Source organism: Nomascus leucogenys, chromosome 17 (assembly GCF_006542625.1).
Source record: "Nomascus leucogenys isolate Asia chromosome 17, Asia_NLE_v1, whole genome shotgun sequence".
Lineage (NCBI taxonomy): Eukaryota > Metazoa > Chordata > Mammalia > Primates > Hylobatidae > Nomascus > Nomascus leucogenys.
The window spans coordinates 2,313,960-2,848,937 of record NC_044397.1 but is presented as its reverse complement, the minus strand read 5'-3'; the positions used below and the strand labels follow the sequence as shown (position 1 = coordinate 2,848,937).

The window sequence follows — 534,978 nt, the reverse complement described above, 5'->3', positions numbered from 1 at the left end:
TCTGTCCTCATAAAACAAGGGAAATTTGGACACAGAGAGAGACACACACAGTGAGAGTGCCATATGATCATGAAGGCAGAGATCAAGGTGATGGGTCTGTGTCTTAGTCGGCTTTCTGTTGCTTATAACAGAATACTTGAAACTGGGGAATTTATAAAGAAAAGGAATGTATTTCTTACAGTTATGGGGGCTGAAAAGTCTAAGGTTGAGGGGCTGCACTGGTGATATCCTTCTTGCTAGAGGGGACTCATTGCGGGATCCTGAAGTAGTGCAGGTCATCGCATGGCAAGAGAGCTGAGCATGCTGACCTTCTGGCTCAGGTCTGAGAGCTAAAAATAAAGTCCTAAGCCTCCCAACCAACTGAGCGGACACCCTTGGCCAAGAGGACCCCAGAGAAACCTTAAAAACTGAGTTCCCAGTCATGATAGAACAGGAGGTCAGATATGCCCTGTTATACCCCCTCTCTTTTGTGGTTTAGACACAACTGACCAGCATTAATGTCAAAATAGAGATCGTAAGCCTGACAGAATGGACTCTATAGCAATGAGATACCAGAGTATGAACAGGACCTAAGGCCATGCCTGGCAGGAATTAAGTCACAACCCCTATACTTAAAGAATAAACTAGTTCTAGCTGCCACAAGGTTTTCCTTTTTTCTAGCAGCTAAACAAGCCCTGGCCTGGAGATAAACAATACTGAAACAATTGCCGACCATCTACTGCCAGACACCAACTAACTGGCTTCTTGCAGACCATCTACTGCCAGACACTGACTGGTCTCCCATTCCACCAGCCATAGCTACACTTTTGATCAGACAAGAGACTGATTTCAGTAACTCTCCAGGTAGGACTACCGACCATGGACTGGTTCTGGCTGGTTTACAGAGGCTGCACACTTGAATTGTCTTTGTGCTCCTGCTTCACCTTTTGACATACAGGGCCTAATTGTAATATATTTAAATGTTAAGCCTCCACCCAAAAGCGAACATGAGATACATGTAATATGCATGTTCGTTTATGTGTGCATCCACCTTTCATGAATATTTATAGCTCCTCCTACAACCTGTTGAATATGTATACTTGGCCAACCCATCCAGTAGAAATCCCTGTCCCACCCTCCCCAACCTCCAAGTGCCTTCTAATGTACTCTGCCAGAGGCTGCTCTTCTCAGCCTGTCAGAATGGCCACCTTGCAAACCATAACCCTTTATAAGATTGACAGCTCTTCTAGCCAGGCTTATGCCTGTAATCCCAGCACTTTGGAAGGCCAAGGTGGGTGGTTCACTTGAGGTCAGGAGTTCGAGACCAGCCTGGCCAACATGGCAAAACTCGTCTCTACTAGAGATACAAAAAGTAGCTGGGTGTCGTGGCGCATGCCCAGCTACTCGGGAGGCTGAGGCAAGAGAATTGCTTGAACCTGGGAGGTGGAGGTTGCAGTGAGCCAAGATCACGCCACTGCACTCCAGCCTGGATGACAGAGTGAGATTCTGTCTCAGGTAAAAAAAAAAAAAAAAAAAGATTGAGAGCTCTTCTTTCTACATTTATAGATTTGTCATTTTTAAGTTGACAGGTCTCTCTTCCTCTTCTTATAAAGCCACAAGTCTCCCTCCCATAATAACCCATTAGCCTCTTAATCCATTAATCCACAAATTATGAGGGCAGAGCCTTCATGACCCAATCACCTCTTAAAGGCCTCACCGCTCAACACTGCCACATTGGGAATTAAGTTTCAATATGAGTTTTGGAGGGAACATTCAATCCAAAGCAGTCTATAAGCCAAAGATTGCCAGCAAATTACCAGAAGCAGGGACAGAGGCATCAAACAGATTTTTCCTCATAATCATCAGAAGAAATCAACCCTTCGGACAACTTGATCTCGGATGTCTAGCCTCCAGAACTGTGAGACAATAATTTTTTTTTTTTTTGAGACAAAGTCGCTTTGTTGCCCAGGCTGGAGTGCAGTGGTGCAATCTCGGCTCACTGCAACCTCCTCCTCCCAGGTTCAAACAATTCTCCGGCCTCAGCCTCCCAAGTAGCTGGGATTACAGGCGCCCGCCACCACACTTGGCTAATTCTTGCATTTTTAATAGAGACGGGGTTTCGCCATGTTGGCCAGGCTGATCTCAAACTCCTGACCTCAGGTAATCTGCCTGCCTTGGCCTCCCAAAGTGATGGGATTACAGGCGTGAGCCACCACGCCTGGCTGAGACAATAAATTTCTGTTGTTTAAGCTATCCAGTTTGTGGAACTTTGTTAGGGCAGTTCTAGGAAAGTGACATAATCTCTATTACCATCATCAGCATCAGCATTTTCACCACCACAGTCATCATTGTCCTCTAACTAGAGGAGACAGAGCTAACTGCATGCCATCACTGCTCTGAGCGCATTACTTATATGAACTCATTTAATCCTCACAACCATCCTATGAGGTAGGCACTTTTATTATGCCCATTTTCCATAGAAAATGAAACTCAGAAATTATCCTCCCAAGGCCACATGGCCAGAGTGTCTGCATTGGCTTCAACATTCCCCCAGAATCACTCCTTCCTCTCATCTCAACAGCCATCTTTCTCCCCAGCCCTTAGCTGGTGGATATGTTTAGTGCTCATCTCTTCTTGCCAGAAGCCTGCTTTGACTGAGCAAATGTTTCAGCATCATTCTCATGCTTCTTGGGCCCTCAAAGACACACAACAGCACGTGGGGATTGTGTTCTGGGGCAGTGCCAGGCATGGAGTCCTGCCCCCAGTCCTGGTCCATTCTTTGCCCTAGAGTACCTCTGTCCTCACAGAGAAGACTCTCCCAGCCCTGATGCCAGCAACCTTCAGCGGAGTTGTCAATCATCTTTATTTGCAGTATTCAGGTAGATTATGATAGGTTTTTATTGCTCCCATTGATAACTAGCGGCATGAACTAGGTACATAGTAATCATGACGCAGAAAGAAATAAATCTGAGCTGCATGCAGGTATTCCCAATCCTATCAGCTGGGGCCCGGGGACTGTTCGAATTGCCATGAGCAATGAGAACATGGTTCTCCACATTTCCATTGTGCCTGGCACCATTTTTAACTCATAAAATGGTTCCATCAATGATTGTTGAATTAACTCAACACTTTCCAACCCAACCAGAGCCCCTAACCTCTTGTATGTATCAAATATACTGGGGTTTCTCCATCCCTTCCCATGTTTATCCTAAGATATTATTTCTTGTGGAAAGGGTAGATGGCAATCAGTTTTGAAGAGCTCTAATCGTGTTCTAAGGTTTGGGTTTGTAGTTACAGTATTTTATTTAATTGTCCATCTTTTTGCCAAGCCTATGGCTATTTGTGAAATCTGCAGTTGCTTGCAGACTGGAGGGGATTACAGATTTATTTATTTATTTATTTATTTATTTATTTATTTATTTATTTTAAGATGGAGTCTCACTCTGTCACCCAGGCTGGAGTGCAGTGGTGCGATCTTGGCTCACTGCAACCTCCACCTCCTGAGCTCAAGCAATCACCCCATTTCAGCCTCCCAAGTAGCCGGTACTACAGGCATGCACCAACATGCCTGGCTAATTTTTGTATATTAGTAGAGATGGGGTTTCACCATGTTGGCCAGGCTGGTCTCGAACTCCTGGCCTCAAATGATCCGCCGGTCTCAGCCTCCCAAAGTGCTGGGATAACAGGTGTGAGCCACTGTGCCCGGCCAGATCTTGTCACTTTTTGCAAAGCCTTCAGCTGTTCACAGATCCTGCAGCTATTTGCAGAGCATATCCCGATTTTCACAGCCTCTAGTTTGTAATTTAAAAAAAAAAAATTTAAGGCCGGGCGGGGTGGCTCACGCCTGTAATCCCAGCACTTTGGGAGGTCGAGACGGGCGGATCACAAGGTCAAGAGATCGAGACCATCCTGGCCAACATGGTGAAGCCCCGTCTCTACTAAAAATACAAAAATTAGCTGGGCATGGTGGTGTGCAACTGTAGTCCCAGCCACTCGGGAGGCTGAGGCAGGAGAATTGCTTGAACCCCGGAGGCAGAGGTTTCAGTGAGCCAAGATCGCACCACTGCACTCCAGCCTGGCTACGAAGCTAGACTCCATCTCAAAAAAAAAAAAAAGTAAATAAAAATTGTTAAATTACACTTTAAAATTGTAATTGTTATAAAATACGCATCTGTTTGCAGAACTGGCAGGTGTTTGCAGAGTCTCAAGTCATTTGTAGAGACTGTAGCTGTTTTGTGGAGCTCTTTGTTTGCAGATGCTGTGGTTGTTACCAAAGACTGTTGAAGTTGACTGGTATGCCTGCTGGATGCTTAACTTCTAGCCGGGCTTTTCTCCCTCAGCCACCAATCGGCGTGTCTTATTTAAGCACAGAGTATGTGTCCAGTGTGTTGCCAATCTGAAGGATACAGAAGTATAAAGAAAGGCCCTGGCTGGGCATGGTGGCTCACACCTATAATCCTCCCAGCACTTTGGGAGGCCCAAATGGGCAGATCACTTGAGGTCAGGAGTTCGAGACCAGCCTAGCCAATATGGTGAAACCCTGTCTCTACTAAAAATACAAAAATTAGCTGGGCGTGGTGGCGCACGCCTGTAATCCCAGCTACTCGGGAGGCTGAGGCAGGAGAATTGCTTGAATCCAGGAGGTGGAGGTTGGAGGGAGCTGAGATCGTGCCACTGCACTCCAGCCTGGGCAACAGAGTGAGACTCCATCTCAAAAAAAAAAAAGGAAAAAGAAAAAGAAAGAAAAAAAGAAAGGCCCTGCCTAGAAGAAATCTTCTATACAGTTGGGGAAAAACCATGGAATGTCTATCGACCCTGAGAGCAATTGCTGGAGGCACACAGGATGTGAGGGGATGTGCGCTTCTCTTTTTTTTTCTTTTTATTTATTTATTTGTTTTATTTATTTATTTTTTTGAGGTGAAGCCTTGCCCTGTCGCTCAGGCTGGTGCATTAGTATGACCTGGGCTCACTGCAACCTCCACCTCCGGGTTCAAGCGATCCTCCTGCCTCAGCCTCCCGAGTAGCTGGGATTACAGGTGTGCATCACCATGCCTAGCTAATTTTTGTATTTTTAGTAGAGACAGGGTTTCACCATGTTGGCCAGGCTGGTCTTGAACTTCTGACCTCAGGTGATCCGCCCACCTCGGCCTCCCAAAGTGCTGGGATTACAGACGTGAGCCATCACGTCCAGCCAGATGTGAGTTTCTCAAAGAATTAGCCCCACCTGGACTCCTTTTGATGTCTGTTCTCCACACAGCTGGGACAGGACAGCTCACTTTATGTAGACCCCTTCCATGCTGTACCTCTCCCCACTCCACCCTATACCTACAGCATCAAGATGTACTCCACGCCCTGTATCAGACCAAATTACACAACTCCATTTGTCCTTCCCTTCCCTTATTAAAACCCCTTTCTCTCGGGGTCCTGATTCTAGTTAACCCACAAGAAAAAAAGGGAATAAAGAACAAATTTGCAGCCAGGTGTGGTGGCACATGCCTGTGGTCCGAGCTATGCTGGAGGCTGTTTTGGAAATAGTGGTGATGGTTGTACAATATCATAAATGTAATATTAAATATTGAATATAATATTAAATACTGAAGCAAGGCAAGGTGGCTCACATTTGTATTCCCAGCTACTAGGGAAGCTGAGGCAAGGAATCGCTAGAGCCCAGGAATTTGAGGCTGCAGTCAGCTATGATCGTGTTACTGTACTCCAGCCTGGGCAGCAGACTGGGACATTCAAATAAATTAAAATAAATTTTAAAAGAAAGAAAAACAAAATTGCAACAAGTTCTTAGCCACTGGAATGTGCTGCTATGAAGGGGACATTTGTATTTGGAAATGAGAACCTTGGAGGCTGCCATGCCTCCACCCAAAGTCATGCCCCCGACGGCGAGCTTGGGGACACAGTGGCAGGCAGCAGGAATGAACCGGGTGCACGGCCACCCAGCTGCCTAAGGGGAAGGTCCTGGCAGGCGCACCTTGCCTTTTGGCCACAGCTGTAGTCTGACTGAATCTTTGTTAATCGAATCCTTCTTCCCAGTGACTCACAGGCCTATTTCAGAGCAAGGACGCACCCGGAATGAGAAGAGGTTCCAGTCTAGGCATGGGCTGAAGGTGGATGCAGTAGGTCCAAACCAGTGCTTCTAACTAAACAGAACAGTCTGATTCTGGCTCAGTCTGCCTCTGTATGGGTTCTTGTGTGCTTGTTTTCTTAAACTTCAGCTTGGACTGTGACTCAGTATATGTAACTGATGGCTCTTTCAGTTCCAATCCCCGGTTTAGAGGGTTAGTCCGGTTCTCTCCAGTTTCTGTCTCACCTCTGGGATCAGGTCACATCCTTGTCTCAGTGAAGTTTCCTGTTTCTCTCCAAAAGCTCTGAAGAGAGCCATAGCTGCTGTCATCTTGGTTTTCCAGCCTGGGAGCAGAAGCAGGGCAATTTGATCCACTTGGGAGAAGACAACCACCATCCGGGTGCTGTGACACCCAAATCCGCCCTTTTAGATTCCTGAATTCCTGACCCTCGTCCACACTGCCCTCTGGGCTTCTTCACCCAGGTGTGCTAAGAACGCCATACACTTAAAAAGCCCTAGGTGAGCTCATTATCTTTGCTGCCTGCTCTCCTCTCCTTGCCTTATTCCCTACTTTGCAATTTGCCCGGTTGTCCAGATAAGAGGAATTCTTTCTCTCTGAGGCCCGGTAGTCCTACCCCTAAAAGGACCCTAACTCCTCACCTCATGCTGACTATGAAGTGCCTTCCTCTGTCTGTCACCGGGGCAAGGCAGTAATCTCCTTCCAGCTCTCCCTGCTGTTCCCCAGCCTCCATCTCCAGGCCCCCAGGATCACCATTCAGTCAGTCAACATTGTGTCAATGATGTTGACGGGACACTACGGAGAGCAAGCTAGACACAGACCATGCTTCAAAGAACTTATAGTCAGTACGGTCTTTCTTTTAGTACCTGTCTAGAAAGAATGCTTCTCTGCAGTGTTTGGTTTTTACTTATTTTTCATTTTTTGAAATGGAGTCGTGCTCTGTCACCCAGGCTGGAGTGCAGTGGCGCAATCTCGGCTCACTGTAACCTCCACCTCCCGGGTTCAAGCAATTCTCCTGCCTTGGCCTCCCAAGTAGCTGGGATTACAGGTGCCTGCCACCGTGCCTGGCTAATTTTTGTATTTTTAGTAGAGACGGGGTTTCACCATGTTGGGCAGGCTGGTCTTGAACTCCTGACCTCAGGTGATCCACCTGCCTTGGCCTCCCAAAGTGCTGGGATTACAGGTGTGAGTGACCGCACCTGGCTTGCATTTTTTATTTTTAACCGAGAAATATAATTGTACATATTTATGGCATACAACATGATGCTTTGAAAAATCTATACATAGTGGAATGGCTAAGTCAAGCTAATTAACAGGCATTACTTCATATGCTTATCATTTATTTGTGGTGAGAACACTTCAATCTACTCTCTTCGCAATTTTCTAGCATGCAACACCTTGTTGCTAACTACAGTCAGCAAATTATGCCAAGCCTGGGCTAAATGCTGGGGGTGCAGAGATGGACAACTCAGTGGAGAAGACAGATGTCAAGCAAATAATCACCCACATTAATATGTGATTCTTACCTGTGATATTTCTCATGAAGCACAAGGGAGGAGGGGTCAGGAGGGCATATGCTGGGGTCAGGGCACTTGGGGAAGTCAGGGAAGGCTTCTGCATGGGGGAGTGGAACTTACTAAGCTGAAGGAGGTAGATGGGAGAGTGCCTGGGGAGACAGCAGATATATGTCCTGGCCTACCATATCAAAAGGAGCCCATGAAAATCTTTGAATTTCACAAGGAAAAGAATGAACTTTTAAATAAAAGAAAATGCTTTAATATATAATAATGATGTACTCGTCTTTATAGTAGAACACTTATAAACTATAATTATAGTTTATACGTTATAAACTATAATTTATAGAGAAAGGGATCTGTGAAGGCAAAAGTGGCTGAGGTCCAAGAAGGTCATAATGTGGCCCTGGCATGAAGAGCTGTGGGGCGGGAGCAGAGGCGGTGGGGGTACTAAGGGGAGGGCTGGAGATGTGACCACAAACATGGCAGGAGTTGGATTTGGAAGCCATAGTACAAATTTAGGACTTTATCCTAAACAGAGACTTGACAAGCATTTTATTGAATCTCTAAAAACAAGTTTTAAAAAACTCCACAATACGGGGCAACATAGTGAGACCCTGTCTCTACAAAAAAAAATTAAAAATTAGGCCAGGCGAGGTGGCTCGTACCTGTAATCCCAGCACTTTGGGAGGCAGAGGCGTGTGGGTCACAAGGTCAGGAGTTCAAGACCAGTCTGACCAACATGGTGAAACCCCATCTCTACTAAAAATACAAAAATCAGCCAGGAGTGGTGGCACGAGCCTGTAATCCCAGCTACTCAGGAGGCTGAGGCAGGAGAATCGCTTGAACCTAGGAGGCGAAGGTTGCTGTGAGCCGAGATCACTTTTCACCATGTTGGCCAGACTGGTCTTGAACTCTTGACTTCGTGATCCACCCGCCTCGGCTTCCCAAAGTGCTGGGATTACAGGTGTGAGCCACTGTGCCCGGCCATCATCTATAGTTTTCTGCACAATCTTTCTCCCTTCCCTCCTCTTTTTTCTTTTTTTTCCTGTTATATATTTGTTAAAGTGAAACCTCGTCTCTACTAAAAATACAAAAATTAGCTGGGTGTTGTGGTGCGTGCCTGTAGTCCCAGCTACTCAGGAGGCTGAGGCAGGAGAAACACTAGAACCTGGGAGCTGGAGGTTGCAGTGAGCCGAGATCGTGCCACTGCACTCCAGCCTGTAGACAGAGCGAGATTCCATCTCAAAAACAAAAACAAAAACAAACAAAAAAAAACCCAAACCAAAAACAAAAACAAGAAACCAGATTGTTTGACCTCCATTTTGTTGATTACATTCCCGCAGTGTTGTTTAACATACTCCTCTGGCCCCTGAATTTTCTAGGAATGGGCTGTTGGATCTAGAGGCTTGGTGGGGTTCAAGTTCAACTGCTGGCAACGGTGGCACTGAATACTTCCTTTTGGGAGTGCATAAAGTCTGCCTTGTCCCTCCTCTGGGGATTTTGCCAGCCACTGACAGCCACTGCCTGGGACGTGAGTCTGTCAGGGGCTCATACACTCTGGCACCAACTGGAGATGGGAGAGCTGGTTGAAGGCTCAGGTGGGTACAGCATCTTCATGTTCCTCCAGGGAAGACTTCCTCCCCTGGTGGAGAAAGAGGCAGCCGTGGTCCATGGGCCCTTTCTCTCTACCACCTCTGAGCATTGACAGTCCTCCACCCTGTATAGGCAGTCACTCTTGGCAAATGAAGAGGACCTCATCCGGGCTTTCCTGTGCCTTGGGTTTTTAGTTTTAGAATCAGCAGCAGGGCCAGCTCTGTCATGCCCCAGCAGGTAAAAGCCTGGCTCTGGAGGGGTATGGGTTGGGTGCTTGAGGAGTAAAGTTCCCTGGGGCCTCACCCTGTCTAAGTGCCATCAAACCAGCCTGGGTCTCAGTTCTGGCTTCCATGCACACTAGGTAGGGCAAGCTACTTACCCTCCCTGAACCTCAGTTTCCTCGCATGTAAAATGTGGATGATTACAAGGCCTGCATAGAGGCTAGTCATGAGGCTGAATGCAGTGACATTATAAAGTGCTGAGCTCAGCGCCTGGCATCGAAGAAGCATGCAGTAACAGTGACTCAGATCATGGTATCCCTTTATAACTGGTCCCTTCCTTGCCCAAACTAGTAAAAAACAGTGGGAGGGAAGAGGGAGACCATCCACCGCAATATCTTCACCTTCAGTAATGTCCTTCAGCTGGACACGAATCAATGGTTTTTTTCCAGGCAGGGCCAGCTTGGGTCCCTGACAGAAGGATAACATTAAGGCGGCTGCTTTGAGGAGGATGGCGCTCATAACATTAGATGAATAGTAACTTAAGTGTCATGGGCCCCATAATAACACAGGGGGCTCCAAGCCGGTGGATCCCCAGTGCCTTGTGAGCTGTCACTCCAGAACACATGTCTTAGGACTGCACAGCCAAAGTCCTGTGTGTGTTCAAGTTCTGTTTATTGCCCAGCTCCTTCTTGGACACTGGCTCAGGAGGCAGAAATCCCAGGAATCCTGGTTGCTCCTTCCCCTTGGCATTCTCCTCATCCTCCTCCTTTCCCCACCCGCCTCCCAACCAATCCTCAGGCCCCTCTCCCGTTCGGTGGACAAGTGGCCAATTGTCTCTGGGATCTTGATGTCCCTCAGGAGCAGCCAGATCCGGGCCAGATGAGGATGCCATAGGCATTAAACAGCGGGTCTGTATGAGGCCTGCTGGGGCTGCTTAGTGCAGCCAGCGGGCAAGGGAGGTCGGGGGAGGCAGGCTGGGGGAGGGGCTCCGTGTGGCAGCAAAGTGTTCGGGCATTGGGGTAGGAAAGGCAGATTAGTACTGGTGTCAGCTCCAGAATGCAGCAGGTTCTGCAGACAGCAGCATAAAGTAGCAGGGCTGTGAAGACAGGGGCAGGGCCCTAGATCACAAAGCTGCTAACTCCCCTAACATCTCCTGAATCATCCCTGCTTCCCACTGCTACTGCTCCTACCTTTCTTCTGGTCCCCGTCATCTCGCCCCTGGGCTATTGCTACCACCTCCTGAAGGACGAGCTGCCTTTGTGAATTCTTGGAAGTGCTACAACAATCAGATTACTTGCCTACTTAAAACCTGGGCAGAACGCATAAGCTTATTTTTGTTGCATGCACCCCCCTGGTAGTCTGGTGAAGCCTGTGGACTTCTTCCTAGGATGGTGTTTTGTTTTATTTTATTTTATTTTTGAGATGGAGCCTGACTGTCACCCAGGCTGGAGTGCAGTGGCACGATCTCGGCTCCCTGCAACCTCCACTTCCCGGGTTCAAGCAGTTCTCGTGCCTCAGCCTCCCAAATAGCTGGGATTACAGGCATGTGCCACCACACTGAGTAATTTTTGTATTTTTAGTAGAGAAGGGCTTTCTCCATGTTGACCAGGCTGGTCTCCAACTCCTGACCTCAAGTGGTTTGCCTGCCTCAGCCTCCCAAACTGCTGGGATTACAGGCATGGACACCATGCCTGGCCCCTAGGGTGATGTTTTAAATGTATAAAATAAAATATACTGAGCTGGGTGCAGTGGCTCACGCCTGTAATCCCAGTGCTTTGGGAGGCCGAGGTGGGCAGATCAGTTGAGGCCAAAAGTTCGAGACCAGTCTGGCCAAGATGGCGAAACCCCATCTCTACTAAAATTACAAAAAAATTAGCCAGGCAGGGTAGTGGGTGCCTGTAGTCCCGGCTACTCGGGAGGCTGAGGCACAAGAATTACTTGTACCTGGGAGGGGGAGGTTGCAGTCAGCTAATACCATACTACTGCACTCCAGCCTGGGTGACAAAGTGAGATGCTATCTCAAAAATATATATATATATATGTACACACACATATATAAGTATATATATACATATTATATATACATATATATGTACACACACATATATATAATGTATTATAAAGGCAACCAAGTATGTTAAAACACAATGATCAATATATTTCTTAAAAATTAAATTTGTGACCGGGTGCGGTGGCTCACGCCTGTAATCCCGACACTTTGGGAGGCCAAGGTGGGCCAATCACTTGAGGTCAGGAATTTGAGACCAGCCTGGCCAATGTGGTGAAACCCCATCTCTACTAAAAATACAAAAATTAGCTGGGCGAGTGGCGGGTACCTGCCATCCCAGCTACTCAGGAGGCTGAGGCAGGAAGAATCGCTTGAACCCAGGAGGTGGAGGTTGCAGTGAGCCAAGATAGCACCATTGCACTCCAGCCTGGGCAACAAGAGCAAAACTGCATCTCAAAATAAATAAAAGTAAAATAAAATAAAATAAAATTTGCGAATAGTAATATATGAGCTATTTTTTTTTTTGAGACAGAGTATCTCTCTGTCACCCAGGCTGGAGTGCAGTGGCACTATCTTGGCTCACTGCAAACTCTGCCTCCTGGATTCAAGTGATTCTAGTGCCTCAGCCTCCAAAGATATATGCACTTTTTAATAAACACCTCATATGATAATTTACAGCGGTGGGTCTCCTAACTGACATAATTTTGAGACAGTATTTTGAACTATATGCCAGCATGTTCATGTGATAGGAAAAGAACTGTGATATCTGTTGGCGAGAGAGTCTCGGGTACTGCTTATAGTACTTTGGTTTGTTGTCTACATTTGTTTTAAAAGGCAATGCTGGCCAGGCGCAGTGGCTCACGCCTGTAATCCCAGCACTTTGGGAGGCCAAAGCGGGCAGATCACTTGAGCTCAGGAGTTCGAGACCAGCCTGGCCAACATGGTAAAACCCTGTCTCTACTAAAAATACAAAAATTAGCCAGGCATGGAGGCTCACACCTGTAATCCCAGCTGCTCAGGAGGCTGAAGGAAGAGAATCACTTGAACCTGGGAGGCAGAGGTTGCAGTGAGCTGAGATCGCACCACTGCACTCCAGCCTGGGCAACACAGCAAGACTCTACCTCAAAAAAAAAAAAAAAACAAAAGTATGAATATGAGGCATTGTAAATGGTTGCCCAAAGACATTGGCAGGGTCAGCATGGCATTGTCATCCCTACATGAAAAGTGCAATTGTCCCACTGACCATTTCTTCTTATCCCAAAGATCCTATCTTTATTAAGGGTGACCAGCAAAGGAACTGAGCTGGAAGAGACCAGCAGGGAGAGGTTGCAATCTCCAAAAGAGCTACCCCAAGCAACCCAGGAGCTGCTCACCAAAGGACAGAGAGACAAGGGAGGTATCCCCAAAGGGCTGCTGGGCATGCCCAGTCACCCCACAATGGGTGGGAGAGGGTGGGCCAGCAGGTGGAGGATTCTCAGCACAGAAGGACACCAGAAGACTTCAGGGAAGCTGGAGGAGGCCATGGGAGAGGGGAGTAGTGACAGCATGCTCAGGTAGTGAGGACAGCCATGGACTCTGGGTGCAGGTCACCCTGGCTACCTTGAGCAAGTTACTTCACCTCTCTGAAACTCAGTTTCCTCATCTGTAAAATGGGCTAATCATCCCCCATGGTGTCATTGCAACCATTAAATGAGATAATGAAAATGATGAAATGCTTTATTTATCTGCACTGTCTTATGTAGTGTGTATTAAATATCTAGCACATAGTGAACATGGCAAAAGCACCTTATTATTATTGCAACAGGCAAAATTTTTAAAGTTGCTTTAATTTGCTCACCCTTTCCACTTGGCTTTTCCTCTTTTATCCCCCTCATCAATCAGCGCTGTGCTGTAACCACAAACCTCCCTGCCCAAGGTGCCTGTAGAGTCTTCCAGCCCGGAACAACCTTGGGGAGGATGAGGTGGAGGTGTGGAGTGTGTATGTGTGGTGTGTGTGTTGGGGGTCCTGTGAGCCATCAGAACTTGTATAAAAGTCTGGGTGGGTACGTGCGTGATGCATTTGCTCTGAGGAAACAGTCATAGATTCTCAAAGTAGTGACCAAAACAAACAAAGGCTAGGATCCACAGAAGTAAAATGTTAGATCTTAATGCAATAGTCCTTCCTCGGTCTGAAAAGAGGTCTTAGGGAGAGGGCAATGTTTAACAGCGAGAAATGGCCCTCACATGATGGAATTTCAGGAATCAATGACAGTTGGGGAGAAAGGTTTAGGGGTGGGTACCATAAATCACACCCTGCCGTGTCACTCTAAAAATGACCCAGTTTAAGGAATAGCTTTGGATGGCCTCTAAATTGGTTCAGAATGAGGGCCTCTTTTGTTACTAAATTATTTTTCCTGGCCATAGAAATTTTAGACGTTGGCAAATCACAATAAAATTCTGATATTACCATTTCCCTTTTTAAGAAAGAGGCTTTGAAATGGCAACAGAGACTTATCTGAAATCTTCAAACGTAAATAATTCAGAATTAGTGCTTGAGCTCTGCTCTTAAGCTACAAGGACACGTTTCTCGATAATGGGCTTTCAGAGCAAAGGACATGTAGCTTTGCTCTTAAGAGTGACTGAAACCCTGCCAAGACAACATTTACCTAACTTAATTATCGTCACTCAGCCACATCTCTCTCCTCAATGCCCGGCTAATTCTTGCAACCTCAAATATCGTACACTGAATTTACACATTCTACTTTTCACTATTCTTTTAATTGTGGTAAAAAGTATATAACAAAATGTACCCCCTTAACTATTTTGAGTGTACAGTACAGTAATGTCATCGGTATGCACACTGTTGTGCGGTAACTCTTTAGAACATTTTCAATTTGCAAAACGGAAATTTCATGCCCATTGAACAACTCCCCTTTCCCCTCTTCCTCCCACCATGGCCACCACCATTCATTCTACTTTCTGTTTCTAACAGTTTGACTTCTTCAGATACCACAGATAAGTGGAATCATGTAGTATTTATCTTTTTGTGACCAGCTTATTTCATTTAGTATAATGTCCTCAAGGTTCATCTATGTTGCACCATGCAACGGGATCACTTTTTTTTTCTTAAGACTGAGTAGGCCGGGTGTGGTGGCTTACACCTATAATCCCAGCATTTTGGGAGGCCGAGGCAGGCGGATCATTTGAGGTCAGGAGTTGGAGACCAGGCTGGCCAACACGGTGAAACCCATCTCTACTAAAAACACAAAAATTAGCCAGGCGTGGTGGCGTGTGCCTGTAATACCGGCTACTCGGGAGTCTGAGGCAGAAGAATCACTCGAACCCAAGAGGTGGAGGTTGCGTTGAGCTGAGATCGTGCCACCTCACAAGACTCCATCTCAAAAAAAAAAAAAAAAAAAAAGACTGAATAATACTTCGTTGTATGCATATACCATTTTCACTATTTTTTAAAAACATGTTTGTTGCTCTGCTCTGTGATTTATTTTGTTCGGTGATGTTTCTCCTAGTATAAAATGTGAAGCTTGCTTTATCATGTACATTAAATTTACCATTCAGAAACCTTTAAATATATCTGTTAAATTTTCATGTCTACAAATTCTCCATTTATTCAATTAGAAAGGTTTCTGGAGAATTTGTAGACATTAAAATTTAACAGATATATTTCTTTAAGAGGTTCTGAAAACAAGTCGATGGGCACAGTGGCTCACGTCTGTAATCCCAGCACTTTGGGAGGCTTAGGTGGGTGAATCACCTGAGGTCAGGAATTGAGACCAGCCTGGTCAACATGGTGAAACCCTGTCTCCACTGAAAATACAAAAATTAGCCAGGCGTGGTGGCGCATGCCTGTATTCCTAGCTACTGGGGAGGCTGAGGCATGAGAATCGCTTGAACCCAGGAGGCAGAGGTTGCAGTGAGCCGATCTCACTAGTGCACTCCAGCCCGAGTGACAGAGGGAGACTGTGTCTCAAACAAAACAAAACAAACAAAACAACAACAGAAAGAAAACAAAAAGAAAAAAAAAGAAAACTTAACAGATATTTCCCCAAGTTTCCAAATGATCCATTGGAAATAGGGCAAGTTTATAAAATAATTGATAATCTTTCATAATGTAAGTGATTTTATAAAGCATTTCATATCATCTGTCTTTTAAGCAATATGACAAGAATAAAAATAAAAATAGAACCTGTTGAACTTTTCAGTTGACAGCTACAGAGCTTTTTATTTATGGAAATAAGGTTTTCAAGTAATGATGATATTGAATCACTTTATGCTCTTAATGGCTTTTTATATAACTCCTTTGATCAGATGCGATTTGCAGAGGGGGACTATTCTCCTCCTCTGAAATTCTTTTTTTTTTTTTTTTTTTTTTTTTTTTTGAGACGGAGTCTTGCTCTTTCGCCCAGGCCGGACTGCAGTGGCGCTATCTCGGCTCACTGCAAGCTCCGCCTCCCGGGTTCATGCCATTCTCCTGCCTCAGTCGACCGAGTAGCTGGGACTACAAGCTCCCGCCACCGCGCCCGGCTAGTTTTTTGTATTTTTAGTAGAGACGGGGTTTCACCGTGTCAGCCAGGATGGTCTCGGTCTCCTGACCTCATGATCCACCCGCCTCGGCCTCCCAAAGTGCTGGGATTACAGGCGTGAGCCACCGCGCCCGGCCTGAAATTCTTAAACAGAATATAAAACAATGTAAACAAAAATGTTACAAAACAGAAATAAAAACAACATTTGTGTTGGATTACCAAGTGTTCATTTTACCAAGAGGATAATCCCTTTACCTAATTGAAATAAGGAAGAAACAAAGGTGGGTGTGAACCTTTTATGGAGAGATCCTGGAAGCGTGACCTTGGCCAAAACAACTGATGGCTCAGCCAATCTCTGGAGATGAGACCTGCAGAAGTTTCATTATTTGTTGCTGTCAAGGTGAAGCTCAACTCCATCCTGTGGATGAAGAGTCAAACTCTGTAGAATATTTGAAGAGATTTATTCTGAGCCAAATATGAGTGACCATGGCCCGTGACACAGCCCCAGGAGATCTTGAGAACGTGTGTCCAGTGTTATCAGAGTACAGCTTGTTTTTATACATTTTAGGTTATAGGTGAATTCGAAGATTTTCTGATTGGCAGCTGGTTGAGTTTATCTAAAGACCTGAAATCCGTAGGAGGGAGTGTCTGGGTTAAGATAAGGGGTTGTAAAGACCAAGGTTCTTATTATGCAGGTGAAGCCTTCAGGTAGCAGGCTTCAGAGAGAATAGATTATAAATGTTTGTTATCCAACTTACAAAGGTGCCAGACGACCCCGGGAGCGTGGGGAGCGCTCCTGCAGGAGCATTTCAAAATAGGCCAAATGAGTATATTTTGGGGTAAAATACTTTGATTTCTCTCAGGGCCTGCTGTCATGATTCTTATTGCTACAAAGAGTCTGTTCTGTCAGTCTTAAGGTCTCTGTTTTTTGGGTTTTTTTTTTTTTGAGATGGAATCTCGCTCTATCACCCAGGCTGGGAGTGCAATGGTGCCATCTCGGCTCACTGCAACCTCTGCCTCCCGGGTTCAGGCAATTCTCATGAGTAGCTGCGATTACAGGCGTAAGCCACTACACCCAGCTAATTTTTGTAGTTTTAGTAGAGACAGGGTTTCACCATGTTGGCCAGGTTGGGCCTTAAGGTCTCTGTTTTAGTATTAACGCTGGTCAGCTGTGCCTGAATTCCAAAGGGAGGAAGTTATAAGGACGCAAGCCAGCTGGGCGCTTTGGATCACACCTGTAATCCCAGTGCTATGGCAGGCCAAGGTGGGCAGATCAGTTGATGTCAGGAGTTTGAGACCAGCCTGGCCAACATGGTGAAACCCCATCTCTATTAAAAATACAAAAAATTAGCCGGGCGTGGTGGCTCATGCCTGTAGTCCCAGCTACTCGGGAGGCCGAGACATGAGAATCACTTGAACCCAGGAGGCAGAGGTTGCGGAGTTGAGATTTTGCCACTGCACTCCAGCCTGGGTGACAGAGTGCGACGCCCTCTCAAAAAAAAAAAAAAAAGGAGCCATGTCCAACCACCCATTCCATCATGGCCTGAACTAGTGTTTTGTGTTTATTTGAGAATGCCCTTGGACAAGAGGAAGGGTCCATTTGCTTGCTTGGGAGGGGCTTAGAATTTTTTTGTTGGTTTACATTCCTCAGAGCTGATTGCCTTCCAAAAGGTTGCACTCTGAAATTGTTATCAACTCTAATCAATAATTATAATACTAAGAACTACACGTATGCTATTGGAATGGATTTATTTATCAGCCCTGTAGGAAAATATATATCTCACATCACCTCATTCCCATTTACCCACTTTTCCCTTTTCCAATCTTAAGGCTTGTGTTGTCTAAATATTCTATAGTTTCAGCACAGTTTACGTTTTATAAAAGCCCCTACTGGCTGCTGTACAGAGAGCAAGTGTGTGCCCCTGATCTGCAGAAGGTGTTGATCCAACTATCCGGCTGGGGCAGGGGAGCTGGAGAGGGGAGTGGGGAGATGGGGAGGGGAAGGGATGGAGACAAAGGAGAGAGGCAGGAGGAGGGAGAATGAAGAGCTGGGGAAGGAGCTTTGGAAAAATACGGGAAAGTAAATGATGGGGCGACAGAAAGAGAGGATGAGGCGTCAGTCAGCACCACAAGGAGAGCAAGAAGGAAGAAGGGGACAGGAAATGCAGTAACAGAGTGGAAGAACAAAGAAACTAGAACATACAGAGGCTTCGAATAAAAATCAATTCATCTCAAAGTGTTCAGCGTTTCCATGAGGCTGTGAGATCAAAATAGGAAGAGGCCCTTTATTTTCTTAGGAAGAGAACACAGACCGGAGGTGGGAGAGGAATGGTAGGGAATTTTCCAAACAAAGAGAGGGCCTGTGGCCTCTCAAACTGCCCCCACCCCATGCTCACTGAAGCGTTCACACTGCAGCCCTGAACTCTCACAAAGAGGGTGAACTCCATCCAGACAGGGGGGATCCGGAACCCACGCTTGGTTTCCATCCCAGCTGAGGGCTGGAGAGTGAGACTGCTGAGCTGGGGTTCAGGCCACAGCCTGGGGGACAGGGTAGGCAGGAGGTCAGCAAGGCTTAGAGAAGATGGATATGTTGGGTTGGGTGAGAGGCCTGGTGCTGGGAGTGGGTTGTCTACAGAGATGCGCCCCCAGGGCCTTGTCCAGGACGATCCTTGGCCAGGGGGGTCCTGAGGGGACTGGCGCTGCACACCTCAGGGATGCAGTGTCAGGAAATCTGGGGCTCCCCAGCTTCCTACTCTGGTCTTCTTCTCTGGACACACTCGTGTTGCCATAAGGAGAGACAGAAACATCAGCAAAATCAAATCAATGCTTCCAACTGTATCCCTAACCCCTCCACTCCAGCCAGATTTGGAGATAGTACAGATACCCCCCTCCCCAAGTAAAGTGTCTCTTGACACCTTGCGGTTCAGGCCACAGCCTGGGTACAGGGTGGGTAGGAGGTGAGAAATGACTCCCCTTCTTCTCGATGGAAAGAAAAGGCCTTGGCCAGGAGACAGTGCTCAGGGACTCTGGCCATTCCAGTACCTGCCCCTATAGAGACCAGAGAAGGGCAGGGCCAGCCCCTGGTACAGAGCACTGAAAGGAGGTTTCCCCTCCAACTTCTGACTGGTGCTGGTTGAACGACTGAACAAACTAACCCACTGAGCTTTTTTCCTCACTGCAAAGTGAGTCCAATGACAGGGTCTGCTTATGATGCATGGAAGGGATGCAGTACTTCCTGGGGTTTACAAGAGCTCAGAGAACGGCAGCAAGGCGAGTTGGAAATATCTTGGGCACCTGTTTTTAACAAATTCATTCACTCCTTCATTGCACACATGGTTATTGACTGTCTGCTATGTATGTAACAGGCACCGTGGATACATCGTTACACAAGACAGATTCTCCATCTCCCCAGCAGACATTTCCGTGTGTGGGGGGGGGGGGGCAGGGAGGGATCACAGTACAGAGTAAACAATAAATAAAGTTATATAATATAGCAGAGGGAATTTAGTACTAAGAAGGACATAAAGCCAACGAGGGAGATAAGGTGGGGGGTGGAATTTTACATCAGCTGGAGCATATGTATGAAAGTGGGCCGGGCACGGTGGCTCACGCCTGTAATCCCAGCACTTTGAGAGGCTAAGGCGGGCGGATCACCTGAGATCAGGAATTGAGACCAGCCTGGCCAACATGGTGAAACCCCGTCTCTACTAAAAATACAAAAATTAGCTGGGCCTGACGGCGTGCCCCTGTAGTCCCAGCTTCTTGAGAGGCTGAGGCAGAATTGCTTGAACCCGGGAGGCGGGGGTTGCAGTGAGCCCAGATCGCGCCACTGCACTCCAGCCTGGCGACAGAGTGAGACTCCGTCTGAAAGAAAAGAAAAGAGGAAAGGAGAGGAAAGGAGAAGAGAAAAAGAAAAGAAAAGAAAAGAAAAGAGAAAAGAAAAGAAAAGGAGGCCAAGTGTTTCCCGTAGAGTTACTGTGTATTGGGTGGGGGGCGCACAGGGGTGCCACGAATTGAGCTGCCTGCTCCTTCCAGATGCAGGGTTCTCACCTGAATAGGTGAGAACGGGGTGAGGGGGAGGAATCACGCGTGGGTGGCTGGATTAGTTCCTGATGTCCTCTGATTCCCTACAGCTTCTTCAGCCCCGTTCTAACCCCCTTCCTCAGGCTTACAGGAAAGTGTGTGGAAGAGAGATACGGAGAGACTGAGCATCAGACTTTTTTGGAAGAAACATCAGTAAATGAAAATGGAATTACAATAAAAATAACAAAAGCAATAAACTCCTGACCTCAGTCACAATCATTTCAGTTAACACGCCAGCCCTAATAACAAACACGAGTCCCTGAGACCGCAACCCCTCGGGCACCGCGGGGCGTGCAGGTCTGGGCGGGCGGCGCAGCCTCCCCTGGCGGCTGACCCTGGGAGCGCGGGGAGCGCGGGGAGCGCGGGGAGCGCGGGGAGCGCGGGGAGCGCGGGGAGCGCCGTGCCTGTTCCAGCGCTCACCTCACGCTCACTCCTGCGCTCGCCGGGCGGCTGGCGCGGGGAAGGGGCGGGGCCCGCCTGGGCTCCTCCCCTGTCGGAGCCCGGAGCAGGGGGCAGAGCGCGCCGGGCGCTGGTTAAAGAGGCGCGCGGAGGCGGGCGCGGCGCATACTGCTAGTGGCGCGCGGAGGAGCGACGCGTGGAGAGGCGGCCCACGTGTCTGCCCAGAGTCCAGTCCTGTGTTCTTCCCGCTCCTTACGCATCCGCGGTCCAGGGCGCCCTTTCAGCCCCCCTGGTGTTCGCCCACCCCGGGCCGCGTGAGTGGGGCCCCACGCAGCTCCCCGCACTCCGTGGGCCAACTTGGCCAGGCAACTTTGTCCGGGGAGCGGTGCTTTCGGGGGGGAGTACCGAGCACTGCGCATGCGGAGCTCCAAATTCAAACAGCTGTTTTCAGAGGCTGGAGGGCGGGAGGACTGGGCGCAGCTGGGGCTAGGAGAGGCTTTCTCTAGGAGGCGGCCGCTTGGGAGCCATGGTGGACCGGGGCCCTCTGCTCACCTCGGCCATCATCTTCTACCTGGCCATCGGGGCGGCGATCTTCGAAGTGCTGGAGGAGCCGCACTGGAAGGAGGCCAAGAAAAACTACTACACACAGAAGCTGCATCTGCTCAAGGAGTTCCCGTGCCTGGGTCAGGAGGGCCTGGACAAGATCCTAGAGGTCAGTCGCCGCCTGTACCCCCATATACGTCTGAAGCTGGCTTGAGCTTTAGGGGACGCTGAAAGGAAGACCCCTTCACAGCTTTGGGTGACCCTCAGTCCCTGTGGAAGGTCCAGGGGGTGATGAGAGAGCATGTCTCATCATGGGTCAGGCTTCGAGGATCTGTCGCTCACCCGAGGGACACAGGGGTCCCCCAGGCGCGGAGACTCTTTGGAACTTAGTTTGGCCGGAGATAAATTGGAGTTGATTTCCGGGTGAACTGGGCTCCACGGTGTTTCAGTGTGGGTGTGACGGTACCTCCCTCCCTGGAAAGAGGCTGTGGGACGGATAAAGGCGTTTATCTTTCCCTGGAGACGCTCCCGGAGTCTGGAAGCCCAGCCTGGTGCCATCCCCTCGTGTCTCCACCTCCCCGCTCCAGGGCCAGTGCCACGCCTGCCAGGCTTTTCTTAAGGAACGTGAACCCGGCAGAGCGGCGGGAGGGTCCCCAGCCCGAGCCTGGACAAAATCTTCCGCCCCCAGCAGGGTTCCGGAGAGGAGCTGGGGGCTCTGTGGGGCCCGAACCCACGGGATGAGGGCTGGTGCCTGGAATGCTGGGGACGCGCTCAGGCTTCCGGGAAGGCTTATCTCGCGGTGACATCCTTCAAGGGCTTGGAGTAAAACTTTGTGAAAGTAGCAGGTTGCACAAACGAATAATACCCGCGTAGTCCCTTTACGAGGGGGGAGGAGAGTGTGTGCGGAATTGGGGTGGGTGGGGGACTTCCCTCCGTGTTGGCATTGGGAACCGCTTATCTTCTGGTGCACAGCCCGAAGGGTGGCATTGACCTCACTTAGGATAAACGGGCTGCCTATCCTGACTGAGACCTTGGGGCCAATTTGGGGACCGAGGCCCTCTACCCCAGTTTCTGGAGGGCTCAGCTTCATCCATCAACTCTTCTTGGCCTGCTCCCCCAGTGGAATGACCAGGACCTGGGTGAAAGTTCTAGATTGCAGCAGGTAGGGAGTAGGGGTAGATTGTCCATGGTGTTACCTTGCTCTCAGGGTGAAAGATGCCAGAAAGGAGGTCTGATGAGGAGCAACGTTTAGTCTGCAGCAGCACCTCAGTACTTTATGCCTATCTAGTTGTCGCTCATTTTCCAGCCTCCGTTTCCCCATGTGAGAAATGGGAATGAGCCCATCCTCATTCCTTATTTCTGCCGTGGACTGTTAGGTTGGAAGCATTTGGAAAACATCAAAATCTTGTCCCCAGAATGATGGACATCACACAGATGAGCATATACGTATTTGCTGGCAGCCGTGTGTAGGGAGACTTGTCCTCCAAGGGGTCCTGTGGAAGGGGAGGTTTAGTCCAGCAGGCTTAGTGTTGGATTTTAGTGGAGAATCTCTTGCCCTGTAGCAGTTTCCCGGGTAGAGGCAGATGGGAGGTGATGGTGGGGAGGATAAGCTTCAGCAGGTTATTGGTTGGTTTACCTCCTAACAGCAGGAGTCCTGGCATGAAGAGTCTACACGGCTTCCTTCTGATGGGTGTCCACCCTGGGGGGGGGGGGGGTGTTGTGGGGAGGGGGTCGCTTTATGATTTCCCTTGAGGAAACAATTCCTGTAGAGAACAAGTTTTTGTTTAGTTTGTTCCAGGGCTTTGTTTAGAGGGGGAAGAGGGCAGGCAAGGATGATAAAGCCTTGAGCTGCCCTCGAAGTGTTTCCCTCTAAGCTGTTGCTCCAACACTGCAGGGGAAGGAAGGAAAGAATTCAAGGCTAAATGTGGGAAAATAAACTTCAAAACACAAGGAGAAGGGAAAGGCAGGAGGAGGGGTGGGGGGGGTCCAGGGGTTAGGCAGCCGGGTGCAGCTGGTGGTCATAGCTTTGGAGGCTAGACGGCTTCTTAAGGTATTTGAACAAACAAAATGCCTCTTACTTAGCGATCCTGTTAAATCGGTCAACATTTAACCCCCTACCAAAAAAAAAGTAATGGGCAGGTAATTTTTAGAAAAAGGATTTGGGCATCAAGCCAGTCTGCTTTGGAGACGATTATAGATAAGTTCTTGAACAAGGACAGCCCTGTCCTCATCCCCAGCCAAAAAAACTCCCAAACCAACCCTAACTGGGCGAGTCCCCTCCCGTCATAGGAAAAACCCAAGAAATGAAAATGGACAAGTAGAAGCATTTGCTGGCATCAGTTTTAATCTGCAGAAATCTGCCTTGCTCTGCTTTCTTGTGACTTGGGGTACTGCCTCAGGCCTCAGGATATTGGTTTAAGGAAAAATGAAAACTCAAAAATCTTCCTTCCCATCTGGCTGCTTGGCATTTTCCACCTGACGCTCTGTGTTTTAGCTGGTTCTGAATCACCTTGGAATCATGAAGGAGCCCCTAGCTAGGAACTCCTGGGGTAGGACCAGGGGTGGGACAAAGATTGTTGGAAGAGATGGGGTACAGTCTGAGTTGGGGCTTCTCTTACCCTGGAAGTTGTGTGTGCTCTTTCAAATGTGTGAGAAAGGGAATTAAGTCACCTTTCTTTAGAAATACCCCCGAATTGTCAGGTACTTCCTTCCCTCCGCTGTGGTTGAAGTGAGGTGCAGGCTGACTTTCAAGTGCTCAGTGACCCGCCAGCCTGGGACCACGTGATCGTCCTCTTTCCTGTCTTCAGAACCATCTTGAACCCTTGCTCTTAAGCAAGATCTTTGGTGACTCATTCTCCCAACCTCTTCCTAAATTGCAGACTCCCACAAGGGAAGTTAACATTTACAGCACACCTAGTCTGTGTTGGGCATGGTGGGTGCTATTATCCTCATTTTATGAGAGGGCACAGGCTGGTTTTGCCATCTGGCTCGGCCATTTACCCATCAAGGCATGTAACTTAACTTTGCCTTCCTTTCCTCATCTGCAAAATGAGTGTTTGGGGAGGCTCCAATAGAGCAGAAACATTAGGCAAGATGTCTATAAAAAGTGAACAGGTCTCCTGACCTTAGCATTTATTGAGGATGGCAGCTTTACCTACCTGCCTTATTTCAGGTACTCAGTACAGTATGTATTCAAGTAAGCAAGCTGAAGCCCAGAGAAGATCAAACGGCCACAGGGACACCACAGGAGGCACAGGCTGTGAGGCGGGACGGGGAGGGGCAATGACCAGGCAGTCTGCCCCAGGAGCTTGCACCTCCCTCTTGGGCCTGTGAAGATTGTTGCTCTGTAACTGAACTTAGGCAATTGGTTCAGCTGGACCCTGATCTGCTGGAAAATTCTATTTTCTATTTCCCCTAGCACAGGTAATGGCATACAGGCGTCTCCTGTGCTGTTGCCTGGCTGACCCAGCACCTCTGTTACTGAAGTAATACATCAGTCCACCCCTCTGCACTTCTCATTTTGGAAGTCCCCAACCCCTGTCCCACTGAAAACAGTGGGGGTGTGATTGAAGGGGAGGAATGACAGCCCTTCTCAACATTCTGCCTCTGGTGGGCAGTGATCAGAAACAGGAGGGATTTGAGAGCCCACCATGTGCCAGATCACTTTGAATAAGCACTCTATATACATTCTTATTTTAATTTAATCTTGCAGACTACCCCATAAATGAGGAAAATTAGGGGAAAAGGCGATGTTACTTGTCTGGGATCACACAGAGCAGTCAGTTTTCACATCTAAGTTTCATGTTTCAGAGTACATGGAAATGAGCAAGCATTTATTAAGTATCCACCATGTGCCAGACACTGGGCAAGACTCTCAGGATACAAAGAATTAGGCTGGGCTCCGAGCTGCTGGAGAAAAGGATACATAAACCTACTGGGAACAAGACAGTGGGTATGGGCTACAGAAGAGGTTTTCAGGAGGTCGCTTAACGAGGGTCTGGTCCAGCCTGAGGGGTCAGGAAGGGCTCTCAAGAGATGACCTCAAGCCAGAGTGGGGTCTTGGATTAGAAACAACAGCTGGGAACCTGGGAGGTCAAAGCTGCAGTTAGCCTGGATTGCGCCACTACACTCCAGCCTGGGCGACAGAGCAAGAGCTTGTCTCGAAAAAGAAAAAAAGAGAAAAAAAAACCTAACTGGGAAAGGAAGGGAGAAGAGACTCCTAACAGAAGACGGAGAGGGGCCCTTTCTCCTAGCCTGGGGAAGGCAGCCTGCAGGCTTCTTGCTGCGGCTCTCGAGAGTCCCTTGTCTCCTGAGGGTGGAGCAGGGTTGCCCCAGGTCCTGCCCTCTGTCTAGCATCCCAGACCAAAGTCCAGATTTTGCTTGACTGCTCATATAGCTGACCTGTTCCCGGAAGCCTCTTGGATCCCACTGGCCTCCTTCCTTCCTAAGCTCCAAAGTGCTTTCTTGTGTTCTAAGGTTTTCCATGTGTACCTGGAACTTGGACTGGTCTATACACACTCCAGTCCAAAGTAGTAAGGTTAGTTCCAATTTTGAGGTTCTGGCACTCTTTTAACACCAATTCTGCTCCCCAGATTTGAAAAATAAAACCATGAAATATATGACAAAATTACATGTGGCCAAAATGCTTAGAATGGGGTACGTTGAATTTTTTGGAAAGCTGAGGGTTAATATAAACACCCTCTTTGTCTCAGGCCTTGTTAGAAATTGTAAAATGCACTGGTCCACTTAACTGCCTTTGTAAGTAAAGGAACACAATAGCTCTTTTGGTTATGGAGGATCTTGGAGGCCTCCACAGCCATGGGTCCGAGCTTGAGTTCTTACTGGCTAGGACTGCAGAAGTGGAAAGTGGATAAGCTGGTTTTCTGAGAGGAAATTGAAGAGGTCCCTTCCTAATGGCTTGTTTCTTATTTATGTTCCACTCAAAAGTTGAGGACAGCCAAAAAAAAAAAAAAAAAAAAAAAAAAAGCCTTAGTCTGCCTTAGTCAACTGCTCTGGTTAGAGTTTTTTAACAGTGAAAGTGAATGTTTATTAAATTGCTTTGAGAGTTTTACTAGAACCCTTAGGATGATTACAGATGGCACAGTAATAGAGAATTATTGAGGGTAGAAATTAGCAAGTGTTGAAAGTTTCCAGTGGGGGTGGGGGATGCAAAAGAGGTGATGATTGTTGCTTTTAAATATTTTCCTGGGGTTTTGCCCTATTTATAGTCTGGCGTTTAAAAGAAACAAAATCCTCCGGTTTTGGATGCTGTGCTTGGCTGGCCCTGACCTCGGGCCAAAGGCTTTCATCTTGAACTTGGCTGTTTGCTGGCAGATTAGGCTCAGCCTCTGAACTGTGTGTGTGGTTGGTGGTGGTGGGAGGAGGCAGAGAAGTGCAAGGTTTTGGGGAGCAGAGGAGCCAGACCCCTGAGTGGAGCCTCCAAGACAGTCTTTGTCCAAATTGGGATGCTGTATTTCCCTGGTGCTGCAAGAACCAGTTGGCCAGAACTGGGGTGGTACAGAGAAGTGAGGTAGGAGACCATAGGAAAGCACATGAAATAGGTTTGCCTCCTTCCAATATTCCTTGTAGGGAGTGGAGAAGATGGAAGCGAATCTCTTTGAGAGTTCACTGAGTCCCCAGGGACCTCTGGAATAATGCAGAGGACCCCTTGCCTGTTCAGTTCTTCCCAAGTATGGCTGTACATAGAGGATGTGCTGCCCTCAGTAGGGATCTTTCTCCAGCTGCCACTGCAAGGCCTTGGTGGTGTTGCTGAAGGAATCACCATCCAAGCAGTGTGTCTGATGGTTGTGGGAGTGGCCTCTGAAGCCACGCCATAGTTTGCTTAGAATAGTGTATGGCACATCGTAAATGCTCACTAAGTGTTAGCTGCCATTTCTGCTACGCCCAGATATTCCTATGCTGCAATGGAGTGGTCCCTGCACAGTTGTGGTGGGCATCTAATCGGTATTACAAAGAATCAGGAAGATCTTCCTAGAACAGAGAGAACGTCAACTGAATTTTTTAAATGCAAAAAACACAGAAACATATAATTTACCATTTTAGCCACGTTTAAAAGCCCAGCTCAGTAGTGTTAAGTATGTTTACCGTTATGAAACAGATCTCCAGAACTTTTTCATTTTGCAAAACTGAAATTATACCCCCTTCAACAACAATTCTTCTTCTCCCTCTCTACCCAGCCCCTGGTCACCACCATTTTCCTTTCTGTTTCTGTGAACTTAACTACTTTAGATGTCCCCTAAGTGGAGTCATATAGTATTTCTTTTGCTTTGTACAGTGGTACAACCACTGCGAAAAATAGTATGGAGTTTCCTCAATTAAAAATAGAACTACTGAGTGATGGAGTGCTCCTACTTCTGGGTGTATATCAACCAAACTTCTAAAGAACTAGAAAAGGGATGGGGATGGTGGCTGTCTCTTGCCCACAGCCCTTGGGGAGGTGTTCTGCAGGATGGACTCACCAGGCTGTAGCCACAGGCCAGGGAGGTGAGAGTCACAAGACTAAGCTCTTCTGGGTTGCCAAGGAATTTGAACTCCATCAAATTTTTGCAATTTTCAAGTAGGGGAGGGAACAACATTTCAGAAAGTTTCCTCCACAGCCATTTACAGCGTAAAAGAAGTGGAACATTCTACTCAAAATTAACGACATTTCTGTGGGCTGATCCCTTCACTCTGTGGGTGTTCTGATAAGGACACCCCCTCCTTCCTTTCTCCTGCTGATGTGATGTAGTGTGGGTTTTCCCAGAAAGTCCATAGAGCCTACAGCCCCCAGAAACACCCACTGACCTTCACACTCTAGTTCTTTTCCTACTATGAGCCCCTTAGGTCCAGGTCTGGGTCCCTGGCCCAGCCAAAGACATTCCGTCTCGCGTTTGGTGACCTTCCCAGATTGCATCTTCACTATCCCTTTATGTAGAAGTGGGGGTGGTGTGCTCCAGCTGTAGCTCTGTTCAGCTGCCTAAGGCCTCTAGGCTTCTGGTGAGCGGTTATCCCAATCTCTGGACCTCAGAGACCTGGACACAGTGGAGTTGGAAACACAGAAGGGGCCCTCCCTACTGGCTATCCTTTCTGTGCTTGATGAAGCCTCAGATATTGGAGAGTCTTTAGCCCTCTGGAGATCAGTGTAGCTGAGGAAAGATAATTGGGCCGCAGTGGTGAAATGAGAGGAAATACAGTCCAAAGTGCTCAGTGGTAAGCTGTAGATGGAAGAGGCTGGAGAGATGGGCAAATGTTGAAGGGGCTGGGGGGATTCATTTTCTGTTTTCTGAGGCCTGTAGCCAAACTCTTTGGCCTATGGGAGACCTGGCTCCAAACAAAACACAGCCGCTGCCCTCGGGGGGCCCCTAACCTGGAGGAAGAATAGTAAGGAGCTGCTACCAGATTGATGTTGGTAAGTGCACCTGGGGACTCCGGGTGTGCACCAGGGCGAGCGATGAATTTTTACTCCTGCACTTAGAAGAAGGCAGGCTTGGAGGGTGAGTGGCATGGGCAGTAGCCCTGTGAGCATTCTGTGGAGTGCTTACCAGGAGCCAGGCATTGGGCTGGGATGTTACCTGTGTCTCCTTGAACCAGTTCTGTGGGCTAGGTATTGCTATTCCCATTGGACAGGAAACCAGAGGCCAGGTGACTTGCCTAGGTCTACACTGTTGGATAGAGAACTGAGATTCAATCCCCCTTGTTGACTCGGAACCTTCGGTCTTGTCCATAAGTGGAGGTGGGGTCAGGGGCTGGGAGTGACAGGCTTGGGCAACCAATAGTTACGAGCACTTACATGGCCACAGGCTGTGGGAGCCACCGATGTGCATCATCTCATTGAATCACGGCAGCCACCCTCTGCAGTAAGTTCCATGATCAGCTCGACTTCACAGTAGAAGCAACAGAATGGACCATCGAGACTGAATAACTTGTCTGAGGCTATGTAGCTAGGAAGTGGAAGATGAGGTTTTGAACCCAGAGCTCACACTATGAACTATTCTCTTCTGTGTGAGGCTACCTTGAAGGTGGGGAAAAGCAGGGAGCAAAGCATAGAGGTGAGAAAGTGCAGGGCATATGTGGTGTCCTCGGAGTCTTAGGGTGCATGGGGCTAAGAGTTCAGGATACTCAGCTGTGTGACTTCATTGAGCAAGTCATCTCATCTGCGAAATGAGATAATAGTACAGTATGTCCGTCATGCCCATAGAGTCTATGTTAACATGTTAGTGTGTTTGGCACATGTAACAGGTGACTGGCTACGTATTAACTGCTGTTCCTGTACCCAGTTCCTCTGTGTACTCTGTCCCTGACACCACCCTGCAGGACCCACCATGCAGTGAGCTCCTAATCTGGGGATGGGGACAAGGGAAGATGATAAAACCCATCAAGTTTCTCCTGGTGGAGTCAGTCACCCACTGTTTTCTATTTCCTGCAAATTAACCACCTAAAACAGTTGATGGTCAACACCTAAAAATATGGACGATTTCCTTCTTTCTCTCTTCTAGCAGGGCTCTGCTCAGTCCTGGCTTGTCCCAGGCCTTGGTTAAAACTTTTCTGGAGAATTCCTGGGTCCAGATGGTCTCATGGGTATTCTCCCGGGATGATGGTTACCCAGGCTCTGGGATCAGAGCTGGACCCTCACTCGGGGCAGACACCACCCGCCTCCCCTCTCATCTTTGATTGGCTTTGAAATGTGTATTCTTTTTCCTCTCCTCCATCTAAATATTTGGATTTCCTGCTGAAATATTTAGGCAGGGCTGTGTACTTCTGGCTGTTGTCACCTCCCGTGCCCCACTGTAATCTGGTGCAGCTGCTTAGCTGGGCCCCTCCTATGAGCGGGGATGCTTGCCCCCTGAGTGTGGGAGAGAAGCTGTGCAGGGCAGCTGGTAGCAGGACCCGCTTTGCTCAATGGTGTAGGCTCCAGTCCTGCAGGGCTGCCAGGGGCCTTGTTGGCCACATTGGGTGGGGAGGACACAGCAAAGCCCCCTTCCATTTGTCTGAGTGCGTCCGTGCTTGGGCTAGGGATGAGGAACCCTCATCTGAACTACTGTGTAGGAGAAAACTGATTCTAACCTGCGTTCTACTTTTACCTGTAAACTGGTTTATGCTGTGTGCGCCTGGCCAGATTTTCCCTCTCTGGACTCGTCCATTCATTCAGAAAGGCTTGGAGTGCTAGTTAGGTCCAGCTAGACCATTTGCAACCTTCATGGGCAGTGGCCGTGTCTTCCCAGCCCTGGGCCTGTGTTGCCAGGCCTTGCTCTCAGGATGCTCAGTGAGTGTGTGGATTGCAGTCTTGCTCAGTTTGTTGTGTCCGTCTGTCCAGCACTGTGCTCAGCTCAGGGGGATGCCAAAAGCTGTGTGGCCCTTTTGGTTGGAAGTCCAGTCAGTGCAGCCAAGCCTCTTGCAAGGGCACAGCAGAGTGAATGAAGCCAGGTGCCCCGGGCCCAGATTCTGGTCCTTGGTCTCACAGGCTCTAAGTCATGGAAGGGGTAGGGGTGCCATTATTTTATTTTTATTATTATTATCTTTTGAAACAGAGTCTCACTCTGTTGCCCAGGCTGGAGTGGAACCTGGTTAAGGACAGGCATTCAAGTCACACCTGGGATTTAATACCACTTCTCTGCCTTTACAAATTGTGAGGCCTTGAGCACACTGCATCGTCTGAAAATGGAACTCATTATACCCACCTCGCAAGAGGAAATGCCTGTAAAGCTCACTCAGTGCAGCTTCCAGCTCGAGGCAGCCTTCGAGACCAGCTTATTGTTACCCTCTCCCCTTTGATGGAGGGACTTTACAGAATAAACTGCTCTCCCTGCCTAAGTCTGTTTATCTCCAGGAGACCCCTCTTCTTCTTCCCCTACCCCCATCCCTTGTTCCATCAACTTTTCCCAAATTCCTTTCCCCTGTGAAATAAGGCCCAGGCAGGAGGGGTCAGCAAGAGCACATTGAGCAGGTCTGCCCTTGGTGCTGGAGGGCAGCCGTGGTTTTTGCTTTCAAGGAACTTGAGACAGAGCAAACCATCCAGTTCCTCATTCAGCAGATATTTTACTAAGCACATACTGTGTGCCCAGACCTGTTCAAGGACTGCTGCAGGAGAATGAGCCCTGGTCCCTGCCTGTCTGTGGAAACCAAGAGGGCAAGTTGGACGAGCTGGGGCAGGAGAAAAACATCCCCCTGCCCCTTCCTTGTGAAGATTTCTTTAGTTTTCAGAGGCTTCTGAGAAGTGGAGTTGGTGGGGAGGCCCACACTGTTTGCAGTGGAGAAGGGCAGCTCCCTAGCTGGGGGCACCTTTGGCATGACTGGGTACCTTTGGCATGACTGGAGCCTGCACCACTCCAGGGGAAAGGAGCGGAAGTATTTGCAGGGTGTTGCCAGCAGCACCAGGTACACCACCCAGTCCTCTAAGATGCTTGCAGCTACACAGACTGTGCTCGTGTGCATCCCAACCTGCCCTTACCATGGGTCTCTGCGGACCCATTCTTCTGAGACCTTCCTTCTATGACTTCTGTGGGCCTGACTCTGGGAGGTCTGGCAGCCAAATGGATGCCATCCCATTTGCTAGATGGGGACACCAATGCCTGGTGAGGATTAGCTGGGGACAGAACAGTCTCTAGAACCAAGTTCAGATTACTCTAACAGCATGGCCTACCCAGATCCAGGCCTTTCTTCTCTGGGTCATTCTCACTTTATTTCTAATCCCTTTCAAAATGGCCTTTAGGCTGGGCGTGGTGGCTCACGCTTATAATCCCACCACTTTGGGAGGCCTAGGCGGGTGGATCACAAGGTCGGGAGTTCAAGACCAGCCTGGCCAGCACAGTGAAACCCTGTCTCTGCTAAAAATACAAAAATTAGCTGGACGTGGTGGTGGGCATCTGTACTCCCAGCTACTCAGGAGGCTGAGGCAGGAGAATCGGTTGAACCTGGGAGGTAGAGGTAGCAGTGAGCCGAAATTGCACCACTACACTCCAGCTTGGGTGACAAAGCTAGACTCCATCTCAAAAAAAAAAAAAAAAAAGGGCCTTTAAGTCAAAAAAGCTCTCGATGGTATTTTGGGGTGCAGACTCCTTCTACTTACACTAAACTGGCCTACCTGATTTCCTAACCTGCCCCAACACACCCCTTGCTGTGATCTTGAGCACCGGCTTCCCCTCCCACTAGTTTTCCAGATAAGAGGCAAAAGTTGAAATTGCATCGAACCCTAGGCTAGGAAAGGAGGATGTTTTTCTGGGCCAGCCAGGGCCTCAGGCAGAAAGGATCTGATGCCTCCCTGCTCCCCAGGGAGTCTCTCCAGCCCTGGACTTTGCTCCTCCTGCGTCTGTGCCCAAGGAGTTGTTGGCTGGTTTCTCCAGCCTGTCTTGGAGGTTGGCAGGGGGTGGCTCATGCTCTGGGCATTTCTCGTGGCAGCAAATCATAAAATGTGAGGCTGAAGGGAGCTTAGTGGTTATTTAACTGGCCTCCAGCCTCCTGAGTCAAGGCCCAGACCTTTGGAGGTTATGTAACTTGCCCAAGGTTACTCTGCTCACCAGGGGTGGGGGAAGTGCAATAAAAGAGCAATTAGAGCTAAGTGGGGGCAATTAGGGATGGCTTCTTGGAAGCAGTGCCCCAAAGAAGAGGTGAGCTGAAAGGTGATTGCCACATCTCCTAGTAGAGCTCCCATCAGATCACTGCTCCCGCAGTCAGGGATCCCGACAGTGAGATCGTGATCTCAAAACCCAGAAGACCCGCCAGCATCTCCGCCTTAGTCCTTAGACGAAGCCAAAGCCCTGGCTGTGGCCCTGAGTGATTTGGACTTTGCTGCTTGTGTGATCTCGCCTTTCTGGACCCCTGCCGTTGATCCCAGTCAGCCACACTGCAGACAGGAAACTCCAGGGGCCAGTTCCTAACAGAGGAGAGGCATTCCACACCCCTGCACACTAATAGCGAGTTTCTTTTTCTTTCCTTTCTTTTTTTTTTTTTTTTTTTGAGACGGAGTTTTGCTTTTGTTGCCCAGGCTGGAGAGCAATGGCATGATCTCGGCTCACTGCATCCTCCACCTCCTGGATTCAAGCGATTCTCCCACCTCAGCCTCCGATTAGCTGGGATTACAGGCATGTGCCACCACACCCAGCTAATTTTGTATTTTTAGTAGAGACAGGGTTTCTCCATGTTGGTCAGGCGGGTCTCAAACTCTCGACCTCAGGTGATCTGCCCGCCTCAGCCTCCCAAAGTGCTGGGATTAGGGGTGTGAGCCACTACCACGCCCGGCAGTGAGTTTCAACTTTTACAAAGAAATCAACGTTCGTATCCACTGATGACAGAAAGGACTTTGGGAGGTGGTAGCAAGGATAGTCACGCCAGCCCCGCATGTCAGCCATAACGGGAGCTGCCGTGGCCTCCATCGTGTCGACTTCCCAACAATGATAAGTGACAGGCACTGTGGGTAACCTAATTTTGCAAGGCAACTGAGGCAGAGGGTAAGTAACTTAGTCGAGGTCACATAGCTAGTTAGTGGCCTGAACCTAGGCCCTCTGAGTCCAGAGCCAGAGCTCTGCAGTTGCAGTAGAGGCTGCTGTGTCCTAAATTGCTGCCAGTCTTTCGAATCTTGCTAGGCTACAAGCTACTCCTTGAGACTGAGTTTTCCACCCACACCCCATCACTCCCAGCACCCAGGAAGTGCCTCGTGTGTGTGTTAGCTGGCCCCTTTGCTGCCCAGCTCTGCACTGTTCAGTCTTCCGGGTGCTGACACCAAAGTACTGCTGTTTTCTGACCACATTGACCGTATATAGTTTTTTTGGTTTTTTTGTTTTGTTTTGTTTTGAGATGGAGTCTCACTCTGTCGCCCAGGCTGGGGTACAGTGGTACGATCTCAGCTCACTGCAACCTCCACCTCCCAGGTTCAAGCAATTCTCCAGTCTCAGCCTCCTGAGTAGCTGGGATTACAGGCGTGCACTACCACACCCAGCAAATTTTTTTGTATTTTTAGTAGAGACAGGGTTTCGCCATGTTAGCCAGGCCGGTCTCCAACTCCTGACCTCAGGTGATCTGCCCGCCTCAGCCTCCCAAGCAAGGTACTGGGATTACAGGCATGAGCCACCACGCCCAGCCCCATATATAGTTTTGTTTGACATTTTGGCTATATAAGTGGGTGCCACAGCTCAGAGGTGGGGCTGTTAACTCAATCCCCAGCCCCTCCCCCCACAACTATCCTGACAGCCCTAATAGGCCCCTGACTTTTGTTTACTGCTTCTAACCCCTGCTGCTTGACAGGTTTGTGGTCAGGGGACCCTGAGACTAAAACCCCCAAGGAAGCATCAGGTAGGGGAGCTAGAATTGCCTCTTAGCTGTGTTTCTGTCTGACCTGCCAGTCGGCTAAACCCATGCTGTGTCACATCCACTCACTTGGTTTCCCTAGGGTTAACCTCTAGCTGGACTCTAGTCTGCACCTTGGGAGGGTATCGCTTTAGTCTTGCCCACATGGCTTGGAACAGGTTATTCTGTAGCATGCCAAGGACCTCAGGGTGGGGCCCTTTATGGATGTTTATTTTGGCTTGGGTACCCTTTGTGTCTAATGCAAGGTTCCTGCTCCTCTCATGCCCCCAGTGCAGGATGGAAGTAGGCACCTATTCACAGACTCTCTGGAGGAGAAAGACGTCCATCCCCTACCTTCCCTATCACTCCTGTTCAAATAAAATTCTCACCTCCCGGGCAGTGGAATGCATCCTGACAGTGTTAGCTTTGGAAGGGTGCCCTTCTCTTCTCAGCATCCCTGCCCCCTTCAGAGCAGTGAGTGGAAGGGCTGCCTCTCGCCAAGGGGATAAGTGCTGAGTGAGCGAAGTGGGGTGAGCCGAGGCAGTAGTGTCTTGTCAGCACCCCCTGGGCTAGCAGGAAAAGGGAGGTTGTCCTGATTAACAGCTTTTCAACACCCCACCTCCCCCATCTTCCAGACTCTAGCCTCAGCCCTGCAATCCACCCAAATGCATAGCCCAGAGAGTTGGACTCACCCACAGTTGGGGGACTAGAAGACAGCTGAGTCCTGGGCCAGCTCTGCTGACTTGCTGTGTGTTTAGGCCAGGTCACTACACCTCTCTGAGCTAAGCACTTGTTCAATAAGGCCAATTAAACACTTAGTGAGTGCCCACTGTATGCCCAGTGCTGGATTAAGGGTTGTGGGAATGAACTACTGGACATCATTTCTGCCTTTGGGTTGGTGGGAGGGTATCACCACGCAATGCATATTATGAATTGAGTGGGGTTGGGGCATATTGTGAGGGCCTGTGCGCTTCAAGGTAGAAAAGTTCCCATAGGCTTGGGCTGTTTAGGTGGCTCCCCTGACCCTGGCCTGGGGGTTGCCTCCTTTCTAGCTGCATTGCTCTCTAGGCTCCCCTGCCCTGTGTCAGAGGACATTGCATGGGGGCTATTGCCTGGTCTGCACCTTCTCTGCCCTCCCTCCCTACAAGCCCTCGGTTTTTACCTGGTTGGATCCAAAACCTAGCACCAAGCATGAGGGTAATTATTAATGAATGTCCTGAACCATGAAGCCGTGTTTCTCTCTCTCTTTTGGCCTGTCTCCCAACAGCCCCCAAGCCCAGAGGCAGCACCAACAGAGCCCTCCTCTGCCCCTCAGCTGGGCCCACCTCCTGGGAGACAATCTGGAAAACTGTCACTAGCCCCTGCAGTGGGCATCCTGCCAGGCCAGATTCTCCCCCAAGCCAGCAGATTTGCTGGTGCTGACCATACTCCTCTGCCCGTCATCCATGCAGTGCCCTCCTAGCTGGGGACACTCTGCTCCGTTTGGACAGGTCAGTAGGTTGCCTGGTGAAAGCGTGTGTCAGCATCGCTGTGGGAGTATGTCTGTCTAAACCCAGGGCAGGCTCCCACGGCCGAGGCAGGTACTTTTGGGTCCTGTTCTAGAAGGTTCCTGTCGCCACCAACCACACTGGAAATTCAGAGTTCACAGAACTCAGTTTTGGCACAGCCTCTCTTTTTGGAATGCTCTGAGACTGACAGCTGCTGCATATGGTCAAACCCTCCATCTCCACCTACCCACTGTTGGGGTTATTGTGTACACATCTTTTTTTTTTTTTTTTTGAGACAGAGTCTCGCACCATCACCTGGGCTGGAGTGCAATGGTGCGATCTCGGCTCACTGCAACCTCCACCTCCTGGGTTCACACAATTCTCCTGCCTCAGCCTCCCGAGTAGCTGGGATTACAGGCGCACACCACCCCACCTGGCTAATTTTTTGTGTTTTTAGTAGAAACGGGGTTTCACTATGTTGGCCAGACTGGTCTGGAACTTCTAACCTCATGATCCACCCACCTCAGCCTCCCAAAATGCTGGGATTATAGGCGTGAGCCACCACACCCAGCCTGTGTACACATCTTAAAATTTTCCCTAGACTCTAAGCTGCCTGAGGCCGGCTTCCCACCTGTGTATACACATTCTTACACCCCTCTTCCCCACTGCTCTGCATACGATTTAATCTGTGCTTATTGAATTGGTGGGCTCTGGCCTGTGGCATGGGAGACCCTTAGACAGGCTGGAATAGGGACCTGGTGCTTCCATTTGGTGTTTCCCAAAGTGGGCCTGAGGCATGAACCAGACTTCAAGTTATACAAAATCAAGATGAGGAGGGTGAGGAAAGCAGGGAGATGCAAGTTAAAATGTGTGCTTCTCTCCGTTAGTATTGAGTCATAGAAACTCAATTTAAAAACAGAAGCCAGGCAGGGCCGAGTTGGGGAGACAGGGTTATTGATGACTTTTTCTTTCTCTGCCTCTCACATTTTCTGTAATGTGGTTGTATTGCTTTTATAACAAATAACTCAATTTTTTAAGGGATAAAATGTATGCATGTACCATTAGCCACTTCCACACTGGGTATTTTTAATGTGTGAGGTATACAAACATCTGGTTTTAGCAGAACATACTCTGAAAACCAGTATCACTTCTGTAATCACTAACAGTGTGTAGTTGACCCTTCGTATCTGTGGGCTCCAAAGGACTGACTGTGGGACTTGAGCACTGCAGATCTGGGTATCCACAGGGGGTCTTGAAACCAATCCCCCTCCAAGGATACCAACCTGGATTGGTTCCCGGAGACTGTATTGAACACCTGACTGAGAGATGCACTGGTCCTAGTTCATTCATGTCTTTCGAGTCTTTGAATTTAGCTAGCACACTGCTGGCTTCCTGGGCAGCAGCGCTGTGGAATGCTTTGAGGAGAAGGACAAGAGAAATTAGGTGAGCCTTTGGTCTGCAGACCAAGTTGGAGGTAGTATACCAGGACAGAGAGTCACCAAGAAGAGAGTGTGGCAGGGCCAGGGACACCCATCGGGCTGTTCCCAGTGTTGATCCGTTTCCCACACAAAGGTGGTGGGGCTGTGGTCTGGGAGGGGAGTCCTGCAGGGGCCCATGGACAAGTGCAGCCTTGGACCCACTGTGCTCTCAGCTCCACCCAGTCCCGTGGGGGCCCAAGACTTGCCCTGTCCTTCAGATGAACGGAAAACACAAGCACAGGCAAGACTTGAAACAGCACAGGACTGTGTGTAATTCAAAGTCAGGACTGTGCTATGGACAGTGGCCCATGGCATGGGTCATCCTGAGGGTCCGTGGGAGGCAGGTTCTGCCAAAGGAGGCTGCAGGTAGGATGTGCTTGATACAGTCTTGGTACCAGTATGGTGGTCACTACCCACATGCCGCTATGCAATTTTACCTTTTTCACTTGATATCACTAATCATTACGCCTGCTTACTTATTTATTTTTTGAGACAGAATCTCTCTGTGTCACCCAGGCTGGAGTGCAGTCGTGCCATCTTGGCTCACTGCTACCTCTGCTTCCTGGGTTCAAGCCATTATCCTGCCTCAAGCCTGCTGAGTAGCTGGGATTACAGGCATGCCCGACCACACCCGGCTAATTTTTGTATGTTTTGTAGAGACGGGGTTTCACCATGTTGGCTGGGCTGGTCTTAAACTCCTGACTTCCAAGTGATCTGCCTACCTCAGCCTCCCAAAGTGCTGGGATTACAGGCCTGAGCCACCGTGCCCGGCCTGCCTGCTTAATTTAATGTTTTCTTTTCTTTTTTTCTTTTTGAGACAGAGTTTTGCTCTTGTCATCCAGGCTGGAATGCAATGGTACGATCTCAGCTCACTGCAACCTCCATCTCTTGGGTTCAAGAGATTCTTCTGCCTCCATCTCCAGAGTACCTGGGACTATGGGCATTCACCACCATGCCCAGCTAATTTTTGTATTTTTAGTAGAGACGGGGTTTCACCATGTTGGTCAGGCTGGTTTCAAGCTCCTGACATCATGTGATCTACCCACATCGGCCTCCCAAAGTGCTGGGCTTACAGACCTGAGCCACCGTGCCCAGCCTGTCTGCTTAATTTAAAATTAAAACTAATGAAATTCAGTTTTAGTTCTCCAGTCACTGGCTACATTTCCAGTGCTTCATAGCCATGGAGGACTGCGCAGATACAGAGCATTTACATCATCGGAGAGTTCTCTTGGGCAGTACTAGAGTATTGGGCCAGAGCCCGAGGTTTCTAGTGCCACATCTGGCCTCCCTCTGCGCCTCGTCAGCTTTCATTTCTGCTCTGGTCCTATCCACTGGAAAACTTGTGAGCACAGCCGAGGCGAGCGCAGCCCCTGGACCAGCTGACAGAAAGCATGTCTTTGTGCAAGCCGTGTGATTGCCTTGCCAGGTCAGTCCTCGTGGACTCAGATTGTTCAGCAGTGGCTGCCTTGGAGGTGGACCAGTCTGTACAAAGAGAATCCTTTTTCATTGATCTCTGACTTGTTGCTCATAGTCTCCAGATTGTTCTAATGGCCTGCTCCAGCCCAGCCTCCCCACTCTGCGGGGAAGCACCAACTATCCCTCAGCCCTTATGGTTCATAATGTACACTGATCAGGGGATTTTACCAGCTAAGCAGGTATTTCTCTTCTTAGGGTGAAAACTATGCGTGTATCTTCCCACCAGAAATCTAGAAAGAATGGAAGAAGGGGACAGCTAAAATTTTCAGGAGTTTTCCAGGGTTTTTTAGGGCCCATGGTGGGGGTCTGGGGCCAGGAAAGGTGAAGTAGGGGAAGGGGAGGAGGGGCGGGCACTGTTTTTAGAGTGGGTGGAACACCTGACTGGGAAATTGCTCTGGTCGTTGTTCATTCACGTCTTTTGAGCCTCAGTTCCCCATCTGTGTTTGGGCTTCTTGCCCTGCTTCATGCTCCGTTGCTTGGGCTTGAAAGGGGCATGGAGTGAGCCCCTGGGACTGTCCTGGCCTCGCTGTTGGTTTGCTGGCTGCTTTCTCTGCCATCTTCTGCTGTCATGTCCCTCTTTCCTGACTCCTGCCTGTCTCTTGTTAAACTGTGAGATCCTCCTGAGCAGGGTCTTTGTCTTGTGCTTCCTTTATTTTGCCCAGTGCCTGGGCACATGGTTGGTGTTCAGCAAACACTTAATGAATCAGTCGACCCTGGTTTGAGCTGCATTGAGCAACAGAAGTTTGTCCATGACTCTGGCCCCATCTTTGTTGGGTTAATAGGTTGGGTGGGTTGCCCTGTGCATGGATCGGGGAGCTGGTGCCTGGCTAGATCTGGCATTTATAGCAGGTGTGCCCAGCTACATTTTTGTGCCTCCAAAGAGGGGCATGGCCCAGGGGTCCCTAGGGGGAGTGAAGGTGAAGAGAACCCCCTGTTCTACCACCTTGCCCTCCTGTTCCCCTACCCTTCCTGGGAAGTAGCCAGGAGCCTAATTTTACACGTGGGGAGAGGTCCAAGGGGCTGTGTCCTGGCAGTCCACAGCTTGGTCAGTTGTTTAGCTCGCAGCAGCCCGGGATGAAGGGCTCTGCTTCAGCAGGCTTGAGGGGAGACGGACCTCCCTGGGCAAGTCTGAGAAGTGGCTGCCCCGTTACCACTCACTGAAAACATTTCACAGGGGGACAGGATGCAGCTGTGTGAGGCATAGGGCCTGCTCCCTTGCCTGACTTAGAAACCTGGCACATTACTTTCCCTTCTTTCATTATATCCTCCCGGCCACATACAAAGCACTCTTACCCCACAACCCTGGACATTTGTAAACAAGAAGTTCTTGCATCAGGAGCATCTCTAACTTGCCTGCGCACCAGCCTTCCTGCTATCGAGCCTTTTGATCCATAACCTTGAGAATTGATGAGGAGGTGGCATCATTCCCATTTTACAGGTGAAGAAAGCGCAGTCATGACTCCAGGCTAGGGAGTAGCCAATGCCATACAGGCTCATCTGTCAAATGTTCTTTCACTCCACCAGGAAGGCCGAGGCCTTGCCAGAGCCTGGTTGGGTGTTAGGGGTTAAACAGGCTTGGAAACGTCTGTGCTTAAAATCCCAGCCCTTGTGGAGGAGAGAAAGGATGTGTGTGTGTCTGAGGCATGGCCCTCATTCCTTCTGCCTCTCGCATTTCACAATGGGGCTGTGTCTCAGAGTGAAGAATTGCCATTTCCTGTTGCCCGGCCTCTCATCCTGGGCCCCAGGTTAGGGGAGTTGGAGGTTTTTCCAACCCCCACCCCATCCCTCACCTCAGCCTAGCCTCTCTGTACTAGGAGGGCCTGGCAGTATTTTTCCATACCTTCAGCACAAAATGGCTCTCTGTTTCTTTTTTTTTTTTTTTTTTTTTTTTTGAGACGGAGTCTCGCTCTGTCGCCCAGGCTGGAGTGCAGTGGCGCAATCTCGGCTCACTGCAAGCTCCGCCTCCCAGGTTCACGCCATTGTCCTGCCTCAGCCTCTCCGAGTAGCTGGGACTACAGGTGCCCGCCACCACGCCTGGCTAATTTTTTGTATTTTTTAGTAGAGACGGGGTTTCACCGTGGTCTCGATCTCCTGACTTCGTGAGCCACCAAGCCCGGCCGGCTCTCTGTTTCTTAATCCCAGTCACGTCCCATGCCCCAGGTGGCTGGGGAGGGATGGTGGGCGGGGGCAATGCATACAGGACAGAAGAGGCAGGACAGCTGTGCCTGGCTGGCCTCTCTGCTTCCTGGCATACCTGGATAGTGAGGGCAGGGGTAGTGCATAGTCAGGGGATACCAGCCACATGGACAGGCTCCCTCTTCTTTCCTACACTATTTGGGGAACGTCTTTGAATTGCAACCCTGTGGCTTCCAAATGGGGGCCTTGGTGACCAGAGCCCCTGGGGTAACTGATGTGTGGCCTGAGATCTGAGTCAGGGAGCCTGAACTTTAGGGTAATACTCCTAAATACTCCTTTTTTTTTTTTTTTTTTTTTTTTTTTTGAGACTGCATCTCTCCCTCTCACCCAGGCTGGAGTACAGTGGTGTGATCTCGGCTCACAGCAACCTCCACTTCCCGGGTTCAAGCACTTCTCCCTGCTTCAGCCCCCTGAGTAGCTGGGACCACAGGCATGCACCACCATGCCTGGCTAATTTTTGCATTTTTAGTAGAGATGGGGTTTCACTATGTTGGTCAGGCTGGTCTCAAACCCCTGACCTCAGGTGATCTGCCAGCTTCAGCCTCCCAAAGTGCCGGGATTATAGGCATGAGCCACTGTGCCCAGCCTCCTTTTGCATCTTGCCCGGTGATTTTGAGGTTGTTGGGCATTGAGATCTTGCTCTTGTCTCTAATTGTGACTCAGTCTTCTGGTGGGGTTTGCGTTCAGGATCTGGGGGTCATCATGGCAGAAAGCCCCCTGCCCCCCTGCACAGAATACCACAAGATGGTCTGTGCTGGTTTCCTGGTAGTTTCTTGTACAATTTATTCCAGAGAGGATGGAGGCCAGCTGTTGTCTGTCTCCAGACGCAGACTGAACCAAAGGAAATGGGCTTGGACTGCAGCCGGAGGGATTTAGGTTAGAGTCAGACAATAAGGAAGGATTTTGGGACAGGTGGTTGGCTCTCAGGAGGATCCTGCAGGGGGCTTTGAGAAGAAAGATGGGGGCAAGATCGTGCTCAGAGGCCGCGGGTGGATGAGAAAACCAACTCCTTGAAAGAGCTCCTTGGGGGCCCGGTTTGGGTGGGAAGGGGAATGTTGTGTATTAAGCAGGCAGGGAGCTTACTTCCTAGGGATAGAGAAACCCAGCGGCCCCATCCCTGGTACAGGATTAATCCCATCCTGCTTCCTCATGGGCTTTTCTTTTTTAATTAATGAAGAGGTTTACAGTTTAACCACTTGATAATCTTAAACAAATTATAATAAATGGGTAGGCTTAATAATCTCTTATCAGAACCTCAGCCCTCAAGGATGACAGTTACTTATTACCCCAAGCTGCCAGCCACAGGCACGGGGGGAGGGGAGGAGGGAAGAGCAGGTGAGGAGGCCCCTGGGTTGGAGAATTTGCTAGGTTGTCAGGGGCATTCTGAGAGGCAAGAGGTAAGGTAGTGTCAGCCCCAACTGTGCTCAAGGATACAGGTGTAACCTACAGAGACAAATGTGGCACAGGGGTCAGAAGCCAGCTTCCTCCCAGGGAGATAGGAGTCTGGCGGTATTGGCGGTGGTGAGACTTGTCCTTAGAGCCCCTGGCAAGGGGGCCCAGGGCAAGCAGATGTGTCCAGGGGAACAGGACTGGCAGCCACCAGGACTAAGGAGCCTCATGGATCAGATCGTCCTTCCTTACCACTGCTGGGAGGGCAGGAAATCAGCAGCATGCATGGGGAGAGCTGGGGCCATCAGGCCTTTGAACACCCTGGTATTCCTCAGCTCCTCTCCCCTCCCCCTCACTCACCTTCCTCCTTCCTCTGGAATCCTGATGGTTCCAGAGTCCGCAGGGGAACTGACTCACCAGGGCTAGAACCTCTGGGGGCTTTGGGCTTGCAGACACGTAGGGTAGGGAGGAGGCCCCGGGGCCTGGAAACAGTCATCAGCACGCACTGTGCCTGCACCTCTCTGGGCTCCCTGCCTTCTCCAGTGGAGCCAGAGCCCACCATCCAGCCTTGGAAGGTACACGTCTTGGAGACTCAGTCGTTTATTGGGAAATACTTGAGCACATACTAGAGCTAGGTTCTGTTCTGTGATTAAGGGATGCATGAGTCTCTCCTTGTAGGGCTCATGATCTATTTAGGGTAGATAACTAGGAAGCCAGAGAAACAGATGCCTAGTAGAATGTCAGGTAGTGATGAGTGCAGTGAGGTGAGGAGCGGGAGCTGGACGGAGGCTTAATGTTCCAGGTGGCATGGCCTCTTTCAGGAGGGGACATTGAGGTGAAACCTGATTGAAGTGAGAGTGAGCTGTAGGAAGGCACCTGCAAAGGCACAGGGGGGTGGAGAACTGCTGAGTCGGAGGGACTGGCCCATGCCCAGGAGGTGGTAAATGGAAGGAGGGCATTGCTGTCAACACCTAGCCCAGCTCCCCAGCTCTGGAGGCCACGTGCAGCAGACACAGACCCTCAGAATGGAGGCGTCCTCCCCAAGCCCCTTGTTCTATTCACAGAGCAATAATAGTCACATTTACTTTCCTTCCCAGTGCTCGTTTCTGGAACACGCCCCATGTGCCCAGCACTGAGCTGTTCATCATTTTTTGTAATCAGCGCCAACACAGCGCCAACACAGTGAAGCCATGACTCTTGTTTTCCAGATACGGAGTGTTAAGCTCAGAGAGGTGATAAGACATGCCCCAGGTAACCCACTAGTGGATGCTGGAGTCAGGATTTTGAACCCAGATGTGGCCTTTCCCCTCTGCCCTCTCCCCTGTGCTGCTCACAGAGGGCCCCACACTTGATATTTGTGTTGGAGGGACTGGCCGGCCCAGCTTGTGTGCCAGTGCAGACCTGGGTTGGGGAGGACAGGAAGCAGGCCAGCACGAGAGGGGCAACTGGGTGGCCCGTGAACTGCACCTCCCTCAGGTCATTGGCCCCGGGATGGGGAGGTGGTGAGTCAGCAGTTCCCACAGCCTCCTTTCTGGCCTGCTCCAAGGACTGTTTTTAGAAACCTTGAGTGGCTGGTGGCTTCCTGTGGCTGATCCTTGACCCCATCCCAAGGTCAAGGTAAATCTGAGGCATCTGCAGGGGAATGGGCCAGGGAGTGTAGGCACGGGCTTACCCTAACTCCTACAGTCAGGTCAGATCTGTGGGTGTGACCACACAGCACAGCCCTTTATCTGCCATGTCACCAGTGTCCACCTGCACCTTCCCTGCTGTGCTTTGGTTGGTGTTTCTCAGCCCAGTTCTGGGTGGCAAGTGGAGGGCTGGTTGTTCTGTGAACAGGGCCTCACCTGCTCTGTGCTCGGTCACCAGCTTGCTGTGTGGCTTCACCATCTCTGTAGATTCCTCATCTACAGAATGGGAATAGTGTATCCTTTTTGTCTGGTTTCCCTTCAGGGTCTTAGGTCTCAGATGAGATGGTGGTAGAGGAGTTCTGGGTGTGAGAGGTGCTTGATGAATGTGGGGTTTTGGTGGGGAAATGCTGACTCAGGCCCTTATTAACCAAGTCAGGGAGGAGTGAGCCAGGCCTGAGAGCACTGCTGGCTTCCCTGGAAAGGACAATGTGCCAGGGGCCCAATCCAAGTGCAGGGGCTTGGGTTAGAGCTCTCTAACCCCACCTTAGAAGTAAGGCCTCTTCCTAGTGACCCACAGCCTTATGGAGGAATGGGGGAGGCTGCTCTGCCCAGCTGGACAGGCTCAAGGGATCCCAGCTAAAACTGTTTTCCTGTCCCTGCTGACACTGTTGTCCCACTAATTGGGAGACACACCTCTTGGCATCAGTCAGGGCAGAGAGGTGTCAGACATCCCTAGGATCTGAACTCTGGGGGCAGAGAAGGAGACAAAGTCACAAGTCCAGGCCTCAGTGTCCCAGATAGGGCAGAGACACCAGCACAGGACCACAGACCTGGGCCACAGCCACCCTGGGCAGGGCAGTGGTTGTGAATTGGGGTAGAGAAGCTACAGGTAAATGAAGGATGTCCCTGTCGTCATTTAAGCCTCCCTGGACACATCCTACCTTCCCTGAGAAGATGTGGCAGAGGTAGATTTTGAGAGCATGGCCTCAGAGGGTCAGCTGGTATGTGTGTCTGGGAGGGAGGGGGCTCTTTCCTGCTCCCCAGGGCCACTTCTCAGGCACACAGCAGTGCTGTGGGACCAGGAAGGGGCCCTCGAGGTCCCCTGTGTTTGCCCGCACAGGGATTTCCAGTGTCAGTCACTGATCAGCTCAGCCCTCCAGGTGCCTGAGAGCACATGCTGACATTCCATCCTGAGCTTGGGCCCCACGAGCCCGTCACTGCTTGCCTTAGCCAAACCTGCAACCTCAGGTCAGCTCTGCCCTGGGCTTGTTCTCACAGGAGGGATGCCCAGCTGCCCCCTGCCCCGGGGGATTACCGTCCCAGCCTGAGAACAATGCGGGCAGGGTCACCTGCCTTGTTTTCTTTGTTCCTCCCAGTGAGGACAGGGCTCCCAGGCCTGTGAAAGGCGGAAGCCCAGAGGTTTCTGCTGAAAACCTGCTCCCATCTGGCAGGGGCTTGCCCTCCTGAGCGTGAGACCTAGCAGTGCCTCTGGGCTCTGCAGAGACTGCTGAGAGATGGCCTAGGAGGGCGGGCTGGGGGAAGCCCAAAGGTGGACAAGAGGACAGTTCCGCCTGTGTGCCTGCACAGCCTGCCCCGTGCTGACGTCAGGGGTGGGGCTGCGCTCAAATCCCTAACGAGGGAGAATGGATTGGATCTAGGGCAGTGCTTTTGAAACTTGGCTGAACATAAGATTAGAATCACCTGGGGGAGCTTTGAAGCATCCTGGTTCGCAGTTCAAGCCCCAGACTATTTCTGTTGGCATCTGTAGGGGCAGGACCCGGGCAGGAGTATTTTTCCAAGCTCTTTCAGATGATCTCAGTTTGCAGTCCAGGTTAAGAAGAAGTAGTATGGTGACCGATGAGCTAAGTCCTGAGGATAGAAATGCATTTTCTTGAATGTGCTGTGGAGAGAGGAGGTAGGGGAGGTATCACCTGCCCAGGCAGGGGGACTCCAGTGGTCATAGTCCAACCTCCTCATTGTACAGAGAAGCAGGCAGGCAAAGCAATCAAAGATTCTTGGAGGATCTCAAGACAGTACTGGCAGAGCTGAGCCAAGCCTGGGTCTTTAGGCCCTGCGCCAACGTCCCAGCACACCAAAGCCTCCAGCCGTTGATTTGGCCTGCCTGCCTTCTCAAATGTGATCCATACTCCAGATAGATATCAGAGCAAATCTGAGAAAAGACATAAGCAACCACAAGCTAACAAAGTCCGCTTTGCAACAGCCCAGCTCTGGTCTTCGAGGAGACGGGTGTGGCCCTGCTGCCTTTGGTCCAGTATCTGCTCCTTCCCTGGGAGAGATAAAGCTCAGGCGAGCTGGGCTGGCCGCTGGTGCAGGTATCAGGGTGGCACCACTGGGCCCTTGCCAATACCTTGCTCGTAAACTATAGCTGCCCTCCGAGCCACACCCTGGTCACCTGACCCGGGGGGAGAGGCAGTGAGGAAAATACCAAGAATTCCTTCTCTCTGCCCTGCATACTCCTTTTTAGACAGGAAGATGGAGAAGACCTGATCCTCCCTCCCCCTGTCAGCTTCCACTAGGGCAGCCCCTGCGTATTAGAATCACTTCTGGAGCTTTTTAAAAGCTGTGCCAGGTCAACAGAATATCTGCAGCTGGGGACCAGGCATAGCATTTGTTTAACCTCCAAGGGGATCCACTGGGCAGCCTGTACTGAGAGCCACTGCCCATTGTCTTGCTTCGTGTTCACGCTGGGTGGGGGCTGGGAGGGAGTGGGACTAGAGTTCAGAGAAGCTGCCATCTAACACCTCCTGGCCTCAGCCTCACCTGGGGAGGTACCGGCGGCTGCCAGGGGTGATGGGGGGGAAGCGGTGAAGACAGGATGGGACTAGTGGTGGCATTTCTTACCCTCAGCAGCCCTGCCCAACTTGCTTGGTTGGATGGGAAACTGGCCAGGGTGGCTGTGAGCTTCTGAGGGGCAGAGGCCAGGAGAGATGGGGCTTCTGAGGGATGGGGTGAGGCATCTTGGGCTTGCCCATTTCCCTCTGTCCCTGACTCCCAGCCATCAGGTGGCCAGGGAACATCTCTGGAGCCACAGTCCCTTCCTCCATGTGGCCTGAGGGAGTTGATGGATCAGACTGAAAATTGACAGTTTTCTCTGTTAAAATGGGGAAATGGGAAGAGGTGGCAGTTGTGAAGAAGGTTAGGGACAGTGTTCTCACCCTTTCCTGCCTTCCAGGCACAGGGCTTTGAAATCCCTAGTCCTTCTCTACTGCTTGTCCAGGACATGCTAGCCCCTCTGCTTCAGCCTTGGGGGTGAGCAGCTTTGCTCCTGGGTCTCAGATCTCTGCAGGGTCTTGTTCCTGACGGACACACGTGTGAATCACACCCTATTGATTGCCGATACATTTATCCAGTGCTTACTGTGTCCTAGGTGCTTTTCATATGTGCAGAGTAGGTGTTATTTTGCAGACAGAGAAAGTAAGCCTGAAAGGCTAAGTTATTTACCCAGAGGCTTGCTGCCAGCCATTGAGAGACCCCTCTGATTCAAATCCAGGTTGGTTCCACCTTTTCCATGAGCACAGGTCTGCATTTGGAAGATGGCCCTGTGGCTTCCTAGATAGAGCTCAACCTGAGCTGCAGAGGCCCTGCTAATGATTGAGTGCCCTCAGAGAGGAGGGGCTTTGGGATTCAGTAAGGAAAGTGGTCAGCTGGAAGTAGATGTGCAATTTCTATTGACTCTTCTGTTCCTTTGCCTGCTGTCGGTACATCCACTGCCCTCGTGGAGTTTCCCGAGGGGACAGGCCTCCTTGCAGGAAGGACAGTCCCAGTCACCTGAGGGACCTCTCCCACTCCACTGCTGATTACTCTCCCATCTTGAACCCTCTCCTCTGGGCTCTTGTCTGCCTCCCTCACCTTGCCCCTTCCCCAGCTCCTGCCCCCTGTCCTCTCCTCTCAGCCTGGTGATCCCCACCTCTGCAACCCAAGACCAGTTGGATGCTGGTGGTTTCAGCAGCCCCTGTGAGCCCCGCCACCACTGGGGTCTGTGCCTCTCCTTCCTGCCCTCTTGCTCTTCAGGCCTCCACCTTGTTTAACTGATGAATTTAGTTAAAAGCCAACTGCAGAACGATGCTGGAAGTGGTTGGGGATGGAGGGGCACTAGAGGACAAGTTAATTGAGGCCAGGGAATATACTCTTATTTATTTAAATGTATTTATTCACTCATTCAATAAATATTTGTTGAATAGCTACTGTGTGCTAGGCAGTGTTATAAGCTTGGGGAATACATCAGTGGAAAACAAAACAAACAAAAGGCCCTGTCCCCATGAAGCTGACACTCTAGGGGAGTCTCTGCATGTCTGTGGATATTGCCTGGTAGGCCGTTTCACTTGTACCTAGAAGCTCACCTGCATGCCTTTCACCCCTGTCTCTACATAGTGCAGAGGTTAGGAGCCACCTGGGCCCTCATCCCAGCTCCACAACTAACTAGCTCTGTGACCTTGGGCAAATGCTTCTCTTTCCTCATCTGTAAGATGGGGGTAGTAATAGTATCTACTTTAGAGGGTATTGGCATTTTCTGAGATAAGTGGAGTGCTTGGATTTAGGTGCTTGTCTTCATAAGTGCTTAAATATCAATGTATTATTTATGAAATAAGGATGAACAAGCCATGCCCACACCCCTTACAAGGTTGCTGGGAGGGGAGGTGAGAGGAATGATAAGTTTCTTTCTGTACTACCAAGCACCACACACATAAGAGGATCAGCTCTATTTTCCCTTCCAGGGCCCGATTTTACTGTCCCTCCACAGGGCCAAGTGAGCTTTGACACATGAATTAAGAATTGATTGCCGGGCGTGGTGGCTCATGCCTGTAATCCCAGCACTTTGGGAGCCTGAGGCAGGTGGATCACCTGAGGTCAGGAGTTCGAGACCAGCCTGACCAACATGGAGAAACCCTGTCTCTACTAAAAATACAAAATTAGCTGGGAGTGATGGCACCTGCCTGTAATCCCAGCTACTCAGGATGCTGAGGCAGGAGAATTGCCTAAACCTGGGAGGCTGAGGTTGCAGTAAGCTGAGATCACGCCACTGGACTCCAGCCTGGGCGACAGAGTGAGACTCCCATTGCAAAAAAAAAAAAAAAAGAAAAAAAAGAAAAGAAAAAAGAATTGATGCAGCTGGGAATGGTAAAGGAGGGTTGGCCCATGAACCCATGAACCCATGAACCACTGACAATCCAGGAGTCCAGCAGAGGCTGGAATGGAGGAAGATTATTAAGGCTGCATCCTGCAGAGCAAGAAAGAATCCTGTGATCCTAAAGTGATGGCGGCTGCGTTGCTGGAGGCAGGGCCAGGAGTAGCTCTATGGGCGCCAGATAGCTGTGACCCCAACAGGCTAACATCTTGACTTTGGTTTCCCTTACCCTACCCCGTAAAGGGGAAGCCCCCACCTTGCCGTGCCTGCCCATGTCTGAAGGTGGGCGGCATGTCCTGAAGCCCCAGTCCAGATCCCTCTCTCCAGGAAGGGGATGCCCCACCACTGCCAAGGGAAGCCTCAGATCCTTGGGGGATGAGGGGATGTCTGGGAGTCAAGATTATTCAGTCAGCACAGTGAGCACCTGGGAAGGTGGGATCGGGGCAGCTGGACATCTGAAGTTCTGGGCAAGGGCACACGTGGCTGTTTCCTCACTGGAGCAACAGAATGAGAGCTGGTCAGAGTGGCTGGACTGGTTTTAGGGCACTGTTTTTTCAGCTGGTGGGAAGCGGGTGGGAGTATGCACAGGCCTCTTTCCTGTGGCCTTTATGGGGACAGGAGATACGAGAACAGCAATTAGGACCCAGATGGGCCTGGGTTCTAGTCTTGGCTTCACTGTTTTTAGCACTTTCTTAACCTCTCTAAGCCTCAAATCCTCAGTTGCAAAATGGAAAAAATTATAGTATCTTCCCAGCAAGAATCTGTCCTCCCTAAATGAGCTAAAGGCACATAAAATGCTTCGCCCAACTCTTGGCACATAGGAAACCCTCCGTAAATCACAGCTGCTTTATGGTGACGGTGATGGAGGCAGGGAACTCTACTCCGTTCCCAAACAAGAGCTGGGCCTGGGCTTTGTGCAGGCTCCCCTTTTCCCGTTACTCTCCAGGCTTGTATGGAAAATGAAAATATTGTCTCGTGTGAATTTGGGAGCCAAGTTAAAGATTCCAGCCAGTGAACAGGGGCCGCCTCCTCCCGCGAAAGCTGTTTCCCTAACCCCGAGGACGGGACGCCTTGTCTGACAGGGTGTTTAGCTGGCTCTCCCATGTCCCTCCCCCTAACCCAGTGATGGCCTCAGTCCTGGGTCAGCTTTTCAGTTCTGGGAGACCGATTAAAGCCCCCTCCTCTTCCTGCGTAATCCCAACCATGATCAGTGAGGTATCCACAGATACACATGGTGGGAATAGGGAGCTGGCACCCCAAATTCACATCCAGACCTCAGCTCCCTGAGCCCGGCTTTCCTCTGCCAAGTGATGCCTGGCAGAATGACAGCAAGAGCCAGTTAGGTAAGGTGTGTAAAAGCCCCAGCGAGGGGTGTCTGACATACAGCAGCACTAGTACTGCTTCTCTCCACCAGCACTTGGGTAGAGCTGAGCTGATTCCCAGGCCAGCTGCTTGGGAACCACAGCAGAGAAGGCAACAGCAAGGGACAGTGGGGCAGCCCAGGGGCAGGCAGACCCGGGCAGAGGGAGGTGGGAAGTCTGGAAGTTGCAGACTTGAAACCAGACAGTCTACAACCTCGCCCTGTTCTGCCAGGTAACTAACCTCTCTCCGCCCAGTGGGTGTAATTGCCACCACAGGGTCTTTCCAAGGAATGAGTAGTGCTTGCAGCCCCGGGGAGTTAGGGGCTCTCTCCAGCGCCTCCTTTGCCTGCCCCTTGCTGGGCAACCACAGAGTGATACTGGAAGTCATGGGGAAAGCACATAATGCTGTGGCTGCCTGATGAGCCAGGGCCCGAGGCTGTGAGCTGGTACCCAAAGGGCACACCGTCAGTGGGGTGAAGGGTAGAAAGCCCAGCTCTTCCACCTCTTCCCACTCCCAAACTTAATGCCTTCCTCGGTTACCCTTTTTTGCCAATTCTTTTGTTTGATGTCTCCTTAGCACTTACTAAATGATTCCCAAATCACAGGTTACCTTTGGCAGCTCCCAGGGGGAGCATTTTTGGCCTTGTGGGTGTGGTTGTCCTGTGAATTGCAGGGCATTTAGCATCTCTAGCCCCCTGCCTACTCAATGCCAGAGCATCTCCCATCACCCATTAGAATAAACATATGAGGAGGGCAGGGATTCTGTCCGTTCACTGCAGTATCCTCACTGCCTAGAACAGTGCCTGGCACATGAAACATTCCTCCATAGAAAACATTTCCGGACACTTCCAAAAGGCACTGCCACCCCAGTGGAGAACCCCTGTTCCAGACATACCTTCCACAACACCCTTGATGGATGCTGGCTACCCTGGTCTAAATACTTGGTGTTATCAGAAATTGATTACTACAAGGAGTAGCCCTTTGTAGACTCATTATCCAAAACAGCCACCCCATCTCCCCTTGGACTTTGGCCTGTTGGTTAGCATATCATATGAAGTCTGACACCCAGAATGAAACAAGGTGCCCCATATGTGACCTGACCTTGCAAGGAACAGTGGGCTTGTTACCTCCCAGCCCTGGATAGACCTGGAGTTGACATAGCCTGAAGTTGCATTTACTTTTCTTGTGACAGCCATCCTACTGTTTGTTGATTCATGGTCAGCTAATATCCAGGGACTTTTCCCTTCAATCCTCTACCAGTCTTTTCCAATCCAAAGTATAAGACTTAAATATTTAAGTGGATACTTGGCATGTTGTTGATTTTGGCCCCTATATCCAGCCAGATGATTTTGAATCTTGATACTGCCATTGCTGTGTGTTAGCTATCTTCCCATCCCATCCCATCCTTATCCCCAATTTTGCATCCACTGCACATTGGATTGGTAAGCTATCTCTGTCCTCACTGTGCTGTGGTTTAAAATATTGAAGAAAGCCAGGCCTTAAGCATGATGGTGGAGACTCAGTCTGGGTTGATAATGATCAATACCTCCTGGGGTTGTTTGTCTGCCTTTGAATGGACCCAATTAATCCTGGCTCCACTGACATTTTTGTGTCTTGTCCACATGAATTTCTTTTAAGTCCATCTGTTAGCTGCCTTGCTGATATCTGGATGGATTACATTCCACAGAACTTCAAGGCTTTGCAACCCTTTGAAAAGGAGATGCACTTAGCTGAGCATGACTTGTTCTGGGTGAATCTGTGCTAGTTTCTAGTGCCCACCACTTCCTCTTCTCATGTTCCAAACATTCTCCTCTCCCCATTTTGAAGTTTGCAAGAGTTCAGGTTTGTTTTCTGAATTTCTAGAATCCACTCTTTTCCTTTTTGTGAAAAATGGGAACAGCTTGTCTTCTGACATCTTTCCTGTTCCCCGTGATTCCATGGGGTTGACCAGAGGTGGTGCTGCAGCCTCACCTTTGGTCAATGATTCAATTATCATTTCAAGATGTTCTTGTATGTTCTTATATATTCTTTTCTTGTAGGCCGGTCCCATTCAAGATCGACATCTGAGGTAACAAAGGCAGATGCCAAAGGAGAGCTGGGTGGTTCCGCTTTCTCTGCCATCTGTTTAACATTAACATGGCCCTGGTACTTCCTCATTCTCTTGCTCCAAACAGATTTGATGTTTTCAGAAACCCATTGGATGGTCCTTAGTATTTGTCTTAGCTCTCCTGTTGGCCTGTTAGTATCTAAATGTCCTTTAGCCATTTCACACTGAAATGGTCTGGCCAGCTAGACAGAGAGCTCTCTGAGGGCAGGGGCTGCCTTGGCCAGAGTTTGATGCGATGGTCCCCACTTTCCACTTTGATGCTGCACAGTCTTCACAGCCTCGGAGACGCTATAAAATGCCGGAGGCGGCAGGGCAGTGAGCAGTGTGGTTTGATGGTCTGACAGACAGGCATGCCGTCATGGAAAATTCTTTGCAGAGTGTGCAGATCCATTTACACAGGCCAGCTGCTGCTTCTGCAAATTACACTTTCCTTCAGAGCAACCCACCCATGCCCTTTTTTTCCCACCAAACCTCAGTCATGCCCTGGGTAGGTTAGAAACAAGGTTTTTCTGTCTCCCTCTGTTTCCATCCCTCACTCTTCTGTCTCTCTCAGTCCTTGTCTTGGTTTTTATAGGCAATTTGGCTGAATGCCTAGCTTCTGGTCTTGATGGCCTACCCATCTGCAGGCCCTCCGTGGGGACAGGACTTGAGCCCCAGATTTAGAGCCCCTTCTTATGCGGCTTCTGGAGTCCAGGCCCTGCCAGCTGATAAAGCCCCACAGATAGGTTGGAGCCAGTGGCGATGGCAGTGTTAGGGCCTAGTCAGATGGGAACAGGCTTGCAGCTGTCAGTATTGTAGGAGTAGATAAGTTCCCCACACCTCTGCCCCACCGCTTCTCGCAATCTCCAGGGGGACATCCCATCCCCAGGTGGCCTCTCACCTGCTATCCACAGTTATTGGTAGCTCTTTGGGGATTGATAGCACAGTTATGAGTCACCCTGAAATGTACTCACCCTCTGATCTGTCCCTTCCCAGACAGTTGCTCAGCCCAAGGCAGAGAGAGAAAGGGCTACAGGGAAAGGAGGGAAGTGAGAGCCTGTAGGGGAGAGGTACATTAGAGTCTTAGGCTGGGGGAAAGGAGGACCTGCTGATTTGCATGCCCTCTGAGGACAAGTCAACAGGGCACTGAGCTGACCTGAGCAGGTATCCTACAGTGGGCTGAAGGGTATATGGGGGGGCCCCTCCCCAGCCAACCCTGAACAAGGACCTGGTCTCTGCAGGTAGAACACCCTCCATGGAGGGCTGGGTGGGGCACAGGGGACCTCCTTGTGTGTGTCTGCCTCACATGTGCTTTTTTTGAGAGGCAGAATTAATCTAGTGTACTGGTTCTCAAAGTGTGGTCCCTGTCCATAGCATCACCTGGGAATGTATTTAGAAATGTTCCTTCTAGACCTCCTAAATCAGAAACTCGGGGTAGTAGGGGCCAGCAGTCTGTTGAACAAGATTTCCAGGTGATCCTGGTGCATGCTAGTAAGTTGGAGAAGCATTGACTCAGTGAAAGAATGAACTTTGGAGCCAGATTGCCTGGGTTCATATCTTTACCTTGGGCAAATCAGGTAACCTCTCTGATCCTCTATACAATGTTTCATCTGTAACATGGAGACACTGCCACCTTCTTATTGTGATGACTAAATGAGAATGCTTGCAAGCAGTTTAGTGCAGTTCTGTCAATCAGCATCTGTTAAGTGTGGCCTCAGCTCTGACCTTTACTGTTTCTCATTTTAGGTGGTATCTGATGCTGCAGGACAGGGTGTGGCCATCACAGGAAACCAGACCTTCAACAACTGGAACTGGCCCAATGCAATGATTTTTGCAGCAACCGTCATTACCACCATTGGTAAGTCTTCTGGGACCTGTGGGACACCCACATCCATGCCCTAGCTCCTCAGAACCTTTCTAGAAACCCAGCTCTGGTCACTCAGCCCTGTTGGGGGGTACAATCAGATCAGTTGCAGGCTATTCTTTTGATACTTTCTTAGGGATTTAGTAAGTCCTTGGTAGCTGATCATGCCTGGGAAGGTTTCCATGAGTCTCAACCTGGGCTCTTTGAACAGAAACAATGACACAGCCTCATGGCCAGAGCCCTGCAAGAGATTAACCAGACTGCTCATTGCAGAAACCCAGATCATGACTACTTACCAAGCTGGGTGTCTGTTTCAGTTCTCAGGCTACATAGCCAACCAGTCCAGAAGTTTGGCTCAAAACACAGCTTCTTCTCTTTCACCATTCTGTGAGCTTGACTGGGCTCAGCTGGCCGGTTCTTGCTTGGGCTCCCAATGCAGTGGCAGTCAAACAATGGCTGGGCTGGAGTCTTCTGAGAGCCAAACTCATTTGATGGCCCAGATGGCTCCTCCCATCACAGGTTTGACAGTTGATGCTGGCTGTTGGCTGGGAGCTCAGCTGGGGATGAAAACACAAGGCCTCCGCATGTGTTTGGGAACCAAGGCGAAAAGCAGCAGGCTTCTTAGACCTCACCTGTCCAGCATCTCTTCCGCTGCCTAGACTGCTTCTATTGTCAAGCCACTAAAGCCCAGATTCCAAGGGAAGAGGATTAGACGACACCTTGATGTGAGCAGTTGCATAAGAAGGGAGGGAGTCGAGGATGGCTATCTTTGGAGACCATCTACCACAGTGCTTCTGGGGAATCTACACAGAGAGCGTGTCTTATAACTTGCACAGTGGTACCATATAGACTAGTGGAAGACCTGTTGACCAGGCTTAGTCCCTGCCTTCAGGGAGCTCCTTGTATGATGGAGGAGATACAGCTCATGTCATCATAATTGCTTTATCAATGATCATGATCAGAGTATGATCAAGGGAAAGGTCATTACTTAAGTACTGATAATAGATCAGTATGAGTTTATCTTAGAGAATGGGCTGTGTGTGTGTTGGAAGCAAGGCCCACTGGTTCGACCACCCCTCCTGTTCTTGGCCTCACTCTCTCCTTCCTCAGGATATGGCAATGTGGCTCCCAAGACCCCCGCCGGTCGCCTCTTCTGCGTCTTCTATGGTCTCTTCGGGGTGCCGCTCTGCCTGACGTGGATCAGTGCCCTGGGCAAGTTCTTCGGGGGACGCGCCAAGAGACTAGGGCAGTTCCTTACCAAGAGAGGCGTGAGTCTGGTATGTCCCCTACCCTGGGTGCTGGGCAGAGATGGGGGAACCATGACAGGTGAGGGGAGGACAGGAAGGCTCTAGGAATTGGACCAAGGATGTAAGGACAGATGGCAAGAGGATAGTTTCAGAGCTCCTTGCCTTCCCGGGTCAGGCTGGGTACCCAGCTAGCCTCTCCTCTAGCTGCCTCCCTAGCCCTCTGGGTGCCTTTGCTGGGTTTCCAAGTCTCCACTATTGTCTGACTTGGCCTCCTGCTCCCCATCAGCGGAAGGCGCAGATCACGTGCACAGTCATCTTCATCGTGTGGGGCGTCCTAGTCCACCTGGTGATCCCACCCTTCGTATTCATGGTGACCGAGGGGTGGAACTACATCGAGGGCCTCTACTACTCCTTCATCACCATCTCCACCATTGGCTTCGGTGACTTTGTGGCCGGTGAGTCCCTGCCTCTGCCTCCCACCTCTTTTTCTGCTTCTTTGGTTTCAGTGCAACAGACCCATGTTGGGGGTGCCCTAGGTAGGGTTCCATGTTCTGGGCACTTCTCTTACCCAGTGGGATTCTCAACCCACTCTGCCAGTTGCAAGAGGAAACCAAGACCTAGAGTAATGGCAAAAGACTCTTTTCTCTCTGGTTCCCTTTCTCAGACATGGCTTTTTTCCTCCTCCTTTCCTCTCTGCTCAGTCTCTGATCTCCTCTCCCTCTGTTCTCCCATGACTCCTGAGCTTGGCTTCATGGGGGGCTTGCAAGTAGGGCCTTCTGCCTGCATGGTTGGTACCTGTTACCCAGGGAGCCCCTGAGCCCACCAGCCCCCTCTCCATGCCCTCAGCAGCCTTTCATCTTTCACAAGAGCGGAGGGAGCTGTCCTGGAGGCATGGCTCAGAGGCCTGGGGCTTTGTTCCTGCTACAGCAGCTTAAAGACAAGGGAGGCCTTCTCCCCAGCTGCCCTGCCCCCAGCCCTGACACTCCCTCCTACTCCTCCCCTGCTTAATCCAGGGAAGTGATGAGGTTCTTTGGCCCCTTTGTCTGAAGGCCTGTTACCAGCTGGCCCCAGCCACACACGTACTTGTGTTTGTGGCCTGCACAGCATCTTGGTTCTTAATCTTCTTGACAACCTGTTTGACCCTGTTGACCCAGCACCCCAGTGACCTCAACTTCTGCTCCAGAGGCCTCTGTTCTGTACCCCCTCCCTTTTGCCCAGAGGACAGTGGGAGGCCACTAGCCTTGTGCTTGATGTATGTGGCATCTGGGAGCAGTTGGCTGAGTTGGGGGAGGAACAGGAAAGAGAGGCACAAACACTCCTCTGACCCTGCCAAGTCCAGGCCTGCTGTCCTGGGCAGGACATTTGGACAAGGCACAACCCTGCCATTGTCCAGCCCTTGAGGCCCAGAGCAGGCTAAGGAGATGCCTCTGGTATTAGGGAAATACAGATGTACATTTAGCCATACTTTCTCAGCACCAGCAAGACACCAAACCCTGCCTCAGCTTTCTCATCTGTAGAATTAGTAAAAATAATAATTACTATTCATGAGTGTTGAGGGTAGGGCCTGGCTATATCAGTGTATGCCCTCATTACTGTCATCATGAAACTCTGCTCGTGACTGAGAGCCTTGAGCAGGATTAACAGGACCACTCAGGGCACCTGCTATCTGAGCCCAGTCGGGGGAGGAGAACCGACCTGGCTACAGCACCTAGAGGAACCTCTAGTCTGATGAGAGAGGTAGCCCCCTTCCTCCAGGTCCCTTCTGTAAGTTGCTCTTGTATCTAGTCAAGGGGGCAAATGGAATACAGGTCAACATGCCTGTACATGTAGTCGTAAAAGACATTTCAAATAATCCTGGAGTGTAGGGGAAGCTTCAGAGCTGTAGGGGGTAAGCCAGGAAGGCTCCCTGCAGCAAGAGGGAGATGTGGAGCAGACAGAGCCCTCCTCCAGGTCAAGGGAGAGCTGATCTGAGGAAGTCAGGGAGGCAGACCAGACCTTCAAGGAAGATAAAAATGGTTCCAGTATTTCTCGCCACGGTGGGTGCTTCCTGTGTCATCTCAACCTAACCACCAGCCTTGTTCGTAATCAGTGTGAGTCTAGCCCCAGCTTGGAGGGTGCTGGCGGCTCCCTTGTGTAATATCCATCCATTCAGTTTTTAAGTGAATTGTACCATATACGCAGAACAGCTGGGGATGGTAGAAGACTCAACAGAAAGGCAAATACTCGTGAACTGTTTCTTGACCTGTGTGTCGGTTACATTGCCAGTCCCCCAAAGCCCCTTTAGCTTCCTTCAAAGAGTCACTGTCTTGACTTTTTTTTTTTTTGAGCCGGAGTCTCTGTCTGCTGCCCAGGCTAGAGTGGCAGTGGTGTGATCTTGGCTCACTGCGACCTCCACCTCCCGGGTTCAAGCAATTCTCCTGCTTCAGCCTCCTGAGTAGCTGGCCCGCCATCATACCTGGCTAATTTTTGTATTGTTAGTGGAGACGGGGTTTTATCATGTTGGTCAGACTGGTTTCGAACTCCTGACCTCAAGTGATCCACCTGCCTTGACCTCCCAAAGTGCTGGGATTGCAGGCGTGAGCCACCGTGCCTGGCCTGTCTTGACGTTTTGTAGCTGAGGAAACCGAGACTCAGAGACAGGCTGGAGACTGGGATGGGGTCATGAGTGACGGTAGGCCCAAGCCCTTGAGGAAGATGGGATAGTCCAGGATCTAGAACAGGCCCCTTTCTATCCCACTGCACCCCCGTCCTGTGCTCTGGCCTGACCCCTGCTCAGATCACACAGCATTGGCCATTGCACATTTCCCGGGCCCTGCTAACTCTTCCTGACCTCTGGACTGCCTATCCGCTCAGGTGTGAACCCCAGCGCCAACTACCACGCCCTGTACCGCTACTTCGTGGAGCTCTGGATCTACTTGGGGCTGGCCTGGCTGTCCCTTTTTGTCAACTGGAAGGTGAGCATGTTTGTGGAAGTCCACAAAGCCATTAAGAAGCGGCGGCGGCGACGGAAGGAGTCCTTCGAGAGCTCCCCACACTCCCGGAAGGCCCTGCAGGTGAAGGGGAGCACAGCCTCCAAGGACGTCAACATCTTCAGCTTTCTTTCCAAGAAGGAAGAGACCTACAACGACCTCATCAAGCAGATTGGGAAGAAGGCCATGAAGACAAGTGGGGGCGGGGAGATGGGCCCAGGCCCAGGGCTGGGGCCTCAAGGCGGTGGGCTCCCAGCACTGCCCCCTTCCCTGGCGCCCCTGGTAATCTACTCCAAGAACCGGGTGCCCACCTTGGAAGAGGTGTCCCAGACACTGAGGAGCAAAGGCCACGTATCAAGGCCCCCAGATGAGGAGGCTGTGGCACGGGCCCCTGAAGACAGCTCTCCTGCCCCCGAGGTGTTCATGAACCAGCTGGACCGCATCAGCGAGGAATGCGGGCCATGGGACGCCCAGGACTACCACCCACTCATCTTCCAGGACGCCAGCATCACCTTCGTGAACACAGAGGCTGGCCTGTCAGACGAGGAGACCTCCAAGTCCTCGCTAGAGGACAACTTGGCAGGGGAGGAGAGCCCCCAGCAGGGGGCCGAAGCCAAGGCGCCCCTGAACATGGGCGAGTTCCCCTCCTCCGACGAGTCCACCTTCACCAGCACTGAGTCTGAGCTCTCCGTGCCTTACGAACAGCTGATGAATGAGTACAACAAGGCTAACAGCCCCAAGGGTACATGAGGCGGGGCCGGCTCCCCACCCCACCTTTGACGGCCTCTTCCCCCCTCACCCTGGGGTGTCCCGAGATGGCTGGGACCCCTGGCCTCTGGTGGGGGGGCAGCCTTGGAACTGGGAGTGGGGGGCCAGGGGCCTTCCTAACCTTCCATCATCCCCAGCTAGATGCATGCCCGGGACAGGGCCTCTGTTCTCCAGCTGAACCATACCCTGGCTGTGGGGGCGTCTGTCCTGAGCTTGGCTGGTGTATCTCACAATGCAAAGACATGCAGGCTGGCGGGACAGGTGGGCAGGACTGACTCTGAAGAGGGCTTGCCTGCAGGGTCTTTGCCCCACCATTTGGTGGAGTGTCACACGGTTCTCTGAGGCCCAGAGTCTCAGCTGTTTAAGTTTACCGGTATTACTGAGCTTGGCATTTGGAGAGGGAGCTCTGAAGTGTCTGGGGAGGTACCGCTGTGCATGGGGTCAGGTGTTTCCGTACCTCAGCAGGAGCAGGGCCCGCCCCCATCCCAGCTGTGGGCCTGCCGGTCGGGTCAGGCACCTACTACAAACCGTAGTGGGGTGGAGGCTGCTGGAGTTGGGAGTGAGGAGATGAGGGCAGGGGCTCAAACAGTCCTGACTCACGGGGCCTGGAAACAAGTCCCATGTGGGCCTGGGGCCTGGGGTCCTCATCCTCCCTGTTGGTCTACTCAGGACCAGCCCAGAGCCGTGTTCCCTGTCTCAGGTCAAGCAGTAGCAGACACAAGGCTTTCTGTGGGCCCCCGAGTGGTAGGAGGGAGAGTGGCAGAGCATGGGTTACTGGAAGCCGGGAATGCTAGGGCTGGTGGTCAGGGAGCTGCAAGAGTGAGGCTCAGCTCTGGCTGGTTCTGCCCTTACCCCTCCTGCCCGCCGGAGAACTGCACACCCCGCCCCCTGGCCCTAGGACCTGCACTCCCAATCCTGCTGTCTTCTCCTTCCCTGTGCCCTGAACAAGGACCTCACTGCCCGCCTTCCCCTTCCACCAGCCCCCTTGGGCCAGGCAGGGTGAGGCCAAATTGCTCTTGGCCCACAAATGGGCGATGGTCAAATATGTGAATCAAGCTCCTCTCTCTAGCTAGTGTTTGGTGTGCATGTGTGTGTGTGCAGGCACACCTGTGCACTCGTGTGTGTTTAAGAAAGGAAAGGATTTGGGCTGGGGAGCAAAAGATAATGTGAAACTGTTGTTGGACTCTCTGGTGAGGGGTGGGCAGAACTTGCTGCTACTGGAGTTCTTGGGTTCTCCATGATGTTCACTCTGGGGCTGGCCCACTGTGTCCTGAATGCTTTTGTTATTTTTTGTTTTATTTTTTAAACAAACTGCTGTTTTTATATACCTGGAATCTGTTGTTGGCTTCAGAGCCAGTGGTTAAAGAGCAGGGTCCCAAGGATTGGGAGGTCCTGTGTCTGCCCTCCTGCCCTGCAACTCAACTGGGCCTTTTTTGGTGACCTCATCCAAGGCCATGATGTCAAGGGTCATGTCCCCAAGCAGAGGTGGAGAAGGGGACACTGAGGTGAGCAAAGGCAGGAAGGGGCATCCACTGCAGGTGACTGGAGGCCGGGCAGGAGGCAAGTCATCAGAGCCACCCAGCTCCCAGACTCTCTGCCCTCTGCCCCACTACTGTGGGGCGGTGGGGCCAGAGCCCACCTCCCCAACATGTGAAGACAGTGATGGGCATGTGCCCACACCCCCACTTCTCTAGCCGTTTGCAGAGGCTGCCACCCAGCAGGGCCCTGAAAAGGAACAGCCTCGTATTTTTCTGTGAAATGTTTTAATAACTCATGTTGTTGCTGGTTGTCCTGGCATTGCACACACTGTATGTACATACTGGCAATGATGTCAAATGTAATTTATTTTAACATTTTTACAATAAAACATGAGGTGGACAGGCCAGCTTGGTGTGTGCTGTGTGTGGGGCAGGTTAGAGAGGGGTTGGCTTCTGGCCTCTGAGCGGCAGGGGAGCCTGGACGCATCCACAGAGGATAGGGAGGACTCAGGACAGACTGATAAGAGGATTAGATGGTCTGGAGGGGAGAAAAGAATGAAAAGGGATGAAGAGAGCAGGGAGAGTCAGGCCTCTGTGGGGAGGTAAAGACGCGGGAGGAACATTGCAGTAGAGGTTTGAGAATCAGGAAGGAGTGGGAGGAGCAAGGGGAGAGGCGGGGTGATCATGGCAAACTCATGTCACTCACCACTTGGTCAGGCACTAAATGCTTGCACTGAATAATATGTGAGTGGACTCATTTGACCTGGCAAGAGCCCTATGAGGGCGTCAGTATGAGGAAACAGGCACAGAGAAGTTGCCTTGTGCAAAATCTCAGTAAAAATGGTGAGCCTAGATTCAAACCCAGGCAGCCCAGCTCCTGTGCCCTCCACCACCAGGATAAGATGAAAAAGACTACCTGTGGTTTTGTGGCACACCCAACATTTCTGGAAAGGGCTCCTGTCTCCAGGTAGGTGGACCAGAGAACTTGAGCGAAGCTCAGGCCTTCTCAACTCAAGGGGTGGGCAGGAGATGTAGAGCCTGAGCGTGGGCACTGTGGACTGGAAAGAATGTGAAGGAAGAAGAGCCAGGCTCAGCTGGGCATCTGTCTCCGTCTGTCTAAAGGGAGGCTTTGTCAGGCTTCAACTGTTTGGGGACTGGCCCCTTCTATGACCATTTCAGGGCTCAGCACCACAAAGGATGATTTCTGAGTTCACTGGGAAAAAAAAAAAAAGTATGATTTCAGGAGTGAAGCACATTTTTCATGAGGGCATGGATGTGTTTACAAAGGATTATATGCATTTACCAGCCAATTCTGTAACGACACCATCCCTCCCTCTCTGCCAACATAACTCCCTCTTGCCCTCTTTCTGCTCCCCCCCACCCCTCTCCTGCCCCCATCACACACAGGTCCAAGGTTCTCCAGTTTTGCTTTAATCACATTCAGCCTCAAGGCAATAACAGTTCCATAACACTGTAAGCCCCACCTTTATTCAGCACTTGGCCTGTTCACAAACCCCATTGACAAACATAGCCCAGGTTATTTGGCCCATCTACAGTTGAGACAAGAGCTTGGGGAGCATGACTTCCTAAGGGCACCCAGCTGGACTGAGGCACAGCTTTGCAGAACTGTGCTCACATGATAAAGCACAGACCCAAGATTAGGTGGAGGTGTGGCCTTGGGTCACTGTGGCCAGGGTTAGTCTGGAGCTTTCTGAGTAAGAGGTGGGAGGTGGGGCAGCAGCTAGAGCAAAGGGTGGGGCCCAGGAGGCCTCAAGTTCCGCAGGGGTCGTGAGCAGGGGAGGGGTACCACGTGGAGGCATGGGGAACAGTCCATCACAGTCTGGGGAACTGTAGGGTGGATGGGAGTGGGGGCGGTGGAGGAGGCTGGCGAGTGGCGGAGGAGTGGCAGATGCGTGGGAAGTCACTGGAGATGACACTAGCAGGGAAATCCTTCTGTTGAAGTCATTGATGTTTTGTTGTTGTTGTTGTTTGAGACCGAGTTTCACTCTTCCCCAGGCTGGAGTGCAGTGGCACGATCTCAGCTCACTGCAACCTCCGCCTCCCGGTTCAAGTGATTCTCCTGCTAACTTAGCTCCCAAGTAGCTGGGACTACAAGTGTGAGCCACCACACCCAGCTAAATTTTGTATTTTTTAATAGAGACAGGGTTTCACTATGTTAGCCAGGCTAGTCTTGAACACCTGACCTCAGGTGATCCGCCTGCCTCGGCCCCCCAAAGTGCTGGGATTGCAGGCGTGAGCCACCGTGCCCGGCCATCATTGCTGTATTTCTAATGCAGGGCAGAGAGAATTGGATTGGTGAGATCTGACGACTTGCTGGGGTCCTCCTGGAGGCAGCACTCCTCCTTCCACGGGCTCCATTCCCAGCAGGCTTCTCCGCTGTCCTAGTAAACCAGCATCTGCTCTCCACCAGCACCACCTGGACTCTCCATTATTTGTTCCACTAATGTTTACTGAGCACCTATGTACCATTATCCTCATTTTACAATGAGGACATCGAGGCAAATATAGGATTTTTTCCAGGCTGAAACAACTATTAACTGGCAGCAAAGCAGTTTCCTTGACTTGCATTCTCATTCCTCATTCTACCCTCTAAGTTTCTGATCTGACAGGGGAGACATCTTCAGAGAACCCAGAGTCTGATGGAGGTGAGAGACAGCGTCTCCCTTTAAGGAGTCCGATCTGATGGGGAGGAGAGCACAGAAAGACCCTCAGGGTCCCAGCTGGGCTTATCTCCTGCATGATCCTGGAGGAGGCATTTAACTCCCTGCCAGAGGTGAGGAAGAGAAACCAGGATGTTTGGGTTTCACCTCCTGACTGGAAAGAGCCAGGCAAGATAATCATCAGCCACCATTACATCTGAAGCTCTCATAAGCCTGGGGTAGAGTGGTGGGGAAGCACAGGCAGGCTGGGCTGCACAGCTCTGGGTGGGGCCTCCAGAAATGAGGCCCCTGAGGTTTGGTCTCAGCTCTGCCGTTCATCTCTCCATTCTTCACATAACAGGTTCCCAGTTTCCAAATTCATGCACAACTGGTCCAGGAACCGATGACAACTCGTGAATTGCCAGGATGTGTTTAACAGTGAAAACCCCTCCCTAAGATCTCTGTCCCATCTATCCATCGTGGCCCCATCACCAGGGTCCAGGCCACCTGGCCCCTCACTTGGATCCCCCACAACAGCACAGGGCCTGGCACCTGGTAGGGGGTCCACAGATATTTGTTGAATGAATGAATGAGCCCCATTAGCTGGTCTCCCTGCCTCTAATACTAATTCCCTTTCCACCTGGCCATTACTGTAGCCAGCCACCTAAACTCAAACCTCACCCATTTCTCTTCTGTTTTAAACTCCTCAGGGGCTCCCCATTGCTCTTCCACCCCACCCCCCCACCCCCCCCACCTCTCTCTTCAGCCTCCTCTCCTTTCCCACCTCTCTGGGCTTCAGCCACTTTGCCGTTGCTGTTTCCTCGCCCTGATGCCCTTCCTCTCTCCTGGGCAAGTCCTGAGACCTGGTGGGATTAGATATGGACATCACCTTCTCTGGGAAGACTTCCACAATTACCTGGAGCCCTCCTGGATTCTGGGCCAGGTGCTCCTCCTCTGTGTTCCAGAGCCCCTTCCTCAGCAAGTTGCCTCTATCCCACCGAGCTGCTCTGATGTTGTTCCAGCTCCCTGCCTCCTGGTCTTATGCCTCCTCCCCTGACTGGGAGCTGCTAAAGGGCACAGGGAGTAGCTTGTCCACCTTCAGATTCCTGGGAGCCCAGTGTGGAGAGGGGCCCAGCTTTTCCATGTTTACTAAATGGAGGGTACATGAACTAGAGGCCTGGCCCCTCCCACTGGTAATTCAGTCCCTCTCTTCCTGGGGCAGAGGCCAAATCAGGGGACAAGGCTTGTTCCAGAAGGGCGAGTCCCCACAAGGCCAGGTGGATGATCTTGAGGGCCTTTGTCGCAGGCTGAGTTGGCCTGGTGAGTCACCTTATCTTGTGCCAAGTCACCTGAATCTGCAGGGCAGTACTGGAATACAGCACACCTTTTTTCTCCCCACCCCAGGGAACACTGTCATTGGCACCCCCTTTTCCACTTGCCCCATCTCCCCATCTTCACCTCCTACCAAGTGATTCCGGGATCTTCCCAAGTGATTCCGGGAGCTGGGCCTCCCAACCCAGCAGCTCCCCAGTCCCCATGGTTCCCTCAGGATTCCCTCTGCTCCCAGCAACCCTGCACACCGGGCCCAGCCTCTCAGTTCATGAAGCCCTTTCACACCCATTCCTGGGTGGGATTACTCAACAGCAGGGAGCCAGGTGCAATATTTTACAGGCCTCAATTTAAGAGCCTTTTCCAAATGAGGTAATAAATGTTTTGGTTTGATTTTCCAGGAAAACAAGGCCTAAGGCTAGAACTGGGAGATGGTCGGAAGAAGTAGCAGAAAGGGATGTAGAGGTAAACATGGGGAAAGAGGAAAAGGCCATACATGTTCATTTTAGAGCTGTTTCAACTGTGGGCAACTGGGGCTTAATCCCACTAGACCTCCCCTGAAAAACCTATAGAATACACCTCAGATTTGTCCATTTGAAGGACAGGGACCTTCTGCATTTATCCACCAATTCCACCCTTGTTGGTTAAGGATGGCCCCAGGAAAATTCATCCCCACCCTCCTTTCATACATGTGGATGCAACAGGCGGTATTACCAAAAGATGACTGCGACAATATCTCCCCACTCACATTCTCCTCTGCAAAATGAACTGGCCACTCCCCAACAGGAAGTAGTCTATTCCCTTTGAATGTGGGCTGCCCCCAGGACTGTTTTAGTCAATGGAATATGGCAGTGATTCCTGTGATTTCTGAACCCACGTGTGTGTGTATGTGCTTTTTGTTTTGTTTTGTTTTGTTTTGTTTTTTGAGACAGAGTCTCGCTCTGTTGCCCAGGCTGGAGTGCAATGGCACGATCTCAGCTCACTGCAAGCTCCGCCTCCCGGGTTCACACCATTCTCCTGCCTCAGCCTCCTGAGTAGCTGGGACTACAGGCACCCACCACCACGCCCAGCTAATTTTTGTATTTTTAGTAGAGACAGGGTTTCACTGTGTTAGCCAGGATGGTCTTGATCTCCTGACCTCATGACCTCGTGATCCACCCACCTCGGCCTCCCAAAGTGTTGGGATTACAGGTGTGAGCCACTGCACCTGGCCGAACCCACGCGTTAAGAAGGCCTGGCAGCTTCCACTTTGGTGCTCTGTAATGTAAGAAATCCAAGTACCTTGAGACTCACACTGTGAAGAAGCCCAAACTCTTGCCCATGGAGATGCCACATGGAGAGAAAATTGGCCCCACTGAGATTCCATATTGAACACTGCAGGCCCAGCTGATGCCGTACAGAGTGGAGCCCAGCCAGCCCGCAGATTGCAGAATCATGAGCAAAATAAATGATTGTTTTCATAATCCTGAAAGCTTGGGAGTGGTTTGTTACACAGCAGTAGATAATTGGAACACTGGCTGGGCTTGCCCTGAGCTACGTGACCTTTGCTGGGCTCGGGAGAAAGCTTGGAGGTAGAAAGGTAGAGAGACACCTGGGCACCTTGAGGTGGCACTACAGCAGCGGTGAAATGCCAAGTGGGCTGAGGGATTGGGCCACCTGGCACAAATAGTATCTACTACCTGGAGACTAAAACTCTTTGCCCTCGAACACAATAATTGGCAGAGCTAAGACCAAATGTCACTAGGTCTTCTAACTCTTCACCCGGGGCTCTTCTCCTTATGCAACATCAAAGTTCATACCTCCCAGATATCAAAGCCCCTTCTACTTTAGGGTCTCTAGTTCTCCCTGCTATGTTTAAAGAGCCTGGGGTCTGCTACTATCCAGCTGCACGACCTTAATGGCCATATCTATCATTGGCAGGATGCTTACAGGAGCCGCCCAGGATACTTTATGCACATGATCTCATGTAATCCCACAACAGTGTTATTACCCCATTTGGAAGCTGAGGCTCACAGTGGTTATACAACAGCTAGAGGTGGAGTCTGGGTTCTAACCTAAGGGTCCAGGGCCTGTGCTATTAACTACCATGTAAGCCGGCCAGGGCAAAGCTCTCCTGCTCAAGGACAAGAGTGTACACAGAGGGTGTCCTGGCTGCAGCTCCAGCCACTCCCCAGTCTGCCCTCCTCATCTCCAAGACCAGTGAGGTGGACCAACCAGCCCTGCAGGGACTACCCAAGAATCACCAGGGGATTCCTGGGCTCCACCTTGGGAAGATCCTGATTCAGAAGCTCTGGGGTAAAGCCCAGAAATACCCGGGTTCTGGGAACACCTGGCTGGAGATCTCAAACAAAGGTCAGGTCTCTCCGAGCTTCCTGCATCCCTGCAATCCATCCTCACTTGTTTTCATTCTGCATTGAAATCTGTGTTGACATCAACAATGTAAAATTTCTTCCTCCTTCTTTGATTCCTTCACCCGCAGCTCTGGCTGGCTGAGCTGCTCCACTTTAGGTGTTGACATCACACATTATTTAACTCAGATGACCTATATTTGTTGAGTCTCTCGAAGGTTGCCTAGAACACCTGATGCTGGTGACTGAGGGCAAATGAACAGCTACCTGGCAGTCAGGCCTGGAGCAGCCAGACTCCTGTGTCTTTCTATCAGCTCAGATTCCCACCCTCAACAGTTCACTCCAGGGAAAATTTTCTGACCCGTGGCCTGGAGCCCATTTATACCGGCTCACGGGAGCTGGTGGTTAACTTTTTGGAAATTTTGCAAGCTGGTTGTTAAACCACAGCCACTACTAAAAAATAATTTAAAAATCAAATTCTGTAAATATGCAATTAGATGGTATTAAGAACAAAGGTCATAAGTACATAAAATTCATCACTTCCTAGCTATTTTGCATCTTACTATTATTCACGCTTTTGAGGTGATTTTTCATCTTCTACAGGTATGTGCAAATACTATATAATGATATGCTATTGTGTTTCTCTTTCCAACTTGACGTTTTGTGACACCATATTGGTAGCTAAAAATTGCCCATAGGACAAGTATTTACACCATGGAAATGGGCAAACACTACCAATTAGGGATCTCTGCTCTCCAGAGAACCAGATGTTAAACATTCGTCAGCACATCCCTGCACTGACCTCCTCTGGAATGATTTGCAGGCTGGGGAGGGTAGGGGAGAGTGAGGTTTTGTCCGTCTTGGAAAGGAAGAAGCAGTCTCTGGATTTCAGGGAGAATGTAATTCATGAAGTTGTCACTTGCACTCCCTTGAGCCCCTCAGACCATCGCTGATTAGGAATGAAGATTCCAGCCCCGCAGGAGCTAACTGCATGGGTGATGAGTGGGCAAAGTCTATGTGTACTTGCCCCCTGAATGTACATAGAAGCTCTTGGGTCATGGTCCAAACTGGAGGCTTAAAGGGACTTCTGCCTTCAGCTGGAGTTCTGACACTGCCGAGAGCCTAGTCCAGGAGCCGCCTTGCACTCTGCTGAACTGCACTGCGGCTTCAGACAAGTCTCTATGTCCTGGGGCTCTTTATAGTTAAAGGGGAGACCCTCTCAGCAAAGACCAGGTCCTGGCGACTGGATGAAAGCTATTGAGTGCGTCAGATTCAGACTAAGGCTTTGCAAAGATCATATCACTGAGCAGAAACACACAGCCTGACACATAGGATACTGTGACTGAGGCAAGGAGGGAACACAGGAGGGAATCTAAGGTCTTCTAGAAATTCCCTGCCCTCGAGTGAAGAGGAAGGGATGACTCCACACAGGATGTCCATGGCCCCAGTCAGAAGTGGCTACTACAGAGGTCCAGGGCCCCTCAGTCTCACCTCACAAGCCAGTCGTAGTACAGCCCCGTCCCATCAGGGCAGGCGTCATCCTGCAGACCATGAGGCCTGCCCCGGGTATTTGAGCCACGTGCGGTGCTCTCCCTCTAACAATTATGGCTCTTAATTGAGCACTTACTTTGTGACAGGCTCTGTGCCTGGCACTGTACAAGGGGACCCCGGGAAAAGGTTCCTCTTTCTTTTGTTCTCTTCCACTCTCATACTCGTGTGTGTGTGTGTGTGTGTGTGTCTGTGTTTGTGGTAGGAGGTGGAGGAAGGCATTGTGTAGGGTTGGAATCAGGGATCCTTAATGACCCACACAGAACTACAGTGCGTTAGTTCAGGTTCTCCAAGAAGCAGATGCCATGGCTGGATTAAACCAGAGAGGACTGCACTGAGGGAAACACCTATGAGAGGCTGGGACCGCTGCCTGACCACCACGCACGTTCTATCCCAGTGCCTATGAAGGTAGGAGCTTAGGTGGAAGCAGTCTAGACTGCCACGCAGGCTAAGGAAAGTTAGGCAAGGCTGCTGGGGAGTCCTAGAGCCAAAGGCGGCTCAGACAAGTCTCCTGGGAATTGACCTGCCTTGTTATTCCTGCTGCACTCTGTTCCTGGCAGGGAGCAGCCCAGGGTCTGGGCACAAACTTGGCGATGGATTGGAGGCCACAGGGGAGACAACTTTCAGTGCCAGGAATTTCAAGGGGATGCTGGGCCCTCTCCTAGGTTTCCTTGAGATTTCCTGCTGTATCCTGATCACACACTCTCTTCTTTCCTTGAGCTTGTGAAAGTTGTCACTGTGGAAAGTGTCCTCACTGTATCATCCCCAACTCTCAGTCCCGAGACCCTGACCTACTGTCCAGGAGAGGCACCCCAAGACGTGCATGAGAAGTCTTTTCTTCAAGTCCCTCCTCCACTGGGTGGCCTGGTTCTACACTAACCATCTGGAAAGATTCACTTGGTAGTCCTCGCCCTCCCAGGTTTTCTTGTCTGCTCTTCTCTGCCTGGCAGGTAACTTCACATTTGCGGCTGCTAACTTGTTCCCTAGATGTTTTATGGGTGTCTGTCCCATCTTCCCAGTGAGAGGGGAGGGGAGGGGTTGTTCTTGGACTGCCTCAAATTCCAGGCTTGGCCCTTTCCTAGCTGCATGACTCGGGCAAGTCACTTCACCTACCCGAGCCTCTATTTCTTCATTGGAAAAACGGGGATTCTAACGTACCTCAAGGGTGAGAGCGTATGGCACCTCATTTCAAGTACCTTCCCAGGCCCTCTCATTGGTCTATCTGGGTTCAGGTTTCCTCTCCTAGTCAGCTTTGCCAAGGTGGGTCACATGGTTCAAAGACAGCCACCCAGGCTGGCCCATCTTCAGCAGGAATTGGGGGTAGGGAAAGCATCTCAAATATATCTACAACACTCACCATCTTCTCTCCCTCCCACTCCACATTCATTCATAGATGCCTTCAGCAAATCTTTACCAAGTATCTTCAGAAAGAGCACTGAGAGTTTGAAGGCAGAGGAACTAGGCCTAGACTTGTGACTTTGGGGAAGGCATTGCCCATCTATGGGCCTCAGTATCCTCTGTAACATGATGGAGGCCACATTTCAACTAGATCAAAGGTTCTCAACCCTGAGAGAACATCAGAATCATCTAGAGAGTTTTAAAATAAAATGCTGAAAGCCAACCTCACCCCCACCCCTACTTCTGCAAAGATTGTGGTTTCATTGGCTGGAGTGGGGTCTAAATGACTCACTTAAAAAACACCCAGTTGATTCGAATATGCAACCAGGGTTGAGGACCATTGGATTAAAGGTGAATCATTAGATTTTTGCTAATAATTCAATGGCTAAAGTGGTGCTTAGCCTGCAAGAGGTGCTCAATAGATGCTCCCTGAAGGAATGAATTCCCTTCAGCTGTAACATTCTGTTCTTAGTTGAGGGGGTACTGGGGAGCTCCAGTTGGACCAAAATGAAGAGTTTTCTCAAAACCAAAAAGACACTGGAGGAAGCAGGAACACTACCACCAGTTAAGGAGGAATCTCAGAGTGGTTCTTCCTTAGAAATAGACCAAGCTGGATTATCTAACTCTTTTGATTACTTACCGCCAGTGTGGGAGCCTGGAAGCTGGAGGACTGCCCTGCAGCAGGGATGTGGCTTGAGGGTCTGAAATCCGACATGAGATCCCCCTACTCAATAGCCCTGTGACCTCAGCAAGTCAATGAGCATATTTGTAGGTTTCACCTACAAACCAGGAATACATATTTCTCCTTCACTAGATTTTGGGAAGATTGAGAGAGACAAAGGATTGGAAAGCACTACGGGAATGTAAGAGGTTATTCCTATTAAGCCGAATCCCTGGTAAATCCCAGATATAGTGGGAGCAGGAGAGAGAGGGAACTAAATTGTCCAGATCTGACTTGGAAAGTGACAGCTGTCCAGTCATAGTGCTCCCTGGAACTTCAAGGAGTCAGCCATTCCCAGGAGAGAAGGAATTACGATAATGTACACACTGCCCCACTTAATCACCTCCCAAAGTCCATACCTCTTAATAGTGTTGCATTGAGGATTAAGATTAGACATGAATTTTGGAGTGGATACGGTCAATCAAACCTTAGCACATGGCAAGAGAGGAAGAGACAGGAGCCAGGCCGGCCTTGGTTCTCCTGAGATTTGTATCTTAACATTGACCTTCACCTTTTATAACTAGTAGGTTCCTTGGCACTCAAAGAGCCTTGACCCGTCTAGGCACAGAGAACATGAAAAAGCCTGTAGGTGCAAAAGACCCTGCTGTGCTCCTCACTTTGCCCCCAATATCCAACAGCATCCCACTGAGGTATTGAATTCCCAGTCATTGAAAGTGCTCAGGCAAAGCGTAGGTGTCTACCTATGGAAATGGTGACAAGTTGATCTCAAAGGCGCGGCCCAACCATGTGATTCCGAATTTCCACAATGAGTGGTGAGAGCAGTATTTTAAGATTGTTTTTTCTCCTTCTTGGCACCCGGTGCCCCATGCCTGACACATGGTCCCTGGCAAGGAAGCCCGTATTCCTGGGGATGGGAGTGGAGCAGTGCAGCAAACAAAGAGTACGAGAAAGTTCCTTCTGCCCCCTCTCCACCTCAGCGCACACACATCCCTGTGGTGGGAGAGCGGTGGGGGTATGGAAACAATGGGAACCTATGAGTCATGGGGATAATGCAAGGCAGGATAATGTTTCTCCAAAAAGGCTCCCTCCAGCCATGTCCGGAGGAGCTGACGTAGGCAGCTGACAGGCTGTGACATCTGAAATGACCCCTAATTCTGGTCAGTCACTTGCCTTGCTGTGAATGACCTAGGTTTTCTTTTTATCTTTTAATTCAACTTTTATTTTTAGCAAAATGATATATAAAAATACCTTCAGAAAGTCGAATAATACTACCTGGATTACAATGGAAAACAGCAGTTGCCTGCCTCACCCTTCCCCAACCCCAGTCCCCAGAGGCGACCTCTTTTGGACTTTCAAGTTATTTCTTTTTATTTTTCTAAATATCATCCGACTGTTTTTTCATATCCCATGATTATTTTTCTTATCCCATTTAGTTAGTATGGATTCTCTTCCTACAACAAAAGATGAGGATTAGCCCCTCTCCACTCCAACACACATCCTTTGCCTATCCTCCCAATATAGCAAGATCTCAATTTATGCTTAAATCTCAATTTGGTGTTTACATTATTATGAATGCATAAATATTACATAAGGTGCTTAAGTTGCACTTTCTTTCTTGCATGACATTTTATTGTCCATGTTTTTTCTTTCTTTGCTTGGTTTTGTATGTTCCTAGCATGAATAGCTCCCAAACTCTCTGCTATCGCTATAAAGCTCCTTGCAAACAGGTTACCTATTAGTCCCATTTGTTTGTTCTTGCCAACATCTCTTCCAGGGTTGACCATCTTTCTGTTCCTGGCTGGATGGTTGCTCTCTAGGCGTGCTGCATACCTACTACCCTGAAGCATTTCTTCCCCATTAATTGGGAATTCCCTTTGCCTTCATTCTACACTGGAGCCCGCATTTTTTGAATCCAATGCCATCTGCCTTTTCTTGTTTACTTCCTTATTTGGTGAAATGCTTCCTTCAATCATTTCCTGAGAAATGGTAAAAGGAAGGTAAAATTTTTGAGACCTTGTATGTCTAAAAAGATCTTTATTCTACCCTCAAGCTTGACTGATAGTTTGGCTGGTTATCTAAATCTAGGCTTGAAATTTTTTTCTTCCAAATTTGGAGTTTTTTCCTTTGTCTTCCGGCTTCCTTTATGGCTGTGGAGAAGTTCAGTGACATGCTAATCCCTGGGCCTTCAGATATGGCTGGGGTTTTGTTTGTTTGTTTTTTGTTTTTTTGTCTCTCTCTCTCTCTCTCCATAAATTCTTTAGAATCTCTTTATTTCCAGTGCATTGGTTGGTATATTTTTCCATTCACCATGCGGGTCTTCAGAGCTCCCCTTCAATCTAGAAGCTCATGCCCTTTGCTCCTTTCTGGCCCTATTAAGTTCTATTTTTTTTGGTAGGACCACTTGGATTGGTCTCCTGGTTTTCTAATCTTTACTTTTTGTCTTCTTATCCTACTTTCGAGAAGATTTTCTAATCTTTATTTCTCAACTCTCGAACTGATTTTTAAAAATTTTTCTACTTTATTTTCATTTTGTTTCTTTTTTTCCTGCTTAACTTTTTATTAAGAGAATTGCAAATATACAGAAAAGTTGAAAAAATGGTATACTTAAATGATACTTAATATAAGCAATACTTCAATAAAATAATATACTTTTCCCCTCTACCTAGGTTAGTGCTGTTCAACAGAAATACAATGTGAGCCATGTATATAATTTTCAACTCTCTAGTAGCCACATTAACAAAGTAAAAAGAAACAGGTGAAATTAACTTAAAAATATATATTGTTTATTTCAAAATATTATTTCTACATGAAATGAATATAAAATTATTAATGAGATATTTTACATTCCTTTTCTGTACTAAGCCTTTAAACCTAGTGTGTATTTTGTAATCACCATATATCTCAGTTCAGATGATGTAAAGAGTTAGTAGCCACAAGTGACTAGTGACTAGTAGCTACTGTATTAGTGTGAAACAAGAAGGAACAATTAATTATATATCTATATACTGCAAGTACACTTTGGCAGAACTATTTCAAAAAAATTTGTAGAATACATTTTTTTTAATTAGTTTTTTAAAATTTCAATAGCTTTTAGAGTTCAAAGGATTTTTGGTTACATGGATGAACTATACAGTGGTGAATTCTGAGATTTTAGTGCACCCTAGAACACATTCTTCTTGATTGTTAAATACTTTGGTCTGCAGATCCTAAGATTAAGGACATTCTGCTACATCATCGTACCACTATTATCACACCTAAGAAAATTAACAATGATTTTCTAATATCTTTGAAATCCATATTTAAATTTCCTAAATTGTGCCCAAATTATCTTTTGTAACTGGTCTGTGTGAACTGGGATCTTATCTCGTTCCAGTCTTTCTCAAATCTATTGTAGTCTTCCTATCTTTTTGTTGCCCATAGCATTGCCTTTTTTTTTTTTTTTTGAGACAGAGTTTCACTCTTGTTGCCCAGGCTGCAGTGCAATGGCGCAATCTTGGCTCACTGCAACCTCCGCCTCCTGGGTTCAAGCAATTCTCCAGCCTCAGTCCCCGGAGTAACTGGGATTACAGGCGCACACCACCATGCCTGGCTAATTTTTTGTATTTTTAGTAGAGATGGGGTTTCACCATGTTGGCCAGGCTGGTCTCCAACTTCTGACCTCAGGTGATCCACCCACCTAGGCCTCCCAAAGTGTTGGGATTACAGACGTGAGCCACCATGCCCGGCCCAGCATTGACTTTTTAAAGATCTAGGCAAGTTTTTTTGTTTTGTTTTGTTTTTTTTTGAGACAGAGTCTTACTCTGTCACCCAGGCTGGAGTGCAGTGGCACAATCTCGGCTCACTACAACCTCCACCTCTTGGGTTCAAGTGATTCTCCTGCCACAGCCTCCTGAATAGCTGGGATTACAGGCGTGCACCACCACACCCGGCTAATTTTTGTATTTTTAGTAGAGACGAGGTTTCACCATGTTGGTCAGGCTGGTCTTGAACTCCTGACCTCAGGTGATCTGCCCACCTCGGCCTCCCAAAGTGCTGGGATTACAGGCGTGAGCCACCGCGCCCGGCCCAGAATTTTAATTTTCAAGAGTGTTTCTTGTTTTGTGAACATTACTTTCTCTCATAGCATTTTATTCTTTATTCAAAGGTTGTGGTATTTTTCTGAGAACATTATATCAAAGAGACAAAAGATATATTTGTATATATGTATTCTGTTTTCTTTTTCTTTTTTCTTTGAGACGATGTCTCGCTGTGTCACCCAGGCTGGAGTGCAGTGGTGCGATCTCGGCTCACTGCAACCTCCGCCTCCCGGGTTCACGTGATTCTCCTGCCTCAGCCTCCCGAGTAGCTGGGACTGCCGGCGCCCGCCACCACGCTCAGCTAATTTTTTGTATTTTTAGTAGAGACAGGGTTTCACCATGTTAGCCAGGATGGTCTCGATCTCCTGACCTCGTGATCTGCCCGCCTTGGCCTCCCAAATATTCCATTTTATGTACCATCTCTTGAGTATTTAAAACAATTTTTTCGTGTTTATTTTGGTTTCTCTTTTTCACAGTGAAGGCTCTCTTGCAATACCTACTGATACTTGGTTGTCCATTCATATTTAATGCTGAAGCTGTGATTACAGTTCACCCTTGAACAACATGGGGGCTAGGGTTGAATGCGCGTGTTAGCCAGTGTGGTAAGAGGGTGCGATCCCCTTTCTACAAGTTTACCCTACAGTCACATTCACACCAGTGCAGGATAAGGAGTGTACAAGAACACTCATGTTAGTTGAAAATTCATGTTCAACTTTTGTCTTCCCCAAAACTTAGATACTAATAGGCTACTGTTGACAGGAAACCTTACCGATAATATAAACAATCAATTAACGTATTTTTTGTGTTATATGTGATATATGCTGTATTCTAATAATAAAGTAAGCCAGAGAAAAGAGAATGCTGCTAAGAAAATCATGAGGAAGGGAAAATATGTTTACTATTTATTTATTTTGTTTTATTTTTTGAGACGGAGTCTCACTCTGAGTGCAGTGGCGCAATCTCAGCTCACTGTAACCTCCACCTCCCAGGTTCAAGCAATTCCTTGCCTCAGCCTCCCGCGTAGCTGGGATTACAGGCACAAGCCACCACACCTGGCTAATTTTTGTATTTTTAGTAGAGACGGGGTTTCACCATCTTGGCCAAGCTGGTCTGGAACTCCTAACTTCATGATCCACCTGCCTCAGCCTCCCTAAGTGCTAGGATTACAGACGTGAGCCACCATGCCCGGACTGTTTACTATTTATTAAGTGGAAGCGGATCACCATAAATGTGTTCATCCTGGTCATCTTCGCAATGGGTAGGATGAGGAGGAGGAAGACATGGGGCTGCTCTTGCTGTCTCAGAGGTGGAGGAAGATCCGTGTATAAGTGGACCTGCACAGTTCAACCCGTGTTATTCAAGGGTTGACTGTATGTGAACAGGTCTGGTGCCCAGTAAACTTGGTAGCCAGCCGACTTTTTCATTGAGAAACCCCTAAATGTCAGCATCTGTAGGTCCTTTCTCTTGGGTCAATCTCCCAGTAATTTGCTGAGTCCCCCAGATTTGCTCAGAGATATAAACCAGTTCCAACGTTCGGATGCTGAGTGGGGAACGGCTTGGGGAAACTAATTAAGTGCAGACTTGCACTTAATTTCTAGCCTCACCTGTGTTAACCTTTCTATAAGCCAGCCCATCTTCTGCTATAGTGGAGAAGGCTTTGCAAGAAGTAGGAGGGGATCTGGGGCTCTCACTGCTTCTTCACTCACTTCCAGCCAGTCCCTCTCAGCCCTCCACCCTGGTACCCCCTTCTGAGGTATCCAGTGTTTCCAAGCGCTGAGGCATTGGAGGCTCCTTAACCTCGAAGCTCAAAGCAGACTGCTTCTCATTGCCATCCTGACCATCCTCCCATCTCCAGGCCAGGCAGCTAGTGTGCAGCTGCTTCCGGGGGGTGAGTAACTGTCCTTCCTCTTTTCAGTTTCCAGAATTTTGCTGACTACCCCACAACTTCACTTTTCTTGTCCTTGTGGGTTATGCCTTCTCAGTATCATCTGAGTGGGGTTTTAGGAGATAGCAGAGACCAAAAGCGGTCAGCCTCTATGCAATGGCCCAGTCACTGGTGGTGAAAATTCTCTGTAGGTGAAAAAGAAACATTGAAGAGATCCCACATCCAGATTCTAACCCCAAGATCAAGAGACCTGGGAGAAGCTTGAGGAGTCTGGCCTGCCTGCTGATCCCTGCTAAGGAATGACCCTTAAAAGCTCTGCTATGTGGCCTGGCTGCTAGGGGATGGGAATCCAGATTCTCAATTTTGACCACAACTCTAGAGTTCTGAGATGGCCCCTTTGCCCCAGGACAGCTCCTACATTGCGCCGTCACATCTCCAGACCCCAGAACAATCCTTGGGGTCTGATGACTTGCTTGACATCCCCCAACCCCTACCTCCAGCCCCTGCCTTCTAGGGCCTGGCCTCTCTAAACTTGCCTCTTTTATGTTCTCCTTTTCTTTTCCTTTTTAATGTTATTTTTTCACTTTCAGTACCTATCCTTCCCCCTTTTTTCTCCACCCACCTGTTTCTCCCCTTTCCTTTCCCCCATTCTCTCTCTTTCTTGCTCTCTCTCCCTCTCCCTCCATCCATCCCTGCCTGACTTCTTCCTTTGGTACATCAGGACCTTTTCCACCAACACCAGTGGTTTTCAGTCAGGATTGATTCACCCACACTCCCAGGAGATGTTTGGCAACCTGTGGGAGGGAGTAGGGGTGCGACTGGCATCTCGTGGGTCGAGCCCAGGGATGCTGCTAAACATCCTACAATGCCCAGGTCGGCCCCCTGCAAACAAAGGATTTTCCAGCCCCAAATGTCAATAGTGCTGAAGTTGGGAAACGCTGCTCTACCATAGCCCCTACTTCACCCCATCCCTAACCCTTCTCAGATAAAACAAGCATGGAGAGCAGGGGCCCCAAAAGGCAGCCATTGCCAGCAAAGGCTGGGATGAGCTGCCCAGACAGCCCGCAGGGCACAAGCCCCCAGAATCTGCTGGTGTTGGTTGTTTTGGCCTTCTCAGAGTCAGACAATCTGGTGGGAAAGAGCTCCTGAGCCATCCCAACTGCTGCTGCCAGCTGGTTACCTGACTATGGGGACCAGCCCTGGTGCTGGCTCAGGAACAGGTCATGAAAACACAGCCAGCCCACCGCCCACTCCAGACTGGCCTCTCCCATGATGGCAAGGGTGGCAGCGGTAGCCTCTGACAAGTGTGAGGCATGGAAACCTGCCTCACCTCGAGCCTGACCTACCAGCCTGCTGGGAACCTTCCCAGAACTCAGCGTGTGGTATGATGGGGCCTGCCTACCTTCCATGACTGCAACCCTACACTACCAAAGCCTCTGCAGGCTGAGTCAACTTCCTGAAGTTGGCAGGAATAGGGGTGGATTATGGAGCAAGATGGAGCCTGGCCCTGTTGAATTCAGTGAAGCAGGCTAGGGCAGCTCAAGGCAGAGAAGAAGCTTGGAGAGCTCTGGCTCCCAACTTCACCTTCAAACCCCAAGTCATCCCCTGTGGCAGAGACTACATGTTGCCTCCTAATATTCATTCTCCTATTCTTACACAGTAATTGAATTTGTAGCTGGCTCCCTAGCTAAAGACTACATTTCTCAGACTCCTTTGCAGCTACATGTGGTCACATGACTGAGTTATGTCCCAACGAGATATGAGCAGACATGGCGTGTGCAACCTCTGGCTCGTGCCTTTAAAAGGAAGAGGAGTGCAAATGTGATGGCAGGAGCTGGAACAATCACTTTGGACCATATGAAACAGAAGCCATATGCTGAAGGTGGCCATGCAATAAGGCAGAAGGCACATGGCTTCCCCCACCATTGAGCTGCCATATTGTGGACCATCTACTCAGACGTTTACATGAGAGAGAAATCAAAGTGTTTCTTGTTTAAGTCTCTGTATTTTGAGGTCTCTTTTTATAGCAGCCTATTACGTGTCCTAATAAAAATAGCTCCTTGGTGAAGCCTTATGTGACACCCTCCTAGTCTAGACGAAGTAGGTGTCACTTCTTGCACCCCCGACTGGATATTTTTCAGATGAGAAAACAATGACCCAAGGTCACATTTACAGTTAATTTATAAAGGAGCTGAGGCTTGAAGCCAGGTTCAAAGCATTGGCCTGAATGAAGGCCAAGGTTCCTTCACTTTCTAATATTCTAGGGTTCTCTGTAACCTATTAATCAAAGGGTGTGGCAGGCACAGAGACCTTACTGGAGGCACTCATCTCATCAAATGCAATGGTCTGCCCCACTCTCTGCTCTCTGGCCACACTGACCTTTCAGTTCTAAAAACCAGCCATGCACTGTTTCGCCTCAGGGCCTTTGCATGAGCTGTTCCACTGCCTAAAATATGCTTCTCTCCTCTTTTCACCAAGGTGACCTTTTCAAAATGCAACTCAAGCGACACTTCTTCAGGAAAATCTTACCTGTCAGTCCCACTAGCCTGAAAGCTCCAAAAGGGCAGAGACCAGGTCTGGCTTTTACTTACTGTTTGATCCCTAATGCCTGGAATGGTGCCACAATAAACATTTGTGAAATGAATGAATGAATCCACCTGAAAGGCCAGGGCTGTAACCCCACCTGGAGCTTGGGAAACAGCTGGGCTGACCTCCTAAGGTGCCTTCCAAACCCAAGAGTACAGTCTACCAGGAGTGATGTTGTAATCCATGCCTTACCCAGGGGAAAACCCTCATCCAGGGTCCAGGAAGCTCCTAGAGAGGTGCCTCAGAAACTTTCATATGTATATGAATAACCAGTCTCTGATTCAGTAGGTCTGGGTTGACCCACGATTCTGCATTTCTAAGATGCTGCTGGTGCATGAACCACACTTGTGGGTAGCATAGCCCTAGAGGGCCCCAGATTCCCTCTAGGAGTCCATCTGTCCACTTCCCTGCTCTGCTCTGCTCTGCCTCTCATCTGTAAAATCTGTCTTTCCAGAAGGAGCTCCCAGTCTCAGCCAGGAAGGCTCTGGGTCTCCCTGTAAAATGGAACGCATGGCTCAGCACGCCACCTTCTTCTTTGCCCCAGAGCCTGGCTCTTTAGTCTGGGGAGGTAGGTCTTTCATCCTATTAGCCTCCCAGGACAGCATCCAAGATCAAGGCCCAATCTGTCCACCCCAGAGGCGCCACACCACAAACCTGGCAACTGTACCCTGGATGCCCTGCCCTTGCTGCCAGCCACCACCTCCTACCCTCTCAAGGCCAATTCTCCGTCTTGGCACTGGTGGCTGCTGTGACACTCTTGGACCGGTGCCACCCCTTTAACTTTGTGTTTTTCCAGGGTTAATTGACTTTAAAACACAAAGGTTGTGTGTGTAGGAAGGTTATACCAGAAAAGAGAACATAGGCTTGTCCACAGAGGTTCCCTTGTTGCACGGTGTGTGTATGTGTGTGCCATGTGTCTGTCTGCCCATAAGGTCCTCGGTGTTGACATCTGGGTGTGCCTGTGTGTCTTCCTGGGGCTCTGACTCTAGTGCTCTGAGCTCTGGATTGGGGTGTGTGTGGCATTGGCAGGGGAAAGCAGGAAGGAAGGGCTGGGGCACCAGCAGCTTCATCCCTGGGCTTCTCCTTTTGCCTTCACTGAATAAACATCTTGTTTGTCCACCAGACAGGCAGCATAGCCCTAGGGCATACACACCTTCCGCTGCCCCCCAGGGCTCGGGACTGGCCAGACCTGCACAGGAAGTCTGGCTGAACCATAATCCAGGCGTGGGAAATGCCAAGGCAAGAGGCACCATTCCAGGCCCGGACACCCGCCTCCCACCCCCACCCTGCTGATGGGACCAGGCAGCGCCCTTGGCGAATGTACCTTCATCACAGCACAGCCCAGAGCCAAGCCTCCTCACCGCGCTACCCCCACCCACCTCCCTTGTGCCGTCTGGGAGCACAATGGGGCCACTTCAGAGCAAAAGCTCATCTGTGAAATCTGTCTTTCAAGAAGGAGCTCCCAGTCTCAGCCAGGAAGGCTCTGGGGCTCCCTGTAAAATGGAACACACAGCTCAGCACGCCACCTTCTTCTTTGCTAGAGTCACCTGTGACCAGGTGGAGGGCAGGGGCCCCAGCAGCCTCACATTCCAAATCCCACCAGGCAGGGCCATCTAGCAAAGCCAGGGGAGCTTCACGAGAGAGTGAGCTCCACGTCACTGGCAGCGTGACTGTCCCTGAGGGATAGGTGATCTTGCCACTTTGAGCCTTAGGAGTTAAGAGATATCAGTGTTTCATCCCTCTGCCTCTGGACCAGACTGCAAGGAAAGGAATCAGTCTTGAGTTTCAAGAGTGCTAGAAAAGTTGATTTCGGAGCTTCTCTGCGTCCCTAGATCACCTATGAATTCTTCCTTTCTTCCACCTCTCATTTGAACGGTGTTAATTCTTCTGCTTTCTGTGATGTTTATGAATGAATTGGGGTGTCCCTTTTCTTGCAACAGAAAGTGACTAGGGTCATGCAAGTGACAAAAAGGGTAGTTTCCAAATATTATTGGACCAGAACCCATTTAGGGTCCCTCCTCCCCAGGCCCTTGACCCTCCCCAGCACAGAGGCCCAAGCAAGAACCACGGGACAGAACCTTGGAGGGTGCTAACTCCTGTTGGCGCCCAGGGCTCTGGGAGTTAAGACAAGCGTGTGTGTGAAGGGGGTATGAGGGCGGGGCTATTCTTTACTTCTTGGCCTGGCCTCCCGTGGGGAGCCTGGACAGCTGGGTGGTCAGCCCCACTATCCCGCATCACCCCACCCTCGATGTTCTCAGTCGCTTTAAGTGCTCCTAGTCCTCAGGATCCGCTTCCTCTGCAGTCTGACCCAGCATCAGAGCTAGAAAGTTATCATGCAGGCGAGGATAGGTCAGCAGGCGAGGGCTCTCACTCCCAAACCCTCAGAGGGTGCAACAGGATTCAAAGCCTGTGAGTTCCGGTGAGGCTTGGAGCTCACTCTTGACAGCTCAACCTTAAGGTCTTTCCTGACTCACGACACAGTCAGAGAGGTGGGTTTGGACTTGTGCTTGGAGCTTGAGCTGTGCTCTTCGCAGTTACTGAGACTTAGTCTTGAGTGCTTAGAAGACTTCTTTCTGAATGTCTGCCTGTGGGTGTGTGCGTGTAGATGTGTTTGTGTGAATGCACTTGCATGAGAGAGAAAAAGGAATAGAGAGGCAGAAAGACAGTGGCAGGGAGGCACAGGAATAGCCCATCCAAGACGCTAGAGGTGGGGTCTCTCTCCACTCCAGACTGCGGCTGCTTCTCCCCGCAGACTGGGGCTCCCTGAGGATAGAGCTGTGTCTCCCTCAGACTGGGGCTCCCTGAGGATGGAGCTGTGTCTCTGTCAGACTGGGGCTGCCTGAGAAGCTGGTCCCCTGAGGACTGTTTTGTACTCTGCATATGTGTCTCCCACACGTATGGGATGAGTTCACTTTCCCTGAGTTTCGGCGGCTTCTGTAGAAACACTCAGGGAACAGCAGTCTGTTTCTGGGCTGGAGTTACGGAGGTCTGGCTTGGATCTGCTTAACAGACATGACTCTGGGACTCGCCGAGGGCTGCCCAGACTCTGCCCACTGAGTCCTGCCCCTCCATCCCATTCCCTCACTCTTCCCCTCCCGCTGCTGTGGGGCAGAGAGGGTTGGAGTGTGAGGTCTGTGGACTAAGGCCGTCTCTGCCAAGCAGTCCTTCTTCTTGACTCCTCAGGCTCTAGCACACCAGATTCATGGGCTGAGTGATGGGCCGAGGGGCTTCACCGCGGGGCCTCTGGCATCCTCTCTTCCTGCCCCGCCCCCATGTGACAAGCTCTCTCCCCACTCATCCCTTGCCCTGTGTGGGTCCCTTCTTGCCTGTCATGAGCTCTTGCCTTGAAGGAGGTGTCCAGGAGCCAGGAAAGATGGAAGAGAAGGACCAGGAATAAGAAGAAAAGAAAGATCACAAGGAGGGTGCTGCCTGGGCCCAGCAGCCATACAGTTAGGTGATGTGTGGTGGGTTTGTAAATTATCTCTCTTATCATTTTTGCTTTGATGCAGAACAAACAGAACTTCCCATGGCATTTAGGTCTCTCGAAGGCTGGGATCTTTGTTTTGCTCTCTCTTGTCTCCCGAGTGTCTAGATGCCCAGCGCATAGCAGGTGCTTGATTAATGACTGTGGGACGGGTGACAGAGTCTCAGCCAGTTGTGTTGGCATGGACTTTTGGACTCTTCTTCCAACAGTTCCAAGTCCCTGTCCAGCCCACCTTGCTCCCCACACGTTCCTAGGGGGTTCCCTTAGGGATCTCACAGGCTCTGTGGAACCCACTTTGAGAACACCTGGAGGAGCTGCCCTCTTCAAATTCTAAGCTCCCGAGGAAGGGGAGAGAAGGAGGAGGAAGCATGGAGTGAAGGGGACTCCAGGAATTTCGAGTCGGGGCTGAATGTGGGAGTTTGTGGTGGGAGATGGAGGCTCCTCCAGCGGCAAGCCCCGCCCCAGCTAAGGGAAACCCAGAAGAGACCATCGAGAGTCAAAGTTACGTACTCTGAAGGCTGATGAGCGCTCATTGGAGGAGAGGTGTCTGGGCAGGATGCTGGCAGCTGGGAGCTCTGAGGGTGTGCGGGGAGGCAGAGCCACCTGCCCGTCTCTAGAGACCTCGAGTCCCTCCCGCCCCTAGATCGTCACATGCAGCGCCACTGCCCCCTTGTGGTCATGCCGCCAGCAAAGCCGAAGCGTCCTCTCCCTGCTGTGGGGATGCTCTAAGTGCCTGGAGGACGAAGACCTCCCCCAAAGCCAGATGCTCTCTGGCAAGGATCAGAACCAGATAACTCAGGGAATCTGCCTCTGGCTTCCCTTTCTCCTTCAGGCCAAGGCTCCCAAAGCAAGAACCATCAGAAACCAAAGCCACGTGGTGCGGTGTGTCCAGCTCCGGCCTGGGCGTGTAGAGACCAGGGCGTGAACACTGCTGTCCTCAACATGCTGTATGACTTGGATAAGTCTGATAACCTTTCTGAGCCTCCATGTTCTTGTTTATCAAATGAGACTCACAGTTCCCATCCCACAGGCCTCAGGAGCTGTTGCGAGGGCTCGTGAAACACCTTTTGCAAAAAGGCCTGGGCAGAGAGGGGTGAGGCTGGAGAAAGCAGCCCTGGGGAGTTTGTGGGAGACAAAGGTGAAGAGGAGAGTGGAAAGGAGGAATTTGCAGTCGAGGAACCCCAGAGACAGGCTCTCAGGATTCATCACCCTTTGCCTTTAAGAAATTCATCTTGTCTGCAAAGCTCCCCAGACCCCAGCAATTCCCCACCAGGAGCTGGGACCGTGTCCCTCCTGTCCTCCTTCTGTTGAGCCTCATGCTGGCCCCATGGTGGGACACTATAGCCAGACATTAGAGCCCTCAGGTCTGCTGGACGATTGATGCACAAAGACCATCAGGTTTATTCTCCCCCAGCTCTGAGGTAACAAGGATCGCCTTTCCTTCAGTTTCCAACGTGCTCCTCATTTCCGTCTGAGACCTCACTGGAAGCACCTTTAACATTCATGTTTCTGCCAGACACCATGGCTCACATCTGTAATCTCAGCACTTTGGGAGGCCAAGATGGGCCAATCACTTGAGGCCAGGAGTTCGAGACCAGCCTGTCCAACATGGCGAAACCTCATCTCTACTAAAAAAAAAAAAAAAAAAAAAGAAAGAAAAAGAAAAATTAGCCAGGCACCATGGTGGGCGCCTGTAATCCAGCTACTTGGGAGGCTGAGGCACCAGAATCACTTGAACCCAGGAAGTAGAGATGGTAGTGAGCCGAGATCGCACCACTGCACTCCAGCCTGGGCGAGAGTGAGACTGTCTCCACAAAGGTTAAAAAAAAAAAAGAGAGAGAGATTCAGGTTTCTAGCAACAATCTCTTTGAGGGTAATCTAGGCTTTTTCTGTCATGCACCTTCCAATGCTTTCAGCCTCCACCCATTATCCAATTCCAAATCCACCTCTGCATTTTTAAGTATTTGTTATAACAGCACCCCAGAACCACCTAGAAGCTACTGGGAGAGGCACAGGACAGATTTCTCCCTCAGAGCCCTCGGAAGGAACCAACTCCACTGACCTTGATCTCAGACTTCTGGCCTCCAGAACTGTGAGATAGGTTTCTGTTGTTTTCAGCTACCCAGTTTGTGGTACTGTGTTATGGCGGCAAACACATTAGTTTGCCCTAGCAAACGAACACACACCATTGCGTCCTCTTTCAGCTACCTGGCTCTGCTCCTGCCTCCAGAGCAGCCCCTCATCTCCAGCTCCGCCTCCACCCTCTATTCTTCAGTCTCTTCTGCAGGCCCTCACCATTCCTGTGGCGTCCATCTTGAATCTCTGCAATGATCCCAAATCCGATTCTAAGTCACTTCGAGGTCGATCACTGTCCTGACAATAATTGTCCCAGCTGGTATTTCCTGCTCTATCATGTGGCATGCACAAGGTTAGGTGTTTACTGCCGTTCCCTCATAGAATCCTCACTTGAGGATTGTCCCATTTTAAAGAAGATGAAACTGAGGTTCAGAGAGGCTAAGTAACTTGCCAAAGCCAACTAGCTCATGTACATTGCGTTATGTGAAAATCTATGCTCATAATCAGTGCACTCGCGTGTCTCCTACACACTGTTCTGCCTCTCTCAGAGACGTGGTTTCCAACCCGCCTTCCACATCACCACCTGGAAAGCCTTAGGTCTCCTCAAGTTCACTGTGTCTAGGACAAGCCTGATGATTCCTCCTCTCCACACGTACCACACACCACACACCACACACCAATCCCTTTCTCCACTTCCTGTAATGGCCCTGGAGTCACACGGGCTGGAGACCTGGCTTCCCCTCAGCATTCTTCCAGGGCCTCTCAGAGCTTGGAGGAGGCTGGGGCCACTTCTTCTGTTGAGGACCCAGTATATAGATTTTTTAATTTTAAGTTTTTATTGATTGATTGATTTTTTTTTTCTTGAGACGGAGTCACACTCTATCACCCAGGCTGGAGTGCAGTGGTACGATCTTGGCTCACGGCAACCTCTGCCTCCTGGGTTCAAGCAATTCTCCTGCCTCAGCCTCTTGAGTAGCTGGGACTACAGGTGCCCGCCACTACACCTAGATAATTTTTGTATTTTTAGTAAAGACGGGTTTCACTGTGTTGGTCAGGCTGGTCTCAAACTTCTCACCCAAGTGATCTGCCCACTTTGGCCTCCCAAAGTGCTGGGATTACAGGCACGAGCCACCACACCTGGCCTGATTGATTGATTGATTTTTAAAAATTTTAAATACAGTAGTGTTCAGTTTTTTTTTGGTGTTTAGTTTTTATGAATTTTGACATATGCCTAGATTCTTGTAACCACCACTACAAATAGGCTACAGAACCATGGCAGCACCCTGGGGAGTGCCAAGCCCTGGAAACCACTGATCTGTTTTCTGTCCTGTATTCATTTCCTGCGGCTGCAGTAACAAATTACCACAAACTTAGTGGCTTCAAAAACTGAGATTTATCATCTCAAAGTTCTGGAGTCCCAAAGTACAACTTCAACATCACACGGCCACAGTCAAGGTGTCAGCAGGGCCACATTTCCAACACTGAAATTTCTAGGGGAGAATCCATTCCTTGCCCCTTCCAGCTTCCAGTGGCTGCCAGCATTCCTTGACTTGTGGGCACATTAGCCTAATCTTCATGGCCAGCATCTCCGAGTCTCTCTCTCAGTTCCTTCTTCCCGTCACCAATTCCTCTGTGTCAAATCTCCTTCTGCCTCCGTCTTATAAGGACACTTGTGATTGCATTAAAGACCCACTTGGATAATCCAGAATTATAGCCCCATCTCAAGATCCTTAATTTAATCACACCTGCAAAATTCTTTTTTGCCAGATGCGTTAACATTCACAGAATCCAGTAATACCTTTCAGGGCATTACTTAGCCTAGTGCATGTCCCTGTCACCTTTTTCAGAAGGCCATATGAATGGAATCATACAGTATGTAATCTTTTGAGACTCAGCAAAATGCCTTTGCGATCCATCCAAGTTGTTACATGCATCTGTAGTTTGTCCTTTTTTATTGCTACTTTTATTATTTATTATTTATTTTATTTATTTTATTTTTTGAGATGGAATCTTGCTCTATCACCCAGGCTGCAGCACAGTGGCGTGATCTCAGCTCACTGCAACCTCAGCCTCCTGGATTCAAGCAATTCTCCTGCCTCGGCCTCTCGAACAGCTGGGGCTATAGGCGCATGCCACCACATCTGGCTAATTTTTGTATTTTTAGTAGAGATGGGGTTTCACCATGTTGGCCAGGTTGGTCTTGAACTCCTGACCTCAAGTGATCTGCCTGCCTCAGCCTCCCAAAGTGCTGGGATTACAGGCATGAGCCACCGTGCCTAGCCGATTTTTTTTTTTTTTATTGTACAGTTTGTTTATCCATTGTATGGATGTATCACAGTTTATTTGTTCACCAATTGAAGAATATTTGGGTTATTCCCAATTTGGGTGATTATGAATTGTGCTGCTATAAATATTTGTGGATGGATTTTTGTATGAACAAATTTCATTTCTCTAGAATAAATACCCAGGAGTGGGAATGTCAGGTTGTGTGGTCAGTGTATACATAACTATAAGAAACTGAGAAACCATTTCCAGAATTGTTGTACTATTTATCATTCCCACCAGCAACATAGGAAAGTTGCTCCTATATCCTTGACAGCACTTGGTATTGTCAGGTATTCAGAAAGTTGCTCCTGTATCCTTGACAGCACTTGGTATTGTCAGGTATTCAGAAAATGTTCAGCCATTCTACTAGGTCTATAAGGATGCATCATGGTGATTTTAATTTTGTATTTCCCTAGTGACTAAATGATGAGCATGTTTTCATGTGTGTGTTGTCATCTGAGTATCTTCTTTGGTGAAATGTTGATTCAAACTTTTTTTTTTTTTTTTTGAGATGGAGTCTCACTGTGTCGCCCAGGCTGGAGTATGGTGGCGCAATCTTGGCTCACTGCAAGCTCCGCCTCCCGGGTTCACGCCATTCTCCTGCCTCAGCCTCCTGAGTAGCTGGGACTACAGGCGCCCACCACCATGCCAGGCTAATTTTTTGTATTTTTAGTAGAGACAGGGTTTCACCATGTTAGCTAAGATGGTCTCGATCTCCTGACCTCATGATCTGCCCGCCTCAGCCTCCCAAAGTGTTGGGATTACAGGTGTGAGCCACCACGCCTGGCCCTTTTTGTCTATTTTTTAAAATCAGGTTGTGTGTTTCTTATTGAGTTTTGACAGTTCTTTGTATATTCTGGTTATGAGTTCTTTGTCAGACAAATGATTGGCAAATACTTTCTCTCCCATTCTGTGGCTTGAATTTTCACTGTCTTAATAGTGCCCTTAGCAGAGTAAAGTTGTTAATTTTGATGAAGTTAAGTTTATCTTGTTTTCTTTTGTGGATCATATTGGTGTTATATCTGAGAACTCTTTGGCAAACTCAAGGTCACAGAGATTTTTCCTGATGTTTTCTTATGACAGTTTTATGATTTTACATTTTATATTTAAGACTATGATCCATCTTAGGTTAATTTTTATATAAGATGGGAGTTATAAGTTCATTTTTAAAGTATATGTCTATCTACTTGTCCCAGCACCTTTGTTTGTTTGTTATTTGTTTGTTTGTTTGTTTGTTTTTTAAGACAGGGTCTTGCTATGTTGCTCAGGCTGGTTTCAAACTCCTGGGCTCAATCGATCCTCCCACCTTGGCCTCCCAAAGTACTAGGATTACAGGCATGAGCCACCACGCCCAGCCTACCATTTGTTGAAAACATACCACTGAATTGTCTTTGCACTTTTGGAAAAAAAAACGATCATATTTATGTGAGTCTGTTTCTGGACTCTGCTCCATTGAGCTATATGTCTGCCCTTTCCCAATACCACATTGTCTGATTACCATAGTTAATAGCATGTCTTAAAATCAGGTCGTGCATTTTTATTGCCATTTTTATTTCCTTTTTAAAAAAATGTTGGCTATTCATCAAGTTGGGTTTTTTTGTGTGTTCTTTTCATATAACTCTTGGAATCAGCTTGTCTATATTTACAGAGAATCTTGTTTGTGTGTGTCTTTGTAATTGTATGTTCAAATTGGAGACAAAAGTTTGCATGTGATACTCTTTTGAATGTTAGTCTTGGCCGCAAAGCCTTTTCATCTCATTCCATACAGGCCCCAGGTCACTCTCTTTGGCCACCCCATATGCAGCTACCCGGTCCTGTTAATTCATTCTTCCATTCGCTGTCTCATTTAAGTCCACTTCTTGTCATTGTCAAGGGCACTGCACAGTTGCACCCCCTATGATCTCACCCCTGAATCGGTGTAGTGGGTTCCCACTGCTCCTTGCTTACTCACACTGCCTTTTCTGCATCTTGCTGAGATCTTCTTTACCTGGAACCTTCGCTGGCTCCCCTTTGCCTGCTGAGCCAAATCCAGATGCTTCAAGTTGGCACTCAAGGTCCCTTCAGTCTGTCTTCTCCCCACCCTTCCAGCCTTCTGTCTTCCTCCATCTTTGTGACATCTCCCCGGTCACAATGGGAGGAACCATCCGCTCCTGTGAGGGCCTGGAGTTTTCTGCCTAGGTGTTTCTGTGCCTGTGATTCCTTCTGCCCAGTGTGCCCGCCCCCCACTCTTCTCTGACTGCTCACGTCCTGCTGATTGGTGCATTTGACCACTGCTGCTTATTGAGCATTTTACTAAAGATGCCCCAACAAAAGGAAACACACCCCTGTCCTGGGGACTGAATGTGGACACAAGTAGCTGAAATACTAGGTAATGTACGCTAAATGCCTGACCATAAGGGCTTGGCAATTCAGAGAAGGGAAGGCAAGTACTTTGAGAGAGAATCAGAGACATTTCCTTCAAGGCCTCAGCCAAATTGCCTCGTGGAAGCAGACCTACCTCTCAATAGCCTAAAGAGTGGCTGTGTATATATGTGTGGGGGTGGCATAACAGAGAGATGGCACATCTAGGAACTCTACCATTAGCTTATAAAGAGAGCTTAGTCAACTCCTTGGTGACTAGTAATATTTCTTCATCTGTATCATAGTGAGCTAGTTTAATAAATAATTCTTTGTTTTGATTAATCAGAGAAAAGAGACTACATCATCTCAGAGTTCAAGAGATCCAGGAGGAAAAATGCCAGGTATATCTCACACAGATTTTACAAAAGTGAAAGGAAAGGTATATAGGTACTCATTACCTGACTCTGAGAGAGAAAATCGTTGAAAGAGTTTGAGGGATGAAAATCGAGCCTCGTGATGGCAAATTATTACTTGAGGAAGAAAAAGGAATGGAATGTGTCTTCTTTGTCTTTCTATCCCCAATGCCCACATCAGCAATGTGCACTTGATAGGTGAGTATTTGGCTCTCTCTATTTGTTCTTGAGTTATCAAAAAGGTGGAGTGGAAAATTATTGGTTTAGTTTTGGAACCCAGAAGTCTGCACACAGAAGCTTGCCTAGAAGAGCCGTATGACTGCAGCACTCCCACCTTGTGGTAGTGTTCATGAATTACAGGCTAAACTTTCAGGGAAACCTAACTTTTTTTTTTTTTTTTTTTTTTTTTTTTTAATGGAGTTTTGATCTTGTTGCCCAGGCTGGAATGCAGTGGCGTGATCTTGGCTCACCGCAACCTCCGCCTTCCGGTTTCAAGCGATTCTCCTGCCTCAGTCTCCCAAGTAGCTGGGATTACAGGCATGCACCACCACGCCCAGCTAATTTTGTATTTTTAGTAGAGATGGGGTTTCTCCATGTTGGTCAGGCTGGTCTCGACCCGATTTTTTTTTTTTTTTTTTTTCAGCTGGTCTCGAACTCCCGACCTCAGGTGATCCACCCGCCTTGGCTTCCCAAAGTGCTGGGATGACAGGCGTGAGCCACCACGCCCAGCCTAAGATGTAACTTCTTGAGTATTAAAGTATCTGTCCCTTACAAAGATTTTGCTAGCACTTCCCTGCCAGTTCCTCCTCCTCCTCTCTGAGATCTCAGCTAGCAGGGCCCCCACTAATGCTTCTAAGTTATGTCATTTTTGAGCATCTCTTCTTAACACATTGAGGTCTTCACACCCATTTAAAATGCAAAATGATCATTTGGTGTTATCACTGAAGCCTCTAGGACCCTCTCCAAAATAGGTTTCATTCTGGGATCCAGAACAGATGTTTTTAACGTGGGATCCACAGATGGGCTTCAGGGGGCGCATGAACCCTTTGAAACTGTGAAAGTGTATGAACATACGCATATGTCTTTTTTTTTTTTATTTGAAGAGGGTCTCTACATCATTTGCCCAGATTCTCGAAGGGATCTGTGACTACAAAAAGATGACAAAATCCCTGTTCCAGGGTGACACATGCCAAAGCTGACTCTAAAAGGACAGGGACTTGTTGTTTAAATAAACAAGACAGAAAAATGTTGAAGATATTTTTGAACTTCTAAATATGATACGAGAATTTTTTTTTTTTCTCGGAGTCTCTCACTGTTGCCCAGGCTGGAGTGCAGCGGCATGATCTCGGCTCACTGCAAACTCCGCCTCCAGGGTTCATGTTATTCTCCTGCCTCAGCCTCCCGAGTAGCTGGGACTACAGGCGCCTGCCACCATGCCCGGCTAATTTTTTGTATTTTTAGTAGAGGCGGGATTTCACCGTGTTAGCCAGGATGGTCTCGATCTCCTGACCTCGTGATCCACCCGCCTTGGCTTCCCAAAGTGCTGGGATTACAGCCGTAAGCCACCGCGCCCGGCACATGATACGAGATTTTATCTCTCTTCCTTTCCTCTGCTTCCCTGCTCTTGACACCCTCATCTCCCCAAGATTCCTCCCTACCCCTGTCATGGGGGAGGGAATTCAAACTTCATTTGCAGATAAGTGACCATCTGTCCTTCCAAAGGTTTATGGAGAAAAGGAAGAATTTTATAGCCTCCTGGGAAGATAGATTAATCCAGATTAGCTCGAGGCAAAGGAATCAGCCTATTCAAGATAACGCCATTAAAAAAAAAAAAAAAAAAAAAAAACACTCCTTATTTGTCTCCAGATCAGGTGCCTGAGCTCTGCATGGGAAGCTGATGAATGATTTAGTTATGTTTTCCGTTTGGGGAAAGTGCCTGCTTTTATCTCTGTGATTGCTTCTTTATTTGGCAACCCACAAACTTATCTGTTTTCCCTAATATAATTGCCTGGCCCCTCTCCACAGCTCTCAGTAATGTCAGGAGGGCTATCTTTCCGCTTTCCTCTGGAGTTTAATATTGTTTAAGCAAACTAATTGGACTGTATTTCATTTTGCTTTATTTTCTTGCACCAGACCTAGCAATTGGCTGTTTGGGTTTTGCTTGTTTTGCTCCTTCACAAAGTTTCATTGATGAAGTTCCCAAGGAAATTGGATATTGTTCTTTCTCCCCCCTCTTTTCTTTCCTTATGTAAACATTTATCTTCCACCTGCAGTGGGCCAGGCATAGCTCTAGATGAGATGGAATTTACAGAGGTAAATAAGGCTCAGGCTCTGTCTTCAGGGACAAACTTTGTTTTTCCCTAGCCAGAGCCTCCAGTGACAACTGTGCAGGTTGTTACCATACAAGGGACAGCAGGGGGCTGAGATCCAGCTGCCACTCTGCTTGCCACTCATGCACCCTGATGCAGGCCCACATCCATGGGGAGGAAGTGGTGACTTTTCCTGCTTGCAAAAAGACACCTTATGGGCTAGAAGCAGTTCTACCCCTAGTATATAGTCGTTATCTACTAGAATGAAGGAATATTGATATCCTGGATATCCAATTAGGAGTCTAGCATTTTTAAGTGACGTCCTGAATTTGTAGGAGCTTCTCTGAACCTCAGTTTCCTCATCTGTGTTGGACTCAAAGATCTGTAGGGGCCCATTCACTTCAGATGCTCAAACACTGTTACTCATCAAAGTTAACTGACGTGATTCCACTCATGTCTCCATCCATCTCTCTGTTTCGAGAAGATGAGGCATCAGGGTGAGTGGCAGGGTGAAGGTATTGTGGGAAAGAGATGCCACCTGGTGAGACCATTTCCAGCAAAACTATACTCATGACACATTTCTGCCTTCAACAAAGACCTTTTCCCTCCCACCTGAGAGTCAAGGTATTTACATGTCCCACTTCAGAGAGCAGCCATCATATTATTATAGATGCAATCAATAGTCAGCGCCTGCAGCCAGCCGTGCATCTCAGGGAGGCATGGGCAGATCTCCCCACTGCCTCGACATGAAATATTATTATGGCCATAAAGACTAATGAACTTCTCCCTCCCAGCCCCTGACCCAGTGAGGGGTGGTGGATGTTTATGTAATCAAAGCACCAGCAGCTCAAATAGGAGGCAGCAAACAATTATAAATATTGACCTTGACCACATGGAGAGGAAATAAAGCCACAGTCAAGATATTAAAACAGTACAGTGTGGGTGGAGTACTGATGCTGGAAGAGGGTGATAGCTCTGCTGGGGAGTCATTCTTCTGGGGACCCTGTGCTGGGTGCTTGAATAGTTAGCCTAGGGGTTTTTAGCTCCATGGGAACACCTTGCTTTTTTCAGCTTCATTTATTTTATCTTTTAAACCCAGCCCTCTGCCAAAGAGGACATACAATGGCTAGCAATTAAGACATGTCAAAGTGAACTTAAAATGAACCAGAGGCTGGGCACAGTGGCTCATACCTGTAATCCTAGCACTTTGGGAGGCCAAGGGGGGAGGATCATTTGAGCCCAGAAGTTCAAGACCAGCCTGGGCAACATAGCGAGACCCCACCTCTACAAAAATAAAAATAAAAAATTAGCCAGGCATGGTGGCACGTGCCTGTAGTCCTAGCTACTCAGGAGGTTGAGGCAGGAGAATTGCTTGAACCTGGAAGGTTGAGGCTGCAGTGAGCCGTGATCTCACCACTGCACTCCAGCTTGAGCAACAAAGTGAGATCCTGCGTAAAAAAAATAAAACAAACAAACAAAAAATGAACTGTAAAGTTGTAAAGCCTCATTGTAGGCATCATCATTCATTAATTTTTTTTTATTCGTTAATCTACTTGCTGAAATAACAATTTGTGACTTCACACCCAATGCTGTGCCTGGTACTCAGTTTAATTCATATGGTCCTTGTTGCTTAGGAGTTTACAAGGTGGCCAAGGATAAAGATGTAGATTAAGAAACTGCGGAGAAACTAGAGATGCTGGTTTAGGGACTCAGGATGGGCTAATAGTGAAAAGACCCAGGCTTTAGTCCCCACTGCTCTGCTTCTGACTTGTGTGACCTCAGAGCCTCAATTTCCTCCAGTGTAAAATGGGTAATGGGACCAGGTCAGTGGTTTTTCATCTTTAGTGGGCATTAGCGTTCTCTAGGGAACTTGTTAAAGCTGCAGATGGCTGGGAGTCCCAGAGAGTCTGCTTTAAAATATCTGTAGAGGAGGCTGGCGTCTGCACTTTAAAACTCTCCCCACCCCAACTCTGGTGGGGTTCTGATGCCAGAGTCTCTGGACATACTTTGAAAAATTCAGGGGCCAAATACTCTAAATAAAGGTTATTCTCTGGAAAAAAAAATCAACAGTTCACGGTAGGCAGAGGGTAACAGAATGGGAAATGAAAGGGCCAAGGGAGTACAGAGAAGGATGGTTTCAGTGTGTGGGGTGGGCCAGGATCTGGGGCTCCTTAGAGGAGCTGGGGCCGCAGCTACCCCTGGCAAGATGTACAAGGCTTGGTTGTTGCCGTGGTTTGGTTTTCTTCAATTCTCTGAGGAGGGTAGCTGTGCTTTCTAGCTGTTGGTACCATTCTGGGAATAAGTACACAGGGGGCTGTTGACAAACGTTTTGGGATTGCTATTTGTATTCACCAATGAAGTCATTTTCTACTGTGAGAATGGGAACAATTTGTGTGTGTGTGTGTGTGTGTGTGTGTGTGTGTGTGTGTTTGAATTTAGGAAAGAAAAATTATTCAAACATATTATATTTTTCCTAACACGTAAAAACATGTATCAAGACCAGGAATGGTGGCTCACACCTGTAATCCCAGCACTTTGGAAGGCCAAGGTGGGCGGATCACTTGAGGTCAGGAGTTTGAGACCAGCCTGGTCAAAGTGGTAAAACCCTGTCTCTACAAAAAATACAAAAATTAGCCAGGTGTGGTGGCGTCCACCTGTAGTCCCAGCTACTTGGGGGGTGCTGAGGCAGGAGGATCACTTGAGCCCAGGAGGTCCAGGCTGCAGTGAGCCATGTTTGCACCACTTCACTCCAGTCTGGGCAAAAAATGAGACCCTGTCTCAAAAAATAAAAATAAAATAAAAAAATAAAGATGTATCAATGACCCAAACTACAGGAACTGAAACTAGAACAGGTACGTAGCAGGATAAAGCTTCAGAGGTAATCTTAATGTTAATAAATACAATTGTTTCCCCTTCTACAAAATTCAGAGTCAACTTGCTTGGTCAGCAAAAGAAAAAAAAAAGGACATTTAAAAACAGTAAGCACAAGTCTAGTATTCCAGGTAAAGGCATATTTCATTTTGAAGAATATGAAAAGTTTTAAAAATTCTATTCAGGGACTCAGGGTAAAAGTCCAAGAGAAGGCCGGGCGCGGTGGCTCACGCTTGTAATCTCAGCACTTTGGGAGGCCGAGGCGGGCGGATCACGAGGTCAGGAGATCGAGACCACGGTGAAACCCCGTCTCTACTAAAAATACAAAAAATTAGCCGGGCGTGGTGGCGGGCACCTGTAGTCCCAGCTACTCGGAGAGGCTGAGGCAGGAGAATGGCGTGAACCCGGGAGGCGGAGCTTGCAGTGAGCCGAGATTGCGCCACTGCACTCCAGCCTGGGTGACAGAGCGAGACTCCGTCTCAAAACAAACAAACAAAAAAAGTCCGAGAGAAGTACCTGAAATGTCTTGTATACGACATTGAGAACAAATGCATGTAGGAGGCAGTGCAGACACCGAAATGTGAAGGCCGCTTCTTGGATGGCCACAGGGTTGGGAGGAGTCAGTGGGAACCAGAAGGAATGCATCATTTTAGGCCAAGAAACCATGAGTCTAGAAAGTGGATGTCCATGAAATACTTGAAGGACCCTTATTCCTGATGAAAGTCTGGGGAACCTTCTCTTGGTCAGGAAGAGCAGGCCCAGGAGGAGTCTGGGAGGAAAAACTACGGAGGCACCTAAGGTTAGGTTAGAAGGTGGTACATTCACCCAGGACAATGGCACCCTCTCTTTGGTGAGATCATGCTGGTACTCCTTGGACAATATCAATTATGTCATCCATTGTGGAACGTGAGAGGCTTCCAGAGCCAGGTAGAGGCTGCCTGATGGTTGCAAATTCCCTTCTAGATACCACTCTTAGAAAAGGATTCGCCCAGATAGCCCATGATGACTTGTGGGATGGAGCCAGGGCTGGCCTTCTGGGTATGCGGTGTGTGCAGTGGCACATGGCCCTGTGCTCAGGCCTCATGCTTGGTGTAATGCTCTGCTGTTGCCTTCTTGAAACTCTTCATACTTTTCTCTTTGAATTTGTGTTTTGGTTTTCTGAGCACAGAATTCTGGTGGGCCTTCTGTACGTGGGAGTTAAGTGAGACAAGGCACAAAGCAAGAGCAACGTTTAAGTGTGTTATGTGTATGAGTGAGTAAACTGAGGCCACACTTTCCCTTTGAACCAGAACTTGCTTTAAATGCAGAAAGAAGGCAACGGTGTTCTAAGAAACATGAAGGACCAAGGAACTCTGTCACATCCTCATTCACATCCTGTTCACTCATGCCACCTCCTGTATTTGCCAGCCACAGACACTGACAATTATGACACAGAAGGAGAGGAAAAGACAGGACAGTACATGGTTCCTTTTACCCTCAGTCCTTCCTCACTCCTCAGTCATCCGAAGAGAGAGCATGCTGGTGGAATGTTTGTATACTGGAAGTGAAATAAAAAGAATTTAGTTAGTTCTGTGCAACATTTCCATTTTTCTGATAAAAACAAAATAATATATACATATATAAGCTGAAGAAAATGAGAATTGTGTCATTTCAGTGATTCTGCATATGAGAGAAATGCTGTTATATTTGCATTTAAAATTGCCATTGCTGGGCTGGGTATGGTGGTTCAGGTCTGTAATCCCCTTGGGAGGCCAAGGCAGGATGATCACTTGAGGTCAGGAGTTCAAAATTAGCCTGGGAAACATAGCGAGACCACGTCTCTACAAAAAAAAAAAAAAGTCAGGCATGGTGGCGTGCACCTATAGTCCCAGCTACTCAGGGAACTAAAGCAGGAGGATTGCTTGAGCCCAGGAATTTGAGGCTGCAGTGAGCTATGATTGCGCCTCTGCACTCCAGCCTGGGGGACAGCAAGACTCTGTCTCTAAATACATAAATAAAACTGCCATTAGATAATGTAAAGATGAATGGTATAATTACAATTTTTAATTTTTCTTTACTGAGATTTACCTTAAGTGGCAAGTAAAAAATACCGTGCCAAGGTGACAGAAAGCACCAAACCTCAGAAGAAAGGAAAGAGCTATATATTTTAGTACCTGCAGGGGCATTTTTTCCTGCTCTTTTTTCTTTTTCTTTTTTTTTTTTTTTTTTTTTTTTTGAGACAGGGTCTCACTTTGTCCCCCAGGCTGGACTGCAGTGGAACAATCTTGGCTCACTGCAGCCTTGACCTCCCAGGTTCAAGTGATCCTCCTGCCTCAGCCCCCCAAGTAGCTGGGACTACAAGTGTGTGCCACCATGCCCAGCTAATTTTTTTTTTTTTTTGGTATTTTAGGTAGAGGCTGGGTTTTGCCATGTTGCCCAGGCTTTGCTTTTTGATCAAGAGACACACATTTTTATTTTGTACTGGACCCAGCAACTCATGTAGCAGGCCCTGGGGAGAGGACACCTCCAGTTCTGGCAGGTGAGCCAAAAGATCAGCTTTGGCACAGGAGAGCTCTCTATAATAGGACTTGGTAATCGTGTCTTCCTGGAGTTATAGTCACTGGCGTTTGAAGCATCGGTGTCTTGGTTTTGCTTGTACTAATTTCTGTCCGGGTCTGGCAGTTTGCCTCCTTTCCAACTAAAGTTCTTTCTGCAGCACCAGCGGTATGCCTGCTGTCACGGACTTTCCGACCATTAAGAGCAATCTAGGTCTTGTTAGATCTCATCCCCCACCCACCCTGTAATTCATCCTCCAGTTCTTAAATTACTTGCTGATGAGCTTTCACTTCTGCTGCTGCTGAGAGCTCTTGCTCTCCCTCTTCCTATCCATTCTCCTGCAGAGCCATGCCTCTCTGTCTGTCCAGGGCATTTAGACTTGTGCTTCAGCTACAAGGCTGTGCATCCATTTTTCAGGTGAGCTTTGATGAGATGCTGTGTCCCAGGTCCGTGTCCAACTTCTCTGTGCTTCCAGCTTATGCCTAGCTGACACGTCATCACTCAGTCAGAATTGGAAACGGACTCCACTGTTTCCAACTGATCTTAATTTTGTTGAAGCGGTAGCTACTGTCTGTCTTTTCTGACTTTTTATCTTCTCACCTTGATCATCAGGTGTTTCAGCAGCTCAGTGTAATTATTCAAAATGAGTTTCATCCTCTTTGTGCAATAGAGCTTCTTCTAGGACTTTCTGAGATTTCAAATACAATGCAATTCATTTCCTGAGCTCAGTATTTCATTCATTCCAACCCTGTCCTTCCCAAATAATAATTGTTCCATGCCAACTTAAGTCTGGAATTTTTTCTTCTTGAACTTAGTAGTGTCAAGACATTGTCTCTTCACTTTGCTTAGATAATCTTCATTAGGGAGCTCCCCTGTCTGGAAATTTTAAAATAAAATTACCTGTAAAAATGTGTAACCTGGCCGGACACGGTGGCTCACACCTGTTATCTCAACACTTTGGGAGTCTGAGGTGGGCGGATCATGAGGTCAGGAGTTTGAGACCAGCCTGACCAACATGGTGAAACCCCATCTCTACTAAAAATACAAAAATCAGCCGGGCGTGGTGGCAGTTGCCCATAATCCCAGCTACTCAAGAGGCTGAGGCAGGAGAATCGCTTGAACCCGGGAGGCGGAGGGCAGTGAGCCCAGATCATGCCATTGCACTCCAGCCTGGGTGACAGAGCGAAACTCCGTCTCAAAAGAAAAATAAAAAAAGTATGTGTAACCTTTCCATAGAGTTTCAGCTTTCCAGTCTTCTTGACATTCTGTTCCCCAAACTGTAAGCACATCTTTCTGTGCATTTGAATTGTTTCTTCAAGTCACCTGATTGTATCTTTAAGCCCAGATACTTCCTCAGGAAGATGTTTATTTTAGGTCTTGATTTCTCTAAAAGATATCTTTGCTGCTTTGATGTTCTGTTCTGAATTAAATAACTTTTTATTTTGGAAACCCACACCTAAAGAAAAAGTTGAAAGATTAGTATAATGAATACCCCATATACTCCTCACCAATATTCACTCATTATTTCCATTTCGCTATATTTTATTTTTCCTTAGGTATGACATACACTTTTTTGCTGAGAAATTTGGAAGCAAAGAGTACATTTTGTGGAACTCCACCCCTATATATTTCAACATAAATCTTCTATAAATATAAGGATGCTTTCCTACACAACCATAATACCATGCTCATACCTCAGAAAATTAACAATAATTCCAAAATCTAAAATACAAGCCCTATTAAAATGTTCTTATTTGTTCCCAAAATGAATCTGATAACTTTTAAATGATTTATTTTAATTCTGCCAAGATCATTTTAAATTTCTGTGCAATCGATTGTTCAATCACTTGACATTTCCACTCATTATAGAAAAAGTCTTCCCCTGAAGAAAATGGCAAGTGTCCCACTCCCAAGAAGGGTAAACATTCCATATTCCCAAGGCATCTTATAAAAATCCAGTCCGACCTTACTTTCTCAGGCAGATTGGACAGCAGCATTGTGGTATATCAATTTAGAGATTCTTAATCTCCACTGCTGTCAGACGTGGTTGCTTTTCTGCATTTATTTCTTGGCTGTATTCTGAAACACTGGTGTTTCCTAGCTCCTGTACCATTAAGTTACCAGACTCTTTCAAAACATTTAAATCCTCTTCAGGCATTTCCATTCTGACAATGGACAGTCAATTTCTCTACTGGGCAATGTTCCTTGTGTTCATTATTATCTTCTGTTTTGAGCATCATTAGTGTTGAAGTTGGTCCTCCAATAGTTTCTCCAGGAAGGGTTTATAAGAACAATCTTTCCTAATTTCTTGCATACACAAAAATGCTTGATTTTACATTTTTAAAAAATAAAAAGCCAGGTGTAAAAATTTTAGATCACACTTTCTTTCTTTGAGGAGCTTTTAGGATTAGTTCCACTGTCTTCTGGGGTTGCATGCTAATTTGGAGAAGCCTAAAGTTAACAAATCATTTCTCTTAGCCTTTTTGCCTGGCTGCCCCAAAGACTCTTTATCTCTGAAGTACAGTAATTTTGCTAGGATATGTCTCAGTGATGAGGACTTTTGTTCATTTCTTCTGGAATCTGTTGTTCCTTTTCAATAGCTAGATTAATGTTCTCCTTGGTTTCTGAAACATTTTGATAAATTGTATCCTTAAATATTTGTTCTGTTACATGATTTCTGTTTTTTTCTTCAGAGCCACCACTTATTGGTTTATTGTGTTTCATTGGCTTTTCTTGTCCTGCTCTTCATTATTTCTTGTGTATTTTTCATTGAGGTGTAATTACATACAAAAACTGCACATATTTACGTGTAGTTTGATAGATCAGTTTCAACATATGCATGTACCCATGAAACCATTGCCCCAATCAAATTGCGAGCATATTCATCACCCCAAAAAGTTTCCATGTACCCTTTATAATCTCTCCCTATATTCCTTCCTACCCTTTTTCCCATTCCCATACATCACTGGTTTGTTTTCTTTCACTTTAGTTGGCATTTTTCTAAAATTTTCTACAAATGGCACCATACAATACATACTCTCTGTTTGGTCTGGTTTCTTTACCCAGTATAATTTTTTATGAGATTCATCCATGTTGTTGCATGTATCAGTGGAAGTGGTGAGAGCAGACCTCCTTGCCTTGTGCCTGAGCTCAGGTGAGAACTTTTCCTCTGATCCTTCAGATAGTTCTTGTTCCCCCTGGCCTCCGGTAATTTCCTCACATGCGTGCACTTATCAGTACACAGCAGAAGACTCAAGCCAGCCCTCTAAGATTTCTGTCTCTCTCTGTCTCTCTCTCTCTCTCTCTCTCTGTGTGTGTGTGTGTGTGAGAGAGAGAGAGAGAGAGAAACAGAGAGACAGAGACAAAGAGAGACAGAGACAGAGAAGCTCTCTTCTCTCTGTTATTATTTTCTGAAAACTCTAACCCTCTTAGACTTCAGATCTTCCAGCTGAACTGAGAGACCACCATGCTCTATCTGGGTGTTCTCCTCTCTGGGCCATGACTTGAAAACTCTCTCTGAGCAGTAACCTGGAGCAATTGTAGGGCTCATGTTGTTTATTTCCCATCTCTCGGAGATCACTGAATGTCACTGTATGATATCCAATATTTTAAACATCATTGCTTCTAATTATTTTATTTGCTTTTTTAGTTAATTTTGTTTTGTCAGGCAGAGGGTAAATGCAGTCCCTGTTAGTCCATCTTGTTTAGAAGCAGAAATCACCTTTATAGACTTTTGATGAATAAACTTTAAATGAGGAGTGTTTTTCCTTGATTAGATACTTGCAGGCATTCATGTGGGAAGTCAGGTTCCAAGCCAGCAGGAACTTTCCTTATAACCCAGGGATGTCAGTAGGAGTCTTTACTTCTCTTCATATCATTCATACAGACAGCCAATGGCCTGGTACCAAAGAAAGCTTCTTTGCTCCCCCTCCTACACAGATCATTTCCTGCAGACCTGGCTTGCCTGCGTCATTCTTCATGCCACCCCTTCTTTCTTCCCCAGGACAAAACTGGATGCAGGGAACCTCCAATTCCTGGTCTGAGCACCCAATTCTCACTCTTATAAGCAAAAGATTTGTGTTTTAAAACTTCAGGTGTAGCCAGTCGTGGTGGCTCACACCTGTAATCCCAGCACTTTGGGAGGCTGAGGCAGGCAGATCACCTGAGGTCAGGAGTTTGAGATGAGCTTGGCCAACATGGCAAAACCTCGTCTCTACTAAAAATACAAAAATTAGCTGGGAGTGATGGCACATGCCTGTGACTCCAGCTAGTCAGAGGCTGAAGCAGGAGAATTGCTTGAACCTGGGAGGCAGAGGTTGCAGTGAGCCGAGATCATGCCACTGCACTCCAGCCTGGGCAACAGAGTGAGACTCCATCTCAAAAAACAAACAAACAACAACAAAAGAACTTCAGGTGTGCCCTAACACCTGGGATAGGTGTGCTTTGCCAGCTCCCTGAGATGTGCAACCTCTGCACTCTCTCTTCTCTTCCCTCCCTGGCTCTCCCTCTGTTTCTACATCTTTTGACATTCTTCCACCTATTTAGGGCTTCAGCTTTCTTACAGTTTTATAAAGATAGAATTTGAATTTCTGTTTCTTGTTCTCCTTGTTGCTTTTAGGTTTCCTGAGTTTCCAGGAAACAGCTTTGTTGCTTTTAGGTGATTTCCAAGAAAATATCAACTTGAGGCCATCATCGGCAAACTGGAAGTCAGGGGCAATACAATTGCTATTGTTGCTCTGAATATATATTTTTTCATCTCTACTAAGCCTGACACAGTCTCTGACCCCTCAGAGGTGCTCAATTAATGTTTGAAGAATGACTATTGAACAAATTCAGCAATCCCCTCATAACCTGGGTTTACACAGTTAGGTGGACCATTGCTTTCTCTTCACCTGGAATGTCTCTGAATACATGGTCCGCCTTTCCTGCATTGAGTGTGGAGCTCCCCCAAGCACTGAAAGGGCTGTTGAAAGTCTAGGAAGATGAGGCTGTCTGAAGTCTATCTTCTAGGAGTATGGGCTTTTGAGTTGGACAAACCCGAATTTGAAATTCACCTATACCATTTACTACTTCTTGTTGGACTTCATGTTAGGACTCTCCAGAGAAACAGAACCAACAGGATATATATATATATATGAGATAGAGAGAGAGAGAGAGAGAGAGTGTGTGCTCTTTTAAGGAATTGGCCCACATAATTTTGAGGGCTGGTAAGTTCAAAATCTGCTGGGCAAGGCCAGTGGTTCACACTCGTAATTCCAGCACTTTGAGAGGCTGAGGCAGGAGAATTGCCTGAGCCCAAGAGTTCGAGACCAGCCTGGGCAACACGGCAAGACCCCATCTCTAAACAAAAACAAAAACAAAAACCTGCTGGATAGGCCAACAGGTCCCAGCAGTTTATGCTGCAATCTTGAGTTCAAAGGTGGTCTGGAGATTGAATTCCTTTTTACTCGGGGGATGTATTCAAAGGTCTTCATCTGATTGGATGAGGCCCACTCACTATGGAGAGTAATCAGCTTTACTCAAAATCTATTGATTTAAATGTTAATCATATCTAAAAAATACCTTCATAGCAACATCTAGACTGGTGTCTGACCAAATGACTGGCCACTATCACCTAGTTCACACACAAAATTCACCATCACAAGCTTTGAGTCATTTATTCAGTCTCACTGAGCCTCAGTTTTCTCATCTGTAAGAGTGGGTTATCGTTATACCTTCCTCAGAGGGCTGTGGTGAAAATCAAATTGGATAAATATGTAAACCATCTAACATAGCATCTGGCAAATTGAAGGCAATAAATTCAAGCTACTCTCGTTTTGTCTAGAAGAGGTGCCTGAGACAGTCTTCTGGAATCCAGCCCATGCCTTTTCAGGTACCCCCATCCCCTGTCTGTCTTACAAGGGCTGGAAGGTTCCAAATTACTGTTTTAGACTCCCTTGGAGCTAGAGAGATTCAGGCTGAGATACATTCCGGCAATTTTAGAAGGAAGAAGTTAACAAGAAGGGGCAGATGCGGTTGCAGTAGCCAGACACCAAGTACCAGTCGTTGGTCACCAGCTTTATGGGCTCAAAACAACCATGGTGACAACAGCAGGGGCAGCAACAGCAGTTCCTGACCTCTGGCCTGCAGCTGTGGAAATGTGATCTTGAACCGTTAGCTTCGGGTTGGCCCCTGACATCTATTCCCCCTGTAGGGGGAATTGCTTGGATTAAGTCTGACTGTCTGGGGCTTGGCAGAGGGGTTTCTGCTTTGTGCCCTGACTCCTACTTCTACAAAAGACCTCGCTGAAAGTGGCTTCATGATGCTCTCCTCTCGCCATTTACCCACTAGGTTCAGGAAGGTTCCCTGGATCCTCCTTATCAGGCCCATCAGACAGAGACAAGGCCCTGCGATTAGAGCTGTCGTGATGACCTCAGAAGCAGAGAAAGAATCAGCAATAGCCAGCCTGGCACAGAACATTGCATTAGCTGCATTGGTGCTCTTGCATTGATTTAAAATCTTAGCATAGAACAGAGAGTCCCACTAACCAGAATCTTCCATGAATATGATGTCCTGCCTCTGGATGTTGTTCAGCTTGGGGCTGGGTGTCTGTCTCTCAGCAGCCAGAGGGCCCAGCCAGATTTTATTGCATTGCGATATTTACAGCTGTAAACACTTGGGTGCATTTAAAGGAACGTCTCATTTTTAAAACCCCACGTTTCTCAAATTAGGACACGAACCATAAACTTTTCATCATAGGCTAGCAAAAAGTAGCTTCTTGACCTCCTCTGATCCACTCCCCACTGTAGTCCAGTTTCAGGATGGGGATAAGAAAAAGTGATTTATAAAACCGCCCCCAGTACTGGTAGATGAGAACCACAGACACAAGGTTATTGGGCTGGTGGGTGCTGACTTCATAATGAACCCAAAGTTGAGCCCAAAGTTGCAGGTTAAGAAAACAGAGACAGATGGACCAGGAAACATGAAGACAGACAGGATATGACTGCTGCAGGCAGGGAGGGAAACACATCCTTAGCATTTTAATAACAACCTTCATCAAGTGCTGCTACAGATGTTTCACATGTGATCTTATTTAATCCTCACAACAACCCTATAAACTAGGATTATTAATACCATTTTACTAATGACAAAACTGAGGCTTGGAGAGATTAAGAGACTTCCTCCGGGATCCTGGCACAAGCATGGATCCTCCGGGATCCATGAGGTGAATCTAGAGAGCGCGAGTGCTGAGCCTGGCTTGGAACACGCTGTTGAATCTGGGCATGTTCAAAGGTGTTACACCAAAGAAGCAGATAAAAACCAGTTTGGAAAATAACAAGTTTTGCAAATTCTGGGTTAATCAAAGTGAAACAGGTTGGATGTTTTGTGTGCTTGTTTTCTGCTGCAGAACTTCTCAGAGCCTTTAATGATGCTACCATGCTTTGTGAGTCTTCAAAAAGAGGAGTAATTATGCAGTTCTTCTTGAATACATTTGAGCGCTGAACACATTTCTCATAGGGTATCTTCAGGGCTTAGTATCCCTCAAAGCACATTTTGGGAAATCCCACTTAGCTGAACTCAGGCCAAACTGTGGTTCATCAGTGTTGCTTGACCTAAGTGGGGGTGAGTATGTGGCTATGTTTGCTTCTGTCTACTGTCCTGCACTATCATTGTAGAGGACAGCATGGTTGCCTGTCCAAATTCTGGGCCACTAGTGACTCCAGTCCAGCCTCTCCAGGAATTGTGAAGTGGGTGAGAAAACTGGCAGTGGTGGAAGAGAAGGAGCCAGGAGGCAGAGAGACTGATGGAGAGACAAGGCCTTTGAGAGGTGTCCAGGGACAAAGAAGTCTTCTGTTTTCACACAGCATTTATGAAATTATAATTTCCTAAAACAGTATTCTACATTCAATCTCAGACAAAATATCAAACAACTGAAATGGAGAGAAACGTGTGTCCAGCAGTGGGTATTTTTCAGTGCAGTTAAGAATAAACGTGGACAGTGAGCAGCCCACACGCTGAGAAGGGAGGTCTCGATGAGAGGGGTTATCATTAGGTGAGTTATGCCAGAGTGCTCATAATTTGTGTTTATTTTTATTTCCTATCCTTCTGATAGAGACAGCTGTTATTTCTATAGTGCTTCAGACAGGGCTGGCTACATAATTTGTGGGGCCCAGTGCAAAATGAAAATGCAGAGCTCCTCATTCAAAAAGCAGAACAAAAGTGCTGTTACATATACAAAAACAGAGAGCTTTCTCCTTTCTTCTGCAATCCCTCAACTTGTCGTGGTGCTTTTTATTTGCTATTTAAAGTACAAAGAGGGAGCCAGGCATGGTGGTGCACACCTGTAGTCCCAGATACTTGGGAGGCTGAGGGAGAAGAATTGCTTGAGCCCAGGCATTCAAGAGCAGTCTGGGCAACTTAGTGAGACCCCATTTTAAGTAAAGACTAAGTGATATGATTTGACTGTCTCCCCACCCAAATCTCATCTTGAATTGTAGCCCCCATAATTCCCATATGTTGTTGGCAAGGTGGGTGGGAGGTAATTGAATCATGGAGGAGGTTCCCCCATACTGTTCTCGTGGTAATGAATACGTCTCACGAGATCTGATGGTTTCATAAAAGGTTTCCCCTTTCACTTGGCTCTCTCATTCTCCTCTCTTGCCTGCTGCCGTGTAAGACATGCCTTTTGCCTTCCACCATGATTGTGAGGCCTCCCTAGCCACGTGGAATTGGGAGTCCATTCATCCTCTTTTTCTTTATAAACTACCCAGTCTTGGATATGTCTTTATCAGCAGTGGGAAAACAGACTAATACATTAAGTTACTATGTAAAGAAAAACAAAGAAGCTTAAATTATTAGCCTAAAGTTTCTGATTCATTTTTATATGGTACAGTGCCAGTTTTAGATGCAGATTGTTAAACCAAGAACAGAGGCTTCTGAGTGAAGGTCTCTGTGCGACCGCACAGGTCACATGCGCGTGAAGCCAGGCTTGGCTGCCGAACAAGAAGAAACATGACTTTTGTTTTCCAGCGTTCAAGCAGCTGGTTTTATGCACTCCAGACAGACAGTGTGATCAGGTGTCTGACATTTACAGTGTTTCTCCTGTGGGAAGTTAGGGTACATTTTTGAGCACCAGAATCCACCTCTGAAAGATTATAACGACCACTTCATTAGAGAGAGAAAGAGGAGTCTGCAAGAAAAATGTTTTCCTTGCACTTCTTGAAGCTGTAAATGTCACTGCTCATTGTACAGAAATGCTACCAGGGCCAGGGCTGATAAGCCAATCAGGTAGCCTCCGGCGAAGGCATTTCATAAACATGACTGAAACTGGCTGGTAGCTTCAGGGCCCAATGGACCACACCAGGTGAGAGGCTGAGAAATGGTTTCCTTGGGAGAGAAGAAAAACACCACCCTTCCACCTAGGAAGGGCAGGGGAGCTGGACATTACGGGAGAGAGCTGTTTTCTTTCTAGATGCTGTGCTGGGACAGAGTTAATATCTGCCTTTTCCTCTGACTCTATCTTTTCCTGCTACACGAGATATCATGCAAGCATGTTGATGCTTTATGCCTTAATTAGAATTAACATTCCCACCCACTGGTGCCTCTTCTTTGCTTGTTTATGAAGTTGGCCCTTAACGATCCTCATAACTTTATGAGACTTATGTTATTGTCCTCATTTTCCTGATGAATAAACTGAGACTTCAAACGGTGATGTGACTGATGGAGGTCACCTAGCCAAAGTGGGTTTCCCTGAGCCTGGGGGCCAGGTCTGGCTGGCTCCAAAGTGAATCCTGGCCCTCAATCTTTCCCTGCCCCATCCATCATCCTGAATCTTGGCTCAGCATCACAGCACCGGCTGTGGATCTGTCTGTGGGACTCAGAGGGGCTAAGGATTTTACTAAATACCAACTGTACACAAACACACACACACATATAAATGGTGTAAATAGATATCTTTAGAGTCTGGGCACATCCCTTTGAATATCCTTCATGGTGGCAAATCTTTTCCTCTGAAAATATATTTGATTTTTCAAAACGAATGAAAATTATTCGGAGCCTGATAGTTTAGTTGGCTGTGAATTTATTGTGCAGATAAAGTGGTAAAATAGGTAATTGGGATGTGGAAGGAATGAAAGGATAAAGGTCTGTCTGTCTGTCTGTGTATACGCACATATGCTTTTTTTTTTTTTTTTTTTTTTTGAGACGGAGTCTCATTCTGTCACCAGGCTGGAGTGCAGTGGCATGATCTCAGCTCACTGTAACCTCTGCCTCCCGGGTTCATGCAATTCTCCTGCCTCAGCCTCCCGAGTAGCTGGGACTACAGGTGCGCCACCATGCCCAGTTAATTTTTGTATTTTTAGTAGAGACGGGGTTTCACCATTTTGGCCAGGATGGTCTCCATCTCTTGACCTCGTGATCTGCCCGCCTTGGCCTCCCATAGTGCTGGGATTACAGGTGTGAGCAACCACGCCCGGCCCATATGCATGTGTTTTACCACCTCCCCTGAGCCCAGCATCTTGCTTGGTACTGCTGTCCGCGTCCTTGTCTTGTCTGTGTCCACGCTCTGAGGTGGATATTATTATTCCCAATTTCTAGAGGTAGAAATTAAGGATAAAAGAGATGAAGTTACAATCCTCCAATAGTTCACAAAACTGAAACTGGAATCTAACTTGCCTTAAGGGAATGAGAGCCTTTTGTTGGGTAAAAATAAAAAATAAAAATAAACAAAAAGAAAGAAGACATTTGTTTCCTCTAAAACAATGAGATGATTTTCTTATTTGGTCCCAGAACTGACTCTGCTGATAATTCTAAACCATTCTGAATATGTTTTGAGAAACGGTAGCACCACTATCATAAGAGTAAAGTTTCCAAAGAGACCTCTCTAATGGGCACAAACCTCACTTGGCTGTCTCTGCATTATTTTTGTTTTAAATCAGAGGATTTCCTACTCATGCTTTGGTTATAGTTCTTTAGAACCCAGGCTTTAGGCACTAGAATGAACCCTGAAGATCCGCTTGTTCAGCACCGTCATTCCCGGGAGGCACCCTCAGCTCCGGAGATGAGCTGAGATGAGATGAGTACCTGCTCGGGTGCCCACAATGGCTAGGGGCAGAGCCTTCACTCAACCCAGGAGCTTGACAACACAGTGCTGCCTCCCCACAGCACACCGCTTCCTCCCTCACTGATACAACATCTTTCTAACAACAAGAATAAACTTTTTTGGGAGGAAATTTCCATGTGTCAGACACCTAAAGTATATTGTCTTATTAAGTCTTCAAGGAAACCTATGGGTGAGAAAGGACCATTCCCATTTCACAGATAATAAAACCGAGGCCTGGTGAAATCAAACAATAGGTCCAAGTTACAGAGCTAGGAAAGCGAGGGCCCGGGATTTGAACCCAGCTCTGCCCACCTCTCGGTCCTGCATGTTTAACAGTACTCAATGCTGCCTCCTTTTGTCCCAGTGCCTTCTCCCTCTTCCTCCCATGTCCCCTAGGAGCCAAGTATACAGATTCCCAGAATCAGGCACATTCCATTCAAACGCACCCTCCCTCCAGCTAGTCACTTCCCTTCTTTTTGTGTTTATCAACACAAATAGCCTGTCCTTCTGGCACATTTGTTTTGCTGGAACCCTACCTTATTCCCTAGGAGCCCTGAGAAACAAAGAGCTGTTACCCGAGCCCTCCAGGACTCCGCCCCCATCCTGGACAGCTTCCTCAACTTCCCCTCCTCACACTCACCCCCCTCCCTCAGAGCCTGTGTACAAAGTGCGTCAATCACTGGTTTACTTGCTTTTCCTGCCTGGGCCTAAGGTTCTGTTGGCTATTTTTCCCTCTGGAGGTTCTCCTGAGGTGAGCTTTGATCTTCAGAAGGAAAGGGCAACAGGAAGATGATGAGAGATGCTAAGAGTGGGTCAGTATCTGACTCATTCCATGATAGGAAACCAAAAAGGTCATCTCTTAAAGAAACCAGCAAGGATATTGGTGAGAACTGTGCATCCCTGCCAGTGCCTCAGTGGAGACAGGGACAGAATTCAAATTCCACAAGCCAGAGGCAAATCCTCCCAGACCTTTCCATCCTTAGCTAACAGTATAATTCATCGAGTATTGAACCAATGTGTACCCTTTCCAGAAAAAGCTAGAGCTGCAGACACCCATTGGAGGGAGATGCTTTTAGATGAATATCTTCCCTTGGACAAGGCTGCTTGTGGAGACAACACAACTGCACAGTCCGATTTGACAGCAGACATGGGAACATCTCTGGAATACTGCCTGCAATGCCACCCCAGTAGAGCTACTTATTCGGACTTCTAAAGACTAGTTTGGACCTCAAAATCCACATTAACATAAAAAAGGATCACTGGGCAGGGACACATAGCTACTAAAATAATGTAGCAGCCAGGGTCCTGGCAAGATATGAAAGACATAATGAAAAAGGTTTAACTGAAAAGAATTTAATAAGGGACTATTTTTGGGGGGCTGTCTGGGGTTAACAGAACCAGCAAGGGATGGTGAGGCAGAGGGGAGGAAATACCCTTCACTTCTTTTTCCTCCTCCCCTCTAATTTCCTGCCAGTGCCTCCCATTGGCAAAACCCAGACAGTCAAAGAACAGAGGACCGTGGGTGATGTGCGTAGAAGTCAGCCCCTGGGGCAGAGAGCAAGGTGGAAAGGGCGGAGAATGGATCAGAGTGGGCAAAGAAAGGATACACAGCCACCTACCCTCTCACTAACAGCTTAGGGGATGGTTTTTAACTGCTGGTCTCAGCAGAGCTGTTGTTCACGGACTCCAGGCTATTACAATAGGATTCTAACCACTGTAAAACGTATCTATTAAACTGGTCTGAAAATCAGCATTGTGCTGCTGGTCGGGTATTTTATTGTGATTCCTGCCACCCCTGATTAGGCCACTAGAAGAGGAAGAGCCCTTGCTCCCCCTTTCCTATTTCCCTCGGTTCAAAGACTACACTGTACATGGGAACATACAATCTTATTACTTCAAAAGGTAGCTTTGCTTTGGTGTCTTCTGGGTATGGAAGTTTTTATTGTGAAGTGTATCGTATGTATAAAAGAGTATTTGAGATATATGTAGAGTTTAAAATATAGTACATTTAATACCTATGTATTTACCACAAAAGTTAAGAAAGTGAACACTAACCTTAGAACACTAACCTTAGAAGTCTTCCAAATGCCCCTTTCTAAAAAAAACCTCCAGCTTCCTCCCCAGAGGTAAACACTGTCTTGATTTCTGTGCTCATCTTTATCTTGATTATTTTTTCTTGTTGTTGACACAAGGTCTCACTCCGTTGCCCAGCCCAGGGGGCAGTGGCATGACCGCAGCTCACTGTAGCCTCAACCTCCCAGGCTCAATCGATCCTCTCACCTCAGCCTCCCAAGTAGCTGGGACTACAGTTGCACACCACTATACACAGATAATTTTTTACAAATTTTTATAGAGATCAGGTCTCTATAAAGTATATTGCCCAGGCTGGTCTCAAACTCCTGGGCTGCTCAAGTAATCCTCCCACCTCAGCTTCCCAAAGTATTGGGATTACAGGCATTAACCACCACACTTGGCCCCATCTTGATTTTCGTTATAGTTTTACCACCTAGGTATATATCCCATAACAATGTATATTAAGTAGAAGCACAAATCTAGCTGAGAATTAAAGGGTAGTGTTGCCTATTTGATAAAGGTGCCCAGAAGAGAGATAAGCCGAACAGAGTGTCTGGGTAATCTGGTTTCGTCTTCCCCAAGAGTTTACAAGAGCCTCTCCTGGAGAAATAGTAGACAAGGTCATGAGTGGGTCTTCCCTTCCCCATTTTCTCTGTTCTCTCTTTTTAGAATTTCTATTATTGCAGTATTGAACCTTTGTGACTGGTCTTCTATTCAGTTTCATCTATTTCCTTTTAGTTTCTTTCTATATATTTTTGCTCTTTATGGGGAGGGAGATGGAAATGAGGTGATATTTCTTCAATATTTCTTCCTTCTCAGGGTTCTTCATTTTCCTTATCTTTTTTTAATTTTTAAGAGCTTTGTAATCTCCTTAAATATTCCTTTTTTATAGCATCCTGTTCTTGTTTCATAGAATTTCTTTTACTTCTCAATGAATATTGATTATAAAATTTATTTGGGAAATAAAATTTTCCTGCATAGTTTTTGTTTCTGCCAAATTGTTTTTTCTTCCATGTTAGAGCTTTTCCTTATATGTAAAACTTGACCGTATGCTCATGATAACGAATAGAGAGCTAAAAAAAAAAAAAAAAAACTAATAGGAAATTCTCAGCAAGTGGGTGAGGCCTGTCAACTTAGCTTCAAAGTGGGGTTATCTGGCTGGGCTGTTTGTTGGGAGAACACCCAATATCTTTAGGCATTTATTCTCCAGATGGTCAGTTACCCAAGGAATGGTCTTACAGTATCTTGCCATGAGGGTAAGGGTCTAGATGCTAATTTACTGGAAGCCAAGTGTGGAAATGGCATGGGCATTATAATTCAGAGTCAGTTCTATTCCAGAGCACTATTTCTAATAAAGGGCCCAAGAATGGGAGGTGGGAAAGGCACTGTCAGTCTGTGCCTAAAAGGCTTGTTTCCACCTCATTATACATCAGAATTGCCTTTGCTGTAGTAGAAATTTGGACATCCAAATGATGAGGTAAGTAATAACAAACAAGAATTTGCTGAGTGTCCCCCTTACTTAGCAACATAGAAGTAGATGCATGTACTTGAGCTGGTCAGTATCCACTGCGGACTGCATGGTAGGCATTGGGGAATTATTGAAGGTCTGTCTCTTTTGTAGTCATTTTGCAGTTGAGTAAACAATGGCCAGATAGATTAAATTAACTGACCCAAGGTCAGACAACTATTAAGTGGCAGAATTAGAATTCTCATCCCAGTCTATTTGACTCCAAAGCTCTTTATTATTATTTTAAATAGTAGTTTTTTCTAAGAAATGTATACTTAGTATGGGTATCACAGGAAATATATAGTTTCAAATAAACTTTAAAAAAACAACTATAAGGCCACCAAAACATTGTGTAATATTCTTTCATAGGAATCCACCAAAATTTATAATTTATAAAAATAATTGATCATTTATTTGATTCTCCCCTAGTTAGGGTCATTTAGATTGGTAAACCTGTGCTCTTTCTACTATAAGACAGCAACCAAGTGCAGCAAGCATAAATAGGAAGAGCAGGGTCCTAGGCAGGTGCCCAGGTGGAAAGCTATTGAGTAAAGGGGATTCAGATGGACACAGTTCAGTACCCTGGAGAGCTCCATGACAGTATGGCTCCATTATGGACTCAGCAGTAACACTGGCTGGGAACTCTTTACGGTTCTGAACTGCTTTCCCAGAATGGGATGTTAAAAGAGATCATACACATCTAAGTTTTGGGGGGTGGAGGTGGTCTCTTTGTCCCTGAGGGGATTCATCCTTACCAGTCCCCGGTTCAAAGAGCTTTGTGGCTGTGGGTAGTTATTCTCACTACTCTGCTTTTTCTCATGCTAGCCCCTCAGCTGGGAATCCCTGGCTAATTTCTGCTGATCTTTCAGTGTTCCATTTCATCACTAGTTTCTCCAAAAAGATTTCTGAGCTCCCTCTATCTTCACTCTCAATGATTTTCTCCCTTTTTGCCTCTGCATCTCTCTTACTCATTATATGTGCCACATTAGATTATGATTATGTTTGTCTGTGCTCCTCCTTAAAATATGAATTCCTTGAAGCAGGGACTGAGTCTTAGCTATATTTTGTCCCAGTAAGTACTCAATAAATAATATTTAAAAATCAGCAAATGAGTGCATTTTTGTAGGCAATGAGAAGCTATTGAAGGTGGCTCTCAACCAGGGGCAGTTTTGCTCCCTGAGGAAAACTTCTTGATATCTGAAAAATAGTCTTTGCTGTTACAAGTCAGCGGGTAAATGCTCCTGGAATATAATCGGTAGAGACCATGGGCCCTTGTAAATATCCGACAATATACTTTACAGTCCCCAAACAAGGAACTGTCTGGCCCAAAATGTTATTCATGCTGAGGATGGGAAACACTGGTTTAGAACAATAAAATGGATTTAATAAAACTCCTCTTCAGTCAGCTTAAGTGTTTAGAAAGCAGTAAGTCTAATTGGTTCATTTTACAGATGAGTAAAACTGATTTAGGTGGTTGTGGAGCCAGAGCAAGTACTTATACATGGCACTCTTTCCACATAGTTACACTTGTCAGGCCTCTGAGCCCAAGCTAAGCCATCGTATCCCCTGTGACCTGCACCTATACGTTCAGATGGCCTGAAGCAAGTGAAGAATCACAAAAGAAGTGAAAATGGCTGGTTCCTTGCCTTAAGTGATGACATTCCACCATTGTGATTTGTTCCTGCCCCACCTTAACTGAGCAATTAACCTTGTGAAATTCCTTCTCCTGGCTCAAAACCTCCCCCACTGAGCACCTTGTGACCCCCACCCCTGCCCGTAAGAGAAAAACCCCCATTGACTGTAATTTTCCACTACCCACCCAAATCCTATAAAATGGCCCCACCCCTATCTCCCTTCTCCGACTCTCTTTTTGGACTCAGCCCACCTGCACCCAAGTGAAATAAACAGCCTTGTTGCTCACACAAAGCCTGTTTGGTGGTCTCTTTACATGGACGCGTGTGACATTTGGTGCCGAAGACCCGGGACAGGAGGACTCCTTCAGGAGACCAGTCCCCTGTCCTTGCCCTCACTCCATGAAGAGATCCACCTACGATCTTGGGTTCTCAGACCAACCAGCCCAAGGAACATCTCACCAATTTCAAATCGGGTAAGTGGTCTTTTCACTCTCTTCTCTAGCCTCTCGCTACCCTTCAATCTGTCTCTCTCGCTATCCTTCAATCTCCCTGTCCTTCCAATTCCAGTTCTTTTCCTCTCTAGTAGAGACAAAGGAGACTCATTTTATCCGTGGACCCAAAACTCTGGTGCCAACTTGGACAGCATTCTTTCATGCACTCCTTTTTAGTTATCTCCACCTGCCCAGTACCCTTATTGGGCCGAGACATTTTAACTAAGTTATCTGCTTCCCTGACTATTCCTAGGCTACAGCCACACCTCATTGCCGCCTTCTCCCCCAGTTCAAAGCCTCCTTCACATTCCTTGTATCTCCCCACCTTAATCCACAAGTATAGGACACCTCTACTCCCTCCTTGGCGACAGATGATGCACCCCTTACCATCCCATTAAAACCTAATCACCCTTACTCCGCTCAACGCCAATATCCCATCCTACAGCATGCTTTAAAAGGATTAAAGCCTGTTATCACCCGCCTGTTACAGCATGGCCTTTTAAAGCCTATAAACTCTCCTTACAATTCCCCCATTTTACCTGTCCAAAAACCAGACAAGTCTTACAGGTTAGTTCAGGATCTGCGCTTTATCAACCAAATTGTCTTGCCTATCCACCCCATGGTGTGAAACCTGTATTCTCTCCTATCCTCAATACCTCCCTCCACAACCCGTTATTCTACTCTAGATAAACCTAGCTGACCCCATAGATCCTAAATCCTTTCCCCACTCCTCTTTCCGTTTCTTAAAAACAGCCCTGAAGGCTGCTCCCACACTAGCTCTCCCTAACTCATCCCAACCTTTTTCATTACACACAGCCGAAGTGAAGGGCTGCGTGGTTAGAATTCTTACCCAAGAGCCAGGTCCGCGCCCTGTAGCCTTTCTGTCCAAACAACTTGATCTTACTCTTTTAGCCTAGCCCTCATGTCTGCATGTGGCAGCAGCCACTGCTTTAATACTTTTAGAGCCATTCAAAAATCACAAACTATGCTCAACTCACTCTCTACAGTTCCCACAACTTCCAAAATCTATTTTCTTCCTCACACCTGACGCATATACTTTCTGCCCTCCAGTTCCTTTGGCTATACTCACTCTTTGTTGAGTCTCCTACAATTACCATTGTTCCCGGCCCGGACTTCAATCCGGCCTTCCACATTATTCCTGATACCACACATGATTCCCATGACTGTATCTCTCTGATACACCTGGCATGCACTCCATTCCCCATATTTCCTTCTTTCCTGTTCCTCACCCTGACTTGGTTTACTGATGGCAGTTCCACCAGGCCTAATCGCCACTCACCAGCTAAGGCAGGCTATGCTATAGTATCTTCCACATCTATCATTGAGGCTTCCTCTCTGCCCCCTCCACTGCCTCTCAGCAAGCTGAACTCATTGCCTTAACTCAGGCCCTCACTCTTGCAAAGGGACTACACGTCAATATTTATACTGATCTAAATATGCCTTCCATATCCTACACCACCATGCTGTTATATGGGCTGAAAGAGGTTTCCTCACTAAACAAGGGTCTTCCATCATCAATGCCTCTTTAATAAAAACTCTTCTCAAGGCCGCTTTGCTTCCAAAGGAAGGTGGAGTCATTCACTGCAAGGGCCATCAAAAGGCATCAGATCCCATCACTCAGGGCAACGATTATGCTAATAAGGTAGCTAAAGAAGCAGTTTAGCGTTCCAACTTCTGTCCCTCGCAGCCAGTTTTTCTCCTCATCAGTCACTCCCACCTACCCTCCCACTGAAACTTCCACCTAACAATCTCTCCCCACACAAGGCAAATGGTTCTTAGACCAAGGAAAATATCTCGTTCCAGCCTCACAGGCCCATTCTATTCTGTCTTCATTTCATAACCTCTTCCATGTAGGTTACAAGCCGCTAGCCTGAGTCTTAGAACCTCTCATTTCCTTTCCATCATGGAAATCTATTCTCAAGGAAATCACTTCTCAGTGTTCCATCTGCTATCCTACTACTCCTCAGGGATTGTTCAGGCCCCCTCCCTTCCCTACACATCCAGCTCGGGGATTTGCCCCTGCCCAGGACTGGCAAATTGACTTTACTCACATGCCCTGAGTCAGGAAACTAAAATGCCTCTTGGTCTAGATAGACACTTTCACTGGATGGGTCTCACAGGGTCTGAGAAGGCCACCACCGTCATTTCCTCCTTTCTGTCAGACATAATTCCTCGGTTTGGCCTTCCCACCTCTATACAGTCCGATAACGGACCGGCCTTTATTAGTCAAATCACCCAAGCAGTTTCTCAGGCTCTTGGTATTCAGTGGAACCTTTATGCCCCTTACCATCCTCAATCTTCAGGAAAGGTAAAATGGACTAATGGTCTTTTAGAAACACACCTCACCAAGCTCAGCCTCCAACTTAAAAAAAAAAAGGACTCTGTCAAGAATAGAGCCCCAAAACTTGCCAACCAAGCAAGTAATTATGCTGAACCCCCTTGGGTACTCTCTAATTAGATGTCCTGGGTCCTCCCAATTCTTAGTCCTTTAATACCTATTTTTCTCCTTCTCTTATTCAGACCTCATGTCTTCCATTTAGTTTTTCAATTCATACAAAACCGCATCCAGGCCATCACGAATCATTCTATATGACAAATGCTCCTTCTAACAACCTTACCACAAAATCTTCCTTCAGCTTAATCTCTCCCACTCTAGGTTCCCATGCCACCCCTAATCCCACTTGAAGCAGCCCTGAGAAACATCACTCATTATCTCTCAATACCGCCCCCCAAAATTTTCGCTGCCCCAACACTTCAATACTATTTTATGTTATTTTTCTTATTAATATAAGAAGGTAGGAATGTCAGGCCTCTGAGCCCAAGCTAAGCCACCGTATCCCCTGTGACCTGCACATCTACATCCAGATGGCCTGAAGCAAGTGAAGAATCACAAAAGAAGTGAAAATGGCCGGTTCCTTGCCTTAAATGATGACATTCCACCATTGTGATTTGTTCCTGCGCCACCTTAACTGAGCAATTAACTTTGTGAAATTCCTTCTTCTGGCTCAGAACCTCCCCCACTGAGCATCTTGTGGCCCCCGCCCCTGCCCGTAAGAGAAAAACCCCCTTTGACTGTAATTTTCCACTACCCACCCAAATCCTATCAGCCCCACCCCTATCTCCCTTCACTGACTCCTTTTTCAGACTCATCCCGCCTGCACCCAGGTGAAATAAACAGGCTTATTGCTCACACAAAGCCTGTTTGGTGGTCTCTTCACACAAACGCGCATGACAACACTTGGCTGACATTATTTTTTAGCCATTCAGTACTCTGAGTGGTGCAGGAATATAATGATTTTCTTAATGCACATAATTCTGCATTCATCAATCAGTTTTGAAAGACAAGGATGATACTGTCCAGACTAGAGAAAACATTTTGGAGTCACAGAACAGGCAACAGCCAGTCTCTCCCTGACCTCATTCCCACATTAGCCTCTCTTTTCTAGAAAGATGCTACAAACCAAGGGCTGAGTGAGAAGAACGGTTCATTTCCGAACAATTCAATCTGCTCCGGGAAACAAGGGATTAGCCTGTGGAAGAGTGAGTTATTTTAAACCACTCCGCATTAAAACCAATTAATGCTCTGGAGGGTCCAGCCTGCCAGAGGAGAATTCACGCTAATTGCTACAGACCAGTCATAGTCAGTATAACGCTCTTCCTATCAGCAAATAATAGCATCGGGTAGGGTGGGGTGTGGAGGATGAACTCAATCTCCACAGGAAGACATAGACCAAATGTGATGGCTATTTTCTCTTCAAGTGCCTCAGATTTAGAATCCTTCTGATCCCAAAGTGTGCTCACCATACCTCTCATGAGTCAAACTGCCATTTTCCCAGCAGTAATCATGTGCCCGGGCCTCTCCCATTCATCTCTGTTGAGTTACAAAAGCCAAAGGAATGGAACAACAACAACAACAACAGAAAAGCTAAATGATTCAGCCACAATACAGAGTGAATCAGCAAAGGAACAAAAAAATGTAGGGAAAGGGAATCTGTGTGGTGTCTTGAATAAAAGTGCCTTCCAATAAATTTGGTGAATTGTCTTCAAGGGAATCAGCTGAATGTGTTAATCATTTGTTGTATATCATAACTGTCTGGCGCATACGTGATTAGCTGAAAATATTTGTGGGTCCATGGAGGCTCTGAAATGATGCAAAGGAGAAGCTAGTTTTTGCAGAAGGAGCTCAACTTTCTTTGCTAAAGTTTTCCCTGGAGCATCAAAGGCTGTTTCTGTATTGGCTGCTATTGGCATGAGAATGTGAAAGGTGTGTGGGAACTTTGTCTGGAAAGGACCTTTCACAGAGAATCAGGAAAATAGGAAGCAGGCCTCAACAAGGAAATGCTCTCTGTCTTTCTGTCTTTTTGTGTTTGTTTTTTGAGACGGAGTCTTTCTTGCCCTGTCACCCAGGCTGTAGTGCAGTGGCACGATCTCGGTTCAGTGCAACCTCCACCTCCCAGGTTCAAGAGATTCTCCTGCCTCAGCTTTCCAAGTAGCTGGGACTACAGGTGCCCACACCACGTGTGGCTAATTTTTGTATTTTTAGTAGAGACTGGGTTTCTCCATGTCCATGCTGGTCTCGAACTCCTGACCTCAGGTGAGCCGCCCCCTCGGCCTCCCAAAATGCTAGGATTACAGGCGTGAGCCACTGTGCCCAGCCTCCACCTCGATTTCTTGTCCTTTTCCTCTCTTCCATGTGTGTGCATGTGTGCAGATATAGGTTTGAAACCCAGTTCTACTCCTCTGAGCTTCAGATTCTTCATCTATAATTGGGACTCATAATGCTAATATCCCCAACTTGTCAAGGGGGTTCTCATGGAATGATGTATATAAAGCACATGACTCATGAAGGCACTAGATAAATCTACTATTACCAGGGCTCAGTTCCTGTCTGGGTGATTTCCTAATGACAGAAATCTTGGCCCAGGGACTTAGTGGTTTGGGAATCATGGAAGATGGATGGTCAAAGCTAAGAAGAAGTCTCTATCAGGGGTGCATTTGAAGTTTTGATGTCTAATGATTTTTCCGAACCTCTTTACAAGATGTATAGAGGTTGGAGTTTGTGTTTAGCCAAAGTTTAGAATTGCTCAGCTCTGTATTTAATATTCTAGAGAACAGATTTGTCACTGAGGAGGCTTGGAGGAGGCCCAAAACTTTTTGGACTTTGCAATAAACTTAGAATTCAGAGAGAATGTCTAACAAGAATCATCCTGCCATGGGTCCAAAGAGAGAAAAATGCTTCCACCATGAAAGAAAAAAGGAGTTCAGTGGTGGATCTTCAGTTACAGTAAACAACAGGGTGGTGATGCCTCTCCTAGGTGCAAAGGTGCCCACACCCAGCTCCTCATCAGAGTCACTGGAAGAATTTTACAAAAATATACAGGTTCCTGAGCCCAACTCTGGTTATTAAAGGGGACACAGATAGGCTCAGGATCTCAGTTCTTTGTTATTAAAGTGCTAAGATGATTCTGATGATCAGTCAAGTTTAGAAACAGCTCAGAAAGTAGATGGCCCAGGCCCATGGACTCCAGCTATAGAAGTGATTTGTTGAGAATCAGCTTCTTTACTCCACTTCCCTTTGCAAAGATCTGACCCACATCTCTCCAATATGATGTAAGAAAGATTTAGGAAAGTCTTCAGAGGCACTTGGAGCTGATTCTCACTTCAGAGGCAGTGATTTTGGAGTGCATGCCTGAGAGATGACACTGTCTGACCATCAAGGCCTGCTATTGTTTGGACATTAGACCCCTCCAAATCTCATGTTGAAATTTCATCCCCAGTGTTACAGTGTTGGGAAATGAGGCCTAGTGGGAGGTGTTGGGTCATGGGGCTGGCTCCCTCACAAATATATTAATTCCCTCCCTGAAGTGGGGGCAGTGAGTGAGCTCTCACTATATTAGTTCCCATAAGATTGGTTGTTAAAAAGAGCCTGGCACCTCCCTTCCTGTCTCTTGCTTCCTCTTTCACTGTGTGATCTCTGCACATGTTAAATCCCCTTCACCTTCCACCATAAGTGGAAGTAGCCGAGGCTTTCACCAGGTACATAGTCTTCCAGCCAGCGGAATCATGTGCCAAATAAACCTCTTTTCTTTATAAACAGCCTCAAGTGTTCCTTTAAAACAACACAAATGGATTAAGACAAGGGCACTGTCATTATCAAATGTATTTATAACATTTGAGTCCCACACAGTGAACCAACCTTTATGATTGCATCTCCTACCAACCCCCGCTGGGCACTCAAGTGTCTCCCAATATCCCTTGAACTTTTCTAATTTTCTTCGCATCTTCCTCCCTAATCTGCAATGAGCTACACTTCACTAACACAGGCAGCATAGCTTGTGGATGGCTGGCTTTGGAATTAGGGCAGGTTGGAATTCTGGTGTAGCTTGGAGCCAAATTGCACCATGTTGTCAACCCCCTAGAGAGGCAGAGCAACAAGAGTGAATGGGCCTGAGTCATGGCCCCATAACACTCTCATGTGACGCCTGCTGGGAAGACACACATTTCTATTTTGTTCATTATTATTTTTGGTATCTATTCAGAAACATGAAACAATATCCTATCAACTAGTAAACCGACCATTGTAATACAGCTGATAAGGGTTGCAATAGAGGATGCACTTCGTGTTGGGAGATTACATCTGAAAGAACCAAAGCCAGGCCCAGGAGCAAGGCCTGAGGAGCTTCCTGAAGAAGGAAATGTAGAAGCCAAGTATGTGAGATGAGTGGCACTTGGCACGTGAGGAAGCAAGGAAAAGATGCCTTGGATAAAGGAAAACGTGTTGGGAAAGACACAATAGAGGTGGGAAACAAGTTGGGATGTTTGAGAAACTGTAGTTTAGCATTGCTAAAGGGTGGGGTATTAGTGGTCAGTGGGAAGTAATGAGGCTGGGGCTTGAGAGTGGGGTTTGTGTGGGAGAAGGAAAGGTGTGGCATGACGAAGTTTCCAATCGGAGACTCCCCCCAACCACATGGAACCCCTCACTACAGAACACTCCACCATGGAAATGTCTACCATAGAACCCCCAACCGTAGAATCCTCCACCATGGGGCCCTCCACCATGGAATCCCTCACCACAGAGCCTTCCATGTCTTTAGCAGCTCTGGGTGAGGAAGGAGCCTGAAGCCAAAGATAAGTGCTATCTAGTTCCCCCTACTATTTGCTTCCTAATGGAGAACTCAGATTCACAGAGGGGCTTAGTCCATTGTCCTGACCAGCTGGATTTCTTCTGAGGTAGGCAGAAATCCCTGTGTCTCCTACAGACTGTGGGAGGCTGGCTGACAGGCTTCTCAATACCACTTCAAAGTTATATCAATGACTGCATATATTTAACCCAAGCCCTATTAAGATAATTGGAAAAAGAGGTTTATTTTGGTTCAAATAATCCCCAAAGAGTGATGGGAGACAGGGGAGAAAGCAGGAGAGGAAACCATCCCATCAGTTTTTTTTTTTTTTTTTTTTTTTTTTTAACATGGAAACAATTTCAACTAGCTCAGATGAATAGTGTCTTCCCTAATTTAAAAACCTATTAAGGCACCAATTATCCACATGCATTTCAATTCCTTTGGGATAGGAGGATCTTCTTTTCCTCCCCCTGTGTCTTCCCAGGACTTTGGTCACCTACTGAGCTTGGACCATGCCTGTTTCACACATTTTTAGCTGCCTGTGTACTGCTAGGTACTCCCCATCAGGTCACCTCATTCTATTATAGTCTTCTTGTGAGGTATCACCCCCATTTATAAATAAACAGACAAATAAAAATTAGAAGCTACTTAAGTACTTACTTTTACTGTTTGATGGGTTATCACTTATGGATATAGGTTTTTGGTTGTTGTTGTTGTTGTCATTGTTTCGTTTTTGTTTTGAGATGGACTCTTGCTCTTGTTGCCCAGGCTGGAGTGCAGTGGTATGATCTTGGCTCACTGCAACCTCCGCCTCCCAGGTTCAAGCAATTCTCCTGCCTCAGCCTCCTGAGTAGCTGAGATTACAGGCATGCACCACCACACCTGGCTAATTTCTGTATTTTTAGTAGAGACGGAGTTTCGCCATGTTGGCCAGGCTGGTCTTGAACTCCTGACCTCAGGTGATCTGCCCACCTTGGCCTCCCAAAGTGCTGAGATTACAGGCATCAGCCACCGCACCCAGCCTGGATATTGGTTTTTACTCATGGAACCACTATTTAGGTCAAGAACTAGAACTTTGTAAACCCTCCTCCCCAAATTATTAACTCCTCCCTCCCCACCTCTCTGAAGCCAGGTTCCAAATTTGTACTTTCTCTCTTACTGCATATCACTTCCCTGAGATTCTCTCTTTACAAAAAGGAACTAGAACAATAAGGAGAATGAGTGACTTTCCTATGATTGTGTAGATAACGTCAGAGCTGGGACTTGAACCCCTGTGTGCAAAGTCCTCTTATCTTGGTTGACTTCTTCCTCTCAGCTTACCTAAGTCCTTTCAATCTTTCAAGACCAAATACCATGCTTCTCCATGGAGTCATTTAGACCTCCCCTGCCTCACTGATCTCTTCCTCTACCTGGTAAGTTCCTCCTCTGTCTGTCCCACTGATAAGACACTTAGCAGTAGTTTCTGATATTTATCATTTTGCATTCTTGTTTCATCTTCCCCATGATTTCATAAATTTTTCTGGAACTCAAGGACCACAACTTATACCTGTTTGTCTTCCCAGAACCTTGAAACTGATCTGCACATAGAATAGACAGGATAGTGGGTTCCTGGGCTCTGCTCTGGAGTCAGACTCCCTGGGTTCAAATCCTGGTCCTGCTAGTTGCTTGCTGTGTGACATCAAACTATGGAATCTGCTCACATGCCTTCCTGAAGAGTTGTTGAGAAAATTAAAGAACATAATAATTTTCAAGTGGTCAGCACAGTGCCTGGCACATATTAATCACTCCACAAAGGCCAGATATTATTAGGAGCCCAATTTGTTGTTAATAGTGAATGACTCAACTGGTTCTCAAGGTTAAAATATATATATATGTACACATACACACACATATATACACACATACATATATAGGATGAACTCAGAGATAGAAAATCTTTCTATAGGAAACAGATCTAGGAAAAGTAACGCACAAGTTGGAAGGAAGCCAAATATTCGGTAGGCCCATCTCACTTCCCCTCCATCATGTCCGCCTTGCCATAGACTGCAATAATGGCTCCCCAGTGTGCAGAGCATTGAAATGACTAACAGCCGAGCAGGCAAGGACAGAGCAGAGTCAGGCGCCAAGACTGTCAGGCAGTGTTACTGCTGCTGAGTCACACAGAAGGGGCCAGCTTTGCCTCTGAGCCTCAACAGAGCTAATGCTGTTAGGATGAAAGATGGGTCCATTTGGGCCCTAAACCCTGGTGTTTTGTCAAAAACTTAGAAGGTCAATGGTTGAAGAGAAATGTAAGACTGAAGCAGGAGTTTCCAAGGAGGTGGCTAAGCAGGTGGAGTCAGGAAATATACTTCTCTGGATGTATGTACATGTATTTTAGTGAAATGGCCCATTTCTTCCAAGGACTTTATATGACAAAAGCTTGCCTTCCTTCTGACTTTATTCCCATACAAAATCATGAAGAAGCAGGCTCTTATGAAACACACAACGCCTATGGTTTTCTTCAGGTGCATTGTCAACCTGCAAAGAGATTCTTCTCCAACTAATTTCAGATAGTTTGGGGGAGAGTTTTGGGATGGGATTTACATATAGATCATTTTTGTTGCAAGCCTGTGAGTTTTAAGTCATCTGTTCTGCAGACCACAGGAGGCATTTCTCTGAGTATCAGAGCTAAGCACAATGGAACTTGGACATGAGGCAAGTCAGGTGGGTAGGAAATTGTCACAACCTAAGATCTTGGAATTTATAGGGAGTTGAGACGTACAGGAGGAAAATGGAGAAGCTTTGGGTAATAGGATTGGGTGGATTGATGGGGACAAATAGTAGAGACTGTTGAGCTCTTTCAGAACACAAGATCCCAGTCACTGGGGGGTTACAAAAAGGCAAAGTTCAAGCCAGCAATTAAGTGTCAGGAAAAGCAGTTGTAACCACAAAGCCAAGAGTAAGTGGGGGCAGAAGGGTCATGAACCATTACCTTTCATGCAAAAGATAATTATAAAGCATCAAACTATCACCAGAAATATTTAATGTCTATAGCAATGCCCATGAATTACATCATCTCATCAGCTTTCCCTCTCTGGGCCTCAGTTTCCCCATATTTAAATCTGAAGAACTCCCAGCTTGCGTTAGTGCCCCTCTCTGCTCCCCCAGACCTCTGTGTTTTAACTGTCTATCAGTGAGTCTGTCTCTCTAACTATACCTTGAATTCCTAACAGTAGGACTGTATTTTATTCATCTCTGCATCCTCAAAGCCTGGTCCAGGTCCTGGCATATAACAGGTGTTCCATCAATATTTGCTGACTAAATGGTCTCTAAAGTCCTTGGAGGACAGAATCATAGAATGACTGGATCGGTTATTCTAGGACTCTGACCTCTGCAGAGTTCAACATAAAGTGAGAGCTAAACAACCTTGCCAGCAGCAGTCCAGAGCAGGCTGCTTCAGTTGAAGCACTATAGCCCTCTGCTTCCCGTCCTCTCTCTTAACTTCTTTATTACCATTTCCAAATATCCTCTTTGGTGACAGTCTAAAGTTCTGTTTTGCTTGCTTCAAACATCAAGGTAGGGGTTTTGTAAATGTGAAATACCAACTATCCCTCATACCAACCATCCCTCTAGTTTACTTCCCTTTTCTCAGGCAAGTCCATAGTCTTAGGTCTTGCATAGCCCTTACATTCTCTTGGTAGAAAATCCTGAGCTAAAGATTCAAATGTAACAAGTTTACTGGGAAAGTGATTCTAGGAAGCACTGATAGGGCAGCAGGGAAGTGAGACAGGAAAGGGAAGAAAGGTGATATAGGGTGTGTTAATGAGCTGTGGGCAACTGAGGCTCATTCCTACCGAAGACTCTTGGGAGACTCTGGGGAACACACATCAGAATCATCCCCCATAAGCAGTGAGGGAGCTAGGGTATTTATCCACCAACTCCCATCTAAAATTGGTTGAAGGCTCTTTCAAGGTTGGAGAGGAATAGTCTCCTACCACTACTAATTTGCCTCATGCACTAGTTGAACACACTCCTGCAGCCAGAGAAAGCCCCCAGGTGCTTGTAGAAGCCATCAGGGCTGGGTGCAATGGCTTACATAGTGGCTGTAATCCCAGCACTTTGGGAGCCAAAGTGGGAGGATAGCTTGAGGCTAACAGTTCCAGACCAGCCCGGACAACATAGTAAAAACCAGTCTCTACAAGAAAAAAAAAAAAAAAAGCAGGCATGGTGATGTACACCTGTAGTCCCAGCTACTTGAGAGGTTGAGACAGAGGATTACTTGAGCCCAGGAGTTCATGACTGCAGTGAATTATAATCACCAGTGCACTCTGGTCTGGGCAATAGAGCAAGAGTCTGTCCCTAAAAAGAAAAAAAAAAGTGGGGGGAAAAAAGCCATCATCATGTACAGCAACAGCGAGATTGAGGGGATATGGGTAGCCATACCGGTACCTTATGCTACTCATCAGAGCTACAGTTAAGACTTCTGGACTCAAATGCCCCAAAGTCTTCCATTCTTTCCTCCTAGTTTAGTCTACTTGGATTGAAATATGAAGCTCTCCAATTACCCTCTACAATACCCTGACAAGTGGACAGTCAGTCCCTGCTTGAATACTGCTAGTGTCAGGGAACTTATTGCCTCTGCAGGGCAGCACATTCTATTGCTGAAATAATTGAGATGCCAAATTTTTTTTTTTTTTAAGATTCCACAATTGTCATCTTGTAATTTCCAACTAAGTCCTACCCTCTTGGAGTCCCACAGAATGATTCTTCTCCACCACAACAGCACTTTTGTGTGTGTGTGTGTGTGTGTGTGTGTGTGTGTGTGTGTGCGTGCGCGCGTGCGCGCACAACAAGGCTGTTTATTTCACCTGGATGCAGGCGGGCTGAGTCCGAAAAAGGAGTCAGCAAAGGGTGGTGGGATTATCATTTAGTTCTTGCAGGTTTGGGATAGGTGTACAAAGTACCTTCTTAAGGGTGGGGGGAGGCGAGGGGAGAATATTACAAAGTACCTTCTTAAGGGCGGGGGAGAATACATCTATCAGAGTGGGGCAGGAACAAATCACAAAGGTGGAATGTTATCAGTTAAGGCTATTTTCACTTCTTTTGTGGATCTTCAGTTGCTTCAGGCCATCTGGATGTATACGTGCAGGTCATAGTGGATATGGTGGCTTAGCTTGGGCTCAGAGGCCTGACATTCCTGTCTTCTTACATTAATAAGAAAAACAAAACAAAATGGTGGTGAAGTGCTGAGGCAGCGAAAATTTTGGGGGGTGGTATGGAGAGATAATGGGCGATGTTTCTCAGGGCTGCTTCAAGTGGGATTAGGGGCGGCGTGGGAACCTAGAGTGGGAGAGATTAAACTGAAGCAAGATTTTGGGGTAAGGGGTGATATTGTGGGGTTGTTAGAAGGAGCATTTGTTTATAGAATTATTGGTGATGGCCTGTATGCGGTTTTGTATGAATTGAGAAACTAAGCAGAAGACACAAGGTCCGAATAAGAGAAGGAGAAAAACAGGTATTAAAGGACTAAGAATTGGGAGGACCCAGGACATCCAATTAGAGAGTGCCCAAGGGGGTTCAGTGTAATTATTTTCTTGGTTGGTGAGTTTTTGGGCTCTATCCTTGAGTTTTTTATGTTGTCATATACCAGGCCAGATTGATTTAGGTAAAAACAACACTTTTCATTTAAAATTATACAGAGTCCCCTTTTTTAGCAGTGAGTAAGTCGAGGCCTTGGCGATTCTGGAGGAAAGAGAAATGCAAAGCCAGCAATTGTTTGTTAAAGAAGGACTAGAAATGGCTAGGAGAGAGTGACTGAGATTGCTAGTGTGGTGGAGATAGCTGGGGAGAGGTAGAGGGTAGCATAAGAATGGGAACAAGAATAAGAGTATAAAACTAAGGAATAGGACTTTATCAGGGTGAAAGTATTGGAGGGTGCCCTGCCAGCAAAGATCATCTAACCACTCTAAGAGGGAGTTAAGAGTGGCAGTTTGAGGATAGCACCAGGAGATATCAGCTGTGGTGGCTTGGAGAAACAGTGTAAACTGGCAGTGTAAACAAGAGCAGGGCATTTATAAGTAGTTGAGAATGGTGAATAGGAGTATGACTAGACAGAAGATAGTAGGGATGACAAGTTTTTGGGGCGCAGTCCAAGTAGTGGGGGTGACTGCATAAAGCCCTGTTGCAAAAAGTAGGGTAAGGATGAATAGACTTAATATAATGGATGTATTAGGCTCATGAGGGTTATTACTGTTCTTCAGAAATGCGAGTGAGTTTAAGGGAAGTAGGGGAGATACTTGCGACTTCCAGGAGGAAGAGGAGAAATCAGGTTGGCTGTCCGATGGACGCAGTTTTATTCTGGAACGGTGAACCCAATGGGGAGGGCCCTGCAGGCGGACAGCAATTGGGGTACTATGGATGACTAAGGAGGGTCTGGTCCACCAAGGTTGTAGAGTTTGAGGTGTCAGATTCTTAACAAGAACTTATCGTCCAGCTAGGGCATCTTCATATGGCTGGGAATCTGGAGTAGGCAAGAGAAGATTAACAGCTTGGCGAATTTCCTGTCTAGCCTGTTGGAAGACTGGAAGATAGTCACCCAGAGGGCCACAACAGCACTTCTAATAGAGTTTCTAAAACAAACTGGTATGTTTTCACCGTGAATCTCCTTCTCTGGCCCAAATCACTCACTGCCTTTACCATTCTTACTACAATGTGGTCTTTAGACCAATAGTTCTCAACCGGGGGACAAACTTGCCTGTTAGGAGGCATTTGGCACTATCTAGAGACGTTTTTGGTTGTTACATCTAAGGGAGAGTGCTACCGGCAACTAGTGGGTGGTGGCCAGGGTTGCTGCTAAGAATCCTACAAGACACAGGACAACCCCCACAACAATTTTCTGGCCCAAAACATCAAAAGTGCCAAGGCTGAGAAATCCTGCTCTAGACACATCATTATCCAGGCTACCCCCCTCTGCTTTATATGGTTTGTCATATAAAGCACAGTGCTCAGAACTTGGTATGTGGTACCTGCAAGGATAGGACCAGAGCATGAATACATGGGGGTATCAAGAATATATCCTTGGGCTGGGTGCAGTGGCTCATGCCGGTAATCCCAGCACTTTGGGAGGCTGAGGAGGGCAGATCACCTGAGGTGAGGAGTTCAAGACCAGCCTGGCCAACATGGCGAAACCCCATCTCTACAAAAAAAATACAAAAAATTAGCCAGGCGTGGTGGCTTGTGCCTGTAGTCCCAGCTACTTGGGAGGCTGAGACACGAGAATCACTTGAACCCGGGAAGCGGAGGTTGCAGTGAGCTGAGATCGTGCCACTGTACTCCAGCCTGGGTGACAGAGTGACACTCTGTCTCAAAAAAACAAAAACAAACAAACAAAAAAACGATATCCTCTCTCACTTCGAAAATGGGATTCATAGTAGCGGCTAAAACATTCACCATATATCCCTCCTCCTACCCAGTCTGTGGTCAGGGAAAGACTCCAAGTCCAATTGAAACAAATTGCTCTCAAGCCAATGATTAAGAAACAAAAACAAAGATATAAAAATTTAAATGCAAATCTAGAAGGAAGCAGAGTTCCCTCTGAGCATCACCACAATGCTTTAATCATAATAAATTGAATCAAATTCATTTTGGTTTATTTTTTACCCTAAAGGCATAACTGCAGATCTTCTCTACCAAATTTTTGTCACCTGAATAAATGATAACTTGTCTCTCATATTTTCACCCAAGACACTCCTAAAAATATCAAACAGGACAGAGCAATGTTGATCCATTTCTTGACCCTTTTTGGGTAAGGGTGAATTGACCAGCTATGAATCCACTTAATTGTAGATTACATTTATTTACCTGATACAAGAAAACACCAGGTCCAGATGGTTTTACTACTAAGTCCGACCAAAACATTAAAGAAACAGTTAATTCCTATTTACTCAAACTCTTCTAGAAAATTTCGGGGCGGGGTGGAAGATGGAGGCACACTTCAGCTTATTTCATAAGGCTAGCAAAATCTATCTAAAATTGAGGACAGCACACAAAATTATAGGAAAATCTCACTAATGAACAAAAGATGTAAAATTTCTAGAAAATTCTCAAACTGAATCTAGCTTTGAGTTTTATGTTTTATAAAGTGACTTGAGTTTTATTTATTCCATGAATGGAGGATGATTTAACAACAGAAAATCGATCACTACACCTCACCACATTAACAGATTGAAGGAGTGGGGAATCAAGAATGAGCATACAGGGACACAGGGAACTTAAAATGTTCTTCCTGGGTATTGGGTATGTATGTATTGGTTAGCATTTGCTGTGTAACATGCAACTGCAAAATTTCAGTTATGTAAAATAAGCATTTGTTTTCATACATTTTAGGGTAAGCTGGGGGTTAGCTATTTTAGGCTGGGCTCAGTTGGGCAGCTCAGCTTTAAACTGCAAGTCTCTGGGTCAGCCAGGTGACCACAGCCTAGATGTCTTTCATTATTCTTGGATTTGCTGGCTAGCTGTTGCAAGCTCATCTCACGGAAATGTGGAATATTAAGAGAATTTACTTAACAGGACAAACACACTTCAAGTTCCTGCTCGCGTAGTTTCTGCTATCATCCCATTTGGCCAAAGCAATCTGCGTGGCTGAGTTTACAGTCAAGGAATGGGGACATCTACTCTGCCTTTTATGGCATGGATACAGACAGGAATATAGAATCGGGCCAATGACTCAATTATATAACAGGGCCTGTATTAGTGCATTCTTGCATTGCTATGAAGAAACACCTAAGACTGGGTAATTTATAAAGAGGTTTAATTGGTTCACAGTTCTGCAGGCTGTATAGGAAGCATAGCTGGGGAGGCCTCATGAAACTTACAATCATGGCAGAAGGTGAAGGGGAAGCAGGCAGGTCTTACATGGCTGGAGCAGGAGGAAGAGAGAAGGGGCGGGAAAGTGCCACACTTATTTTTTTTTTTTCCAAGACAGGGTCTCGCTCTGTTGCACGGGCTGGAGTGCAATGGCATGATCTCACCTCACTGCAACCTCTGCCTCCTGGGTTCATGCAATTCTCATGCCTCAGCCTCCCGAGTAGCTAGGATTACAGGCGTGTGCCACCATGCCCAGCTAATTTTTGTGTTTTTAGTAGAGACAAGGTTTCACCATGTTGGCCAGGCTGGTCTCGAACCCCTTGCCTCAAGTGATCCACCTGCCTTGGCCTCCCAAAGTTCTGGGATCACAGGCGTGAGACACTGTCTCCAGCCATGCCCACACTTTTAAACAACCAGATCTAGTGAGAACTCTATCACAAGACAGCACCAGGGGGATGGTGCTAAACCATTAGAAAAAAACCCATGATCCAATCTCACCAGGCCCCACCTCCACACTGGGGATTACAATTTGACATGAAATTTGGGCAGGGACACAGATCCAAACCATATCATGTGGGTATTTTATTTATAACTTATATGTATGACACATACACATTATATATGTTATGTATATGGCATACACATTATATATATGTAAAATGTGGCATTTACAAAATATTTCATAATAAAAATTAATGAAATTCACACATTAAGCACATTTTGGGGACCCTTCTTATTTACTAGTCTCATAATCCTATCCAAAGAGGAAATAAAGTTGGCTTGGCAGGAGTTGTTCTTCATTATGGTCTCTTTCATCTTTTCTTTTTTCTATTCTTTTAACCTCTTCCAAAAACGATTTAAAGAGGCTTACAAAGCACCAAGAAAAAGGAAATTCATAATAAATAAAACAAAGCAAAAAGAAAATAAGGTTTCCAAAGCAAGACAGAGCAGGAACCACATTAGCTCTGGCTTGGATGTTGTTTGCCTCTTCTGATCCTCTTTCCACCCTTCTCTACCTGTTCTATGCTCCCTGAAGGGCTCCTGTGTCTCCTGGCTTCTCCTATAGCTACAGGGCTCACTGGGTTCTGATAACTGCTCTGTCCCGCTAACGCTTTGGGCCTAGAGACAGGTAGCACTTCCTGTGAACCACCCCTTGCTGGCTTCCTCCATCCTGCCACACCTTTGTAACTTACTCCTTCACTAAGCCCTTCTTACTTCACCCTTTGGAAGGTGCCACATTTCCCGTCAGGGACCCTGACTGCAATTGCCCACAAATTGTATGCCTTAATTCTATATGCCTGCAAGATGTGGGCCTAAGGTCTTAGAGACAAAATCAGTGAAAGAATCCCATTTATCAAGAGAAGCAGACATACTCCTGACACCAAAACGGGCAAGAAATTTTCTCTGTGGTTTCTCAAAAAGAGGACATTGTGGTGTAATAATCCCACTCTTTTCTCTTACAAACCATCTCTAATACACTCAGGGCTCAGCCCTCAAATCTCTTCTTATCCACACTCACTGTTTGATCTTATCTAGTCTCACAGCTTTAAATATACACATGCTGATGACTCCCAGTGTGTGCCTCCGGTCCTGACTTTCCCCTCAATTCATTTTCACTATCTAACTGCCTATTTTTTGGATATCCAATAGGCATCTCAAGTTCTTTGTATGTCCAAAACAAAACTTCCAATGTTTATTCTGTAATTCTCTCCTCCCAGTGTGCCCTCATTTCAGTAGAGGGCCCCAGCATCATTTGCCTGGTTGCTCAGGGCATGTGTGTGTGTGTATGGGCGGGCAGGAGGAGTGGGGTAGTAATGAAAGAAACCTGTCATCCTTTTTTTTTCTTTTTTTTTTTTTTAAATAGCGATGAGGTCTTGCTATATTCCCCAGGCTGGTCTTGAACTCCTAGGTTCAAGTGATCCCCCTGCCTTGGCCGCCCAAAGTGCTGGGATTATAGGTTTGAGCCACCATGACTGGCCCTGTCATCCTTGATACCTTTTTTTCTCACATTCCACATCCAACCCATCTCACACCATGCTGGCTCAGGTCTTCAAAATACATTCAGAATCTGACCAATTCTCGTGACCTCCATCACTACCACTCTAGCTCACACTACTACAGTTTCTCATTCTACCATATTTATTTCTAACTGGTTTCCCTTCTTCTATTCTTGCAACGTTCCAGGGTCCCACCTCCATCAGTCAGTGTAATCCTTTAAAAATATGTCATATCATATCATCTCCTGCTCAAAATCCACTAACTGCTTCCCACCACACTTAGTCTTCACCATGGCCTACAGGGCCTTACATGCACGATCTTGCCCCTGGCATCTTTATTTTCTATCACTCTTTCCTCCCTCCCTCTCTCCCTCCTTCCCTCCCTCCCTGCCTCCCTCACCCTCCTTCCAATCCAGTCATAACAGCTTCCCTGATGTTCTGTGAACAAGTCAAGCATGTTATTTGAGGCCTCGGGACCTTTGCACTTGTTCCTCTGACTGAAACACTCCTGTTCAGATATCTACATACCTTACTCACTCATTTAAATCTATGTCCAAATGATAAACCCTCAGGGAGGTCTTCTCTAATACCTCCACCATTGCCTACTTTGCTTCACTTTTCTTCACAGCACTTATCAGTACCTGATATGACATGAAATATGTAGATACACATTTATTTATTGTCTGTATTTCCATTTGGAGTGTAAGCTCTAAGAAAACAGGTTTTTGTTTTTTTTTTCCTTTCATCCCAGCATCCCCAGTGCCTGTGACTTTGGACAGAGCAGGCCCTAGGTAAACGTTTATTAAATAAATGGATGACTGTTCTAATTTGTCTAATTTCTCAAGTCACCCTCAGCCAGATCCAACAAATATTTGAGTCTTAATTATGTAAGTGACACTTAGCTAGATGCTTACAGCTTTAAGAACATATAAAACAGCCCCTAACCTGAACTGTGTCCTTTTGGGAGGGTACTGATTGGGAGAGGGCACAAGGAAACTCCCAGAGTACAGAAATGTTCTTTATCTCCAACTGGGTGGTGCATACATAAGAGCAAATCTACTGAGCCATATTCTTAAGATATGTGTATTTAATGTTGCACCCCAATAAAAGTTTTTGTTGTTGGTTTTTTTAAGGTTCTGACGTATCTAGACACAAAACGAGATAATTTCCCAACGTGGCAAGAGCAATGATGGAGATGCACAGCCTGCTTTGTGAGCAGTGAGAAAGTCACCCTCCAGGTACTAAGATTGGCATACCCTTGATAAGAGAAAAAGGGTAGGATGTAGCCCGTTATTCTCCTGAAGCTGGAACGTCCTAGAGATCACGGGCCTCTCCTATCCCCTGGAACCATCTTCTCACTGTGGCGCTCTTCATTGGAGCCCAACAACAGAGATCCCGAATACAGGACGCTGGATCAGTGGGGGCTCCAGCCCTTAAGTGAGATGGAGCAAGGCAGAGCGACCTTTGGGAGAGGGGCAATGGGGCAGCCCTGTGCTTTAGACTCGGCTTGGGGAGGTGATATTGTGTCCACGTGCCTGTGAAGAGAGGACGGCTGAGGATACACGCCACCCGCTAGACTCCACAAACGGAGGGGAGGCGGGTCACACCAGTGCGCATGCGCAGCAAGGGCTTCTGCCACGCAGGCGCACGGCGGCCCGGCGCGGGCCGAGCGGAGGCAACGGCTGTGCGGCCTGCGAGCGCGCGCTCCCTCACCGGCCAACGGACGCGAGGCGCGCGCTCCCTCACCGGCCAACGGACGCGAGGCGCGCGCCATGGAACAGCGGTTAGCTGAGTTTCGGGCGGCGCGGAAACGGGCGGGTCTGGCGGCCCAACCCCCCGCTGCCAGTCAGGGCGCACAAACCCCAGGAGAGAAGGCGGAAGCAGCAGCGACTCTAAAGGCAGCCCCAGGCTGGCTAAAGCGGTTCCTGGTATGGAAACCTAGGCCCGCGAGTGCCCGGGCCCAGCCTGGCCTAGTTCAGGTGAGAGGACGGAAACTTCGGCCCTAGTACCTGGCCTCGGAGCCACAGTCGAGGGCGCGGCCCTAGCTGCCGGGGGTGTGGCCCTAGCTGCCGGGGGTGTGGCCCTAGCTGCCGGGGGTGTGGCCCTAGCTGCCGGGGGTGTGGCCCTAGCTGCCGGAGGCGGGGCTGCTGGCCCCTCCCTCCTGATCCAGGGCTGGACCGCTCATCTCCGGCCACACGTGTCAGCACTGTTATCGGTTTTGACATTTTCTTTCCAGCCCGCAACCCACGCAGCTCCTGATTCCAGACAGGAAGCGCGAGTCGAGGGTCCTGGAAGAAAGCACCTCTGCCCTTAAATTATTCACTCCGAATTGAGTTTCCGTGACGCCCTGTGGCTTTGGGAAAGCTCTCCACAACCAAGTTGAGCCACAGCCCTCTGCTAATGGAGGTTAAAAGGTCTAATTGGATACTGATCAAAAGTAGCAGTAATTAAAACTTCATTTGATTCAAACCTGGGGCACATGCAGCTAGTAGCCCAGATAGCCCGTGACTTAGAAATGCATTTGAATACAGAATTTACCAAAGTGTGGTAGCTGTAACTGCCGGTAGTGGCAGAAGCTTATTCAAGTTCCATGGTGAATGTTTAAGACACAAACAAAGAAAAAGTGGTTTAGTATGATAAACTTTTCACATTTAATTGTTTTGGCAATCTCTTATTTTGCAGATGAATTTAATTTGCATCCTTTTGTGTTTTCAGTTAGTTTTAACTCATCAGTAAAATGGTAAGGTGGCTTGCAGTGAGGTTGAAATGTCTATGTGCAAATACAGGACAAAACATATCAAGGGATAAGTGCTTTGTAACAATTTGTGCCCAGTGCTTTGTTCCTCATAAGTGTAATGAGAACTAAAAAATTCCTTTTAAAATGAAAATGTGCTGGAAGAAAAGTGTATCTTGCTCACCTTAAAATTATTTCCTGTAAGTTCATCTATTATTGCACAACATTTGATTTGAGGGAATTTTTAAAAATTACTGAATCTATTACTCAATTTTGATTTGATATTCTCAGTAATATACAGGATTCCAACTGACTTGCAGAAAGGTGAAAAGAGCGCAGCAGGGTTCAGACAATCCATTTCCCTGTGTGCAGTTTGTGTTAATTGTCTTTGGATAATTTTATTGTTGACTAGAACTTTCTAAGTACAACACTTAAGATTTTAGAAACCATTTCCCTTATTCTTTTTCTCTCTGCAGTTAAAAAACGATGTCTAACCCACGAAATGAGCTTTTGACTGTATGTCTCATTTCCAAAGGAATGAGATCATTGAGTTGGACCCAGAGAAACTGAACTCAGAGAAAAACTTCCATTATTGAGAACCCAAAAGCTGATGGCCAGACAAAAGGATAAGAGGAAATGCTGGACCTCCAGTTGCTTGTTAATTGCTCTGTTTTTCATAAGGGACTCTGCCTTAAGCTCATTTTCATTGACTTATCATTTCTGGGTTTGCTCTGGTGTGAAAATTCTCATTTAATTTTTTTTCTTCAGATTCTGCCTCCAGTTTAGAAAAGAAAAAGTCTAATTTACAATTCATGTCAGACAATTTTGATGGCACACTGTGGCCTGTCAGATATTTCTTTAGCATTCTATTTTTTAAAAATTATTTTTTTGTTTTTTTATTGAAACAGCTTTATTGAAATAAGATTTACATACTACAGAATTTATCTCTTTTAACATACAGTTCAAAGATTTTTAGTAAATTTATTGAGTCATGCAACCATCACTACAACTTTAGAACGCCTCTATCACTCCAAGAAGACCCCTCATGCACATTAGCAGTTACTACCCATTTCCAACCCCAGCCCTGCACAAACGTCGGTCTACTTCTATCTCTATACATTTGTCTTTTCCGGATGTTTCATGTAAATGGAATTATACAGTATGGTAAACACATTTTTTGTCTATTAATTTTTATATTCAACTAGGTTCAACATGTAGCCGTAGCCAAATATTTTAAATTTTCCTTCTGGAAGTTTGAAAATATTTGTCTTTTTTGATACTTACTTCTCCTTCTGCTTTCTCTTTTTCATACTGAAACAGTCTTTTAAATGATTGCATTCATTGATTAACTCCTTATTTTTCCCTTCTAGCAGAAGACCTTCCTTTTCTCTCTCAAGGCAGCATCCTTTAAGTAGCAGTAATTAAAACTTCATTTGATTCAAACCTGGGGCACATGGATATTAATGACCTTTTGTTCATTATCCCGTTTCTTATGAGCACCATCTAGTTGTTGAAGCAACAGATTTTCATGCTGTAGTTGAGATATTCTCTCCTCTACGTAATCCCACTTTCCAAAGGATTTACTTGGCTTAGGTCCTTTTGTATACTTTATAAAACCAAAACCTTTTCTCTGAGAGAATTTCTTGTGTCATGGAGTTTACCTTTTAGGGTATTGAATTTAATTCGAGCTTCGGAAAGTTGCTCAGTTAAAAACTCATTATTATCTTTTAGTTCAGAAATATCAGAACTCGTTTTCTTTCTTGTAAAGAAACATCTTGTGCTGTCTGTAAAGCAAGTTCTAGGTCTCTTTTTGTTTTCACACTTTGATCACACTCACTTATAGCAGCAGCCAGTCTAGCATGGAATGGCTCAACTTCAGCTTCCAGTCTTTCCTTGTTTTGATTTTCCTTCTGCAGTTTAGACTTGAGCATTGCGTTCTCAGTTTTGAGGTCCTTAAGCTGTTGACCATACTGGGATACTGTTTTTGTTAATGTTTTTCCATTCAGTTTTATAGTCTCTTGAAGGTCATCATTCATTTCTTTAACAATTTCAATGTCCTTTTTCCCTCTCGAGGTTCCTATTTTTTATTGTGTATACTTACATACACAATAAAGGCAATATCTCTCTTCAACAAGCAATTTTGGAAAAAAAAGCATCAGATCTTTTTTTTTCTTAAAGTATTTCTTCAAGCCTTCAATTCCATTTCTAGTGATCGATAGTCAGTTCAAGCTGTTCTTTTACTTCAACTTCTTTCCTATGTTGCTGCACTTTCCTTTCTAACTCTTCCCTAATTTTTTCATACAACATATTAGCATTTCTTCTCATCTTCTTCTATTAAGGTGCATTCAAACTGTAGAGTTCTTGTTTCCATTCTACTTTTTGATATTGAACTGTGACTTCATTTCTTGTGTTTTGGATAGCTCCTTCTTCAGTACACTAAACTCAGTTTTCGTATTTCTTATTGTCTAGTGTAAGTTGTTCACAGATAATTTTTTTTAAGGTCCAGTGACTTTTCACATGAAAGAAATGCATTCTGGATTTCCATTAGGATACGAGAATCATTACAATCCATTCCATATTGCTTAATGAGCATCATAAACTTCTTACAATGAGGGTAAGGTTCCTCATGATCCTCTGAAGCTGTTTCAGATGGCCGAGTTAAGTCATCAGGTTCATCTCTAAATGAGTTTGCTTTTTGACCTTTTTCTTTTCATTTGACATTTTCTTTGCAGGCCTAGCATACTCTTCATTCTCCTTCCTAGGAAATCTCTGATGGTAAACTCTTTCTTTGTTGAATTAATTTATCATCATCAGCAGCAGATGTACTATCATATAGGCTTTTTTGATACTTTTTAACTTTTGTGCTTCTTTCTAGCTTCTTCAACCTGTGGCTATTTATTTTCACTTTCAAGCTTGTTCTTCCTCTGATGTCACTTTTAGTTATTGTTCTGCTTTGGATGTTTGTTCGTTCTTCCTTTCTGTGGCTTTCTTCACAACAGAATCTTTCATTTCCATGGTAGGCTTTAGGGAGGAAGTTTTTCAGGAGGCCCTTCTCCCTTTCCATTTACCATATATTTTTTCCTTTTTTATATGAAGGTCCAAGTAAAGACTTTGAAACACTCTCGGGGATACACTGCTTGGTAGTAAAAGTCAAGTCTTCATCATCTGGTTTAGGCCATGAATCAACACACAGTTTTTTTAAAAATACTGAATGCAGATGCTTCAGAACTCCCAGAATCTTTTTGCACTTTCTCTTCCTTTTTTCAAACTTGCATTCTTCTTGGATGCTTCTTCTGGGTTGTCATTTTGAAGACCATTTTCAAGTTATCTTTTTTTTTAATGTTGCAAAATTTGTCGTGAGTGCTTGTCAGACCACCAGAAATAGCATAATCTGCAGTCTGTTCATACATACTCTTGAGTAAAGACAATATTTTGCTGAAGAAGAATGCTAACTATACCTGACAAGCCATAATGTACAACAGGCATGAGAGCTGTTCTTTTCAACCTATCAACAGCATGTACATTTGCTTGTTTCTTCACTAAAATTCCACCTTTTGCTGCGTTTTGCAAACTATAGCAAGTAAAAGTGGTGTGTTTCCATCCTTGTTCAGCACTTCAGTATTCACATGGTGTGAAGGCAGTTTTTCTGCCAGTAGTGTATTCTCATTGTAGATAGCATAGTGTAGTGTGTTGTTGCTGTAGGCATCCATAAGATCTGGATTGGTGCCACGTTCTAGCAGAATGATGACACAAATCTCTTCTTAGCAATGTACAGCCTTCATCAAAGGTATCCTGTTTCATTTGTCACCAATGTCAGTCTGACATTTTCGGTTTACCTGGAGAGTGACCACTTCCACATGGCCATTGGCACAGGCCAAATGTAAAGCAGTCCTGTTCATCCACAGATGAAGGAATACAGAAACTCCAGGATATTTGCACAATGGAATACTCTTCAGCCATCAAACTTTAGGACATCACCCCACTTCCAGCAACGTGGAGAGAGATCTGTTCATCCACAGATGAAGGGATACAGAAACTGTAGTATTCATTCACAATGGAATACCCTTCAGCTGTGCACATATACTGAAATCATATGACCTGGAGCCACACAGTTGAACCTGTTCATACCTTGATGAAGTGATGACAAAACTGGAATATATATCCAGAATGGAATACTCTTCCACCACAGAAATGGATGAAATCCTGTCATTTGCAGTCATGTGGAGAAACCTGTTCATCCACAGATGAAGGGATAAAGAAACTGTAGTATATATACACAAATGGAATACTCTTCATCCAGAAAAATGTAACGAAATTACATCATTTGCAGCCACACTGTTGAACCTAGAGGACATCATGGTAAATGACCTGTCCTGTCCACCCACAGCTGAAGGGATAAAGAAACCACCATACAGATATGCTATGGAATATGCTTCAGCCATAAAACTTTGGGAAATCCTGTCATCCACAGCCACGTGGAGAAACTCAGAGGACATTAGGTCCAAGGAAATGAGCCTGGTAGAGGAAGTCCCACACCTTTCAATCTCAGGCATGGAGATTCCAAAAACTTTATCTCCTGTCCATCCACAGATGGAGGGATCAAGAAATTGTAATGTATATGCACAAAGAATACTCTTTGGCCATCAAAATAACTAAACCATGTCATTTGGAGCTGCTGAGGCTGCAGCTGCCTCATCCTACACCATGGTTGGAAGCCACTGTGGCCTCCATCTGGGCCAAGCTCTGACCACGATGATGCCTCTGTCCCCACCCGGGCCTCGCGCTGACTGACAATGCCACTGCATCTTTTCAGTAGTCGTTGATGAGGAAGTATCTACATCCTCCTTCCCACCACCAGATTTTGCTTGGAGAAAAGCAGTTTCCCGAAATAATTCTGTGACGAGCTTCTTCCACATTAGGACAAAAATGCTGGTAACTTTTATTAAAAATTCCTACAGAAGCCTCCTGCTTCCCTCTCCAGCCATATACCAGGCAAGCCCCCAGCACACCACCCTGCCCCAGAACCCATTCCCCATACCCATCCACCACTCCTGACCTCCAGGCCTTGGTTCAGGCTGGCCTTCGGCTCAAAGGCTCTCCTTTGGAGTCGCCTGGCTAAGCACAGCTTTGCCTCACCCCCCCAAAATCTAGTAGTCATCTTGAATTTCTCCCTTTCCTTCACTATCATTCATTAATTCAACAAAAATCTTGTCATGTGCCCACTGTGTTCCAGCTTTTGTTCTAAATCCTGGGAGACAGTGTGATTAAGACACACAAGTGCTACTCTTGTACAACTTGCATTTGAGCTTGGGGCATCAGGGAAAGGAGGACAATAAACAAAACCAGATAAATGCTATGAAAGAAAAAAGATAAAACCAGTGGATTGTGATAGTGAATTAGGGGTGAGGGGAGCAGAGTACTATTTTAAATCAGCTGAGCAGGGAGAACTCACGAAGGAGGAGACATTTAACAAGAAGGAACCACCCTGGCAAAAACGGGGACTAAGCCAAGGGCACATATGTTGACATGTTTGCTGTTTGTAGTAGGAGAGGTCGACCAAGTGATATGAGGGGAAGGGAGCATTCCTCTCAGAGGGAACCACAAGTGCAGAGGCCCTAAGGTAGGAAGCAGCTTGATATTTGAGGAATGGCAGTGCCTTCCTTGGACCATTCCTGTGTGTGATGTAACAGTCACAAACACTTTTTCACCCAGGTTTTACAGCAGAAGGGAACTGGTACTCAAGACAAATTCCAAATGAGGCAGAAGAATGTCCGTATCTCTCCTCTTCCTTGTTTGTTCCCTTCGTCAGTTTGTTTACCCCCTCACCCCCACACCCATCTACCTCTAGCTCCCTAACCTTTCTCCTGCCACCCCCCATAAAGGCCCCTAAATAAATAAAATGGATTTTGGAGGAGACCATCCTAGGATCCCAGACTGACCTCATCTCTGCCTATCACTCGTTGTATGAATTTAGGGAAATTGCTTAACCTCTCAGTGTTTTCTTATCAGTAAATTGGGAATAATAATGCCTGCTTCCTGGATTACAAGAATTCATACATTTGAAGACTCTCAGTAAATGGTGACATAGGACCATTCTTCTTTTTATACCCCCTAAATGATAAATTTAGTTTATTGTGAATCTCAACATGTATATTCAAAATGTATTTTGTGTCCATCAGTCCACTATTTCCATCTGACTGCTGTCACCACCCTGGTCAATGTCTGGCTCTCTCTTGCTAGGCCTCCTCCCCAGTCCTTTTAGCACCAGGGATTTTGTGGAAGACAATTTTTCTACCTGGGGGCGGGGAGAGATGGCTTCAGGATGAAGCTGTTCCACCTCAGATCATCGGGCATGGGTTAAATTCTCATAAGGAGTGGGCGCCCTAGATCCTGTGCATGCGCAGTTCACAATAGGGTTCATGGTCCTGTGAGAATCTAATGCCACTGTTGATCGGACAGGAAATGGGGCTCAGGCAGTAATGCATGCTCACCGGCTGCTCACCACCTGCTGTCTGGCCTGGTTCCTAACAGGCCATGAAACCATACGGGTCTGGGGATTGGGAACCCTTGCTCCAGATGACAGCCAGAGTAGTCTTAAATGAAAGGTGGATAGTTTATTGTGAATCTCAACATGTATATTCAAAATGTATTTTGTGTGCATCAGTCCACTATTTCCATCTGACTGCTGTCACCACCCTGGTCAATGTCTGACTCTTGCTAGGCCTCCTCCCCAACCTTTTTTAGCACCAGGGATTTCGTGCTTTTGGTTAGTTCCCTGCTTAGACCTTCAGCTGTTTCCCGTTCCCAGAATCTTCACTGCAGCCTGCCTGGCCCTACTTTATCTGACTCCCACCCTCATGCCCTCCTTCCTTAGCCCTGTCATCTCATGCTACTCTTCCCCCTTGCCCAGAACACTGCCCAGATGCATTCTTCTTGGGCCAGAAGTACTGTGCATGTGTGTCAAACCTGAAACAGACATTTCTTTCTTTAATGAGTATCAGGGGTCAGGGATGTGGCTGATAATATAAGGGCCTCTCCAATCAGACTTTCTAATCTAACTGAAAAGATAATTACAACGTTGATGGTAAAAAAGAAGGTTCTGACAAAATAGAACTTCTGAAACATCATAAATCAGATGACCAGTATTTGTGATCCCCTTTTAAATATTCGTGTGAAGAAGAATAGGGGATGTAACTGAAGAGATGAACTAAAAGTTCTGCTATGTATTGGGAACCTAAGTATGGGATGCCGTGTTTGGATCTGGAGACACGTGGCCTCCTGGTACTTAAACAATCTGGCATCATACATGACATGACCTATAGTAAAAGAGAGACACTGTAGTGCTGAATAGTTTGGTGCTCAATGAATGGGAGAGCTAGTTGGTGCTGGGGGAGGCGGAGGGGGCACCCTTCCTGATGCCCAGGGAGGTCAGGGCTGACAGTTCATGAACTGTGATTGCCTGGAAGGAAGGCAAAGAGTTGAGGAAGAAAGAGGAAGTGGATGGAATTCTAGGCTTGAGATGAGGACTGAGAATATCTTTGGGTAATAAGACCAGTTAAGCTGGAGAAGAAGGGTCATTTATGGAACAAAAGATTGTGGATCATGTTGTCATGGAATTTCCTAGACCACTGTGACCCGTTAGTGGATGGTGAAATTAACATAGAAGATCTTGTCCCCTATTAAAAATGTTTTTAAAGTAGAGTAGGAAATACAAGAGAATGTCTCAGGGAGGGTAAGTGTTGACTTGTGAAACGTTGTTGCATATATGTATTCTGGGTTACAGTCTAAAATGTATTCCTTATTGTAGGTCATGTTCAAAACAGTTCCGAAAACAGTGGACTGGACACAGAGCTGTCTAAATACCTGTGTCTGCCATTAGCATCTGGCACAGGGGCCTGTGTACTGGCATTTCAATCTGTTGAACAAATTGAGGGTCTTGGGTTTCAGCCCAAGGAGTTTGGATTTTATCCTGTAGGCAGTGAAAGTTTTTGAAGGTTTGTGAACAGGAGGGTAATGGGTCTTTAAGAAAATTCATTTAGCAGTTGTACATAGGATGGCTTGGGGAGGGAAGAGATAGGAGGCAGGGAGTCTAGTTAGGAGACATTGGCTGGGCCTTGGGTGAGTGACAATGACCTGTGTAGGTTAATCACAGGGAATGGGAAGGTAAGGGGGCCCAGGAATGGCTCTAACAGTGGTTTATGTTTGTTTTTGAGGCAGTGTCTTGCTCTGTTGCCCAAGCTAGAGGGTGGTGGTGCAGTCTCAGCTCACTGCAGCCTCCGCCTCCCAGGTTTGAGCGATTCTCATGCCTCGGCCTCCTGAGTAGCTGGCATTGCAGTCGTGTGCCACCATGCTGGCTAATTTTTGTATTTTTAGTAGAGATGAGGTTTCACCATGTTGGCCAGGCTGGTCTCAAACTCCTGAGCTCAAGTGATCTGCCTGCCTCAGCCTCCCAAAGTGCTGGGATTACAGGTGTGCACCTGGCTGATTTTTTTTTTTAAACGTGAAAAGGATTTTTGTTTCCTGTCTCTATTTTAGAATCATGTCACTCATAATATTTTAGGTCATCTAATCCAATCAACAAAGGTATATTGACTCTGACTGTATTTGAAGCATTTGTCATGACCGTTGCATTACCAGTTATTCAGGAGTTTCTGTATGGGGCACAAATTAGCTCTTCTTAGCAGCAGACTAATCTGAAGAAATGACTCCCACGAATAAGAATTTGTCTGAATGCTGCAGGGCTTTTATTAGGTCACATCTCACTAAGTGCTGATCAGTTTTGATTCAGTTGGAGTAGAGCACATAGGTTCTTTGGAGATGATTGTTTTAGAGAGTGGCGTGAAAGAATAGAAATCAATGAGCCAGCAGCCTTCTCAGAGCAATGAAAACTGCCTTTTCAGATTAGTTTTGATCATCTCAGCTCCATTACCCTTTATTCTTTCTTCTGTTTGTTTGTGTATCCTAGGAAGCGGCTCAGCCCCAGGGCAGCACATCACAGCCACCATGGAACACAGCCATTCCTCTACCATCGTGCTGGGACCAGTCTTTCCTGACCAATATCACCTTCTTGAAGGTTCTTCTCTGGTTGGTCCTGCTGGGACTGTTTGTGGAACTGGAATTTGGCCTGGCATATTTTGTCCTGTCCTTGTTCTATTGGATGTACGTCGGGACACGAGGCCCTGAAGAGAAGAAAGAGGGAGAGAAGAGCGCCTACTCTGTGTTCAATCCAGGCTGCGAAGCCATCCAGGGCACCCTAACTGCAGAGCAGTTGGAGCGCGAGTTACAGTTGAGACCCCTGGCAGGGAGATAGGACCCAGCTGTGCTGTCATGCAGCTAACCTCTGATGTGGTCTTCCTCACCATTGGCTATGGATTTGATTTCAGGTGTATAGGACTAAGGGCAGCTTGCGGGTTAGCTCTGTGACTGCATAGTTTTTCTACATTCTTTCCCTGATCTTTTGCTGCCATTTGATCTTTGATAGTTTTGGTGAAACTCTAAAATACATTCACTGTGGGTCTGATGCAATTTATAAAAATTATGTACTCAAGAAGGGAGACTTGTTTGTTTCATTTCTCATCTGTTTAGGAGATGATTTGAGAGCACTAGAAAGGCACGGGGGAGATTCTCAGCTTAAAACATCCAGCAGTTTGAAGTATGATTAGGTACATCAGGGCTGCATTGTCAATGTTCTCTTTAAGTCTTTTAACATTTATAGCAATTTTTTTTTTTCCCGGAGAGTTTAGGTTGCAAGTTTTGGGTTTCTTGTTTGTTTTTGTTTTGCTTCCTGCTTTAATTCTTTCATTTTCAGTCATTACTGGTATTGAAAAATAAAATATCTTTAAAACATCTCGTCTTCAGAAATAGGTCCCTCTTCATTGCCCATCACCATCTTCCACTCTCCTATTATTTTGCCACCACTCAGTAAAGGAAGGTAGGAAGAGACAAAGGCCTAAGTGCAGGTGTGGGGAGGGATTTCACAAGTGGTTATTAACGGCCAGTTCAGCAAGAAGTATTGAGTGTGTACAAAGGGGAGGGCTGGAAGTGTAACTCCAGACCCGTTGGCTGCTTGAGTTGTTTCTTATATTCTAAGGCAGTAGTCCCTAACCTTTTTGGCACCAGGGACCAGTTTTGTGGAAGACAGTTTTTCCATGGACGGGGTGGTGGTGGAGGTGGTTTCGGGATGAAACTTCCACCTCAGATCATCAGGCATTAGTCTCATAAGGAGCACCCAACCTAGATCCCTGGCATGCGCAGGTTCTAAGGGCTTTAGAGTAAGCAGCCTTTTCACCTGGGGGCCTCTGGTGAGAAATTCTGTAAATTGTGATAATCAGGCTGGATTTTAATGCTCCTTTTCCAGTACAATGTTAGAGTTTGGGTTCATTAAAATTAGGCAAACTCCCATTGGGTTAGGGCTTCTCTCATTAATTCCTTTTTGTGGCTAACCTTATTGTGTTTCAGCCCTTGTTGAAAATTCTTCTGGTATGTGTTGCTCTTCCTCACAGCCCTTTGCCCGTTGGGAGTTTGGCTGTCCCTCAGAGCCATCCGGTCAAGCAGACGGTCTGTTCTGTCTCACAGAAAAGCCTTTTCTTCCATGAGTTCTGTCTGAACTGAACATGTACAAAGTATGGGAAACAGATGAATCCCTATTAAACATGAAGTTTTTATTGTATTTAAGATACAATTTTGTTGACTGATTTATTTTCTTAAGGCGTTCTTAATTTTCTTGATACTTTCCTTGGGCTTTTCTGTTTCATAAAGGCCACATACAAGGGAGTAATTCCCTAATCTTAAGTTTTACTGCAGTGCTCAGGGCAGTAAGCATTGCTGTAGGAAAGAACTAATTTGTATTTTAAAAACATATAATTCAGACTTTCCCCTAAAACAAAATGCCTGTAACTCTGAATTAGGTTTGATCTAATTAGTAATCCCAGTGGGGTAAAGACTTAAGCACGCAGGAGACTTGACCTGTGGGTGGACCTCAGTAGTGATTTTTGAAATGCAGCTGTTTTTGAGGTGGAGTCTAGATTGCCTCAAACCCATCTTGCATGAGATTTTCTGTGAACAATTTGTCACTTCTCCTCACCTCTTCCCAAAGGTGCATGTAATGATGGCATTAACTTCTAGGAAAAATAGGGTGTGAATCAATTAAAGGCCTGGCAGGGAGAAGAAGAAAGAACAATAAGTATTTGGTGATCTCATCAGACCATTAGGCTTTAGGTGCAGCCTTGATTTCCCGAATTTAGTCCTATTGATCTCAGAATTTCTGCTCACAGCCTGACCATTAACCCAGCATGCAGCTTCCATTAAAGGATTCTTCTGTCATCAGGGAACTTGAAATCCCAGAGGTAGATGCAGTCACTGTGATAGCTTTATACATGAGTGAAGTCGTTTCTGTCCAAGTCTAACAAGTAACTTGGTTTTTGCTTTTATTCACATTATCCCATCTTGCCTATTGATAGGGACTGTTAAAAAAGACTACATCTAAAGTTGGAAGGGACCCCAAAATACCATCAAGTGTGTTCCCCACCCCCAACCTTGGGCAGGGCCATCATTTATTCCCAACTAAAAATGATTTGTTTCTAGGGAACCCCTAAAGAAGATTCCAGGTACTTCCTAGGAAGTTCTTTATGTTTACTGAAAGAACTTTTGCCACCCCCATCCCCGCCATCTGGGATTATTTTGTCTCCTAATGTCAGTGGATGTGGAGTCCCTGGAGGCCTAAGTGAACATCCTTCACACTGGTAAACCTTTACTCAGTTCTCTTTTCTCTCTGCTCTTTAGGCCAAGTCATTGAGCTATACCTCTGGGACTCAATCACTTTCATGCTAGCCCTGACCTAAGTTTTTCAGGTTTGGGTGGGGGTGAGTGGCCCTGTGGATGGGTGTAATGATCTTTCTCAAAAGCTTTGGAGCTTTGCCAGTGATGACTTAGGCATGTGTATTTTGTGCTATTAGAGTTATGCTTTGAGTATAGGCCGTCTCACATTTGCCTTTTGACTGATCTGTGCGCGTCAGTCAAAAAGCTCTGTGCTGCAAAATCTTAGAAAGTTACACAAAAGAACCAGTGACCCTCAGTTGGGCAGAAGACATCAAAATTCAAGCTATTTGTTTTTAGTTCCTGCCACTCATACCAGCAAATATTTGTAGATGCCCTGGATTTGGCGCTGCTGGGGACACACATGAGCCCCTGCATAGGATGAGCGTCCCTAAGAGCCCGGGGATGCAGGGGTGGGGTTGGGATGTCATGGAGCATGTTGCCGCCAGGCGGTGGCATAGAGCTGCCACTATACATCATGGGTCCTTTCACATCACACTTGAACATTTACGTAATGTAGCAAACCCTCTGGGATGTTTATCTCAACCACTTGTGCTGCCTTTTCCAATGTTTCTTTCAGTTTAAAATTCACAGAGGAGGCCGGGCGCGGTGGCTCACGCTTGTAATCCCAGCACTTTGGGGGGCCGAGGCGGGCGGATCACGAGGTCAGGAGATCGAGACCACGGTGAAACCCCGTCTCTACTAAAAATACAAAAAAAATTAGCCGGGCGTGGTGGCGGGCGCCTGTAGTCCCAGCTACTCGGAGAGGCTGAGGCAGGAGAATGGCGTGAGCCCGGGAGGCGGAGCTTGCAGTGAGCGGAGATTGCGCCACTGCACTCCAGCCTGGGCGACAGAGCGAGACTCCATCTCAAAAAAAAAAAAAAAAAAAAAAAAAAAAAAAAAAAAAATTCACAGAGGAAAGGGCTCATCAGAGGTCCTGGGAAAGGCGTAGAAAGCTACCAGAAGTGATTTATATATGTATTTTAAAATAAAGCAGCAGCCCCTCTCTAGATTTAGCAGGCAGTGTTACAGTTGCTTGCACATAGCTAAGCTTTGCCGGAAGGGGAGGTGGAATGATTAAGAATTTACATAGTTGGCAGAGAAAACCAACTCCCTAAGCCAAAGAAAGTAACTTTTGAACCGACTGCTTTGGTTTCTATCACACATACTTTTATTTCACAACTTTGGAGCACTAAGCTACATAAAGACTTGGATCCCATTCTCAAAAAGCTGAGAGAGAAGACAAGATGAGTGCACACAAACTGTATTATAAAGTACAGGACATAATGTGAATGTTTATAAAGGTGTAAGGTGTGTGTGTGTGTGTGTTTGTGTGTGTGCGAGAGATCACTTGCAGTCCTAAATTCTATATACTATATAGGATTTTCACTTCTATGTGAAAAATATTCCTTCCTCAACAAGTCATGGGTGAACGTTTGGAAAAGTATGGTCTATAGACCACCCACCTGCATAGGAATCTCCTGTAGTAATGTTAAAATGCAGATTCCAGGGCCCCCACTGACGCAGAATGTCTGGGGGTAGAGTCCTGAGAATCTGCATTTTAACAGCCTCCCGGGTGTGATCTCTGGCACAAGAAAGATTAAGAGCCGCTGACATAAACCATAAATGTTAAAATAGGAAGAAAATTTAGTGATTATTAGATCCAAGCAAAGAAAATGGGTGTGCATTTTTAAAGGGAGCAATGAGGCTTGCTATTTTTCAAACTGTTCATGTGGAACACCAAAGCAAGAGAAGAAGAAGCGTAGCTTTAAAACAATGAGGAACTAACTCCGAAGACTACGTGGACATTAAAAGTCCTTTATTTTTGAGGTTTTCTCTAAATGATTACGAGAAGTACATGCTCATTTTAGAACATTTTGGAAATACAGGAAGGAATCAAATATTGTTGTACTTCTTTGCATATATTTTAGAAGCCAAGAGGCACATGGGCTGTATTGTGAAGACATCACCCTCCACCCTGCCATGTTTGTTCTTTCTCAAGCCTGCAAATGACACCATCCTAAACACGCTATTCTTTCCCTTGCTTTCTTTTTCTTTTTTAGGAGTTTGAGTTTTATTTATGTGCATTTGAAGTTTTTGTGTAAGGGAGTGACATGATCCAATTTACTTTTTTTTTTTTTTTGAGAGACAGAGTCTCGCTCTGTCACCCAGGCTGAGTGCAGTAGCACAATCTGCCTCCCAGATTCAAGCAATTCTCCTGCCTCAGCTTCCCACGTAGCTGGGACTACAGGCATGTGCCACAACACCCAGCTAATTTTTGTATTTTTAGTAGAGATGGGGTTTCACTATATGCTGGCCTGCCTGGTCTCAAACTCCTGGCCTCAGGTGATCTGCCCACCTCGGCTTCTCAAAGTGTTGGGATTACAGGCATGAGCCACTGCAGCAGGCCCCCAATTTTCATTTCTAAAAGATCATCCACGCTATGGTGGGGAGTAGATTATCTATGTCATTCATTCATCCATCCATCTATCCATTTACAGAGCATCTAAACTTTGCCAGTCCTGGTGCTGGGCTTAGCTCATACAGACATAAGGCAGACAAGGTTCCTTTTCTCAAGGAGCTCACAGTCAAATGGGGGAGGTAGCCAGTAACCAGACAGTTACAGTGCAGTGTGGTAAGCCACACTGAGAGTATGTCGTCTGAATGAGGACCACAGCATCAAAAGAGGATCTTAAATCACAGGTCAGGAAAGGCTTCCTGGAGGCAGTGACACTGTGCTGAGTTTAAAGGAGGACTAGGTACTCCCCCAAAAAAGAAGGTGGGGGTAAAAAGTAGCATTTTGGTCAGAGAAAACCACTTGGGAGAAAGGTGATAATCATGAAGGAGAATAACAAGCTTGGATGCATTCTGAAGACTTGGATGTTAAGGAACAAATAAACGGAATTGATGAGAAGCAATTCCAGAAAGGAATATTGGGTGTCTTGTTTTTTGAGCAAACAATATTTCTTAATAATTACATCAGCACAAATAGAGCTGCTTCCTCCTTTTTCACAGCTACAGAGTGTACCATTGTATGGATACATTATCCATACAATGGATAGATTATAACTCAACAAGTCTCCATGAATGTATATTTAGGTAGTTTCTAATCTTTTGTTGTTGCAAACAATGTACAACAAATATCCTTGCACATATGTCATTTCAATGTATGGGAATACTTCTCTGGGATAATTTCTTAGAATTAGATTTGCTGGCAAAAGGATATTTGACTGAAAATGTTGATAGATGTTGCCCTGCGTAGAAGTGATTCTCATTTACATTCCTACCAGCAATGTATGAAAATGCCAATTTCCTCATATCCTCACCAACACAGTTTGTTTTCCAACTTTCTGTACTTTGCCAATATCTGAGAAGTGAAATGACACCTCATAGTTTTAATTTAAATTTCTTATTATGGATGAACATCTTTCTATAAATTTATGAGCCATTTGTATTTATCTGTGAATTGTTTTAGCTTTTGCATGATTTCTGTTGAGTTCTTGGGAATTTTAAAATTTCATTTAGGAACTCTTCGTAAATGAAGAAAATTGGCTCTTTGAATTATGCGTTTCAAATATTTTTGCTCAATTTGTTCAAACTTGCCGTTTTTGTTTCTGTGTGGACATTTTTTGTTGTCAAATTTATGTATTTTATGACCTGGGTTTTTGTCATATGGCAAAAAAATTTCCATGTTTACCCACTGCTTTCATTTTCTATATTTAAGTTTTTTATCTATAGTATTTATTTTGGAGTGGGGTTACAGATAGGGATCCAGCTTTATTTATTCAGGCATCTATTTGTTCAGGTATCTAACTAGTTCCCTCAGGTTCATTTATTAAATAACCCATCTCTTTCCTGCTAATTTAAAACCCATCTGTATCATATACCACATTTCTTGTGTATTTGTATCTATTTTGGGCTTTCTGGTCTGTTCTTTTCATCTGACAGCTTTTTCACTTTTTATTATTGTAGCTCTTTGGTGTGTTTTAAAATCTGAATGGGCTAGACACCTCTTTATTACTCTTATTTTTGCTTTCTTTTTTAAAACTTACACTTAACATGTTTATTTTCTCCCTGTGTTCTTTAGAATTAACTTGACCAGGTCCCCAAAATTTCTCTTGATATTTTTATTGGTCTCACATTAAATTTACAGATAACTTAAGGAGAAGAAGCACCTATAAGTTATTGTTTTACTATTCAAGAATATGGTATGCTACCATTTGTTTAAGCCTCTTTTACTGCCCCTCAGTTGCATTTTCAAGTTTCCTTTATATTGATCTTACTATTCCCTGTTTATTCTTGGTTATTTTATCTTTTGCTATTAAGTTCAGTAGATCTTTTCTTCTATTATTTCCTCCAACTTGTTGTTGTGTATGTGTGTATGAAAACTATTGATTTTGGTATATTAATTTTGTACCAGTCCTTTACCAAATTCTTTTACTAATTATAATGATTTTTCAGTTGATTTGCCTGGATTTGCCACATAGCTAATTATTTCCTTTTCAAATAATGTAAAATTTAGTTCCTATTTTACCTGTGGAGTTTGTTTTGTTTTGTTTTGTTTTGTTTGTTTTGTTTTTTGAGACAGGGTCTTACTCTTGTCACCCAGGCTGGAGTGCGGTGGAGCAATCTTGGCTCACTGCAACCTCTGCCTCCTGGGTTCAAGCAACTCTCTCACCTCAGCCTCCCGAGTAGCTGGGACTACAAGTGTGCGCCGCCATGCCTGGCTAATTTTTTGTATTTTTAGTAAAGACGGGGCTTTGCCTTGTTGGCCAGGCTAGTCTTGAACTCGTGGCCTCAAGTGATCCTCCCCTCTTGGCCTCCCAAAGTGCTGGGATTACAGGCATGAGCCACTGTGCCCGGCCTCTTTTCCCAATTTTTGTGCCTCTTATTTTTTTCTCTTTGTCCATTACATTAGCTAAAGCACCCGGAAAAATGTTAAATCAGAATAGTAATCAATGATATCTTTGTTTTGCTCTTGACTTTAATAAGCATGTGCCAGTATTTCCCACTAAGCATGATCCTGGCTTTGGGGTAGGTGAATAGATAGATAGATATACAGATATCTTAAGAAATTACTCATCTGGGCCAGATGCAGTGGCTCACGCCTGTAATCTCAGCACTTTGGGAGGCCAAGGCAGGCAGATCACTGAAGGCCAGTAGTTTGAGACCAGCCTGGCAAACATGGAGAAACCCCGTCTCTACTAAAAATACAAAAATTAGCCAGGTGTGGTGGTGGGTGCCTGTAATCCCAGCTATTGGGAGGCTGAGGCATGGGAATCACTTGAACCTGGGAGGTGGAGCTTGCAGTGAGCCGAGATCACGTCACTGCACTCCAGCCTGAGCGACAGAACGAGACTCTGTCTCAAACAAACAAACAAACAAACAAAAAAGAAATTACTCATCTGTACTTATGTTATTAAAAAGTTTTTCTTAAATTAAGAATGGATGTAGAATTTCACAAAATCTCCTTTCAATATAGTGGACATTAATCTTATGGTTTTTCTTTTTGATCAACTAATATAATCAATTAATATTACAGATTTATTTATTGAACCATCCTTTTATTCCTGGAATAAACCACCCTTGATTGTGATGTACTATTTTTTGATGTGCCCATAGATTCTGTTTGTTAATAGTTGTATTTATGGTTTTTATCAGAGATTTTCATGAGATTATAGTATTTTTTAGCACTTCAGATTTTGAAATGTATAAAAAGCATATTTTTAAGGTCTTCATTATAGATTGCTCCCTTTATCATTATGCAAAGCCCTCTTTGTTTTCTTTATTGCATTTTGCCCTGAATTTATTCTTATCTGATATTAAGGCTAGAAGCCTTGCTTACTTTTTGTTTGCATTTGCCTCATGTGCCTCTGCCCATAGTTTTGTTTTCAGCTTGAATTATTTTTATTAGGTATGCTGCTTGTATATAAAGACTAGCTGGGTTTTCTTTTATAATCTATTATGAGAATATTTTCTTTTAATAGGTGAGTTTAACTTATTTGTGTTTATGGAAGTCTTGCTTATCTCATCACATTTTGTATGATTCTGTTTAAGTAGCTTCTTTTACCATACAGTCTCTGGGTTTTTTGTGTTTGCTTGTTTTGTTTGTGTGTATGTGTGTTTCTTTCAATAATCTAGAAAGTTTACATTTCTGTTTCAAGTTCATATTTTTAACTTTATATTGATTACTTAAAAATTGATATTTTTAGGTAATGTTTATTAACATCCTGTAAAAAATAAGTGTAATTTATATTTCCACCTTCTTCCTACTTTTCTCCATCTTCCAACCCCCAGTTCTACTGATTTATTGACTAATTGATTGACTTTGTATCTTTAAATATAATTACAACCTACTACTTGAGTTATCAGCCTTAAATGATATATTTTGACCTGATAGATAATGAAATCAACATACCACCACTGCGTTTTATGCCTCCTCTCTTCCTTCCCTCATTGTATTAGTTATACCATATTCAGGTTTATAACATTCATATTCTGTTCTTTAGTCCTATCTCTACATTTGCTTTAGTCTTGGTCCTATCCACAATTGATTTTTTTCACTTAGTGATTAACTCTGAATACATCCTCATGTTATTCTCCTACAGTATTGATTTTGACAGCTGCATAATATTTCTGTATGGATAAATGTACCAGCCTTTATTTAGCCAATCCCCTATTATTAAGCATTTCAGTTGTATTCAGTTGTCACTAGCATGAATAATACAAACCAGGCTAACCTCTTTGAAATTTAAAATTCTATATTTCCATCTCTTAGAAAAGAGTGATTAGAAGCCAATCCCTATTAAAGCCGGATCTCACACTTTAATCACCAGATCCCCTGGGGATCTCGTGAACATGTGGATTCTGATTAAATAGGTCTGGGTCAAGGCCTGAGATTCTGCATTTCTAACCACCTCATAGGTGATGCTGATGCCACTGGTCTTTGGACCACACTTCGCATAGCAAGGTCTTTGAATACATTTCATTTCTGGGGAATTCTACTTGAATAAAAAAAATACTAGAAAACAGTGTATAGCAGTAGTTTCATTGTGTCTTATGATATAGTTTAAAATACCACATTTGTATCAAAATAACTTGTAGCATATAATTATTATTTGTGAACGTTCATTTTACAATTTTCTTAAATCTCATTTGTTTGGGCTTATTGTGGCTATGTTCCTGGAAACCTCTCAGATGTGGACATCCCTGTCACATGGAAAAAAAGGCTGAGAACCCTGGGGACCAGAAATAAAGCAGAGGTCAGACAGGTACCCTAGAATGAGGCAGTGAAAAGAAACCGTTGGGCCTCAATTTGTAAATAATATCTGCACTCTTAATCTCTTGGGGATGTGTTTGTTTTTCAGTAGGTAGGTGGTTGTTTAGGTGGTTTTATCCTACCAGGCCCAAAGTGATCTGGCCCCTGCCTCTCTTTCCAGGTTACATTCACCTCCTTGGTTTGGCAGACTTTCTGTAAAGGGCCAGTTGGTAAACAGGCTTTGTTGACCAAACTGTCTCTGTTGCAATTACTCAACTTCGCCATTGTAGAGCAAAAGCATCCATAGACAATATATAAGTAAATGAATGTGCCAATAAAACTTTATTTATAAAATCAGGTGGTGAACCATAGTTCACTGATCTAACAAACTAAATATGCTGCTTTCTGCTTTAGAGTTTTGGCTGTTGCCTTTTCCGGGAACTCACTCCCGTAGATGATCCTAGGTCTTGCTCCCTTACTCCACTGGGGTCTCTCAGATGTCACTTCATCAGAGGCCTTCCCTGACCATCCAGCCTAAAATAGCACCCTACCCCCATAGCTCCATGTCCTCTACTGCCTTTCTCTCTTGGTAAATGTTTCATTTATTGCTTCACTAATAATATTGATCTTATTTTAATAACTCTTAGAGAAAAGCGTATGTGTTGACAGGCAGAGTATTTTTTATATACATGTCAGTTCATTTACAGTGGACCATCTCTAGGGACAGAAATAGCTTTGTTTTGCAGAGCTCGTTTTAATCATTTTTCTTCTAATGACTTTTCCTCTGAGATTTAGACTGAGTTTGGCGGTGCCAAACATATTGTGAAATGGCACCGGGTTGGTATGAAACAATTGCCTTGTTCTAGATCCTCATCAATAAAAAAAAAATGTCTTTGGTTATTCTGGCTGTTCTCATAGATTATATCAGGTTCTGTCCCATATATAATTTTCAAAAAACTATTTCTGCAAAGAGGAGCATTTCCTAGACAATTTGCATTTTTCCCAGAATCCTCATGGCCTAATAAAAGGCTGGGCAATGCAAGGCGAGTAGGGGCTCTAGAAGAGACATTTCTTGAAGAAACATGATCATTTTGGAAATTCATGTTAGAATCTGATCGCTTTGGAGGATCTAGCCCCAAGGAAGAGAGAGAAGTCAGATTCTGAAGTTCATGTAAGGTTTCTGTGATCTTGCTGCTATAGCCTTTGGAAATCTATATCTATGCATCATTTTTAGTGCAGCTGAAGAAAGCTGTTCTTCATGTGGGTGGCCAATGCAGAGGGTGCATGAGCCCCACACTTCGTTATGGAGATGACTCTAACTTGGGGGTATTACTAGGGCTTGGGTGGCTTGGCATGCTCCCAGGAGATATGCACCATGGATACAGAATGTCTCAAGAGCTATTGCATTTCTCATGTACGAAGTGACAGCAAGACTAACTCAGTCATGGAGCCTGAGAGGTAAGGGCCCCTTCCTGCCAGAAGGAAGGTCTGTATTTGAGAAGCAGGTGTTGTTCAAGGCTAGGAGAGTGAGTGAGAGCACTGCCATTACAGCTGATTCTGAGACCCCATGGGTGGCATTCTTTCTGGACTTGTGGCACCACCATGCCTTGTTTGGCAGGCCTCACAATCTTTACCAATTTCTAGAAGGTGTTTTTGTAAATACTTTATGTAGCTGGGATGTTACAGACGTTTTTATTGACAGCTGAGAATATTTCAACACAGTATAATTCTTGATGTAACATGGTTCTTTCATATAATGAGTGTACATGAGAAATCTTTTCATCTGTTTTTTTTTTTTTTTTTTTTTTTGAGACGGAGTCTCACTGTGTCTCTAGGCTGGAGTGCAGTGGCACAATCTCAGCTCACTGCAACCTCTGCCTCCGGGTTCAAGTGATTCTCCTGCCTCAGCCTCCCAAGTAGCTGGGACTACAGGTGCACGCCACCACACCCAGCTAATTTTTGTATTTTTAGCAGAGATCAGTTTTCACTATGTTCGCCAGGATGGTCTCGATCTCTTGACCTCATGATCCACCTGCCTCGGCCTCCCAAAGTGCTGGGATTACAGGAGTGAGCCACTGCACCCAGATTTCATCTGTATTTTTAACTGTACCTTTCCAAAGGATGCCATTGGAAGGCCATTGATTTAACTTAACTAGGGGGAAATGTCTTTGCTTTGGTGTGTGTCTCTGGTTTGGGTTCTCTAGTCTCTACTTTTAACACCAGGATTTGAAAGATGAAAGAGCTTGAGGGTGGTTTTATTGTCAAGTAGCATCTAATTGATGGGTACCAGAGGGGTTTATTAAAGCTGTAAATTCAATTTCCTAGGAATTTTGAAGGTACAGAAGGGTTCTGGAGGGCAAAAATATGGTAAAACACTGTTTTTTTTTTCAGCCAGAAATGTACATAATGGTTACAGATTGTCAAAGACTGGAGCTAAAGGGTAAAGTAACCATGGCCTTTTTGTTGTCACTATTTAGTTTGTGTAGTTGCCAAGTGTGTTTCTAATGCAACCTTAGGTCATCGGCATTAAAAAGTTTTGTGTAAATATCATTTACTGCCTCAAGTCCTTGCTCTTTCACCCTAAAGATTTGGAAAGTCAAAAAAAAAAAAAAAAAAAAGCCTGCTAATCGCCTCCGGGTGTTACCAGCCTGCCTTAGCTCTAAGGCAATCCATCTCTCAGCATGGGACTCCCCAGTGTTTGTAATTCTCAGCTGTTGATTTTGTTTGTAGTTGGAGGTTGTACCACAAATAAATTCTAAGGTCTATTGGTCCTACATGAGGGGGAGCCATAGTAATTCATTCTCACATTGGTGCCCAGTGTCAGTGTGAAAAAAATAAAAGTCTTGTTGGATTCACTCTGGGCCGCAGGTCTTTTTCTCTTTCCAAAATCATTGTGTTAGTTAAAATGAGCTTTTGTACAAAAGTAAATATTCTATCACTGCTTAGGATTAGAGAATGCTACAGGGAAAGAGCTCAGATTTATGGAAGTTGGAGTTAATAACGCTGACTGGAGATAGGGTTCCTAACCTAGTTCCTTGTCATTGCCACTTGTAATTCTCATTCTTTTTTCCTCCTCTGCAATTTCCTCCCCTCTTTCACTGCAGCCCTTTTTCACATTTAAACAGTCTGCTATTTTCCTTTTTTCTTTATCTACTTATGTTCTGGCCTCTTCATCTTCTCTTCCTCACTTACCCTTCCCACCTTGGGGACACTCAGTTCGACTCCTTCCTTGTAGTCACACAATATTGGATCTCTGTTCCCATCTTCTCCAACCATCTGGCTGCATTTGTCATCTAGTCCAGCTTGTGCTGCTAGTTTCCAGCCCTCCCTCTCTGCCCCACCAACTATTTCTCTACATCTGATGGGGGAAAACCTCACTGTTTCCAGTCTTTCTCTTTGTGTGTATGTGTTGGGAGGGTGGGTAGGGAAGGAGGGAAAAAGGAAGAAAGGAAGGACAGAGGCACAGGGTTTTGAGAGGATAATGAGGGAAGGGGACAGGAGTTCTCAAACCTTGAAAATGCTGATATGCATGGCATGTGAGTGAGATCCTTCGCAAACTCCATGTGGAACTCAGTCCTCCCCATCTGGGGGCAGCAGTCACTAGAATATGGCCTTATATTGCATGTGAGGATGAATGAGTCTGGAAGCCAAGAATTCTCATTTGTCTCCCCAGTGGCTAGGCCTCAGAACAGCAGGGCAGCTCCCCAACCCCCTTTCTTTAGGCTGAGATCAAGCCCTTATTAAGCCACAGTGCAACCTCAGAGAAAGAAGGTGCACTTCTACCTGATTTCTGTTATTTGTAATAGCTACCTAGAAATGTGGTGGTCATTAATTGGTTTGGGTGGATGTTTTCCTGGAAGGTGGGGAGGGGATAAAAACCTCTATTTTGGTCCTGTTAAGTGGAAGGGGAAGGGCACAGAAAGGTAAGAATATCCATAGGGGAGGGAATTAAGTCAAAAGAACGATTGGAGCAGAGAAACAAATGCAGATGTTCCACCTGCCACTATCAGTAGTTGGCTGTAGGTATAACTTGCTCTCAGGGTAAGAATTACTCTTATGTTTGAAAGGGACAATTACCACAGCTTGTCTAAAAAGCGGATATTTAAAGATACTTTCAGCTAAGTACACTGACCTTCAAATAGGTGTAACTGAAATGATGGGGGAATTAGGAGAATCTACAATTCCTCTGCCCTTCTATAAGAGTGAGTTGCAAATCTGGAGAGTGAGTGATTATTTAAATTGGAGAAAAGTTCATTTTTTCTGAAGATGAATCTCTAAACAGCAGTTCCATTCAAATTCTGTGGCTGCTTTGCAAACAAAGCTTATGCTTTTATGACTTTTTTTTAAATGGATTTAATGGACTGAGTTCATTTAGACAGGAGAGATCGAATGAATGAGCAGAATTAAAATACACATCCATTTGGCCGTCAGTCATTGTTTAAGCCACTCGACCACCCAACTTTTCTAATTAAATGACATTGCAGTCCCTGCATAAAGGCGGCGATGGATAAATTAGTACTTGGTGAGTGCTTTGAAGATGAAAATCACGGTGTGAGTAATGAACAGGGTTTTTTTTCCTTGGCTGGAAACGGCATCTTTTGTGTTTTCCCACTGCACCGTGAGTCACCTGGACTGACATTGCAGAAAGCCTCCTTTCGCAAGGGAAGAGCAAGAGAGACAGTAGAGACAGACTTTTATTTGGCTTACAAGGCAACTTAGGAAAGAGTCTGCATCCATTCACATCTGTACAAGGAATTATATGACCTACACATTCGCTACCTATAGAAGCTGGTCCTATTTTGCAGGAATTTATACATTAAGAAATCACATGGAAATGATCTTGTTTACACATTCACGAAGAGCAAACATCCCCCAAGAGCACTGAAGATAGAAATCCAGCTTTGTCCCTCCTAAGAGCTTGGCTTACCTCTCTGTTGGTGCATTTAAAGGTCTGCATCAAATCCCTCCAGAACCGATGGGATGCTGGAGTTTGTCTGCTTTGAGGATGGGATGATTATTTTAGTGGGAGGAGCTTAGAACTGCAGGTTTGGAGGTAAAGTGTGAACTGTTTGGGGAGATCAAGCAGTAGCTGTCTGGGGTGAATTTTGCCCTTCCCTCAATGCCCCCGTTGGCTCCCCTGCAAAGAACTCAACTTTTTATATGTTTCAAACTGTGGTGAGAGCTCTTTTCTCACCACATCTAAACATTCTCAGATATGTTTTTCTTGTCCTGAATTGCTTTGAAACAGCAATAATTAGTCACGCTACATTGTCTAGGCTGGCTAATTACTGACAGCTTGGCAGGCCCCGTCAGCAAGGTTGCACCACTCAATGTAAGTTAGGATCTAAGCTGGTGGCTGCCCCGCTCCTCACTGCATCCAAATGTAGAATGAGGTGCATCCTTTTCAGCCCTGACAGCACCTCACTCTCAGCTGCACCCCCAAATTGGTCACAGCTGAAAGAACAGCATTCACAGTATGGCCAGCAGGGTCACCTATTCCTGAGGCAGCAGTCGGAGAGGAGGAGTGCAGGGAGGGAAGTTGGATGCATCAGGGGAAAAACGGAGCCACTGCTAGGCAAGGTCCTGGAAAACAGGCTAAAATGGCCAAAGAAGAGAGAAAACTCTCTCCTCTGAGAGATTCAGATACATATATATATATATATATATATATATATATATATATATATTCCAAGAGGCTTGGGGAGTTATTGGAAAACAATTACGCTTATCTGCTTCCTGCCAGTCTGTATTCCTTGACAGAGCAGAAGTAGTTATAGATACTGCAGACACACTGTGGCACTAAGTAAAGTGTTTGAAATTATACTGCTTAATAATGCTTCCTGTCTCAGCCCTCTGCAGACCCAGAGAACTGATTTGGGCCAGCAGGTAACAGTGTAGGGGCATGGTAATGTAGTTGGCATAAGTTTCTCACTTGGGCTATTTTCTTTCCCAGGGGAACTCATTCCAGCCACAAAAGAGGGAAAAATGTTAGAGTCGATCCTAATTTGGTTTCCGCTGAATGTTTAGCACGTCATTCACACAGGTGTATTTGCAGAGTAAGCCTCTGTCTTTTATTTGAGAATTTTTATAGTTTGCCTCATAGGAGCCAAAAGCAGGGTCAGCACTGTAGATTAGAATCAATTCAACAGAGGGAAAATAAACCTTTGGAATAGATTTTGCCTTCCCTGAGCACGTCGCAGGCATTAGCAAATAATGGGAGCCCTGTCTGCGCATGGAGAGGAAGCATCTACCACTTAGACTCCCAGCCTCGGGTGTGCGGTCCTATGACCTGCACAGCGGGTGTGATGATTCTGGAGTCATCATCTCCTAACTTTATGCTGCTATGCACAGAATAAACATGCACACACACATGCACACACATACACACACACGCCCACCCACAATGTTCTTTCCTTGCGGAAGAAAGAAATGGGAGGGACTGAGGAGGGGAGGTCTCCTGACTGTGAGCTGCTGGATAGAACACAGCCAACCCTGATGAGAGTGGCCAAGACCTTCAGAGCATGGATGGAAGTTGACTCCATTTGCCCTTTGTGGTGCTGTGCCATCTTTGCTAGGCTACAGTTGCCATTTGCTAGCTATCTCCAAATTCAGAGAGTTCTAAAGAGGTAAAGGTGAGGTTCAAGACCTTTTAGATTATTTTAGTACACTCTGTGTGACTGTCAATACAACTTTTCAAACACAGAGGCATCAGAGAAAAAATTAGCCAATCCGTTAAAAGAGTGCTGGAATTGCCATCCAAAATGGCTCACGTGCTGTTTCTATGCATATGTGTCCCTTGATGCATTTCATTTCTTAAGTTTAAGACAAGGATGAATGAAGTGTAAAAATAGGAAAGCACATCCTTCCCCTCCTCTCACCAGTATAAATTTCAAAGGGGATGACACTTTCACCATCTGATGAGTCTACCTTTGCTGCTGTATTTCTTCTTCAGTAGAAATTCCAGATAACACCACTGACTTTTACTTAGAGTATCTGAAACAGCTATTTATAGTTTTCACCTATCCTTCCCAGAGGCCTCACTAGACTGAGAGACAAGCGCTTGTCTGGGTCCTGGCCCAGCTCAACCACCCTCTAGTGCTGTGACCTTGGGCAAGCCACCTCTGCAAGCCTCATTCCTGAATCCTGTAGATCGGGCCAGGGTGGATCACCAAGGTCTTTCTCTGCTCGGAGTCTCCCAGAGCTCCAACGATGTGGTCTGCAGCATGAGGCACACTAAGACAATCAAAAATCATCCCTGCAATCCAGAAACTCATTTTAAAGCGAAGGAACTTTGCAATGTAGGTGGTTTGTTGCCGTTCTGTGATTCGGCTGCTTGAAAGACTGAAATGGCAAAGAAAAGTTGACAAAATGCAAGCCCCTAACAAGTTTGAGGAAGCTGGCCAGAGTGCTGAAGTCAGCTGCTGTTCACAACAGCCATCAGACCTTGCGGCTACAAAGCTCAAACAAAAGCAGCGCCTACACCCTGCTGGTCAGCAATAGTACCCCAGGACAGAGGCAGCCGAGAGAGTTCTCAGCAAGCTCCAGGCATATGGCATTAGGCATCAGGCATGTAAACAGCTGGTGGAATTTCAGAGTACATTGCATTCGATAGTTCCCAGACCTGTTGGGGCCATATTTAGCTTAGGAAAGCTTGGAAAGAGTGCCGTGCCATTTGAATGACTATTAATAGCTTCAGGGGGCGGGGGGAGCAGGGGTTGGAGCAAAGAAAAGATTTCTTCAGTTGGGTATCTTGTATGTATTCGTGAAGGAAAAAGTTCCTCTGCGTTAAAAGTCTTGGGTGTGGGGGTCTGACGAGCCTTCTGAAATCAGGAATCACCAGTTCCAGTTGGGAAGGCAACTCTACTTACAGTTTAAACTAAATGATTTGAGCTTCCCAGGTGCCTAACTAAGCAATTTCTTCCCTACAATCCCTCTCCTCAGCAATTTATTTCACACAGATTATATCAATCTGTTTCTTTGTTGCTATGTAACGTAATAATGATTCTCAAAATCCTCAGTTTATCTAAAACTTAAAACACTTGCACCAGAACTGTTTCCCACATCAACCCACTAGTGCCCACCCTCACGAAGAGACAGCAAATAAGGGGTGCCACTGGGAAGCCTGCCCTTGTTCTGGGGAAGCAGGAATGCCCCGCTGCCCGTATCGTCTCAGTCAAGGCAGCCATCCACACAATTCCTTTCTTTAGCCCGAGGTTCAACTTTCCTATTAACATAGACAACAATTCACTGAAGCTGAAGTATAAGAAATTTTCTGCCTGATGTGTTTTATATCCTATTATTTTCCTTGCACATCACATGCCTCTCTGAGGGGCACAGGAAAATGTGTCTGGGGTAAGGTTTTGGGGAGGGTTCCCACCATTTAAAAGGGAGGGAGAGACTGACTCATAAAGGAAACCGTCGGAACCCTCTGCTCTCCCCGGAGGTCCTGACTCCCAAGAGCGAGCTCTCTCTTGCTCCAGAAACTTCCTTCGCAGCCACAATCTCCTTGCCAGCCTCTCCAGGATGGCCATCTGTCTGGGTATCTGCAGTGCTGCTGTGTGTCACCATGGCTTGGGGCTTCCTCACCATGGCTGGGGGCAGGATTGACAGGTGTCCCCGTCCAGCCTTTCTGCTGTTCATTATTTGTGGGGGAGGCTGCAGGCAGGGCAAACCTTAATTAGCTCCAAGTGTGAGTGGGTCAAATCAATTACTACTGCACTCTCCCAAACAACATCACTACAACCATGATTTCGCTCATTTCCACTAGATGGAAGAAGTCAGAATTGCCCATTGTGCACACAGACTCTTCACAGCAATAAAGAAAAGTGAATGAAGTATATACAAGCTCCCAAGTGGGGGAAGTTCAAAGGCAGGGGGAGCCTCCATGGTGATAATGGGGACTATTGGTTTCCCTAAGAGAGTCTCTTCATGGTCACATCCCCTAAAGCTAGAGAGTGTATCCAAATTCTCAAGAGACAGAGTGTGGCCACAGATAAAGTATTTCCGAGGAGAGGTGGAGGCAATGCCTCTCTTGGCCCTCTGGGCTCCTGGAAGTGGCAGGTAATCTACACCCACAGTCTGGACATTCCTAACGTGTCCCTAGATGAAACTCAGAGGATTCTTGAGCGTCTTTAAAACAGACTTGGGAGCTCATACCCCAGGACTGGGCTCTCCGGTGGCAAGCCTGCCCTGATTCTCTGGGTATGGCAGAGGCAGGCACCAAAACAACTCAAATACCTGGAGGAAAAGTGGGCACCGTCTCAATGCTCATTCTCAACACCACCTACAGCCATTTCCAGAAACGGCCGCTGGCAGTGGCCCAAACAAAGCCCCTCAAAAAGAAACTGGGCAGTGAGATGAGGGGGCAAGACGAGGGAAATAAGCAACCCAGACACACAAACAGCTTCACTTTGAGAGAAGACAGGGGAGGGTGGTGACCCCAAGTGACGCAAGCAGAGGAGGCTCCCGTCGCTCCCGCTCTGGGTTTGGCTGAGGTTAGAAGAGCCACTTTCAGAACCACCTCCTCTTGCAAGCCCCAGTTTCACTAATAAGCCATTAACCTTGAGTCTGAGTCTGGGGTTGATTTGCGGCTCTGTCTGGGGGAACCCCAAGGGCCTGTGGCTTCACGAGAAGAAATCCTCCTCATTTTCACAGCGATCGTTTTTCCTCTCCTCTCGCCACTGTGATCAAATTAGGAGGCTGCTTCTCCTAGGAGAAAATGTGTCCGTGGTCCCAGGAGGGACTGCCCATTTACCTGTCTGATGGGTTTGGGGAGGGAAAGCAGGATGTATGTGTATGTGTGTGTCCCTTCCTTCCCCTGTCCCTGGGAGTGTCTCTCCCACCTGGATTGGCCACCCGGCCTGCAGCAAGGACCCCAGGGAGGGCAGGTGCTGGAGTCTCAGCTGCAGGAGGCCTGGCAAGTGGCTGTGTACACGCTGCTGCCCGCCGTGGCCCCGCTGCTCAGGCTGCTGGTGGGACACTTGAGGGGCTTCATGCTGCTGTCCCTCTGGATGTGCAAGTGCTCAAGCCGCCAGCGCTCCCAGCTCTTCCGAAATTCCAGCTGGACCTTCCATGGGAAAAGGAGGGAAACGAAAGCCATCATGCAAACCAAAGGCTCACAAAATGGCCCCACTATTACATTAGTGGGGAAGGGAAGAAATCCACTGCATTATATTAAGAGACACAAGTCAAGGCCTTCGGGCGCCTAAATTAATATCCCAATAAAATTGTTTATTGTTGTCTCCTATTTTCTGCATCTCCTCGGGAGAGAGATCAGCTTGATGACCTAATTGGTCTTTTCCATCTCTAAACTCTGTGATTCAGCTAAGTACCTTTTACAATCCATCACAGTATTATTTAACGGAAGAGAATGAGAGGGAGGGTGAAACGCAAGGAGACAGGAGATGGGAGAGAGAAGAGAGACTCCGTCTTTACAGCGCACATCCCAGTTTCAGCTTGGATGATTGAGAAGGGGGACGGCAACCCCCAGCCTTCCTGGTGTCCACAGCAGACCCTTCTAAACTCCCTGAGGGCTTCTCTCCAGGCCCCAGCACCTCACAGGGGAGGAGGGAGGGAAGGAAAGAATGCAGCTGAGATGAGCAATAGCAGGGAGGAAGGGGCAGCCAATGAGGGCTTCTCAATTGATGCCATCCAGAGAGACTCTGCAGTGACCATGGGGGTGCAGCCCAGGGGAGCTCAGTCAGCCAGGATCCCTGTTGTGCTGGGCTCTGGCCTCCGCATCAGGAAAAGTCTCTCAGGAGGGCTGATGCTTGGGGGCCAGATTGTTGGGGCAGAAAGAGACAAATCCAAGTAACACTGTGGAGCCCCCATCCCTTGAGGGTCTGTGGCAATGCTGTGGCTCCCTGTGGTGGAGAGTGATTCTGGTCCCTGGAGAGGCCTAGCTGCAACCTGCCAAGCTAGTCCTGGGGGGGTCTGGACTGCTCTTCCGGGTGATGTTCCCATAAATTTGCCTTCCAGAGCTTCTCTGAAGTCCCCACCCTTCCTACACCGGGGTGTCTGGGGTCTGCGCCCTTCCCTTTAGGCCAAGTCAGCAAGACAGCCAGATGCCAGCAGCTGTGGATAAGGGGCCAATCTCCCCACCAGCCCTTGTGCAAACAACCCTCCTCTCCCCCTTCTTTGTCATCCATCCAGCTATGCCCAGCAAGACTCCTGGTATGGCTGCATGCCATCCCTTAAAAGAACATTTTCTGCACTGAGTAGAGTTGAGATGGCCCAGAGGCTGCCTGCCAGGATGACGCCAGTGTCCCATGCAGCGTCATGAACCCAAGCTTGAGTGGGGGAGGGAAGGAGGCTGAGCAGACACCACCTACAGCCACCCTGTTGTATGCCAGCTCCCTGCCCGGCTGAGTCTTTGTGAAGGGAGCGCAGGCTGACAGCTGGGATGGGGGCCCTGAGTCCAGTGGTGGCCCCCACTTGTGCAGCTGCCAGGAGGCCAGGCTTGTTTCATAGCCCTTCCACTGGAGAGGGGGGAAAAGATGGTAAACTGAGGCACACCTCCGGGAAACCAGAGACCAAAGAGGTTTCAGGGACACCTATGGGACTTCTCAGGGTGCTGACACACGGTGTCTCCTTCTGCCCCCATCTCCCTTGGCACTTTTCCTGAACCTCTGCTGTGACCCCTGTAATCACAATTGTCCTTGAAAATCACCATATTTATTGGGCACTTACTGTATGCACAGAATCTTCCATTGATTATCTTAGTTAACTTCCACATCAACCCTGCAAAGTAGCTCCACATTTAAAGATGAGGAAACTGAGGTGCAGAGTGTTTATTTCCTCAGGTCGCTCAGCCAGGATTTGAACCTAGATCTGGCCTGATTCCAATGCCCGGCTCCTAACCCCTGGCCTCCTGCCTGCTTGGCTCTTGCGGTCCTGCTTGTCCCTGGTCCATCTCCTCCCCCCTCACCTGGGAGCACCTCGAGGGCTGGGACCACATCTTCTTCATCTCAGCATCCTTGAACCTAGCACAGTGCCCAGCATACAGCAGGTGCTCAATACATGTGTTTTAAATGAGCCAAATAAATGAACACATAAATAGATGAGCATCTCACATCAGGTTCCTTCTGTTCCTCAGCTATGAAAATGAACTCACAAAGACAACACCACAGATCCTGAGCACCTGGGCTGGTACTTGGGCCACCACACTTCCTCCTCCACCATCGGATTTTAATCCCTGCCCTCGACCTCTGCAGTGCAGCACACCCCTCCTGACCTCCCTTTCCAGCAGGCATCATGCCAGCCTCAGGATTTGGGGTGAACTGGGAAGCTCATTCACCTTCATTTACAGCTGGGGAGACAGAGGCAAGGGAGGCAAAATGTCTTGCCCCAGATCACACAGCTTGGCAGTGGCAGGGGTGGGACCAGCACTCAGGGCTCTGAGTCACCTCACTGTGGCTCTCAGGCACAAGCTGCAGCAAAACCACCTTCGGGCCTCCCCCTCTCTGTCCCCACTCCCGCCCACCAGCAGCTGGTGCAGGCCTTGGCAGCCACACAGAACCAATATTCAAGCCATCTTTTCTCCTCAGGTCACAAGTACCTGGCATTGCCATGGCAACCCTGGGTCTGCAGAACAGCTCTTGTGGACAGAGGCCTCAGCCCCAGAGCCACATGTGTCTTTTGTGGCCCAGTGACAATGATGTATCTGTCCTTGTGCCTGGAGCAGCCAGGGCATGAGGAGTCTCAGGGTGGGTTTAAAGGAACTGGGTGGTGCTCTGAAGGGAGACAGGTTCGTCTCCTGGACCCCATGGCACAAGCCTGGAAGATCAATGGGGAGATGCTAGCTGGGCTCTGTAGCCAGGCCTGGTCAGAGAGGCGCAACTCTGGTGATTCAGGATCAAGTTCTTTTCCAAGGGCAAAGAAGTACTATCCCCTTACAAAGGTGGGCCAGCCATAGGTGGTGCATGAGGAGGGAGGTGATGAGATGACTGGACTTGGAAGGATGGAATCTGGAGAGGCAGCGGGGCCAGGGGTCAGAGGAGACTCTTCACAATGGTGGCGGGGAAGCCAAGCACACGTGTCTGCTAGTAGGGCTGCAGTGAGTGTGTCAGAGGATAGACAAGTGAGAAACGGGGACGTAGGGGGCTGAGATGACAGCATGGCAGCAGGGAGCCTCAGTCTCTCCCCACAGGCCTCTGCTCCTCATCCCTGCACAGGACACATGCCACCCTGTCTTGCCCCCATCACCACTGGGCTGGAATGGAAAGCAGTAGAGCTCAGGGCCGGGTAGCACATCACCCAGCTGGCTGACAGCATTCCTGGAGGGAAGGCCACCCACAGAGCTTAGGTTTTTGCACTTCCTCGTTTGCATCAGTTTTAAAGAAATTCATTTTGAGGATATGGCAGTGGAGGAGGACCAGGGCTGCCTCCTGTGGGTCAAGAGCCTGTTCCCTGCCCTACCCTCCAAACTGAGCCTGCTGGGTCCTCTGAGACCTGCCCCAGGAGCAGCCAGAATCCCATTTATGGCCACTCTTTGCCTGGTGCTGCCTTCACCTCCCCAGCACCTGCTGCCCTGAGGCATTAAGTGGGATCTCGCCCCCGCCACAGCCCACTAGCTCTACCACCTTCTATCTATTGAATTAGGGCTACTCATTTCATTTTGCTGAGCCTTAACATTCTTAGCTGTGAATTGGGGATACCATCTGCTGCACAGCATTGGATGTAATGAGACACTTTAAACACCTTATATACAGTAAGCACTTACGAAACCGTGGTTTCCCTCCCATTTAGAGATCTGAGGGCCACGCTTCCCACAGGTAGCCAGTTCAGCAGAGGCAGGGGGAGGCCTCAGGGACAGGGGAACATTCCACTCCCTTCCCTTTCACCCAGCCTCATTTTCTCTGCACGGCATCCTCTGAAATTCCTTAGGCCTCTGTCTCTGGGAATCGCTGAATACTGATATCTAATAGCGATTGCTTACTGAGCATCTGGAGATAATGCTGTGTGTTTCTTCGTGCTAAGCAGCATCTGTGAGGAGCTAGGATGGGCCTTCAGCATCCCACCTTGAAGGAGGGACTTGTTCTCTGTTCGCCTTTCTCACCCTTTTCAGACTTTCTTAATCCTCACAGGATTACCCCCACTTTGTAAATGAGCAAACTAAGTTTCAGAGTGGGCATGTAACTTACGCAAAGTCGCACAGCTCGTTAAGTGATGGGGCCCAGATCAGACCAAATAAGATGCCAAAGCCTGCATCCTTGCATCTTTTCTGCTGCATCACATTGCTTCTTTGAGCCATCTCATAGCTCCTTGAAACACCCAGGTCCCCACCCACTGTCCTTTCTGCATCCCCCACACCCATAGTAAAAGACAAGTCTATTAATGCACTGACTCCAAGATCCCTGAGCTCTGGGATTCCAAAGCTGAGTACCTTGGTGGAAGGGGCCTTTTCCAGGTGCCCATGAACACAGCCATGCCCTCCTCCCAGGAGCTGACCATTTCAGGGATGGGAGGGAGGCCTGCTGTCCTGCAGGCATTTGCAGGAGAGGGTGTGGGGCCAGCAAGAACCCCCTTCTCCCGTCCTAGCACCAGAAAGCCACCCCCTTCCCCACAGTGAGCCAGGGCTCTTGCCTGTATGTATGAAGAATGGGATACTTTCTGCTTTAATGCAGAATTAATTTGAATCCTGGCTCTGCCATGCCACTACTCCCACACTTCCTCTTAGCCAAAAGGTTAAGAAGCGATGTGTGCCACTATTTCCAAACCTAGGGCAGGTTCCTGACTCTTTCTGATCTTCAGTGTTCTCATGTATATATAAAAAATGGGAATATGAAATAAGAATTTTAGCAGGGTTTTTTTTGAGGGATGTGGGGGCTCATAATTAAATGAGATAGTGATTATTAAAGCCCCAAGCATGTGGCTTGGGTATGTGTGTATTGAATCACTTTGTAAGTGACAGTCACCACCACCAAGCAAAGAGGGTCATTCAGGATCCCCTTAACATAAGTCTGGGTCTTCCCTAGGGTCACATGCCATTAGGGTATGCCTGTACATGTACGTGTGTGTGTGTGTGTGTGTGTGTTCATGTGAGAGAGACCATGCACAGAAAACCAAATCTGTGGACAAGATGGCTTCTCAACCCTAGTGCCTCAGTGGGGTGGGTAGGGGGTTTCAGTTGACAAGATCGATGGAAGTCCCCATCGTGCTACTCCAGACTGGTTGATGGTACCCACCCACCAGGGTCCCCACTGTCCATCCTCAGAGCTTACCTCATTGTTGACAAAGCAGTATAAGATGGCCACCATCAGCCCCTGGAAATAAGAGTCACATCAGGAGGGAGGAAGCAGGAAGGAGGTGCCCTGCAGACTGGCCCTGGTCAGAAGCACTTTGGGACTCCATCCTCAACAACCTCCTCCCCAAATCCAGCGGCCCAGGCAGATCCAGGAATGGGGTAGTGGCTTCCCTCTCATTTCCTTTCTGAAGGAACACCAGAGTTGCACCTCTCTGACTAGGCCTGGCTACAGGCCCCAGCTAGCCTCTCCCCATGGGTCTCCCAGGCATGTGCCTTGGGGTCCAGGAGACCCTGCTCAGAAGCTGCCCAGAAGCTGTAGAGATCCTACATCCAACCTCTCCTTGAGGAGGCCTGATCCAGTGAAGTACAATGACTCTGATCATGGAGAATATTCCCCACCCCAGTCCCATCTGTTCACGCAGAAGACCCAGGGCTCCAGAATTGTGTTCTGGATGTCTGCACATGTATGTAAATACACACACATGAGCCCACATGTGTGCAGGCATGTCATGACACTCTTGAGGGGCAGGGACCAGGTTTTTTGTATTTTTGCACCCCCTTAGCATCATCTAATGCTAGTGGAGAGGATCAGTTCTTCTCTTTGAAACTGTGACACCGTAACTCTGGTTTTAACACCTCTGAGGCTCCTCTGTAAAGCAAGGCTAACCCTGCACATCTCCTGGGTTCTGTGAGGAGTGAATGCGCAATGCATGTAAAGCATCTGGCAGGGTGCTCACCACCAAGTAGATGGCAGCTGCAATGCCAGGTTGGTACCCAGAGCTACATCCAGGAAGGCTTCTTGTCCCATGTGCTTACAGAGAAGACTGGCCCGGGTATTGGGACACCTGGGGATACTAGTTCTGGCTCTGCTCCAACTAGGTGACTTTGGGCAGGGATCACTCCTCCAGGTCTCAGTCTTCCCACCTTTTCCATCTGCATGATGCAGGCTGGTGTCTGTCCCACCCCCACTCTAGGACTTTACAAGCAAGTGTCCCCAAGCATGAAGTCACCTGGAAGGAGGTGAAGGAGAGCTCTGTGAACAGCTTGATGAAGCGCAGGGCCCCCCGGGCATGCTCGTCCATCACAAAGGCAAAGATGACCTCATGAGTCCCCAGCAGGGGGATGAGTGTCAGCGTGGACTTGGCAAGTCTGAGGGGCAGGGCGGAGATCTCGAGTCATTCCAGACCTCTCCCATGGACTCTTCTTCCCTTTCTCTACCCTCCCCACTTCCTACCAAGTCCTGATATCTGGGTCATGGATGTTCTCCCACCCCAAATACCCTGGGACAGGCTGCCTGGAGGGAAAGAATAGAGGTCAAGACCCCAGGAAGTCCAGGGGCTGCCCAGAGACAGGGCAAAAGCAAGGGTTTGGGGTCCCAGGCCAGGCCTGGGTGGAAGAAGAGGGTAGTGTAGGGCTCTAAGCTAAGCATCCCAGGATCTCTCTCTCTCTCTCTGCTGGAAGGAAAGGGGCACTTGCTGAGGGTCCTCAGTAAAGCCAGCTCAGTTACATCACCTGCATTTGATGTCTGTCTTGCACATGAGATTGGCCTTCAGTTTGGATACCACAATGCAGATGACCCGAACAAAGATGAGGAAGTTCACCTGTGGGGTGGGACCGGGGATTGGCAGGGGGCACCAACCCAGCCCTATCATAGCTGCCACTCCCATCCCTGACACCATCACTCACCCCAATGGCAAAGAGAATGGGCAGCCGGATAATGAGCCAGTAGTTCATGTTGGAGTTCCTGGTCCAGCAGCTGGGGAGAGAGAGAGATGCACGCATGCATCCAGCAGGACTCACAGGATCCTCAACTCAGGTGCAGGCACAGGGGCCGCCGATGCACACGGCCATGTTGAGTGCCACACACACAGCTCCCAGGAGCCACCCAACAACCAGTCCCATGGACCCACAGAGCCCTGCCAGTGCACAGCCACACAATACACACGCACAGTCCAAATACACAGTCATGCAGAGATGCACACGGCCCCCAAACAAGCTTTCATGGACCTACCAACACAGCCACGTGTGTACCCAGCATCATATACAAAATGACACAAACATTTCACTTGCAGATATTACAGAAAAACCTGCAGGAGGGCACCAGGTACCCCATAGACCCAGTTCCGTTAGTCATCAAACAATCCTGGGACAGGGGCAGGCACAGGGGCAGGGAGGGGAGATCAGAGAACTAAATTAACTTTCTAAGCTCCTGGTCCCCTACTTTATCCTCCCAACAGATGGGCGCCCCAGGTACCAAGGAATCCCATGGACCTTGAGGATGGGGACCTGGGGACACCCGCCCCCTCGGAGCAGGACACTCACCCCTCATCCTCATAGAGGTACTTGACAATGCCCCAGGGGACAACAAACAGCAGGGGAACACCTAAGAGAGAGGGAAAGACAGAAGGGGAGAGGGGCTGGCAGGCCAGAGCCACAGTCCACACGCCGAGGCCTCTCCCTGCCCCAGGCCCCTCACACTTCCAGCCCCTCTCCTTGCCTGGCCTCAAACTATGTTTTCTAGTTTTTTTCTGGGCACCTGGGAGAACAGAGGCAGCAGGAGCCCCATGTGGACTCCCAGACTCTTCCTTACAGAGAGGTCCTCATCAGTCATCAGTCCCCCACCTCCTATGTGCCAGGCACACTGTCGGGACTTGCCCTGAGAGTCCCGGCTGAGTCACCAGGCCACAGGCACACAAGCAGCAGCAGGACTGGGCCATGCGGTGGGGACAGCATGCTGGATGAGGCGAGGAGCAGGCGAACCCTCTGATGCCCTTTTTCTCTCTTGCTTCAGCCCACATTGCCGATCTCAGTCAGCTCCTAAAGGCACTGGATGTCCTTTCAGTCATCTGTTCCCTACCCCTGTGCACCTGCAAGAGGGCTCGGCAGAATTCTGGAATGGAGACAGGAGCCCAGTCGTTGATGCCAGCTGACCAACTAACTGTCCCCAGTGGCCTACAGTAACAACAGCTACAACGATATTACTTTCCACTCGGCTGAGACTTGACTTGTGTGGTAGACAGCCTCTAAGATGGCCCCGAGGGATCCCCACCTCCTGTGCTCATACCCTTGGGTAGTTAGTCCACCTTGTATCAGTATTGTTTCATGTGACCCACGACATCTGGCCGAAGTGATGGCATGTCACTTCTGATTGTTATAAAAGACACCGTGGCTTGTTTTGCATGCTCTCTCTCTTTCTCTGACCACTTGCTCTGGGGGAAACCAGTTGCCACGTGCTGAGAGAACTCGGAAGGCCTGGATAGAGGTCTCTGCAGCAAGAAATGGAGGCCTCCAGCCTCTGGCCAGCAACTGAGGCTTCCTGCCAACCGCCTCGTGAATGAGCTTGGAAGTAGATTCTCCATCCCCAGTTAAGCCTTGAGATGACAGCAACCCTGGTGACAGCTGGCTGCTTCTCTGCGAGTGCCCTGATCCTAGAAGGAGGTCTCAGAGAGAAGGGACAGCAGGGGGCGGGGGATGCCCAAGAAGGAAGTTTCTATATGTGTATGTGGTTCAGGAAATCCACATGCTCTTGCCTAAAGAGTTTTCTCTGTGAGATCCTGAGCCACAAGGTACCCAGCTAAGTTGAACCGAGATTCCAGGCCACAGGAACTGTGAGATAACAATAGTTAGGTGTTTTAAGTAGCTAAGTTTCACGGTTAATTGTTCTGCAGCAATAGAGAATTAATACAACTGGTTCCCAGTTCCTTGAAGGTAGAGCCTGGGCCTCACTCACCTTCAGAGCCTCAATGCCCAGATCACCCTGAGAACTCAGGATCTGTGTTGGTTGATTTAAAATTGGATTGTCCTTCCTCACATGACAGATGAGGAGATGGATCAGGGACTCAGAAGGGCACAGGTGGGGCTCAAATTCAGGGCTGCAATTCCATGCCCACTCCCAACGCCCTCAATGGGCTTCTGCACTGGCTGTCTCCATGCTTGTCTCCGTTGGCCCCTCCCTCAATGTTGGAGATGTGTCTGAGATAGGTAAGCGTGTGCATATTAAGGCATGTAGACATGTGTGTGTGAAGGTGTGGTGGGTGGACCATGAGTGTGCACGTGTGGCTTTGGGGAATCTCTGCCAGGAGCACATTTCCAGGACAGAACCACTTCATAGCCTTTCCTGTCACCATTGTCTATATCTTTAGCACATCACTGTCCACTCAACAGCAGCTACTAAGCAGGTCGTGTGCCCAGATCTACTGTGCCTGATGATGCAGGGAGAGATGGAGGAAGCAAAGGAGCCCCCAGCTGACCAGCATTCTTCATCAGCTCTCTCTCTCCTGGCCCATTTATTTCTACACAAATCAGACCTCTCGGCATCTACGGTGCTTTAGTAATGCCTTTATGAGACTGGACAAGGAATGGGATGATCTCCAAAGGCCCCAGCACATGGCACGGGCCCTGCCACGTAGAAGATGCCCAGTGAGAATGGAATGAATGATGCGTGAATCAATACACCAATGAGGGAAGGAAAATTCTCTAGGCAAGAGCATGCCAATTTCCTGAACCACATACACATACAGAAGCTTCCTTCTGGGCATCCCTCGCCCCCTGCTGTCTCTTCTCTCTGAGACCTCCTTCCAGGATCAGGGCACTCACCCATGTTATCAGCCAGACCTGGCAAGTTTCACTCATCGTCAGCATTTCCTTAACAAGGACTTTTCAAAAAACACAGCCACGAAAGCCCTGCCTCATGCAAACATTACGCACTCTCTGCTGGCTTCATCTTTCTCCCATTTAGAAAACGAGCAAGACAGGTTGGAGAAAAAAGCTCAAATTAAGACACACAGAACTGGCTGCGGGAAGTAATGATTCCCTCATCCATCACCTGCCTCCCTCTTGCCCAGCCTCCGTGTGGGTTTCTACAGGCCCCCAGCTGCCTCGGGACTGCAGCAGAAGCTGCCATGCCCTTTGGGGGACCTCTCCAACTGTGTCAGAGTCCTAATTTTAATTCTTCCACTTGCACACGAAGCTAAAAGTTGTTTCCCAAGTATCCCAGCTTGGGCAAGGCCTCCTGGCATCACATCCGAGCTCCTAGCAACCTGTGAATCTCTCTCCATCTCCGCCACCCCAATTCCTCAAGAAAAAGTGTTCTGATTAGAGCAGGGTGTCCTCCGGGTCTTGCCCTTGTGCTCCCACAGACCCCGAGCCCTGAGCTAGGGTGTGAGGTGGTAGGAAAAGGACTTGGCACTCCCTCCCCCATCTCCCACTCACAGACCTCTAGGGCAGTGTGTCCCCACCAAACTCCAGCCACCCCCACTCCTCTGCACACATCACACACGTCCCTTGATTGTTCCTGCCCTCGGGTCACCATGGTGACAGGCACTAACAGCGCTGATGCTATTTCCTAGAATGGACAGACACCGTCCCCCACCCTGAAGACAGCCTTCCCTGAGCTGCCTTCCATGGCCTCCCTCCTCCCCCACCCCTAGTGAGCTTCAGGGCTCTCCACCTGCTCTAGCAGGAGGAAGAAGCCTCGGGGAGAAAAGGCCAAGGAAGGGACTGGGTCCTGGGAGAGGAGGAGGAAGGTGAGGAGCAGGGATCTGTGAGCAGGAGCCAGGCCTACCTGCCCACCTGTGCAGAGGCCTGAGCCTGCTCAGGGGTGCTGCAGGGGACTGAAGGGGTGCAGCCCAGACAAGAGAACAGGGCACGATGGCCGCAGGCCTGGAGCCTGGGAGTCAGGAGGCCTGGGTGCCAGGGCCTGCTCTGCCTGTAAGGCCCTGCCAGCTCTGGGCCTTGGTGCCCTCAAGACATTGGTCACATTAAAATCTCTCAGGCTACTCTTCTCCTGGGGGGTGGGGGGCTGTATAGAGCAAAATGGCTGAGGAACACCAGTAAAAATAAATGAAGTGCAGGGACAGGGGATGGAGAGCTTGAGAGGGCGGAAAGCACAGAACCACAAGGGCTGGTGGCCTGAGGCGGCTTCCTGAAGAGGCAGCGGACACCCTGGTGTGGGAAGGACGCTCCCCGAACATTCCTGCATGGAGAACAGCCTTGCAAAGGCTCAGGGGCAGGACCAGCGTCAGGGAAGAGGAGTCTGGATGTGACTGAGCTGGAAAGTCCCTGGGGGGTCGGTGGCAGGGGCAGCCATGGTCACCGTGGTCAGCACAGCGTGAGGTGGGTGCATGAAGGAAGGAGGAGTGAATGAAGGAGTGGCAAGCAGGGCGGGGGAATGGTGTGGAACAGGAAAACCCGTGGATTCAATGGCAGATTAGGGAGGGCAGAGGGCAGGGCCTATTCTCTGGGTACCGTGGGTCCCTCCAGAAAGGCCTGTTGCATGTTTTCCCAGGGGTGAAGGGGATCCCAGCCCCCTGCCCAACCCCAACGCTGCCCCTCATTACAATCCCACGTGGTGAGAGGCAGAAGCACAACCAGAAATGTTCCAGCAAAAAAAAAGACACAAAGGTTCCCGGCAAACTTTTTTGGCTAGAACATTTCCAGCCGGGCCCCACGCACATCCGCCGTCCACCCTTTCCTTGGCTGGCCTCTGGTCCCCCTGCCCCACTGTACTTGGCTCTCCCCTGAGCCCTCCTCTTCATCATCATGTGACAGAGCACCAGTAGGCTCCCCCCAGCCATCCCCCTGCACTCTTGATCCCCTCCCCACCTTGAGGCCCAGGACTCACCATTTCCCTCGGGTTGCCCGGGACTGGGTGTGAACTTATGTCCCCATGTGGTCTTAAGAGAACAGTGCCATGACCTCCAATGGTGTGCATGATAGTGGTAGAGGGTGGTGTTTGGCCACATGGGGTGGAGGCTTCCATTAAGGGAGGAGTTATGCAGAGGAGGAGAGGACCCCCTACAGCATCTTAACAGCACCAGGGCAGAAGGTCCTGTGCCCAGGAAGGGGGTTACCCAGTGGGCCCTGCCCCTTGCTCAGCAGTGCATTCCAAGTACCATGTTAGAAGAGGGGTCGAGGTCTCCCACCCCCGTGCCACAGGTCCAGGGTGGGTGATGGTGGGTCTTACCCCAGCCTATGCTCACATAGAGCCTGAAGATTCGTTGCTCAGAGAAGACCGAGAAGGCCAGCAGTGTGTACAAGTACACACCCTCCACCAAGAGCCAGTAGTAGTTGGCCGCCACACAGTACTGCATGAGCAGAAACACCAGGCGGCAGCCCAGAGAGTCCTGGGGGTAGAGGAAGGGTGTCATGGGGACAACAGCTCTGCCCTCTGCCTCTCTTGATACCACTCCCCATCCTGCTCCAGCCACTATCCTGCCATGGTTAATGCAGGAGGAGAGAGCTCACATCTCTGGCTAGGGCTAGTGCTAAGGACTTTATCTGCTTTAGCTCATTGAATCCTCACTAACCTGACTGGAAGAAAGTAATGTTATCCCCCTGCAGGTGAGAAGTAAGTGACTTCTCACCTATTTCTCAGCCTCAGAGAAGTAAGTAAGTGACTTGCCTAAAAGTGTACGGATAGTAAGCGACAGAGCTGGGATTCAAACCCAAGTGTGTCTCCAAAGACTACTCTTTCGTGTCAGACTGAGAATTCCCTGGGGCAGTGTCTCCTCCCTTAGCCTGGGGGCTCCCCAAGGTAGACTGCCTCTCTCAGCAGACTGCAGGGTCCCAAGGTGAACTGCCTCTCCTATCAGACTGGGGACTCCCAAAGGGCCAGGACTGGTCAGCTCTTGCCTTCTCCTGTCCCAGGCCTGTCTAGGCTGGCAGAGGCAGGCCTCCTCCAACCGCCCATCCCTCCCGAGGCGGTCCTGGATGCACCACACACCTGGTAGGAGAGGAGCCCATCCCACTGGTGCTGCTGGGCGGCCGTGCTATACATCCACTTCAGGGCTGCGTCCTTGATGAAGACGGACAATGCTCGCAGTATAAAGGATGCAAACAGGTTCAGGTGGATGTAGTTCCGGGTGCAGTGCAGGTGTCTGAGGGAGAAAGCAGGGCCTTTCCCTGGCAAGGCAGCCAACAGTTCTGCTCTACAATCCCAGGCTCTCAAGCTAACACACACATCAGGCATGTTTCCGGCCCTGGGACTGTGCTTGTGTCTTCTTCTATGAATACCCTTCTTCCCCATCATCATGAAAATCCTTCTGCCCAACTCAAATCCTGCCTCTCCATGAAGGCTTCCGCTATGTAGTCACTGCCCCCTCCTCCCATCCACATTCTATCCTTCTCTCTGCAACATCTTCTTTTACACAAAGTCATGCATAACCAAAGAGATTTATGCATGAGGATCAGCTTCCCCAATGGGAACATTGCTTCTTCATGACAGGGCCCACATCTTAAATGCCTCACAGACGCAGACCAGGACGAGGCACTTGGTAGGAATTCAGAAACTATTGGATTGAGTTTTAATAATCTTTCATGTGAAAATGTGTAGCAAATGGAAAGTACAGGGGCATTTCTTAACCTAATAAAGGCTCTTTACCTAACCAGGAGCAAATATCAGTCTTAACTGAGAAACTGTGGGAGCGTTTCCTTTGAAATCAGGAACAAAATAAGGATGTCTCTTATCACTGCTTCTAGTCAACATTGCAACTACAGATCCTGCCCACTATAATAAGGCAAGGGAAAAATGTACAAGAATCGGAAGTAAACAAAATAGTTATTATTTGTAGATGATAGATTATCTTCATAGAAAATTCAAGAAATCTACAGACAAATTATTAGAACTAATAAGACAGTTTAGCAAGATTGCTGATAAGTATGTTTGTATATGCCTGCGTTAAAAAATTTAAAAATAAATGTTTAAAAATAATTCATTTGCAATATTTTAAATTAACTACCTTGAAATGAGTCTAACAGAAAATAGGTAAGATCTTGATGGAGAATTTTATAAATCTTGCTTAAAATCATTAGTGAAGACTTAAATTAGTGGGAGATAGATACATCACATTCACAGATAGAAAGACTCACTATCTTAAAGAAGTCAAGTCTCTCCATGTTAATAAAAATTCTACCTTATTTTTAAAGTAGAACTTTAAAAACTTATAAAGAAGAGCCGGGGCTAAGACTATTCCAGACACTCCTAAAGAATCACAGAGGAAGAGATTTTGCTATATGGTTTCTAGTAAATCTATAGTAGTTAAGGCACCATGGTATCGGGACGGGGAAAGATAAACAGCCCAACAGAGAAAAACTGTAGGTGACAGAAACCAGCCCATACATACATGGAGCCTTGCTGCATGGAATGGCAGTCATTGCAAACCAAAGGGGAAGGAAAGGCTATCAATAAATGGTAATCAGGCAGCTAATTCCACACATAGAAAAAAAATGAAATCCTTTATTTATATCATATGCAAATATGAATTCCAAGCAGATCAAAGAACCATAAGGAAGAGCAAAACTCTAAAACTTACAGAAAATATAGATGGCCATCTTTATGACACTAGGGTAATGATAGATTTCTTTTTCTTTCTTTCTTTCTTTTTTTTTTTTTTTTGGAATCTTGCTCTGTCACCCAAGCTGGAGTGCAGTGACGTGATCTCGGCTCACTGCAGCCTCCGCCTCCTGGGTTCAAGTGATTCTCCTGCCTCAGCCTCCTGAGTAGCTGGGATTATAGGCGGGTACTGCCACGCTTGGCTAATTTTCTGTATTTTTAGTAGAGAGGGGCTTCCACCGCGTTCGCCAGGATGGTCTCGATCTCCTGACCTCATGATCCACCCGCCTCGGCCTCCCAAAGTGCTGGGATTACAGGCATGAGCCACCGCACCCAGCCAAGGAAAGATTTCTTAATAAGACTGTCCAGCATTTGTTCTTTGGAAAAAATGAATAATTTTAAACCAATCAATAAAATTAACTGTTATCAACTGGTAGATCTTTATTGATAAATTTTATTTATCAATACTAAATTGATAAACTTTATTCCATTAAAATGAAGAACTTCTGTGCATAAAAAACCATAAAATGAGTGAAAAAATAAGCCACAGACTGACGAGAGGGTAAATCCTGGATAAGTATCCAGAATATATAATGAATACGTAAAATAGAAAAGAAAAACCCAAATAAGCCAGTGAAAAAGTAAGCAAAGGATATGAAAAAGCAACTCACAGAATAAATCACGAGAAAAAAAAGCTTGATCTCTCTGGGAATCTGGAACATGCAAATTAAAATCATAAGGCAATTTCACATACTTCAGGTTAGCAACAATTAAGTCTGAAGACACTAAATATCGGTGATAAGGCTAGATAGAGGAAGCTCTCTGTTATTACTGATGAGAGGGTAAACTGGTGTGACCACTGTGAAGAGCCACTTAACATAGTAAAATTGCGAAAGCAGGTGGTGGTCAGACCTGGCAATTCTACTCCTAGGCATATGCCCCAGAGAAATGCACAAGTAAGAATGCACATTGCACCAACATTTGTAATTCAGAAAGAAAAAAAGAGAACAACTCAAATGTCCATTAAAAGGTTGACAGATAAACTGTGCTGTGTTATACAATGGAATATGGAATGGTGGTTAAAAATCCACAGAACAGGACTACTCATGTCAATGTGAATGAATCTCACACAAACATAACGTTGGACCAAAAAATTACAGAAAAATATTTCTATGATTTGAATGTTGTGTTCCTCCAAAATTCATGATAAAACTTAATCCTTAATGCAACAATAGTATTAAGAGGTGAAGCCTCCAGAAGATGATTAGATCGTGAGGGCTCTGCTCTCAAGAATGGAATTAGTGCCCTTATAAAAGAGGCCTACATGAGTTTGTGAGCCCTTTTGCCCTTTTGCCTTCTGTGATGTGAGGGCATAGTGTTCACTCCTTCCCCACCATGTGAGGACACAGTGAGAAGACACCATCTCAGAAGCAGAGCGCAAGCCCTTACTAGACATCAAACCCTGGTGCCTTGATCTTGGGCTTCCCACCCTCTAAATTACGAGAAATAAATTTCTATTATTCAAAAGTTACCCAGTCTAAGGTATTTTGTTATAACAGCAGGCACAGACTGAGATAGAAATTGGTACCGAGATTGGGGAGTCGTGTAACAAATACCTAAAAACGTGGACCTGGGTGGCGGGCTAGAAAAAAGTCTATGTTTCCACAAATGGGCCATACAAGGTGATTCTGGTGAGAGCTCAGAATAAGATGAGAGCTACGTAGAAAATTTCAATCTTCGCAGATTATCTAAGTGGTTGTGAACATAATAATGGTAGAAATATGAACAGTAAAGGCCATTCTGCTGAGGTCTGAGATAGAAATGAGGAGCATGGCATTGGAAACTGGAGGAAATGCCATTTTTTTGTTATAAAGTGGTAAAGAACTTGGCTGAATTGTGTCTATGTCCAAGTGTTTCATGGGAGCAAAGACTTATGAGCAATGAAATAGAATATTTGGTGGTAGAAATCTCTAAGCAAAGTGTTGAGGGTACAGCATGGCTGCTCTTGACTGCTTATAGCAAAATATGAGAAGAGAGAAATGAAAGATGAAATTTATAATCAAAAGAGAAGAAGAACTTAAAGATTTGGAAAATTCTCAGTCTGGCCATATTGTAAAGAATGCAAAAGCATGTTCAGGAGACAATATCAAAGGTGTGGCCAAGTGAACATTTAATAAGATTAGTATGGATAGAGGAAAGCCAGGTGCCATTCATCCAGAAAATGGAAGAATGACCCTGAATGCATTTCAGAGATCTTTAGGCCCAGATGTCAGGGCCTTGAGAGCAGAACAGTTTTGGGGGAGGAGCCCAAGACACTGTGAGGCATTGGAAGTCACTGCCCAGGGCCACCTCCTGTCTCTGCTCCCTACACTTGGGTGCAGTGCTCCTTGGCTACCCTAGCTGTGGCTCAAGTGGGCCCAGGTATAACTCAGGCCATCCCTCTGGAGGACGTAGCAGTAAACCTTGGCAGTGTTCATGTGGTGCGAACTCTACAGACACACAGAGTGCGAGAGCTGTAGGGAACATAGCTACTTCTTTGAAATCCAGGAAGACCTAGATTTCAAAGGATGTCCTGGAGAGCCTCAGGGCCCAGGCAGAGTGGAGGTTTCTAATAAATCTATAGTAGTTAAGGCACAGGGGCAAGGCTGCTACAGAGTCCTGATTAGGGCAATGAGTAGCAGAGTCACGGGGGGCAAGATTCTCCCCCAAGACCCCAGACTGGTAGATCACCAGCACACAACTCCAGCCTGTGAGAGCTGCCACATGAGCTGAACCCAGCAAAGCTGTGCGAGTGGGGCTTCAGGGAGACTTGGGGACCCAACTCCCACCTCTGTATCAGGAAGGCAGGACACTGAGTCAAAGAAGATATTTCTCAAGCTTTAAGATTTAATGTTGTTTGTCCCATTAAGTCTGGATTTACTTGAAACCAGTTACCCCTTTCTTCCTTCCTATTTCTCCCTTTTTTGATGTTAATTTTAATTCTTTATTTTTTTCCAGATAAAAAATAAACAGTTGTATTTATTTAATGGTCTCTTACTTTGCTCAGGCTGGTCTCCAATCTCTGGCCTCAAGCAGGCTTCCTACTTTAGCCTCTCAATTAGCTAGGATTACAGGCATGAGCCACCACACCCAGCCCTATTGCTCCCTTTTGAAATGAGAATGTCTATCCTATGAAATGAGAATGCCTGCCACACCATTTCATTTTGGAAGCACATAACTTCAGTGATTTCATAAGTTCACAGCTAGAGAGAAATTTCCTTCAGGAGGTCTCATCCCTTGAGTCTCACACATACCTGATTTAAATAATATTTAGATGAGACTTTGGACTTAGACTTTAAAGTTAATGCTGGGATGAATTAAGACTTTGGAGCCATTGGGATTAAATGAATGTATTTTGTATGTGAGGAAGGCAGGAATTTTGGGGGGCCAGGGGTAGAATGCTATGGTTTGAATGTTGTGTCACTCCAAAATTCGTGTTGGAACTTAGTCCCCAAGGCAATAGCATGAAAAGGTGAAGCCTTTAGGTGATTAGGCTGATGAAGGCTCTGCCCTCACGAATGAGATTAGTACCTTATAAAAGAGACCTGAGGGTGTCTGTGAGAGCTTTTCACCCATTTGCCCTTCTGCCATGTGAGGACACAGTGAGAAGGTGCCATCTTGGAAAGAGAGGACAAGCACTTACTAGACATGGAATCTGCTGGTGCCTTGATCTTGGACTTCACAGCCTTCAGAACTGTGAGGAATATATTTCTGTTATTTGGAAATTACCCAGTCTAAGGTATTTTGCTACAGCAGCAGGAAAAGACTAAGACAAATATGTTCAACACACTATTAAAAACACACAGAACCTTGCTATATATTTCTATAGCTACTCTCAAATGTGGTAAAAGTACAAGGAAATGTGTGGAAATTAAAAGAGTCACATTCGGGGCTTACCTCTGATGGGTGTAGGGCAGGGAGAGGGATGGGATTGGAGAGGGTTACTCAGAGAAGTGTAACTATGGGACGTGTTATTTCTTAGGCTGGATGGTGTGTGCATACGTGATCATAATATCAGTCATTACATTTTTGAATCACTGGAATATTTCATAATAAAAGAGGAGAGTATTCATTGAGTGAATCCATTTATGGAGCACCGTGTGCCCAGGACTGTGCCAGGTGCCTTGGTAGGAGGGGGAATGCCACCTCTCCTGCTCTTGCTGCCTGGTGTCCTGAGGTCTCATTCTCTCAGAATCCCTTCCCTCTTTGAACCCAGTCCCCCTGGCCCACCTCCACCAAGTGCAGAGGAGTGGGAAGAACCTGGAACTCTGTTCCCAGCTCCTAGTTTGGGAGGAACGTCTCATCTAGGTTAGACCTAAGGAGGAACTTTTCCACTGGGGCTGAAGAGCTCCAAAGGGAAGAGGATCTCTAATCCCCAAGATCTTTTCTAAAATCATACTGAATTCTTGATTATTAAAGTTACACATCTTCAATGGAGAAGATCTCCTGGGATTTTCCATAATCCCATCACCGACGGTTAAGGTTTTGAGGTTGGTGGTGCATGTGCGGTATTTTTGTTCTTTTTTGCAGTACATATGCACACATTTACGTAGTGGAGACTAGACTAAGAACACAGTATCATATCCTGTGTTTTCAACCTCATATTCTATGGTCAGGGCTCTCTAGAGAGCTCTTGAGAGAAGGACGAATGTGCTGTGCTGTTGCTTTGATTTGGTGTTGGGCTGCTTCATTCCTCTATCTGGGGGAGTTATGATGAAGCGGCCCCCTCCCGGGGTCCGGGCCACCTTACCTGAAGCCGAGGAGGATTGCAGAGGCGATAACCAGAGCAGAGAAGGAGAGTGCGTAGCCCACCGTGTAGATGATGTAGAGGGACAGGAGCTGCTCCTCCGGGGAGCTCTGTGGCACATGGGGGACATACGTGTAGATGGGCAGCCCATGGCCCTCTTCCCACAATCTTCCTTCCCATGGGAGAGAGGCAGAGCTGGGGCCCCAGGTCAGGATTCACCAGGACCAAGAAAGAGAATAACCGTAACCTATGGCGATGGTTCTTGGATATCTTGGGCCCTGTTCCAAGGCCAGAGAGGTGAATACACACCACCTTTGTCCAGAAAGCATGGTGTGCAAAGCCCCCAGAGGTAAGGAGATGGATGAAATGACCACAGATGCCCCCACCAAAGCCAAGGGTCTTTGCTCCAGTGAAGAGCTCCAAGACACGGTTCCCCGCTCCCTGGCTCAGAACCCCGCCTCGACTCACTCTCTCCCCTCGCTTGGACTCCTCGCACTCCGACAAGTCCCTCCAGGGCAGGCTGGAGTTGTCCTTCTGCAGCCAGAGGCCTTCAGCTGTGCAGAACCGGTACACGTGGCCCTGCGGCACTGGGGTGGGGAGACCTGGCCCTGAGCCTCAGCCCAGAATAGGGCAGCCTGCCCAGTGCTGGACACTCCCATTCCCCCCATCCAGAGGGCTATCCCTGCTCCCCCGGAACAGACCACTCTGAGTTAGTGACATCCTTTTCCCTTCTTTACACACACACACACACACGCACACACACACACACACACACACACACACACACCCCTGGACCTTCCTCCCCTGACATATACCCTGTTGGTCCAGGGACAAGACGTGATCACCAAGGTATGGGCTCCTCAGCTCCACCCTCAGCCCTGCCTCTCGGCCACCCTAGGACACAGTTTAATGAATTCATGTCTTTGAGATGAGATGAGTTTAGCTCAGTTCCATGTCCCTGCCTCCAGCCTCAAATCACACTACTGACAAGGTCTGGCACCGACCAGCAGCAGCCGTGCCTGCCCCACAGTCACTCGCTATTTCTGATTTTTAGGACTCAGTGCCCACCTCCCTCCCACACTCCTTGGGGAGAGCAGACCTTGGGAACAAGGTTGGCACTGAGTTCCCAAGAGAAGGGAAGGGAGACAGAGCACCGATCTGAGAAAGAGAGACAGCCCTACCCATAAGAAGTTCTAATCTGATGGAGGAGACACAGACCTACCTGCAAGGACCTCCTGGTCTAAAAGGAGTACACAGCCTCCTGGTCACATGCAGCCTTGGCCTTTGGAGATCCCCCATGGAAAAAGGGGAGACCCAGCTCCTACCTTCACGTAGACTCTAATTATAGGTTGGAAATAGAGATAGCCCTTGGAGAGAGGAAAGGAATCCAGCCCCTGTCCTCAGGGAGCTCCCCTGTCTGAGGATGGTGGCACCATCCCTGTCTTCAGAGAATCAAGACTCACACAGAAAAAACAAAAAAGACCTGAGAAAAGAAGAGCATAGATGGAAACTAACAGAGATCCAACACAGGCCCTGCAGAGGCGAGGCGGGGCATTGCCTGCGCCCATTCACATCCCAGCAGAGGCCGTCCCCTGCCATGCCGCATGTCCACCTACCAGGGAGATGGCTGGCCTGTGGCCTCAGGTTTGATGTGAGGCTGATAGAGGCCGCTGCTTACTTGCGTCCAGGAGGAAATGGCTCATTCCTGGCCTCTCTGTAGGGGAACTTAAGTTTGACACCAGGACCAATGAACTTGGGACAAAAGGGCACAGTGAGCGGGTGGGGGGATATTGACCTGTAGGAAGAACAGGGGGACCAAGGAGAGAAGCTGCAGCCGGGACAAACTTTAAAAGAGTTCAACATTCTAAAAGACTAGAAGATTTTAAAGGCCAGTTTTCCCAGCTGTGGGAGGAAGGAGGGAGTGAAGGCCAGAGAGTGGAGAAGGCAGCAGAGGCCCACTGGGGGCAGTGGCTGCTCAGTGTTCATGTGGAGAGACGGCAGTCAGAACTGGGTCTCGGCTGGGTGTGGTGGCTCACGCCTGTAATCCTAGCACTTTGGGAGGCCGAGGCGGGTGGATTGCCTGAGCTCAAGAGTTCGAGACCAGCCTGGGCAACATGGTGAAACCCCATCTCTACTAAAAAATACAAAAAATTAGCCAGGCATGGTGGCACGCGCCTCTAGTCCCAGCTACTCAGGAAGCTGAGGCACGAAAATCACTTGAACTTGGGAGTAGGAGGTTGTAGTGAGTTAAGATCGAGCCACTGTACTCCAGCCTGGGCGACAGAGGGAGACTGTCTCAAAAAAAAAAAAAAAAAGAACTCAGTCTCCTGAGAAGAGGCTTCATTAATGTGTGGTGTGTGTGGTGTGTGCGTGTGTGTGTGTGTGTGTTATGTGTCTGTGTGTCTGTGTGTGTGTGTGCACGATGGGGACTGTGGCAGCCCCAGGGCCTGACCCTCAGGGGCGCAGGACAGGGGCAACCATCTAGTCTGGGAGTTCTATTTTTCACCCCAGCAAAAAATGTGGCAGGGACAACTTAACTGCAGAGTCCGGTGACAGCCTCTTCCAGCACTGTCAGCAAGGCCTGCCAATGGACCTTGCCCTTCCCTAACCCTGATCCCAGACGCCAGGACAGCCTCCCTGCTCTTTCTTCTCCTCCTTCCCAGCTCCTTTCCCAAACAAACCCTGAACCAGGTCCCTCTTCAAGACACAGAAATGATCTGGTAACCCAGCGGGGCGAGTCAGCTTGCAGCATGACTCCTTCTGGAAGAACCTGCATTTTAAAAGATACTTCACCTGGGAGAAAAACAAAAACCTGAAAATCTAATGGTGAAACTGACAGCAGTGGGAACGATGGTGTTCCGATACCCTTCGAACGCATTTATGAACAAAATCAGGCGCACCCCCAACGGCAGAGAAGGGGAGGCACGTGGTCTGATTTTAGCAACGCGAAGGGCCCCTCTCAAGCCCCCAAATGCCTCTCTTATCTGCTGCATGGATGCCTGAGATTCTTCACCAGGGCCAAGTCTTCTGACATGAGGCAAAATCAGTGTTCTCCTGGAGATACTCCCAAAAGCAGTGATGGGGACCTGAGCTGACTCCATGCGGAATGAGATGGTGTCAGAGCCTGCTCTAGCAGCCTGCTTTGATGGGAGGAAATGGGGAGAAAGGAAGAAGGTTGAGGGGCCAGGGAAAAGAAGACACAGCCATGGAACCTCAGGCACACAAACCATATAAAGACCCACATACCCAGGACTCAGCCTGCAACCGTGTGATGCTAGTAAGACCCACTTCCCACAGGTGGCACAGGGCCTGGCATATAGTAGGCACTGCCTTGTTGCAGGTTCCTTCACAACATGCTCCTTACATGCTCTTTCCGTAGGCTGTGACGTCACAGAACCAGTTTTTGAACACCTACTGTACACCTGACCCCTTTAGACATTAGAACCACCTTTCAAGGTAGGAACGGTTAGTCCCATTTTACATATGAAGAAACTGAGCCACTGAGAAGCCAAACAACTTGCCTAAGATCATCAACTAGAAAGTAGCAGAGTCAAGACTCAAACCCCCAGCTTAGTCCAGAGGCCTAAACTTAGCAGCCAAACTTGCTGTTAATAGGAAAGAATGTGGCATGTGCCGTTCTCCTCTGCCCTTCCTGTGGGCTCAGATTTCTCAACATTCAGTCTCCTGCCAGCAGGCCCCCTTGCCAGTGCGGACCCCCGGCAGCTCCACCAGTCCCGCGCCCTCTGTTCAGAGCCAGCTGGGAGAGTGGGGAGGTGGTGTGTGCACAGATGTGTGCATTGCTGGCACAGAGTCAAAGGATCACTGTGTCCCTTGCTCAGCGAGCCTGTGCGAGTGCATCTGTCAATTACCCTTCATTAGCATCAAATATTAAAAGCCAGGCTGGTTCCTGGCTGGGCCCATGATCCCCAGATGCCCACCTTGGCTGGAGGTGGGGTGGGTCAGGGCAGAGAGCCCTACTTATCAACCCAGCTTTATCTGGCTTGGGAGGAGCTGGTAAATCACAGCCAGGGATTTGGCTCAAGGCTTGTCAACACAGGGAGGCAGCAGGGCAGCCACATGCCAGGAGGCCCAGGGATATTTCATTAAGCCAGACCCTGCTGCTGGAAATAAAACCCCCAATTAAACACTTCCCCTCCCGGAAGCTGCTGTGGCGCCTGTAATCAAGCTAACAGCCGCCCTTCCACGTGGATGCTGGCACTCAGGGCTGTGGAGAGCCGCTCATGAATCCATTAGCTCCTGCACCCTGGCAACGAGGTGGCCAGCAAGGACTACTGGGCCCCCATTTTACAGATGCGGAAGCTGAGACTCAGAGAGGCCAGGCACAGGGCCTCCCCAAGGGAGTGAGGTGAGGGTCAACGGCCGGGCTGGAAATGAAGGCATCAGCTCAGGGCCAGGGTGAAGGGTAGCGTAGAGCATCAGGGCTTAGGAGAAGGAGCTCAGGTTCTGAACAACACAGACTCAAGTTCAAATCCTGGTTCTGCCTTCAACCAGCTGTGGGACGTTGGACATGTCCCTTCACATCCTCAGGCCTCAGTTTCCTTATCTGCAAAATGGGAAGCATATAATGACTTTGCAGAAGATAAAGCATGTGAAGTGCCGGGTACATAGTAGACCTTTGAAACCTCCTCCCCCACGCCGGTTTCTTGAAGGGACACTCCTTCACTGAGGCTGGAGATGGAGCTTGTGACACCACTTCAGCCACAACTCCTCTGGCGACAAGCTTGGGCCTCAGCCTCCCCTTGGCAACCCCAGGCTGTCGTAAAAGCCCCCAGGCTCAACATTACTCAGGGAAGGCACCTGCCAGAGTTTCCAAGAACTGTGAGTTACAGGTTCTTTTTAAAGCATTTTATGACTCTCATATAATTAGAACTAAGCTAACAAACAGGTAGGGATCAGGAGGAGGTGTAGCTAATGAGGCTGGAATGATTTGTAACAAGCAGATCAGCTGTTTGTGGGTAAACGAGGCTGCTGAAGGGCCCTCTGGCAGCCAACAGGCTCTCTGAAGCCACTTCAGCCTTCTCCTCCCAGTCTCATTTGTACCAGCCATTTCCTTTGAACATCTTCTGTCTTTGACTCATCTGCTCCTGCTCTGTCTGCACGATCCTGAGACCCAAGTTCTCAATTAGAGGGGTCAGAACTCAAGGGCTTGGCTGGCTTCTCCAGGACACTGCGTAGTTCCGAGGCCCGCGGCCTGGCCCCATGTCCAGGGTGCTGCCTGGGACCCTCACTCCTTGGAGGAGCTTCCTTTTCCCTTCTGCATCTGCCTGTTCTTTCAGGTCTGGCCCCAGTGTCACCTGTCCCTGGAAGCCTTCCTAATGCCGCCACACTCTTGGCAGAAGGGGTGGCTCTGGCCTCGCTCAGTACGACTGCCCGGGCTGCTGAGCCGACCTTCAGCTCCACGGAGGGGGGTTACCCCCCTGCTCCCCAACGCACACACACACCTCTAAGGTCTCAGTGGCACCCCTAGCTCCTAACACAACCCAGCTCAGGGGGCTGGTGATTGTTCTGACTTTTCTCTTTCTCAGGTCACCACTCCTCTGCTCCATTCTGAACTCTAGAAGCCTGAGCCGTGGGACAGACCCCTCGGCTTCCTGGGCCTCCGCTGGGCTGGGCCAGTGGGAGGCACTGGCAGAAGATGGAAGGGCAGAGGGAGAGAGAGGCTGGGGGTTCTCCCCTGCTCCCTCCCTGCCTTGATTTGAGGTTTGCCAGTGACTTTGTCCCCTCTGTGGCCACAGCCCTGCTGGGTGGCTTCTCCAGTGTAGCCAGCTGTCACGGGGACCCCCAAGCCCCATTCTTGTCCCTTACTTCTCAGGTTTAGGGGTGCTCGAGCTCTCCATTGTTATAGTCCCTGGTGCTTTATATGCCTTATTGATCCCTTTACCTTGCCCAGCCTCTGAAAATGACCCCTCCCCAACATTAAATTCGCTTCAAATTGCCAACTGAGCATGTTTTCTGCCAGGACCCTGCCGAAGATAACCCCCTTCCTTCTCCCTGACACCAGGGCACACTGTGACGTTTCTCCACAGGCTACTCCCTTGATCAGCCCAAGAAAGCTCCAGAACTGTCCCCTTCTTCAGAACTGCTCCCACACACCTGAGTGGGGGTCAGGGAAACCCCCGCTGCCAACCTTTGCCAAGGAAAGCTCCAGGACAGGCCAGAGACAGCAATTATGCAGCTTGAGCCTGTGGTAGGTGTCTCTGTGCATCCCTGACTCAGACAGTGGGGAGAGGGAGGCAGAGTCGGTGATTCCGAGTGTCAAAAAAGGGAGTAAATTAGCCTGGTGAGTGGCGGGGGGACGGAGTGGGGGAAAGGCTGGCAGGGGGCCTGTGCAGTGGCGGTTATCTTCATGGAGAAAGCAATAAAACCATGTTCGCTCATAAACGGGCACCACCAGGACCTATTTCCTGCTCAAATAAAATTAAAGGTGATGGATGGAGCTGCAAGCGGCAGGCAGAGCTGGGGGCAGCTTAGTGCTGAGTGATGGGCCCTGTCCTACGCCTGGCTCCCTGGGGTCTAGAGGCCCAGCAGACGCTGGCCAAGCTGCCAGTCTCAAATCTATGGGAGGCAGAGAAAGTGTGTGTATTGCAGGAAGTCAGGAAGGTATGTAGGGAGGTGGGAAAAATTAACAGCTACCATTCCTCAAGGCCCTGTGGTCCTCCCCACACCCATGTCACTTGGCTCTATACCATCTCCCAGATGAGTCAACCAAGGCACAGAGAGGCCTGGCAACTTGCTCCTGCTCACACGGCTAGTCAGCAGAACCACCAGACTGCAGAGTTCACAGGAGAGGGCAGACAGCTCATCCCTGTCTCTAGAGGTGTGCCCAGACAGCAGGGGGCATCCAGACCATTCACCTGTCTCCAGGCCAGAGCCACATGCAAGGGCACAACACACCCCCCCAAGGAAGCCTTTGGTGTAGCAATTAGCCACACTGACTCTAAACCAAGCTTCTGGGTCGCCCACTAATGGCTGTGTGAGCTTGCAAAAGTCACTGAGCACCTCTGCGCCTCAGTTTCCCCATCTGAAAATGGGAGGGTAATCAGAGTACTTGCCTCAGAGGGTTGTGAGGATGAAAAGAGTGTAGCGTGGAAAGTGCTTCCAACAGACAGTATTGGAGAAGGCAGGCCACTGATGGGCCCAGGCTCCTGCCTCCTTCTAGGCCCAGGCTCTCCCTGCTCCTTGGGGAGAGGTGAGTGTACTGTGAGGGTGGACAAGGAGACAGCACTTTTAGGAGACCTGCCTGGGCCTCATCTGACTTCAGTCCCACATGCCAAGGTGAAGCTTACATTGGGCCCCACCAGGCCACCTCCTCCAGGAAGACACCTGGCTTCCCCACAGCATAACCTCATGCCCGCACTTGCTTCTGGGCCAGTTGCTGCTTGGGCTCTGGCCCCTTCAAGGTGTGATGAGAAGAGCATGAATTGGATTCAAATCCTGGCTCTGCCATTGACCACGTCATTTGGAACAAGTGACTTAAACTTTTTGTGCCTCAGTTTCCTCATCTGTACAGCAGGCATAACCACAGGGTAGTTATAAAGTCCTGCTTTTAGGGCAGGACTTGGCACACAGTAGGTACTCATTAAATATTGGCTATGATGACAATGATGATGGTGATGATGATGACGATGATAGGGCAATATCTTTTCTCCCCTTATGGAGACTGGGAGCTCCTTGCCATGAGGGTGCTTGTCTCCTGTTACCCCCATGGTGCCTGGGTGAAGCTGGGCTCAGCAAGCGAGGCTGGGATAGACAGGGGGGCACATTAACTAATCCTCCAGTCAGGGATCCTCTTGCAGCCTCTGCAAATCTCTGTACCCCCAATGAAATGACCTTCCCACCTACCCAGTCACATCTTCCCCAGTACAAGGTCCCCCTTGCAGGCAGGAGTGAGCTGAGGAGGGCTGAGTCTGGTGGGGTTCGTCACCCCACCAATGCCCTGATCACTCCTCCCAGTGAACCTCTAAAGAGTGAGGAGGTAGCTAAATGTCACTGCCAGATATGGGCCACCTGCATACACATATCATACATACATGTATACACACAGCAGACACCCTCGGTAGCTTCCCTCCCCGCAAGAGTCTGTCCCCACCTAGCTCCTTTCCTGACTACTGGATTGGAAGGGGTTGCGTTTCTCTTCAGACACTTACTTTCCCTTCCCCACACACCTGCCAGCACTGGCCTCACGCCCAGACCCAGGTGGTACCTCAGGCCATCGTGAAACTTATCACTGCTGACTGCTCCCCGCACCCCAGGAAAGGCAGGTGGACCACTCACTAGGAGGCCTAAAGACATTCTGGGTGGGGAGGGCTGTGTCTCAGAGGAAAGGAAGCAGCGCCTTGACCCCAGCCTCCTCCATACAGGGGAAGGTGGGGGAGGGGGCTCATCACTGCTGGCCCAGGGCAGGTACCAGGTCGGGGAGGGGGCTCACCACTGCTGGCCCAGGGCAGGTACCAGGTCGGGGAGGGGCTCACCACTGCTGGCCCAGGGCAGGTACCAGGTCGGGGAGGGGGCTCACCACTGCTGGCCCAGGGCAGGTACCAGGTCGGGGAGGGGGCTCACCACTGCTGGCCCAGGGCAGGTACCAGGTCGGGGAGGGGGCTCACCACTGCTGGCCCAGGGCAGGTCGGGGAGGGGGCTCACCACTGCTGGCCCAGGGCAGGTACCAGGTTGGGGAGGGGGCTCACCACTGCTGGCCCAGGGCAGGTACCAGGTCGGGGAGGGGGCTCACCACTGCTGGCCCAGGGCAGGTACCAGGGGCAGCTGACATTCACGAGCGAGCCTGGCTCCCCGTCTGGCCAGCAGGCGTATTCATCGAAGGTCCGGTTGCAGAACAAGTCTAGGAGCAGAAAGAACAGTCTCTGAGTCCCTGCTTGTGACTGGCCATGGTCCTTTCCCAAGATCCCGCCCCTCCTCGGAGGCTGCATGCCACTAACCTCTGCTGAATGCTTACTGTATGCCAAGCACTTTCCCCATCCAGCAAGAGCCAAGCAGGGGCACTTGCCATTTCTCAGTGGCAGGCCCTTGAGCAAGTAACTTAATGTCTGTTTCCTGATCTGTAAAACAGGAGTATTTCCAGCCCCATGGGGCTTTGTGGGATCAAGACTGTATGCTACATAGATAATGGAACATAGTACGTGCTCAATGAACAATCCTTATAGGCCTATTCTTAAATTGCACTTCACAGATGAGAGGGAAATGTTCCCTCACCTTCCCTCTGATCTCACCTAAGATAACCTTCTTTAGGTCATGTGTTATAATTACAGTCAGGATTTCAACCTAGGCCCAGTGGGCTCCAATCCTGTGCTCTTTAAACCACCTCATGAACTCCGTGAAACATTCGTTCCTATAAATATGTTTGAGGAGCCCTCAGTCCACGCACAGGCTGGGAGGTGCTGAGGACAAAAATGGAAAGGCCGGGTGCCTGCTCTGAGAGGCTCTAGCTGGGGGGCTGGCCGGGGGTGCGGGGAAGGATACACAGATAAGACAGCTAAGACAGAAATAAGACAGCAACCCCAAAGCAGACTACAGCAAACCAGTAAGAGCCAAATGATGGCAGAAGTCCTGGGGAAGATTTTCTGGAGGAGGCAGTGCTTCTGCGGACTTTGAAGAACAGGAAGATTTTGGTCGGTAGAAAGGAAGGTATGCAGGTGAAGCAGCAGCTTGGACAACGAGATGAAGGCAGAGGGCAGGGGTGATACCCTATAGAGGCAAAGGTCTCCCAGCCATGGACGTTGAGTTCATCAAAGTCCTCCAGAAGTTGGTTGGGTGGGGAGCACTGAAAGTGGGGAGCCCACCTGGACTCACCTGTGGCAGGAGGTGGATCCTCAGTCAGGGAGCGCTGGCACTGGCGTCGGTATTCTCGCCATTTCTGCACCGTCTCCCAGAGGGACACAGTGGCACCCTGGGGGGAGGGCATACATGGGAGGCCTGTGGGTTCAGCCAGCCCCTCTCCTGCCCCCTCACCCCCTAACACACTTGGTTTCTCGATCTCCATGAAACCTCAAAGCCCCAAACTCTGCCAGGCATCAGCCACCTCTGAAAGAGAGTGAGAATAAGTCACTGCCACCCGGGGCTCCAGGTGGATGATTTGACATCTTCATTCCTCCCAGGGGACTGGTGCACAGCTTGATGTGTCACAAGTACCCAGCAAATGTCTGCTAAATTGATGCTTTTGGGGAGGTGGGTGGATGAAGGAGGAAAGGAGAGTGTGTGTCTCATTCGTGGTCTCTGATCTCACTTAGGAGAGAGACTTTCTGAGAGTCCAGGACTCTAAGCTCCTTCTGGCGCCTAGTCAGCCTGCCTGAGGGCTTCCTGCACTTTCAACCATTCTAGAAGAAGACACACAGGCCAGAGTGGGAGAGGAACTGAATCAAGGGTGCACAGCCCCCCAGGAAGCAGAGTTAAGGCTAGAATCTGGAGTCCTTCAGGTCAGCGACCATGGTGGAATGTTGCAAGGTGGGCTGGGGCTGGGTGGGGATGGCATTCAGGGTTACAGAGAGCCGGGATATCCGCCATTAGCATTCCTCCTCCAAAATGCACTCACTTACAGACGCACTCAACACAGCCCCCCACCCTGCCGCCCCATGCTCCCCTCTGACGCAACAACCAAATCTAATATTCAACCCAGCTTCTATCCACCCAAAGGAAGAGTCCTGAGGACATGAGGTGAAGGGGTCAGGGAGGTTCCAGAACACTGAAGTCAAGCGTGTAATGGGAGGGATCCCCCTCACCTGTGAGTAGGGAGAGCTGAGCCTCCACTTCCAGTGAGGTCACCGAAATGGCTTTTTAGCACACAGACCCAAACAGACCCATCCCACTGAGAATCCACCATTCCTTCTGAGTGTTTTTGTGCACTTCCTTCAGCTATGTCTTGGGGTTGTCGTTCTTTTTAGTTTTTTCCTGAACAGCCTTAAAAATTATAAATATTCGTCCTTTAGAGGCTGCAGATGCTGAAATGACCCAAGAGCCCCACGTATAAAATGTAGGACCTATACATAATTTAAAACAACATTTTGCTTTTTGAAATCACAAAAATGTCCGCGTGTGCTGAAATTAAAATAGCTTCTGTTTAGAAGCTTGCCCCCTTGCCTTGTAGCATGCGGGGCACATGCTGGATCCGGTCTCGGGTTCTAGCTGGCTTATCACACACCTCTCTGAGAGACTTGGGTTGCCTTGCTCACCCCCTGCTGCCTCAGAGGCCCCATGGAAGGGCCCAGCTCACCCTGAGCCCCAGCAGCATCCTTGGCATTAGTGTGCCAAGGCTGCAGGGGCTGCCCTGAAGGACAGAGCTCTTCTGAGGGCAAAGGTCAACTGTATTGGCTTGGGGAAAAAAAGAACAAGAAATCAAACATAACACTGCAAAGGTATTGTCCATGATGTTAGCCACAGCTGAGGAGGTGGCACAGTTTTCATCAGAGCAAGTCCTGGTGGATCAACCCCGCCACCCCGTTTCCCTTCTCCCTTCTTCCCTCTTCTCCTGGTGAAGGACTCTTCCATGCTGCCCCTAAATGCAGCAGCTGCTGGGGGTGGAGGGCAGAGAGACGGAGAAATCCCCCTTGGTTTCTGTTTCTAGAATGAAAGCAGACAACACACAAGGTCACTGCTGGGAACTGGGGCAGAAGGTGTGTCTGGGGCAGGCAGAGAGGCTATGGAAGCCAGTTCTCCCCAGAGGCAGGGGGAGGGGTTAACGACAGCCATGAAGGCCAATCTGGCCTCCTGCACCCCAGGGCAGCGCTGTCACCTACTCTGAGCAGAGCTGTGGACATAAAACTATATTCAGACTGGGGCTCCCTGAGGACGGGGCTGTGTCTCCTTCAGACTGGGGATCCCGAGTCAGGGCTGTTTCTCCCCTCAGACTGGGGCTCCCTAAGGATGGGGCTGTGTCTCCTTCAGACTGGGGCTCCCTGAGGACGGGGCTGTGTCTCCTTCAGACTGGGGCTCCCTGAGGACGGGGCTGTGTCTCCCCTCAGACTAGGGCTCCCTAAGGATGGGGCTGTGTCTCCTTCAGACTGGGGATCCCGAGTCAGGGCTGTGTCTCCCCTCAGACTGGAGCTCCCTAAGGATGGGGCTGTGTCTCCTTCAGACTGGGGCTCCCTGAGGACGGGGCTGTGGCTCCCCGTTAGGTAAGGGATTCCTGACAGTAAGAGTATTTGCCCCTCCCTGCACCAGATCAGGGTCTCTAAATACCTTCGAGCCTTCATCCCACCCCTGCAGCACACACACAGTGCAAACTACCCAGACTTCTGGCCTCTCCCATGCCTCGTATTTACAGAAACCATAACTGTGCCAGGTTCTGGGTGGTCGTGGGTGGAGGGGAATGCAGGGAGTATAAAGGTGACTGCAGGAGCCCTGCCTGAGAGAGTCCTCAGGCTACTTGGGGGTCAATGCTTTACAGGACAAGTGACATAACAGGGAAGGCCGTGGGTGAAAGTGTCCAGGGAGTGGTTGGGGCAGGGTTCAGTGCAGACTCAAGAGGCCTGAGGGACTGGGGACTGTGAGGTGGGGCTGGGGTGAAGGGGGTTGGAGGCACACTGGGCTAGCAAGGAGGGTGGGGGGCACTTCAGCAGGAGGGCACAGCAGGGAAAAGGCACAGAGGTGGGGACATCAGTGCTCCGGAGAGCAGAGGAGAGCTGTGGACTGTTATCAGGAGGATTTTGGGGGGCAGGGAGAGAGTGGTGGCAGGCCCTGGGACAGATGGGAGGTTCTGGTCTGGGGAAAGGCTGAGTAAATGAGGCTGGGGCCACCCAGTGCCATAGGGCCTGGGTGCCCAGGTAACATAGTGGAGGCTGAACAACCCTGGCCTTGGGCTCAGATCTGGGCCTGGACCTGGCTCACCCAGACATCAGGTTTGCAACCAAGTGCAAGAGTTGTATGTTTTAGGCTCAGCTTACACTTGCGCAAATGGGAACAGCAGCCCCTCCCCCATGGGATGGCTGTGAGGACTGAGTTAATGCTTAGGATGGTGGGCACATGGAGAAGGCTCAGTTAATGGCAGCAATCCCCATGATTTCTGCTGTTTAGAAGACAGGGCAGAGTGGGAGGGAGTGACCAGGCTTTCTGGGGACTGGGGCCCCACCCCTTCCTCACTTCTAGGATCAACATATTCCCAGAAAGAGGAAACGAATATATTTTCGTGTCCAATGACCAATCATTCTGCTTAATTTGTGAGATCTTCCAGCAGTAACCACAGCCAATGGCAAAGAGAAGCAGGGAGGAGGCTTGGGACCCCATGCCCTGTGAGGAGGGGCAAGGCCCTGCCCACCAGTGTCCCCCACTCCTCCATTTCATCCTCTCACAACATAAGTCCCTGCTGCAAGCCTGACAAGGTGGGGCTGTGGGTTCTGGGGAGCAGGGAGGATGCAATCCCGATGTCCCTGTCCCTCGCAAGGCAGCACAGCTGACCAGGAGAGCAGGGCAGGGTTCGGGGGGGGTGCAGTCTAAGGGGCCACAGTAAAGGCAGGATGGCAGTTTCTAGAATCAAGACTTGACGGGCTTCATGGGATCTCTCTGAGGTGGATGAAGGCACGTGGGGACGACGCCTGGGTTGGAGGTTACAAGAAGGAAGGGGCATCCCTCAGATTCAGGAATTTTGGGAGGAAGCAGGAGACAGGAAAGAGGACACCAGGAGGGAGTGGTGTGGTCTACAGGAAGGAGCACTGGACAGCGATTTACAAGTTCTTGGTCTAAATCCCAGCTCTGTTAATGCAGGACTGTGGGACGCACTTTATCTTTTAGGACCTCAGTTTCCTCATCAGTTGCCAGTTCTGCCGTCCATAAAATGGGCATATCATTCTTCTCACACTGCACAGATCCAACAAGACAAAGCAGGTGAAAATCTTTGTGACTTCTCAAGCCCTGTACAAGCAGGCAGCTTTGGAAGGAAGGACAGCAGAGAAGGAAGCAGGTGGAGTGGAAGCCCCCGGGGTGGCGGGCTTTCCAACACCCCAGGAAGGGGCTCCCTCTCCAAACACTGGCTGCCAACCTGAAAGGCACCTCCTATTTCGCAGTGCGAATAAGTGTATCAGATTCTTTCCTTCTCTGGGGACCATTTTGGTGACGGGAAGGGGGTGGCACAGAGGTGGGAGACATGCAGGAGGGCCTCTCAGAAGGAGGAAGGAGGGATTCCAGCTCAAATTTCTGGAGGCCCCCAACTAAGTCCAGCCCTTCAGGTTCCCTGGCATCTCCTCCCAGGACCCCAACCTCCTTCCTCTGTGTCACCTCCCAGAAGTCAAATCACCACTTCCATCAACAGACCCCTGTCTCTTTGACAGCCCCTTGTTTTTCTTTCTTTCTTTCTTTCTTTCTTTCTTTCTTTCTTTCTTTCTTTCTTTCTTTCTTTCTTTCTTTCTTTCTCTTTCTTCTTTCTTTCTTTCTTTCTTCTTTCTTTCTTTCTTTTTCTTTCTTCTTTCTTTCTTTCTTCTTTCTTACTTTCTTTTTTCTTTCTTTCTTCCTTCCTTCCTTCCTTTCTTTCTTTCTTTTTCAAAAGTTCAGAGCTTACAATCTATATTTTTTCCCTAAGGGCTTTAGATATCTGAACGAAAGGACAGGAAAAGGAATACTACACACATGTTCTTACAGTCACAAAAACCCCCACGTGGACACACTGTCACACGCATCATCACACACGCCCCCAAACACATTCCCAATACTGAGACACTGACACAGACTCTCTCCCACCACACACAATCACTCACATACTGCCAGGTACACAGTCATGCTGAGACACTGTCCCCAACACACACACACACACACACACACACACAGGAACACACACACACACAGACACACAGACACTCTCACATGCACACTATCTCTCCTGCACAGACACACACTAGTCGACACCCATTCACACACCAAGATGCCACAGACACACACACACACAGAGAGAGACCCTCCCACAGACACAGTATCACATGCAGGGTCACAAACACATAGACACTGTCAGATGCACAGTTGCATGCTGAGATGTTGCACACACAGGGACTCATTCCCACACAGACTGTTACACACAGGGTCACTCACATATACCTGGGAACTGGGGGCTCATATAGCCCACTCCCTTCTCCCCCTGGTCTGTCTCAGTCTACCTGTCTGTATCTCTGTCCCCACCTCCAACCACCACCACCACACACACACACATAGGAATTTTCCTAGGGGCAGGCTGCAGCTGAGGAAGCCTGTTTTGCCTTGGCGCAAGGCATTCGAGGGCAGGATGTGGTTTCTTGGTTGCTCTTTCCCCAGCCCCCAGCCTGGGTCCTGTCCAGGAGGAAACCCAGCTTAGAACAATGTCCACACTGATCAAGACTCAGCCCTGGACTCCATCTGCCATTCACTAGAGTACAGAGGCCCAGGGTCTCCAACAGCCCCTCTCTCGTACTATCCTGCAGCCCTGGAAAACCCTTCCGGATCCCCAAGGACAAATGGGTCAGTTCCCCCATTTGACTAAAGTGACTAAAGCTGCCATTTCAGGGGCCAGTGTCTCAATCCCCTCCATAACCCTATGTGATAGATCTTATGATCCTTATTTACAGATAAGGACACGTATTGGGGATAATCAAGTGTCCAACTCAAGATCACCAGCTAATAGCAGACTCTATATTTGAATCCAGTTGTGTCTGATTTTAACTTTGAGTGTCAAAGTCTTGCCTGTCTCCTCAGTAGGCCCGCTCCCTCACCAGGGTATTGGAGAGGTAAGGACCAGGGTAGGGGAGTGAGCCTTCCCAGCAACAATGAAAGAGCGGCCTAGGGCACCTTTTTCAGAAGTCAACTCAGCCATCCCCCTACCTGCAGGGATGCTGTTTCCAGCCTCACCAGACCTGACAGTGAGCAGCTCACTCTCAGAGGTCTCCCTTCAGTCCCGTCTGAGTAGGAGGTGTTAGGTCAAGAGCCCAGCCCTTCACCCCTTTCTCTTCCCTGCTCCTGAACTGCTGGGCTGCTTTATACAGGGGACCCTCTTTTTCTGAGCTTTCATCCCGCCGTCAGCAACATGAGGGGAGTAACTCTAACCCTTTTGACTTCATAGACAGAAAATGAAATGCCAAATACACGATTTTTTAGTCTTACAGGCATGCATGATGTTGTGTCACAATTGTTGCAGTCGATCCTTAACACCTCCTGTGACTTAGATCTCCGTGGCAGCTCAGTTTCCCATGACAAGAGCACCCCCTCAAAGCTCCCCTCCCTGCTAGGACCTGTCCCCTCCTATCCTTCTCTACCACCCCAATCCTGTTATGCCCCCAGGATGCCCAGCTTTTGCCTTAGGCCTGGGGCTAAGGAGTAAAATCGTATCAGAGGAAAGTGCGGGTTCAGGAGCCTGACCCTTCTGGGAATAAGGCCTCTGGGAAGACAGCTCACAGAAACTTTCCTCTTCCCTTTGCTTTCTTCCCTTCATTCAAACCAGATCTGTAAACTTGGTCTGGAGGAGGATGGGACCAGAAAGCAGAGCCTCCATCCCTACCCCAACCCAGTCCGTAAGAGGAGGGAACAATGGGCAAGAACCACGTCTTGGGTCTGCAGCCCTGGCCCCTGAAACATCCCAACCACACCGGGAAAACCAAGGCCTGGCTGGGGGCGCTGTGGGGAAGGTGCTTTGGAAGGGGGAGGGTGTCTCCTGGGGCTTAGGGCAGCAGCTGGGCTGGGGAACAGGGGCAGGGAGAGGATGCGTCTGGAAAATAATCTAGGGGCTGAAAAATGTGCTGGCACCTTAGCTGAGAGGCACGTCTGTCCACATCTGGGGTTTCAGCCGGGATGGAGTCTGCGCTCACCAAGGCAATGGTTCTGGGACAAACTTCAAGTTTCGTTCAGGTCCACTCCCCACAGATCTCAGTTCTTTAGGTCTGGGGGTAGCAGTGGGAGGTGATGGGAAGAACCTGTTTCCTGACCCAGAACAGGCCACCCAAGTCTATGTCCCCTCTCTGCTCAAGCAAGTCCCAGCATCTTTGGACAGCTCCCCTCTTCAAAAGCAGCTGACCACCGTCCCCAGCCCAGGAGCCCAGGGCAGGAAAAGCAGCAAGGGCAGGAGAGAGGGGCTGCGGGGGTCCACCTGTGGCCTGCTCTCTGGTGGCACCAAGGAGCCCAGGTGTTCTTGCATGCCCCAGTATGCGTTCTCTTGGTGCCTGTTGTCAGTGCAGGATGAGAATGGGAGGTCCGCAGAGTGGGTGAGTGGGGGCGCCTGGCTGCTTCCAGAGGGGGCACTGAGCCTTCTGCCTGTCTGCTACAGAGGCTGGTAGGGGATGGGCGGTAGGTTACATCTGGGAGGTCACTGGGAAGGACAAGCTGCCACCGCAGGGCCCCAGGAGCCATGAATCAAAGGCTGTGCTGGGGGCTGATGAGAAAGGGAGAGGAGCCGGGTCTCCGCACGCCAGCCCTCTCAGCTCCTCCCAGGGCCTTCTCAGGGTCTTTGAGCAGGTGGATTGTCTGGGGAGGCACTGCGGGAGAGGGGTCTGGGTCAGACTGTGGGGCAGAGAGAGTCCGGGAGGATGCCGGGCTGTGCCAGGGCCGCTGACACGGTTTAGAAGGAGTTGGGAAAGTGGTGGGGAGAAAGGAGAAGCGGGGCAGAAGTCAGCGCAGGGCGGCCGCGGGGCAGCGGGTGCCCGGGCAGAGGGACCCGGGCGGCGAGGAAGAGGGCGCCTCGCTGGGGTTGGAGGGAATCCTCTGTAGTCCATGCCCTCACCTGGGTCTTCCAGCCCAGGGGCGCCAACTCTCCAGTCCCTACTCCCCCCGAGGCTTTCGGATGCCCCCACCAGCGGTCTCGGAGTTTCGTTCAAGTCCCGGGGCCCCCCAACAGGACACTGCGCCTGAAGCCCGCAGCGCCACCCCCCTCCCCCGGTGTCGTCGGGGTCCCTGGGTCTCACCTGGGGGCGGGGGCCGGCCCTGCCCACCATCCCGAGCAGCAGGAGCGCGAGGAGCAGCGGGCCGGGGGCGCCGGCCATGGCGGGGAGTTCAGGACTGGGCCATCGCTGCCACCTGCGGAACCGCGTGCGGCGACTGATCCCGGGCGGGTGGCGGGCGGCGGGGGAGGAGCCGGCGAGGGGCCGCCCTGCCCGCGGGAGGGGCCTGGCAGGGTCCCGGTTCTTCCGCCCGGGCGGCCAGAGATCCCTGGGCCCGCCCCGCCGCACCCCTCTGCGGGTCCCGGGCCGGGAGATAGTGGGCACTGTGCTCCGAGCGAGCGCGGCTGGGGATCAGGAGGCGCAGGAGGCGGCCACCAGCTCTGAGCGCCGACAGTGCGTCTGGCCGGCTTTCAGCGACAAGCCAGGCCCTCCTTCCACCCTGGCACCCCGGATCTCCTCCCGGGTCTCCCAGCTGAGGAAAGCCGCAGCAACCCCCGCCTATTCAGGCTCCCTCAAGGGAAACTGAGGCCTGAGGAGTGGACGGGACTTGTCCAAGGTCACACGGCTTGGCAGGCCACTCGTGGAAAGTATCCCCAGAGCCAGGGGCGACTAATAAGAACTTTTTTTCCCCCAGGATTACCCCTTCCCAGGTCCTCTTCTCATTCCCAAACTCTGTCCTGAAGGCAGGCCCGGGATACTCAAGGTTGGGGGTGGGGAGACTGCGACAAATGGATCCACAGAACCCTGACAGTCGGAAGGGTCTAGAGGTTCCCCTCTACCTGGAAACTTCAGCATTGCAGGGCAGGGAGGGATGAGGCTGGGGTCTGCCTTTCTGGAAGCTTCCCTGCCACCTCTTGCAGCTCCAGCCTCCTGCTCTTGTAACCTGTGTATGTGTGATAACGTGTGTCCATGGTTGTTCCTGCCTTCTTTATCTCTCTCCCTGCTTCGCTTCTTGGGGACTCTGAATTTTTCCTGTCTCTGTTTCCACTCCCACCCCTAAACACTATAGGGCCCTCAGGTTCCCTTCTTACACCTAACAAGTGGAAAGAGAACACTAAGAGGGCGCTGACTGTATCTTCCCTAATGCTCTTGAGAAGTGGGGATGGGAAAAGAGGATGCCCCACCGAAGAACCTTGATGCCACTCTTAGGAAAGGTGAGTTGTGGCAGAGCCCAGCCTCGGACCTGCCGTGGGGCATGTCGACTAAAGGGACAGGAAGTGAGAGTAGCTACTCCTGAGGAGAGAAGTGAACTTCTCAAAGTCCTGAGGAAGGCTGGACCTGTCTGAGCCCAGGGAAGGAGTCAGCCAGTGGGAGGGGTCCCTGGCTTCCATTCAGCAGGAGAGACCCTCCTCTCTAGCAAGCTCTGGTTCCACCACCTGAGACTCATTTATTCCCTCCCCTCCCAAGAGGTGGGTCTAGCAGGGACCTTCTAGGTATCACTTAGGATTAGGTTGTTCACCTGGGAGTGACAGAAAATCCCACCCCAAATAACAATGGCATAATCAAGGGCTCTCTCACGTAAAGCAAGGCCAGAGGTTCAGCCCAAGGTTGGAGTGGCTGCTCCCTGATCATCAGGGTGCCTGGGTCTTCTAGCTTCCACCATCCTCTGGTCCAAGATTTCCACCCAATGATCCAAGGTGGCTGCTCCAGCCATGATATCCAAATTCCAACCAGCAGGAAGGAGGAATGGGAAGGAGATGGGTGCACCTCCACCCCTAAAGACACATCTTGAAAGTGGCAGCCATCAATTCCACACCCCTTGCTCAGAACTTAGTCACATAGGCACTCCTAGCTGCAAAGGAGGGTGGGAAAAGCACCCTTTATTCCAGGCAACCCCAGGCAAGGTTAAATACTGGGCTTTTATACTCTAGAAGAAGGCGAATTTTAAAAGAGATACTGGAAGTGAGTTTTAGGCACTGCTATATCAGGTTTGGGATGGAGAGAGGAGAAAGGAAGAGATAGAGAAGCCATTCAGACAGAACTGGGGTCTTTATCATGAATTTGTCAACCTCCAGATTACATTGATTCAGCAAGTATGTATTGAAAACCTGCCATGCGCCAGACACCATTCTAGGTCCTGGGGATACAACTGGTGATGCCGTCCCTATCTTCAGAGAGATTATATTCTAATACAAGAGGCAAACATTAAATAATTATTGGACTCATTTATAATTGTGTAAGCACTATTATGGTAAGCAAATGCCCCCAGCACTTATAAGGCCATGTTTTCTCTGCCAGGGGGCTTTCTCTGACTTGGAGAACATTTTTGCATTCAGCCAGTGCAGGGTAGGTACCCCTAAGAGCAGCTGTCAACCATGGATGGACAGGAGTGGATGGATAAATACCCCATCCACAGGTGTGTACCAAAGTCTCCCAGAGGTCCCCTGTGCGATGGAGCCCAGCTTCCCACAGCAGTTACCTGCTCAGTAATGCACCCTGTGTTGGCTTCATTTCCTCACTTGTCCCACTTTCCCACAGTAGGGTGCCAGTGCTTCTGGGGTCACACCTCACATAAACAATTTGGCTGGGCGTGGTGGCTCACCGTCTGTAATCTCAGCACTTTGGGAGGCCAAGGTGGGCAGATCACCTGAAGTTGGGAGTTTGAGACCAGGCTGACCAACATGGAGAAACCCATCTCTACTAAAAATACAAAATTAGCCAGGCGTGGTGGTCTATGCCTGTAATCCCAGCTACTTGGGAGGCTGAGGCAGGAGAATCGCTTGAACCTGGGAGGTGGAGGTTGCGGTGAGCCAAGATCACACCATTGCACTCCAGCCTGGGCAACAAGAGTGAAACTCCGTCTCAAAAAATAAAATAAATGAAAAATAAATAAATGATTTGCCCTTAAATCCTTATCTCAGGATCTGCTTCTGAGAGAGCCCAGCTGAAGACAGTGGGCATATGAGGGTATTTAGGAAGCTTAGGGCCTGTCCCTCCTCTTAACATCTGGGGGTCCAAAAACCTCTGAGTTTGCTCTGATGCTAGGACAGAGTATGGACTCGGGAATACAGTTTCCTTCTTTCCCCTTGCTGTTACCAGGGCCTGTCACTCAGGCTCCTTAGAGCAGAGGAAAGGATGAGCTCCCTAAGAGCAGAGATTTGAATGGATGGCATACTGTTTGCTAAACTGTTAACACCTGTAATCCCAGCTACTCGGGAGGCTGAGACAGAAGAATCGCTTGAACCCAGGAGACGGAGGTTGCACGGAGCAGAGATCATGCCACTGCTCTCCAGCCTGGGTGACAGAGCAAGACTCCATCTCAAACAAACAAACAACAACCCTTGAAAACAAAGACAATAGCTACTACTTATTGAGCCAGGAGCTGCTGAATGCTTGGTGTACCCTGATCTCATCCAGTATTATGCACAAGTGTTATTGTGCCCATTTTATGGATGAGGAGACCGAGGCTCAGGGATGAAAAGTGAGTTGCCCGTAAGAGCAAACAGGGCATTCATCCCAGGTCCACCTGCCCCGAGAGCTGGTGCCGAAGCTCCCAATAGGCAGCTGAATGTGCGGCAGCACAGAGGATGCAGGCTGCAGCTCAGCCAGCCTGTCCAGGAGCACCTCCCTCTACAGCCCGGAGCTCTGGGTCCTGCTCCTTACCCTTAGGCCCAAGGCTTCTCCAGTGACCCTAGCGTGGGGTGCCCTCAGCTTCCACTAAGAAAATGTGGTATTGAGATTGTCTTCAGAAATAGGAATGGGAGCAACTGATGTGTGCTCCTGAGGAAAAGGTGCTGCAAGGCCCATTCGCCAAGGAGGCAGACCTGAGAGCAGGCCACCCGACCCTCTTTTGTCTTCAACAGGAAAACCTTGTCCCTAGCAGGAAGACCAGGTCAGTGGGCAGGACAGATCTTTTTTTTTTTTTTTTTTTTTTGAGACAGAGTCTCGTATTGTCACCAGGGCTGGAGTGCAGTGGCGACACTGCAACCTCGCCTCCCGGGTTCAAGTGATTCTCCTGCCTCAGCCTCCCCAGTAGCTGGGATTACAGGCACCCGCCACCACGCCTGGCTAATTTTTGTATCTTTAGTAGAGATGGGATTTCGCCATGTTGGCCTGGCTGGTCTCGAACTCCTGACCTCATGATCCTCCCGCCTCGGCCTCCCAAAGTGCTGGGATTACAGGCGTGAGCCACCGCACCCGGCCCAGGACAGATCTTTCACTTGAGAGAGGCAGGAGGGAAAGAAGAGGCAGGAAAAGAGAGAGAGGGAGGTTGTAGAGTGGAGAGGAGGAGAGGGAAGGAAAGGGAATTGCTAGAAAAGACAGATGTCTCTTCTTTTTTTTTTTTTTTTGAGACAGAGTCTCGCTCTGTCACCCAGTCTGGAGTGCAGTGGCACAATTTCAGCTCCTTGCAACCTCCGCCTCCCGGGTTCAAGCGATTCTCATGCCTCGGCTTCCCAAGCAGCTAGGATTACAAGCTTATGCCACCACGCCCAGCTAATGTTTGTATTTTTAGTAGAGACAGGGTTTCACCATGTTGGCCGGGCTGATCTCAAACTCCTCAAGTGATCCACCCACCTCAGCCCCCCAAAGTACTGGGATTACAGGCATGAGCCACTGAGCCCGGCCAGGACAGGTATCTCTTGCACACATAGTTCAGGTTTCTTTCCAAGCTCCATGTCCCTAAGAAACTCATTTACTTCCCAAAGTCCAAGACCACATTCATCTTCTGAGTGACGAGATAAGGAAAGAGCCAGCACTTTTTTCAGCCTGATATAAACACCCATGCATACACATACCTAAACAGATTTTTAGAGTCTAACAGTCAAAGCCATCTCAGTCACTTACTCTGTATCCTTAATAGCACTAAGCCTCGGTATAAAATGGGTCCAATAATAAGAACCAATATTTACTGAGCATTTGCCTTGAGCCAGGCATTGTTTTAGGAGCTGCATATGTGTTATTTCATCTAATGCTCACCATCGCCCGCAGGCTGACCCTTGCCAGACAGTCTGAAGGTCTGCTGCTGAGAGAAGGCAGAGACCTCAGCAGTGGGCCAGGAATCCACCTTCTGCCAGGAGAACCTGGCTGCCAGCAAGTCCTGGGGGCAAAGGGAGGTATCACGAGAGGATGCCTCTTTAGGTAAGGGCTCTACTCCTTCACCTCCTGCTTCTCTTCTCAGACCCTGCCCTGGGAGCAATCCTGAGTTGTAGAGTGGGATTTTTTTTTTTAGATGGAGTCTTGCTCTTGTCACCCAGGCTAAAGTACAATGGCACGATCTTGGCTCACTGCAACTTCCGCCTCCCAAGTTCAAGTGATTCTCCTGCCTCAGCCTCCCGAGTAGCTGGGATTACAGGTCCCCACCACCACGCCCAGCTAATTTTTGTATTTTTAGTAGAGATGGGGTTTCGTCATGTTGGCTGGGCTGGTCTTGAACTCCTGACCTCATGATCCGCCCGCCTTGGCCTCCCAAAGTGCTGGAATTACAGGTGTGAGCCACCACGCCCGGCCCATTTTTTACCCCAATTTTACCAATGAGGATGCTGATCCCCAGTGCACTTAGGTAACTAGCCTGGGGTGGCTTGAGACAGCCCAGGAGAGCCTGGATGCAAACCCCCACAGACCCACACACTAACTCCACATCCCACATTTATCACCTTGCAGGATAGTTTGACTATCAGAAGCAGCACTTGCCCAGAAGCTGGCACAAATAAGTCCTAGTAAATGGCAATGTTAACACCACTGTTATTCCCCACAGGCCTCTATCTTCCCTGCTGCGGGTGCACCAGCTGTGCCAGGTCTCATCCAGGCAGCAAGTACAGCTGCAAATGCCCAGGGGCTCTGGTGCAGAACATCACTTCCTGGCTCAGGTGGCTATAGTCAGATCCCCCCAAGTCTAGATGGGGAGGAGGTCTGCCAGGGCAAAGGGTCCCTTCCTCTGTGGTGCACCATCGCTGCCCCCCATTTACCAAGCCAGCCAAGGTTACCAGGTGCTGGGTCCTGTCCAGCTCCCAACAGTCAGCTGTGGAGAATTTACAACCTCTTAAGCTACAGTGATTACTGCTCTCGTGGGCAGATGCAGCACGCTGTTTTCCTGAAGTGTTATAGCATCATTTTTATAACTGGTTTTTCTGTTGAGAAAGCAGTGGGATCACACCCACTTTACTGGGAGGGAAACTGAGTCTCACAAGAGTCAAGGGTTTTGCTCAAGGTCATTTAGGAAGGTGCTGGAAGGGTTTGTACAACTCTGGACCAAAGAAGAGAAAAAAAATGAGATGAGAACGGCAAAGTTCCTCTCTCTTCTCCACATGTGGACTCTAGCCAGAAATGACTGGGCTTCCTTGCTCTCTCCTGGGAGGGATTAGTGTCAGAAGTGGGGAGAAGGTGAGAGAAAACCCAGGGCAGGGGAGGGAGTCGTGGGTGGAGAGGCTTAGCAAGAGTCATAGAACCAGAAAGTACCTATCAGCGAAGATGGTAGCTATTGTGCTAAAAGCCACCTGTTCTCTTTTTTTCAGACAAGGAGATTGCACAGCACAGCTGGCTGGATGCTCCTCAAATTCGAGCATATAGTGTATTTTAGTTTCCTGGGGCAGCCATAACAAAGTTCCACAAACCGGGTAGCTTACAGAAATTTGTTGTCTCATCGTTCTGGAGGCCGGAAGTCTGGAATCAAAGTGTTGGCAAAGTTGGTTCCATCTGAGAACCATGAGGGAGACTCTGCCTGCCTCTCTCCCAGCTTCTGGTAGCCTCAGACATCCCTGGACTTGTGGGTGGCCTTCTGCCTGTCTTCACATGGTCTTCCCTCTGCACCCACATTTCTCTTTTGTATAAAAATGTCAGCCAGATCAGGGCCCACCTAATGATCTCATTTTAACTCGATTATTCTGTAAAGACCGTATTTCCAAATAAGATCACATTCTTATCTTTTGCTGGTGAGTGACAACTCAACCTATAAGACATCAAGACCACATTCCCAGGTTCCCTTGATGTTTAGGGTCGCCAAGGTAATGTGGAGAAAAGTGACACAGGCCACCTCCAGGCTGGGCCCATAAGACCTTTCACACCCTCTCTTCCTCCATCTACCATGTTGGACACACATGGTCAGTGGAGAATGCCAAAGCCCCAAGGGATCATGGAACCTCAAGACAGAAGGGGCCTGGGTCCATGAATGACTGTGTGGAGCAGAGCCTCCTGCCAACCCATGTTAGATTGTAGTATGTTAGGCCATCAAGATTTGGGGCTGTTTGTTATTGCAGTCAGCCCACACAGACAAGCCCAGTGGCATATGTCCCTGAGCTTATCTAGGGGCAGGGCCAGTTAGTCCAGGCAGAGGGGCTGCTGAAGGTTTCCTCTATGTAAGGGCAATTAAGTAAATGAGGTTCCTCACTCTGGGCCCATCTCCTCCTTTCCTACTTCCTTCACCTTACTCAATGGATCACAGGGTCAGAAAAATGATTCTGGATCTGTGCAGCCGTGGCTTCTGGGCCAGGGGAGTAGATTCGTTTGTTTTTGTCCATCTGGCCCCAGCTTTCCCCACTTGTCTGCCTTTTTCTCTGGAGGAAAGGTGGGGAGCTGGGGAGGAGGTGTTATGACAGAGCCCACACTGCCCCTTCACAGAATTGAAGCTCTTGTGGGTAAAGAGGAAAAGTACCAAATTTCACACTTTTGGAAATCAAATGAAAAAGAAGTGTCACACGAGGCCTTCTCACTGTCACCTTTCAGCACCTCCAGCATGACTGAGAAACCTACTGAGACCAAAATGAGAAATGAAACCAGCGTTAACCCTTGTCAGAAATAAGAGGTTTCCTCAGACTAGCATGTTGACTGGCCCAAGCAGCCTCCTTCCCAGAAACTGTCCCAGCTGTTCCCCTCATTGCCCCTCAGACCTTCATGGGGAGGAAAAGAGGTCAGCCAGGCACCCGAATTTTCTCTGAAAAGAATGGCCCTGGAGCCAGGAGTGGGGAGGCTGCTGCTGGCTTTCAGGGACAAGGATTAGCACCAGTGCTGAGTACAGCTGCCTCAGAGTCCCCCCAGTAAGGAAGGAGGAGCTCTAGGGCAGGCAGGATCCCAGGCAACAGGCTGACCCTTGTCTCTGAGCCTTCTGGGTCTCTCTTTCACTCACCACACTCAGGTTAGACAAAATTAGCTCCCCTGGTTCCACATAAAGGGAATTTGATAACTCACTCATTCTCCTCTCCTAAATAAAAGAAAACACACAGGAAATGGAAAATCTGAATGTTTCTGGGCCAACTCCTCTTAACAGCGAGCACCACCATGCCTTTGTTCTCCGAGTGTGGGCTCAGTGGTCATCTCCAGCCACCTTGGACCTTACGAGTCACACCCGGGATCCAGCTGGAGGTGCAGCCATCTAGGACTGAGCCTGCAGGTGTCTCCTACCCCTCCACAGGCTCACAGCCCCGAAGGTTTCATTCTCGTCTCGGGTCATTTCCCTCAGTCCCATCTGACTTGTGATGTGGCAACACGTCCGAATTTAAAACTGGCCTATGGTTGAGGGAAGCTCGGAATTTCCCTCTGTTGTTCTGGTCTGACCTCTAGACCTGGCCTCAAGTGGATGTACGGCTTTGCCCAGCAGGTGTCATTTTTCAAGGACCCAGTTGCAAAGCCAGCTCAAGTCACTGCCTTCTCCGTTCTGAAAGCCCTCACCTCCAATGCACTCGGTGATGCTCTGGTTTCTGGCTCATTTGCCAAATGGGATAGCAAACAAAGCCGATGAGCCTACCCAGTACCTAATAGCTCAGATGTCTAATCCCCCACCTTTCAGGCACTCTCAGGGGGGTTCCTAAGGGAAGTGGGATCACAGAATTAATTCCAAGCATGGCAGTTTTGTGATACAAAAATGCACAAACAGTTTTCCGATGATGCCAGAGAAACTTAGGGCCCTGGAATGGAGAGGCTCTGGCAGCTCAGCTGTGGCTGGGGTCCTGGCTATGGTCAGCATCAAGACTGAGACTCCAGATCTTGAGGACACAAATCTAGGACAAGGAGTGGGGCTCCATCACCAAGTCACCTTGCCAGGTCAAGGACATGAAGATCAAATCCCTGAAGGTCTATCTCTTCTCTCTGCCCATCAAGGAGTTTGAGGTCACTGACTTCCTCCTGGGGGTGCCCCTCAAGGACAAGGTTCTGAAGCTCATGTTTGTACAAAAGCAGCCCAAGGCTGGCCGTTGGATCAGGTTCAAAGTGATTGTCACCATAACGGACTGCAATGATAATGTCAGTCTGGGTGTTGAGTGGCCCAAGAAGTTACTCATTGCTGTCTGCAGGACCATCATCCTGCCATGCTCTCCATCATCCTGGTGTAGGGTGACTACCAGGGACAAGATCAGCAAACCCCACACAGTGCTCTGCATGGTGGCACAATGCTGCCAGCTCTGTGCCTTTGATGCCACATCCAAGATTTACAGAGCTAACTTCTGGAAAGAGACTGTTCCCCAAATCTCCCTATTGTGAATACAATGACGCACACCATAGCATCCAGGAATGGCCACCACATGGTGCCTTTACACAGGAAAAATCTGTGAATAAACCTGAAAGCAAGCCAACAAAAAACCCCACAAACATACAGTATGGGAATAACTGTGGGGTAGGCTTTCTCGCAGGCTCCCTGTCACCGCGTGGTTTAGGGGAAAGGCCCTGGTCAGGGTGCTGGAAAATCTGAGTTCTCATCCTGGTCTTCTGCTATTCTCCTTTGTCCCCTAAGGCAGAGCACCTTAACTTTCTGAGTCTTAGTTTTCTCATCTGTATGATAAGCCCTGCTAGTGCCTACTTACATGATCGTTGTTAATATCAAATGTGATAGTGCACATAAAAGAACATAGGAAATTGCAAAATGCCATCTAGATATAAGGAAATCAGGGTGATGCTCACAACATTTGTTCGCCTCCATGGTGATGTGTGTCCTGTGCTGCAGCCACACCGAACTCTTTCTCCTGGTTTAAGCTCTGCCCGCCTTTGTGCAGCTCTGGCCTCAGCTCCTGCTGTCTCTCCTGGAGTGCTCTGCTCCCTTATTTCCTTTGGTCAAATCCCATCCATCCTTCATGGCTCCACCTGAATTCTACTTTCTCCAAAGACCTTCCTTGATCCTTCAAAAGAAAGTCAAGCCTCTATCCTCTGCAATCCCATGTCACTTCATCTTCAGGGCAATGACCACTTTCTGCCTTACATGATGGCTGTTCATGTGTAGTTTATGTTCTCTGCTGTCTTGCCTGTCTGGGGGCAGGGTCCACGCCTTGGTAGTTCTTGCAGCTCTCCTAAGGGTGCGTACAGAGCTGACGGTGCACAAGAGGCACACAGCACCATTCCATCTTGTTGCAATGAATGGGAAAGGACCTCGAGAGGTGATCAATGCCTTCAGGGCCTGGAGGCAGAAGATGAGCAGTCAGGCTCCAGGGATCGGGTCTCTAAACATTTTTTGACATAGAAGCCCAATTTCAAAGCCTAGTAGTTTTAGATTATATTTGCATTTGGAGGCTTTTAAAGTACCAAAACTTTAGATTTATATCTTCATGAACAGATGTGGAAGGGAAAATCAATTCCTCACAGGAATGGCTTATTCATTTTTATCTCAGTGCTGAATATTATGCACCAAGTGGCAAATTAATACATAAATTGACCAGAGATATATACACCATAGAATAGTGCCCTGATGAGAATGGAGTGAGGAGTGGTCTGAGCTCCACGTGGCTGGGTGTGGCAGATGTCTGCCCATTATGTGTCAGTCAAGTCGGAGTTTCCCAAAAAGATGTTGGAAGCAAAGGCAACTCTGAGTGTTAGAAAAACCCAGACTATTCCTCAAGAAGAAGGGCAATGCTCACACACGTCATTTAGGGGGACATGTGGTATGGTATGCGAAGCTGGTGCCATCTTGCCTCTCCAGGGCTGTTAGAAGGATGTCATGAGAAAAAGGCATGGCGGCCCCCTGGCCCTTTCCCACGTGTGCCCTCTGCTTCCCCCAGTGAGCACGTCCCTCCTCCAGGACAGGAGGAAGAGAACGGAGAAACATCACAGATTGGCCCTGAGAGAGGTAACTTCTGGGGCTGGTGGGGCCCCCCTGCTCTTGCCTGGCGTGGCTCCCAGAGTGAGTGATGTGAGCAAATGAAGTGTGAACACAACCTCCCTCCTCCCTCCTGCAGGCATCAGCCCCAGCCCTCCCAGGAGCCCTAGGGCAGAATGGACAGGTAGGCATGAGGGGCGGGACAGGGCCTGATGAGAAGTCACTTGCTCAACCTCTGGGCCAGCTGTCCCACAGCCAAGTGTTCCATGGGCAGAGGAGGGCCCTGAGGGGAATGCAGGATCCAGGGCCCACCAGGGAACTCCACAGTGGGCTGCTGGTGGCCGAGGACTGGTATGGGCTTCCAGAGAAAGCAGACCAGGCAGAAAGGGCAAGTCTACTCTAAAAAATTCCATAAACATGGAAAAAAACTAAAAGTGACTGCTTTCCCCAAGAGAGGGGATGACACATAATAGACAAAGCTTCTGACGTAGTCTAGCTAAAAGCCAAAGAGCTAGTTATCAGCTCTGGAGGGAGCGGGGTTGGGGAGAGAGAGAGGGGCAGACACACACACTCATACAGGAGACACACAGAGACAGAGAGAGAGACAGAGAGAGAGAGGGAGAGGCAGGAGGAGGGGGAAGAGCATTTTCTATTTGTCTCATTCAGTTTCTTATCATGAAGGGACACCGGATGTCCTTTAGGGGGACAATAGAAGAGGAACAATGGAAAGGAAAGTGTTTGCATAATCAGGAAGGACCACACAGAAACCACAAATGACAGATAGGTGTCCTTATCCCCCAGACACAGGTTGACATCCCTGCTCACATGTCTGAGGAGGCTGAGGTTCCAGTGACAGAAACGCCGATGGATTTGTCATCTAGGAGATGGGGACAGAGCCCTCGCATTCATAGCCCCCCATCTTGAAGAAGCTGGGAAGATGCGGGGAAATCAAGCATCAAATCCCTGCACCAGGTGAGGTGGGGATTTTGCCTGGAAATAGAGGAGGTGCTTTAATGAACCAGTCACGTCCTGGGTGAGGATGAGAGGAGAGGCGGCTCTGTCAGGAGAAACAGGGAGCTGCCGGCACAGCACATGTGTGAAGAGGAATTTCCACACTCCCTGAGGACACCTGTTCAGTCAAAGCAGCTTATAAAGAAACAACGGTAACACTGTCACCCTGTCACATCCCACATTCCCAAGAAGGGTGATCTTGCAAGCCCCAGAGGGCTGGAAGCAACTGTGAGCTCCTCCTCTCCAGTTTGTTTTTGGGGAGAATGGAATGGGTTAGGGTAATCTTCTATAAGCCAACAGCTTCTGTAAGGAATTGGTATTGATTCAGGGTAGACAGAACAGCTTCGTTTCTTAAGCATTACTCCAAAGTATTTATGTTCATCTTAGAAGGTTGGATGTAAATCAAGACTTGAGTGTTCAAAACCTCGGTTCTTATCTGCAGTCAAAGCCAGATGCTGGAAGATAGAAACGACAGAGTTGACTAGCTTTTTTGCAACTGCTCAAGACACAAAAGTAATTTTTCGAAGGCAAAATACAGCTCTATCCCTCAAAAGTTGCGAGGAAATTCATGACTCTGAGAAAAACAGCAAAGTAAAAGGAGACTTTCAGGTTTCAGTTGTCTTTGTGCTTGGAGGTCTCTTCAGAACCTATCCGGTTACTGTGCTCAGTCTAGGGTCTCCCTCAGCCAGGGACCCCCTCTTTCCCTGCCTCTCAGAGAGGACAGAAGCCACATGTCCCTCTGGTGTCTTGCCCACCATTTCAGACATTCTGAAAAGCTCTCTACATTTCAGGGATACGGAGTCTGCACGCAGGTGTCAAAAACACTCTTGATTTCAGTTGTTAAGATCCTCTGAGGAAAGCATAAAGAGGAAGCAAGGAAAAGTATGTTCATGATTTGTTTTTAAATTAAAGGAGGTGGGGAAAGAAGATGAGAAGAGCGTGGAGGAAGAAAGGCAGGACACGGACGCCTTCAGGTCCCAGGCTGTCCTCCCCAGCTGCCAGAAGTGCTGGCTCACAGCTGCCTGGCCGTCTCAGCCCCTGTGCCCCCCACCCCATGCTGCACATCCCTGCTCCATAGCTCCAGGGGTGGCTGAGGCCTTCACTGTGATTGCATCGCAGCCCAACCTCTCCCTCTGCCCTGTCCTGCCTCCTTCACTCGCCAGTGAGTGATGCTCCTAAAAGCCGTTTCCAGGAAACCTCCTGCACGTACAGCTCCATCTCAGAGGCTTTTTCCAGAGAGCCTCACCTAAGACAGGGAGGGAGGGAGGGGGGAGGGGACAAGGCTTTTAGTGTTTTTAATGAGTAGATAATTTTTTATCGAATACTGAAAAGGCACACAAGCCAACGTGTTTGTCACAGCCCTGGAAAACCCTTGGTGTCTTCATTCATTCAATATTAGTGCATATTTCTGGATGTATGCTATATATCCCAACTATACCTAGAGTGTTGTCATGTGGCATCTTTTTATATCTAAAGTAGGATTATTTTTCTAAAACCTTAAAAAAAGACAACGTTGGAGATTCTATTAGATACCCTGGATTAAGTCACTGAGTTACTTTAACTACGAATTTTTTTTTTTTTTTTTGGCATTTTAAGTGGAAACAATCTCCATAGTTCCTTAACTATTTTTCTTCATTTAGGATAGTGTATTATTTTTTACACTTTTGCTCCCATTTATCCCTTGCTGAATTGTGTTCTTGAAAATAACATTTTAGTTATCTTTTCTTCTTTTTCATGTGGACAAGGTAGCAGCCCTGCACGGGCCCTGTGTCTCAGGACTAAACCCCATGTCTTCTCACTTGGAGTTTAGGGCAAAATTCTCCAGCCATGCTCCTTCTGGTTACCATGCAATGCAACTACTGGTATAGAATATTCAAGAAAGCCCAGAAAAAGCACGTTAAAATGAACCAACTAATTCTCTTCAAAATCCATGAATTTTAAATATACATTTATTTGCATATCACACGAATGCTGATATTTGCCTTATAATCTCTCTTCTATGCGCATTTTTCTGTCCATTTAGATAATGAAAGCTGTTCAAATTAACAAGTCAGAGAAACATAGATAATATTATTTTCTATACACAATTATGAATTTTAATGGTTCATGCCTTTGGACTGTGGCTTTTTAAAAACCCAGTATTGTCTTACAAAGTACATCAGAAGCCCTAAGCCTATGTTCATCCCAGCTCTGTCACTCACTAGCTGTGAGAACTTGGGCAAGTTGTTTAGCTTCTCTGTGCCTCAGTTTCCTAATCTGTGAAATGGAGATAATAATATCAGTATCAATTTCATGGGGTTGGTGCAAGGATTACATAAATTAATTCCCATCAAGTGCTTGGACCAATGCCTGGCATACAGGTACACTACAGTATTACTAATTCACGGGCCTCGCTGGGAGCAACGGTGAGCACACAGATCTTTAAGTCTCTCTTCAGAGACCCTGGCAGCTATTTATAAGCACAGGGCTAGCAAAATACCTCTTTTCCCCAAATTTTAACGATACAGGAAACATCCAGCTAGACTCCCCAGTCTATAAACTGCCTTATCTTTAGACCCTTTCTATCCTTCATCTCAGCTCAGTTTCTGAGTCCCCAAATTTTACCTCCATACCGTCTTTCAAATGCCTTACTTTGCTTCCGTTCTAATTGTCATCTCTGTAATTCCAACACTCATTTTCTCGATTTGGTCTAGAAGCCTTCTAATTGTTATTCTTGGAAAAACTATCATGACATCCAGGGGTTTCGACTATCCATTTGCCTTCAATTGTTTTAGCAGCTGGACAGGGCTATCAATAAAACATGTGTGTTTGATTTTGGAACATGCAGCTTGGTTTGCTATAATGTCATGGTGTTTAACTTTCTCTGTGTCCACCCAGACTGACAGGTGCTTCCAAATTCTAGCCTCAGTTCAGGAGGACATTCTTTCTCGAGAATGCCATCCTTACTTGAGTGTGTGTATTGGCCAAGGAAAGTGCTGAAACACTTGAGCCAGGGGCTTGGCTACTTTATTTTTAAAACTGCCTTAATTTTTTTTAAAGTTCTATGGTTTTGACACTGAATCAATATCAGGAAAATACCAGAGGCCACTGCTACAATTTGCATTTCATAATGTGTTTTCTACTGTTTGAAAGTATACTAGACTGTGACAGAGTTTTCTCTGGGGTCTTTTCTGTAAACCTTACCTGGGCTATTGCTTGGTTGCCTGGTGTTGTCATCAGCATCTCTGATCAAGGTGGCAGAAGGATGAGAGGGAAACAAGGCAACTTGAAACATTCCCTCCTTCAGAATAGACAGAAGGAATGAAGCTCGTGCATTTAGCTGTGGGCAGGCACAAGGATTCTAGATGAGAAGACTGGTAGAGACACTTCTTCACTGTCCTGAAGCCGCATGAGCATTCGGTATAGGACCCCATCTGTTTTGTTAAATTGACAATTTCCTTTAGCAGGAAATCAAGGTTCAAACTGAGTTTTAGACTAGCTACAGAATAAGAAATAGCTTCACTTTTTAAAGACTTTGCTTTTTAAGACATTCAGCATGTAACCTAATTTCATTTGATAGGGTTTGTTTTTCCCTTCTCCATTTGCTGCCTAGAAATGTGTTTCATTATCTCCTGCAGAATTGGAGTTGGGAGGGAGAGCTGGAGAGTCTAAGTTCTCTGGGCCTCAAAAGCAGTAAAAATTAAAATAAAACAACATAAAATAAAATTAAAATAAATCACAAGAACGGCCATCCCAGTGGACTTTCTGTCTTAAACACTGCATACTGAACAGCTGTACTACTGAGGAGTACTGGCTGGATCTCTTCAGTTTCCATTTCAGAAGCACAGAGAGAATACCAAACTCAAAAGAACAAAAGATAACACATTAGCACAAACAGAGACGTGACTAGATTTTATTCAAGGGAAATTGGTACCTACCTGAGGGAAAAGTTTACAACTACTAGGCTCTTTTTAGGATGTCACATATCAACACTTTCAAATTTTTAAAATTCAGAGCTTCCAAAGTGTTCTAACATCCAAACAGGGTTTTATCTTTAAAAAGTAATTATAATGAAATATGATTTCCCAGAATAAAAAGCATTCATTTAGAGTGATCTTTTTGAATCTTGATATGTGAGGAAAACACACACTAGCAATTTTAGAACATCAACTTTTTAATGTAGAAAGAGTAATTAAGTAATTACTGGGGAGAAAAGACACGCACATCACTGAGTCCCTCAATAGCACAGGCTGTCTATGTGGGTTCTGGTGCCCTCAGCAGATGGAAATGAACTTACTTGATGTCACACAAAAGGGCCACTCCTCTCAGGATCCAGTGATCCGGGGACAACACTGTTCGCAAATATACCACAGTGATGAAGGTCAAATCAGTTCGCCTGGGTGTCTTGTAAATAGGACACACATACAGCTTGGGGTCCTTGGGTGCCGTGGAGTTAATGGCAAAGATGTGCAGCACGGGTAACTGTGCGAAGAGTACCTTGGGGGTGGATTCCGTGAGCTTCCCATTCCGTCTGTCCCAGGCTGCTCCATCCATGTAGAGCCCATAAATATACACACCTTCCTGGAAGAGTCAAGCATAAGGTAATAGGATTTATTTTTTAAACTAGGTGCTGCAAAATTAGTCATAAAGGCTGTCAGTTTGGAAATAAAACACACACCAGTCTTAAAACACTACCAGAGGGAGAAAGCACCACCGGACACATTGCATTCGTGAAATACGGAGCCCAGTTTTCTCCTGCAGCCTGTGCTGAGGCTATGAGTGCTGTAGAAATGCTCGTGTTTGTTATTAAAGTGTGGGGGTGGCCTCCCTGAGCAACAAGCTTAGCCGGTAGCACCAGATCACCTCTACAGGAAGGTGAAAGTCTCTGAGAGGTCTGGTTTGAGTTGGTGGAAGGTGGGAGCATGGAACAGGATCTGGAGCTGCTGTCATGTGGGATCTCGGCCTGCCCCTGGCCAAGCCAACCTGTGTCTCAACTTCATCTCAGTCACAGGATGAAGTGAGGTTTCCACAGCCAGGCCCAGCTAGTGGGAGAGTCAGAGCGCCCCCAGAGGCCAGGTATGGTAGAGCCAGGGGAATCACGGCAGGGGCAGCATCTGGCCACCCTCCCCAGTGTCTCTCTTATACAATAGGCCCTACCCTGGGGGTCCTCATCATTAAATCAGGGAGGTAAGATGCATAGGTGCAGAAAAATTTTTTAAAGATATGAATTGAATAGCAGCACACACTTGTTACTGGTAGTGCCTGGTGAACTGTTCTGGGGGTGAGAGCGGTGACTTCTGAGGCAAGGTCCCAGTGGCTGGAGTGCTGAGGGGCCTCTGTAGAGGTGATGGCCTTGACGGGCCTTGATGGGCTTGAAGCAGGGGGCTGTGTTTGGAAAGACAGAGGAGAAAGCATAGGCATCACAGGCAGAAGTAACACTACGAAGAAAGGCAGGGCGGCCCAGAAAAGCCCCAGTATTTCCTTTATCAGAGGGCTCAATGGTTGTAAAAGAAGTTAGGGCTTGACCGTGGAAGGATCTGGGTGCTAAGCTGAAGAGTTTAAACTGGATCCTGTAGGCAGTGGGCAGCCACAGAACACATATTCACCAAAAAAAGAAAGGCTGAAGGAGAATCACGGGGAGGCTCCGACAATCATGCCAGCTCACCAAATAGATAAATGTAGAGGATGGTGACTGTTTTTCCACCTCCAGTGAGGATCGGATCAGGGAAGTAAATGCTGATTAGAATGAAAGACAGTAAGATTCGTTGCAGAGTGTTTTCTGGAATCCCCCTGTATGGGATCACTGTGTGAGGACCATGTTTTTTGAACCAAAAACGGAGGCACATGATTTGACAGTAAAACCATGGGCAGTCCCAGAAAATCAGGACATATGGTTACCATCATTAACTCAGTGGGTGACAATCAACTACATGAATAATGGGACCACTTAAAAGCCATCGTATGGTAAATTGTATCCCTCTCCAGGGTGCTCAGAACTTTAAAAAGTCAGTGAGAAGGTGTGGTAGATAGAATAGTGTCACCCAAAACTTCATGTCCACCCAGAACCTTGGAATGTAATTATTTGGAAATAGGGACTTTGCACACATTGTTTGGATAAGGACATACTGAATTAAGGTAGGTCCTAAATCCAATGTGACTGGTAACTTTATAAGAAGAGGAGAGGACACAGAGATATATATACTTATACAGATGAATGTGAGAATGGAGGCAGAGATTGTGATGATGAAGGAAAGCCAAAGATTGTCAGCAACCACCAGAGGCTAAGAGAGAAGCTTAGAACAAGATTTTCCCTTGGGGCCTCCAGTCGAAACCAACCCTACCCTGATTTGACTTCTGGCCTCCTAAGCAGTGAGAGAATAGATCTCTGTTGTTTTTAGCCACCCAGGGTAATGATACTCTGTTATGACAGCCTTTGGAAAGGAACACAGATTTTGATTCCAGGAAGCAGGATGCTGGGGTAACATATGCCTACAGATGTGGAAGGAATTCTGGAAATGCATAATGGGGAGAGGCTGGAGGAATTTTGAAACTGCCTAAAAGAGATTGTTGGTGGGAACCTGGAGGTTAAGGTGCTTCTGGTGAGGCCTCAGACAGGAATGAGGAAGATAATACTGGAAACTGAAGGAAAGGCAGCCCTCGTTATAAGGTGGCAGGGAACTTGGCTAGAACCTGGAAATCATCTTGTCCAGCCCCCTTACTTGACAAATGAGGGAATGAAAATCAGAGAAAAGGAAAGGGAGACTGATTTATTGAGAGTATACATGGGGTCCAGCACCACACCTGAATGATCACATTTAAATCTTCACAACTACCATTTTTTAAAATTTATTTATTTATTTGAGACAGAGTCTCGCCCTGTCACCCAGGCTGGGGCGCAGTGGCGGGATCTCAGTTCACTGCAACCTCTGCCTCCTGTATTCAAGTGATCCTTCCACGTCAGCCTCCAAAGTAGCTGGGACATTACAGGTGCCCGCCACCACCCCGGGCTAAGTTTTGTATTTTTAGTAGAGACGGGTTTCACCATGTTGGCCAGGCTGGTCTCGAACTCCTGACCTCAAGTGATCCTCCTGCCTCGGCCTCCCAAAGTGCTGGGATTACAGGCGTAAGCCACCATGCCTGGCCACAACTCCTTTAATAAGGTTGAATTATCATGCTCATTTTGCAGATGAAGATGTGAAGACTCAAAAAAGTTAAAGAATTTGCCCACAGTCATTGAGCAGATCAGCATCCAGGAAGTGGGGGCTCTTCCCCCAGCCATGTTCCTTTCCACTCAAAGGGGACACCCCTGGAAATGGCCCCTGGCTCCAACCTGCTAGTCCCCTTCATCTCTGCTGCCCTCAGCACTGCTCTGCTGCCTACAATAGAATCTGTGAGTAGCCCACAGCAGTAGCTGGAGATGTGTAGAAAAGCCTTATTTATTTATTTATTAAGACTAGGTCTCACTCTGTCACCCAGGCTGGAGTCTGGTGGTGTGATCACTGCTTACTGCAGCCTCAACCTCCAGGGCTCAAGCAATCCTCCCACCTCAGCCTCCCAAGTAGCTGGGACTACAGATGTGTGCCATCACGACGGGCTAGTTTTTTTTTGTTTGTTTGTTTGTTTTTGGTAGAGACAGGGTCTCCCTGTGTTGCCTAGGCTGGTCTTGAACTCCTGGGCTCAAGTGATCCTCCTGCCTCAGCCTCCCAAAGTGCTAGGATTATAGGCATGAGCCACCGCACCTGGCCAAAAAGCCTTTTTAGCAAACACAAGTATAACTTGTAATTTTGTAGAAATGTAGTCTATGGAGTTCTAAGAGCTCATTAGACCTTGTCATTAATCTTCCACTCTGGCAGATGGGGGAGGCTTTGGCACTGATGTCTTCTGGTTATGACGGAGGGAACCCTCACTGCAAAGAAAATGGACCTAACCAAGGCACTCACAGCTCAGTTTTAAGCAGAACTTGAAATTTCGGCTCTGGCTCCAGAACAGTCCCTGCTATTGCCCAGCAATGCCTACCCCAGGGGGTGACGTGATCTCCTCCTTGGTCTGTCTCAGAACTTCATTGTGGATGGTCACAGTGTCCAGTGCCCAGCCTTTGTGGGCACGGGTCACTTCTTGCCTCATTGCTGTGAGGAAGCCTTAAAGAAAAAAAGAAGAGATGTTGACGCCTTGTTGCAATCTGCTTTAAAAACAATCTGCTTTAAAAACAATGTTAAGTGCTACTTGCTTATCAATCTCCAAACTACACATCCATCTCAAAAGGAGTTGAGGGCAAACCCCAGGGGAGACATTTCTCTCAGTGTTTCGTTTCTGTGGGGACCCGCAATGAGCTAAATCTTTCTCGCCTGCTGACAGCAGGAAAGCAGTACCGTTTATACTTCAAACTGGGCCTTGGTTTGAAACTCTCCTGAGATTTCAGCTGCTCAAGTCTTAAAGGCTTGTAACCCAGTTCTAGCTCATAGTCTCTATTTGAAAATATAATATCGAGGAATAAGATCGGAATGGTGAAATATTCTGAGAATAGCATTCCAATTAGACTTGAATCAAACCATTATCAAGCTTCTATTTGCTATAATGGAACAATTTCATTTAGTCTAGGGAAATAAGGCATAATGCCAAAATAGAAAACCTGACTTCCAATTTGACCAAACAAAGCAATCACCCTGGAAAGGAAAGCTACATATTTTAATGTGCATAATACAGTGATTTTAAGACAATATGCGGTTCCGTACACTGTGGCTTTTCTTTAAAGTTAATATTTGCAAATCATGCCATTCAATTCAATAAGATAAGCCTTTCTTGGAGAGTAACAATCAATGTTAGAAAAAAATACCCTAAACTTCAAACTGGACTTCAAAACCTTAAGAAAACATATTTATGATCTACATATTTTATTTTGGCCTCCATGTAAATATTAAAAATCATAAAGCTCTCCAATGAGTAAAATTTTATAATGCGCGTGTTCCTGCTACTCCTAGATTAGTGAGCTCTGAGAACCAAACCAGCATATGCCAATGTATGCACAAAACAACACAAAAGTGAACATTTTATCAGGTTGGAATGGGAGTTGGGGGAGGGGAGAGTTGCAAGGCATAATTATAAGCACTGAGTCGAGATCCCTTGGAGTTGGAAAGAAAGAACAGGTCCTAGCCTGGCTTTACTGAGTCAAGTTCTCCCCATTATTAAATGAGACACTTGGAGAGGCACTCATATGGTCATGCTTTCATTCCTCTGTCAAATCTTGCTGAAGTGTCCACCATGTACCAAGCCCTGTACTATGTGGGATGACCACAAAGATGAAGAGGCCATCCATGAGGCCCACATTCAAGGAGCTCAGTCCAGAGGGAGTGTGGGGGAGGCTGGACGTTGACGCAATGTTGTCATTATGAACAAAGGTGTGAACAAAGTTAACTACTCGGGAAGACAACTCAGGGAAAGCGTTAATTGAGAAGATGAAGTGGCAGGTGACTCTTGAGAGCTGCATAGGAGTTTGCCAGATGGAGCAATTCTAGGTAAAGGAACAGCACACACACACACACACATGGATGGCTGAGACAGCGTGGAGTCAGTGACAGCAGATAAGGTTAGAACGAAGATAGAGGAGTGATTTTTCTAGGTCAGAGTTTGGACTTAAGTCTGTGGATGGAGAGAAGCCACTCAAAGTTTAAATAAAAATTCAAATGGTTTGGCTTTATTTGCATCTTGACACGTTTACTCGGAGCGCCCACTAAAATAGGATTAGGTGTGGTAAAGAAGGGCCTTTGCATTAACCCAAAAGAAGAGTTGACCAATCAACCAAAGCAGCTGAGTGAAGGACTTTTATAGAAGATTCTTATAAAGCTATAGTTTCATGAAACCGAGTGCCTAGTAGGAGAGACTGGTTTTATGATACAAAATGTTAAGCATAGGAGGCAGGAAATGTAGTGGAAGTTTGCCTGGCAGCAGTGGCTGGTCAATGCCTGTGCTCTATGTGGAGTCACCTGAGGGGATTTGATTAGCATGTGATTATGTTGACTTCCTTTTTTTATTATTTTAGATACAAGGTTTTGCTATGTTACTCAGGCTGGTCTCAAACTCTTGGGCTCAAGTGATCTTCCCACCTCAGCCTCTGGAGTAGCTGGGATTACAGATGCGAGCCACTGTGCCAGGCAACTTCCATTTTAAACATCGAGGCGCCCATACTTTAGCAGTAAAACATGTGGTGTGTTTTCCAGTCAATGGTATATATGACCAGAATAATAAAACCCAATTCTCCATTCTAAGGCACTCCATGAAAATGTGATTTTCACCATTCCACATTCAGTGTGCATCCATGTATTAGACACTGTATATCCTAGTAGGGTTTTGTGGACTTGGAATTAAATCAACCCTATTTTATGATATTTTAAGATTCATTACTGATCTACGAATCTACAAGGTCATACATAATGTACAAGGCATGAATCCTGGTCTTAACCATCCATTTGCACAAGTTGAATAATTACATTTTCCTATAACATTTAAAGTTCCAGCTAAGCTGCAAATTTGACCTCACTCCTTGTGGCACTCAAGACAATGTCATAGGTGCCGGAGGAGGATAGAGCTGGATTCTCGCTTATTTAGCACATCTGCTTCAAAGACTTCAGCCATCATCAGAGCTCTGAAAAACTCTTGTGCGAATAAGGAGACATCATTTCTTATCTTCTCCCTAAGGGGGACAGGCGCTCCCTAATGGGAATGATGTTGGCCAGCTGACTTCAGCCACAAGTCTCCTAATGCGTAGGAATGCCAGGAGGTGGACTCTAGAACACACTTATGTTACCTTGTACTATTAAGAACGGAAAATGTTAAATATATTTGCAGCCTGAGAGTGGAGATAGGAAACGTTAACGGGCCATTCCCATGTTCAGAGAACGTAGAGAAGATACATGTCCTTTCAAATCTTGATCGTTTTGTTTCTGCTTCCTAAAGACAGCATGATCCTTGCGGCACTCAAAGGGTAGCAAATCCAATGAACTGTTCATTATTGAATTTAAAAAATGAATGGCCATCTTTCTTGTAGACTGATAACAAGTCTAATGGAATGAAAAGCTGATTTTTTGAAGCCTGTATAATTTTTAAAGACTATTGACATATTTTTCTTTATAAGAGCTTGAAAGCAGTACTTTTGTTTTGGCACAATTTAGTTTTTTGTTTATTTGTTTTGTTTTGTTTGTTTTTTAGATGGAGCCTCGCTCTGTCACCCAGGCTGGAGTGCAATGGTGCGATCTCCACTCACTGCAAGCTCCACCTCCCGGGTTCACACCACTCTCCTGCCTCAGCCTCCCCAGTAGCTGGGACTACAGGCACCCGCCACCATGCCCAGCTAATTTTTTGTATTTTTTAGTAGAGACAGGGTTTCACTGTGTTAGCCAGGATGGTCTCGATCTCCTGACCTCGTGATCCACCTGCCTCGGCCTCCCAAAGTGCTGGGATTACAGGGGTGAGCCACTGAGCCCCTGGCTGGCATAATTTAGTTTTAATAACTCCTACACCAAATTTCAATCACCAGTGGTGGAAAAATGATTCCTATGTTCATATGTTTAACTCCAAAGGGAGAAACAAAAAGTTGGGGAAAATCTTCAACAATAGTAACCTTTTATTTTTCATGAGATTAAACCACCCAAATGAAAACAGATGATTTGATTATTTAAACATCTGAGTTACATGTGGTCTAAATCAGATGCTTAAAAAAAAATTCTTCCCACTCAAACCCATAAAGCATAATAAAATTCTTAAAACACTTGTCAAGCTTGTTCTTTTTAAAAAACTCACAAGTTTGAAACATGTATCTAAAATACAATTTATAAAATGCTTAATCTGCCGATTCTGGAGCCCACAGTGCAGGGTGGGGTGGGGGTAGGCAGCTGCCCACTACATCAGCAGAGCAAGACTGCAGGGGTGTAGCCCTCCCTCCCAGGCCCTTCTGTTCAGACACCCAAGGGGAACATGTGCACCCCTGGGATCACACGACCAGAAAACAAGACCCCAGAGGTTTCTTGAGTCTCTGCTTACCAGAGAAGCTGAGTGCAGCCCTGCCAGCCCATCCCTGAGCAGGGCACCCCCAGATGGGACAAAGCAAGGTATGGCTCGACTGGGCAGGGCAGGGCTGGGCAGGCAGGTGGGCTCTGGAAGGAGAGGATGGTAGCAGACAGGGTGTTGCCTCCTGCCTGCAGGTAGGGAGCACCCTGATTGAGTGGGCTGAGAAGGGTTGTTCACCAAGCCTGGACCCCCCAGCTCCGTTGGTTATAGACTGATATCAGAGTAGTGGCTCATGGGAAGCAGTTAGCTGGAAAGTCTGAGGTCTGGTCTATAGGGTCAGGGAGGAGCTGGGGGAAGAGGACAGTACCGTGAAGGCAGATAAAAAGGTAGCAGCCTCAGATTTCTGCAACCCCCTGGGGTTTGCCAACCCAAAGCCTGCAGCTTACTTTATAAAGAGAAGAAAAAAAAGCACTTAATGAAAGTTATAGACAGCTACACCCCACTTACCCCCACACACAAAATCCAAATGATTTTTTCATCTCCCCTCCGGACTCCTCCCAATACAATACAGTTTCCTGTTTTCTTTCTTTTTAAAAATTCCCTTTTAAGCTAGGATTCTACTTTGGAAACTCAGGTCTAAAGTGACACTTGTTATGTGTGTATTCCTATAATAGTAGTAATCCAACAGTTCAACACACTCACGGCTGTTGCTTGACTTGTGCAATCAGCTGGCTTAAAGAGAGCTGGAGTGCTTTAAATATCATTTCATACAAGGTCTTAGAAAAGATGAAAGAAATAACTAATCAGGAAGATTGCTCTTCTCAAATTTATAAGGAGTTGGTTGGCATTTGGTAATGATTTATACTAAAAATAAGCAACATTTTCTTTTCTTTAATAAATGAACTGGTCCTTATGCAATAGGCCTTAGGCTGTGCAGTATTTCCTGCCTAATCAGTTACTAAGCTTCCCAGTAGCATCTTTGAAGATGAGGAGAAATGATGTTCCTGCCACGAGTTTACGACAGGCAGTTTTTCCCCCAAATGAGAAGTAAATGTAGTTCATTGGTAAATTGAACAAAAGGTCAGAAATCATTAAACGAAGATAGGGTTGGTCAACCCCATTGAATAAAAATGCACCAAGCACCTTTCCCGGTTCTTTGCTGTAAGGCAGAGACCTTAAACTGCTGAAAATTAGAGACACCCAGGAATCTTCTAAAACTCCCAATTCCCAAGTCACAGCTCAGATCAATACAATCAGAATCTCTGGAGGTGGAACCCAGGCACCAGCTCTGTTTTAAGGCAGGGCTTCTCAGACCTTAATGTTCATGGGAATCACCTGAGGAGGGGGATGTACTAAACGTGCACGTTCTGATTCAGTAGGTAGATCAAGAGTGGGGCCTGAAATTCTGCATTTCAATCAAGCTCGCAGGTGATACAGATGCTGCTGGCTGGTGGACCACAGACTGGGTAGCAAAGGTCCAAGGTCAAGGTTCTTCACTCATTAGAATGACCAAGGAAGCTTTTCAGAAAATTTATTGCCACCAACAGTGTGACAGCATTCCTATTTCTCCACAGCCATTGTGAAAGACAGTGTGGCAATTCCTCAAGGATCTAGAACCAGAAATACCATTTGACCCAGCAATCCCATTACTAGGTATATACACAAAGGAATACAAATCATTCTGCTTTAAGACACATGGACACGTATGTTTATTGCAGCACTACTTATAATAGCAAAGACATGGAACCAATCCAAATGTCCATCAATGATAGACTAGATAAAGAAAATGTGGTACATATACACCATGGAATACCATGCAGCCATAAAAAGGAATGAGATCATGTCCTTTGCAGGGACATGAATGAAGCTGGAAGCCATCATCCTCGGCAAACTAACACAGGAATAGAAAACCAAACACCACATGTTCTCACTCACAAGTGAGAGTTGGACATTGAGAACACATGGACACAGGGAGGGGAACACACACACTGAGGCCTATTGGTGCGGGAAGGGGAGGGAGAGCATTAAGACAAATAGCTGATGCATGCGGGGCTTAAAACCTAGATGATAGGTGCAGCAAACCACCATGACACACATATACTTATGTAACAAACCTGCACGTTCTGCACATGTATCCCAGAACTCAAAGTAAAATAAAACAGAAAAGAAAAGAAAACTGATTGTGTGGACTCTAGAGGGCTCAGCCCTAGAGATTCTGATATACTTGTTCTGGGGCCCCAGGCAGTAGTATGTGTTAAAAGCTCCCCAGGTGATTTTACTGTGGAGGCACGTGTGAGAACCACTGCCCTGTAAAAAGCTCTGCAGACAAGTCATCGACAGTCACTGATCCACAGTTGTTTTAAGAGCAAGTTTGACAAGTGGGAAGAGTACAGGCACAATATTAAGAAGACTGTCAGTAGCACAAGTGACTCTTTCCAGGGCCCCTTGAGACACACACCTTCTCTGAAATGACTAATCCAGGACATAATTGGCTCCAGTAAAACTTCAGCATAAACGGGAGAGTTGGTACTACCTGTCTTAGCAAGGCTGGGATCAGCTAAACTCATTTAAAAATGTAATTCCTGCCCTGAACTATCTTTTCCTTGAGCTAGTTTATGCTTCCCTTCCCTTTAACCAACCTCCCACTTCTCCCCTCTCTCCCAAACCTTTCCACTGTTCCCTCCTTGACAAACTCTCATATTTTCCACCTTTTCACAGAATGTTCTTTCCACCTTCCGCCAGGTTGCCCTGGCTCAACCCTAAAGACCTTGCCCTTCCCAACTGTTCCTCCACCCTTTATGGGAATTTCTGCTGCACTGACAACCACAGCCTCTGGCCACATGTCCCTCCTCTCATTGTCCTTGCCATATACCCATCTGCTGCGGCTCATTAGGCACTCTGACAACACCTGGGTCTCTCCAGTACCCCATTCAGCATCTGACCTCTCAGACCTTTGGCCTCATCATTTTTTATGACCTTCTCCTCAACTCCATCCCTTTTCTTCATTTCCTTCCCTGTTTAGTTCAGATCCATCCTTTTCATCTCCTGCCTGGCAAAACCGCAATCCCAGATGAATCCATATGTCCCCCCTCTCTCACATCTATACCAGGCTGCTGAATGAAACTAGAAACCATCACACAGCCACCATCACTACAGTTCACCATCAAGAGCCTCAACAGAATTCTCAAGACCACTTATCAGTCCTTCCCTGTCCCCCTCATCTGCCCTCTTTCTCAAACTTCTGCCACTCTTTTAAAAATCTCTCCACCAACACCTTCTTGCTTTCAAGAGGGCCTCACCTCCAGCTTCAGACAGAGAGTAGAAAGCATCAGATGGGAATGCCCTTAACTTCTTGCCAGCAAGCCTACCTATGCTCCATCACCATGAGCATCTATGCCCTTTCCTTCCTTATTACTCTTGTTGCAGTGTGCAAGGTGCCGCCTGCCTGGAGCACACTTCTCCACGTGTGAGTGCTGTGTCCACCTCCTCCTGCCTCTTTTACCTCCTCCCTGGGATTGTTGAGCTCTCTCTCCCTCCCTCATCCCTCCCACAACCCCCTTTCTATCTTTCTCTCTCCTTCCCACCGGTATTTGAACAGGTTTAAGCCTCTCCTATCACTAAAAGAGAAAGAAAGAAAACTTTTTATTCTTATACCTACTCCTCCAACTTGCTTCTCCTCCTCCCAGCCAAATGTCTTGAGAGAATTATCCATGTTATCCATACTCACCCCATCTCCATTTCCTCGTTTCACTCACACACGCCCAAATCAGACTCCTGCACCTCCCCACCTATTCCACTGAGACTTCTGCCAAAGGTCTTCTTGTTGAAAAATCCATCTGGCCATTTTTGGCCCATCTTACTTGCCGTCTTGGAGCACCTGCCACTACTTACTTACTACTCTCCTTCTCCTTGCCTTCCATGACACCATGCTGTCCTGGTTTCCCTCTTCTACACTTTTTGACATGAGGAGTCCATTCACAAGAATCCAGGTAACCTGGAGGATGGTGCACAAGGACATTCAGCAGAATCCTGGCAAGGATGACTCAGGAGGAAGATGGGCAGATCACGGCTCTGGTGACCTTCGCAGGAGGATGAAATTCCTACTTGGCAGGTGAAAGTGAGGAATGAGCATGCTACAGTGGGACATTAGATGAGCCAGTCATAGGCTGAGGTCATCAACGAGGGGGCCGAGGCCAACGACAGAAGTTGCCAAGAAGAGCACACAAAGTGAGCTCTGAGGTAGGAAGAGATCAGAGGAGGGGCATGGATGGAAACCAAGGCATGAGAGTTTTCAGAGTTGGCATTCTAGCTCTAATCAAGGGCAATGATGTCATCAGGGAGGTCGTTAGATATGAGGGCCGTGGAGAGAGCAGTTTCAGTACAGTGATGGAGCCTGGCCAGATTACAAAGGACTGGGTGGTTGCTAAGGAAGGTAAACACATGCAAAGACTTGAATTACAACAGATGTGGTTGTGTCTAAGGCCAGTGCGTAAAAGCTGCTCACACAAAAAGTCAAGGAGGATGGGTTGTTATTCACTCAGAGGCATTTCTATAGTTCTGTGATTTGGGGACAGGGCAGGTTAGTGCTATCACTCACGTTGAAGTTTAGGACCTAGAGGTCCGCTCACCTAGATTTCCCAAGATGTTTAAGGGTAGCTCTCATTCATCAAACAGTGGCACTGGGGCATGCTTAGAATTGCTATTAGATTAGAAGCTATCCCCAAGTCCCTTCCAATCCTAAAGTTCCATTAGTCCTTGGCACACTTTCCCACCTCCACAAACAGCAGACTTCTATAACTCTTCAAGACAAGCATTCGGAGATTGTAGCTAGTTGATGATGTTTCCCTGAAAACACACACACAGGCAAAAAGTTGTAGATTATTTTTACAGAAATGCAAGATAACAGGACAAAAATGATCCATCTCTTTGATCCAGCAGAATTGCCTCTAACTGAAAAATCTTGATTTGCATTATGGAAGAAGTTGTCACTGATATCTGACACAACAGACTGGTATGGCTTGCCAAGACACTGAGAAAAAAATAACAGAAAAAAGTGGGCACAGTTTGGCATCTAAATGGCATCAAGCTCCAGATTGAGCTAAACATTTGGAAAATAACAGGACTGCATGGTTCAATCTACTACAGAGGTGTGAGACCTGGGGAACACACTCAGCCTCTGCCTCCATTTCATTAGCAGCCCCTGTGAGTCATAGCTAACATCAAATGGCAAAGCATGGCTATCAATTAAGATGTTCTGAAAGGCAGTCAATACCCTGGCCTGAAGTCAGGCTCATTACAACTATATTCTTTGGGTTTAAACACATCCCCACACACAGCACAGACATGTACACACACTTGCAAGCTCATGCACCAGAATCTAAATCACATTACATGACGCACTGAAAAGGCACACCTATGAGAAAAACAGACCAGGGCCATCCTTTGCGACCCCCGAGAAAAACAATCTTAAATAATATGGGAAGATGTGCACCAACAACTGCTGGGAAAACCCAGTGGAGCACAAGGTTCTCCTGGCCCGAGTAATCCGCCGGGAGACAAATCCACACACAGAAAAAAGCTGCACGTTGAAAAAACTATCACAGGGTCACAGATATAGAGAGCTTGACTATTTTAATCATCCAGTCTAATTGCCACATGGTTGAGCTCGTCAATTGCTACAGAAATGATTGTGAGGGGTGCTGAAAATGCCAGATGAGCTCCACGGTGGCTGACTCAGCCTCTTCAAATATGACAGACAAAATATCAGGCCACCCATGTGGCAAACAGCAGTGCTACAAACAGCAGAAGCTCGGGTGCTGACAGGGGGCAAGCGAAGCACGTCACTTGTCCTTGAGATAGCATGGACCTCAAAGTCACTTAGGCCTATGGAGCAGTCACCAGACAGACAATGAGGGAAACACACTAAACAGCATCAGATGTCACATTACATTATAAAATTATAAACATTAGCAATCATACATGAATAAAGCCTTTGCAGGTGTTCTATATTCTTCTTTATGGTCCAGGTGATTCTGATTACTGTATATATATTTGTGATGAAGCTATGGCCTTTATGCAAACTGCATTGTGTTTTACTTAAATATGTAGAGTTTTTTTCTTTTTGGGGGGGGTGGGGGATGGAGTCTTGCTCTGTTGCCCAGGCTGGAATGCAGTGGCGCAATCTTGGCCCACTGCAAGCTCTGCCTCCCAGGTTCACACCGTTCTCCTACCTCAGCCTCCCGAGTAGCTGGGACTACAGGCGCCCGCCACTAAGCCTGGCTAATTTTTTGTATTTTTAGTAGAGACAGGGTTTCACCGTGTTAGCCAGGATGGTCTCGATCTCCTGACCTCGTGATCTGCCCGCCTCGGCCTCCCAAAGTGCTGGGATTACAGACGTGAGCCACCGTGCCTTGCCTATGTAGGGTTTTTTTAAAAAGCCATTTACTTAAATGTTTTGAACCAAAGAAAGAAATTATTTCATTGAAGAGGACTGAGTTAGAGGACATAAAACCCAGGAGATACATTCATGTTGGGAAATCAACTGTTGATGTCAAATAGTGTCCAGCAAGGCTTCCAGTTGGAAAGGACTCTATGTGTTTGCATGCTGCCTGGGAACATGTATGGAGTGGCTGTAATCTTTATTTGCCAGATTTGGCCAAGTGAGGTGGAACAGAAAGTAATTTGTCCCTCATGTCAAGAGAACAAAAAGAGAGCAGCGGAGTGATTAGTGTGCAGGAAGAGTTGACTTCCAGTCTTCTGTGTGACTAACAGAAAGCAGTCATGGATAAGGGTGTGTGTGCGCTTGTGTGTAAACGGTAGGATGTTTGAATAAGTTAAGGCTTTCCAAGACATGGAGAGACCTGAGAGAAAGAATCAAAGTCTAACTTGAAAGCAGAACTGAACAAAAGGGAAAAGATGAGTATTATTAACAAATGAAGGAAAGTAAGGCGTTAACTGAAATGTGATGTATTAGTCCATTTTCACGCTGCTATAAAGACATACCCAAAACTGGGTAATTTATGAAGGAATGAGGTTTAAATGGACTCAGTTCTGCATGGCTGGGGAATGCCTCAAGAAACTTACAATCATGGCAGAAGGGGAAGCAGTCATGTATTACATGGAGGCAGGAGAGAGAGAGTGAAGGAGGAACTGCCAAACACTTATTAAACCATCAGATCTCGTGAGAACTCACTCACTATCACAAAAGCAGCATAGGGAAAACCACCTCCATGATCCAATCACTGGGATTACAATTTGAGATGAGTTTTGGGTGGGGACACAGAGCCAAACCATATCATGTGAATCTACATTTGTATTTCTTTAAGTATTGCTCTGGTTTGTAACATTTCTTAACAAATATTAACAATTAAAGATTAGTTCACATTAACACTTTGCTTTTTTAAGTTATATTTTGAATGAAAAAAATCACTGAAAAAAATTATGTGCATTCATGTCTATGGAAAGCCAGGGATAAAACAACTCCATTCCCTTGGTTTCTAAATATCAAAGATACACTCAATAACCTCACACTTTTGGAAATCATTGGTCCTTACGCCTCTCCCAACTCCAAGTCTGCCAACACACCTCTCCAGTGCTCCCTGCCTCTCTGCCCTACCTGCCCCTCTCCCAACGCTCCCTGTCTTGTACCTTGCCTCCAGCCTACATTGTCCCTCGCTCTCTCAGAGACCCCCGTTTAATCACTCCATCAAATCTGTTCCCTCTTTGGCACATGGTTAAGGTCCCAGGCCCTCTTCCTTGGACCTGGCAAGAGTCTCATTGCACTGGGCCTCCATATTCCAGTCCATCACTTGCCTTCTCTTGGGATTACCTTCTGATATACAGCCCCAACCCCTGAGGCCCTGGAAGACTTTTCATACTCCGGCCTCATTCCCCACTACCCCCAGCCTTGCTCTTGAGCCCTGGCTACACTGGTCTCCCTGTTCCCCTGAACAAGACTTGTTTTTGCTCAGGCCTCTGCCTGGAAGGCACCCGCTCTTTTTTTGGCATCCCTGCTTCTGCAAACCCTACTCACTGCTTCCTGTGTGAAGCTCTTGGCAGAATTAATCTCTCTGTCCTCTGGGCTATCATGGCACTTAGTTCTCACACAGTGGGGCACTTATCACATTACATTAAGGTTGCTGATGTGTCTGCCTTACCAACCAGATTATAGGCTCCTTTAGGGCAGGAACCGGGTCTCAAATCTCTCTTCATTGAAAGTACCTAGCAGAGGGGCTGGCAAATGGGAGGTGGTCAAACAATCCTTATTAAGTTAAATGCTATTACTTCAGGCTCCTCAGCCAGGAATTACCTGGTGGCGACTTACTCAAATTGAGGCTCATACGGAGGAAAGAGACTCATAAGTAGACACACAAAATCTGAGACCCATAATAAAAAAATGTTCCTCTCCTAATTCAATGGAAATTCTGGGAGAAAAATAGATAAGTGAAATCTGGGGGCTGCCCTTCACAACTCTAAAGGCTACGGACTTTACAAAATACTATGTATAATTTGATATGTTCATAGAAATCATCATGGTTAGTGTTTCAAATTTAAACATTTTTAAGGTATTGGAAAATGCATACAGTGAATGAATGTATGTATACAATTAAATGCATATTTTTCACGTATAATGAAAAGTATGCATGAAAAGTATGATCAAAGTATGCCTTATACAAAAAAAAACCCTAAACAAATCATCAGTATACAGCAATATCAAGGAATTTGCACCAAGGGAATGCAGCCACATAACCAGTATCCAGATCTATAAACGAAACATTCCTGGGCCCCAGAAGTCCCTTATACCTTCTCTCTCTCTCTCTCTCTTTTTAGATAGGGTCTCACTCTGTTGCCTAGGCTGGAGTGCAGTGGTGCGATCACGGCTCACTGCAACCTTGATCTCCCAGGCTCAGGTGATCCTCCCACCTCAGCCTCCCAAGTAGCTGGGACTACAGGCACATGCCACCACACCCAGCTAATTTTCATATTTTTTGTAGAAACGGGGTTTTACCATGTTGCCCCACTGGTCTTAAACTCTTGGGCTCAAGCAATTTGCCCACCTTGGCCTCCCAAAGTGCTGGGATTACAGGCGTGAGCCACCGTGCCTGACCCTTTGTGTCTTTTTCTAATCACTGCCCTCCTTCTACAGTCATTATCCCTACTGTGAACACTATAGAGCCATTGTGCCTGTTCTTATTCTTTGTATAAATGGAACCACACTGCATGTAATGTTTTCTGTTTGGTTTCCTTTACTCAACATTATTTTATGAGATGCACCTATACTGCTACAAGAAGCAATAATTCATCCTAAATCTCTAAGTGTGAATGTTTCTAAAATTTTATTACAAATGGAGCCATAAGCTGCTGAACCATAAGGAATTCAACATTTGTTCATTTTCACCAAGAATTACTCGAAGTAAAACTATCCATATTTTAGTAAGACAAAAAGGTGTCATGTTTCTGAACCTTACAAACTCTATGACATCAAGCCATTAATTTTCTCAGTAAACATTTCTAGAAGGAAGGAATAAACGAAGCAGAATTATAAAGCACTCTTTCAGGAAAAAAGAAAAAACTGGAAAACTGAGTGGGGGAAGACCCCCCCTGAAGTTCTCTGAATACTTTTGTCACAGTCATTTTTGAAATCAATCTAATTTTCTAAACCCTGGAAACAATTTTTGCATCTTTTGGTGCCTCATTTTTGACATTTCACAAACATTTCAAAACTGTAAGTTAGAGAGAAACTTCTTTTTACTCTTTCATGTGTCCTAACCCCAGACTGATGGTTTGCTGAAGCTGGTGAAAAGAAAAAGGAAGAGTTTTGCCACCACATTGTAAAGAACTGACAAGAAGAGCTGCGGATTGGATTTGTAAAACAAACACAGAAGAATTATTTGTGTTCTTTCGCCTTTGAAAGGCTATGTGCAGCATCTAGCAAGCTACGGCTCCATATTGTTTTATATGGTATACATTTATCACATGACGCTACTATCCAACAACACACAAATTCCAAGTTTGCCAAATCTCCTATGAGCACATACCTTGGGGATTAAAGAAACCAGTCATCCAAAATACATTAGGCCTCCCTTCAAATATCCACGTAGAAAACTGAGCATTTCTTTCCAAAAGTTCAGTGAACCAGAAGCCCAGTGTGGATGAATCCCAAGACACTCTTTTCCAGAGCTGAGGTATACGAGCATCATACATGTTGTCCAGAGCATCTCTCAGGTTCTGGAGAAGAAAAAATTAAAACACATGAATAAGAAAATCAACAAAGAAGGAAATGCCTACTAATGTAATAACAGCTCACCTCACTCATAATGATTGTTCCTTCAATGGCCAATTTTAGATCACTCAGGCTACTGCGGAGTATTGAAATGACTCTTTGCATTCTGTCAATTTCTTGTCTAAGAAAGATGTTCATTGAATTAAGATGGCCCATCTTTATCAAACGAGATTTCACCTAAAACAAAGTAAACAATGCAATAAAGGAGATTTTCTCATCTGTCATTTCTCTTCCAATGACCTCTTCTTTCTCAATTCTTTTTCTTCCTCTAGATGTATCTCTACCAGCCCAAATGAACTCTAAAATATCTCTTGCAGAACCAAACTTGCCATTAAATTTTCCATTTCCTGGGTTTCCAAAACTACTGTTCAACTAAAATGATTTTTATTTCTTACTGATTGTACTTAGCTAATAATTGGAAATGTACTTTAAAGAGCTGAAATAAAATTGTACCTTTTTCTCCTTTCACATGATTAAGTGCTGGGTGTCAGTTAGATATTCTTTTTGCAATCTAACCTTCATAGGAGTACAGTGGAATTTTTTCTTCATTATGTTTGCAGAGTTATTAGAAATGTCATAGGAAGTTAATACAGCAAAAATCTTTACAGAGCCGTTACCAATAAATACGATTAGCTATAGTTTCCAAAGATCATTGTTGCCTTAGCAATGACAGCTAAAGAGAGCCTTTCCTAATCCAATCAATGAAAATATTTGATTTTGTGGGAGAGCCAGTTAAATATCTGTCATTTGTTCTTTTTGATGTATCACTTATTGACTATTTTGAAGAGATCAGCACAAAAGCCTCTGGTTGTAGGAACAATAAAATACGACGATTATTGGAAAACAAGCCAATACAATATACACATTTCAATTTGGTGACATATGCCCAACAAAAGATAGACTACAAATACTGGCAGGAACTCATAAAGGGATTTGAACTTGCTGCTGGCCACAGTCAAAGAGGTGCCAGAATCGAAGGAACAAGGATGGGACACGTGGAGTGGGAGAGAACTCAAAGTGAGGTATAGATCCGAAGGATCACAGGAGGCCAGGAGCTGCAGGATTCTCTGCCAGAGATGCCCACTGCCCCCTCATAAAGGCTGGAATGTTAGAGATGGGTGGGCTTCAGAGTCATCTGAACCGTTCTCCTCCTTTTATGGGACAGGCCTCTAGTATGGTGCAGAAGTTTCCTTTCAGCAAGGGACACCTCTGTTTACTGCAATTGGGTTGCTTCTAGTGAGTGAAAGAGGAAGATGGAAAGCACAAAAAGGGAAGCAGATATAACACCGAGCACAGATATAAAATAGGCAGCCTGAATAGGACTACCCATGCGGGTGGAGCAAACGATATTAAAATCAGTCAAGCATGCCAGTGGAGGTCCCTAACCCAGTCCGACATAGCAACCTTCAGCTACTCTTCAGAATTCTTGGTTCTAGAGCCTACATGTTTGCAGCCTCCAGTGCCTCGTTCTCATCTCCATCCCAAGCCCTTCAACCTCCAGTGGCTGAATAGCATATGTATATGCTATACATACATACATACATACATACATACATACATATGTGTGTGTGTGTGCACGCACGTGCGTGTGTGTATATATATAAATTATATCTATATATAATTCCCTTTAAATCAATCCATCTCAAGAGTGGAAATTCACTCTTAGAGAAAAGGGAAATTATAGAAATACTTTTGCAACCCCATGAGTGGAAAATAAAGCTCGGGTATTGACTACAGTATCAAATCAATAGCCCAGGTATCTCTAGTATATTAACAGTTTCAAACAAATGGCCTTGTCCTGCTTAGGGTTTTAAAAGGGAAACTTTACTTGAGATAGAGACATGCTTAGAAAAACATGATTAGAAAATGTAATTCTAATCCTGATTTTGAGTATAATTATTGTTCCAGCCTAAAATTGTCTTTTTATTAATAAAATTTAAGACTTGCTGTAGTCTTATATAGCATTTTCATTATGTTTCTGGGACCAGGTAGTATTCTCTACAATAATGTAGCTTCATTTTTACTACAGAAGTCAATGGTACAATTATATTTTGATTTACAAAATTCACTTTACAGCCACATGTTCAAGAAAGATCTCTTCTATAAAATAAGACGCTAAAAAGTAAGTGATCTTGGAAAAGGGACAAGTTTTAGATGTCTCTTAGTACAAACTCTTTCCCATATAGGAATCCATTTAGTTACACCCTTGATGCTCAGTTTCTGCTGGAATAATCGCCAGAACAGAGGTCTTGTTGGTGAAGTGGCCTCAACCAAGACTGGACAGCTCGAATTACCACAAGGTCTTGAACCTTTCCCCTGGCAATAGCATCCCTGTGGTGTAGTCTTTTAGAGAAAGTTTTATCTCACTTTCACATGCCAGTATTAAAAATCTTTGAAGGCAAGTATACTGCCTTGGTTTTTGAAGATCACACCAATAGAACTATTGAAAGTGTATACTTACAATATTTATCCATTTAAAAATATTTTCTCCCCTTACTATAACTATCTCTGCATGAAGCTATTGATTTCAATATCTTAACCAAAGGTCTTGGTACTTATCTACACAATGGAAACAATAACTATTTTAAGAGGCAATAAAACACTTTTTATTGTTGGGACACTCATTGCATGCTAAAACTAGCTAAGACTGCAGGTTCTAGAGTCAGATCACTTTGTGTTCAAATTCTTGCTCTGCCACTTAGCTTGGTTTCTGCTGGTGCTGTCCTGAGCATTGAGTGTCATAATGTGTATGAAGCACTTAGGATAGGGTCTGGCTTGTAATGAGTGCTCAAAAACACAGCTACTGTCCCATGCCACCCCATTCTAATCAGTGAATAAGTGTGGTTCTTAGAAAACTTCAGATTGGTAACAGGGTGCTTATATTCATAATAATATCTCTACTAATTATTCCACCCTATTCAATGAGTTTCAGAGGTGATTAAAAATCAATGGAGTAGATGGGTGGATCACCTACCTACAGTTAAAACACTTGGAACATCTTACAGAATACCAAATCACCAACACCATTGCTTTTTGGCATTAAAGATTTTTGAGTTGTTTTTTAGCACAGCTTAAGGCATTGTAGAAATTGATATATAAATGGGTCACAGTGGAAACTTTGATTGAGGAGGAATTAACTTGTGAAGGAAGTTTTAAAAGAATGCAACAGAAATGCGTCATGGAAAATGTTTTCTTCTGATATTTTTAAGTTTTGAAGAGAGAACTACATGAACAACGAGAGATGCAGAGTTTAGTAATATAGTCAAAATTTATCACACAGGTAATTCACCAACAGGTAGATTCTTGCTTTTCATGGTAATCAGACTTACTGTTTAAATATACAAATAGCCCTGTATGCCAGTGGGAAAGCAGCAAGACTTACCTCATGAGGAATGTAATCAGGAGGGAGTTTACTGAGCATATCTTCAGATAATCTATAAACAATGGCCTCCCGGGTCTCTCCCACGCCACCTCCACTCTCTTTGGGTTGAATGTTGGTAATTGTTTCAAGAACAGCAGAAGCAGTGTTACTCTGATACCTAGTAAAAAGAGTGAGCTGTTCAGCATGTTACAGGGAAACACGTAAGAGATAAGTGTCAAAGCTAAAATGAACCGATAGAATCACTTAAATCAAAGCAAGCTACAAAAAAAAGAAGAAGAAGAAGAAGAAAAGTTAACTACCATCAACCTAGAGGAACGAAAGAAACTAGAAATCCATTCTACTGCCTCCTAATAGGACATCAAGAACATCACTGAAATGAAACACTCGCCATCTTCAAGGAAAGAGACCCCAAAACGCCCTTGGAAATCCAAATCGCTGCTTCACCATCTTGGTTGTAGCTAACCTGACCACCTCATGCTTAACAGTGGGCACACCTCCTTTCACTCTCCCCTGCTATAGACTGGTCATAAGAGTCTATCATTATAGGACAGCTTGTTGGTTCAAAGAGGACCACTCATATTTCCTCACTGAGTTATAAACTATTAAAATGTTTTTGTCTTTTCTGTTTTGTTTTCTCATTTTTCCACTGGTTTTATGATTTCCAGGGAAATCTATTGACACCCATCAGCTCCACCTGTTCAAATGCAGCCATGCATCTTTAAATCCATTTATTCAATAAAGATTTACCATGTACCAGGCACTGAGCTAAGTTCTAGAATATGGCAGGGAATAGGACACAGTTCTGTTCTCTAGTGGAGGAGATAGATATTAGACAATCCCATTCTAACAAGTGCTGTGGAGGGAAAGAACAGGATGCTTTCAGAGAGGTTTGATTCTCTCAGTCCCACTCTCTAGCTTTCTTTCAGGTTGACCAGATACTCTGAGATGCATGAATTTAGTCTCTGTCCCTGAGATGCTGGGTTGACCAGTTACCTGGACATTTGAGTAGAAATGTGTGTGCAGGTGGGTGGGGGGCGGGGTGCTGTATGTGCATGTGTGTGTGTATGTGTTCGTGTGCCAGAGGTAATTTACACTAGAAGATTAGTAAAAGTTAAAAAGTCACATGTAAGCTGAGACCAGAAGGATGAACAGGTCAGCCAGGCAGTGGGGTGGGGTGGGATGGGAGGCAGAAAAGGACATTCAGATAAGAAGTAAGGGCAGGGGTGAAAACGGTTTCAGTGCATTTGAGGAACAGAGATAAGGCCAGTGACGTTGGAGCCAGTGAGATAGGAGGAGCGATGAGGATGGAGAAGAGGCAGGAGCCAGACCATGCAGGGTTATATGGGAACTTGTAGGATTCTGAATACCACCCTAAAGGCAATGGGCAGTCACTGAAGATTTCCCTAGCCAGGTGTGACTTGGTCAGATTTAAATTTCTCAGCCTTTTCTGAACTCCTAATTTATCATCTATACATTTCAAATCATTTTATTTTGGAGGATTATTGTTTTGTTTGCTAATTTTGTCTCTTGTCCAGATGTCAACCACATTCATATTTCCTTTTGTAGATGTGAGAGGCAAATCTAAAAGGGATTCAGCAAACTCTTGAGATTAGTGACTTCTTTTTCTGTTTTATTTTCTTAAACAGAAAACAAGCCATTGTAATATGGAAATATATATCCAAATATTATACGTGCATACCTTTTAATATAGCAATCTTACACCTAAGAATTCATCCTTAAAAAGAATGAGACATTTGACATTTCCATTTCTGACAGCATGGTACAAATGTTACTGTGAACCACCCTTCTGAAACAACTAAAACTTCAGGAGAACATATGAAAAACATCCTTTTAAAAACATCACCGAACTGGCAAGACAATAAAAAATCCTCAGGGTCAAATAAAATGAATGCTGGAAATAAAGTGAATGCTGGAATCCAGAGAGATAAAGCCAGATTTTACCCTGGGGGCATCAACTAACTGGTGTTTTTGAGTTTCTGTTTGGATAGTGCAATGAGACAGGGGAGAAGCCCTCATACCTGAGGTGGAAAGCATAATAGGAAATTCCTACATAAATCTGGGACCCCACAAGGCTACAACCTCAGTATAAGGGTACACTAGAAAGTAACCTCCACCTGTCAGAAGAAGATGATCGGTAACTTGTTCTATCTAGCTTAGCACTAAGTGGGGGAAAAATCTTTCCTGAAAATTCTGAATTTACCATGTTTGTGATATTAGTTAACATTTACTCATATTACCTGTGCAATTTGGAAAAGCTCAAGCCAAGAATTTATTTTAAGGTGGTCCTAGGAAGTCCTAGGTGGCAACTGATAGAAGCAAACACAACTCTTTCCTGGAACAATATACCTTTGACTCAGGTCACAAATAATCCAACAGTTAATTTCCAATAGACATAAGCTCAAAGTCAAAAGTTTAAAAAGTTATAAGGAAACAAGGCGATGTGAGAAAGAGCCAGTAGAAACAACAGAAAGCAGAATCAGACCTGTAGAGATCTTAAGTGACTTTTCAGATGCACATTATAAAATACTGTATTTGCGATATTGAAGAGTTTTAAAAGGAGACTGAAAATACAAGTATTAAAGAGGAAACTATAAACGTGAATAGCATATTTGAAAAGGAGTCAAAAAGAAGTTCTAGAAATAAAACATAACTAAAACTTAAAACCTATACTATTTATTGCTGCGGTAACAAATTGCTGCAAAGTCAGCAGCTTAAAACAAAACAAATTTATTATTTTACAGTTCTGTAGGTGCTAAATATGACACAGGTCTCACTGGGCTAAAATCAACACATCAGCAAGGCTGGGTTCCTTTCCGTAGGATGTAGGAAAGGATCCATTTCCTTGCTTATTTGGGTTGTTGGCAGAATTAACTTCCTTGAGGTTGCAGGACTGAGGTACCCAATTTCTTGCTGGCTGTCAGCTGAAGGTCCTTCTCAGCTACTAGAGGCCGCCTGCACTTCTTGGCTTATGGCCCACTTTCTATATTTGCAAAGCCAGTAATGGCAAGCCAAATTCCTCCCAACCTTGGACTCTACATGTAGATACATCACAGTAAAACCATAGAATACCAAAAACAAAACGAACATCTTAAAAGGAGCCAGAGAGAAAGAGCAGATTATCTAGAAAGAAATAACAATTACACTGGCAGTCAATTCCTCAACAGCAGCAATGAAATCCAGAAGAAAACGGAATAGTGTCTTCCAATTGTTAGGATAAAATAACTATATACCTATAATTGTGTGCCAAACAAAACTCTCTTTCAAGAATTAAGGCAAGAAAAAATATTTGAATAAACATTTCATCAAAGAAGAAATACAGATGGTCAATAAGCACGTGAAAAGATGTTCAGTTTCATTATTTATTAGGAAAAGCAAATTAAAACAACAATGTAATACCACTTCACACTTACAAAGAATGGTTATGATCACAAGATACATAATAACAAATATTGGCAAGGATGTGGAGAAACCTGAACCTTCGTAATTGCTGAGGGGATTGTAAAACGGTGCAGTCACTTTCTTTTGTTTTGTTTTTGAGACAGAGTCTTACTCTGTCGCCCAGGCTGGAGTGCAGTGGTGCTCACTGCAACCTCCATCTCCTGGGTTCAAGCAATTCTCGTGCCTCAGCCTCCTGAGTAGCGGAGACCACGGGCATGCACTACCACACCCAGCTAATTTTTTTTGTACTTTAGTAGGGAGGGGGTTTCACCATTTTGGCAAGGCTGGTCTTGAACTCCTGAGCTCAGGCAATTCGCCCACCTTGGCCTCCCAAAGTGCTGGGATTACAGGCATGAGCTGCCACTCCTGGCCTGATGCAGTCACTTTGGAAAGCAGTTTGGCAGTTTCTTAAGATGTTAAGAATAGATTATGACCCAATGACCCATTAACTACATAACATTCCTAGTTATCTACACAAGAGAAATGAAAAGACATGTCCACACAAAGACTTGCACACGAATGTTCATAGCAGTATTCTTAACAGCCCCAAAGTAGAACATGCCCAACTATTCATCAGCTGGTAAATGCATAAACAAAATGTGGCACTGGCATACTATTTGGCAATAAAAACCAAGGAGGTATTAATATGCGCTACAACATGGATGAACTTCAAAAACATTATGTTAAGTGAAAGAATCCAGACATAAAAGATCACATAATGTATAACTCTGCTTATGCAAAATGTCCAGAAAAGGTAAATTTACAGAGACAGAAAGTAGATTAGCAGTTGCCTGAGGCTAGGGATGACAGTCTGGCACAAATGGGCCTAACATTTCTTTTTAGAGTGATGGAGATCTTATAACACTATATTGCAGTGGTAAACTTACTAGAAATCATTTATTGTCCACCTAAAATGAGACAATTTAAGATAGGCAGATTACATCTCATAAAAGCTGTTTTTCAAAAAAGAAGGGCAAAATAAGGCATTTTCATACAAAAATAGAAGAGTTTATCATCCATAAAAGAATGTCCCCCTCATGGGAGAAATTCTAAATGGTATACTTTAGAAAGGTGGGAGGTTATTCTGTTGGAAGGTTTGAAGTATAGAAAAGAATGGGCCAATGCATAGGTAAGTCTAAATAAGCATTATAGTATAAAACAATCATTGTATGTCTAATTGTGGGATAATAAAAGATAAAATTAAAATACTGAAATGTCAGGAGGAGAGTCACTGTGGCTAAAGTCATCTAAGAGAAAGGAAAGTGAACATACTCATTTTATTTATTATTTATTTAGTTTAAAGAGACGGGTTCTCGCTCTGTTGCCCAGGCTGGACTCAACACTCTTGGGCTCGAGCAATTCTCCTACTTCAGCTTCCCAAGGTGCTGGGACTACAGGTACACGCCACCATGCCTAGCATAAATATATTAATTTTAGACCTAAATAAGAACTGACGTTAAAATTTCTAGGGTAACTAGTAAAAGAACAGAAACAGAGTATGTAATTTCCAAACTAGCAGAAGAGAAAAAAAATGAAATGGGAAAAGTCTTATTTAGCAAAAGCCAAAAAGGAAGAAGAAGAAAAGAAGCAAAACATAGAAAGAGTGGCGTAAAAAAGCAACATTGTATATTTGTCCTTTACATTTTAAATACAGTATACATATTCTTTTGTATTTATTCAACGTTTAATAAGGCTGTTTTAGAAGCAATTATCAGACAAGTGTACAAAGATGAATCTATATGACTTTATAACAGTATTTGTAGTAATAAATCCTGGTAAAGCTTTATAAAAATCTATATAGCCAATAAAAATGGTGATGTAGCTGTATATTCATTGATCATGCGGGGTGTCATTGGGGGATTATAGAATAAAATAACATGGCACCAAACAGAGTTATGGTATGATCTAATTTTGTTGTTAATATTGTGCTTATAGGCACAGAAAAAAATCTAGAAGGATATTTTTGCAGTAGGATTTTTGTATGATGAGCTCTTTCTGTAATTATTAGTTTCTTTTTTGCTCTTTATTTTTCTGTATTGTTTATGCTTCTCCATAAGAATGTAGGACTTTTAGAATAAAGAATATTAAAAATCATTTTCAGTTTGAAAAACAGAGAAAAATAAATCCCCATAAGGCAAAGTCCATCATAGTTGTCAAGAAGTTAACAGAGATAAATCAGGGACAAATATTTCAGGTTCACTGAGATGCATCTTACAAACTCTTACTCTTTATGCCCCACCAGAAAGCGCCCCCTTCTGCCTTTTCTCTGCAGCGTATGGAAAGAGAGAATTGCACCCTTCTCTCTCCTCCTTCCCTGGTGTGAGTTCCACAGCCTTTTGTGAAACTTGCCACACGAATTGGCAGAATCCTAAGAGGCTGCTGGGAAAGTTAACCAGGCTTCTTTGCTTATGAAAAAGCTGCGTTTGGGGGGAGTAGAGGAAACCCTATACAGCAGCCTTTGGATTCATTTAAGAATAAAGCTGGAGAATGGAGGAGATGCTCTGTCTTCAGCATTTTCATTTGATTAGCAGCTAGAATGCCACATCTGGACCCAAACATGCATACCTGAACTATCTGCATCCTTTCCAAAAGTCATGCTATGATAAATGCATAAGGTGTCATGCTTCACATACAGAACTTTCAGTCAGCTATGGTGATATGAGGGTCCTAATATCAGATCTAGCAAGTGTTTGTAACTCCATCCAGAGTTGGGATATTAGCTTCATATTACCTTTAAATACATGACTTTCCCAGTAAGGATCAATGAAGTAAAACCCGATTTTTAATGAACAAAAATTGACTGTACAGTATATTTTAGATATAAGTTAAAATTCTTTTACTGTTTCTGTGAGCAACCTCTATTCAGATGTTGGGGATTTGGAATATCGCAGAAGACACTTATCTTAAAAGTTAACACACGAACACAATATTCTAGTAAAATGACACAAAAGGCATTTGAGACCCATTCCTACATTTTGAAATATGGCACAATCCCAGTTTTAAAAAGTCATATAAAGTACTGTATAAGAAAAATACAAATAAGTCTGAGAAGAAAGTTCAATGAAAATAGCTGATGAGACAACAAAATGAAGTTAACAAAAGTCAAGGATCCACGTTACTATATACATTTTCAGAAATTTAAATTTGTATGTGATTCATATTACTCCATGAGCTCTCTCTAGCATTAGGTACACTACAGATAGAATATGTGGATGAACCGCTATGTTAGGGAAGACAGACGGGTGTCACCATCGCTGACATCTTACAGAGAGCCATGAAATACCAGGTAAGCCTGGGTAACATTGAACCTCTGACTTTATCATGAACTCTGTGCATCCACATTTCCCTGGAGCCCCAGAGCTCTTTGTTTCCTATATCAAACAAATCCAAAACCTTATGATTTTAGTTCTCCCTTATCCCTCTCCTGGACTGCTCCTTGCCCCATCTACTTTAGTGACATCAATATCTGCCCAGTTGCCCAACTGAGAATCCTCAGAGATGGCTTCCTCCTTGCTGTGACTCCCCAGACCTTTTTAGTTTCCAAGCCCTAGTTCCAAATCATTTCCAGCGTCCCCTCCCCGTGACCCACCATCATCCCCACTGCCTTCAGTTCTGCCCCTAACTTCCTGATCATCTTCTGTGTGCGGCACTGCCATCACCTCCTAACACATCCTTCTGCTCCATCCACTGTTCCAAGGTAAGTTTTGACATTTCAAAAGTGATTATTGAATGTATTCAAAGACTCCCCATAACCTTCAGGATGAAATCTGAAGTCCTTCACGTGGCATACAAACCTTTTTCATCACTAAGTCTTTTTCTATCTCCAGCTTCTGCTCTTGCTTCCTTCTTTCTTCTTCCCACACTCTACCCTGTGCTGTGAGTTACCTGAAGCTCATCAAGCATTCCATGACTCCCCTCATATTTCTTTGACTGTTCCCAGGCTACCTCCACAGCCTGGAATGCTCTGCCCTCATTTTTTCATTGATTATAGCTCATTCCTAACTAGCTATTAATATTAAGCTCAGCTTAGATGTCTTCACCTCTAGACAGCCTTCCCTAGACTTTCTCCCTATGTGTGCGCATAGCTCTCAGTGCTTGCTTTTACTGTTGTACTTGTCATTCTGTACATGATGACATGCTTGTTTATCTTCATTCCAACTTCAGCCTGAATTACCTGATGGCAGGAAAAGGCTTAAATCTCTGTATGCAAAATGCTAATTCCCACCAACTCATGCAAGCAGAAATGGCCATGCAGAAGGTAGAGTAGGTTAAGTAGATTTAAATAAATGATTAAATAACCGTATTCCAATTTAAAATATTGCCCCAAACTCTTTTGGCAAAACCTTCAAAAGCCACACTCTGCATTGGCCACTCCGCTCTTTAAGCACCCACCTCCCTCATGCTTTAGGCATACTGGACCTGGTTCCCAGAACACCCCACACACATTCATGTTTACATTCCCTTTCCTTCCTTGGATTGTTCCTTGGTGTGTGCGTCCCAGTCTGAGTCTTGGTCCTTAATGCTCATTATGTTCCTCTTCTTTGCACTCTGTCCTTGACCACAGTCCTGCAGTCACTTCCTTCCCACCTCATCTCCAATCTGAGAAACTCCTGCATGTCCTTTAAGACAGCAGTCCCCAACCTTTTTTGCACCAGGGACTGGTTTTGTGGAAGACATTTTTCCATAGACTGGAGGGGAGGGGGCAGAAAGCTTTTGGGATGATACAAGCACATAGCTTTTATTGGGCACTTTATTTCCATTTTTATTACATTGTAATATATAATGAAGTAATTATACAACTCACCATCATGTAAAATCTGTGGGAGCCCTGAGCTTGTTTTCCTGCAACTAGACGGTCCCATCTGGGGGTGATGGGAGACAGTGACAGATCATCAGGCATTAGATTCTCATAAAGAGTGTGTAACCTAGGTCCCTGGCATGGGTGGTTCACAGTAGGGTTCTCGCTCCCATGAGAATCTAATGCTGCCACTGATCTGACAGGAAGCGGAGGCTCAGGTGGTAGTGCTCACTCACCTGCTGCTCACCTCCTGCTGTGTGGCCCAGTTTCTAACAGGCCACGGACTGGTATTGGCTTGTGGCCCAGTGGTAGTGGACCCCTGCTTTAAGGCACAGCTTAAATGGAGCCTCTCTCACTAGCTTTCTTTGATCCCTAAGTTGGAATTGATTGCTCCTCCACCTGTGTTATCATAGCAATGTATACATACCCTGATTTTAGAGTTTACCATATTGTACCTCATCAGCATTTGCCATTCATCATCTTCCCCAATAGATGATGTGCTCCAAGAGCACGGACTGCATCTTACTCATCTTTGTATCCCCAGGTTAGCCAGACAGTAAGTTCTCAACAAATGTTTGTTTGTTGAATTGAGGCCAATTGGCTTACATTTTATTAAACCTTAAATATAAAGGACAGCAATTCTTCAATATTTAAAGGGCATGAAAATTTACTTATTCCTTCTTATGGTAAAAACATAGTCTATTGTTATTATTGTTTTTTGACTTCCTGGCACCTTTCAATGTGTGTGTGTGTGTGTGTGTGTATAAATGCCTTATTACAACTTTTGTATTCATTTCTAATAATGAATTAGGAACATTCATTTCTAATTATTATATATCTATTATATAATATGACAATACAATATAATAATAAATACATTTATAGATATTAGAAATATCTATCTATCTCCCTCTTCTTGAGTCTTTGACAATTGATAAGTGCATTTGTTTTCATAGGATATTTTCACAGGATTCCCCCTCTCAGAGTTACTTGTATTTTTCTTATACTTTATATGACTTTTAAAAACTGTGATTGTGCCCTACTTCAAAATTCAGGAATGGGTTGCAAATGTCTTTTGTGCCATATATACATAGTCCTCAAAACACAGGAGAATCAGAAAGCTATAATTTGAGAGTGAAGTAAAACTATTCTTCTTCTTATATTATCAATGCAGATCTTTAATGATTAAAGACAAGAAAACCACAGTAAATTTCCATTCATGCTAAGAAAAGCAGAGTTCATGATTCCTACCTGTTCTAGCTACAAATTAAAAAAAAAAACATAAAGCCCCCATATCCAAATTCTCAGGTGCTCTCTGTCGCCTTCAGCTTGAGCCCTCTGTGGAAGCGTGCTCAGCACCAGGGGCTAGGTCCCAACAGCGCACACCATTGCAGCGATGACCATTTTGCTCTCTGCTGACTCTGGCAAGTTCACTGGTGCTCCAAGGAGAGGCTGATGGAGATGCTGCTGCTGCTAGATCCCACCTAATAAATCACTTTCATGGTGAGTGATTTAATTTTTTATGAGATGATCTGAACACAGGCCTCAAAACATAGATGTTGGGAAGAAGCCTTGAAAAGTTGATCCACTGTGAATAAGAGCTAGCCAAGCTCTCCCCAGCACACATTTTATTATGCACAGAATGTCATTCCCTGGTATTCTAGGGCTGAACAACTCACATTTCTTTTTCCACAATGTGATTTTATGTTTGCAAAGATATGAAAGGCAGAAGCCTAGTTAGCTAGCTATAACAGAGAATTGCAAATCTCTCTATAGGCCACAAAAGCCCAAGAGCTTTCAGGAGAACAGTCCTCATAAGTGCTTTGAGATGAAGAACAAGAGCTATAATATTCCTTGAGGGTTGGTTCTAAGTTATTTCTTGAAGAAAATTTCTCTTTAGAGTAAATATGGGAAGAAGCTCAGATTGCCCTTGTAGCTTGGTGGTTCTGGGAAGTCAGGGTCATGGATAATAGAAATGCAAAACAACTGAAAAACAGAGCTGTCTATGAAATAAACAACTACCTAATGAGATATTAGTGCACCATAATATCCAAATCAGTCTAGATTTACACACATCTTTGCACATGAAATATCAATGAGCATAAATTTTTTAAAAAATCTAAATCTCAAAAGTGTCCTCGAATACTCAAAGGAATACATTTCAGTTTGTATTGCATTGAAATGAATATAAAGGTTGTAATAAGGCATTTGATAAATTTCAGAAAGTAAGGAAACATGCATAACCACTGATGAGAAAAAGAGTGAAAATAAGCAACTATTTTTGACATTGAAAGAGTTGAATTTGCAGAGTCTTTGGTACCTTATAAATCTACATAATAAAATGTGAATAAACTGTGTATTTTCATGGTTCCTATCACTATGCTACCTAAACTCTTGAGAGAGATTTTACTTATTTTAAAGCATTTATTCACCTTGATTTCCCCCTCCACTTCAGAGATTCTGCATTCTTATGCAAAGACTGAGAAGACAGACTTGTGATTCGCCCTGCCCAAATCTCCCTCTTCTCTCAAATTTATGGATGCTAACTTCAGAGTGAAGATTCTAATAAACAGGGGGCATCGAGTTCTCCATCATGGCCCAATTATAGCCTATCATCAAGTGATGGCCAGGCACCGTGGCTCATGCCTATAATCCCAGCATTTTGGAAAGCCAAGGTGGGTGGATCACTTGAGGTCAGGAGTTCGAGACCAGCCTGGCCAACATGGTGAAACCCTGTCTCTACTAAAAATGCAAATACTAGCCGGGCATGGTGGCACATGCCTGTAGTTCCAGCTATTCGGGAGGCTGAGACATGAGAATCGTTTGAGCCTGGGAGGCGGAGGTTGCAGTGAGCCAAGATCGCACTACTGCACTCCAGCTTGGGCAACAGGGTGAGACTCTGTCTCAAAACAAAACAAAACAAAAACAAAACAAAAAACAAAAAACAAAAACAAACAAACAAAAAGAAGCAAGAATGCTGTTGAGCACCATGGATGGTCAGATAAATTAATGATTCCTCTGGCTGGGGACATGCACACAGACTTAGCCAGCATATTTTAGAGAGTCCTCTCTCATGGCTGAAGCTGTTATCTCTGCACACATGCATTCAAATCTTTCACCTGGGCTCCAGTCCATATTTCTCACCCCATTCAGTTATATCCCATGTTCTTTCCTAGCTCAACATGCCTCCAACAGAACTCTGTAACTTCTCCTCTAACATACTCCTGTTCCCAACTCCTCCACTACCCCAGCTCCCAGACAAGCAATGTCAGGGGCATCTTTGACTCCTTCTTTCATTTCACTCAGAACTTGGAGAGTTACATCTTGCTGGAGCTGGGTGGAGACCAGAGGTGGGTTTCAGCTGGGATGCTTCGTCTGTTATTGCTTACTGCTTCCTGGTGGCTGGTGGGGGAACAGCAAGGGGCGTAGCGAAGTCCTCGAAGAAGGCAAGCTCACTTGCCAGGATTCCATCCACCAGATATTTCAGAGCCAGAGGAAAGAAGAATCAAACCTAGGACAAGGCTTACTCAGAGACCAAAAAAATTACCAAGCACGGAGCTGCAGAACAGAGCTGACCACCTAAGCAGGAACCAGAAATGGGCTAAGACATACTGGGTAAAGGGGATCAGGGATGGGTGGGAGAGACCCCAAGGCAGACCATATGGGAAGTTAAGGATGAAGAGAGATCAGAGGATGACCACAGGTCTTACAGGCCTGCCAGCTGCTCTAGCAGATATAATCCCCCATTTTAGGCAGGGTTCCAGGGCTTTCTACTTGACCTCACTAGTGTGATGAAAGGTTGCAAGATCTTGACACTATTTTGGGAGAAGCTCGCTTATGGCATCCTACAGCATGCATGCCAGTGACACCATGTGGGCCTCTGGACAGAGCTGTGAAGAGAGACTTGACAAAACACAGAAGGCTCACCATGCCCTCTCTAACACACCAGTTTGCAGCAAGAAACAGATTAACAGCTGCAGAAGAAGGTTCTCAGCCATTGCTCTGCATTCGCTAAGTCCTATCAGTCCCCCCTTGAGACCTGTCCTGCAGCTTCACTCCACCCCATGATCATCCCTACTCTAGGCCTGCATCCTCACGCACCTGGACTTACCCACAGGGTACCCGAGGTGTCGATTAGTCACCTTGGGTGCTCTAGATGAGGTGGAGAGATGAGCCTTGTCACATGGCAGAGAACTTGTCTTTTATTCTAACTGCTGTGGGAAGCCATTTAGATGGAGGAGAAGCAGAGGAGAAGTAGATGGAGGACATTCAGTTTGGGGCTTTTAAAGGTCAAGTTGTCTGAAAGACATGCCAGTGGATGTCACATAGAAATCGTATAAATGACTGTGGAGCACAGAGGAAAGGTTTAGACAACATATATGTGGCATGTTGATGTTTTAAGGGCCATTGGTAAAGATGAGCTCTACTCAGGAGGGAAGGTGGACATGACTATAAAAGAGGTTAAAATGTGAGTAGAACACAGGCCATAGATTTATAGGCATGTGAAGGGAAGGGAAGGCTCTTTAAAGCATGAGAGATACTAGATCACACTGCTACCTGGACCATACACTGAAGGGTGATGCTATTAAAGTCATGCTTTGCAGTCTTTTGCATTTTGCAACATATTTTGTTACTTTGTCAGTGTGATTTTGCCACTGAGGACTGAGAACCTGCTGAGCCGGACAGCAGGAGAACCTTGTGAAGAGGAGCCTCTGGCTCTGGTGAGATGTTCATCTGTGTCAATACTAAGTTCCTTCTTAGTATTAAGTAAGTATAACCACCATGTAACAGTATAACCACTGTTTCTCAGTGGTTTCTCTGGGATGTGTTGGCAACACCATAGTGAAGTGGTTGAACAGAGCTGCTTTGATAGATTGTATTAAGAAGGCTAGTACATTCCTTTTGGAGAGGCACCAGAGTAGCTTCGAGTTGTCATCAGATTTCAGACCAACGTCTATAGAGCTAGCGTTATGTCCACACTTCTATAACAATTTTATTGAATGGGTTGGACTCAGTATAGGGTAAGGAACAAGTGATTGCATTCTTTACCACATTGTACTGAGTCCAGCTTATTAGAGTAGATTAAAGACTACTTTGCATGTCTTTGTGAAAATAAATACGAAAACCTAGATGAAACAAATAATTTCCTTGGAGAACACAACTGACAAAATATTGACTGCAGTTGTGACAGAGAAATACGAAAGATATCAAAGAACTAGCACTGAGCCCAGATGGTTTCACAAGAGAATTCTACCAAACTTTAAAGCATCCAATACTACATAAATTGTTCCAGAGCTTAGAAAAACTTCCAAATTTTTACAAAGCAAATATAACATTGATTAGTAATTAAACCTGATAAAGATGCCACAAAAACTCCAGGCCACTCTTATTTATGAATATCAATGCAAAATTCCCCAATGAACCATTAATAGAGTATATCATTACATTAGGAGAAGAATAATACCTCAGAACCCAGTGGTATTAATTTCAGATTATCTGTAGAAAATTTGAGTTAGGAAATCCATTAATATAATTCACTAACTTTTTAGGTGTTTAGGGGAAAATCATATGATTATTTCCATAAATGTTGAAAGGCATTCAACAAAATTCAACACCAATTTCTGAAAACAACAGAAAAATACGCATGCAACCATAGCTAGGACAAGCTCAGAAAAAAAAAAAAGAGCAATGACGGGAGACTATAAAACTACCAGACAATAAAACATACTGGAGACTAGCTAAATTTAAAACAGACTGCTACCAAATAGAAAGGAAAACAGAATAGAAAGCCCAGAAATGGACCCAAGTACCTATGGAAGGAAATTCTATGTTAAAGGAAGCAGGAGGCCAAGGCTGGCTGATCACCTGTGGTCAAGAGTTCAAGACCAGCCTGGTCAACATGGTGAAACCCTTTCTCTACTAAAATACAAAAATTTGCCAGGTGTGGTGGTGTGTGCCTGTAACCCCAGCTACTCAGGAGGCTGAGGCAGGAGAATCACTTGAACCTGGGAGGTGGTTGTAGTGAGGCAAGATCGTGACATAGCACTCCAGCCTGGGCAACAGAGCATGACTCTGACTCAAAAAAAAAAAAAAAAATCACTGGTGATAGGATAACTGGATTGCTATTTTGAAAAAGAATGTCATCCATACTTATACCACAATAAATTCCTAACGGGTAAAAGAACTAAATGTAAAAAAATGAAACCATACAAGCACTAAAAAAAAAAAAAAAAATGTAGATGATTCCTTTATACCCTGATGAGGGAAGAAGCTTTCTTACTATTACTAAAAATCCAGATGTAACAACAGCAAGAACAGAATTTATGTAGTCATAAATTTGACTGCATAAAAATAAAAGGAAATGACAATAACACTTCTACCTGATCAATGGGGGAAAATCACAAGCAAAGCTAAAAAACTGAGAAACATATTTGCAAACCACATCACAAACAAAGGGTTGTTATCCCTAATATATAAATAAGTCCTAAAATTAAATAAAAAGAATAAAAACTCCATTGGAAACGAATGGACAGACTATATATAAATAGCCCTTAAGTATATGAAAATTTTCTCAATTTCACTCAAAATAAGAGAAGTGAACTAAAGCTCTGCTGAGATAACATTTCTCACTGTCATATTGGTGAAGGTTCAAATGCCTCACCAGTGCTCTGTTGATGAGATTCTGAAAAACGGGCACTCTCACAGACTGCAAGTAAAAGTACAAAATAGGATAACCCTATGTAAGGGAATTTGACAATATTCGCTAAATCTTGATCTAGCAATCCCACCCATAACAATTTACCCTGAAAATACATCTCTAATAATATGAGAGTCCACAAGCATGAAGTTATTAATGGAAGAATTATTTGAGATAGCAAAATATTGGAAGCAACCTAAATGCCCATCCATAGGCAAATGATTGAACAAACTATGATCCATATAAACAATGGAGCAGCATGCAGCTGTAAAAAAAATAATGAGGAAGATAATAAAGACCTGATATGACGTGATTTACAGGATACATTGTTAAGTGAAAAAAGCAAGACACAACACAATAGATACAGTTTGGCAACTTTGTATAAGAAAGAAAGGGTAATAACAACATGTATATATGTATGTACATGCAAAAAGAAACACAGGGAAGATAAACCAGAAACTGTGTTTGGTTACCCATAAAAGAAGAGGGAAATGAGCTGAAAGGGTCTGAGACTTCTCTAAGAACAACTTACTATCAAGTTGTAACTTTTGAACCATATTCATATTTTACATATTCAAAACAATAGCATGTGTGGGGGAAAAAACCCTTAAATGTAATACAAACAGAAACAAATAAACATAACTATATATCAATTGATAGCATAACCACACAGAAAAAAAAATCATTAATCCAAGTGACCTTTGAACACACTACTCTTTATACCTAGTGGAATATATCCTAACGACAAAAAGAACTGCAAAGAAATCTTGACCTCTACTTAACAGGTTTGTTGCTGGTAGTGGCATTGGCATAGTAATTGCAAGTAAATGAATACACATATTGAAGTTGCTGGGAACCAGAGTTTTTACAGTGGGAGAAAGGAGATACCAATATGGAATGGGGGAAGACAAAGAACAACCCTGAGGTATACAATTGGAATTGGAGTTATTTGTATTAACTCATGATGTTTTAAAAAGTACATGCTTCCTAGCTCTATCCACTGAGAGGGCATACAAACACACACACAGAGAAATATATGTGATTATATATAGATATAGCTGTAGATATATAAACATACAGAGATATAAATATAGAAGGAGAAAAAGCAAATGGATCAAAACATGAACAATTCTTGGATCTCAATGGAACGTATGAACGTTTACTGTATGTGCAACTTTTCTGAGAGTTTGTAATCATTCCAAATAAAAAGTCAAGGAAAAAATAGTTTGTCTTTGTCTTCGTCTCCAGTCGCTTTTACATTTGAGTTGTACTTCTCTGGACCTTTTCTAGCCCTGGTTCATCTTTCTTGAGAGCTGGTGAGTGAAACAGCCTGCGGTGAACAAGGCCTAGGGGCACCATCACCCTGGGTGAGGGTGAAATGGTTTCATCTTGTTAGGATCCTGTGGATTATCCAGGAACCAGCTCTTGTGACTCCCCAGTCTCTTGTCAAGGACGGAATCAAAGTTCAGAGCCCTCATATGAGAACATTTTCAGTCACAAATTTGCAAGTGCATTAAGACTTATCAGTTGTTTCTCTGTCCACTCACGTGAACTTGTGGGATCTTTCTATGGAATCTCCTCATTGATCACATCCTTCACACTCTAGAAGAATTCAGCAGCACTGATTCAGTCAACAAATACTTCTTGAGCCCCAGGCACTGCTATAGCACAAGGGATGCAGTGGTGAAAACACACACAAAAGTTTCAGGTGTAGTGGAACTTATGGTTCAGTGGTGGTTGTTGGACAATAACAAATCAGTAATTAAAGTGTAGAGTATGAGGCTGGGTGCGGTGGCTCACACCTGTAATCCCAACCCTTTGGGAGGCCGAGGTGGGCGGATCACCTGAGGCTGGGAGTTCGAGACCAGCCTGACCAATATGGAGAAACCCTGTCTCTATTAAAAAATACAAAAATTAGCCAGGCGTGGTGGTGCATGCCTGTAATCCCAGCTACTCAGGAGGCTGAGGCAGGAGAATCGCTTGAACCTGGGAGGCAGAGGTTGTGGTGAGCCAAGATCGTGCCATTGCACTCCAGCATGGGCAACAAGAGGGAAACTCCGTGTCAAAAAAAAAGTGTAGTGTATGTCAGTGGGTGATACAAACTAGAGAAGAGCAGGCCAGGAGGACAAGGTCTTGGGCAGGGTTTGGGGAGTGGGTTGCAATCTTTAAATAGCACAGCCAGGAAAGGCATCATAGAAAAGGCTACATCTAAGCAAAGACTAGAAGAGGTAAAAGGGTGAGCCACTGTGATATCTAGGAGAAGGGAGGTTCCAGGGAGTGCAAGTATCCTGTGGCAGGTGCTGTCTGGCCTGTCTGAGTAACAGGAAGCCGTCTGGCCTGAGTAACAGGAGCTGAGTGGGCACGAAGGTGGGAGAGGACTGAAAGAGCCAGGGTGGGGAGGTAGAGAGCAGTGGCACTATTTGACTTTGTAGGTCATCTGTATGTAGGTCACCGTCGGTCTTTGACCTTGACTCAGAGTGTCACGGGAACCTTGGGAGGATTCTGAGCAGAGGGTTGATGTGGTCTGACTCACATTTTTAAAGTCTCAGCTAAAGCAAAACTACTTTCCTATGCTCCCTCTTTCATAAAATGTAAGAGTTGATTGTCAATCCAATCCCTGAGGAATGCTTTTTATTTCTTCACTTCTTTCCCATCCCCAGATAACTTATGAAAGCCTCCTTAAATAACAGCAAGAGCTGCCACTAACGAGCCTTCGTGGTTCCATCATGGGGGTGGAACGGAGCACTGGCATTTGTAGGTATTTTCAATCATGTCCGCATCTTTGAAGATGAAAAGCAGCCTGGGCGAGATGAGAGGATATGGAGAAGGTGGAATCAACGCGGGTGTAGAGAGGCCAAAAGTGCATCCTCATGCAGGGAGCCAGGAGGGTGGTCAGAGGCTGGAAGGAAATTGGCAGCAAACTGGGACTCCTGGGACATCTGGCAAGGCCAGGGAAATGTCCATGTCCAAACCCAGAGAATTATTAAAATTAAAAGAGTAGGCCAGGGACTAGGAGAGAAGAATGCCCCACTCTTAGGGCATTCTCAGCTTAGAATCTGCCAGAGGAGTCTTGGTTTCTTCCATTTCCTGAAACCATTTTCCTGAATGTAAACCTTGTGACTTTTCATCACGGGGCCACAGAGGACATGCGGTCCATTCCAAAGGATTCCAGTTCAGGTGCTTGGGTTTGGTAGGGATCTCTAAAGAGAGAAGGGGTGACACTTCATGCCAAGGGGCTTGGAACTGGGGAGTATTTCTTCTCTAGGTGATGAGTGGAGCAGGGACCTCATGCAAAGCTGAGCCCCTCCACTCTTTCCTCCCGGGGCTGTGCATCTGTGTCGGGTGCTCAAGTGCTCACTGCACTGCACCTACCACAGGCAGTGCATGACAAAAGGATGCAGATGAGCAAGTGAGGGAGAGGGGCCATGAGAGAGAGGACCGGGCAGAAATACGATTCTTCACCCTCCCATCTGTTCTCGCCTGGCTTTTTAGATTCTATTTATAAGCATTACATTCTTAATGAATTTTTGAAGAAAGAGATGAGAAGCTGGCAGACCACTCTCCTGCCGGTGGAGAGCACCGCTACCACTAACAGCAACTCGTTTTATGACATGACAGAGGAGAAATAATCAATGCATAAATTAGAGCTTAACGTTGTCATAAACACTGGAGCATCAGGATTTAGTGAGAGGAGAGCAGACCAAGATATGACACAGTTGTAATTGGGAGACAGGAAGCGACACTATTTTTCACAGTAAAATAAAAAAAGGGGGAAAGGAGAGAGATTAGGAGAGAAAATGAAATGCACCATCTTTGCCAGACTGAGTTACAAATGACCCCTTCAAATTAAAAAATGCCAGGGACTTACGTGATATCAGCATTAGGGTGAAGCCCAAAGACTTCAGGGTTATCTAGGGATGGCAGTGACTGGATGTATTCAAAATACTGGTCTAAGGTTTTGCACAAGGGGATTTTATATCCAGTATAAAAGCAGAATGACGGTTCAAACATCTTCTCGCTGAACCAGACCTGTATGTGAGAGAAAACAAAAGAAATAAAATTGATGAGCATCTAAATGAAAACTGCTACAAGAAAGGAGAGGGGCCACCTTATTTCCATTTTAATAGAGTTTTTAATATTGATTTTGAGAGTGCTTTAACAATACTACTGATAGAATAATTAGCACATATATGGAGAAAAGAGAGAGACCAGAACACAATTTGACCTGGCCTCCATTTAACACCAAAGAAGATACTCACCAAGAGTAAGGACGAGAGAGCAACTCTACAAGCCCATTCTCTGACTGAGTCATTTGACAACCCTCAATTCCATTTTAGGAGTAGGAACATACTGCAAAGTCTGTGAGGCCATACTCCCACACACAAGAGAATATCTGGGCATTTTCATCACCCCACTTCTCCCCTACGTGGGGCTCATACCAGAAGGATGTGCCTGTGTGCAGTTTCACTCACACAGCAATGAGCCCCGGCACACGGCCAGGAGAGCTCCATGCAAACTCTCCCCTCCCACCCTGAGCTGAAGAGCTTCCTTTGCTAATTACGTCCCTGTCCACACAAAGTAAATGTATTCAGCTGCCTTGCTGTTTGCCTTAAGACATCCCTTTCTTATTCCATATGAATTATCTTTAACAAAACAGTGAGAGAACAAATATATGGTTGGTGTGAATAGACTTATTCTCAGAAAGGAAAAAAAAATGATGCTAAATGCCTATGAGCCAGATTTGAGGCAATGACTTATGTCTCACAGCAATTTTCCCAGTGGGGAAGGAAACAATGGGAAGACAGGAAGAGTGGAAATGCAGGCACGACATCTGAATTACTCGGAGCACTTGACGGGAAAGAGGGACGGTGCCTTACTCTGGTTGGTCACACGTTCTCTAGTACCTTCCCTCCATCTCCTTCCTCCAGCTCTTTTTAGATCCAGTGATTGCTCTGAAATACCCTGTGTACTGATTCTCTGTTTTATCCTATTCAACTCCTATGCATGAGCAGGCTGAGTTTAGAACCAGAACAGAATGCAAAGATAAGAGACACACAGTCCTTTCTTTCAAGGAGCTTGTGACTCAGCGGAGGGAAAAGCCAATTACTTAATAACCACAATACAAAGTGCACTAAGGCAAGAGGCAGAAGGAAATAAAAATAAGCAAAGTACTAAGGAGGTTTAAAGCAGGAACAAAGAACATCCAGGTGGATGTCAGCTGAGGTCTTCTCAAGGAGGTGATTTTTGGAGATAAGCCTTGAAGGAGAGGATTTTGACAGGAGAACTTGGAATGGGGAGGCCACATAAGCAAAGGTATAGAACTGATGCAAAAATAAGAAGCAGGTTAAGGGAATAATGGAATATAGGGTGGACACAATGTAGTCATAAGAGATAGGACAGGAAAAGTGAGGTGAGGTCATATCATGGATGACTGCTGATGTCAGGGTGAGGACTGGTGATTAATTCAAGGAATGGAGAGTAGTTGAAAGTTATTAAAGAGAACAGTGTCATGAGCATGGTTATTACTTAGAAATATTAGATTTTTCACTATGTGGATGACTTAAATTGCAGGAAGACACCCTAAGGGGGCAAAGGCCATGGGTCCTCAGCACACAGATAACAAATGACCACACTAAATTCTGTGTTGCCAGATGACATGTATGTGTAAGAGCAAAATGAAGTTTCTTCCTGTTTTCCAAGCACTTTATACACACACAAATAGCTGAGTTTCACCAAATTTGGAGGCTATTTGGGGGCAAAGTCAAAATACGAAATATGAAATCTACATGGAGCTACTTTGTGAGTGGTCATCCCCCACGAACACCCAATACAGTTCTGCGATTGCTTTTAGCAGAGAGACTCTGTAAGATGCTGAGAACAGAGAAAACAAGGTTCAAAGACAAGCCCAAGATTGAAAGTCAGAGGGACAGAGGATGCCATGTACAGGCATGAGTTTACAGTGGAGCTGCTTCTCCCATGGGCAACTCTGGATGACATGGTTGGGGTAAAGTGGAGGCAGTGCAGGCAGGTGGCTGGTCAGAAGGCAAGCCTGGGGCTGAGGATGAGATCAAACAGGTGAAGGCAGGGGGTAGGGGCTGTGGGGCTTTTGTGCAGCCTTTCTCAAGAGAGTTGCTGCTGCCAGGTTCATGTGGTAAGCTCATGCCCTTAGGGCCAGAGACCCAAACTCACCTCTGGTTATTGATGACCATCTGAAACAGGTCCAAGCTAGACAGAGAAATGAATGAGGGAAAGCAACAAGACAGGAGGTTGGAGAGGATGTAGGGCAAAGAGAAGATTCAGTAGGATAAGGAAGTGGGGTGGCCAACAGTCAGAGAATTGAAGTCACTGAAGGTTGTGCCACTCTTAGGGAAGTTCTGAGAGAGGGGGAGGGAATAAGCCCACAGAAGCTACTCAGGGGCAAATGAATGGGAAAATAGTAAGATGAACTTTTGACTTAAGGCACTAATTGCTGAGAACGGAGTCCAGAGAAACCAGAATCAGATGATAGAAGGGAGTAACATAACTCAGGTGAGGTGGGAGCTGCTGTTACTTGGAATGGGGAGGCCACATTCCAAGCCTGTGCTTTTAGATCAGGAAGTCTGCACATCCCAGGCCCAGAGGACAGAGAATCTTGGGTTTGTAGGGGAGTGCTGAGGTCAGCTGACTAGTCCTCTGTGGCCCGAAATGCCAAATGTCAGAGTACAGGGAAGAAGTAGAAGAGGAAGAAAGGTAAGAGAGGGGTCAGAGAGCGGAATTCCCCTGCTTGAGATCTTGAAGGTGGAGCAGGCTGAGAGAGCGACACTTCTTCCTCCCCCTCCCTGTGTTCCGGGCTCAGACATCTCCCTGGAGGCTCTGGACCAACACAGCAGCTTTCCGTTGTCACTATCTACATGCTGAAGAATTCCAGATCCTTATCTCCATGCCTGAGCTCCACCATGACCTCCGGATCTGTACATCCAGGTGCCTTGTTGACCTTCATTCATGCATTCGTTCTTTTATTCAACAAATATTTACCGAGCACTTATATGTGTTGGGCTCTGTTTCTGGTGCTCAGAGTTTGGCACTGATGTAATAAGACAAAGTCCCTGCGCTCATGGCAGTTACAGTCTTAGACAACTTGATTTGGATGTCTAATAGACATCTCAAATGTTATATGATCAAAACCGGACTCTTAATTTCTAGCCCCAGCCAATAAAACCCATTCCTGCTGCAGTCCTTCCTCTTCTCTGTAAATAGCCCCATTCTGTGTAGAGTGGCTTAAGTCAAAACTAGGCGTGACCCTGACTCCCCTCTTCTTTCACCCATGCACTTGATACCATTAGCATTCTGCTGGTACTCTTGGTGAATTATATTCTGAAGATAACCACATCTTAGTCTCCACTGCTAAAACTCCAGTTTTAGGTACTTTTACAATTATTCTAACAAAGTATACTTATTAAGACATCTTTTTTTTCTCCTTTGAATCTCAAATACAGAGGTGAGTTTCTCACATTCCCGAGTTTATTATTTTTATGAATCTAGGCCCCTTTTATTTTAATTTTTCCCCATTCTGTCCTGATATCCACTCACTGTCTCCTTTTCCCTCTGAGGGCATCTATTTAAGTGTACTTGATATATGTCTTAGAACATGTATTTATCCTTGTGAGCTATGCATATATTCCTTTATAGATCTCGCTTTATTGTTTTAAAAGCTCTGCACTCAACACTGTTTGTAAGACCTATGCATGATGTTATACAGATCATTGCTTCCAAGTGCTGCATTGTATGCCACCTTAGGCCTCTACAACAGGTAACTTAACTATTTCCCCATGAAGGATGCCTAAGTTGCCTTCAACTTCCCACTACCACCAACAATGCTATGAATAATCTCTTTGGTACATTCTGAGAATTTCTCTGGGACGTATATTCAGGAGGAGGATTCTGGTTCAGAAGGTAGTCCTATCACACACTTGATATGACTATGACTAACAGGTTGCACCCCACAAGGGTGAGCAATAATATGCCATGGTGCTCACCCACCACATCTTATCTATTCTCTTAGGAGTCTTTGGTTTTTGCAGTGGATGCTATGATGTGTCACTCGATCCTCTTTCAGCAGCAGGTACTCACTCCCCTGCGCTGTCTGGAGTGTTGGCTACTGTGGACTCACAGCACTGTCCCTCCCCAGGAACTGCCCTAGCAGGAGGCAGCTGCCTTAGCCAAGGTCATATCTTGGAGGAAGGCTGGGGAGGAGGCACTTGAATGCAAATCTCCACCTCTGCTTCCAGGAAAACCATCTACGATGCTTGCTTTCAGCTCCACACACGATGTTGCCATGAATATTTTTGTAAGTGTCCATTTGTGGACTCTTTCTAGAAATGTCCACCTGAGATACCTAATTTCATTAAGTATTACTGGACTGCTTTCCAGGAGGTCTGTGTCCATTTGACCTCCCAGCAGCAGGGCTCCTCCCTCTGCACATCCTCACCAACACTTATTATTTTTCACAGTTCTCCATATGTAGCTTCAAGAAAAACTTGCTAAAACAAGTAAAGGTTAAAAATCCGTTTTTTAGCCAACCCCCAGCTTATCAAAATACTCCCAAAGCTTGTGCTTTGTTGTTGAGGCTTTAATTTTGTCAAGAAAAAAAGAATCATTTAAGTAGTGAATTACTGGTATAGGTTCCAATATAAAGAATTTAATAACCATAAAAGACATCTGGTTTTTTTCCACTTAGGTGTTGTATATTACTTCCCTAAAATGCAAAACATTTTAAGAAGAGTTTGAGTCTGGTAGGTGTTATTTATTACATTCATCCTTGATGTGAAAGCCACAATTGCTAAGAAACAATTTTCTCTAGAAAATATTTATCAGCATGTTACATTTGGATTTTATTTGGCAGAGAGAAAAAGTGAACACTTCCTCAATTTCCAATTGCCCATCCTAATAGAAGAGATGAGAAAACTCAAATTATGATTAATCCCCCAATCACTTATTTTGGGGCTTGAAATCACCATGAGACTTTCACTCAGAGGAAGAGGCAGAGAAATGATGGCCAGTGTTTTCCTCACAAGTGAGGTGCACAGGAATGGGGAAGATGGAAGAGGGGCGGTGGGGGAGAGGCCCTGGGCATAAGCAGTTTCATCTACACGGGAAAGGAATTATAGACCAATGAGAACTGACCACTGCTCTGCTCTGCACAAGTAGATTGTTGGTCGGTTTTTGTTTTTGTTTTTGCTTTTTTTGAGACAGAGTCTCACTCTGTCACCAGGCTGGAGTGCAGTGGTGCAATCCTGGTTCACTGCAACCTCTGCCTCCCAGGTTCAAGCAATTCTTCTGCCTCAGCCTCCCAAGTAGCTGGGACTACAGGAACTCACCACCACACCCGGCTACTTTTTGTATTTTTAGTAGATATGGGGTTTCACCATATTGGTCAGGCTGGTCTAGAACTCCTGACCTCGTGATCCGCCCGCCACAGCCTCCCAAAGTGCTGGGATTACAGGCATGAGCTACCGCGCCTGGCCCAATTGCTGGTTGTTTTGTGTGTGTGTGCGCATGTGTGCGCTTACACTCACGCACACACATTGTGTGTGTGTGTGTGTAAGCGCACACATGCATTTGTTTCTTGGCTAATTCTTTGCAGCAGCTCTGCTGTACGCTTAAGTTTGGCAGACCTATCACAAACAAAAAAATTGGAAAATGCACTGAAATGTGTCTCCAAACTTTATTTTTCTAAATTGACTTACTCTGGCAAAGCAATTAAGTAGACGTTTGTCAAAGTCGTCTGTCACTCTGCCTCCATATTGTACTTCTCCAATCATGTACCGAACCGTATTCCATGATACACCCTTTGTTAAAAGTAAAAAAGGATTATTCATTGTCAACCCAAACACATCATTATAAACATTTCAGGTCTTTCCCTAGAGGAAAGGTCTGGAAAAGGAAGCACTCACTAGACTTGCATTTAAAATTATTCATCGTCTTATATTAATAACTCTTTCACTATTACATGGCTGGAACCATTACAGTTTGTTCACCAAGAAAAAATCTACAATACTAAACACTGGTAAGTATATTGCACATATATTATTTAAAATAGGGAAAAAGACTAATTTTCACTCTGGGGATATAATTACCTATAATACTCATTGTAGTAATGCCAAGCTGTTACAGAGGAGAAAAGTGGTGTTTAGTGAAAAAAGGAGAAAAATCAAGTAATCATTGCTTTAATATGCTTTCTTAGTAATGTATTTTCTGGAATCATTAAGAGAACAACAAGAAAATTATTTATCCACAAGATTTTTCCTCAATGCAATCCTCTGCCATCCTCTGCATCTCATTCTGTGTGCTAAAACTACATCAAAATATTTATTAATCTCTATAGCAATTTTATACTAGCAATATATTGCAGTTTAGCAGTTTCTTTAAACCCTTGATACATTTGAGTTAGGAGAAATAAGGATATTTGTTTTTGTTTGCTTTTTCTTGGTTAAAATTTTATTTTTTCAGCTTGGTTGCCTTTCAAAGCAACTATTTTAAGATAACTATTATTTGTATGTACCAAAATGATAAATGACCACAGAATATGAACACATAGAATATAACTTTTCATCAGACTGCCATACTTTTAATTTCATATCCCTTTGTCATTTCAAGGAAAAATGACGGTTTGGTTCTAGAGTAAATACTCATCATGGTTTACCACCCCAATATGGAGGCTGCAGAATCTCTAATTACCTTGAAGCCCTACTCTGGGGAGGAAGAGGGGGCCAGAATGTAGAGAGTCATATTTAATGAGCCCTTATTAGGTACTGTGTACTGTGCTTTCACAAATGCTAACTCATTCGTTCCTCACAGAAACAATAGTCATTTTATAGATGAGGAAACAGGCTTCAAGGCTCATTGACTTGCCAGAGATTATAGAAAAAACAAATTTCCAACCCTTTATATGTGTGAAAGGACAACAGAGTTTACGTTCTCAGCTCTGTGACCTTGAGAAAGTCTCTTAGTCTCTCTTGTCTGTTACCTCATCAGTAAAATGGGTAATAAATAAATAAATAAATAATAATGCCTTTTTAATTGATCTCACAGGGTTGTAAAGATAAAAATGAGATCCTGCATACATGAGAACTTTGAAAACTGCAAATTGTCATATGATGATGAATGACCATTACTAGAAAGTATTGTTATTCATATGCATAAGCTGAGCAGTTAAGAAGTGACTTAAGGTGAAAAAGAACTTTCACATGGGCTGGCAGATACCGTCTTCACTTCTGAGGAGGCAGGAGTAGGACCAGTGAGGAGAAGCTTGACCTAAGGCACACCTTCTCTTGAAGTGCAACATGAGGAAGGCTGTGGTATTTTGCAACACACTGAGTTTGTTACCTTCTGTGGTATGTGAGTGTTGGGGGCGGGGACAGGCTGCCCCAGCAAGTGCCTGATTAGAGCAACAAGTCTCTTCAGCAAATTCACACCTTATCATAGACTTCAAATGACTGTAGAACCCAGATTTAAGAAGAGCAATAAAAACAGGAAAAAAGGCACAATTTCACTCACTTTTTTAATATCGCATTCATCAAGGTGATTCTGAATAAACTGAACACTGGCTGAAAAGTCAGCGGAATTGAATTCGTAGGGAATATTCCATCCTAAGGGGCCAAATTTTCGTCGCTCCTTAAAAAAAAACAAAGAAAAGTAAGTATTGCATGTACCTGATTCCATTTTTTATTGCTATCAAAATACAGTAAAATTTAGGATATATTATCAAAATAAATTGACATTAGTTTAAAAGAATAGTATATACAATTTTGGATATACATCCATGTCGCCTAACGATGGGGTTACGTTCTGAGAAATGCATCATTAAGCAATTTCCTCGTGCGAACATCTTAGAGGGCACTTACACAAACCTAGATGGTACAGCCTATACACACCTAGGCTACATGATGTAGCCTATTGCTCCCAGGCTACAAACCTGTGCAGCATGTTACTGGACTGAAAACTGCAGGCAACTGTAACACAATGGTAGGTATTTGTGTATCTAGACATATCTAAACACAGAAAAGGTACAGTAAAAATACATTATTCTCTTACGGGACCACCACCGTATATGCAATCCATGTTGACTGAAACGTTATGTGGCATATAGTCATATTAGAAATATTACTTCATGGCTCTATAGCTAAGGGGTTTATATAAACAAATATCCAAAGATTTGTCAAGTTGGAGTTTTTGGGTTTAAAAAAAAAAAGTCTAGGTCTCCACTGACAGCTCAAAAAAATGCAGTAGATGCTCAACAAATATCTGTTGAATGAACTGTTATTCTACATTGGACTCTTGAAAGTGTGAAATGTCAAATGCAAGGGTTTGAATTTTTTCAGTTGGATTATCTAAACCTCTCTCAAGAACACTTAGACGCTGTGATGGCTTCACTTTGCAATCTTGCCATTTCAGATTTTGAAAACTAAAAATTTCTGTTGTATACACGACGTGTCTGTCTTGAAACTTTCACATGACCCTCATTTGTTTCCCTCTACTTAATCAAAGAGGGCCTAAGAGACTCCTGTGCAATAGTGGCTAACTGTTTACAATTGCCAAATCACCCATAAATAATCAAACTGGACTCAGAGCAAATGATCCAATTGTTCTGATATTCCAGAGAGCATTTTAAAGGTATGGCAAGTATTAGACCTGATAGCTCCAAGAACTGATGATCTAACAAACCACAGAGATGAGTCCAGATGTTTCTATGGCATCAGCTTTTCCTATCCCAACACATAATCAGCCTCTAAGAAAGGGCCAGGGATTTATTAGATTAGTTCCTAGACCCTAATTCTAGTGCCTAAGGTGAGGACCCACGTGGAGAGTAGAATCCCTATACATCTATGAGAAGGTTTAATTCTACTCTTTTACCTCTAAGTATATACTAACTTTTCTTTTTCTTTTCTGCCTTCCCCAACTCAACACACACACACACAAACACACACACACTGCCATTTTCACGAGCCATTCCAATCCTTCTTGCTGCAGCTGTTCCATGATTCAGATCCTGAATAATTCCACCATTTAAAAAAATCTAAATAAATTTTTGCTTGGACAAGTTCATGAACAGGTCCAGAGAAGGAATTCAGAAAATTCAAAGGTTTTAATTACTGAGTTTCAGGGTGTGCTTTTAAAGTATTTAGTAAACCATTAAGATTAATTTGGGTCTAGATGTTCTGACCCTGGGAGATCAGACTAAGAGCAACAATAATAACAATAATAATAATAATAGGAGTAGCTCCTAAAAACGTAAAGTACTACTGTTACCTCTAGACCTAAACTTCTTTAGTTAAGGTTGTCAGGCATTAGAGATTTGTGCTATGTGACACCCACTCCTATCCCTTAGCTAATTTGATCCAAGGTAGACAGCCAACCCAAAAAGAACTGACCAGACCCCTTCTCCCAGAAATTTGGACTTAGGGTTTGTAATTGCTGTCTGGGGCTTAGAATAGGAAAACTTGTAAACTCAAGAGCTGTGAAGAACCATCTTCCACCCTGTACTTAGAGGAGGTGAGGAGGAGCAGAGGCCACAGCCTGGAAGGGAGGAGAGACTGTGTGGTCCTAGGTGCAACGGTGGGAGCCTTGATCCCTAACACTGCTTCTCTTGACAGCTTCCTGCTTCCTAGTCCCAGCATTCATGTTGCCTTGGTTTTTGTTCTGTGGGTTTTTAAAGATGTTTCATATTGAAATATGTGGTCCTGTAACCAGATTTTGAGCCTTGACAGTGAAAAACACGTCTTCTATTTTTGTGTCCCCTTTTGCACCTTGGGGGAAAGAATCATGGTTGCCTAATAAACACTGGTCGATTATTACCAGGGCAAAAGGAACTCTTCCTCTGTAAGAGGTCAATGCTGAGGCTGACCTAGCGTTTGGAATTTATGAAGTGGACCTCAGAAACATTGAGGTGAGCCTCTTCCAGATTATCCCAGGAGCAAGGGTGGGTGGAGAGGGTTATGGGATATTAACATGAAAATTCATACAGCTAACCCTTTTAGTTCTTGGAATTTCTTCCATCTTGACGACTTTGAAGAGAAGAATGCTAATGACTTATTAGTGAAATGTGAATGTTTTCCCATTTTTGAAAAAGAGGATCAGAATTTACACCATTAGTTTTACCTGTGTGTTTAATTTTTAAATTTTAATGTTCAATTAGATGGGTGGCCGAATGAGAAATAACTCCAATTACTAAAGCTGCTCAAATTGACTCTATGGAAACACTCCTATTTATATGCACGGAGCAATTGCAATTTAGTTGTTCTTTAAAATGTGGGTTTTGAAAATTGCCCTAATGCTGAGATTTGCTTCATGTTTATATTTCTTACTACCAATCTGCATCTAAAGCATTTATTTTTTAAGTTGGTTCACTAAAGTCATAAACTGATTAGCTCATCTTGGGAAAAAAAGCCCAAATTCTTAGTGGGTGCCTTTTCTTTCACAAATGAAGTCATTTCATCTTCTTGCTATTTTTTTAAATTACCTTGGAATACTATCAGGATAGACTCAAACAACTAGAACCTAAGAACTCATTTGGAAGATCAAAGCAAGGGGTTTTGCTAGACTTATTTGGTATATTGAATTTCTTCAGTTTAATTAACATTTTTGAAACCATGGGATGAGTCCTATGCAATACAATAAAAAATATTAAAAAGGATGCATTTTCAAGAAGTTTTAATTTGTTGCAAAAATAAGACTTGGAGACAAGAAAAAGAATAATGGGATAGTGAATATAATTAACTGTCAAAATTTCACAAATGATAAGCCTGAAGGAGACGTTCAATCAGAGGCTTCTGGGAAGAATAAAACTGAAGCTGGTCTTTGCAAAAAGAAGAGAAGAGACTTCCAGGCTTGGCAAAGGCCATGAGCAAAAAACACAAATCCTGTGACTCATGGAGAAAAAGGCTGCAGACAGAAGGTTCTACTGCAGTAGAGGGCTAGTTCTGGTGAGTAGCAGCAACTCAGTGGTCACGTGCTTCAAGACATGGAATGCAGACAAATTTGAATGTTAAAACTTCATTCGACAGAAGGGAGTGGACTGTCCATCATTAAGATGGTGAGTGATGATTTTAGGAAAACCAGTCCACTCCCTACTTAATTTGACTAATACAGTTTCTTCTTTTCATTTGGCAGAATATACAAAACTCTGAACTACTAGAGAAATATGGAAAATGTGGAATCATGAAAAACTCCTTAGAACACTGATGAAAAGTTGTTCAATCATTTTAATGATGTCAGAGCCATTTCCAATTTTACGTTAGGTTCTACCTCAGCAGTTCCCACAGAGCTGCAGAATCATTTCACAGCTTCAGAACAAGACAACTGGAGTTAACTATCTAACTCCAATAACTGGAGCTAATATACAAAGAAAAATACAAGCCACACTAGACAATGTAAGGGAAACTTTACTAGGTAAAAACAGTTAACAGAAACAGCCAGAACCTCTGGGAAACACTATGGGGCAGAGTGTAAAAGATAAACCTGTATCATATTATCATAATTATTCAAAGACATTTAAATGACGAATTTTATAACCATCTCTCCCCAAAGCAAGAACTTTATATGCACTATTAAATTTGAAAGGAATGTTTATCAAGGCTCAAACTTGAGAAAGAAAACAAAATGTAGGGGAAGCAAACACTTTTCTGAATGAAGAACTGTTAATAGTGAGATTCCCTGGGCCCTGTTGATAGGGCCCCTTTTATTTACTATCTAAGTAATTTTTAAAGGCCATGATAAAATTTCCAAGTTTGCAACTGCCACTATAGGCCCTTAGAGATCCTAATCAATAACTTTAGCTAAAAAAGAAAAATGAAAAAAAAAGGACACCTCACCTCACAGAGTTATACATAAGCTGTTTGAAAAGTCATAAAGAAATATGCAGTTCAATGTAGACAAACCAAGGTGATGGGGAGAAAAACTCCAGACTATGAAATGGATGTAAAAATGGTTCCAGACTTTTCCCTTAAGGGTTGTGGCCATTTGGCCATTATTTTCAATTCTTGCTGCATATCAGGATCACTTGGAAGTTTTTAAAAAGACTGAGCTCCTTCCTTTTGGTCTCCTGGGGATTTTGACTTAAGTGTCCTGTTCTGGGGCCCAGGCATTGGCTGAGAAGACAATTGTAGATAATTGGCTGAGAAGACCATTGCTTAAGACATTTACTCGGTCCAACACACACCTCAAAGAGTGGCATGTTGACAATCAATAGGAAAAAAATAACCCAGAGAACATTATTCTGATCTTCTGCAGGAGCTTTAGGAGGTGGCTAAAAAGGTAATGATTGAGTTTCAAAAGACTAAGACTTTGGAGGAAAATGTGCTTAAAATTAAAATCCCAAAAGGTGAATGTGGGCTTGCTCTCAAGCCCAGAACGATGCTACACTGGATGCTACACCACCCAGGAAAGCGTAGAGACAGAACACCGAGGCCACAGAGAAGCTTCCCTCCTAGGTAATCTTCAAGAAGATGCTGAAACATTCAGGGAGTGGCAGCCAAACTGAACCCAGGCACACACCAGGGTCCTGGGAATAAAAGGCTCCCATAGGGAGGGCAGAAGGGCCACTGGCAAAAGCAGAGACATCACTGGACTGCAGCAGGGGTGAGGGCTTCAGCAGGAACTTCCCCTCTCAGGGTAGCTGCTACTGTCCTGTGTGGATAGTAAGTTGCTGGAGGAGAGGGGGAGTGGTGGGGAGCACAGCTTAGTGCGGCATTGCCTCGTGCATCTATGCCTGTTCCCATGGCAGCACCCAGGGCACCCTCCTCCTGGGAAAGCCTGCTCCCACCTCAAGAATAAACCAAACCACACCCTCCACCACTCTTCTGCCCAAGTTATCCTTGACCAGCCAAATCTACTTCCCCTTATCCCAGGAAAGGAGAGGTGCTCATTTTGTTCCTTGCAACGGAAGTAGAATCCACATATCATGCCTATGAACTGGGGTAAGCTGATGGCATAATGCCGCCCAAACCAGGATTCCATGGGAGAATTTACATGTTTTACTGGAAAGCAGGCAGGGAGTTGACTATTTTACTCCTGGGTTCTGCATTGTAATGTGGGATGAACTCCAGCATGAACCCCTCTGGAGCTTCAGATCCTGTGCCTAATTCTTTTTTCAGTCTGTCTCTGCAAGAACAAAAGTACATAGAACATGTTTGTTTAAAGCAAGGGATACCTGTTTTAATTTGGAGGACTCAGTTAATCAATTAACAAATCAGATGTTTGGCTCTTATACTCAACACTAGAGAGAGAAAAGAAACGTAAGTCACAAACAATCTAATCCACAACATTCCTTCCTATAGCAGTTGAGTCTCAGACATTCAGGTGCATACAAATCATGCAGGTATCTTGGTACAATGCAGCCTGATTCAGGAGAGTACGAGGCGAGATCTGAGATGCGCCTCCAACAAGCTCCTAAGTGATGTTGATGCTTCTGGCCCAAGACAACAAGTCTCTAAGGAATTCTGGATTTTTCTATCAAGCTGTCCCTATCCTAACCAAGTAAAAAAAATATTTAGGCAAAATCACAGCAAACATTTCTGTGATATTTCTGAAACATACATCTAAAATTCCCAGGAGATTTTGGAAATATCACAGTAAACACTTCTCAAATTGATGAAAAAGAATTACCTGCACTCACTGTATTGTCACAGAACTGGATGACGGAATTTTAGAAATTGAAAAAAACCTTGAAAGATCACCTACTTCTGCCTCTAACTGCACAGATGGAGAAACAGAAGCCCTGAGAGAGACAGAACTTGATCAACTAACTGCTTTCAGCTAACTGATTTCACAGCAAGCACGAAAGTCCAGGCCTCCTGACTCTCAGTGAAGTGTTATTTCTAGCCCTCTATTATTTGATTTTAAGAGATATTCAGCCTTTTATTCTTGGACACTCCACTGGTAACTTCACTGCCCTAGCAGTGAAAATATTTTTCCTCCGTTTTAACCCAAACACATGCGGTGTTAAGTGCAAGGGCACTTTAGCCCCATGGCTGGACCATAGTCCTGTTGCTCTTCTTCCCTTTAGCACTTGGATAATGGCCACTAAAAACACAGGTTGCCACATTAACCATATGGAAAATACCCCCAACCAGCTCTCCATGATAAGCACAGTGGAAGAGTTGAATCATCACTACTGGGAACAGAATCATAAAATACATTATTTGTCAACTGGGAATGAAATAGCAGAGTTAAAGCAATATTTGTATTAGAGTGTGATAAGGTCTAGCAAAGCCAACAATTCCCAGATAAGAATGTATGAAATAGACTTCTGTGACTTGAAAGCTGTAATTGACAATCCAAAGGCCACAATGGAACTTAGTAAAGATAACCACCAGCAAAGCATTTAATCTGATTTTAACTCTCTCAGTGTTGGGAGGCAGACAAACACTAAAGCCCTCTCTGTTGGGCAGCCAGGAACCTAGTAAAGTGGTAGGGATAATGAATTAGGGGTAAATACACACAATATTTTCTGGGATGAGCATTAAGTTCCCCTCTATCTTTGGACAGGGCAGGGAGAGGTAACGTGAAGTTCTGCCCATCACTGTACACAGCTAAAAGCCTGATTCCTGGGATAGACCAACTGATTTATTTTGTCCTTCACCCTAGCCTCAGGTAAGAAAGAACTGCAGGTAGGGCTTAAAGGAATCTCTTCGGTTCTCTGTGAAATCAAGGAATGGATCCAGTGCATTGAAAACATATAGCTTTTGAATTACAGAACAAAATATAAAATTCAGATGCAGAACAAAACACTAACAATAAGTTTAAAAATCATAACAGACAAGTTGTTTGGTAATCATAAAATTATTAAGTTACTGCATCAGTACTAAGACTGTAAAAGCAAACAGCAAATGACTTGAGAAAGACAGGGAGCTGCTGTTCCTCCTCCTCCAACATCACCACCACTTTTACTATCAGGTAATAAATAGAGTCAAAACAATACATAAATCAGAGCCAGCCAATCCTAGTTCAGCCAATCCTAGTCAACCACATTTGAAGAGTACTTAACATCTTTGAGATGGTGATAATCCTATCTTGAAATGTGGTTGTATTACAGGAGATGGTGCACATAAAATTCTTGGCCAGCCCAGGCACTTTCAAAACCAAGCTCCTATCTTTATAATCCATTAGCTCATTCTACAAATATTTATTGAGCTCTGACAATCCCCTGCACGCTGTTGTGACAGTAGGAGAGTCAGCAGTTACAAAAAGACAGTCTTCACCCTGGAGAATCTTACATTCCAATAGTCAGGGTTGGGGGTTGGGGCAGGGGGCACACACAAAATACATAAACAAATATACACTATACCAGGTGGGGAAAGTGTTAGGAAGGAAAAGAGAGTAAGGAGACAGAGCGGCAACGGATAGCGCCCTCCTGGAAGCCTCTCCAATGGGGCCTCAGCACACCACCAGACATCCCCTAAATGTGAAAACTGCTTTCCGCAGTTACCTGCACAGTGGAGTGTAAAAACGCTACTGTGTAAAGCATCGGCTTCCACATGGGTAAATTACTGATGTCCAGAAGGTCTTGATTAATTCCAGCAAATGTTCTTTTCAAACCTGCGCGTACACCTTGGGGTGGCTCATTAGTGAATTTGAGAGAGGTCTGTCATGAAAAGAAAACAGTGGTTTTGTTTCTATAAATTACTATAAAGAATAAAATAGAAATTACAATATTAGGCTGAGTATCCTTTATCCGAAATGCTTGGGACTAGAAGTATTTTGAATTTCAGATTTTTTTCAGATTTTGGAATATTAGCATTAAATTGTTATATGAGCATTTCCTTTGAGGATTCTATTGGCACTGAGAATGTTTCAGACTTTGGAGCATTTCAGGTTTCGATTTTCAGATTTAGGATGCTCAACCTGTACATCAGAAAACAATATGCTTATGGTACATAAACTGTGCGCAAAGTTCAGTGCTGTATAACCTAAGTACATTAATCAGAGCTGAAACTCAATAAATTAGTACCAAGTCTTAGAACTCTTCTATGGAAATATTTACTATAGTCTAACCTTGATGTCAAGATTTTGATGATTATAGTATTACAGTATAAGATTTTGCAGTCCAGACTCTACAGGACCAAAAAGCTCTGTTGTGTTCCCATCTTTCAACAATGTCAATGATGTCATCTTTATTTCTATAATCTCTCAATGAAAAGACATTTAGTAACAAACCTGAAGCAATGTAATTGGAAATCGATCATGGGGCTCCGTAGTTATCCATACTCTGAAAGAATCATCACTGGCTTCAGTGGTAATTAGCGTCTCTAGTAATTCTTCCATGAATTCCAGGCCAAGGTGGCAATTTTGTAGTAATACCCAACCACCCTGTATCCAAAAATGAATTCATATTTATTTCTTGTAACTTTTTTGCTATGATTTTAATAAAACAAAACGTGCATTTTTTTAAAACCATGTGAATACTCTGTTTTGAACACATTTTAAAAAATTATATGTCAATACAATCATTTCTCCTGCTAGTGGCACAAGCTAATTACTTAGAATCAAGTGGGTTCAAAATGATTGTATTCTGCCACCCCTGCTTCAGAAAGGAACAGAAATTAAAACTTGAAGGCAGACTTGTGTAAGTACAGTGTGTGCACCATCTAATGGTGGGAACGGGTATTTTGGAATCAGTAACTATAAGTTGTCTTAAGTTTGTTTTACCTGCCTAGGGTAAAACATTGTCTGATTTACCTGTCTAAGGTAAATCAGAACTGACTCACCCCCAAAACCAAGAAGACTGGTTCACAGTTATTCATAGTTACAAGGAAAGATACACGATATCATGAAAGTTGGAAACAATACATTTGGCGACATTTACTACCATAATGCTAAGCTTTATTCTTTATCATCACTCTCTTTCCACACTTTCCTGAAACCACATAACTTATTAAGGACTTTCTAAATAAGTATTTGATTAAACAAACTACTTTAAACAATATGTCACAAAACCATCACTGCCCTGTGAGAACATAGTTTCTTCACCAGACATTTTAACACCCTTATATAGGAATCAGCTATCTTGAACTACATAAAACTACAAAATAGTGAGCACGATAAATATATGGCAAGGCATATATACCGTGTCTCAACTGTAAGTGAAAATACAACTCACACTGGCTTAACTAGCAAAGGGGATGTGCCGTCTATACAACTGGGGTTTCAGAGGAAAACAGCATTCAGGATTCGTTTGTGTCATCATGGACCCACTTACTTTCTGGTTCCCCACTGTGCGTTCCACAATGCTAGCTTTATGCTAAACGTGGTGTCCCTCAAGGCAGCAACATGGCTGCACCTGCTCATGTCTGGTTTTCTTTTCTGATTATGCCATATAATCAATATTTACCCCACTTTGACAAACACAGCATGGAAGTTATAAAGTCTAGTATTCCAAAGATGGTTAATGTGAACACAGTATTTAAATTAAAAAGTTTTGCACTCGCAGAAACTAAAGAAATTATTTAAGGCCCAAAGTTAAACTGTCAAGTCACTCAATAGAGTGAAACACTTGATCCGAGTAAAAATAATTATGTATAATTGCTTTGAGATATACATATATAAATTAAATAAATTATTGAATTTAATTAAGTGATAAAGATTAAGGCTTAGGGCATTTGAGAATTAATGACTGGCTGGAAAATTTGATGACCCAACAGTTTTAGTCCATTAACCCTCTCTAGTCATTAATTCCCAGGGAAAAGCTGCACCAAAGTTTGTACAGACATTCTGAGATCAAAAGCTTAAAAGTAAACCAAGATCTTATTTTATTTTTATAAATGGTATAATTTCTTACGCAGCTGAAATGGCTATCTACAGAGCATTTCTAGAAAATTAATGTCCTGTGTATTTATTAGGAGTGATGGGAAATCTCTCTCAACACTCCATTCAGCTTGCAATTTTCAGTGAAAACCATTATCAATATTTAAGCATAGCATCCTTAAATATTTCTTGTTTGCCTGAAATGATCCATTAATGAAAAATGAAAGTCTGCCTTTAACTGAAAATGGAAATTTAACTGTCTCAGTCTGTCACTCCTTAAGTACTACCTATTCATATTGACCATGAAATTCCAAGACTGCTAAAGCTGCATTCTTAGAAACCAGAAGGTGTGTCTCCCAAATTATAAAACGAACAAAAACTCAGTGAAGGTAAAATGGGGCATATACTATAGAAAATGGAATAAGCTTTCCATGGGAATATCAGGAGGAAACTAGACTGAGGTTTAAAATTTCACAGGTAATGATAAGCAAAAATGGAAAAATCAGGATTGAGCATCATGAGAAGAATGTGGTAACATTCATGACTGTGGGGTTTCTAGCAATAATGTTACAGCAGGAGCAGTCTCTTGTCACATACCTGCTGCATTGACATCTGAATCAGCTTTCGGGCATGTACTTCTTGTCCTTGCCCCATTGAGATAGTTCTACATTCTGCAACATAGGAGAAAGTTCACTATGATGAAACATAACTCTTACAGCAGGATTAGAATGAAAAATTAATTTCTGAATGATTATAGCCTCCTTCTACTGTTTGTAAGAAAAAAAATCTTTGCTGTTCAAACAGGCCTGGCCTTTGGTTGTGTGGATCAGAGAAATGCATGGAGCAGAGACCTGGAGGCACCACCCAGAAAGGCGAGGGTTGGGGGTGAGGAAGGGAGAGAAAAAGGCACATATGGTGGGCTTTTAGAGAGTTTGAGATTCTTTGGAGACAATGAGGAACAAAACCAATGGTGGGAGAGGCAACTACAATGCTATCGCAGGTATTTGGAGAGAAAAAGGATTTTTTAGTTTTGCTGTAAGTTTTGGTTAGAATCCTTTTTGAGGTTTTAGCAGATGCTTCTGTAAAGATTTAATTTTCTGTTTATTCCTTTTAGATATCAGGCTCACAGTGTTTTCTGTCTGCTTGTTTTGGTTTTCTTTATATGTTTGACCATTTTTCTGAGATGAAATCTGAGACAGTTCAGCCCTGTGACGGGTACATTCAGGGGCAACTGTCTAAGACCTAGTCCTCCGATTAAATCACCACCTTGGAACTAAACATGAAAACACTCCAGGATGAGAAATGTCATAATTCCAGATATAATACACCATTTAGGACCAGATGTCCCAGGCAGAGAACCATACTTGTGCCCTCCCACATGAATTAGCTACCTTGAAGAAGTCTGAGAATCATGTTTGCACAACTGCAATTGGAAATTAACTCTTAAGCAAGCCCTTGTGGACCCAAATTTTCTTGAGTTCTAGAGGCATAATCCCTGTACAAGGAAAAGCAATCAATGGAGACATTGTGAACCAGTGTATGTTTGTGGGAATTGCTGGTAGAGACTATAAGAGGCTGGAGACTTCATGGGGTGGGGAGGGAAGTATGTCAGAAACCAGAGACACTGTCAGGACACACCATTTAAATGGCATCCTGTGGTTAATGGCCAGATAATCTGAGAGGGTCTGCAGGGTGCAAGATTAGGGATTATTCGTGGGTTCAGGGTCACAGGGAGACACTTTGCAATGAGAGCCTGAAGGAGGATGGAAGAGCACTCACTGCTTGGAGAATCAGGAATTGAAATAGGCCAAGTGTTAACAAGCAAAGGTGAATGTTCTAACCAAAGCCCCCATGAATCTCTCCAGCTCCTAAGGGGAATCTGGCACCTGAAAAGAATCCCACCCAGCCTATAAAAGCAGAAGAAAGGAGAGGAGTGACTTGAATCGGAGGAGCCTCTGGATCGTGGATAGATATCGAGCCCCACTTATTTTGGAAGAACACACAAACGTTCAATAGATCAATGAGGGAAAGTGATAGGCTGAAAAAGTATTAACACATGAGTGTGAGCCACAGCCTGTCTTCGTCCAACTCCTCTGAAACACGCCTTCTAAAAGGAAGGTCTAGTTTTAGTTCAGGTGGCCCTGGGACAGTTGTTGCTTGATCCAGGTATTGGGTCAAGAGGCGATTTAGAGGCATCCCTTCATATCCAGAATCTGACCACTTCCCAGCTCTGCTTTTATTTCCTGGCCTAAGTGACTGCCACCTCTTGCCTGAATTCTTGGAATGGCCTCCTAACTGGTGATGACCTCACTTCCACCCTTGTCCTCTACTAGCTATTCTTCCTACAGCAGCCAGAGGGGTCTCTCAAGCCCTAAATCAGATTATGTTCATCTTCTGCTCAGAACCATCCAATGGCTTCCCATTGCATCCAAGGCAAAATCCAAAATCCAAACCAAAGTTCTTACTGACAGTCTATAAGGCCCTACACAGTCAGTCCCTGCTACTGCTGCCACACACCATCCCCCGCCCCCAAAACACACACAAACACACCTTTTCTTATCTCACCACCCCCCTATCCATTCACTTTTCTCCAGCCATAGCAGCCTCCTCCCCAGGCCCACCTTAGCCTCATTGTTGTTCCCTCCTTCAGAATTCCAGACTCACTCCCTTCACATCTCAGGTTTTTCTCACCCTATCAGCAAGACTTTCCTGACAGTCCTCGTTCTATCTAAAACAGCACACCTCTCCCATCACTCTGTCCGTTCCCCTGCTTCCTAGCATGTTTTATACTTTTCTTCTTCGCATATTATGTACTACCTTGGTTATCAGTAGCTGTTTTATCCCCAGTCTAGAATATCAGCTAGGGACTTAGACACGGTGGACAACCCAGCACCTAGACAGCGCCTGGCGGTCAGTAGATGCTCAATAAATATATATTCCTGAACCTTTAAAATTGAGATATAATGGCCATATAAATTATGAAGTGTATACTTTATTATAAAGTGTATACTTCAATATTTTAAAATATATTTATAGAGTTGTGTAACTATCACTACTATCAAATTATCTAATTCCAGAACATTTTCATCAACCCCAAAAGAAACCCCATACCCATTAGCAGTCACTTCCCATTCTCCCTTCCCACCCCAGCAATCACCAATCTACTTTGTCTCTATTCCAGACATTTCATTAAACGGAATTATGCAATATATGGTCTTTTGTGTCTGTCTTCCTTCAGTCAGCATGCTTTCAAGGTTCATCCATATTGTAGCATGTATTACTTCATTCCTTTTTATGGCTGAATAATAGTTCACAGCATGGATATACCACATTTCTTTATTCATTCATCAGCCCCAGACATTTGGGTTGTTTTCGCTTTTTAGCTAGTATGAGTAATGCTGCTGTGAACATTCACATACGAGTTTTTGGGCGGATGTATATTTTCAGTTTTTTGGGGGTATATACTTAGAGGCAAGTTTGCTGAGTCATGTGGTAACCCTATCTTTAACTTTCTGAGAAACTGCTAGACTGTTTTCCAAAGCAGCTGCACCATTTTACATTTCCATTGGCAATGTATGAATGTTCCAATTTTTCCACATCCTTACCAATGCTTGCTGTTGTCCCTGTCTTTGATTATCGCTATCTTAGTGGGAATGAAGAAATATCTCATTGTGGTTTTAATTTGCATTTCCCTAATAACTAATGATGCCAAGTATCTTTTAGTATGTTTATTGGCCATTTGTATATCTTCCTTGTAGAAATATCCATTCAAATCCTTTGCCCACTTTTAAATTGGGTAATTTGACTATCATTGAGTTGTAAGAGCTCTTCATATATTCTGGATACTAGACCCTTAACAGATGTATAACTTTCAAATATTTTCTCCTATTTTATAGGTTGTCCTTTGATGGTGCCCTCTGAAGCACAAAGTTTTACATTTTGATGAAGTCCAATTTATCGATATTTCCTTTTATTGCTTATGTTTTTGGTTTCCTATCTAGAAAACCATTGCCTAATCCATGGCCACAAAGATTTACTCCTATTTTTTTTTACTAAGTATGTTATGGTTTTAGTGTTTACAGTTAAGTCTCTGATGCATTTTGAGTTAATTTTTGTGTATATTGTGATGTAAAAACCAAACTTCATTCCTTTGCAAATGCCTATCGGTTTTTCCAGCACTGTTTGTTAAGAAGATTGTCTTTTCCAACATTGCATGGTCTTAGAACCCTTCTTGAGAACCAACTTACCATAATATGTGAGGGCTGGGTTTATTTCCGGACTCTCAATTCTGCATTGAGGTATATATTCTTTGCAATGATATATATCTTTACGCCCATAGCACACTGTTTTAATTACTGTAGCTTTGCAATAAGTCTTGATTTTGGGAAGCATAAGTCCCATAGCTTTGTTCTTCCTTTTCAAGATTGTTTTAGTTAGCTTGGGTCCCATGAATTTCCATACAAATTTTAGGATCATCTTGTCAATTTCTATTTTAAAAAAAGGCTGTTGGGATTTTTATAGGGATTGAGTTAAATCTCTTGATCTATTAGATGAGTACTGCCATTTTACCAAAGTCTCCTGATCCATGAACACTAGATGTCTTTCCATTTATTTAGGTATTTAATTTTTTAATGATGTTTTTTAGTTTTCAATGTACAAATCTTCCACTTCTTTTATTGAATTTATTCCTATTTTATTTTTAATAATATTGTAAATGAATTGTAATGTGTTTATGATTTCATTTTTGAATTGTTCTTGCTAGTGCATAGAAATACAATAGCTTTTAAATATTGATCTTGTATCCTACAATCTTGCTGAACTCATCTATTAGCTCTGATTGTTTTTTGGTAAACAACTTATAATTTTTTATGTACAAATTCATGTCACAATCATAGAGGCAGTTTTACTTCTTCCTTTCCAATGTAGATGGGTTTTTTTTTTCTTTGCCTGGTCTGATTGCCTTATCTAGAACTGCCAATACAGTGCTGAATAAAAGTTGTAAGAGTAGACATCCTTGCCTTTCTCCTGATCTTTGGGAGAAGGCATTCAGTCTTTTACCATTAAGTGTGACGTTAACTGTGAGTTTTTTGTAGGTGCCTTTTATTAGGTTGAGAAAATTTCCTCTTATTCCTAGTTTGCTAATTCATATTTATCAATGTTTTCAATGCTTTTCTGCATCTGTAATGGACTAAATGTTTATGTACCCCTAAAATTCATATGTTGAAACCTAAACCCCAAAGTGATGGTACTAGGAAGTGACAAGGTATTAAGAGTGGGATTAGTGACCTTATAAAAGGTGCCCTCCTTACACCATGTGAAGACACAATGAGAAGTCATCTATGAAATAGGAAACAGGCCTTTATCAGCTACTGAATCGGCCAGGGTCTTGATCTTGGACTCTCAGCCTCCAGAACTATGAGAAATAAATCTCTATTGCTTATAAGCTACCCAGTCTATGGTATTTTGTGGTAGCAGCTCAAACAGACTAAGACAGAATCTGTTGAGATGATCATGTGGTTGTTGTCTATTATTCTATTAATATGGTATATTACATTGATTGATATTCATATGTTTAACCAATCTCATACTCCTGGGATTAATTCACTTGGTCATAGTGTATAATGTTTTTATATGGTGCTGCATTTGGTTTGATAATACTTTGTTGAGAATTTTGTTTCTATGTGCATAAGGGATAATGGTCTGTAGTTTTTTTGTATGTGTGATGTCTTTGTCTGCATTTGGTATCATGGTAATACTGGTCTCAGAATGGGTTGAAAAGTGTTCCCTCCTCTTTTATTTTTTAGAAAAGCTGAGAAGAACTAGTGCTATCCTTTAACATTTTGCTAGAATTCACCAATGAAGCCATCTGGGACTAAGATTCCTTTTGTGGGAATTTTTTGATTAATGAATAAATCTCCATACTTCTTATGGCTCTATTCAGATTTTCTACTTCTTCCTGAGTCAGTTTCAATAGTTATCTCTCTCTAATTAATTTTTTCCATTTCATCTAGGTTATCTAATTTGTTGGCATAATTGTTCACAGTATTCCCTTAGGAGTTTTTAAATTTGGGTGAGGTAAGTAGTTACGCCCCTCTTTCATTGCTGATTTTAGTAATCTTCACTTTCTCTTCTTTATTCTTAGTTAATTTAGTTAAATATTTGTCAATTTTATTGATCTTTCAAAAAAGATATCTTTGACTTCTTGATTCTTTGTTGTTTTTCTATTATCTGGCTTTTTTTGCTGACATATTTATTATTTCTTTTCACTGCTTTGAGTTTAGTTTGCTCTTGTTTTCTAAGTTTCTTAATGTGGAAGGTTGTTATTAATTTGTAATCTTTCTTCATTTAATATAAGGTGATAAATATTTTATATCTTTTCTGAATGGCCTGGGGAAGAAAAAGATTGATTGGCATTGAAAAAGTGAGAAACATTCCCACACAAGGAAGGAAAGGGGACAATGAGACAAGAAACAGCAAAGGCTGAGTTTTTAGAGGTGGGGGGCAAGGACTGCCAAGATATCATAAGGGGGACTCTCAAGAGAAGCATGTATGCAGGAAACATTGGAGGAAGTGTTGCTGCAGGTGATACAGTATAATTACACTTTGGTGGTTTAGGTTTTGTTTTAATTGTTTGTATTTGAAAGACTTTAGTAAAATTTTGACTGCCTTTATATTCCTTTCCAAAATTAGGCTTGTGTCTCTTCCACTTTTTTTTTTTTTTTGGACTTACTTCTAATTAAATAATGTATGTTCACATTAAAAGGTTTGAAAAATACAGGAGCATATAAAGAAGGAAATAAAAATCACCAATATTCCTCCCTAGAGACCTTTATTCGAATCCTTTTAATATGCATAATCCACAATCCCTTACCTTCATTTCAAAATTCAGAAAGCTCTGAAAATGGTAAATCATTTTGGAGGCAAAAGCTGACCTAAACAGATGTGAGGCTATTTATAATCTTTATTTATCCCTATCTTCCTGAATATTTATATCTTAGCTGCAGTGTATTATATAATATATGGAATATCACCTTCTAAAAACCAGAACATTCTGATTTTTGAAACATATCTGGCTCCAAGGGTTTGTAGACTTATCTATATTAAAATCTATATATGTATAATACATATGTATATATGTATTATACATTATTTTATTTTATTTTATTTTATTTTATTTTATTTTTTGAGACAGAATCCTGCTCTGTCGCCCAGGCTGGAGTGCAGTGGCACAATCTCAACTCACTGCAACCTCCACCTCCCGGGTTCAAGAGATTCTCATGCCTCAGCCTCCTGAGTAGCTAGGATTACAGGCATGTGTTACCACGCCCGACTAATTTTTTGTATTTTTAGTAGAGACAGGGTTTTGCTATGTTTGGCCAGGCTGATCTCAAACTCCTGGCCTCAAATGATCCTTCTGCCTCAGCCTCTTAAAGTGCTGGGATTACAGGTGTGAGCCACCATGCCCGGCCTATACATTACTTTATATCTCTACGTTTCCAACAGTATGTTGTGAATATTTTACTGTCATCAAATATTATTGGAAAACAGTTTTTAATGGCAGCACAGTGTTCCATCATGTCATATGCATTCTCGTTCATTCAATCAATACCTTTTTATATATTTAAGTCATTTTTGATTTTTCAGTATTATAAATAGCACTAGATTAAACATCCTTGTATATAAATCTGGATGTATATCTCTCAATATGTTCTTAGGAGGAATTCATACATGGAGAATAGTTTGGATATAGCATTCAAACATTTTTTTAAAATTCACGACATATGAAAAAGGACTTCCAGTGTCTCCCACTGAAGTGGAATGCTATAGTCCCCAGCCCACACACCTATCCTTGTTTCTTTGTTTGTGCTTTTATTTTATTTATGGTGCTCTTGACATACAGATTTTTTTACTTCCATAGGTTTTGGGCGGAACAGGTTGTGTTTGGTTGCATGAATAAGATTTTTAGTGGTGATTTCTGATATTTTGGTGCACCCATCACCCAAGCAGTGTACCCTCTACCCAATATGTAGTCTTTTATCCCTCACACCCTCACACCTTTCTCCCCAGTCCCCAAAGTCCATTATATCATTCTTATGCCTTTGCATCCTCATAGCTTAGTTTCCACTTATGAGTGAGAACATATGTTTGGTTTTCCATTCCTGAGTTACTTCACTTAGAATAATGATCTGTAATCATTATTCTAACCCAGGTTGCTGCAAATGCCATTATTTTATTCTTTTTTATAACATACAGATGTTTTAAAATTCTTCCAGTCATATTATCTATCTTGTCCCTCTGGTTTTAGACTCAGGTATTATACTATTAAGAAAATCTTGGCCACTCAACAATATACAACTAATTGACTATATTCTTTTTCTTGTTTTATAGTTTAATTTAAAGCACTTTAATGCCTTAATCGACCTAACATTTATTTTAGAGTTTAATGTGAGGTAAAACTTTTATGTTTACTAAAGTTAACCTGCCATCTCAACACTGTTTACTGTCTAACCTTACATTTTTCCTCCACTGATTGGAAATGCAAATGTTATCACATATTAAGCTATTGTACATACAAGAGTCTAATTTTGGCCCTTTCATTTTGCTCCATATTTATCAATGTTTGCAATGTAAATGATTAAATTATTGCCATTTGATAATGTTTTAAAAATCTGGTGGTGCTGGTTCCCCATTATTCTTATTTTTTTCCGTTTCAAGCTTTCTTAGCTATTCTTGTCCATTTACAATTCTAGAAGATTTAATATCCCTCTACTATCCAACTAGAAAAACAATGATGCTTGAGTTTCAATTAGACTTGGCTTCAATTTATAGATTAATTTAAGGAATATTGACATCTTTACAACATTGAATCTCTATACTGGGAATGTGGCTTACCTCTCCATTTATTCTAACTACTTTTATGTCTCTAAGAAGGTTTTACAGTTTTCTTTAAATGAGTATTTTAAAAATTATTTCTCAGTTTTATTTTTATTGCTATAATGAAGGGGAGTTTTACGTCTTATTTTACAAGAAAGCATCATTTTTTATATATTTATCTTGTAAACAGTCACCTCACTGAACTATTGGACTATTAAGTCTAATAGTTTTTCTGTTGATTCATTTGTGTTTTTTGTTAGACAATTATATTGTCTTAGAATAATGTTGATTTTGTCCCTCCTTTCCAATAGTTACATCTTTTATTTATGATTCTTTCAATACATTAGCCATATCTTCTACAACAAAATGCTAAATAACAGTGGCAATAGCAGACATCTGTATCTGACTTTAATGGATATGTCTTTAGTTGTTCACCAATAAGTATCATGATGTTTGGGGTTCACAATCACTATCACATAAATAAAATATCCTTCTGTTCCTACTTTTCAAAAGTCAAATATAAGTGTTGAATTTTTATAAAATGCCTTTTATAGCACCCATCAAAATAACAGTATGATAGCTTAAGGAAAAGTTTTTCTTATTGTTGTGATGAGATTTCTTAATCCTGCATCTTTCTTACATTTGCCCATATGTTCCAACTTGGTGAAGGCACATTATTATTTGCAAGTTATTTTTTGATGTTCTACTGAATTCTTCCTTTTCAAAGTCATATTCTGTTTTTCATTGACACATAATGATTGTACATATTTATGGGTATAGTGTGATGTTTTGATACAAGTATACATTGTGTAACGATCAAATCAGGTAATTAAATCCATCACAACAAATAATTTTCATTCCCCTGTATTTAGAGCATTCAATATTCTCTCTTCTAGTTATTTTGGACTATATATTTTTTTCACAATAAATTATTGTTAACTATTCACTTTACTGTGCAATGGAACACTAGAAATCATTCTTCCTCCCTACTACCCTCCCTCAGTTTCTGGTAGTCACAATTCTACTCCAATTCTAAGAGATAAAATTTGTTAGATTCCCAAGAATGAGATCATGTGGTATTTGTCATTCTATGCTCAGCTTATTTTGTTTAGCATAATGCCCTCTATATTCATCCATGTTGTCACAAATGACAGAATGCCATTCTTTTTTATGGCTGAATAGTATTCCATGGTGTATATGTACCACATGCTTTAATCCATTCATTTGGTGATGGGTACTTAGGTTGATTCTACATCTTGGCTATTATGAATAGTGCTGCAGTAAACATGGGAGTACAGATAGATATCTCTTCAACATACTGATTTCACTTCTTTTGTTTTTTTTTTTAATTTTATATTTAGAACAAAAAAAATCCTTTCAAAGTTTTCTAATGATTTCACCGCTTTTGGATATATACTTAGTAGTAGTACTGCTGATTCATAGGGTAGTTCTATTTTTAGTTTTTTGGGGAACCTGCATACTATTCTCCAAAGTACTAATTTACATTTCTACCAATACTTTAAATACTGTATGAGGGTTCTTCTTTCTCCACATCATTGCCAGCATGTGTTCCTGTTTTTTTTTCATACAAGCCATTTAAATAGGGGTGAGATGATATCTCATTGCAGTTTTGATTTGTATTTCTCTGATGACCAATTACTTTGAGCCCCCTTTTCATATATCTCTTTGCCATTTGTATGTCTTATTTTGAGAAATGTCTGTTTGGATCTCCTGTCCACTTCAATTATCAGATGATTTGGGGTTTTTTTTTGCTATTGAATTGTTTGTGTTACTTATATATTCTGCATATTAACACCTTGTCAGATGCACAGTTTGCAAATATTTTCTCCTATCCTTTAGGTTATGTCTTTACTATGTTGATTGTTTCCTTTGCCATGCAAAAGCTTTGTAGCTTGAGGTAATCCCAATTGTCTATTTTTGCTTTGGTTGCCTGCTTTTGAGGTCTTACACAAAAAAATATTTGCCTAGACCAATGTTCTGGAGCATTTTCTCCAGTGTTTTCTTATAGTAGTTTCACAATTTCGGTCTTACATTTCAGTCTTTAATCCATTTTGATTTGATTTTTGTGCACAGTGAGAGATAGGGGTCTAGTTTCATTATTCTGCATCTAATTACCCAGTTTTCCCAACACCATTTATTGAAAATATTGATCTTTCCTCATTATATGTTCTTGGCAACTTTGTCAAAGATAAGTTGGTTGTAAATGCATGGGTTTATCTCTGGTTTCTCTATTCTGCTCCATTGGCCTATGTGTCTGGTTTTATACCATTACCATCCTGTTTTGGTTACTATTGCTTTGTAGTACATTTTGAAGTCAGGTAGTTTGGTGCCTTAAACTTTTTTTTTTTATGCTCAAAACTGCTTTAGCTATTTGGGATTTTGTGTGGTTTCATATAAATTTTAGAATTTTTTTCTATCCATAAAAAATGACATTGGTATTTTGATAGAGATTGCATGTGAATCTGTAGATTGCTTTGGGTGGTATGGACATTTTAACAATATTAATTCTTTCAAGTCATTAACACAGGATGTCTTTCCATTTACCTGTGTCCTTTTCAACTTCTTCCATCAATGTTTAATAATTTTCATTGTAGAGATTTTTCACCTCCTTAGTTAAATTTACTCCTAGGTATTTTATTTTTTGTAGCTATTTTAAATGGGATTGCTTTTTACATTTCTTTTTCAGATAGTTCAATGTTGGCATGTAGAAACCCTAATTCATGTAGGTTGACTTTGTATCCTATAACTTTACTGAGCTTGTTTTTCGGTCCTAACAGTTCTTTGGTGGCATCTGTAGGGTTTTCTGTATACATGTCATCTACAAATAGGGACAATTTGACTTCCTCTTTTCAAACTTGGATGCCTTTTCGTTCTCTTGCCTAATTGCTCTAGCTAGACCTTCCTGTACTATGTTGAACACAAAGTGGTGAAAGTGGGAATCATTGTTGTGTTCCTAATTTTACAGGAAAAGCTTTCAACTTTTCCCAGTTTAGTATGATGTTAGCTATGGGTTTGTCATACATGACCTTTATTGTGTTGTGGTACATTCCTTCATACCTAATTAGTTTAGGGTTTTTATCCAGTTCTTTCTCTATGTCTATTGAGATGATCATATGGTTTTTGTCCTTCATTCTGTTACTGTCATGTATCATACTTATTGATTTACATATCTTGAAACATCCCTGCATTCCATTTAATCAATGTGAATGATCTTTTGGAGCACTGTTTGATTTGGTTTGCTAGTATTTTGTTGAGGATTTTACATCTATGTTCATCAGGGATATCGGCCTGTAGTTTTCTTTCATTGTTATGTCCTTGTGTTTTGATATTAGAGTAATGCTAGTCTCATAGAATGAGTTTGAAAAAATTCCTAGCCACTTCAATTGTTTGGAATAATTTGAGAAGAACAGGTATTATTTCTTCCTTTAAATATCTGATAGAATTCCATAATGAAGCCATCAGTTCCTGGGTTTTTTTTTTTTGATGGGAGACTTAATTACTGATTCAGTCTCACTACTCATTATTGGCTATTCAGGTTTTCTAATTCTTCATGATTCAGTCTTAGTTGGTTATATTTGTCCAGAAATTTATCCATTTATTCTAAGTTTTCCAATTTGCTGGCATGTAATTTTTCATAACAATCTTTAATGATCTTTTGTATTTCTGTGGTATCAGTTATGATGTCTCCTTTTTCATCTCTCCTTCTTTTTTTTTCAGTCATCTCTCTTTTTTTCTTGGTCTGGCCAAAGGTGTATTGATTTTATCATTTCAAAAATACATCACTTCATTTTGTTGATGATTTGTACTTTTAAAAATTTCTATCAGCCAGGCGTGGTGGCTCACGCCTGTAATCCCAGCACTCTGGGAGGCCAAGGCGGGTGGATCACAAGGTCAGGAGATGGAGACCATCCTGGCTAACACAGTGAAACCCCATCTCTACTAAAAATACACACACAAAAAAAATTAGTCGGGCATGGTGGCAGGCGCCTGTAGTCCCAGCTACTCAGGAGGCTGAGGCAGGAGAATGGCGTGAACCCGGGAGGCAGAGCTTGCAATGAGCTGAGATCTCGCCACTGCACTCCAGCCTGGGAGACAGCAAGACTTCATAAAAAAAAAAAAAAAAAATCTATTGTATTTATTTCTACTCTGATTTTTATTATTTCTTTTCTTCAAATTTTGAGTTGAATTTGTTGTTGTCTTTCTAGTTCCTTGAGATGCAACATTAGGTTACTTGTGATTTTTTTTTTTTTTTTTTTTTGGTGTAGGCATTTATTGTTCTAAACTTCTCTCTTAGAAGTGCTTTTGTTGTATTCCACAGATTTTGGTGTGTTGTATTTCCATTTTCGCTTGCCTCAAGAAATTGTTAAATCTCCTTTTAAATTTCTTCTTTGACTCATTGGTTATTCAGGAACATATTGTTTTAATTTCCATGTATTTGTACAGTTTCCAAAGTTCCTACTGTTACTGATTTCTAGTTTCATCCCATTGTGGTCAAGAAAGATACTTGGTAGGTTTCCAAATTTTTTTAATTTGTTAAGACTTGTTTTGTGGCTTCATATATGATCTATCCTCAAGAATGTTCCATGTGCTGTTTAAAAACATGTATATTTTACAACTATTGGATGGAATGTTCTGTAAATGTCTGTTAGGTCCATTTGATTTAGAGTATGGTTTAGCTCTAATGTTTCTTTATTGATTTTCTATCTGGGTGATTTGTCCATTGCTGAAAATGGGATGTTGAAGTCTCCTACTATTATTGTATTGCAGTCTATCCCTTTAGATCTATTAATATTTATATTTTTATTAATTATATATTTTATTATAATTAATATATATTAATATTTATATATCTTTATACACTTAGGTGCTCTGATGGGTGCGTGTGTGTGTGCATGTATGTGTGCGCATATGCACTCTTGTTGTATTTACCCTTAATCACTGTATAATGGCCTTCTTTGTTTCTTTTACAGTATTTGGTTATAGTCTATTTTATCTGACATAAGCATAGTTACTACTGTTCTTTTTATGGTGCCCATTTGCACAGAATATCTTTTTCCATCCTTCATTTTCAGTCTGTGTGTATCCTTACAGGTAAAAGGAGTCTCTTGTAGGCAGCATGTAGCTGGGTCTTTTTAAAAAAAATCCATTAAGCCACTCTGTGTCTCTTAATCGTAAATTTTAACCCATTTACATTCAAGGTAATTATTGGCAGGTAAGGACTTACTATTGCCATTTTGTTACTTGTTTTCTAGTTGATTTGTAGATCCTTTCTTCTTCCATTCCACCTCTCTTGCAGTCTTCCCTTGGTCAGGGTTAAGTGATTTTCTCTAGTAGTATGTTTTAATTCCTTACTTTTTAATTTTAGTGTATCTAATATAGGTTTTTGCTTTGTGGTTACTGTGAGGCTTACCAAAAAATCTGATATTTATAACAAGTTTTTTGTTGCTGTTGTTTTGTTTTGTTTTTAGGGACAATGTGCCTGAACTGTGTTAGAAAGTTGGTCAGGAACACAAGCCCAAAAGCCTGCCCAAGTGGCTCAGATGGGTTTGTTTTCCAGCAAGTCTCTGCACAGATGGGATAGTTTCCAACTGCAGCAGGAGGGGCCAGAGCTGAGACTGGACCCCTTCAGGACTTGACATGGGGCAGCAGCTGGCAAGCTCACCTCATTGGTTCAGATAGGAGTGTGTCTCCCAGCAGGTCTCTGCACAAATTAGTTTCCTGACTACAGTAGGAGGGACTGGAGCTAAGACTGGGCCCTTTTGGGATCTGTTGGAGGATGATGGCTGAAGAGCTCATCTCATTGGCTCAGAAGGGCATGTATCTCCCAGTAGATCCCTGCACAGGTAGGATAGTTCCCTGACTGCAGCAGGAGGGACCAGAGCTGACAGTGGGCACCCTTGGTATCTGCTGGGGTACAGAAGTTGATGAGTCCTTCGTGGAGGCTCAGACTCCCAGGCTGCTAGATATGAGCAAGCCTCCTTCTGGGCTCTTGCACAGTTAGTTCCGAGTTGGGACCTCAGCTGAGGGTGGCTGGAGACAAGCCACAGGGCAACTTTCAAGTTCACTGCCAAGATCGATGTTGGCAGGCAAACAAGCCTCTCTACTGAGACACTAGTGTGCCCAATTCCACCTACAACCCTTGGCGGTTGGTTTTAGTTGCAGGCTCAAGGCCAAAAAGGGCTGTAGCCAAACTCCTTGGGGAGCAGGGCCATTTCTAGGCTTGAACCTGGAAGCACAATTGGCAGATCTTCCATTTGGGTGTCAGTTTGTACTCTCAAAACAACCCTCCTAGGTCTTGGATTTTAATAGGATTTCACAACTTTCTACCTATATCCCAAGGCTCCTACATAGAGACTTTGTCTATAGATGGATACTGAATTCCTGATGTGGTGGTGGGATATGAGGGAGGAATATGTGGAGGGATATGAGACATCTTGCTGATGTCACTATAAATTCATCTTGCTTGTGATTTAGTTAAGATCCTTACATTTATTTATTTATTTATTTATTTATTTATTTATTTATTTATTTTTGAGATGGAGTCTCGCTCTGTCACCCAGGCTGGAGTGCAATGGCACAATCTCGGCTCACTGCAACCTCTGCCTCCCAGGTTCAAGCTATTCTCATGTCTCAGCCTCCCGAGTAACTGGGATTACAAGCACCCGCCACCACACCCAGCTAATTTTTGTATTTTTAGTAGAGATGGGGTTTTATGTTGGTCAGGCTGACCTCAAACTCCTGATCTCAGGTGATCCACCCACCTCAGCCTCCCAAAGTGCTGGGATTACAGGCATAAGCCACCATGCCCAGCCAGTTTTCTTTCTTTTATGCAGTTACTATCTTGGTCAGTTTACTGTTTCAGAATAATGCAAATAAAGAGAAAAATGGGCCAGATGAAGTGGTTCATGTCTGTAATCCCAACACTTTAGGAGGCCAAGGAGGGAGGATCACTTGAGCTCAGGAGTTCAAGACCAGCCTGGGCAACATAATGAGACCTCATCTCTACAAAAAACAAAAACAAAAAAAATGTAGCTAGGAGTAGTGGTGTGTGCCTGTAGTTCCAGCTACTTGGAAGGCTGAGGTAGGAGGATCACCTGAGCCTGGGAGGTCAAGGCTTTAGTCAGCCATGATTGCACCATTGCACTCCAGCCTGGGTAACAGAGTGAGACCCTGTCTCACAAAAAAAAAAGGAAAATGTATTCTCTTTTTCCATCTTTTGGAACAGAATACAGCATGTGAGACTCCTTGAAAGTTTTAAAGGGCTTATCAGAAAATTATCCAAGCCTAGAGCCTTTGCTGATGTAGTAATTTTAAAACTTCTACTTTTTCTCACCTTGATTATTGGTTTATTCAGGGTTTTCTACATTTTCTGAGGAAATTTTCTAAATTCACGTGTTTCTATAAATTTGCCAATTTTAATGAGATGCTCTAATTTATTACTATAATTATAAACCATTCCCTTATTATTTAAAATATTAAAATGTTTCATCTGTACATATTGTTATAACAGTTTTCCCACTTCTACTTTTGTGTACTTGTGGGTTTTTATGTATTTGTTCTCTTTTGTTTGTTTTTAGGTGTTCTTTTTAAGCCCATCCTTCCTCTGAGACCTCCCTCCTCGCCTATTCAGGCTCCTAGAAGAGCTCTCATGCCAAATCCATCTGCTTTCTCCACTTCGCCCATGTACCCAGTACTCTGTGCAGAGTTTATCTGCTCCAAATTTCTCACTACAGATCTTGACCAGTACAAGACAATATCTATAATCCAAAGTTTCCCTTCTCCTCTTTTTCTACAAAAACTTATTTGATTCTGTCCCATCCGTATGTTATTTTCGGGTAGCTGGTTAATTCATTCAATGAAAACAATGAGAAGGAATGAAAAAGAAAGACTAATGAGATCACTGAAGTGGGGTTCCTGAGATAAGTCCTGAACCAGATCTACCACAGACTAGGTCTGGGGCCTTTTCTCCAGACCATAGTTTCCCCCAGATGTAAAAAAAAAAAAAAAAAAAAGGAATTGGATTTCAAGATTTCCAGTCACATTCACCTTAAGCATTCTATGATTATTTATTATCCAGATTTTCAAATAAAATATCAATAGCTGAGACTACATTAACATGTTGTTTGGTCTGTGTAATAGTTCCATTTCAACAGCCCAAAGCAACAAGCAGCCTGAGATTTCCTAATACTGCTCAAATGATTTGGCAGTAGAATTGTTTATAAAATTCATTTGATCCGTCAGTGTCAAAGCCAAATCTATGTTGTTCCAGTATCCTAATAAAGTGATCAATAGAAGCCTGGATTGTTGTTGGAAAAAGTAAAGTAGGAGCCAGAAATGGAAATCACCAAATTGCCAAGCAAAGCAGTATGATAACACTAAAGGACATAACACAAGTCTGCCCTTCTGTATTCATTTAATGTCATTTATAATTTCTCCCAAAGGAGACCTTGAATTTCTTAATTATGTTCTTAAATTACAACATTTGAAATGGTAACTCTAGTTGAATACTCCTTCTTCTAGGCATTGTATCTTCTAGGAAATGTCCCCCATTCCAGCTCCATACATAAGGTTTCTACTAGGAACCTATCTCCGGAGCAACAGTTCATTGATTGGCCCAGAAAGGAGTGCATGACCAAAGCAAAGACAATGAGTTACTTCCCTGGATATTGGGACTTGGAACCATGACAATAAGAGCAGTTTCCCTGAGACTGCTGAACATTCTGAGCACGTAAGCAGTGAAGCCCATGAGCCACTAGAAGCCACATGTTCTGCCAGGTGGAGAAGAATGGTAAGTGGCAAGACAGAAAAAAGACACCTGTGTGCAGAGAGAAGTGAGACATAGAGGCAGCTGGATAAACACTCAAAGAGCAACAGATTTGAGAGAGATTTGCAAACTATACGGCTACTAGAGAGGCATCACTCTTAGATAAACTCAGACAGCTGGTGTGCTGCAGTAAATACTAGAGCAAAACTGCCTACTTTGAAGATAGCGAATGAGACTTAACCATGAGCAGTTGCCAATAGAACCTGGGAGCTCTTTGCATGGGTATCAGTGTTCAGATAGAGGCCCGTGGCCATCTGAACACTGATCCACTGAGAATATAGAACAGTGTGGTGACAACAAATAGAGCGAAGCCAAGATGAGAAAAGAGGACACGAACATAGACCATGCTACCATCGCTTGGTTTTATGCAGACGGACATGTGGCTAGTACATGGACATGACTGAATTGATTTTATATCATGCTTATGTCAACTATGTAATAAATTTAATGTAATTTTACTTCACAGGATAGATTTAGTGATTCATAATCAATCACTTTAATACTCAAAAGACATGATTGGATTAACCCTACAAGGTATAGTTATAGATAGCTGACCCTAGAAGATTGCAAATGCCGTCAACAACATTCAGATTTTCAGAGTATGAATGAAGCAAGGGATAAACGGTCCTTCTTACAGGATGGCTCAGTCCTGTCAAGATGTGCTCTTCATCCCTGTCCTTTAATCCTACTGACTCAGTCACACTTATAAACACTTTTGTGTTTATAACTTCTTTCCCATCTCCTCCCCCTGGAGTAACTTTCTATCTCCCACCACCCCACCTGGTAAATTTTATCTATTTTCTAATTTCCTACTCAAATATCATCAATGTGATGTTTTCCCCTATACCCCATGCAATCCGAGTAGTTCCGAATCCTGTGATCAGCCACTTCTATGAAACATTTACTGCAGTTGTCACATTGCCTTCAATTACATGTTTACATGTCTGCCTTTCCCAGCTGTGTTGTATTCATCTCTGTACTCCCCAGATCTAGCACACTGCCTGTACTGAATGGTTATTAAGTGAAAGCAATGAAATAATTAATCCCTAATTACTATGCATTACAATAACGGTTATAGTTTTTCAATTTGTGACAAAATAAACTTTGCTGTAATTTTATATAGGTATGGCAACACCATAAACTTTGGCTATTGTGTGTTTATTCTTGTTAGTCAGCTATCCATGCAATACAGCTATCTCCTTAGAACTTAAAAACAGAACCAATAAAAAAAAAACAGTACATGGTAGATGAGTGTGTTCTTCTCTACACGAAGATACCGATATCATACCCTCACTTTAGGAGGTATGAAAGGATGAAAGAGGAATAAGTTTAATATTTTTTGAATTCAGTTTTACATCTATTTCTAAGAACCAGTTATAAAATTATGAAAGGCAAAATTTGGGGCAAAAAAATACGGAAGTGTTGCTAAATTTTGTAGATTGCTAATCTTACCCAGTTTCAGTTTCTTGGCCAATGCATCAATTTGATTGGTGGGGTCAGATCCCATGGACAGGAAGCATATCAGAGGTGTCTGGGTATCACTTTCTTCCCAAGTTTTCTCCAGATTTAAGATAACTGGTTCTGTGTACTTCTCCTCCAAAGAATCTGCAATATACTTTCTTGCTTGAAAAACAGTACGGTCTGGGCACCAAGACCTAAAAATGAATACAAGTTGGGCAAAATAAACTAAACGTGTTCAATTTTTTTTTTTTTTTTTTTGAGACGGAGTCTCGCTCTGTCGCCCAGGCTGGAGTGCAGTGGCGCGATCTCGGCTCACTGCAAGCTCCGCCTCCCGGGTTCACGCCATTCTCCTGCCTCAGCCTCCCGAGTAGCTGGGACTACAGGCGCCCACTACTACTCCCGGCTAATTTTTTGTATTTTTAGTAGAGACGGGGTTTCACCGTGTTAGCCAGGATGGTCTCGATCTCCTGACCTCGTGATCCGCCCGCCTCGGCCTCCAAAGCGCTGGGATTACAGGCGTGAGACACCGCGCCCGGCCAACGTGTTCAATTTTTATCCTATCTGAGTAAGCAAAAACATACATTTAATTAGCAAAAGGGCAACAAGCTAATTCCTACTTTTCCACATCTATGTAAGAGGAATGGCAAGGTTTCCTATCCATGGATGAGCACAAATTTAATCGTGTGATTTTGGTACCAGCCAGGCATTGGCAAGAAATAGGGCAGGGCCCATAACAACACAGTGTCCTCTACCAGCTCCAACACATGGTAGGAGCTGATGTGCCACACACTCTGAAGCTCCACAGCCTTCAGGGGAGGAACCAATGTGCCAAAGATGCCCAAAGTAAGTTGATCAGCAAGCATTTGTGGCATACCATTTGTGTAGTGCACACCATAGCAAGTTCTACACACACAGACACATTGGATAAGTGTCATTTAATACTGATATGGTAAAGCACAGACAAGCCCCACAGACTTTTTTTTTTTTTTTTTTTTTTTTTTTTTTTTTTTTTTTGCTACTAGATTGCACTATTTGACATAGATCTAATTTTTAAGTGATGGATTAAAAAATAGACACATTTGTTCCAATAAAACTAAGTAGCCCTGGCCAGGCACGATGGCTCAGCCTGTAATTCCAGCACTTTGGGAGGCCGAGGCTGGCGGATCATGAGGTCAGGAGATCGAGACCATCCTGACTAACACGGTGAAACCCCGCCTCTACTAAAAATACAAAAAATTAGCCGGGCGTGGTGGCAGGCACCTGTAGTCCCAGCTACTCAGGAGGCTGAGGCAGGAGAATGGTGTGAACCCGGGAGGCGGAGCTTGCAGTGAGCCGAGATCACACCACTGCATTCCAGCCTGGCCAGAGTGAGACTCCGTCTCAAAAAAAAAAGGAGCCTTTTCATACTCTGCGAACTATGCGGTCCACATTACTGTTGTTCTGGTCACTCTTGAAGGGTGACAATATCTAAGAAACAGCTTTTTCTAAGAAGTTCAAACTTAGGTGTATAACATTAGAAAAGACAAAAATTGCTTCAAAATAACTCTACCTTTCATTTTTCATGTGGGGGTCTCATCTCCCCTGCTTTACTCCTCTGCCTTACCCACCCACCATACACACACACACACATACACACACACAAACACAGATTTTTTTCAATGTGGAAGGTCTCTGAATCACTGGATACTGAGAAAATATAAAAAGTGAAAAGAGAGGGCGATTTTCTTCTTTAACATCAATTTCAAACTTTTGTTTCCATTTTATAGCCAAAAGTAGCATTTATGCATTTCAAATTCAGTGCAATATTATTGGTTTTTTTTCTCAAATGCAATTTAACTTTAGCTTATAAGCTAATTGTCTTGTAACTTTGTGAGGTCTGTTTTTTTAAAGAAATAAATTCAACAACAACTGATTTACACTCAATGGTAAATCACGAACAAAGTGAAAACAGCATATTTTTCACGCTTTTTGCTAAAAGCACTATCGTTAATATGTTTTCAAAATACATCATTCCCTGTCACCGTCACCATTTTATTTTGCTTGCCAAGGAACTGAAGAACTGCTATCCAAAACCATAATTTGGAAGTACATACATTTCTTATAATATTAGGTTGGCACAAAAGTAATTGCAGTTTTTGCAGTTACTTTCAATGACAGTGATATAGTGAAGTAAACTCACTGAGATAAAATCTGTAATTTAGCAATATTATGAGTGATGCTTCTAGGTCTGATAATGCCTGTTCTCACCTGATAAGTAAAAGTTTACGGCAGGTATCTAGTGAATCGTTATATCCATCAGGGATAATTTCCTCCTCTGGAGCATCCTTATCAAACCAGCTTTTCCACCCCTTCTCATTACGAGATATCTAAAAGAAGCAAGCCAATTAGCAAGCCACAGAACTATATGTAATTGGAATATATTAGAAAGGATTCTGAATCACCTGAGAGGGTCATTCTTTACAGGCAGATAATTTTTCAAGCATAACAGCACAGTTTAAACCTTTCTTCAGGATCAATGACTTGAACAATGTGGATATTACTATTCCCTTCCAGTTCTTCCATTATTTTTCTACATTATTTGCTACAATTAGGATCATGTGTCAACTGCACCAAATGATTGGGCCAGAAGAAACACAAATCAAGGTTTCTCAAGCTTGGTAGTATTGTCATTTGGATCTGAATTTTTTTTTGTGGGGGGCTGTCCTGGGCATTGTAAGATGTTTAGCAGCGTCCCTATCCACTAGATGCCAGTAGCACCCTCCACCCGGGTCCTAACAATCAAAAATGTCTCCAGACATGGCCAAATGCCCCTGGGGTTGGGTAGATTACCCTCAGTTGAGAACCACTAACAGACTATTCTGATAACCCAACCTCTAAATGTTGATCTCTACTTAAAAATGATAGATGACAAAATCAAAACTTTTATCTTCCTAGTGATACCCCACCTTGAGACCTAAAGCCTGATAGCGAGAGTCTCTCCAACAGCTGGTCTTAAATATTGTTCAGTAGCATGAAAAGGACTTCAGGTTTTCAGAGGCATTAAAAGGTGCTCACTGACGCCCAAGTGCCATCAAGACTAAGCACAAAAACTATAGATTATTGAGCCTATGCCTTCTCTTCAGCAACAATCAGGCTGGGTTATTTAGACAGCGTTTGTAAGTGTGCTTTTAAAAAGCCATGGTACACAGTGGCTCACGCCTGTAAGCACTTTGGGAGGCCAAGGCGGGTGGATCACCTGAGGTCGGGAGTTCGAGACCAGCCTGACCAACATGGAGAAACCCTGTCTCTACTAAAAATAAAAAAATTAGCCAGGTGTGGTGGCAAATGCCTGTAATCCCAGCTACTCAGGAGGCTGAGGCAGGAGAATCACTTGAACCCAGGAGGCAGAGGTTGCTGTGAGCTGAGATTGCACCATTGCGCTCCATCTCTGGGCAACAAGAGCGAAACTCCCTCTCAAAAACAAAAAAATAAAAATAAATAAAAAAGCCACAGTAAGCAACAATAGCAAATAGCAAAGGCTCTTATAGCAGATGCCCTATGCCAGACGTGAGGATTATGCTTTTTCCTCTATGACCCCTACTTTTTATTGAGGCATAGAGGTTAAATAACTGTCCAAAGTCTCGTATCTGTAGTGTGAACAATTCATCATACAGGATACAGATAGAGTATAAATTAATAACAGAACAGTTATTCTGCAACTCTGTTGCTCCCACTTTGTCCCTGGGGCACTAAAAGATGAAGAGGATTTCTGGCCTGGCGTGGTGGCTCACGCCTGTAACCCCAGCACTTTGGGAGGCAGAGGCGGGCAGAGTGCCTGAGCTCAGGAGTTTGCGACCAGCCTGGGCAACACGGTGGAACTCCGTCCCTACTAAAATACAAAAAAATAGCTGGGTGTGGCGCTGTGTATCTCTAATCTCAGCTACTCAGGAGGCTGAGACAGGAGAATTGTTTCAACCCGGGAGCCGGAGGTTGCAGTGAGCCGAGATTGCGCCATTGCACTCCAGCCTGGGCAACAGTGAGACTCCATCTCAAGAAAAAAAAAAAAAAAAAAGAAGAAGAAGGGGATTTCTGAAATGTTTCACAACTGCCATCTATCTCCTGAAGATTGCAGCAGCTCTCTCTGGTTGGCTGCCCTCAAAGAAGATGGCTGCATGCCAGGGCCTGGGTGTTGCCAGCCCTACCTTGCCCCTGCCCACAGTATCCCCCACAGGCCTCCTCCACAACTGCAGCTGAGGCACAGGAAGAAAGGAGATGACTATTCTTCACCTAGTGACTTTCCACCTGCTAATTTTGACTTGACCACAGTACAGCTTCAAAGTGAGCTGCAGCCATGATAGGTGATAAGATGACTTCCAGCCTCTGGATGTCCACCTCCATCTCTCATTCCTTTTCCTGGCCCTTGGCCTGGGATGCCAAGGTCAGGGCAGCTGCTCTATTATTTTTCAGTTCCTGACACCCACTCAGCTGGGAGACTGATCTTCTGCTTCCTCCCTTCCTTCCTACAGGCAGGACAGACTGATGGCCACCTGATTGCAGGTCTCTGCTGAACTTTTGCAACCTTCCTGAGAACTGCCTCTCACCCCACTTCTGGCCCAATCGGTGGTGTAAGAGGAGTGGGAGAGAAATAACTCATGATGGCATGGGAAGAGCATGAGCTTCGCCACTTATTGGCAATGGGCTCTTGGGCAAGTACTTAACTAACTCTTTGAATCTCTGTTATCTCATCTATAAATTAGGGTCAATAACTCTGCCCTTCTGTGGCAGGGTTATTGTTGCAAAGTACCTATCCCATAGTAAGCAGTAATAGCTACTATATTCTACCTCATGAGTAGTTAAAACCTAGTTGGCAGAGGCAAGCAATAATAAATAATAAATTGTATCAATATAAACCATCATTAGAGGGCGTGGGCTTCAAGTGATTTTTCCAGTGGTTCTTGACTATCTCCCTTACCCAATCTCTGACCAGACCGAGATCACTTTCTTTTCTTTTTTTTTCCCCCCGAGACAGAGTCTCACACTGTCACCCAGGCTGGAGTGCAACGGCGCGATTTTGGCTCACTGCAACCTCCGCCTCCCAGGTTCAAGCGATTTTCCTGCCTCAGCCTCCCGAGTAGCTGGGATTACAGGCACCTGCCACCACACCCAGCTAATATTTTGTATTTTTAGTAGAGTTAGGGTTTCACTATGTTGGTCAGGCTGGTCTCAAACTCCTGACCTCGTGACCCACCTGGCTCAGCCTCCCAAAGTGCTGGGATTACAGGCATGAACCACCGCGCCCAGCCCAAGATCACTTTCTTTTTCCAAGCATTTGTTTGGGCTTGGAGGACTCATCCGTAGTTGTACTACAAAACAAAGCTCACTGTCTATCCACAGATGGAACCCAGAGAGTTTATCCAATTGTCTCAGACCCAACCAGGCTGAATAGGTAGAGTCTACACAATGTTTCAGAAATGCCACTAAACAAACAGAGGCAGCTAACACAGTATGCTGGGCAGGGGATTGGTGATTACAGCATGAGGCTCTGACAACCTGCAGTCTACCTATGGCCCCATCTGTCAGTCACTAGCAGCCACAGAAAAGAGATGATTATTGGCATCTGACACTGGGAAACTGCAGGCTTCATCAGTGACAGGCAGTTGCAGCCAACAGATCCCAGTAAGAAACAGCTATCTTTATTCTGAGTCTCATGATTGTTTTCCAGTAACAACTGACTCAACAATTAATCCACAGTAATCAATGTACATTTTCAAATAAGAAAAAAACAAGCAGCAAATCGGTACCTATTTCTCCATTTTCACCATTATATTTCACCATTAAAATAATTAATTTTTTAGAGGGACCTCAACCTCTTAATTTGACTCACATTCAAATCCGCACAAATCACTTAATCATAGGCAGAAGTTAAAGTGTAAAAGCATGAATCGTCTACAATAAAAGGGTCCATCTACTGGTTCTGATTCCAGCAGCAACTCAAACAGGCATACAAAAATGACCCATGCCCACCACACAGGAGGAAAATATAGTTGCCTGCAACTATGAAGAGGTTAACCCTGAAGTCCATCCATCCAAGATCTCTCCCAGACAGCCACAGAGACTCAAATCCAAACTATTGGGTTGACTTTTTTGGGAAGGAATTGCTGCCAGGAAGCCCCAGTTTAAGTGGCCCGGGTATGTTTGGGTTTGCAGATCTGCACTTTCAACCAGCCCTTTATTGTATTACCTGGTTCATAATTTCTGCAAATTGTGGAAGTTTACTCAGCTCCACAAGATTCAGCCAAGTCATGTCAAGGATCCAGCGATAGGGTTTGGGAGGACAGGCTTTCAGGTCCAGAGCTGCTCCCCCTGGGGAAGAGCGTCAGATGGGGTGAATTGGGTGAGCCTGTACTTCACTTCTAGAAATGTACTTTCCAAATAATAAAAGCAAAATAGCCACATTACTGAAAATATAGGAAAACTGGAAAATAATATTACAGAAAATGTGAGGGTTTTCTGGTACATTTCCTTCAAGTCTTAGTGTTTTATTTACTGATTTATACCATCTTATAAGGTACAAATAACAACTCTGTCATTTTTCCCTGCAAAGAATTTTTCTCAAGTGATTATATTTGTTTGCTTTTTATTTTTTAACCATCTAAAATTTATAATTTTGATATCAATGAATATGTTGATCTTTTCATGTGTGGATTTTAAATATCACTTCTTAGTCATTACTCCTCCAGAAGCTTGCCATTAAGTACTACTTCTTACCAGGTCAAACAGATAGATAAATAGATGGATGGGTTGGGTTAGGGTTAGGGTTAAGGTTATGGTTAGGGTTAGGGAAGGAGGGTGGGAGAAACGTAGGCTAGGGATAAAAAGAGGGAGAGAAGAAAGAAGAAAGTGAAGGAGGAAATGATACAATAGATCTATGGGTTTTTTAGTGGATGACTAATATTGAAATCATTTATCCATTCATTGATTGAACAAATATTTATTGAGCGCCCTCTAGGTATTTGACATGTTCCAGACGCTGGAGGATACAGCACAGAAAACCCAATCAGGCCCTTGCTTTTACAGAGCTTGAGTCCAGTGGAGAATGAGTTGCAGCACTGATCACATTCTGAAACAAATCTCAGGTCAAATGGGCATACCCAGCATTTTCCAATGAAATACATGATGATATTTACAATTTCAAAATTCCTCTTATGCACGTCTTTAGTAATGTATCATAATAATTCCAGCTCCATTGTTGTTTAATTCAGATCATGCAAAACAGTGATTCTTTAACTTTAAAATCTTATCATCTTCCTTAAGAACTCATCATTCCTTCCAGTTCACAAATCAACTCATGGACCAAAAAAGGGGCTTGGGGGAACTACAGGTCTTTGCTCTCCCCATCTAGCATCGCCCTGAGTAGCTGTATGAACTAAAATACTTTTTTCATGTAAACCCGTTTGCTCTACCACAGGGGACTTGGGAATCTGTGGCTCTGAGTGCAACAACACCTTTAGAACAACGTGTAAACCTTCTTCTCACTGTCGGCCCCTCTGCAACCTGGAGACAGAGCAGGTCTCACTGGAGCACCAGTATTGCTAATGTAGGAGTCACTGGTGCGAGAAGCAGCCACTAGAGAGAGCCACCTGCAGGCCTGGCACAGAGATAAACTCACCCCTTTTCTTCTTGGTTGTTTCCAGAGAAATGTTTTCATGTAATCCTGAGCTTTAGAGACACCAGGAGAAGAAATCTAAGCTACCTTTGTGTTTCCAAACATATTGAGCACCTAAACTAACCCAGAACAATGACGGCCCTTCCTAGTCCCCAAAACATCCTGGCTCTGCCACTTATTAGCTGCATAAACTTGAACAAAAAAACATGAATCCCTCTCAGTTTCCTTATCTGCCAAATGGATGTCTGATAGAATCTACCAGATTGGCTGCTGTGAAGGTTAAATACATTAATGTACCTAGAACAGTATAGAATAATAATAAGAGCTATGTAATCATTAGCTGTTGTTCTGACATTCTTTCTTTCTCTCTCTCTCTCTCTCTCTCTCTCTTTTTCTTTCCCCGCTTGGAAGGCCAAGGTCCAGTCCAGGCTGGAAGGCAAGAAAATACCCCCTAAGGTGTCTTTCTGTACACAGTCTATGACAAAAGAAAGATAATATCTTTCTAAAATAACCAGGCAGGGAAGAAAGGTAAATCCATTGCTCTATAATGCAGGATTGCGCCTGGTATCCATTTCATTTTTGAAAGTGTTCTGACATTTTTGGTTGAAGAAGAAAGCCAAAGGCACCTTGCAAATATTGCAGAAAGCAAGTAGTAATTGAAACAAACAAACAAAAAAAAACTGTCACTCTTGGGAAATCAAACATTTCTGCTACGATAAATAACTCTTCCACTCTCCCCCTTAAGTATTGAGTTCAAAACGATTTTTTAAAAGTATCTATGATCTAAGGATCATATTTGTTAACTTTGTAAAAAAAAACATTAAAAACAAAGTCATACCATTTTTTAAAGATAATTCAGTCAAAATGTAAGCCAGTTCAAAACTGAAACAAATTTTATGTTTTGTTTAAAAAGAAAAACTCCTTTATTGCTGAGCCAGTTGTACTGCTGTCAATCAACCTATCATACAATCCCAAATTAATCTTCTTAAAGCACTGTTCTGTTCATGCCACATCCCTGCTCATAAAACATTCAATGGCTCTCTATTCCCAACCAAATTAAATCCAAACTCCTCTCACTGACTCTCCTGGCCCTATACAAGATAGTTCTTCCCTGACTCCAATTTCATGAAATGGGGTCACAAATGTGCTCACACCACAACCCATGTGTTCAGCCTTCTTTATTTTTCTGTAACAAATCGAATCCTCCCTGACAAATTCCCTCCCCACTGTGTTGCCGTGTTTCTCAGTCTCCTCTGATTTACCCACCCTCTTTCAAATAACCCAGTCTCTTTCAGGTAGTAGCTCTGCTCTGGCTGGTTGGTAGGTGGGAAAGGTGAGACGGGGTGGGATTATGTGTGGAGTATGCCTCAGGTCTGCAGGCTGCCCTCCAGGCTACCCATGCCTCAGGTGCAGGCTGGGTCCCTGTACTGTATCCTATGTCTTATGAGCTACAATAAATGCTATCTGTCGGGGCCCGGGGCTGCAATCTACTGCCCCAGCTCCTGGCATTGGTCCTTTGTCTGCAGATGCAAAGTTCTCTTCTTTACAGCTTTTTGGTTTGACCTCCAGTCTCTGCTGCATGCCAACCCTCTCAACCCTTCAATATTGCCACGTTCCTACTTGCCAAACCTCAGGCTCACCCATCCAGCCATTCCCCTGCTTCCATGGTGGGTGTGACACTGGGCATCTCCTATCTCCTATCTGGGAGTTTCTCCGGCACTCTCCCCTTCTCAGCTCCCTCAGGAGGCAAGGAAGAGATGAGGATCTTTGCACCTGACCTCCTCTTTCTACCTCTGACCTCCTTTTTCCTTCCCACCATCCATTGTGGACCCAGGCACCAGGTTTCCCACTTCTTCCTTTCTATATCATATGTGCCTCCTTCTCAGGGGTCATATTAGCAGATGGCATTCAGGAAGCAAAGCCAGCTCACCAATAAGGAAAAATTCTAAAGTATACTTCTCCTCCAGTCATATTGCACAGTGTCTTTGTCCATTCAGCCACTATCACAAAATACCATAGGCTGGGTGGCTTAGAAGCAACAGAAATTTTTATTTCTCACAGTTCTGGAGGCTGGGGAGTCCAAGATCAAGACCCTGGTGAATTCAGTGTCTGGTGACGGCCCATTTCCTGGTGCATAGATGGCTCCTTTCACGGTGTCCTGACACAGTGGGAGGGGGAGTGAGCTCCCTCGGGCCTCTTTCATAAAAGCACTAACCCCATACATGAGAGCTCTACCCTCATGATCTAATCACCTTCCAAAGGCCTCACCTGCTAATATCACCACCTTAGGGGGTAAGATTTCAACAGATGAAGTTTGAGGGGACACAAACATTCAGACCATAGTGCATAGATATGAGGCTTCCCCGGATTGTGGGGGTCATTTTGCTGCCACTGCTGCCTGGATTTCAGCATGCTTCAATGCCCCCTACCGCTCTACTCAGCATCCTACAATAGCAGGGCTGCAGCCCAAGTCCAAGTGAGGGCTTAAAGATTTTTGAAATGAGGTAAAGTAGGTTTCCAGATTGGGTAAATTCACTTATTTTACTTAAACATCCCCAAGACCAAAACCTCATACATCTGGACACTCTCTATAGTGCCTCCTCCCCGCCCTAGATAGTGTTCATTGTACCATACCACACTGCCTTAAAAAACTAACTTCCACAAGTACATTAGACCTCTGAAAAAAATATGAACCAGATGATACATTTCAACTTCCTTGGAACTACCAGAAATAAAACCTTGTCCACGAAAAAGGCACAAAGAAGAGATTTCAGAGATGATGCAAAATAGTTTGCAAAGTTTCCACAGTGGTAATCTAACCTGAATCTGAGGAAGGAATTAAATGAAGTAGAGAAAGGGTAAGAAGTTATCGGTGACTGCCCGTTTATTATAAATAGGCTGCAGAGGACAAAAGTGTAGCAGGTCCTATCACCTTGTGGGTTAGAAATACTCCACATTTTTCCCTAGATTAGCTTTCATTCCCATGGCTTTGGTTGTTATTTCTGTACCCTATCTTTGTAACTGCCTGACTCTTCTCTCAGACTGTCTAGATTACTTTTTTTTTTTTTTTTTTTTTTTTGAGACAGAGTCTCGCTCTGTCACCCAGGCTGGAGTGCAGTGGCACGTTCTCTGCTCACTGCAACCTCTGACTCCCTGGTTCAAGTGATTCTCCTGCTTCAGCCTCCCGAGTATCTGGGACTACAGACACATGCCACCACGCCCAGCTAATTTTTGTATTTTTAGTAGAGATGGGGTTTCACCTTGTTGACCAGGATGGTCTTGATCTCCTGACCTTGTGATCTCCCCGCCTCTGCCTCCCAAAGTGCTGGGATTACAGGCGTGAACCACTGCACCCGGCCTAGGTTATCTTTTCTACTTGTTTTCTGGATAGCTCAAATTTCACATGTCTGTAGCCATAAGAGCTGGTCACAAACTGTTTCCCCACCTTTCAAACACATGGGGAATTGCATTTCCCTGCTCTTTTTGAAGTGAGATGTGGCTGCATGTCTGGCTTTGGCTAAGGAAATAGGAGCGTAAGTGACATGTGTCACTTGTGGGGTAACTTTTAAGAGCCAGTGCACAGTCTGCCACATCCTTGCCCCTCTGCCGTAGTGGTTATGGAAGCAATGTGGATTTCTGAGTGACTATAACAGCATGTTGGAGAGGTAACATGAATGAGAAGTACACCTTGGTTGTGTTAAGTCACTAAAATTTTGAGATTGTTTTTATGGCAGCAAAACCTGGCCTATTCTGATTCTGACTAAATAGGTCCCAAAATCACATCCAGCAATCCCCCACTCCAACCCTCCTCAAACCAGCTCCTCTTCCAACCAACCAGACCAGAAATCTCTGCATAGACTGGAAATCGTAGACTCATTTCTGCGTGCTCTCTTGGCTCTTGTATGCATCGGTTTTGCCATTTTACCTCCCTCATCTCTCATACCCTTATCTCCCTGCATATTCCCATTGCCTTTACGCCAGGTTGGGAATGTATTCCTGCAGTTGGGAAGATTGAAAGAGACTCCCTTGAACCTCTTTTCTTTGATCCTTACATGTGTGCCAAGTTCACCTCCCTAAATGACCATAATGATCAATCACATCACCACCTTACACAACTCCCTGTTTCTTCCCAGATCAAGAAAATCCTTCCTATAGGAACCCAGGCTTTCCACAGTATGTCACCAGTTTACATGTCCAGCTCTATTTCTCAACATGCCTCCATATCCACCTTTCATTTCAACAAAACCAGACTGATTCTTACAACTTAGATGTTCTCCACTCATTCCATTTTTCATGCTGCTCCATTTCAGCATGGAATGTTTTCCTCATTTCTACCTCTTCGGGGTCCACCTCAAATGCTACTTTTTTGGGGGGGTGAGGGGAGCCAGAAAATAATTGGTTAAATAATATATAAAGAGCCAAAAACACAAGAAAAAGATGGAAACATTTTGCCACATACCAGATAGTTCCCCAATTCATGGCTTAACCCACAAAGGTATATTTTCTAAGAAACTTTTTTTGATTTCACCAACCACATGTAATCTCTCCCTCCTTTTAGACTCAACACTTGTTTTTTAGCTCTCTTATAGCACTTAGGTGATTCTGCCTTACTTTGGAGTTATTTTTCAATTATCTTTATCCCCATTCTGAGGTTACTATTCCTTTTCAAGCAATATCTGGTTTATTCTTACATCCCCAAAGCTAGCGTGGTGGGTTTACATAACATGTGCTCCGTAAATACTCGTGTAACTAAACTGAAATGAAAATTCCATTCTTTTGTCTTCTTAATTATACCTTTAACATGGAGATATGCAATGAATAGGATTAACTTCAAATATGAAACACAGGTGAGCCTTTTCTTGCAGTCTGAAAAATCATTATACTCCCTTGCTGAGGGAATGGCTCTCCTGCTAAAGAAAGCCATCACCAGTATCACTTTTCCACACTTGGGCAATTGATTCTCCTAGGCATGGTCAGCAGTGAATAAACTGAATGTAATTATATCAATAACTACAATAATATCAATATTCAGTTGAGTTGGCACAGACCTGAATCTTAAGTAATGAGGGCAAAACAAATGAAAAACAGAAAAAAGGTATTAAAAAATAAAACTTCATTAAACTTTCATTAGAACATCATTTCCCTACTGTATCACAGAAATGGGTTTATGGTATATCAAAGAGCATATCAAAAGCAACATCCTCCACACACATCTCTATCCCACACACTTTACCTTTAATGAGAGCTTGAAACTCTCTGTGCTTAACTGTCCCTCTCTGAAGGTCAATCTTTAAGGTCATGAGGAGTACAAACAGGAATTTGTGGTTTTCGTATAGGCCTCTGACGGAGTATGTAAAAACTTCATATGTCAGGTACTCAATAATATTTGTAATTCTCTTTTGAGGTAGTGGTGACTTTTCAGATCTGAAATACATTTTAAGAATCAAAGAAGCAAAAGGTAATTTCTTTTTTAAAAAAACTTTTAAGTTCAGGGGTACACATGAAGGTTTGTTATGTCGGTAAACCGATGTCATGGGGGTTTGTTGCACAGATTAATTCATCACCCAGGTATTAAGCCTATTACCCATTAGTTATTTTTCTTGATCCTCTCCCTCCTCCCACCCTCCACTCTCTGATAGGCCACAGTGTCTGTTGTTCCCCTCTATGTGTCCATGTGGTATCATCATTTAGTTCCTACTTATAAGTGAGAGCATGTGGTATTTGGTTTTCCATTCCTGTGTTAGTTTGCTAGGGATAATGGCCTCCAGCTCCATCCACATTACTGCAAAGGACATGAGTTTCTTTTTTATGGCTGCATAGCATTCCCTGTTGTATATGTACCACCTTTTCTTTATCCACTCTACTGTTGATGGGCATTTAGGTTGATTCCATGTCTTTGCTATTGTGAATAGTGAAAAAGCAATTTCTAAAAGAGTAGAAATACAAGCAAACTTGTAAGTTACCACTTTTGGATGAAGGTAGTGAGGACTCACCTGGCCATGGACTGGTCAAATAACTTCAAGAACTGGGCCAATGACGTCTGATACATGATGTTGACCATGCTCATCTCTGTGATGAGGAAGTAGAGGATGCTTCCGCGGGTGGCTGCGGGCCGGAACTCCTCCTGAGCTGCGTTGATCTTGATCTCAGTTTCTGCAGCCACATGCAACTTTTCACTTACCTCAGCTGCAGTCTGCTTGGTAGTTCGAAGTACACCAATGAGAGACTCGTCATCTACCAATGAGCCTAAAATTCAAAACAGGAAAACCGTAGTACACAAGATGGGAAAGTTGCAAAGCGAGATACACCTCTTCTGAAAAAAAAAATGCTGTTAGCTTTCAACTTGATGTCTCTAAAGTCAGGAAGACTACTGGTACAGTAGAATCTTAAGACACCAAAAAGCTTCTAGTCCAACTACCACCCAATACCTGAAGCCTTCTAAACATTCCTGCTGACAGACTATCCCCTACTCTGCCTAACTTCTGCAAAAAGCAAAAGACCCATTTGATTGGGTCTTCACATGTCTCAAGACAATGATCATGTCTCCAGTGCTCGTTGCTGTTCCCCATGTGATAGGCTTCACATCCACTGTCATCTTGGTGGCTCTCCTCAAAGTGTCACAGCTTGTCCACCCTGCTTGTCTCAGGGTGTGAGCTAACCTGAACACTTCACACATGGACTGACTGTCATGCTGATAGTTGAATGTTACACTCCTCACACTGCTTTAGTAGAACAGTCGTTGCTATAGAAAACTCTAACCCCTCTGTCTCTAACAAGAGCAAATTGGGTATAGTGAAAATGTCTCACCAGGAAGAGAAACTCAAATTTTATTTTTAGTTTTGCCTTTCATTATTTTTTTTTATTATACTTTAAATTCTGGGGTACACGTGCAGAATGTGCAGGCTTGTTACATAGGTATACATGGGCCATGTTGGTTTGCTGCACCCATCAACTTGTCATTTACATTAGGTATTTCTCCTAATGCTATCCCTCCCCCCAGACCTCTACCCACCAACAGGCCCCTGTGTGTGATGTTCCCCTCCCTGTGTCCATGTGTTCTTATAGTTCAACTCCCACTTATGAGTGAGAACATGCGGTGTTTGGTTTTCTATTCTTATGTTACTTTGCTGAGGATGATGGTTTCCAGTTTCATCCATGTCCCTGCAAAGGACATGAACACATCCTTTTTTAAAATTATTGTTTTTAATGGAAATAGTGCATGTTTATGACAATGAATTTGTTTTTTAATTAAAATCTAAGGAAAGACACCTTGGATGTACTGAGCTAACAGTCCCCATATCTGCGAACAGTCCCCATATCTGCGAACAGCAGCACTCTGGCCTACCCTAGAGTTCTGGATGGCAGATAAGTGCTGCAGGAAGGGCTGTGTTACTCCAACAGGCATGCTGTCTACTGTGGAAGTCCAAATTGGGATTAACCTCAAGGAAACAGGTCTGGATCCAGCACACTCTTGGCTAGACTAGGGGAGCAGCCCTCAGCTCTGCTTGCTATATTTTTAATGCCCAGGGGTATCCCAAATGGCTGGGAGGAGTCACTGGACCAAGAAACAGACAACTTCACTAGCGGGAGCAGTGCGAGTAGGCAGATAAAAGGACTTTTCACTAAGCTCATCATAAAGGTACAGTACTTCTGGAAGGTCGGACTTGTTTAAATAACATCCCGGGATTAAGGTGCAGTTGTAAAGTATTCATTCACTTCTAATAAGGTAGTAGAATTCAGGTTGCTGTGATTTGTCTGCTACAGAACAATATGATGTTTGTTGATTTTATTTTCTTTGGATAAAATTTTCTTTTTATATATTGCAGAGAGAGTACATTCTCAAATTGAGGTGTGGCATGATGATTTGGCTGCCCAGAGGAGAACCTATCTTTTCCATCTAAAGTGGGAGGTCAAGCCAAGTAGAGGGTAACCTGGGGCTTTGGTACCCAAGCTCTTCTGACATGGATTACATGTGTCATAACCCATTGCAGTAACTGCATTTCAATGCCAAATAAAAGAGTCAATCTGAAAAAAAATAGATTGAGTTTCACCATGTTGGCCCAGCTGGTCTCAAACTCCTGACCTCAGGTGATCCGTCCACCTTGGTCTCCCAAAGGGCTGGGATTACAGGCGTGAGCCACCGCGCCTGGCTTGGGAGACAGAGCGAGACTCTGTCTCAAAAAAAAGAAAAAATATATTGAGCATATTAGTTTCTTTGGGGCAAGCAAATTAACCTATAATGAGTTATCTAGCTCTATCAGGAGCCCTTATTTTTCTCAGGAGAAAGCAATTATATCAAGAAAATTGTGTTATTCTCAGATGCTCAGTCTCTACTTGCTAATTCAAAAATCAGATTCTATGCCGTCCCTCTTTAATGTCTAGATGGAAATTGCCTTGCTTGTTTTTGCATTGATAACATGACTATTTCCTAACATCTATAGTCATGAGGGCATTGAAAAGAGTGTAAATGAAATCCTTATTCAGAATCCATTATTTCATTACTTCTTAATAACACAATACCTTTTGTAGCACTTAATTTATAGAGGAGGTTATCTTCAAGTTCTTTCATCTTCCGCTTATTAAAAGTAACATCCTCCAAAAGTTTAACCCTCTCAGCCTCTAACTCCTGTCATTAAAAAACAAAAAATAACATTGGAACTATAATTACCAGTTATTATAGTAAACCCAACTCACTAGTGTTTATTAACAATTTTGAAAGTTTAAAGCAAAGTACCTTTTGGATGGCAGAAGAAATTACTATCATTAGCCAAATCTATCTATCCATATTTTTGTTTCTGTGGAAATTTTTTTTAAATTATGCCCACTGTCATTAAGGTTCCACAGCACTTATACTGGCAGGCACTAGACAATTCTGCTAAATAATTTTGCCCAATTATCCCAAGCTCTCTTGCCAGCTTTAAGTTTATAAATAGCATGTCCCGTTCTCTTGGCCCTGTTCCCACACTGCTTCTGTAAGAAATGCTATCTGCAGTCAGAACAAGTAGAAACAAAAAGGCAATAATACCAAGAAACCAAGGGGCTACCCAGATTAAATGTGAGCTCTTGGCCTGGTTCCTATGGGAGCACCAGGTACCTGGTTTGGCACAGCCAGTTGCCAACACAAACCCATTTTCCATTTTATTTGTATCTCCTTCTACAGAGGGCAAACCTGAATGTTTACAGGGTATTGTTTTCTTACATAAAAAATGATATATTTTTAAAATTATATTTTGAAAAAATTTCAAGCATTCAAAAAGTTGCAAGCCTAGTACAAGGAACTTTATACAGCCTTCACTTAGATTCACCAAATCACATTGTGCTTTATCACTATATCTCTGTAGAATACATAATGTTGTCATTATCGTTATTGTTATTATTATTAGTATTATTATTATTGCTGAATCACTCGTGTATGTCATGTCCCTTTACCCCTAAACACTTTAGCGAATCTCTGAAGAACCAGGTCATTCTCTTACATAAGCATAGTCCAATATTCAAATTCAGGAAATTTAACACTGATACTGATGTGTCAGTATCACTGATACTCTCACTAAACATAGAGTCTACATTGAAATCTCAATAATCTCAATAATATTCTTTACAACATTTTTCTTCTGATTTTATACAGAATCACATGTTGCACGTAGAATTATGTTAAAAGAAGGTGTTTTAAAACTTATTTGGGAAGGTTTCTGGGAAAATTGCTTCAGAAATTTCATCATTTTCAGAAAGTCTTCCTGAACCAGTCAATCAAAAGCCATGGCACAGCCTTTATCTGTACATCTAATATAGTTTGTTTTGGGTTTTTTTGTGGTTTTTTTCTGTGCGTGTTGTTTTGTTTTGTTTTGAGACGGAGTCTCCCTCTGACACCCAGGCTAGAATACAGTGGCATGATCTTGGCTCACTGCAACCTCTGCTGCCCAGGTTCAAGCAATTCTCTTGTCTCAGCCTCCCGAGCAGCTGGGACTACAGGTGTGCACCACCACGCCCAGCTAATTTTTGTATTTCTAGTAGAGGCGGGGTTTCACCGTGTTGGCCAGGCTGGTCTCAAACTCTTGACCTCAGGTGATCCACCTACCTCAGCCTCCCAAAGTGCTAGGAATACAGGGGTGAGCCACCACGCCTGGCCTCTAATATAGTTTGTATCACAATCTATCAGTAGATTATTTCCCTCCAACTACGGTTTGTGCATCTAGAAAACAGATACATAAGCTTTCCTATTCATTTTTGTGTTATTGACAGTACTTATCTTGAGGCTTTGTAGAGAAGAAACTCAACCCAATAAATATTTGTCAAACTGAAATGTGCTGAATTGAGTCCAATTTCTTTATTTTATATTTGGAAAAGCCAAGGACCCAGAAATATGAACTCTGAATAACAAGGGTATTAGGCCGGTCTCTGCCAGTAACTAGCTTTGTGTTAAAACAGCCTAATATCCTTGTCCTCCAACTCCAAGACTAGTGTTATTGCCATTGTACTTGCAGGGTGGCAGGATTTGATGTGGCGATGAAGAGCATTGCTGTATTTACAGGGAAATAACCAGTTAGTCATTTTCATTAAAATGGTCACCCCTGGGTGGCAGTGTAGGAATACATGGTCAAAATGAAATCATATTAGCTTCCTTTTCTGGATATGTTAAAACAGATATCATAGCACAGTGGACTCCTGCTAAACTTCATAGTAGGACCTGTAAAGCTTATCTAGGAGGCTTGGCAGGCTGCAAAGTCCATGTGCTGTTATAGACGAAAACCCTTATTTTCTTTGGTCTCCATTTGCTCATCTGTAAAAATGTGGGTGTAATAGTAGGATTGTTAGGAGGGTTAAATATAATGTTTAGAATATCTCCTCCATATTAAATGTGCATTTTTTTCTCCAGCAAGGTTGCTATGAGCATCTTAGCACATCTCTTGAAGAGGAAGCTAGGGAATAAGAAGAGTGGGTGTGGGGAACCCTGGGGACCTTTAGATAGTGGAGTTGCTTGACTTCTGGAGGTTAGTGCAGCCTGCATGGGGGATCTAGACCAGCGAGGAATCATCTCAAAATAAACCCACAGCGCCAATTAGACCACAAGGGACTGTCAACAGTTAACAGCATGTGATCCTAAGAGGTGATAGGAACAGTGAATTGCCGGGCCAGGGCCATCTCTGCCTGGCTGTGGAAGAGGAACAGGTTCCCTTCCTGGACTGCATAAGCCCCAGGTTTGTTGGAAACCAAGATCAAACAACTAAGAGAGTCAAAGCTGAGACTGTGCCCTTTTCACTCCACCAGACCAGCCACCTTTCAAGGGCCTGTGCCTGTGGTGAACGGTCTATGAGAAAGGTATAGGATGTTGCCTATAGAGTCTACTTCTTCGGTGTCTGTGTCATTTCCCTCTCCCTTCTTGGATGTCTCTCCTGTGTTTGGGACGCTGGATTCACATCTCCTCTTTTCCCTCCTCTGTCTGTTTTCCTCCCTTGTCATTCTTTTTCTCACCCATCCACTTCATGCCTTGCTGCTCTTATTATTTCTAACCTTGCCTTTGTCTTGAATCTTTAATTCTAAAATTACTTTATCATATTTTATGCAAATGTGCTTTATAATGCAGATACTTAAAATTATATTTTTATGCAATTATATTTTATGCATAAAACTTAATGTTTTCTGAGCTTCAACTTAAAAATTAGTTTAATCTTGTATCAGTCTCTTAAAATCTTCCAGTCCTAAGTTGTTCTTCGTTTTATTAGAACCCTCAGACATAATTTCCCTGCATTAGTGCAGGGAAATTTAATTAAAAATAAAGGTATGGCTCCCTATATCATTAGATTATTGGATTGTAGTAGTTGAAACTATTACGGTGGAAAGAAGAGCCATTCAGAGCAATTTCTTTTTCTCTCTATCATTGTTTTATTGATGTTTTCAGGTGTCCCCAAGACAAGGACTATAGATATGAGAGTCAGTACATCTACAAGTTTAAAGACAGAAGTAGAAAGAGAGGAGTGTGCGGGTGTGTGTGTATGTGTGTGTGTTGGTGTGTGTATGTGTGTGTGTGAGGCTGGATGAGAAGATGAGTTACATGATTTCTTGACAGGAATTAAGGCTGCAAAGGAAAACAAGGATAAATATGGTTTTTAAAATTTTTTTTCTTTTTCACATACTTAGCAATTTCTCAATACATTTTAAGCATGTATTATAAGCAGAAATTCTTTACCTTGAGAGAGAGATTACCTGTTTCTCTGTTAGAATGACTCTCCTTAGTAACTGATTCTCAAGTCCTTTCATAGTGACAGTGAAATCAATGACTGACGTTTTAGCATTAATCTCTGGGGTAAAGTCAGGGTTTGGTAACTTCGTAGTAATGTAAAGTTTAAATGTATCCATGATATCACATTCCTTATCACCGACTTTCACCTACATAAATTCACATATTAAAAACAGCTTAAAGGATGGGGAAATGAACTTGACTTCAATTTAGAAAAGAATTTACCTGTCAGTGCTGTGAAGCTTGAATAAATTGGGAAGAAAAGTTATAAAATTTTAATCACTGATCTTAAATAATAAAGTCTATTCAATTTAGAATAATTTAGAATTGTAGTCCTGCCTGGCGATGTTTTTAGCAATGATACCAAGCAAATCAAATGAAACAGTTATCCAAAACAAACGGTGAATAAAGGAAAACTTAGACACATCTAAGATTTGACTTTAACATTTTAGCAAGTACTTATCACTCCCATCAATTGTTTGTAGTACAGGAGCTGCTATTTTTTTCCCCAGTTAAGAAAATTGTTTCCTACTGTGGAAATTTGCTGTGTTTATAGGAAATTTTGTTTTTTGAATTTCATAGGTATATCTGAAGCATATTTGACAACAGAAAAAGTTAATGTAATTTTCAAAGGAAAAACGCCAACTTTTTTCTAAAAGGTAACATTTATCTTCAACACTACTATTTGCAGCATGTTGAAAACACAATTGGTTTTTGCTATCTAAAAATCAGGTGGCAATCATAGAATTTTTAAATGACTTAAATCTCTGGTTAATCTTAATTCTGCCCGTGACCGAAAACATCACTAAGGCCACCATCACATTCTAAGGTATTATGCCTTCACATTGCAGATAAAAATCTAGGATCTTTTAAGACCTTCAGGAATAGAGATTCTGTAACCTCCTTTGGCTTATTAAATATGCCATATAAGATAAGCCAGACACAGATAAACACTGTATGATCTCACATGTGAAATCTAAAACAGTCAAACTCATAGAAGCAGAGAATAGAACAGTGGTTGCCAGAGGGACAGGGGATGGGAGAAATGGGGAGATGTTGGTCAAAGAGTACAAACTTTCAGTTATAAGATGAACAAGTTTCAGGTATCTAAGGTACAGCATGTGTGGTGATGGATGTGTTAATTGATTGTGGTAATCATTATACAATGTATATGTATACCAAATCATCACATTGTACAGTTTAAATATATATGATCTTTACTTGTGGATTAAACCTTTTTAAATGCAGTTCAAAATTGTGGATGAGTCCATAATATCCAAGCAGGTCACCAAAATTTTGTTCTTAGCTTCTTTTTATGAAAAAGTGAAATTCTACCCTCTAATCTTTTTTTTTTTTTTTTTTTTTTTTTTTTTTTTTTTTTTTTTTGAGACGGAGTCTCGCTCTGTCGCCCAGGCTGGAGTGCAGTGGCGCAATCTCGGCTCACTGCAAGCTCCGCCTCCCGGGTTCACGCCATTCTCCTGCCTCAGCCTCTCCGAGTAGCTGGGACTACAGGCGCCCGCCACCACACCCGGCTAATTTTTTTTTGTATTTTTAGTAGAGACGGGGTTTCACCGTGGTCTCGATCTCCTGACCTCATGATCCGCCCGCCTCGGCCTCCCAAAGTGCTGGGATTACAAGCATGAGCCACCGTGCCCGGCCCCCTCTAATCTCATAGAATGATGCTAACCTTCAGAACACTAACTGCGTTTTATTTATTTTTCTCCCTATAAACTCATAAAGTCTTAAGTATATATTGGATGCTCCATAAACCTCTGCTGAATGAATTTTTTTAAATGTGGCATATAAAAGATTTTCACATTATGAAGAAAATTTTTCTGAATAAATCTGTCTTTGTTTAATGAGAAAATATTCGTTTTTTACTTATTCACTGATACTCATGAAATTAAGTTGTCCAAAGTGAAAAACACCCAATCAGAAATGCTGTTATAAAACTTAAGAAGCCTAAAGGTAGAGAATAACACGAATTAAAAATGAAACACTTATACATACTGAAAACAATTCATCACCAACAATTGAGAACAATATTCCATAGCTTCCAACAAAGTCAGTGAGTTTACACTGAAAATAAAGAGATAAATGACAAAATCAATAGACTTTATTAAAATGTCATTTTCTCCAGGGAAGAAATCCAGGTTATTTTGTAAAAATGTATATATATAAGGCTTGCAAAACCTATATCTAGAGTTGCTTAAACATATATATATTGTGTGTTGCACTAACATATTAAGACCAGACAATGTGTTTCCTTAATGTTATTTCGTTTTAGCTAAACGACCACTCTAATCAAAATATTGCCCCCACCTCAGAAATGTTTATATGCTATAAAAAATAAAAGGAAACACTGAAGTATCAGTTTGGAAATAGTTTATTTCCAATACCAAATACTACTGCCTAAAGGAAATTGCATTTGCTGCTATGCTCAAAAAGATAAGTAGATGTCACCATTGTTCTTTTCGTTCTCTTTCTTAATTTTTTTTCTTTTTCTTTCTTTCTTTTTTTTTTTTTTTTTTTTTTTTTTTTTTTTTTTTTTTTTACGAAGCTCACCTTGAAAGTGGTGCCAGACTTAATAAAATTCTTTTCTAATACATTATCCAAGGCTGGATCCAGCTCTTCACGAATGTCCTCAATGAGAAGAGGTCGGCCCAAGGAAAGGCTGTCCTCCAAGTGTGTGCGAAAATATTTATGGTTCAGAGATGTCACCTAAACAGAAAGAACTCATTGGTCTATCAGTGTTACAAAGAATGTGCCCATCACTAAGGGAAACCAAGAGATTTGTTGGACACGTAACCGAGAATTTTAAGGGCAATATAGGAAGACTTACTTAAAAAAATTAAAGTAACACACAAAAATTAATTTCTAAAACTTGCTGAGTCATGATTTTGTTGAATGGGGTCTGGATGTGTAATGGGGTCTCTCTGATCCAAAGAGGAAGATCAAGGGGCATTGAGCAGATGGAATGTCAGAGTTCTGCTCCTGACAGATGGAGGAGAATAGTCAAGGATTAATCCCTTCAAACTTACATAGCTATAATCTCTCAGAGAAAGCAAAGCAACTTGCACATCTGGATATTCATTTATTTTCTCAGGACCCCTATGAGATGAGTAAGTGATAAAAAGTAAACATAAGAATGTCAGAAATGATAATATTGAGTCGCACCAAGGGTCTATCCATGTATTCTGTCTCCTATTGGCACTGGGAAGAATTTAACACTTTCCATTAAGTCAACCTAAAAGACTAGACATTCACTTTATATATGCTTATATTTTTTTAAAACTACAATTCTGAATTCCTGGTTGGGTCTTCCGTGTTTAGATTAATGCATTTGTTATTAGTTAAAATAGACACACTGTAGTTGTTGATCTCTGAATGAGCCAATTGGATTTGAACCCTTACTTCGCCTAGGATCCCTCCTGCTGCCTAACTGTGAAGATTCCCAAAGGCTCATTTCTCAACTCTTTGTATCCTATCTTCTGAATTCAACTAATGCCTTACGCTATTGTGGGTGCAGACCATAAGATGCAAGGAAGAATCCACTGGGACAACAGGTGATTAGGAGAATGGAATTAAATATGTATCTCTCAATTACTATGATAAAAAGAAGATATGGAATAGAACAATTAAATCAGCCTACTTTTGTCCTGTTTTGATTAAAAAAGAAATAACTAAAAAAAATTCTGCACATGAAGGAAGTCGTTTCCCTGGATGAATAGCTTTCTTTATACAAATAATGTGCTGTAAAGACCTTTCTATAAGTTAATAAGGTAAAAGAATCTAAACGAAGAACTTTAACGAACTTAATAAACAAGGTGAAGAAAAGCACCAGTAAGACTAAATTTGCTTATATCCTGCTTTATTTCTCAAGGGATAAATTCTATTTTTGTGATTTCTTTCCCAAGTAAGGAGATAATTATCTTCAGTCATCTTCAATGTCTTTCAGAAACTTGAAATAATATTTTGGAATCCTAATTTCAGGTTTATTTCACTGGATTTTTCTTGTGAAACACTATGTGGTAGCCCCCACCAGAGCCTGGTTCACCTGCACAAAGACTGGTATTGGGTCTTTACAAGGTGACCAGTGAATTCCTGATAGAGACGCTTGGTAAATACATTCTCTTTCCACAAGTCAGAGCTGTAGGTCCTGGAGATGGCATTGAAGGTAGCCTTGGCAAAGCTGCCAAGGTTGACCACAGCCCTGGGCATATAAACCATGCTTTGTTTTTCATTTGCATTTGTTTGTACATGTGCTTATCCACATAAGAAAATAATGTTGTCTGAGTAAGGAGAATACAATTCAGTCTATTTCCATCCCAGCAGTGGATGGTTTTTAAAATAAAGAAGAGTCTCGGGCATATTTCTGTTCCTTCCACAAGAAGGTTCCTGGGACTGGGTTGCATCAGAAAGGACATTAGTGAAGACTATCAGTAAATTTAATTCTGAAATGGAGAGATAAAGCTAAGATCAGAAAAAATAGCAGCATTCATGGCCAAGTGATACAGGAGCATGCATTGAGCTAAGGATGTCCAGGCAAGGTTCCAAGAATAAGATGAGCAGGAAGATTGAAAGCCAGGGGAGCCAAGGGGAATGGGGCCAGGGACAAGTTATAGTTGACCTGGCTGCAGAAACTAAGAACAGAAGTGTTCTGGTATACCACATTTGTGCACCCCTGAAAATGTGGCTCCTAAGAAGCTTCGTGGAAGTGGACACTATTTCTTTTAACTCTTCTCTTCTATTTACATTGCCTGGTCCATTCTAGGATTTCTCTGGGTTTTCTTAGTAAACATAGACTGATGTATCGTGTTCTGCAGTATTGATGAGGTGGGGTATTAAGGTGTGCTTCCCAGCACTGGGCTGTATCCACTTGCATGAAAAGCACTGATCTCAGGAGGAAATCTTTCAATAATTTCACCACTTTGTTATGGCTTTTTGTAAAAAGAAACTCTTTATCTAACTAAGGAAGATCCCTCCCAGTTTGCTGGAAATTTGATCATGAATGGGCATTGAATTTTACCAAGTGCTTTTTTTCATATTCATCAAGATGACCACATTATTTTCCTGGTTCTTTTTTTCTATAATGATGACACACTTTGATTAATTCACTTAAATTCAATAAATATCAGAATTCCTACTTAAAAAGAGCAGTGCAGAACATGTAAAGATGAATAAAACTTGGCCAAAAAGGAGTTCATGGTACAATAGAAATAAAAGATAAATGTGCAAAGAACAATAATTTAAGTCAGATTCTAAGTCCACAACAGAAGTGCAAACAAGACATTGTGAGGATTCAGGACAGGCTTTATTGAGCTCGGGACACAGAAAAGTCTTGATGGAGGTAGTGGTGGATGTTGACTTTGAAGAATATCTGAGATTTTTATCTGGGATATAAGTGGAGGTAGAGAAAGACATTTTGGTTAGTAGAAATAGTATAAGCAAAAATATGGGGATGGGGGTTTAGAGCACTGGGAACAGTGTCTAGAAAACACTGAATATCCCACATTGGTAGCTGAATTAAAATATCAATAGTAACAGAATCCCTAAGGGAGTCACGAATGTTGGAATCCTGCCCTTGTCTACCCTCACCTTCAAATTAACACCTTATTAGATGCAAGCACCAAAGCCGGACTCAGTAAGCTACGTAGTACCAAGAGCCTGAGAAAGGTTGGCATGAATGGTCTTGAGCTGAGGGATCACAATGTTCTATTTGCCACTTTCCTATAGCCCCAAACCCAAGGCCCGGAACAAAAGCCAGATTCAACATTAGCAAAAGCAATGGAGTCAGGGAAATGTACAAAGAGAGGGGGAGGGAGGATCCAAAGAGAGTACAAAAGAGAGAAAAGAATCAGAGCTGTTGCCCCAAATTGCTGTTACAAAACTCAAGAGTGTGAATTAGCAAACATTTGTCATGGAGATGACAACTTTATGACTGCAGATTCAATCGAAATTTTGAAAAAGTTTCATGATTTCAAGATTACTTTCCCCTGCACCAAATGCTACATACCTGCAAATCATTTTGTTTTTCCTTTGATTTAATCCAAGTTTTGCCTTGAGTTTGTGGGTCTATGAGGAGTGGGTATCTGGTGGCCTTTGTCACAATAATGCCATTCTGAATTGAGAGATCATCTCCTGGTAATCCCTGTAGCCCCCACTCACCAATCTGAACAACAGGAAATGGATATCACCATTCAAAGGAGAACAGGAATGCTCTCATTAGTAATTAAAAGTACCGTAAAGTAAAATAATTTAAAATGTGGACATTATTTTCCTTTGAGACTATGCAACTTGTACTTCGAAAAAGGCAAACTTGTAAATGTGAACCAAATAACATTCACATTAAAAAAAACAAATTTATTATCTAATGAATCCCTTCTTTAATTACCCAAGACAAGGTTTATCCTTTTGCATTGTATTTTCATATTTAGGGGAATCACAGTAAGTTGATTGCATAATAAACCTGATTTGGGGTTAATGGAGATAGTGAATATAATGAGATATCAGAGAAGAAGGTAAGTCCCAGGCAATTAGCCCGACAGCTTCCTCTTCCGGCCCTTTGGTTCTGCCCACATGGTGTATGGGTGATTGCATAGCTGGAGATAAATGAGATGAGTTATTATATTGGCAGGAGCTCATCAATGACACTTTTGTGAATATTTCCTTCTCCAAATTTAGAGGGGATTGCCAGCCTCCCACCACGTGATCAATAAAATCACCGGGACAGGCGCAGTGGTTCATGCCTATAATCCCAGCATTTTGGGAGTCCGGGAGGCTCACTTGAGCCCAGGAATTTGAGGCTGCAGTGAGCCATGATCACACCACTGCACTTCAGTCTGGGCTACAGAGCAAGACTTTGTCTCTAAAAAAATAAAGTAAAATAAAATAAAATAAAATATAATAATCGGAGATCCAATGAGCCAACCAGCCTCCACCTTTGTTAAATTATCCCAGGACCCCCAAAGGCCATAATTAATAAAGAATATTCTGGCCCACTTTGCTTCACTAGTGCCCAATGCATCTCCAACACATAATCTATTCCCTGCAAGGGTGAATTCAACAATGTTCAAATTGGAAAAGATTAGTTTTTAACTTTTAAATACAGATAACATGAAATTAATAGCTTGGCATCCCCTAAGGAAACAGCAACTGGAGAGCAGATTTGCAAATCAGAAAAGCAACTCATGAATACAAATTGCCTGGAAAGCATTTATTACCACAGAAGCTCTGCAAGATATACTGGAAATTGACAGTGGCATCAAATTCCCAGCAAGGAAGGTTAGTATGAAGGGACTTGCTATTACTTAGGGTCACCGGAACACGCTATTGTGTTATGTTATTAGACACTAAAAAAGATAGCAAATAATGAAAATAAGGTTAATACCAGCACAGATCATGCCTACATTTGCCTAAAATGTTTGAAAGAGAGTACAACTTCACAGGAGTGGTGTAAATAATGAAGAGTTATAAGAAGCGCCCAGTATTAGCAAGCCGGTATCTCTCAAATGATCTTTCAGTTCATAGCAATACGATTGGTCTTAATTTGGAAGCAAGATTACTTAAAATGCAAAGAAACGTTTATACCACAAAGAAAATTATTTTAGAAAAAACTCTTAAGCACTTTCAAAATAATCTTTCCAGTTAAAGAAAAAATTCAATGAACCTGGGTTTCTTTTCTTTTTTTTTCTTTTTTTTTTTTTTGAGATAGAGTTTCTCTCTCTCTCGTTGCCCAGGCTGGAGTGCAATGGCGTGATCTTGGAACCATCACCTCCCCGGTTGAAGCGATTCTCCTGCCTCAGCCTCCTGAGTAGCTGGGATTACAGGCACCCGCCATCACACCCGGCTAACTTCTGTATTTTTAGTAGAGACGGGGATTTCACCATGTTGGTCAGGCTGGTCTTGAACTCCTGACCTCATGATCTGCCCTCCTCGGCCTTCCAAAGTGCTGGGATTACAGGCGTGAGCCACCGAGCCCAGCCAGGTTTCTTAGTAAGTATGAAATAAAGTGAGATTGAAATTCAAATAATATTGGGAAAGTAAAACTTACAGTTGGAGGATCCACCAACATTGAAATAAGATTCAGGTTTTCTGTGAAAGGAATTTTCCGTGCTCTCAACTCCATTTCCCATTGATCTTTAAGCAAATAGTTCCTAAATATCTGATTGAAAGGACCGAGGTAGGAAAGGAATCCCGTGCACAGCAGAATATCACCTACAAGTCTGTGAAGAAAAAACACACAGCCCCCTCCCCAAAGTGAGTCACCTGACATTAAGTTGTTTGAGAGGTCACAGTTTTGCTCTGTTACTGGGTGAAATCCTTCTTTGCCCCTGCTTAATGCTTGGTAGCCAGGCATGGAAAAGACCGTGCAAAGTGGAACCCTAAACCCAAAAGTGGGTAGAAGTGGCCACATGTGGGGTGGTCAGGAAGCAAGAAAGAAGGCTTCCTCCTGAAGCCTACAGGTCCTGAGCCTTGATACTGTGAGGAAAGTATCTTCCCCCATCCTGTGCCTTGCTCTTGTTCGGATTTCAGTTTTGTGTTAAACCATTTTTTCTTTCCCCTCCCTTTTTATTTATTTATTTATTTATTTTTTATTTTTTTGCCATTTTCTTGCTCCTCTCTCATTCCCCTCTCTTTTAAGTTTTCTAAGGACACCAATAGACACCAGCAGAAGACAGCCTTGCATTTACGACAAACCATTGATCCACACTTTCAAAATCATTGAGGTGAAGCATAGAGAACCGGAGTGAGCATCTGGATGACTCTGGCAAATCCAAACAATATCAAAAGCACTCTCATACTGAAAACCCACAGTGCTGAACCACAGCTGAGATGTAAAATATTTCACAAAATCTTCTTCGCCCTCTATAGTACTTCACCTGAGAGTGCATGATTTAAGTTGTAAGCACTGTCATAGATGATGGAATTCAGAGATGAACACGTGGAAATGAAGGAGAAAAGCATTTCACCATGGAAATGGACTTTATGTTCCCTAATGCCACAAAGAAAGAGTGATTATGAAGAAGACCCAGACTCCCACCTATTAATCTGAGCTTTGAATTCTTTACTTTGCTGGGTCCACCGGACTTTTTCTCCACTCAGCCCATCGATGAGAGTGGAGGCGGCCTGCATCTTTTTCCGGCACGTATCAGCGTCATTAAGCAAATCCTGCAGCCATAATGGGAGAATGTCTCAAAAAACTTTTCTAAGGGCTTAACACAAACATCCATTATATTCACACATAAAAATACATGGGGGAATTTCTTACTTTGCAAAATAATATAACCTAAAAATACAGTGTGCATTGAAACTTCACATATTAAAATTTGATCATTCATAATATAGTGATTTTACCTTACGAAATTTCAAGGAAATCAATTTTGAAAGAATCCAAATCACATAATTTATCTTTTAATCAGATAAGTTAAAATAGTATTTCTAGGCTGGGCGCGGTGGCTCACGCTTGTAATCCCAGCACTTTGGGAGGCCGAGGCGGGCGGATCACGAGGTCAGGAGATCGAGACCACGGTGAAACCCGGTCTCTACTAAAAATACAAAAAAATTAGCCGGGCGTGGTGGCGGGCGCCTGTAGTCCCAGCTACTCGGAGAGGCTGAGGCAGAAGAATGGCGTGAACCTGGAAGGCAGAGCTTGCAGTGAGCCGAGATTGTGCCACTGCACTCCAGCCTGGGCGACAGAGCGAGACTCCGTCTCAAAAAAAAAAAAAAATAATATTTCTATTGAATATTTTCAAAACAGAATCAAATCAATAAGATTTGCCATTTTGATGTCTTGGATGCAGTAATAATCCTAAGTTCTTTGCCATTTACTAAGTACTTTCTCCTGGAAAAATCCTAGACAACCGTAGCATGCAGCAGCCGGCTTGTATCAACTCATAAGAGCCAACTGTTAAATTTTTAGAGTATATGTGAGCTGGTGCTAAACACAGCCTTTATTAAAAATTAAACTATGTAAGCTTACAATTATTAAAAGCAAAAGTAATAAATAACAAAAGCTTACTTCCTAATTATTTAAATGTTAACATTATCTATGCTTTTGAGGTTAAGACCGTTGTATCTGGATGGTGGAAATAGTATGCGATGGTGTACTGCCATGCACCTTTTCCCAAATCTGTGCTCAGCGATGTTACATTGGTAGTTTAAAATTGCCAGTGATGGGAGTATTTACACCACAGAAATCAGCAAATATTACAAATCCGGGCTTTCCTCTCCCCACACGGCACAATAGATTGTTAAACGTTTACCAGACCACCACTGCTTACAACCTATCCCAAGAGGTTATATTAGGATCCCCATTTTACAAACAGAGGTAGGTAGATTGCCCCTGTGAGGCCTCTGAGCCAAAGCTAAGCCATCATATCCCCTGTGACCTGCACGTACACATCCAGATGGCAGGTTCCTGCCTTAACTGATGACATTCCACCACAAAAGAAGTGAAAATGGCCTATTCCTGCCTTAACTGATGACATTACCTTGTGAAATTCCTTTTCCTGCCTCATCCTGGCTCAAAAGCTCCCCCACTGAGCACCTTGTGACCCCCACCCCTGCCCGCCAGAGAACAACCCCCTTTGACTGTAATTTTCCTTTACTTACCCAAATCCTATAAAACTATCTCCCTTCGCTGACTCTCTTTTCGGACTCAGCCCGCCTGCACCCAGGTGAAATAAACAGCCTTGTTGCTCACACAAAGCCTGTTGGGTGGTCTCTTCACACGGACGCGCGTGAAAGCCCCAAACTACACAATTAACAAATGTCTGAACTGCATCTCAAACCCAGTTTTCTAACCCTCAAATCAGTGACGGTACAGCTTGATCAGTGAAAACACAAAAAATAATTTTGAGCACCAAAGATCCAAAACAGGCATGCTGGCCAGTATTTTTTCATCACAACCATTCGCCTGATTTCCAAATATAGCATGCTCTTGTATAAAGTGTCAGTACACCGTTTTGGGGATTTTTTATATTTAATCTCACCATTTTCTCATTCATTGCTGCATCAAATTTTGCCTGTACTTTATCCAGCTCAGCTTGCTTCTCATCCAGCAGGGCTTGTGCCTTCCCTAACTCAGCATTAGCAACTGCTAACCGGCCTTCCTGCTTGGCCAGGTTGGCCTGAAAAGAAGAAGACGTGGTTAGTGTATTAGCTGCACGAAACAGTCATGATTGTAATTGGTAGATAACACAAATCACATGATTTCTGCACTAGACGGGACTTTCAAGCTCATCTGTTTCAGTGTCTTCAGCTGGGAAAGCAAAGAGTCTTGGAGGGTATTTCATTACTTTTAAATTTTTAATTACTGGCCAGGTGTGGTGGCTCATGCCTATAATCCCAGAACTTTGGGAGCCTGAGGATCACCTGAGCCCAGTTCAAGACCAGCCTAGGCAAAATAGTGAGATCTTGTTTCTACGGAAAATAGAAAAACTAGCTAGGCATGGTGGCATGCACCTGTAGTCCAAGCTACTCTGGAGGCTGAAGCAGGAGGATCCCTTGGGCCCCAGAGGTTGAGCCTGCAGTGAGCTGTGATCACAACACTGCACTCCAGCCTGGGCGACAGAGTGAGACCCTGTCTCAAAAAAAATTTTTTTAATTATTAATGTTCAGTAAGAAAACATGGAAAATGCAGCAATGTATAGAAAGGAGAACAAAAGTTACCCCAATATTTCTCAGACATAACCTGTGAGTATTGTGTTAGGAAGTTGGTAATCGGCATTTTGATTTTTTTCATTTCATTTCATTTTATGGAGGTCCCAAGTCCATCATGAACATTAGTTATGTGACTGCATGATATTCTACGTGTTGGATGTATCATAATTAACCTTTTTCCTATTCATATACATTTCTCCACCCACCCATTTTTAGTTATTACAAATAATGTTGTGATAAATACTATTGGATATGTACACATTTAGGATTGTTACTTTGGTAACAATCCAATTTCAAAGATTCTGCAAGTGAAATTACTGTAACAGTAGTTTTTCATATTTTTCTAAGTCCTACAATGTGGTAATGATCTGCTTCTTGTAAATTTAAAATAATCAGTAAAATAATCTAGGCCCAAAGCCTTCTGGGGTAAAAGTTCTTTGATCCCTTTCTTATTTTCATTCTCAATATTTATTTGAATTTAGCTCCTTTTCCCATAAAACTTTTATTTCATTTAGATTTTCTAATATATTGACATATAACTGTGTAATATTTGCAGCCTGGCACAGTGGCTCACACCTATAATCCTGGGAGCAGTTTGGGAGGCTGAGGTAGGAGGACTGCTTAAGCCTAGTAATTCAAGGCTACAGTAAGCTATGATTACACCACTGCACTCCAGCCTGGGAGCCAGAATGAAACCCTATCTCTTAAAAAACAATTGCTTTATAATTATTTAAATCTTCACATCTAGAATTATAAGGATTTATCTTTCTATTTTCATTTGTTTTCATTTTCCTCTTGATTAGATTTTCCAGGAATATTTCTTACAGTTTTGTTTTTGCAAAGCATAGGTTCTTAGATTTGCTCATTAATTCTGCTGCTTTTCTCTTCTCTGATTTTTAATGTTTTTTTTTTTGCCTCTATTCTGCTTTCCTTAAATTTCGTGTGTGTGTATGCTTATGAGTGAGTATATACTTTAACTCTTCAGTGGAATGTTTAGTTTCTTTGATGTATGTAAGGGCTAAGAATGTACCATTTTGACCATATCACAGAATCTTTGATAACTCGCTTATTTTCCTCATTTCCTAATTAGGAATGACTGACTTCTTTTTAATGTAAACTTTGCAATATTATTGCTTATAATCGGAGAATGAGACCCCAGGATTTTTTGCTTTTGGGAATTTAATCAAGGTCCTCTTTTACTATTGAATATAATTAATTCTTATAAATGTTTCTTGTACTCTAGAAATAATTTCATGTTCTTTGTTTATGTTGAAGAAAGTTCAATGTAGTTATTCAGCCTGAAAAATAGTATCATGTAAAATTTCTGTATAATTACTAATTTATGCCTAGTCAGGACTGCCTCTAAAATTTACAGGGCCCAGTGCACAATGAAAAATGTGGGGCCCCTTGTTAAAAAAAATTAAGAATCTGAAGAAGGCAACAGCAGAGTATTAACACAAGGCCCTGTGTGCACACCCAAGAAGCTGGCCCTATGCCTACCAGGGGTAGACACAATCTCAAATTACAATGTTATTTTTGTTAATTTGATAGCATGTGCCACAATCTCAAATTACAGTATTATATTTGTTAATTTCCACTGAAAATACTAATGGATTTGGTTTATATAATCAGATGCTATTTTATTTATTGCATAACACATTATTTTAATTGTCTTCACTATGGATCATAATTTTTACCAACAAAGAATAGTTCTTTCCTGATGTGTGTGTGTTTTCTTTTTTTTCTTGAATTCTACATTTATTGTAAGATTTCTCCCTTGGTATCTTTTTGTTGGGGTGTTTTTTTTTATATTTTTCCTATCATTTCTCTTTGTTAAAACTTTTTATTTTAAATTGACTTTCTATTTTTCTCAAAGTTCCTCATGCACAGGTTTTAAAGGAGGCAGCCATTTCTCTAAGGCTTATGAAAAACAGTAACTCCCTGCCCACCGACTCATCATTATCCATTCCACAGAGCAACCACTTATAATACTTTTAGCTTTGTGGGGGTGGGGGATTGGGATGGGGCCCTAGAGGCAGTGTGTATCTATCTGAGTGATACATTTCATGAATCCTTGCACTCCTAAGAATCTCATTCTGTTCCCTCATCCATGAAGACCAGCTTTGCCCACTACTGAGTGCCTGGACTCCGGCATTTTCCTCCTCAAAACTCTGCATATGTTTTTTCATTATCTTCTAGTATTTAGGGTTGTGGGAAATCTATAACATGTTGATTTGTCTTTTGTAAACAACCTTTTAGGTTTTGTTTGATTGCTTCTTAGATTGCATTTAAGGTTATCCTTCTGTCTTTGAAATTTAAAACATTTCTAGGTGTCAAACCTAATTTTTATAAGTTTTGTTTGAAATACAGTAATCAAATTCAACCTCCAAACCTAATCTCCAAACTTCAAAGAAATGGCAAGTTTTTCTTCTTATGATAGCTTGATTATTATTCCCAAGAAATTCATTTCCTGTGTAAGTTACCACATTGGTTTCAGTCATTTGCCTGCATTGTCAAGAAACATGTAACAGATATAAAAAGAAGGAGAAATTTTGACAGGACATAGAGAAAAAAGACAAATTTGGTAACAGGGACATCTACCTTTATTAGTCTAAACTACGCATTGTCTTTTAATAGCAGTAATATTGATGATTGATTTTATGAAACATTGATTTACTGAGAGAAGGAAGGAAACTTTTACCTTCAGAGGCAACACTTCTCTATTGATGCCATAAAATATTGCCATAGCAAGTGTCCAAGACAGGAGACCAGCCACATTCCCACAGACTTTTTTGGCACTTTCAAAAGTATAATCATCCATATTAAAATATGGCTGTAGTAATTCAACAGTCTCTTCATTTATAGTGTCCTTAGGGAACTGCTGAAGGCTCCACAGGAATCCCGTTGCACTCATCAACTGAAAAATAGTATTATAACCTGTAAGTTCTGGAAGAAAATAAATACTTTCTTCCTGAGTTAATATGTACTTCTAAATTGAATTTTCTCAAAGAAGTAACAGTTGATTTGATCTAAATATACAAACTGAGACTATTGGGAGTAGCCAACCTAAATCTGTAAATCACAAATTGTCTTCTGGATTCCATGTGGAAAGAGTAAAGAAAAAAGCTGTGTAAGTTTTCTTTCTGGTAAGTGCATCTGAATGCCACCAACCACACAAGCCCCTTTTTGAAGACTGGGCTGGGTTGACACCAAGGCTGTGCCAATACTAGCCACCAGTTCTGGACAGATGTCATAAAAAGAAGGTATTCGGCTTTAAAATCTATCCCTCTTTACATTTGAGGTGATGCAGTTTAAGATAAACTTTTCAATATGCAATGATCAATTATTGTCTGCCAGTTTGTCTGGTCTATATTCAGTGTCCTGGGCTGAGGACGCCCGATGCAGCTCATAGGATTGACAAAGATAGATTTTACTTACCTTTAATGACTCTCCCCATGATGGCTTGCAGCAAGGTTTTTCTGGATCCATAGTAACAGGGTCAATTTTCTTTTGAAATAGTAACAGAACACAGTCCATGATTCTCATAATAAGATGTGGTGGTTTTGCAAGTTTCCTGACTGTGGCAATATCATTTGGCTTGATAGTCTATATTTGGGATTAGGGATCAATATTTTGTTTGTTGAGTGGTATTAATAGTTACATGGAAATCTAATACTTTTAAATAATTAAGATAGAAAACTTTAAAACATATTTTCTCTCCAGTTCCAAGATTTTTGCTTAGTGGCTCTTTCATTGTTATTTTGGTATTTCTTTTGTTTATTTGTATGTATTCTTTTTTTCCCTGTTGCTCCCAATGAATTGCTTTAAAATATCACTATCAGACATTGCCATCATAGACCTCTGTTAATAAGTCCCATTGATATGTAACATTTAGATAACTTGCATCTTCAAAGCACAGGGTCTATATTATTTGTGGATATTAAGAGAGGATACAAAGCCCTAAATATCAGAAACCTCACCTTCAGCCTTCATTGTGAGGGCTTCCCTGTCTATGGCAGGAGGGGGAATTAGAAGGAGACAAGAGAAGTTACTGTAATATATGGCTCATAAAAGCATTTTTGAAAATTTCTATCCGTTGGCTGGGTTTGGATTAAGACATTGCCTGACCATCAAGGCAAGGACTGGGAGACCATATGATCAATAACATGTTCTAAGACGCCTTTGGTTCGGTGGTCTCTCTCTTTTGTACGTTATAGTAAGACCCATAAAGGAAGTGGGGGTGCAGAATGTGTCCTGGTCATTGTGAAAATTTTATTAAATGATTATCATAGATTTATTCATTCATTTAACAATTGCAGGCATTCTCCCATATAAAACAAAGCAAACCAAAATAGTCTTGTTCTCATAACCTCCTGAAAATGGCACAGAAAATACAATTACCCTACATAAGGATTTCTGCTATGACAGAAGCATGTGAGTGACAGGAAAACAAAGGAAGGCCTCAAAGAAAAACTGAAAACTTCCTGGGAGGAGGGAGGTCTGGGCTCAGATTTGAAGAATGACACTAATTAGGCAATGAAAGTTAGGAAAAGCATTCCCGGCAGAGGTGGAGGCACGTTTAAAGGTAACAGACCCTGACCATTCTTCCAGAATCCTATACATTTTTCTGTATGACTGGATCGCATTGTGTGTAGGGACAAAATGACAAGACATAAAGTTCAAGAGATAGACAGGAGCCAGGTCATCAGCAGGAACAGAAGCACTAATATTTATTGAGCACTTTCTATGTGCCTAGCATTTTGTATTAATTACTTTTAATGCTCACATTGATTCTTTAAGGATCAATGAGAAATTATAATCCCCATAGAAACCCAAGAAAGTTAAGTAAATTTACTCCAGATCATCTATATGTACATACATACGTATATGTGTGTGTATTAGCAGTGTGTAAGTATATACATGTGTGTATATATGTGTGTATATATCCACACACATATATATACATGCACATATATGTGTATGTATATGCCTGTGTGCATGTGTGTGTGTGTATTATACATAGACTTTGAATGCAGGTCTGCCTGCCTCCAAAGCTGTGCCCCTTTTGCCTCACAGCTGTGGATGTCTAGCTCAGGACTTTATCCTAAGAGCAGTGGGAACCACAGGAAGATTTTAAAAGGGAGCATGACATAATCTGGAAGGGATGCTGGAGAAACTGAGCAGGCTCTCTGTGTAATCTGAATTTCTCATAGTTTAGGCCACTAATCACTAGCATTATTTCTCAGTTCTCATGGAAGACCAATTTGTGGGATGAAAATAATATAAGAGGTGAGGACTTTAAAAAAAATTAGAACTTAGAAAACTGAATTAACTGACACACTTGTTTCCAGACTCAGAGATTATCAATCACATTAAGAATTCAATTCAGTTTTCTGATGAGTTAATTTCATGTAATGAAACATGATGCCTTCTAGGACTTGTGTTGGAAGGGGTAGCAATGCACTGCTCACATTCAGGGCTGCTTCTGCTTCTTCCAATGCAGGTTTAGCTGCCTCGAGCTTGCTTTCAGCTTTTACTTTTTCACTATCAATTTCATCCACAATTTTTTGGGCTTTGTCTTTTACCTCCTGTACTTCATTTTTAATTTTGGCTGAAGCCTGAGCGCTTACTGTGACTTCTGCTAATACCTGTTAAGTTGAAGAAACACATGAAAGCAAATAGAAACCTTTCAAGCAAAATTCATAGATTTGAATAGTGAGCAAATATTTATTCAACATAATATAAAACACGAATAAGAACAAACTTTTTTCCTATCTAAGTTGTCTATATTTTAAGGTGTATTAAAGTAAATTCCTTTGAGCAGTTCCTCACAGTCTTCCATTTTCAAAGCTTTTCTTAGGCTTAGAATTTATATAAAAATAAACATTTAAAGCTTTCAAAAGAAATAGTATTTTCACTCTACAAATTTCTAGAAAATTAAAACAGTTCAAGTAAGTATCATAAAATAAGGGCAAAAAACCATATTAAGCCTTGTATAATAACAATAAAAGTAGCTAATGTTTATTGAGTGCTTACCATATATGCCAGGACTATGCTTAAGTGCCTCCCCTATGTTAGTTCACTGATTACAGCAACTGGCTAAGGACCAAGACTGAAGTATCTATTCTTAACTGACTCTTGGTGACTGGAAGCTGAAAGTCTGAGACTAGAAGGCTGTATAATAGATAAAAAAGCAGTACATAGGCCGGGCACCGTGGCTCACGCCTGTAATCCCAGCACTTTGGGAGGCCAAGGCAGGCGGATCACAAAGTCAAGAGATTGAGACCATCCTGGCCAACATGGTGAAACCCCGTCTCTACTAAAAATACAAAAATTAGGCAGGAGAATCGCTTGAACCCAGGAGGTGGAGGTTGCAGTAAGCCGAGATCATGCCACTGCACTCCAGCCTGGGCAACAGAGCAAGACTCCATTTCAAAAAAAAAAAAAAAAGAGAGAAAAAGCAGCACACATATATACCTATCTCCTTGAGAGGAGTATGGATTTTTCCTCTTTTTTAAAAAAAAAAAAAAAACACCAACTCTTCCTCGATTTGGGCCATCCCAGAAACCTGGAACATACAGGGACCTTAAAGAGAAGACCAAATATAACTCATAGTCAAGCAGAAATTTCATAAACAGATGAAAAAGAACAAGAGAGACAGACAGAGTGAGAGAAGAAATAATAGTCTTAGGCCAAGTAGCAAAATTAATAGTTCAGGTATATGCTGGTATAAGTTAAACAAAAATGTCTAATGGTCTTTGTGAACACTATCTTACCAGGAATTGTCCATAGGTTTACACCCTGTTTGTTCTTTAGTACCATTTTAAAGAAATGCATTTTAATATGGAAAAATATTTCTCATCAGTGATAAAATAAATGCAAACTCACTTCATCTGCTTTTATGGAAGCCACTGCCAACTCCTTCTCCTTGACCGCAAGATCCTGAGAGAGTTTAGCAACAGATTCACTTGCCTCCATTAGTTTATCAAGACCTTTACAAATACACATATATATACCTTTGCTGAGTATAGGTATATGCCTTCATCAAATATTTATTCAATATTTACTATTTATAAGGCACTGTACATGTAATATAACAAACAAAATATTGTATTTGCAGACAAAAGCTTTAAAAATATACATATCTTAAGAGCAACAATATTGACCATATTTCTGAGTTTCAACAGGAAGGCAAAGAAAATAGCTCTGACTGAAGAATATCATGTAGCTACATTTAAGGGAAAGTCACAGTGTCCTACTGAATAAGATTAGTTTGGCCAAGAAACTTATTTGACAAATGTATGCCCTCTTCAGCTTTGTAAACAGTTTGTAGCTATCATTTTTTGCCTTTGAATCATATTGTAGCTGAGGTGGCAAATGAGATAGAAAATATATTAACATTTTTGTGGTTCTCTTTGCTATAAAAATGAAAATAATGGTGAAAACTTATGTAACGGACTTTGCAACTTTTAGCACTGTAGAGAAAAAGAACTGGTTAACTGAATTGCTCACATTCCAATGGGTTCTAGGTAGTGGGATGTTGGTAAATATTTAAATCTGGGTCACTGGGAGAAGGGGAAGCCCTCATCTGTATATTGTCCAATTTCTGTAGTGTAAACACTCCCACCATGGTTGATTTCAAGCTACCAAAAGATTCTCAGTACCACACTGTTATGTAATATTCCTACCATACAGACAGAAGTAAATATCCTCAAGAACATTGATATAAGAAAATAGAGTAGGCCGGGTGCAGTGGCTCACCCCTGTAATCCCAGCACTTTGGGAAGCCGGGGGGATGGATAACCTGAGGTCAGTTCGAAACCAGCCTGGCCAACATGGCAAAACCCTGTCTCTACTAAAAATACAAAATAAGCTGGGCATGGTGGCGCATGCCTGTAAACCCAGCTACTTGGGCTGAGGCAGGAGAATTCCGTGAACCTGGGAGGCAGAGGTTGCAGTGAACAGAGATCACGCCATTGCACTCCAGCCTAGGCAACAGAGCAAAACTCTGTCTCAAAGAAAAAAAAAAGAGTAAAACTAAGAAGAGATGAGTTTGAGCATTTATTGCCTTTATTTTAAATCCAATTTGTTTAATTGTAAGTATACATGAGTTAATTTTTAATAAAAGTTCTGTTTAACAAGCAGATCACAAAATTCCTAAAAATTCAACATTGTGTTCTCAAAAGCCACTATAAGTTGGCTTCAGCACTCTACTGATCTAAAGCATCATAAAGGAAAGCTGCAAGAAGCTGAATCATGAGAAAACCACAGAAGAAGGCTTCTTTCACAGTCTTCTCTCATAACTATGACTTCACAGACCTTGGCGCTCAGTTACGCTATGTGACCGAGTGGTTTTTGTTTTGTTTTTTTCTTGAGACAGGGTCCCACTCTGTCACCTACAGCAAAGTGTAGTGGTGCAATCTCGGCTCACTGCAGCCTTGACCTCCTGGGCTCAAGTGATCCTCCCACCTCAGCCTCCCAAGTAGCTTGGTCTACAGGTATGCGCCACCAGGATGCCTGACTAATTTTTATATTTTTGTAGAGACAGGGTTTCACCATGTTGCCCAGGCTGCTCTTGAACTCCTGGGCTCAAGTGATCCGCTCGCCTTGGCCTCTCGAAGTGTGGAATTACAGGCGTGAGCCACCATACCCAGCCCCTCAAGTTTTATTTAGAACTTGAAAAATAAGAACTAAGGTGTTTTTGTTTTAGATTGTTTGGGCCACATGCTTTCTGGACATATAATCTGTTCCAATGTTTACTTTTGCTAGTTATACTACATATACCAGACACTTGGAAAACTCTTGCTTAGGTACACAATCTCTTTTTGTTTTTATTTGTTTTTGCTTCTGCCTTCTTCTTTATTAGAAATGTAGGGAAAATTAACATGGCAAAGTTTATACAAATCAAGGCAAATCAAAATGAAACCAAAAACTGAAATTGTTGTCCATTCCCAAAAGCTGGCTCGCCCCTATCTGCCAGCAATGGCTCAGTGACTCAGCACAGGGGACCCAGAGTTCAAAGAGCCAGGAGAAATGGTTCTACAGAGAAAATAGGCCACTTCTGTTTAGATTTTCTTCTGTTCAGAGTTTCTTGACAGGTCAAAATACCCTCAAGGGCATCCTTTAAAATTATGTACTACTAACAAAGTATTTCATTTTCAGACAAAATGTCCACCAAACAAAATATTGAGATCCCTATCAAATAAACCCTATTTCCATTCCACCCCATTCTATTCCATTCCTCTTACCAATATTCATACGTTCAGCCTGTTCATTAATGAATTTCACCTTTTCAGCATAAATGTTTTTATAACCATTTATAAATGAGAGGTAAGATTTGGGAGTCACATGTGCTCTTCGGCGGTATCTGAAAGCAGAACATTAAAAGGACCATTTCAATCATTGTGTGTACTCCCATAAAATGACACCTCTCCCAAGGTGAAATCAGTGTGATCATATAGAGTGATTCACTAGCAGGAAGACAGGACTTGAGCATGGTTTCTCAGAGGTGAAGTGGAAAAAGGACTAAATCTGTCTTATGTTTCGATCCTAAGGGGTCTTTGACTTCAACCTTAACTCCAACTCTGTTTCCTCATCTGGAAAACTGAGAAAAGAATGTCTGCTCGACCCCTCCCAGAATTTTGTGAAGATCAAATAAAATCGCATATGTGAACATCCTATGTGAACGCTGGTGTCAACAGTGTAAAACTTTAAGGTTCTGGACAAATATTGGGGATAAGTGGTTGAAATGAATTTGTGCTGTGATCCATTTTCATTTAAGTGATATTTGTTACAACCTCTTCACTGCTGGATATCAGCTGGGTGGGTTTACAGAAGCAAAAACCAATGTCTCCCCAGTTCACTGGATTGGCCTTGAAATCAAGGCAACCACACTTGATTCAAATGTCCACTTTATTGTGGCTTTATTACAAAAGGCATAATTTTATACAGAAGAAGCTCAAGTGAAAAAAGAGTTCTTCACGTACTATAAAATTATTTAACCTTTTATATTAATTTAAACTTTGGTAGTTTTGAAGATTTTTAATGTTTTTGAGGTTTTTTTTAAGATCTTGGGCATATATGTGACTATCATTAAAGTGTTATAAAAATATTACATTCAGAATAAACTTCAACAACCTAAGAACACACACAAAATTTGAAAAATATACCCAAATTTTCAAAGTAAAGAAACAGATTTTTGTAGCTGCACAAAGGTAAAAATTTATCTTCACAGATGACATTAGCAGGAGTTCAAATAGAAAGAAAATCTTCTTAACAGTAAGAATTAATATACACTGATTCGCCAAGAGAATTTGGGAGATCTTATCTGGAATTATTTAAAAGGGTAGTCTGGGAATGGTTTTAAGTAAAGGAAAAGGTATGGAATAAATAAACTTTTGTGAAGCAGGAACCTCACTGAAAATCAATGAAAGTGTTACCCGAACTTTCTTATTTTATTTATTTATTTTTTTGAGATGGAGTCTCGCTCTGTCGCCCAGGCTGGAGTGCAGTGGCGCAATCTCGGCTCACTGCAAGCTCCGCCTCCTGGGTTCACGCCATTCTCCTGCCTCAGCCTCTCCGAGTAGCTGGGACTACAGGCGCCCGCCACCACGCCTGGCTAATTTTTTTATTTTTTAGTAGAGACAGGGTTTCACCGTGGTCTCGATCTCCTGACCTTGTGATCCGCCTGCCTCAGCCTCCCAAAGTGCTGGGATTACAAGCGTGAGCCACCGCGCCCGGCCTACCCGAACTTTCTATGCAGAAAAACAGGCATAGCTTTTCTGGGGATCCCCGTTGGCCCATTTGTCAATCTTATACAGTGACTGTCATGCTTTGGGGGAAAAGAGCTTTGTTTTTGCATGGCTGACACCAGCTTTCACATAATGAACATGCCATTGCTGCTTTTAGTGAGTGGTTTTCCCACAGTCAATTAATATTTCGTTTCATAGTTATCTGGCATAGAAACATTGGTAAGACTAAGTAATGCAAATACAAATTCTAAATACTCCCTTAACATAAGGCAATAAAGAAACATTAGAAACAGTGTACTTCTTTAATCAAAATAAATAATGTATTTGAATAAGAAACTAATTTTAAACAGTTGGTGATGAATTAGTTAAGTCATTTTCAAAGCAAAATTACGCAGATGAAATAAAGCAATTCATTAAGCATCTGTCACTTTGAGGCTTGGAAGATAAAAAGGTATTTAAGTGTGGACACTAGTTCGTTTTTAAATCTTGTTTACTTGCCATCTCTTCATACATAATCACAAGAAAATCAAAGCAAGAAAGATCTAAAAATGCAGCTAGGACCTTGTGCTCAATGAATAGGAGGAGTCTTCTGCAGGATGTTACAATGCATTTCTCTTGGGAATACATGCTGCGGTTCCATAGTGATGGTGCTTATGTAATATCACTTACCTTTGGAAATAACTTTCACAGCTCTCTGAAACCATGTCATGAAACAGGCCCATTGTTTCTACAACTTGTCTTTTAATTTCACTAGAGCAGACAATATTATAGTCTGAAAGGAAGTAGGAGGCCACAGCAATCAGAGCCTCCCTCGGCCAGCGGCTGAACCAGTCCATAGTGCAACCTGATATCAAGCCAGGAAATTTCAAAGAACGGGCACGGAACTTCTCACCAACCTATTGATGGCAAAGTCAACAAACATTAGAAACACAGAGGGGTTATAAGTCAGCCAGAGAGAGATTTATGCAATCTGACCCAAGAGTGTGACATCACAAATTTGAAAATGAATCTTCTTGGGCTGCAATCATATATAAATTTAATGTTCTGATGAAGGGAGGAAATATACTCCACACTCTTCCCTGTCCTGGGACTACATCTACATTATTGCGTTCAATTCTAGGAACTTTCTTTTAAGAGGAAACTGATAAACTAGAACTCTTTTAGAGAGAGGGCTAGGACAGCAAAAGGCCTGGACACTGGGACAAGTGAGAACAGCTGCAGGAACAGATGTTTGGTCTAAAAAGAAAACAACTTAGACAGCCTTGCAGAAACTTTCTCCAAATATCTGAAAAACTTTACATGGAAGAGGGATTGAGTTCCTTGTAGAGGGCAGAATTAGAAAAGTACAGAGACAAAATTCTATTGATTATAAATAAGAGCTTTTTGGCAATTAGACTATCCAAGAATGAAGCAGGCTGCCTTATAAATTAGTGAGACTCCCTAGAGCAGAGCTGTCAATAGAACTTTAAGTGATAATAAAAATGCTTTATATATATGCTTTCCAGTGTGGTAGCTATTAGCCACACATGACTACTAAGCACTAGGAATGGAGCTAAGCCAGGCGCGGTGGCTCATGCCTGTAATCCTAGCACTTTGGGAGGCCCAGGCGGGTGAATCGCTTGAGTTCAGGAGTTCCAGACCAGCCTGGACAACATGGCAAAACCTCGTCTCTACAAAAAATACAAAAATTAACTGGGCATGGTGGCACATGCTTGTAGTCCCAGCTACTTGGGAGTGTAAGGTGAGAGGATGGTTTGAGCCTGGGAGGTTGATGATGCTGCAGTGAGCCATGATCATACCACTGCACTTCAGCCTAGGCAACGGAGCAAGACCCTGTATCAAAAATAAACCAAATAGTAAGTAGAAATGGGGCTAATTAATCAAAACTTAAGTAGCCATATATGCCTAATGGCTACTATATTGGGAAGCACAATGAGATAGAGATTTTCAAACTTACATCAGAGACATTATAGTAAAGCTCATATGTCTACATGGGAGGTGGAGCTGGACGAGGTTACATCACCAAGTCCCTTACAATTCAAACAATCCATGTCTCTAGGTAATTAATGAAAATTGCCAGTTATGCAGTATTTTTTAATAATATGAATATTTTAAATTATACTGGAAATGAGAATTTGGTCAATGGAGATTGTGTGGTACAAAAGTGTTAATTTTAATTCAATGTAAAAATGTTAATTTCCAAGATCATTATCTAATCACAGAAGGTAAACTAAGTACCTTTAAATAAGGAACTCTTTCTACGTAGATATAAATAAAAATAAAAACTTACTGGAGAAAAGCAGAGAACAACATGTAAGTTCTTCTTTGATCTTGAAATGAAGTATTCATACAAATTATCAAAGGTAGGAGGATGGCGAGGTAGCTCCCTCTTCATCACTGAAATCAGACCTTGGGTGATTTCATCCATCTCATCTCGTGCAAACAAATTGGAGATCTTTAAGGAATGGACAAGGAAGTGTTCTGTATTTTAAGAGTTCTCCACAGTCAATTCACTGCCAAAGTCCAGTCCCTTTTTTAACTTGCATGTCATCTTGTTTCATATTTTCTTTCAGCATCTCCACAGTCAAATCCCTGATTTGCCAGAGTTTATCAAGACTGCAACTTTTTATTGAGCAGCTCAATCAAGAACTAATTGTGTTTTCCTGTGCTATCACAAAAAGCTATCTCCACCACCACTTAATCATCTCTTTAAAATGTCCAGGGGTGCCCTCTGTACTTTGACTCAGAGTCAGTCTAATCAACTCTGGCTCCAAAATACTTAACTAATTTTTGCACCATTAAGCATCTGTATATCATAGTGCAGGGAAGAGTTAACACAGCAGGCCTAATCTTGAAAAGGGTATGCTTGCAGAGCTGACCCTTGTCTGTTATCAGGGAACTTGGCTTTTGGAATGTCTCCCTCATTAGTAATTGATAAGGTTGTTTTGCAGTGCCAACTAGACTGTTTACACAAACCCTGTGATACATGGTAAACATCTATCTGCTTTCCTTCTAGGAATCTGGAACTTTGGTAGTTGTAGCTAGGCAGGAAGTGACTACCATGACCAAACCTAAAAAAAAGCCACTGGACTCTGAATCTCAAGTGGGCTTCCCTGAACAGAAACACAGTGCATATGTTACTGCCCTACATACTGGATGGAGAGGACATTCTGTATGGCCCCTTGGCAAAAGCGTAGGAAGCTGGAACATCGATTCCATGTTCCTGGAATATCAATGACTCCACAAGATAAGTCTTTTTCTCTACTGATCTGCCTCTGTATCCTTACTGTGTTGCCGCAATAAATCTCAGCCATGAGTATAACTATAAGTTGAACATCCCTTATTCAAAATGCTTGGGACCACAGTTTCAGATTTCAGATTTTTTTCAGATTTTGGAATGTTTGCATTTTACTTACTGGTTGAGCACCTCCAAATCAAAAAATCTGAAATCTAAAATGATCCAATAATGAGCATGTCCTTTGAGCATCATGTCCATGCTCAAAAAGTTTCAGATTTTGGAGCATTTTGGATTCCAGAGTTTGGGATTTGAGATACTCGACCTGTATATGCTGAGTCTGGTGAGTCTTTCTGACGAAGTACTAAAGATGTGAGTGCTCACGGAAGTGCTGATACAAGCGGTTTCAGAGTGGTGGTATAGATATCCATTTACAACTAACAGAACTCTTTCAACCATTCTATACTCCTCACTAGTACGTAGATGGACAGATACTTTGCTTCTCCTAAAATAAATTATAAGACCAAAGTGAAGACTGAAGAGACAAGTAAGGAACCACGTTCAAAATTAAACAAAGCATCTGGAGATGGGCAGCATTCATTTCACAGGAACTTCAGAAAATCTGCTAAATCTCATACAGTAACCATGTCTAAAATAAAAAATGTACTAAATAGCCTCACTTTTGAAAGGTTGCTGCTTTTTCTATTCCAATATAATTTATATTTTTACAATATGGGCTTTTTCTCTACTTTTGAGACTTACCTCCCCTGAAGATAGCAAGTTGTTAAGGTATTCTAGAAATGCCTCATCTTTTATTTCATTGTCAGTAAAGATGAAAGTGATGCCTTTTCCATCAGCACCAGCAACTTTGTACAAAGCTTTTAAATCATCTGTTAGATTAGTCACATTGTAAGACCTAAAAAGAAAAATGATAGAAAATTTTAGATTAAAAAATACATAGTCGGCTGGGCACGGTGGCTCACACCTGTAATCCCAGCACTTTGGGAGGCCAAGGCGGGTGGATCACGAGGTCAGCAGATTGAGACCATCCTGATCAACATGGCGAAAACCCATCTCTACTAAAAAAATACAAAAAAATTAACCAAGTGTGTGGTGCGTGCCTGTAATCCCAGATACTTGGGAGGCTGAGGCAGGAGAATCACTTGAACCCAGGAGGCAGAGGTTGCAGTGAGCCGAGATCATGCCACTGCACTCCAGCCTGGGTGACAGAGTGAGACTCCTTCTCAAAACAAATAAACAAACAAACAACAACAACAACAAAAACCATAGTCATAATTTATCCCAAAACACAATAATAGCCCATGATCATTAGAGCATAATCTGTACTTGCTCCAATAGATACTAAGTAATGGTGCCTGCTAGAAAATACAGAGATTAGAGCTAAAGAGTGATATGTTACCATTCAAAACAAATATTTCGTTTAAGTTGAGAACTGAGAAACAGGGAACTTACCAAAAGTGATCCATGACGCATAAGTGGGAATAGAGAAATGAACTTTTACTCCCTGCAATCTGACAGTCCTCAGCAACAGATTTTGTCCGAGTAAATATATGTACAATATCTAAAACTCATCTGAAATTTGGATGAGTTTGGTTTAGTGAAAAAGTCAAAATATGTTATGAATAAAATTAGTGATAAATTGTATATAGTGGCAATTTGCACAGCTCATTAAGTGGCTAGATACAAAGAAAACTCACAGAAAAAGATGCATTATGCAATATGGTATAAATAATAGAAATGTTAGATGGCTACAGATTATGGAATGAAAAGATCTTGTTTTTTGGTTTACTCTGTTTCCGGTTAAATGTATGTGCTACCAGAGGTGATGAGATGTGTAAAAATAAAGCAGACATTATCTGAAATGTTGTATGTAAATCCTCATGGGTAAGCTAATGACAAGGACTAAAAGGTAATCCTCACTGGAAGGAGGTGTTACAATGCAAGTAATAGGCAGTAGGCCATGGGGTCTCACAGAAAGACTATGAGCACTGGAACCAGAAAGATCTAGTGGCCTGATGCTGTCAGAGTAATCCTCTCACTGACTGGCTAGTCTCCGAGCTAATCAGCCAAAGATGTCAATTTGGCTGATTTTTTAAAGAATTAGACTGACTGTTATGTATTGCTTTTGCAATACATAGAGACAGTCACAACACACCCCTTGTCCAGATCCTGACCTCTCTTGTTTCTTTCTTTCAAGTTTTCCAAAAGTATTCTCTGTGCTTCTTCTCTTCCTAATGCGATGTGGCTTGTGCACCCATCCACTTCGCTGAAAGTGTCATCATGCATATCAGTTGCCACTTTTCACGTCTTAACATTTTCAGATTTTTTTTTTTTTTTTTTTTTTGAGATGGAGTTTCACTCTTCTTGCCCAGGCTGGAGTGCAATGGCGTGATCTTGGCTCACTGCAACCTCCATCTCCAGGGTACAAGCGATTCTCCTGCCTCAGCCTCTTGAGTAGCTGGGATTACAGGTGCCTGTCACCGTGCCCAGCTAATTTTTTTGTATTTTTAGTAGAGATGGGGTTTCACCATGTTGGCCAGCTAGTCCCGAACTCCTCACCTCAGGTGATCTGCCCGCCTCGGCCTCCCAAAGTGCTGGGATTACAGGTATGAGCCAGGGCACCTGGCCAGCATTTTCAGATTAATTATCTACCTGCTTAGTTTCTGGAAACCACTCTGGATTTCCTCCTCTCTGTCTTGCCTCTTCTTCTCACTCTCCATTGCAAGCCGCCTTTCTCTATGTTGGGAGACCCTGGAATTCTTTCCACAGCCATCTTTTCTTTCCATGACGCACCCTATTCATGCTCCCCATGACCACAAAAGGGTCCTCTCTACTGAGACTTCTATATTGCTATCTCCAGAACCAGAACCCCTCTCCTGAACTCCACATCCATAAGTCTTATTATCTATGGAAACCGTGTTCTGCAGACACCTCAGACTCAAATGTACTGAACTAAATTCTCACTTTACCCTTCAAAGCTGGTCATTTTTTTATTTATTCAACACATCCTTTTACAGAATTGGTTAAAAGTAAGCATTTAATAATAAAAATAAAAAAGACAAAGATTACAGTGGCCCATTCTCAGGGAGCTTACAGCTTAGTGAAGGAGATAGAAATGTATGTGAACAAGCACTTTTTTTTAATGCAGTGTGGTAAATACAGTCATGCATTGCTTAACAATGGGGATACATTCTGATAAATGCATCCTTAGAAAATATTGTCACTTTGGCCGGGGCACAGTGGCTCATGCTTGTAATCCCAGCACTTTGGGAGGCTGAGGTGGGTGGATCACAAGATCAGGAGTTCAAGACCAGCCTGGCCAGCATGGTGAAACCCTGTCTCTACTAAAAATACAAAAATTAGCCAGGTATGGTGGTGCTCGCCTGTAATCCCAGCTACTTGGGAGGCTGAGGCAGATAATTGCTTGAACCCAGGAGGTAGAGGTTGCAGTGAGCAGAGATTGCACCACTGTACTCCAGCCTATGTGACAGAGTGAGACTCCTTCTCAAAAAAAAAAAAAAAAAAGAAAGAAAAGAAGGAAAGAGAAAACATTGTAATTGTGGGAACATAATATAGTTGGGATGTTTGTCCCCTCCAAATCTTGTGTTGAAATGTAACCCCCATTATTGGAGGTGGGGCTTGGTGGGAGGTGTTTGGGTCATGGAGGTCAATCCCTCATGAATGGCTTAGCACCATCCCCTTGGTAATGAGTGAGTTCTAACTCTGAGTTCATATAAGATCTGGTTGTTTAAAGGAGTCTGGGACCTGCCCCCTCACTCTCTCACTCCAGCTCTCACGATATGACCACCTGCTGCCCCTTTGCCTCCTACCATGATTGAAAGCTTCCTGAGACCCTCACCAGAAGCAGATGCCAGCACCACACTTCCTGTACAGCCTGCAGAACCTTGAGCCAAAACAAACCTGTTTTTAAATAAATTACACAGCCTCAGGTATTCACAGCAATGCAAAAACTGACTGATACAGAACAGCATAGAGTATGCCTACACACACCTAGGCTATACGGAATGGCCTATTGCTCCTAAGCTACAAACCTGAACAACATGTTACTGCACTGAATGAATACCATAGGCAATTCTAATGCAATGGTCCATATTTGGGTATCTACCTAAACATAGAAAAGGCACAGTAAAAATACAGTATGAAAGATTTTTAAAATGCTACTCCTGTATAGGGCAGCTCCATTATAATCTCATGTGACCACCATCATATATGTTGTCTGTTGTTGACCAAAATGTCCTTATGGGGCACACAACTGTACCACTAGAGAAATTAGAGTGTCATCCTAGCCTTCCTGTTCTTTCCTCCTCTTCCTGCATATTGGGTCAGTTACTAAGTCCTATCAATCCTGCACACTTTAAACTGTCCCTGCTGAGTCTTCCTCTCTATTCCCACTTTATCTGCTGTTATAAAATGTATCCAGAATTTGTTGTAATCAAGTGTGGTAAGACACAAAGACACAGGAACAACTGTCATGAAGCAAGATATTTATACTCAAGGATCCCTAGAAACAGAAGGGGGCTTGACACGCTAGGTAGGGTGACATGGGGAAACACCAGAGTCAATCAGGAGGCACAAGGAGTGATGGGAAAACATGGGCAAGAGTCTTTATTGCGGTTTCCATGAGAAAGGCAAGGCAGGAAAGCTGAATTAGGATTTGCTAGTTTGAATAATTTCAGCAGCCTCTGGGGCATAGGAGCGGTCCCTTGTTGACTGGTATGTGGCCCTGGGGTGATTAGGGCAGAGGAATATCCTAATCCACCATGAGATGCCAGCACACACCCACCAGATAGAGGTGGTGGGTGGGAATAAGGGCTCTGGATTGGTTGGTTTGCATATGAAAGGTACTCTCCTGGAGGAGCTGTTTGAATCTCTAAGAATTGGCTACCCTAGAAGGGTCAGTCTCTCCCCAGTCAGCGAAGTCTCAGATGCCAGGGTATAAAGAATACAGAAATTAAGAAAATACAGTGAATAAATTTGCCTTAATTTAAGCCTCCGTCATTCCTAACTACAATCAGTGCAACGCCGCCTATCTCAGGATCACAAATTTAGATGCCTACAGGAATCAGACAGATAATGCCAGTGAGTGAAGCAGTGCTGTTGGGGCCTGTGGATTGGAGGATTGCATGTCCCATCCAAGGAGGCAGCTGCTACTGAGCTCTGCTACCTGGGAGTGTAGGCCCTAGGTTGCCAGATCTTCCAGTTATTTCAAAAAAAGTCAGAAATACGCTTTTCTAAAATATGAAACCTCCCAATTTTTAAATGCTGACAACTAATTTAATTTTTTGAAGTAAAATTAAATTAATATCTACTTATTTGATGTTTTATGTTTTTAAAATGCTCCTATAAATTGTATTTTGTTCAATTTTTATTTTTCTTTTGTTTGGCAGCAGAATGATTTGTGTGTTTGTTTATAAATTGGCAAAGTGATCTAAATTTTATATGGAAATAAAAGGCCAAATGGACAAGACATTTTGAAGAAGAACAAAGTTAGAGATCTGATACTACCAAATATACATATGTTAAATTTAAATATATATATTAAAGAAGCTACAGCAATTAATATAGTGGGTAATGATACAAAGACAGATAAGGAAACCAGTGGAGGAGACTATATAGTCATATATATGATCAGATGACTTAAGACAAAAAATGGCACTTCGATGTGGCAGGGAAAAGATGACCTTTTTAATAAATGGAGCTGGATCAACTGGATATCAATATTGAAAGTAGTAATCACAAACCCTATGTCAGACATTATAAGAAAATGAATTTTAGGTCGGTTATAGTACTAAATGAGAAAGTAGTAAATTTTATGTGTAAATGTGAAGAAAATCATAGGAAAATATTTATGTGCCCTTAGGGTAAACAAAGATTTTAAAATATAATACAAAAGAGGACTAAATAGAAAAAAATAGATACTTCATTAAAATTAAGATCTGCTAAGAGAATGAAAAGGCAAATCAATAACTGAGAGAAGGTATTTGCAATACACACCCTTTATATCCAAAACACATATAGAATTCCTAACAATCAATAAGAAAGAATCGCAAACAAATTGAAAAAAAAAATGGAGAAAGGGCTTTTATAATTCACAAAAGAGCCTATCCAAATGGCCGATGAGAGATGAAAAGGTGCTCGACATCATTGGCCATCTGGGAATCGCAAACTGAAACCACAGTGAGCTACCACTCCACACACAGAATTGCTAAAATCGGCCAGGCGCAGTGGCTCACGCCTATAATTTTGGGAGGCCAAGGCAGGTTGATCACTTGAGGTCAGGAGTTAAAGAGAAGCCTGGCCAACATGGTGAAACCCCGTCTCTACTAAAAATACAAAAATTGGCTGGGCGTGGTGGCACACTCCTGTGATCCCAGCTACTCGGGAGCTGAGGCAAGAGAATCGCTTGAACCTGGGAGGTGGAGGTTGCAGTGAGCCGAGATCGTGCCATTGCACTCCAGCCTGGGCGACAGAGCAAGACTACATTAAAAAAAAAAAATTGCTAAAATGAAAAAGACAGACAATGCCAAGTGGGGGCAAGGATGCAGAGCAACTCTCATGACATGTTGGTGGAAGTGTAAATTGGTACAACCACATGGAAAACTACTAAGCAGATCAACTAAAGCTAAATACACAGATACCCTACATCCAGCAATTTTAACTCTAGATGTATACTCAGACATGTACAAGAATATTTACAGTAGCTCTATTTGTCCCAAACCAAATGTTTATCAAGAGTACAATGGATAAATAGATTGTGGTAGTATCTGATTAAGTGGAAGATCATGCAGCAAAAAGAATGAAAAACTCTTGCTACATGTAGCATCATGGACGAATCTCAAAAACAATGCAACAATAGAAATGGGATGCAAAGGGCAAATCCTGTATAGTTCAATTGATACAAAATTCAAAACTGGGCAAAATTAATCAATGGGCTTACCCTTTGAATATGGTTACCCTTGGGAGGGTAATGACTGCAACGTAACATGGGGGCCCTTCTGGGGTACAAGTAGTGTTTTATTTCTTCATCTGTAGACTGGCTACATAGATGTATTTACTTTGTGACACTTGTGTAAATATCCTTATATATATAAAATACTTAAAGTTTACTTTAAAAAGAAATACAGAAAACCGTTGTGCTTCCTTTTTTTCTAAAGTAAACATTTAACCTTAGAGAAATTAACTATAGAAAAACATATTGTGTTTTATTTCATCCTACCTGGTTAATGTTATCTGGAATATTTGATAGCCAGCAATAAAAGAGGCCAGTCTTGAAAGACTTTGTTTTCCAGAACCACCAACACCCACTAGCAATGCATTTCCACACGATGTTCGAATTATTCGTGAAATCTGTTTTGAGATTTAAAAAGTGCTTATTTGAAAAAAGAATGCAATGTTTACATTTTCTTGCACTAAATGAGTCCAAGTTTTGATCATATTTTTCTAGACGATATGAGACTTTTTCCTTGTTAATGGTCTATGTCAGAATTTTTAAAATTAAAGTTTAATATTGATTTGTTCAGCTCAAATCTTTCTTTGACCATCTATGTTTACGTCATGAAGAACAGAACAAACTGGATTTACTCCCTTCCATTTTAAAACTATTCTGTGTGTGTGTTCATGTGTGTGCATGCATGTAGAATTTTATTATTTTTAGACCCAATGGATAGTGGAGCTGCTCTTCCCAACTGCAGAAGATATAAGAAATGTTTAGAATTGTTTTTTTTTTATTATTCATCAGCCTGACACAATGAATCATGTAGACACCTAACTCAACAATGAACACTAACTCTATCATATCTCTGCCAACAATTTTTTTAAGTATCATAATTCTATTTACAGTGGGGTAGGAGGATGTTTCTAGAAGTCAACTTGGAGAGACAGCCTTTCATCTTGTGTTGCTTTTCTATGGTTGATTTCCTCAGTGAAGATAAGACTCAAATTGTGGGTCAAATCTTATGCAGGCCAATTGAAGACATTGCTAAAAAGCTGTCTTTTATATTACTGTCACCAATTAGGGAGAAAGTCTAGATGGATCACTAAATTCACTATCACCACTAAAAATAAATTTTTTAAAAATATAAGTTTTACAGATGGCGGATCAATAATGACACCCTGGTATGTGTAAATTCTATCAGTATATTTTAAAATATATTAATCACTTATGGCTTTGCACTCAGAATAGGATCTCAGAACCTCAAGATCTAGCCACGGTGAATGGTCAATAATTACTTGTTGAATAGATTAGTGTGAAAAACAAGCCTTTTTGCTGTTACCTCTAACTGGCTTCTATTCTCTCACCAGTCCTGTATATCAACCTTACCCCTGTCCCATCACCTGTAACTCAATCATAACATTGACACTTTTAAAAGCAACATCTTTTCCTCCATGGGCAACAGAATTCCCATAATATCAAAATATAATTTGAGGGAAGTATATTTTTTCACAGGGTTCTCCATACTTTCTAAAGGTTCTCCGTACTTTCTTGTTGACTCAGTGTGCCAAAAGCTCTGAACAGAAAACCATCTACTTGCCCTTGAAGGACATTTGCTGCCATGTAGATGGATTCAAATAAAGGGTTTCCTATTAAGCCTTTGTTTTCTGGGACAGTGAATTGACCTAACCTATGTACAGTCTTCTATACGGTACCTGATAGTATATAGTTATTCTCTCAAAAAATTTATCTATGAAATATAGTAAACTTTTAAATGATCTATTTATATCAGTAAATAGGCAATAGTTAGGACCTTAATAAGATGAGTCATTGCATCTTTAAAAAACACCAGATCAAGAGATGTTCCTCTAATGATTTCATTGAACTGTCTCTGGTAAAACTGGAGTTTTTCAGCCAGAAAGTCAAAGGATGGCACCTATGGGTGGTGAGAAAGATAAAAAAATAATATTTAAGATCCAAATATGTATTAAAGTAGCAATTGTAAAGACACTCAAAAGTAATTTTAAAATATACATATCTTTTTTAAACGTTATGGATTTCCAGAGGTTTCTCACATATTAGTCTACTTTTAGTTATTTCCATTTTCTAAGGCCTGAAACTTAACTATATTAGTGGTTTCTAGTGCAAAATCATTTCTGACCTTTCCCTACCAACTCCTATCCATGGTAATTAACACGTTAATACAGGAACTATTTTTCTTAGTTTTTACTTACTTTTTAATATTGTTTGCGGCTTTCAAAAATATAAAAAGGTTTTACATTATTTATGGAGTCAAATCCACAAGTCTTTGTTGTTCTGAAATAAATCCACACCCACTTTCTTTGTTTTGCAAATTGTTCCTCCCCATCTAATTCTTTGATCTACATGGACACCCAGGCTGGAGTGCAGTGGTCCAATCACAGCTCACTGCAGCCTCGACTTCCTTGGCTCTATGGATCCTCCTACCTCTACTCCCCCAAGTCGCGGGTATTACAGGCATAAACCACCTCGCCTGGCTCTACATACACTTTAGAATTACTTTGTTATATAACTCTGTTTTTAAAAGTCCCTTTGAAATCTTGTTTCAAATTTCATTAAACCTATATATTAATTTAGAAAGAATGGCATGTTGCTGTTTAAGTAAAGTTTTATCATGTTAATTCCTACACGTTTAATATTGTTGTTGCTGTTAAATGAAATACTTTTATGTTATATTTTCTGTCTTGTGATTGTTGGCAAGTGTTGGTAAATTTTTTCTGTAAAGGGCAAGATAGTAAATATTTTAGGCTTTGTGGCTCATTCAGTCTCTACACACCCCTGCCATTGTAGTGCAAAAGCAGCTATGGCCAATATTAAACCAATGGGTGTTTCAATAAAACCCTATTTATGAACACTGAAATTTGAATTATATATAATTTTTACATGTCACACAATATTACTCTTTTTTTTATTTTTATTTTTTGGTAACTATTTAAAAATGAAAAATCAGCCGGGCACAGTGGCTCACGCCTGTCACTCCAGAACTCTGGGAGGCCAAGATGGGTGGATCACTTGAGGTCAGGAGTTCAAAACCAGCCTGACCAACATGATAAAACCTCATCTCTACTAAAAATACAAAAAATTAGCCAGGCATGGTAGCGGGCACCTGTAATCACAGGACCAACATGGTGAAACTTTGTCTCTACTAAAAATACAAAAAATTAGCCAGGCATGGTGAGGAGGCACCTGTAATCCCAGCTACTCGGGAGGCTGAGGCAGAAGAATTGCTTGAACTGGGAGGCAGAGGTTGCAGTGAGCCGAGATCATGCCACTGCGCTCCAGCCTGGGTGACAGAGACTCTATCTCAAAATAAATAAATAAATAAATAAATAAATAAATAAATATCCTTCTTAGCTAGTAAGTCTAATAAAAACAGGCAGTGGGCTGGCTGGATCTGGCCTAGAAAGTATAATTTGCCAACCCTTGATATAGGTGTAGAGGATAGTTATTTCACATTTATATAATGCTTGGTCATCTTACTGAACTCTCTCTCTCTCTCTCTTTGGTTTTTTTTTTTTTTTTTTGAGACAGGGTCTCATTCTGTCACCCAGGCTAGAGTGCGGTGACACAATCACAGCTCATTGCAGTCTCAAACTCCTGGGCTCAAGTAATCCTCCCACCTCCACCTGCTGAGTAATTGGGAGGACAGGAGCATGCCACCACATCCGACTAATTTTTTTCATTTTTTGTAGAGACATGGTCTCATTATGTTGCTCAGGCTGGTCTCAAACTCCTGGGCTCAAGCAATCCTCCCACCTCAGCCTCCCAAAGTGCTGGAATTAAAGCAACTCCATGGTAAGACTCTGGTGCAGAGAGAAAGATCTAGTCAGGTGAGCGATCTGAAAACCTCTTTTAAGAGATGAAAATAAATACCAATTCATATATTTTGGGTACTTCAAACACAGAGTCTTCAGGTTCATCACCAGTTGGTTCTGGCATCTCACGTAGAAAATCCACAAAGTATGGTTCAGGAAGAATACACGACGCTGCATCAGAGCCAATATTTTCTTCAACTGCACGAATAAGATGTGCATTAAACCACTGCTCATCTTCAGGAGTTATAAATCTGAAAGGAAAATGTAGTAATAAGAATGTGAAATATGAAAGCATCTTTTCCAACTGAACATGTCCCTTCACCTCTTCTCAGCCCCATCCTGGACCTTCTCAATTCAGGACAGGGAAACAATATGTTTTGCCTTTTGATAAGAAGGGCATAACCCCATCCAAGAAAGTTATAACATTAACAGCACTACTTATAGAAAATACAGATGAATCACTTAGGTGAGATTGAAGGTCCCTAAAACTTGCGATAGGAGAGCAGAAGTGATGGTCGGTAGTGGACGAGTGTCCTCTTTCTGGGTTGGTGGATTCAGTGCACAAAGGACCTTTTCAGATTGACAATATAACAGAGGGAAGAGAGGACAAAGGGGAGTAACATTTGACAAGTATCACCCTTGTGTGAGACATGGTAGACACTTTACAACTTTGTGAAACTGGCATTATCATTTATGATTTACAGATGAGGGAATGGAGGCTCCAAAAGATGACTGAATTTAACTTTAATGGGATTGTTTAACTTTAAAGGGATGAAACCAGATTTCCCCACATAAAACCTACAAAGAGCTCACAATTTGTAGAAAATATATACAATGAAAATGTGCCTCCGAACGTTATCAACTCTGATGATCTGGTGATTTATAAAGATGTATTGTTGAAGTCATACCGGAATAAATCGGCAGAGCATTTTTTTAAAGCAGTGGGCAGGTGAGAGATGCCATCAATGCTTCACAAGCCCCACAGCAAATGACGACAATGCTCCTTACTCTACTTATCCTAGTAGGTAATGCAAGAAATAACCAGCTGGGCGGGGTGGCTCATGCCTGTAATCCCAACACTTTGGGAGACTGAGACGGGCAGATCACCTGAGGTCGGGAGTTCAAGACCAGCCTGACCAACATGGAGAAACACCATCTCTACTAAAAATGCAACAACAACAAAAAAATAGCTGGCCATGGTGGCGCATGCCTGTGATCCCAGCTACTGAGGAGGCTGAAGTTGGAGAATCACTTGAACCCGGGAGGCAGAGGTTGTGGTCAGCTGAGATCGCACCATTGCACTCCAGCCTGGACAACAAGAGCAAAACTCCATCTCAAAAAAAAAAAAAAAAATTAACCAAGTAGTATAAACTTCTCAGGTCATACATTTAAACTCTAATGCCGCAATATGCACCTGTCTGCAATTACTCTGTTGCACTCGTGTTTGAAAAGGGACAGGAGAATAGGGATTGAAGCGCACTCCTCAGCTTTTATGGTCAACATTCCTTGCCAAATTCTGGAAAGATCTCGAAGATTGAAGATGTAATGAAATTTAGAAGGAGTTGGCAGCATCTTCACCTAGAGATGAAAAAAATGTAATACTTTCAATTAGTTTTCAGATACAACTAAAAGTAGAATTACTTTTAGAACTGTCTCACAAATCCTATTTTAGATAAAATCTACTGAGTAAATAAATCAAGATTAAGTTCATATTTTGTGACAACACGGACAGAAAAAAAGTCATAAATAAACCAACTTAGGATTTAAAAGACCATAATCTCTTGGATAGGATGGATTCAAGACCAAGGCACTGGATGCAGATTCCAACACCTTGTTCTACTACCATCAGTTGGCTTTGAACAAGTCACCTCCCCTGAATTCTTATGGACTATATGAATTGTGGGAATAATCTTCCCTAATCATTGGTAGTATATGTGGAAATATGTCATAACAAAAACTGAACGTGAGTTGGTTGTCATGCAGGTAAGAACAATGAATGTTCACTTTTAAAGTTAATAATGGCTATCTTCTATAAATTGATTTGATTAGGGTCCTTAATGTGTTAGGATTTCCATAAATATATCTGCATATCATAACCTGGATTTTACTGTGTGGATCCAAACTCAGTCAACAGTCTTTCATATATCTGTATATCCATAATAAGTGGACAGGCAAGTCTGACATGCAGCTATACATATAGTAATAAATGTTGTTTCTGTTTGAGCACAAAGACTGTATTATATGCTAATTTACTATTTCTACCAACTTCTAGAATATAAAAAGGCAAAGCTATAACAATACCACATTCTTACCCAGAGAGATACCCGTTAAGGGATAACCTCGAGGTACTCTAGATATGGAAAGCATTGATGGTCATGTATAAAGATCATAATTGATATCATTAGCATCATTTTTGAAAGTGAAAATAATGATAATTCTGGTGATACAAACTCCCCATACGCCTATTTCAGCAAAGCAGATGCTTTCTTTAGCATGTGTTCATAAATTAAGCCCTTTCTATACTGAAAAATTACCCTATTGAGTTTGTAATTTTTACAGGCTAATTCACAGTGCTATTTAAAACAGCAAGTAGCATGGCGAGATGAAAATAAAAGAAGTGTAGTTCATCAATTGCCTATCAACTTCCCTCTTTGCTCAGTTCCATTGCAAGCTAAAATGTTCATCCTACCCACTAAAATATAAAACACATAGTTATATTACAAGTATGTAAAAATACTCAAAGTGGTACGATTATGTGAATATTGCTTTTTTTATAGTATAACACTCCAGCCCTGATGGCAGCCATTGGTAACAGGCAGTCATTAAAGAGAATTCTGTAAAAAAAAAATTCCTTTCTTTTCTTCTTCTTCTCATTATTTGTTAACCTGCTTCTTTCCTTCTCTTCTAATATTTCCCTCTACTTTTCATCACCTTCTTTCTTTTCTGGACTGCTTCTGCCTTAAAGCTATATAAAGTAATATAAAGGTGGGCTGATAGACAAGGCATGAATGGATTAAAAGAGTGCTTTGTGAAGATGGGAGATTTGAAGAAAAGATACAAAGAAGGCTGCTTATGTAGAGGTGGGCAGAGGAGGAAGATTCATTCATTTTTCAATGACTGAGCACCTCCCTGGTTCTTAAAAAGACACAGTGGTAAACAGAGGACAGCTAACTCAGCTGCCATCAAGGGGGCTTTTATTCCAGTGGGGAGAGCCTGAGAATGAACAGGGAACAAATATATATGTAGATATGCAAATAATGATAGAAGCCATGGTTTAAAAAAAAAAAATCAGGGCCAGGAGACAGATAATGACTAGAATAGGGGCAAGGGCAGTCACTTTAGAGGATGATTGGAACAGTCCCTCTGAAGGTAAGAGTGATGAGAATGAGCCAACGTATGGTGGCCCAGCAGCACAATAAACCTGGGGTACTCAAGGAATGGTGAGCAGGGCCACTCGGCTGGAGCAGGGCCACTCGGCTGGAGCAGGATGATGGCAGGCAAGGGAAGTAAGCGGAGTCTGCTGACATTGTAAGTGGAACTGGGAGTCTACTGGTGGTTTTAAGAAGGAGTAAAGATTTCTGCTTTACTTTTTTTTTTTTTTTTTTGAGACGGAGTCTCGCTCTGTCGCCCAGGCTGGAGTGCAGTGGCGCAGTCTCGGCTCACTGCAAGCTCCGCCTCCCGGGTTCACGCCATTCTCCTGCCTCAGCCTCTCCGAGTGGCTGGGACTACAGGCGCCCGCCACCACGCCCGGCTAATTTTTTTTTTTTTTTTTTTGTATTTTTAGTAGAGACGGGGTTTCACCGTGGTCTCGATCTCCTGAACTTGTGATCCGCCCGCCTCGGCCTCCCAAAGTGCTGGGATTACAAGCGTGAGCCACCGCGCCCGGCTCTGCTTTACTTTTTAAAAAATATCATCTAGGACTGTGAAAAGCACAGACTCCAAGAGAGCAAGAAGAAAGCAAGGAGATTGGTTAGGAAGTTACTGCATGGTCCGGGGGACAGGTGATGGGAGCACTTATCAGGGTGGTCACAGGGGGATGGCGAGGAGGGCTCAGCTTTGGGGTAGATTTTGAAGGGGAGATCACTGAGATTCGCTGATGGACTGGATGCAGGCCATGAGGAAGACATAAATCAAGGATGGTGTCCAGTAATTTCAACCTAAGAAGCAGGATAACTGGTGCTGCTACTAAGATGCAGAAGTCTGAGGGAGGATTGTATCTAAGGACATTTAAGAGTTCTGTTTGGACATGGTAACTTTGAGATGAGTATCAGACATCAAACACTGATGTCTATTAAGCAGTTAGCAATCGGCCTGGAGCCAGGTAGAGAGGCCTGGGATGGAGATATCCATTTTGAAGTCATCAGCACAGGGGTAATGTTTAAAGCCTTGAAGCTGGATGAGGCCACCTAGGGAAAGAATGTAGATAGAGAAGAGGGGCTGGCATGGAGACCAGGTGCATTTCAGTGTTTAGAGGAGGGAAAGAAGGGGGCCTTTAATGAGGTAGCCAGTGCACTAGGAAGAAAATCAAGAATATGGGGACCCTCTGAAGCCAAGTGAAGAAAATATTTAGAGGGATCATTTAGGTCAAATGCTGCTAAAAAGTCAAGTAAGAGGGAGAGCAAAATTAACCTTGACATGTGGCAAGATCAAGGTCTTTGGTGGCCTTGACGTGAACAGTGGGAATGAAAGCTTGTGCAGAATGGATTAAAGAGGTAAAGAAAAGACACTGAGGACATGGAGCCAGGAAACATCCAAACAAAAGAAACTGATGGAAGACACCTGGAAGGGCAAAGCTTTTCAAAGAACTACATATATAAGCACAGTCAATTGAGCAATAGTCCTATTGGAAACCACATGTATCTTACCACGGAAAACTATCTCACTCAGTCCCTGCCACTCATTTTTGAGTTTCTTTAAAAGAGGTCCAATGGCACATGCAAAGTCCCTGTGTTGGCAAGGAACAGGGCCCCACACTCATCACTGAAGGTGGCTGCATGGAAGAGCATCTGGTAAGAAACCCCCAAATTCCTCTTCCGATAATTCTGTATCTAGAAATCTCCCAGTCTACCCAGGAATCTGAAAGGCTGGCACACTTCAGGTTTCCCAGGAGACAAGTTTCTGCCCACATGTGTATAATTGGCCTAATGGATGTGTAGTGAATTATGACAACTAATCCTTATCTCCTTCATGGCTTTTTGTCAAATATGTCAACCTCATTTTTATTTCACACCTACACTTAGTTGCCTTTTCATGAGTACTGCCTTAAGTCATCTGGGGACAGCTGCAGGTTTGCTGAGCTTTACTTAGGACAGTGACTTGTGTATGCAAATCTAGCCAATTTTTGTTAAGAACACTTCCATCCATTTACTAACTCACACTCCTGCTCAGAGAAACACACAAGTTAGACTTCAAGTCCTAGTTAGCTGAGAATATCTGGAAATCCATGTATTAAGCCAGTCAATAAGCATTTGAGTGTCTGACATAGTTTGGTAGAGGGAGACAGATAATACAAATAAAGATTTACAAATCAGAGTAACAAGTGGAAATGCAGTGTTCTCATTTCAGCAAAATTCTACTTTGTCCTGGATGTCATGTCTGGTTTACAGTAACATCTCATACATACGGAAAGCATCATTTAGTCAGATCATTTGCTCCCTGGAAGGAAAAGGTGTTGTAAATCTATTTGAGCAAGTAATTTGTCTTTTCCAAAAAACACCACTATATATGATATTATGATAACTTAATGAGCCATGAGGTGAGAACTAGGGCTGAATAATAGTTGCCTTCTTAAAAATTATTGACGACAAACCATTCTGTACCTTAGTCCATTGCCACAGCACTCTGCCCACTGAGACTAAATTCACAATCATCTCACATATTTGAGGCTTGAAACTTCTACAAGGATCAAAGTATCCACATCCAATAATTCCTGAAAGATAAGCAAGATTGAAGGTATAAGCTTACCAAAAGATTTCCAAGTATATGTTTATCCCAGTAAACAAATCATTACAAGGCTGACTAAGCTGGGTGTTGTTCAGAATTTTTCTCAAGGGATCAGCTAAGACTGGGAGTCATCAGTGGATCCAGGCAAGCTGAGTACGCAGTGATAAGTGTTTTATACGTATTGATTCATTTAATCCCCCACCCAGCACCCTACAAGAAAAAAAATACAAGGTAGGTATTATTATTACTAGTCCCATTTTAACATGAGCTTAGTAACTTGCTCAAAGTTACACAGCTTGCATGCAGACAAATTTGAGATGTGAACCCAAGCAACCTGGCCCTAGAGTCTGTACATCAGCATTCGCCCTGAAGCGTACGTGAGCTTAGAGAGTACTCCCTCATCTTACAGAGAAGGAGACCAGGCCCAGACAGGTGAAGCCGATTGTTCAAGGTCACATGGACTGGTATTGGCAGAACTGGAATCAGGACCACTTTTTCCAACCTACAGTCAGTCACCACTCTGGCCTGGGCTAGACGTGCAACATTCCTAGGGAACACCCAGCAAAGTGATGGTCTGACCATCATTATCACTCTCAGAAAGACTGGGGTGTAGGTTTAGAGACTGTTCTCAAAGTCTCAGAATGTCTTTGATTTAGACTGATGAAAGATTTACTCTGCTTCACTCCAGTGAGACTACACACATAGTGTGTTCAGTTCTGAGCATGGTATTTTCAGAGGAATATGAAAATGAGTATATGCTCAGAGATGCAGAACAGGTTGATGAAGAGTGGAGACTAAAGAAACTGGAGTTTGTTCACACTAATTGAAGAATTGCCCTGGGGAAACAAGAAATTTTCCTCCAAATCATGGTTGGTTGTGGTTGGTTGTGCTAAGTGCCTGTAAAGCCCGTTTGCTTCCTGAAATCCTATGTTCTAGATTTCCACCTTCCTGTGGGACAACCATGTTATAAGAAGCATGAGAAAGGGATTAGCAACACCTGTCTGCCAAGCACTAGCTAAAAGGCCTTGATTGGGCAGTTATTTCACTTCTCTGAGGCTCAGTTTCTGGTTGGTTTGTTTTCCATATTTGTTTAAATGTGTCAGTCATACTGAAGAGTATGTCAAATAGCTTAACAAATAACAAACTCTCATGTACAGACCACCAGATTGATAACTATAACCTTGCCCAGCACATTAGAAGCCCCTGTACGTTCATCCTTGTTCACAATTCCTCCCTTCCTCCAGAGGTCGCCACTTCTCTTTAATGTAATCAGTAACTTGCTTTTCTTTATAGCTTCACCAGGTTAGGTTTTTGAACTTTTGAACTGGTAAAAAAAAAAAAAAAAAACTTTTGAAATTCAGTTTAATGGAATTATATTTTTCCTGTGATTTGCTTCTTGCAATTCAGCATTGTATTTCTGGGCTTCATCCATGGTGAAGCATGTAGCTATATTCATTCATTTTCACTGCTGCACAGCAGGCCACTGTGTGCCTGTGACAGGATGTATTTATCCAGTTTTACTAGTGACAAATATCTGGATTATTTCACGTTTTTGCCATTGTGCACACTGCACTATGAGCATTTTTGTATAAGTCTGCTGGCATGCATGTGCAAAATCAACTACAGATGGATTGAGGCCCCAGATATGGAAGGCAAAACTATACAATGTCTGGAAGAAAACATAAGAGAATACCTGTATGGTGTCTGGATAGAAAAGGACTTCTTGAGACTCAGAAAACCCAAACCATAAAGGAAAAAAATGACAATTTGGCATAAACCTAGAAGTGGTACTGCAAGGGATGGGCACATGCCCTACTTTACCAGCAGTCATGCCAAATTGTTATCCAAAGCATTTGTAGGAATTGACACTCCGGCCAGCAGGCGATGAGAGTCTTAGTTGCTTCACATTCTCACCAATGCTTGCTTTTGTCAGAATTTTTTATTTTTGCAAATCTAGTGGGTATGAAATGGTATTGCTTGGTGTTTCTCATTTGTATTTTCCAGAATACTAATGATGTTTACCATCTTTACTTTGTTTATTGGTTATTTAGCTTCCTCTTTTTAAAGTGCCTTAGTTGTTTGCCCATTTTTATATGAGGTTGTTTCCTTTTCTTGACTGATTAATTTATAGGATTTCTCTAAATATTCAGAATATGAAATTTTTGTTGTTATTATATGTTAAAAATTTTTTCTTCCACTTTGAGGCTTGTCTTTTCACTCTCTTAATGTTATTTGTTAATGAAGAGAAGTTTTACATTTCAATCTAGTCAAATTTGTATATTTTTTTCTTTATTTTTGTGCTTTCTGAGTCTCATTTATGAAATCCTTTCCTACTCAGAGGTCACTCAACTATTTCCCTATATTTTCTTCCAAATGTTTTATAGCCTTGCCTTCCATATTTAGGTCCTTATCTCATCTGTAGTTGATCTTGTTATTGGCATGAGGTAGCTGTCCAAATTCGATTATTTTCCTATAAGAATTACTAAGTATCCCAGAACTACTTATTAAAAGTCTGCCCTTTCCTGGATGGGCGCGGTGGCTCACGCCTCTAATCCCAACACTTTGGGAGCCCGAGGCGGGCAGATCACCTGAGGTCAGGAGTTTGAGACCAGTCTGGTCAATGCGGTGGAACCCCGTCTCTACTAAAAATACAAAAAAATTAGCCAGTTATGGTGGCAGGCGCCTGTAATCCCAGCTACTTGGGAGACTGAGGCAGGAGAATCGCTTGAACCTGGGAGGCAGGGGTTGCGGTGAGCTGAGATCGTGCCACTGCACTCCAGCCTGGGTGACAAGAGTGAAACTCCATCTCAAAAAAAAAAAAAAAAGTCTGCCCTTTCCCTTCTGACTACAGTACTTGCTGTATCAAATAATTAATGTTCTTATATGCACGGATCTGTTTCTCGTGTATGTAAGAGGTTTAGGGGTGGACTGGGGGTTTGTTTTTTGGTTTTTTAGACAGGTTCTTACTCTGTTACCCAGGCTCGAATGCAGCGATGTGATCATAGCTCACTGCAGCCTCGACCTCCTAGGCTCAAGCAATCCTCTGGCCTCAGCCTTCCACGTAGCTAGGACTACAGACGTGTGCCACCATGCCCAGCTAATGTTTTAAACTTTTTGTAGAAATGGGGTCTCTCTATGTGCCCAGGCTGCTCTTGAACTCCTGGCCTCCAGCAATCCTCTCACCTTGGTCTTCCAAAGTGCTAAGATTATAGGTGTGGGCTGACCTACACATAAGTTTTGATGGCACAATTTATGTGATTCGATGTTACATTTGATGTCAAGAATCTCATTTTCATTAACATATTGAAGTGCTACATTTGACTTTGTATATCGTTAATCTGTGATCTTTGTGCTGTCATTTATTGGCCCAAATTTCTCTGATAAACCATGTCCTGAAAACCAAAACACAAAGGTTCCTTTACGTCTAATGTTAACTTTCAACAAGCCTATTTTTAAGTATCTCTGAGTCTGAGAATAGGCTATAAGCATAGGTCACCTTAGTATTGAGTCCCTCGTTCCTGGTGTTTAGCTCTCCATTTCACATACCTAACCCCACTTTAGACAGAGACTTTTTGTCTCTTAAATGGAATTTTGTGTGGTTTATGTCCATTATTATAATGCAATAAAATAATTAAAGACTAAGAATATTCATACCAAAAATTTTGTCTATTGAAGCATTTGAAGGCAATGTACAATTAAACACAGTAAATTGTCTTTTTAAACGTTGTGGAATATCATTTCGACCACCTCCAGGGTGGATCATTGCTGCTATGAGCTGCACATCAACAATAGTAGTGAAGTCTCCAGGCTTGTCCAAGCTGTACATTCCTTCCATTTCCATCATCTGTCGCACAATCTCATTAGTTATCTGAAATTTCACACAGCAATATTTTTGTAACATATCACTATCATATTCCTCCATAACTTCCATAAAATAGTACAAATAAGATTAGAAGAAAACATTAAACTCTTATCAACAAAGTGTTTGTGAATGTCGATGATCACCTTCAAGGTAATTTGACTTAAATGATGCCACCCATGAACTCTAGATCATAAGTTAAACATGCATGGTCCAAGTCCAAGGTGCCTTTCACCACACTGATCAAACTAATTTCCAAATAAATTTAGATACGTGAGTTATAAGATATTTGGTTAAATTACATTTGTACTCCAAGTTACAACAAGTTTTACTGTAGACATCTTTCATACTCAATATTCAAAAAAAAACCTTTAGATCAGAATGTGGGATGGTTTCATTCCTGAGCTTTCAATATTATATTACTGCTTTGGCTTTTGGTTTTATGTTCTCATCTTATCTTCTCTGCAGCCTCCAACACTGCCAACCCCCCTTCTTGGAAATGTTACCTCTCTTGGTTTCAGAGGCTTGTTTTTTTCCAGGTCCACCTCAGGGCTCTGGGATCACTTCCTAAGCCACTCTTCGTCCACTCATCCCTCACATGTAACTGTTCTCCAGGGTTCCATCCTGGGCTCTTTCCTCTTTTCATTATTCCAGGAAATGCTGTCTCAACCCTATATTCTAAAGAATCTCAAATCTGTAACTCTAGCTTCAGATTCTCTTCTAAGCTCTACACCTGTATATTCAAGTCTCTACTGAGCATCTCTTAGTGGGTATCACACAAGCACCTCAAATATAACCGTCTTTCAATTAACCAACATTTCATGAATGACTTCTGTGTGCCAGCCTCTCCTATAGCATAGACAAAATTTTCTGTCTTCATGAAGAACACATTCTAGTGGTGAGAGAAAAGATGTACAGATGCATGTTGATATGTAAATAAAATGGTATACTCTAAGACTTTTGTAGAATATAGGATGGGCTCAAGGGTGTGACTCAAGGAGAGCAGGGGAGGCTTCACCTGACATGATATATAAGCCAAGACCTGAAGAAGGCGAGAAAGCAAGCCAGTTCGATACCTAGGGGAAGAGCACTCTAGGCAGAGGAAACTGCAAATGCAAAGGTACTGAGTAAACACCATATCCAGAGTATACAAAGATCAGTAAATGTGGTGGAAGCAAAGAGTCATGGGAAGAGGGAGAGGAGGTCAAAATGTGTAGAGTCTTGGATCATGGTAAGGATTTTGGTATTTATATTCTACAAGTCTCTTTGGAGGATGTTGACCAGAAGAGTGTGTCGTGATCTAACTCTTGTTTTCATTGGTTGATGATGTGAGAACAAGCTGAGAAGGGTAAGGGAGACAGGAGGCAGTGAGGAGGCATTTGCAATGATCAAGAAGAGAGCTGGCGGGTGGCGCCAGGTGGCAGCAGTGGAGGTGTTGAGTAGTGGTCAAATTTGAGACATAGTGTGAAGATAGAGCCAACATGATTTTCTGACAGAGTGACTGTGGAGGTGCTATTTGCTGAGAAAGAGAAGACTGTTGGAGGAGCAGGTGTTGGAGGTGTTAAGTTTGTGATCCAACCAGACATCCCTAGTTGGATACATGAGTTTGGAATTCAGGAGCGCTTCAGCTTATGGAAGCATGAACCTGATCTAAACATGCCTCCACCCTCCTCGCCTTCCAGGAACTGCTGAGGTCTATCTGCCTTGGAGCAGACAGAGGCCATACAGAACTGTTTGGTTTTTCGCCTCAGGATGAGTACTGAGCTTCTAGCGGTGTCTGAGGCGAATAGAGATAAAGAGCAAAATGAGATCTGTCCTGGTAGAGCCAAAGTAGATAGTGTCAATGAGACAGTGTAGGTCGGTGAGAGGGAGGCGTTGGGGATCCCATACGGACTTCTGGCAACATCGGTGAGGTCTCCTAACGGGGAGTGACCTGGGTGGATAGATGATCACAACTAGGACACGGTGAGTGGCACAGTTAAATAAATAAATAAATAGTTGTTTGGTTTTTCATTTTTTGTTTTTGTTTTTTTGAACATCAGGTACTCCTCAGAAATTATGCAGAATAAGAGGTTAGAGCAAGGATGAAACCCTGGGGAAAGGCAGAAGAGAGGAGCTAAGAAAGGACACTGAAGTCAAGTAGCCAAAGAGAGAGGAGGCATTTGCTGTAAAAAACCACGTAGGAGACAGGTGTGATGGCTCATGCCTGTAATCCCAGCACTTTGGGAGGCCGAGGCGGGTGGATCATCTGAGGTCAGGAGTTCAAGACCAGCCTGGCCAACATGGTGAAACCCTGTCTCTACTAAAAATACAAAAATTAGCCAGGTGTGGTGGCGGGCACCTGTTAACCCAGCTACTCAGATGGCTGAGGAAGGGAGAATTGCTTGAGCCCGGGAGGTGGAGCTTGCAGTGAGCTGAGATCATGCCACTGCACTCGAGCTTGGGTGACAGAGCGAGACTCCATCTCAAAATGTTAAATGACGAGTTAATGGGTGCAGCACACCAACATGGCATGTGTATACATATGTAACAAACATGCATGTTGTGCACATGCACCCTAAAACTTAAAGTATAATAAAAAAATAAAAAAAAACAAAAACAAAAAAATCACATAGGGATTTAAGAAAGGGGAAACTCAGCTATAACAGAGAAGTCAGAGAAACACTGAGGATTGGCAGTAGACTTAAAAACAAAGTTTTTAACAAAGTTATTAACATATATATATACACACACATAAAAATACAAATTCAAGATCATCTATATGAGATATTTCAGCCATACCTGATCTCCCCACTCATTAATCACAGGCATATTAATATCATCAATAAATACAGTCATTTTTCTCCCTCCTGGTGGCCCATATGTGCTTCCCATTCGCTTATCCACGTAGCTTTCAATTGTTCTCTAGAGAGAAGGAAATGGTTTGTCTTATGTGTTAGATTTTAAACCATATTTCTAAAAATAATGAGCATTCTTATCAGAGTAGAACATAATTTACTTATGCATTTAATAAGTATACATATAATTATTAAAATATATGTTGTTAAATTTTTTAAAATAAGGCATTGGAGTTTTATCCTTCATTTACATTACAGTAGATATGCTCCAAAGTTCAGCAGCAGTCTCAATATTAGGTCAAAGTATGCTATTTGGATTTGCCTTCAACCTTAGCCTTAGGAAAGCTAAATAGCTGAATGCCAAGTGCAGCATGATTTCTTTTGAATATATAATATTGTCATATTTTATATGCATACACATTTTATTGTAACCACTAATTTAAAATGTATTATGTTTATAATATTACAGCAAATGATGGATTTCACCTGAAACATCATTGGTTCTGTGGCAGATGAAAAGTTTAGACTTTTGGATAGCTGTACTTCAGGATCATATTTTTTCAAATAGGCCTTAACCATGACAGTTTTTGCAGTTCCCTGCTCTCCTGTGAGCAAAACAGCCTGCAATCATAAGATGATAGTGTTGAAATGTGTTACGACTTGTTTAGTTTCAAATATCTTATGATTCTATGGGCTAGTCTTCTATAAATTAATATAACTAATTTTTAATAACTTTTTAGAATTACATCTACCATCAAAATAAGTCCCAGTTGTATTACAGATCTAAATGTAAAATGTGTACTATAAAAGTGCTGGAAGAAAATATGGGTGCATATTCCCGTGGACATGGATGGTTTGTGATCATTTAAGGAACTATCTATTAAACTTACTTTATGTTGTTTTGCAATGGTGTCTATCAAAAAATTTGTTCTAACATTGTCAACATTTGGAACCAAAATTGATGAATATTCCGGAATACTGTCAGTTGGATAATAATAAGGCTGAAGTTTCTTATTCCAGTGCTCCCAATCACCTATATAATAAATAAAATTTCATCTTAATAGAACTATATTCTGTGAAAGTTATCTCATAATACAAAAATGTTAAGTGCAATAAACAATCAATAGAATCATATAAACATCTAAAATGTTTTCCTAAAACATGTTAATATATCTGCTTATCTTATGTCTACGGCATTTGATAATTTGTTTTGCCTTTTTTTATAAAGTCAGCTTTTTAAAAAACTTTTAGGTTCAGGGATACATGTGCAGGTTTATTAGATATACAGGGGTTTGTTGTACAGGTGATTTCATCACCAGGTAATAAGCATAGTACCCAATACATAGTGTTTTGATCCTCCCCCTCCTCCCACCCCCAACCCTCAAGTAGGCCCCAGTGTCTGTTGTTCCTTTCTTTGCATCCCTGTGTACTCAATATTTAGCTCCCACTTATAATTGAAAATACACAGTATTTGATTTTCTATTCCTGAGTTAGTCTGCTTAGGATAATGGCTTCCATCTCCATCCATGTTTCTTCAAAGGACATAATCTCATACTTTTTTATGGCTGCATAGTATTCCATGGTGTATGTGTACCACATTTTCTTTATCCAGTCTAATACTGATGGGCATTTAAGTTGATTCCATGTCTTTGCTATTGTGAATAGTGCTGCAATGAACATATGCATGCATGTGTCTTTATGGTAGAATGATTTACGTTCCTTTGAGTATAATACCCAATAATGAGATTGGTGGGTTGGATGGTAGGTCTGGTTTAAGTTCTTTGAGATATCACCAAACTGCTTTCCATAATGGCTGCACTAATTTACATTCCCACTAGCAGTGTAGAAGCATTTCCTTTTCTCCACAACCTCTCCAGCATCTGTTATTTTTTTGTAAAGTTGGCTTTTAAATTGCTAAATCACCCATCCGGAGAAACCGTGCCTGAAATGGAATTAAAGTCAGCTGGTGGTAAAACCAGTAATGTAATGGATACCTAGCAGAAAAGCCACATCAACTGAAAAGATGGGAAAGACCAAAAAAAGAGTAAACTGTTTACTAGATATAGAGTATTTGCCATAAGAAATTGATTTCAAGGCCAGGCACAGTGGCTCACGCCTGTAATCCCAGCACTTTGGGAGGCTGAGGCAGGTGGATCAGCTGAGGTTGGGAGTTCGCGACCAGCCTGACCAACATGGAGAAACCCTGTCTCTACTAAAAATACAAAATTAGCCGGGCCTGGTGGTGCATGCCTGTAATCGCAGCTACTTGGGAGGCTGAGGCAGGAGAATCACTTGAACACAGGAGGCGGAGGTTGTGGTGAGCCAAGATCATGCCATTGCACTCCAGCCTGGGCAACAAGAGTGAAACTCCATCTCAAAAACAAAAATTGATTTCAAAAATTTATTTACATTTTAGCATCTCCGGATGTTCCTTACAATCTATGGTACTGTACCATTGCTGTTGCTAGGCAAATTGTATTAGCATTATTCCTATCATTGCCATTCAAATGGAATTACTTTCATTGATAAGTTTAGCCTCTATTTTAAACGTCTTCAAAAAGATTATACAACGATTCAGAATTATACCCAAAAGTTTCTGTGTACACAGAATGCATGGAAAGAGAGCATACATTGATATTGGTGAAACAATGATGAACAAATGCTCATCATTGGAGTAATAACCCCAATTTCATGTTTTCTTGAGAAAGTAAGCAAAAATGAGTATGTTTAACTTCTAAAACACTGCCAAACTATTTTCCAAAGTGGCTGTGCCATTTTGTAGCATATGAGGGCTCTAGGTGCTCTATTACGGCACCAGTATTTGGCATTATTAACCTTTTTAATTGTAGACATTCCAGTGGCTGTGTGATGATACCCACTGTGGGGGTTTTTTGTTTTTGTTTTTTTGAAGCAAGGTCTGGCTCTGTGGCCCAGACTGGAGTGTAGTGGTGCGATCTCAGCTCACTGCAGCCTCCGTCTCCGGGTTCAAGCAATTTTCCTGCCTCAGCCTCCTGAGTAGCTGGGATTACAGGCACCCGCCACCACGCACAGCTAGTTTTTGTACTTTTAGTAGAGACGGGGTTTCACCATGTTGGCCAGGCTGGTCTCGAAGTGCTGATTTCAAGTGATCGACTCGCCTTGGCCTCCCAAAGTGTTGGGATTACAAGCGTGAGCCACTGCGCCCAGACCCCACTGGGGTTTTAATTTGCATTTCCCTGACGACCAATGATGTTAAATATCTTTCACATGCCTTTTTCACCTTTCACATATCTTATTTAGCAAAGTATCAATTGAAATTTCCTCCCCATTTTAAAATTTAGATTGGTTGCCTATTGATAGTTATTGGATTATAGGAGTTCTTTACATATTCTGGATAAATTTTTTTTTATCAGATATATATGTTTCAAATAGTTCTTTACAGTCTGTGGCTGGGCTTTTCATTTTCTTAATAGTGACTTTTAAACAGCAAAAGAGATCTTTCCCCCATCGCACTGGCTAGATTTTGCTATTTCAAATAGCAAAATAATCTTTAAATAATGTTTAAATAAGATCTGTCCCCTTATGTGAGCCTTCTTTAGCTTCTCTCAGTGCAGTTTTACAGGTTTAGTATACAGATCTTACATATATTTTGTTAAATTTATTCCTCAGTATTCTTTTTTTGGATTCTAATTTTGTTTGTGTGTTTTTAAGACAGAGTCTCACTCTGTCTCCCAGGCTGGAGTGCAGTGGCACAATCTCAGCTCACTGCAACCTCTGCCTCCCTATTCTCATGCCTCAGCCTCCTGAGTAGCTGTGCTTACAGGCACGTACCACAACACCTGGCTAATTTTTTTGTATTTTTTTAGTAGATACGGGGTTTCACCATGTTGGCCAGGCTGGTCTCGAACTCCTGACCTCAGGTGAGCTGCCCCACTCGGCCTCCCAAAGTGCTGGGATTACAGGTGTGAGCCACCACACCCAGCCTTGCGTTCTATTTTAACTGGTATTCTTAAAGTTCAATTTTCAATTGTTTGTTGTGAGCATATAGAAATATAACTTATCAAATGTATGGCCCTTTTGTCCTGTGACCTTGCTAAAATCCTTTAGTAGTTCTAATAACTTTTTGAAGATTCCAGATGGTCATGTCATCTGCAAATAAAGAGAACTTTACTTGTTCGTTTCTAATCTATAGACATTTGATTTTTCCCCTCACTGCACTGGCTAGAACCTTTAGTACAATGTTGAATAGAAATGAAATTGAATACAGGTGAGAAAGACATCCTTGTTTTGTTCCTGATATTGGGAAGGAAGTATTTAGTTGTTTACCTTTCCGCATAACGTTAGCTGTAGGTTTTTTGTAGATGTTGTCAGAATGATAAAGTTCCTATTTCATCATAGAAGAGTGTCAAATTTTGCCAAATGCTTTTCTTCATTCATTTAGATGACCGTTTATGGCTTGCTTAGTTTTTAGCCTAATATAGCAGATTATATTGATCAGTTTTTGAATGTTGATCTTCCATTTCTAGAATAAAAGCCACAGTTGGACTTTTGTATACTATCGGATTTGTTATAATTTTATTAAGAAATTTTCGTCAATGTTCCTGAAGAATATTGGTCCATAGTTTTTTTTTGTTTTTGTTTTTGTTTTTCTTGGAATGTCTTTCTCTGGTTTTGGTATCAGGTAACACTGTCCTTATGAAATGGGCTGGGAAGTGTTTCTTCCTATTGTATGTTTTATATCTTTTGGAAGAGTTTGTGTACAGTTGGTATTATTTCTTCCTTAAATATTTGGTCGAATTCACCAATAAAATCATCTCGGCCTGGTGTTTTTCTTTGTGGGAAGGTTTTTAACTACAAATTCAATTTCTTTAGTAGATACAGGGCTATTTAGGATATCTTTTTCTTCTTTTTAAATTTTATTATAAATTGACAATTTATAATTGTATATATTTATGGGGAACAAAATGTTATGGTTTATGGATATAATGAGGAATTATTACAAGTGAATTAACATATCAATCACCTCAAATGCTTATCATTTTTGTGTGTTGAAAATATTTGAAATTTACTCTCTTAGCAATTTTGAAATGTACAACACACTGTTATTAACTATATTCAGCATGCTGTGCAATATCTAGCTCTTCTTGATGATGGTTGGTAGTTTATATCTTTCAAGAAATTTGTCCATTTCATCTTCATTGTCAAATGTGTTTTTGTAAAGTTGTTTCTAATATACTGATGTCATGTTTCTAATGTTTGTGAGGTCTGTAGTGATGTTCTCTCTTTCATCCTTGACTATGGTAATGTATGTCTTCTCTTTTGTTCTGATGTCTCTAACAAGAGATTTATTTGTTTTATTGATCTTTTCAGATCCATCTTTTTGTTTCATTAATTTTTTTCTGTTGCTGTCCTATTTTTTGTTTCATTGATTTCTACTTTGATCATTGTTCTTTCTTCTGCTTACTTTGGGTTTAATTTGCTTTTCTTTTTCTAACTTATTAAGGAAGAAGTTGAAATCATTGTTTTGAGACCTTTCTTCTTTTCTAGTAAAGACATAAAGTGCTGTAAAGTCTCCCTATTGAGAATTGTTATATGACCCAGAATATCTTGGTAAATGTTTTCTGTGCACTGGAAAAGAATGTATATTCTGCTGTTTTGGGCTGAAGCATTCTATAATTTTGAATTCAGGGTATTAATAGTGTTGTTAAAGTCTTCCATATATTTACTAATTTTGTCTATTTGTTCTATCAATTATTCAAAATATTGACACCTTTAGTATAACTGTGGATTTGTCTATCCATTTCTATTGTTCTCTGACACTTCCTCCCTGTGCAGATTTCTTCTCTCTGGTGCTCTGCCCTGCAAATTCCAGCCAGCTTGGCCTCTCTCAAATCAACCTCTGCCTTCTCATTTGGTGAGATAGCCTATTCTGTTTGATCTTCCCCTCCCTGGGCTGCTGCTAGAAACTGCATCCACGAAATAAACTAGTGCAATCACCTTGTTTCACTTCCCTCTGTGATTTCAGTACCATAGTGCTTGTTGTCCAATGTCTGAAAAAAAACTGTTTTACACATTTTGTCCAGTTTTCTATCTTTCTAATATAAGAGGTTAAACTCAGTCCCCATTACTCCATCTTGCTGGAAGCATAAGTCTTCTTACTTAATTTTAAATCTATGAATGAAGTCTTCTCCAAAGATGTTAATGTCCATAAAAAAAATTAAAAGGATGGATGAAGAATGAGTTAAGAAAGGGCTGGCTAGAAGTCAGCTGGAGTGGACATGTTAGGGCCCTAAATAACCACTAAGTACTTAGTATCTTAGTTCATTTCGTGGCCACAAATGCTCGGGCAAATAAATTTCATCAAAAGTAGTTATTTAGGGTGGCAATATTGAATGCCTGCAATCCCTCAATATTTTAGACAACAGACCACTTCAGGACCACCTTGAAGAAGGAATACGAATCTAGATTGTTGTCAACCTTTTGTTAACATCGCCATTAAAAATAAGAAAACACCATCATCTAAACTTACAGAGCCAGTCCTGGCTACTTGGAAGAAGATGTCACAAACATCAGTGGACTGCTCTTTAAGAAATGTAGCAATGCGTATTTTTGACGGCACAGAGGAAGGTAATTATTTTATTGGCATCCTTATTAGATGCCATCTCAATCCCCTAACCAAGGCTTTGCCATGGTTGGAAAATTGCTGCTGATGAATTTCACTCTCTGAGTAACTTGGGGCCCAGCCTCTGAATAAGGACAAGGCGCTCAGAGGGAGGCAATCTGAACCTTCAAACATAAAGAACTCTGGCTGCTCAGAAAGCAGCGCTGTGGAGGAGCTTGGCTCTGGATTCTAAGGGAGTGCATATCTAGATTTAAAGATTCCTTTGTTAGTTTGCATTTTGAGTTACAGTGCCCTTTTGCCATCTCAAACCTTTAGCAGCATCTAACACATGTAATAGAATTATTGGCCATTCTGGTTAAAGATGGCCCACTGAAAAAATTTATTTATCTCCGTCCCTTTCAAACACAAATTTCCACTTAATCCTCAGTTTCAGTATGATTCTCCCACTCTTAAATGTGCCTGGTGTCCCCAAGTCTAGGAAACCCTCTATTTTACACTATCCAAACAGTAACTATTTAATCTTACCAGTGTGGGGAAGGCCGATTGTCTGGCAGCAGGGCTTTGGAAAGCAGCCCAGGAGGTCTTTTTCTCAAACAGACTTATAACCAGCCCTGTGGTTTTTAGCTCAACTTTCGCCCCAGTTTCCACTTCCTGAGCCCTTTGAATGTCTTGTGATGTGCGCTTCTCAATTGCTTCTCAGCTCCTCCCACTGCCAGTGTGCTAAATCGACTGCCACTTACCTTACTGCTTTCTTGCTTTCAAAATTTGGTTATTGCTGTCTACTCTCCTGCTCTAGTTATCCTTCAGTTTATTCATTAAAACAAACAAACAAACAAAAACATTGCTGTTTTTGAGTTTTTAGGAAGAACCAGAGGTAATTAGAGTTTTTAGGAAGCATATTTTTCCTCCTTGGGACTTTGAAGAATTAGGGCCTGGGCTCTAGATGAAAGCACCAAGTTCAAGGGCATTTCTTTTAAGGAGCAGTGAGCTGGGCCTGGCCATACATGGAAGGCTGGGGGGCTAAGGTGACAGCGCTGGACCTTAAGGAATCTGCTATGTTCATTCTCTACTCACTCTGGCATTCCCAACAGGGAAGTGTGGGGCTGATCCGTTACGTGTATTAGCATGCTTTGCATCACGAAGAATCTGTGTTCTCCACGCTGCTACCTTTCCTATTCCAGCATTAGAAAGTAGATGATGTACAAGGTATTACTAACTTATTTATGCCAGATTTTACTAAGCCCACTCCAAAAGGAGAAGTCAAGAGTCTCAATATCAGTTTCTGGCACAATTCATATGCAAAATTCCACTCTCTTTCAAATACATGCCCTTTTCAAAATGGTATTAACAATTATGTTTTCATAATTATTTTAATATTCTCTCATAGAAGAGTTTATGAAAGCTTATATTTTCTCATTTGAAAAAAAAGTCATTTCATTTAAGGTATAGTTCAGTGGGCTTACCATAATCAGTAACATAAAACTCATACATGGTTTGATTTGAGCCTTTAGGTATTTCTGGTAAGTCCAACTTGCTTTCATGCTGCCGTAAGAAGGCTTCAAGCTTTTCTCTGCTTTCCAATTCCAGAAGGGCTCCTAAACTCCACATTAGGCCAAATACAAATAATTTATGAAGATGTTCGACACAGGAAACACCGCCTTCTTCTTTGGAGGGAATTAACCCTTCCAGAAGATTGAGAGACTGAAAATGTTTCAAATAAAATAAATTTTTAAATTAAAATATTGAAAATAAAAAATTATAAATAATAAGAAAATTAAAAGGAGGAAGGAAGAGAGAAAAAAATAGATATATCTCAAGCTATTGCTTGATCACCGTCCTATAGCCAACAGCACGTAGAAGAAAGGCTATCCTGTTTTAGACAGGCAGCATGGTCTAGCAGAAAGGATGCTGAACTGAAAATCTGCTACTGTGGTTTCAACCCCCAGCTCATCCCACTGACCTCTCTGAGTCTCAATTTCCTATTGGGAAAGCAAAAGGCCTAGACTAGATGTTAGCAGCTAAGGTAGCTACTGGTTCTAAAGTTTAGTTATCCAAATTTTCCAGATCAAAGATTCTATTTCTTTGTAACATTTTGCAGGACTTAGCAAACTGTGGCCCTAGAGGCTGGCCACCTGTTTGGTAAATAAAGTTTTATTGGAACACATACACAGTCACACTCATTCACCTATGCATTGTCTCTAGCTGCTTTTGTGCTACAACAGCAAAGCTGAGTGGTTGAGACAGAGAGTTGTGCAAAGCCTAAAATATTTATTAATACTACCTGGCCCTTTAAGAAAAAGTGTGCCAATGCCCTACAGCATCAGAAAGAAAACTACAGTAGGACATCCTCGGTCTTTCAAAACAAAATTACTTCAAAATAAAATATTGTCTTCTATTATCCATTTTAAAGTAATTACTAAATAATTCACTGATTTGGGCCTTATATATTGTTTCTAACCTACCCACAAATGACTGACATCTCTTAACTGAGAATCCAAGCTCTAGAATGTGTAAGGAGAGATCATCTATAGATCAGAATTAGGAGAGCCCTTGAAGATCTATGATTAATTCTGTTTTAACTCAAAGACTAATAAGGAAAACCGAGTAGGAAAAAAAGAATGCTAGCTGGGCATGGTTGCTCATGCCTGCAATCCTAGCACTTTAGGAGGCTGAGGCAGGAGGACTGCTTGAGTCCAGGAGCCTCGACCAGCCTGGGCAACATACAGAAACCCTGTCTCTACAAAAAATCTAAAAATTAGCTGGGCATGGTAGTGTGTGCCTGTAGCCCCAACAACTCCAAAGGCTGAGGCAGGAGGACAGCTTGAGCCCAGAACTTCAAGGTTGCAGTGAGTTATGATTGATTGCACCACTGCATACAAGCCTGGGCAACAGGCAAGACCTTGTTGAAAGAAAAGAAAGAAAAGAAAAGGAAAGAAAAGAAAGGAAAAGAAAAGAGAGAGAGGGAGGGAAGGGAAGGGGAGGGGAGAAAGAGAGAGAGAGAAAAGAAAGAAAGAAAGCAAAGAGAAAGAAAGAAGAAAAAAAGAAAAAGAAAGAAAAAGAAAAAGAGAAGGAAAGAGAGAAAGAGAAATAGAAGGAGGAAGGAAGGAAGGAAGGAAGGAGAAAGAGAAAGAAAAAGAGAAAGAAAAAGAAAGAAGATGGGAGAAAGAAAGGAAGAGGAGAAGAAGGAAGAAAGGAAAAAAACAATGCTACAAAATTTTTATTTAAAGATTTTCCTTACCTGTTATATGCTAAATTTCCAAAGCCAAGATTGCCTCCCAAGTTTTCTTGATCGCAACAGGCCCCTTTCTATTCTTTCCCACGAAGCTACCAACTTTATTTATTTTTATTTATTTATTTATTTATTTATTTTGAGACAGGGTCTCACTCTGTCTCCCCAGCTGGAGTGCAGTGGTGTGATCTTGGCTCAGTGCAAACTCAACCTTCCAGGTTCAAGTGATCCTCCCACCTCAGCCTCCCAAGTAGCTGGGACTATAGGCACTCACCACTACACCTGGCTAATTTCTGTAGAAACGAAGTTTCTCCACATTGACCATAGCTGGTCTCAAACTCCTGAGCGCAAGCAATCCACCTACCTTGGCCTCCCAAAGTGCTGGGATTACAGCTGTGAGCCACCGTGCCCAGACAATGAAGTCTTCTATTGTTAGGATGGAACCAGTATTGGTGTGTGTGTGTGTGTGTGTGTGTGTGTGTGTGTGTGTATGTGTTATTTTTTATTTTAAAATTTAATTACTTTATTTTATTGATTGTCACTATTAGACACACTTTATGGGACAGGTCACTAAACCTGACAATGGGAAAGATAGTTCATTCCCCTTCCTCTGACAACATCCCTCTGGGAAGTGAAAATAATAGAGAAAACAGTAAGATCATTAAGAAGATCTTCAATAGGAATCAAAATTATCAGAGCTTTTACAGCCACATCATCAAATGATTTTTATGGACTGCCTGAACTTTCTATTTCAGATGGCTGTAAACTGCAACTGAGTGAAAAAAAAAATCAAAATCGAAGTAGTAAATGTACAAAAAAAAAAAATCTTACTTGCACAATATAGTTGCACTCCAAGAGCTGCATTTTGGGATTGAGATTTAGTTTCACATATGTGTATGTATCTTCAAAGACTTTCTCATACAGTGTCAGGAATACGGCAGCTTCCTGTGCAGTGCGTTTCTTCAACCATGCCTGCAACAAAGAAACAGAATCTCTGTTGAGTAAGAAAGTGAAACGTGGAGAGACTCTGAGGGTCCTTCTTCCCATCTCTCTGCCCCACCTGTAAGATTGGCCTCCAGCTGAGAGCAGAGCTGCTGATATAGACCATGCCCATCCTAGAAACCGTGGCAGGAGAGGCGTTCTCGATATTGTGGACTTCAAACAGAAGCTTACAACTAGGGGCCATGGGAATGCGATCTCCATTAGCTAGTGTCAGAGTTTTATTGTCATCCAAAACGGAATTTAAGTTCTCAATCCAGATGGCATCCACAGGACCATCTAAAATGAGGAAAATGTTTTCACCTGCAAATAATTAAAACAGAAAATCACTTTTCACCTGCAAATAATTAAAACGGAAAAACCAAACAAATATTGTCTTAATACGCTGGCAGGGAAAAAATGATCACAAAGGAGTTTTGTGTATACCTTTTTTAGCTTTTAATGTTTTTCTCCACAGAGTAGAAAAAATCCCATCTGTCCAGTCATTGGTAGCAGTGTCCAGTCTGCCAAACATCTGAGGTGCAGTAATGGCTTTTGGATTCATTCGCATTTCTCTATGAGGCCTTCCGCATTCTGTTTGCGCCTTCATTAGAATCGTGATAACGGTTGTCTTTCCAGAACCACTAGGCCCAAGAGTCATCAAGCCATGCCGTACCAAAGACGTCTCGTACAACTACACAATTAACCAGTAAATTAAAAAATGTAATTTATGAGTCTCTTGCTGACATTCATAGTAGCTACTTGAAGATTAAAGGCTTTAAATAAGCCCTTCATTAAAGTAACTAGTTCACTACTTTTAAGTTGTAAAAAATGTTGTTTTACTAGATGTGCATAGCAAATGAGCACCACGTTATAAAACGATATGTGCTAAAGTAATAACGATGTGGAGCTTGAATTACATTTTGGAAATAATTAACTCAGCATCTAGTTTTTGCTTCTTGCGTGATGATTCCCTGTGATTTTGGTTTGTTGGTCTACAACCAGCAGTTTTTCCACGCGCAAACTTTCTCGGCATCCAATGTGATGATATCGCCCCTTAGTGGTGGAAAGCAGCAACGCAGAGCATCACAGTGAAGATCCGTTTCACAGGGGCCTTCTAATTCCCCAGAAGTACATCATGAATGAGAGGATTCCTGTGCAAGTGATTTATTCAGGGAGTGCTCCCAGGAGAAACCAGTAAGAGAAGAGGAAAGCAGGACAGGAATGGGAAGAAGCCAAGCAAGGTGTGATTGAGGACAAAAGCCCTGTAGAGGACAGACTTGAGCCTGATCCCGCGGGAGACTGGAGTGTAACTTACATCTCAAAGATTGCTCCACCTGGAACCAGGAGAGCTTGACTTTCCTACTCCATCAACTCTTAGAGACGTTTGTTTGGGGGTGGATGGGAAATAAACTCCCGTGCAGCACCTACTCTTTGTACCTGCCAACAAAATGGCTCCAGTCCTCCTTTTGCTATTAGAAGCGAAAACACACAGAAGCTGGGCAGGGGCACGTGGAAATGTTAAAACAGATTCAAGGAGACAGGCTAGGATCATGGACAGCCGCTGTTATAACATCCTGTCTGTAGTTTTCTCAATAAAAAAAAACAAGAAGTCAAAGGTCTGACAGCTGCTCAGAGGTAGAGTGAGTTATTCTCCTAACATTTTGGACAGAAATGTATTACCATTGTAAACTATAGTTTAAAAGCACCAGAGGCACTGTTCCTGACATGTTCAAGAGCAATGTTATTGACATCAACAAAGAACCCAAAATTCTAGTCGCCACCCATTGAGATGGCAAGAATTTTAGAACTCAATATACTGTATGCATATCATATATAAAATCATGTTTTCCCAGAAATTTTTTAAACTCTTAAAATGGTTTCCAGTACATGAATGATGAAAAAGACTTTTCCCCCATGCACATATTTCTTTGTAAGAGATACTTGCACATCTCAAAATCTGGCAAGAACAGTAAGTTAAAATAAGAATTGTTATATTACTATTTCAAATGCAGTTTTCAACAATGTCCACAATTTCAGCTCCTTAATTTTCCAAAAGCTCTGGAAAATATTCCCAAAGCATCAAGCTCATAGAGATTTAATCCTGTGTCTCTGCTACAAGTTCTTGATTCTACTGGTAATCCAATCAAGTGGTTAGATGGTTGTCACAAGGATGAAATATGATGAACAGAAAGACACCAACATACGCAGTCAAAAGATTCAGGTTTTAGTGTAGGTGAAGGATATAACATGTCCACACACAAAGCAGGAGCAAAGTAGCACTCCCGGATTCCTCAGGCTCTGCACTCCACTGAGGCACCCAGCTGCAGCCAATACTACCAGATTGGCACAAGAAGTCATCTGGGTTGTTCCATTCCCCTAGAGTTTTTATAACCTACTATTTCATCCCAACATTGTCACTGGGTGTAAGTAACAACTACAGTAAATTACTGCTTGATTACTGCGAGGCAGGGTAAATCCATACTATCTTCCTAGGACCACCACATCCCCCGAAGTATTCTTTTTGCAATGATGTATATATGATGTTTTCATTTAACATTTACATCAAGTAAGACTAACCATGAGTTTTTCTATTCAGACGGGAATGTTTAACACATACTTGTCATTATACTGATAATAGATTAAAATGTCTTTACCTGCACGAGTTTCAGGTTCCAGGGTGGATGGTTAATCAAACCCTCTATCTGAACCTGATTGGCTACTGCGTTTTGCAGTTCCGCATAAGTATTACTATCCAGTTGCAGTCCTGGGAACAGGTCATTGATTAAGCTGAGGAACAGGGGTTCATCTTCATCAACCTAAGGTGGCATAGTTTAAAATAAATTTACTCATTCAGTCAACAAATGTTTATCAACTAGCTGGGATGTGCATAGTACTTATCACTTCATCCCCAGAGAACCATTTACTACTCTCCTAATCAGGCTTGTATTCTCTAGTACTTTCTCCAGAATATCACTGATATGGTTTGGCTGTGTCCCTACCCAAATCTCATCTGGAATTGTAGCTCCCATAACTCCCACATGCCGTGAGAGGGACCCAGTGAGAGGTAACTGAATCATGGGGGCAGGTCTTTCCCTGCTATTCTCATGATAGTGAGTAAGTCTCACAAGATCTGATGGTTTTGTAAACGGGAGTTCCCTTGCACATGCTCTCTTGCCTGCCGCCATGTAAAGACATGACTTTGCTCCTCATTCACCTCCCAACATGATTGTGAGGCCTCCCCAGCCATGTGGAACTGTGAGTTCATCAAACCTCTTTCCTTTATAAATTGCCTTTATTAACAGTGTGAGAACAGACTAATACAATCACCATTGAATCTACATTGTACCCAAAGTTCCTTAGCATTCAATGTGTTCTACAATCCTGCCCCAGTCTATTGCTCCAAAGTACGACCTCATTACTTTATCACACGAATCTTTGCTTCTCACAGTGGCATTTGCATTAACCTTAAAAATGATAATTTGTAGTCCCAACCCCATGAAATTAAAGAACTAATATTTTATTTAAATTGGGGAAATAGCCATAACCCTGCATGATTTCATCCAACAATGGCTGGAAAAGTCCATCAGGGCAGTGTTCTGAGCCTTTCTTATAAGCAGTAGGTTTGAGTACACTGACTCCAATCCTTATTTGCAATGTCTTTAATGCATAGATTGCCCGTTCCCAACATCTGACGCCTTATGATTTCTCTTTATTCTCCAGGGCTTTGCTGATGCTTTCTTGAATACTTGTCTAGGAATTTCCAAAACACCATTATCTAGGGGAGGCTTAGACTGCACTCCAGCCTGGGTGACTTAGGGAGTCTAAGCCTCCATTACAGTCCATGTTGGTCATACAGGCAGTGAGGTATACTGGCAGGAGCAGTGGATTTGGCACCAGAAAATCTTATAAATTTTTGTCCCCTCTTCTCAGCTGATGGTGGTTATGGGGGAATCCTACAACCTCTAGTCTCTGTTCCCCAATAAGTGAAATGACAATAAGCAAGCTAGCCATCCAGATCCCACAGAGTTGCTGTGAGGCTCAAACAAGACAATACACCTGAAAAGACTTTGTAACACTAACGAATTCCACAGATGTTAGTTTTTGTAACTAGAATGTAGCTTCCTGAACCATTTCTTCTTAAACCTTGTACACCCATGGCATGGGCACAATATGTGCCATGTAGAATATATGTCACATGAACCCGTCCATCAGCTATTCAAAACAACCTGGCTGGGCTGGGCTGGGCATGGTGGCTCATGCCTATAATCCCAGCACTTTGGGATGCTGAAGCGGGGTGGATCACTGGAGTCCAGGAGTTTGAGACCAGCCTGGGTGACATGGCAAAACCCTATCTCTACAAAACAGTACAAAAATTAGCCAGGCATGGTGGTGTGCCAGTAGTCCCAGCTACTCGGGAGGCTGGAGCAGGGAAATAGCTTGAGCCTGGAATGAGGAGGTTGCAGTGAGCCAAAATTGCACCACTGCACTCCAGCCTGGGTGACTGAGTGAGACTCTGTTTCAAAGAAAAAAAAAATCAGGCTGTAACCATGACAAGCATGAAAGCAGCATGCTCTCCACAGCAAATTTTCAATATGTTTTTGGAAAATAGAAATGGTGTTTATGTTTTGAGAGAGATATATCTGAGATAAGCTAGTTACATACAGAGAAAGCAAAACATTCACATGGTTCCCTGGGAATCCAGATTCACTTGGTGAATAATGGTAGAGAACTAGGTTAAGTCTTGGAGCTGAAGCCCACTGATGACCTGTTTCACTGCACACAACTGATCAAAGGAGGCACTTATAGTCCATGTTGGTCACAAAGGGTCATGGGGTCTTTTGCTTTCTTCTGGAAGCACAGTGGTAGCTTTGCACACTTATTATCCCTGTAATTATGAGTGCTCACAGCTCAACATCAGCCTACCCCTACTTGTCCACCAAATAGAAAGGAACCACATTAAAATTGTGGAAAAGAAGAGAATTCAGAGAAGATACCAGTTTAGAAAGGTTCATATCTCTTAGTCCTCTCATGACAATGCTTAATTCACTATCTTCTGGTCTGGCTCTTTTTTGAGATCCAAGAGTCCTCAATACAGATAGAATATTTCTCAATCCAAAGTCGTAATGAACCTGAGATGGGAGAAGACGGCAAAAAGATGGTTTAATTGAAAAACTAAACATAGACTCACGGCTCACTCTATGCATATAGGTCGATTCTGATACTTATATGTGATAGTTTTGGGGTGACTAAGCCGCAAAGGTTTATTAGCTCAACTTTCCTACCTTTCCTTTGACTGAAATATGATCATTCCATGGGAAAATCCAAGCTACATGATCAAGTAAGTATTCACACCTTAAATATCTTTTGAGAATAATATAGTCTGATACAGTCTGAGCAACAAACAATAGATTTTTTTTTTTTTTTTTTTTGAGATGGAGTCTCGCTCTGTCATCCAGGCTGAAGTGCAGTGGCGGGATCTCGGCTCACTGCAACTACTACCTCCCGGGTTCAAGCAATTCTCCTGCCTCAGCCTCCCCAGTAGCTGGGATTACAGGTGCGTGCCACCACGCCCGGCTAATTTTTTTTTTTTTCTGTATTTTTAGTAGAGACAGGGTTTCACCATGTTAGCCAGGATGGTCTCATTCTCCCGACCTCATGATCCACCTGCCTCGGCCTCCCAGAATGCTGGGATTACAGACGTGAGCCACGGCACCCGGCCCAAACAATAGATTTTTAAATGCATAACCAACAGGTTATATACTATGTGATTCCGTTTACATAACATTCTTGCAATAAAATTCTAGGCATGGAGAAAAGGTTAATGGGTTACGGATTTGGGAGAGAGGTGGGTGTGTGGCAATAAAGTAGCATGAGGGAACCTTGTGGTGATGGAACAGAGCCATATCTTACATATTCATACAACTACACACACACACACACACACACACACACACACACACACACACACCAGTGCATGTATAACTGATGAAACCTTAACAAACTCTGTGGATTGCTTCACTGTCCATTTCTGGTTTTGTTATTGTGCTATAGTTACAAGATGTCAACACCAGGCAAGGCAGGGTGAAGGGTACATGCCTCCCTGTACATTCCTTTGCAACTTCCTGTGAATCTACAATTATTTCAAAATAAAAGGGTCTTAAAAATACACAACCAATAGGTAAAATTAATTCTAAAAGCATTTTAGAAAAGAGTCAGTGAGATTTTAACTCACTGATGAGTATTTATCAAGGGAAAATTACAAAGCAAAAAAACCAAATACTATTGCTAGGGGGAAAGCAGATCTATAAAGTTACCTGTTTAGTAAGTTGCTCTTCACAGAGTTTGTAAAGAACATAAAATTTTTGAGCCAAGATAACATTTTCAAGAAAACCACAGCTTGCAAGTTTAACTCTCATAATGATCTGAAAATTAACACAGTGAGATTTGTTTTCAACAACTTTAGTGAAAAACAAGTAAAGAACATAAAGTACATTATGCTTTTAAATCCTAGTGCATACCTGTCTATCAGGAACCATCATAGCAACAGTTCTAAACTGGATTTTTAGGTTTTCTGGTAGTTCCTGGCGCCCAGCATATCCAGGGTTCTAAAAGTTAAAATATGTTTAATTTTTAATTGTTAATACAATTTTCATTTCTGAATACAAATATATTTCAAACCCCAATTCAGATTTTAAGATGGTATTGAAAAATATTAGATTCATGAAATACTCTTGTTTTCTCAAAACAATGTGTATTAGACCATGCATATTTATTAATATTCACATGCCCTTTTATATATTTCCATTTTCATGATATTAATAAAGTCACACACAATTTTCTGTGGCAAAATTGTGTCTACTGGCTTAAAAAATACAAAATTGTGTCTATTGGCTTAAAAAATAGAAAAGAACATGAAATAATACAAGAGAAAACTGAATAGATACCTGATAATTATAGTCTAAAGTATGTTATTGAAAGAAGAAAAAAACTAAGGATTTCATACTGATGCGCTTCCTTGGGCATTTTTTTAATTCCATCTCTTCAATTATTCTTTGCAGTCACAGTTACAGAGCTCTTTGGCTGACAAAAACCCATGGAAGTGAGGAGAAATAAAGATGGCAGTGAGGGGAGATAAAGAAGGGAATGATGGGAAAAACACTGAAATGGACAAAAGTAGAGACAGACAGGAAATGAAGGCCTCCTAAGAAGCAACAGATTGAAGAGAGGTCAGACCCAAGTCTCAAAGGAAGGTTGGAGATTCAAAGACAACTAAGGCCAACAGGAATGAGTTATTTTAGGCAAGTTTGTTAAAAACCTTCAGTCCCTGACCATTTACTGGGCACTGTCAATAGGCCAGGTACCTTGCTAGGGGCTGGAAATACAGAAATTGAGGCTGCCTCTCAATATTCCTCTTAACCTTCCTGAGCCATAGAAGCCCACTTGTAAGCTGGGTACAGCAACACCTAGATTAAAAACTACATTTCCCAGCCTGCCTTGCAGCTGCTGTGATTATATTCTACACCGCAAGATGCAAAGGGGCACACTGTATGAAATATCCTTGATGTTTGTTTGAAGGGAGTTGACTCAGTCAATTGGCTGCAACACAAGAGAGATGCTTTCTGTAGCATCTTGGTTCATAAGGTGACCTTGAAGATGGAATTCATGATGGAGTAGAACCGTAAAAGGATCTTAAGAGAATCCTTACATGTTAAAGTACAATTTTTTTTAGGTTTCAGTTACTCACAGCTTAATGCAATATCTAATTGCTATTTCCAATATTATTCTTAATCCAGGGAGCATGTTAAGCTTTTTGTAAAATCCCTTCTAGACCATAGTTTTACACTGAGTACATTTCTTCATCCCACTTCCTGACTTGTAACCAGCACTTCCAGATTATTCTTATTTCCCCCTAACTGTTTTACTGGATGTTTGCTTACAATAAAGTGTATCAGAAACATTTCTGATTTTGCCTCCTATAATTTATCATCTTTATCCATGGAGATATTTAAAAACTCAGAGTGCTTTGTGTTATCCTGCAACTTCGAGATTTAACTTTATGGAAAACACATAAAAGTTTTAAAACTGGTGGCACATAAAAGCATAGAAACTCCCGTTTATTCATGCCTTTGGTTTTCTATCTTTACAACACTGAATCTCAAAGCTCACCCTTAATCACATGGTAACTGAATTTGTTACAATTCTTTGGTATAGGACCTTGTTAAATTATTGCAGACATTTTATTTTTATTTCCTTTTATTCGGTGTCAAAGAAAAACCAAGTGTGCAGGTTAAGCAGTCAGATTTTGACGTTAGAGAGACCATAACTTCTTCTTTCTCTTACTGGCTGGGTGACCTAGGAAGTTTTTAAGTCTCGCTGAGCCTCAGGTAAGTCAGCTATATAATACCCACTTCAGAGGGCTCTCGTAGCTATAAGATACAGTGTACATGTGAGAGAATATTTCAGGTCCTTCCTCTTTCTAGTTACATGATAGGACGGCACATTTTCCCCCATCCCACCACCCCTTGAAGTTAGGTCGTGAAACTTGCTTTAGCCAATGACTTAGGACTTGCGTCACTTCTGGAAAGAAACTCTAAGGGTCAGAGCACAATTCTTCATGTTCTCTTTTTCCTTTGCTATAGCAAAGAGCAATGATTGAGATAGTAGGTACCTTGTCAGGCCGAGTACCAGAGTAAAGACATACAAAGCAGCCCTGGCCTCCCACCTCTACCCTAGTCAACCCACAGTGGACACGTGGCATGACAGAGAGATAAATCTTGTGGCTTTAAGAAACTAAGATTTAGGGATTGTTTGTTACTGCAGAACCACGTGAGTTATGCCATCTGATATAGCACATAGAACATTTCGCCCGTACCTTACACATATTATACTAAGTGGTCAATAAACAGTATCTTTTATTATCATTAGCATATTACCTCTGTAGGTCTGGATCTGAATTTTTTTTAATTGAAAAAAATTACTATTTTATCTTCTGTCTGGGCTATAATGACTACTAAAAAAAATCATACGGTAAGAGAGAACAGCTCATGACTCCTGGATAGTTGGGTCACTTACCCACTAACACATACTTTGTTTTATTTATGTCTATGACAATTAAACTAATTAAATTGCATTTAAAGCCTTTTTTCTCACCATCGTTAAGAAGATTCCAAATTCTGGATTTAAATCAACGCAATCACCATCAGAAAAAATGAACTGTTTCTTTCTCTCTTTTCTTGCTGTCAAAACAATATAAATTTGTTGTGCTGCCACTGATAATACAGGCAATTCAATTCTGTTAAACTCATCAAAACAGCCCCAGGAACCTGACTGCGCAAGACCTGGCATGAAAAACAGTTAATTTGTAAAGTTTTACTCTATGATATACCTTCTTGATAACAATCATTTCTCCAGTGCTCCCAAACCATTATACATTGAAACGGGATTATGTAAAGTTTCGTATCTGGCTGTTGATAAATACACATTTAATTCCAGTGATAAAGAGAGGTTTAATTATTTGTATGTTTTCATCAAAACAATGGAAATAGTACATTGCCAAGATGAAAGTACAGATTTTGGGGGTATTTTGAAAGTAGAACCAACAGTGTTTGCTGACAGACTGGATCTGAGTATAAGAGAAAGAGCAGAGTAAAGGATAGGTCGCAGTTGTTTGGGGGATGGTTGTTTTGTTTGTTGCTGTTGTTGTGTCTAAGCACCAAGAGATCAGGAGTTTTGGTTTTTTTTTTTTTTTTTTTTTGGTGGAGTCTTGCTCTGTAGCCCAGGCTGGAGTGCAGTGGTGAGATCTCGGCTCACTGCAACCTCCGCCTCCCAGGTTCAAGCGATTCTCCTGCCTCAGCCTCCTGAGTAGCTGGGATTACAGGCACGCGCCACCATGCCCAGATAATTTTTGTATTTTTAGTAGAGACGGGGTTTCACCATGTTGGCCAGGATGGTCTCGAACTCCCGACCTCATGATCCGCCCGCCTCAGCCTCCCAAAGTGCTGAGATTACAGGCGTGAGCCACCATGCCAGGCTGGGAGTTTGGTTTTAAACATAGTGAATCTGGACCTGTTAGACATTGAAGTGGACATGCTAAATCACCAGTTGTATGTAATGAATCTAGAGTTTCAAGAAGTCTGAGCTAGAGATATAATTCTGGAGTCATCATACAGATGGCATTTAAAGCTTGGACCTACATAAGATCACTAAGAGAATGCATGTAGATAGAAAAGAGAAGACCGCCAAGGACTGAGCTCTGAGGCTGATGTGTCTTCAAATATTTTTTTCTCTGTGCATCTGAAAACACCTTCTACCTACCTTTCAGGATTTTCTCCAAATTTTCCATCTGCTGATGGCCACCCCTTTCTTATTTTCCAGTGTTGCTATGCTTTCTAAAAATCTTTCATTTCCGTGGGAGGGAAGCCACACGTGTCCCCCGTTTGCTATCTTGATCCTCTCTACTATTATTTCAGGCAATTATACATTGATTCTATTTTCGTAATCGAACACACATTCCATGCATAGACTGTAACACTAGCAATAGTATTGAACCATACGAAATTGTTGATATCCAGCCATTTTTGACCAAGAAAAATGGCAATATCATATGGATCAACCCATACTAATGTAGATTATTTGAGATCGCGTCACTTTGGATTTATATCAGAAAATAACATTAAAAGGCAATAAAAATAAATTCACCAAAAATAATCTACATTATTTGACACTTGCCTTTGAAAATCCTTCCTAGGCCTCTGAAATCCATTTGATCTGAGCAATTGAACACGACCACATATTTTCCCAAACACCTTCCCATGTCTTTTGTGGTTTCTGTTTTGCCAGTGCCAGCTGGTCCTGCGGGAGCACCTCCCATGTTCATGCCCAAGGCCTGAGCTAACGTGATATAGCATCTGAAAAGGTTCATCCAGTAAAGCATTGTGAGTATGGGATGACACATTACAGGACGGCACAAGCAAAAGTCCAATGTGATTGGAATGGGCCTGTTTATTTTAGAGTCTGAGTAGCCCACATGAAAGAAGTGACCAAGCAAGGTTAGGGTACTTGATATTCATTAAAAGTACTACAGTGAATCCAAAGATTTCTTGAGACAAATTTCGAAACTCCTCAACCCTGACTTAAAACCTTCAGGCCTTCCTCCCGTTACAGTCAGGAGAACCAAATGAGCAGTATTGTGCTGGCAGGTGTTTAACAACTGGCTCTGCAGAAAAAAAAAAAAAAAAACAAAAAAAAACCTGGTTTTCATGTTTGCCAATTTCTATTGTATAAATACTTCCACCGTGGTCAACGTCAAGCTACCAATGTGATATCACAAAGTCGGGGCAAAATGCACATAGACAGAAACCAGGTAAGGCCAGGCACGGTGGCTCAGGCCTGTAATTCCAGCACTTTGGGAAGCCGAGACGGGTGGATCATGAGGTCAGGAGTTCAAGACCAGCCTGGCCAATATGGTGAAACCCTGTCTCTATTTTAAAAATACAAAAATTAGCTAGGCATGGTGGCATGCACCTGTAGTCCTAGCTACTTGGGAGGTAGAGGCGGAGGCTGCAGTGAGCCAAGATCATGCCACTGCACTCCAGCCTGGGCGACAGAGCAAGACTCTGTCTCAAAAAAAAAAAAAAAAAGAAAAGAAACCAGGTAAGTACCACAGGCTGATGCAAGTCAGCTCCACCACGCCATTGTAAATAAATAGTTTCACTATGAAATAATTCACTCATTTAGAAAAGTGCAAAGAATACTAATATAATAAATCTCTTTGTATCCATGATCCAGCTTCTGTTGTATTTGTTTTGGATCTAAGTAAAACTAGTAAAGATCTTAGTAAAGCTTCATGAGACATGATGCTTAATATGTAAACACCAATAGAAGAGAAAACACTGACAAATTTATGTTGCTATGGCACTGGGCATATAAAAGGGATAGGTTCAATAAATCAAAAGAAGGCTGAAGATGTAATTTGATATAATTTCAAATACTTAAAGTAACAGCAGCACTAAATATTAAATAACCCAATTTAAGTCAATTCTAACAACATTTATTGAATGTTTTCTATGCACAGCATACTTAACTGGGTGTCATGGGATAAAAAAGACCTAGTAATTGCCTAGTGTCATATAATGGAAAGAATTGTGACGGGATCTGCCATTGACTAATTATTCATATTGGCCATTAAAATGTACTTTAGGTATCAATTTCCACATCTGAAAATACAAAGACTAAATTACGTGATCTCCAAGGTACCTTCCTTCTTTGCAATTTTAACTTCTTTTGGGATTCTAGGAATATTTTCCCATCTTGCAATCTAAAATTCATCATTAAATTACTCACAGTCAACATTCAAGCTTGCTTTTATTCTTTTATCTTTTTCTACTTCATAAAAATTCAATGCACATGTATATTTAAGTGGTTATTTCATTGTTAGGCTGACTTTAATGAGCTAGCATCTACCCAGCATGACAGAAATCTGCTTTTGTTAATACTTCAAATGCAACTTTAAATAATGTTAAGCACATTTTAAAATCACAAAATGAAAAACAAAAACTGGGTTTCCTACCTATCTGTTAATGGAGTGATAACAAGGCGATCAGTACATCCCAGAAATTCATTTTGGTAAATAAAATCAACATCTGTAATAGACACCACAGTTTGATCCAAGTCTTCCTTAAAATAAAATCTACTCTGTTTTAGCCATTCAAAATCAGTAGGTGATTTGATATGCATTTTTACCTTAAAAACATAAAATACAAAAAAGCTATATACTGAATTGCAATAGCATAAAACATAAGCATGTGGGCAGTTTTTTTTAATTCACTCTTTGATGAACTGATTCTTATTCACTTAACAAATATTTATTGAGTTTCTTCCTATGCTTGACACTGTGCTAGGTGAACAAAGACAGAGATGGTTCCAGGCTTCCAGAGCTTACAGAAAAAAGCAAAAGGCAAACAGTGAAACAAATCATTGCAATAAAGTACAAAGGGCACCACCACCGAAATTCAGGGCTCATGAATATATGGGGCAGGAGGACCTAACTACTCCAGGGTATCTGAGAGGGGCACTCAGAGGAAGAAAACATCTCAACTAAAACCCAGATAAATAGTAGGAACTATCCAGGGCCACCGGGAGCGGGGAACAAAAGGGATAATGAGGGTGTGGGAAGAGTAAGTGCTATAGGCAAATGCCCAGAAGATCTGATTGGTATCTTCAAGGAACTGAAAAAAGGTCAGTACAGCTGGGGGCATCCCGGGATCTAGAGAAAGCATGAGAGTTGAGGCTTCACAGGGCCATGGGAAGGGGTTTACGAATTGTCCTCATAGCAGTCAGAAGCCACTAAAGGGATTAAGCAGGGAAACACATGGTTATATATGCACATGTCTCCCTGCACCAGCACTATAGCCAAGCCACCCAACCTGCCTAGTCATCAGCATATACAAGTGAGGCAAGAGGTACTGGGCTCCCATAGCCATGGATGCAAGCTCTAGTACCTGGTCCATTCAAAGAGACAGAAACCAGGTAAGCAACCTTAGGAACTCCATTCCATCACAACCACATTCTGAGGAGCTTCGTGACTTTCCAGTGAAACTGGTGAAACACCAGTCCTGCCCATTCAGAGGAATCAACACAGGAAGTGGCAAGTGGTCCCCTTCCCTGCTCTTAAACCCAGTAGGCCCACTTCCAGGTCATTCAGTTGACACTAAAAAGCGGACTCGTGGCTACTATACAATGTTCGGATCTCCATCTGACCAGGCCTCCATATTCCTTGCTATTTACAGTCCTGCTTTTTGTTATTGTTGCTTGTTGTTTGGTTATGATCTTGCTTCCTCCTCTAATTAAGGACTGGCTTTCCACCTAAAGCACAGTTTGTATTCATCACCGTGAGTTACTTTCAGGTAACACAGTCTGGCCCCACCCCCAGGGAATGCTCTGTAACACAGGACTCAAGGCCATGGGGATGCTCTCCGCCAGCTACTTTCAACCATCTGTTAAGATGGTAAGGAGGAGGTGGAGAAGAAAAGAAGAATAGTTAATATATTTATTGAGTTCTTGCTGTATATCAGGTTGTTCTAATAATTGTACATGGAAAAATAAAATGCACATATGTTGGCCATGAGATCTCATTTAGTTGGGATGCAAACAGTTCAATGGTGATTAAGATAAAAGAAAATGGTTTCATAGTTTTTCTTATGTACAGGTTTTTTTTTTAATCCCTCCGGATGTAAAGTTTGCTCAGCACTTAATTTTAAAAGAAATTTCTTTTACAGGACTTCAGCTTTAGGAGCCAGTGAGAGATGTATAGACAACATCCTCAAACGTATGCTGACAGCAGATACAAAAATGAACTCCATACTATTGCTTCTTGAGGTGGATGTCAATTAAAGTCAAAGGATAATGGTAACTGCAATTAGTAAAAGCTAGTCCGTGGAAGGTCAAAACAATATAAGTATGCAGCTTTCTGATATTAGCTAAATCCAGAGATAAATCCTACAGCAGTTTTTCCTCAAACTTCAATATGCATATGAATCTCCTAAGAATCTCGATAAAATGCAGATTCTGATTCAGTAGGTCTTGGATGGGAGGAGGAAGGCTGGAGATTCTGCTCTTTTCACCAACTTCCAGGTGATACCAAAGCACTGGTCAGCATGTAATACTTTGAGAAGCAAGGATCTGGGTTGCAGGGGGATGGATGGACTGACTGGATGTCCTTCAAATAATCTTCAAGAAATATAAATTATCTGATCAGAACTTTTGATAAAAGTTCGAAACAGGTAGTCTGTGATCACATTCTCTAAAACAGGACCCAACCTGCATGAATTATGTGTCTCTGATGAAGGAAAGAGATACCTTTAAAATGTATCAAATCAAGTAGACTAAAGCAATAGGCGTTAAATGGGAGGTAAAGATTACCAAACAGTGGCATTTCAAAACCACCTATAATAGAAAAATCCTTGCTTTAGGAGAAGTTGGCCTTGGTCAAGTCCACTGGTTAGAGTCCCATTTCTAAAGGAATTCAAACGTTTACCCTTCTTAGTCCTATCCTACAGAACTTTGCCTAAATCAAGCCCATGATCACCATCAACTGAATGAACAGCCGTGAGAGTGCTCTAAAGCCTGATTCCACTCCATCTGTGCTCCTTTTCCAATCAACCCAGCATAGCTTATGACCTAAATTATATCATGTTCCCGGTTATTTGGTTTAATGGAACAATTAGTTGGCTCATATCACATCAGTTGGTTCCAAACTTTCAGAGTACCAAATGAATATATAATATGGTTGTTTAAGCCATCCAATACAGAAATACAATATTGTGGACATGATATTGATGGACAGTTATGAAAAAGGACCAAGTAAATGGAAAGTTCATGTAAGTTAGGCAACATATACAATTCGTAACTGTTCATTATTAGTTAGTACATGAAATTAAGAAAAAAAAGATACCTTACCAAGTCATCAAAAATATCTCTCTGATGCACATGGATGGTAATTAGAGTCTCGAACTTCACTCTATCAAACTTGCTTAGATCGTGTGTTGTCTGACTAATGAGAGTATTTAGAATATCCAAAAATTTCTGATTGGTCACTTGCATGATTTTCCTGTCATCTTTTGCATTATGTAAAGCCTCTTCTGAATCGTGTGTCCACAACATCTGAATTCCCAGAAGTCCAACCTACAGATCCAGCAGAAAAATATTAAAATTTGCCAAATATTTAAAGCACATTTGCAATAAAATTTGGTGGTCACTTATTCACATTTTAAACTAAAAATGAGATCAACTTGCAGTTCTTCACTCCCAAAGGAGGGAAACAGTTAAAGTTTTAACCGTTAATATTTAATTATTTCAAAGTAGACAGATTAATGATCATTAAAATACTGGCTACCATTTGTTGAACTATATGCGTGTTATAGAAGTTGGTTAGGAAATTTTTCTACAGAGGGCCTGAGACTATTGGATACTTCCATGCAATGATTTTTCTTTCTCAAGAAAAGCAAAGAAACTCTTTATTATCTGCTTGTTCTTGAACAGGGCTTCCCGAATCTGCTCTTCTAAAAACAATACACTGCCTATCTCCTTTCTTGATTGCTCCCTCTCTCTGATATCCACGTTTTTATCTACGTCTACTTTTCTGTCTCTATACTTATCTATAGAAGAGAGAGGGAGGCAGAAAATGAGAAGGGGAGAAGCTTGTATTTTTTGTATCCTGATGAACGCATAAAGAAATTGTGAGAGGATGTCCCTTAACCTACAATTTCTGCCCCAGAAAAGGTAATAAAAGTGGTCTGAGCATGCCCCACCCTCATCCCCTTCCCTGAAATGGTTGTCCCTTCCGGAGCTCTCATTCATCCAGAGTTGAATGACAAATCCAACATCATTTGGACCAAAAAAGAGGACTGAAAGCAGGGCAGGCAGTATGTGGATACTGCTTGGCATGGGCTCAATAGTGAGAAAAGAATGTCCTTGCCTTAATGAGGGACTTTGATACTTTTCCTGCTAGAGCAGTGGCCAATCCTGGGGGCTGCAGCTACAGATAAATGAAAGCACCTGGCTGAAGTGAGCAATGGGATCTGGAGAAAATAACCAGTGTCAGAAAGCGCCCCCAAGAGCAAGTAGATTCTGGCCCTGTCAGCAGCAGATGATGGTCCAAGGGGGGAAAGACAAAGAGAAAAACTACAAAAGCATAGCAGTGTAATACAAATAGACCAGCAGATCCCAAAACCCACCGCATAATGATGTCTATCCAAAGGCAAGTCTTTACAATCATTATCTTGAGTCACCAAGAACAGCTTAAAATTATGTTTTTATACTCAGTCTAAAAAGGCATGCGACTTAGTGGTGAAAACCAGAGGATGTTTCATTAAAAAACAAAACAAAACAGCAAAACAAGAATGCTCATTCTCATCAATATTACTCGATGCCTATAATAAGCACATTAAACAGTATGAGAAGGCACCACATGTTCTCATGCACACAGGGAAGCTAAAATAAAGCTGACCTCAGAGAAGTGAAAGCAGAATGGAGGATACTAGAGGCTGGGAAGGGGAAGGAGAAGAGGAGGATAGGGATGGATTTGCTAAAGGACGCAAAATTATAGCCAGGTAGGAGGACCAAGTGTTAGTGATCTATACCAGTGGTCCCCAGCCATTTTGGCACCAGGGACCAGTTTCATGGAAGACAATTTTTCCACGGACGGGGGTCGCAGGACGCTTTAGATTCACATAAGCAGCACACAGCCTCGATCCCTCAAATGCACAGTTCAGTTCACAATAGGGTTCGCCCTCCTATGAGAATCTCATGCCGCCGCTGATCTGACAGGAGGTGGAGCACAGGCAGTAATGCCCACTTGCCCGCCGCTCACCTCCTGCTGTGAGACCCAGTTTCTAATAGCGCATGAATCGGTACCGATTTGTAGCCGGGCCGGGTGGGGGTGGTTGGGGACCCTTGTTCTATACCACTGTAGGATAACTATGGTTAAGAATAACATATAGTTTCAAATAGCTAGAAGGAGGATATTGAATGTTCCCAGTACAAAGAAATGATAAGTGTTTGAGATGACGGATATGCTAATTACTCTCATATTATACGCATCAAAACATCACTACGCACCCCATAAATATGTACAATTGTTATATGTCAATTTAAAAAAAGAACAAAGGAGAAAACAGCAATAAATACATAAATAAGGTATCGGAAGGGAATACACTAAAATATTAATAGTCATAATTTCCAGGTGGTAGAAATATGGGAAATTCTTATTTCCACTTTTATTTTATTTTTACTTTAAGTTTTGGGATACATGTGTGGAACGTGCAGGTTTCTTACATAGGTAAACGTGTGCCATGGTGGTTTGCTGCACCTATCAACCCATCACCTATGTATTCCACTTTTATATTTTTTGCATTTTCCAAAATTTTGCAGCAAGGATCCATGGCATTCAAATCTTTAAAATACGTTTTAAAAAAAAGCAGAAGTGGAATTTTAAATAATTTCAGATAAAAATGTTAAATTGATAGTAAGAAATTTCAGTCATTTGAAAAAATGCCTTAAAAAATTTAATATATATGTGTATATATGTGTATATATGTATATATACACATATATGAATATATTCATATATACTTATATATACTTATATGAATATATTCATATATATTCATATATACATATATGTATATATGTGTATAGTACAAAGTATTATATACATTATATATAATACTTTGTAAAATACAATGTATTATATACATGTATAAAATACTTTGTTTTTATATATATGTGTATGTATATACATATAAAATACAAAGTATTTTACACATGTGTATATATGTTTATATATATATACACACATACACTAGAGAAAATCCTGAAAACTAGTCATCTTTCCTACTACATCCTGTTCAATTTCACCACTGTTCTGAACTTGCTCTCAACTCTCTACCTAATGCTAAATCCTCAGTCTAATTTAGGCCAAGCCTCTCCTTCAGGATATACAGGGTCTGGAGAAAGAAAATACGTGGATTTAGTTTCAGGAACTCTTTTGTCAATTTAACAAAGTATTTTATAAAGCTTTATCACAAAGGTAATAATGCTAATAAGAATACTAAAGTTTCCCAAGGTATTACACAATATAAAAATCACAATATTATTCTCTCCGATAAAGGTTGATTCTATATCTGTCCTTCTGTGGTTTGAATAAATAATATGTCATTCCAGCTGTCTTCATTTTGTGCGCACTAATTCAGGATTTGGAGCTCAGGTTGGGAGGAGCAGTTAGAGAAGGAATACCAACTGGGAAAAACTGCCTACATTTTCCTTGGATATCTCTTGCCTTTTATCCCATGCTCTCTCTGGTCAGATCACAAATCATCACTTCTCATTTCTCTTGAATGAAAGTGTAATGAAACCATTGGCACCTGCTCCAACCCTGGCCTCTTTGAGGTCTCCACTTTCTAAACAATAGTTGCATGAAAAAGCCTCTCAACAATTTATGTCCATTTTTAATTGCTTGAAGGGAAAATTAAAGACAAGATGGATTTCCTTTCAAGAAAAGGTATGCTCATTCCCTTTACATATATCCATATCTATATCCGTATCATATCTATGAATTGGTGTATATATATACACACACACACACACACACACACATGCACATACACACACGGATGGTCCCCAACTTTCAATGGTACAACTTAACAATTTTTTTACTTTACGACAGTGCAAAAGCAATATGCATTTAGTAGAAACTGTACTTTGAGTACCCATACAACTATTCTGTTTTTCACTTTCAGTGCAGTAGTCAATAAATTATATGAGATAGTCAACATTTTATTATAAAATAGGCTTAGTGTTAGATGATTTTGCCTAACTGTAGGCTAACGTAAGTGTTCTGAGCATCTTTAAGATACACTAGACTAAGCTTATGATTTGGTAGGTTAGATGTATTAAATGCATTTTTGGTTAACGATATTTTCAACTACGATGAGTTTGTTGGGAGATAACCCCATCATAAGTCGAGGAGTTTCTGTATATAAATACACACACACATGCACACATGCACACACACACACGCTTACATATGTATCTGTTAGACTCAATGTATGTGTCCTTCATGATAGGAAAATAGTGGCATATCCTCCTCTGGGACATGGGATGGGTTGGTCTAGAATGGTGTAGGTTGACAAGCAGGTGGTTGGGAGCTGAGGCTAAAATGAACATGAGTAGGCCACTCCAACCTAATTCAAAGCTACAATTGCCCCATACCACCAGGCCAACCACCTGCTAAGCATCCTTCCCCTTTATTTCCATTTCTTTTCACCATTACTTAAGCACTGTGTATTCTCACCTGTGCTGGAAAGTGGCTGAGGAACGGTAAGAGTTGAAATCCTGAATCACTGATTTGATAGAAAGCGGATCTAATTATATTATGTAATGATGACATCTGCATTTTTAACAAATCCAGTAGCCAAATCTCCACAGGACCTTTGGCCATAACAGAATTATCCAACTAAAACAAAATTACAAGGATATTATAAGTTGATAATAATTTGGCATTTTTACAGATGTTCCATGCACACTTAATAAATCATAGTGCCCTATGCCAAGCAAACAGTTTCATATTTTATACAAAATATTTTAAATACGGGTAAAATCATCTAATACTATAGCTGGAAGGAACTACAGGGATCACCTAGTCCAAAACTTTCACTTTATAAATTACAAAATGAGTCTCAGCGAAGTTAAAGGATTTATCTAAACTAGTTTTTAACAAAGCCCAGGGCTGTAGAATGAGAACTCCCTCTCCTCCTGTTTTTTTCTGTAAGAGAACTGCATTCTCCTCAACCTAAGTTTTTAAAGAAATTCTAATAACAAAATTTAAAGCAAGGTAAATTACAACAATTTTTTCTCCTTCTCTTGATATGACGGCCATGATGCGATCATAGTCTTTTGCATGAAATGCCACCTCATTGATGTTGTCAGATACTGCAGGGAGATGCGGCTGTAAGACAGAGGAAAACATCACACATGAGGCTGGACACAAAAGCCACTGAGATGTTTTTAAAAGCCTTAATATTTTGTATCTTTGTAAAAGGTTAAGTATTTACTTTATCGTCTCAAAAAATATAGAGACTCTGCTTTGACGCTTAACTGGCTTGGAGGTCTACTTTTTAAAATCAAGCCCTACAGAATGTTTTCTCCAAGTCCTGCAAATGGCCCCCTCCCATGCTATGCAGATTAGACTAAGGACTGTCACCTTCCACCAGATGGGGACTGGACCATACCGCCTCCCCCCTCCTCCGCCCACAGATACAGCTCAGTCCTGCCCTCTCTCCTAGCTCTACCTCCACCTTTCACAGAGCCTTTCCATTCTCTTTTCTCATTGTTACAAGTCCCTGAAAAACAACAAGGAAACAACATTAGCCGTTTCCCAGATCCCCAAACCAGAACTGGCCCTGGGATGGGCCCTTCCGTGCCTCCCACTCTCAGTTCGCTACGGTTTTTCTTTTCCTCTTCCAAAGTATTGCTCTGGGAAATGGCTAAAAGCATTTGAGAAGTATTCAGAAAGGAAAAAAGGACAAATCCAAAATATAACCCCTATTTGGTCTAAGAATATTTAGAATGAAATACTAATAATGATAAATTCGATTTAATAAGCACATACTGTGTGCTAGAGACTTTGCTATGCATGATGTCATATAATCCTCATGACAGTCCTGTGAGGTGAGAACCATTAATATCCTGATTTTACAGATATGGAATTGAGGCATGGGGAAATTAGGAAGCCTGCCAAGGTCCCACAGCTAGGAGTGGCATAGTCAGTGCATAGCCACTCAACACTGCTGGACTGCATCAGGATGACAGGCTCCAAATACACAGAAAATATGAAATTTTATGATCAATGTAATTTGTAATACTCATCTTTCCTGCCTGCATTTTTAAGATTTTAACTTCACTTTTACTCTTAATTGTGTATGCTGTGGGAAAAGCAATTTAGATCACAGATTCTTAGATTATACCTGTATGGTGTGGGAATCACTGGCTTGTCCAAGAATTTCCAGGAGAACTGGATCAGATACAAAGAAGAATCTTGGAAACAGTAATCGTTTCTTCTCCAAATACCTTCAAATAAAGTCGATAGTATGTTACCAAGTAGTTTTTTTCCCCTAAATTATTATTTTTTTAGTCAAGACATAACCACTAACATCTTTGCTAAGATAATAGCAAACACCTAAAGTCATTTATCACCTACCCCTGCAATGTTTGGTGAAAACCAAAGTCCATGCTCCACCATGGATGACACTTGGGAAAACGAGAGATTCAGAGCAAGGCTGCTGCATCATCTGCTGTCCTCTCCTTTCTCATCAGATGCCCTCCTATGACCTTTCTAAGACTGTTGGAAACCTCATGGCTTAAACCCAGGGGAGCACAAACCTTATCTCCAAACCAACACAGTTTGAGAGTGAAAGGGGGGACAACTAACCATTAAGCCAGGACAGAGGCGTAAACTTGGACAAACCAGGATGAATTATCACCCTATTTCAAATAGAGATTGAAAATGAACTGCCTTAAAAAAATTATCCTGACATCTATCCTCTTGTGACAGTAAAAATAAAATAAAATAAAAATGATTTGTGAGTTTGGTGAATTGTTCTCTTAGTGCACATTTCTATTCTATGCCTGCAGTGGCTTGAATGTTAGCCCTCAAAAAGACACGTACAGGTCTTATTCCCTGAAATCTGTGAGTGTGATCTTATTTGGAAAAAGGGCTTTTGCAGAGGGAATGAAGTTAAGGATCTTGAAGAGCCCTGAATCCAGTGACAAATGTCATAAGAGACACACAGGAAGAGGAGGAGAAGGCCAAGTGAAGACAGAGACAGAGATTGGAGTTACAAAGGCACGAACCAAGAAACTCCTAGAGCCACCAGAAGCCAAAAGAGGCAAGGGAGGATCCTCTCTCAGAGCCTTCAGAGGGAACCAACACCTTGATTTCAGACTTCTTGTCTCCACAACTGTGAGAATGAATTTCTGTTGCTTTAAGCCAACTGTCTGTGGAAATTTGTTACAGCAGCCTGAGGAAACTAATACAATGCCTTAACCGTCCCCAAGTCAAAGGTGCCTTCCTCACAGAAAAGTTCAATCTGTGTGAAATTTTAAGTTCCTAGCCCCACTCTAAGCATCACTACCAAACCAGAAATGTAGTCAATACTAGTAAGTTTGGGATAAAACACTGTCACATACAAAATGATACGTGATTTAAAAATTAAACTCTTACCCTGTGAGTGACTTCTGACATACTTCCAACTGCTCATGTAAATGAGGTAAAAGTTGTCCCATGGTTTCATCTCCAACACAGCAATTAATCACATTGGGATTCTCATGAGCTCGCTGCATTATTTTTATCCACGACTTGTCAATATTCTGAAAACGTTTTGCTTCCTGAAAACGCATCCATAGCCAGTAAAGATTAGCATTTGGATAATTGAAAAAAAGCAAAGTCTTCACCTTGGAATTTTCTATAGTTCTTCAAACCAGCCTCTATTAGTCTCAGGCTGCATAATTTAAACAGACAATTTTTTTTTCATTTGAATTAATTCTGAGCGACACAAACCCAAAGTTATAAAACTGCATATTAAAATGCTTCTTTATCACAATGAGGCTTATTGCTAATTTGTTTCATTGCATTTAACATGTTTTTCAAAGTACCACATGATTAATTTGCAGAGCTATCAACTTAAAGTTCCAATCTAGTGTTTCAGCACCCCAGGTGTTTTGGTTTGAGGAGCAAACTGAAGAAGCATGAAAATAACTTGATCTCAGGATCTTTGGAATAATTACAGCTCAATAGTACCCCAGGGCGGGGGAAAAAAAGAAAAAAGACAGTAAAGCCACAAAGCAAAGTTTCATTTACATTTTCGCAAGTGAAAATTTTCTATTTACTATGAATGATATTAAGCTTTGCACTCAATTGCAAAAATGCCTCTAGCAATTGGCATAATCTTTCCTCTTTTAAAAATACAGACTTCTGATTAAAACACAAAAATGATATATTTCAGTTTAATGTTTTAAAAATGTGCTATTAGTACAAAGGAAATCAGCCATTTTCAAAAAAAAAAACAACCTCTTTTATCTTCGATTTTTAACCTATATAGATCCTGTTTGTAAATACAGAAGTTTAGGAAGAGCAGGCTTAATTTTCTAATAGGAAAGTTACCTTCATCGACTAAACCTGTCAGTTATTATAGTTACTGGCATTTATTTAAAAGGCCCCAATAGAGCTGTTTTAAAGGTTTTGTTACAGCCTCCCAAGGCTGTTTTCTTGCTCCACAGTATGTTTCTGATCTGCTAGTAGTAGACTTACTAATAATTAACTAATGTTGATCTGTGCTTACAGAATATGGATTAATTTTAATACTATTCTCAGAGGAATATTATGAGGTTAACTCTTAGAAGAGATGAACTACTATAATAGTACTGCATTTGAATGTACCTCATATCCTCAAACAACCTCGAGATTATTCACTGTTTAAAACTATGTGAGTTTCTTCTTTCTGCTAATCAGAGGTCAGCACTTTCTAAAAAACTTTTTCTGTAAAGGGCCAGATAGTAAAGATGTTAGACTTTTTGGGTCATATAATCTCAGTTATAACTACTCAACTCTGCTGTTGAGTACAATACATAAAAGAATGGATGTGGTTGTGTTCCAATAAAACTTTATTTACAAAAACAGGTAAGTGGGCCATAGTTTGCCAAGCCCAGGCATAGTCAAGCCTTGACCATATGTCTTTGTGAAGACTTTTACAGAGACATATAGACAACATAACACCAAATTATTTTATCAGTAATTACAAAAGCCATATTTACCTGAGGCAGCTGTTTGGCAATATCTCCACCTACAAAGACGGCTTCAAGATAAACCCAAAGGTTCTGTACTACAAGCCACTCTTCAATTATATCTGAGGAAGTGGACAATTTATACACCCAATTCTGGATATTTTTTTTAAATGGAGCATTGTATCTAAAAGGTAAGAACAGAAAAGATCACATTTCAAAGAAGATTCAGAAAATAGTATGGCCTTACCAAAGTAAATTCCAGAAGAAATATTACCTTGGGAATGAATGTTTTGTCCTTAAAGGGCAGTTCCTAATACATATCATACAGCTAATAAAAATTGTTGCTTTTCGTGAATCAAACTCATATAACTATAGTGATTTTACTTATTGTTCCCATGTGTCAGTCATAGAATAGGAGAATGGGCCTAGTTTTATGGTGCATAGGTCCAGCAAAGGAACTGTGCTGGTTGCTTCTGGGAGTAAATGCCAAGCAAGGAATAAAATGGTTTTCCAAAACGTCTGTGAACCAAATCCAAGTGGGGTCTGCTTGTGAGAGTAACACGTTAAGACACTGTTACTGGTCCATGGAACTATTGAATCTAGGGAAAGAGAACACTATCCAGGGATTTTCCTTTTATGAATGGCCTTGAAGGTTTCATCCAGCAAGAGACAGACTATTTTCATCCAGCAAGAGACAGACTATCTCTAAAGGGACAGGACAAACCAGATCCCTAAAGATCAGGAGAGAGTTAGGTATCACCAGGTTCACCTGGAGAAGATGACCACAAAGCCAGGGTCAAGCTTGAGGTCTGATGTTCACTTACAGGTGTGCTCTTCCCACCCACAGACGGAGAATTACACCAGGTACTGCAACTAGATTCTGCAGAGCTAGAGACCCAGGGTTGCTACCCCCATATAGCATGGCTCCTGTTTTCTGATCATCAGGGCTTGCTGAAGTGTTTATGAGAATATAAGGGGTCCAGAAAGCTGAGCACAACAAAGGAAGACAAGAAATAGAATGGATGCCATGGAGGAAGCAATGGGAGGCTACTGGGTAAAAACCCCAACTACCTACAGTTAGAACAAGAAGCCAACTGCAGTGTGTAGCAAGGGCAAGCAGTTTCAATGCGGTGCAGTGACATTTGCTGGTGAGTGGCATTTGTTGACTAGGATCTTCAAACTTTTCTTGATCTCGGACAGAGTGATTCAAATGTAGAATGGGGTTTTTTCTGGGTACGGTCTGATGCCTGAATACAACTAATAACTTCCCTGAAAGCCTATGTTATACATGAAGTTATAAATGGAGTTGTACATAAATTGCTCTAAGGAGGTAGGTAATCCAGTTGTTCAGGCAGTAAGAGGCATTTTTCCCAATACTCAGTTTATACTGTTTCCCTGGCCACTGGTCGAGAGCTGAAAGGCAGTCAATATGCCAAAAACATCTTCCAAATAAAGACATGTAAACCAACATGGCATGGGCAGGCATTTAGGGAGATGAAGCAACTAGATAGGCCAAAAATGGTTCTGCACAGAAAACAAAGAGTCATCCTTGATGGTGTATAACTTCTAGAGATGGAAAAGGGAGATCTGAAATGAAATCGAGCATAGCTAGTTTCTGTCCTTTGGCCAGATACCTGCATTGTACAACTTTGTGTGGTCAAACCCACCATGGCCCATGAAGTCCCATGGAATCAGGGATCCACCAGGGAAGTGTCACAATCCAGGCAATACCTACAGCCAAGTCTCACCCAAGGAGACATACAGCTTCCTTCTGAAGTCATATCAAAGTAGTCCTAGAGATCCAGCACGTATGACTCACTACTAGGTCAGTCTGTGGTTAGTTCTGGAACAGGCGTTCCAGACCTACTTGGCACTGCAAATTTCTCTAGGAGGAGAATCTCCCAGAATGTGATGACTTCTTAGCTATCCTTATACTCTTTCTGGCAGGGCCTAGAAGTTTGTAAACATTGAGTTTACTAATACACAAATAGGTATTTTACTAATCAGGTTATGTCTAAGTAAGTATGAATTGAAGAAAGCCTTCAAATCCTGAATTTCTTGGCTGCAGACACTGCCCAGGTGAATCTACAGCCCTTCATCAACAGGTCATCATCCAGGAAGTCAGACGGCAAAATTTGCAATGAACCATAGGGCAGCAGTAGCCCATGAAGTCTAGGAAGTACTGAATATCCTGTGGTCATCTTTGCCAGGATTCCCTGAACGCAGAGGATGCATCTGAGGACCTTGACCTTTATAAATCCAACCCAGAACTCCCTGGACTGGCAGCTTTGTCATTATGCAAATATAAGACTGCCCCTGGAGCCAGAGGTCATGCAGGATGCCACTCACTAACCAGTGATCCCAACCTGGAAAAGGGATATTAGCTATTTCTTAGGTGTGTTCAGGTGAAGAATAGTTGAGGACTACTGCACAGTCAGCTAGAGGAATAGAGGTTGCCAGTGCCAAACACCTGACAGAATATTTAATCTGACTGAGTACTACAGGAATTTCCTAAAGCTGCACTCAAGATCATAGGCACCTCCAAGCTGGTCTGTAGTTCAATGATGAACAGGTGACCTCATTCAGGCCATAATGGTCTCAGGCTCTTTTCACCATAAAAAATGAGTCTCTAAGTAAGTGCCAAGCCTCTAATGGGTAGATTGCTCTAGTGGTAGATTGCTGTAGTGGTAGATTGTTCTCACGGGTGGCCAGCAGGCTTTTCCCGGGCCACTGGGTGAATGTTTGAACAAGATTAGCCAAGAGGTCAATGATGTCAAATCAGAGGAACAAAGGAGAGAAAAGATGAAATGAAGAGGTCATCTCAGTGGGGAGCCAAGACCTTCAGAGGACAAGCTGCCAGTCTGGGGAGGAATAATTAGGATGGGGCCCACTAGGAAAAATAGGGAAGGGGAGATGAGTACCATTAAAGAAGAGATGGAGGCCATGATTATTAGGGAAAATGGGCAGTTTGTATAGGAACAGACAAGATAACAGCAATTTAGTGCAGAATCCTATCCAATGCAAGAGCTTTAAAACTGAGCTTTTACTTAGAATTTTATAACCCTAAATATCCCATTTAAACCTCTCCCTCAAATTTATAAAATTACCTGTTGCTGAGTAAAGACCCTAAGACCATTAAACTATCCTCCATCAAAGTGATAATTTCTCCTGATTCGGTTCCTTTGAGCAGGAGCTCTCCTTTTCCTTTAAATGCTGCAAAACTCAGATTTTGGTTGGTCCAATTCTCAATCACCTGAGTCAGCTTGGCTTCGATATCCTTCTCCTTAATGGCAGATATGCAAATATCCTTTGAAGGAAAAGCAAAGAATATGTCATGATGTTTTCAACTACAAATTAAGTGCATCATCAAATCATAGAATTTTTTTTTAGCTTGAAAGGGACCTGTAAGTCACCCAGTTCATTTAGTCATTTTAGAGCCAAGAAAAGGCTTCACATCACTGTGTTGCAACTTGACACTAGAGCCTTACTAATTATTTACTAATCCCCGACTACTAATTATTTTTCTGTACCACGTACATGAAACAATGGAACTTAAATCATCATTTTTCGGATTATGTTTTCAATTGGAGCTTTTGGCTAAAATGGGGATAATCACAGCTGCCCTGTTTATCCCAGAGGTTAGCTATGAGAATCAAATGAGAATATACATGAGAGTCTTTTGAACTCTTTCAAGTAACATATAGATATTACTATGTTCCTGCCTGTTCTGGTCCTAATATGAATATCTCATTTGCTTAAGCATCAATTTTTTTTTCTTATGGGTTTTTCTATGTTTTTTTGAGAATACTTAATAAGAAAGACTCACGAAAGAAAATAAAAGTAACATATTTTCCCCACAATGCCTCAATGTGTGTTCATAGTTAGAATCACAGAGATGAAAAAGAATTTAAAGGTGTGAGATGCTTCCACAAATGATCTTAACACAAATTAGTGTGTAATAAATGTCCTAAGAATGATGTGAACCACGGTGATTTCTGAGGAGGAAGGCCTGTGCTGAAGAGGAACAGCTTCGTAGAGGAGGAGGTGAGGTTCCAGCAGAGGCTCTCTGGGAGGAAGAGGAAACTCTATACTGAAGGGAAGGCTTCCTTTAGAGGCAGTGAGTCCAGTAACAGCAGGAATCTAATTTGGCTAATGGTAAAGCATGTGTGGCTGAGCAACTAGACGTATCTGGGGTAGACAGTACTAAGACTCTGTTTTGTGTACCAATAGTCATTAACAGAATCCTGGAATTACTTGAAATTGTGTAATAAAGCACAGCCTACGAATGGCTATAATATTAAGTATAAAAACCGACTTATAAGAAGGAGATGGTCACCAAAGTGTTTCTAACTTTTTGTTTCTTGGTGATATTTACAAATAGGACAAAAATGCTTTGAAAGAAAAGCTTTTTGTGTACACATGTCGTTAAAAAGAGGTAGAGAAAGGCAGAAAACCCAAACCATGTATTTGAGAGATTTCTGGTCACATGGTGCATTTTCTCAACTCCAAAAACATAGAATAATGGATAAAATAATTTTTTAAAAGTAAGTAAAAAAGCAAACAGAGCCAGGCTTTAAAAAAAGATAAACATATCCATGAACCAAAAGTGGAAAAGCTATGCAAACCAGTTGGCGGAGCTGAAACACAGGCCTGAGGCCTGGTCACTGGGGCCAGGCCTTTGGTTCCCATGGGGTGAAGAAGAGTAAAAATGATCTATAGGAAAAGGAGTACCTGGGCTGGAGTCTAAAGCCCTCCATTCATAGAAGGAGGCTGAAAACACTGCCTCCAGCTGCCAACTAGGCAACTAGATTTAATGGAACTGTGGACCTGGGGGATGGGGTGACACAAAACCAGCCCCACAACCACAACCTGAAATAGGTCGGCACATTCCTGGATCATCACACCACAGCACAGCAGGGGATGGAGACCGCTATTACAACACCTGGCTCTCAACTTGGGGCTGAGGGGACATGGGCAGTGGAGGAGGCAACCGCAAGGCCACTAGACAAGGAAAACTAAGACACGAACAGACAGAGACAATTTTAACACATTATACAAGCCAAAATTTTTGAAATCCTGCCCATTCGAAATGAGTCCTCCCAGCCACCCCAATAAAAATTACAAAACCCATGAAAAAAATCTAAGGCTCAGATGATAGCCAACATAAAAAACGATCACGGCAAAAATTCAGTCCATGTGAAATTAATCTTAAAGAAGAATCTGAAAACATCTTTATGTTTAATTTGGAGTTGTTGAAGTATAGATAAAGATAGTATAGATAAAATAATATTGGCCATGAGTTGATAAATGTTAGAGCAAGGAGATCTTTACTTTTGTATGTGTTTAAAATTTTCCCTGATGAAAAATGTTTAAACAATTATGTTTAAAATGCTCAAAGAGATAAGCGAAGACATCTATAAATCTATAGATTTGAAACCTACAGATCTGGGAATAGATATAGATTTAAGACTGTAGATCTAAGAATCTACAAAAAGGACAGAAAATTTTTAATGCAAAAATGAAAAAAAAAACGTTGGCCACAAAAAAGAACCAATTAAAAATCTTGGAAAGGAAGAATGTAATAATAGAAAATTCTAAAAACTTTTAGACTGAACAGGAAAAAGCATAAAATTAGAAATTTGGAAAATAGTTCAGAGGGATTCGCCAAGAACACAATACATAAATAAACAAATTTTTTTTAAGTGGAAGTGCATTCTGGGGACAAGGAAGATGTATTGAAGGGCTTCAGAACAAATGTATTTCAAATAATGTATTTCAAATAATCATATAATCTCATTGAGTTATAAGATTATTTCATAAAAGTCAAGAATATTCAGGATCATTCCAAATTTTGAGGGTGCATTATAGAGGGCAATTAGTCCAACCTCTCATAAAATATCTGTACAACTCTCAGAAAACGAAAAGCAGACATTCTTTAATGGATCATTGATAAGAATGTATACACTTATGTACCTCAATATCATCCTTATTTTTAAGGAGTGGTGCTTCCATGATATTTCTAAGGCAAAAAGAATCAGATTCCACATCAAATGGGGTTCCAGTTAACTCGGAGATTCTATCCCAGTGTCTCTGTTTCATGGCCTTATTGGTCATCATTTCCAGTAGAGGACATGACTCACTGAAATCATCAATTCTCTTTTTGAGAGCCAAAAAAGCTTGCCAATCTTTAAGTCCTTTTGGAAGTTTACGACACCTTTCAGAAACAAAGAGAAAAAAAATATGCCACCTTCACATTTCTTTGAGGAAGGTTTTATGTATATACAGTAGCATATTAGGGAATAAATTAGCTTCTGAAATACCTATAGGATCCTAAGAAGATAGGCATTATTAAAAATTCCATTGAAACTCACCTGTTTTGAAATTCCAGCAGTTCTGCATTAATTTTTTCAATATCTACATCTCCCCAAAGTATTTCGTAATAACCACTAATACTGCCCATTACGGTGTCATACAATCCATACAGCTTCTGCAGCAAGTTGAGTTCTTTTCTGGGAAACAAAGTAACTAAGTTATCACATCATGTATAATATTTAATAAATTCCATTATTGGAAAGGCAGAGTTCATCCAATCAAATATTTCATACATTGCGTGTACAATGTCTTATGGATACCAAATGCATAAAACTATGTCCGTTTTCAATACAAAGACTTTGTTAAAGATCTGTCATTAAGGCCAAGTTTACTGCTCCCAAATATTCCAAATCAGACTATAACTTGGCATTAGCAAATGGTTTGATTATTTTGTAAAGAAAAAATCTTGCTATTTTTTAATGAGAAACTTACTATACCAATCATTGCAAACAATGTGACCAAAACTTAATAATAAGGTCATAGCTGTGGCTAAGATTTCATTTGACTTTTTTTTCTTTCAAATACAAGCTGGATTTTATGAGAACATTTCCCTTGACTAAGCCCTGATCTGCCTTTAAGACTGAGCTTAAACATCCTATTCCTACCAGAAGTTTTCCCTCATGTGGCCAGGTGTGGTGGCATGTGACTGTAGTCCCAGCTACTTGGGAGGCTGATGTGAAAGGACTGCTTGAGCCCAGGAGTTCAAGGCTGCAGTGAGCTATGATTGCACCACTGCACTCCAGCCTGGGCAACAGAACAAGATCCTATCCAAAAAAAAAAAATCCCACATGTGCCCAGATGAAGTTAACTGTGTTTAAAACAAGAATAAAAGGTCCAAGTAAAGGAAAATTCTTAAATGTGTAAAACACCAAATTGACCACTCAACAGAATTTGTGGATTCTCCCAGAAAGTCCTCAGTCCCTTAGTATACCCTAAGGTTCTACTGGATTCAATTTTAGTTTTCAAGTTTATTCAAAAGGATTGACACTTACAACTTTTATTCTTCATTAGAGATACTTCAAAAACCAAAAATAAATTTTGTAATGAAGTAAAAGTCATTCTATCATTTTATTTTATTTTATTTTATTATTTTATTTTATTTTTGAGAGAGAATCTCACTCTGTTGCCCAGGCTGGAGTGCGGTGGCATGATCTCGGCTCACCGTAACCTCTGCCTCCTGGGTTCAAGCGATTCCCCTGCCTCAGCCTCCCGAGTAGCTTACAGGCAGGTGACACCACGCCCAGCTAATTTTTGTATTTTTAGTAGAGATGGGGTCTCGTTATGTTAGTTAGGCTGGTCTTGAACTCCTAATCTCAGGTGATCCGCCCGCCTCAGCCTCCCTAAGTGCTGAGATTACAGGCATGAGCCACCGCGCCCAGCCCATTCTATCTTGTAATTACCATGTAGGCGTAGTAGATTTTACAAATCTAAGACACACTCTGCAATCTTAGTTGTCCTATTTTTCCAATTCTTGATTCATTTTTCATCATTCTTAGAATTATTTCATTACTACTTATTATTATTCTCAACTATGCTAAAAATGACTAAAAAAAATAAGAAAAGAGAATGATGACATTGCCTAAAGGGTAATGCAATAGTGAAAAAAAAAATGACTATTGCATCATCCTCCAGGCTTCTTATTGTATAACATAAAGCATTGCAAAATCTTTCAAAAAATATATAAAAAGAATGCCAGAGACACCATTTTTGTAGTCTTTCAATTTTCGCTTGTTTAATACAGTTTAATACAGTTGCTTTCATTTAGTACAGTTAAGAATTCAGAATTTTTATTTTCTACCTAAAAGGGTAAAAGAGAAGAAAATTGACAAAGATATGTGTTTCCCAAGTATTAAACAGGAAAGAGAAAGCAGCATTCCCTTTTGATGGTGAAATTGATTAATATGTGAAATCTCATACTATGTCTTCAGATGATGATAACCTAGATGAATTTTATAAAATCCAGTAATTTATAAGTAAACAATATATTTCCGTAGACTTCAATAGAAGTAAGGGCCTTATCATGCAACATTTTGCAACAAGAACCTAGACTATTCCATTTTGTGAAAAAGATAAGTGACAGTGTTCCTTCATTATTTATATTTACATAAGTTGTATTTGATTCATAAGTGGACAAATGTTGAAGTCAGATGTGTATTCAAGGAAATAGATGATTTAGAAATTTAAAATTTCTTGGAATTGATCATTCAAATCTAAAAGTAAAGTCTTCTATATTTATGGAGCAAAACAGATGACAGTCTTCTCTTTAAAAAATGATGACTGTCTTTGAGTTTTCAACAGTTTTGAGTCTTGACAATGGAAGTGCAAGAAAAATCAGAAGTAACGATAAGCCAGAGATCCATTGGAGATGATTTAAAATATGAAATCCATATTTACAACATGGATATGCTCCAGGTTCACACATGACAGCCGATGAGGAGTTAGTCTCATTCAATGCTGGTCCCCATTTTGTATATATACATCTTCAAACTAGGATATTACAGAATAAAAGTTTGAGTTTACTCTGCTTAAATTCTTATTAAATCTTCTAATAAAAGTGCTTCTCCACCAGACATGGTGGCTCATGCCTGTAATCCCAGCACTTTGGGAGGCCAAGGCAGGCAGATCACCTGAGGTGAGGAGTTTGAGACAAGCCTGACCAACATGATGAAACCCTGTCTCTACTAAAAATATATAATTAGCCGGGCATGGTGGCACATGCCTGTAATCCCAGCTACTTGGGAGGCCGAGGCAGGCGAATCGCTTGAACCCAGGAGGTGGAGGTTGCAGTGAGCCGAGATCATGCCATCGCACTCCAGCCTGGGCAACAAGAGCGAAACTCCGTCTCAAAAAAAAAAAAAAAGTGCTTCTCGGTTGGGTGTGGGTGCTCACACCTGAAATCCCAACACATTGGGAGGCTGAGGTGGGAGGATCACTTGAGCCTCAAAGTTCAAGACCAGCCTGAGCAACATAAGGAGACTCCTGTATGTATAAAAATTTTTTTAAAAATTACCTGGGCCCAGTGGCGTGAGCCTATAATCCCCGCTACCTGGGAGGCTGAGGCAGAAGGATCACTTGAACCACGGAAGTCGAGTGATTCCACCACTACACTCCAGTACTAGCAACAGAGTGAGATCCTGTCTCAAAAAAAAAAAAAAAACCTTCAAAGCTTGTCACCATTCTCACCATTCTGTAAAATTATTCATAAAATTTAAAATATCAAAATGAAAATGGTCTGTTGGTCCAGATGGTAAATGGTGATGATGATTTCTCTTGCTAGCCTGAGGGTGAACGCATTGGCTCTCAGGCTAAGTGCGCGTCACAATCACCCAGAGAGTATATAAAATGCAGATTTCCTAGGACCCAATCCCAGAGGTTCTGATTCAGTAAATCAGAAACGAGGGCCAGACATCTGCAATTCTAACACAATTGGCTAATGGATTACATTTGGAGAATGACTGTTTTAGAAAGAGAATACAAACCACCTACCCTAAATGGCCGAAGCATTCATTTCTCTTCAGAAAATTTCATGTCTATTTTCATGAAATTTTTATGCTGTGGCTTTGAAGGAACTCAACATAAAGTTATTTTCTAAAGCCAAGACTCTAATGAGCTAATACTATCACTGTATTAATGTTGCTTTTAAGGAGTTATATTTCAGATTCTTTAAGAATATTCTAAAATTCGATTGAAATACACTTGTTTATATGTGTGGTTTATAATCAATTAGCTTATTTGGCCTTCAATCTCAATAAATTCTATGTCTACCCAATGGGGAAGAGCATTTTACCACAAATGGAGTAAGAAGGCAAGGGGAGCCGGGCATGGTGGCTCACGCCTGTAATCCCAGCACTTTGGGAGTCCGAGGCGGGCGGGTCACGAGGTCAGGAGATCGAGACCATCCTGGCTAACACGGTGAAACCCCATCTCTACTAAAAATACAAAAAAATGAGCCGGCCGTGGTTGCGGGAGCCTGTAGTCCCAGCTACTCGGAAGGCTGAGGCAGGAGAATAGCATGAACCCGGGAAGCAGAGCTTGCAGTGAGCTGAGATCACACCACTGCACTCCAGCCTGGGCAACAGAGTGAGACTGTCTCAAAAAAAAAAAAAAAAAAAGGCAAGGGGAGCCAGGAGGGGTTATTCCTCTAAATAAACAAAAGTTACTCAAAATTGCTGTGCTTCTGCATACTCATTGACACTATGCAAAAACAGTCAAAAGAAAAAGTAAAGCATAGGCTAAATATAGACCATGCATGCTCAAAATTTTAGCAACATATTTTCTACTCCCCCAGAACATTTCTTTTGTATAGGAGACTGTGTGTCCAATTTGTCAGGAATAGCTGGAATAAGGAGAATATTCAGCTGTGCTCCAAGCTGTGGTGTCCTCTGCATGATAAAGGATTTAATGGTGACATGATTCTTCTAATAGATAGTATTTAATTATTTGCATGTAATACTTGCTTATTTTCTAAACTTACCTGGTTTTGTGTAAAACCTCATAGTCAGTCACAGGCAATCCAAAAAGTTGTTCACCAGATGAATATGTAACAAATTTCCTCCACAGATCATCGAAACTGGCCTGTAACAAAGGTTTTTAAATTGTACTAAAATCTAATTAATTCAGTAGAATTAAAGTAGAATTTATTTTCATTGGGATAAAAGCTAGGTTGCGGTTTATTAAGTAACATCTATAAAATAAGGATTTGTGAAGCAAATTTATACTGATACTAAGCTATCAGAGGAAAAGTTAAACACTTAGGAAAGTTCGCTTTCAAGCATTCTAAAAGCATTCATTTTATATAAAATTATTTCTTCTTCTTCTCCAGAAGGCCTATATTTCGAGTTCCCATAAGTACATCTAAAAGTAATAAAGCTGCATTTTTAAAACGCTACAATTCAGGATTTTTCAGTAATTTAGACTGGCCATCTCTATCCTACAGGGTTCAAATGAGCAAAGTGTTACTCTAATCCATTCAGTCCTGTTTTCTCTACATGCAATGAAGAGTCTATAAAAAAGAAGATCCAATTTTAACACCATTTGAAATAATTCTAACAACTTAAATCAGCAAAGTTAATGCACATGTCTTTTAATTTTTCCTTTTGAATTGGAATTTGAATATCCTATATTTGGGATGCTAAATATTAGCAATGTTCAAAGCACAAATGCCAACAGAAGTAACCCATCTGTGAGGACATATGAGCACTCTGTGTAAGTGGTACAGCATATTCCCGAGAACCCTAAATTCCCAGGCCTGGAGAATATCCAGCATCAGACCTCACAAGGCTTAGACAAAAATACAGATCTGACAGATACGTTAGTATATTTTACAGGACCCAGATCAGGAAGGCACGAAGATACCAGGTGAATTCGAATGAACTCTTAGTTTCTAGAGGGCAAGTGCCATATTTTGTACTTTGTGTATTCCTTGGTGGTTAGCATGGTGGTTATTCGATAAATGTACTGAATGAAGAGTCCATGGGACTGGCTACAAGTAACATAAAAAGACCCACAGCATCAGCTGAACAGGAATAAAGTTATCAGCTTTGTCAACAGGCCAGCAGGGTGCCCAAGAACTCCCCAAAACACATATGAATTTGCATGAGACAGCACCATCAGGACCCAAGGCCCAATATAAGGCACCTCTACCTTTGCACATCCAGCCTTTGGCACCTGTTTTTTTTAAGGGGGTTGGAGTACACCTCATTTTGAAAAGGGTTGTGTCTACAAATCTGACCTCAAGTCACATATCCCAGCGAAGTGCATGGCAAACAGCCTGTTTGGCTCACACCCCAAGGCACAGGCAGAACTGAAGGTACAGAAAGGCAAAAGATGTGCCCTACATTGTCTTTTTTTTTTTTTTTTTTTGAGATGGTTTTGTTGTTGTTGTTTTGTTTTGTTGGGTTTTTTTTGTTTTGTTTTGTTTGAGATGGAGTCTTGTTCTGTTGCCCAGGCTGGAGTGCAGTGGTGCAATCTCGGCTCACTGCAACCTCCGCCTCCCAGGTTCAAGCAATTCTCCTGCCTCAGCCTCCTGAGTAGCTGGGACTACAGGCACATGCCACAATACCCGGCTACATTAGCAACCACACCTCTGGCTAAAATCTTGGCACATAATGTCCCAGTTGCTGACTAATCAGTTGGTTTACATCACATGCCCTAAATTTTCTCTGCAAACTTGAAAACAAGGTCATCCGCTCAAACAAGCCCCAAAGCTACTCCTCCTCCCACAAGCCCTCCTTCGATAAATAGTTCTACCTTCATCAATATGCCCAAGTTGGAAACCTTTAACTTTTTCCCTCAAACCAGGTTTCAGGCCTGTCAATTCTGCTTCGTTAAGAAACTCATGATCCATCCAATTTTCTTCATTATACAGGTGTCACTTGCTTGGTCTCAATCTTTACAATTTCTTGCTTTTACTACCAAAACTGCCCTCAGTTTGATCTTCCTCTCTCCAAACCAGTCTCCACATTAGTACCACTAAAAATCTTTAAAAAACACAACTATTTTAAAAATTCAAGTATGATCATATCACTTCCTGCTTAGAACCCTCAAACCCTCAAGATAGAATTCAGACTCCTTATTATTGCCTACCGGGCCCTCCACTAGTGCTCACTGCCCACTCTGTCACCTCGTTCCTCATCACTATCCTCTTTAGTACTGCATCCCAAAGATACACTACCCTACCCTACACTCCTTACATCTCCCCATATTGCCCTACTAGTTTCCTCTCTGCCGGCCTTTGTATGAGCTGCAAATTCTGCCTAACTTTCTTTTTCCCCTCCTTCTTCCCCTGGCTAACTCAAATTAGTCCTTCAAGATGCAGCTTAGATTCTTCCTCTTTCAGGAAGCCTTCTCCATCTGCTCCAACAGCCCATCTGTTTCCATTACACCAGTTTCCATTACACAATTTCACATACCTAGGTCACAGCTCTCATTGCACTTGCAATTTTCTCTCTAGCTTGCTATCTCTCTATCAGATTTTAGCAGCTTAGAGGTAAGAACCACTTCTTAATCAAATTTCTCCTGAGCAAGCCACACAGTAGGCATCTGATCTTTTTTTTTTTTTTTTTTTGATTACTAAGAATGCAGGTGGGAAAGGAGACATGAAAAGAACATAACCACACTATTCAGCCACTGTGGGAAACAGGAAAAAGAGCAGGAGCAGAGAATTGCTTGATGCTCCTGAGGAGGAAGTTCACATAGGAATCCATGAATTTGCAAAGTATTAATCCATGTGGATGTGTGAACTTTCTCTAGATGCGCTCAGCAATCTGAGTGTAGAAAAAGATGGTGAATGGTTGGCCTGATCCAATGAGTATTGTACAGGCAGAGGAGAGAGGACAAAGAAGTGGGGAAACTTAAAGAGATGGATGCAAAAGGAAGACAAAATAATGAATACAGAGGAAAAACATTTGCCAATATTTAAAATATTTTTTGATAAATTTTACTATACTATGATTTCTTATTACTTTCCATATCAAATGAAATGCTTAGAACTAAAATAAGTTACATACTTAAGTCGAAAATCAGTCTTATTCTCTAAAAATACAGAGAGCTGTTCTGTGGAGAGGAGCATGGAGGGAGACAGAGGAGTCAATTGCATCATTTAGCAGATTAGAATACAATTAAGGTCTGATGTATTTGAAACACAAACTTTTCTATTATAAAGTAAAACCTCCATCTTTCCCTAAAATCATTTTTTAAAATTACACACTGTCAATGTAACAAAAAAAATGTGGTTTCACCTGAAATATCTGTAGCCTGTTGCTAGCTTCTTGGGGTGGTATATTTGGAACCATGGGTCCTTCCTGTAAGGAAGAATATAATCTCCATTTTCATTCTTAATCATATGTATTTGTCAGTTTATTGGGTTTGTCTATTATTTCCATTTAAATAAACAAGCATTATTTTTAATTTAAGTGATTTAATTGTGTCCTGTACTTGAAGCTTTTATTTCTAACAGTTTTATTGAGATGGAATTCACATTCTATACAATTCATTCATTTAAAGCGTACAAGTCAATGATTTTTAGTACATTCACAGGGTTGTGCAACCATGACCACAATCATTTAGAACATTTTCATCACTCCATCTTCCATTCATTTTTAAAGGACCTTGACACAGCTAATAAAAAATGTGACAAAATTACATTCTGTATGGAGTGTGTATCCCAAGGGCTCTGCCAAATTTCATTTATGATTACAAATGATGATGCTGTTTGTGCATTAGAATAACTGATACAGAGTTCTGAGAACATCCTCTTTTTACTGATTATTCAGCCCAATATGGAAATAAGGACACACGTAAGTTAAATATTTGGAAGAAGCAGAAAACAGTGTCTGGTGGCTGTGAACCAGAACACAGTTGCAAAATAATCCTCAAAAACAGTCCCCAAAATAAGTAAAGGAATAGAAGAATTTATAGCAACAAATTAAAATAAAAGGGGCTACTCCCAATGGAAAAATGAAGGCTATTTACATGGTCAATCATGATATGATGGATATACTAAATAATAGACTAGATTCCCAATATAAAAGTGTTTAAAAAGTAAACTGAGGCACAATATTTTTTTTAAGTTTATCTGAGCACACAGCAATTCATAAATTGGGAGCCTCCCAACCAGACTTGGTTCAGGGTCTCCACTGCAGCAGGCTTTTACAGAGTGAGTACAGAAGTAATATAAAGAAAACATTTTATTGGTTTCACTTATAAAGTTGTCTTCTTTGGTCTATCCTGCTGGGAAGTCCCCAGTTATATAATTACGGGCTTGTTTGCTGCTTCTGATTAGTTGAGCTGTTTCTAATATAGGCAGTTATAAGAAATAGTGCGTTCAGATTTGCTTATGTCTGCAAATTGTGCAAGGGTAAGGTAACTTAAGATGCCTGACTGGCTGTGTCTGTTCAGGGATTCTTCAGACCTGGTCTCCATTTTAAATTTACTTTAACAATAGAATGAGGGTGCAAATCAACAGATATGTTCAGTACATGTTAAAAAAAAAGCATTATATAAGTGACTGGCTGTGTCTGTTCAGGGATTCTTCAGACCTGGTCTCCATTTTAAATTCACTTTAACAATAGAATGAGGGGGCAAATCAACAGAAATGTTTAGCACATGTTAAAAAAAAAAGCATTATATAAGTAGCACCAAGGACTTAAATCATCTTATGAATACAGATCCACTGTGACCACTAAAAGAAAGAATATTTCAGAGGAACATATTCAGTCTTGAGTTTAACTTCAAGGTTAACATTATCAGTCAGAATACCAGTTTGAGTAGCATACGGGACTGACCCAGTATGACATCTATTATTTATTCTCGGGGACCTTTTTGGTTCTCTAAGAGTTAGTGAGAATGCAAAATCAATGGCATAATATCCTGGTATTAGGCGTTTATAGTTTCTCACAGCCTTCCAACAACTATATTACATTTTCTACCATGAGAATTCAGCCCCCGAGAAAGGACAAAACCAGACCCTTTGTTCCTTCCACAGTCTCCAAAGTTGTTGCTCCTTTTAACAGTACAATCTGTTTTCTTTCTCTGTAAAATTTGCTTAAAGCAAGCTTGCCCAACCCACGGCCCACAGGCCACATGAGCCCAGGACAGCTTTGAATGCAGCTCAACACAAATTCATAAACTTTCTTAAAACAATGTGAGATTTTTTCTGCAATTTTTTTTTTTGAGTCACAGTCTCACTCTGTTGCCCAGGCTGGAGTGCAGTGGTACGATCTCGGCTCACTGCAAGCTCCGCCTCCCAGGTTCACGCCATTCTCCTGCCTCAGCCTCCCAAGTAGCTGGGACTACAGGCGCCCGCCACCATGCCCGGCTAATTTTTTTGTATTTTTAGTAGAGACGGGGTTTCACTGTGTTAGCCAGGATGGTCTCGATCTCCTGACCTCGTGATCTGCCTGTCTCAGCCTCCCAAAGTGCTGGGATTACAGGCATGAGCCACCGCACCCAGCCTTTTCTGCAATTTTTAAAAGCTAATCAGCTATCGTTAGTGTTAGCATATTTTATGTGTGGCCCAGAAAAATTCTTCTTCTTCCAATATGGCCAGGGAAGCCAAAAGATTGGACATCCTTAGTTTAAAGGATTAGCTATCCCCTTTTTCTGATAGGTGCAAATACGCAAATACAGCCACTTACATGCGACATACCTATTTCTCCAGGGTTCATCACTTTCATTTCATATAAACATATCACAGAACATTTCAACATACAGCAAGAAAATACTTAAATTACCAACTCATATGCTTCTGCAAAGTTTATCACATCCTCACGAAAAACTTCCACAGACTCAAGCAGATTGCTTTTAAACTTTGGCTGCACTTGAACTAGGTCCTCTTGTACCGAAACCTACAATAAAAAAGAATACTCAACCTGAGAGTGAAAGTAACATATTAAAAACAAAAATTACAATCCTATTCCAACAAGTTTGTTATCTCACAGATATCCTATATGAACAAGAGACTGTTTGCTTGTAATAAAATATATTAACAACCCAAATGTACCTACAGGAGACTCAAATCATTCTAGCCTGTGACTCAAGAGGCAAAGCCAATTTCTCTGTAACTGCTTCTGGTTGATCCAGTTCAGGCCATCGCTGTGACATGGGAGAGAGATACTATTACTGGCATGGTCTGGGTCACATGTTGTCTGTGGGGCCAGGCCAAGACCTGGGATTAGCAATGTCTAATAAGTTCACATGCCTGCAGTGGTTGGAGCAACTTCCTAAAAGAAAGTGCTATTACTCTAGGTATTAAAAAAAACAGCAAATACCCTACAATGGTCCTGAAATACTCTGCTTAAACCTTCAATAATAATTGCCAGCACTTAAATAATGGCTGCTATCTGCCATGCTCTTTATATATGTTAACTCTTTTAATCTTCGTAACAACCCTATGCAGAAAATTGTACTATGCTAATATGATTACCATTTTACGGGTGAGAAAACTGAGGCACAGAGAGGCTAAGTAACTTCTCCGAAGTCCCAGCACCAGTATCAGGCAAAGTCAAGATTCAAAACCTGGCTGTGCAGTTCCAGGGCCCCTGCTCTTAACTGCTCTCAACAATAGCAGCTATCTTTAGATTGGAACAATTATTACCTCAAGTTTAATGGTGACTGTAGTATAGAACAATCTATCTCTGCTAAAGGATGGTTTAGTGGGTTTAACACTAACCATTGAAGAGATAGAGGAACAACCTAAGTGAGTCTTTTTTTTTTTTTTGAGACGGTGTCTCACTCTGTCGCCAGGCTGGAGACTGGAGTCAGTGGCACAATCTCAGTTCACTGCAGTCTCAACCTCTGGGGCTCAAGTGATCCTCCCACCTCAGCCTCCCAAATAGCCAGGACTACAGGTGTGTGCTGCCATGTCCAGCTAATTTTTGTAATTTTTGTCGAGACGAGGTTTTGTCATGTTGCCCAGGCTGGTCTGGAACTCCTGGGCTCAAGTGATCCACCCATCTCAGCCTCCCAAAGTGCTGGGATTACAAGGTGTGAGCCACCATGCCCGGCCATGAATCTTTTCCATTGAAATAATATCAGAAAATTGGGTTTCACTAAACCTCAACAGAGATTTTCTATTTCTTTTCTAAGACTCGCTCCTCTGACTAACCAGCAAGAGGAGTAAGCTATTAGTTAATATTGGATATGAATTTAAATAAACATGAGTTTATTTCTTTCAAAAAAGTATTTAATATACATTACCTCAAGTAAGCCTCACAGACACATAAAAAAATTAGCCTTCCTAAATGACCCCAAGAAGAAGTTGAGAAACAAATGTTATTAACTTGCATAAAATCATCCAATTGACTGGTAGTAGAGCTATAGTCACAAGCCGTGACCTCAACTTCAGTTTTGTGTCTCCTTGCTGTTGTGTCTTGCTTCAGTATAAGTGACAAATATTTCCATAAATAAGAAATGTTAAAGCCAATGTCCAATTTAATTAATATTCAATAAAATTCAGTGTAATTAAAGAATGTAGGTCATCCTTTGGAGTTCTTTTTTTTTTTTTCTTTTTGAGACAGAGTCTCGCTCTGTTGCCCAGGCTGGAGTGCAGTGGTGCGATCTCGGCTCACTGCAAGCTCCACCTCCCGGGTTCATGCCATTCTCCTGCCTCAGCCTCCTGAGTAGCTGGGACTACAGGTGCCCGCCACCATGCCTGACTGATTTTTTTGTATTTTTAGTAGAGACGGGGTTTCACTGTTTTAGCCAGGATGGTCTCAATCTCCTGAACTTGTGATCTGCCTACCTCAGCCTCCCAAAGTGCTGGGATTACGGGCGTGAGCCACCATGCCTGGCCCCTTGGAGTTCATTTTTAATGTCTAATTTTGGTGTATAAATGTTTATCAGCTTCAAAAATGCTTAGAGAAATTTATAGCTGTCAAGCTCTACATTAAAAGAAAAAAAATCTCAAATCAGTAACCTCAACTTTGCAAATGAAACAAAGAAAAAATTAAGCCCAGAGCAAGAAGAAGAAAAGAAATGATAAAAACTAGAGCACAAATAAATGATAGAATAGAAAAACAACAGAGAAAATCAACAAACCCAAGTTTTTTATTTGAAAAGACAGACAAAATTGACTACCTTTACTTAGACTAAGTAAGAATAAAGGAGAGAAGATGCAAATTACTAAAATTAGGAATGAAAAAGGGGACATCACTACCAGCCTAACAGAAATAGAACGGACTATAAAGACACAATCAGCAGAGTGCACAGGCAACCTAGAAATGGGAGGGGAAAATGGAGAGTTGTTGTTTAAATAGAGTATCAGTTTTGCAAGATTTTTTGCAAGTTCTGGAGATTGGTTGCACAACAATGTGAATATACTTAACACTACTAAAATGGTTAAGAAGGTAAATTTTACGTTACGTGCATTTTGCCACTATTTTCTTTTTAAAGCTTAGCACAAAGCTACTATAATCAAGACAGTGTGGTGCTGGCATAAGGATAGACAATAGATAAAAAGATAGAATTGAGAGTCTGAAATAACCCTTACATCTATGATCAATTGATTTTCAGCAAGGCTACCAAGACAATTTGTTGGTGAAAGGATAGTTTTTTCAGTAAACAATGCTGAGGCAACTGGATTATCTACATGTTTTTATATGAAGTTGAACCCCTAACTTATACAATATGCACAAATTAACTCAAAATGTATCAGAAATCAAAATTTAAGTGCTAAAGTTATAAAACTCTCATAAGAAAACATGGGAGTAAATCTTCATAACTCTAGATTGGGCTATGGTTTCCCAGATAACATACCAAAAACACCACCACCACCACCAACAAAAAGATGAACTAGACTTCATCAAAGTAAAAAACTTTATGCGTCTGGCCGGGCGCGGTGGCTCACGCTTGTAATCCCAGCACTTTGGGAGGCGGAGGCGGGCGGATCACGAGGTCAGGAGATCGAGACCACGGTGAAACCCCGTCTCTACTAAAAATACAAAAAATTAGCCGGGCGTGGTGGTGGGCGCCTGCAGTCCCAGCTACTCGGAGAGGCTGAGGCAGGAGAATGGCGTGAACCCGGGAGGCGGAGCTTGCAGTGAGCCGAGATCGCGCCACTGCACTCCAGCCTGGGCGACAGAGCGAGACTCCGTCTCAAAAAAAAAAAAAAAAAAAAAAAAAAAACAACTTTATGCGTCAAAAGACACCAACAATAAAGTGAAAAGATAACCCACAGAAGAAGAGAAAACATTTGCAAATCACATATCTGATAAGAAACTTGTAGCCATAATATATAAAGAATTCTTACAACTCAAAAGTAAAAAGACAACAAAATTTTTAAAAATCAAGCAAAGGATTTAAATTCACATTTCTCCAAATAAGATATACAAATAACCAATAAAATGGCCACATGAAAACGTGCTCTCTCATTTGGCATCAGGAAAATGAAGTTCTCACACATGGAAAATATGGATGAACTTTGAAAAATTATGTTAAGTGAAAGAATCAAGTTACAAAAGACCATATATTGTATGATTTAGTCTACATTAAATGTCCAGAAAAGGAAAATCCACAGAAACAGAGAGTAGATTAGTGGTTGCCAGGGCTGGGGCAAGAGAGAGAATCAGGAGTGATTGCAAACAGGCATGGGGTTTCTTTTGGGGGGTGATAATGTTTTAAAATTAGATAATGATGGTGGTTAAGCAACAATGTGAATATACTAAAAAACACTGAATTGTATGCTTTAAAATGGTAAACTTTATGGTATGTGTATTCTATCTCAATAAAGCCATTAAAATAATTTACAGTCTCACATCGCTTGATGATGGTAATAGGCTGAGAAATGCGTCATTAGGTGATTTTGTCTTGTGTGAACATCATTGAGTGTACTTACACAAACCTAGAGGGATAGCCTACTGCACACCGAGGCTATATGGTATGGCCTATTGCTCCTAGGCTACAAACCTCTACAGCATGTTAATATACTGAATGCTAAAGGCAATTCTAGACAATGGTAAGCATTTGTGTGTCTAAACATAGAAAAGGATCAGTAAAAATACGGTATTATAATCTTATGAGATCACCATTGTATATGCAGCCTGTTGTTGACTGAAACATTGTTACATGGCACATGACTGTATATTAAGCTTTAAAAATGTATAAAATACCTTTTTTTTCTGGAGATAGTGACTTAAGAAAAAATAATATAGTTAAATTCATACTTACAGCTTTGCTCTGCAATTTATTGAAAGAATATCTTAAGGTATCAACTGCTTCTGATTCTTCTTTGGTTACTTCAACTTCAAATCTGTTTAAAATAGCATAGGCTTCCTGCAGGATGAAGTTGGAGTTTAGAAATATGACAAGGGAAAGCCATTGCCAAATGATTTAGATGCCTTCTAGAAACACATTCCTATGTCTTAGAAGAAAACAGTATGTTCTAGAAAAGTGGTTTCCAAAATTAAAAGTGTATAAAGAGCACCTTTAGATTCTGACTACCAGATACTAACTCTGGATCACAGGCTCTGAAATCTGCATTTAGTAAGCACCTAGGTGATTTTGATGGAGATGTGTATGTCTCTCTTTTTCCTCCTTGACCCTGTGTCAACACCACATAAGATAATTTCTCAGACTGTATTAAAACAGGGGTTGACTATACAAGGAATAGAATGACATGATGTGGGAGATACTCCAAAGAAAAGACACTTGAATGATCCAAGGGATGACCAGTAACTGTCTTCACCAAAAAAAAAAAAAAAAAAAAAGATATGGTAAAGAATTAAGCTTCTGCAGTCAGGGAAAAATTGATATAATAATTTATTATATCTTGAAGTCTGGCTGGTCAGCATCCAAAATCCCCAAATACCAAGATTTTTTTAAAGCAGTAAAAGTATAAAGTTCATTAGCTACCGAAGAGTACAAACTCTCAGTGGGTTCAAGAAAGCATAAAACAATCATAAATATTGGGTACCATAAAGGGGTGGTGTCAATTCCCTAGATATTGCAGGCAATGAGGCAGTGCATTGCTTATAGACAACAAAACAATAATAAAAAGAATCAAAAGCCTGATTTTTATCACCATCTATCAGAAATTCTAAATAATATTAGTCCTAAAACATTCTAAATATTAGTAATAGACAAACTCACCAAGGCTATCCAAGTCCTGATCCCCAAAGTCTGTGAACATATTACCTTATATGGTAAAAGGGACTTTGCAGATATGATTATGTTAAGGAGCTTGCTATGGGGAGATTACCCTGGATTAACAGGCGGGCCCGATGTAATCACAAAAGTCCACATAAGAGAAAGAGTGTGGCAGGAAAGTAGGTGTGAGAGAAGACACAATGACAGAAATGGGGGTAGAAGTGATGGCACCACTGGAAGGGAACCATGAGCCAAGGCATGTGGGCAGCCCCTAGAAGCTGGAAAAAGGAGGGAATGGATTCTCCCCTACAGCCTCCAGGAGCAACATGGCCCTGCTGACATCTTGATGTTAGCCCCATTAGACCCATTTTTGGACTTCTGATGTCTAGAACTGTAAAATATACAATCTGTGTTGTTTTAAGCCATTAAGTTGGTGGTGATTTGTTATAGCAGCAATAGGAAACTCATACTGTTTCCTAAAAACATCTTCCATTGATCTAAGTTCCAGCAGTTTACTATGGAGCCTGAGGGAACTGTTTCTGCCATACTGCCTGTGGTACACCACCGGTCATGAGTGAGACCTATAATTGGTTTCTAAGGCAAGCCAAAGATATTGGGAGAACTTGCCTAACATGTTGGGATTGACATGACAAGGGACAATTATTTCTTTCCACAAAATATTGGTGCCAATATCAAAAATTAAACACTACCTACCGAAATATAGCATTATTAATATATCAATATTCCTTTGTATTACAACAGTGTCTTTTGTATACTGTTCACTGTTGATAATTGCCAAAATTCTCCCAAAGACATCAACATCAGAGACGAGAAATAGGGAGACTGTGCTACATAATAGATGAATACGTTAAAGAATCACTTTCTTAGTGTGTCTCTATTTCTTTAAAAAAAAAAAAAAGCATTCCAAGAAAAAAAAATGCAATCATTTCTTACTTCAATTGGTCCCAAAGTCATGTCCATTTGAATTTCATTATCACGTATGCAAGATAAGGCTTCCATTGCAAATCTGACATCATCTAAGTCACGAATAGGTCTAGATAACTTTTTCAAGTATTCATTAATAAATGCTATCATGTCTGACATTTTCTTTTTGTATTCTTCATTCAGATATCGACAGAGTAACATCTTCCATGCCTTGGCCTCGATGGATAAGGCCAATTTCATTGGCTCTGATGAAGACAAGATGAGATTAAATTAGAATATAACTGGCATTCTGAAACTATAAGGGCATCTATAATTGCTCTGTCCAATTCAGTAGTCACTAACCACATGTGGGTTTTGAACACTTGAAATGTGGTTAGTATGAATTACATGTGCTATAAGGTTACTAGATTTTGAAGACTTAATTCCTGTCCCCACAGAGCATGTATCCCCGTGGAGATGTGCATGAGTTTGACACCACAGCCCATGGGGGAGCATTTTTGAAATTAGTTCTGTTCTGTGTGACCCTTGCACTTCTTCTGACCATCCCATTAGCGGCCCTCATTCATTCCTGCATTTTTCTCGAGGGATCCCATGAGGTGGAGTGAAACCTATTGTTTTGTCTGTCAAGCCGTGACTTCACAGGTTTCTTGCTTTTCTAATCCCCACATCATCCACATGGTCAGAGTATCCATCTACCCTGACCCTGGACCCTGGACCTAGCCAGTTGTCCCAGGTCAACATGACCTATATTATGGACCAATCAGAGTCCTTTTTTGAGAGTTTGAAATGAGGCTTGAGGAGGAGCCATGTAGTCTGGGAAGCAGAAAAACTCATGCACAGAGGGAATAAGAAACAAGAGGCAGAGAGAAAGAACTTCCTCAGCTTCCTATACTGTCCCTGCTTCTGGTCCATTCTGAAGGCTCAGCTGCACCCTGGATTCTGGGATAAACCTTTTCTCCCTTAACATAGCTCAAATGTGTTTCTGTTTCTTGAAAACAAAACAGCTCTAACTAGTCAACTCTGCCTCATCGATCCTTCCCCTTTTACCTCTCAGTACCCCTACACTCCCCAATTCTGCCAAGCTTGAAACATGGCTGCTCTGCTCTTACCTTCCAACCATTAAACTTAGAGTCCTGTGGAGCTGAGGAGAAAGCGTGGCCCGAGAACAACCATGCAGCCAGTCTGGTGATTGAGGCTGTGAGATCATATCTCATGAGATCCCCTGGGGGACCCTTTTCCCTCAGGCCTTGGGGATTCAGCCCACCCTCCCCTTTCTTTATAACTACCATCACCTCTTCCATTTTTAGATTCCACTCTCCAAAAACAAGCTCCCCAGCCCACTCTATCAGTATACTACAGTTGCTTTTGTATTGTGGATCATAGTGCTAACCATTATGAGGAGACAAATGTGAACTTTTAAAAAATAATAGAGTACAGTTTCCAAAATGCTACAGAAGTTCTTGTAATTATTGCCGCTGATGCATAGTTTCTGATTTCCAGGTAGATAGTCCCCCTTAAGTACTTGTAATTCTTTGGTACTTGTGATTCTTCCTCAGAGAATCACAAGTACTTCCTGGTAGATATAATAATAATATTTAATATTTATTCAACATCAATCATACGCCAGGTACTATGCTAAGCGTCTCATATAAAGCATTTCGTGAGGTGGATACTGTCATTTTCATCAGCAGAGGAAATGGAGATTAAAGAGGTCAAGTAACCCAAGTGGTCAAATTCAAGAGCCACAGTTACATTAACTTCTTGATAACAGACCTGAAAATCTACTTAAGGTAGATAATGGATGTAAAATACCTCATTCAAATATTGTCTGAGAATAAAATCTTCCCACAAACTTAGGATAAGACTGATTGTTATGTAACCATAGTAACAATGAGCCACCACAACCAGCTTTAAACCCAAACCATAGACCAAGTCAACATCAGTTCTCATATGTGTGCAACCCAATCAGTGCCAGGCCCTTTCTTCTGAATATCAACTAGTCAAGAAAGACTTACTCCAATTAACCCGCCTCTGAGTGCCAACTAGCCTACAACAGTCTCACCTGAGTAAGCATCCTTCTACAGATGATGTCAACCTGTCTACGTCCATAGTCCTTCAACTCCATGCTGCCCAGACACCCTGTATGAGACCAGCAGTCTGCCCTGCCAGGGACACTGTGCCTGACCAGTACAGCTCTCTGTCACTACAGCAAGCAATAAAGTCGTCTTCGTATTTCAAGCATTAATGATTGTCTCATAATCCTTTGATACTCTAATCCCAAATGGATCAACTTCTTGGCAGACTTCAAACTGTTTGACTCCCATCTCACGTATACAAGCCCCTCCTCACAGTAACCTAAAAGAGAATTTCACCTATAGTTTTAGATGTTTGACTGCCAGTGGAGGAATCGGCCTGTGTATGTGTGTATAAAGAATATCAATAGCCCAGAACTATTTAACATTTATATTAGATTGGTACAAAAGTAATTGCAGTTTTTGCCATTACTTTTAATGGTATAATAATATTATATTTTGGTATAATACTATTATACCTTGGTATATTATTATTATTATATCTTGGTATAATACTATTGTACCAAGATAACTTAATAACTGCTTGCTAAATAAAGTAACACTTCATGTGAAAGTATAGATACTTTACATAATAAATATTTTAAAAATACCTGTATGTAATTCAAGTGCTCCTACAACAATAATAGGCTTCAACTCATCAATCTCCTGTTCAAAAGTAGCATAGTGTAAAATTTCTGATCTGATTTCAGTTAGAGAGGGGTTGTTAGCCAAAAATTCCTGTGGTAAGAAAATAGTCAATATTTTAATTTTTTAACAGTATAAATCTTACCATAGTTACATTAGAAAATTGCATTTGCTCATACACTTTTACACTTCTGTGTGCAATGGGGCCAGTGGCTGGGTAAGAAATAGGGTGTCCACCAGGAAGCGAGGAATTTCACAGTCTGCAGGGTATGGTTATTCAGAGTTCTAAAGTTCCCTTGAGTCTCTAACCGAAATACAGCTGGGTCTACAGAAGTGTGACGCACCCTTGAATACCTAGCCTTTAGTCCGTGGTGGCACATAATTGGTACTCAATTGTTTAAGGAAATTGAACAAAATCTGTCTGAGCCTCAGTAATGTCAATTGCCTCAGTGTGTCCATGTGAGAATTACACCAGCTAGAAGGTGACAGGTGCTTGGTATTTATAGATTCTTGGCCTCTGCTCATGAGTTCCTGTCGTTATCCCTGGTATTTTCCTGATCCACCCTCAAGAGTTAGAGACAAACAAAACCCCAACAACATCACAAGTAGCGGAAAGACACCTTCACTTTCACATCACGGTCCTCTGTCCAGAGAGTCTTGTACTTCAGAAAGTCCTGCAGGGCCTCATGAGCTGCTTTTCTTAGGGAATTTACAGAGGAAGAAAGGAGCAGGACCAACTTAGAAATATCCTTGTGCTCCGCTACCCCCGGGTAAAAATTCTTCAGCTTCCTTGCAGGAATAACTTCTTCAAAAGATCCTGAAAACAGATGTTTTTACACTATAAATAACTTCTATATTCAACTTTAAATATTATCAGTTTTAACATTTGTGATTATTTTCAAACTGTATTTTCTTAAAGACTCACCCTCCAAGTAACTAAGAGCTATTTCAAGTAATTAAGAGCTATTCTCTTGCTATCTTCATGTATTCTCATTAAACTATGGTGTCAGATTTTGAGCTCTAGATTTCTTTAATCTAAAAAACTATTATTCAAAGCAGAAAACTGAAAGACACTGATTAAAACCCCCCAAAATGTTAAAGTCCTTTAAGAAAAGGTTAAAAGCGTTGAAATTTCCACCCTGAGGAATAGCACAGTGGTTCAAGGAGAGACATTACATTTATTACACAAATGACCTTGGGCCAAGTATTTAGTCTTCGTGGATATACTTGTGAGAATTAAATGAGACAACCTCTGCTGGGGTGTTTAAAGGTCAGCACCGTAGATATTCAGCATCTGGCATCTTGGCTTCCTGCTTGTTAAACCTGGTATTTCTACTGATACAGTATTTGTGTAGTTTTCTTAGACTGTTCAGTTTGATACAGTCTTCAATAGTCACCAATGCTTTTATTTTTCTAGGATGTCAAATTGAAAACTAGGCAGATCCACCTACTCTAAAAATGACCCTAAAATAAACTGGTTGAAGAAATTAGATCCCAAAGATTATTGGTGGAGAATTTCAAAGTTTTTATCACTATATGCATACTCAAATAGAGATAAAAGAAGCCAAAATAAAAGAATTGTGGCCAGGCTGACAGGAGAAATGTGGACTAAGCAACAGTTCTAATAATGAGGGCTAACTTGAACATACATCTTTTGTAGATAAATTTTGACTCCAGCTGGCTGGGCATAGGAGCTCTTGCCTGGAAACCCAGCACTTTGGGAAGCCGAGGCGGGGAGATCATTTGAGTCCAGGAGTTTGCAACCAGCCTGGGCAACATGGCAAAACCCTGTCTCTACAATAATACAAAAATTAGCTGAGCACGGTGGCACGTGACGGTAGTCCTATCTACTCGGGAGGCTGAGACGGGAGGATTGCTTCAGCTGAGAAGGCAGAGGCTGCAGTGAGCTGAGGCTGTACCACCTCACTCCAGCCTGGGCAACAGAGTGGGACCCCATCTCTAAATAAATAAAACCAAGTAGTGGTAAGTCCTCCAGCTTTGTTCTTTTTCAAAATTTTTTGGCATTATAGGTCCTTTGAATTCCCCTGTTCTCTATTCAGATTTTAGGATCAACTTATCAATTTCTGGAACAAAAAAAAGCCTTCTGGGGTTTTGATAGAGATTGTATAAAATCTATAGATCAATTTGGGGAGATCTGCCAGCTTAATAATATTGGATCTTCCAACCTATGAGCATGATGTATCTCTTCATGGTATAACTTTCAGCAATGTTTTGCAGTTTCAGTGTACAGACCTTATACTTCTGTTAAATGTATTTTATTCTTCCTTCCTTTTGTGCATTAAATTGTTTGATTTCATTTTCAGATGGTTCATTGCTAATATTTAGAAATATAGTTGATATCTATATATTGATCTCGTATCCCGCAGTCTTACTGAATTCATTTATTAGTTCTAATAGTTTGTGTGTGTGTGTGTGTGTGAGGGTTGATTCCTTGGGTTATTTTTATGTACAAGATCATGTCATCTGCTAATAAAGACAGTTTAACTTTTTCCCCTCCAATTTGTGTATCTTCAGCTTAGTTCACTTATCTTAATCCACTTGATAGAACCTCCACTATAATGTTGAGTAGATGTGATGAGAGCTAGTATTCTTGACTTGTTCCTAATCTTAGGGGGAAACAATTCAGGCTTTCAATGTTAAGTATGATGCCTTTTATAAGGTCGAAGAAGTTCAATTCTATTCCCTGATTGTTGAGCATGTTTATCATGAAAGGGTGTTGGATTTTGTCAAATATTTTTTCTATGTCTATTGAGATGATCATGAGTTTTTGCCCTTTATTCTATTCATATGGTGTATTTTAGGATGTTAAAACAACTTTGCTTTTGTGGGATAAACCTCATTTGGTCACACTATACAACCCTTTTTATACACTGCTGGATTCAGTTTGCTAACATTTTATCAAGGACTTCAGCATGGTCATTTAAATTTAAAGGTCCTTTAAAGATGTTTTTAAATACAAAGAAGTCAAATTTAAACATCTTTTCTTCTACAGTTTGAGCTTCGTATGTTTTGAGAATCCTTCCCTACCCTGGTGTTTTAAATATATTGTGCTGTTTTATTCTCAAAGTGTTGTAAAATAGATGGAATAGTGTTATAGGATATAGAATAGTGGGTATGATGTGTATCTAATTTAAGATACTACTGTAAGTTTTTTCCATATGGAGACAAATCCTTAGCCACATTTATTAAATAGTACATTCTTTCTCCACTGATTCGTAAATCCACCTATATCATATATTTTCATATATATGAGCATTTCTGCACCCTCTGTCCTGTTCTGCTGTATGTTATCTATCTTTGGATCACTAAAAGATGGTCCTAATTAGCCTGGCTTTGTAATACTCCTTGCTATTTGGCAGTGCAGGACCCCCTACATTGCTTTTCTTCACCACCAATTTTTCTTGGCTGTTTTTAACTCTTTTCACTTCCATATAATTTTACAATCAAATTTATAAATCAAGTTGACAACAGAAAAAAAATCTATTGTGATTTCTTTGGAATTGTATTGAATGTATAGATTAATCAAAGAATTGACTTCATGATGTGGACTTATTCTTGTCTTCCATTATCTCATTCAGTAATATTTTCTCCAAAAATGCTGTGCAAATATTTTTTTACATTTATTTGTTAAATACCTTATGGTTTGTGGCTAATAAAGAAAATCTGTTTCATATATATATATATATATATATATATATAAATTTTTTTTTTTTGAGTCGGAGTCTCGCTCTGTTGCCCAGGCTGGAGTGCAGTGGTGCAATCTCAGCTCACTGCAAACTCCGCCTCCTGGGTTCATGCCATTCTCCTGCCTCAGCCTCCCGAGTAGCTGGGACTACAGGTGCCTGCTACCACGCCCGGCAAATTTTTTGTATTTTTTTAGTAGAGACAGGGTTTCACCCTGTTAGCCAGGATGGTCTCGATCTCCTGACCTCATGACCCGCCCACCTCGGCCTCCCAAAGTGCTGGGATTACAGGCGTGAGCCACTTCGCCCGACCTTCTATTATATATTAATTGTATTACTGGTAAATGTAGAAACACTGGGGGTTTTGTATGTTGATCTTTTATACATAAACATTACTGAACTTATTGGTTGTAACAATTATTTCTAGATTTCCTGGATTTTCTATATATAATCTTTAAATAAGGACAATCTCAGTCTTCCTCTCCAATTCTTCTCATTTTTTCTTGTCTTATTTCATAATGAAGATCTCTAGTAAACTATCAAATAAGAATGATAATAGTGGGCTTCCTTCTTTATTCTTCATTTTATTGGGAATGGAATACTTCTAAATATTTTTACAGATGACACTATTGGAAAATCCATCTTATTCCTAGTTTGCTAAGAGGCTGTATTTATGTCTGTGTGTAGGTAAGTGAAATATACTTACAGAAACATATATAAAAAACACAAGAAATAAATAAAATGTATATTAAAGAAGAAGAAAAAAATGAATTCCAATGCACTCATCACCAAGTTAAGAATAGAATGTTACCAATAGACTAGTCCTCTCTAGGCACCTCTCTAATTCCATTCCCTTCCCTTACTCCCAGAGGCAACCATTATCCTGAATTTTCTTTGAAGATAAACTTTACAATAAACCAACATGCTTATCCCTAAACAACTTTTAAAAACTAAGCAGTAAGCACAAAACTAGCTGTAAAGGAAAGAACATTAATTGTTCATGTGAGATTAAGGCTCCTACAAGAAAAGAGTCTCTGGAACTAGTCTGGCTTCATCTGTTCTACAAGTTTACAAAAGCCCTTTGTGGGGGAAGCTACAGGGCAGAATCATAAATGAGTCCCAGAAAATATACATGTCATGACAATCAGGGCAACTAGCAGCACTGTGTTTGTGAGCCAAGTAATAAGTGTCCAGCAAGAATATGGCCAGGATAGTGAGCTATTCTCTATTTTCTTATATCACAATTACCTGCCTCCAGTTCTCAGTAGTTGGTCAAGGCAGAACGCTTCTGAGGAATGAATAAGTTTCCTCAGCTGACCCAGAGCAATGAGCGTAGAGCAGCCACTTCAGCACATGGTGAGAACAAGAAAGTCCAGACAAGAATACAAACCAGGTTTACCCAGGCATTCTCTCTTCAAGTTAAAAGACAGTATATATAACTGCATCCAGCATTTGGTGAGAGCAGTCAAAACTCATCCGTGTCCTGAGTCACACTGGTTGCCCTCTACGCTTAGAACATAACTATCATTGCACAATCACCCTTCAACATTCACCTTGAAATTCTCTTCACCTGTCTGCTGTGTTTTATTCCTGTTTCCAATATCCCATATCTTCTTTTTTTTTTTTTTTTTGCTTTTGCTTTCTCATTTTGGAAGACTACAACCATCAGTAACTTTGTGGAAAAGGGTGTGTTGAGGGCACATTTTAAAAGACATTGCACGTCTGAAAATGTCTATTTATATCGTACTTGGTTGATAATTTTGCAGAGAATAGAATTCTTATTTGCAAGATTGTTGATAAGTCCAAGGAGATTTTTGCATCTAACAATTTTTAGTTTCATGTTTAGCCTGCTACAATAATAGAAAAATATATAGAAGGACTAGGGAGAGAATAAAGAATAATGACAAACATTGGACTAAAAGTAAAAAAATTAGATACTAATCTTCTTATATGGATTAATTCCCAGCCCTCTCATTAGGTTTGTGACTTTGGAAAAATTATTTAACCTCTGAAGAAAGAACTGGGTTGGATTCATAATCTCAGAAGACACAATCCCAAACACCATAATCTCAAATATTGAAATCCCAAAAGCTCAAAATCCCTAAAGTCTAAATCCTGAAAGTATAAAATCCATGTCTAAAATTCTGAAAATCAAATCCCCCTTTAAAAATGTAAATAAATATATTTAAAAGAACTGTTTATTAAAATAATTATTATTTTTTCCAGAATTATATTTTTGGGATTTTGATCTTTTGGGATTTCAACATTTGAGACTATGGCATTAGATTGTGTCTTTCAGGATTATGATCAGCCCCTGAAGGAACTAATATTAACCTTTCCATGTATTTTATATAAATTCATAGATCCATCCACATGCTTTTTCCCTAGCTCTTCTTGCCTCTGATTTTCCAAAGTTGCTCTTTCTAGGTTCTGAATGATCAGTCCAGCCATTTGTCACTGCCCAAGAGTCCATGTATATCTTTGCTTCAGACCACTCTCCTTAAAAAAGTTATACTGCTTGAAGCTCTGCCCACTGGGGGGATTCCCTTTTTCACTGTCTTTTAGGGCCACTCCTGAGTGGGCTGTAGTGCAATAGAAGTCCATTTTCAGCTGACACCAACACATTAAGCCAATTCGGGTAGACCAGTCCTGAGATTTTTCATCCTTTATTAGCTGGTTGTAGGCAGCACCCCATGAGACCATAGATGTAAGCTGAGAAAGCAATGTTAGTGCAACATAGAAAGGTGCCATAGGGGTCTGAGCCACCTGGTCATGTACCTTACCTGGTATCTTGGGGGTGTTTTTGTTTTTTGTCTTTTGGAGATGGAGTCTCCCTCTGTCACCCTGGCTGGAGTGCAGTGGTGCAATCTCAGCTCACTGCAACCTCCGCCTCCGGTTCAAGTGATTCTCCTGCCTCAGCCTCCCCAGTAGCTAGGATTACAGGTGCCCGCCACCATGCCCGGCTAATTTTTTTGTATTTTTGGTAGAGGCACGGTTTTGCCATGTTGGCCAGGATGATATCAAACTCCTGACCTCAGATGATCCACCTGCCTCGGCCTCCCAAAGTGTTGGGATTACAGACGTGAGCCACCACACTGGGCCTTACCTGGTATCTTGCTTTCAATTTGCCTTTCCCTGCATCACAGTGGAAGCAACATAGTTTTGAGACCAGTTTCTCAAACCCATTAAAAAGTTAAAGAGACCAGTTGAAGAGACCAGTTTCTCAACCCCATCAGAAAATGGACAAAGGACATGAATAGACACTTTGCAAAAGAAGACACTTACGCGGCCAACACACACATATAAAAAAAAAGCTCAACATCAGTGATCATTAGAGAAATGCAAATCAAAACCACAATGAGATACCATCTCATGCCAGACAGAATGGCAATTATTAAAAAGTCAAGAAACAACAGACGCTGGCAAGGCTGTGGAGAAAAAGGAATGCTTTTACATTGTTGGTGGGAATGTAAATTAGTTCGACCACTGTAGAAGACAGTGTGGCAATTCCTCAAAGACCTAGAACCAGAAATACCATTTGACCCAGCAATTCTGTTACTGGGTATATACCCAAAGGAATATAAATCATTCTATTATAAGGATACATGCACACCTATGTTCACTGCAGCACTATTCACAATGGCAAAGACATGGAATCAACCCAAATGCCCATCAATGGTAAATTGCATAAAGAAAATGTGGTACATATACACCATGGAATATTATGCAGCCATAAAAAAACAATGAGATCATGTCCTTTGCAAGGACACAGATGGAGCCAGAAGCCATTATCGTTGGCAAACTAATGCAGGAACAGAAAACCAAACACCACATGTTCTCACTTGTTGTAAGTGGGAGCTGAACAACGTGAACACATTGACATAGGGAGGGGAACAACACATACTGGAGCCTGTTGGTGGGGGATGGGGGGGTGATGGGAGGGAGAGCATCAGGAAAAATAGCTAATGCATGCTTGCTTAACACCTAGGTGATGGGTTGATAGGTGCAGCAAACCACCATGGCACATGTTTACCTATGTAACAAACCTACACGTCCTGCACATGTACTCTGAACTAAAATAAAACAAAATAGAAACCAGTTTCTTTCTACACAGGAAGTGTCAAAAAAAGGTTCATGAAATTTTGGGTCACTATCATATCATATTCATAATTACTTAAGTGACGAATTTATGTTTACCTTAAGTTTATCCAACCTACTATCATGCAGAAAGTAAAATTAGTGCTAAGGTTTATTTTAATTTTTAACTTAAGATCATCATAGTAGAAAAGTGATTTAAAAATCCTTTTCACCCACCACCCAAAGCCAGGAAAAAATGCCTGCACATTATGTTTAAGATGAAACATACTATTTTTTAAATGCAAAATGTATCAACCATATAAAATAATTTAAAAATCTATATGCTATCAAATCCAAGAAGGATCAGTAAGATCATTGACTAATTTTACATTCTTACTTTCTTCCTTCTTCAGCAGTTTTCCTGTGTTTTGATGGGTCACGTCAGTAGTGGTGGGGCTGGGAATGACAGACTTGATGGGACGGATTTGCTGTTGCCCCCAGTGAGCCACTCCTCTGCTGACCTCCAGGGTTAACTGGATCATACGGTTAATGGCTTGCTGAATGTCATCCAAACTAGGAATCATCACCTGTGGAAAGAAGAAACAAATGTATAATAGTGCCAGCGCATACAGTCCATCCCTCAATTTTCACCACCTCCATTCCCCACTGAGTGGGGCAAGCCTCGGCTGGCCCAGTGCAAGGCTGATTTGAGGGGGAGAATGATAGAGGAAGATGGGGAGGATGCAGATTTTCTCTATCCTGAAGTTTGCTTTCTATCGATTCCTGCAAGCCTCATTACACCACGAGCTAATGCGGAAGTAACTTTTTATTTTTTATTTTTATTTTTTTTTTTGAGACAGAGTCTTGCTCTGTCCCCCAGGCTGGAGTGCAGCAGCGCGATCTCGGCTCACTGCAAGCTCCGCCTCCCGGGTTCACACCATTCTCCTGCCTCAGCCTCCCGAGTAGCTGGGACTACAGGCGCCTGCCAACACGCCCGGCTAATTTTTTGTATTTTAATAGAGACGGGGTTTCACCGTGTTAGCCAGGATGGTCTCGACCTCCTGACCTCGTGATCCGCCCGCCTCGGCGTCCTGAAGTGCTGGGATTACAGACTTGAGCCACCGCGCCTGGCCGGAAGTAACTTTTTAATAACAGATAGAAATGGCATTTCGATTTTGTTGAAAAGGTCAAACTAGTACTTGTCATCCTTTTCCCCATGAGGGTGGCAGAATGCAGTGGGAAATTACAGACTATGTGTTAGAGATCCATGAAACAAAGTAACTGAAGAAGCTACACCACCAAGATTCTGACCTCAGTTCTTTGAAATGTGCCAAATAAGCTAAGAAGCTATCCTTCAGGAGGTCAGACCATGTAAAGGTGGTTTTAGGTGAGTCACGGGCCATTTCTGCCTGGCCTTATCCTTTGACCCATCGCAGAATGCAGCTCAGCCATCCCATGTGGCTTGAAGTCCCAGATGCCCCTCAGCAGCTGGGGTAGTTGTAGAGATAAGTGCCATGGGAAGACACAGGTGATTCAGATGCTCAGGGCACAGGCTCTTTTTGTCTTTCTCTTCTGCCATCCTTACCTTAGTGCGTTGCCTCACAGTCATGTGTTTGAGGTAGGGATCTGAACAACTGTGATGATTTTATTTAGATAATTTAATGTCTGAAGTAAGAAAAAGCAAGGCAATTTGTAGGGTGCTTGCTAATTGCTGGAAGAACAGATGCCTAACTCAACTCTTTCACGAGGCCTTCAATACACCATGAGCTAATACAGAAGTAACTTTTTTTTTTTTTTGACAGAGTCTTGCTCTGTCGCCCAGGCTGGAGTGCAATGACACAATCTCAACTCACTGCAACCTCCACCTCCCAGGTTCAAGCAATTCTTCTGCCTCAGCCTCCCGAGTAGCTGGGACTACAGGCACCTACCACCATGCCTGGCTAATTTTTGTATTTTTAGTAGAGACAGGGTTTCACCATGTTGGCCAGGATGGTCTCAAACTCCTGACCTCAGGTGCTCCACCCGCCTTGGCCTCCCAAAGTGTTGGGATTACAGGCATGAGCCACTGCACCCATCCCAGAAGTAGCTTTTCATAACAGATATGAATGACATTTCCAATTTGTTAAATAATGAGGGAAAGTGAAAAAACACATAGGACCAAAATGTTACCCTAAATGAAAGCTCAGTTCCAGTACTATACTTCTTAAGTACCTTACCAAAATATCAGTGTATTTAATAATACTTACCACATTAGGAATTGCAAGATGTACTTCACTTTTTATGAAGGAAATAATATCTTCTGACCGCTTTCGCTCATAAAGGCTGCAATGAGATGGACATTTAGCTGATGAACCTTACCCTAAAATTTCATTAATAGTTTATTATGCTACAAAATTCAGTCCTAACAATAAAGATCATTTTTAAAAGGCCAAATTACACAAAGAGAATATTCCTTATAACAGAACCCTAAACTGCAGAGAACTGAGAAAATACAATGACCCAATAGTCTTAGAAGTAAAATAGTAATCTCATATACATTTTCTACTATTTTAATGTTGTTCTTTCTCAGTAATAACCTTTAACAATGTTTACTAAAGGCATTCTTTGTTCCCAGCCCTGCAACAGATACAGGACGAGATCACCAGCATATACCTTTATATGCTTCTTTATATTTTTACAAGATTAAACGGGAAGTTTCTGGTCCATGCTTTCCAAAAACCACTTTGTTAAACAATATCACTCATGCACAGACAGCAGCACAGACGCCTGAGTCCAGTTATGAAGGACACACGCAGAGCTACAAATTAGTCTGGCTAGCATAGCTCCCTCTGTCTTAACCTCCGCCCCTATCCCAGGCAAAATTATAATAAATGCAATCTATCCATTCTCTTTTTCTCTGGGAGTGCAAGAAATACTGTCATTACTGAAAACTTACTTCTCCATTTCTAAATACAAGCAGATGGGGGTGGGAGGGGATCACAGGAAACATAGAGGCCACAGTTCAAAAGTGAAGACTCAACTTTTAGCACTCAGGGCCAATGGTTCCCAGATAAACATATTATTGGAAAGGACTGAACAAAAAGCAAGCAAGCAAACAAACCCCCTCAATTCATAGTCTCCCAGTGAAATTCAAGATGTTGCAATAAAATTAGTGTGGGCATTGATTCAAAGTGTGTAATCTGAGAATAAGAAAGAGTTTTCATGAAGTATAAAGGAACAGTTGAATAATAGAGGCAGTGAACAGTGCACTATATCATTTGGTACCTTATATAGCAAATCAGAGAATCAGCTGAAGGTATTCTCCAAAATTTCAGGTGCAAAATACAAAGAGAGAAAATACTTAGAGAAAAGGTAAGAATAAGTAACATTTATTGAATGCTTAATGTATGCCAGCCACTTTCCATAGATTACCAGTTTATGTTCACATTAATTCTGTGAGGCAGACCCTATGATTATTATTATTTCCATATTGTAGATAAGGAAACCAAGGTAGGGAGAGGTTAAGTAATTTCCAGAGGGTCACTCCACTCAGAGATGCTTACTACCTAGATACAGCATGTGAATACTGTGTAGATACGGGAAATTAAAGCAAAGCACTCCTTTAACCTTAAGAATAGGCTTGTTTTTTCATCTTGAAGAGATTCTCTAGGTGCCTGACAGGATTAATGGGGGGAAAAAACCCACCTGCATCTAAACATACAATTTGTGAATTTCAAGAATAAAAGAGAAATCCTGTCAGCATCAAAACAAATACAAGTTGTTAGTTGGAAAGGAAAATCGGATTAGCAGCAGAACTCTCCTCTAAAAATTGAAACCAAAGAAGCCAGTGGAGGAGCCTCTGTAGAGTGTGAGAGAAAGGGATTCTGATCCCAGAAGACCAAGCTAGCATTCGTGTGTGGAGATAAGAGAAAGACATTTTAGACAAGTAAGGACTTTTAGTACTATCCTCATGTATGCCTCCTCAAAAATTGCTGAATTGCCACAGAACTTGTAAATCAATGTGGCATAGTGAGTTCATACTTCAAAAAAGCTTCTTTTTGCCAAACCCATCACAATCACGAATGGGAAATAAAGGACGTGAGAATGCTCAAATACCAGGTAAGCATCTCCATGAAGTAGAAATGGAGAGAAACTCAAGGACAGCCTAGCCAGGGTTCCGGGCTGGAAAGAGGCAGTGACCACGGTGAGGTTGGCTCTGGTGGAATATAGAGGATGGACAGGACTCAATGAGGGATGGGGCCTCAGCCAGCCTCACTACTTAAGGCCAAAAACTAAGATGATGCTCTCCCACCTGTCTTGCAGATGATGCTGCAAGACAAGATGTGTCAACCCACTGCCTGCAGCTACGGCTTTTACAGCAGATGCAGACCTGGGGCAAAAGAAGCACATCCACAAATTCCCTGATAAGTAACTAAGGCCACCCGTGCGCTCCCTAGCCGAACCTGCCATACCCCCAATATCTCTCCAGGGGCCAGTAACTGTGAAGAAATAAGACCTGGTTCTGTACTCAGGGTTCCAAGTGTCATTTAGAGGCAAAAGTGAAACTCACAGATAGGGAGAGAGAGAAGGAAAAAGAAACACAAAAGCAAAGCTCTCGCTCAAAGAGAGCCTGCACATTAAAACCCAAGTACGCGTGAATATGTCTAAGGGTAAGAAAGAGAGCTAACGAAACTCACAAACAAAACGGAAACTCGCTCTAGATAAAAATTAATGTCCAGATAACAAGCTCTAAAGTAAGGAAAAATGTTCAGTGATATATGAAGACTCTTACAAAAAAATAAAAAAACTGCTAAACTAAAAATAATACCATATCTAGAGGATAAGGAAAAAGTATTTTTTCTTGAAATATTTAAGATGTCACAGATGACAAAATCTTTAGAATAGATACAGAGATACTTGCCCATAATGTAGTTCAGAAAGGCAAAAAGATAACATAGATGACAGAGTCATTAGGAGACAAGGAGAAGAGAATGAGAAGCCCCAACATATGAAATGACCACACGTCCAGTGTGCCCAGGGCAGTTCCAGATTCTCTGTGTCTTGGCACCTCATCTGGACAGTGCCCCTTCACTCACAAAAGTTCCATAGTTGGAACAATAGGTTATGTGCTCATTCTACTCAACATTCAATTAATAGGAGTTCCAGAAGAAGACAATGAAAGAATATCCTAGAAGCAATAACTAAAGGGGAAATTGCTGAGGTTTTTTCTAGCATTAAGGAAAGCTATAAACCCTCAAATAGAAAGTGCACTCTGAGAACAAAGCAGGATTAAATAAAGACAAATCCACACGGGGTAAGTAAACTGCAGAAACATTAAGGATTAAAAGAGAATATTCAATTAGACTCATGCAGACTTCTCATCAGCAGCAACATAACTCAGAAAAAAATGAAGAAATACTTTCCATGTGCTAAAAGACAATGAAAAATTTTATATCCAGCCAAAGTGTTATGAAAGTATGAAGGCAAAACATTTTCAGACTTACAAAGAAGGATAAGAGAGTCTACTTCTCACAGATCCTCACTAAAAAATCAATGGGATACAAAAAAGTACATGAGAACCTGGAGATTTTAATAAATTATGCAAGTAAATAAATTATTTTAATATATTATTTTTGAGTGTTTACACAATGGTAAAACTAAAACATCAGACAGCAATAAAATATGTACAGTTCAGTGAGTAAAGCTTGCCAAGGCCCTTGTAGTCAGAAATAAGACTAGAAAACTGCAAAACTAAGGACAGTACTTTTTTTTTTTTTTGAGATGGAGTCTCACTCTGTCGCCCAGGCTGGAGTGCGATGGCACAGTCTTGACTCACTGCAAACTCCACCTCCCAGGTTCAAGTAATTCTCCTGCCTCAGCCTCCCTAATAGCTGGGACTACAGGCGTGCACCACCACGCCTGGCTAATTTTTGTATTTTTAGTAGAGACAGGATTTCACCATGTTGGTCAGGCTGGTCTCGAACTCCTGACCTCAAGTGATTCGCCTGCCTTGGCCTCCCATGGTGCTGGGATTACAGGTGTGAGCCACTGCGCCTGGCCAGTACTTTTTTCAGTTGGAGCAAAATATGTGCCTTCTAAAGTTTAGGGTAATCACTTAAAGAACTGAAGTACAGAAAAGAGGATAAATGGTGAAAATTATCCACCCCAAAGACAACAGTCATAATAAAATGAATGAAAGAAAAAGAATATTGAGAAGAAAACACAAAATAAAATGTCATAAATTAAGTGCAACTATATCAAAAATCACAATAAATGCAAACAAATTAAACTCACTAAGACAGAGATAATGAGATTGAAGGAAAATTATCAGGTATACAATGTTTTTAAGAGGTAAAACTAAAAAGTACAGAGAAAGGCTTAAGTAAAGAGACTGAAACAATTACACAAAAAAAGTTGGTAAAGTAATGACAAACTAAGTTGTGAGGAAGCAGGATTAATAGAGATAAAGAGATTTGCCAAATAAAAATAAAAGGAAAAGTGCTCTTAAGCAGGTTTAACTACTATGACCTTGTATGCACCTAACAACATAGCCATAGAATACATAAAACAAGAACTGACCAAAACAAAAGCAAAGTTTAATAAATCCACAATCACACTGGGAGAATTGAAGTTTTCCCAGTGTTTTTAATTTAATTTTAATTAAATTAAAAATCAGCAATGAATAGCAAAGAATAAATCTAACAAAAATGTGCAGGACCTTTACACAGAAATTTATAAAACGTTACAGAGAGATATTAAAGAAGATATATCAATGCAGAGGTAATACATAATTCTGAATAGAAGACTCAATATTTGTAAGGATGCTAATTCTCTCCAAATTGATCTATAGATTCGATGCAACTTAAATAACTCCCCCCACCTGACCTCACAAGTAAGTTGATTTTTCAACAACTTTTGCTTGGTCAACTAATTAACCATATGGAAAAAAATATATTAATTTGCTACCTCACACTAAGCATAAAAATCAATACATGTAAATTAAAACCCTAAATATAAAGGTCAAAACTACAAAAGTTTTGGAAGACATTATGCAGTAGCGAAGAGTTGGTTTCTTTAAAAAGATCACAAATCACTAAAATTGATAAATTTGAATATTTTTAAAACTCGGCAATGGAAAATGAAAATTAATAAAGCAAATGAAAAGATAAGGCAAAACTGACAAAAGACATTTGTTATATTATCATCAATAATGTAATATACTAAGAATACTTATGAATTAATCCAATTCGATAGAAAAACAGGCCAAAAAAGGAACATAATTTTTTTCTTCTTTTTTTAATTATACTTTAAGTTCAGGGGTACATGTGCAGAACATGCAGGTTTGTTATATAGGTATACACATGCTATGGTGGTTTGCTGCATCCATCAACCCGTCATCTACATTAGGTATTTCTTCTAATGCTATCCCTCCCCTAGCCCCACACCCCCTGACAGGCCCTGGTGTGTGATGTTCCCCTCCCAGTGTCCATGTGTTCTCATTGTTCAACTCCCAAATATGAGTGAGAACATGTGGTGTTTGGTTTTCTGTTCTTGTGTTAGTTTGCTGAGAATGATGGTTTCCAGCTTCATCCATGTCCCTGCAAAGGACATGAACTCATCCTTCTTTATGGCTGCATAGTATTCCATGGTAATATTATATGTGCCACATTTTCTTTATCCAGTCTATCATTGATGGGCATTTGGGTTGCTTCTAAGCCTTTGCTATTGTGAACATTGCCGCAGTAAACATATGTGTGCATATGTCTTTATTGGAGAATGATTTATAATTATTTGGGTATATACCCAGTAATGAGATTGCTGGGTCAAATGGTATTTCTGGTTCTAGATCCTTGAGGAATCGCCACACTGACTTCCACAGTGGTTGAACTAGGAACACAACTTTTAAGGAAGAGAAACAACAAATGGCCTATAAACACAAGGAAGTATATTTAATCTCATCAGTAACCAGAAAAATACAAACTAAAATCCTGATGAAATGCCATTTAACACCCTGTATGTTGGCAAGAATTTTTTAATCAAATAATATTGTCTGCAGGGATGAGGGGCCATGGGCACTCTCACTAGGAGCTGCCTGGTAAAATGAGGCATGCACATATCCTAGGACCCACCAAACCCACTCTTAACAGGTGCAACAGGAGACAGGAACAAGATGCTCGCAGAGGCTTTATTCATGATAGCACAAACTGAAGCAACCCAAATCACCATCACCAGTAGAATGGATAAACAGACTATGTATACTCCAACTACACAGAAGTGTAAAAAACTATACCCCATGGATGAATCTCAAAAACATTATACCAAGCGCAGTTCAAATACAGGCAAAATTAAATGATACGTGGATTGGGGATATAAAAACATAGTAAACTGTGAAGAAAACCAAGACAATGATAAACACCAAGTTCAGCATAGTGGTTACTTTTGGGTGAGAAGGGAGAGGACCCATGAGGGGACTGGTAGCCTTTTTTATCTCAGGCAGGGTGTTGGGAATATGGGTGTTCATTTGACTACAGTTCTTGCAGTATTACACAAATACTTTCATACAGTCTTTTAATGAATGCTATATTTTAAATTTTATAGTTTTTTAATTAATAAATTTATAAGAGGTGCTATTCACATTATAATATGATAAGTATGATTACCAGACATAATTAGCGTATTTTCAACTTGCCTTGCAACAAATATTCTTCTTTTCATTGTGTCCAGAGATAACCGTGTAGCTTTTTGAAGACTGTCTAGTAATTGATGAGAGAAAAACGCAAAGACCTCTTTACACTCCTGTAATAAGAAATCAGATTAAATTCGGTATCTCTCCTCCAAAAAACCTCAAGCATCCCCAAAACAATGATACAATATTTGATGTGGCATGTGAAAGGCAACAAATAATAAACTATACAATTTCAGTGATATTGTAGAAATAAATTCAGTCCTAAATTACTTGTCTGGTTTTTTTAGACAAATAAGAATACATGAAAAATGTGTTTGCATAAACGCCCTAGCAAACCAGAGGGACTTATTCAAAAACCAAAATTCACAAACAGTATGTTCAGAGTAATCCTGGCTTGCTCAATACTCAATTTTCACCTAACAAAATTGAAGCACTTTAAATGTGGTACATTTCTCAATGATTAAGGGCATGGGCACAAGAAGATAACTAGTCTCCATCCTCAAGAAGCTCAGCTTGGTGGATAAATGTATTTTAAACTGTGCAATACTCAAATATATAAGATGAAAATTCCACCCTCTGGGACCGTGGTTTGACCCTCTCTCCACACCCTTCCTTCTCTTGGGAGAAGTAGCCAAGTTTATTGATCAGAGCACAGGGCAGGTTTTGAGCCTGGTAGGCAGAGATGTGGGCCCATGTCTTGCTTACACAATGAGTCACACATCGGGGCAAGGCCCTGGCCATACTGTTCCTCACTGCTCTAGAACCTGGCCCCTCTGAGACTGGGTTGGTGAGGCAGAAGACAGAGTAATAAGGCATGAACAAAGAGGATTATCAAGCTTTTCCATGTGGCAATGGGGTACAGTCAGGGCTGGTGAACTATCAAGCTAAAGCACAGATGTGACATAATCAGATTTTTATTTTTTTATTTTTATTTTTATTTTTATTTTTTTGAGACAGAGTCTCGCTCTGTCGCGCAGGCTGGAGTGCAGTGGCACGATCTCGGCTCACTGCAAGCTCCGCCTCCCGGGTTCATGCCATTCTCCTGCCTCAGCCTCCTGGACATAATCAGATTTTTATGTTAGACCATTCTGGCAGCAATGTGGGAGATGAATTTGAGAGGCAGAGGCTATTTAGGAGGTGACCACTAGTGCAGCTCCAGTGATCCCCCAATTGGAGAGGTTCTGAGGGTACCAGGTCATGCTCTAAGGACTTCAGCCAGTGTCAAAAGGTAATGCAACTGGAAGACAGGCACTTCTGAGAGGGGAGTGCTCCAGCTGACACCTGCTGGTTGCTAACAGCTGCCTGGTGCATGGTACTGAGAAGAGGCCTAGACTCTGCAGAAATCTAGATGCTGCAGAAAAGTGTTTCCCAATTATGTGGCAATATCATCCTTGAGCAAGAAGGTGAAAGTGGAATAAATGTATGCTGTTCGTTTCTAAAACTGTATCAGATTGTATAAAAGTGGGTAAAATAGAAAAAGAATGAAAAGAAGGTGGGTATGAAGGATTAAAAGACAACTGACCTGGGGAGGAGAAAGCAGGAATGAGTGCAAATGTGACAGTGACATTCAGAGTTCATGCATGACCAGAAGGGTGAGGGCTAAGAAGGAAAAAGAAACCCCAGGCCCCCTTCTGAACCATCATTCTCAACACAGCTCAACACAATGTGAAAATCTGCCTATCTAGGGCTTCTCCTGGGGGAGAGTCCAGAGTGGTCATCCATAGTGCTAGTTTAAAATGCAGATCCCTGAGCCCCAGGTGAACCACAATCTGGACTTGGAATGCAGCTAACCATTAAACACAACTGAGAACAAAGTTCTCCATTCTGAGTCAAACCACTTGCTGCTCCAATCCCTGAAGTCACATTTACTATATGAGAAAACATGGTCAATCACAATGAAGGGAGTGACTACATAAACTGTAATTGACAGAATCACATCAAAAGCTGTGATTTGGGGAAAACTTAAAGGATTGCCTGATCCTACAGTATAAAATTGAAAATTATACTTTCTGGATTTTGTTAGAAATTAGATACAGATTGGTTGCAGAACTGCCTGGAAGAAGCACCATATGGGGTTATCTATAATCCTATAAACCATAATTCTGTGAATTGCATGAAGTTGTTCCACAATAAATACCTTTTTAAATTCATCTTCTTTATCATTAGTATCAACCTCATTCACAATATTAGCTTCATAGTCATTGCTTTCACCCTCTTCTGTTTCACTTCCAAAAACAACATGTTTCCGCTGTTCTATAGACAAAAGACACAACAAAAATATAACATTTGACTTTCTAGCATTGCGTGTATTCTACATGGCCAAATCCTTTTAGGAAGCTCCTTTTTAAAAAGCTCTTACTTTAAAAACTGTTTTTTTAAAAGTGTTTTTTGCATTTGTTCCTGTAGGAGTCATCCTTGAATTCTATTTAAATTATCCACCTCAATAGACTTGTCATTCTACTAATACACTCTGTAAATATACAATCTAGAATTCAGAAAAGTTTTAAGAGAGTTTTACCTATTATCTTTCTAAGTTATCTGTTTATCTTTTGAGTTTTCTAACTTGACTGAAATGATATTTTTGTGTTTTTAACGTTTGCGATGAAAACTAATTAAACGAAGTGGAGAAACCCTAAGAGGAAAGACGTGATGTGCATGCTCATTCTAGGCTCAGGCTTTCTCGTCCTCTGCACTACCGACATCTTGGGTGGGATAATTCTTTGTTGCTGGGGGCTGTCCTGTAGGATGTTTAACAGCATCCCTGGCCCTTATCCACCAGAAGCCAGTAGCAACCCACCCCCCCGCCACACACACACACACACACACACACACACACACACACACACACACACTGTGTGACAACCAAAATGTCTCCAGACCTTGCCAAATATTCCCTTGGGGGTAAAATCCCTTCCAGTCCCATTGAGAACCACTGTTCCTGGCACAGTTTTCTCTCTCTCTCTCTCTCTCTCTCACTCTCTCCTTGCTATGTCACTTTCATGGGATCTCTGCTTGACTGGAAAGTTTTCCTCTCATTCCAAAAAGCCAGCTTCCCACAGATTCCCTACGTCAAGTATGTTGGTAATTAGCTAATTAACTTCATCCCTGTAAGGCACAGCCATCTCTCAGGTCTCCTTCGAGAGTCTGGGTGGCACACTGTGTGTCAGTGACCTACTCCTGGTGCAGTCAGTGGCTAGCCTTGCTCGAAGCCAGCCTCACACTACTTACCTGAGCAGTATTTGGGGAGAAGAGCAGGTGTGTAGCAAACAGGGATCGTGACTGACAGGCACATCCCCTTACAATACTAACAAGTAAAACCTCCAACTACAAAGTTTTACCTAATCAGTTCTTATTTAGAGCTTGAAAACAAAACTTTAAAATGAAATATGTCTTTCTCTTCCAATTTATCTAAAGATTTGAGATATCTAGGACAGGACAATAATCTGGGCAAAGCTAAAAGTCCCGTGTTCTTAAACCATAACCTAGGAAGCAAAACACTCTCCTACTAGGGAATCTTTTCTTGAAATTCCCTGCCCCTGATAAAGGGGATTCAAATTCAACAGCTTCTCTCTCAGACTTATTAATAAAACTGAAACTACTAGAACCTATTGAGATAACAGGAAATTCAATAGGGTAAAAATTATTTCATCCACTTTAAATAATGCAGGCACCTTGTCATACAAATTTGCCTGAACAGATGTGATGAAGTAATGAAGTTTCTCTTAGTCCCAGTCAAGCAAACTGAATGAAGGTTATGAGGGTGTGGGCAGAATCAAAAGTCAGGAGCCTTTTAGGGCATCCTTTAATCACAGGAGGGGGAATGGATGGTGGAGAATACATGCTTCCGTATCATGTTTTCTTCCTTGGGAGTGCACTCTTCAACTGGGTACCAGTTATCTGTACCCAAACCCCAAAGACAGTTCTAAGTAGGAATTCATAGCTTACTCTACACAGAGAAGGATCTAGGAAAAGAAAAAAGTCTTAAAACATGGTCTCACCCAGATTAAGTTTTTCAGATTCAAGAAAATTATAGAATTTACCTTTTCCTGGTTCATTTCTCTCAAAAAAAAAAAGGAAAATAAATCAAATAATCAAAGTGACTTGATTAGAATGCTGCACCAGAAAAAAAAAAAAATAGAGTTAGCATAGCAGGCCTGAGACTGCTATCCATAGGAAGGCCAACTTGCAATGATGGAACCGGGTTGGGAACTTGGATTTGAGAGGGGTTCCCACCATTCCCTAATTAAAAAAAAGAACTCTCTGGGCTTAAACTGTTGGTACAAACAACGTGATTTATGCTGAACACCTTCTTTGCTTCTGGGGAAGGGAGGGTCTGGAATTCAGTACCTGCTAAGCAGAAGGTGCTTACATAAGAACGAATCTGTAGATCTTGTAATTCAAACACAGTAACGAGAAAAGTTACCTGACTGTTTTGCTACTTTCCCAGTGTATTTCACTTCGTAAATCTGCTCAAATATTGATATAAGTTCTCTGACAGCTTCTTCCACATGCTTACTTTTGTGGTTTAGAATGTCAGCCCATTCTTTTGTGTATGTCTGTTAAATAAAGAAATGACTATTATTTTCCAGATACTTACAAGTAACACTGTGAAAATTAATCCTATGACTTTAATTTATAAAACTATAATTAACTTCACTTGAAAAAAAAAAGCTAGAGATAGCTGAAAATGGCATAATGCTTCAGATTCAAAATTGTCAATGGCTAAAAGCATAGCTGCTAAGGCCCAAAGAACAGGAGAAAGATGAAAAAGTCCATCTTTGACCTATCCCTGACTCAATTATACATAGAAATCTACCTTGATATTCATATGGGTGAAAAGAAAGAAGGCTGAAGGGGTGGAGAGAAGATGATGTCAGAAGTTGAAAATGAGATGTGGTTTCAAAAGAAGACAATCCAGAGTATTGGTTTGGAGAGTTAAATTAGATAAAATTTTTAATTGAGCATGGTGTTGTATAACAGGCACCAATTTAAGAGCTTTACACATATTAACTCATTTAGTTAAACACTGATCTTGGGATGAGTAATGGGGTGAGTAATATTATGGTCCCCATTTCACAGCAGAGAAAACTGAGGCTCAGAAAGAATAAGAAATTTTCCTAGGTTACACAGTAGTTGGAAAAACTATTTGAAATCAGTTTTGTCTGGTTCAAAATGCCTGCACTTTGTCTTTCTAAACTCTTCTACTAGCAAATGCTTTAGGAAGAAGTTGAGAACTAGTCAAATTCAGAAAAGAAAACTAGTTTATAAAGTTCAATAAGTCTTTTGACATGCCCACAAAATACACTCATTTTAGGACAAAGAAAAGTAGTTGGAGGCAGTGTCTCGTGCCTATAATCCCAGCTACTCAGGAGGCTGAAGCAAGAGGACTGCTCATGCCCAGGAGTTCAAGGCTGCAGGAGCCATAATTGCGCCACTGCACTCCAGCCTGGGTGACAGCACAAGACTTCATCTCCAAAAAAAAAAAGTAAAAGTAAATCAGGGCCAGGTGCAGTGGCTCATACCTGTAATCCTAACCCTTTTGGAGGCTGAGGATGGAGGATTGCTTGAGCCCAGGAATTTGAGACCAGCCTGGGCAACATGGCGAGACCCCATCTCTACAATAAATTTTTTAGAATTTTGCTGGGCATGGTGGTGTGTGCCTGTGGTCCCACCTACTCAGGAGGTTGAGGCAAGAGGATTGCTTGAGCCCAGGAGGCAGCAGTGAGCCATGTTCACTGCATTCCAGCCTGGGCAACAGAGCAAGACCCTGTCTCAAAAAAAAAAAAATGTAAATAGGAGCAGCCACTTTGGGCCTTCAAGAATACAATTGCAGAGGATCCCAAGTCTGTCCATGCAAACTTCTCTCCAGAAAAGCCTTGGGAAGTCCCATGTTCCCCATGTTTTGCCCCCATGTGTTATGTGTTCCTTTCTTGACCGTCTCATCTGTATCTGAATGCATTCTCATCATTCTTTAGTCCCAGGAGACATGGTGTCCCTCCTTCTATCCAAAGATATTCTGTGATCCTCTCCACGCCCACCGACTCTTCTGACCTTGCTCCATCATTCATTCAGTTTGTCCTTTTCAATTTACTCAATGCAGTGCTAAACATTGGAATGGCAATGGAGGCTGGAAGCCACTTCAGTCTAACAGGGAAAATAAGTGTTAAGCAAGTAGACAATTCCAGCTGATCATGGCAGATTGGACATATGTGTTTATACATCCCAGCTTTGAAATCCCCTCAGGAACCAGACATACTAATTAACTTGGCAGAATGAACACACATGTTTATCTTGGCATCCCCATGATATATCCAGAAACCTCAACAAAATAACATACAGTAATCTTTTGAAAAGAATATACCCACAAAACAAATGGGAGAATGTCATATAAATTTTTCCATACATTTCCAATATCATATAATAGTAAAGTTAATGGGATTAACAACTGGTACTGGGGCAACTGAATATCCACTTGCAAAAGAATGAAATGGAAACTTCTCCTTACACCATACAAACAGATTAACTCAAAATGGATCATAGACCTAAAATTTCAGAACTAAAACTAAAAAAAACTATTAGAGGAAAATATAGGCATAAATCTTCATGACCTTGGATTAGGCAAAGTTATCTTAGATGTGACACCAAAAGCGAACAACAAAAGAAAAAAATTGATAAATTAAACTTCATCAAAATTAAAAACTTTTGTGCATCAAAGAACACCATAAAGAAATTGAAAAGAACACCCAAAGACTGGGAGAAAAAAAATTGTAAATCATATATCTGATAAGGAACTAGTATCTATAAAAAATTATTACAACTCAAAAATAAAAAGACAAATATCCAATTTTAAAATGAGCAAATGATCTGAATACCTGCTTCTGAAGGAAAGCATACAGAAGGTTAATAAGCACAGGAGGCAGGGCACGGTGGCTCACAACTGTAATCCAGCACTTTGGGAGGCACTTTAGGGGGAGGCAGATCATTTGAGGTCAGGATTTTGAGCCCGGCCTGGCCAACATGGCGAAACCCTCCTCTACTAAAAATACAAACATTAACCGGGCATGGTGGCACATGCCTGTAATTCCAGCTACTTGGGAGGCTGAGGCAGGAGAATCACTTGAACCCAGGAGGCAGAGGTTGCAGTGAGCCAAGATGGCGCCACTGCACTCCAGCCTGAGGGACACAGTGAGACCCCGTCTCAAAAACATAAAAATAAGCATATGAAAGATGCTCAACATCACTAGCTAATAGGGAAACATTTGTCAAAACCACCCTGAGATGCCACTTCACACTCACCAGGACAGCTGTCATCAAAAAGACAAATAATAGCAAGTGTTGGCAAGGATGTATAGCAATTGGAACCCTCACACATGCTGGTGGGAATGAAAAATGATACAGTCACTCTGGAAAGCATTCTGGAAGTTCTTCAAAGAGTATAACATGGAGTTGGGGGGCAGTAATTCCATTCCTAGGTATACATACCCAAGAGAAATGAAAACTTAAGTCCACAAAAAAAAAAAAACATAGACACTTATGTTCACAGCAGCATTCTTTACAGTAGCCAAAAAGTGGAAACAACCCAAATGTCCATCAAGTGGTGAATGGATAGATAAAATGTGGCATAACCATACAATGGAATATTATTCAGCAATAAAAAGAAATGAAGTTTTGTGAGACAGGGGGATCGTTTGAGCCTTGGAATTAGAGGCTGCAGTGAGCCATATTCACACTACTGCATTCCAGCCCGGGTGACAGGGCAAGACCTCATTGTTTCTTTAAAAAGAAAAAAAGGAAATTAAGTTCTGATATATAGGCTACTATGAATAAATTTTGAAAACACTCCACTAAGAGAAAGAAGCTATTCACAAAAGAACATATATTGTACGATTCCATTTGTATGAAATGTCCAGAAAAGGCATGTCTATAGAGGCAGAAAGGAAATTTGGGGTTGCCTCGGGGCTGGGAGGGTTGAGAGGAAATGGCGAATGACTAATGAGGATGGGTTTCTTTTGGGTGATGAAGATGTTCTAAATTGATTACAGTGATGATTGTGCAACTCTGTGAATATACTGAAAAGCATTGAGATGTACACTTTAAATGGGTGAATTGTATGGTATGTGAATTTTATCTCAATAAGGCTTCTAAAAAATAATAATTCATGCCAGAAATAATTTGAGCCAGAAATTGGGGAAAGAAAAATTAATGGGAGATGGGAAAGTGAAGATAGCATGCGCAAGCATTTGGAGAAGTCTGGTTGTAAATGAGAAGCAAAGGAAGAAGTGGGAAAGTGTCTGTTGGCAAGGAAAGCATGAGAGCATATGATACTGCGGGAGAGAAGGATCCAGTGCAGAGGACAATGCTGAAGATACAGGAGAAACGAAAACTGGCAGAACAAGGTCACTGAGAAGACAGGTAGGCATGGAATCAACAGCCAATTTAGAGGACCTCAGTTTTGAAGAGAGGTGGAAACTTTCTCCATAGAACCCAAAGGAAGGAAAAATGGATGCAGCAGCAGTCAGCAATGTGCCAAGAGCTCTGATTGTGGAAATTATTTACATGACTTTAATTATGAATAATCCCTGTCACTCCATCAAAGCCATATTGCCAGACACTCCATGTCCTGCCAACCATTCTCTACTTTTCTCTGCCATGCCCTACGTAGTGGGACTCCCTCATTCTCTGACTTCCAGTTGGGTTTAACCCAAGAGGAGGCACAAAAAGAAGACAGGAGAGCTATAGGAGAGAGGAGGTGGGGTATTTCTTTCCCATTCTCTCCTTGCTTGGAGGCTGCATCTCTGGTAGAGCCCTTCCACATGACTTCAGCTTTTACTGGGCTCTGAAAGCACAATTTTCTTCCCTGGTCCCTTCAGCCCTAGTGGTGGTGATGACTTCCCACCACTGGGACTCCTGGGGTATCTCACCCTGCTGGGATCTTCACTGATACTGTCCCATACACAATCTCTGTGCCTCAACTCCATCCCTGTGTCTGAACTCTGATCAAAGAACACGTACAAAACAAACTTCATTAATCCTTGCTGAATTGGCCCACTTCAGATAATCACGACCCACACTGCCATCAACACCAAGGGTAAGAAACTTAGATGTACACATTCCACTGCACAGATGTCCTGTGTCAGCTGGCAACCCAATGGCTCAGCCACCTTCCTCTTACGTTCAACAAGTGGCAAAATAATGTCACTGCAAATACTACCTCTATAACACGTCATGAACAGTTGAGGCCACACAAAGTAAAGCATCCTGTCCTAATAAGGACTCCATCTCTTCTTGAGAAGACTCGCTAGTCCTTGAGGACTAAGACCATTCTTAAAACTCAGTAAGAAACAGACTGAATACTAAAGAAGTGTCTTAGGGGCACGCCAGGGACTAGCAGACAGTTATATTGATTTTTTAATTTTGTTTTAATTAAGATATAATCCACATTCTACAAAATTAACCTTATGAAGTGTGCAACTTATTGGTTTTTAGTATATTCACAGACTTGTGCAATCATGACCACTATCTAAATCCATAATATTCTCATCACCTCAGAAAGCATCCCTATACCCATTAGCAGTCACCCCATTTCCCCATCTCCACAGCTCTGGCAACCACTAATGTGCTTTTGTCTCTATAGAGCCAAGCTGATTTTGGTTTTTTGTTTGTTTGTTTTTTTGGTTTTTGAGACAGAGTCTCGCCCTGTGGCCCAGGCTGGAGTGGACACGGTCTCGGCTCACTGCAATCTCCGCCTCCCAGGTTCAAGCGATTCTCCTGCTTCAGCCTCCCAAGTAGCTGGTGTAATGCTAAAGGTTTTTGCCTTAGCCAAGCCAAAGAATTGGCGTGGCGGCTGCAAGTGATGGAGACACGGACTAAGAGAAAAAAAGCTGTAGGCTTTATTGAGCAGAGTGACAGTACAAAGCATCCACAGCATGGAAGGGGTTTTGAGCAGGTAGCCAGTGTTATATTCTTTGATCACTTTTTAAACTTTTTAAGGCAGGAAATACCTGCAGCGGGGAGATGTTACTAGAGCGAGAAACAGACAATTAACATGTCTTAGATCTTGAGGAAAACCTGAATTGCAACTTAGGTTTCATCTACTTTATGACTTTGCAGTGCATGGTAAAGGAGACAGGATCTCACAGTATTTTTACAAGGAATTGGAATTGGAAGCATAGATAAAGTCTGCTGGTCACAGACAAACGGGCAATTAAAATTCCTTTTAGTTTCAGGGGAGGGGAAAGGGAGAGAGGGAGAGAGGACACAGGGAAGCTTACAGCAAAATTTTCGCTGTTTATAGTTTTCTTGGGGAAGAAAACATGCACAAATCCTGGTGTTAGGAATATTTTAAGCATATATCTTCACTATTATTTATCTAGGACTAAAGTAAGGCTTGAGGCAGGAAATGAGTGAGTTTCACCGCTTTCTGAGCCTTTACTCGACTTAAGAAGCCTAGCTGGCCTCTCCTTTCACTGGGATTACAGGCATGCACCACCACCGCCCCCCCTGCTAATTTTTGTATTTTTAGTAGAGATGGGGTTTTGCCATGTTGGCCAGGCTGGTGTCAAATTCCTGAGCTCAAGTGATCCACCTGCCTTGGCCTCCCAAAGTGCTGGGATTACTGGCATGCGTCACCGCGTCCAGCCCCAAGTTGATTTTGTTGACAGAATTGCTAATACTCATTAATTATTTAACAGTGTTTAACTTGGATCATAACATTTCCTTGATTTTCTATTCCATTGGTACATCTATAGAGGCAGAAGTTATCAGTTAGGCTCCAGTCAGGAAAATGGAAGACACACCAGCTATTGTAACAAATAAAATTAGAGAATTTAATATGTAGGATGGGTTAAACACAGTTCAAGTATAGCAGGACAAGCCACAGACAAGAACCCCTCAGACACCAAGTTGTGGAGGGAAAGGGCTTTATTCAACTGGGAGCATCGGTGGGCTCACGTCTCCAAAAACCGAGCTCCCCGAGTGAGCAATTCGTGTCCCTTTTAAGGGCTTAAAATGGTTAAAATGGTAAAAATGGTTAAAATGGTAAATGCTATGTTAGTATATTTTATCACAATAAACAAGTTGCCAGCCAAAACAAAGAGTGGGGAGTGGGAAATGATTTTTGAAACTTAAAGAGACATTTCAATCAAATGTAATGTGTGAACTTGTCTGGCTCCTAGTTCAGAAACGAACTCTAAAAGGACAATTTCTATTAAAGCTAAATATATTCATAATCTATGACTTGACAATTTCCCTTTGGGGTATATATTAACCAAATTAGTGCTTAAGTCCACAAAAACAAAAAATTTACAAGAATTCTTAGTATATAACCAAAAGCTATAAACAATCTAAATGCCCTCAAGAGTAGAATGAACAAATAAACCGTACTAAATCTGTATTATGTAATACTATACAGCAATGAGAAGTTGAAATGAAAGAACGAATGTGTCACAACTGCAAAGATGAATCTCATACATATAACACTGAGCAAAAGAAGTCAGAAATAGAGAATATATGCTGCACCATTCCATTTATATGAAGTTCAAAAACAGGCGAAACTAATATACAGTGATACAAGTCAAATGGTGATTACTTTTAGGGGTGGGAAGGAGGTGTTACTGGCTGGAGTAAAGCACAAAGGAACCATCTGGGATACAGAAAAGTGTTCCACATCTTGATCATGGAGATAGTTACAAGGGTGTATCATACGTAAACATTCATTGAATGGTGCACTTAAAATTTGTGCACTTTTCTGAGTATATGTTATATCTCAATTTTTTTAAAGCATAGAAACTTAAATAAAAAGCAATCTGAAACCATAGCTTCTACGGGCTTTGTTTTTTCATAACCAAAAAAAAAAAATTAAGGCCTTGGATCCCTCACATGGGTAAGAGGCTGGAAATGAGACCTACCCCATCCCCACCCTTGCTTAATATCAGGTGAATCAAGGGCTAGGCCCTCAGGGAAAGAGTGGACTAGAAAGGAAAGTCAGCTACCTTGGTTGAGGCTCTGGGCTGGGGGGGAGCAAATTCTCCCTTGGGAATTTACAACTAGCTTACCCCTACATAGGTTTGGGGCTTGAGCTTATACAATCTATGAAGTTTTGGAAATTCTATCCTCTGAGAAACTAACATAAAGTTGTCCCAACTTGGTAAAACTCCTAGGCACCACATAGAAATAAATAAAAAGAAACAGGTTCTCAACCAAGGCTGTCCAGCATTCCCACAAATAGATGTGTGTGCACTAGCTCCCAATCCAAAACTGTAAAAAAGAGGAAGAGACAAGCCACTCTGGGCAAGAGTTGGTAGAAACAGCACAGAGCAGAATTAGACTCCCCCATTTTTTTCAGATAGTGAAATTATGTTGTAAAATATAAAATATTTTTTAATGTCTAAAGAAAAATAGAATAAAGACGAGAAAAAGATTACAGATATTTGAAAAATAATATAACATCTAGAAATAGATAAGTCAATAAATTTTAAAAAGAGAGCAGGGAGTAGAAGTATTTCCAAAAATATTAATAGTTACAATTAATGTAAATAGGTCAAAATTACCAGTTTTTTAAAAACAGACTTTCAGAATAGATTAAAAATAAAACATAGTTAAATGTTCTTTACAAGAACAAAATCTAAAATAGGAGAAGCCAAAAAGGATGAAAGTCATAAAATGGAAAAAGACACATCTGAAAAATAGTAACCTGAAAAAAGCTGGTATAATTATATAAATATCAAACAAAATAAACCTTAAGGATAAAAAACTTAATCAATAATGATAGAGGAACAACCAACCCAGAAGATATAATCATCTTAAACTTGAACACACCAAGAACAGGATGTTAAAATGGGTCATCTCACGGGCAAGGTGGCTCACACTTATAATCCCAGCACTTTGGGAGGATGAGGTAGGAGAATCACATAAACCCAGGAATTCTAGTCTGCAGTGAGTCATGATCTTGCCACTGCACTCCAGACTGGGTGGCGGACCTCATCTCAAAAAACTAAATTAATTAACTAATTTAATGTAATGGGTTGTTTAGTGTTGTCTCAGTTACAGTCAAGACCCCAAAACTGAGAACAAATCATTTTAAGGCTGGGCATGGTGGCTCACACCTGTAATCCCAGCACTTTGGGAGGCCAAAGTGGGTGGATCACTTGAGCTCAGGAGTTCAAGACCAGCCTGGGTAACATGGTGAAACCCTGTATCTACAAAAAAAAAATTTATTAATTAGCAAGATGTGGTGGTATGCACCTGTAATCTCAGCTACTTGGGAGGCTGAAATGGGAAGATCACTTGAGCCCAGGAGGTCAAGACTGCAGTGAGCCATGACCACACCACTGCAGAACAACCTGGGTGACAGAGCAAGAACCCGTCTCAAAAAAAGAAAGAAAGAGCTCAGTTTAAGACATAAAGGTATGTCTTGAATTTATAAGAGAGGTTGCATTATGTGCTGGGCCTTGAAAATGATTAGACAGGGTTCCTACCTTTGTGCTTTTGAGTCCATGGAGAATAAATAGGTATCCAAATAGTTTCAACATAACACAATGCTGAAGAGGTTAGATTTTATCCTGCAAGGACTATGTGCCACTGCTAAGAAGGATTTAAGCTGAGGCATTTCACAATTAGATTTGATGGCAATGTGGATGGATGTGTCGGGGCAAACACAGAAGCAGCAAGACCAGTTGGATCACCAAATGAATTGCTAAAGCCAAAATGAGCAGTAAGGGCCTGATGTAGAAAGGGAAAGAACAGGCTGAAATTCAAGCAACATCTGAGTAAGAAAAAAATCCCAGGCTGGGAGTGGTGGCACATGCCTGTAATCCCAGCACTTTGGGAGGCTGAGGCCTTGGATCACCTGAGGTCGGGAGTTCGAGACCAGCCTGGCCAACATGGCAAAACTCCATCTCTACTAAAAATACAAAAATTAGCTGGGTGTAGTGGTACACGCCTGTAATCCCAGCTACTTCGGAGGCTGAGGCAGGAGAATCACTTGAACCTGGGAGGCGGAGGTTGCAGTGAGCCAAGATCGCACCATTGTACTCCAGCCTGGGCGACAAGAGTGAAACTTCATCTCAAAAAAAAGTCCTGGCTAAGCCTCTCAGGACTGGCTGGATATAGGAAATGAAGGGGTGAGGAAAGAAGTCCAGATGATTCCCAGGTTTCTGAGTGACTTAGAGGGAAAGTATGTTGGAGTTAAAGCCATGAGAAAGATGAAGACCCTGGTAGCCATGCACAGTGGAAGAAGAGCTGTGAATCACTTACAAAGCCCCAGGGAACACCAGCATTAGGCTGAGGATATCAACAAAATGTTAGTCTAGGCTGTAGCCAGGGCTCTTGCTGTTGAAGGCATGAAAGTCCTTGGAGCAGAGAATGTCCACAAAAAAAAAAAAAAAAGCCTAAATGCTACTGACCCAGGTTTCTACTTTTAGACTGAAATTTCACATTTTAGGTTTACAGGCCAATATTTTTGTGATTCTAATTTAATGAACAAATGCATACCTCATTGAGGGTCAACATATCTTCTACTTTGGTAGCACCACCTTCAGGCAGAGAAATCAACACAGTTTTGGCAATCTCCTTCAGAACTGTATCAATATGCATTTCACACAAGTCACTGATCTACAAGGAAGAAAAATGTAAGAAAAAAAAAAACTCTTCTTTCCTTTAGAGCTAGGTTTTCATCCAAAAGAGGCTTGAGTTATAAATTAATTTAGAAGGCTAAATCTAGAAACTTGCATCTTGAGCCAAGCATAATTTGGTGAACATTTTAGGAGGACATCTGCAAAGAAAGCTTGACATAAAACTAAATTTTTCTTGAGCAATAACATGCCATAACCTTATTTGTGTTATCTCCTTTAATCCTGATTCCAGCACAGGAGGCATTGATATCCCAGTTTTACAACTAAAGACACCAAGGCTCTGAGAAGTAAAGCAACCTGGGAAGGAACACATAGCTAGTAACAGGCAGAGAATCCTATCCAGGTTTATCTAACTCCAAAGCCTCTGAGTTTGTGTATTACACCATGCTGCCATGATACACAGACCAGCACATCTAAAATGACAAGCTTGTTCTATGTAGCCAACATGTCAGAAATCAATAGACAATCTTCAATTTGATGATCATCTCATCTAGTTAATGTTAAATGCATTAATATTAATATTTAAGCACTCTTCTCTGCCACTTTTGACAGTCTACAATTATCCCATATTCTAAGCTACAGTGTGAAGTTGAACTGTCATTTCAACATATTAAAGGCAAGGCAATTCAGGGATAAGAATAAAGCAAACTTAAATGAAGACCTCAATCCAGTAAAAGGAATATAAAGCTTTTTTTTTTTTTTTTTTTTTTTTTTTTGTGAGACGGAGTCTTGCCCTGTCGCCCAGGCTGGAGCGCAATGGCATGATCTCAGCTCACTGCAACCTCCGCTTCCCAGGTTCAAATGATTCTCTTGCCTCAGCCTCCCGAGTAGCTGGGATTACAGGCACCCGCCACCATGTCCAGCTAATTTTTGTATTTTTAGTAGAGACGGGGTTTCACTATGTTGGCCAAGCTGGTCTCAAACTCCTGACCTTGTGATCCACCCGCCTCGGCCTCCTAAAGTGCTGGGATTACAGGTGTGAGCCACTGTGCCTGGCCCAAAGCATTATATTTTAAACCTAATGGATGTCCTTTTAGTTAAAAGGCACACCCTTTAAAGAGCTTTCATAATAATCAAACTATTACCTATATCCTGAGTATACATGTTGATAGCTTTTTAAATGTATAGATCATACCTTCTTTAAAAGTTGATTGAACATATCCAAAACTAATTCAACTTCTCGAAAGAAGCTTTCCAGTGTTAAAGACGACCATGTTAACACCGTGAGTCCTTGCCTCAACACAGATTCCACCTAGAAATGGTAAAAACACAACTGCTTCTATTATTAACAGGAGCATCGGCACTTATAGAAGAGGATTTATCACCTGCAAATATTATATATTTTCTTACATATATTTTCCCTCTATTACACCTAATAAAGATGACTTTTTATTTTTAACCATCTTTGGCTGTCCAGGAAACAATCATGAATTTTCAGAAAAAGTGCTCATGATTTAGATTTAGTTGTTTTTGCAAAGGCAATGAAACTTAGACAAGAAATTCTGTAGGAAAAAACAGAGCTATAAAATTGAACTAGAAAGATAGAGAGTCTAAAGAAGAATAGATGTTCCAAAATCCATAATTTATAGAACCGAAATCTAATTTTAAATAATAGGAAAATCAATATAAACCTTCAGCAATACCAACCTTTTTCATTTTTGGGGTCATCAGATTGACAAACACAGAAGGCACTTCCTGACATAACTCATCATAATATTGCAGAAGTCCCTGTAAGAAGTTGAAATGGCATGTTTTATTTTAACTCATTTTAAAGTAGCAGTCACATTTTGATTCATGCCAGGAAGGTTTCATAATCCCAGTTTCCTCGTAGTCCTGTCATCATGACAGCTGCCCATTTAAACTTATGCTGACTTACCATACTTTCTCTGTACCTGTAAATTACCTGAGCATCTCCTTTAAACAAGTCAATAGCAATTTCTACATCTTCATTTTTCATATTTATCACTTGTCTTTCTAGAAGTATATTAAGTGGTTTGAATTATTATCTTTTTGTGATATCTGTCATTATACATTTCCTCTTTTGCTCCTTATCTTCTGACACATTAAAACGTACTCATCTTATCACTGATGCCACACTTGCTTTCTCGAGTCAAAATAAATTTAGCTTTTCCACACAAGCAGAATAAGCTTTTATATTATCTCTTAGATGTTGTTTTAGAGATGATCCATGATGATCGGTTTTTTACTATTTTGTAATTTACTACACTGTGGTGTGGGAAATGCGGATTCAAGTTACTTTATCTCCAAATTAAGAATCTTAAACTGTTTCAATTTTTACCTAATAGTTTCAAAGCTCTTGATTCCTCTTTCCCCTTTATACATTACTTGTAGTTGAAGTTTTGTTTATACTTGACACTGGCTAAAGAACTTTGACTTTCTTGATATTGTTCAATACTAGCTAAAATCTTGCAAGATGTAATGCAAACTATATTAGCTTCGATTTATAACAGTACATTTAAACCCAATCCTCCAAAGTCACAGCTAGCCAGTAAAAAAGCTCATGCATAGTTTTTGATGCCAAATCCAGTTTCCACAATACCAATGTTACTCTAGTTTTTTTCAAAAAAAGACAATTAAATACTATTTTGGTAAGAGCTAAACTATTAAACTGTTGGAAGACAACATGCCATAAATCTTCATGACTTTGGATTTGAAAAAGGTTTCTTAGCTATGACACCAAAAACACAAAAGACAAAGTAGGTAAATTGGACTTCAGCAAAATTTAAAATGTTTGTGCTTCAAAGAACACCATCAAGAAAATGAAAATACAACCCAAATAATGGGAGAAAAAATTTGCAAATCATATATCTGATAAGGGACTGGTATTTAAAACCTAAAATGAACTTTATAACTAAAAAAATAGACAAATACTCAATTTAAAAATGAGCAAAGGATCTGAATAGATGCTGCTGAAGGAAAGCACGCAAAAGGTTAGTAAGCACATGAAAAGATGCTCAAAAATCACCAGCCGTTAGGGAAATGAAAACAAAATCAAAAGGAGATACCACCTCACACTCACCAGGAGGGCTATCATAAAAATGACAAACAATAGGCCGGGTACAGTGGCTCAGGTCTGTAATCCCAGCACTTTGGGATGCTGAGGTGGGGGGGTCACAAGGTCAAGAGATCGAGACCATCCTGGCCAACATGGTGAAACCGCGTCTCTACTAAAAATACAAAAATTAGCTGGGCATGGTGGCGCACGCCTGTAGTCCCAGCTACCCGGGAAGCTGAAGCAGGAGAATCGCTTGAACCCAGGAGGCAGAGGTTGCAGTGAGCTGAGATCATGCCTCTGCACTCCAGTCTGGTGACAGAGTAAGATTCCATCAAAACAAAACAAAACAGGAAAAGTCTAATTTATTTATTATATTATTGATGATAAAATTATAAATTTTGTACCACAGGAATAGAGTTCATTTTCTCATTGAATAATCAGCTGTTCCATTAATGTCTGTATAGTTATCTTATAACTCATATTTAGTCAGTTCTCTATTGTTGGAGTTATACTCCAGTCTTTTGCTATTACTAATTGTACTGGAAAAAAATGTCCTTGCATTTGTATATTTTCCTGCATTCCCAAAATACATGTCCACAGCCTGCCAAGAAAAGCAAAGAAGATGAGTTAATGCAGCTTGCTATTTTAACTGGCTTTCTAAAGAAATGCTCATGTTACTTAACTCTTGTCAAACATTTTAGAAACAATGTGTTAGGATCTGAATATACTTTAATTCGACCTTTGAATCAAAGATTGAATCAATTATCAACTTTGATGGCACTTTTTTTTTTTTTGAGACAAAGTCTTACTCTGTCGCCCAGGCCAGAGTGCAGTGGAGCAATCTCAGCTCACTGCAACCTCCACCTCCCGGGTTTACACAATTCTCCTGCCTCAGCCTCCCAAGTAGCTGGGATTCCAGGCATGCAACACCACACCCGGTTTTGTCATGTTAGCCAGGCTGGTCTTGAACTCCTGACCTCAAGTGATCCACCCACCTCGGCCTCCCAAAGTGCTGGGATTACAGGCATGAGCTACTGCGCCCAGCAGTACATTTTAATGTCAGTTTTTGCCTGCAGTTTTCATTTTGTTAGATTTTAGTTTGCCACGCTAGTGAACTTTAATTGAAATAATGCTCCTTTTTGCCCCACAATGTTGAGAATCACCTCTACTTGTATAGTCACCCTACTTTATTAATTTATATCTTATAAATATTCTAGGATAAGTATATTATAAAATTTAATGCACAAGATCTATAAAATTATATTAAGAATAGTTTTTGAAACTTGCTATTTTGTCACTGTCATTATCCAGAAACCTAAATCTGATTTCTGATAATCTTCTCACTTTTTGCTTTCCATTTCCAATCTTTTCTTTGGTTTGCAAGTCAGTATTTTAATTCTATCAAGAATCAACATATTAACAAATTTACCCTCAATGCCATGAAGCATTACTGCAAGGATATATATATATATATATATATATATATATATATATATATATTTTACCAAAAACTCCTTCAAAAATAATTAGAAAACATAATCTATCTTACCTGGAAAACATAATCTATCTTACCTGCAAATACAGTTTGTCTGCTTTCAATTTACTTTCCAATTTTAGCAACTTCTTTGCCTGTTCTGGTACATCCAACTTCATTTTTATCATACACTTAGTTTCCCGAACAACTTCCAAAATTTTGGGATCAAAATTAACCAGCAACTTCCCTGTTTCTGGATGTCGCACAAAAAGCGTGGCTTGTAAAGCTACAAATAAATAATGATTGACATTACTCATTCTGAATTTCCTTTCTGCTTCCAGCTCTGTTTATATTTCTGTCTTGCCCCCTGGACTACTAACTTCTTGAGGGCAAAGGAAATGTTTTGGATGCCCCAGGTGCTAAGGCACAGCATCTGGCAAATAGTGAATACTCAAAATTAAGATAAATGAATGAAGAGTGACTGCAAAGCCATAAAATCAGATCCAGGGAGAGAAACATTGACCAAGAATGGTGCTTTGTGCTATGAATCGCAATATTTTTCTGAGTGGGTTGAAAAGATCTATGTTAGTTTATCTTACGGATTATGACTTCACCCCTGAGAAAGCACCAGAAGATGGTTAGAATCACAAAAGATGCCCCACCTCATTTCAAACTCTTTCCCACTCAGATCTCAAACTGCCTTCTTTAAAGAGGTTTATTTAAATTAAATCTCCATCCTGAATTTCTGATAATTAGGCTCAAAATCAGTAAGAAATATTTATTAAATACCATTGAGTTGTGAACTCCTAGAATGGAGGGAGGATGTTTTACACTACATCTGACATAAACATCATTCATATAAACAAGCATTTTCAGATATCTATTTTATTATGAATTGAAATACATAAGCCCAAGCAGTTCTTACTGGGTAGCCTTAGATTATTTGTTAGCTTAACATGAAGAACTTCTACAGGCATAATAATAAAACACTTATTAGCATGTGCTAGTTTGAATTACATCTTGCATTAACAAACACTACTAACATGAGAATTTTATCACAATCACCAAATCTTCCAAACCTCACATTGTTTGGTTGAATGTGGCCACATCAAACTTCTAGTAAAATAAAATAGTTTGTGTATCTCTTTGAAGTTAGTTGACTGTTACTCATCAGATAAAATTAGTCTTGATATGGCCCTTAATGATGCAGGTTTTCAACCTAAATGACAATTTCAACTTAAAATTTTATCCAACTCATTTAGAATCTTTTTAAGATGGGTTAGAAATCACTTATCCTAACAGAAAACCAAGCACCACATGTTCTCACTCATAAGTGGGAGCTGAACAATGAGAACATATGGACACAGAGAGGGGAACAGCACACACCAGGGCCTGTCAGGGGGTGGAGAGCAAGGGGAGGGAAAGTATTAGGACAAAGTATCTAACACATGCAGGGCTTAAAACCTAGATGACGGGTGGATAGGTGCAGAAATCCCAGAACTTAAAGTAAAATAAAAATAAATAAATAAATCACTTATCCTACCAAGGAAATTCCAAAAGAACTTTTGAACATTTAAATCTGTCTTCCTTGAAACTGTACTGAGCTTGCTTGAAAAGACAAAAAGTTCAAGACAACTAAAACAGACCAATAAGGACAGCCAGGAAGTCTGCTCCGGGACAAGATGAGCATTTCATCCTATGTGAATCACCATCAGAGAAACTTTACAGAGCAACCAACTAAAGGAGGTTGATGCTACATATCCAATTATTACTACAAGCTCCTATGTGGCCAAGTACAGTCACATCACTAGGACAATGGACGCCTTCCAGAGCAATTCATTTCTGAAATGAAATGAAAGAAGTTAAAGAATTCTACTGATTGTTGGTTTTCCTTGTGAAAAAACATGAAAGAATTCTACTTCACATTGACAGTATGAAAGAATTCTACTTCATATTGTTTATATGTGATCACTTCTCCTGGGCATCAATCCACTGCAATGAGTATACTGCACCCAATAGGGGCCAACTGATGTTCTCAAGGGGAATAAACTCTTCTGAAAACTTGATAAAATTATTACTCATCAAGATTGTCTAATGTCTACTTATTGGACATTTTTTAAATATTTTAAGAGCCCCCAAGCATGCCTGGCATCATTCTTGTCACTGTTAGAAACAGTATAGTATAATGGCTAAGAAAACAGATTTGGGAGCCAGACTATCTGAATTTGAATGAGCTGTGTGATCTTGGGCAAGCCACTTAATGTGTCAGTGCCTCAGTTTTCTCATCTGTAAAACAAGGCTAATAATAGTTCCTTGTAGGGTTGCTGTTAGGATTAAAGTAATTTTAATCCTAATTATACTGTAATGTGCTGAGACAAAGCCTGGCACACGGTGAGCACTGTATAAATGTTAGCTATGACCATTTTTTAAAGGATATCAGATGAAACAGACATAGAGGGTAACCTTAGAATGTGCAGGGGACACAAGGTAGATCTATAAAGCAGCAAGTGTCATGAGAAAGAGCTACAGATAAAGTACGTGGTGGGCTCTGGAATTTTCTGCCAAAAAGAATAAGGAAAGGCTGTATGAAACAGGTGACTGTCGAGCTTGTTTTTGAATATGTGCAGATAACAGAAAGTGCATTGGGGGCAGAAAAACCACCAGGAGAAAATTAAGTGCATGGCATTGTAGAACCAAAACAAAACCAGTATATGCTTCAGTTGTTAAAAATTCTCTTTTGCCTTTTTCCATAGTCTGAATTTTAAGCTCCTCTCGAAGCTCCTTTGAGAGTTCTGCTCCATAAACAGGCTTTCTTTAGAGTCCACAGGGTCCTACCATATAGCACAGCACCCAAAAACAGCTGGCCTGATAAAAGTGGCTGATTAAAGGCTTACCTACGGTTCCTGTTAGGGACGATACCCTGCGGGAGCTGGGGCACTCTCCTCTAGGATGCAGGTATGCTGTGAATCAATGGCCTGTAGATAAGTGCTGTGTCCCCACACAGCTAAAATACATGAGTTCTGGAACCAAGAGGCAGAAGTAGGAGTGACTCCTCTCACCATCGTTCCAGCAACCCACCTGCAGAACTTGTGCTTCCTGCGCCTGCAATGCTGTGCTCTGCTGAGGTGGAGACGCTGGTTTGGGAGGGAGAAACCTTTCTACCAAGGGACTCGGTAAGGGGTCCACCAAGGTCACATATAAGAGTTTAGGGTTGAGATCATGACTAAGAGCTTAAGGTTAAGATGAGACAAAGCAGGAATCTGAACTGATCAACCATTGAGCCCACACAAAAACAACATCCCGGAGGGCTGGATGATGGCTAAGAACCATCCCATCTCACATTTAACTCTGCCCAAAGCCTTGGCAACACATAAGCCCTCCCCTCAGAGGCATGCAGACACAGTGCACTAAAATGCTTCATTTACTGGAACTCAAACCTGAAATTAAATTCAGTAATAAAAAAAGGGAGAAAGTAAAGGAGGGACACAGGAAAGAAGGGAAGCAGGGAGAGAGGAAGGAAGGCAGGATGCAATTTTTTCTCCCCAGAATGGGACTGAGATTTGAATCTATACCATGATACAACTGAATATGAACACCTTCATAAAGTCTGGAGAATCCCTAAAGATATTTTCACTTTCAAATACTGGTTTTCAGTGGAAAGTCCTAAGTTAAGTATGTCATCTTCAAGGTTATGATCATTTTCACTTATAAAATCAGAATATTATTAACAACTGTAAACAAATAAACCACTGTAGCATCCCTAAATCTAAATTGTAGCTATCCTAAGATGACGTGGAAGGGATGGAAAAAGTTCTCCAGAACTATTAACTCATTCAAAATCACCTAATCCCTACTTTGTAGGCTCATGGCAGTGTTATACACACCGTAATGTAACTGTGAAATCTCCCTCATCCAGGCTGTGTGATAGACCACCTCGAATTCCACCAGCACGTAGGAGATCTTGTTATACTGACGGATGACAGCTTTACCATCCAGACTTGATAAAATGTCTGAGTTTTTCTGTTTTTTTAAGGGAAAAGAAAGATTTACTTTAAAAGATTGCTGAATGTTTTTCTATCCAAATAAGGAAAGTATTTATATGTAAAATGATATCAAATAATTATGCTACCAGTTTAGATTCTGCCTCACAGTAAAACAGAGATGGGGAAGGCCATATCAGCAAGAAGCCGAAGTAAGAAAACATTATCAGCATATAGAGGGAAGACTGGAAAAGGAAAGAAAGGGTTTAGAAAGAGAGAGGTCTCCAGCCCCACAGCCTGCCCCAGGCATTCAGTGTCTCTACCTCCTTTTCTGATCCCATCCCACTGTTCTGGACAAGATATAATTGACTGATGTTCCTTGAACCATGAATAACAGGGCAGATTCCTAAATTCCAGCACACAAAAAAAGGTAACCATGTATCAAACGATAAAAATCAAATTTCTTGGCCGGGTGCCGTAGCTCACACCTGTAATCCCAGCACTTTGGGAGGCCAAGGCAGGTGGATCACCTGAGGTCAGGTGTTGGAGACCAGCCTCGCCAACATAGTGAAACCCCGTCTCTAGTAAAAATACAAAAAAATTAGCCAGGCATGGTGGTAGGTGCCTGTAATCCCAGCTGCACCAGAGGCTGAGGCAGGAGAATCGCTTGAACCCAGGACACGGAGGTTGCAGTGAGCCAAGACTGCGCCACTGCACTCCAGCCTGGGCGAGAGAGCAAAACTCCATAATTAATAAATAAATAAATATTTAAAAAATAAATAAAATTTCTTTATGTAAAAATCAAAAGATTTAGGTTTCGATTCACATGTCAAACAGGGCAATCTCTGCCCTCCCACCACAAAGTCAATCAGCAACTGAGTCCCCCGAGTAGGGACTCAGGGTTTTAATTTTTTTTAAATATTCAGAACAATGACACAAATGATGGCAGCAAAAGAGAAACAACAGAATCTTCATATTTAATAATGCTTAAATAATACAATTACTTGCAAAACTACTGTTTTGTAGTTATGTTGTTCTATATTTAAGCAAAAGACACGAGATCAAGCAAACCAACTCTGCCTTGTGACTCTGTCTCTTAAATAAAATTTAAGAAAATAATAAGGACAAAGAAAAGACAAACTGGCAGTTTCAGAATGCCAACAGGGCCCAAGACTGTCCTGTTTTTCAGAAATCTAATAATCTTAAGGACATAGAGAATGAATCAACTGTATCATATTCCGCTCTCAGTGGCAGTTCTTCATACAGGAATACACTCTTTGGGTTTATCTTCACCTTCACTGAGTATATATCAGTGACCTATCTGCCCATACACAGAAGTAAGCTTCTGTGCTAGGCCTGTACTTTACTGTGTTTTCACATTTTTTATTTTTATTTTTTCAAAGGCTTTACAAAGCATCCTGTGTTATTAAAAGACATAAAATTATAAGATTCACTGACTTTGAGATAACTGTAATTAGACTGGCTTATCTACTAAACCTGAAGGAATTGACTTTGTCTCTCTCAAGTATATTTATAAACTAAATTTTCCTTGCCTGGTAAAAGAATTGGCTCATTGTTGGCTACTTTAGTGCACACAAATATTATGGGATACAATATATTTGTTATATTAAAACAACCAAAATCCACATATTAAAATTTAATTCTTGGCTTACAAAGAAATAATTGATGGGCTCACTTATCCGGCGATAGAGCTGCCTCACCCAGAGTATTTTTCCTGCTATAGGGGGCATGTTGCGAGCAAGAGGGGGGTCATCTTTCTGAGAATGATAAAGCTGTAATTAAAAATCTGATGTTAATGTTTGAATTCAATACAAGGGAGAAGGCAAAAAATATATACAGCTATATTTGTATTATTTTATCATTATTCATGTTTTATATACAGTAGGTAGTCAATAAATATGTAAATGCACATCCGAGGTAACCTGAGACTTTGAAACAATGATGTTGACCATATACGACACTTAATTTTCTCTTCACCTTTATTTCCTATTACGTGTATTTTTTTTCTGCCCTTATCCCAAATTTCAAGGAGGTATTCAAAAGGAGCACATAGCTACATATTAATATCTGTCATAATAGTATCTAGAGCCCATATTTCTATAGGCAAAAATACTAACTTAAACGGGCTTTGCCATACACACACCAGAAAACAGTGGCAATAATATAGTTTTTTTTTTAACTTTTATTTTAAGTTCAGGGTTACGTTTGTTTGTGTTATATAGGTAAACTTGTGTCATGAGGATTAGTTGTACAGATTTTTTCATCACCCAGGTGTTAAGCTTAGTGTCCATTAGTTCCTTTTCCTGATCCTCTCCCTTCTCCCACCCTCCAGTAGGCTGCAGGGTCTACTGTTCCCTTCTTTGTGTCCACGTGTACTCAATGTTTAGCTCCCACTTATAAGTGAGAACATGTGGTATTCGGTTTTCTGTTCCTGCACTAGTTGGCTTAGGATAATAGCCTCTAGCTTCATCCATGTTCCTGCAAAGGACGTGATCTCATTCATTTTTTTTTTTGGATGCATAATATTCCACGGTGTATCTACCACCTTTTCTTTAACCAGCCTACCAATGATGGGCATTTGGGTTGATTCCATATCTCTGCTATTGTGAATAGTGCTGCAATGAACATATGCGTGCACGTGTCTTTATGACAGAACGATTTATATTCCTTTGGGTATATAATCAGTAATGACAAAAACAAGCAATGAGAAAAGGACTTCCTATTCAATAAATGATGGTGGGATAACTGGTAAGATCAGAGCAAAGAGGTGTAAATCTGGCTGTCCAGCAATATACACTGTCAAGCACCTTCCCACACAGAAGGGAGCGTCAATGCTCCTTAGCAGTGAAAGAATCACTCTGAAAAGCTTGGCATGAGACAATGATGGCAAATATTTTCAGATTTTTTTTCTTTTTGCACTAAAGCACCATTTTATTTATAAACATGACACTTGCCTTCTTAGTAGTATCAAGTTCAGCCACATAGTACTGAAGAATACGCTCTATTGTGTGGTTTATTTCTAATTGAAGACAGGGAATGTTCAGCTTCTGAAACCTAAAAGTAATTGAAGCTGAATGATTAAAAAGTAACGAGAAATACACTTAAGAACTGCTGTGATATTAACCATCCATTCATTCATTTGACAAATATTCATACCAGCCCTCATTCATTGTCCTAGGATAAAGCAATGAACAAGATAGGAGGTACAGTCCTAGCTCTCTTGGAATCTACAGTTATCTTATGGAAAAGACAGACATCTGCCAAGAGTAACAAAAATAATTATTTAAATTACAAATGGGTCAGAAATGCCTATAACTAAGAGAGACCTAGACAAGTCTGGGGATTCAAGTAAGACACCCTGAGAAAATGACAAACAGATTACAAGATGAGTGAGGAGATGGCTTAGCAAAGATGGAAGAGAACACACTGACCCTCCCTCTGCCAGTGTTAATTCCATATAATTCCATATAACCATATAACCATAATCATAAGAACAACTTTGTCAGCTAAATGTCACTCCCATTCAGAGACTGAATGACACACAGGAAATACTAAAAACTACAACATTCTGGTAATAAAATGAATTGACACCAGCATACTGCAGGTAAAAAGAGAGAGACAGAGACAGAAAGAGAGAGGCAGAGAGAGAGAGAGAGAGAGAGAGACAGAAATCGCCAAGAAAATGGTACCTGCCATCTGTGCAGTACTGTCGCATGTCAAAATCATGTTATTTCTGTTTTGACTTTCTTTACAATGGTCTCACCAGGTCTCCATCATTACAGCCGTGGAACCGTGCAAAGCCAGACCCAACCCTAGATCCGCTGGCTCTCAGGGAAGAGTTCCACAAGCGTCCCTGACACAGGTCTTGAGCCCTCCCTGTGCTGAAAGGGAAAGGCTTCTAGTCCCACTCAGCCCTCTAATCTGGGATTCCTCGCCCTTTGAGAGAGTAATGCTGTTAGGATAGAGGGAAAGGAAGCTAAAGGAGAGAAGATTTCAGCTGCTCATACCACAAAAAAATGTGGGGGACAGATAACTCGGTGAGATGATGAATGTGTTATTTGGCTTGGTTGTAGTAACCATTTCACTACATATTTAAAAATACCATGTCGTACACCTTAAGTATACACAACTTTTTATTAAGGTGCAGGAGCCCTCAGGAGGGAAAATGGAAAGTTTAGGAATCTATTACTCTTAGATAATCTCACTTTCAGAAATTCTTTCAGTATGTAGAAGTAAACATTATTTGTTCCCTTTCCAACAATACCTATAAAATTAACCACAAACATATTGCATGGCTGGGGGCAGGGAGGGGAAATATGAGAAATCATTTTATTTTCTTGTTGAAAGACTTTCTGCTACCAAAAAACATGCAGTTAGAACATATCATTCTTTATTTCAAATTTTTACCGGTCTATTTAGTGGTAATTGAAAGGTTTATGTTTGTAAGTTTTAAGGTTTATGCAGGAGGGATTTCCAACAACATCTTAATTTGAAATTGTATTTTCAGATTTAAAGTTATCTCCCTAGAAACTACACTGCTTAAAGTGTTATGAATACCTTTGAAGTAGCTGAAGAGCCTGCTGAGAAGATAAGATTTTCCCAAAACTACTGTTCATAAATGCCTGTATTTGTACCTAAAATAAAATATTAATATTTAAATGATTTTTGGTGTTAAAGAGATTGGTTTTGTTTAACAACAATTAATGCCTTCCCTACAGAATTAAGATAGCCTCAAGCCTCAAACACATCTACCATCTAAGCTTATCAAGAACTGCATCACCCAGTATGATGGACTTCAGCCACATGTGGCTACTGTGCACTTGAAATGTCACTACTTAGAAGCAAGATGTCTGCAAATGTAAAATACATGCCAGATTTCAAAGACTTAGTTCAAAAAAGAGAATGCAATATATCTCATTAATAATTTCATATTAATGACATGTTAAAATATTTAACATATTGGGTTGAACAGAGTCTTTATTAAAATTAATTGCACCTGCTTCTTTTTACTTTCATTCAGTGGCTACTAGAAAAATTAAAGTGACATGTGGTTTGCCTTTGCAGGTCATTACCAATTGGATATTTCTGATCTAGAGAATTTACAAAAGGAGTGAAGGTCCTTTACAAGCATTTTTCTTTGGGATATATAGAACTTCAGGTATTAGAGTAGTGTAATGACGATACAGACACCAGGGTCAGCAGATGACATTTTCTGACGTTGCTGCTCTCAGAAACCTCTTTGCCACTGCTAAGGAAGTACAAGAAGTAGAAAATGTTCTTTCGAGAGTCCCACCATTGGCCCAGAGTGGTGGCTCATGCATGTAATCTCAATACTTTTGTGGGGGGAGATGGGAGGATCGCTTGAGGCCAGGAGTTCAAGACCAACCTGGGCAACATAGCAAGAACCCGTCTCTATAAAAATAAAAATAAATAAATAAATAAATAAATAAATATTCCCACCATCCCTAACAGTGAACTCCAAACTCCCAGTATGCAAAAGATGGAACTGAACCATTCTTTGCAAATTATTTGTATGTATAGATCATATTGGTATGGTCTATTAATACATACCACACCCATGAATCAAACATTGGAAAAGGAAGAAAAATTGAAACACTGATGCCTCAAGTAAATTATTTAACTATTAAAAGATTAATATTGCTGTAATTTACTGAAAGCTAAAATTTGAATCTAAGACCACAATAAAGCCTTTATAACATATAATTTTTCTTAATAAATCATAAAAATAATTTAAGAGATAACAAGTTTTTCAAAAATTCCCATTGCCATGAAGATTTAACTTTCGAAGCATTTTGGAAGTAAACTCCACCCTACCTAACCAGCCAAACACTAAAAGTAATAATTAAAATATAACATATCTTCATATCAAAGAGTCTGACTTTCAAAAACTGAAAGGAAATCTATGCCAAAACACAAAACATGTTATCGTTAGAGTGGTAGAATTTTAGGATCTTTCTTATGTATTTATATTGCCCAGGTTACATGTAATGTAGTTTTTAAAGAATTTTTTAAATACATGAGAAAAACATCTGATTTTTCTCACTTTCATGGCAAGGATATCAGACTTAAAAAGTGTACAAAGTATATTCTTATCCCTGCTTGTGTCTTCAGGAAATTCTGCAGCAAGAGGAGACCATTCCCTTGGGCTAAACGTAGGTTAACAGTAGTTTCAGTTAACAGTAGAGAGTAACTGAGGTCATATAGCCCAAAAGGTGAGAGAAAAACATCTTACAGTCTTGTCTGACATACTTTCTGACTACCCTTCATCCATCTGGTGTCCCTTAATCTATGACACACAGGATATGAATGCCTCTTCAGAGCTGCCCTCTATAGCTGCAGAGATAATGCAGGCATAAAGCATAAGGCCACAGGGAGAGTGATCCATCTTCCTAATCTGTTCTCAAATCTCATCACACTTGATAAAGAATAACGTTTACAAATGCTCTCTTGAGCTGGAAAAATAATATTGGCTCCTCGGCACAAGAAGCAAATACAAATATTAATGTATATTAAAAATGAGGCCGGGTGCAGTGGCTCATGCCTGTAATCCCAGCACTTTGGGAGGCCAAGGTGGGTGAATCGCCTGAAGTCAGGAGTTCAAGACCAGCCTGGCCAACATGGTGAAACCCCGTCTCTACTAAAAATACAAAAATTAGCCAGGCATGGTGGCACGTGCCTGTAATCCCAGTTACTTGGGAGGCTGGGGCAGGAGAATCACTTGAACTCAGGAGGTGGAGGTTGCAGTGAACCGAGATCGCTCCACTGCACTCTAGCCTGGGCAACACAGTGAGACTCTGCCTCAAAAAAAAAGAATCCTAATCCTAGCTATAAAAGCCCTTTGGGCTTCTAGTTACTCTCTGATGTCTTTTATTGGATATGCTCATTATTCATTCAAAAAAAATCCTTTAGTGGAATAGTTTAAAAGTTACTCCCAGTGCAAATATGTTTGGTCAATGTGAAAGAGGAACTTAAAATAAATCATAAATATAGAAACACTTACTATATGTGAATATTTACAAAAAGTACCAGATAGTACTACTGACTACTTTTCAGCTTTATTAAGTAAAAGTAGGTATAATTACTTACCTCTAAACCATTGATTTTTGTCATGAAATCTAAGAAATCTGTGTCAAATTCTGTCCTTCTTGGATCCAGAATGTCATATTGCTTTTTCTTAACCCCTTGGTATATATTTCTGAATTTTATTGCCATAATATCTATTCCTTCTATGGTAGAATTACTCAAGGTTGAATATGTTTGCACAACAGTTATCATTTCTGTAATCTTAAAAAGAGAAATATTATTTTGTTTTTTTAAATGAGATAGCAGGCAACTTCCCTAAAATAAGCCCTTAATGAATCATTGATATAAAAGACAAACCACTAAACAGGACCTAGAATAATCTAGCTAAAACCAACCAGAGGAGATAAAACAGAAGACAAATCTCTGTCACCCGTCATTCTTACTCTTAGACTAAGACAGAAGATGTTCTATCATATCCAGAGAGAGTTCACAACGTTTTTCAGAGTTTAATCACCTTGTCTTTCAAGGGTGGTGGGGAACTTGACTAAATAGCTTCATCCTGCGGTCTCTTGAGGATTTTCTGAAAATCATTTCACTGGATTACTGGACTCAAAAGCTCTACCATGCTTTTTGGCCCTCACTATAGTTCTGATAATTAACATTAGCACATATCCAGCTGTGTTCCCTCATTGACGCCTGCGTTCAGGTAATAAAAGACTGGCCCAAGAAGCTTGAATAATGGCAGCAATCATTCCCGACCCCTGGTGAGACCTGGGAAACCCTCACAATGGACTTTATTTCAGAAACGGCAGTCTTTGTCTCAACCTGACACCACCTACTTCACCAAAACAAACAAACAAAAAATTCATGTCCACAGGCTACTCCTTCCTTACTCTTCCCCATTTTGACGTCTGCTTTAGAGAACAATGCTCAGTGCTCTCCAGGGCTGGCCCCTTTGTCCAATGGCCTGAAAGGGAATAAACCTGTTTTCAGAGAATCTTCTGAATACCACACAACCATGAAGACAACACCACTGATCCTCCTACATAGTCAGCAGAATTCACATGAATCCCTGTGTATGGCCACCCAGAAGGACTATTTTCAAAGCAACTTGTTGCTCTTACTCCACTATTTCCATACACTTCCAAAAACCATTATCATCCTAGAAGCCACTCCAAACGTGGAGGAAATACAGGCCACTGGAATTTACAGCATGCTGCGCATGCTCTATATAGATACAGGAACTATCTGGGTCTCCTCCTAACACATATACTCCACTCACCTACTTTAAAGAGCAAAAGCAAACTACTACTGGCTTGCTCTGTTATTCTAACCTGCTAAGACTGTTTCCTTTACCCCTTATCTCATTACTCTACCACCTGGCTCCAACAGCCAGAGACTAGGACAAAATTCCTGTCACTAACATGTCCTCTATTTTGTTGATTGGTTGGATGAGGGGTCATCTGAGGCAGACATGGTGGTCAGTCCCATGCTTGCCCTTCAAACTTAGCCAGTGTATCCCCTGTCCCCATACCACACAGAGCAACATAAAGCCAGCTGTGGGAATCAACCAAGACCATGTTCCTGCTAGTTTGTCCTGGCCCTGGCTTTTTCAACATCTCTCTACCAATGTTCAATCTCTCAGTACTCACCACCAATATGGAGTCTCTCCTCCGGCTCACCAACCTTGCACCCTTTCCAGTTCTCGACTTGCTGTGATTCCCTCATCTCAGCGTCACCATGAGTGGAGACCCTACCTCCCCTACTAGCTCCAGATCCTCAAATCTCCCCCAGCAATACCAGCTCTCCACCTTTTCTCTTCTCTCCCACAAATGTTCAGGTGAGAAGAAAACAAAACTGAAGATAGAGCTCTGCGAAACACCAATATTCACCAAAATTTACATGGCAGGAAGAGGAAGAAGCAAAGACTATTGCACACATTTCATTCTGGCTATTTAAGACTCAATGCACCATCAAGTCTATACCTGCCATAAAAAGATGTGTTTCAGGCATCCTAACACTGACATACTAGAGCCCTCTTCACTTACTCCTCGAAGGGCGCCAACATATCTGTCTAACTCTGAAATCTCAGCTCTCCAACCCCAACCTCAGTCTTGTCTGCCCTTTGACTTTGCCACTTGGTCATTCCGACTTCGAATCTCGGCCTTCCCTAATAGGCTCTTAGTGCACACTTCTGGCTCTTCTCTTCATCTGTGTAAGAGTTCACAAGGGTAGTCAAACAGTGGCCCCTTCCGTACCCTACTCATCAGAAGCCCACTTAGGCAACTCAATAACCACCTCTTGTGGATTATGTAAAATCCTGGACACACTTCAGGGTTAAGTTCGACAGCCCCACCTTTGAGAGTCTGGAGACCAACATCCACCAATTATCCAATGGGAAAGATGCCGGTCTGTCAAGGGGTTTTTAGTACAGAGGAGTTGGGATAACCTAGCAAATCAGGATGCATTTCAGGTAAGGCCTCTAGGGGGTGCTACCTTAGCTCTGGTTGCTGAGCACTTGTGGCTTGAAGTTGCATTCTTCAAACCAGAGGCAGGGCTTCTCCAGAGACCAGAGTGGGTGCAGCTGATGCAGCTGGTCATTACAGACCACTTCCTCTAGCGTCAGAGGAATTCCTGGGCGCTATTTCACAGATGGATGACCATTCTACTTAGCATTAGACCCACCCCCAAAGATCTTTACCACTAATAAGGTTTAGTCCTGAAACTACCAATTTCAAAATGGCACCCAGGTGGGCAAGGGTTCTGGCTCCAGGAAAATAAGGGTAACCGAGACCCACCTCCAGGTTTTTGCTCTAGTGGAGTCAGAACATTAAGCATCTTTGTCCTGACCAATGAGACCTATTTATTAATTTGACTTGTGCTAGTAGCCTAATTGAACATTTGCCCCAAAAAAATCCCTATTGGCTGAGCACAGTGGCTCTTGCCTATAATTCCAGCACTTTGGGAGGCTGAGGAAGGAGGACTGCTTGAGGCCAGGAGTTCAAGACCAGCTCATCAACATAGCAAGACCCCATCTCTACAAAAAAAAAAAAAAAAAGTTTAATTAGCTAGGCATGGTGGTACTTGCCTGTAGTCCCAGCTACTCAGAAGGCTGTGGAGTTCAAGGTTGAAGTGAGCTATGATCATGCCACTGCACTTCAGCCTGAGTAACACAACAGGACCCCATCTCAATTTTTTTAATTTAATAAATAAAAATGTTTAAAAAAATCTATTGTGCATAAAACACCCCCATACAACAGTTCCTTAGATATGACATCAAAAACACAAGGAAAACAAAAGAAAAACATGATAAATTGAACTTCATTAAAATTAAAAACTATCGTACTTCAAAGAACACCATCAAGAAAGTGAAAAGATAACCCAAAAATAAGAGAAAATACGTGTAAATCATATATCTGATAAGGAAGTTATACCCAGCATATATAAAGAACTCCTACAACTCAACAATAAAAAGACAAATAACTCAGTTAAATATATGCAAAGAATTTGAATAGATGTTTTTTCAAAGAAGATATACAAATGGGCAAAAGCACATGAACAGATGCTCCACATCATTAGCCATCAAGGAAATGCAAATCAAAACCTCAATGAGATACCACTTCATACCCAGTAGAATGGCTAAATTCAAAAGGACAGATAATAACAAATGTTGGCAAGGATGTGAAGAAATCATAAACCTCAGCCGGGCGCGGTGGCTCATGCCTGTAATCCCAGCACTTTGGGAGGTCGAGGCGGGTGGATCACGAGGTCAGAAGATTGAGACCATCCTGGCTAACACGGTGAAACCCCATCTCTACTAAAAATACAAAAAATTAGCTGGGCGCGGTGGTGGGCGCCTGTAGTCCCAGCTACTCGGGAGGCTGAGACAGGAGAATGGCGTGAACCCAGGAGGTGGAGCTTGCAGTGAGCCGAGATCGCGCCACTGCACTCTGGCCTGGGCGAAAGAGCGAGACTCCATCTCAAAAAAAAAAAAAAAAAAAAAAAGAAATCATAAACCTCATACTTTGCTGGTTAGAATGCAAAATGATGCAGCTACTTTGGCAAATGGTTGGGGTTATCAACAAAAAGTTAAACATGGAGTTGTCATATGACCTAGCAATTCTACTTCTGCACATATACCCAAGAGAAATGACAACATATGCCCACATAAACTCTTGTACACAAATGTTCATAGCAACATTATTCATAATAGCCAAAAAGAGGAAATAATCCCAATGTTCATCAACTGATGAGTAGAAAAATAAACTGTGATATTATCCATACAATGGAATATTCTTCAATGATGAATGGAATAAAGTTCTGAAAAATGGTATAATATAGATGAGCTTTGAAAACATTATGCTAAGTGAAAGTAGCCACAAAAGACCACATATTGTATGATTCCATTTATATAAAATGTCCAGAAGAGGTACATCTATAGAGACAGAAAGTAGATCAGTAGTTGCTTAAAACTGGGGAGAGGAGAGAATAGGGTGTGACTGATAATGGACATAAGGTTTCTTTTAGTGGGAGTGAAAATGTTCTAAAATTAGATTGTGGTAATGATTGCACAGCCCTGTTAATACACTAGAAAACACTGACTTATACAGTTTAAGTGGGTAAATAGTATATTAATTATGTCTCAATAAAGCTGTTAAAGAAACAAATTTAAAAAAAACAGCTTCAAAGAAGTATGTGTGAAGGACCCCACTGAGCAACTTGGTTCTGTTCATTACTCATACTTTCCTGTCCTGGCTTGATCAGGAAGTTACTAATAAAAATAGGCTTCCAAACATGTCTAGGTCTTCAACCTACGTAATGTCTCGCATTACTTTACAACAAATGATTAACAAGATTCTAAATACTAGCAGGATCCAGGGAATTAGTGAAGTTGGGGGAAGAATACCTAAATGAGATCTTTACAGACTTTTCAAAGGATGACTCCAAGAAGTCTCTGATACGGGCTGGCCTATATCCCCCAAAAAATGCCACTCCTTCCCAACCAGTCCTAATAAATGAATCAAACCTATGTCTGTCCAGCAAAGATATCACCCACACAATGTTTATGTATACACCATATACACTGGCTCACTCAGAAAGAGGACATGCTTATACATCCAGAGATTCCACAGCTACTGACTTCTACCAGGCATTGCAGGTATTTCATCTCACACTTTTTCTCAGCTTAATATAATGGTTAAGAGCAGGGCCTTTTAAGTTGAAGTTTCATAGGTAGAGGTAAAATGCGGTCTTGAGAGATGTGAAAGTTGACCATAGTGTTCGTGTTACTGGCAGAAGGCAGTAACCAGGAATGAAAAAATAAGTTGTAATAAAATGCAGTGACCTGTAAGTAATATTAGATGAGTCATAACAATAGTGAGACAAGAGATCAGGAACAATAATTCTCAATGGCACTACATAAAGTACAAAATCACCAAAAAGGTGTGGTATGGTGTGGAGTGGGGTACGATGACTGCACAATGCTTACCTTCTCCAATCTTTTGCAAAAAGCTTCAAATTTTCCAAATATATACATTTCTGAAACCTCAAAAGATTTTTCCCCTGAGGATTCTAAAATCAGTTTCCTTGTTTTATGAAAAGATGTTTGATATTCCTTGAATAGAAAAATGCAGTCCTGTGAGAAAAGTAAAAGAAATGGGGAAAAGAAAGTGAGACATTTGTTCAGGAATTGAAAATTCAAAAACTCTACCCTCACACAGAACTGATCAAACTGTGAAAATCTGTATAGTTCTTTTTATTTATACCATATTTTCATCCTCATTTCAACCTCACTTTTATTCATCCTCACTGTTTTCCTTTAACTCTTATCCTACATCAAAGCATACCCTATACTATTTGTTTTTACATTTTCATGACTAATTAGAAGTCCCAAGAGGTCCAGAAATTATCTATCAAGACATCTCTATTCAGTTCGCACCCATCTTAGAATCAGCATTCTTTATGCGCAGGTATATAAAATATGAAGTTTCTGTCATACAAAGCTATCATCTGACAATCATTTTTCCAAAAGAAGGTCATAAAGTCTTTGATGAGTACATTGCTGAAATCCTAATATTTGACTACAGATATACTGGTCTGGTTTGTGAACATAATAGAAATAAAAAAGAGAATAAGATTGCTGGGTAGAGTAGGAATTAACTATCATGTCAAGCTAACATTTCCTAAACACCAAATCTTTTTTGTTAATGTTAAACTTTTTTGAAACCATCAATAGCCAGTCAAATCTTTATCATAATGCCATTTCTCAGATTCTGACTCTTCTGCCTCCTCTTGCCCACATAAGAACCCTTAAACATTGGGCCCCCTTGGGTAATCCCCATATCAGCTGATCAGCACTTTAATTCCATCTGCAACCTTAATTACCCCTTGCCATATGTAACATAACCTATGGATAGGTTCTGAGGATAAGCACACAGACATCTTTGGGGGACGTTATTCTCCCACTGCAGCCACTAAATCAGAATTTCTGCAAGTGGGACTCAGAAATCTATATTTTTAACTAGCTCTCCTATAGTGATTCCTATAAATATTCAGATTTGAGAATAATTGGCCTCATTCTCTCCTCTATCGCAATCTCCAAAACAATTATCATTGCTCTCTTTGAGGTGTCTGATTATTTTTCACTCATTCAACAAAAATGAGTTGGCTTGAGGGGCTAGGGGAGGGATAGCATTAGAAGAAATACCTAATGTAGATGACAGGTTGGCACGTGCAGCAAACCACCATGGCACATGTATACCTATGTAACACATCTGCACATTCTGCACATGTATCCCAGAACTTAAAGTATAATAAAAAAAAATTTTAAATGAGTTGGCTCTGAATAACAGTTCTCAGATAAGATTCTGAGTAACAATTCTCATTGTTTCCTCCAACTCATCCAAAAATTATTCCTGAATAATTCCAAACACTGAAAGTTTGCTGAAAACATTTCAGATGTAATAGAAACATTGAACTAGAATTCAGAAAACCAAGTTCCCATTTCTAATTCAGTCAGTAAATGGCTAGTAATCTTTAGGGCCTTAAAAGAATAATGAGACTACATTGCTAAATTCTATGTAAAGAGTTATGGTTCCTGCCAATTGGCAAATTTGGGGGGAATAATTTCTGACTCCTATTCCCAAAAATAACAAGAGAAACTCTAGAGAAAAACATGGAATCCTGCAAGTAACAATAAAAACAACAGAAATGAGAAACTCCTAGGAAGATGATAAGTTGTTTTGAATCTGGGTATGAGGGGAGCAAGAATGATTAGGAAAACAAAAAGAAGATAAATAATGTTAGTAAATAAGGAGACATCTTATATAGTAAGACAAAGATTAGTGAGATAATATTATCAACATTAAGTCAATAAGTTACAAATTTTAGACAAATTGGGGAAATTCCCCAAGAATATGAACTTACTAAAACTGACTCAAGAAGAAATAGAAAGTATAGTCAAATAGTTTTTTTTAATAAACAGGCTGGGTGTGGTGGCTCACGCCTGTAATCCCAGCACTTTGGGAGGCCAAGGCAGGATGATGGCTTAAGCTCAGGGGTTTGAGACCACCTGGGCAACATAGCAAAACCTTGTCTCTACAAAAATAAAAAAATTACCCAGGCATGATGGCATGCACCCATGGTCCCAGCTACTTAGGAGGCAGAGGTGGGAGGATCCCTTGAGCCCAGGAGGTCAAGGAGGCAGTGAACTTGATCAGGCTACTGCACTCCAGCCTGGGTGACAGAGTGAGGCTTTGTTTCAAAACGAACAAGCAAAATAAATAAATAGATAAATAAGCAATAGTGTATTTGCAAAGCATATATATGATAAGGAATTAATATCCAGAATATATAAAGAAATCCTACAACTCAACAACAACAACAAAAAGCCCAAACAACCCAATTCAAAAATGGAGAAAGGGCCTGAGTAAATATTTCTCCAAAGATATCCAAAGGGCCAATAAGCATATGAAAAGATGCTCAGCCATAACTAGCCACTAGGGAAAGCAAATCAAAACCACAATGAGATGTCACTTGACTCCATACACATTAGAATGGCTCTTATCAAAATAATAGAAAATAAAAAGTGTTGGCAAGGAAATGAAGAAATTGGAACCCTCCTGCATTGCTGGTGGAAACGTAAAATGGTGCAGCCACTGTGGAAAATTGTTTGGCAGGAACTCAAAAAGTTAAACATAGAATTACTGTAAGACCCAACAATTTCCCTTCTAGGAATACACCCAGCAGAATTGAAAGCAGGGACTCAAACAGATACTTACACACCAAATGTTCATAGCCGCATTATTCACAATAGCCAAAAGGTAGTAACAAACCAAATGTGCATCAGCAGAGGAATGGATAAAAATATATGGACTATACATACAATGGAATATATTACTCAGCCATGAAAGGGAATCAAATTCTGATACATGCTAGAACATAGATGAAAATATTACACAAAGTGAAATAAACCAGACACAAAATAATAAATATTGTTTAATTCCACTTATTTGAGGTACCTAGAACAGGCAAATTCATAAAGACAGTCAGTCAATACAAGTTACTAGGGGCTAGGGCAGAGAGTTTGGGGATTTTTTTTTTTTTTTTCTGAGACGGACTTTTGTTCTTGTCGCCCAGGCTGGAGTAATGGCGCCATCTCGGCTCAGTGCAACCTACACCTCCCAGGTTCAAGTGATTCTCTTGCCCCAGCCTCCTGAGTAGCTGGGACTACAGGAGGCTGCCACCACACCTAGCTAATTTTTGTATTTTTAGTAGAGACGGTGTTTCACCATGTTGGCCAGGCTGATCTTGAACTCCTAACCTCAGGTGATCTGCCCGCCTCAGCCTCCCAAAGTGCTGGGATTACAGGCATGAGCCACTGCGTCTGGCCTGAGTTTGGGGAATTATTTAATGGCTACAGAGTTTCAGTTTAGAATGATGAAAAAATTCTGAAATGGATAGCAGTGATGGTTGCAAAACACTGTGAATGTAGTTAACGCCACTGAACTGTATGGTTTAAATAGTAAATTTTATGCTATTTTTATCATAATTAAAAATTTTTAATTATAAAAAAAGAGAAGCAGGAAATTAAAAATCTTTTCACAAAGAAAATGTCGATCTTAGATGCTTAACAGATGATTTTTATCAGACTTGCTTTTTGTTCAGTATTTCCAGTTTTATTTTTTCCAATTTTATTGAGGTATAATTGACAAATAAAAATTGTATATATTTAAGGTATACAACATGATGTTTTGAAAGATGTATACATTGTGAAATGTTTACCAAAATCAAGCTAATTAGCACATCCTCACTTCACATAGAAATGTCAAGTATACAATACATGGTGCATGCCTGTAGTCCCAGTGACTAGGGAGGCTGAGATGGGAGGACGGCTTGAGGCCAGGAGTTGGAGGTTGCATTGAGCTGAGATGGCACCACTGCACTCCAGCCTGAGCAACAGAGCCAGACTTTGTCTCAAAAAACAAAAACAAAACAGTATTGTGTACTATAGTCATCATACAGTACATTACATCTCCAGAATTTATTCATCCTGCATAACTGAAAATGTGTACTCTTTCACCAACATCTCGTCATTGTGCCATCCCTCTCCAGCCCCTGGTAACCACCATTCTACCCTCCGCTTCTAAGAGTTTGACTTTTTTAGATTCCACATATAGGTGAAAAAAGGCAGTATTTGTCTTTCTGTGTCTGGCTTATTTCACTTAGCATAATGAAATAAAGTTCAGCCATGTTGTCAAAAATGACAATATTTCCTTCTTTGTAAAGACTGAATAATATTCCATTATATATATGTATCCATACACACACACACACACACACACACATACAAACACATACATATATACATACATACCCTATATACCCCATTTTCTTTATCCATTCATCTGTCAACAGGCACTTAGGTTGTTTCCATATCTTGGCTATTGTGAATAATGTTGCAATGAATGTAAGAATGCAGATATCTCTTTGAGACAGTTATATCATTTCCTTTAAATATTTACCCAGAAATGAGATTACTGGATCATATGGTAGTTCTATTTTTAATATTGGGGGGAACCTCTATACTATGTTTCATAATGGCTACACTAATTTACATTCCTACCAAGAGCATGCACATCCTCACCAACACTTGCTATCATTTGTCTTTTTCTGTAGTAGGCATTCTAACAAGTGTGAGCTGATACTTCATTGTGGTTTTTAATTTGCAAAGCTCGAGGCATCACACTGCCTGATTTTATACTGTAGTATATTTTTATATACTACCAAGCTATAGTAATCAAAACAGCATGGTACTGGCATAAACACAGACACATAGACCAATGAAACAGAATGGAGAACCCAGAAATAAATCCATGCATTATGGTCAACTGATCTCTGACAAAGGTGCCAAGAACACACAATGAGGAAAGGGCAGTCTCTTCAATAAATGGTCTTAGGAAAACTGGATACCCACACGCAAAACAATAAAATTGAACCGTTGTTTCACATGACATACAAAAGTCAACTTAAAGTGGATTAAAGATGTAAAGATAAGACCTGAAACTGTAAAATTACTAGAGGAAAATGTCAGGGAAAAGCTACTTGGCAATGATTTTTTGGACGTGACCCCAAAAGTACAGGCAACAAAAACAAAAATAACAAATGAGATTGTATCAAACTATAAAGCTTTTGCACAGAAAATAAAACAGAGTGAAGAGACAACCTATAGATTGGAAGACAGTATTTGCAAACCATATTATTTAATAGAAGTTTATTCCCAAAATATATAAGGAACTCAAACAACTCAATAGGAAGAAAATAAATAACCTGATTTTAAAATGAGCACGAGGCCAGGCACGGTGGCTTACGCCTGTGATCCCAACACTTCGGGAGGCTGAGGCAGGAGGATCACTTGAGGTCAGGAGTTCAAGACCAGCCTGGCCAACATGGTGAAACCCTTGTCTCTACTGAAAATACAAAAATTACCTGGGCGTGGTGGCACGCATCTGTAATCCCAGCTACTCGGGAGGCTGAGACGGGAGACTCGCTTGAACCTGGGAGGCGGAGGTTGCAGTGAGCCAAGATTGCGCCACTGCACTCCAGCCTGGGCAACAGAGCGAGACTCCGCCCAAAAAAAAAATTTTAAAAATGGACAAAGGACCTGAAAAGACATTTCTCAAAAGAAAACATACAAATAGCCAGCAGGCATTTGAAAAGGTGCTCAGCATCTCCAATGATCAGTTTTAGTTTTTAAATGCATACACAACAAAGACTGTCCATAAGTCATTTCCCAGCTCCATTTGCATTCAGCAGTTGCTCCTGGGCATTTCATTGCCTTTACCACCTCAACAACTTCCTTATATTGTTTCTTGAGGTCCTCTTTTGTCCTGCCAGGCACTGCTCCCTCTATTTTTCCTCATCTTCAGGTGCATCTGAAGGAAGCCTACTTCATGTACTTGAGAGACTATTCCATGTTCTTTTAAAGATTATCCAAAGCCTTTTTTGTCACCTTTTTTTTATGAGGGTCAAGTTTTTAGAGGCTCAATTTTTTTTGCCAATAAGTTCTCTTGACTCCAAAAGAAGAATGCGTGTTCATATAATTGGTAATAACTTCCCATATTGAATTTGTTCATGCAGAAAAGGGGCCTACGGCTTTAATTAGTAACTGCAGACCAATGCTCCTCTGACCAATTCTTACTGCCCTTTCCACCTTCGACAGTTGATTTCTCTGCATTCTTAGATGCTTGTCACACACAAGCCTCCCCTTCCTCTTTCTCTGTTCTAATTGGCTCATGTGTTTCTTCCGTTTTTACCAGAGCAGCCATTCCTAGTGTTTTTGTAGATGAGGTATTTCACTGAAGTGCTTTAAACTTGCTAGTTGAAGCCTATCACAAAGTTTTTCCACTTCTTCCACCTTTTTAAGCTGCTCCACTTATTGTCAGAAAAAGCGATTTCAGGTCTTCCTTGAATTTTGAAGGTTTGTGTTTTCCTTTTAACGACTCTTTTCTGGATTATCTTTTCCTTTCTTTGCCAATAATGCTCGTTGTTTAACTTCCTCTTCTTTCTGTTTAACTATTCAAGCAGCTTCTAATTCAGATTGTCTTCGTTTTTCTTTAGCCTATTGCTTCTTCCATCTTGCTTCTTTCTCGGCTTTCTCTTCTTTTTTTAATGTTGAAACAGAGTCTTGCTCTCACCCAAGCTGGAGTGCAGTGGTGAGATCACGGCTCACCTCACTGCAGCCTCAGCCTCCCAGGCTCAAGCAATTCTCCCAACTCAGCCTCCCAAGTTGCTGGGACTACAGGTGTGCACCAACACACCTGGCTAAGTTTTTTGTAGAGACAGGGTTTCATCATGTTGCCCAGGCTGGTCTCGAACTCCTGGGCTCAAGCGATCCACCCGTCTTGGTCTCCCAAAGTGCTAGAATCACAGACATGAGCCACTACGCCTGGCCTTGGCTTTCTGCTCTTTGAATTTTTTTATCCTTGTATCACAGCTATGTGTATTATCAACTAATGTTTTCAATTCATTTCTTCTTTCTTTCTTTGAGCTCTTGTTGCTCTGTTCTTTTCAATCCCTCTCTTGTTACAATATTCTGCTTTTTTTCTTCTGTATTTAAATAAGAAGACTCTGTCCAAGCATAAAAACTATACCAGAAGGAATAAAATGATGAATTCATAACACCAGGTTTAGAAACTTTTTTTGGACCATCTGGAATTATTTTCGAATAGTGGGAAAAACACTTCAAAGAAACTGTCCCTTGCTTCACTTTTAGAAGGAACTGAGTTTCCAAATGTATGATCTACACTGTTAAATGTTCCTCTTTTCACCGGGTCATACATTTTATAATTTTAGTGATGCAAGTGAAGTAGTCATTATCCCTTTCTTTTATTGGTTCACCGGCTGCTTTCCACAATGTTTTAAAACCACTGCTCTATGAGCTACTTTGATCTGTCTCTGTGTATCTTACCCGGCTAAGTCCAAGAACTGCACAATGATCCTGATTTTTCCACTCCTTGGGATCAACTGTTTTCACCCTGAGACACACTAACTGCAGTTCTTCCTCTTCTTATCCTCCAGTTCAGAGGTCAGAGCAAGGGTGATAGCAGTGCCCTGGCCAGGATGGCAGTCAGCACCAGGCCTGCGGGAATAATGGTTCCCATCCTGGGTGGAGGGCACTGGGCCACTTTTCACACTTGACCTCCCTGTTCAAGCCACACACCTCGGCACTACGAAGACCAGGGAACCTGCACACAGAGATGACCAATAACCACTTCCAGATGCAGCCTTCCTGCTGTGGCCATTTCTTTCAAACTTTCAATAAACAGGTCACTTTAATTTTATACAAACTTTTTCAGAAAATAGAAAATACTTCCCCCCACCCTCCATTTATTCTGAGACATTGATGCCAAAAACACAGACAAGGTCAGCAGGAGAAAGGAAAATTACAGGTTCTCTCTCTCACCAATACAGCTTCCAAAAATCCTAAACAAAACTGTAGTAAACTGAATTTGAGTGTTTTTTAAAAAGATAATTACACCACGACCAAGTTGAGTTTATCCCAGAAATGTTAGGACAGTTTAATTTTAGAAAGTCTAAAAATGTCATCTATCACATTAACAGACTGAGGAGCAAAATTCTATAAGCATCTCAATAAATATATGCAGAAGAAAATTTTTCAAATCCCATTCATAACTTTAAAAAATATATCTTGGTACTAAACTAATCTGATCAAAGATATATTTAAATCTTACAAAAGCATCCAACTAAATCGGGGAAATGTTAGAAACATTGTCTTCTAAACCAGGATCAAAATTAGGATGGCAACTACTACTATGTCTATTTAAGGATACATGGTAATCCTAACCAATGCAAAAAAAGGCAAAAATTTTCATTGTAATGAGCTGGAATGAGATGTAGGGTCCGGAGCATATGAAATGGCACACAGGAGTCTAACACAGGCAGCCATGGAGAAGTTGAGAATTAAATTATACCCTAAGAGAAGCACTAAATATAAAGGGAAATAGATAATAATAATTGTATTCTTTTTATATTCTCAACACTACTCTGTAGGAAGTTTTTTCAGTTAACATATTTTGTGAATAAACAAAGTAAAATTGGGCAGGATGGGAAAAGATTTAGTTTATGAAAATAAAAGTACTTCTACAAACCTGAATTTTCTTCAGTACAACTGGCGTTTCCTGATCCCATACATGGTTTAATCCTCCATCAGTAATATATGCTTTACATGCTGTTACCATTTGATTTGTTACCTGAAATAAATATAGGTACGAAATAATTATATGTAAACAGAGAAATAACATTTATATATAAATTTCAAACCACAAGCATAAAAATATGATAAAGAATAAACCTATGGGCCAAGTGCAGTGGCTCAGGCCTGTAATCCCAGTACTTTGGGAGGCCAAAGTGGGAGGGTAACTTGAGCCCAGGAGTTCAAGGCCAGCCTGGGAAACAGAATGAGACCCTGTCTCTAAAAATAAAAATAAAAAAAAACATTAAAAAAAAACCTAGAGAACTTGAAATTGGAATTTTCATTGTCAGAATTTTAAAAGAAATTCTACTGATGAACTGACCATCAATTGGTACAAAAATGAAAAGCAAATGAGTGAGCCAGGAAAGGGCAAAGACGTAAGAAAAAAATTAAGAGAAATGGAAGTTAGATGCAAGGGGAGAGAATAAATTGAATGGGTAGGTGTGTTAGTCCATTTACATTGCTATCAAGGAATACCTGAGAATGGGTAATTTATAGAGAAAAGAGGTTTATTTGGCTCACAGCTCTGTAGGCTGTACACGAAGCATAGCACCGGCATCCGCTTCTGATGACGGTCCCAGGAAGCTTACAGTCATGGTCGAAAGCAAAGTGGGAACTGGCCTCATAGGAGAGCAAGCAAGAGAGAGATGCCAGGATCTTTTAAACATCAGCTGTTGCATGAACTCATTACCACAAGGAGGGCACCAAACCATTCATGAGGGATCCACCCCCATGGCCCAGACACTTCCTGCCAGGCCCCATCTCCAACACTGAGGATCACATTTCAACATGAGATTTGGAGGGGACAAATATCCAAACCATATCAGTGAGCTAGGAATAATCCAAGGCAAAAGAGGACTGTTTCCCAGGAATAAAGAGAAAGGAAAGTCTTTGGATTGAGACAACTCAGCAAGTGTAGAACAAGAAAAATGTAAAAAAAGAGTTTGAGATTTTAGAAATTCAAAGATAAAGAAAAAAAATCCTAAAAGCTTCCTGGGAGAATAAAACTAGTTACCTACAAGGAAAAAAGAATCAGATTAGCACCAAGCTTCTCCTCAACAATATTGAATACTAGACAATGATTGAACAATATCTTCAACTTCCCAAGAGACAATGATGTCGAATTTAAAATCCAAGTCACACTAGCATTTGAGTGATCAGACAAAATGAAAGTGATTTTCAGACATGTAGAAATCCAGGAAGTTCACCACCCTGAAACCCTCTCTGAAAGAATTTTTTCAGCGAAAGAAATAATGAATCCAAGAAGGAAAAAGATGCAGGAATCACAAAACAGTGGTGATAAATAAATTAGCGATACTTGGATTTTAGTCTGAATACTTGTTGATTCACAATGTTGAAAGAAATGTTAAGAATAATATGGAACTGTTAAAAAAATTATTCAGTGATACTTGCACAGCAAGAGACTTTATTCAGGACCATTGTGATAGGTATAGGGACCACTGCAATGGGATCTTGTAGCGGGAAAGAGAGATTGGGCTCAACTCTGAACACAGCATGGGCAAGCAGGAATGTACAGCCAAGGGGCAGGATGGGAGTCAGTGGGTGGAAAATTATTAAGAGGAAACATCAGAGGTAAGGGGGATTTTGGTTAAACTGACCTAACAGGACTCTTGCTGAAGATAGGCCAAAGTGATCAGACAACACCTGGGGGGTTGGGGGGAATGAAAACCTGATCAGATATCTAGAGTCATCAGACATCGAGAATGGGGGGTTCTTGCTAAACTGACTTAGCAGGGTTCTTTGCTCAAACTAGATTTTACTAGAAAGTGCAAAGGTGGGCCTACCAGAAGATTCAGAAGCCAAGCAAAGAATCTTTGTCAGAACTAAAAATGATCTCAATGTGGGATATATATGGCAAGAATGAGAGAGACAGGTAAAGAGGAAGGATTCTGAGAGTCTTGTCGTATTTAGGACATAGTGATTAAACCTATACTTTGCTTTTTAAAAAAACTTAAAATGTGACTATGACTTTATATATTTCGTTATGCTTGAATAATTTACAAATAAATTATATTCATGTGGGTTTTTTTGTTGGTGGTGGTTTGTTTGTTTGTTTGTTTGTTTGTTTGTTTTTTGAGACAGGGTCTTACTCTCTTGCCCAGGCTGGAGTGCCATGGTATGATCACAGCTTACTGCATTCTTGAACTCCCAGGCTCAAGGGATCCTCCTGCCTCAGCCTCTGGAATAGCTAGGACTAGAGGCACACACCACCATGCCCAGCTAACTTAAAAAACTTTTTTTTGTAGAGCCAAGGTCTCCCTATGTTGCCCAGGTTCGTCTCAAACTCGTGAGCTCCAGTGATCCTCCCACCTCGGCCTCCCAAAGTGCTGGGATTATAGCCTGAACTACCATGCCTGGTCTCATGTGTTGCTTATTTTTCAAATTATTTTAAATAATTAACCATGTGGTGCTACACAGGAAGATTTTACACAAACTATAGTGCTGATGGGAGTAGCTAAAGAAGCACTGTTAATAGTAGATACACTCCTATCTCTTGGGTAGAATCAAAACTATTTGAAATGAATAAATTAAAAAACCACCAGGCACATTTTCTTTAAGTATTGGGGTTTACATCTGATAAACAGAAAAGTACCAATTACTCCCTTCAATTAAGTACAACTGAGTCCAGTCAATGCCTTTCTCTTCTTGCCCGCTGGAAGTATTAAAACTCTGAGAGGCACTCAGGCTTCCCAATTCCCTTCCTAGGGCTCAGAAGGAAAGACTTGCTAACTTTTTCACAAGATGACATGTAATTTCCTCCCATAGAAACTTACCTTGATAAACAATGAGGTCATTCTCTCTGAGGTATTATAATACCTTGACACACCGTGAATCATTCTGATGGCATTAATCAAATTTTGTATTCCATGTGCCATGGAAACCTAACATTGAAACAAATTAAGTGAATTCCATCATATGCATATAGTTTTAATAACCAATATTCTATAATACTCAAAACTCTAAACGTACACAAAATAGTATAGCATTTTTATCTTAAAGCCAAATTTTACTAAACGCAATGCAGTATTCTAGACTAGACCCTGGAACAGATAATAGGACATTAGTTTTGACAAACAAACTAAGGTAATACAAGATGTTAACAGGAGAAACTGGGTAAAGAGAATTCTGTGCTACCATTGCAACTTTTCTGTAAATCTGAACTTAAAAGTTTATCTAAAATTAAATTTTAGAGGTGAGAGCCATTTTAAGGTTAATAGTTCATTCTGCTCTTTTTAAAGGTGAAGAAACTGATACCTCGAGGGGTAAAGTGACTTTCTTATGGTCAGAAGCCCAGCTAAAATAGAAATCAGACTAGCATTCATTTTCTTTCATGCAACTCAGTTCACCTTTTAGCAATCCTACCAAGTGCCATTAGGCTCTGAAGATATAGGGAGAAATCCAAACCTATTCATGAGTAGCTCACAGCAAAGCAGAAGAGATAAACACAAACAAGTAAAACAAGTAGAACAAGGTAGAGCAAAGCAGAACAAGTACAACAAGGACATAAAACAATCCCGAACATAAACTGAATGCTTACTATACTCCAGGCACTAGGCTAATAGCGTTAGCATATTATTCTAGGATATGCTGACAACCCTTGAAGGTAGGTTTGATTATGTCAGATATAAAACATCACTGATTGTAAGATTGCACCATTTATTTCTGTGCTATTGAGAAAGAAAAAAGACACCCAAGATGAGGAATCTAACTCCTACATAATACTAGGCCACCCCATCTCTAATAAAAATTTAAAAAAATATTAGCTGGGTGTAGTGGCAGGCACCTGTAATGTAGGCTACTTGGGAGGCTGGGGCAGGAGAATCACTTGAACCTAGGAGGCGGAGGTTGCAGTGAGCCGGGACTGCACCATTACACTCCAGCCTGGGCAACAAGAATGAGGGTCCTCCCTGTTAAGGTAAACATGAAATAAACCAACCATGGAGAACAAGAGAGAAACAAAATGTACAAGCTACCAGGAGGAGGAAAGAAACCAAACTTCTATGAGAATGTATGCACAGGTACTCAACTGCAGTCTGAATTCATATGAATGGCACCAAAATCAAAAACAAAAAAACACCCTCATGGAGAGAACTAATAATTTAAGGTAGTATCAAGTCACATTCACAAGGATTCACAAAACCTAACTGACTAAAGTATGTCCTGAGTTCAGGGATATTAAAATGTGAAAAAATGTCTTAGAATCTATAAAATAGAGCATTATCATTATTCCCATTTTGCAAATGAGAAAACAGAGAGGAAGAGAAGTTAAGTCCCTTTGCCTAAGATCCAACAGCTCTAAGTTACGTAGTGGAGATTTTGAGATCCTGCTTGTAACCATGATGCAAATCACTACAGAAGAACAGACAAAGCCAATGGCATCCCTCCCTTCAAGGAACTTTCCTTTTAATTGATAAGACAAGATAAAATATATAAAATGTTTTTTTAATGGTGATAGAAGAAATACAGCCAAGAAAAACAACCACCGATGACTGTATGGTATGTCCTAGGTGTGGGGTGTAACTATGGAATAATTAAATCAGTTTTATGTGGCTTATGGAAATTAACATCATTACTTTATAGTTAACCTTCTATGTCAGAATTCATATTATATATGGCATCTGTAGATCAAAAAGATCCAAATAAAAATATGCTTAGAAGGAGTCCCTTCCACCCTTGCTAAGTCATGTCTACAAAGTACCACTAAACTCCAATAAAGAGGACTCAGGGATGGCATCAAATGGGTCCTTCAGGAAAAAATGTCCTTCATCTGAACTTTAAACATCATTATTTACAATAATAGCTCCTTGAGTGCACTGTTCTTGTCCATCTATATACAGTGTTCAGATATCTTATATGTCAAACATGTAAGATATGCCTAAAGCACAATACCAGAGTGATTAAAAAAATGAAACATACATAAAACTTATGAACCAGAAATGGAAGCATGAATCCCCTGCACTTTTCCTACCCAAATGACAGTTATAAACTAAACAGCAATTGCTGGTTACTTTTAATCAGAATAAAGAAAATGAGGGGGAAAAAGGAATTGTTGAAAGTACAGATATAGTGGGTGTATGAGTGGGAAGCAATTATATGACTCAATGCTATCAGTACTTCTGTCATTTCAAAAGGTAATGCTTGAAACCTTCCTACATCAGAGAATATAAAAAGCTCAACAACAACAAAATAACAATAATAAGGCACATCCATGGTTAGAGTAATTGAACAAAGCTTTTTAAAATTACTAGGATGAAAAAACATCAGAACTAAATGATTTTTAAATTATATGAATTAAAACAAGTCTTTTGAATCAAGAGGTTGAAATCAGTATACCTTAAAATTTGGAGTCTTGATAGCAATAAAGAGTATTCTTTCTTTCGAGTTTACTTTTGATAATAAAAAGCTTTAAATATATAGAAAAGTACAGAGAATAATATAATGACCACCTACTCCCATCACTAGATTTGACAAATGTGAACATTGTGCCATATTCACTTCATCTATTATTTTTTCACATCAAGAGCTACTTGCGGTAGCCCTGGAGTAGGCTTTAGGTATTATGTGTATTTCATATTTGCATCTTCAAATCTTGTGAGCAATCTGAAATGCTTGTGACATGTAATAATTTTAATTTTTCTTGGACAGAAATTTTAATTGCTCACATTATAAAGTTGGGGAATTAAGTCATTGAGCTGCCAAGTAAGCCAAGCAACGGCATATACAGTTTGATTTTCTTTACTTGGGGTCACATGCACAGAAATACCTAAGAAATAATATAAATGTTCTTATATTAAACAAATTTTACAAAGGTTCACAACACAAGTCCAGCTACTAGTAGCAGGGGTAAAAATGAGAAGAATGAAGTTTAAGAAAGTCATAATTCTTGGTGGGGAGGAAGGGAGAGAGGTGTGAGCTGAAAAACTTCCTATTGTGTACTATGCTCACTACCTGGGTGACAGCATCCATACCCCAAACCTCAGCATCATGTCATATACCCATGTAACAAACCTGCACATGTATCCTCGAATCTAAAATAAAGCTGTAATTTTTTAAAAAGTCATCTCTTTGCAAATAACACTAATAAGTTTTAAATAAAATCTACAATCTCTTTATGGACTCAATTAAAAGACTCTGTTCTAAAGTCTTCCTGTCCCCTCTCATGGTGCTCCCTGATGGATAATGGATTCCTCATGGCAGTAAGAAATGCACTTGTCCAAGACTCTCAACTGACATTTTTCCCTCCCCTTTCATATTAAACTTCTTGACTACTAACACTCTCTTGGAATGATTATGAACTGCCTCTACACCTCCTTCTTCTCCAAATCTAAGTGATATAGGCCATAACCTCTTTCCTTCTCCCTGACTCTAGGATGAAACCTACATTGACCCAAGAAGGTTGGTCAACAAAACCATGCGGCCAGTGCTACCACCTACATGGAAGATTTGACTACTTCTTAAAAAATTAGAGTGAAGAATACTGAACACAGGTATCAGACACAAATTAATTTGAAAGCATTGGGCTGTGCACGATGGCTCACGCCTGTAATCCCAGCACTTTGGGAGGTGGAGGCAGGTGGATCACTTGAGGTTGGGAGTTTGAGAGCAGCCTGGCCAACATGGCGAAACCTTGTCTCTACTAAAAATACAAAAATTAGCTGGGCATGGTGGCACGCACATGTAATCCCAGCTACTCAGGAGGCTGAATCAGGAGAATTGCTTGAATCCAGGAGGCGGAGGTTGCAGTGAGCAGAGATAGCACCACCGCACTCCAGCCTGGGTGACAGAGACAGACTCCATCCCGGGGTGGTGGGGTGGGGGGAGGAAGGGAAGAGAAGCATTTCAACTTAGAGAATACCTTGAAGAAGCAACATAGTAAAGTGGAAAAATAATACAACCCATAATGCTAGAGATAGCTAGATTCAAATTTGGTCCCATCATGCATCATCATAGAAATGTTCAAACTGGGCTTCCTAATCTTTGAAATGAGGGTCACTGTGCATGGAGAATGAAAACATATTTAAAGCATGTAGCACAATGCCTATAAAAAAAGGTCAAGGATTCTCAAGCCTGGGAACATTTTTAAAAATACAGCTGTCTGGGCAGCCCTCCTGCCTACAAATGATTTACAAAAGAAGTCACATCCAGGAAAAATAGGGAAATCCTGCCCTAAGTTCTCAACAACTACTAGCTTCCTTGACTTCTCCTTCTATTAAATAAAAGATAGAGATTTTTTTAATTTTCATATTTTATATGAAATATTATGAAATACCAGATTATAAATTTGAAGTTAATTTAAACTTTTTTTAAAAAAAAGCAAATGGTAGTGCTAACATGTTCTTTAAAGGATCTATATGGAAATATTATGAGAAGAGTAGGCTAGAAATTAGAAGATGGGTTCTGTCCTGCATCCCTGATTAGCTGAGTGATGCTGGCAAAGTCACTACACCATGATGAGTTTTGGTTTCCTAATCTGTAAACTGGGAAATATCTACCTTGATAGGCAGCCCCAAAGATGATCCCAGTGATGCTCACCCACGTAGTACTCACACCCTTGTATACTCCCCTACCCACCCAGAGTGAACCAGATTCACTTGCTTCTAGCCAATAGAATACAACAGAAATGATGGGCTGTCACTTCAGAGATTAGGTTATAAAAAGAAGGTGGATTCCAACTTGGGTGTTCGTTCTCTCATTCTCTTGCTCACTCTTGGATCACTCACTCCAAGGGAAGCAAGTTGCCAGGTAGAGAGGCCCACTTGGCTAGGGACTGGGGCCTGCCAATAACCACATGAGTGAGCTGAGAAGACTCTCCCCAGTCAGCCTCCCCCACTTCAGATGAGAGCACAGCCCCACTTAGCCTGTGGGCAACCTCATGAGAGACCTTGAAGCAGAAGCTCTTAGCTATGCCTTGCCTGGATTCCTGAGCCACAGAAACTCTGACATGATGAATGCTCATTGTTTTTAAGCCACTCAGTTCTGAGGTAATTTGTTATGCAGCAAAGAGTAAGTAATATATTAATATTTGTCTTGCTTATTTCATACTATACTAATGATTCACTATATATTTAAATATGGGTTAAAATATTAAATATAGTTTATCATTCTTCATAAATACATAAGAGGAAAATATATATTTTAAATAACTTTGGGCAGGATGTTTTTCCCCAATATACACATATTAAAGATTTTTAATGCATTAATTATACAAGTCAGTTTCTTAAATTGTACTTTTTTTTTTTTTTTATAGATGGGGTCTTCTTGCTCAAGCTGGAATGCAGTGGCACAACCATAGCTCACTGCAGCCTTGCACTCCTGGGCTCAAGCGATCCTTCCACCTCAGCCTTCTGAGTAGCTAGAATTACAGGTGCGAGCCACTGCACTCAGTTTAAAATAGTACTTTAAAAGCATACTTACTAGGTCATGGTTATAGAGAGGTTGACACACTTTTTCCAAAGTATACAAATATCTGACATTATCTTTGGATTCATTTGCTGTATCAGTGATTCTTGCATCCAAATCACGCCAATTCTAAGAAAAAAAGGTATAAGAATTCTGTGAAACATCCAAATAGATCAGTGTGCTGAAGTTTACTCAGGAAATTCAGTCTTCCCTAATCATACATATATTAAAATGGTAGATATTTAAGTGTAATTAATATATATTTTTCTTATAATACTTAAGACAAAGTTACAACAAGCACCTTAAACGATTTACTAAAACTGAAGACTCATTCTGTTTATAATTAAAATCCTGTCCGTAGGCTTGAACTGGACCCGCTTCTACCAGGAATGACTTTTCCAGGTTAATTATTTGTGTCATTATATTACTCTGGGTCAAGTTATTAAAACTGAACATTATGGCAGGGCATGGTGGCTCACGCCTGTAATCCCAGCACTTTGGGAGGCCAAGGCGGGTGGATCACGAGGTCAGGAGATCGAGACCATCCTGGCTAACACAGTGAAACCCCATCTCTACTAAAAATACAAAAAATTAGCTGGGCGTGGTGGCAGGTGCCTGTAGGCCCAGCTACTCAGGAGGCTGAGGCAGGAGAATGGCGTGAACCTGGGAGGCGGAGCTTGCAGTGAGCCAGAGATCACGCCACTGCACTCCAGCCTGGGTGACAGAGTGAGATTTCGTCTCAAAAAAAAAAAAAAAAGAACATTATTCAAAACAAAAACCTTACTAGCAAAGTGAAGTCAATCTGAAATCAACAGTTTCTTGTAAGTGGTCATCAAATAGTACCTGCTTAAATAACTGATTATGAGAAAGTTCTTTCTGTAATCTCTGCTCATCTGTATAGTTTTACATAATGGAGCCTAGTGAACACACAGCATCCCTTCAAATGTTTGAAGACATTTACCATATCATCACTAGGTCTTTTATTCAAAGATGAGCACTCTGTGTGCCTTTAGTCATTTAATAAGACATTGCCTTTTTTTTTTTTTTTTTTTTTTTTTACTTTAAGTTCCAGGATATAAGTGCAGAATGTGCAGGTTTGTTACATAGTATACATGTGCCATGGTGGTTTGCTGCCCCTATCAACCCCTCATCTAGGTTTTAAACCCCGCATGCATTAGCTATTTGTCCTAATGCTCTCCCTCCCCTTTCCCCACTGATCCCCCGACAGGCTCCGGTGTGTGATGTTCCCCTCCCTGTGTCCATGTGTTCTCACTGTTCAACTCCCACTTATGAGTGAGTACATGCGGTGTTCGGTTTTCCGTTCCTATGTTAATTTGCTGAGGATGATGGCTTCCAGCTTCATCCATGTCCCTGTAAAGGACATGATCTCACTCCCTTTTATAGCCATATAGTACTCCATGGTGTGTATGTGCCACATTTTCTTTATCCAGTCTATCATTGATGAGCTTTTGGGTTGGTTCCAAGGACATGGTCTTAATAGCTTCAACCTCTTCACCTTTCTACTCTGGACACACACAACATCACTCTAAATACATATGCCTCAGGAATGAAAGGAAGCCTTCGGTGTGATCTGGCCAATGCTGAGAAGAGCCAAAACATCATCTTCCTTTTTTCTGGAAACTATACCTCTCATAAAGCAGCCTAGGATCAAGTTGACTCGCATCAGTAATATCATTCTATCAATGGATTCAACTAAAACTGTTAAGTCTTTATCCAAAGTTGATCAATTTCTCTCCTTCAAATTCTTTCAGGATTTTTAACCTATTCTTAATAAATGTTATGTTATTATTATTATTATTATTATTATTATTATTTTGAGACGGAGTCTTGCTCTGTCATCCAGGCTGGAGTGCAGTGGCATGATCTCAGCTCACTGCAAGCTCTGCCTACCGGGTTCACGCCATTCTCCTGCCTCAGCCTCCCAAAGTGCTGGGATTACAGGCATGAGCCACCACGCCCGGCCAATGTTATCTTATTATTAACTGACCACTCTTACATACTTGGGATGATAAAATCAAGTGCCTGCTTGAGAACTGGTCAGAGATGAAGAGAGCATGAAACAGAGAGGTCTACTCAGCAAAAACAGAAATAACATGCTCTGAACAAAACCATTTTAAAAAAACAATGGAAGCCAAACAGTTTGTCAACAAACCCATCCAACAGAGAGGTTGGGATATCAGTATGGCATCCCCACTCTTACCACTGAAGACCTTCTTGGATCTTTACATTGTCATCCAATATATTTCTTTCCCTCCCTCTTCAATGTCATTCATAGATTTGCTACCACATTTGCTTTGTATCCTTTCTAAAGACTACAGATTAATATTTTTAATACAAAATGTCTGAAGGTCACTATGGCAGATCATTAGAGACCTCTCTCCAAAAGCTTAAATTGTATATGCCTTTGACCCACAAATTCATAAACTCTCTCCTAGGGATATGCCTTAGAGAAATTCTCACACATGTGCACCAGGAGACATGAATACGAATGTTCTTTGAATCACTGCTTGCAATAACCCCAAACTAGAAACAATCCAAATGTCCATTCTGGGATAATAGATAAATAAATTGTGGTGCATTCATGCAACAGAATATGATACAGCAATAAAAACAAAGGTAGCAAATGAATATAATGCACACATTAACATGATGAATTCTCACAAATAATGTTGAGTAAAAGTTGGTTGCTGAACATATGACATGACTCCATTTACATACATTTCAAAAATATATAAAACTAAGTCTCAAAACTTGGTATTTTGGAGGAAAAAACTGTATAAACTTATTTCAAAATGTATACCAAAGGATGAAAATACACGAATTGTTAAGACAAATCTGGAAAAGAAGAACAAAGAGTAGATGTATAAAAATTATGATGATTACAAGAAAATGACAAACAGTGGCCAAGCACGGTGGCTCACACCGGTAATCCCAGCACTTTGGGCGGCCAAGATGGGCAGATCACAAGGTCAGGAGTTCAAGACCAGCTTGGCCAACGTAGTGAAACCTTGTCTCTACTAAACATACAAAAATTAGCTGGGTATGGTGGCACGTGCCTGTAGTCCTGGCTACTCAGGAGGCTGAGGCAGGAGAATTGCTTGAACCTGGGAAGTGGAGGTTGCAGTGAGCCGAGATCGCACCACTGCACTCCAGCTTGGGCAACACAGTGAGATTTTGTCTCAAAAAAAAAAAAGAGAAAAGAAAATGACAAACAGTGCTGGGAAAACTAGCCAGCCATTTGGGAAAAAGAATGCTAGCTCAAGTGGTAAGTGCATGACCTTATATCCTGCTTCCCCTCTTACTAACTCTGTGACCTTGAACAAGAAACTTAATCTCTCACTGTTCTATATACAAAATGGGGAAGATAATAAAAAGATCCATTTGATCCAGCTGATGTGAGGGTTAAATGAAATGTTATAGGTAAGATACTGAACACAATGCTTGGCACATAGTAAGCACACAATAAATGTTAGCTGCTATTATTATCATTATTATTAAATCTTACACGATTCACACAAATAAATTCCAAGTTAACTGAAGAATAAAGTACAAAGAAACAAAACCCTAGAAATAGAAGAAAAGGGTAATTCTATTTTAAATTTAGGTTAACCTTAATTTATTCTTCTTTTTTTTTCTTTTTTGAGATGGAGTCTCGCTGCCAATGCACAGGCTGGAGTGCAGTGGCACGATCTCGGCTCACTGCAACCTCTACCTCCCGGGTTCAAGCGATTCTCCTTCCTCAGCCTCCCGAATAGCTGGGATTACAGGCATGCACCACCACTCCTGGCTAATTTTTGTATTTTTAGTAGAGACGGGGTTTTGCCATATTGGCCAGGCTGGTCTTGGACTCCTGACCTCAGGTGATCCACCCACCTCGGCCTCCCAAAGTGCTGAGATTACAGGCGTGAGCCACCACGCCCAGCCAATTTATTTTCTTAAGAAAGTCTTTTTAAACAATACATGAAAGACAAAAGCAACAAAAGGCTGAAAAAAATTAATTCATCTAAATATAAAAAAACATTATAAATGATTCCATTTTTAAAAAATTAAAATACAAGCAAGAAGTAAGCACATCTAGCAACCAGATTTTGGTTCCTAAATACTACTCTCCAATAAAATAAACCCAGGCTCCTTGGAGAAGTGCTGATCCCAGGAGTAGGGCAGAACAAACTCAAAGTGAGCCTTGAGCATTTATCTAGTGGTAGAGAGTAAAGAATTGGTCCAAACAGAGTAAGGGAATCAGAAGGAAACACACAAGCCAACCTGAAAGATTTCCCAATGGCCAAAGAGGAAACAATTTGAGCAACAAACTAAATAATGATAGTATTCAATTATAACCGAAAGCATGAAATAAATACCCATGAGGCTATATTAATGAAAATAAACGATCAAATACATAACTACAGTGAGAGAAGAGACAACTTTTTCTTACATAAGAATTCTGATTAATAAACGTGGAAGGAATGAGGGAACTAGGAAACCACCATTAGCATACCACAGTAATGATTGCCGCAGTCAAGATCCACCTATGAAAGCTATTCATGTAGTTTAAGGTTATCTTCCACAAAATACAATACGTGTACAGTACAGAGACCTGGCAAATTCCACCCTAACTAAATGATCATTTTAAATCAACAGTAATAAGGCACATCAATATAATGTACCCCCCGATAAGTCGTACGGGGAAGAACACATCAACTCTGGCATTCTTACCAAAGATGCATAACCTCAATGCATTCACAAGAAACCATCAGACAAACCCAAATTGAGAGACATTCTTCTAAATAACTGACCATTACTATTCAAAAGTATCAAGGTCATGAAGTACAACTACAGACTAAGGTACTGTTCCATTGGAGGAGGCTAAAGAGACATGAGAGTCAAATGTAAATAGGATCCTGGATTGGATCCCAGAACAGATAAAAATACATAAGTGGAAAACCTGGAGAAATATAAATTGTGTGTAGCATCGTTAATAGTATCGTACCAATGTTATCTCTTCATTCTGATCATTGTACAATAGTTTTAAGATGTTAACATTAGGGGAAGATAGATGAAGAGCAGGCAGGAACTCTCTGTACTATCCTGGCTGACTCTTCCACAAGTCTAAAATGATTTCAAGTGTTCAAGTTTTAAAAAATACAAGCCACAGACTAGGAAAAAGTTTGCACTGTAATTGTCAAGGTCCATATGGGGGTCTAGGATTTTACCCTGCTTAGAAGTTAATGCATTAGCCTTTTACTGTTTTATGGATGAAGGGAGAAAACATGAGATTTGGGTTCAGAGACAAGGATTTTATTACATCACAGCAAATGGCATGAGCATTATGTTGCATTTGTTCCCCCATGACCCTAAATATCCACAAACTGATGCTTGCACCTGCAACAGGTTGTGTTACAGGTGAGGAACACTGAGTTTAGGGGAATTTATCCTTTTTAGAGTAAGCGATAGTAATTCTGCTCTTTGTCTGAGGGACACGTGAACTGACCCCTCAAGTTTGCTCACTGCAAATACAACTCTGAGAGATGTTCAGATAAAGAGCAGAATGGACCTTGCATTCTTTTCATATATAGTGAAAACATGCAGAGATGCCCAGGAGTCATGGTGAATTACTTCACCCAACAAATATAACAAGTGATTAATATCCATATTATATAAAGGACTCCAAGTGGCTGGGCACAGTGGCTCACGTCTGTAATTCCAACATTTTGGGAGTGTGAGGCAGGAGGATTCCTTGACCCAGGAGTTTGAGACCAGCCTGGGCAACACAGAGAGACCCTACCTCTATTTAAAAAATTTTTAGAATTAGTTAGGCACAGTGGCACATGCCTGTAGTCTCAGCTACTCAGGAGGCTGAGGCGGGAGGATCACTTGAGCCGGGAGGTCAAGGGTGCAGTGAATCATGATAGTGCCACTGCACTCCAGCCTGAGTGACGAAGAGAAGCCTGTCTCAAAAAAATTAAAAAATAAAGAACTCCTATAAATCAGTACAAAACAATGTCTGAATTTTTCTAAATAAGGGAAAGACACAAAAAGAAAATTCACAAAAGAAATATGAATAGCCAGTAAACATGCAAAAACTGAACAACTTCACTACTAACAAGGAAAGAACAAAATAAAACAAGCCATTTTCCATATGTCAGGTTGGCACCCCAAAAATTTTTTTTTAGTTTTTTTAATGAGATAGGGTCTCACTACATTGCCCAGCCTGGAGTGCAGTGGCTATGCATAGGCATGATCCCACTATTGATCGGCACAAGAGTTTTGATCTGCTCTGTTTCTGACCCCGATCAGTTCACCTTAGGCACCCTCATCACCTCACTCCTGGGACATCACTACTATATCGATGCCAAACATAATGTGGACAGCCAATCAACATAGTGCACTACAGCTCTAAATTCTTGAGTTCAAGCAATCCTCCTGCCTCAGCCTCCCAAGTAGCTCAGACTACAGGTGTAGGCCACCATGCCTGGCAAAAAAATAATAATAATAATAACTTAACTGATAATTAGTACTGAAAAGTTGTGGAGTATCCAACCTAAGGAAATATTTGCATATGGACATATAAAAGCTTCAACTGCAGCAATATTTATAAACACATAGAAAAGGAACCGTTTTCCTTAAAAAGTTAAGCATAGAGTTAACATGTGACCCAGAAATTCCACCCCTAGGTATAATAACCAAGACAAATGACAATATATATCAACACAAAAAGTTGTACAGTACATGAATGTTCATAGCAGCGTTATGCATAATTGCCAAAAAAAGGGAACAACCCAAATGTCCATAAACTGATCAACAAAATGTGGTATATTCATATAACAGAATATGATTCAGCCATAAAAAGGAATGACATACTGATACAGGCTACAACATGGACGAAACTTGAAAACATTATGCTAAGTGAAAGAAACCAGTAACGAAAGGCAAAGAATCTATAATTCCATTTATATTAAATGTCCAGAATAGGCAAATCTAGACAGAGGGTTGGGGGGAAGGGGGAATGTTGGAAATGGGAAGGTGAGAGCTGAAGGATATGGAGTTTCTCTTTAAGGTGATGAAAATGTTCTAAAATTGGATTGTGGTGATATTTGTGCAACTATGAATACACTAAAAATATCTGAATAGTTCACTTTAAATGGATAAAATATATAGTATGTGAATTATATCTCAGACTTGCAAAAAAAGAAAGGGGAAAATTGGTCCACAAACAGGGAAATGATCAGATAAAACCTAACAGGCTGTATTAACATTTTGGGCAAGGCACAGTGACTTACACCTGTAATCCCAGCACTTTGGGAGGCTGAGGTGGAAGAATCGCTTGAGCCCAGGAGTTCAAGACTAGCCTGGACAACATTTTCAAAAAATTATTTAATTAGTCGGGCATGGTGGAGTATGACAGTAGTCCCAGCTACTCAGGAGGCTGAAGTGGGAGGATGGCTTAAGCCTGGAAGGTCGAGGCTGCAGTGAGCCGTGATCGTGCCTTTGCACTCCAGCCTGGGTGACAGAGTTAGATTCTGTCTAAAAAGAAAAAAAAAAAAAAATGTACCCTAAAACTTAAAGTATAATAATAATAATAATAATAATAAATAAATAAAAAACAAAGAAAAAGAAAAAGAAAAAAAAACACAACAACAACATTTTTTTGGAAAACCATACCGCTCAAGCTCGATCTAACAGGCATAACTCTCCAAGATATACTATCAGGGGTGGGGAAGGGAAGTTGAAAAATATTATGCTATGACATTTATTTAATTTAAAAGTTAGAAACACAAAACTAAACTATGTCATTTGTGCGTAGTAGACTCACACATAAATACTACAAGAAGTTTGAGGAAAAAAACAAAATAGAAAAGTGTGGTTGTCTTTCTGTGCTTACTATTCAGGACACAGAATTGTGGGTGGTGGGGCTAAGGGCATGTGATTAAGAGAGACTTGTTTTATTCGTACTGCTTAAATCTTTTACCACAAAAGTATTAGTTTATTTTTCTGTGCAAAGAAATAAATACATTTAAAGAAAGAAAGAAAAAGAAGCCAGGCGCGGTTGCTCACTCCTGTAATCCCAGCACTTTGGGAGGCCGAGGTGGGCGGATCACTTGAGCTCAGGAGTTTGAGAGCACCCAGAGCAACTTGGTGAAACCCCATCTCTACAACAAATACAAAAATTAGCCGGGCGCGGTGGCGGTGCATGCCTGTTAGTCCCAGCTACTCAGGAGGCTGAGGCAAGATAATCGCTTGAGCCTGGGAGGTGGAGGCTGCAGTGAGCCGTGAACACACCATTGCACCCCACCCAAGTGACAGAATGAGACCTTGTTTCAAAAAGAAAGAAAAGGATCTAGAATCAAGCCAAACTGTAAATAAAGATGACCTCTAGGAAAGGAGGTAGAATCGTGGGGATGAGATGTATTTTACTTTTGACTCTATATGCAGTTGTTTACCTCAATGAGCCTATATTGATTTCTTCATTGATTTATAATTTCAAAAACAATTTAAAAATAAAAGATGATCACTTTCCTAGAAATCACCCCATAGCAGTATGGTCAAAATTGGTCTGTGAAATCCCGAGAAATAAATCTTCATTTCCTCTTCTGGAAATAATTGTGATATATGTAAAAGCCTTACTCAAAGGCTAACACTTCTAAACACGATTCCCCAGTATATTATACTAAGGAGTAGTTCAACAGGATAATTTTCTAGTTGCTTGTTCTGAAGTATACCAAACTTTAAATAAAAAGCCTTTTACCTTTAGCAGTTTGGAGTGTGCGACATTTAGCACATTTATGACAGCCTTACAACTTGGCCCTTTAATCTGCTCAATGATGTAGTTGAACTTGGCTGACATGCGTTTCCAGTGTTCCAATTCAGTGAGTGGACCTGAATCATCAGCTTCTTTTCTCATCTGCTCACTCTCAATAAGTACCTGCAATCAAAAAAAATTTATAAAATATAGAAATGTTACATTCTTCTTTGTTAAAATCTGATTGCATCTTTTTGAAGGCAGCTAAAAGTATAAATAATGTTCAATACCAAATAATATCTAAAAACTCTTAGTAAATGAAGACTAGAGGAGAACTTCTTCAGTATGATAGATACTATCTACTAAAATGCTCCAGCAAACGTAATATTTAAAGGTGACAGTTTCTCTTATTTATTTTGGGTTTTTGTTTTTGTTGGGGGGGAGGTAGTTTTTTGGTTTTGGAGTTTTTTTGTTTGTATGTTTGTTTTGAGGCAGGGTCTCACTCTGTTGCCTACGCTAGAGTGCAGTGGCACAATCGCAGCACACTACAGCCTCAACCTCCTGGGCTGAAGCAACCCTCCCGCCTCTTCCTACTGAGTAGCTAGGACTACGGGCAAGTGCTACCACAGACAGCTAATTTTTAATTTTTTTGTAGAGATAGCATGTCACTATATTGCCCAGGCTGGTCTCAAACTCCTGGGCTGAAGCGATCCTCCTGCCTCAGTTTCCCAAAGTGTTGGGAATATAGGCATTAGTAACCATACCTGGTCAAAGGTGACATTTTAGAAAATATCACTTTAAAACCAAGGACATGACAAGTTTGCCACAATCACCACCCACTTCTATTCCACCTGGTAATAGATACCCCAGAACAAGATAACTAAAGAAACAGAAGGCATAAGAATTGGAAATAAAAAACCAAAAATGGTATAATCACAGATGATATAGTTTGCTACATTTTTAAACTAGCATATCTAAGGTTGGGAGCAGCGGATCCCACCTGTAATTTCAGCACTTTGGAAGGCTGTGGTGGAGGATTGCGTAAGCCCAGGGGTTCAAGACCAACCTGGGCAACAAGGCAAGACCCCTTCTCCACAGAAATTTTTTAAATTAGTCAGATGTGGTGGTGCATGGCTGTAGTCCCAGCTACTCAGGAGGCTGAGGCGGGAGGATCACTTAAGCCCAGAAGTTGGAGGCTGCAGCGAGCTATGATCATGCCACTGCACTCCAGCTTGGGTGACAGAATGAGACCCTGCCACAAAAAAAAAAAAAGGAAAAAGAAGGAAAAAAAACAAAAAGACTAAAGACAAACTTTTTACAATTAATAAACGTGAGCAATTCAGTAAAGTTGCTAGATCTATACATAAAAATTAGTATCACTTCTTTACAAGCTATCTTGCAGTCTGAAAATTTAATTTCCAAAAAGATACAATTTACAACAGCAAAGAAAAACAGTGATAAGATAACTAGAAATTAATCTAATGAAACATATGCAAAACCTTTTTGCAGAGAATTTTAAAACTTATTTTACACACACAAAAGACCTACCTAAATGAGGAGGTATATCATGTTCATGGATGGAAAATTCAATTATACAAAGATGGCAGTTTTCTCTAAATTCATGTACACATTCAATGAAATTCTAATCAAAATCTCAATAGAGTTTTTCATGATACTTTAAAAATTAGTCTTAAAATTAATTTTGAAAAACAATTAGTCTGAAATGGTCAATGTAATTTTGAGGAAAAACAGAGAAAAGACTTGGTGTGCCAAATGTTGGTTTAGTAAAACGCTACAGAATTAAAGCAGCATACCATAGTATAAAAAAATAAATAAATAGACCAGCGAGATAAACAAAAGGGTCTAACAACTTTATATATGACAGAGGTTATATTACAAATACGTTAGGAAAAAAATGGACTATTAAACAATTTAACAGAGAATCTTAAATCGAGACATTGGCTAACTACAGGTACATGAAAAACACAAAATTAGATTTCTGCCTCACATCGGCATTGACTCACTCGGGAAGCGCAAGGGGTCAGGGAGTTCCCTTTCCTAGTCAAAGAAAGGGGAAGCAGACGGCACCTGGAATATCGGGTCAGTCCCACCCTAACTGCGCTTTTCCAACGGGCCTGGAAAACGGCACACTAGGAGATTGTGTCCCGCACCTGGCTCGGAGGGTCCTATGCCCACGGAGTCTCGCTAATTGCTAGCACAGCAGTCTGAGATCAAGCTGCGAGGCGGCAGCGAGGCTGGGGGAGGGGCGCCCGCCATTGCCCAGGCTTGCTTAGGTAAACAAAGCAGCCAGGAAGCTCGAACTGGGTGGAGCCCACCACAGCTCAAGGAGGCCTGCCTGCCTCTGTAGGCTCCACCTCTGGGGGCAGGGCACAGACAAAAACTCTGCAAGAACTTCCACAGACTTAAATGTCCCTGTCTGACTGACAGCTTTGAAGAGAGTAGTGGTTCTCCCAGCACGCAGCTGGAGATCTGAGAACGGTCAGACTGCCTCCTAAAGTGGGTCCCTCACCCCTGAGCAGCCTAACTGGGAGGCACCCCCCCAGTAGGGACAGACTGACACCTCATTCAACCCAGTACTTCTCTGAGACAAAACTTTCAGAGGAACTATCAGACAGCTGAATTTGTGGTCTCACGAAAATCCGCTGTTCTGCAGCCACCGCTGCTGACACCCAGCCAAACAGGGTCTGGAGTGCACCTCTAGTAAACTCCAACAGACCTGCAGCTGAGGGTCCTGTCTGGTAGAAGGAAAACTACAAACAGAAAGGACATCCACACCAAAAACCCATCTGTACATCACCATCATCAAAGACAAAAAGTAGATAAAACCACAAAGATGGGGAAAAAACAGACCAAAAAAACTGGAAACTCTAAAAAACAGAGCACCTCTCCTCCTCCAAAGGAACGCAGTTCCTCACCAGCAACGGAACAAAGCTGGATGGAGGATGACTTTGATGAGTTGAGAGAAGAAGGCTTCAGACGATCAAACTACTCTGAGCTACGAGAGGAAATTCAAAACAACAGCAAAGAAGTTAAAAACTTTGAAAAAAAATTAGAAGAATGGATAACTAGAATAACCAATGGAGAGAAGGGCTTCAAGGAGCCGATGGAGCTGAAAGCCAAGTTTCGAGAACTACGCGAAGATTGCAGAAGCCTCAGTAGCAGATGCGATCAACTGGAAGAAAGGGTATCGCTGATGGAAGATGAAATGAATGAAATGAAAAGAGAAGGGAAGTTTAGAGAAAAAAGGATAAAAAGAAATGAACAAAGCCTCCAAGAAATTTGGGACTATGTGAAAAGACCAAACCTACGTCTGATTGGTGTACCTGAAAATGATGGGGAGAATGGAACCAAGTTGGAAAACACTCTGCAAGATATTATCCAGGAGAACTTCCCCAATCTAGCAAGGCAGGCCAGCATTGAGATTCAGGAAATACAGAGAACGCCACAAAGATACTCCTCGAGAAGGGCAACTCCAAGACACATTATTGTCAGATTCACCAAAGTTGAAATGAAAGAAAAAATGTTAAGGGCAGCCAGAGAGAAAGGTCGGGTTACCCACAAAGGGAAGCCCATCAGACTAACAGCTGATCTCTCAGCAGAAACTCTACAAGCCAGAAGAGAGTGGGGTCCGATATTCAACATTCTTAAAGAAAAGAATTTTCAACCCAGAATCTCCTATCCCGCCAAACTAAGCTTCATAAGTGAAGGAGAAATAAAACACTTTACAGACAAGCAAACGCTGAGTGATTTTGTCACCACCAGGCCTGCCCTAAAAGAGCTCCTGAAGGAAGCACTAAACATGGAAAGGAACAACCGGTACCAGCCACTGCAAAAACATGCCAAATTGTAAAGACCATCGAGACTAGGAAGAAACTATAGCAACTAACGAGCAAAATAACCAACTAACATCATAATGACAGGATCAGATTCACACATAACAATATTAACGTTAAATGTAAATGGGCTAAATGCTCCAATCAAAAGACACAGACTGGCAAACTGGATAAGGAGTCAGGACCCATCAGTGTGCTGTATTCAGGAAACCCATCTCACGTGCAGAGACACACATAGACTCAAAATAAAGGGATGGAGGAAGATCTATCAAGCAACTGGAAAACAAAAAAAGGCAGGGGTTGCAATCCTAGTCTCTGATAAAATAGACTTTAAACCAACAAAGATCAAAAGAGACAAAGAAGGCCATTACATAATGGTAAAGGGATCAATTCATCAAGAAGAGCTAACTATCCTAAATATATATGCACCCAACACAGGAGCACCCAGATTCATAAAGCAAGTCCTGAGTGACCTACTAAGGGACTTAAACTCCCACACAATAATAATGGGAGATTTTAACACCCCACTGTCAGCATTAGACAGATCAACGAGACAGAAAGTTAACAAGGATATCCAGGAATTGAACTCAGCTCTACATAAAGTGGACCTAATAGACATCTACAGAACTCTCCACCCCAAGTCAACAGAATATACATTTTTTTCAGCACCACACCACACCTATTCCAAAATTGACCACATAGTTGGAAGTAAAGCTCTCCTCAGCAAATGTAAAAGAACAGAAATTATAACAAACTGTCTCTCAGACCACAGTGCAATCAAACTAGAACTCAGGATTAAGAAACTCACTCAAAACCGCTCTACTACATGGAAACTGAACAACCTGCTCCTGAATGACTATTGGGTACATAATGAAATGAAGGCAGAAATAAAGATGTTCTTTGAAACCAACGAGAACAAAGACACAACATACCAGAATCTCTGGGACACATTCAAAGCAGTGTGTAGAGGGAAATTTATAGCACTAAATGCCCACAAGAGAAAGCAGGAAAGATCCAAAATTGACTCCCTAACATCACAATTAAAAGAACTAGAAAAGCAAGAGCAAACACATTCAAAAGCTAGCAGAAGGCTAGAAATAACTAAAATCAGAGCAGAACTGAAGGAAATAGAGACACAAAAAACCCTTCAAAAAATTAATGAATCCAGGAGCTGGTTTTTTGAAAAGATCAACAAAATTGATGGACCGCTAGCAAGACTAATAAAGAAGAAAAGAGAGAAGAATCAAATAGATGCAATAAAAAACGAAAAAGGGGATATCACCACCGATCCCACAGAAATACAATCTACCATCAGAGAATACTACAAACACCTCTATGCAAATAAACTAGAAAATCTAGAAGAAATGGATAAATTCCTCGACAAATACACCCTCCCAAGACTAAACCAGGAAGAAGTTGAATCTCTGAATAGACCAATAACAGGTTCTGAAATTGTGGCAATAATCAATAGCTTACCAACCAAAAAGAGTCCAGGACCTGATGGATTCACAGCCGAATTCTACCAGAGGTACAAGGAGGAACTGGTACCATTCCTTCTGAAACTATTCCAATCGATAGAAAAAGAGGGAATCCTCCCTAACACATTTTATGAAGCCAGCATCGTCCTGATACCAAAACCTGGCAGAGATATAACCAAAAAAGAGAATTTCAGACCAATATCCTTGATGAACATTGATGCAAAAATCCTCAATAAAACACTGGCAAACCGAATCCAGCAGCACATCAAAAAGCTTATCCACCATGATCAAGTGGGCTTCATCCCTGGGATGCAAGGCTGGTTCAACATACGCAAATCAATAAATGTAATCCAGCATATAAACAGAACCAAAGACAAAAACCACATGATTATCTCAATAGATGCAGAAAAGGCCTTTGACAAAATTCAACAACCCTTCATGCTAAAAACTCTCAATAAATTAGGTATTGATGGGACGTATCTCAAAATAATAAGAGCTATCTACGACAAACCCACAGCCAATATCATACTGAATGGGCAAAAACTGGAAGCATTCCCTCTGAAAACTGGCACAAGACAGGGATGCCCTCTCTCACCGCTCCTGTTCAACATAGTGCTGGAAGTTCTGGCCAGAGCAATCAGGCAGGAGAAGGAAATAAAAGGTATTCAATTAGGAAAAGAGGAAGTCAAATTGTCCCTGTTTGCAGATGACATGATTGTATATCTAGAAAACCCCATTGTCTCAGCCCAAAATCTCCTTAAGCTGATTAGCAACTTCAGCGAAGTCTCAGGATACAAAATTAATGTACAAAAATCACAAGCATTCTTGTACACCAATAACAGACAAACAGAGAGCCAAATCATGAGTGAACTCCCATTCACAATTGCTTCAAAGAGAATAAAATACCTAGGAATCCAACTTACAAGGGATGTGAAGGACCTCTTCAAGGAGAACTACAAACCACTGCTCAATGAAATAAAAGAGGATACAAACAAATGGAAGAACATTCCATGCTCATGGGTTGGAAGAATCAATATCGTGAAAATGGCCATACTGCCCAAGGTAATTTATAGATTCAATGCCATCCCCATCAAGCTACCAATGACTTTCTTCACAGAATTGGAAAAAACTACTTTAAAGTTCATATGGAACCAAAAAAGAGCCCGCATCGCCAAGTCAATCCTAAGCCAAAAGAACAAAGCTGGAGGCATCACGCTACCTGACTTTAAACTATACTACAAGGCTACAGTAACCAAAACAGCATGGTACTGGTACCACAACAGAGACATAGATCAATGGAACAGAACAGAGCCCTCAGAAATGATGCCGCATAGCTACAACTATCTGATCTTTGACAAACCTGACAAAAACAAGAAATGGGGAAAGGATTCCCTATTTAATAAATGGTGCTGGGAAAACTGGCTAGCCATATGTAGAAAGCTGCAACTGGATCCCTTCCTTACACCTTATACAAAAATTAATTCAAGATGGATTAAAGACTTATATGTTAGACCTAAAACCATTAAAATCCTACAAGAAAACCTAGGCAATACCATTCAGGACATAGGCGTGGGCAAGGACTTCATGTCTAAAACACCAAAAGCAATGGCAACAAAAGCCAAAATCGACAAATGGGATCTCATTAAACTAAAGAGCTTCTGCACAGCAAAAGAAACTATCATCAGAATTAACAGGCAACCTACAGAATGGGAGAAAATTTTTGCAACCTACTCATCTGACAAAGGGCTAATATCCAGAATCTATAATGAACTCAAACAAATTTACAAGAAAAAAACAAACAACCCCATCAAAAAGTGGGCAGAGGACATGAACAGACACTTCTCAAAAGAAGACATTTATGCAGCCAGAAAACACATGAAGAAATGCTCATCATCACTGGCCATCAGAGAAATGCAAATCAAAACCACAGTGAGATACCATCTCACACCAGTTAGAATGGCCATCATTAAAAAATCAGGAAACAACAGGTGCTGGAGAGGATGTGGAGAAATAGGAACACTTTTACACTGTTGGTGGGACTGTAAACTAGTTCAACCATTGTGGAAGTCAGTGTGGCGATTCCTCAGGGATCTCGAACTAGAAATACCATTTGACCCAGCCATCCCATTACTGGGTATATACCCAAAGGACTATAAATCATGCTGCTATAAAGACACATGCCCACGTATGTTTATTGCGGCACTATTCACAATAGCAAAGAGTTGGAACCAACCCAAATGTCCAACAACGATAGACTGGATTAAGAAAATGTGGCACATATACACCATGGAATACTATGCAGCCATAAAAAATGATGAGTTCGTGTCCTTTGTAGGGACATGGATGAAACTGGAAAACATCATTCTCAGTAAACTATCGCAAGGACAAAAAACCAAACACCGCATGTTCTCACTCATAGGTGGGAATTGAACAATGAGAACTCATGGACACAGGAAGGGGAACATCACACTCCGGGGACTGTTGTGGGGTGGGGGGAGGGGGGAGGGACAGCATTAGGAGATACACCTAATGCTAAATGACGAGTTAATGGGTGCAGGAAATCAACATGGCACATGGATACATATGTAACAAACCTGCACATTGTGCACATGTACCCTAAAACCCTAAAGTATAATAAAAAAAAATAAATAAATTAAAAAAAAAAAAAAAAAAAAAAAAAAAAAAAGATTTCTGCCTCACATCATACACACACGCACAATTCCAGATGGATTAAACACCTAAATGTTAAAAATAAAATGGTAACATTTCTAAAAGAAAATGTAGGAGACAGGGTAAAACTAGAAAGAAAAACATGGAATTGAAAAGCATAATTATCAAGATAATAGTTACCATTAGGGGGAAGAAAAGCTGTTTAAAACTGGGAAGAGAAATGCAAGGACATTTTAAGGCGCTGTTAATGGTCTATGTCTTTTCTTTTCTTTCTTTCTTTATTTTGAGGCAGGGTCTCACTGTGTTGCCCAGGCTAGTCCTGAACTCCTGAGCTCAAGCGATCCTCTTGCCTTGGGCTCCCGAAGTACTGGGATTATAAGCATGAGCCACCATGCCTAACCATGTTCTATTTCTTAATTTGTGCAAAGGTTACACAGGTGTTCATTTTACAGTTTGTTCCTTTCATCATATTCACTTTTGTGTCATATTCACTATTTAAAATAAATAATTTAAGAGAATGTCTTTGTAACACTGGAGTAGGAAAGCGTTTCATAAGTAAAATACAAAAAGCACAGAGTTTATAGTCACTGGGGATAGCTAGGTTGAGGCTGGATTAACATTTGTAATTAATATGTTTATCTACATTAAAAACTTAAATTTCCACATGACTAAAGGCACTATACCAAATGAAACATGATACAATGGGGACCAACACAGGATTAATATCTGGAAAATATTATTTAACCTCCAAAAATGTAGTAAGATAACACCAAGCCATCCAAACAAATAAAGGGATGATACGGGCAAATGATATGAACAGGCAATGATATGGGTAAATGATACGGGTAAATGATATAAACAAGCAATTCAACACAGAGGAAACCAAAATAGCCATTAAATATGCTCAACCTCAATAGTATTTAGGGTAATACCAAGTAAACCAAGATATCATTCTACATTCAACATATTGGCAACAATTAAAAATCTGACAATTCCAAGGGTAACCAAAGTTTTTTTTAAAAAATAGGAAGTCTTGGCTAGGCACAGTGGCTGCAAGAGTTATCCAGTAGGCAATTACCCATTTCAATAACCTAGTTGGACACCTGGAAGCAAATGCTGTGGCCAGCACTCTAAACCCTAGGGGAATCCTCCAATTTTTGCCACTCTAACTGCACAGCCCTCCTCCTTAACATAGTTCCAGAAAGGTAAAACTGGAAATGCTTTTCTGTACCTCCTGCCTGGTCAAGATTTTTTCCCCATGATCCTCACATAACTGAAGATTTTCTTGTTTAGTTCTGCTGTCTTGTGCTGATGAACTAGAGATCTGGGGGGCGGTTCCTAGAGTCCTCTTTCTGTTTAGGGCAATTATGTAATAGCCGATTTTCTTTCACAGTGTTTATAGTGTAAGTTGGAGCCTCTCATAATTTTGACATACGTTGTATTCCTATCATTACTTTTCTTATTGCCAAAAAATTTGACCGTAGAGCTGCGGGCTTGCCACTGTGATGCTGATGTGAAAAAGCCTAGTCTGAACTTCTTTGACAGCACAGACAACTCCATTGATTGACCAAGAGGTTCTTATTTAGTGTCTAGCACTCCGGCTCTTCACTGTGTCCTTTCCCTCTCTCTTTTATGGAGAGTATCAACAATTTAAACATTATTGGAGATAAATGTTGGCTATTCCTGATTCTTCATTCTTTCATTCTCAACCCATATTGTTATTGTTTCTTCCTTGAAGTGAGAAATATCTTAAAATTGATTCTAAATGGTCCACAAAGAAGAATGATTTTGCTCTAGAGCCAAAAATTGGCTGAGTTTCAAACCAGATTCTGGAAGAAAGTCAAAGGAGATGCCTCTTCCCTTTACTGTTAGAGACAAAATACAATGGCTAGGATGCACATACAAACTACTAGTCCAGATGCAATTGTATGAGTCAATTCACCTGTTCGATCTGTTTGTACCATACCATCAGCACTTCCTCTAGCTGATGAACAGTTTCTGAGTTGCTGGCTGCAGCAGTTACTTCTTCAAAGGTGTGCAGTTTGGAAAAATTAACATTGTCTATTGTCTTTAACTTCACTGTTCCCTCAATACTTATTCTAGTACCTAAAAAGGAAAAAAAATGACATTTAATACTAATTTATATATTAAATATTTTAAATATATTAATAAAAATATTAAATAATATTTAATATTAAGAAGTATTTAATGTCAATGTGTTAAAAGTCAATGTGTACTTTTAAGCTCTAATTACTGAAATGTTAAAGATCTAATACTTTACAGAAATATAATTCTAATTAATCATTAGATTATGACTTTATAATTTACTGACAAAATTTTACATTGTAACAATATGAAAAAATAAAAGTATAGATTTTGAAGAGTTCATAATAAAGTATATATTTTAATATGGTGAAAATTTTCATTAATATTATAGAAAGAGATTCCTCCTGTTATAATGTAAAATTAAAAAGAAAATATATCTTACTCCACCAAAGATCCTCAAAAATGAGTTCTAATGATTTCATTTCTTACCTCTAAGTCTCATAATTACTTTGATTAACATCTTTTAAGATAGAAACTTTTTCTCTAATGTTTGTGAAATATCTTAGTTAATTTGCTTCTTTTTTGCAATTTGTTAAACATTAAATTTTATACTTACCACCTAAAAATGAAAGATATCTGTTGATGGTTTCAGTGAAAATATGTTTTTCAGATTCTCCCTGCTTGGACTGGTTTAAAGCACCCCAGTTGTTTGTTGCAAGAACAGCTGGTAGAAATGTATTTGCCAACATATCCCTAATTCCATTTAAGAGTCCTTTCGACGCATCCAGAACAGTAAATAGCGCTTCCTGAAAGGGTGGAGTTTAAATGCTATTTAACATGCCAATCCTACTAAAGAACTGAAAAATCATAACCTGTTTTATATTGCAATAAACACGGACAACTAATACATTTTATAAACTATTAGAGAATCTTAAGTGGTTATGAACCTCAGAGTTCTAAAGTCAACAAACTTATATTCTGCCCCCAATTTAATTATTCCCATATTTGCTCATCAAAGTGATGTTTTATTTGAGGCTTTAATTTCTGCATAGGAAAGGAACAATAGCCTGGAGCCTATTCAAGGTGAGGGACGTGGAACCAAACCTGTGCAAAGAAAATCCTCAGTTGAAAGTTGCCCTGTCCATGAATTTTTTTTTTTTCTGGTGAAAAGCCCTTGCCTAGAAGTTTGGTGGAATAAATTCCTAGCCATAAGAAACCAAAAGCCCAGAAATCAAAAGCCCACCACCCATACGTGACATTTCAATTAATACATCTTAAGTGACTTAGAAATCCTAAGCTAAAAAATTAAGATTAAAAAACTTGTCTAGGGCCACAAAAAAAATGATTGCTGGTTTTTTAACTGTGAGTGTGCGGCAATAAAGTATAAAATTACTACTCATACAGTTTAGTGTCGTCTTGATTTGTGTTAATGTATCAGTAGTTTTTCCCACCATTGCTTCTGCACCATCAGTCAAATGTCAACATTGGTGAAAAGGGCAACTAGCATCTTAGTATTCTGATGAAAATGGGTTTGACTTTAAGAACCACTGTTACACTACATGGCTCATCTGTGATTACATTTACTTAGTTATAATGATGTAAACAAATATTTAGCTAAGTTAACTGGAATATAACTATGTTGGAAGAATAGAGGGATGGAGAAACAAGGGTCAGAAGGCAGAAAAAGAGCTAAATTATCACCTTCCAGAGAGAAAAGTCCACAGAAAATGTCCTTTTTTTTTTCTCTCTCACTCTGTAGCCCAAGCTGAAGTGCAGTGGTGTGATCTCAGCTCACTGCAACCTCTGCCTTGGGTGCTCAAGCAATTCTCATCTCTCAGCCTCCCAAGTAGCTGGGACCCCAGGAGTGCACAACCACACCCAGCTGATTTTTTGTATTTTAGTAGAGACAGGGTTTCACTCTGTTGCCCACGGTGGTCTCGAACTCCTGAGCTCAGGCAATCTGCCTGCCTCAGCCTCCCAAAGTGCCAGGAGTACAGGGTAAGCCACTGCGACTGGCCACAGATAATGTCTAAATTGACAAAAGGAGCAATCAGAGCATATTATTTAGAGATATACAGGTAAATAAAAGAATCCATTAAAAGAGTTTAATAGTTGCTTCTGGAGAATAGCATAGAAGTCAGTTTTTCAGTTATGAAAGACATACTATTTCATAAAAGGACTTTTTCTCTCTTTATATGCACACATAACTGAGCTAAAACAAAAGCTAAATTATAAAAACGAATGGATGAAATCATGGATAAGTTGAAGAAAGAATTAATGAAATGGAAGGCAGATTGAGGAAACATCCATACATAGAGGCATCGTGGTGAAACTACAGGACTTTGAAGACAGAGCAAAAGCAAACAGAAAGAAAAAAAGACAGATTACCTATGAATTACACTTACAGGAGTGCTCTCATCATCCACAAGAAATACCATGAAATATTAACAAGGGGTCAGGGAAAAATAACTGCCAACCTAAAATCTTAAACCAAGCTAAACAAGCTGTCTTCAAGCAATCTTTTATCATAACAGAAAAGGAACAAGATTAGACTTCAGTTCCCTTTCCCATTGTAAAAGGTATTAAGACTCTCTAAGAATAACAAAGAGAACTAATATTTGTCGAGAGCCTACTGTATGTCAGGCAATATAATAAGAATTTATTTATATTATCATTTAGTGTCACTACAATCCTGCCAGGTGTGTATTATTATTCCCAATTTAAGAATGTAGAGACCTAAATCTCAGAAAGGATGAGCAACTTTCCAGAGGACACATTTAAGTGATTAGTCAGTGGTGAAGCTAAGAGGCAAATTTCGGTCTCTCTGGCTAAAATTCTTGCTTTTCCCATTCTATCATCCTGCCTTCCCAGAACTAGCTTAGCAATGTCCACGCTCTAGGACAACTCTTCCTTCTTCTTTTAAAACTATAAAAGAGTTAAAATATTGAGTGAAGAGGAAGTTAAATAAAGTAACTAATACTTTGCATCAACAAAATTAAATGTGTTATTTGCACACCATCAAGAAATGAAATTTTCATGAAATCAAAAGCAGTATCTAAGTATCAATATAACTAAGCTCTATTATAGTCAATTTCTCAGTTTTTTTAATATATGAACACATTTATTTTCTTGGAACTCAATTCAGTCCTATACTTAAAAAGGGAAAGCAAAGTGAAGCATAAGTGTGACTATGAAAATATATTCAATGTTTATGTATTTGGGGAAATTTTTAAACATACCTCTTGAATAGTTTTCACATTTATAGCAACATCATTACTGCAACGAACAAAAAATATGCACAGTCCTTTTAGTTTATCCGGGGCTGCATTGTCTATATACAATTTCATCATTTTTGCCCCTTTAGTTGCTCCAGGGATAGTTCGACCACATTCTGAAAACAAAAGTCAAGAACTTAGCATATAATCACATACCTAATCAAATGAGATAAGTTACTGTGGCTCTTACACTATTGTTTCCTGTTTTACTTTATTGTAAGAAGTTTCCAATACGGTCATAGAATAATTTTTTTGGGGGGGGTATCTACTAGAAGATGTCAATAATTGCATCTTTTTTTTTTTTTTTTTTGAGACAAGAGTCTTGCTCTGTTGCCCAGGCTGGAGTGCAGTAGTGCAATCTCAGCTCACTACAACCTCCACCTCCCTTCAAGCCATTCTCCTGCCTCAGCCTCCCAAGTAGCTGGGACTACATGTGTGTGCCACCACATCCAGCTAATTTTTGTATTTATTTTTTTCTTAGAGATGGGGTTTCACTGTTGGCCAGGCTGGTCTCAAACTCCTGACCTCAGGTGATCTGCCCACCTCGGCCTCCCAAAGTGCTGGGATTACAGGTGTGAGCCACCGTGCCTGGCCAATAATTGCATCTTTTTTTTTTTTTTTTTTTTTTTAGATAGCGTCTCGCTCTGTCTCCCAGGCTGCAGTGCTGTGGCACAATCTCAGTTCACTGCAACCTCCGCCTCCCGGGTTCAAGTGATTCTCGTGCCTCAGCCTCCCAAGCAGCTGGGATTATAGGCACGCGCCAGCATGCCTGGCTAATTTTTGTAGTTTTAGTAGAGACAGGGTTTTACCATGTTGGCCAGGCTAGTCTCAAATTCCTGACTTTAAGTGATCTGCCCGGCTCAGCCTCTCAGTGCTGGGATTACAGGCATGAGCCACCGTGCCCAGCTAATAATTGCATCTTAAATTGCAGCCTCCTCTGGGTACCTTTCCCTGAACTCTGTACTTCTGTTCCTTTTGGCCTGGCCTCAGGGCCTTATACAAGCTGTTCTCCTATCCCATCCCCAACCTTTTACCTACAAATTCCTACTCATCTTTCAGATCTCAGCTGAAATGCCACCATCTCAGGAAGCCTTCACTGACTCCCCCAAGAAGGTCCAGTTCCTGTACTAAATACACTCATTGTATCCACCTTCTATTAAATCCTTCCTTGAACTAATTTCAATGAAAATTAAACATTTAATTATCAATCTTTTTTAATTAGAAGAATTATTAAAAATATGAGAATTATGTTAGTTGGTCACAATATTAATTTGCAAAAATCAACAGCCTTCTATTTGCAGCAATAGCCAATTTAAAATGTAATAAAAGAAATAGAAAATCGGCCAGGTGCAGCGTCTCACACCTATAATCCCAGCACGTTGGGAGGCCAAGGCAGGAGGATTGCTTGAACGTAGGAGTTTGAGACCAACCTGGGCAACACAGTAAGACCTTGTCAATACAAATAATTTTAAAACATTAGCCAGCTGTAATGGCATGTACCTGTAGTCCCAACTACTCGGGAGGTTGAGGTGGGAGAATCACTTGAGCCTGGGAGGTCAAGAGTGCAATAAGCCATGATCATGCCACTGCACTCCAGTCTGGGCAACCTAGTGAGACCCCATCTCAAAAAAACAAAAAAGGAAAGAAAGAAATAGAAAATCCACATCACAAAGCCACAGAAATGTTTTGTCTGCCCGGTCTTTCTTTTTGAGGGGTTGGGAGATTCCTCCTGCCCTGTGATTCTGGAGGACACCAGTGCCAGGGCTCTGTAGAGGTGGGCATGTAAGAACTAGACTAATTAGACTCTGCAAGAATATAAACCTTGAATGAATACACATAAAGAAAAAAAGGGATTTGAGAGGTGGAAGTCTACTGATGAATCCTAAAGAAACTGCCCTGAAATCTGTGGAAATGCTCTATTCTTGTCCTTCCCGAGACCTGATTGTTCAACTAGTTCTAAATTTTGTTATCCACCTTCTGCCTCCCAAAACACTGTTTTCTGCTCATATAAGCCAGACCTATTTCTGTTGCTTGCAGCCAAAGAACCCTGATACATGGTATGTAGCAATATAAGAGCCCAAATGCCCATTCATCGAGGCTCCACAGGGATTTACTACCCTCCCCTTTTTCTTTGCTAAGAGAACCTGACTTTGTCCCATTGTGTACATCCCTAGAAAGAAAACCGCTCTCTCAGCCTCCCTGGCCCCCAGGATAGCCATGTGACACAGTTCTGGCTGATAAGACATAAGACAAGCTTAAGTTTTCCTGATGAAGAGGAGAGACGTGACCATCAATAGGGAATGTTTTCTACAAATCATAATGCAGCTGTAGGATGGAATGTTACACTATAACGAATTTTTTGAATGAGGTAAATCTTTATGTAATGACATAGAACAATGTATAGGCTACCCTGTCAAATGCAAACACCAAGTCAAGAAGAAAATGTATTATATAACCACATTTTTAACTGATAATAAGCATTTACATGTTAACACATGCATATAAGAAAGAAACGTAGGCTGGGTGTGGTGGCTCACGCCTATAATCTCAGCACTTTGGGAGGCCGAGGCAGGTGGATCACCTGAGGCCAGGAGTTCAAGACCAGCCTGGCCAGCATGGCGAAACCCCCTCTCTACTAAAAATACAAAACATTAGCTGGGCACAGTGGTGTGCGCCTGTAATCCCAGCTACTCAGGAGGCTGAAGCAGGAAAATCACTTGAACCCGGGAGGCAGAGGCTGCAGTAAGCCAAGATCGCACCATTGCACTCTAGCCTGGGTGACAGAGTGAGACTCTGCTTCAACAACAACAACAAAGAAATGTCGATGAATATTTACCAAACTGATAAACGTACTTTTGTAAGTAGCAAAAATAATGATTAAAAATATGTGTACCCTTTGCTCTGGCAATTTCCCTTCTGAGAATTTCTTCTAAAATTTATTCCTAATCCACATAGATTTGTACTCAGTAATATTCACTGAGGCATTGTTTCAGGGAGCAAAAAGTTGTAAACAAGCTAAATTCTACTGAGAGATCAGTTTGGAAAATTACAGTTATGTCAGCCTAATGAACTAAAATGCAAATGTTAACATTTTAATTGGATAAATGTATTTATTGGCATAAAGAAGACAATATTATCAAAATTAAATAGCCACTATAGAATAATATGTAGAATTGGATCCCATTTTTGTAAAATATGTATATAAACCAGCTATAGAGAAATATTCATTAAGGAGTTAACAGTGCTTTCTCCAACTGAGTGGGACTGTATTTTGCTTCTAATTATAGATATTTTATCTTTCTATAATTTTCAGCTATTGTTTTAATTTTTAACAAGTTATAAAAATATAGACCACACAATAATCCTCCTCCAATAAGAACCGTTAGAGACAGAAAATCCACAAAGCCGACCTAGTCACTAATTGCAGGTTTACATATTTTGTCGAAGAAACAAGACTTACATATTAAACAATTAGAGGAAGGCAGAAGAACACAATCAAGTACTATATTTACATGGATACTGTAAATGAGACAGAGGTCTGGAGAATAGTGATGGCTGTGGGTTGGAACACCCTGGGAAGGGCTCTGCTGGATGTGTTCTGAAGGAGCCGGGTAGGGTATGCTGAGTGGAGAGAAGAACGGCAATCTGAAAAAGCCAGGTGAGCAGAGAAAAGGAAAAGAAATAACTCTAGTATGCAGAAAACAGTGAAGAGGGGCTTAAAGGGAGCAGCAAATTCACATCTGGAAGAGTAGGAGATCAGACTAGACAAGTACTGTGTGTCCAGATGACACTGGGCCTTGAATAAATGAGATGTGGACCCAATCCAATAAATAGCAGAACAATAAAAGATATACTTGGCAGGAATAAGCAGTACGAATTTCAGAGGCAGAATCTGATTACACAGATACTGGTTTTCAATCTGGAACACCAGGGAAGGCCTAGCCTAAGGCAGCAGAGGAACCAAGTGAGAAAGAAGCAACAGGACGGATGTGTTGAAGGTAAATCCACAGGACTGTGATGATGAGTAGTCTCAGACAAAAAGGGTAACCCACATATCTAGTTATTAAAACAAAGTTTTAACAAGCTGGTACCATGTTAATTAGTTCAGGCATAATATGCACAGTAGGGAAAACCAGCTATTCCAAGTGACAGCTGCAGCAGGCACAAGATGCTGAGACAGGACCGCAGGGGGCAGCTGCGGGGCTCTGGGGTGGTTTCACCACCACTCCTAATCATCTGGACAAAATGGCTCCACCTGTTTCGGGGAAAATGCAATTAAATGCTAATGAAAATGTGTATTCCCAGCAGAGGCCAATGATTTCTACAAGGATGTTTTCTCCTGAAGACATTATAGCAAGGCCTGAAATATGTATTTGGGCTGAGAATGTATTGTTCTTAAGACACTATATTTCTTATACATAAACTTCTGGTAACATTTTTTTTATAAATAAAGGATTATCTATGTATAAGAGAAAAAATATGCTGCACTCTAATGTGCATGATCTAATTACTGGCACATTGCCCTCATAAAATTCTTACCAATACCAGGTACATCTCCTTCTTGGTACAAAAATTTCAGCGTCTTACAACCATCTTTCACAAAAAAATTAGTAAATGCTTCCAGCTGTTAAATAAAAGAGAAAATGATAATCAATCAAACGACTAAGGAAAAATTCTTAGTATTTTGCAGATGAAGAAAATGAAGCTCAAAGAGTTTATTCAAAGGTACATAAAGGCAAGCTTAGAACCCAAACTAATTTAACTCCAAAATTACTGTGCAATATAATATAGGTTGAATTATATTTCTGAACCTACCTTAATGACCTACATATATAGTTTTGGGCAGCCACTTACCTGCCCCTGCCCCACAGAATCATATAGGGGTAAATAGGTGAATCCAACTTGAGGTAAATATTTTAATTAATAAAAGAAGTATTATTAAGATAAACTATTCTTAAAAGCTCACTTGGGGAACAGAAAACTTGCTTATTGACTAACTGTGCTGTTGACCAATTATTTGAGCAATTATGTTTTTAGCTATTGTAATTTGACCCATATTGTAGCAAAACTAAAGTAAAAACAAATTATTATACTGAGATTCTTCCATATTTATGAGCATGAAGTTTTTATTCAATTACTTAGGAGTCAGTGTAATATCTTAGTAAATAGAAAACTAAATAGATAACATAAACAAAAGCCCTGAAATATCCTATGGGAAATACAAAGTCATATACCCATTCACCTAATCCCACTGATTCCCATTCAGAAGCCTTTCTCTTGGGTAGTGAGAGCTTGTTTGTTTGTTTGTTTGTTTTGAGACAGAGTTTTGCTCTGTCACCCAGACTGGAGTGCAGTAGCGTGATCTCGGCTCACTGCAATCTCTACCTCCCAGGTTCAAGAGATTCTCCAGCAACGGTCTCCCGAGTAGCTGGGATTACAGGCTTCTGCCACCACACCCAGCTAATTTTTGTATTTTTAGTAAAGATGGGGTTTCGCCATGTTGGCCAGGCTGGTCTTAAACTCCTGACCTCAAGTGATGCTCCTGCCTTGGCCTCCCAAAATGCCGGGATTACAGGTGTGAGCCACCGCACCTGGCTATGAGTATCTCTTAATTTACTGACTGCCTAGGGGAAGTATCCCAAGTGTAGCAAAGCCACTCCTCCTAGGACAGTGTTCTCAAACGTTAGTGTGCATCAGAGAATCACACAGAGGGCTTTTTAAAAACACAAAACGATTTGCATTCCTATCAAGTTCTAGGTGATGTTGATGCAACTGGTCCTGGTACCACATTTGAGAACCACCACCCTGGGAGATAAAGCAGAGCCACCGAGATGTGCGTTAACTCTAGCCCTTAGTTCTCTACTCTTCCACCTCCCGTATATACTTGGGTCTAACATAACTACCACCTAAAAGGGACAAAAGCTGTCCACATAGTTCTTGCACAGCTCCATTCATACTTTCTTCCTGACCCTTTAGCTTTGAAAGCTTACAGATTCTCAAAAGTAGTGCACATGACTGGGAAAAAAAGATATCAAAATATCAAATGCAATGAATCCTTGCATTTTAGATACATTGTACTCATGAGACTAGCAAAGTAAATGTGAGATCATGGGCCAAAATCATGACTGTGAATTAAAAATTCACTTATATTACATAACATTTTACCAACAGTTCATCTGAGTATCACCTAGGTAAAGTGGCATTTTTATACCCTTCTTGCAGAAGAGAAAATTAAGGTAAAAAGACTTTAAGTAGGCCAGGCTCGGTGGCTCACCCCTGTAATCCCAGCACTTCGAGGGGCCCAAGTGGGCAGATTGCTTGAGCCCAAGAGTTCAAGACCAGCCTGAGAAACATGGCGAAATTTCCTCTCTGTAAAAATACCAAAAAAATTAGCTGGGCATGGAGGTATGTGCCAATGGTCCCAGCTACTTGGGAGGCTAAAGTCAGAGGATGGCCTGAGTCTGGGAGGTTGAGGCTGCAGTGAGCTGTAATCACACCACTTCACTCTAGCCTGGGCAACACAGCGACAGTCTGTCTCAAAAGAAAAAAAAAAAATTAAGTGAAGGACCCAAAACACGCACAGCACAGAACCTGGGATTGGACCTCGCCTTGGGTGTCCAAATCTGTGCTCCTTCCACGTACCACAACCCTGCCACCCAGTCACTGGAAAACATTGCCGGTAAGCCAGAAAAGAGACTATCTTGAGCAGTGCTGAATGAAGGGGGCAGGAAAATGGGAAGGGGTACAAGTGCCAATGTTGCAGAAACATCTGCATTGGTCAAGGTCCTAGCAAGAAAAGGAGTCACACCCAAAGGGGTGTTTGAAAAAACTTTATAAATAAAAAGGCTATTTTATTTATACAATAAAAGACTATTTCTAGAGGCCAGAGGAGGATTAAGAGAAGCTGTGGCACTAGCAGCAACAATGGGACTAGCAACAAAGGAAAACCGAGATCCCCCAAGGCCTAAAGAGTTGAGAGCTACAGGAAATAGAATGACTAGGGCCAGGTTGAGAACTGGAGATGCAGGCTGCTCAGGGAGCTGTAACTATGGGAGCAGAGAACCACAGTTAGGAACAGGGCCAAGTGGGGAGCTTCTCTCCCCTTCTGCCCTCCCATTTCCTGCTGTGCCTCCCAGTGGCTGAACCAAGTGTAAACCAGAGAGCAAGGGAGCCCAGGTGATAGATTCCATAGAGCTCAGCTTTCTATGCCACAGAGCAAGGCAGAGACAAAGGGAGAATGGATCCAGAGGCAAACAAAGTAACCATCATACCCTCTGTTGTCCACTTTTTTGTGGTGCCTTTACTGACCTGCTTTCATCCTGGATTGCATGCCAGGCTTCACATTAAAAGAATACTTTTCCAGGCCCAGCACGGTGGCCCACACCTGTAATCCCAGCCCTTTGGGAGGTCAAGGCTGGTGCATCACTTGAGGTCAGGAGTTCAAGACCAGCCTGGCCAAGATGGTGAAACCCCGTCTCTACTAAAAATACAAAAATTAGCCGGGCATGGTAGCACGCACCCATAGTCCCAGCTACTCAGGAGGCTGAGGCAGGAGAATCGCTTGAGCCTGGGAGGTGGAGGTTACAGTGAGCTGAGATCGCACCATTGCATTCCAGGCTGGGTAACAGAGGGAGACTCCGCCTCAAAAAAAAAAAAAAAAAAACTAAACTAAAGAATACTTTTCCATATACCCCCAATTTCCTAAACCGCACCACATCAAATCATGCCACCCCTTGTTCCTTGTTCCATCTCCTTACTCACCTGGTCACCAACCTTGATCCAACCTATCATATGCCCTTGCCTTTTCCCCTCAACCAAATAAGCATTCTAATCTTTCAGATTTTGACACTGGTTTCCCTACTGGGTACACAATTTTCCCTCCACCATGGCTTTGCACACTCACAAGCAACTCTTAAGGAAATACCTTTTGCGGCTTGATTCTTCCTTAATGCCTACATTTCCCATTCCTTGCAGCCTAAGCAGTGTCTGCCCTGGACCATAATGGCCTTAAAGGTAGAATCTAACCACATGGACCCAAAGTCTGAGACATACCCCAGGAATAGCAAATAGAAGGGTTTGTAGGCACATAGCACTTCTACTTCCTGACTAGCATGCTAGCCAGTAAGAATTCCTCCAAACAGAGAATCCCAACCCAGAAATCCAGATGGCAAATACTTAAAGTTGGACTACCAGTTCTGCAGGTACCCACCTCCCCGCCCCCACCTTAGTTCTAGCAGTTACCCTTTCATGAAGGCAGTGATCAGGCCGCAATGCCTATGCCTATACACCTTGCAGAAGGTATAGGGATTCCAGTTGTGGTGTTATCCAAATCTGTGGCCCTGAAATTTTCAGGTGAAACAAAATTGATCACTCATCTGGCTTCCTCCCTAACCAAATGCAGGACTAATCCTCGGGACAGACCTAAAGCCTAGGCCTATTAAGAAATGACTTTTTAGAAATTGGCCCTCCATTCCTCTCATTGTCACCATCTCAGGGATGCATATAAGGTTGCTTTGCACCAATTGATTAGAGAGGCTAGAAAGACATGTAGCCAAAGTCACCACAGAAACTAAAATAGTCATTGGGGAAAGGAGACCATTAAAACAAACAAACCCAACTAGTGAATGGCAAAGAAAATCCTCTTACTATTTGGTTGGCATTGTCCACAGTCAGGACCAGCTACAGAATTTGATGAACCCAGTGCAAAATGAAAACGTGAGACATTTACCAAAAAATTATCAAGAACTTCAAAATGGTGACAAAAGATCATCAAACCAAGCACAGTGACATTCTAAGCACAGGGGCCTCTGTAACTACACAGCCCATATATCCATGAAGCCAGCCTTGACCACAGCAGTAAATTCCAGCGGGGAACTTTGGTGACCTGGGAAACCACAACCTACTTCCGGTTGCTTGCTGTGACACCTCTTGTTTTATGTACACATCTCCATGCATTCTCTATACTTTGTCATTATAATAGCTTAGAGCTATTGATGTCTTTGCATCAATCACATCTCCATCTCACTGTTACAGCTACACAACAGGACCAAGAAACTGAGCAATCCCATTCATACTGTCAGAGAACTGCCAGGACCACATTCTTATAAGGATACTGGACAACATGAAGCGCAGACAATTTTGCAGAATTTAGCAATGCACTGTATCAAGCAAGGGAGTAGCTCTTTATTATTATTATTATTATTATTATTATTATTATTATTATATGAGTTGGAGTCTCACTCTATCGCCCAGGATGGGGTGTAGTGGTGCAGTCTCGGCTCACTGCAACCTCTGCCTCCCGGGTTCAAGCGATCCTCCTGCCTTAGCCTCCCGAATAGCTGGGACTACAGGCACATGCCACCACACCCAGCCAATTTTTGTATTCTTAGTAGAGACAGGGTTTCACAATTTTGGTTAGGCTGGTCTTGAACTTCCGACCTCAGGTGATCTGCCCGCCTCGGCTTCCCAAAGTGCTTGGATTACAGGTGTGAGCTGCTGCACCTGGCCGGGAGTAGCTCTTCTAGGCACTGTTCCATAGAACCCTGGCTCCTAGAGCAAGCTAAAGAGTTCTGCCCACATTTGATGACCCCTATAAAAGCAGGGGATATGGCCCCCATGGTGACAACCTCACCACAACCTCACCTCACCCCAACTCTCTCACCAGTGCATTCAGTGAGACAACCAGCTCACCAGCAGTCTGCACCTGCTCACTGGTCTTTCTGGCATACCAGCCCAGTCCACTCCTAGGGTTGAGAAAAAGCCCAAGAAGCTAGTGGTAGTTTTATTGAAAATTATCTTAGAACCAGAGCTATCGTGAGGGAAGCTATGACACAAGTGTATCATACATTGCTATAATTAGAGTGGCCACATCAATTTATCATCCAAAACTTTTAGTAGTGTCAGGAGGTACTGTTAATCATGCCAGGAAAATAGGTGTAATCCAGAACTGTCCCTGGCTCACTGAGACATATGGTAACCTGACCTGCAATCACACCACTATTTCTACTACCGTATACTCATACAATAGTCACTGTTCCCTGACTTATTGATGCAGTTTTTCTCTACAAGTGATTTGCATGTGTAGTTCATATAACCTGTACTTGTAAAATATTACCTACCGTCATTCAACTATGCCTCTAACTTCTGACATCATTCTGAGTTAGAAGTTTAGCCAAAATTCTAGTTGCTAACTCTTCTCTTCTTCCTCCACAACAGTAAACCTGATTAGAAATACCATTCAACTGGGCCAGGTACGATGGCTCATGCCTGTAATCCCAGCACTTTTGGAGGCCAAGGTGGGCAGATCATGAGGTCAAGAGATCAAGACCATCCTGGCCAACATGGTGAAACCCCATCTCTACTAAAAATACAAAAAAATTAGCCTGGCGTGGTGGTGCGCGCCTGAAATCCCAGCTACTCGGGAGCCTGAGGAAGGAGAATCCGGAAGGCAAGGTTAAATAGTGAGCCAAGATAGCACCACTGCACTCCAGCCTGGTGACAGAGCGAGACTCTGTCTCAAAAAATACATAAATAAATAAATAAATAAAATAAAATATAATTTAAAAAGAAATACCATTCAACTGGCTATAATTATATAAACTAAACCTTCCCCTCTAGTCAGTAAAATTCCAACTTTTGTCTTTTTCTTTTTTCTTTCTTTTTTGTTTTTCAGACAGCATCTCACTCTGTCAGCCAGGCTAGAGTACTCACCGCATCCTCCACCTCCCAGGCTCAAGAAATCCTCCCACCGCAGCCTCCTGAGTAGCTGGGACCACAGGTAAGGACCACCATGCCCAGCTAATTTTTGTATTTTTTGCGGAGACAGGAGTTTTGCTATGTTGCCCAGGCTAGTCTCAAACTCCTGGCCTCAAGCAATCCTCAAACCTCAGCCTCCCAAAGTGCTGGGATTACAAGTATGAGCCACTGTGCCCTGCCCCAACTTTGTCTTTCTAAATGATTTTTGTTGTTGTTTATGTTAATCACTTACTCAAAGAGCAATTAAAATATAATAAGACTTAAACTTACAGATGGGCAATCCAAAATTAATTCTTCAACAGTTACCATGTCCAGGCCCAGATTTTCTGCTAGAATCTCAAATATATATTTGTACGAAGGGTCAATTTTCAGTCTTCGGCTTTCCCTTGCCTCTCTAAATCTTGCCTAAGGAATGAAAACCAAGTGTAAAAACTGTAATTCTGAAGAAAAAATATTAAACTATTTCATACTTTGTAAAGTAAAAGTATTTCGTATTTGATAAGGAAAAGTGGTACGCATGAAAAATCGTGTTAGAAGCAAACCTGTCTCTCTTTTAACGTTTCCTGTAGACTGGGAAGGCCACTCATACTCCGGTGGTATCTGGAGGACCGCTGGGAAGACGGCAAGGACAGCACTTCCGAAATCACTGACGGCACCGGTCGCGGTGCAAGCCTCGGTCGAACTCTATTCAGATCCGCTTCATGATCATCTGGAAGAACTATCCCTTCTTCAGAAGGAATGAGATCCCGATAATCCACCACAGAAGAAACAGCACCTTCTGCGGAAAGAGAGAAATCATCTGCTTCTGCTGGAGCCTCCGCTGTTGGAGGGCGCGCGGCCTCTTCCTCTTCTGAACGGGGAGGGGCAGCCTCTTCCGTAGAGGGAGGAGCCTCTGCCCCCTCAGAAAGGGCGCCATCTTCTTCAGCATCCTTCTCCATCCTCCGTGGTGCGGAATGCTTTGTACTTCAAAACCTAGAATTATAACATAGGTTCGTTTAAAACTACAGTAAATTGAGTGTTGTACGTTTTTATTCCTCCCCTTTTAGCTAGACAAGTAGCAAAATCATAAAGTTCTCCCTTGCCATATTATCTAAGGAAGCTTAGTTTATGGGGCTGGAGAGGTGATATTTTTAGTGAGGACAGCACACACACACACACAAACACACACACAAACACACACACACACACACCTGGGAGCTTTTTCTTATTTTTTTTTTTTTTTTGAGACGGAGTCTCGCTCTGTCGCCCAGGCTGGAGTGCAGTGGCGCGATCTCGGCTCACTGCAAGCTCCGCCTCCCGGGTTCACGCCATTCTCCTGCCTCAGCCTCTCTGAGTAGCTGGGACTACAGGCGCCCGCCACCGCGCCCTTCTGTATTTTTAGTAGAGACGGGGTTTCACCGTGTTAGCCAGGATAGTCTCGATCTGCTGACCACGTGATCCGCCCGCCTCGGCCTCCCAAAGTTCTGGGATTACAGGCTTGAGCCACCGCTCCCGGCCAACCTGGGAGCTTTTTCAAACTTTAAGTGCTCCTCCTGATTATGTTATGGCTCTAGGGGACTGTCCCTCCACACACATCCCATCCCTGCCATAGTAACCCCGGCAATTCATTGGAGGGCACCTGTCCTCAGGTGCCTTAGGGCCAAAAAAAAGATGAGAGCCACTGAATTAGAGGACAGACTGTAGATCACTGCCGAGGTACTCACTGTGCAAGAGACCACGCAAAGAACTTCGTGAACCCTAAATGTTCCTTGCTTCAAGGAACTCTGTGATGCAATACAGTTCATCAATCAGACATTCTACTGTCTGCCATCTCATCTACCATAAAAGCATAAAACATCCTCTTAGCAGCCAAAATAAATAACCCCAAGTACAAACAGAAAGTTCGCACTGAAAAGTGATTGTGACTATTTATTGAGGTAATGGTACAATAGAAAGCATAAATCTAGCCTACCTAATCAGAAAAGCTCTAATAATAAAGAAGTGTACAAGTTATGAGCACATAACCATGGAAATTAGGGGACGCCAGTGGAAGAGGAGACGTCAGTCACAGACAAAAATCATACTGTAGGACAGTAATGATGCCTCCAACCAAATAAATATGTTTTCAGGGTGTGGTTAAAATCCAGAAACCAGAATAATAGTAAATACTTGGAGAACAAAAGGATTCATTCCCAAACACATAAGAAGACAGAAAAAGAGGTTTCTAGTGAGAAATTCTGAGGACACAGATGCAGACCTGGCCTCAGTAAGATGGAGCTTCTTAAGATGGGTCACCAGCAGACACTACACAGAGCCAGACTGTCACCTATGCCCCACAACTGCCCTCTCTCCAAGTTTTCCAGAGAACTCATAAACAGCTATAATTGTTTGTTTGATACACTTAGTTGGCATACTCAAGGACAAACTGACCTATCTTTTAGCTGCCAGTTAACCAGTTTACCCACCCACTGCCCCTAGAATGTGTCAACATGAACCATTGTTCCCAAACTATCAGCAGGGTTTTTTTTTTTTTTTTACCTTCCCTCTCCCCACCCCCTTCTCTCTCTCTCTCTCCTCTCTGTCTCTCTCTTTCTCTTTTGTGACAGGGCCTCATGTTGCCACCTGAGCTAGGGTGCAGTGGCATGATCATAGCTCACTGCAGCTTTGACCTCCCAGGCTTGTGACCCTCCCACCTCAGCCTCCCAAGTAGCTAAGACTACAGGTGCATGCCACCAGCCTGGCTAATTTATTTATTTATTTATTATTTTTATTTTTCGTAGAGACAAGGTCTCATTATGTTGCTGAGACTGGCCTCATGGTACTGCCAAACAGTACCAGTACTCAAGCTCCTGGACTCAAGTGATCTTCCCACCTCAGCCTTCTGAGTTGCTGGGACAACAGGAATGCACCACCATACATGGCTACTGTTTTTATTTTTTATTTTTAGAGACAGGGTTTCACTCTGTTGCTCAGGCTGGTCACAAACTCAATAATTCTTAAATTTGGTCTTTCGAGGTAATTTTCTATAAGTTTGTTCATCTTCATTCTTTTTCCTTTTGTCTCCTCTGCACATTTTCAAACAACCTGTCTGAGTTCAGTGATTCTTTCTTTGCTTGATCTGCTGTTGAGAACCTCTAATAAGGTTTTTAGCTCAGCAAATGTATTTCTTTTTGTTTGTTTGTTTGTTTTGAGACGGAGTCTCGCTCTGTCGCCCAGGCTGGAGTGCAGTGGCGTGATCTCGGCTCACTGCAAGCTCCGCCTCCCGGGTTCACGCCATTCTCCTGCCTCAGCCTCTCCGAGTAGCTGGGACTACAGGCGCCCGCCACCACGCCCGGCTAATTTTTTGTATTTTTAGTAGAGACGGGGTTTCACCGTGGTCTCGATCTCCTGACCTCGTGATCCGCCCGCCTCGGCCTCTCAAAGTGCTGGGATTACAAGCGTGAGCCACCGCGCCCGGCCAGCAGATGTATTTCTTAATTCCAAAATTTCTGGATTTTTTATCTCAATCTCTTTGTTAACCTTCGCTGATAAATTTCTGAATCGTTTTTCTGTGTTATCTTGGAGATCACTGAGTTTCCTCAGTGCTGTTTTGAATTCTTGGTGAGAGGGTTCACATATTGCCTTCTTATTAGGGTTAGTCACTGGTTTCTTGCTTTGTCCTTTTGAAGAGGTCATGATCCTCTGTTTGCTATTGTTTCTTGTGAATGTATGTGTATGTCTTTGTGTTGAAGGATTAATTATTTACTCCAGTCTTCTCTGTCTGGCTGGTTTCGGTTTTTATTGGATATGTCTGCTTAGAGAGACCTTACAATTTGCCTGTAGATTTTCTTTTTTCACTAGGTCACTGACTCATTTCCAGCACTAGATGTCAGCTTAAGCCTGGGTTTGCCTCGGTTCTAGTAAACAATCAGATTGCTGCCCATCCAAAACGGGGGAAGTCCTAAAAGGATTATCCCAGCAGTGTGGGAATGCTGGCTAGGGATTCATGCTTAAGGGAACTGTGGGATGAGCTTCCTACAGCATGGTACTGCCAAACAGCAACTCTGATTTGGTGTCTTCTTTAGCCAAGTTACAGAGCAGAGTTTCCAGGACTGGGGATGGTAGTCCCATCTCCCTCCTTCGTCTCTGGCTGTCCTCAGGGATATTTCTCCCTTTAGCACTGCTGAGACTTCCTGTGGTTTGAGGCAAGAACAGGTCTCCTGCCATGGGACCCAAGATGGTAGGAAAGTCGGTGGTCCACTTCAATCTCACTTTTCCCATCAGAGAAACCATGAGACTGGGAGAAATTTGCCTGGTGCCAGGCAGACTGAGGTAAGGAGTGTCATGCTATGGAAGTCCGATTCTTTTACCATCTGCTTAGAGGTTTTTTCACTTCTCTGTGGTACTGGGAATGATCTCATCCTTATATCTGAGTTTTGGGATATTGCTGGTGATAATCTTAACATTGTGGATTTGTTTCCATTTTCTGGTGGTAAGGGAGAAGAAGCAGCCAGCTTGCTTCTATGCCACCATTTTGAAACACAATATCAGGGTACATTTTTGAGCTTGGTAGGGTTTTAGGGCTGCAGCTTAATGGTTAGCCCATTCGCAGTAAAAATCTTTGGTGGCAAGTCTAATGCTGGGCAGAATAGGCATCCATCTGTGAAACAGCAGCCCAGGCATTCCTCTGACGCTAGAGGGAATGGGCTGTAATGATCAGCTGCATTAGCTACACCCCCTCCAGGTCTCTGGAGAAGCCCTGCCTCTTGTCTTAAGAATACAACTTCACAGTGGATTGGATGAAGAAATATATACCATGGAATACTATGCCGCCATAAAAAAACACGTCCTCTGAAGCAACATGTATGCAGCTAGAGGCCATTATCCTAAGTGAACTAACACAGAAACAGAAAACCAAATACCTCATGTTCACACTTATAAGTAGGGACTAAACACTGGGTATACATGGACATAAAGATGGAAACAAGAGACACTGGGGGTACAAGAGGGGAAAGGGAAGGATGGGGGTTAGGGCTGAAAAACTACCTGCTGGGTACTATGCTCACTATCTGGGTGACAGGTTTAATCATACTCCAAACCTCAGCATCATGCAATAAACCTTTGTAAGAAATCTTCACATGTACCCCCTGAATCCAAAATAAAAGTTGGAAAAAAAAGACTACTTCAAGCCACAAGTGCTCAGCAACCAGAGCTAATGTAGCACCCTCTAGATGTCTTGCCTGAAATCCAGCCAAGACAAGAATTCCTGAAGAATTCAGTCTCATTTAGGAGATAAAGTAACCTATATGAATCAATCAAGAATGCTAAATTGTGACGTTCTGCTGAAAAAGGGATTTAAAGAAGGAAGAGAGAAATGTGGACAAAATAGACAAAGAGGATTTCATGGAGGATTTGAACATTGGTTGGCCTTAAACGATGAGTAGGAGTCAATAAGAAGCAGAGGGAAGAAATTTAAACGGAGAAGTAAAGAGGTAAACTATAAAAAGCTATGAACAGGTCAAAGCAGGGAAAATTTAGTTGGGAAAAAAAGTTTAGAATTACATCATATCATATTCATTCTTCCAAAAGACCACAAACAGCAACGATTCAGAATCTGTTAAGATAATAAATGGTTTTTATACAAGCAGACTTTTGTGACTGTGAACACTGACATAACAGACTTTGTTTCTGCAAATACGAGTGTCTGTGAACACTGAAAATTGATAATCAGGGATTAATCCCTATTGTGACTCAGAAAAAAATAAATTATAAATAATTTGTTATAGTTTAAATTTTGTTAAAATAGATCATATATCTAAGATTCCCAAAATAAATGTATAAATACATGACCACTGCCATTTTGGAGGGATTTTGCTTAAGGAAATTGTAGAATTTTCCCTCTAATGAAATACTGTAATTTGAGATGCATTTTCTACATGGTTTTTGAGTGTCAAATATTACTTGGCAGGTAACAAATTCTAAATACTGAAAGATCAACTTATAACTTCCAAAGAGTGATGCAATTATTTAATTTTAGGTTAGAAAATGTATGCAACTACTTTATATAGAGGAATTCCTAAAAACTGTAGGAAAAATGAAAAATCTTACCAACTATACATAGATAGATATACAATACACACACACACACACACACACACACAAGGTTGGTGGTTCACTGCAACATGTTTGTAATAGCAAAAACAAGCAAGAAAATACACAGACACACACACACACACCTTGGAAACAACCAAGATATCCCTTAATGAAGGGCCCACTAATTGTTCTGTACTACCCTTGTTCAATAAAATTTTAATGCATCATTAGCCATACAAAGAATGAGGTAGGGCTATATATGCAGATATGTAAAACTCTCCAAGACATATTGTTACATAAAAAGCAAGATACATTGCATAATAACACCACTCGTATAAATTGTTTTAAGTGTGTATATGTGTATATATGATTTCATCAATTCTAAGATGCATACTTTAAGAAGGTTTAATATGCAGCATTTTTTTGTTTCTCAGCATTTTTTTCTTTATGCAGTTAGATAAAATACCTAATTTGTGTGTATAGAATCGCAAAAAAATTGTAATCAGTAATAGTTTAGATTTGATAAAGTACATTATAAGCTTTCTAGGGAGAATACACAATAAATTATTAATAAGAATAACTCTGCATGAAAGAGATTGAAGAAGGGAAGTAGAAGAAGAATTTTTACTTTCCAATTTCCTAACTGTCTGTATGGTTCTTTTCTAAAAAATAAAAAAATCACGTGTACATTTTAGTTGTATTATATCTGTGCATATCATATACAGTAACATACAAACTCTTGAGCTTGAGCTTGAGCTCAAGAGTTTGAGACTAGCCTGGGCAACATAGAGAAACCCAGTCTTGACAACTAATGCAAAAAATTAGCCAGGCGTGGTGGCGTGCACCTGTAGTCCCAGCTACTTGGAGGGCTGAGGAGGGAGGATAGCTTGAGCCCAGGAGGTCAAGGCTGCAGTGAGCCAAGATGGCGCCACTGCACTCCAGTCTGGGTGACAGAGTGAGAGCCTATCTTAAAAAAAAAAAAATTAGGATCTAAAATTCGCTGCGAATCTACCTACCCCCAAGCATTCACATTCTGCTGACCCAAAGAACACAGAGTGAATGTGGCATCAACACTTGTTCACTTTCTCTGGGTCCTTCTCTCCTTCACAGACAACTTGCTCTGTTGTGCAGGCTGGAGTACAGTCATGAGAGCACAGCTCATTGCAGTCCTCACCTCCTGGGCTCAAACGATCCTCCTACTTCAGCCTCCCAAGTAGCTAGGACTAAAGGCGTACACAATCACACTTAGCTGTTCTTTTTTGGTTTGGGTTTTGGTTTTTCTGTACAGATGGGATCTCACTATGCTGCCCAGGCTGGATGCAATCATTTTCAATTCCCACCATCCCTTCTTAAGTTCAATTTTAAGGATTCAGTGAACTTCCGCAAAGTCAACCAGAAATGCATCCTGCTTATTTTCAGGAGCATTTCCAGGTGTTGAACTCCTCCACTCCTAGGAATACTACAGTAAGTGGGCAAGTTGCATACCTGTGTGCTGGGTACAGCCAATTCAACCACACCCTTTTCTCTTGCACCCATTTCTGTAACCCTATCCCAAATGCATTAGTTCATTCAGCAATATTGAGCGTCTTCTGCATGTCTGGCCACTGTGGCTACATAAAAGACTAAGGACTTCTCCAAAGCAAAATGCACAATCAAATTGGTGTGACAGACTATTGAATACAACACAAGATGGTCAATGTCAATGACAGGTGAATTATCGAAGGGCTAAGGGAGCTTAGCAGGCAGCAAAACTTCTGGAAAAAAAAAAAAAGAAAACTTGATGGAGAAGGTACCACCCGAGTCAGGTCTAAAGGAGAGTTGTCAGGAGAAGATGGGAGAGAGAAACATTATAGGCAGAAGGTGGGAACAGTGGCGTACAAAAGCAGAGAAGCAAAAACAGGCACAACTATCTTGGGGAAAAGTGGTAAATTCAGCGATGAGACTTTTGGGCTAGAGGGGAATGAGAAGGGTAGAGGAACTGGAAATAAGCCTGGAGAGAGAGGCATTCTTTTTGTTTTATTTTTGAATTTTTAAAAATATATAGGTATATGGCC

At 42.8% G+C, this 534,978-nt stretch overlaps 4 protein-coding genes, 1 non-coding gene and 1 pseudogene across 7 annotated transcripts; 3 read left to right on the top strand and 3 right to left on the bottom strand.

Annotated features, from left to right (window-relative positions):
- The first annotated feature begins 20,575 nt into the window (after positions 1–20,575).
- On the top strand, positions 20,576–61,213 carry KCNK5 (potassium two pore domain channel subfamily K member 5). Its single transcript, XM_003276923.3, has 5 exons — positions 20,576–21,124; positions 54,227–54,338; positions 55,455–55,621; positions 55,878–56,046; positions 58,445–61,213. The coding sequence occupies exons 1-5, from the start codon at positions 20,939–20,941 to the stop codon at positions 59,308–59,310; spliced, it is 1,500 nt and encodes a 499-aa protein (XP_003276971.2). The 5' UTR covers positions 20,576–20,938; the 3' UTR covers positions 59,311–61,213.
- A 72,891-nt stretch (positions 61,214–134,104) lies between these two features.
- On the top strand, positions 134,105–145,034 carry SAYSD1 (SAYSVFN motif domain containing 1). 3 transcript variants are annotated; one of them, XM_030796702.1, is made up of 2 exons: positions 134,105–134,418; positions 144,139–145,034. In XM_030796702.1, the coding sequence occupies exons 1-2, from the start codon at positions 134,212–134,214 to the stop codon at positions 144,481–144,483; spliced, it is 552 nt and encodes a 183-aa protein (XP_030652562.1). In that variant the 5' UTR covers positions 134,105–134,211; the 3' UTR covers positions 144,484–145,034. The 3 variants fall into 3 exon arrangements, with proteins under 3 accessions (XP_030652562.1, XP_030652564.1, XP_030652563.1); XM_030796704.1 differs by lacking the exon at positions 134,105–134,418 and adding an exon at positions 136,634–140,105; XM_030796703.1 differs by lacking the exon at positions 134,105–134,418 and adding an exon at positions 136,634–140,165.
- Positions 145,035–161,275: 16,241 nt separating this feature from the next.
- GLP1R (glucagon like peptide 1 receptor) lies at positions 161,276–201,611 on the bottom strand. The gene is made up of 13 exons (XM_030796219.1): positions 201,480–201,611; positions 193,432–193,528; positions 192,356–192,463; positions 184,075–184,193; positions 183,610–183,716; positions 177,213–177,366; positions 176,454–176,613; positions 171,812–171,872; positions 171,176–171,245; positions 171,002–171,090; positions 170,500–170,638; positions 169,467–169,508; positions 161,276–164,311 (listed from the first exon to the last, which is right to left on the bottom strand). The coding sequence occupies exons 1-13, from the start codon at positions 201,555–201,557 to the stop codon at positions 164,144–164,146; spliced, it is 1,392 nt and encodes a 463-aa protein (XP_030652079.1). The 5' UTR covers positions 201,558–201,611; the 3' UTR covers positions 161,276–164,143.
- Positions 201,612–217,291: 15,680 nt separating this feature from the next.
- DNAH8 (dynein axonemal heavy chain 8) lies at positions 217,292–534,678 on the bottom strand. Its single transcript, XM_030796747.1, has 93 exons — positions 534,410–534,678; positions 527,416–527,845; positions 527,144–527,278; positions 520,658–520,742; positions 516,083–516,234; positions 513,460–513,649; positions 512,740–512,903; positions 502,802–502,978; positions 494,053–494,166; positions 488,412–488,519; positions 485,513–485,614; positions 476,833–476,979; positions 471,408–471,605; positions 468,858–468,934; positions 467,255–467,354; positions 465,953–466,072; positions 464,184–464,319; positions 460,398–460,585; positions 457,457–457,537; positions 456,945–457,061; positions 455,670–455,789; positions 445,603–445,735; positions 443,317–443,432; positions 441,183–441,289; positions 434,761–434,836; positions 432,912–433,101; positions 425,354–425,550; positions 424,700–424,826; positions 422,026–422,261; positions 420,154–420,258; positions 415,722–415,835; positions 413,229–413,291; positions 409,964–410,064; positions 405,489–405,626; positions 405,091–405,331; positions 402,225–402,424; positions 399,148–399,301; positions 397,559–397,722; positions 396,303–396,405; positions 395,180–395,284; positions 394,631–394,792; positions 390,238–390,462; positions 387,350–387,522; positions 385,510–385,688; positions 383,932–384,119; positions 381,300–381,386; positions 381,096–381,203; positions 379,776–379,910; positions 377,436–377,597; positions 375,226–375,472; positions 374,861–375,102; positions 374,632–374,772; positions 372,035–372,272; positions 364,861–365,003; positions 364,457–364,591; positions 363,915–364,037; positions 360,929–361,142; positions 357,151–357,260; positions 352,746–352,909; positions 351,390–351,582; positions 349,291–349,413; positions 347,763–347,893; positions 341,267–341,420; positions 339,560–339,724; positions 337,939–338,165; positions 335,767–335,885; positions 333,407–333,510; positions 331,990–332,166; positions 329,957–330,124; positions 329,220–329,435; positions 325,849–325,986; positions 323,898–324,025; positions 322,908–323,079; positions 320,871–321,026; positions 317,420–317,575; positions 314,821–315,003; positions 311,137–311,242; positions 308,610–308,862; positions 307,850–308,040; positions 301,192–301,313; positions 297,219–297,337; positions 294,963–295,165; positions 276,389–276,462; positions 274,205–274,357; positions 273,477–273,632; positions 265,550–265,666; positions 263,740–263,841; positions 257,883–258,043; positions 239,061–239,217; positions 235,703–235,855; positions 235,434–235,623; positions 221,413–221,534; positions 217,292–217,977 (listed from the first exon to the last, which is right to left on the bottom strand). Exons 2-93 carry the CDS (start codon positions 527,809–527,811, stop codon positions 217,690–217,692), a joined length of 14,130 nt encoding a protein of 4,709 aa, XP_030652607.1. The 5' UTR covers positions 527,812–527,845; positions 534,410–534,678; the 3' UTR covers positions 217,292–217,689.
- On the top strand, positions 425,985–426,079 carry LOC115831050. The gene has a single exon (XR_004026598.1). It is a non-coding gene; the product is annotated as a small nucleolar RNA SNORA8 (small nucleolar RNA).
- On the bottom strand, positions 482,878–484,645 carry LOC105737659 (annotated as a pseudogene).
- Positions 534,679–534,978: the final 300 nt, after the last annotated feature.

What these genes read in the sequence shown, in the direction of transcription:
- KCNK5 (XM_003276923.3), top strand. Translation starts at nt 20,939, where the DNA reads ATGGTGGACCGGGGCCCTCTGCTCACCTCGGCCATCATCTTCTACCTG. An exon ending in GCCTGGACAAGATCCTAGAG is followed by an intron (nt 21,125 to 54,226) that starts GTCAGTCGCCGC and finishes TTCTCATTTTAG; the next exon opens with GTGGTATCTGATGCTGCAGG. An exon ending in CTTCGGTGACTTTGTGGCCG is followed by an intron (nt 56,047 to 58,444) that starts GTGAGTCCCTGC and finishes CTATCCGCTCAG; the next exon opens with GTGTGAACCCCAGCGCCAAC.
- SAYSD1 (XM_030796702.1), top strand. Translation starts at nt 134,212, where the DNA reads ATGGAACAGCGGTTAGCTGAGTTTCGGGCGGCGCGGAAACGGGCGGGT. An exon ending in CCCAGCCTGGCCTAGTTCAG is followed by an intron (nt 134,419 to 144,138) that starts GTGAGAGGACGG and finishes TGTGTATCCTAG; the next exon opens with GAAGCGGCTCAGCCCCAGGG.
- GLP1R (XM_030796219.1), bottom strand. Translation starts at nt 201,557, where the DNA reads ATGGCCGGCGCCCCCGGCCCGCTGCTCCTCGCGCTCCTGCTGCTCGGG. An exon ending in GGATCCACCTCCTGCCACAG is followed by an intron (nt 192,464 to 193,431) that starts GTGAGTCCAGGT and finishes TTCTGCTCCTAG; the next exon opens with ACTTGTTCTGCAACCGGACC. An exon ending in CTATGTGAGCATAGGCTGGG is followed by an intron (nt 171,873 to 176,453) that starts GTAAGACCCACC and finishes CCTCTCTCTTAG; the next exon opens with GTGTTCCCCTGCTGTTTGTT.
- DNAH8 (XM_030796747.1), bottom strand. Translation starts at nt 527,811, where the DNA reads ATGGAGAAGGATGCTGAAGAAGATGGCGCCCTTTCTGAGGGGGCAGAG. An exon ending in TGACCCCAAAAATGAAAAAG is followed by an intron (nt 457,062 to 457,456) that starts GTTGGTATTGCT and finishes TACCATTTCTAG; the next exon opens with GTGGAATCTGTGTTGAGGCA. An exon ending in GGGTCTTTACTCAGCAACAG is followed by an intron (nt 399,302 to 402,224) that starts GTAATTTTATAA and finishes CTTACCTTTTAG; the next exon opens with ATACAATGCTCCATTTAAAA.